We start from the raw sequence: 576,716 nt of genomic DNA, 5'->3' as shown, positions 1-576,716 counted from the left end.
TCTGCCTTCGCCCTCGCGCGCGCGCTCGAGTCTTCTCGCGCTAGACCTTAAGTCTTTTCTTCAGTTTATGCCAGCCTGTATGCTTTTGAAATATCTTATCTTTTGTATGAGCACTTTAGGTCAGTTCCGACATCTGTCCGAAAAGCCACTTTCGGCGCAGCATGCGCACCAATCCTATTGGGTGACAGAAAAAGTGACTGGCATAATCTTTTGAAATCTTCTTTTGCATGCCTTGAACAGTGTTTTATCTGACACCTCCCATGCTTTACCTGTAACCTGTCAGCTTTTCCCCATCCCCTGCAGCTGCCGGCATATCTTTTGATATCTTTTGCTTTTGGATTCTTGTGCTTTTTAATATCTTTTGCTTGATTTGAAAAGATCTTTTCCCCTTTTTAGGGATTGTGTTCCCTTGGGTTTTTTCTATAAATTAAGCTAATCTCTTGTTTATTAACACTACACACACTACACTTAAACACTCCCCAAATCTCTCTCCCTTTTGCTCTCTGCCGTAGTTCCTCTGCAACTCCTCTCTTTGCCTCCGTCTTCTCTTCTGTTCTGCCCAGAATCTCGGTAAATATAAATATATATATTTTGTTTTAATTTGTTTAACTAACAAAATCGATACTTACTGCATATATTCAAGACATAAAAACCAATCGTTAAACCAATAATCTCTTATTTATAGGTTAACTTGTGCTTGTTTAAATATTGGATTCTTGCATTATCTTTCAACACACCTTTTTCAGGTGAGTAATCTCGTACTTAATCCCCTTTTATTTTTAACGTTTTGGGATGTTCATGTGTTCGTACAACTTGAGTCTTAAACTTGTTTATGAAATTTATGTGCGCAAAACCCCATGTGTTATGGACGTTTACTTGGCTGTTTATTTGTATGTGTGAATCATTAACCGCTTTGTTCGGCCTATTCCGAAGTTTTCATGGATCCATTAGATGAACACGGGAGACCTATCGTTTACGGTTTTCTTGTTTTGTTTACACATGCACGAATGATTTCTTGTTTTTGTGCTCGATTGGGAGCACGGATTGAACTATGAGCTATGATCTATTTAGGCTTGATCACAATCTGATTACACCCTATGTTAAACCCCAGTGAAGCACATGTTGCGCGCAGTGTTTATTATTATCTATTTATATCTATTAAACTTGATTTCTCACCGACACGCAAGTGTTGACGTTTTATTTTAACACATGTTCAGGTTTGCTGTAGCTGCTTTTGGGAATCTCAAGGACACGTAGGATGTTTTCTTTTTCTTTGGACCTAGATTAAAATGTAACAAGACAAATTATGTTATTTGAATATTTTGTGTTATGATATGATTTATGTTACTTTACGATTTGTGTTCTGCGCGTGCGCAATGATAATGTATTTATTAAATATTGACACCCAAATAGTGTCACGAGTAATGAAACAATACGTGGCGCCCCGATGTATAATCCGCCATCGGTCGGGGTGTTACAATACGATCCCTAAGTCGTTACTACACAATTTCTATTAATATAACTTAAATTCGTGTTAACCGGTACGTCTAGGGACACTGTTAACCCAGTACCGTACACGATCCGGGGACAATGTTAACCCCGAAACACTTCTCAGGACTTAGATTGTGATATCACTTAGAGTTCTTTAGTCAAAACTACCATTAGTTTGTTTTCTCGTTTTGCGTGCCTAGCACGGTTATCCGTCTTTATGTTTTCAAAAATGAGTTTGGTCACATACGACCCGAAAATAGTTGTTACTGATATTTTAATTAAAGTGGTGAAAAGAGAGCTCGGTTTAGACACCCCGTTTGGCCGCGGGGCCCGTTTCCGTCTTTAATATACCGGAAACTGCTAAATCGGGTAAAATTACCCAAATCATCCGAATTATTTTCGGATGATTTATTTTTACTTGATTAACTTAGTTTCATGAAAATAGTTCATTTTTAAGTTTTTTATACACCGGTCAGCTCGCTTAGGCGAACTTTGCCGGTTTACGCGTTTTAAGCTTTAAAAGTTTGTTTTTATGTTCTTTTTAGCACAAATAAATATCCGCTTAGTCTCGGATCTTGAAATTTTGAAAAATCACTTTTTGACAGTAAGGAATTTTATAAAAATATTTCCAGAATTAATTTTTATATTTAACATTTATTTATCTATTTTTAAACGTCACTGAAACACCAAATATGTCGAAAATACCAAACGACCTTAGAAAAATCCCAAATTTTTCTGGGATGACCCCTACCATCCACATAGTTCCCTGTAATTTTTCCAGAACCAAAATCTCATTTTTCATGCCATTTTCACCAAAACCGAGCTAGAAAACCCTAGAACTCGTTTTACCGAAAAGCCTACTTAGACTTCTCCAATGGACCTGAAATTTTGTGTGTGACTTTTATATGTTATAAAAAGCTTATCTGAATATTTCCAGAATTTTTCATGATGTTTAGCTATTTTTCACCATTTTTAGCCAAAACCGAGCATTAAATTCACCAAATATTTATCCTTTTTCCAAAAATTACCAAATTTTCACAGATCTCATATTTTCATGTGTAGATCATCTCTGTGAAATTTCATGACCCAACTCTAAGTCTACCACAATCTGTCCAAATCATACAAATCATACGAAAAACCGAACTACCTTGTGTTTCTAGCTTTAGATCGCAAAGATCTTGCTTTCTAGCCTTTGCTAGCAACTAGATACAACACCTACAAGCACAACAACACCACACCAAGCAAGTTACACCCACAATCAAGCCATTTCTTTCATGGTTTCGGTTAAGACATCAAAACAAAGATTTTAACCGTAAAAATTCGTTTTTGACTCTTTTAACTCCTTTCTTGGACCAAGATCCCTTGTATAACTTGTATACATCACTTGATCATGCAAGAATCGGTTTCATCTCGGGTTTTCACCCATTTTTCACTTGAAACCTCATTTTATCATGATTTTGGAATTAAAAACCAAGATTAAACCATAACAACATGTTTATACCTTGTGGATCTTCTTAAAAATCAAAGGTTTTTGGTTGATTGTGTAAAGGGTTGAGAGGATTTTGGGAGTGTGGTGATAGAAAAAAGAAAAATGGAATGTTAATGTGTGTGAAGGGGACCGATCGGTCCTAGTATTGGTGTGGGGTGGGGCCCACACCTCAAATCTTGGCCACACATTCGGATTGTGTAATCCGGATAATGTTGTGGATAATCTGGTTCAGTTCGTTTTTCGGTTAAACGTTTAATTTGGCTTAAAACGAGGCTAAAACGGTCGTTTTTCGGCTTAAAAATGAAATTTATATAAAACCGATTTAAAAACTTTAAAAACTTAAACCATGACATTTATTGACTTAACACATCATATTGTCGGTAATTGTGCATCTTTTTCGGCTTGATCGATCGTCTCTTGCTTGGTTTGATATTAAAGGTTTCGTTTAACGTACCGACGTACCATTATATCGAAATCCTTTTTCTGTGCTATAATTCACTTATCCCGAAGCTTTAATACTTCGTAAACTTTACAAACATCATATATTTCGTCTATAATGTAATCCCCGATTCGTTCGGGTTTCAGTAACCGTTCATCGGTTAATCGTAATTCCAATACGACTAGCTGTACATTCGAGTATAATTCGTACTGTGAATCTTATATACTCGTATAAACACATTATAATTCATATATTCAGTATTAAATAACATGTAAACAGTATATACCGGCTAGGGTATACCTGAATTTGCCGGAATCGTTACATTCTCCCCCTGTTACAAAAATTTCGTCCTCGAAATTTTACGCGTCAACTACTTCCTTTTGAGGAAATAGGTGGGGGTATTTCTTCCGAAATTCGTCCTTTCGTTCCCATGTATATTCTGGGCCTCGTTGCGAGTTCCATTTAACTTTGACCAACGAGATCTTATTGTGTCTAAGTTGCTTGATTTTCCCGTCCACTATTTCTATGGGTTCCTCTACGAAATTAAGCTTATCGTTTAATTGGACACCCTCTAGTGGTAACACCGATGTCTCATCCGACAGACACCTTTTCAAGTTCGACACGTGAAACACGTTGTGAACTGCACTTAATTCATCAGGCAGTTCTAATCGGTATGCTACAGGACCGATTTTTGCAGTAATGTCGAATGGTCCAATGTATCTAGGGGCTAACTTCCCCGCCTTTCCAAATCTGACTACTCCTTTCCAAGGTGATACTTTCAAATACACTTTATCACCTTTCTCAAATGATAACGGTTTTCTACGGGTATCGGCATAACTCTTCTGCCGATCCCGTGCGGCCTTCAGATTGTACTTAATTTCAACGATTTTGCTGGTCGTTTCCTGGACCAGATCTGATCTAATAACTTGTGTGTCGCCCACTTCAGTCCAGCAGAGTGGTGATCGGCACTTCCGTCCATACAATGCTTCGTAAGGTGCTGCCTTTATACTGCTATGGTAACTGTTATTATAGGAAAATTCAACGAGTGGGAGATGTTGATCCCAATTTCCCTTAAAATCCAGTACGCATGCACGAAGCAAATCCTCCAGTGTTTGGATGGTCCTTTCAGACTGACCGTCGGTCTGAGGGTGGTAAGCTGTGCTTAGATCAATACGCGTTCCCAGCGCTTCTTGTACAGCTTGCCAAAGATTGGAGGTGAAATGGCTATCTCGATCGGAGATGATTGAGATGGGTATCCCATGACGAGACACAATTTCATTTATATAAATCTGCGCAAGTCTTTCGGTGTTATAATTATTTCTAATCGGAATAAAATGTGCCGACTTGGTTAGTCGATCCACGATTACCCAAATTGCATCGTGTCCACGGGACGTCTTAGGGAGATGTGTCACAAAATCCATCGTGATTTGCTCCCATTTCCATTCGGGAATTTCCGGTTTTTGTAACATCCCCGAGGGTTTCTGGTGCTCCGCCTTAACCCTCGCACACGTCGTACACTTGCCGACGTATGTGGCTATATCCTTTTTCATACCCGGCCACCAGTAGAACTCCTTCACATCCTTGTACATCTTATCCGATCCCGGATGTATGGAATATTTCGATTTATGCGCTTCGTCCATGATTAATTCTCGAAGGTCATGGAGGGTCGGGATCCAAATCCGATTTTTGAAATAGAGAATTTCGTCCACGCGCTGTTCGAAATTCTTCTCGTTACCGTAAAGTCCCTCTTTTTCCAATTGTTCCTCTTTCAACGTCTCGCGTTGAGCGACTCGAACCAGGTCCGAAAGGTTCGACTGGACTATCATTTCCAGTGCTCGCACTCGCAATGGCTTAACCCGATCCTTCCTACTCAAGGCATCGGCTACGACGTTAGCCTGCCGGGGTGATAACGGATGTCACAGTCATAGTCGCTTAACAACTCGACCCATCTTTGTTGCCTCATATTCAGTTCTTTCTGATCGAATATGTGTTGCAAACTTTTATGATCGGTGAAGATGGTGCACTTTGTACCGTAGAGATAGTGTCTCCAGATTTTAAGTGCGAAGATAACTGCTCCCAGTTCTAAGTCATGAGTAGTGTAATTTTTCTCGTGTATTTTTAACTGTCGAGAAGCATAGGCTATAACCTTATTATTTTGCATCAACACGCATCCTAACCCTCTCCGGGATGCGTCACAATACACGACAAAACCATCGTCTCCGTCGGGGAGACTTAAGATCGGCGCTTGGCACAATCTTTGTTTTAGCGTTTGAAACGCCGTTTCCTGCTCTTCACCCCATTCATACTTTCGATCCTTTTGGGTCAGAAGGGTTAAAGGTTGGGCGATGCTGGAAAAGTTCTCTATAAATCGACGATAATATCCAGCTAAGCCTAAGAATTGGCGGATTTCCTTTGGCGATTTAGGCGCTTGCCAATTCTTAACTGCTTCAACCTTACTTGGATCAACGTGTATTCCTTGATGGTTTATAACGTGACCAAGGAATTGCACTTCTTGTAACCAGAAGTTACACTTGGAGAATTTTGCATACAACTTCTCCTGATTTAGAAGCTCTAAAATTAATCTTAAGTGTTGCTCGTGCTCTTCTTTACTCTTCGAGTATATCAAAATATCGTCAATAAACACGATAACGAATTTATCGAGGTAGGGTTTACAGACTCGATTCATGGGATCCATGAACACTGCTGGCGCATTTGTTAGCCCAAAAGGCATAACTAAGAACTCGTAATGGCCGTAGCGAGTCCGGAATGCGGTTTTTGGGATATCCTCCTCCTGAATTCTAACCTGATGGTATCCCGATCTAAGATCAATTTTTGAGAAGTAGCTCGCACCTTGCAGTTGGTCGAACATGTCATCAATTCGGGGAAGAGGATACCTATTTTTGATTGTTAACTTGTTCAACTCCCTGTAATCAATGCACATTCTAAGGCTCCCGTCCTTCTTTTTCACGAATAGTACAGGTGCACCCCACGGGGAATAACTAGGACGTATAAATCCTTTATCCAACAATTCTTGCAACTGGTTGGATAATTCTTGCATCTCTGATGGTGCAAGTCGGTAGGGTACCTTAGCAACAGGGCCAGCTTGAGGTAATAGATCGATTCTGAATTCGACCTGTCAGGTTGGCGGTAATCCAGGAAGTTCCTCTGGGAAAACTTGTGGAAATTCGCGTACCACTGGGATATCGTCCACCCGTTTTTCCTCAGGATCCGTGGCCGTCAAGCTCGCTAGATACGCCACGCATCCCTGGCGTATATATTTTAACACCTTGAGGTGGGATATAAACGGTATCATATTACCCGACTTCTCACCCTGCACTAATACCTCTTCGTCATCCGACACCCGGATCTTGACGATTTTCTTTTCACAGTTTATTTCTACCTTGTTACGTGCTAACCAATCCATTCCCACTATCACGTCAAAACTACCCAATTCTACCGGTAACAAGTCAATCAGAAAGGATTGTTCGTTCAGAATAAAATGGCAATTCCGAACTATCTGATTAACTATCATGGTTTTACCGTTAGCGACTTCTACGGTGTAAGGTTCTATGGTTTCACTAATTGGAAGGTTTGCAATCGATAGGAATTTAACAGAAACAAAACTTCTATCGGCGCCTGTATCAAATAATACAGAAGCGTAATGATCAGAGACGAGGAATGTACCTGTCACTACGCTGGGGTCCTGGCGTGCTTCGTTCGCCCCCATCACGAATGCTCGGCCTCGCGCCGGGTTGGACGACGATGCCGGACCCGCGGTTTGCCGCCCATTTCCTCCCTGGTTCAGTTTCGGACAGTTTCTCTTGAAGTGCTCTGTGCTGCCGCATTCAAAGCAAGCACGGCTGGTGGTCATCACTTGATTTCCTTGTGGGTTTTGTTGTCGGGCTGGTTGGGTCCTAAATGGCTGCGCACGGATAGGTTGCGGTTGTCGGTTCAGGTTGTTCAGGTTTGTCCTACATCTCGGTGCGGAGTGCCCTTCCCTGCCGCACCGATGGCACACTACCACCCTGCACTCGCCTCCATGTTGGTAACCGCATTTCCCACACCTGGGAAACGTCCTTGTCTGCGGTTCCTGCCTTCCGCCCGAACTAGTCATGGCGTAGTTCTGGGCTGCGGGCCTAGCACGTTTACCTTGCTGCTTTTCCTGGATCCTATGGTCATGTGTACCCCGCTTTCCCCCAGCGGATTCTCCCGCCACCTTCAGTGACCCGCTCCTTACGAAATCATACGTAACGATACTAGCTTGCGTCACCGCACCCTCATACGTCTGGTGTCCCCCAGAATTGACTATACTCCTTACAACTGGAGTTAGCCCCCAAATATAACGCTCAACCCTCTTCGACTCTGGGGTGACCAACCATGGTACCAATCGCGACAACTCATTAAACCGGTTCGTATAACCCAAATGGTCTGCCCCCTGCATCTCCAGGTTCCACAATTCATTTTCTAATTTCTGCAATTCGTTTTTCGGGCAGAAATGTTCCAGTACAAGAGCCTTAAGCTCTGTCCAGGTCATGCGGTTTGTCGCCGCCTGACCCCGGGTCTGCACTATCGTGTTCCACCATGTCAAGGCATGGTCCGTGAATGTGCAGGTGGCGTACTTTACAACACAGTCCTCGGGGCAGTTGCTGATGTTCACAACTGATTCTATTTTCTCGATCCACTTAACCAACCCATTTGGTCCTTCAGACCCGCTAAACTCTAGAGGTTTGCACAACATAAAGTCTTTGATCGAACATCCCCTGGATGCAGGAATCGGTTCAGTACGGTTCGTCTCTACAGTTGGTATAGGGCCATTACTGTCCGTAACGACCACCCTAGGCGGTGCGTCATTACTCGGAATCGTGTTATCATTCTGTGGAGGATTAACATTTTGTTCCCCGTCATTATTGGTGGTCGTTTGATTGCTTGGAGGGGTTGGATTGGTCGAATTGTTAATACTGGCGGCGATGCACGATACTATATCCGGTATCGCCGCCTCTAACTGTTGAGCAATCAAACGGCTCACATCTACTTCCGACATTTGAGCTGATCGTTTTGGTGCCATTCTACACATCATCAAGAAAATACATATAATTAATACAAGTTCCAATCATAAAACACAACAAACATTCCATTCATTAACAAACATTAGTACATATTACATCCATGTCAGTTCACATACTTTCCTGTCATCATTACATAAGTTAAGTTTTCATACATAGGGCCTATGTCGGCATCATCTCGACATAACCCGCAATGGGTCAGTGCTTGAATGATACCCAAAAGTATCTATAATGATATACCTCAAAAGAGACCCCCTAAGGGCCAGTGGTTGTATTATAATTACACAAGATTCACTCTATGTTAGCATCACCACTTAACTGCTTACACAGAGTATCAAAAAGCGGTCCATGACTTCTACCATCCTAACATCACTAAACACGGTGGTATACCAACCCCACCAACACAGCCACCAACACCACCATCAAAGCCAGCATAACCCGGATCCGCGTCTCCATCCGGCCGATCATCCACTGGGAGTATGAGCACTCCCTCTTCAGCTGCGCAATCGCATACTGGTGGTCCAGTATGCAGTCCCCCAGATACATCCGCCTCTGCACTCCCACTGTCAAGGCGGCGGAGTGCTCATTCACCTGCTCGGTGAGCACTCGAAGCCATGCCGCCGCGTCCCTTTTCTGCCTAGGGAGACCCCACACAGGTGGAGTCACAGGCTCGGGCTGGGAGCGGGAGGACTCGCCCCTGCGGGTAGCAGGTCTGGGTGGAGGCGAGGTAGGTGGGACATGAGGGACACTGATCCGCGCCGTGAGGCGGGGTCCGAATCCGGGAGGGACAGGGATGGCCTGTGGTGCGGGTGGGGTAGGGGATCTGACAATCCTGACTGGGGAGGACTGGCCAGAGCTCCTACGACTAGCCTCGCTAGGCTCAGAGCTGGATGATACGCGTAGGCTCCCAGAGTTCCCGGAGCTGACTTCCTCCGGGTCCTCCTCCACCGACAAACTAGGAGTTCTCGACATTCTTACCTGCACACAAGTTAACAAACATATAGTTCTTTCCATAGTGTAAATCATAATCAAATTAATATGCACTTACTTATACAACTTGACCACATAACAATATTATCATATATTTGCACATATGTTGCCAATTTTACCTATTAAAGTCCCCCGTGACTTCCCCTGAATTCCCTCGTGCGGACAAGTCTGTTATTATGTTCCGGACCATAATAACTCACTTGTCCATCCAAGTTCATCCAGACCTTGTCACAATAAATTATTAGTTGATATTCAGATCCTATAACACTTGAGCTACTGGTTATATTTTAGGTATCTTTTAAAGACATCCTAATTCCTTATAACCAATGGCTCTGATACCAAGTTCTGTAACACCCCGTAACCGCAGCGGAAACGTAAACGGGATGCAACAGACACATCTGATATCAACAGCATTGCTTTTAAAGAAAACACCACTACATTAATTTAAACGTATTACATTGTTCCGAGTTTCGTTACCGTCTAGGCGTTATCACATAAGTTTTACCGATAGTACGTTAACATGTTTAATACAAAATATAGACCCTTAAGCTTCCACAAAATAGCACACATCATCAAGCACGTATCACTCATTCCAATTTGGGTGTACCTAGAAAGCATGTAAAGAAAACGGGTCAACTACGAATAGTTGGTGAGTTTCACTAATTTAAATAAACCATGACAAATCATTATAATAATCATAAATTAGCGATGTAATTATGCTGAGCCTACAAGTGAAACCTCTGTTATCCCAGAAACACATCTAATAACCTCTAGGGACACTGTTAACCCAGAAACACATTTAATAACCTCTGGGGACACTGTTAACCCAGAAACACATTTAATAACCTCTGCGGACACTGTTAACCCAGAAACACATTTAATAACCTCTGGGGACACTGTTAACCCAGAAACACATTAATAACCTCTGGGGACACTGTTAACCCAGAAATACATTTAATAACCTCTGGGGACACTGTTAACCCATAAATACATTTAATAACCTCTGGGAACACTGTTTCGGGCGTTACAATATTAGCAACTCAGACAATTAACATCTTAATACATTACCGTACGATTCCCGTATAATAAACATTATATAAATACATTCATTTCCATGCGATCGGCATGTACTTAAACACTTTGATAAAAACATGCTTTCCGCCCCGGGAAAATATTTAAAACAGTTCAGTAAAAAGGGGCTCGTGAAACTCACCTTTTCGTGAGTAAAGATGTAATACTGTGCGCGGCTACCGGTCCGGATCTGTAATACGATCCCTAAGTCGTTACTACACAATTTCTATTAATATAACTTAAATTCGTGTTAACCGGTACGTCTGGGGACACTGTTAACCCAATACCGTACACGATCCGGGGACAATGTTAACCCCGAAACACTTCTCAGGACTTAGATTGTGATATCACTTAGAGTTCTTTAGTCAAAACTACCATTAGTTTGTTTTCTCGTTTTGCGTGCCTAGCACGGTTATCCGTCTTTATGTTTTCAAAAATGAGTTTGGTCACATACGACCCAAAAATAGTTGTTACTGATATTTTAATTAAAGTGGTGAAAGGAGAGCTCGGTTTAGACACCCCGTTTGGCCGCGGGGCCCGTTTCCGTCTTTAATATACCGGAAACTGCTAAATCGGGTAAAATTACCCAAATCATCCGAATTATTTTCGGATGATTTATTTTTACTTGATTAACTTAGTTTCATGAAAATAGTTCATTTTTAAGTTTTTTATACACCGGTCAGCTCGCTTAGGCGAACTTTGCCGGTTTACGCGTTTTAAGCTTTAAAAGTTTGTTTTTATGTTCTTTTTAGCACAAATAAATATCCGCTTAGTCTCGGATCTTGAAATTTTGAAAAAATCACTTTTTGACAGTAAGGAATTTTATAAAAATATTTCCAGAATTAATTTTTATATTTAACATTTATTTATCTATTTTTAAACGTCAGTGAAACACCAAATATGTCGAAAATACCAAACGACCTTAGAAAAATCCCAAATTTTTCTGGGATAACCCCTGCCATCCACATAGTTCCCTGTAATTTTTCCAGAACCAAAATCTCATTTTTCATGCCATTTTCACCAAAACCGAGCTAGAAAACCCTAGAACTCGTTTTACCGAAAAGCCTACTTAGACTTCTCCAATGGACCTGAAATTTTGTGTGTGACTTTTATATGTTATAAAAAGCTTATCTGAATATTTCCAGAATTTTTCATGATGTTTAGCTATTTTTCACCAATTTTAGCCAAAACCGAGCATTAAATTCACCAAATATTCATCCTTTATCCAAAAATTACCAAATTTTCACAGATCTCATATTTTCATGTGTAGATCATCTCTGTGAAATTTCATGACCCAACTCTAAGTCTACCACAATCTATCCAAATCATACAAATCATACGAAAAACTGAACTACCTTGTGTTTCTAGCTTTAGATCGCAAAGATCTTGCTTTCTAGCTTTTGCTAGCAACTAGATACAACACCTACAAGCACAACAACACCACACCAAGCAAGTTACACCCACAATCAAGCCATTTCTTTCATGGTTTCGGTTAAGACATCAAAACAAAGATTTTAACCGTAAAAATTCGTTTTTGACTCTTTTAACTCATTTCTTGGACCAAGATCCCTTGTATAACTTGTATACATCACTTGATCATGCAAGAATCGGTTTCATCTCGGGTTTTCACCCATTTTTCACTTGAAACCTCATTTTCTCAAGATTTTGGAATTAAAAACCAAGATTAAACCATAACAACATGTTTATACCTTATGGATCTTCTTAAAAATCAAAGGTTTTTGGTTGATTGTGTAAAGGTTGAGAGGATTTTGGGAGTGTGGTGATAGAAAAAAGAAAAATGGAATGTTAATGTGTGTGAAGGGGACCGATCGGTCCTAGTATTGGTGTGGGGTGGGGCCCACACCTCAAATCTTGGCCACACATTCGGATTGTGTAATCCGGATAATGTTTTGGATAATCTGGTTCAGTTCTTTTTCGGTTAAACGTTTAATTTGGCTTAAAACGAGGCTAAAACAGTCGTTTTTCGGCTTAAAAATGAAATTTATATAAAACCGATTTAAAAACTTTAAAAACTTAAACCATGACATTTATTGACTTAACACATCATATTGTCGGTAATTATGCATCTTTTTCGGCTTGATCGATCGTCTCTTGCTTGGTTTGATATTAAAGGTTTCGTTTAACGTACCGACGTACCATTATATCGAAATCCTTTTTCTGTGCTATAATTCACTTATCCCGAAGCTTTAATACTTCGTAAACTTTACCAAACATCATATATTTCGTCTATAATGTAATCCCCGATTCGTTCGGGTTTCAATAACCGTTCATCGGTTAATCGTAATTCCAATACGACTAGCTGTACATTCGAGTATAATTCGTACTGTGAATCTTATATACTCGTATAAACACATTATAATTCATATATTCAGTATTAAATAACATGTAAACAGTATATACTGGCTAGGGTATACCTGAATTTGCCGGAATCGTTACAGTATGCTCTATCTATCTATTTATTTTGATTTTGTTAGATGTAATCTAACTTTTTTTTACCCCTCTTTTTTTGTTTTGGCTTTGTGAAACATGTGGTGTAACAGATAAAATAATTTAAAATCTACATAATTTGAAGTTCAATGAATAGTTGAATAGTTTTGTTTCGATTTTCACAATAGGTTCGGTTCGGTTCAGTTTCGGTTTTAAGTTTTTGATTTTTATGATGCGTTTGATTTTGTTTTGGTTTTGGGTATGAAATCTGTTATCTAAAAACTAGCCTAAAATAATGAATTTGGACTAGAAACTTTCTAAAACAAGTATTATGAATATTGGTTAATCAATTAATATCGGTTATTTGGTTATAACCACATTCAAAATTTTTATAACGGGAAACCAAATTGGTAATCATTAGTCGTTCACTTGCACATTCGGCTTCACCTTAGCCTACGTTCACATGGTGTTATTTTATCTGCGTTTTGTATATGACCACATTTGTTTTTGTATCCCGCTGCATTGCGCCGGTACCTACTAGTATAAACACACATAGACACACACACACGCGCATACATACATACATACATACATACATACATACATACATACATACATACATACATACATACATACATACATACATACTTACTTACTTACTTACATATGTAACAACTCGGTCTTTCCAATTCAATATTACCCGACACGTTTTCTTTTCAGAAAAAATTTATCATTAAAAATATCACATTTATCGAGTAAGTTAATTATTATTATACTTGTTTAGTTATTTATATAAGATATATGTATAACTTTCAAATTTTGATAAAAATTACCCTAAACTAAAGTTTTGTCCAACTGTGATTCCATTTGCACTCTATAGGGACTAATCTGCAACATTATTATAATCACTACGTGAATATTGACCTTCGGCCACACGAAAAAAGTGTGGCCATAGGCCTTTAGTCACACACATTTGGTTCAGGTCATATGTGGCCAAAGGTCGCGACACCGTGGGTATGATATGACCACACACAGTTTTTAGTGGCCTTATGTGGTAATAAGTGTGGCTAAAGGGTACAAGCATTAGTTGTTGGCCATCAATAAGTCTCTCCAATAAGTGTGGCTAAACGGTAGAAAATGGCCACATGACTATTTACTATGAGTGACCATTGCACGTATAGAGCCACATGAATTAATGTTTCAGCCACATGAATTTTATAATAATGTGGCCAATAGGGTTGTGTTAAGCGTGCATTGTGACCTATACCGTGTTGTTGAAACCCGTTACGGATCTAGCCGCTATGATACATCGAATATACAATACGAATCTAAACGTTAAATTATTACTTTATTGATAAATATGGAAGAATACATTATGGTGGATGGAAATAACTTATGGAGAGCATAATTTAGACCTAGATCTCTCTTTAAATGTGTACACCTACAAATGAGCATGAATATGCCTATTTATAGGCCAAAGCACCAATTCGTTAATTTAGTCTAATTCGTTATATCTTCATAACGAATTAGACTCCATTCGTTATGATTCCATAACGAGTGATGATAACTTAACGAACCAGCCTCCATTCGTTATATTACATAACGAATGGGCTTATAAACTTAACGAACTAGCCTAGCATATAACGAATGGACCTCATTCGCTATACAAACCATAGCGAATGGGCCATTTACAATAAATAAACAATCTAGACTATGTATAACTTATTCGAATGCTACGGACAACCATTTCGTGCACTAACAGACACCCCCTTTTCCGTAGCTATCGAATACTTTAATCTTGAATACTTTAACTGCAAATCACCAGTCACAAACCGTGCACTAACAGACTCCCCCTTGACTGATGATTTCGGGCTTGTGCAAACGGACAATCTTTAAATCTTTTCAGCAAACCAACAACCTGTAGCTTCTCATATCAGATCACCCCCTCATTGTGAGCAACTCTTGAAGATCATTCCGATCATCCACTGGCGTATGATATGGTTAAATCTTTCAACAATCAGCAGCAAGTCATCAGCTATCCGTTAACACCGGTAAAAGAAAAAACATATCTTTACGTTTAACCTCGTCACACATCTTCATGAACAACTCGATCATTCAACATCTTTCACTTTGGTTTTCCCTCTCTTGATAACTTGTATCCAAATATACTCTTTGAAGCTCTTCCACATCTCGTTCGCAAAGATGCACTAATGTTTGGGCATCATAAGATTCAGAGTTCCAATCTCCATTAATAAACCTCAAATGATCAAATTCTTCACTCCAATGCCAAGACTCGTATATTCTTCAATAAGATCAACTCATTCGAGAATCGTCCCCCTCAACAGAAGTAATCCGCCATTTACTCGTAGCCAACATAGTCAGGATCAAGTCCCTCAGAAAGAAGTAAACGAACAGACACTCGTATCCCACATAGTCAGGTTTCAATCTTTTAACAAATCAATCACCAATCGAAGAACACTTGCAGTCTTGAACTCAGTCAAACGTAGCTTTGTAAGCATGAATTACCACCCGAATTGCAGTAATTTTTCAAGAAACCTTGCAAATGTAGGAAGATACAAGCCAAATAATCTCAAATGAAAGTTTTATCTCCCCCTTTTCTTGACAAATTCGACAATGTCTTAAATAATCTTCAATGTGCACAAACAAACACATTCCTCCTTAAATTACACGAGATCTCCCCCTCGGCCAGTCGAAACGCATAAACAGTCAGCCGAAAAATACATTACCAAAATTTGCACGAAGAGTCTCCAATACATTAGGAACATCCCAGAAAAATTTCGATAAAGAAAATTTTTCCCGATTTTCCCTCCAAAAATTCACCGAAAATTTTCAAAAAAATAAATTTTAACGCCAAAATTTTCAAGAATGAAATCTCACTTACGAGGAGTATTCAGGAAAAGATTCACGCAAGAAATTTTTTTTTTTAACGAATTGCCTCTCTAATTCGTTATATATAATTCTCCCATTCGTTAACTTAGTTCGTCATCTCCATTCGTTAACTCAGTTCGTTATAAATTATCCACCATTCGTCAACCATTCACTGATTCGTTATACACTTAACGAATCAACTAAATTCGTTATAAAAATCATCCCATTCGTTATAACAGTTACACGAATGCCTCCCATTCGTTAAGATTTCACTTCGTTATAACAGTTAACGAATCACCTTAATTCGTTATCAATACCTTAATGAATCACCCTAATTCGTTATCGTAACCTTAACGAATTAGCTTAACGAATTAACTTGATTCGTTAAATATTCCATAACGAATTGCTACAGTAGATTCGTTAGACTTTCCTAACGAATCAGCTACAGTAATAACGAATCGCTACAGTAACGAATCAGGTTGTTGGATCTGTAACTGCTTCGCCGAAAAAATGTTTTCCGCCGGAAAAAGCTGTTACATCGCCGGAAAAACTAGATCTGGCCGGAATCTGGATTTTTTGAATTTCATCCATGGTGAAATCATCAAAACACCATAAATAACCATGAAAATCTACCCGAACACTCGGATTTTCACCACGATTTCGAATATATCAACCATTAAATGAATCAGGTTGTTGGATTTTGTTTGATCCCGTTTTCACTCATTCTAATCAATAACTAATGTTTAGATCTGATCTAGATCTATACGTTAATATTAATCATACGGATCTAACTCTTTAATACCTTAGCTCGATTGTTATTAGTATGTAGTATATATTATCAATAAGTTTAATCGTGAAGCTTGAGAGAGAGAGATAGAATACTTTAAATCTTTCTGAATAATGTTATTTCTCTCAAAACTTCAACATTTTACAAGTGAACAGTGGTTCACTATTTATAGAAGACGATCTGGTTCGCTAACATCCCCTAGCGAACCAGCATCCCCTTCGTTAAATAAATTAACTTAACGAACCACCCCCTAATTCGTTAACATCCCCTAACGAATCAGGAGGGAATACATTATAAAGTCCTAGTTCGCTAACATTCCTAGCGAACTAGACTTAACCTTAACGAACTAGTCTTAGTTCGCTAACATTCCTAGCAAACTAGACCCAAACATAACGAATTAGTCTAAATAACATTAAATATTACATTAAAATAATCAAATAAACATTAATAATAATTACAAAGACTCTAGACGCAAAACCGTGCACTAACAGACACCCCCTCGTCTTGAGCTCTTTGTCTTTAACTTATTTGAAACGCTTTGTCTGCCAATCTCTGCAACTATGAATCCCATGTTCATGGCATACACGAACGACACGTTGGAATTGCATAGCGAGGACGTAATCTTCTTGGCGTTCAAACAAAATCTGCTTCCTGTGTAGCACGTCATTGTCTGTCTCTGATAAATTAACCAACCACATCGGATCGATTATCTTGATGAGCTCAGTCTGTAGTCCTCGACCACGAACAATAACGGCCTCGCCAGTACGATTGTCATAGTACCAACGGTTGAAAGACAGGTAAATATCTTGAGGCATTGTCTTCACAGGAACCCTTTACATTGTCTTTGGTGGTTTCACTTTCAAGACAAGTTTCTTCCAGCCGGTCCTTGGATTAATCTCATCAGTACGTTTACGTCTTGGGACCTGGGGCTTAAAGAACTTGAAGCCATGATTGAACTCGAACAGTAAGTGTTGATGAAACCACTCAGCAGTTCAGTTACCCCCACGATTGATAAATGGACGTCTCGCGTGGGTGCGTACATCCCAACGCGGTAGTGTTAGAACATCCATTATCCTCTCGTAATATTGCACACCTTTTTCCCATTTAACAATACATACCTTAAGGTCTGAATCATATAGCCAGGAGACAATATCACCATGTACCTTAGAAACAGTCTTGAAGGTAGTTATCTGATTTGCCTCAATCCAAGCAGCAGCGGTATCCTTTCTTTCTTTATCTACATACCGAAAAGCACTGATGATCTTACCCACTTTCTGGCGTTTGAACCATCTTTCAATGTCATCATCAGTCACTTCTTTGAGTGAAGGAACCGTTCGCTGCACAATCTTCTCCAAATCATCCTCAGTCTCTTTAATTACGTCTTCATGAAATACCGGAGCACCTTGATCAACATTTGTGTGCTGATACAAGTCCGGGTACTCTTCAGCTGTAACATCCTCCATCTCAATTTCCTCGTTCTCATAAATAAAATCCGTATCCATAAATATCGGATCAACTTCCATTTCATCCTCATTGATCACTTCGACATCGGGCTCAGTCTCTAATACAGTCAGCTGATCGTCATTTAGCCCAAGTAGAATCAAGATCTGCTCCCTTGTCAAAGATCTAACCACAAACTCACCAATCTGTATCTTATCTTTGTTTACCACACTTCTAACCGTCCCCAATTCATCAATAAATATCACCGTGTTAGCCTCAATCATTTCTATTGGCTTGGCAGCTGTTGGATCTTGAAATGAAATTATCTGTTTGTTTGAATCATCAGCGCCACTAACACCAGCACCAGAGGATGAACCATGCGATTGTTTAGGCTCACCTCCTGCATCAGACTCGTCAGGATCATCATCATCATTTTTGAGTTTCTTGAGGGCATCTTCTTTACAAGTTAATTGTAAAATTAATTCATCTTGTTCTTTTAATTTCACCCCCTGAGACTCAACAATCGCACGCAACGACTTGGTCTCCTTCTGACAGAACGAAATGCAACTCATCATTTTTCGTTGATTCTCAATGAGTCGTTCTTGAGTTTGTCTGTCAGCTGCCATTTGATTTTCATATAAATGTAGCAGATTAAGCAGCATTTCCGTTTGTCGACCTGGTGGTAAGTTGTATACAGATGGATGAACAGGTTGAACAGGTCCTTGAGGCCGAGTGATTCTCATGAATGAGACATCACTAGGCGGAGGTGGAGGAAGAGTAGTTGTAGGCAGAGGAGGAGGTCTCATTGAAGTTGTTGAAGAGACAGTAGACAGCACAGCAGGAGGCCTCGGTATCTCGGTCAACGCCATTTGTGGAATTAAACCGAGCCTCTCATGTGACACCATCGTCGTGGTCAAAGTAAGCATCGGAGTGCTAGTAGTTAGCGGCACCGCCGAGCTTTGAGTAGTTGATTGACGAGGTGGTGGTGTTCCAATAATTACACCAGCCCCAGAAGACACACGGGGCTTCTTCGATGGTTCATCAGTAGCTACAGCTTTGCCTTTTCGTTTTCTTTCTTGCTGAGCTTTTATGGTGGCAGCTAGGGCAGCATCAACTGCATCTTGTTGTTCTTTCAGAGCTCGCACACCAGCTCCATCATCACCATCACCATTGTTACCATCATCATCATCCCCACCATCATTGTTCCCACCTTCTCCCCCTTCACGCTCGGAATCTGAATCATCATGGATCCAGCGTTCGTTAGGAGGACATACATAATCTGGATTGATTATATGACCAATCATCCTTTTGTCCTGTGGCTTATCCTTTCGATAAATCAACATCCGATGCACCGTTTCAGCTTTCATATGTTCCATATCAAGAACATCGTTCACCAACGATCGATCAATCACCAAATCCGGTATCAAATCTTGAATAATTAATTGTAGAAAGCGTGGATACATCAAAAACTTCTTTGACAGTAGAGTTTGCTGAACTTGCTCTTTCAAATGATCAAAGATGAGTTCTGAATAGTTGAATGGCTTGTTCAGGATTAAAGCAACAAATGCCGATTGTAAGCTCAGTCTACATTCATCGAAACCACCGCGACGTCCACTCAAGCAATGAAGCAAGACATGCAGCAAATACTTGTAAGGTGGACACAACCCATTCTTGTTCAACATTGATCGACGAATATTACCCCCATAATTTAATCTTGTGAATAGCCCCCTAATCAGCATCCGGTCAAATTCACTCGGGTAATCATCACTATCGTTAAATTGAAGTACCCGACGAATGACCTCAACATCAATCGTGATCGGAAGCTGATTAATTGTAGCTTGAACCCAATTACTTTCTTCAACATATACTGCCGTGTTCCAGAACTGCCTGATTATACTAAGATACACCTTAGGTTTAGCAGTGATTGCATAATGTATCTTCGAACGGCGTAAGAAATTCAATATAGCTCCGAACGTCCTTAAATCAGCCACATCATGATCGACATAAGCACAGATGTTGTGCTTCTTATCGAACGGTAATAGAATCATTTCGACTTGTTGAGCTTGTTGTGGTGGTTGTCCTTGTGGTTGTTCTTGACGAGGTTGTTCCTGTGGTTGTTCTTGTTCAGCCATGATTTACTGTATAAATAAAAAACCGTACATAAGAATAGATAACTCACAATATATCAAAAAAAATATGTGTAATTAATCTAGTTACTCGTATTAGACGATTTATAATCTTTAATTAAATTAATTGAATATTAAATTTAGTAAACTAATTAATTAGTTAATTTTTTTTAAATGTCATTCGTTAACAATCACACTGATTCGTTATACAAAGATAACGAATCAGGCGATTCGCTATCAAGTAAATAACTTAACGAACTGGACTTAGCGAATCATTAATTAAGTTAACGAACTAAACTCTAGTTCGTTATATTTTAAGCGAATCAAACTCTGATTTGTGTGACGTCTTATTCGCTAAGCTAGTTCGTGTAAAATCTTAACGAATTGGACACGAAACAGTTCTAATTTGCTAAGACTAACGAATGGTCAAAATTAAGACTTTTTCTTTGACTTCACCAAGTCAAGGTCAAAATTATCAAGAACAATAATAGTCAACATCTTAACCCAGATTCAATTCGGCCATAATCATCGTTGAACTATCACGATAATCAGCTTGTTAAGCTCGGAAACACACTCGTTAATGTAGGTGAATGAGATTGAGACTCATTACCCAAATGTGTTAATCATCAAACTAACCAACAGTGAATATCAAAAACACATAACAATAATTAACCCAGCAAACACTAATCAAATATTGATTAGAGTCCACCAAGGGTATCGGAAAATGATTCCGATCATAATTATATCAAAATCAGACAATTTAAGAACATAAATTATACTCAAAAGAGTTTCAAAGGTTCAAACCCTTAAACCCCTAAAATCACATAATTCAACAGTTAATTCATTGTCATTTTTGACGAAAATGATATCGCCAAGAACATTTATACCTTAGACACTCAAATTGATCTTTGAAATGTTCAAACTTAAAGATCAAAAATATCAGAGAGAATTTGAATAGTTTCTGAAAGATGAAGAAAGAAGACGAACAGTGGAATACTATTCGTTATCTTGTCTTATATAGCGATACACGAAACCCTAGGCACAACTTGCACGAATCAGACGATTCGTTTAACTTAAATTTAGCGAATTAGCCCATTCGCTAACTCAATTCGTTACCTTATGTTAGCGAATCACAATGTGATTCATTAAATTAAAGATAGCGAATCAAGACATGATTCGTGTCATGATTCGTTAAATATGTATAACGAAGGGATGATTCGTTACAGAGTGCGGAAGCGAATTAGGTTAGCGAACCAGGTGCTAGTTCGCTAAGGAATCACCTAGTTCGTTATCCATAAATAACGAACGGGAGTTTAGCGAATTAAACCCTTTTATTTAATTTTAAGTTAAATAAATAAATGAATAAATTAATGAAATAAATCAATAAGTTAAATTATCGAGAAACCCTTATATCCCGACAACCTAATACGTTAAAATTGTTTTAGATTACCAAAACTTAACTTAAAAAAAAAATTATTTAAGTATATAGTATAAAGAAGATGAAAATATTTTTGGAGTTTTGTAAAAAATTTTTAAAAAATTAAAGAATGTATTTACAGAAGAATATCCAATCCTTTAAAATAGACCAATTTTTTTTAATGATTTTTTCAAAAACAGTACATATTTTTGTATTTTTGTTGAGTTTGAGCAGTGAATCATATTGACCAAATTGCCCTTCCATCACAGTTTTATATTTCAGCGATATTATGACTGGCGATAAGTCGGTCATTGGTATTGTTGTCCACATAAGTCTAATAATACACATTCAAGTATTTTGTGATATGATTAAATAGTTCAATTAGAGCACAAAATATCAGAAATTATCAGCCTCTAATCTCAGTTCAAGCTTAATTTGATTTTTGCCAAATCACCCCAACTTGACTTAAACCATTATATTGTTGATCAAAATTTTGATACCAATTATAGAAAGTTTGAGCAATGCATCAAGTTTCCTTTACCGTGAATGAGTATGCACGAGTCCATCTGTCGGCTTACATACATTGTATCCCCTGGGGTCCGTTTCTTAATGGTATTAAGACGCACGCAAGGGAGGAACAATTGTATGACTAACAGCGGATTTTGATCAAGTCAGTAATTTAAATTGTACGAAGTACAGCGTGATCAAGTTTAATGACTTTGGGTTTGCTCTAGAAAGCGAGTGAAATATTCATGCATATGAATACCTAGATGGTTAAGCCGCATAAAGACTCACAGTGTCCAGAATCTTAACGCTTGTTATTTGCTTTATTTGATTTTTGGGTGATCAACAAATATAAGGCTTGAGTATGACTGGTTATTACATTTCTGCCATCCTCACCAAGACTTTTGCTAGAGAGTAACACCCCTTTCAATTTGGCGTTTCTTTATGTTTATATCACATACTTTACTCTACTGGGTTGTTTTAAGACCTACCAATGCACCAATGCAATTAAGCACGCAGTCTTTTAAGCTTACTTTTTGCTGAACTTGGGGTCAAGAAAATCAAGGTACTATCATTTTCTCTTTTTGCTTCAAAAACTCAAAATTTTGAGGAGCATAAAAATAAAATAAAGATAAATTTAATCGCCCCAGTTAACTTAAGTTAATAAATAAATGGCTAACCTTCATCCACAAGTGAATCATAGGACCAAGACATGCAAGCATGCTTCATAAACTTAAATAACCGACATAATTTTCAGCGAGAAAATAATTTAAAATTCTTTTTGGTTTTTCTCTGTACAAACTTTAAAAACACAATATTTTTGTCTTTTTCTAATTTCCTATAAACAAAATAAACTTCACAATCTTTTTGGATTTTCGGATTTTTCTGTACAAAAACATAAATCACATTCTTTTTGGTTTTTCAAAATTTAAAATGTTTTTGATTTTTCTAAATTTTAAAGGAAAAACCTAAAGAACAGAAATCACAATATTTTATCTATACAAATCACATTCTTTTTGTATTTTCTAAATTTCTCCCTCTAAAACCTAAGACATAAAATAAGACTAAATCTATAAAGTAATTAAAAGATAATTATCCTAATTTTAGGATCTCAGCAAGGGTATTCAATCCATTTAAACCAAGCAAAAAAGTAAAACGTGTTTTATCGAACGCTTTGGTAAATAGATCGGCTTTTTGAAAATCTGTATGTACTTTCTCAAGATCAATTAATTTCTTTTCATAACAATCCCGTATAAAATGATATCGAATCTCGATATGTTTCGATTTAGAATGTTGTACGGGATTCTTGGTGATACTTATAGCCGCAGAATTATCAATCAAGATGGGAGTAGTAAGAAACTTCAAACCGTAGTCGCGAAGATGTTGTTGTATCCACAGAACCTGGGAACAGCAACTCGAGGCTGCAACATATTCAGCTTCGGCGGTTGAAGTAGAGACCGTTGTCTGCTTCTTACACTGCCAGGAAACAAGCCGGTTTCCTAAGAATTGACATCCTGCAGTCGTTGATTTGAAGTTGATCTTGCATCCTCCATAATCTGAGTCTATGTAGGCGGTAAAATCGAAAGTATTATCTTTGGGGTACCATAACCCGATGTCAGGATTTCCCCGTAGATATTGTAAAATACGCTTGACCGCTGCCAGGTGAGTCACTCGAGGACTAGCTTGGTACCTAGCACACACACAAACAGCAAACATTATGTCGGGTCGAGAAGCAGTTAAATACATTAGAGAACCAATCATAGCACGATAAAGGGTCGAATCAACGGTATCCTTGAATTCATCCGGTGATAAATTGTGACCCACTGGAAGAGGAGTTGAAGGGATTTTTCCGGCAGTTATCTTGAATCGGCTCAAGACGTCGTTCACATATTTAGTCTGATGAATGAAGATTCCCTTATCAGATTGATGAACCTGCAGCCCTAAAAAGAAATTCATCTCTCCCATCGAGCTCATTTCGAACTTTGTTTGCATGGACTTCTCGAATTCCTTACATAAAGTGTCGTTTGTAGACCCAAATATAATATCATCAACATAAATCTGGACTAGAAGAAGATCATCACCAACAGTTTTATGAAATAAAGTACAGTCAACAGTTCCTCGTTTGAATCCATTATCAGTCAGATGGTCGGCGAGCATGCCATACCAAGCTCTCGGGGCTTGATGTAGACCATACAGGGCCTTTTTTAAACGGTAAACACGGTCTGGATAATCAGTATCTTCAAAACCAGGTGGTTGTTGAACAAACACTTCCTCATGTAATTCACCATTGAGAAAAGCACTTTTAACATCCATTTGATAGACCTTGATATTCTTGTAAGCAGCATAAGCCTGGAAGATTCGAATCGACTCTAATCTTGCAACTGGAGCATATACCTCAGTGTAATCAATACCCTCTTGCTGATGAAAATCTTGCACCACTAGACGTGCTTTGTTTCTGACAATCACCCCTCGATCGTCCTTTTTACATTTAAATACCAACTTAGTCGGAATAGCTTTCTTGACTCTAGCAGGGTTGTCTATTAAATCCCAAACACCCAATCGTGCAAATTGTTGTAATTCCTCTTGCATAGCTTCTACCCAAGAAGGATCTTTAATTGCCTTACGAGCTGTCGTTGGCTCAACTTGAGATAGAAAGCAATTAAATTTAGCAATATTCACAATTCCCGAAGATTGTAAATTAGTGTAAGCACACAATACGTTATTGTCGCTTGACGAAGCAACTTGATTACATGTACGAACGCCCACATCAAGTTCTCCAATGATATTATCCTGTGGATGATATCCATGAATCCGAAGAGTAGGATTTTCAGGAACAACATTATCAAATAAATTAGTGTAATGTTCACCCAATTCGGGAGATGAAGCATTATCACTATCAAGATCAATAACTTGAATCTCAGCTTGATCATCATCGGAAGAAGTAGAAGCACTGTCAAGAACAATTGGAGGAACAACTTGAGATTCTTCAGTTGTAGCATCTGGTTGAACTTCAATTGCATTAGAACTTGAAGAGCTTGGAATGTTCAAATGTTCTTCAAAGTATGCTCTAACCAGATCTTCATCGATGTGATCAGTCGAAGGAGTAAAAGAGTTAAATAAACTATCATAGTCAAACATCCAGTCTGGACCTTTACCTTGAGGTGGAGTTGTGTACTTTTGACAGTCCACATGGTACCATTCTGCAACACAGCCAGACGTAAAATTAAATACTCTTTTCTTTGGAGACGCATACCCCAAGAAATATCCTTCGTTAGCCTTTTCATCAAATTTACCCGATTCCTTCTTTAACATTGTACACGGACACCCAAATGGTTCTAGGTACTTTAAATTAGATTTTCTGTTATTTTATATTTCATAGCTTGTCTTCTTGAGTTGTTTTACTGTTATAACCCGATTAAGTGTATAACAAGCTGTGTTCACTGCTTCATTCCAAAATTGAATAGGAAGCTTTGAATCAGCAAGCATTGTACGTGCAACTTCAATCAGAGTTCTATTTTTCCTTTCAGCAACACCGTTTTGTTGTGATACAGAAGGTGCACTATATTCTCGGTGAATTCCCTTTTGAATACAAAAGAAATCCAAAATAGTGTTTTTGAATTCAGTACCATTGTCACTTCGGATTCTCCTCACCTTTTGTTTGTACAGTGATTCCATCTTAGTAATAAGGTTTTGTACCAAAACTGGTGTTTGATCTTTTGAACTCATAAATAACACCCTTGAATATCTTGAATAATCATATGTCACTACCAGACAATACCAGTCTCCAGAAATACTCGCACGATTCACTGGACCAAACAAATCCATATTAAGTCGTTCAAGAGGAGTATTGATTGAATTCAATAACTTAGAAGGATGTGTCTTCTTCTTCTGTTTGCCCTTCTTGCATGCAACACAGTGATCAGATAACTTAAAGTTCTTTAATGAGACACCCTCAACTAAATTATTTGCCATTAAATAATTCATCTTTCTAACATGAATGTGACCCATTCTTCGATGCCATAGAATCGAGTCTTTCTCGGTTGCTTTCGAGAAAAAACATGTTTCGATCGATGTTGATATCTTAGAACTCGTGTTTAAAACATAAATATCATTTGATCGTGGTGATCGCATGACAACCATGTCCTCGGGAATAATAAAACCCGGTTTCAAGATAAGACACTCTTTGTCAGTAAATATTGTAGTGTACTTTTTATCACAAATCTGCGATACACTCAATAAGTTATGATCAACCTTGTCACAATAGTTTACTTTTTCAAATGTAATATGACCATTTGAAACGTCACCCTCTTGTGTGATCATGCCCCCAGAATTCCCAGCAAACGCTACATAACCCCCTTGAATATTTCTTACGTTGGTCAATAGGTCGAGATTTCCGGTGATATGACGAGAACATCCGCTATCCATGATCCAGTTTTCATTAGAAATGGTATTGGATGAACCCTACACATAAACAAGAATGATTAGTTCAAAAAGGCAGCCCAGGCCTCAGTCTTGGGCACCTTTTAGTTTTCTCTTTGATCATTAAGTTTAACAGTTTTCAATTGTTGTTCAGCCACTTGTGAATAAGTTACTGGCTTCTTAGACTTTCGTCTTAAGTATGCTGCCTGAACAATGTTTGAATTCCTGTTTTGACATATAGGTTCAGTTGGAATGAATTTTGGTTTCACTTGACCGTGTGTCTCATTGATATGAAACACCTTCCGAGGATTCACATAGAGAATAAAATATGAGTATCATCAGCAAACGACACTGGTCGTTTCAGAATCTCCTTAACCACTGGAATTGGCTTAGATTTGTCCTTGATAAAAGGATGAAGATTCTGATAGTTCTGTTGACTGCAATTTCTCACAACATGACCTTGTTGACCGCATAAAAAACAGGTTCGCATGTCCACATGATGATGTTTAGAAGATATTGGAATAGATGATGCCGATGATTGATGATGACTCACATTTTTAGTCATGCTCTTAGCAAACTCATCAGATAATTCAGATTTCTTCTTTAAATAAAAATCTAAATTAGAACTATTTGAAAAACCTTTTAGTGTATCTGTTCCAGTTGACTTAGCTTGTTTTAAAAATTGTTTTGCCTTAGTCAATGGATCAGATTGAACTGATGTTTGTGTTTGAGCATACACACGTTCAAGTTCTTGAATTTTTGAAGTTTCATTGACAAAAACACTCTCAATAAGTTCAGGTTTGATAATACTTATTGGAATGTCTTTTTCAGTGAACATTGTGTCCATTTCTTTTAACTTAAAAACTCTAGCAGCAGATGGCTTAGAATTAGAAGGATTAATGAATCGCATTAAATCCTCATCAAAAATTTTTGGTTTAACTGACTTCTTTGCCTTCATAGAGTTCACTTTCTTTGAATTTTCCTTTTTCTCTTGAGGTTTGTGTGAACCATACACTGCTTCCTCAAATTCGTGAGGTTCGCACAGAATATGATTAGAACTAGGAATGTTCTTATTCTTGTGTATAATCTCTGGTTCAAACACATCCTCGATAGTAACCTCGTCATTGTGTTCAACAAACACCTTTTTGCTTTGGATATGAGATTTTTGAGGAGCAACTTGGGGTTTAACAATTTCAGGTTAACCATTTTAGGTTTGTCAGAAAACACAGATTCCTTTTGAATAAAATCCTCTTCTTTTCTTGCAAAAGGATTAATTTTATAATCATTATGAAAAGGTGGTGGAATTTCAACAAAACCAATACCTTTCTTAGAATCTTTTTGTTTTCCAAAAACTTCAATAATTTCATTCAATAAAAATGAAGAATTTTGAAATTTACCCAACTTGTTCTTCAACTTAAGAACCTCATTCTCAAGCTCAGTTATCTTAGAACGATGTTTCAAGATTTCCTGAAACTTTTGGTCATTAATGGTCATTTTCACAGATAACTCGGCTTTGAGATCATGATTACTTGTCGACAATGTTTCAATCTTTTCTCGAGATTTCATTTGAGACTCAAGAGATTGTCGATAAGTGTCTTTAAGAGAAGCAATTTCTCTTATAAGATTATCATTTTGATTTTTCAAAGCTTCTAACTTAGAGTTGTTAGATTCACAGTCAACACATGATGCTTTAACAAATGAAGTAGAAGAAATAGAATTACTAACCTTATTGATCTTAGCCATGCAAGAAAACATTGATTCAGAAGACTTGTCGCAAGAATCGTCAGAATCAGATCCAGAATCATTATCTGAAGACATCACACTAGCAGTAGAATCTTGACAATCTTCATGTAACCCAAACATAGCTAAATTTGCTTGAACATCGTTGCATAGTAGCCGTTGTGACCAATCAGTCCCGTCTGCTAACATTGCTTGTGTTGTTGAAGAAGATGGTTTCTTTTCAGCATCACTTCCCCGTGGTGAAGAAACATTTTGACTTTGACCACGAGGTCCAGTGTATTCTTTTCTTGGTTTGTCACATTCCTTCGCAAAATGCCCGAATTCTTGACAATTATAACACTTCACCTTTAATTTGTCAAAACCCAACTTCTTGTTTAACGCTGGAAGATCTTTTCCAGTTCTCTGCATGAATCTTTTAACTTTACGAACAATCATAGCCATATTCCATTTCAAATCCATGATCTCTAGATCATCCGGATCAATCTGATCATAATCCTCATAAGTTAACTCACTTGTGGCAATTTTACTACTCACCAAGTTTTCATATGAGGACATAAATGCCGTCAGAAAAGCAAAGTTTTGCTCAGCTTCCTTCATATTCACACTAGGTGGTGTAGCAAATGGATTAGTACTAGTAGAACTTCCAGAACCACCTGAATTACCAGCAGAGTAGAAACAAACTTTTGGATCATTAAATATAGCAGATTCTTTTTCACTTGCGGCATGAGTAAGAAAAGCAATGATAGGTGAGATTGTTGAACTCAGAGGCATACTTCCACCATAGAAAGCCGGATCTTGATTTTCTTTGGAAGATTTTTGACACTTAAGATCATATTCTCTAGTTTCGATCTTTGGTAGAAATTCAAGTGCTGTCAAATCTTCTTTCAGAAAATAATCATTCTCTTTCAAAACCATGAGAAATGTTGAATAGGAACTAGGAAGCACACTCTTGATAGTGTCAATTTTATCTCTTTCAGAAATTTGCATTTTCATTTTATCCATTTCAGCAATTAAGTGACTAAATCTTGTAGTCATCTCTTCAATTATTTCTCCTTTCAATAAATTAAAATTTCGAAATTGAAACTTGAGCAACACTTTCTTACTCTCAGCTGTGTTTCCCATGCTTCTCATCCGCAGATGTTGAAACAAAGATGCACATCTCTTGATACTTCCAACTTGATGAAAAATATTCTCTGGTAAAGCCATAGTCAAAGTAGAATATGCTTTTATCTTGATTTCTAAAGCTTTCTTCTCTTCTTGTGAGTATTGAGAGACAGCTTTAGTAGTATACCCAATAGTATCATCACCAATCATTGGTGCGACATAAACCTCATCAAGACAATATGAGCAGTCAGGATGAAAAGATCCCAAATGTGCACGAAACCGAGTTTCCCATTTGGCAAAGTCACTGAACTTCATCAATCTTGGACATTTAGAATGTTAACCTATCTCGGTATCGAGTTGTAACATTTGTTGCATCAACATGTTCTGAGACGCCAATGCATACATACCAGCCATAATTGAAAATAAACAAGTGTACAGTTATAGCGAACTACACTCTGTGTTTAACGAATCAATGAACAATGTTTAGCGAACCGTGAACAGTTGTAGCGAATCAATCCTTAACGAATCAAAACTTAACGAATAAGGTGAGTGTGTTAGCGAATCAAAAGTCAACCTAGCGAGTCAACTTAACGAATCACAAATAAAGTTAACGAATCACCCAAATGGCGAAATAGATAACGAATGTGATGAAGGTTTAACGAATCACAAGTCAATTTAACGAATTGACCACACGAATTGACCAAGTCAACTTAACGAATTGATCACACGAATTGACCAAGTCAACTTAGCGAATTACTAAGGAGTTCTTAGCGAATTAAGATAACGAATCAGCTACAGTTGATAGCGAATCAACACTATAGCGAATTATACTATAACGAATCAGGTTGTTACAACCGTTTGTAACAAACTTGATTCCTTTCTGCCACGTGGCAAAAAGTTGTTATGGCACAAATTCTGTGACAATCGTCAATTTCAGGTTAACTCCGTTAACTCAACTTCGTCAATTCAAACTTAAGATCATTGAATCTATAACGCACACTTCATTACATTTAAACTAGGGTTTAAATGACGCTTAACACTTACTACATGTGTAGTCTTTCGGGAATTGCACCGAAACGCAAACGAGTTGACACAAGCGATTGATGAATAAACGAAAAACGTCAAAACAGTAATTATGTGATAATTATGTGTTAGACTTATGTGTTGTGTGATAACATGGTTATAAATGTTAACTCAAGATGTAAACAAGTTAGTTTAAGCTAGGAAAAGTAATACTTAAAAGTGGAGGGGCTAAAGTGTAACATAGTATTCTATAAATACTATGTTATAATAAACCCTAACTATTATTATTCTTTTCCCCAAGATCCCGATCGGAACCCACCCTCTACCTTCCTTGGCTGCCGTCACTTTTACACACACATTCAACCATCAATTTCAAGTTTTGATCGAAGATTAAGGTGCTAGGAAGGTATAACCGACTATCCTATGCATCCTTTACACTTAATTTTGATGTTTATTGGGTTAATTGTAAACCCTAGGGGGCCGATTTTATGTGTATAGATAGTTACTATGATTGTTGTTGATTGGATAATGATTTGGTAACTAGATTGGATATTGTTACATGTTAATTGCTTGTGTCTTTGATTTGAGTTCAAACAAAAACCCTAATCATGTATGTAATGTGTAATTGATGTGCATGGATGGTGTTTATGGAGTCTAGAGTGTTATATGAATGCATTAAAGTCCATAGATAGTTAATATGTTGAGTTTGGATGCAAACAGGTTCTGGACAGAATGTGTATTTGATGTTTAAGTGACTGTAACGAAGTATAAATGTGAAAATTGGTTGAGATTATTGATACTACAGTAAACTAGGTTGAGTCTAGTTTCCAAAGAATATAAAGTTGTAATTTTTGGACATGTAGAAGTTAACTTTAATGATTTTACAAAAACGTTGTGCAAAGCTGAGCTGTTAGACCTGCTGTTAGGTTGTTTTTTAAATGTTATATCTCATGAACTACGAGACCAATTGGGTTGGTTCTACTTCTGGAAGTTGACTCATTGAGTTAGGAACCTAACCCAAGTGGTCTTGCATTTATTGGATTTTTCGTTTAACGGGAATTGCAAATAACATTCTGTTGCGCATGAATTTGACTGTTATGAGTTTGCTGTAATGATTTGATGGTTGTGAGAAAACTATGTGGAATAAAAATATAATAAAATATGTTCTGGAAACCTAAGACATATATGCTTCTGTGATGATTTTTGGTAAATTAATTGAGATGCTATGATCGGTGGAATAGTACAATCTTTCTAGTAGGATTTCTGTCTCGATGAAACTAGCTGCTGAGTTGTGTAAAAATGCATGAAACATGATACTTGCTATATAATTGTTTTGTTTTGACCAAAATACACTTGCGGGGAATAATTGCAAATTGATTGCCATGATTTGACCAAATTGCCCTCATGGGGAATAATGGCTAGTTAATTGTTATTTGTTGACCAAAATGCCCTTACGGGGAATAATTGATAGTGATGTACTTTATGAATACATGACACGTATATGATTGCTTACACATGTAATGTGTCACCAAAACACTTGTTTAAGTCACACACGATTCACAAACGAAACACGAAACATGTTATGTGCATAGGTATTATGTGCCGGGTCTATAGACTCGATAATATTCCGACACTTAGAAAAATCTCTTTATTGTTTTAGAACGCTAGAGAGAGTTTTTCGGTGACGTGCATCTTGGTGATTTAATTTGGGAAATTCTTCGCAAACAGTGAGTTTCACTTTCCCCTCTTTAAACTGTTTTCAAACGCTTTTCACTTGGGGGAGATAACATACTCCACAACGCATTTAAGATTTTGTTATAAATTATATATCACTTGTAAAGGCTAAGTGGTAAACGAAACATTTGAAGTCCTACACATCGAACCGGTTAATATTTTGAATAGCGAGTCACTGTTGAGTAGTACTACTGGGTTTGACAAACCCCACCCAACGCTAAACTCGACTGGAGGTCGAGCGGGTGTAATTTTGGCTAACACGTACCATGGTCTGGAGGACCAGGTGACAAGGCACTTAATAAACGAGTCAGCTTCGGTGTCGAACACTTAGTAATACTTGTTGTATAGACTAGCTACCTATCGATATAAAATTGACATAACACTATCTGGTAACGCTGTAACGCAAAACGCTGTAACGCTGTAACGCAAACGCTAAATGATTTATTTTTATATAAGTTGTGAACTCACCAACCTTGTGTTGACACTTTTAGTATGTTATTCTCAGGTAGCCGAGGCGGGCGCGCGGTTTAGGAACATGCATTGATTGAAAACGCTTTTGTTATGCAAACTTATTTTTAACGGTTATCATTGGTGTTGGTGCATTTTGTGACCGTCGCTATGCAATTCTGACCAGCGGAACGCCACAGGCGAAGTTAGCACAACTTCGCCTTAGGCGAAGTTAGAGCAACTTCGCCAACGGCGAAGTTGTAACAACTTCTGCCTTAGGCGAAGTTATCACAACTTCGCCATAGGCGAAGTTAGCACAACTTCGCCTACTGAAGCCCAGGCCCGTGAATGTTTGTCTATATATAGTTGTGTCTTGTTTAGTTTTAGTTAATCTAGAAATCAGTGTGTGTTTGAGCAGCTTGTTTATTGAGAGAGAGTAAGAGACTAGAGTCGTGTGAGACGACCCGAGGTAGAGCTCACCTCGGGTCAGTCGTGTTTCTGTTTTGTTACGGTTTGTAACGTGATTATTTTATATATGAATCTGCAGATTTGTTTATCCCGTTCTAGTATTTGTTTGTGTATTTGATCGTGTACGTGTTTGTGTTATTCGTCTGTACACCATAAACGAGTCTAGGAGGATTCCGCACTCCTAGACCTCGTGCGGATCTCGCATCGATCGCCGACGCCCCGGGGGGACTAACAAGTGGTATCAGAGCCTTAGGCTCTTACGCTATGGTTCGAGATCTGCGTTTTGGTGTTTCTGGCACGTTTCTGTGCGTTTCTGGCCGAACAGTTCTTCAGGCGAAGTTATGAACAGGCCAGGCGAAGTTATGAACAGGCGAAGTTATGAACAGGCGAAGTTATGAACAGGCCAGGCGAAGTTATGAACAGGCCAGGCGAAGTTATGGCCAGGCGAAGTTATGGCCAGGCGAAGTTAGCAGCCAGGCGAAGTTATGGCCAGGTGAAGTTAGCAGCCAGGTGAAGTTAAAAAAAAATAAAAAAAAAAAAAAAAAAAAAATAAAAAAATAAAAAAAAATTTGTTTGGAGTTTTCGTCTTTATGGCCAGGTGTACGCGATTATTGTGAGACCGAAGATGTTGTTCCGTCAACGAGTGATCTTGTTATCTCTTGATCTTACGTGTGAACAAATACGTGTCAACTCTGATTTGGAGTTGAGGTTGTGAATGGGTTATTGTTTGAAACTGGATAGTGACACATATTCGGGTGTTTGTGGGAAAGGAAATTGTTGTTGTTCGTGGTGACCAACCGAAGAAAGTCAAATTGAACTGAAGGTTTTTCGTCATTACTGGATTGCGGTCAGAGCATATTTTTTATGTTATTTTCAAGGCGTTCGAGAATTGGATCCTGAAACGTGATGCTTATTTATTAGAGTGAAGATTCTGGAACAAGTTGGATTTAACCGGGAATTAAAGTGTTTATGTTCCTGATCGTTATCCCTGGTGATTGAAGATGCTTCAGATTTTTTAATGGTCGTGTGTTAGATTCTGTCAGGATGGTTTTGTGATGAAATTGATCACTTGATGTTGAGTAGTTGAAGATTAAACCTTATCGTATGCCGACGAGTTGGTGAAGTTGTGGAGGAAGCCCAACTTCATGTGGTGGTGAAGTCAGATGGACTCACGTGATTGGTTGAGATGATCTATTGGCACGAGGATGCATGCATTACAAAGACCTCAATCGTTATAGTCGGAGAAGCTTACACTGAAGGGGAGATCTGATATGGAAGACGCTGGGTGATTGGTAGATTTGTGAAGCTACATGACAGTTTCTGACACGGCTGGTTGACTGCAAACAGAAGATCATCAGTTAAGAGGGAGTCTGTTGGTGCATGTTTTGTAACAGATGATCTTTCGTGTTTGTTAGAATTGAGAGCAACGGTCAAAGGGGAGACTGTTGGTGCATTTTGTGACCGTCGCTATGCAATTCTGACCAGCGGAACGCCACAGGCGAAGTTAGCACAACTTCGCCTTAGGCGAAGTTAGAGCAACTTCGCCAACGGCGAAGTTGTAACAACTTCTGCCTTAGGCGAAGTTATCACAACTTCGCCATAGGCGAAGTTAGCACAACTTCGCCTACTGAAGCCCAGGCCCGTGAATGTTTGTCTATATATAGTTGTGTCTTGTTTAGTTTTAGTTAATCTAGAAATCAGTGTGTGTTTGAGCAGCTTGTTTATTGAGAGAGAGTAAGAGACTAGAGTCGTGTGAGACGACCCGAGGTAGAGCTCACCTCGGGTCAGTCGTGTTTCTGTTTTGTTACGGTTTGTAACGTGATTATTTTATATATGAATCTGCAGATTTGTTTATCCCGTTCTAGTATTTGTTTGTGTATTTGATCGTGTACGTGTTTGTGTTATTCGTCTGTACACCATAAACGAGTCTAGGAGGATTCCGCACTCCTAGACCTCGTGCGGATCTCGCATCGATCGCCGACGCCCCGGGGGGACTAACTCCCCCCGGGGCGTCGGCGATCGATGCGAGATCCGCACGAGGTCTAGGAGTGCGGAATCCTCCTAGACTCGTTTATGGTGTACAGACGAATAACACAAACACGTACACGATCAAATACACAAACAAATACTAGAACGGGATAAACAAATCTGCAGATTCATATATAAAATAATCACGTTACTTACCGTAACAAAAACAGAAAACACGACTGACCCGAGGAGAGCTCTACCTCGGGTCGTCTGACACGACTCTAGTCTCTTACTCTCTCTCAATAAACAAGCTGCTCAAACACACACTGATTTCTGGATTAACTAAAACTAAACAAGACACAACTATATATAGACAAACATTCACGGGCCTGGGCTTCAGTAGGCGAAGTTGTGCTAACTTCGCCTATGGCGAAGTTGTGATAACTTCGCCTAAGGCAGAAGTTGTTACAACTTCGCCGTTGGCGAAGTTGCTCTAACTTCGCCTAAGGCGAAGTTGTGCTAACTTCGCCTGTGGCGTTCCGCTGGTCAGAATTGCATAGCGACGGTCACAAAATGCACCAACAGTCTCCCCTTTGACCGTTGCTCTCAATTCTAACAAACACGAAAGATCATCTGTTACAAAACATGCACCAACAATTGGTTTTAAGTCGTCATGCGTGACGCAACTTTTGGATTAAAGGTTTTTACACTTCCGCATTTATTTACTCGTAAACGTTTTCATGGTTTTGAAACTTTATTTTATGGTTTGATTATAACTAATGATTCCGATCCTGTTAGCTCACATCCTCTGACGGTAAAACTCCGTTAGTGGATTTTGAGGGTGTGACAGATTGGTATCAGAGCCATTCGTTATAGCGAACTAGAAGCTGCGTGCATACTAGACTATAACCGCGACGACCCATTAGTTATAATGATACGCACTGCATAGGTTTGTGTAGTCTTGAAATCTTATCTCTTTACCTCTTTCACTCATACGCGCGCGCATACACGGCTTACCTGTAGGAATGTCGACGCCACCCTCATCATCATCTGATTCGATGACGCGTGCTCACGGGAAGGAACCGCAGTTACCCACCGCATCGCCACCCCGTGTAGTCCCGGAACTCGAAGCTCCTGCACCGAAGAGGTATCGCTTATCCGGAGGCATATACGAAAACTACGTTAGCTGGGATTGGTACCCTAACATGATCAGACGTATGGTCTATCGCGAACAAGTTCCCCCGTTGCCTCACCCGAACCACCCTGCTTATCCCAACACCCTACCACCCATAACCGAACCTGTAGAGCGAGTTCTCGCAGCCGTTGTTTCATGCTTGGAGCGTGACGTGGGTTACATGCGCTATACGAGAGCCAACGTTTCCGGACTGTTGAAGGACGGAACCGAGACTAAGGAGGAGATTGCCCGCATGGCAGCGGCCATGAAGGAAATGCAAGAAGCTAGTGATCAATAAATGAAGATTACGAGGAAGATGCAAGCCGAGATGATAGACTCGCAAGAGCAACTCCAAGTAGCAAGGACCCGAACCGAGATAGCTCGAGAGCATTGCGATGTCTTACAAATGCAAATTGCTCAGAACGCAGCCGAACCTAAGACAGAGCCTGAGGCCGAGCTTGAGGCAGATCCCAAAGAGGAGCCTGAGGAGGAACCTGAGGAAGATCCCGAGGAGGAACCCGAAGAGGAACCGGAGGAAGAACCGGTTGAGCCAGAGGCACACTCAGAGGTGTCCCCAGACGATGTGCAGATGTGCAAATTCTTGGATTGGAACTGGCTAACGTGATGAACTGGTAGGAGTTCAAGAACATGATGCGAGAGGAGTACTGTCCAAGAGAAGAGATTTCGAAGTTAGAGTCAGAGTTCTAGTCACTGAAGATGGTGGGCTCGAAAATTGAAGCATACACTACTCGTTCTCACAAGTTGGCTGTGATGTGTCCGCGGATGGTGGATCCGCCGAGTAAGAGGATTGAGATGTATATCGATGGGTTAGCACCGTAGATTCAGGGCATGGTGACGTCTTCCTGACCAGCCACGATTCAACAAGCGATCCGTTTAGCTCACAAACTGACGGATCAGGCTGTGACCCAAGGTGCGTTACGACCTAGGGGTTCAACCACTAAGGCCCGTGACAACCCGAGCAATGACAACCACAGCAACAGCAACCCGAGCAGCGGAAAGAGGAAGTTTGACAACACCAGATCTTCGTCCTCGAACCTCCCACCTCAACAACACTACCGTAAGCCCGAATTCACTCGGAGCTTTAACACTCAGAATCACAAAAACAATAACAACGGTAGCGGGCAGGGTTCGGGCGAATATGCTGGAAAATATCCGAAGTGCAATAGGTGCAACTATCATCATGTTGGCCCGTGTAACCGTGTCAAGTGTCAGAGATGCGGAAAGATGGGTCACCAGGCGAAAGAGTGTAGAGGAGACCTTGTGGCAACGGGTGCTCCTAAACCACCTATGACGACGAAGGGATGTTACGAATGTGGGCAGGAAGGTCATTTCAGGAAAGATTGTCCCAAGCTGAAACAGAACGACAACAATGGGGGTAATGGAAGTGGCAGTAATGGTGGAAGCAATGGCAAAGGAAGAGCTTTTGTGATTGGGTCGGGTCAAGCCCGCAATGATCCGCACGTGGTGACTGGTAAGTTCCCTGTGAAAGATTGTTTTGCTTCTGTATTGTTTTGACACTGGAGCTGATAGGAGTTTTGTGTCGAAAGCCTTTAGCCAACTCTTAGTCTTAACTTCAACTCCGTTAGATGCTAAGTTTCCTGTTGAATTAGCTGACGGTAAGACTATAGTAACGACTCATGTACTTGCGGGATGTAAGTTAAAACTGTCAGGTCATGTCTTTGATATTGACCTTATTCCTTTTACGCTTAGTAGTTTCGATGTCGTGGACGACATGGACTGGTTATCCGAGAATCGACGGAGATTATATGTCACGACAAGATAGTTCACATTTCTACCACTCCCGGCGAGATCATTTCGGTCCGAGGTGAGAGGAGCGGCATGACCACCAGCGTCATTACCCTTATGAAGGCGCAGAAGTATCTACGAAAGGGTCATCCGGCAGTTTTGGCGCAGATCATTGAGAAACCCGCGGAGGAGAAACGAATTGGAGATATACCTGTTGTGCGAGACTTCCCGGAAGTTTTCCCGGAGGATTTGCCCGGACTCCCTCCTGTACGACAAGTCGAATTCCAAATAGAGTTGACCCCCGGTGCAGCACCCATAGCACGAGCCCCGTATCGGCTCGCACCGGTGGAACTTCAGGAGTTGTCCACTCAGTTGCAAGATTTGTTGGATAAGGGTTTTATCTGACCTAGCTCATCGCCATGGGGAGCCCCTGTCTTATTTGTCCGAAAGAAGGACGGGACCTTCCGCATGTGTATCGACTACCGGGAGTTGAACAAGGTGACGGTCAAGAACCGTTATCCTTTACCCTGAATCGATGATTTGTTTGACCAGCTTCAAGGATCGAGTTATTACTCGAAGATCGATCTGCGATCTGGTTATCACCAACTAAGAGTACGCGAAGAAGATATTTCAAAGACGGCTTTCAGAACACGGTATGGTCACTACGAGTTTTCGGTTATGCCTTTTGGCCTAACCAATGCACCAGCTGTATTTATGGATCTCATGAATCGAGTATGCAAGGCGTACCTCGACAAGTTTGTGATTGTGTTCATTGACGGTATTCTCGTCTACTCCAAGAACGAAGCTGACCATGAAGAACACTTAAGGGTAATTCTGGAGTTATTGAAGAAGGAACAACTGTATGCTAAACTCTCGAAATGTGAATTTTGGCTTCGCGAAGTTCACTTTTTAGGACATGTGATCAACGAGAATGGTATCCATGTCGATCCCGGCAAGGTAGAGGCCATCAAAAACTGGGAAGCACCTAAGACTCCGACTGAGGTGCGGCAATTCCTAGGACTGGCCGGCTACTACCGACGTTTCATCGAGGGTTTTTCAAAGATTGCTCAACCCCTCACCGCTTTGACTCACAAAGGCACTAAGTACAATCGGGGTGACGCGCAAGAATCCGCTTTTCAACTGTTGAAAACCAAACTTTGTAGCGACCCTATTCTAGCCCTCCCCGAGGGAACGGAAAATTTTGAGGTACACTGTGACGCATCTATACAAGGTCTCGGTTGTGTGCTGATGCAACTCGAGAAGGTAATAGCCTACGCCTCTCGACAACAACGGGTTCACGAGAAGAACTACACGACCCATGATTTGGAACTCGGAGCTGTGGTGTTTGCTCTTAAGATATGGAGGCATTAGTTGTACGGTACCAAGTTTACCATCTACACCGACCACAAGAGTCTCCAACATATCTACGATCAAAAAGAGCTGAACATGCGACAGCGTCGTTGGGTCGAACTGCTCAAAGATTATGATTGTGCCATCAAGTACCACCCTGGCAAGGCCAATGTAGTAGCCGACGCCCTCAGCAGAAAAGAAACAGATAAACCCAGACGAGTGCGAGCATTGCAACTCACGATTCATGCCAGCTTACCCGATCAGATTCGCGATGCGCAACTTGAAGCTTTGAAAGATGATAATCTTCCATCAGAACTCATGCGGGGCATGAGCAAGCAACTTGAAACCAGATCGGACGGGGTCCGATATTTTGAGAACCGGATTTGGGTTCCACGGTTCGGAGAGTTGAGGACTCTAGTGATGGACGAAGCTCACAAGTCCCGATATTCTATCCACCCTGGCTCAGATAAAATGTATCATGATTTAAAGGCACTTTACTGGTGGCCTAACATGAAAGCCGACATTGCCACCTACATGAGCAAATGCCTGACTTGTGCCAGAGTCAAGATAGAATACCAGAAACCATCTGGTCTACTGCAACAACCGGAACTCCCAATGTGGAAATGGGAACATATCTCAATGGATTTTATTACGGGTCTACCTAAGACACCGACGGGATGCGATACCATCTGGGTGATCGTTGACCGGTTGACTAAGTCTGCACACTTCTTGGCAATTAAAGAAACGGACAAAATGGAAAGACTGACTCGCGTCTACATGAAGGAAGTAGTGTCTAGACACGGAGTGCCTGTCTCAATCATTTCTGATCGAGATTCTCGTTTCACGTCGCACTTTTGGAAGTCGCTGCAAAGCGCGCTAGGCACCCGTCTTGATATGAGCACATCATACCATCCTCAGACGGATGGGCAAAGTGAACGAACTATTCAGACCGTGGAGGATATGTTGCATGCCTGCGTATTGGATTTCGGAAAAAGTTGGGAACCTCACTTACCTTTGGTAGAATTTTCGTATAATAACAGCTACCACGCAAGTATTAAAGCAGCGCCGTTTGAAGCGCTGTATGGACGGAAGTGTCGATCACCACTCTGCTGGGCAGAGGTGGGTGACAGCCAAATCACTGGTCCGGAACTGGTACTCGAAACTTCGGAAAAGATTGTTCAAATCCGAAATCGCATGGCAGCAGCACGAGACCGCCAAAAGAGTTACGCCGACAAGCGCCGAAAACCTCTCGAATTTCAAGTGAACGATCGAGTGTTACTCAAAGTCTCACCTTGGAAAGGTGTGGTTCGCTTTGGTAAGCGAAACAAACTCAACCCACGATATGTTGGTCCCTACCGGATAACTGAGCGCGTTGGTCCGGTGGCGTACCGACTGGACCTACCAACGGAACTCAGTGGCGTACACGATGTATTCCACGTATCAAATTTGAAGAAATGCCTGTCCGATGAAACCCAAGTAGTTCCTTTGGAGGAACTGCAAGTTGATGAACAGTTACGTTTCATTGAGGAACCAGTTGAGGTTTTGGATTGGGAAACCAAAACGCTCAAACACAGCAAAATTCCAATCGTTAAAGTTCGTTGGAACTCGAGACGTGGACCGGAGTTCACGTGGGAACGCGAGGATCAAATGATTAAAAAGTATCTTCACCTTTTTGAAGGGCTAACCAAACACAGAAAACCGCGAAACCCGGCAAACCGTCAGACATCACCGGAGGTATGAATTAAATTTCGGGACGAAATTTCTTTCTACTAGGGGATGATATGACAAACCGAAAATTTTTCTTACTTTTTTAGTCACTCATCACGACTTGACTCAAATTTTCGGGACGAAAATTCTTTAACATGGGAATGATGTGACAATCGTCAATTTTAGGTTAACTCCGTTAACTCAACTTCGTCAATTCAAACTTAAGATCATTGAATCTATAACGCACACTTCATTACATTTAAACTAGGGTTTAAATGACGCTTAACACTTACTACATGTGTAGTCTTTCGGGAATTGCACCGAAACGCAAACGAGTTGACACAAACGATTGATGAATAAACGAAAAACGTCAAAACAGTAATTATGTGATAATTATGTGTTAGACTTATGTGTTGTGTGATAACATGGTTATAAACGTTAACTCAAGATGTAAACAAGTTAGTTTAAGCTAGGAAAAGTAATACTTAAAAGTGGAGGGGCTAAAGTGTAACATAGTATTCAATAAATACTATGTTATAATAAAACCTAACTATTATTATTCTATTCCCCAAGATCCCGATCGGAACCCACCCTCTACCTCCCTTGGCTGCCGTCACTTTTACACACACATTCAACCATCAATTTCAAGTTTTGATCGAAGATTAAGGTGCTAGGAAGGTATAACCGACTATCCTATGCATCCTTTACACTTAATTTTGATGTTTATTGGGTTAATTGTAAACCCTAGGGGGCCGATTTTATGTGTATAGATAGTTACTATGATTGTTGTTGATTGGATAATGATTTGATAACTAGATTGGATATTGTTACATGTTAATTGCTTGTGTCTTTGATTTGAGTTCAAACAAAAACCCTAATCATGTATGTAATGTGTAATTGATGTGCATGGATGGTGTTTATAGAGTCTAGAGTGTTATATGAATGCATTAAAGTCCATAGATAGTTAATATGTTGAGTTTGGATGCAAACAGGTTCTGGACAGAATGTGTATTTGATGTTTAAGTGACTGTAACGAAGTGTAAATGTGAAAATTGGTTGAGATTATTGATACTACAGTAAACTAGGTTGAGTCTAGTTTCTAAAGAATATAAACTTGTAATTTTTGGACATGTAGAAGTTAACTTTTATTATTTTACAAAAACGTTGTGCAAAGCTGAGCTGTTAGACCTGCTGTTAGGTTGTTTTTTAAATGTTATATCTCATGAACTACGAGACCAATTGGGTTGGTTCCACTTCTGGAAGTTGACTCATTGAGTTAGGAACCTAACCCAAGTGGTCTTGCATTTATTGGATTTTTCATTTAACGGGAATTGCAATAACATTCTGTTGCGCATGAATTTGACTGTTATGAGTTTGCTGTAATGATTTGATGATTGTGAGAAAACTATGTGGAATAAAAATATAATAAAATATGTTCTGGAAACCTAAGACATATATGCTTTTGTGATGATTTTTGGTAAATTAATTGAGATGCTATGATCGGTGGAATAGTACAATCTTTCTAGTAGGATTTCTGTCTCGGTGAAACTAGCTGCTGAGTTGTTTAAAAATGCATGAAACATGATACTTGCTATATAATTGTTTTGTTTTAACCAAAATACCCTTGCGGGGAATAATTGCAAATTGATTGCCATGATTTGACCAAATTGCCCTCATGGGGAATAATGGCTAGTTAATTGTTATTTGTTGACCAAAATGCCCTTACGGGGAATAATTGATAGTGATGTACTTTATGAATACATGACACGTATATGATTGCTTACACATGTAATGTGTCACAAAAACACTTGTTTAAGTCACACAGGATTCACAAACGAAACACGAAACATGTTATGTGCATAGGTATTATGTGCCGGGTCTAGAGACTCGATAATATTCCGACACTTAGAAAAATCTCTTTATTGTTTTAGAACGCTAGAGAGAGTTTTTCGGTGACGCGCATCTTGGTGATTTAATTTGTGAAATTCTTCGCAAAAGTGAGTTTCACTTTCCCCTCTTTAAACTGTTTTCAAACGCTTTTCACTTGGGGGAGATAACATACTCCACAACGCATTTAAGATTTTGTTATAAATTATATATCACTTGTAAAGGCTAAGTGGCAAACGAAACATTTGAAGTCCTACACATCGAACTGGTTAATATTTTGAATAGCGAGTCACTGTTGAGTAGTACTACTGGGTTTGACAAACCCCACCCAACGCTAAACTCGACTGGAGGTCGAGCGGGTGTAATTTTGGCTAACACGTACCATGGTCTGGAGGACCTGGTGACAAGGCACTTAATAAACGAGTCAGCTTCGGTGTCGAACACTTAGTAATACTTGTTGTATAGACTAGCTACCTATCGATATATAATTGACATAACACTATCTGGTAACGCTGTAACGCTGTAACGCAAAACGCTGAACGCAAACGCTAAACGATTTATTTTTATATAACTTGTGAACTCACCAACCTTGTGTTGACACTTTTAGTATGTTATTCACAGGTAGCCGAGGCGGGCGCGCGGTTTAGGAACATGCATTGATTGAAAACGCTTTTGTTATGCAAACTTATTTTTAACGGTTATCATTGGTTTTAAGTCGTCCTGCGTGACGCAACTTTTGGATTAAAGGTTTTTACGCTTCCGCATTTATTTACTCGTAAACGTTTTCATGGTTTTGAAACTTTATTTTATGGTTTGATTATAACTGATGATTCCGATCCTGTTAGCTCACACCCTTTGACGGTAAAACTCCGTTAGTGGATTTTGAGGGTGTGACAAATTCCAAGATAAACACGTGTCAAACGAATCAGTTATCTAGTTAACGAACTAGATAACACGAATTGATTAACTCACACGAATCAGTTAGCGAACTGATTAGCGAATGGCAAGAATTGATAGCGAATCAAATTAAAGACATAGCGAATCGCTTGAAACTTTGTAACGAATCGCATTCATCTTCAAATCTTCAAACATTCAAGAACTATTTTCCAGAAATATGAAGATCAAACCCAGAAACTTATCAATTCCAGATCTGTAATACACACTCAATTGTCAACCAAAACTAACAAATAATATACCAACATGCTCGTAATCGCAAAGCGAATTCAACTCAACACATCTCGTAACCGATTATCACACTACACGAGCCAATTTCAACCAAAACTAATCCCCTGTTTACGGACATAAACCGAAAACACAATAACCATCACAAATCCAATCCACAATCCAATTCCACTTATCTAAACACCAATAATACCTTAACCAAACCAAATTCACTCTAATCCATCCAGATTCAATCCAAATCAACTCAAATCTATTCAAAATCAAATCAAACAGAAATAAACATGAAAACTATAATAATAACAATCAAACCAAGCGAATTGAGCCCCGAAAGCTCTGATACCACTTGTTTGATCCCGTTTTCACTCGTTCTAATCAATAACTAATGTTTAGATCTGATCTAGATCTATACGTAAATATTAATCATACGGATCTAACTCTTTAATACCTTAGCTCGATTGTTATTAGTATGTAGTATATATTATCAATAAGTTTAATCGTGAAGCTTGAGAGAGAGAGATAGAATACTTTAAATCTTTCTGAATAATGTTATTTCTCTCAAAACTTCAACATTTTACAAGTGAACAGTGGTTCACTATTTATAGAAGACGATCTGGTTCGCTAACATCCCCTAGCGAACCAGCATCCCCTTCGTTAAATAAATTAACTTAACGAACCACCCCCTGATTCGTTAACATCCCCTAACGAATCAGGAGGGAATACATTATAAAGTCCTAGTTCGCTAACATTCCTAGCGAACTAGACTTAACCTTAACGAACTAGTCTTAGTTCGCTAACATTCCTAGCGAACTAGACCCAAACATAACGAATTAGTCTAAATAACATTAAATATTACATTAAAATAATCAAATAAACATTAATAATAATTACAAAGACTCTAGACGCAAAACCGTGCACTAACACGTGTGGATATAGCAAAGCAATGGCCACTTGAATTTAATAATAGTGTGGCTAATTATATTATATAGACACTGGATATTACATTAAAACTGGCTAAAAATGTTTACTTGCCACTCAAACACTCATTTGTAGATTATAGTGTGGCTATTGTCTTACCGTTTGTCACACATAATGCTTTTTGTAATTTAAAGTGTGGTTATTGTCAAACTTTTCGTCACACATAGTGAGGTATTGTGTGGCTAACCATATTATATAGACACTGGAGGTTATTGTCAATGTGACTAAAAATGTGAACTTGCCAGTCAAACACTCTTTTTGTAGTTTGTGGTGTGGCCATTGTCTAACCATTTGTCGCACATAATGCTTTTGTAATACAAAGTGTGGCTATTATGTAAGGCCCCGTTACTGGTGCCTCACTTTAACGTTGGATTTACTCATAAATGTAGTTCTAAATATCAGAGTTAACGAAAAACTTTCGCGGAATAATATTAATAGTCAACCATTCATTACAAATATTCGTAACTTTTCTTTTTAGAACATAATTAAAACATAGTATCAAACACATCATGACAAATTATCCGATGCCATCCTCTTCAGTCTTGCCATGTGTCCTGCTCAAACCAGTTGTCTCAATCTGTTAACCTGCGTGCATACTAAAAGTCAGCTACGCTAAGTGAGTTCTAGTTAATCAGACGACATACAATGCATCCACATACTTACATATGTACCCAAAGGTACGTGCCTTCATAGTTACTTACATCATTACATGCATATTTTCATTCATACATATAGGTTTTAAAGAGCAGTCCGCCTTGCATTCGCCGACATTATTAGGGCCGGTCCCCTTCATTCGCCAAATTATTAGGGCCAGTTCCCTACATTCGCCGACATTATTAGGGTTGGTTCCCTACATTTAGTACATTGTACTATACCTACCTTACATGCTTTCCTTGACAATACGTGCAATCTCCGAAGAGCGTTCACGTACCATTGACATATCATACATACGTTATTCATACATCATATATATTCATACATACATCATTCATACCTTATACATATAAGTCATATCTTTAACTGCCACTTGACGGTACATGCAATATCCGAAGATCGTTCACGCACCGTCAAGCAATCATCATACATAAATCATACAAGGCATACACTTACCATTTAAGGTAAGTGTATTCACTATCACATCGTGTATGCACACAGCCCCGAAAACATAATAAAGAAGTGGGGCTAGAAACTCACCTGAAGTCGGTTACGTTCACCGTTAATAGTTATTCCTTTCTTCAGTTGGGAACGGCTAACTGTATAATAATTATATGCATCAATTAACTATTACTACTCATCTCGCGTTCCTACTCTAATTATAACCCTCAACGAATGGCGGTCCGAGGGCAGCGCCCCTGGCAGCGGGGTCTAGGGGTGGCCGCCCCTATCAGGGTCCAAGGGGCAGAGCCCCTGGCTGGGGTCGAGCTGCCAGGTCAGCTTGGAAAAATTTTATTTCCATTACCTGTCTTATCACATTTTCCATTAGAATTTCGAATCATTAATTAATTGGCTAACTTGAAAGTCCAAGGGCTTCTTTGTAATTAAATCAATCTTTTTCTAAGTTCAGGGACTGTTCTTGTCATTATGTTAAACTTCTAATTCGCTATATTATTCTTAACGAATCGGGTTGTCATACGAACTGGTTCTTGTAACGAATTGAACCCTCTAATGAACTGAACTCATAACGAATCAGTCCATAGCGAACCAGTCCAGGTAACGAATTGGTCCATCTAATTCGTTATCTCCCTTAGCGAACTGCCTATCACGAATCAGAAGTTAGTTCGTTATCCCATGCTTAGCGAATCACCTCTAGTTCGTTAACTTCCCGTTAGCGAACTAGGGTTAGGTAAGAGAATGTCAGGAACATTCTCTGACATTCCCTTTTCCTTGTACACATTTCCGGCGCCGCCACCGAAAAACCGCGGATTCGCCGGAAAACGAGTTTTAACTCGTTTTTCACCGTTTTTCGTCCCGTTCGATCCAGATCTGAGCTAGGGTGACCTCTAAGCTCATATTAGGTTCGGTTAATACCCGATTCCACCCGGATATCGTGACTTAAATGGTTTAATGGTGTCAGCTCGTCGTTTCGTGACTATATCTAGCGGGTTTAAGCTCATACAATATCATACTATCATTACCTCGGGTCGGTGCTCGATTTCCTTCTTGGTTTTGGTTTAGAGAAAGAAGAACTAGAGAGAAAGCTTAAGTGTGTGTTTTGGATGGTGTATGGAATATGTGAAATGAAGGATTAAGTGGTTATTATGGTTTATATATTTATGGGTCATGGGCTTAAGCCCATGGTCTTTTCTTCAACCCAAGTCCATAACTCATATTCATTTAACTAACACAAGCCCAACCCATATTCTATTTATCTAAACCGATAACGACCCACTATAAAATTGACGAAATTTATTTTATTATTATAGCCAAAAGTAGGATGTTACATATTATCATCCTTTTGGTCACACATAGATAAATGTGGCTATTTCATAAGTTTAACAAACACAATAACATAAATTCAAAAAAAGTTTACATTAACAAACCTTCACTAATAAGTTATGAATTCAAAATACTAGAAACTACTACTAATTACTACCGACCTCAAACTTTCTCATAAACTCATCAAATTGTTTTTGCCTCCTTTCTTCATTTTTCTTAAGTTCTTTTCCATTTATTCCATTAGTTGCACTCGTTCTTCCAACTCGTTTCATGACTTCCTTTCATCTTTTTCCATTTCGGCTCTAACTTTTTGAACCTAAAATTGTTAAAATATTAGCATCATAACTAGTAAAGGGTTAATGTGAGGTGAAACCTCACATTAGACATAATGTATACACAAAATAAAACTTGAATCGATGACTCGTTGGTGATAATAATCAATGTCAATTGTACTAAAAAGTCCTAACATGTATTCACACATCATATCATGACAAATCAACCAAACATTCATCATACAACTTAACTTATGATCACTTAGTTCATGAGACAGATTATAGCGTGTACAAAACTGATTTTATTCACTAAGAAAAGATTAAGTATAAATTCTACAAAATTTACCACAGTAGAATATATGAATTAGGTTTCTCAAATAAATTTTATTGTATTTTTTCATACATACAAAACTCACAATAATTCAACCATTACAGAGATGTACCAACAGTTCAGCATATTGCACAACAAACACTTGTTTAATGGTTCTATCAACCCATTAATCTAAATTGTGCAAGACCAATTGGGTTGTCTTCAAAACTCATAATACTAACTTTCAGAATTGGAAACAACCCGTTTGGTTTTGTCATTAGGGAGTTATGGTTTCGGAAAGACAGACCAAAATATAACTCACCGAATCAGCTTTGACCAGTGTTTTTGTAAAATCATAAAAACTAATCAAAACGTTTCAAAAAATTACAAACTTTACCTTTCTGGAAACTAGACTCAAAAATCTTTCTGTATCATTGTTTAACATCAAGTTACGTACCAATAAATAAACGAAAACGAATCTGTCAGCAAACTGTTGTCATCAAACAAGTGAAATACATACCTTTTTAGCGATGAAAGAAGATGTACTAAGCTTCAATTACAAGAAATAACCCTTAAAATTGAAAATCCCCAAACTTGGTTCTTAGGGTTCTTCACACTCAACATGAATCCAGCAAAAATCGAGATAGAATTGATGGAAACCGACACCACAAGTGAATTCCTCTCGCAAAAATAAATAGATTAGAGCCCGGAATCAAAGAATTTGGTTAAGAATTGAGTGAGTTAGAGAATTAGTGATTGAGGATTATGGTGGGTGTAAAGAGATGAAGAAGAAGAATAATAAGAAGGAATAAAGAGAAAGAAAAAAAGGTAGGTTAAATATGTGGTCAAATTAAATTTAGGAATGGGAGGATAATTCAAAATTTTTTGAAGAAAATAGGGGGTTGAATTTAATTTGAATTTTTGAAGGAAGTGAAATTAATATGAATTTAATTTATTTTTAATAAATAAAATAAAGAGTTGTTAGTGTAAATATATATATATATATATATTATAACAACTAATTAAACCTTAAATAATATAACAAATTGTATTTTAAATATAAAAACATATAAAAAAAATTCAAGTGATATTTATAGTTGCTCTAAAAGAGTTGTATAGGAGTGTCATTAGTCATGGTTAGGTGTTAACGCCTGAAACACACCATACTTTCGTCAATAGGCCTTATTTGGCCTTGATTTGTGTCAATGGCCCAACATGTTATACATCCATCAGTGGGCCTTGATTGGTATTAGTGGTTATTATAGCATCTATCATATCCCCGTTGCTACAAAAGGGTTGTATATGAGTGTAGTGAGCCATAGGCATGTGTCAACGCCCAATAACATGTCATACTTTTATTAATGGGCCATATTGGGCCTTGATTGTTGTTAATGGCCAATATCGTCTCTATCATGTCATAGTTACGTTAACAGTTGTATAGGATGTAGTGAGTCATATTGGTCGTCATACGCTGCATTAATGGGCCGTCTTGGGCCTTGATTGTTGTTAGTGACCCATTGTAGTCTCTGTCATATCATAGTTGCTCTAAAAGGGTTGAATATGAGTTTAGTAAGTCATAGTTTGGTTACGCCCAATATATGTCATATTTTCATCAATGGGCCTTATTGGACCTTGATTGTTGTTAATTGCCAGTATGGGTCTATCATGTCGTAGTTACGTTAACAGGTTGTATAGGATTGTAGTGATTCATAGTTGGTCTCATCAAATGGCATTGATTGGTGTTAGTAGCCCATTATATCACCTATCATGTCATAGTCGCTACAAGGAGGTTGTATATGAGTGTAGTGAGCCATAGTCATGTGTCAACGCCAAATAACATGTTATACTTTTATTATTGGAACATATTGGGCCTTGATTGTTGTTAATGGCCCAATATATCTATATCATGTCATAGTTAATTTAACAGGTTGCATAGGAGTGTAGCGACTCATAGTTGGTGTTAACACCCAGTAGCATGTCATACTTTGCATTAATGGGCTATCTTGGGCCTTGATTGTTTTTATTGACCCATTGTAGTCTCTATCATATCATAGTTGCTCTAAAATGGTTGAATATGAGTTTAGTGAGTCATAGTTTGGTTAAAGCCCAATAATATGTCATACCTTTATTAATGGGCCTTATTGGACCTTAACTGGTGTTTGTGGCCCATTAAAGCCTTTATCACATCATAGTTGCTCTAAGAAGGTTGTATAGGAATGTCATTAGTCATAGTTAGATGTTAATGGCCGATAACATGTGATTCTTTCATCAATAGGTCTTATTGGGCCTTGTTGGTGTTAGTGGCCCATTATAGCCTTTTTCATGTCATAGTCGCTCTAATGGGTCATATTAGGGCTTGTAATCTCTTAGTGGCCTATTATGGCATGTGATATGTAACATTAGATATTTAAGGGTTATATCGTGTTATAGGGAGTCATATTAGACCATAATAGACAAAAACAAGTCATACATGTCCTAATGGGCCATATTGGGCCTTGAAATATCTAATGGCCCATTATGCATATAATTTTAAATTGTGTCTTAAGAGTTACAACTCGCCTAACCCGTCTATATACATTAAACATAGGGGTCGCAAATGGGTTGGGTTAGGTCAAAACGGGTTAGGGTCGAAACGTGTCAGGGTTGGAACGGGTAAACTAAAAAAAGGTTGTTATGGTTCTGGTCGGAACAAATCATGGTCAAAAGGTTCGGGTCATAACGGGTCCGGGTCAAAATGGGTCCGGGTCGGAACGGGTCAAAGCGGGTTTCGGGTCTTTTTTTTCTGAACAAGGACAACGGAGGAAATGTTTTAGTTTTATCATTAAAGTTCATGTTCCAGTCCAGTTCGTTTTAGCACTTAACACCTCATTTTTACAGCAAACAACATGCTAAACAGCTCGTTTCAGCAATTTTTCAGTCCGTTTCAGCACTTAACAACTCGTTTTAACAACAAACAACATGTTAAACAGCTCGTTTCAGCAAGTTTTCAGTTTGTTTCAGCACGTAACAGCTCGTTTTTAAAGAAAACATCATGTTAAACAGCTTGTTTCATCGATTTTTCAGTCCGTTTTAGCACTTAACAGCTCGTTCAGCTCGTTTTTGCCCGTTTCAGCAGGTTACGTAACCAATACTTCAAAACGTTTTGTGTTTTCAATCCAAAAAATAAGTATAGGCAAACGTTTAGTGTTTTCAAAACCAGTATGCAAGTATGTCCGTGTTTTCAATTCAAAACCTGGTGTCACGTGTAACAGAGTTTTCTCAAAACCAGATGAATGCATTTGACTCGCTAACTGTTACCTAGTACAAGTGTTTTAAGTTATGAGAGTATGTTCAACAACACATGACGCTAAGACCCACGTATGAACTCACACACAAACAAAAACTTGACCCGACGATTCGTTGGTGATAATAAGTAAAGTCAACAGTACCGAAAGACCTAACATGTATCCACACATCATATCATGGCAAAGCAACCAAATATTCATCATACAACTTAACTTATGATCTTCAGTTCACGAGACAGATTCTGGTATGTACAAACTGATTTTATTAACAAAGAAAAGATTAAGGATAAATTCTACAAAATTTACCACAATATGACATATGAATCAAGTTTCTCAAACAATTTTTATTATATTTTTCTCAAGCATAGAAAACTCACAATAATTCAACCATTACAGATAGGTACTAACAGTTCAGCAGATTGCACAACAAAAAATAGTTTAATGGTTCTATCAACTCATTAAACCAAATTGTGTAAGACCAATTGGTTTATCTTTTAAACTCATAATACTAAGTTCCAGAAGTGGAACCAACCCGTTTGGGTTTGCATTAGGGAGTTATGGTGTCCGATAAATGGACAAGAATATAACTCCCCGAATCAGCTTTGACATATGTTTTTGTAAAATCATAAAAGGTATTCAACACTCATCCAAAAATTACAAAATTTACCTTTCTAGAAACTAGACTCAGAATAATATATCCTAAAATCAAAAATCGATCAATAACCATCATTTAACAGCGAGTTACAGACCAATCAATAAATGAGAACGAATCTGTCAGCCAACTATTCTCAACAAAACTCAAACCCTAACATGTTTATGACATCACTAAGGTTCTAATTAATAATGTTAAAAAACCCCGTTAGAAAATATAAATCCAAACATGTTGGTACATGTATGTCAGTAGTTCATAGTCTAGCATTTGTAATCGAGTCTGTAATGTAATTATGTTTTGTTTATGTTTGTTTTGTAATGCGCGAAGTTGTCAACAAGTTCGCTATGGCGAACTTGTTGAATCAGCGAAGTTATTGACAACTTCGCCTGTGGCGAAGTTGTCGTGTTTATATACTGTTTCAGACGAAACAGTTTAAGGTTGTTCGTTTAGGGTTTTCGTTTCAGTTTTCAGTAACCGAGTTACGTGTCATAGTCTGTAACGGTGACCTCGGGTCACGTGTTTGTTATCAATATAACGTGGTTGGTTTATTGCTTGTGTGTTCGATCTCTATATACTCTACACTCGTATCTACCTACGCAGGGATTCCGCACCTGCGTTGTTAGAGACATCTCGTGTACGATCCGTCCAGGAACCTACAATTGGTATCAGAGCCAATCAGGCGAAGTTAAGGTTTACGCGAAGTTATTCTCAACTTCGCCAGTGGCTTAAGTTCGCCTTCAGCGAAGTTATCCACAACTTCGCTTGAAGCTTAATTTCGCCTATGGCGAAGTTATCCATAACTTCGCCTTGAACATAACTTCGCCTATTTCAAATTTTTTATAAGTTTATAGACGAACTTACAGATGAAGCGAAGTTGTTCCCAACTTCGCCTCAACTATAAATTCGCCTGTACATCACAACTTCGCATATGGTACACAGCGAACTTGTGAGATGGTTTTATGGTCTCTAACTTGATTTGTTTTGTGCAGATATGGCTGCTGTTGGAGGTACTGGAGGTGATGATGGTGATGAGCAACGACAATTCTTCCCAGCCCATAACCAATACATCACTTTGGATCCAGACGCACGAGGCGTTGAAGACTATAGGGAGATTATCACATTTCTCCAACGATCACGAGTTTTTCACGCGATCACTAATACACTACCCATATCTCTGCCCAACATTCAAGATTTCTGGCAGACGGTGTATTATGATTGCAGACCTGAGCCTCCAGTGATGCGAGCAACTGTCAATGGTCAAGACATACAGTTTTCCTCGGAAGACATACGGTTGGCTCTGCAGTTCGGTAATGAAACAAGAGAAGACCCAACGGAATTCGTAGCTCCTTTCCGTGACGGAGCTTACTTAAGGATGGGTTATTCGGGTCCGCTGGGGGACTCGCAGAGGAGGAAAGGCTTTCTGCTGGATCAATGGCGCTTTTTGATGCATGTGTTGATAGTATGCATGTCCGGCAGAAAGGCAGGAACAGATGGGATGGGTGCGACGATGCAATCGGCTATGATTGCGCTGACTTACAACCGCAGATATTCGTTTAGTCAGCTAATCTTTTACGAGATTGATCGTCAGAGACGGGCGACGGCGCGCGAGCGTTTTATTATGTATCCTCGGTTCCTACAAATGATTATCAATCATGTCGCTCCGTCTGTACCGCAAAGACGCCCTATCAGATACGTTGAGTGTGTAACAAAACGTATCTTTGCTCAGTGCAGAACGTCGAGCACTCGAAGCAACCCTGAGCGGCGTCCCAGGCATACTCCACTTTTCGGGTATCTCATTAACCCGGAGTATGTTCCTGCAGGAGGAGACGAGTTCAGGGATCCGCAACCACATCAGGCGGTAGCACCTCATGCTGTATCAGCTGCGCCTGTTGTATCTTCTGCTGCTGTGCCAGCTACTATATCTCAGGCTGTGTCCACTGCTGAAAACGTTGATCTAGATGCTGCTTTTAGTGGACATGGTTTGTTTGATATGGATGTCTCGGGTCCTCAGTTTATGGATGTTACCAGAGCAGCTACTTCGGTAGCTGACTCTGATCTAGACGAGACGTTTGCTGAGGCAAGAAGACTTATGGTGTCTCGTGAACGGACTACGGGAAAGAGGCCGAGAACTGTGGGGGAGGATGAGGATGAAGTGGATGAAGAGGAGGCAGTACAGATTGTGCTAAGACGCTCAAGAAGAGAACAGAGAGGGATAGGTTCGGGAGCTGGAGAATCTTCAAGACTAGTACGTTTTGCTCCACCTGCCCTATCTGGTATGTCTCTTATTCCTACTACTGCACAGGTTTCAGCGATCGAGACGTCGGCACCAACAATTGTGTCCCTACCACCTCAACCGCTTAATCCACCGGTGGTAGTTGCACGGTTTGTGGAGTCGACAATCACCTCTACTGCAGGGATACCAAGTGTACCACCTGCGGTCACTTCTGCTGATGTTCCACCAACTCCATTGCCTACTTCAGATACCGAGAGGATTCTTTCGCTAGAGCGGATTGTTGCTGAACAGTCAAAGACTATTGACCGCCTAGTGGAATCCAATCGACTACAAGCTGCCCTCCTGGTAGAACATGGACGAATAATAGATGCCTTCAAGGATTACTTGGCATCTCAGGGGGAGAAGACGTGTAGGGGCGATGAGTTGAGAACGAAAAGACGAGAAGATCATGACGATGATCCCAATGCACCTTCAGGTGCAGGTGATGAGCTGCCAAGAACCTCTCAGGCTCTTGGAGCTTCCACAACTGAGGGGGAGTCTACAAATGCAGATGGTGATGATGTTGTAGTTGTGGATGACGACGCTGATGTTGAAGACGTTATTGATGCGTTGAAGGAGTTGGATGAGGAGGAGGACGATGAGTTGATGGATGATGATGACGTGTTGCCTATGGATGAGATTGAGAGGATTGGAGAACAGATTAATGTGGAAGATGTGTTAGAAGAAGGTGAGATTGTAGATGAGTCAGTGGAACATGAGATTCCAGCTGTTGAGAGATCAGAATTGGGGGATGAGAGTGTGATAGAAGATACAGTATGGGAGGAGCAGCCGAACTGGAAAGAAGGCTGTGCTCAGTGGTTTGTTAAAACCAAGAAGCCTGCAGTGCCAACGATGTTCAGAAAGACTTATAATATAAAGGGCTATGCAGAGTCAAAGAAAGGAATCATATGCTGGTTGTACGACAAAGAGCTGAAACTATTTGTGATCAAACGGTACGACGGCATTCAGTACTTTAAGAGATTGTTGAGATCTCTGAATTCCTTACCAGAATGTGAGGTGAGAGATTTGGCGAGATTGGGGCTGATCAATAGAAGTAATGATGATATGGCAAGAATCATTGGGAAGATCGTCTGGAAAGAAGCCATTAAAGACAAAAAGTTTGAACTCCTAAAGCCTCAAAAAGGAAAGTTGATAGAAGACAAAGATCGTGGAATGAGGGCTGACGGCAAACCTTGGATGGTAATGAAGTATAAACCAGTCCGTCATTTGAAAGAAGTACCGATGAAAGTTATGCCCAAGAACGTCCTAAAAGATTTAAAATGGTGGTACGTGGATTGTGAGACAGCTGAGGCGGTAATGGAAGATGAGGATGAACAAGAAGTACTTTGGGTGTACGACCCGATGCATCTTGTTAATCTATCGAAGGATGATTTGAAAGTGCTCAACGAGAAGAAGATCTTCTACATTCCTGCTTGGAAGGATCAAGCTAGGAAATATCAAAGGGTAGTGTCGGTATGTGTGAGAGAAGGGGCGCACGCGTAGAGGTAAATATTACAAGACTCAAGATTTGAAGATCAAGATATGAAGCTACTGCCAAGGGGGAGTCTGTTGGTACATGTATGTCAGTAGTTCATAGTCTAGCATTTGTAATCGAGTCTGTAATGTAATTATGTTTTGTTTATGTTTGTTTTGTAATGCGCGAAGTTGTCAACAAGTTCGCTATGGCGAACTTGTTGAATCAGCGAAGTTATTGACAACTTCGCCTGTGGCGAAGTTGTCGTGTTTATATACTGTTTCAGACGAAACAGTTTAAGGTTGTTCGTTTAGGGTTTTCGTTTCAGTTTTCAGTAACCGAGTTACGTGTCATAGTCTGTAACGGTGACCTCGGGTCACGTGTTTGTTATCAATATAACGTGGTTGGTTTATTGCTTGTGTGTTCGATCTCTATATACTCTACACTCGTATCTACCTACGCAGGGATTCCGCACCTGCGTTGTTAGAGACATCTCGTGTACGATCCGTCCAGGAACCTACAAAACAATTATAAAAAGTAAAGATTCAAAAACTTCACTTGCAACTTGTATCAAGATTGTTTATATTAGAACGAATACAAATCGATTGAATCCAATACCTAATTGCTTACATTCAAATCCTCGAACACCCAAATTTCTCAAAATTAAAGTATAAATCACCTACCTAACCAAGATGAGCTTCAATCGATGTTAATGAGTGATGAACGTGTTAGCAGCATGTGATGGATTAGGGTTCAGATTGGTTACTGAAGGGTGGATGTCTGGTTGGTCACGTAAAAGAATTAGAATGTGGCTATTAATTATCAATAGTCACACTTTTGTTTTAATGTAACTGGTAGCTTTTAGCCATACATAAGAATTTATAAGTGGCTATAAAATAATGCTTTATGGTCACATAAACCGTAAGTGTGACCATATGTATAAGCTTTTAGCCACATATGAATCAATTAAAGTGTGGCCATTAACTACTAACGGTCACACGTTTTGTTTGCTGTCACAGTTAACTTTTAGCCACACATAAAACTTTTAAGTGGCTAACAAACAATACTCTATGGTCACATATACCCGTAAGTGTGGCCATATGTATTAGTTTTTAACTACATCGTTACCAAACTACTGTGAGCGTAGATCATATTTGGCCATAATTTACTAAGTGTGGCTAGTAAAAGTCACATTCTAATATGAAAGTGTGGCTAACGGTTTCGAACAAATGTGTTTTTTGTCACACGAATTGAAAAAGTGTGGCTAAATGTTCCAGCAGGTGTAATTTTTTGCCACAAAAATCTAATTTATGTGGCTAAAGGTTTTAACAGGTGTGTTTTTAGTTCTAACAGGTGCGTTTTTAGTCACAAGAATAACAAATGTGTGGTGAAAGTGACCTTTAGGCACACATTTAGACCGAGGTGTGGCAAACCGCCCAGAGCATGTGTGTGGCCAAAAGCCAATATTCACATAGTGAATTTAACCCATCTTCCAACCCAATACCCATAACCAGAAACCCGTTTCCGTATCTTGATCCATTTAACAAGCCCGTAACCCGTTTTAGATTCCTTGCTGCTAAATCCTCGTCATAACTTTGGAATTGATTTGTCCAGCTCGTTTACATGCCAAATTCGTATCAAAACAACATTATGAATTTAGAAACAAAGATAAATTGCATATGTATATGCGTTTTTAACAAAACCGTAAAATTTGAGATCCTTGATATACGAGTTAGGGTTGATAAAACTCAATTAAACGAGCACACTTTATCCTCACAATCTCGCAATCATAATCCCCGTAACTAATTTCATGAATATCGTCTTAATCCTGCTTTATAGTTCTTGTCTATGTCGCGGCTGTATGATACATCGTTCAACAGCAAATCGTCATTGTAGGAGGTAATTGATTCATTCATTGTGATTGTGTTTATCTGGTTAATCGAAGAACTAACATTAATTAATCACACAATGAACAAATTAACCAATTGAATTCATAGGGTTTATAAAATTTGGGGGTTTTGTCCATGTTTGCATATAATACATAGTTTTCATTTATAACTAAGTCAAGCAGCTAGTTCAGTTGGTTTGGTCTGTATGTTGGGATCTGGGGGTCACGGGTTCGAACCCGGCCACCCGAATTTTTAGGTCTTATTTTCTTTTTATTAGTTTTTAATTGATTCTTATAATTAATTTTAATAAATGATAAATTTTATTAATAATAAGATAAACATTATTTTATTATTTTATTAAAACCGACATTTTGGAGTTATGTTTCGTGTCAAACCTCGTTAAAAGTTTTCGTTTCTATATATATATATACATATACATATATATATAGGGGATGGATCTTGCGATAAGTGGTATAGCGAGAAGTGCGAGAAGTGAAGGTATAACTCCATTAATCCCTAATTTCACTCACTTTCATATGATGTTACATACATATATGTAGGTTGGTTGTATTTATGTCTTAATTACACATTCAAACCTACCTACAAACATATAAACCTATGTACCTAAAAACATACAAACATACATACACATATACAAACATACGTACACATATACAAACATACATACCTACACACATACATATGCACCTACACAATGCACCTACACATAAGAAAGGGAGTGAAATTAGGGATTAATGGAGTTACACCTTCACTTCTCGCACTTCTCGCTGTAAAAAAAATTTCTGAAATGATCCAATACCTATATATATATATATATTATAAGTGTATTTTTAATAATAATAAACCATTACTTTTATATAAAACCCAACACCATCAATGAGGATGCTTGTCGTTGAACGTCTTTATAAACTTACTAATATTTACTATATATATATATATATATATATATATATATATATATACTAAACGTTTTAAATAGGTTTTCTTTAAAAGATTTAAACAAAATATTTATTTATACTTTACTACATATCATAACTAACTAATTATACTTTATTATTATAAATAGCTATTTATTTATATATTAGTATTTTATTTGTTCAAATAATGAAAAGCATCTCTCACTTTATATTTAATTAAATTATTTTATTTAATTTATATATTTGATCATCTATTTATTTAGATTTTATTATTTCAAGCATATCTTATATTATTTAAACTACTTAAGTATTTAATTATATATTTTATCAGGGATAATTATTGGTGAATTTATAATTAATAAGACTACTGATTCTAACTATATAAATCAATCTTTCAAATCTATAATATTATAATCATAATCATAACTTAAATCCCATCGAAATTTTATTCATTAAATCATGTTATATCTTTATAATTAATTCATATTAATATTATATAACTAGGAATCCTTGATGGTATATTCCGAAGGGTTCGTCTTTCTCACCATCATCCTAAGTTATATTTTGTTCATCCGATCAGGTGAGTATTTCACTCCCCTCTTTTTACTTATTTCTAACCGTTTTGGGGATATATGCGTTCTATTTATTTTGTTACTATATATTACTCAACTTGAAACTGTTGTCACTTGTGTTTAACAATTTATACCTTACTTGTTTATGTGCTTACTTGCTTTATATGCTTTCGCAATCGGAGAGGTCCAACATAATCTTAGTCTAGTATGATCATATGACCGTCGTAGTGGCCGGCGTCCGACGCATTGACAATGGTTTCACCGACACCTCATTTTTGGTAACCAATGCCCATTCGCATGGAAGCGGTTTAGCCCTTTCTTTATGGTTTGATTGATTTGTTTATATACTATGGTTAAATTACTTGTCTCACTTGACACAGTTTACTATCTTATTTATTATTATATAAAATCCTGAAAATCTGGTGTTTTACTCAGTCAACCTTGTGTTGACTAAACTATTTTATTTTCAACGCATATGCAGGTAATCGTATGATGTAGTTGAAGTTAGAAGATCGTTTAAGGACTTATGAAAGAATAAATTCAATGGTAAAATTAATTTCATGATTTTTGTAATATCCTAAATATTTTAATATTAAATAAAGAAAGTTACGTTTACTGATTTCGCGTTAAAAATTAATTAATATCAAGTAAAGAAATGATCATGGACTTAGATTAATTAAGGTGAGTTAAATGGTAATGGGCTTTAGGTCCATGGGTTTCAAGAGGTATAAATACCCTCTTAAACCATTCTAAAACCCTAACTCTCATTTCATTCCATCATTTCCATAATCTCTACACACACTCCAAACACACACACACATTCCTTACTATACATAAACGGCCAAGAGAGAAAGAAAGAGATCCGAGACCAAATCAAGCTAACTATTATTAGATCTTCTATATATAAGATAGATCCAAGGGTTTAAGTTCATAACCAAGCCAAACGACAACAAACGAACACAAAAGGTATGTTCTTGATCTTTAAAGATTTCGTTTTCATTAACGTTTGGCCTTGAAACTAAAAACAATAATAGATCGAGTGTAAACGAAATGTAAAGTTGTGAACTTAATATTAGAAATGAATATAACGAACCAGGTTTGAGGTACAGCTCATTTAAAAAGGAACCCCAAGATCTAGTTTTGAACGTTTAAGGTTAAAGGTCCAAACTTTATGTTTTCCCGAGTCAAGTCTTACCCGGATATGGTCACGAGAGCGTTTAAGGGGTGAGATGGCACCATATTAACGGTTATATGTTAAATAATAATAATAATAATAACAATAACAATAACAATAACAATAACAATAACAGTAACAGTAACAGTAACAGTAACAGTAACAGTAACAGTAACAGTAACAGTAACAGTAACAGTAACAGTAACAGTAACAGTAACAGTAACAGTAACAGTAACAGTAACAGTAACAGTAACAGTAACAGTAACAGTAACAGTAACAGTAACAGTAACAGTAACAGTAACAGTAACAGTAACAGTAACAGTAACAGTAACAGTAACAGTAACAGTAACAGTAACAGTAACAGTAACAGTAACAGTAACAGTAACAGTAACAGTAACAGTAACAGTAATAGTAATAGTAATAGTAATAGTAATAGTCGAACAGTGGGTCTAAGACCCCACCCATGACCCTCATATTGTCCAAGACACATCTGGTTCAGCTATACCCTGCTCGCATACAATAAAATACACTCGCATACACTGAGCAAAAACCCACCAGCCCCAACCCAAACTCGATCGCATCCTGGAAACAAATTACAAAGGTAGAATACATACATACATAGAAATCGCATACACTCGGCATTCGATTACAACCAAGACTCAATTACATAGTAATAATCAATTTGATTACATTGTAATCGAGCCCCATATGAACTCGATTACATGCCAAACTCGCTTACACTACTGGTGGTCCCTTACATATATAAAATCTCAGATTCGCTCATAACAGGAATTGATTACACTAAGAATCGCATACAATTCGATAACAAAAACTTGATTACAATAGAAGCTGACTAATAGCCAAACTCGTTACCATACATACACATACAAACTCGCATACAGTAGACTCAATTACACTCCTTAGCCGATTACACCATAGCGCTTACAATACCAAATCGATTACAATAGAACCCACTTACAATAAAGCCGATCGATCCATTAAAACCCGATTACTTTTGGAGCTACTGCCGGCCAACAAGGGAGACTCAATTACACGGAACTCGCTTACAAAGAAGGTTCGGTTACAATCTTGAAGTCGATTACATTGAACCTCGCTTACAATCAAACTTGATTACAAAGATATAAGCGATGTTGGGGGTCTCGTTTATTTGGAACTACTGTTAGATGAACAAAAAAAATGAAGAAAGAAGAAGATGGATCTGATGATTAGATAAGGGATGTTGGGCCTTACTTTGTTTTATCAAAACCCGGCCCAAAGATCCAGGCAAGCCCAAATATAAACCCGAATCCCATTTCATTTCGTACACTCGATCGCACTGTCACCCAAAAACTTAGAACATATAACACGATTACTAAATAAATAGACAACTCGTTTACAATGCCTTTGGCTATTTATAATGTAACTAACAATAATAAGACCCGATCACGTAAAGACTCGAATATATAGGTACCCGTGAGTTAGATATGTGTGTATAAATATACGCATACGCGTACCCACATCATTATACGTCAAAAGGATAATCAAGGGTGTTAAGCTAAATTATTAAAGGAAGAAAAAGGAATGCTAGATAATTAAAAGCCGTATACCTTATGAATTACATAAAATAATCTAAGTATAATTTAATCTAATACTATGCCCATAGATTACTCCAGACTTAGCATGAATATTAATACGCGTACCCTATATACAGTTATCAGGGAACTACTAAAGAAGGGAATTACCATAAGCGGAGAAAGAAACAGGATCCAGGTGAGTTTCTAGCCCCATTTATGTGTTATGTTTTCGGGGCTTTGTGCATACTCAACGTGAATGTTAATACATTTATCCTAAGTGATAAGTGTATGCCTTATGTGATTATGTGAATGATAATAATGATTGCTTGTCAGTATGTGAACGATCTTCGGATATTGCACATACTGTCGAGTTATAATGCTATGTATGAAATATGAATGATATGTATGTACGTTATGAATGAATGTAAAAGATAGAGAGGTAGAATGGGACCGGACCCTAATAATATCCGAGGTAGAAAAGGGACCGAGCTCTTCTAAATCTCGAGGCAGAAGTGGGACCGGACCCTAATAATATCCGAGGCAGAAATGGGACCGGACCCTAATAATATCCGAGGCAGGGCGAATAAACCTGCTACTTTTGACTGCTGTCGAACTCGCAGAAATGGTTTATGAGGACCTGGCTGCGGATGATGTTGTCGGGGAAGAGAGGAAAGATCAAAAGTGGGTCGCTCCTATTACACGACCCGGTACTCAGTTGTGGAACTTAAAGGATAAGAAACAAAAGGTGTGGGAGAGAAAGTCGTGCAAGACTTGCGGTAAAGCGCACGGTGGTGAGTGCAGATGGGGTAAAGGTTCTGACACTTGTAATAAGTGTGGCAAAAGTCACGCTGGTGAGTGCAAGTTCGGTACGAATGCTTGTTTCAAGTGCGGGAAGGTGGGTCATTATGCTCCAGATTGTACAACAAAGTCCACATGTCACAAATGCGGTAAGACGGGTCACTTTGCTAGCGAATGCACCGAGGGTGAAGCTGGAGGGAGCGGGAAGAAGGATGCTGAACCAACCTGGCCAAAGACTAGAGTCTACATGCTGACTCAAGAACAAGCTAAGCAGATTCCAGATGTCGTCACAGGTACGTTTCTAGTAAACGGTATTTCAGCTTTAGTATTATTTTATTCGGGTGTGAACAAAAGTTTCGTAGCGACACCCTTTAGTAAATTAGCTAAAATGAAATGTTGACGACTGTCTGAAACTTTTATTGTAGAAACCGCTAGTGACATTTCTGTTAAAATACTAAAAATGGTTAAAGAATGTAAGATAGAGTTAGAGGGACACGAGTTCCCTGTTACCTTGTATGTTATGACCTTAGGAGGGTTCGATGTGGTTTTGGGAATGGATTGGTTGTCTGAGTATGAGGCTCAGATAGTGTGTAAGAGTAGAATGATAAGGTTAAAGTCCTTGGATGGTAGTGCGGTGACGGTTTATGGTGATAAGGAAAGTTCTGGGCTTAATGTAATTTCGATGATAAAAGCCTAGGGTTTATTAAGGCGAGGGTGCGGTGCCTACCTGGCGTATGTTGTCAAAGCTACGGCCAAGACAAAGGAATTGAAGGATGTTCCTATCGTGCGCGACTACCCAGAAGTATTCCCAGAGGATCTTCCGGGGTTGCCACCGGAGCGAGAGATAGACTTTCAGATAGACTTAGTACCGGGAGCCCAACCCGTCGCGAATGCGCCTTGCCGTCTAGCGCCGTCCGAGATGAAAGAATTGATATCCCAACTGCAAGAACTCCTCGACAGGGGTTATATTAGACCAAGTGTTTCCCCTTGGGGCGCACCCGTGTTGTTCGTGACGAAAAAGGATGGAAGCATGAGAATGTGCATAGATTATCGCGAGCTGAACAAGCTTACGATAAAGAATAGATATCCTTTGCCAAGGATTGATGATCTGTTTGACCAACTGCAAGGTTCAAGTTGGTTGTCACGAATAGATCTCCGATCAGGCTATCATCAGTTGAAAGTGAAAGAGGCAGACATCCCTAAAACAACGTTTCGTACGCGATATGGACACTACGAGTTTCTCGTAATGTCATTCGGTCTAACGAATGCTCCTGCGGCATTTATGGACATAATGAATAGGGTGTGTCGGCCAATGTTGGATAAGTCAATTATCGTTTTCATCGACGACATATTGATTTATTCAAAGAACGAGTCTGACCATGCTGAGCATTTGAGAGAGGTATTAGAGACTCTGAATGAAGAAAAGTTATATGCTAAGTTTTCGAAATTCGCGTTCTGGTTACGAGAAGTGCAATTTCTAGGTCACGTGATTAATCCTGGAGGGATTACCGTGGACCCAGCTAAGAATGAAGCGATAACAAGTTGGAAGACTCCATAGAATCTACTGATATATGAAGCTTCTTAGGGTTAGCTGGCTACCATTGGAGATTCATCGAAGGTTTCTCCAAGATAGCCGCACCGTTAACCGGTATGACCCGAAAGTCGGTAGTATTCAGTTGGGGAAAGTTCCAAGAAGAAGCGTTTGAGGAATTAAAGAAGAGACTCACACAAGCTCCAATCCTTGCTTTACCCGATTGTGACGAGGATTTGGTCGTTTGTACTGATGCTTCGTATCGTGGGTTAGGTTGCGTGCTGATGCAACGAGGTAAAGTGATAGCATACGCATCTAGACAGTTGAAAGTCCACGAGAGTACTTATCCGACGCATGACTTAGAGCTAGCAGCTGTAGTGCATGCTCTTGAGATATGGAGACATTATCTGTATGGTATTAAGTGTACCATCTACACAGATCATAAGAGTTTAAAGTACTTATTCGAACAGAAGGAATTAAACATTAGACAGAGGAGATGGTTGGAGTTGATTAAAGATTATGACTACAATATCAAATACTATCCTGGTAAAGCTAATGTGGTCACCGACGCGTTAAGTCGTAAGAATGAGGAAGTCCTTGCAACAGTAAAGTCATACCAGCTGATTATGAATTCAAGTCTTTTTGAAGAAATCATCAAAGTCCAGTCAGAGGTGTTAGTAGATGATAAGTTAGTGAAGAAAGAAAGAATATATGGCCAACAAGATGAGTTGATGGAAAACACGCATGGTGTTAAGACTAGGTTTGACCGCATGTGAATCCCACGCCATGGAGATCTTAGGGGTCGAATCTGACATGAAGCTCATAATTCAAGATACTCAATCCATCCAGGAGCTACAAAAATGTATCAAGAATTGAAAAGAGACTACTGGTGGCCATGGATGAAAAATGATGTAGTGGATTATGTTAGTAAGTGCTTAACTTGTTTACAAGTCAAAGTTGAACATCAGAAGCCTTATGAAAAAATTGCAACCGCTTGAGATACCTGAGTGGAAATGGGAACACATCACTATGAATTTCATAACTAAGCTACCTCGTACAGCTAAGCAACATGATACCATATGGGTGATTGTGGACCGTTTAACCAAGAGTGCTCACTTCTGCCTATACGAGAGGCAATCTCGTCAGAAACGTTAGCAAGGTTGTTCATTAAAGAGGTTGTGGCTAAACACGGAGTACCGTTATCGATCATGTCAGATAGAGATACTCGGTTTACTTCGAGGTTTTGGAAGAAGTTACACGAATCTATGGGAACGAGGTTAAACATCAGTACGGCGTATCATCCTCAAACAGATGGACAATCCAAAAGGAGGATCCAAACCCTTGAGGATATGCTACGTGCTTGTGTCTTAGACTTTGGTGGAAGTTGGGATGATCACCTGCATCTTGCAGAGTTCTCCTATAACAACAGTTACCATTAAAGTATTGGTATGCCACCGTTCGAGATGCTTTATGGTAGACAACGTAGAACCCCGGTGTGTTGGGGTGAGATTGGCCAGATAGAAATGGGAAGTTTAGAAGTGGTTCAAGAAATGTCTTCAAAGTTCGATCAGATTAAGGCCAGAATGAAAGCCATGCAAGACAGACAGAAGTCGTATGCTGATAAACGACGATGACCGATTGAGTTTAATGTTGTTGACAACGTTATGCTCAAAGTATCGCCTTAGAAAGGGATTATCCGTTTTTAGGGAAAGAGGAAAGTTGAGTCCGAGGTACATTGGACCGTTTAAAATTATAGATCGCGTGTGTGAGTAGCTTATAAGCTGGATTTACCCGATGAGTTAGAAGGAATTCATTCAACCTTCCATGTTTCTCATCTGAGGAAATATCTAGCTGATGACACGTCTCACGTGCCATTGATGGACAGCGAGGTTGATGAAAAACTGAACCACATTGAGCAACCGATAGAGATTGTTGATCGCAAGGAGAGGCAGCTTCGTCAAAACGTCATACTTTTAGAGAAGGTGATATGGAAGCATCGCAAAGGATCAGATGCCACTTGGGAAGCCGAGGATGTGATGCGCAAGTTCTACCCTAATCTATTTAAGTAATAGTTAGGTTTTGGGGACGAAATCTCTTTAAGGAGGGAAGACTTGTAATATCCTAAATATTATAATGTTAAATTATAATATTAAATGAAGATTTCGTTAAGTTGTCGCGTGTTAAATAAATATTTTAATATTAAATAAAGAAAGTTACGTTTAGTAATTTCGCTTTAATAATTAATTAATATCAAGTAAAGAAAGGATCATGGACTTAGATCAATTAAGGTGGGTTAAATGGTAATGGGCTTTAGTCCATGGGCTTCAAGAGGTATAAATACCCTCTTAAACCATTCTAAAACCCTAACTCTCATTTCATTCCATCCTGCTCGCAAACAATAAAATACACTCGCATACACTGAGCAAAAACCCACCAGCCCCAACCCAAACTCGATCGCATCCTGGAAACAAATTACAAAGGTAGAATACATACATACATAGAAATCGCATACACTCGGCATTCTATTACAACCAAGACTCAATTACATAGTAATAATCAATTTGATTACATTGTAATCGAGCCCCATATGAACTCGATTACATGCCAAACTCGCTTACACAACTGGTGGTCCCTTACATATATAAAATCTCAGATTCGCTCATAACAGGAATTGATTACACTAAGAATCGCATACAATTCTATAACAAAAACTTGATTACAATAGAAGCTGACTAATAGCCAAACTCGTTACCATACATACACATACAAACTCGCATACAGTAGACTCGATTACACTCCTTAGCCGATTACACCATAGCGCTTACAATACCAAATCGATTACAATAGAACCCACTTACAATAAAGCCGATCGATCCATTAAAACCCGATTACTTTTGGAGCTACTGCCGGCCAACAAGGGAGACTCAATTACACGGAACTCGCTTACAAAGAAGGTTCGGTTACAATCTTGAAGTCGATTACATTGAACCTCGCTTACAATCAAACTTGATTACAAAGATATAAGCGATGTTGGGGGTCTCGTTTATTTGGAACTACTGTTAGATGAACAAAAAAATGAAGAAAGAAGAAGATGGATCTGATGATTAGATAAGGGATGTTGGGCCTTACTTTGTTTTATAAAAACCCGGCCCAAAGATCCAGGCAAGCCCAAATATAAACCCGAATCCCATTTCATTTCGTACACTCGATCGCACTGTCACCCAAAAACTTAGAACATATAACACGATTACTAAATAAATAGACAACTCGTTTACAATGCCTTGGGCTATTTATAATGTAACTAACAATAATAAGACCCGATCACGTAAAGACTCGAATATATAGGTACCCGTGAGTTAGATATGTGTGTATAAATATACGCATACGCGTACCCACATCATTATGCGTCAAAAGGATAATCAAGGGTGTTAAGCTAAATTATTAAAGGAAGAAAAAGGAATGCTAGATAATTAAAAGCCGTATACCTTATGAATTACATAAAATAATCTAAGTATAATCTAATCTAATACTATGCCCATAGATTACTCCAGACTTAGCATGAATATTAATACGCGTACCCTATATACAGTTATCAGGGCACTACTAAAGAAGGGAATTACCATAAGCGGAGAAAGAAATAGGATCCAGGTGAGTTTCTAGCCCCATTTATGTGTTATGTTTTCGGGGCTTTGTGCATACTCAACGTGAATGTTAATACATTTATCCTAAGTGATAAGTGTATCCCTTATGTGATTATGTGAATGATAATAATGATTGCTTGTCAGTATGTGAACGATCTTCGGATATTGCACATACTGTCGAGTTATAATGCTATGTATGAAATATGAATGATATGTATGTACGTTATGAATGAATGTAAAAGATAGAGAGGTAGAATGGGACCGGACCCTAATAATATCCGAGGTAGAAAAGGGACCGAGCTCTTCTAAATCTCGAGGCAGAAATGGGACCGGACCCTAATAATATCCGAGGCAGGGCGAATAAACCTGCTACTTTTGACTGCTGTCGAACTCGCAGAAATGGTTTATGAGGACCTGGCTGTGGATGATTTTGTTGTCGGGGAAGAGAGGAAAGATCAGAAGTGGGTCGCTCCTATTACACGACCCGGTACTTAGTTGTGGAACTTAAAGGATAAGAAACAAAAGGTGTGGGAGAGAAAGTCGTGCAAGACTTGCGGTAAAGCGCACGGTGGTGAGTGCAGATGGGGTAAAGGTTCTGACACTTGTAATAAGTGTGGCAAAAGTCATGCTGGTGAGTGCAAGTTCGGTACGAATGCTTGTTTCAAGTTCGGGAAGGTGGGTCATTGTGCTCCAGATTGTACAACAAAGTCCGCATGTCACAAATGCGGTAAGACGGGTCACTTTGCTAGCGACACCGAGGGTGAAGCTGGAGGGAGCGGGAAGAAGGATGCTGAACCAACCTGGCAAAAGACTAGAGTCTACATGCTGACTCAAGAACAAGCTAAGCAGATTCCAGATGTCGTCACAGGTACATTTCTAGTAAACAGTATTTCAGCTTTAGTATTATTTGATTCGGGTGTGAACAAAAGTTTCGTAGCGACACCCTTTAGTAAATTAGCTAAAATGAAATGTTGCCGACTGTCTGAAACTTTTATTGTAGAAACCGCTAGTGACACTTCTGTTAAAATACTGAAAATGGTTAAAGACTGTAAGATAGAGTTAGAGGGACACGAGTTCCCTGTTACCTTGTATGTTATGACCTTAGGAGGGTTCGATGTGGTTTTGGGAATGGATTGGTTGTCTGAGTATGAGGCTTAGATAGTGTGTAAGAGTATAATGATAAGGTTAAAGTCCTTGGATGGTAGTGCGGTGACGGTTTATGGTGATAAGGAAAGTTCTGGGCTTAATGTCATTTCGATGATAAAAGCCTAGGGTTTGTTAAGGCGAGGGTGCGGTGCCTACCTGGCGTATGTTGTCAAAGCTACGGCCGAGACAAAGGAATTGAAGGATGTTCCTATCGTGCGCGACTACACAGAGTATTCCCAGAGGATCTTCCGGGGTTGCCACCGGAGCGAGAGATAGACTTTCAGATAGACTTAGTACCGGGAGCCCAACCCGTCTCGAAAGCGCCTTGCCGTCTAGCGCCGTCCGAGATGAAAGAATTGATGTCCCAACTGCAAGAACTCCTCGACAGGGGTTATATTAGACCAAGTGTTTCCCCTTGGGGCGCACCCGTGTTGTTCGTGACGAAAAAGGATGGAAGCATGAGAATGTGCATAGATTATCGCGAGCAGAACAAGCTTACGGTAAAGAATAGATATCCTTTGCCAAGGATTGATGATCTGTTTGACCAACTGCAAGGTTCAAGTTGGTTGTCACGAATAGATCTCCGATCAGGCTATCATTAGTTGAAAGTGAAAGAGGCAGACATCCCTAAAACAGCGTTTCGTACGCGATATGGACACTACGAGTTTCTCGTAATGTCATTCGGTCTAACGAATGCTCCCGCGGCATTTATGGACATAATGAATAGGGTGTGTCGGCCAATGTTGGATAAGTCAATTATCGTTTTCATCGACGACATATTGATTTATTCAAAGAACGAGTCTGACCATGCTGAGCATTTGAGAGAGGTATTAGAGATTCAGAAGGAAGAAAAGTTATATGCTAAGTTTTCGAAATTCGCGTTATGGTTACGAGAAGTGCAATTTCTAGGTCACGTGATTAATCCTGGAGGGATTACCGTGGACCCAGCTAAGAATGAAGCGATAACGAGTTGGAAGACTCCATAGAATCTGACTGATATATGAAGCTTCTTAGGGTTAGCTGGCTACCATAGGAGATTCATCGAAGGTTTCTCCAAGATAGCCGCACCGTTAACCGGTATGACCCGAAAGTCGGTAGTATTCAGTTGGGGAAAGTTCCAAGAAGAAGCGTTTGAGGAATTAAAGAAGAGACTCACACAAGCTCCAATCCTTGCTTTACCCGATGGTGACGAGGATTTGGTCGTTTGTACTGATGCTTCGTATCGTGGGTTAGGTTGCGTGCTGATGCAACGAGGTAATGTGATAGCATACGCATCTAGACAGTTGAAAGTCCACGAGAGTACTTATCCGACGCATGACTTAGAGCTAGCAGCTGTAGTGCATGCTCTTAAGATATGGAGACATTATCTGTATGGTATTAAGTGTACCATCTAAACAGATCATAAGAGTTTAAAGTACTTATTCGAACAGAAGGAATTAAACATTAGACAGAGGAGATGGTTGGAGTTGATTAAAGATTATGACTACAATATCAAATACTATCCTGGTAAAGCTAATGTGGTCACCGACGCGTTAAGTCGTAAGAATGAGGAAGTCCTTGCAACAGTAAAGTCATACCAGCTGATTATGAATTCAAGTCTTTTTGAAGAAATCATCAAAGTCCAGTCAGAGGTGTTAGTAGATGATAAGTTAGTGAAGAAAGAAAGAATATATGGCCAACAAGATGAGTTGATGGAAAACACGCATGGTGTTAGGACTAGGTTTGACCGCTTGTGAATCCCACGCCATGGAGATCTTAGGGGTCGAATCTGACATGAAGCTCATAATTCAAGATACTCAATCCATCCAGGAGCTACAAAAATGTATCAAGAATTGAAAAGAGACTACTGGTGGCCATGGATGAAAAATGATGTAGTGGATTATGTTAGTAAGTGCTTAACTTGTTTACAAGTCAAAGTTGAACATCAGAAGCCTTATGAAAAAATTGCAACCGCTTGAGATACCTGAGTTGAAATGGGAACACATCACTATGGATTTCATAACTAAGCTACCTCGTACAGCTAAGCAACATGATACCATATGGGTGATTGTGGACCGTTTAACCAAGAGTGCTCACTTCTGCCTATACGAGAGGCAATCTCGTCAGAAACGTTAGCAAGGTTGTTCATTAAAGAGGTTGTGGCTAAACACGGAGTACCGTTATCGATCGTGTCAGATAGAGATACTCGGTTTACTTCGAGGTTTTGGAAGAAGTTACATGAATCTATGGGAACGAGGTTAAACATCAGTACGGCGTATCATCCTCAAACAGATGGACAATCCAAAAGGAGGATCCAAACCCTTGAGGATATGCTATGTGCTTGTGTCTTAGACTTTGGTGGAAGTTCGGATGATCACCTGCATCTTGCTGAGTTCTCCTATAACAACAGTTACCATTCAAGTATTGGTATGCCACCGTTCGAGATGCTTTATGGTAGACAATGTTGAACCCCGGTGTTTTGGGGTGGGATTGGCCAGAAAGAAATGGGAAGTTTAGAAGTGGTTCAAGAAATGTCTTCAAAGTTCGATCAGATTAAGGCCAGAATGAAAGCCGCGCAAGACAGACAGAAGTCGTATAATGATAGACGACGATGACCGATTGAGTTTAACGTTGGTGACAACGTGATGCTCAAAGTATCGCCTTAGAAAGGGAAAGAGGAAAGTTGAGTCCCAGGTACATTGGACCGTTTAAGATTATAGATCGCGTGGGTGAAGTAGCTTATAAGCTGGATTTACCCGATGAGTTAGAAGGAATTCATTCAATCTTCCATGTTTCTCATCTGAGGAAATGTCTAGCTGATGACACGTCTCACGTGCCATTGATGGACAGCGAGGTCGATGAAAAACTGAACCACATTGAGCAACCGTAGAGATTGTTGATCGCAAGGAGAAGCAGCTTCGTCAAAACGTCATACTTTTAGAGAAGGTGATATGGAAGCATCGCAAAGGATCAGATGCCACTTGGGAAGCTGAGGATGAGATGCGCAAGTTCTACCCTAATATATTTAAGTAATAGTTAGGTTTTGGGGACGAAACCTTTTTAAGGAGGGAAGACTTGTAATATCCTAAATATTATAATGTTAAATTATAATATTAAATGAAGATTTCGTTAAGTTGTCGCGTGTTAAATAAATATTTTAATATTAAATAAAGAAAGTTATGTTTAGTAATTTCGCTTTAATAATTAATTAATATCAAGTAAAGAAAGGATCATGGACTTAGATCAATTAAGGTGGGTTAAATGGTAATGGGCTTTAGGTCCATGGGCTTCAAGAGGTATAATACCCTCTTAAACCATTCTAAAACCCTAACTCTCATTTCATTCCATCCTTCCCATAATCTCTCTACACACACATACCTTCCTTACTATACATAAACGGCCAAGAGAGAAAGAAAGAGATCCGAGACCAAATCAAGCTAACTATTATTAGATCTTCTATATATAAGATAGATCCAAGGGTTTAAGTTCATAACCTAGCCAAACGACAACAAACGAACACAAAAGGTATGTTTTGATCTTTAAAGATTTCGTTTTCATTAACGTTTGGCCTTGAAACTTAAAACAATAATAGATCGAGTATAAATGAAACGTAAAGTTGTGAACTAGATATTATAAATGAATATAACGAACCCGGTTTGAGGTACGAATCGTTTAAAAAGGAACCCCATGATGTAGTTTCGAACGTTTAAGGTTAAAGGTCCAAACTTTTTGTTTTCCCGAGTCAAGTCTTACTCGGATATGGTCATGAGAGCGTTTAAGGGGTGAGATGGCACCATATTAAAGGTTATATGTTAAATAATAATAATAATAATAATAATAATAATAATAATAATAATAATAATAATAATAATAATAATAATAGTAATAATCAATTCGATTACAATGTAATCGAGCCCCATTTGAACTCGATTACATGCCAAACTCGCTTACACTACTGGTGGACGCTTACATATATAATATCTAAGATTCGCTCACAACAGGAATGGATTACACTAAGAATCGCATACAATTCGATAACAAAAACTCGATTACAATAGAAGCTGACTAATACCCAGACTCGTTACCATACAAACACATACAAACTCACATACAGTAGACTCGATTACACTCCTTAGCGGATTACACCATAGCGCATACAATTCTAAATCGATTACAATAGAACCCGTTTACAATTAGGCCGATCAATCCATTAAAACCCGATTACTTTTGGAGCTACTGCCGGCCAACAAGGGAGACTCGATTACACGGAACTCGCTTACAAAGAAAGTTCGGTTACAATCTTGAAGTCGATTGTATTGAACCTCGCTTACAATCAAACTTGATTAAAAAGATATAAGCGATGTTGGTGGTCTCGTTTATTTGGATATACTGTTAGATGAACAAAAAAATGAAGAAAGAAGAAGATGGATCTGATGATTATATAAGGGATGTTGGGCCTTACTTTTTTTTTTTATCAAAACCCGGCCCAAAGATCCAGCCAAGCCCAAATATAAACCCGAATCCCATTTCATTTCGTACACTCGATCGCACTGTCACCCAAACACTTAGAACATATAACACGATTACTAAATAAATAGACAACTCGTTTACAATGCCTTGGGTTATTTGTAGTGTAACTAACAATAATAAAACCCGATCACGTTAAGACTCGAATATATAGGTACCCGTGAGTTAGATATGTGTGTATAAATATATGCATACGCTTACCCACGTCATTATACGTCAAAAGGATAATCAAGGGTGTTAAGCTAAATTATTAAAGGAAGAAAAAGGAATGCTAGATAATTAAAAGTCGTATACCTTATGAATTATTTAAAATAATCTAAGTATAATGTAATCCAATACTATGCCCACAGATTACTCCAGACATAGCATGAATATTAATACGCGTACCATATATATACAGATAGCAGGGCACAACTAAAGTAGGGAATTACGATAAGCGGAGAAAGAAACAGGATCCAGGTGAGTTTTTAGCCCCATTTCTGTGTTATGTTTCGGGGCAGTGTGCATACTCGATGTGAATGTTAATACATTTATCCTAAGTGATAAGTGAATGCCTTATGTGATTATGTGAATGATAATAATGATTGCTTGTCGGTACGTGAACGATCTTCGGATATTGCACATACTGTCGGGTTATAATGCTATGTATGAAATATGAATGATATGTATGTACGCTATGAATGAATGTAAGAGATAGAAAGTAGAATGGGATCGGACCCTAATAATATCCGAGGTAAAAAAGGGACCGAGCTCTTATAAATCTCGAGGCATAAATAGGACCGAACCCTAATAATATCCGAGGCAGAAATGGGACCAGACCCTAATAATATCCGAGGCAGAAAAAGGGACCAGACCCTAATAATATTCGAGGAAGAATAGAATAAAGTAAAGTAGAATGAATGAAAGTATGTAAGTATGTATGTAAGGTATGTTATGTGATTAACTAGAACTCATTCAGCGTAGCTGACGTTTAGTATGCACGCAGGTGAGTAGGATGAGGCTTGAGGGGAACACGTGGCATTGAATAAGAGGCTGGCATCGGAAGACTCAAGACGTGTTATGTTTTAATTACTTAGTTTTTGAAAGACAAATTGTTTGTTTAAGACAAGTTTTGGACTGTTATGGAATGTTTTATGAAAGTTTTTATGTTCCGCGAATGTTTTAATTAACTCTGATGATTAGAACTATGTTAATGAGTGAATCTAACGTCCAAATGTGAGGTACCAAAAATGGAGCCTTACAATTTTGATTTGTGTTAGTTTTGAAATATTATAAGGAATAATTGTTTTATTTGAAATTATTAAATAGATATTGAAACTTATAATGTTGCATGATAGTAACCTTGTGAGCTGTAACAATCAGTTCACGCCCCGACATTTCCACCTTAGGTTGGGGTGTGACAGTATCAGAGCCGAAGGTTTAAGATAGGTCGTTAGTGGTGCCTTAGTAACATGCTTAGGAACCCCATACGTGCCTATTTGTTTACCTGATGTGTTCTATTTGATTATTTACAGCTTACGTATTTGCTTCGCTAGATTAGGTACTTACTTCACCGTCTAATTAATTGTTTATTTTATTTGTCATGCACACACACACAACTCCGAAGCTATGCTTCACTTTCAGAATATTTTATTACTCCGAGACTATGTCTCATTCTCAAAATATTTTTATAACTCTGAGGCTACGCCTTAACCTCAAAATATATCTATTTAATTTTATTAAATTGCTTTTTATTGTTGGAAATTTTCTTGAGAATTTCCTAGCTTTGTATTTTCTCTTTTTCGCTTAGAACTAGGGAGTGTGACAAGATTCCACGCCATTGTGGGAATTGTCAAGCGACCGACACTTTAAGCGTTTGACGTAACCGGCTAAATGGTTACACCCTTTATTGTGTTTTATTATTTTTAAAATGTCTAGTCGGGTGTAAAATCCATGGGACGCCATGGACACGCCAACTGTACATTTGCACAATTTGTTATATTGCGATATTTTGTTGGAACATTATCATCCGTAGTGATACACAAGTTGTTTCAACTACTTGTGCTTGAGTTCGTTTATTCGCTATTTAGTTTGGTCGGTCACATCGCCATGTAACGCTCATGGGCCGACAAACTCAATTGATTCGTTGATTCGTTAATTAAGTTGGGCCATTCAAATTGCCATGTAATGCTCATGGGAGGCCGACTAACACATTTGCTTTGGTTTTGGTATGCTAATAAGTGGGGACAAAAAGTGTCATGGAAAGCTCATGGGAAACCCAACACCTCGAAGAACATTGGTTAATTGTTTTACTTGTTTGGTTTTATGCGAATCGATTTATGATTTGATTTTATTATTATATTATTTTATTATTAAATTATTCAATTACTTACTAAATCACTTTTGAATCAAGATCTATTGATACGATCTCTTTATATTTTCAAAACATTTTTATTCTCCTGATCGGATACAAATTCTTCGTTTATCTAGATTTGGTTATCTAAAGCCAATCAAAACAATTTACACTCTATTGGTTTTCACCTATTTACCTTATCACATTATTATGATATAAATACCTCAAGTGATTTAAATAACATAGCACAATTTAATACTCATGATATCATATACATAAACCATTAAACATATTTAAGCATTTAACCTCAAATTCTAATTTGTTAAAAAAACATATTAAACTTTGATAAAACTATTCTCTCATCAAATCAACTCATCGATTATCGATTTAGATTCTAACTTATCTTTAAGTTATAAATAAACATAATTATAACATATATAAGTTTCGTTTTACACAATAACTCATATTAAATCTACACAACTATCCAATATTTTTCATTAAATCACATCTTTATTAATCAGAGAATGTTTTCTCAACATCAAATAACCTCAGTCATTTATTTTCTATAACCGTCTCATGACCACATGATTAGTCAAGAAGATAGCAACTGCGATCTCTAATATATCAACTCAATTTCCAAAAACATAAATGCAATCTTGTTCATTAAACTATTTGTTGGTAATTCAATCCATTTACCCATACTCATTCTCATATCAACAACAATAACAAACGCAAGTCTAAGTATCAACTGTATGCCATCAATCAAATTAACAATCAATCTCAACAAAATCTTAGCGTCTCAAACAAGAAACTTTACAACGAAATTCACTTGTCATGTTTCACTTGCCACTATCGCGATTCAATTCAATCCGTATGTCGCTTTGTACCCGATGCAATTTCGGTTATTTTGTTAATACTTTCCACGTACCACAAGACGTTCCACACAGCCTATGTCGTCTAATTCTAAACCCCATGCTATGACGTTTGCTCAATTTTATACCCTGCTACCTGTAAAAGCTACAACTATGGAAATCCTAATCGCCTATGCCATGTGTGTTCCCGATTCAATCATATCCATCAAACTCAGAACCCTACTTTGCGACCTAATCAAAATATTCCAGTCAATCAACTTCAATTATTCAAATGTTTATAAATCTATTTAATCAAGTTATTAAAAAAAAACGAATCAATCATAACTAAGTTTATCAAAGAAAATGTTTTTTCTCATTTTTGTCTAAACATATTTTATATTATTCAATCAGACATTAATATAACAAATCTTTATTCGATTTTTGGAATTTAAACAGTTTTAATATTAATAGCTTATTAATTTTAAGTGACTATGATCATGCAATAAAATCCATCTTTTCAAAAGACAACCGCCTATAATACCGTACTTATAGTTTATCTCTTATCCTCATTTATCCTATTCGTTTCACTCTCAACCCTAAGGAATCATCTTCTTCTCAAACTTCAGAGATTTATAACTTATATCAAAAGTCGTGTAGGAATTTTAATATTTTATTAAAAACAACTCAAAATTTAATTCATTTTTAGCAATATTTTCTAATTAAAACCAACGTGTTAAAACTCTTGTTTCTCAAAATCATGTTTTTAAAAAGTTTTGTAACCCACACGATGGAACGAGTTATGTGGACCATCCGACGACCTAAGTAATTATGGAGGCCTACATAATTATCGAAGTCCTCGCATGGAAATCATAATTCGTGCAATTATGTGTCACAATATAGAATCGAAAGTAGTTGGGATAACGGTACAAATGTATAGATGATAAGGATAAGGTGGACACGCCGCTGGTACATCCTATATATAAGTATCCTTGTCGGATTTTTATTTGAAGCGTTATTTTGACTAATCAAAATTCTGTGTTACGATAAATTTTAAAAGTTATATTTACGATAAATTTTCTCTTTTAAAATTTTAAAAGACTGTAACAACTCGGTCTTTCCAATTCAATATTACCCGACACGTTTTCTTTTCAGAAAAATTTTATCAATAAAAATATCACGTTTATCGAGTAACTTAATTATTATTATTATATTTGTTTAGTTATTTATATAAGATATATGTATAACTTTCAAATTTTGATAAAAATTACCCTAAACTAAAGTTTTGTCCAACTGTTATTCCATTTGCACTCTATAGGGACTAATCTACAACACTATGATAATTTAACCCACCTTCCAACCCAATACCCATAACCAGAAACCCGTTTACCCGAATGTTGATCCATTTAACAAGCACGTAACCCGTTTTAGATTCCTTGCAGCTAAATCCTCGTCATAACTTTGGAATTGATTTGTCCAGCTCGTTTACATGCAAATTCGTATCAAACCGACATTATTAATTTAGAAACAAAGATAAATTGCATATGTATATGCGTTTTTAACAAAACCGTCAAATATGAGATCCTTGATATACGAGTTAGGGTTGATAAAAACTCAATTAAACGAGCACACTTTATTCTCATAATCTCGCAATCATAATCCCCATAACGAATTTCATGAAGATCGTCTTAATCTTGCTTTATAGTTCTTGTCTATGTCGCGGTTGTATGATACATCGTTCACTAGCAAATCGTCATTGTAGGAGGCAATTGATTCATTCATTGTGATCGTGTTTATCTGGTTAATCGAAGCCCTAACATTAATTAATCACACAATGAACAGATTAACCAATTGAACTCCTAGGGTATATAACATTTGGGGGGGGGGGGGGGTTTGTCCATGTCTGCATAAAATAAATAGTTTTCATTTATAACTCACTCAAGCAGCTAGTTCAGTTGGTTTGCTCTGTATGTTGGGATCTGGGTGTCACGGGTTCAAACCCGGCCTCCCGAATTTTTAGGTCTTATTTTCTTTTTATTAGTTTTTAATTGATTATTATAATTAATTTTAATAAATGATAAATTTTATTAATTTTTAGAAAAACATTATCTTATTAAAACCAACATCTTAGAGTTATGTTTCGGGTCAAACCTCGTTAAAAGTTTTTGTTTATATATATATATATATATATATATATATATATATATATTTTAAGTGTATTTTTAATAATAATAAACAATCACTATTTTTATATAAAACCCAACACCATCATTGAGGATGCTTGTCGTTGAACGTCTTTATAAACTTACTTATATTTACTTTGTGTATATATATATATATATATTAAACGTTTTAAATAGAGTTTCTATAAAGGATTTAAACAAAATATTTATTTATACTTTACTACATATCATAACTAACTAATTATACTTTATTATTATAAATAGCTATTTATTTATATATTTGTATTTTATTTATTCAAATAATGAAAAGTATATCTCACTTTATATTTAATTAAATTATTTTATTTAATTTATATATTTGATCATTAATTTATTTAGATTTTATTATTTCAAGCATATCTTATATTATTTAAACTACTTAAGTATTTAAAAATATATTTTATTAGGAAAAATTATTGGTGAATTTATAATTAATAAGACTACTGATTCTAACTATATAAATCAATCGTTCAAATCTATAATATTATAATCATAATCATAACTCAAATCCCATCGAAATCTTAATTCATTAAATCATGTTATATCTTTATAATTAATTCATATTAATATTATATTACCAGGAATCCTTGACGGTATATTACGAAGGGTTCGTCTTTCTCACCATCATCCTCAGTTATATTTTGTTCATCCGATCAGGTGAGTATTTCACTCCCCTCTTTTTACTTATTTTTAACCGCTTTGGGGACATATGCGTTCTATTTATTTTATTACTATATATTACTCAACATGCAACTGTTGTCACTTGTGTTTAACAATTTATACCTTACTTGTTTATGTGCTTACTTGCTTTATATGCTTTCGCATTTGGAGAGGTCCAACATAATCTCAGTCTAGTATGATCATTCGACCGTCGTAGTGGCCGATGTCCGACGCATTGACAATGGTTTCACGGACACCTCATTTTTGGTAACCAATGCCCATTCGCATGGCTGCAACTTAGCTCTTTCTTTATGGTTTGATTGATTTGTTTATATGCTATGGTTAAATTGCTTATCTCACTTGACACAGTTTGCTATATTATTTATTATTATATTAAATCATGAAAATCTGGTGTTTTACTCACTCAACCTTGTGTTGACAAAACTATTTTATTTTCAACGCATATGCAGGTAATCGTACGATGTAGTTGAAGTTAGAAGATTTTTTAAGGACTTATGCTAGAAGAAATTCAATGAGACAATTAATTTCATGATTTTGATTTGTGTTAGTTTTGAAATATTATAATGAATAATTGTATTATTTGAAATTATTAAATAGATATTGAAACTTATAATGTTGCATGATAGTAACCTTGTGAGCTGTGACAATCAGTTCACGCCCCAACATTTTCTCCTTAGGTTGGGGTGTGACAAAATACATGCATGCATATGCATGCATACATACATACATACATACATACATACATACATACATACATACTAGCTTACAAAAAGATAATATTGATTTTTTAGGAATGAGAATCGATGGTAAAGGAATAGAGCTCCATGGCCATATTCTTGAAAATATTACATCATTTCCTAACAAATTAAAGGAATGTGACTTATAATGACCGTTTCTACCAACTAAGCCTCCTCATCCCACATATGGCACCCCTCTCGAGAGTTCCATCGAAAAGTCTGTCTCGGTTTGCCTATGAAAATCTAGGATTCCGTTCTAAACCATTATTTGAATATCCTCCGTGATTCTATCACTTTATCTAGTACCCTTACTGAAAACCACGTCAAGGTCAGGAGTTTAACACATAAAAGTACCTACAATCCTACCGTTAAAGCCGCGACCGAACCTTCCAACGTGGTCAAATTCGAAACCTCATCAAAACCCACAAGCACCAACACTAACCACAAAAACCATGAACGCAAACACCGAAAATATGCCTTAGCCAACTCAGAACCGACACCAATCTATGATACCCAAAGTCAACCCAAAAAAAGCCATACGCGGGAACCTGCCCTTTGTGTTACACATGCAAGTATCACCACACTACTACAACACAATGCTGAAAATGCTTCAATTGTGGCCGTTTGGGTTACTTCATCAACTCCTGCCAGGAACCTATACAAGCTCAACGCAACTCATCTCCCCCGCAACCTGTTATTCAACCATATAATCAATCATATGCCCTACCTTATGCATCCTCACTCCTAACTATGCGAGCATGTTATCATGTGGTGACCTAAGCCATCTTCGCAACACATGTCCAAAATTTATTTATAAAATTCAAGCCTACCCAAACCAATCCAACCAACTTAAAATATATCAAGCCCAAACCTTCTAACCGCAAGCCCACGTCGATCAAACCCAACCAATGCAAGCCCAGGCCATCGAAGCCAATCAACCTTAACCAAACCAAGCCAAGCATGCTCAAGTTAAACAAGCCAACCAGGGTGCACAAGGACGTGTGTACTACATCAATGCCAATGAACTTAAGCTTAGAAATCATGGCACCACCTCACGCTAATCCCTATGCCAAGACCTACCTACCTCAAGAAGACAAGCACCACAGAGAACACTTTTCTTACATTTAATATTTTTGTCATTGATCTTTCCATTTAAATAATGTCTCAATGTACTATCAAATTTTCAATATTATTAATGAAATCATGGTTTGTAGTTGATAAATATATCTTCATTTACTCCCCTCACAAAGCACGACACACATTGCTTATACTATCTATAGAATTATATTTCGTTACTCATGCTCAACTCAATCTAACGGCCTATAACTTGTGACCACAATTGGAATCATTAATGGAAACTGGAACCATGTGCATGGTTATCAAATAGGAACCGTAATTTAGGCTACCTGTTTTCACACCCTGACCGAAGGCGGAGGAACATGTCGGGGCATGATAGATTACCGTAACATCCTACTTTTGACAAAAATAAATAAAAGAATTTCGTTTACTTCATGATGTGTTATTACTTTGTTATGTGAAATAAAAATAATAGAGTGTGGGTTTGGAAAATAAAAGATGGAAAAAGAGACGGTGATGGGTCTTAGGTACGTGGGCTTAGAGATATATAACCACCCTTAAACCTCCTTAAAACCCTCATTTCCTTCATCCAGCCTCTATAACACACTAAACACACTAAACACACACACACACACACTAACACTCTCATCATTTCGGACCTAGATCCGAGCTGAATAAAAGGTGGAATTTCATGTTCGAGCATTATTAAACAACAAGAAATCCATCGAGGATCACGTGTTGGTCCAGATCCAGACCAAACCGAAACCTTAAAAGGTGTGTTTTAGATGTAAATGTTAAGTTTTAAGTGTCAAGTGTTGGATTGCTATAAGATTTGATATTAGGGCAAATCAAGCATTATTATGTAAAATGAATTTAAAAAAAGATGTTTGAAATGAAACGGGACAAACGGGCTACGTTTGGACCGTGTTAGAGTGAGAAAATGAAGTTGTTATGGCCCAGAACTCATTTTATCAGTAAAACGGGCATAACGGGATGTAAGGATGTGATTTGGAAGGAAAGACATGAAAAACCATGTTTCAATCGAGTTTAGGAGAAACTTAATTAGTTAGGAAAAAGAATTGAATCGAATTGAAAATAATTAGATAGAAATTGAAAACCAATCAAATCGAATTGAAACTCGATTCGATTGGTTTAGACTTCAACTCGACCGACCCAACCGGGGGCTCTGCCCCATGAACCCTTCTAGGGGTTGCCACCCATAGAACATCGTTGCCAGGGTTGTTTCCCTCGGTATGTATAGTTAGAAATAGTTAATTGATACTTATTATTATTACACAATTAGTTGTGCACAGGACACATGTGGGTTTTTAGCCTCTTTTCTTTGTTATGTTTTCTGGGCTGCGTGCATACTCCTATGTGGTTAGTTAACACACTTACCTTAAGTGTTAAGTGTATGCTATATTATTGTTTAATGAATGATAAATGAATGATATAGAACAGGTAAATTGTATGTATGTAATTATATGAATGATAGTATGAAGAAATATATGTATGAATGTATGATTGTATGGAAAGGAGGGAACAGATCCTTATAACATTTGAGTGGATATGGACCATACCCTTATAATATTTGAGAGGATAGGGACCATACCCTTATAATATTTGAGAGGATAGGGACCAGACCCTTATAATATCTGAGAGGACAAAGACCAGACCCTTATAATATCTGTGAGGTTATAGGGCAGAAGGCTCTTTAAAACATAGGTATAGTTACGTATGATGTATGTTAATAAAAGAAATAATGAAAGAATGAACGAATGTACGTGTCAAATAAAGGTAAACGGGTTAAGTGTTTAATATATGTCTTCGGATACGTAAGTATAAGAATGTAATGTATGTTTTCTGATTAACTAGAACTCACTCAGCGTAGCTGACTTTTAATATGCACGCAGGTAATAGGTTGAGACAGCTGGCTTGAGGGTAACACATGGCATTGGATTGAAGAGACTGACATCTTGAGAAGAATGTTATGATGTTATATTTGGTTACGATTTTATTTTGCAAGACAATTTGAATGATGTTAAGACAAGATTTTGAATGTATACACTCTGATATTTAGAACCGTGTTTATGAGTAAATCCAGCTATAAAGTAGGGCACCGGGAACGGGGCCTTTAAATTGCTCAAGAACATAATGACACTATAAAAGAGATAATATTTAATCAACTCATTCATTTCATTCAATCATTAAATAACACAACTTGTCCATACAAGACAACACAAAATTACATGGAAATAAATTGTTCATTTTTCTAATAACCTAAACAATCTCAAAATAGAATGGCGTATTTAATAATCAACCAATAATTAAACATGTAGCAATGCGTAAAATATATTTTGTCAACACGAATGTTGGTGAGTAATTCTATAATTTTGAGTATATATAATATGAGGCAAAATACACAATTCGTATATGAAATCGTAAATAATAGCAACAATTGAGGTATATAAATCATAAATAAATGAGGCTTCTTTCTTATAGGTAAAATACCCAAATACTCAGATATATAAATGAGGAGCTATTCTATTAGCACGAGGATAAAATACTTAGGGGAGCGTATGATCATACTTATTGAGGATGAGGCCAACCAACAAAAGCAATAAAAATTAGCAAGTAATCATATGAGGCATATAACACACAATCCGACGATTACTCTAAGCAACATTAACCTTATTGTTTGTGGTTTAACGATCTAATATCTTAAAGCGTTTTTCTTTGATTGGTATGGATGTTACCCCCAAAGTATAAAAGTGAAAACGGGGATGAAATATACTCACTTGGAATTAGTGACTTTGGTGAAGATTGGTTTAAGAAAGCTGCGGGAAACGAGCTCAATGAGTTAACGTGCAAGTCCTAGATTAAAAGGTCCTTGAGTTAGTAGGTTGTTTTTTGAAAAATTAAAGTAAAATAAAATGACAAACAAAATAAGTAAACAAATTTTTGGGGTTTAAAGTGTAAATACTTAAGTAAATAAAGTGACGATTTGAAAAGTAAGTTAACCAGAAATTGAGTCTTGGTGTTCTATCCAATGGTTTTAATTCACCTTTGTTAAGTAAATATGAGGGGATTGGTTTAATGCAATAGTGCACGACCCCGTGTTAGATAAATACCAAAACTTGATTTTAGCGAGTGTTCGGTTTAGTCGGTTCGGGTCTTGATAATTTATCAAGTCCAAACTCGACATACCAAAGTGATAAATATTATGAGATAACTAATTTAAAACAGAAACTTAACTATGTTAGAAGTTCTATTAGGAAAAAATTCCGAACGTCAATGTTATGCCGATGTTCGGTTCTTCTTGGCCTAAGCTTGTTATAAGATCAAGTTGGATCCAACATGCCAAGTATTTTGAGAAAATATTTATAAATAGTTTACAACAAGATCTTAAAAAGGAATATGATGTTTGATGGCCTGAAGCACAACTAGTGTGCTTAAACGGGAGTTCGGTTTCGATTCAGTCCGTGACTCGGTATGAGACCAAGTTTGGTAATCACATACCCAAAACCATAGAACTTATATAAAAAGTTAGAAACTTAAAACTTAAACAAAACAGTAAGGTTAAACAAATTAAAATGCTAAAATGGACTAAAATATCCCTTTCATACAAACTTGCCTTAGGATGGCATAAACACCTAATTCAACCATTTTTGAAGAAGGAAATACAAAGAAGCAAAGTACTATAACATAAATATACTGAACTTATAAGTTTTAATTACCGAAAATGGATTAAAATAATGGTTTAGCTTCTGTTAGACTTCAAAAAGTTAGACTATTAAGAACTAGGAAATGAAGATTATAAACCAAAATTTAGAGAAAGTTTCAAGAGTGAGCAGCTGGAAATGGGCGAAATAAGCTTGTGTTTACAAAGAAGGTTGTAGGGATTAGCCACATGTCTCCATTAATGGTTTTACATGCAATTTGGTTGATTGGTGGGTTTAAAAATAAGTTAGAATACCAAAAACAGGCGTGTGGCCGCACCACGCAACCGGCCTAGCCTTCCCTGGCCGGGTGGCATGGCGTGTCTGGGGTGTTGGTATGATGTTTTCATTTTTAGAGAGTTTGGTCTCTGAAGTTCGTTTTAAGTCGTTTTGATGGTCAACTGAGTGTATTAAAATACCGTAAAGGATGTTATCGTGATCTGACACATGTGAAAAAAAATCATAAAATAAAAACCACTATTTTTTTAATAGTGAAGGATCCGAAAAAAATGGGTCGGGTTTACAATACAAGTACAAGTATGAATTAACTGAAAATGACAAATGTCACTATTTCCCCTACTTTAGGAATTTTCGTCACGAAATTAGGAAGAAACGGTAACGAACATCTGCGGGTACTTTTCCTTCATAACGTCTTCTCGTTCCTAAGTAAACTCTATGCCACACAGTGATTACCGACAAACTTAAACTAATCGGATGCGGCATCGTTTGGTTCGTTTTTTTTTGCGATCTATAATTCAAACAGGTCTTTCAATCATTTTCATTGTCTCGTCGATACGCACTTCGTCGAGAGGTATGTGGAGGTTACCTTCGGCTAAGCACTTTTTGAGGTTCGAGACATGAAAGGTTGGATGAACACGGTTAAGTTCTTGCGATAACGGGGTGCTAGTATATAAGCTACTTTTTCAATCCTTTCGAGGATCTTGAATGGGCCTACAAAAAGGGTGCTAGTTTCCTTTCTTTCCGAAACGGACTACCCCCTTCCAAGGGGATATTTTGAGATGGACAAGGTCGTCAACATTGAACTCGAGAGGCTTTCACCATTTGTCAGCATAGCTCTTTTGATGACTTATAGCGATGAGAATATTCTTGCGGATTTGGTCGATGCAATCGGTAGTATCTTGAACCATCTCGGGACCTATGATTTGGGCTTCACCAATATGGTTCCAACAAAATTAGGGAGCCTCACTTGCGACCATAAAGAGCTTTGAATGGAGCCATACGAATGCTAAAATGGTAGCTATTGTTGTATGAGAATTCGATAAGCGGAATATGGGAATCCCAATATCCACCATATCCAAGTACACCAAATCGAAGCATATCCTCAAGCGTTTTGATTGTACACTTAGATTGGCCACCGGTTTGAGGGTTATAAGCGGCACTAAGATAAATACGAATACCAAAGCTTCTTGAAGCGATTTCCAAAAATGAGAGGTGAAATGAGCAACACGATAAGAGATAATGGTCAATGGTAAACCATGACGGAACATGATTTGATGAATATATATTTGAGAGAGTTGTTTCACGGAGTACTTCTCTCGGATTAGGATGAAATGAGCCGATTTGGTTAATCGATCGATGATTACCCAAATACTATCATTTTGCTTTTGAGTGGTGGGTAACTTGGTGATAAAGTCCATAGAAATGTCTTCCCATTTCCTAACAAGTCGAGTAGGCCAAAAGGTTTTTTTATGTCCGGCTATAACTTCTGAGCATGTAAGACATTTTGAAATGTAAAGTGGCACGTCTTTCTTCATACTAGGATACAAATATATGGGACGAACATCAAAGTACATTTATCCGCACCGGGATGTACCGAATATCGTGACTTATGAGCTTCGTCTAGAATGAAAATATGAAGGTTGTCACGATCGAGAACCCGTAAATGGTTGAGGAAATAAAGTAAGTCATTCGGTTTGGTTTCGAGTTGAAGGTCGGCTCCACACGACATTTCGTCGTACACGTTACCTTCATCAACGGAGGTGCATTGGGCTCGATAGATACGGTTTTGAAGATCGGTTTGGATGATGATGCTATGAAACAGAATGGATTTTACATTAAAATTACGACTAAGGACATCGGCGTTAGTCTCATGTTGAGATCTTTTTGGTCGAAGATGTGTTGAAGAATTTTATGAACGGTTAATACTACACATTTCGTACCATAAAGAAATTGTCTCCAGATTTTGAGAGCGAAAACAACGGCACCAATTTCGAGATCGCGAGTCATGTAATTCTTTTCGTGCACTTTAAGTTGCCTTGAGGCATAAGCAATAAATTGACCTTGTTGCATGATAACGCAACCGAGACCGTGGTTGGATGCATCACAAAATGCTACAAAGTCGTCGTTTCCTTCTGGAAGGGTTAAGATGGGAGAACTTTCAAAGCATATGCTTTACAGTTTGGAAAGCTTCCTCTTGTTTCCGTCCACATTTGTAAGTTTTTCCATTATGAGTAAATGTGGTGAAGGGAAATGCAATTTTGGAGAAGTTTAGAATTAAAACCCCGATAATACTCAGCCAAACCAAGAATTGATCGAACTTATGTGGGGATGGACGGAGATTTCCAATCTTTTACGAACTCATTTTGGTGGGATCAACATGAATACCCTTATCGTTGATGATGTGACCCAATAATTGAACTTCCTTTAGCCAAAATTAATATTTTGAGAATTTGGCATAAAGTTGTTCATTTCTTAAGAGATAGAGAATGGAACGTAAATGATGCTCATGCTCGGCTACGGTTTTGGTGAAGATGAGGATATCGTCGATAAACACAATTACGAATTTGTCGAAGAATAGTTTACAAATGTGGTTCATGAGGTCCATGAATACCGCGGATGTATTGATTAATCCGAATGACATAACCATGAACTTGTAATGTCCAAACCGAGTACGAAAAGCAGCTTTATGAATGTCATCGTCGTGAACACGCAATTGATGATAACCTGATCGAAGATCGATTTTTGAGAAACAAGTTGCGCATTGGAGTTGATCAAATAGGTCATCGATTTGAGGCAAAGGGTAATATTTTTTTATGGTGAGTTTATTGATCTCACGATAGTTGATACACATGCGGAATGATCCATCTTTTTTTTTTTCACGAAAAGATCACAAGTGCGCCCCAAGGGGAGGAGCTCGGACGGATAAAGCTCTTATCGGAGAGTTCTTGAAGTTGGTTTGATAATTCTTACAATTCCGAATGAGCTAAACGATAAGGAGCCTTGGGTACGGGAGCCGCTCCGGGCACGAGGTTGATTCGAAATTCAACCAGACGGGAGATCGGAGACGTCTTAGGGAAATACGCTTGGAAAATCACAAACAACAAGAATTTCTGGAATTTTCCTCTCTTCGAGGTCTTTTGCCACCGCTTGAGCTAGGAATGGAATGTACATTTGGCGCAAGTACTTTAGATATCGAGAGCATGTTATTAGGTTGAGCTTTTTGGGAGACGTTTTGCCAAAGATCTTGAGGGTTTTACCACTGACGAGCAGAATTCGAATAAACTGTCATAACAAACAACTTCGGCTCGGTGCAAGGCTAACCAATCCATGCCTACTATGATGTCAAAACTTCCCATTTTCATCGGGATAAGGTCAATCGAGAATTTACGCTTGTAAAGAGTGAGGATAGAATCGCGAATGACCGAATCGATGGGGATGGAACTACTGTTGGCGACTTCGACGGAAAAAGGGAAAGAAAGTTTAGTACGGTGTACGGCAATGGTAGACTCAAATTTATAGGAAACAAAACTCCAAACAGCTCTGGTATCAAATAAATTTGAAGCTAAATTCTCATTTACTAAAAATGTACCGTTCACCATGTCGTTAGCAACTTGGGCTTGGTTGGAATTCATCATAAAAGCACACCCTTGGTTACCGTGTGTGCCTTGTTGAGCTGGCGGAAGTGGCGATGGGTGAAAAGCTTGATATGCTTGGAGCGGTTGAGTCGGAGGAGCCATGAGTTGCGGAACTTGAGGTTGATAAGTTTGCAGTTGGTAGGCTTGAGTTAGGTATTATGGTGCGGGCAAGATTTAGGCTTAATTAGCTAACGCAATTCGAAGAAAAGCATTGCGGAAATGATTCGGGTCTTCACAATTGAAACAAGCTCTTGGTTGAGGGCGGTTTGATCAAAAGGCATGAGACGGTTTTGATTAGTCGAAGCAAACCTTGGTGGGACGGGTTGCCCACAGGAGGCTTCACGACACACATGGCTAATGTGAGCGTAGCGGTTACAATTCGTGCAATAAAAACAAGCAGAGTAAGATGGGTGATGGCGTTGACAAGTGTTGCATAAAGGATGAGAGACGGTATAAGGTTTTCGACTTTGAGGAGGTTGGGATTAAAATTGAGGTTGAGATGGGTGAGTGACGACATATTTTTGGTGGTTGGGTTTGTTTTTCTTCATGGAGTGGTGGGATGATTTGGAGTAATTTATGGATTGAGGTCGAGGGTCAGCTTTGGTGTGGGATGATGCTTCGGGTTTGCTATTTTTATTAGAATACTTGGAACCCTATATCGTGAGAGTACCAGCTTTCACATGGTTCTCGGAGAGAGCAACGACTATGGTAATTGCATCGTGGAGTGTTTGCGGGTTACTACTCATCACCGAGCCTTGGATTTGCATTGGCAAACCGCTGACATACTTGTCAATCGCCCGCTCGAGGGGAGTGACCAAGTGAGGAACCAAGAGACTAAGCTCATGAATACAGTTGGAGTAGGTGGAGTTGTCACCACTTTCTTACATCAGTTCCCAAAATTAAGTCTCGAGTTTTTGAATTTCACGCTTCGGGAAAAACTTATTCATCATAACTTCCATGAGCTTGGTCCATGAGTAGGCCATGGCTACTTCCGCCCCTTCGGTGTACATTTTTCTATTCCACCATGTGAGGGTAGTTTCCTCGAACACGCTTGTAGCAAATGTGGTTTTATAGGATTCGGGGCATTCATAGTGACAGAAAACGCTCTCCATCTTTTTGAAGCATTGCAACAAGCTAGTGGCAAAGTTCGAACCAACATACACTGTTGGTTTGGCGCCGGTAAACTATTTGTAAGAGAAAGTTGCGGGGTTTAGCATGGCTTGGATAACAACAGGTTGAGGGGGTTGAGTTGCTTGAATTTGGTTTATTAGTTCGGGTATCACATCGGTGATCTCTTCAGCAACCCAAGCGGCCATCCTATGGTCGGATTTCTTAGGCTAGCGAGTGTGGCGACAAAGAGGAAGCATTCTAAAATATTAAAGGGAAACAACATAAGTTTGGGGTAATTGGCACAAATATGTGGATGATATGTAAACATGGAGTTTTAATATTTTTGAATCCTTAAATCATGAGGATGAGGATGTTATAAATTTTTTTAGTAAATAAATCAAGTGGCTAAATAAAATGATAAATAATTTAAATCTTTGAAATTTGATAATAAAGTGTTAGGATTTAAAAGAGGAAAAAGCTTGCATGAACCACCATAACTTGTCGTCCCGACAATAAAGCTTAAATAAAAATGAGATAAAGGGGGAGTTGAACATTTGCATGTATCACGGCATCTTTTATGATTCGACCAAAAATTGTAATAATACCAAGTAAAAATGAGGTGCGACGAGATGTTGAAAAAACTTGTCCACGAATCACCGTGGCATTTATGTTTCCAACAAAAAAAATTGGAGGCAACCGGAACGGTTGCATCGACCACTTAAAGTTGTTAACTTGTATAACATGGTAAGTAAATCACCTTCGATTCTCGGAATCTTTTGGTAACATCTGACGTTTTGAAAATAATAAATTAAGAAAATTTTAATATTTAGTTACGTGTTATTAATCATCGTCAATTAAATTATAAAAGAATATAAAGGATGTTAGGCTTAAGTGTGGGTGGGCTTAGAGTAAATTATAGACTTAGTGTGCCAATGGTCCTAAGGTCAATGAGCTTCGCAGTATATATATACCTTAAAACGCCTAAACCCTAACCACTTTCCATTTTTACCAACACACACTCAAAACACACACTAATACTCTCTTCCATTTCGGATCCAAATCCGCGGAAGAACTGAAGTTTGTTGGTGTTCGACATCGCAACAAGAAAGAAACCGACCATGATTCGACTACAAACCAGTTCGTCTAAGGTACGTTTCTTAATGAAAAGCTTGTTCATTTAATTTTGGCTCGTTTAGTATTCCTAGATCTAGTGAAACCAGGTCTTAAAATCGATAAAGAATCAAACTTTATTCAAAATGAGCTAGATCTCGGCTGAGTATAATAAAAGAATGGTAATAGATCTAATAATAATAATAATAATAATATCGTGAAGCGACAGCGGCTCAAAATAATAAAAGTAATAGTAATAATAATAAAATAACAACAATAATATGTAGTAGTCAACAGTAGCATGAAATGAAATTAAAAGAAAAATGAATGAATGATAATAGAAACAATAATGTAAAATAACAATAATAATAATAACAACAGATTGTACCAACATCACGTGAAAGATGACAACAATAATAATAATTAGTTTAACAATAAAGCAAAAGATAGAAAAGAAAGGAAAGTGGGGGCAATGGATCTGGTAAGAAGTGTATTTAATGAACTAAAATGAGGAGATTACCATCCAGCTCCAACAACCTAGTGGTTAACTCACAACCTTGTGAGCCAGCTGTCCTGGTTCAATTCCGGGGATTAACATTTATTTTTGTGAATTAAGAACCCGAACCCGATTCGATTCGATTCGATTGCGTATGGGTCGATTGGATCTGGGTCGATTCGATTCGGGTTTATCTGATTGGGCCCAGATCTTATGATGATCTGTTGAGCCTGCTCTAGTCAAGCCCATGAGCTGATTAAGCATATTCCTTAATTAGGCGAAAGCTAGTCCTACATAATAAACCACTTTAACCGACCTCATCAAGTCTGTTAAGTCACGTTAATGTTTATGGACAAGTTAGACAATGAATATATATATATATATATATATATATATATATATATATATATATATATATACTAGTATGAAACCCGCGCGATGCGGCGGTAACAAGAATTTGCAATTTGATACTTGTGTATGTTAGTTTATCAATCCTCTCATGATATAATTTATAATATTTATCCATACTTTTTCAAGTTATCCTACAAAAAGGAGATAACATTGAGAAAGATGCAAATGATTTGTACTCATAAAAAAACCCTTAAAAATAATAAAAAATAGTGAGAAAGAAAAAGAATAAAGAATATAATAAAAAAAAGGCGTCACTCAAAATTAAATAAAAGCGAAAAGAGTAAAAAAAAAATGTTCCTCCCATCTTTCTCAATTTCAAAAAAAATATTGAAAAAATATCATTTTGTTTTTTGTTTGTTTTCGTCATTGATTGTGTCTTTTTTCTTAATATTGTGTTATGTTAATCAACATTGTATTATATTTTTCTTGGCATTAAGTTATATTAGGTTTTTTTTATTGTTTTTTATATATATTTTGAGTTATTGTTTTTTTAATATTTTTCTTGAAATTTTTTAGGGGTTTCTTTCGAGGTCACAAATACTTCTCACAATATTATTTTTTGTCTCCTTTTATAGATTAACAGTTTTCCTATACTTATTCTAGTTTTCTTAATCATTTAATGTTTTTCAAAAGTATATTACGTTAGTTGTTGAATTGGTTCGGTTGATACATGTATGTTAAGTTGTCAATGAGCCGAGCTGAGCCAAGCTCGACTCGAATACATGTCGAGCTAGCTCGGATCGAGCTTGAAACTTTTAGCGAACTAACATGGGAGCTTAAGCTTGGCTTATTCATAAATCAAGCCAGCTTGGGTCAACTCGAAATGACCCGAACCCTTTTCTATTGAGCTATTTTTGGTTTTTTATTAGTTTGAACCTAGCCATAAAATCTTACACTGAATTAATTGTTATGACCATTATTTATATAGACGATTCAAGAATGCAATGTTTTAGAGTATATCTGAGAGCCAGCTGACGTGGGGTGCAATCATGCAAAGAAAATGTGAAAAATATTTGGGAGAAACATGTTTTGAATTCGGGAGGGAAGCGACATTGCTTGTACCAGTGTTGAGAAGTAGCAAGCTAAATTAGCTAGAACACTTTTATATTAAAAGGTTGAATATATAAACTAAATACTCTACATATGCATATTAATCTATCTATCGAGCCGAGCCACCAGGACTCGATTACAAAACGAGCCGGCTCGGCTCGATTTCTAATCAACATTTTTCGAGCAAATTTTTTTTCGAGCGTTGGGCGAGTTATGAGGTTTTTCGACGCCCGTAACTGTATATGTCACCAAAAGAATTACAACTTACCCAAAATAATATTAATTGGAGAGGATTTATTTATTATTCTTTTTTTGTAATTTGAGTTATATAAATGGGAACACTGGTTTTGTATAATCTAATTTTATAAAGTCAAACAGAGGGCATCTTTATGCGTTTAAACATTTTATAGGTTCATAATGCATATCTAAGTTATACTTTAATGCTTCATTGACTTATAAATTATAATCTACACACTGGTTTTGAAAATTATTTATATCTAAACGTCGGCAAAAACGTGCACGTCGTAATATAGGTTTTGGTTCTTTTATAAACATAATATATTTAAAGATTTTGAGGGAAAAAATAAATATATAAAATTGTCAAATTGTTGGCTAAAGATGATGAGTAAAATATGCAACAATTCCTAAATATTACAAAAGTCATATAAAGTTTAAGGGTACTTAATGTAAGTATACTTAGAGAATGTAAATTTATTTATAGGTTTATAGTTGCATATCTAACTTGTACATTAATGCTTCATTAACTTGTACATTATAATCTACATATTGGTTTGGAAAAAAATTTATATCTAAACGTCGACAAAAATTAGCACGTCGTAATGGTATGTTCATTTTTTTTAACATAATATATTTAAAGATATAGACGGAAACAAAAACATAAACAAAATTGTCAGGTTTTTAGATAAAGATGAGGGTTAGATGTGTAACTATTCTTAGATATTACAAATGTTATCTAAAGTTCAAGGGTGATTATTGTAACTATAAAAGGGTAATTATTGTAACTATTGAATTAAAATGAAAAGCTACGGTTAGTAAGTGTTGAGTAAAGACATAAATACCCTCAAATTTTAAAAAAATATAAGCATTTACAATTGTTTATGTTGCATAATTGATTGTACCTCTTAAAATTTAAGAGGTCTTGTTTTCTGTTGAAGTCGCCAATGGTAATTCCATTACCATCAATTCCGTCGTCAGCGATTGTTCTCTCATCATCTCCAAGCATAAATTCTCCATCGATCTCATCCCGATGCAAATGGGAAGTTTCGATGTCATAGTAGGCATGGATTGGTTATCTTTGCACTGTGCAGAAGTCGTTTGTTTCGATAAATTCATTCGCATTCCACTTGTCAACGGTAAAATTCTTAAAGTCTTCGGTAACGCAACTCTTAGAAGACTTAATCTCATGTCGTGTGCCCAATCGCAAATGTACTTACACCAAAAGTGTTAGTACACGGTTTTGCGTCTTGAGTCTTTGTATTTATTGTTAATGTATTTGTCATTTTATTTATGTAATAAAGTATTAAAGACAATTAATGTAGTTCGTTAAAGTATCGACTAGTTCGTTAAGGATGTTTAACGAACTAGGCTTATGTTATGTTTCCTCCTAATTCGTTAAGGATGTTTAACGAATCAGGGGGAGATTCGTTGTGTTTGTTTCATTTATTGTAATGTAACGAAGTGGAAGCTAGTTCGTTACGGAATGTGTAACGAACTAGATCAATCTTCTATATATAGTGGTGTTATTCCACTGTTAAGTTAAGTTTTGAGTTTTAGATTAACGAACCTCTGCTGAATTATTCTCTCAAGCTTCAATCTAATATTATACATACACATACATACAATTAATATATATACAGTTCACATATAACATATAATCAAGTGTGATCATGAAGTAGATCCGTTATCGTATTAATTATATATATCAGATCTGAGATATGAGGTTATATATCGTAATTACAAGTGGTATCAGAGATTTCGGTGTTCGATTGCTCTTGATTTGAGTGTAATTTGAGATTAAAGGACTGTTAATTGGTATTTTTGATATAAGTTTATATCCGGTTTGAGTTTGGATTGAATTGAGTTGATTCGGACTTGGATATGGATTGATTGGATTGGATTTGAGATTGTTAATGTATTGGTAAAGTTTGATTGGAAGGAATAGAAATTTGGATTGGTTTTGGATTGAATTGGTTTGGATTTGGATTTGGCCGAAAACAGGGTAATTGTTTTGGTCATATTGGTTGTGATATATGGTAATTTGATTAACGAGATGGTGCGATTTTAATTCGTGTTGTGTTTCCGAGTGTATTGATAGTTTAATTGGACGATTTGGTTGTGTATCGATTGAGTATTACGAATTTGATACCTGGTTGATTGTTCATACTTTTCCAGAAATCTGGAAATGTGTGTTTGAAGATTTGAAGATTCAAGCTAATTCGCTAACATTTCTCGGTAATTTGTTAATGTCTTATGCTGATTCGTTATGGTTATTGGCTAATTCGTGAACCATTTCGTTACACATTCTAATTCGTGTCAATCAATTCGTGTGACACGTATCTCAGTTCATTAACTTTAATCCCAATAACTTTTGCATGTGGCAATTGTTGTCAGCAGTTTATTACAACCGTTGTAACAACCTGATTTGCTATAAGCTGATTCGTTATCAACTGTAGCTAATTCGCAACTTAAGTCGCTAAGATTACACCTAATGAATCGTTAATGGAAACCATCTGATTTGTTACTTAGTGACTCGTTACTTAATTAGTGGAGCAATTCGTTATAATCTATTTCGTGTGAGATTATTCCAGATTCGTCAAAGTTACTGTTTCGGATTCGTTAAAACCATTTCAAATTCGTTACCTGGACAATTTTCAATTCGTTAACTTGTGATTTTTAACCATTGTTCACAGTTTGTTAATTATACTGTTCACAGTTCGTTAATATAATTTTTATTTTTAACCCTTGGAGTTTGAGAAATTTGTCATTTAGCAAACATGGCTGGTATGTATGCATTAGCTTCCGAATATATGCTTATGCAACAAATGTTACAACTGGACACCGAGATCGGTTCATATTCAAAGTTTCCACGTTTAATGAAACTTAGCGATTTTGCTAAATGGGAATACCGTTTACGTGCTCATCTAGGGCCAGTTCATCCTGATTATTCATATTGCTTGGATGAGGTTTATGCCGTTCCAATGATTGGAGATGAGACCATTGGTTTCACACCTAAAGCTATCTCGTAATATTCGGTTGAAGAGAAGAAAGCCTTGGAAATTGAAACGAAAGCTTATTCAACTCTCACTATGGCTTTACCCGAAAACAACTTTCATCAAGTTGCTTGTATAAAAATTTGTGCCTCCTTATTCCAACACATTCGTATGAGGAGTATGGGTAACACTGCTGAAAGCAAAAAGGTTATGCTCAAGTTTTAATTTAGAAACTTTAATCTACTTAAGGGTGAGACTGTTGAAGAGATGACAACAAGATTTAATCATTTGATAGCTGAGATGGATAAGATGAGGTTGGAAACTTCTGAGATTGATAAGATTGACACCATTAAAAGTGCATTACCGAGTTCTTACTCGACTTTCTTGATGGTTCTGAAAGAGAATAATCATTTCAACAATGAAGATTTGACGGCATCGGAATTTATGCAAAAGATCGAGGCACGAGAATACGATCTTACATGTTAAAAGTCTTCGAAAGATAGTCAAGATCCTGCATTGTGTGGTGGAAGTATGCCATTAAGTTCAACCATTTCTCCTATCACTGCATTTCTAACACAAAATTCAAGTGATAATGCAACAACTATCTATAGTGATCCACGTGCTTGTTTCTACATAGCTGGAAATACTGGATCATCTGGTATTTCTGGTTCATCTGGAGGATCTGGAAATTCATCACATTCAAATCAATTCACATCACAACCGAATGTAAACATGAGGGAGGCTGAACAAAATTTTACTTTCTTGTCTGCCTTCATGACTTCATATGAGAATCTTGTTAGTTTTAAAATTGAAACGAGCGATTTGACTGATGAAGACTATGATCAAATTGATCCTGATGATTTGGAACTGATGGATTTGAAGTGGAATATGGCTATGATAGTCAGGAAAGTGAAAAAGCTTATGCAGAGAATGGGTAAAAATCATCCATCTCTGACAAGAAATTGGGGTTTGAAAAATTAAAGGTCAAGTGCTACAACAGTCAAGAGTTTGGGCATTTTGCTAAAGAATGTGATAAGACAAAGAAAGAGTACACTGGTCCTAGAAAGAAAGATCAGAATTCATCTGGTAAAAGTGGAAGTGATGCTGGAAAGTCTTCTGGAACTAATTGTCGTCTTCTGGATCCCAAGCAATGTTGTCTAACTTTGATGGAGATGACTGGTCACAACGATTGTTGTGCCATGACAATCAAGCTAATTTTGTAATTTTTGGATCAAATGCAAGTGGGAGTGAGCTATCTTCTGATGCTGATACTGAGTCTGATTAAGATGATTCAAGTGAAAAGCTTCCAACCACTTTCGCATGTATGGCTAAAATCAGTGATTCAACCACACCTGCTTACATGGCTAAGCAAAATGAGGTCAGTACTTCGACTTCTAAATTATCTGTTAATGTTTCATGTGCCGATTGTGAAATCAATAAGCCTAAGATAGATTCCTTAAAACTTCAAAATGATAATTTGCTAAAAGAGATTGTTTCTTTAAAGGACACTTATAGGCAATCCTTAACCTCTCAAATGAATTCAAGAGAGAAAATTGAGGCCTTAACTAGAAGTAATCATGATCTTAATGTTGAGTTATCGTTTAAAATGACTATCAATGATCAAAAGTTTCAAGAAATTTTGAAACATAGATCAAAGATAACCGAGCTTGAAAATGAGATTCTTGAGTACAAATTGGGAAAATTCAGAAATTCTTCCTTTTTTGCTAAACTAAATAATTGAAGTATCTCGTAAACAAAAAGGTTCAAAGAAAGGAATAGGTTTTGTTGAAATTCCACCACCTTTTCAGAATGATTACAAACCAAATCTTTTTGCTAGAAAAGAAGATGATGTGATTGTTAAAGAACCCGTGATTTCAGAAAAAGCAAAACCGGTTAAACCTGAAACTGTTAAAGCCCAAAATACAACTCAGAAACCTCATGTTCAAAGCAACAAAGTCTTTGTTCAAAATATTGATAAAGTCACCATTAAGGTTATGTTCAAACCTGAAATAATACACAAAAACATGAACATTCCAAGTTCAAATCACATACTTTGTGAACCTCATGAATTTGAGGAGGCTGTGTATGGTTCGCACACAACTCAGGTGAAACAAGAAAATCAGGTTAAGGTTAAACCAGTGAAAGCTAAGAAACCAGAAAAGCCTAAAATTTCTGATGAGGATTTGTTACGTTTCATCAATCCGAATGTTTCTAAGTCATAAACTGGTCGTGTGTTTAAATTAAAGGGCATAGACACGATGTTTACTGAGAAAGACATTCTAATTCGTATCATTAAACCGGAACTGATTGAAAGTGTTTTTCACAATGAAACCTCCAAGATTCAAGATCTTGAACGTCAGTATGCTCAAGCTAAAACATCAGTTTCATCTGACCCCTTGACTAAAGCTAAGCAAGTTCTAAAACATGCTAAGAAAGTTCAGTTTGTAAAATCGACTGGAATAGATACTTTTCAAAGCTTTTCCAACTGTTCTAACTTAGATTTTTATTTGAGAAAGAAATCAGGGTCATCTGATGATTTAGCTAAGAGTTTTACCAAGAACGTGAGTCATCATCCTTTTGTGTCATATGTTACTTCTAAATCTCAACACAATTATGTGGACATGCGAAGCTGTTTTCTTTGCGGTCAACAAGGTCATGTTGTGAGAAACTGTGGACAAAAGATTTCTCAGAATCTTCATCCTTTTGTCAAAGATCAATCAAAACCAGTTCCTTTGATAAAAGAGATTCTTAAAAGACCTGTGTCGTATGATGACGATACTCACATCATGTTCTAAAACGTGAATCCTCGAAAGGTGGTTCATGTGAATGAAACTTATGGTCACGTTAAACCAAAGTTTGTTCCAACTGAACCGTTGTGCAAAAATGTGAACTCAAATGTAGTTCAAGCTGCTTATCTAAGACGAAAGTCTAAGAAGCCTGTAACTTATTCTCAAGTTGCTGAACAACAGTTGGAATTCGGCTAAGTTTAATGTTTCTCAAGAAAACCAAAAGGTGCCCAAGAGTGAGGCCTGGGCTGCATTTTTGAACTAATCATTTTCTTTTGTGTGTAGGGTACGTCCAAGACCATTTTTGGTGAAAACTGGATTATGGATAGCGGATGTTCTCGTCATATTACTGGAAATCTTGACATCTTAATAAATGTGAGAAATATTCAAGGGGGTTATGTGGCGTTTGCTGGGAATTCTGAGGGTATGATCACACAAGAAGGTGATGGTTCGAATGGGCATATTACTTTTGAAAAGGTCAATTATTGTGACATGGTAGACCATAATTTATTGAGTGTGTCTCAAATCTGTGACAAGAAGTATACCATGGTATTTACTGATAAAGAATGTCTGATTCTGAAACCAGGATATGTGATTCTCGAGGACATGGTTATCATGCGATCACCTCAGTCGAATGATATTTATGTCTTAAATATGAGCTCTAAAGTATCAACATCTACCGAAACATGTTTTGTCTCAAAGGCAACCGAGAAAGACTCTATTCTATGGTATCATAGAATGGGTCACATTCATATTCGTAAGATGAACTATCTAATGGCGAATGACCTAGTTGAAGGTGTGTCTGTGAAGAACTTTAAGCTATCCGACCACTATATTGCTTGCAAAATGGGCAAACAAAAGAAAAAGTCGCATCCTTCTAAGTTATTGAATTCCATTGATACTCCTATTGAGCAACTTCATATGGATCTTTTTGGACCAGTTAATCGTTCTTGTATCTCTAGAGATTGGTATTGCCTGGTAGTTACCGATGATTATTTAAGATACTCATGGGTCTTATTTATTAGTTCAAAAGATCAAACACCGGTTCTTGTTCAAAATTTAATCACTAAGATCGAATCACTATACAAATAGAAAGTGAGGAGAATTCAAAGTGACAATGGTACTGAATTTAAAAATACTGTATTGGATTTCTTTTGTTTACAAAACGGAATTCATCGAGAATACAGTTCCCCCATACGTACCACAACAAAACAGTGTAGCTTAGCGAAAGAATAGAACGTTGATTGAAGCTGCTAGAACAATGTTTGCTGATTCAAAGCTTCCTGTCCAATTTTGGAATGAGGCGGTGAATACTGTTATACACTTAATCGAGTTCTAACTGTTAAGAGACTTAAGAAGACGAGTTATGAGCTGTTGAATAATCGAAAACCTAACTTAAAGTACTTGGAACCGTTTGGGTGTCCATGTACGATGTTGAAGAAGGATGTGAGTAAGTTTGATGAAAAAGCCATTGAAGGGTATTTCTTGGGATATGCTTCTCCTAAGAAACGGGTATTTAATTTCATGTCTGGTTGTGTTGAGGAATGGTACCATGTGGACTGTCAAAAGTACACCACACCTCCTCAAGGGAAAGGTCCCGACAGGATGTTTGACTATGATGGCTTATTTAATTCATTTATTCCAACAACTAATCAACCAGATGAAGATTTAGTTCGGGCTTACTTTGTAGAACAACTGGTAATTCCATGATTTTAAAGTTCAAATGATGTTGAAGTTCCAACCAATGTTCCAACTGAAGATCCTGATAATGATTCTCCAGTTCTCTTTGATAATGCATCTACTTCTTCTGATGATACTCCAGTTGTTGATCAAGTGATCTTGATAGTGATGTTTCATCTCACGAGCTGGGAGAACATTACAAAAATTAATTTGAAAATGTTAATGTTCCTGAGAATCCCACTCTAAAGATTCATAATTATCATCTGAAAGAAAACATTATAGGAGAACTTGATGTGGGCGTTCAGACACGTCATCAAGTTTCTTCGTCAAGTGAAAATAATGTATTATGTGCTTATGCATATTTGCATTAATCTGGCATTGTAAATCTTGCTAAATTCACTTGCTTTTTATCTCAAGTTGAGCCAACGACTCCTCGTATGGCACTTCAAGATCCTTCTTGGGTAGAAGCTATGCAAGAAGAATTACATCAATTTGCACGTTTGGGTGTTTGGGATCTTATTGACAAACCTGCTAAAGTCAAGAAGGCGATTCCGACTAAGTGGGTATATAGGTGTAAGAAAGACAATCGTGGGGTGATCGTGAGAAATAAGGCACATTAGTGGTGCAAGGTTTTCATCAGCAAGAGGGTATTGACTACACTGAAGTATATGCTCATGTTGCATGATTGGAGTCCATACGAATCTTTCTGGCCTATGCAGCTTACAAGAACATAAAAGTCTATCAAATGGATGTCAAAAGTGCTTTTGTCAATGGTGAACTTCACGAGGAAGTGTTTGTTTTACAGCCACCGGGTTTTGAAGACCCCGATTATCCTGACCGAGTTTATCGATTAAACAAGGCATTATATGGTCTACATCAAGCCCCGAGAGCTTGGTATGGCACGCTCGCTGACCATCTGACGGATAATGGTTTCAAATGTGAGACTGTTGACTGCACTTTATTCTACAAAAACAACAGTGATGATCTTCTCCTCGTTCAGATTTATGTCGATGACATAATCTTTGGGTCAACAAACGGCACGTTATGTAAGGAGTTTGAAAAGTCAATGCAAACCAAGTTCAAAATGAGTTCGATGGGAGAGATGAACTTCTTTTTAGGGTCTCAGGTTCATTAGTCTGAGAAAGGAATCTTCATTCACCAGACTAAGTACGTGAACGACGTCTTGAGCCGATTCAAGGTTACTACCAGAAAAACCCCTTCTACTCCTCTCCCCGTGGGTCACAATTTATCACCGGATGTATTGGAGGATACTGTCAATCCTACCCTCTATCGGGCTATGATTGGTTCTTTGATGTATCTTACTTTTCTCGACCCGACATAATGTTTGTTGTTTGTTTATGTACTAGGTACCAAGCTAGTCCCCGACTGACTTACCTGGCAGCGGTCAAGCATATTCTTCAATATCTGAGGGGCAATCCAGACAACTGATTATGGTACCCCAAGGATGATACTTTTGATTTTACCGCTTATTCTGACTCAGACTATGGAGGATGCAAGATTAATTTCAAGTCTACCACAGCAGGATGTCAATTCTTAGGAAGCCGGTTTTTTTCCTGACAGTGTAAGAAGCAGACAACGGTCTCCACTTCAACCACCGAAGCTGAGTATGTTGCAGCCTCGAGTTGCTGTTCCCAGGTTTTGTGGATACAACAACATCTTCGCGACTACGGTTTGAAGTTTCTTACTACTCCCATTTTAATTGATAATTCTGCTGCAATTAGCATCACCAAAAATCCCGTACAACATTCTAAAACGAAACATATCGAATTTTGATATCATTTCATAAGGGATTGTTTTGAAAAGAAATTAATTGACCTTGAGAAAGTACATACCGATTTTCAAAGAGCAGACTTATTTATCAAAGCTTTTGACAAAACGCGTTTTCAATTTTTGCTTGGTTTAAATGGCTTAAAGATCCTTGCTGATATCCTAAAACTAGGATAACTATCTTTATTTTCAATCTATTTTTACTTTAAATTTTATTTTGGTTTTGGTTTTCAGGGGGTGAAAATAGAAAATACAAAAAGATTGTGCTTTTCGTTTGTATAGATAAAACCCAGAAAAATTGGAAATAAAATAAAATCAAAAAATAAAAAAAAATATTGTTAAATTTTTAGTTCTATTTATAAGAAATTTTGAAAATTCAAAAAGATTGTGAATTTCTCGTTTGTATAGAAAAATCCAAAAGGACAAAAAGATTGTGTTTTATGTATGTAAAGAGAAAAACCAAAAAGATTTTTTCTTACGTTCGCTGAAAAATATGTCAATTACTTCTATTTGAAGGACATGTACTTGTATATGTTTGGTCCTGATAATTTCTTATGAATATCCGGGATAGCCATTTACCTGAAATTGGAAAGTAATTGGGGCGTTCGTTATGTATTTTTACTTTATTTTCTCGCTGAAAACTATGTCGGTTATTTAAGTATGTGGAGCATGCTTGCATGTTTTGGTCCTGTTATCTACTTGTAGATTGATATGATAGCCATTAATCTATAGACTAAAATAACTGGGGCGATTAAATTCGTTCTGTATTATGCTCCTTAAAATTTTGAGTTTTTGAAGCAAAAAGAAAAAATGATAGTACATTGATTGTTTGACCCCAAATCCAGCAAGAAATAAGCTTAAAAGACTAAGTGTTTAATCATTGGTGCATTGATAGGTCTTAAACAATCTGTTAGAGTAAAATATGTGATATAAACATAAAGAAAAGCCAAATTGAAAGATGTGTTAGTCTCTAGCAAAAACCTCGGTGAGGATGGCAGAAATGTAACAACCGGTCATACTCAAGCCTTATAGCTGTTGATCACCCAAAAATATAATAAAGCAAATAACAAGCGTTAGGATTTTGGACACTGTGAGTCTTTATGCGGCTTAATAATCTGGGTATTCATAAGCATGAATATTTCACTCGCTTTTAGAGCATACCCAAAGTCATTAAACTTGATCACTGTTGTACTTCGTAGAATCTAAATTACTGACTTGATCAAAATCCGCTTTTAGTCATACATTTGTTCCTCCCTTGCGCGCATCTCATTACCAATAAGAAATGGACCTAGGGGATACAATGTATGTAAGCCAACAGATGGACTCATGCATGCTCACTCACAGTAAAGGAAACTTGATGCATTGCTCAAAAGTTCTAAAATCTTCAAAATTTTGATCAACACTATAATGGTTTAAGTCAAGTTGGGGTGATTTGGCAAAAATCAAATTAAGCTTGAATCGGGATTAGAGGCTGATAGTTTCTGATATTCTGTGTGCTAATTGAACCATTAATCATATCACAAAAATGCTTGAAGGCTTGTTATAAGATTTAGGTGGACAACAATATTAATGACCGACTTAACACCAGTCATATTATCGCTGAAATATAAAACTGAGATGGGAGGATAACTCAGTCAATATGATTCTCTGCTCAAACTCAGCAAAAATCCAAAAATATGTATTGCTTTTGATAAACCATACAAAAATACAAAAATATTTTCTATTCTATGTTCTTCATTTTAAAATATTTCTTTTATAAATATTTTACATTTTAATAAGAATATTAGCTTTAACTTATTCGATTGCTACGGATAACAAAACCGTGCACTAACATTTGTTATTAATTAAATTCATTTAAGTTATACGTTTCAAAACGTGAAACGTTTTAAGGTATTCAATTATCGAGATATGGAACCTCAGTAAGTCATTTAAGTTAAAAGTGTTTTATATAAATACTTAATTCATTAATTTAATTAGTTTACTCATTTAAAATTAAATAAAGGGTAATTCGTTAATTTATGAATAATTTTAACGAATTATATCATAATTCGTTACCCTAATTCGCTTCCGCCACTCTGTAACGACTGACATTCAATTCGTTATACATATTTAACGAATTAGACATGAATTGAATCGAATTCGCTATGCCACGTGTTATGCTCAGATAACGAATCATCTGCTTTGTTAATTCAAAATTCAAAACGAATTGGCTGATTCGTTACATTGAAAAGCGTACCTGGTCAGACTATATAGGACGGCGTGCATACGAATCGGTTACTATTCACTTTCTTCTTCTTCCCTTTGTGTACTGTTACTCTGGCAAATTTTTTCCACAAAACTCGACCTTCATTATACCTCTGTCTGATCATATTTTCGTGATCCTAAGGTATAGATGATCACACCGTAATGATTTTTGTCAAGATTAATGGATGTTTGATTTTTTAATTCTGTGATTATATTACCGGGTTTTTGAGGTTTATATAAACCTGAATCTATGTGCTTATTCCATGTTGTGTACCACTGTATTGATACCATTTTAATCGGAATGTGTTTCCAAGATCCATAGTGGTCATTGATTTGACTTCATGTTGCTGATTATGGTTGTATCAAATTCCCGATTAATTGTTTGACTTTTGAAGTTCTTGGTTATTTAGACCTTGACTAATTAAGTGAAAGATTAAGCTTATTTTGGCCATTCGTTATGATTAACGAATTGGAACTAATTCGTGTCTAATTCGTTATGCAATTCAAACGAATTAGAATAGCGAATCAATCTTATTTACGAATTAGATTTGTATTCGTTAATTATGATGAACTAGATGGTTAGTTCGTTAAGTTTTCATAGTAATTCGCTACTTCTTATTCGTTATTTATTTACTTGATAGCGAAACAAATGATTCGTTATAACAAGTTAACGAATCAGTTTGTTTTTAACGAATGACATTTCTTTTTATATTATTGTATTTTTTTTATTTAAATTTTTTTAAGATTTACAAATTTATATATACATATATATTTATTGATTACTGATTCTCGATGTTGTTTATTTATAATTATGGCCGATAACATGGAACAAGATCCCCCGGTTGCTGAATAACAACAAAACATGCCATTACTTCCATATGACAAGAAACATGATATATGTGCCTTCGTTGGTACAAATTTTGCTGATGAAAACATATTTGGAGGGTTATTGGAATTCTCACAACGCTCGCGTATTCACTATTCCATCACCGAAAATTCTAATGTTTGTTTCAGTATCGTTCGTCAATTTTGGAATACGGCGAGGTACGTTGAAGTTGTAAACCACATTGAAGCCACAATCAACCAAACGCCGATCATTGTTGATGTTGATGTTATCTGACGTGTGCTTCGGTTTGGAGATACCGTTGATCATCCATGTGAGTTTGATAAAAAGGTGATCAAGGGTCTATTTCATCGTGTATTCTAAGGTGGCAACATTGAAGATTCTATGTACAACAAGAATTGATTGTGCAACTTACAAGTATCTACTGCATGTGTTGATTCATTGCTTGGGAGGTCGCAAAGGTGGTTATGATGAATGCCGGATCATGTTACAGTCGGCTTTCGTCGCGTTGATACTAAACAAGCAGTTTAACTTTTCACAGATGGTCTTCTATCATCTTAAGAAACAGTGTCTTCAAACAGTTCAACGGAAAAAGTTTCTTATGTATCCTCGGCTCCTCTAATTAATTATTGAAGACTTGATTCCTAATCTTGTTATAGATCAAGCCATTGTGAACGATGCGATGCCGCTTGAGCATATGATGGCTGATACTGTTCGAAGGATGAAAGTTTACAGGAAGGATCCTCCTCTGACCAAATGTTTGATTGGTCATCTGGTGAATCCAGATTATGTATGTCCTGACAATGATCGCTGGATTCATGACGATTCGGATTCTGAGCGTGAGGAGGGACCAGGTGGGAATGATTGTGATGATGATGCTGGTGATGGTGGTAATGATGGTGATGGAGATGCTGCTATAATCGAACAACAAGTTGTGGTTGAGGCAGCTTTAGTTGCTACAATTGCTGCTCAACGCAAGAGAAAGGGAAAAGAGTTAGCTACTGAATGATCGTCCAAGCGAAGAATGTCGCTGGTGCTAGCGTTTCTTTTGGAGTTCAGCCTCCGAGGTCGTCCGTTTCTCAAAGACCGGTGGTGCCGCTTACTACTAGCACCTAGAAACTCACTTTGATGACCACGCTTACGTCTGATCCTAGGCTTGGTATGATTCCTCAAACTGTGTTATCTACAATACCAAGGCCTCCAACTGCTACATTGGTGGTTCCTCTTACACCGACTATGCTGCCTCCACAACCAATGGACTTCTCATTCTTAAGGCTTAAACAACCTCAAGGTCCTGTTCAACCTATTCCAGCTTCGTTTCTTGCCATGACACATGATCAACAGATGAATATGGTTTTGAGTCTACTTTATTTATATGAAAATCAAATGTCTGCTGACCGTATGACTCAAGAACCAATGATGGATAATCAACGAAGGATGATGGGTTATATATCTTATCGTTAGAAGAAAACAAAGGATCTTTGTGAGATTGTTAAGTCTCAGGGGGTGAAGATCAAAGAGCAGGAGGATCTCATCTTGCAGTTAACATGCAATGATGATGCACTTAAAAAGATCAAGAATGATGAAGAAGATCCGGATGAGTCTGGTGCAGGTTGTGAGCCTAAACAAACTCACGGTTCTTCCTCAGGTGAAGGTACAACTGCTACTGATGACTCTGGCATGCAGATTATTGTGTATCACGACTATACAACTGCCAAACTAATTGAGATGATTGAAGCTAACACTGTCATCTTTGTGGATGGATCGGGGTTGGTTAGAAGCGTTGTGAATCGGGAAGAGATTGAAGAGGGGTAGTTTATGGAAAGATCTCTAACACGAGAGAAGATTTCGTTACAGCTTGGCTTAAATGAGGATGAATTGACCGTGTTAGAAGCTGGGCTCGATGTTGAGGTAGAGAACGATGAAGAGATCTTAAATGATTCGTCTGTTGAGGTAGAGAACGATGAAGAGATCTTAAATACGGCTTTTATTTATGAAGAAGAGGAGGTTGAGGTTGAAGATGTTACTGCTGAGAAATACCCTGATCTGTTTCAACACACCAATGTTGATCAGGGTGCTCCGATATTTACTGAAGAAACTTTCAAATCTGTTGAAGATAATTTTGAAAAAGTATCTAAGGGTAAACGTGTGGTTGATACAAGATTTAATTCGCTTGAAAACCCGACTGACGCTGACATTATGAGATGGTCTGGCTATCGAAGCAAGAAAACTCGTGAAATTATTGAGGCTTTTCGGTATGTGGATCAGGAGCAGAAGGATGAAGCTATTGCTCGTGCCAAAGCCAATCAAATGACTTCATTTATGACCGTGTCAAAGGTTCAAGGTGAAATTACCTCTTGGTTAGTTGATTCTGATTTAAAAGTATGTATTGTTAAATTGGAGAAAGGGATCCAATGTTATGAGAGGATAACTGATGTTCTCTCATTACCGCGCTGGGATGTTCGAACCCTCGCGTGTCGACCATTTACCAATTGAGGGGGTGATCGAATAGCAGATTGGTTCCATCAATATCTGTTATTCGAGGTCAACCATGGATTTAAGTTTCTTAAGCCACATGTCCCTACTCGTTAGCGTATTAATGAGATTGATCCAAGGACTGGCTGGAGAAAATTGATCCTTAAAGTAAAGCCACCAAAGACCATGAAGCGTGTGCCAGTGATGAGGTTGAATCAACATATGTCTTTATCATTCAACCGCTGGTACTACGACAACCGAACTGGCGAGGCCGTCATTGTCCTGGGCAAAGGGTTAAAAACCGAGTTAATCAAGATCATCGATCCGACGTGGCTCGTGAACTTGACAGAGACTAACAACGACGTGCTTTCAAGGACAAGATTTTGTTTCAGCGTAGTGAAGACTATGACCGTGCAATGCAATTTCAACGCGTTGTTCGGGTATGTCATGGAATTCGTGCAGAGATTGGCAAACAAAGCGCTTCAAATAAGTTAAAGACAAAGAGCTCAAGACGAGGGGGTGTGTGTTAGTACACGGTTTTGTGTCTCGAGTCTTTGTATTTATTGTTAATGTATTTTCACTCTCAAAATCTAGAGACATTAGCTCTATGGTATGAAATGTGTGGTTTTTACCGATCATAAAAGCCTTCAACATATTTTTGACCAAAAAGATCTCAACATAAGACAACGACGATGGGCCGAATTACTTAGTGACTACGATTGCGAGATTCGCTACCACCCCGGTAAAGCGAATGTTGTCACTGACGCCTAAGTCGAAAGGTTAATGTTAAATCCGTTCTACTTTTAAGCGTTGTTGTTCAAACCGATCTTCAAATCCGAAACTTCCAAGCTCAACGTGCCTCCATTGAAGAAGGTAACATGTACGACGAAATGTCATGTGGAGCCGAACTTCAACTCGAAACCAAACCCGATGGTCTTTTGTACTCTCTCAATCGTTTGTGGATTCCCGATCGCGATGACCTTCGTACTTGTATACTCGACAAAGCTCACAATTCGCGGTTTCCTTTCATCCCGGTGCGGATAAAATGTATTTCTATCTTCGTGCTACCTTTTGGTGGTCGGGTATGAAAAGGGACGTATCGTTGTATGTATCTAAATGTCTTACTTGCTCAAAAGTCAAAGCCGAACACCAAAGACCTTTTGGTCTACTCAAGCAACCACCGATTCCCGTTTGGAAATGGGAAGCCATTGCTATGGACTTTATCACTAAACTACCCAACACCCGAAAAGGCAACGATAGTATTTGGGTGATCATCGATCGATTAACCAAATCTGCTCATTTCATTCCGATCCGTGAAAAGTACTCGGGAAATTGTGTGTCGACACGGTTTACCATTGTCTATCATCTCCGATCACGATGCTCGTTTTACCTCTCATTTTCGGCGTTCACTTCAAGAAACTTTGGGAGCACGTCTCTATCTTAGCACCGCTTATCATCCTCAAATGGATGGTCAATCCGAATGTACGATTCAAACACTCGAGGATATGCTACGAGCATGTGTTCATGATTTCGATGGGAATTGGGATTTACATCTTCCGTTCATCGAGTTCTCTTATAACAATAACTATCATTATAGCACTGATATGACTCCTTTACAAGCTCTTTACGATCGTAAATGTCGTTCCCCTATTAGATGGAACGAAATCGGTGAAGCTCATATCACGGAACCCAAATGGTCCAACAAGCTACCGACGTCATTGATCAAATCCGTAAGAACCTCCTAGCCGCTAGAAGTCGTCAAAAGAGTTACGCCGACAAACTGCGAAAACCAATCCAATTTAATGTTGACGATCTTGTCCTTCTAAAAGTATCTCCTTGGAAGGGGGTAGTCTGTTTTGGAAAGAAGGGTAAGATAGCTACTCGTTTCATTGGTCCTTTCAAAATTCTCGAACGTGTTGGGAAGGTAGCTTATCGACTCGAACTTCCGCAAGAACTTGTTGGTGTTCATCTGACATTTCATGTTTCGAACCTTAAAAAGTGCTTAGCCGATGGTAATCTCCATATACCACTCGGAGAAGTACATGGCGATGAGTCGATGATCATGGTTGCACGACCCGTTGACATCGTGGATCACAACGAGAAGAAAACCAAGCGTAGTCGTATTTGGTTAGTCAAAGTTCGATGGGAATCATGGTGTGGCGCAGAATTCACTTGGGAACGAGAAGACGCAATGAAAGAGAAGTTTCCACATTTGTTTACATCGTCGTCTTCATCTTAATTTCGGGACGAAATTTCCTAAAGTAAGGAATACTGTGACATTCGTCAATTTCGGGTCACTTTGGTATTTGTTTTATTATGTAAACCGACCTGTTTTGTAAACCGAAGCTTATAATATAATCAAAATGATGGATTTATGTTACAATATTGTTTTACACTTGTTGGGTCTTGTAAACATCCTTTTCGGTTCTTAAAACGCGTAAATATCACTTAAAACGAACTACATGGGCCAAATCTGCCATTTTTGAAAGTTTGGAAAAGCTGATGGCCAACCCCATCGTTCTACGCGATGGGGGACACCATGGACCGTCGCGTGGAGTGAACCCCTTCAGTGTAGCAACTCGCTTATTTGTTGTTTTGTGACTTGTCTTGACCCTTTTTGCATGAAAACTCTTGTGTCTCACACCCATATTAGACCACGAACATTACCCTATATATACACTACCATTTCCCTTCATTTTCCCCTGCTACAACTCCAAAAACTCTCTCAAAACATCAAAGATTCAAGGTTATTTTCTTAGTTTTCTTGAAGGATTGACTTCCAAAAGTCAAAGTGAGTTAAATCTTTCATTCTAATTAGCTTATGTAGTCTTATTAATACTTTATTTTAGTGGTACAACACACACATATATATATATATAATATAATACCCCTTGTTACCTTTGGTAGTTACTTCTCCGATTCCGGTCGGTGAGGTTTCGGACCTTGTAAGGCAAGGCTTCATGGAGGGCTTTCAAGTCCTTGATATATATATCTATGTAACTTGTTTGTACATATTAATCTTGCTTAAATTCTGCTCATTTTAGTTTGTTTGTTTGTTATCTTTATAAGTTCCATGGTTATGGGTTCTAAGAGTCTATGCTTCGGTTTAACCGTAGATCGCTCTAGACCGTAAACCGAACTTTTGTTTAAAGACTTTGTTGTTAACTTTTTGGTTGTAAAACTCAAATATTTTCATTTATACATTATTATACAAGTTCTTTGATATTTGGGCATGTGAAAACCATCTATGAACTTGTGGTGAGATGGAAACCGAACCAATCCGATTTTTACTCGCTTAAGATACACAAGTGTGTTTTTAGCTATCAAGACTTGTATATTTCTATAAAATAGTTTACAAACTGATTTTAATTATTTACTTAAGTACTTGGAAATGTTGGATCCAACTTGTTCTCATAACAAAGTTTGGACCGACAAAACCGAACACTCGCTTAACGTGCGTTGTTATTTCTAAAACAATAGAATTACATACTTGGTTAAGTCTTATTAAGTTTTATTGAGTTATCTCATAACATTCATTATTTTGGAAGGTTGACTTTGGGTTTGACCAATTATCAAGACTCGAACCAACAACCCGAACACTTGTTAAAACCCGTTTTAGTATCTTTATTCCAAAGGGACTTGCATTCTTGCATTTTACCCACCTTATTACTTAACATAGGTTGAGTAAATATTAAGGTTAGATACTTTAACCCGATTTCGAGCAAACTTACATTTTAAAGGGTTATTAATATAAATTCTTAAATAGTTACATTTTAAACCTTGAACTTTAATTGTTTACACTTCTCATCATTTATTTTATTAAAAGACTTTCAAGACAACATTTCTAAATCCAAGACTTTCTTTTATTTAGGCTTCGTATGTTAAACTCGTCGTTCCGGCAAATCTCCAAATTATCATCTTTCAAGTTTATTACTTGAACGTGAGTACTTTCATACCCCGTTTTCCATATTTTGTTTTGGGGTGACATTTCATACTTATTCAACTAAATGCTTTATACTTGAAACTTAACCCACAAACGTTATTGTATACTTAACTTAAATAATTGCTCGATTTGGTGTCCTTTAATTATATGCCTATGTGTTTATCGCTTTTGGTTGGTGGAACTATAAATCCTAGTCTATTTCGGAACCCCTCTAGCAAGGTGTCGTTAACGTAATGCAATTAACGATAACTAGAAAATCCTAGACTATTTGGCATCCCCTTATAGCAAGGTGTCGCTAACGTAATTCTATTAGCGATTTTATCTATTTATCCAAGTCATTTTTTTTATTTATTGTTTCATATACAAGTTTTGTGGCTTTTCTTATTATATAATTATATGCTCAAACTTATGAATTGCTCACCAAACTTTGTGTTGATAAACTTTATTTTATGAAATGTTACAGGTTTGCATCTAGGTTGATTGTGGAGTTGAAGAAAACGACATCAGGACCTTTAGGATATATAGCAAAAATGAACAATATTTGATTTGCTATATTTTTTTATATTTTGTTGTGACTATCTTATGAATATTGTTATGCGACATTTTCGATGTTTTGAAACGAAATGAGTTTGTTAAATATTGTCGCTTTAATTAGTGTCATGCGCTTATGGGCAATCTTTACACCCCGGCATGTTCCGCTGCCTTTGGTTGGGGTGTGACATTAAACGTGATCGCTGCTGTACATCGTACAAATTGAATTACTGACTTGATCAAAATCTGTTGTTAGTAATACATTGTTCCTCCCTTACGCGCGTCTCAATACCAATAAGAAATGGACCCAGGGGACACAATGTATGTAAGCCTACAGATGGACTCGTGCATACTCATTCACAGTAAGGGAATCTTGGTGCATCAATAAAAAATATCTATAAAAATTCAAAATTTTGATCGACCGTATAATGGTTTAAGTCAAGTTGGGGTGATAAGCTTGAACCGAGATTAGAGGCTGATAGTTTCTGATATTTGTGCTTTAATTGAACATTTAAACATATCACAAAAATGCTTGAAAGTTTGTTATAAGATTTAAGTACACAACAATATCAATGACCGACTTAACGCCAGTGATAATAATGCTGAAATATAAAACTGCGACGGAAGGGTAATTTGGTCAATATGATTCTCTGCTAAAACTCACAAAACTATGTATTGCTTTCGTTTAATTAAATTTTATTTTAAATACCAAAAAGATTTTCTTATTTTTTCTTTTAAATATGATTTAAATTCATTTTTAAATTATTCGTTTTTAAGCGTAAAACACATTAAGGAGTTGCATCTTACTATGTCGGGTAAGATACGTAAGGTAAAGTTTATCAGGACACGGGTCTCGATACATTATTTAATTCATTTAAATTTAAATTGAAAAAGATTTTGAAATTTGATTTATTGCCCATTCGTTATTTGTCTGGATAACGAATGAGGGTCATTTTGAAGACGAATCAACCTGATTCGTTATCCTTAATTCGCTTCCGTCACTCTGTAAAGAATGACCCCATTCGTCATTTGATTGATAACGAATGATGCACGAAGTAACCCTAATTTGTTACTAAGTCGTTACGATTTTTAATGAATAACTCATTCGTTACCTGGTCTCACGCATGAGATAACAAACTAGCTAATTCGTCAATTTTGAATTAACGAATTAGCTGATTTGTTGTCTTAGAATGTGTGCAAATCTGTCGTATATATTGAACAGTTGTGAACGAATCAAGTCATTCGTCCTCACAAACTGTTCGTCACTTTTGAATTAACGAACTAGCTAATTCGTCAATTTTGAATTAACGAATTAGCTGATTTGTTGTCTTAGAATGTGTGCAAATCTGTCGTATATATTGAACAGTTGTGAACGAATCAAGTCATTCGTCCTCACAAACTGTTCATCTTCTCTAAAAGAAACCCTGCCAAAATTTTTCAGTTTTCTTGACCTTCACTAAATTAATTTTTGAACATCATTCTATACTCAGAAGGTATACATGATCACAACGCAATAAAATAAGTCAACATTAATGGACTTTTTCGTGGTTAATTAGTTGATTTATGTATCGGTTTTTAACCTATGAACATAAACCTCTATAAACCTAATTTACACCCAGAATTTATCAAAATGGGTATTATATTTTGACTGTCGATATGTTTCCGAGTCGATTTGTGTTCATTATTGGGACTTACATTGTCAATCATGGTTCAATTGAATCTGAGTGCATATTTGACTATCTATGTTCATCCTAATTTTGACTTTGAATCCTGATAGTCAAAGTTATGAATTATTGATGACCATTCGTTATAGGTTAACTAATGGACACCCATTCGTGATCCACTCGTTATGTTTAACATAACGAATCAACTTCTTCGCTTGTTTTCGTTTGTTAATTCGTTAATCCTTCGCTAGTGATTTGTTATGTCTGATTCGTATTTTTAAATTAATCAATTCGTTATAACGACTGACCTGATTCGCTATAACGAATAAGCCAATAAGATAACGAATGACACTTAGAATTATTTTGAAAACCCAAAATTTTAAATTATTGAATAATTTAAATATTTAAATGTTCATTTTTTACTAATATTTAGGTTTATGTATTTTCAGTTATGGTTGAGCAACAACCGGTGCAGCAATTTCAAGAGCCTGAGCCCCCACTATTGCCGTTGGATAAAAAGCATATCATTTGTGCTTTTGTTGGGGAGAACTTTGCTGATGAGGACATATTTTCTGATATACCAGCTTTTATACGAAGATCTCTATAGGCTATGCCGTTACAGCTAATCCGAAGGTCCTCTTCAGTATCGTACGACCGCTTTGGAACTCGGCTCGGTATGTTGAGTCCGAAAACCAAATCGTTGCTAAATCCAACAAGAAGCCTATTATTGTCACACCCGTGGTTATCAGATGGGTGTTGCAGTTTATTGATAGCATGGACAACCCGTGTGAATTTGATAAGGGGTTGATACTAGGTTTGTTCCTTCGTGTGTTCTACGTTGGTGACCTTGATCATTCCATGTATAACAAGGCTAACTTGTGCCCCACATACACGTATCTACTACACGTACCTATTCATTGCCTTGGTGGACGCAAGGGTGGATACGACGAGTGTCGTATCATGTTATAATCGGCATTCTTCATGTTGTTTTTTAACAAACCGTTCAATTTCTCAGAGATGATCTTCTATCATCTCAAGGAAAACTGCTTGGTCAAAAACCGATATGGTAAATTACTTATATATCCATGATTCATCCAGCTGATTGTTTAGGATCTGATTCGGGATTTGGAGAGTGATTTGACACATAGAGACGATGTGTTGAAGCTCGAGCATATGAATGCTGATACAGTTAAGAGGATGAAGTTGTATAGACAGGAACCACCAAGGACCAAACACTTGATTGGTCATTTATCAAACCCGATGCATGAATTTCCTTCTAATGATCGTTGGATCCAAGATGATTAGGATTCCGAACTTGAAGAGAGACCAGATGGGAACGAAGGTGGTGATGGTGATCAATAACGTGCTGACGTTGAGGCAGCGAGTTCTCAAGCTGCTCAACGAAAGCGTAAGGGGAAGGCGGTAGCTCATGATGAACCAACCAAACGTCGTATATCTCAGGGTTCAGGTGTGTCTTTTGGACCACAAGAACCAAGGTCGTCCGATCTTCACAAACCGGCGGTGTCGCTTACTACTAGCACCCCGGTACTTACTATGACGACCACACTTGCTACTGATTCAAGGCTTGGCTTGATTCCTCCATCCGTATTATCAAAGATGCTAAGGCCTGCTGCTGCTACTTCTGTGGGTTATCTGACACCGACTATGAGGCCTAATTGACCGTTGGACGTCTTGTTTATGAGAATTACACGTCCTCAAGGTCCAATCCAACCAGTTCATCCTACCGTTCACGCAATGCCTCCAACCCATCAGATGGACAAACTTGTTCACTTATATGAGAATCAAATGGCGGCTAATAGTCAAGCTCATGAGCAATTAATGAATAACCAACATCGTCTGATGGGATATGTTTCCTATTGTCAGAAGGTAACGTAAGCCCTCCATGTGATTGTCAAGGCTCAGGGTTGAAAATCAAGAAACAGGAGGATCTCATCCTTCAGATTACGTGCAAAGATGATGAACTTAGAAAGCTGAAGAATGATGATAAGGATCCTGACGCTCCAGGTGCTAGAGGTAGTGAGCCAAAACAAGCTGATGGCTCATCCTCGGGTGCTGGTACGAGCGGAGGTAAAGGCAATGATAAACAGTTGGTAGTTTATCAAGAATCGACAAATGCCAAACCCATCGAGTCAATCAAAGCCAACACCATCAAGTTCATGGATTTCATAAAAGGATTAGTGATTAGCACTTCTAACCTTGACGAGATTAAAGAAGGTCAGTTCGTTGATCAGACCCTAATGCGCAAACATATTTCATTACTGTTAGGGCTGAATAGTGAATAACTGGACGCTTTGGAAGCCGAGGAGGATGTGGAGGTGGTGAACGATGAGGAAGACTTACTGGATACGACTATTCCACTTGGGAATACGTCGTTTATTTATGAAGACGAGGAGATTGAGATCAAAGATGTGATAGCAGAGGAATATCCTGATCTATATCAACTATCAAATATTGATTAGGGGGTTTCTACTTTTACTGAAGAAAATTTCAAAGCTGCTGAAGATCATTTGGAGAAGATGTCGAAGAATAAAGCCACGATGTCTGAACGAGATGCTGATCCGATTGAGGCTGATATTTGGGGTTGCTTTGAGTACAAGAGCAAGAGGGCTCATAATGTTATCGAAGCATATCGATACGTTGACCTAGAACAGAAACTGGACGCTGTCGCACGGGCCAAAGCAAATCATAAGACAACCTTCAAAGCCATGTCGAATGTGAAAGGTGACATCGTTTCTTGGTTATATGATTTTGATTTAAAGGTTTGTATTGTCAAGTGAGAGAACGGAATTACAATATTATCAGCACATCACTGACGTTCTCTCACTATCTCGATGGGACGTTCGTACCCTCACGAGTCGACCTTTTATTAATCGCGGTAAATATCATCGAGTTTAATGGTTTCACCAACATTTGCTCTTCAAGGTAAACCGTGGTTTTAAGTTCTATAAGCCACAAGTTCCAACCCATAAACGTATTGATGAGATTGATCCCCGTACGGGTTGGAGAAAACACGTTCTTAAGGTTAAACCGCTGAAGACGATGAAACATGTACCGGTGAAGACATTCCCACAGAGTCATCACCTATCGTTTAGTCGATGGTACTATAATAATCGTACCGACGAGGCCGTCATTGTACTGGGTAAAGGCTTGAAGACCAGTTTTATTACTGTTATTGACTCGATGTGGCTCGTTAACTTATCCAAAACAGACAATGACGTGTTGTTCGAGAACAAGATACTGATCGAGCACCAAGAAACTACACCGAGCTATGCAGTTCCAGCGTGTCGTACGTGTATGTCACAAGTTCGGGATTCATAGTTGTCGTGATTGGCAGAAAAGCACATCAAGTAATTTAAAGAGAAATAGCTCAAGACGAGGGGTTGTTTGTTAGTGCACGGTTTTGTCTTCTCGAGTCTTTGTAACTTATCGGTTGTAATTTATTATTATTTTAATGTAAAGGGTATATATGGAAAAACAAGTAGTTCGTTATATATAGGCTAATTCGTTAAGGATGTTTAACGAATTAACCAGTTAGTTAGTTGTACCAATCCATTCATTAAGGATGTTTAACGAAAGGGTTGTAATTCGTAATGTATGTTTCCCATTCGCAATGGAATGTTGACGAATGGGGGTGATATACGTCAATTTATACATCTTGAATCCCTTGTAAAGTTGTGTATATTTAATGTTTCAAGTTTGGTTTAGTTCATGTTTTGTTAATCTTTTATTAATTAAAGTTTTTGAGTAAAGTATTTCTTATTTATTATGTTTTGAATCTTTTGGTGTCTTGCATGTTAAGCTTTAATTCTTTCTATCATTTCATGAGAAGTTTATGTTCGTGTATGCTCGTCAAATCTTATATGGTTTAGATCACTAATGTCTTGTTACGTTCTCATATAGATGGTGGCTTGGTGGTCAAGGAAAAGAAGGTCTAGAAGTTTCTAAGCGTTACTTGGAGTTCAAGGAAGAAGATTGATCAAGATTTTGCAAGATCTAATAAAAATAACAAAGAAAATTCGTTGGTCCTCCCAAGACATGCAGCGCCGCGCAACGGGGGAGTCCAGGCCCGGTTGCGCGGCGCCTAGAGCCTCTGGTCAGCCGAATTTTGCAAGTCCAAGCCCAAGCTCAGCTCGTTTATATATATACATATGTTGCAAACCAGGCCGATTCTAAGCTTTGTTCTAGCCGATTTTGAGAGATAAACCAAGGTTTTGAAGGTATTTTGAAGTCAGGAATCAAGGAGGATCAAGAATTCTATCAAAGAGGTGTTCAAAGATCAATCACCAAGGGTTTTATCACTCTAACTTTCTTTCCTTGTTCATTATTCTTATCATGTCTTTCTTCTTTGTTTTGTATACTTGTTTAGGATTATTTTTAAGGATGATTCTAAGCTAGACTTCATGTCTACCTAAGTATGATGAACATGTTTGATGCTTGATTCTTTCTTTGGACGATTTTTTTGATTATGGTTTTGTTGATTTAATAGTAAAAGAATTGATTTTGCTTTCATGATGCATATGAGTATTTGTTATCTTGATTGATTATTAACTATTGCTTCACATAGATCTTTTATCTCTTGATTGTGTTCTTTAGATATTAGGGTTTATGTTTAATCATTACTTGGTGTTTTAATTATTGTGATTGAATATGCCTATTAGATCATAGAAGCTTGTTGATGGTTGGTTAAGGTTAAAGTGTTCTGCTAAATTCCAATAGCTGTAAGGTGATGAGTTGTTCATGTGTCTTGGTAAATCGCATGCTAGGATAGATTAGTGATAATATTCTTACTTATTGTGTTGATCCTTGTTCATGATGTCTTGCTTAGCTTATCAAGTTATCTAGGGTTTAGTGTTTCGTGAGATTGCTTGCTTTAGATACTATTAATTAACCCTAATTGATGACTTTGAGGAAATCAATCCAACTGATTGCTTAATAATCTAATAATTGTTCTTTGGGATTTCGTTTGATTCGTTCAAGGTTCCTTTATGGTTTGTTAGATGAATGTGTTTAGAAATCATTTTCCCTATCATTTTAGTTGTCGATTGCTTGATGATTGTTGATGCATGGGATTCTTACCTAGGTGGATTCCTTCTCTTATTGGTTTCGATCTTGTGTTTGATTGCTTGTTTCTATTTTACTTGTTTATTTACTTCCTTAGTTTAATATTAGTTTAAGAACCCCCTTAAAACATTAATAATAAATAGTCGTGTCATAAGTCGTGTCTAATTACTCAATTTACGTAATTTATAGAGTCCTGTGGGTTCGATATTCTGGACTTACTTAGCTTTAGTACAATTGACCGGTTCACTTGCCGGTGTTTTGTGTAGTTGAGTCTTATGTCTAGTTTTTATTACTTGTTTAATTTAGTTAATATTTAATTGACTGTTTTTAGCACATCAAGTTTTTGGCAACTTTGTCTGGGACTCTTAGCAATTGCGTTATTAGCTTTACTTGGACTTATTAGCTTTACTTGCGTTATTAGTTTTCTTTGAGTCGTAGGAGTCTAATTTAAGTTTTATTTTATTTGTTATTTATTTATTTCTAAGTATTCGAGTCAACTCACTTGGTCTGTTGCGTTTTTTCAGGTTTATACCACATCTTCGTTCGTAAGGACCACCGCTGGAGAATCTGGAATTTTCTTCGTTGAAGACCGACGCTAGCTCGTCAGCAGAAAAACAACCGTCAGTACCCGCATCTACACCAAATTCCACCCAGTTCACCACCCGAATGTCCGAAAAGCCAACCAGAAGTTCAAATGGCCGACGATAGGACAGTCGCTGCTCAAGCCTTCGATGGCTTAACCGGAATCCAGTCATGCATTGTTGTTCCCTAGATCGACAATCCCAACTCGTGGCAGATTCCGTCATACGTCATGAACAACATCGTTCAAACTAATCAGTTTAATGGGTGTGATGACGAAGATGCACCTGCACACATTAACCGGCTTTACCGCGTTTTGAAAGCTTTTAATTTACAAGGTGCTACTGAAGATGCTATTTTCTTACATCTTTTTCTGTTTTCACTTGCAGGTAAAGCAACTCTTTGGCTCGACACTCAGCCGCTTGGCACATTCACCACTTGGGAAGCACTATGTTCTGCATTTATCAAAAGATACTTCCCACCGGCTAAAGAGGCTATTCTTCGTGATCAGATTCACTCATTTCACATGGATCCAGATGAACAATATTGCCATGCTTGGGAGCGTTTTCAGAATTTGCTTGCCCGTTGTTCACAGAATGGTCTTACACCATGGGTTCTAGTGGAGAAATTTTACAACGGGCTGAACTACGAAACCCAAGTTCGTTTTGACACGGCTGCTGGAGGTAACTTAATGGCAAAGAAAAATTTCACCGAATGTCACGAGATGTTTGAGAGATTCGCTCAATCGGACCTCGACAAAAGGCCACAACACGGGAATTCCACTCCCGTTAGCAGTACATCCTCATCTGCTCGAGTACACCAGGTTAATCTGGATACTAGTGTGGAAGCTGTTTTGGAATCACTAACTAGGGAGGTTAAGGAGCTGAAGGCCAAGGTGGACAGGTGTGAGTTTTGTATAGGTGGAAATGGTACGTTGTAGTGCTCGGTGATGAATCAACAGGTCGATTTTGTTGCTGCTCAGAATAGGTTTCCCAACAATTACAACAACAATATTCAGAATTGGAACACCTACCAGAACCCGAATCAGAATAATTCTAATTGGCCTCCGTCAGGCGCACCACCCAGATTTCAAAGTTCTTTTACTCCATGACAATGTCAGTACTTTAATGATAATAATACCAATAATACTAATGTTCAAAATAATGTACTGGATTCAAATGGTGGAATTGGACGTTTGGAAGAGATGATGAAGCAAATCCTGGAGAGAGACCAAGCTACATAGAAGAAGTTCTCCGTCCATGACCTCCTTTTTAAGAATCAACAATCTTCTATTCTTGATATTCAAAGGACTGTTGGTGATATTGCTCGTCGTTTAGAAGAATTGCCCCCAGATCAGTTTTTGGGTATTCCTCAAACTAATCCAGCTGCTCAACTGAAAGCCATCTCCACTCGTAGTAATAGGGTTTTGGGTCCAGAGGTAGTTAGTAGAGAAATTGGGAAAGATGGGGACGATGAGTTGGTAGATGAGGAGATAGATGTAGGGGCTCCGGGTAAGTCACAAGGTACAACACCAATTATTAAGCCACAAGGTAAGAAGAAGCCGGTTGGAGTCCGGCCACCACCACACATCATTGACGCTGCCTATGCCCGTATCCCGCCCGTCTAAAGCATAAAAGGTATACGAAAGATTACGTGCATTTTCTCAATATATTTAGCCAATTGAATGTCAACCTCCCGTTCAGCGAAGTCCTTCAGCATATGCCTAAATATGCCAAATTTTTGAAAGACCTTCTTAAAAGAAAGGATAAATTGGAGGAGCTGTCGACTGTTCCGCTAAATGGAGAGTGTTTTGCGGTGGTTCTTAATAAAGTACTAGAGAAATTACCCGACCTCGGCGTTTTTACCATTCCATGCCTTTTTGGAAGTGACACGACATGTCAAGCATTGGCCGATCTTGGAGCTAACATAAACCTCATGCCATATTCTTTGTATGAAAAGTTGGGCCTAGGAGAGCTCACCCCTACTCGTATGACGTTGTCTTTAGCCGATCATTTCGTTAAGTATCCGAGGGGTGTCGTGGAAAATTTGCTCGTTAAGGTAGATAATTTGGTTTTTCCCGCAGATTTTGTTGTTTTAGATATGGAGGCCGATGAGAGAGTACCTATCATTTTGGGTCGTTCGTTTTACGTACTGCTAGGGCATGGATCCACATATTGACAATTCCCGTTCGGTGAAAATTAATGTGAAAAAAGGGCGAGAGGTTTCTAGTTCTCGAGTAATGGTGAAGCGTGTTAGAGAAAGAGGTGGTGGAAAGCGTAAGTTTGAGAAGGTTCGTGGGGTTAGAAAGAAGAAGACAAAGATTGATGAATGGTCTGATCGTGATTCAATATCAACAAGGGCATTGGAGTTCTACCGAGGTGGAGGAAGCTCCACTCGGTCCGCCACGTGATTCGCATTACATGGGTTCTTGAGTGAAAACTCAAGTGTAGAGTTTTTAGATTTTCCTTTATTTTATTTTTATTTTCTTTGAGTCACTAACAATTGTTTTTGTAGTTTTTGGGTGCGTCGTCGAGTCGTTTTTCAAGAAATCATCACCATCATGATGAGAGGATTTGACGAGAATTTTAATGACGCCAGACAAGTTTTATACATGAAAATGACATAAAATGGATATAACAAATACTTGATAATTTTCAGGAAAATTTTGTAAGGCAAAAGGGGGCAAAAAACGAAAAAACTTTCTGCCAAAAGGGCCCGTCGCGCCGCGCGACGAGGTACCCATCTCCCCACTGCGTGACGCGGAGGTGACCGCCAGGGAGGCGCCGCGTAGCGCGACGCCATGAAGACTCCGGGCCGCGCGGCGCGGCCACACCTCTACACAGCCAAGATTTTTTTTTAATTTTGTTATTTCTTGTACTTCCTTGTACTTTTATTCGGGTGTGATTCCTTGTGTTTAGTTGGGTATTTCGAGTCATGTTTTAAGGTCGAGTAGTCCGAATTTTGTTTAATTTATCGAGTCGCTAACGTAGTTTTTGTAGTTCCACTTTGTTTTCGCATTTTTAAGTTTTTCTAGTTAGAAGATTGTGTGAGCTAGCGAGACGATCCCCAAGTAAGAATATAATGAAAAAGAAAAGTGTGGGGATGGAGTAGCAGTGGAGTCGTATACTTTATATTTATTATTTACTGCTAATTATTCATGATTTATTCTTCGGTTGTTGACGCACTTTACTTGCATAATATCTATCATTATGATAAGATATATTTTTAGATTTGTTTTCTTAGCTTTGTTTGGCCGCTTACGTTTGTGTGTGAGAGTAGGAGTTACTGTTTTGCTGAGCACGTTGTAGTTGGAGGGCATTCATGGAAGAAGACTCTAGCATCATATTTCATTCGCAAATTACCAGCTAAGTCTTTTCAATTATCTAGGTTATTAATTTTTTATTTTTCTTTTGTTTTTTTAATGTTTTGATTTTTATTTTTTTGTAGTCCGACTTTATTTTATTTTTATTTTTTTTATTTAAAGTCGTCCTTATCCTTGGATTGAGTACAATGCAAAATTTAAGTGTGATGATAGGATATTTGAGTCATAGTTTAAAATTAACTTTTAAAATAAAAACATTATAAAAAAAACTATTAAAAAAAATTGAAAAATGTTTTTAAAATGTCCTTGAAGTTAGTTTTTTGCGTTAAAGTGGGAGATGATGATAGTAATCGGTAATTAGTTTTCAAACTACCAATAAAATGAGATAAATAAAAGAAAGCACACTTAATTTGTGATGTGTCGGTAGGCTCAGCCTTGAAAATGAAAGGGCAATTTGATAAAATGGGTCGGAAATCTCTTGTGGGTAAAACGTTTCGTCCGTGTAAGATAAGTAATGAAAGGTCAGGCCATACTCAATTCTTGGTATGAAAAGTGGAAATTATAAAGTTTGAAAAGTTTAAAAAATGTGAATACGTTATCATATGATGCTTGGGTAGGTTTAACGTTAGAGTATGCCATGTAGCATGTGATATAAGTCTTAAACTGCTTAGTTTTAGTGTATTACACATCATTGGCGTATGGTTTTATAACCTTAAATCTTGTATTGATGAGATGCCCCGGGTCCGGAGACTATGGGTCTGTATGCCGACTATTCATCCGGGTATTCACAATTCCAAATGGGGTTGTGAATATTTATAATAAAGCTAAAAAAGAGCAAACCTGAAGATTTCTGCCACATAAGTCTTTAAACATGATCACAAAAAGTACAAAAGTACAAATGCATTACAAACTTGATCATCCATGCTGTTTGCCATGTGGGGTCCCCTTGCTCGCGTCTCATTACAATTATGAAACGGACCACGAGGGACACGCCACATGTAAGCCCTACAGATGAAATTTTGCATACTCACCTATGGTGATGGTTCGGTGGATTTCTTGATAACGGGGGTATGTCATGTTGTGGGTAACACTAGCTATTAATTAATGGTATCTTAATCATATCTAATAGTTGCTTGGTAGACTTTGATTCTTAAGCTTAGGTGGATAAACAATACCCTTGATCGTCTTAACTATTCATAAAAAAATAGAGCAACAAAAGTTTTAAATCTGCTAATTTTGAGGTTTAAGTCAAGTTGGGGTGGTCTGGTCAGGTAAAAGCTGAAAATAAGCGGGTCTTAATTGTGTAAACCACTGAGTAATATTATTATCGGATCTTATTTTTCCCAATAAAGATTAAAGCATGGGTTTAAGTGGACAACAATATCGGCAATCGTGGTTTTTGCGTTCTTCTAAGTTTTAAAAATTAACCTATAAGTTTGTAAGAAAGTAATTTTCCGTTTCTGATCCAACTACATCAGACTTTTTCTTGGACGAAAAAAGAGTAAGTGTGGGGATATTTTATATACGTCTATTTATACATTTTGAATCCCTTGTAAAGTGGTGTATATTTAATGTTTCGAGTTAGGTTTAGTTCATGTTTTGTTAATCTTTTATTAATTAGGGTTTTTGAGTCAAGTATTTCTTATTTATTATGTTTTGAATCTTTTGGTGTCTTGCATGTTAAGCTTTAATTCTTTCAATCATTTCATGAGAAGTTTATTTTCGTGTTTGCTCGTCAATGATTATATGGTTTAGATCACTATTGTCTTGTTACTTTTTCATATAGATGGTGGCTTGGGGGTCAAGGAAAAGAAGGTCTAGAAGTTTCTAAGCGTTACTTGGAGTTCAAGGAAGAAGATTAATCAAGATTTTTCAAGATCTAATAAAAAATAACAAAGAAAATTCGTTGGTCCTCCCTAGACACGCCGCGCCGCGCGACGGGGGAGCCCAGGCCCGGTCATGCGGCGCCTAGAGCCTCTGGTCAGCCGAATTTTGCAAGTTCAAGCCCATCTCGTTTATATATATACATATGTTGCAAACCCAGCCGATTCTAAGCTTTGTTCCAGCCGATGTTGAGAGATAAACCAAGGTTTTGAAGGTGTTTTGAAGTTAGGAATCAAGGAGGATCAAGAGTTCTTTCAAGGAGCTGTTCAAGGATCAATCACCAAGGGTTTTATCGCTCTAACTTTCGTTCCTTGTTCATTATTCTTATCATGTCTTTCTTCTTTGTTTTGAATACTTGTTTGGGATTATTTTTAAGGATGATTCTATGTTAGACTTCATGTCTACCTAAGTTTGATGAACATGTTTGATGCTTGATTCTTGCTTTGGACGATTGTTTTGATTATGGTTTTGTTGATTTAATAGTAAAAGACTTGATTTTGCTTTCATGATGCATATGAATATTTGTTATCTTGATTGATTATTAACTATTGCTTCACATAGATCTTTATCTCTTGATTGTGTTCTTTAGATATTAGGGTTTATGTTTAATCATTACTTGGTGTTTTGATTATTGTGATTGAATAGGCCTATTAGATCATAGAAGCTTGTTGATGGTTGGTTAAGGTTAAAATGTTCTGCTAAATTCCAATAGCTGTAAGGTGAGGAGTTGTTCATGTTTCTTGGTCAATCGCATGCTAGGATAGATTAGTGACAATATTCTTGCTTATTGTGTTGATCCTTGTTCATGATGTCGTATTTAGCTTATCAAGTTATCTAGGTTTTAGTGTTTCGTGAGATTGCTTGCTTTAGATACTATTAATTAACCCTAATTGATGACTTTGAGTAAATCAATCCAACTGATTGCTTAATAATCTATTCATTGTTCTTTGGGATTTCATTTTATTTGGTCAAGGGTCCTTTAGGGTTTGTTAAATGAATAGGTTCAGAAATTAGTTTCCATATCATGTTAGTTGTCCATTGCTTAATGATTGTTGATGCATGGAATTCTTACCTAGGTGGATTCCTTCTCTTATTGGCTTCGATCTTGTGTTTGATTGCTTGTTTCTAGTTTAGTTGTTTATTTACTACCTTAGTTTAATATCAGTTTAATATTAGTTTAAAAACCGCTTTAAAACATTAATAATAAATAGTCGTGTCGTAAGTCGAGTCTAATTAGTCAATTTACGTAATTTATAGAGTCCTGTGGGTTCGATGTTCCGGACATACATAGCTTTAGTACAATTGATCGGTTCACTTGTCGGTGTTTTGTGTAGTTGAGTCTTAAGTCTAGTTTTTATTACTTGCTTAATTTAGTTAATAGTTAATTGACTGTTTTTAGCACATCAGGGGGGTATAACGAATCTCTAATTCGTTATGCTTTCATTGAAGTTAATGTAAGTTAACTAATGGAGACAATTCGTTACGGGATGTGTAACGAATTGGTTTCCATCTTCTATATAAGGCTGTGATGCCTTACATAATTTAATTATCGATTATATATTATAACGAATCCCTGTCCATATTCTCTCTCGATTCAATACTTCCCTTATCTTATTAATATTACTATTACAATTACTATTATACATATATATATATATATATATAATGAAGAACATATCATTAACTAGATCCTAAGCTTAATCGATCCAATATGTTATGGATTGATTTAGATATGAGATCAATTCGTTGTTCACATAAATGAGTTTCTTCTTAGGGTTGCAGGCTAATTAATCTGATGCAAGTATCTTTATTCATTACTCGAAGTATGTGAACGATGTCTAGAGTCGATTCAAGATAACTGCCGGAAAAGTCCCTTCTACTCCTCTTCTCATGGGTCACAATATGTCATCGAACGAATTTGAAGATACTGTTGATCAAACTCTATATTGAGCGATAACTGGTTCTTGTAAGTATTTAATTTAGTATTGTGTCCTGATATAATTTTTTTTGTTTGTCTATATGCCAGGTATTAATCGAGTTCCCGAGTGAGTCATCTTGCGGCTGTAAAGCTTATTTTCCACTATCTAAGGGGACATCCTGACATCGGGTTATGGTATCCCAATGATGATAGTTTTGATCTTTCTGCTTATTTCAGATTTTGACTATGGAGAGTGCAAGATCAAATTCAAGTCTACCACAGTGGAATGTCAATTGTTAGGAAGCCCGATTGTTTCATAGCAGCGTAAGAAGCAGAAAACGGTCTCTAATTCAACCGCTGAAGATGAATATGTGGCAGCCTCGAGTTGTTTTTCACACGTTTTATGGATCCAGCAACACTTTCGGGATTACATTTTGAAGTTTCTTACTACACCAATTTTTATTGATAACTCTGCTTCTACTTGCATCACGTAAAACCCCGTGCACCACACATAAACGAAACATATTGAAATCCGTTTTCATTTAATCCGTGACTGCTATGAAAAGAAATTAACTGATATTGAAAAACCACTTGATGAAATTCAAAAGCTTCGTTAATCAATTTTTTTTAGTTTTTGTACAGTTTTGTTTGGTGATTTTCTTTCTTTGCGTGTTATGGTTTTAACGGGGAGAAAATGAGAAAAATAAAAAAAATATTGTGTCTTTTTTTTGTACAGATAAAATCCAAAAACATTCATATATTTGGAAAGAGCAAAAAAAAACATTGAAAGGTGCTCTTCAAAATGAGTCGTGAAGCAAAAAGGGAAAGTGATAGTAAATTGATCATTTATACTCTAAATCCAGTGAAAAATAAGCGAAAAAGACTGTGTACTTAACTGTATTAGTGCATTGGTAGGTCTTAGACAAATAAGTAAGGAATAGTATGTGATATAAACATAAAATTTACGAAATTGAAAGAGGTGTTAGTCTATTAGAAAGTCTTGGTGATGAAGGCAGAAATGTAATAGCTTGTCATACTCAAGTCTTAAATATGTTTGATTACCAAAAAGTTACAAATATAAATGACTAAAGCATCTAGTTAATGGTTAACACTTCAACGATGTATGGTCTTATGGCCTTAAATCATGTATTTATGGGATTCTTCGAAAGCTCTATTCCATTGGATCTTTATGCGGTTTTCATATGGGTATTCATTTTGGTGAATATTATTATGCTCAAAATGCGAATCCATTGTTTATCTGCCACTATAGGTCGTTAAACTTGATCACTACTGTACTTTGTACAAATTCACTACTGACTAGATCAATCCACGCTGTGAGTCATATGTGTCCCCTTGCTCGCGTCTTATTACCATTAAGTAAAGGATCACAAGGGACATAATCTATGTAAGCCATACATATGGAATATTTCATACTCATCGATGTGAAAATGGACTCGAAGTATTGCTTGATAACGGGGGTATATAATGTAGTGGGGATTATTTGCTAGATTGCTAAAACTGAAAACCAAAATATTTTGATTAATTGATTTCAAGGTTTAAGTCAAGTTGGGGTGACATGGTAATATTCAAATTAAGCCTAAATCAAGATTAGAGGCTGATAGTTTCTGATATTTTGTGCCCTAATTGAACTTTAAAAACATATCATAAAAATTTCTGAAATATTTGTTATAAGGCTTTAGTGGACAATAATATCAATGATTGACTTAACACCTGTCTTAATAAAGCAGAAATATAAAACTGTAATAGATGAATTTTTTGATCAATATGATTCCCTGCTTAACTAACAAAAATATTTGATGCTTTCGTAGTTTACATTTCAATTTTTTCATTTAATTTTTAGTTTTACTTTGTTTTGCTAGAAAATTGAAAATTTCCAAAAGATTTTATCTTCTGCTTTATTTTCGATTACCGAGCTATGTGAATTTAAAGTTGAAAAAGAAAAAGAATTTTTACCCACGATTTGATGTTAAGAATGTTAATGTTTTGGCCTTTACGATAAATTTTTAAAGTATTTTAAGGTAAAAACATCAAATGTTTGGTTTTTTATAGTTAATTTCCTGATTTTGAATGGTAATTAACCCATCCGTTAAATGTATTGTTACATTCGTTACTACAGTATACCGAATGAGCGTTCATTCATGAAAAACAGATAGCGAATGTATTACATTCGTTATACACACATTCGCTTCGCGCACTCACTAACGAATGAAGACTAATTCGTTAAGCTTTTAACGAATGAAAGTCGAAAAAAAGGTTATTTGTTAACATTTAATGTATGAAGGAGGTTATTCGTTTGTTCTTTAATGAATGAGGATTCATTCATTAAGGTTAAGATTAACATATGAGATATTCGTTGTCTTGGGAATTGGGAAAAATGTATTGCATAATTATCCTTGAAAACGAATAGACAGTTCATTCGTTCATCGCTATTGACATTGAAACCTCCCAAATACAAAAGAAACTTTGCCAAAATTTCTAAAAAATTTTAACATTAGTATTTTGAGTTTTTGATCATCAGAGTATATTAACAAGGTACGAACGAGTTCAATGATACCCTTAATAATAGATTTTATCCTGTATTAAATGTATTCGACGAAAACTTTATAACAGGTTTAAATGTAATTAATTGTATGTTTAAACAGATCTTAAACACAATTAGATGATTAGGAACTATTATTGATGATATATCGATGTCAATGAACATATATTTAATATATAAAATTATGTAATGAAGGATTCAGAAATTCAAAATTGCATGATTGACTTTCGGATGTTCATTTCAATTTTGACTTTGACTCAAATAGTTAAAGAAAATATTCGTTAATATATTATTTATTATTCAGTAACGAATGATATTCTCATTCGTGTACCGTTGATAACGAATGATACACATTCATTATGATGTTTAACGAATAAGCTTATTCATTCGTTATCTAACGAATTAGACATTCGTCTATCTAACAAATGTGTAACAGTTAACGAATGTGCCCATTCATTCAACAATATTAACGAATGTGCTTATTCGTTTGATTAAGTTTTAACAAATGTTCCTATTCGTTAATGATTATTAACGAATGAAGGCTATTCGTTTAAGATTAATTAATGAATAAAGGCTATGCGTTTTTACATAATGACTGAAAATATTCAAATGGATGTGTTAGAGCATTTTTGTCTAATGCTAGGTCTAGTGGGCTTAGTATGTAATTTTGTATTTTGTAAAGGGCTAAACTGTCATTAGGTGAAACTTTGTAAAGTGAAATGTATAAGTAAGAGGTCGTATAAGCTTATACACCCGTACAAGCTTATACGGAGCCTGATCTTATATGTTGTCACTAATCACCTATATATAGGACTTCTCATGTTATATTCATATGAGTTGGAACAGTTGTACTTCAGTTTGTACTTTCAAGTCATATCAATATACTGAGTATTAAGAGTGTTTGTGATGTGATAGCTTTATAATATATTTCCGCTATATCATATCGTATAGTAAGTATAATCTTTCGGTCCTATTCAATTCGATTCTACATACATGATGTTTAACATGATCAGGATCACGTTCCTGCAAGTGGTATCAGAGCTTTTGGCTCGTATTTACTACTGATGACAGCACATTCGAGGTCAAATTGATTAATTTTTGAAGTTTTCAAAGTCAATGAGCTTACCGAACGCTAATTCATCAATTATTCACTGATTATTGGAAGAATTTTGCAATTCGATTGGTCATTGTGATCTTAATTGCAGACTTGATGTTTCTGCACGAGTGAATTGGCCTAACTGTGATTCAAGTTTCAGTTTCAAACACGGTCAAAAGTTCCGTCTGGCATATATGTTTTCTGTTAGGCAGTTACACGTACGTATAAGTTTTGAACGCATAAGGTGGTATAAATGATAAGTTTTTAAGGCGCATAAGAGGTTATTTGTTGTTTTCAAGTTATAGTTGGTGTTACAAGTTTTGAAAGTTATCCGTTGGATCAATGTTATACGGGTAGCAAGGTTATACGTTTGAACCAAGGTTATATGGTGGTTCTAGGTTATACGTTGTTTTAGGTTACATGTTTGAGGGTACACGTTTGGCAAGTGTTATACGTTTGATCAAGGTTATACGGTGATTCAAGGTTATACAGACAAAAATATTTATACGTTTGGGTTTTCAAAATTGGAAGATTTAAACGCGTTTGTTTCACATGCTTCGCCGATTATTCAAAACATAAACTTGGAAATTGAAATGGGTACTTCAAAAAATCCCCCAAAGTTGCTTAGAATGGAAGATTATCCTAACTGGGCCAATAATTTTGAAACGTATGTGCAAGCCTTGAACTATGATGTGTGGGAGGACGTTAAAGTTGAGTACATCATACCGAGGAATGAACATGGCATAAGTCTTTGGTTATCACAAATACCCGAGGGTGACAAGACTAGATTCATGCGTGAGAAAAAGATGTTGCATTTATTATAGCAATCTATAAAATCTGAGATATTTCAACTCCTACAACATAATGGATCTTGTTATTAAATATGGGAGGCTCTTATGAACAAAGGTCTTGGTAACATGCAAAAGTAAAAATAAATTTGATTAAAAAGGAGTTTGATATATTTGCCATGGTCAAAGATGAAACGATGCCTCAAATGATTGAAAGATATTGTCACCTTGTGAACGAGATGAAAATATTAGGTATTAACAAAGAAGATTTTGAGTATATTGATAAGCTAGCTGATGCTATGCCTGATGACTGGGGTACTTTTATCATTATTTTAACAATCAAATCCAGTAGCTTATGTAAGAATGACTTTGGCTAAATTTATTGAGAAACTGGAGGGACACAAACTTGAGTTGAGAAAGAAACAGAAAATGAAGAACTCATCTGCTTTACAAGATATTGGATTGTATTTCAACTCTTCACAATCTGTGATTCCCCAAGTCAAAAGATTCAAACTTCTTACGTTACCAATAGTGGTTTTGGAGGAAATTCTCAATCAAGTCAACCAGCTAACATACCTCACTATACAAGCTCTTTTGTTGGTACCAGCTGAACAACATCATCTGTTACTGATCAATCACCAAAACTCGCTAGTCCAACATCTAAGGTTTTTCAATGCAATATTTCTTTGAATCTCAAGAAGGATAATGGATTGACAGTGGAAAATGTTCAAGAGCACATGGAATTTTTGGTTTTGTTTTGGAGTCATATGAATGCTTAATCGCTGGTCGTATTGGCAACTATAATATGACAAAGGAAGATTATGATCAGATCAACCCATTAGAGGTGGAGATGTTGGACATCTGTTGGTGCATGGCGAGGGTGGTTAGGAGGGCTCAGAGGTTTAGGCAAATCACTGGTAAAGTTTTTTGGATGGAACTACTGATAAGCTGGGTTTTGACAAGTCGAAGGTTAGATGCTTTAGATGCAAAGAGAAAGGATATTTCAAGATGGAGTGTACCAATCTTGAAGTTGGAGATTCAACTCCTAATCCGTTTGGTCGAGATTACAGCTGACACGAAATTTATCATCAAAGCTCACCACCACAAGCTGAAAAGAAACAAGAAGCTTCATCGTCAAGGCTTGTCATACTCAACTTGATGAAGGGTTCAACTGGAATTTGGTGGTTCACAAAGCTAATGTGGCAGAGATAGTTGATGAATGCTCTCAAGAACAAAAGGACAAGATTTATGAAGAAATTGGAAATGTCATTAAAGGAATGATTGATGCTGAAGAAGATATTTCTACTGAGGATTCTCTAAAGAGTTTTGAATCAATTACCAATGAATTTTTTAAATTATTTTTGCCACCTGATGTCTTTGAAAGTTTTGCAGGTTGGTTCAGTGGCGAAGAAATGCCACATGGGAATATAGATTTTGAGAGTGATGATGAGCTAGAGGAGGAAACTAGTTAGAGTGATGTTGCATCAAAGAGTGAATCAAGTGACAAGTCTGAGTTGACTAATTAAGAAGGAATTTTCGTTGAGGATGATGTTTCTATCCTTCAAGCTAACATGGCTGGTCAGGTAAAATTTTCTCTTGATGAAATTCAACGTATTTGTGATTCATATGAAGAAAAAGAATTTGTTATTAATTCATTGATAACAGATTTTAATTTTCTTAAAAATGATTATAACACAATGTTTCTTTAATTTCAAAATGTGAAAGAGGCTTATGACAACCTTCAAAAGTGTGATAAAAATTTGTGGAACAAAATTTTACAAGATGAAAAAACTATTACAATGCTCACTCACATTGTTAATGACAAAAAAATTGCCATTAATAGACATGTGGATGTAAAATCTGAATTAAAGAGGGAATTGGAATTGATTAAAATTGAATTTGAACGTGTTGAAATAAAAATGACAAGCTATTCAGCTTCTAGATATGTTTTGGATTACATTATTCCAAAAGAGATTCCAAAATATCATGTTGTTCCGCCTCCTATATGGAGTTCTTATATTCCAAAAGAACCCGAAGGATTATTCAAGGCGTTGAATGTGGTATCTGATTCACCACAACATTATACTATGTGTGATGAACATGGTGTTCAATCTATTCATAGTTTTGAGTGTGATAGTGAGATTGGTAAGCAAACTGTTGAACCTGTACTAGATGAATCTGAAAGTTCATCTAAAGATAGTGTTAAAAGTGGTAATGAATCTGAGAAAACAAAACCCAAATCAAATGGTAAAACTGGTAGAAATGATAATCAAAACTCAAAATTTGCTAAAACCAGTTTTTATTATAAATTAAACGGTATTGGTTTCAAAGGGGTTAACCAAAAGACTGAAAAACCACAAAATGGTTTTTCTAAAGATTGTGTTTGTGAATGGTGAGACCTCTGAAGCACACAAAGAGGCTATCTTCACAAGGCAATCAAATGATGAGTTTTACAAAATTATGGCTGAAAGCAAAAGTCAAGAGATTCATGATTATTCTGTTAACAAAGTTGTTGATAGGAGAAAGTGTTTCTATTGCAATGAGGAAGGAAACTTGTTCTATTTGTGTCCTAAAAGATTTTATCAAGAAGGTAAACATGTTGTGAATAAAAATCCATATGCTAAAGTTCATGTGGTTAAGCCTACACCTCCACCTGTTAAGATTTTAAAGAGAGGTGTAGACAAGGAAGTTGTTAAAAAAATTTTTGAAGTGGGTGAATCTTCGAATGCCAAGAAAAATGATAGTTTTTATAAAAAGAAAGGTTCTTTTGGTCAGAACCGGGTGGCAAAGGTTAAACTAATGAACAAGTTGTTAACTCACCTAATGAACAAGTTGTTAATTCTCCTAACCAAGGTTCTGAGTTGATAAATGATCAAGTGGTTGAACAATTTGTTGAGTCTTTAAATGTGGATGTTAATCATCTGGATGAATAAGTTGTTTCATCGAGTTCATGTTTGTCTGGTGATTTATTGTATGATCTTGAATATGATGATTTTGAGGATGTTTTGAAGGAAAAAATGAAACAACCCAAGACCAAGAAGGCTTGGGTTTCCTTGTTTCACTAACTGCTTGTTTTTGTAGGGGCTCTCAAGATCCAATGATTCTTGTTGGATAATGGATAGTGGAGCCTCTCGCCACATGACCGGAACTCTCCATATTTTAAAGAATGTTCAATCTATTCGTGGAGGGTATGTGGGATTAGCAGGAAATTAAGGTGGTCAAATTGTTGGAGAAGGGACGTTATCAAATGGGAAAATAAACAACATCACCGAGCTAGAGAATAACTTACTGAGCATATCTCAAACCTGTGATAAAGGCTTTTCAACGCATGTTACAAATCAAGACTGTTTGACTCTCAAGCCATGCTATAAAATTCTAGATGAGTGGATCTTAAAGAAGGAACCAAGAGAAAATGATCATTACGTGCTTAACATAAATGTTGCTTCATCAACACAAGGCACGGTTCAGTGTTTTGTCACCAAAGCATCTGAAAAGAATCTGTTTTATGGCATCGATGCATGGGTCATATCAATATTCGGAAAATGAATTTTCTTGTTCATAATCAATTGGTTGAAGAAGTGAATCTTAAAGGTTTTCATTAGAGTTCAGAGTGTTTGAGTTGCAAGAAGGGTAAGCAAAAGAAAAGGTTGCACCCGACAAAAGTTGTCAATACAATCAACTTCTCATTTGAAAGGGTTCATATGGATTTATCTGGGCCGGTGAAAGCTAAAAGTATCACTGGGGAATTGTATTGCATGGTGGTCACTGATGATTATTCACGTTTTTCAACGGTAATGTTTCTTGAATTGAAGGATGAAACGTTTGACAACTTGATGATCCTATTTAAAAAGCTTGAATTGCTATACAACTTGCCAATCCGAAGGGTTCGAAGCGACAATGGTACTGAATTCAGAAACAATCGTATGCTTCAATATTGTAATGACCGGGGAATTCTTCATGAGTTTAGCGCTCCTTATACACCGCAACAAAACAGTGTTGCTGAACGGAAGAACTGTACTCTGATTGAAACTACTAGGGCTATGTTGGCAGATTCAAAGCTACATGTTGGTTTCTGGTCTGAAGCCATTGCCTCAGCATGTTATACTCTTAACCGGGTCTTGACTGTAAAGAAGTATGGCAAAACTTATTTTGAGCTACTAAATAGGCATAAGCCTACCTTGAAGTGGCTTGAGTCGTTTGGATCCCAATGCACTGTTATGAATGTTGCGAAGAACCGAGTCCCATACTATGATGCCAACATAATCCTAGAAAACGGAGTACTCGCAATCATCTCCCAAAACACAGCCAAATGAGTGTTCGACAAACTAATAGGTTTCAGATGTTTAAAAACACCCCTTAGTCTTGTCTAAAACTCCAGCGACTCAATTTTCGCCCTCGTATAAAAACCACTTGCCTGACCAAATTCGGCCAAAGACATCTGATACGTGGTATGGCCCAAAGCAAACAAAACTGCATTCGACTGATTAAAATTCCCATCTTTATATTGAAAAATGCATTAAAACTCCAATGCCAGCTCTTTATACCGTGCCACAATAAGACATAACATTTCTTTGAACTTCGGGCCCAAAAGTTCTTCAACCCGCTCTCTCTAACCAATAATATCCAACAAACTCCAATCAATCGTCTTGAACGTAAGCATATCCGAAGAAATAAGATTATCCAACTTTTCATATTCATCCGAATCTTCTGAAAAATAAAGGAACAGACTCTCACATATATTAGGCCTCATTCTTCTCGGGATGATAACTCCATCTTGTTAAATAATAATCCTTCTTTTTGGCGCAACAATGGCAACATTAGCTGGCCCGCCTTGTGGGCGTGGAATCGGACCTCTTCTACGTTTTCCCGTTCCTTGTGATGCCCATCACGTAACATACTCAAAAAACGGACAAGAAAACAAACAACAAGAGTATGTAAACTAAAACTAATATTAAAATCTTATTGATTTTTTTCTCTTTATATATATATATATATATATGTTTGTATCTAACTGACAATTAGTTAAAATAAAAACTTTGGAAATTCGGTTTACCAAATATTTTTAACCGAACTCGTCCGATTGGAAATTGAGTACAAACGGGCGACCATTTGATCACATAAAGCTAACGAAAATTTCAAACTTCAAATTTTCACAACTAAGCCCAAGTGCCAACCAACCAAACATTGAGTCAAAAACGAGTGGAAAACAAAAAACTTTTAAAATATGTATTTAGTAAAAATCTATTTTCCATCTTGTTTCGACCTCTAAGAAATTCCGTGTTCAACATCCCATATCTAACCACAACACTAAATATATTCGGATTAGCCCAAACCAACCCAACCGCAACCATGAAATAAACTTTCAAAAACAACCAACCATTCCACCAGCACCCTACAAACAGGAAAATCCAAACCATTCGAACCCGAAACCATGAACCAAAACATCTCAACTAACAACATGAACAAAACCCAGCAACCAACTATAAAAACAAAAACTAAGACTCAAAATACAAAACAAAGTACAAAAATACAAGAAATCATACCTAAAATATGTGTAGACAAGGAATTAAGAAGAAAATAATTGGTAATGAAGAGTGATGCTTGTGACTTACGTAATGAATAATGAGTGAAATTTGGTGGTGGGTTATGATAATGTGATGATATAATGATGATTTTGTGGTTTGATTTAGAGAAAAAAGGTGTAATAATGGTGATTTTGGTGAAAAAAGGGGTTAGGGTTCGTGGGTTTTCGGTGAAGGAGAAATAGGGATTTGAAAAATATGAAAATATGTATAAAAAGAGGTTTTAAAAAAATATGTTCTGATTATTATGTTTGTCACGCTGTGTCACACCCCGACTAGGTCAATGCGGAAGCGTAATATAGGAATGTAGCAGATAACTCTGGTATCAACCACATTGTTTATAAAGAAACTCAACAAACTAATTTACATCATATTTCATTGGTTGGTACTAAGTTTACAAACTAAGTGAAAAACACATAGCCAGTTCGCGGTTTCTTATTCATTAGTATGTACTTGTATCTATTTACAGCAATTCAACTTCAGTTCTTAAGACCGAGCACATAGCAATCATTCCAACTTTGGCTCACCTGAAAAGCATGTTAAAACGGGTCAACTACGTCTAGTTGGTGAGTTTCAAGTTTCACGAGTACGAACGATAATCAGTATACGGGTTCATAAAGTTCACAATATGTATGTATATGTATGATGTGTATGATGTTTTTATACTAAGCCACAAGTGAAATCGAAACGAGCTAAAACGCATGGCCACCCTTGCCCATGTACTCCCGTTGGCATTTCATAGCCACTTTTCCCCAAGTATGTACTATGTCTAACATCATATAATAGAATGTAATAAGTTTAAATGACAATGTCCAACTGGGTTAACATGTTCCGGCATACCCCTCTGGCGCGAAGTTAATCACTTGTGTTTGTTGGGACTTTCAAGTGTTAGTACTTTGATAATTCACATCATCACAGGTTTTCAAGTATAAACGTATATGTAAACATGCTTTCCACCCCAAAAGTTCGTAAAACAGTTTAGAAAGTGGTTTCATGAAACTCTCCATAGAGTAGTCTTGATCGGTTACACGAGTAGTATTTATAGTGTTTCAACTATAGCTCGTATCCTATAATCGGTATAGTACGGTTAACACTATTACAGTGTTTAAACTAATCGGGCTGTGTAACTAGTCTGGGTATAGCTGTTAGGCCCAGAAAATGGCCATAGTCTTAGATTGTAACGTTGTACACCATGAAATGTTTAAAACCAGACTTGGCTCAGTTTTGTCATTTTCCGAGCCTATCCAAGTTGATCGTTTACGTGGTTCGGAAATAGGTAAGATCACACAAACTTATGTAAACATACTGATTGATAAAATGGATTTATAAAAGAATTTTAAGGTTTCGGTATCTGGATTGATCGTAGAGTTCGTTTCCGTTTTCATACGGGTTTTATTGTACAAAACGCGAACAACACACCCGAATTGTCCGGAAATCTTGTAAAAAGTTTGTTTTTATAAAATTCATCCAAAACTACGATAATTGAACACTTTTGACGTTTTGACATACCAGTCAGTTCGTTAAACACAAAACTGCCGGTTTTGTTAAAACATATACAATTTAAATCTTCAAATAATCATAACTATTTATGTAATTATATGTAAATTATAATAATTTTTGTAAAAATAATTTAAAATGTGTATATTTTTATAAAGTATTTTCAGAATTCTTATACTTAGCAATTTATTTATAAAAATTTATTTTATGTGTTATAATTCACCGATAAATAACCCGTTTATACGAAATGATTCCCGAAAAATACAATAATTTTTCTATGTGGTAATAATACCATAACACAACCACTTCAAAAATCCCAGAACTTAATTCTTTGAAAATAATACCCTTTTGTGCATTTTTCAGCTGTTAAAACTCAATAAAGACGCAAATGCATGACCTATACTTAGACATCTCCAAATGATCTAAAACCTTTCCAGTGATCTTACCATAACGTTTATGAGTTCCAAACCAAATTTCATAATGTTTCATGAAGTTTAACTATTTTTCCCAAATAAACACCAATAAACGGTTATAAATTCGCCAAATATTCTCCGTTTATCAAAAAGTTACCAAATTTGAACAGGGGATCACATGTGTGATCCCTAATTTCCCTGAAAATTTTTACAAACTAACAACAAGAACGTCATAACCTAATACTAAACAGCCCCTAAATGAGTAATATGGTAATTACCTTGTCGGTTTTCGGTAGTTTTCGGTGGTTTTAACGACTCTCTGGGTCTTGGGTCACAAATTCAGTGTATATACATATCATATAACACAAAACCAAGCATAAGTCATCTATTCCAGCTTTGTTAATTAGGGTTTCGGTTAGGATTTCAAATCAAACTTTTAAACCGTAAAAACGTTATATTAACATTCTAATCTGTGTTTTTGGTCAAAAATCCATATGTTTCTGACTTGTAAACATGTTTAACATCAAAACATGATTTTAGATGCTTTTAGGTTTTTTGGATGGTTAAACATGTTTAACACTAATCAAAACCTAATTTTCTATGTTTAAAGCATGTTAATAAAGTTAAAATTTCATGAAAATAGTTGTTACCTTTAGGGATTTTGAGCAGCAAGATTAAGAACACAGACAGAAGATGATCTGGTTTGAAGTTTGTGTAAAAATATCTAGGTAACAAAGCTTATTTAACAAGCTTTATACAAAGGGGTCCCAACCACTTACTTGCAGCGGGCCAAAAAGGGGAGCCACTAGGCCTCTCTTTTGGCCCATTGATGCCTCGGTTTTCTTGCCACATGTAAATTTTGGTCCAAAATTTAATTCGGGTTTAGTTTTTCGCAAGAAAACTAGTTCAGGTGCGAAAAACAGCGCGAAAACGAGTGTTTTTCAGCCCATTTTTGTAAAATAAGAAAATGGTTCTTACTCGTTGTAAAAATCCAAATATTTTCCTGGATTTCTTAAAACGTCTTATATACATGTTCCATAAGTCTTTTTCGTCTTGACGGATGCTACAATGCTCGTTTTGATGTTAATGATTGCGTTTAAACTCATAGCGTATCAATAAACGAAACCTTTTTTGTTTAAGTGGTTTTAAACTTACAAGGGCCTAGATATCAATATGTTAGCCACTATAATATATATATATATATATATATATATATATATAACTCATATACGACCCCTTAGTATATATACGGGTCATAATCAGCATCGGTCGGTTACTCGTTTAATCGCTACGAATTAACCGATTTGTCGTTTACTCGCTACGTAGTGAATAAAGTATACCCCGTTATTTCACAAATGTCACATTCTTCCCCCGTTAAGAAATTTCGTACCCTAAATTTGATGTGTCAACGGTTTTCTTTTTAGGGAACAGGTGTGGGTATTTTTTTTTGGATTTCGTGTTTTCGTTCCCAGGTAAATTCATGTCCTTGTTTCGGTTCCACCAAACTTTTATCAAAGAGATTTTGTTGTGTCGTAATTGTTTGGTTTTGCCGTCCACAATTTCCACCGGTTCCTCTATGAAGTTTAGCTTTTCATTTATCTGAACATCTTCCAGTGGTACTATTGCCGTTTCATCAGTCAGACACTTTTTCAGATTCGATACATGAAACACATCGTGAATAGTGCTCAGTTCTAGGGATAGGTTTAGTCGGTAAGCTACGGGACCAATGTTTTCAACAATCTCGAAAGATCCAATGTATCTCGGGGCTAATTTACCAGTCTTTCCAAACATTATAACACCTTTCCATGGGACACTTTCAGGAACACCTTGTCGCCTATTTCAAAGAATAGTGGTTTTCTACGAACATCGGCATAGCTCTTTTGTCGGTTACGGCGGCTTTCAATTTTTGTTTAATCTTATGAATCTTATCGGGTGTTTCTTGAATCAAATCGGACCTTGAAACTTGAGTATCACCCACTTCTGTCCATGTAATATCCCGAATTTTATAATATTAAATAAAAGAGACTTTATGTTTTGAAACGTGTGCAATATTTAATTAAGATTAAATATAAGAAAGAAGTATGAACTTGGAAAATTAAGATGGAATATAGGATGGGATAGGCCTTAGGTCCATGGGCTTAAGAGAGTATAAATACTCCCTTAAACCTCCCTAAAACCCTAAATCCTCATTCTTTTCATCTTATTCTCTACACAGTCAAAACACACACACTCTTATTATATACGGCCGAGAGAGAAAAAGATGGAGAAACGAGACCAAACCAACATTTATTCTAGATAGATATTTGATATACAAGCTAAATACAAGATTTAAAGTTCATAACCAAGTTAACTGTGACCTAACGAACACATAAAGGTACGTACTTTAACCTTAAAGGTTGTGTTTCCATGTATGGTTTGCCATGAAATCTAACTCTAGAATAGATCGGGTATAGATAGTTCAAAAAGTAGCAAAATTGACATTTAAAATGGACTAAAGAAACTTATGGTTACAAACGGCTCGTAAAGTAACCCTATATCTAACCTTGAATGTTTAAATCTCATAAAGGTCCAAACTTTATGGTTACCTACGGTAAAGGTTGGCCGAAAATGGTTAGGAAATGTTTATGGGTTACATAATATCATAATAGGGTTAAAGGTGTGAAGGGAACGGGACTAAAAATCAACCGAGGGCCAATGGGGTTACAGGTTTGACATGAGCCACTGCTCGAATACAATCAAGTCCCAAGTGCAGCTCATTCGCTTACATATAGGGTCGCATAGATGAGTTCGATTACACGAAACTCGCTCACATTAAGTTCGGTTACTCCTAGGACTGGCGTACACGTCATTATCACTTAAAATCAAGAAATCGAATACTTTACCTGTCGATTACATTAAGTATCAATCACAATAAGGAACTCACTTACAATATAAAGGACTCGATCACCATGAGCTTCGCTTACATTGAAAATCGAATACAATGAAACTCGTCGTAATGCTTGGATCGATTACAATGTAATCGATCTCATTAAAGACTCGATTACTATCTACAACTCGCTTACATAAGCCTGTTCGACTACATTGTGATCGATTACACCATAAACTCAATTACAAATATGGATATTGATTACATGTTATAATCGATTACCTTGGGGCCATCGATCACAATGACACTCGCATACTAGCATATGACTCGATCACTTTAAATCGCTTACTTTAAGCATCGATTACATCTAAGAACTCGCTTACTTGGAACTCGATTACAATAAGGGAGCCAGATTACAATGCTATAAGCCGACTACATGTTGGTCGATTACAATGGAAGCCCGATTACAATTGAAGTAATCAATTCCAAGCTTCACTAGAATACACCTTGGTTCGGTTATATTGTAATCGATTACAAAGGGGACTAACTTACTTGGGTACTCGAATACATCCCATAGGACTCGAATACAAGTTTAGATTCAATTACATTGTATGCCTTGCATACCATGTCCTAACTCGATTACCTAATTCTATCTCACTTGAACATAAAGAAAGAAAGGTTTATCTAGGATTTAAGTAAATGAATACAAAGAAATAAAGTAAAGGAAGAACGAATACATTACATCATAAAAGTATTCTAAGTATAAAGTTCACGAAGGCCAATATATTAGACCAGACTTAGTCATTTTGGCTGAAATATGAATAATAGGACAAGTATTGATACGTGTAACTTATATATAGTTAGAGAACACAATTATAGAAGGGATTAACCATTAACACAGAAAGAAACAGGATCCTTGTAAGTTTCTAGCCTCATTCCTTGTTATGTTTTCGGGGCTGTTGTGACAATCGTCAATTTCAGGTTAACTCCGTTAACTCAACTCCGTCAATTCAAACTTAAGATCACTGAATCTATAACACACACTTCATTACATTTAAACTGGGGTTTAAATGACGCTTAACACTTACTACATGTGTAGTCTTTCGGGAATTGCACCGAAACACAAACGAGTTGACACAAACGATTGGTGAAAAAACGAAAAACGTTAAAACAGTAATTATGTGATAATTATGTGTTAGACCTATGTGTTATGTGATAACATCGTTATAAACACTAACTCAAGATGTAAACAAGTTAGTTTAAGCTAGGAAAAGTAATACTTAGAAGTGGAGGGGCCAAAGTGTAACATAGTATTATTATAAATAATAATAATAAACCCTAACTATTCTTTTCTTTTCCCACACATCCCGATCGCAACCCCAAACCCTTGGCTCCTTGGCTGCCGCCTGCCGTCACCTATACACACACATACAACCATCAATTTCAACTTTTGATCGAAGATTAAGGTGCTAGGAAGGTATAAACGACTATCCTATGCATCCTTTATACTTGATTTTGATGTTTAATGGGTTAATTGAAAACCCTAGATGGCCGATTTCATGTGTGTATATAGTTTATATGATTGTTGTTGATTTGATGATGATATGATAACTAGAATGGATATTGTTACATGCTAATTATTTGTGTCTTTGATTTGAGTTCAAACAAAAACCCTAATAATGTATGTGATGTGTAATTTATGTGCATGGATAGTGTTTATGGAGTCTAGAGTGTTATATGAATGCATGATGGTCCATAGATAGTTAATATGTTGAGTTTGGATGCAAACAGTTTATGGACAGATTGTGTTATTGATGTTTAACTGACTGTAACGAAGTGTAAATGTGAAAATTGGTTGAGATTATTGATACTAGTAAACTAGGTTGATTCTAGTTTCTAAGGAATTTAAATTTGCAATTTTTGGACGTGTAGAAGTTAACTTTTATGATTTTACAAAAACGTTGTGCAAAGCTGAGCTGTTAGACCTGCTGTTAGGTTATTTTGTAAATGTTATATCTCATGAACTACGAGACCAATTGGGTTGGTTCCACTTCTGGAAGTTGACTTATTGAGTTAGGAACCTAACCCAAGTGGTCTTGCATTTATTGGATTTTTCTTTTAATGGTAATTGCAAATAACATTCTGTTGCGCATGAATTTGACTGTTATGAGTTTGCTGTAATGATTTGATGATTGTGAGAAACCTATGTGAAATAAAAATATAATAAAATATGTTCTGGAAACCAAAGACATATATGCCTTTATGATGATTTTTGGTAAATTAATTGTGATGCTGTGATCAGTGAGATAGTACAATCTTTCAAGTAGAATTTCTGTCTCGGTGAAACTAGCTGCTGAATTTGGTGAAAATGCATGAAACATGATACTTGCTATATAATTGTTATGTTTTGACCAAATTGCCCTAGCGGGGAATAATTGCTAATTGATTGTCATGATTTGACCAAATTACCCTCGTGGGGAATAATGACTAGTTAATTGTTATGTGTTGACCAAATTGCCCTTACAAGGAGTAATTGCTGGTGATGTACTTTATGAATACATGACACGAAAATACTTGCTTACACATGTAATGTATCACAACTACACTTGTTAAAGTCACACACGATTCACAAACGAAACACGAAACATGTTGTGTGCATAGGTATTATGTGCCGGGTCTAGAGACTCGATAATATTCCGACACTTAGAAAAAAAAATCTCTTTGTTGTTTTAGAACGCTAGAGAGAGTTTTTCTGTGACGCGCATCTTGGTGATTTAATTTGGGAATTTCTTCGCAAACAGTGGGTTTCACTTTCCCCTTTTAAACTTTTTAAACGCTTTTCACTTGGGGGAGATAACATACTCCGAAAACGCATTTAAGATTTTGTTAATATAGATTATATATCACTTGTAAAGAACGCAATAACTAAAGTCCTTCATTCACATCGAACCGGTTAATATTTGGATAATAGCGAGTCATTGTTGAGTAGTACTACTGGGTTTGACAAACCCCACCCAACGCTAAACTTGACTGGAGGTCGAGTGGGTGTAATCTTGGCTAAACACATACCATGGTCTGGATGACCTGGTGGCAAGGCAAATGATAAACAGTATGCTTCGGTGTCGAACACTTAGTGATACTTGTTTTATAGGCTAGCTACCTATAGATATATAATTGACATAACACTATCTGGTAACGCAAAACGCTGTAACGCAAAACGCTGTAACGCAAAACGCTTAACGCAAAATGCTGTAACGCAAAACGCTGAACGCAAACGCTAAACATTTATTTTTATATAAACTTGTGAACTCACCAACCTTGTGTTGACACTTTTAGTATGTTATTCTCAGGTAGCCGAGGCGGGCGCGCGGTTTAGGAACATGCATTGCTTGAAACATTTTTAATTATGCAAACTTATTTAAAACTATGATCATTGGGTTTTAAGTCGTCCTGCGTGACGTAACATTGTTTGCTATGGTTTTACGCTTCCGCATTTAATTACTCGTAAACGTTTTCATGGTTTTGAAACTTTGTTTTATGGTTTGATTATAACTAATGATTCCGATCCTGTTAGTTCACACCCTCTGACGGTAAAACTCCGTTAGTGGATTTTGAGGGTGTGACAGATTGGTATCAGAGCCATTGGTTATAGCGAACTAGAAGCTGCATGCATACTAGACTATAACCGCGACGACCCATTAGTTATAATGATACGCACTGCATAGATTTGTGTAGTCTTTGTTATCTTATCTCTTTACCTCTTTCACTCATACGCGCGCGCATACACGGCTTACCTGTAGGAATGTCGACGCCGCTACCCTCATCATCATCTGATCCGATGACTCATGCTCACGGGAAGGAACCGCAGTTACCTACCGCATCGCCACCCCGTGTAGTCCCGAAACTCGAAGCTCCTGCACCGAAGAGGTACCGCTTATCCGGAGGCATGTACGAAACGAAGTTAGCTGGGATTGGTACCCTAATATGATCAGACGTATGGTCTATCGCGAACAAGTTCCCCCGTTACCTCACCTGAACCACCCTGCTTATCCAAACAACCTACCACCCATAACCGAACCTGTAGAGCGAGTTCTCGCAGCTGTTGTTTCATGTTTGGAGCGTGATGTGGGTTACATGCGCTATACGAGAGCGAACGTTTCCGGACTGTTAAAAGACGGAACTGAGACTAAGGAGGAAATTGCCCGCATGGCAGCGGCAATGAAGGAAATGCAAGAGGCTAGTGATCAACAGATGAAGATCATGAGAAAGATGCAAGCCGAGATGATAGACTTGCAAGAGCAACTCCAAGTAGCAAGGACCCGAACCGAGATGGCTCTAGAGCGTTGCGATGTCTTACAAATGCAACTTGCTCAGAACGCAGCAGAACCTGAGGCAGAGCCTGAGGCCGAGCCCGAGGCAGAGCCTGAAGAGGAACCTGAAGAAGATCCCGAAGAGGAGCCCGAGGAAGATCCCGAGGAGGAACCTGAAAAAGAACCGGAGGAAGAACCGGCTGAGGAAGAGGCACACTCAGAGGTGTCCTCAGATGATGACATCTAGTGATGATGACACCTAGTTGGAGGGATTGTCTCCATCCGAACTATTATTTTCTATGATTTTAAGGATTGATTAAAAATACTTTGTAGCGAATACAATGGTTTTAATCATGAATTATTAATTAGATTAATAGATGGTTGTGATGTGATGTTGTTTCTTATTTCTTTCTTACCTATCTTTTTATTACATGTATGGTGTGTTGTATATGAAAGAAAAATTCATGTTTAACATTTTATACTGTGATTCTAGGAAATGGCTGGAAGAAACGCTGGACACGGACGTGGTAACATCAACTTGACTGCAGCTGAACTCCAAACTCTGCTGAACGACCATGCGGCGGCCGCTTTAGCCGCACACGTTCAGAATCAAGCTGGAGGTCCAAGTGGAACGTGTACCTTCAAGAATTGCCTTGACTGCAAGCCCAGTACGTTTAAAGGCACCGAGGGAGCTATAGGCTTCCTGCGTTGGGCTGAGAAGGCCGAGTCGGCGTTTGAGATGTGTAATTGTCCCCCTGCCAGCAGGGTCAAATTCGCTGTTGGAACACTTGAGGATTCTGCCCTCACTTGGTGGAATTCGAACGTGCAGATTCTTGGATTGGAACTGGCTAACGCGATGAACTGGGAGGAGTTCAAAAACATGATGCGAGAGGAGTACTGTCCGAGAGAGGAGATTTCGAAGTTATAGTCAGAATTTTGGTCACTGAAAATGGTGGGCTCAGAAATCGAAGCCTACACTACCCGTTCTCACGAGTTAGCTGTGATGTGTCCGCGGAAGGTGGATCCGCCGAGTAAGAGGATTGAAATGTATATTGATGGGTTAGCAACGCAGATTCAGGGCATGGTGATGTCTTCCAGACCAGCCACGATTCAACAAGCGATCCGTTTAGCTCACAAACTGACGGATCAAGCAGTGACCCAAGGTGCGTTACCACCTAGGGGTTCAACCACTAAAGCCCGTGACAACCCGAGTAATGACAACCACAGCAACAGCAACCCGAGCAACGGAAAGAGGAAGCTTGACAACACCAGATCCTCGTCCTCGAACCTCCCACCACAACAACACTACCGTAAGCCCGAATTCACTCGGATCTTTAACAATCAGAGTCACAACAACAATAACAACTGTAGCGGGCAGGGTTCGAGCGGATATGCTGGGAAATATCCGAAGTGCAATAGGTGCAACTATCATCATGTTGGCCCGTGTGACTGTGTCAAGTGTCAGAGATGCGGAAAGATGGGTCACCAGGCGAAGGAATGTAGAGGAGACCTTGCGGCAAAGGGTGCTCCTAAACCACCTATGACGACGAAGGGATGTTTCGAATGTGGGCAGGAAGGTCATTTTAAGAAAGATTGTCCCAAGCTGAAACAGAACGACAACAATGGAGATAATGGAAGTGGCAGTGGTGGTGGAAGCAATGGCAAGGGAAGAGCTTTTGTAATTGGGTCGGGTCAAGCCCGCAATGATCCGTACGTGGTGACTGGTAAGTTCCCTGTGAACGATTGTTTTGCTTCTGTATTGTTTGACACTGGAGCTGATAGGAGTTTTGTGTCGAAAGCCATTAGCCAACTCTTAGACTTAACTCCAACTCCGTTAGATGCTAAGTTTCCTGTTGAATTAGCTGACGGTAAGACTATAGTAACGACTCATGTACTTGCGGGATGTAAGTTAAAACTGTCAGGTCATATCTTTGATATCGACCTTATTCCTTTTACGCTTTGTAGTTTCGATGTCGTGGTCGGCATGGACTGGTTATCAGAGAACCGAGCGGAGATTATATGTCACGACAAGATAGTCCACATTACTACCCCTTCCGGCGAGATCATTTCGGTCCGAGGTGAGAGAAGCGGCATGACCACCAGCGTCATTACCCTCATGAAGGCGCAGAAGTACCTACGAAAGGGTCATCCGACAGTTTTGTCGCAGATTGTTGAGAAACCCGCGGAGGAGAAGCGAATTGAAGATATACCGATTGTGCGAGATTTTCCGGAAGTTTTCCCGGAGGATTTGCCTGGACTCCCTCCTATACGACAAGTCGAATTCCAAATCGAGTTGACACCCGGTGCAGCACCCATAGCACGAGCCCCGTATCGGCTCGCACCGGCGGAGCTTCAGGAACTGTCCACTCAGTTGCAAGATTTGTTGGATAAGGGTTTTATCCGACCTAGCTCATCGCCATGGGGAGCCCCTGTTATATTTGTCAGAAAGAAGGACGGGACTTTCCGCATGTGTATCGACTACCGGGAGTTGAACAAGGTGACGGTCAAGAACCGTTATCCTTTACCCCGAATTGATGATTTGTTCGACCAGCTTCAAGGATCGAGTTATTACTCGAAGATCGATCTGCGATCCGGTTACCACCAACTAAGAGTGCGCGAAGAAGATATCTCAAAAACGGCTTTCAGAACACGGTATGGTCACTACGAGTTTTCGGTTATGCCTTTTGGCCTAACCAACGCACCAGCCGTATTTATGAATCTCATGAATCGAGTATGCAAGGCGTACCTCGACAAGTTTGTGATTGTTTTCATTGATGATATTCTCGTCTACTCCAAGAACGAGGCTGACCATGATGAGCACTTGAGGTTAATTTTGGAATTATTGAAGAAGGAACAACTGTATGCTAAACTCTCGAAATGTGAGTTTTGGCTCCGCGAGGTTCACTTTTTAGGACATGTGATCAACGAGAATGGTATCCATGTCGATCCCGGTAAGGTAGAGGCCATCAAAAACTGGGAAGCACCTAAGACTCTGACTGAGGTGCGGCAATTCTTAGGACTGGCCGGCTACTACCGACGTTTTATCGAGGGATTTTCAAAGATTGCTCAACCTCTCACCGCTTTGACTCACAAAGGCACTAAGTACAATTGGGGTGACGCGCAAGAATCCGCTTTTCAACTGCTGAAAACCAAACTGTGTAGCGCCCCTATTCTAGCCCTCCCCGAGGGAAAGGAAAATTTCGAGGTACACTGTGACGCATCGATACAAGGTCTTGGTTGTGTGCTGATGCAACTCGAGAAGGTTATAGCTTATGCCTCTCGACAACTACGGGTTCACTAGAAGAACTACACGACCCATGATTTGGAACTCGGAGCTGTGGTGTTTGCCCTTAAGATATGGAGGCATTACTTGTACGGTACCAAGTTTACCATTTACACCGACCACAAGAGTCTCCAGCATATCTACGATCAGAAGGAGCTGAACATGCGACAGCGTCGTTGGGTCGAGCTGCTTAAAGATTACGATTGTGCCATCAAGTACCACCCTGGCAAGGCCAATGTAGTGGCCGACGGTCTCAGCAGAAAAGAAACAGATAAACCCAGACGAGTGCGAGCATTGCAACTCACGATTCATGCAAACTTACCTGACCAGATTCGCGAGGCGCAACACGAAGCTTTGAAAGATGATAATCTTCCATCGGAACTCATGCAGGGCATGAGCAAACAACTTGAAACCAGATCGGACGGGGTCCGATATTTTGAGAACCGGATTTGGATTCCACGGTACGGAGAGTTGAGAACTCTGGTGGTGGACGAAGCCCACAAGTCCCGATATTCTATCCACCCTGGCTCAGATAAAATGTATCATGATTTAAAGGCACTTTACTGGTGGCCGAACATGAAAGCCGACATTGCCACCTACGTGAGCAAATGCTTGACTTGTGCCAGAGTAAAAATAGAATACCAGAAACCATCTGGTCTACTACAACAACCGGAACTCCCAATGTGGAAATGGGAACACATCTCAATAGATTTTATCACGGGTTTACCTAAAACACCAACGGGATGCGATACCATCTGGGTGATCGTTGACCAGTTGACTAAGTCTGCACACTTCTTAGCGATTAAGGAATCGGACAAAATGGAAAGACTGACTCGCGTCTACATGAAGGAAGTAGTGTCTAGACATGGAGTGCCTGTCTCAATCATTTCTGATCGAGATTCTCGTTTCACTTCGCACTTTTGGAAGTCGCTGCAAAGCGCACTAGGCACCCGCCTTGATATGAGCACAGCATACCATCCTCAGACGGATGGGCAAAGTGAACGAACTATTCAGACCCTGGAGGATATGTTGCGTGCATGCGTGTTGGATTTCGGAAAATGTTGGGAACCTCACTTACCTTTGGTAGAGTTTTCGTATAATAACAGCTACCACGCAAGTATTAAAGCAGCGCCGTTTGAAGCGCTGTACGGACAGAAGTGTCGATCACCACTCTGCTGGGCAGAGGTGGGTGACAGCCAAATCACTGGTCCAGAACTGGTACTCGAAACTTCGGAAAAGATTGTTCAAATCCGAAACCGCATGGCAGCAGCACGAGATCGCCAAAAGAGTTACGCCGACAAGCGCCGAAAACCTCTCGAATTTCAAGTGAACGATCGAGTGTTACTCAAAGTCTCACCTTGGAAAGGTGTGGTTCGCTTTGGTAAGTGAAACAAACTCAACCCCCGATATGTTGGTCCTTATCGAATAACTGAGCGCATTGGTCCCGTGGCATACCGACTGGACCTACCAACGGAACTCAGTGGCGTACACAATGTATTCCATGTGTCCAATTTGAAGAAATGCCTATCTGAGGAAACCCATGTAGTCCCTTTGGAGGAACTGCAAGTTGATGAACAGTTACGTTTCATTGAGGAACCAGTCGAGGTTTTGGATTGGGAAACCAAAACGCTCAAGCACAGCAAAATTCCAATCGCTAAAATTCGTTGGAACTCGAGACGTGGACCGGAGTTGACGTGGGAACGCGAGGATCAAATGATGAAAAAGTATCCTCACCTTTTTGAAGGGCTAACCAAACACAGAAAACCGCGAAACCCGGCAAACCGTCAGAAATCACCGGAGGTATGAATTAAATTTCGGGACGAAATTTCTTTCTACTAGGGGATGATATGACAAATTGAAAATTTTTCTTACTTTTTCAGACACTCATCACGACTTGACTCAAATTTTCGGGACAAAAATTCTTTAACATGGGAATGATGTGACAATCGTCAATTTCAGGTTAACTCCGTTAACTCAACTCCGTCAATTCAAACTTAAGATCACTGAATCTATAACACACACTTCATTACATTTAAACTGGGGATTAAATGACGCTTAACACTTACTACATGTGTAGTCTTTCGGGAATTGCACCGAAACGCAAACGAGTTGACACAAACGATTGGTGAATAAACGAAAAACGTTAAAACAGTAATTATGTGATAATTATGTGTTAGACTTATGTGTTACGTGATAACATCGTTATAAACGCTAACTCAAGATGTAAACAAGTTAGTTTAAGCTAGGAAAAGTAATACATAGAAGTGGAGGGGCAAAAGTGTAACATAGTATTATTATAAATAATAATAATAATAAACCCTAACTATTCTTTTCTTTTCCCACACATCCCGATCGCAACCCCAAACCCTTGGCTCCTTGGCTGCCGCCAGCCGTCACCTATACACACACATACAACCATCAATTTCAACTTTTGATCGAAGATTAAGGTGCTAGGAAGGTATAAACGACTATCCTATGCATCCTTTATACTTGATTTTGATGTTTAATGGGTTAATTGAAAACCCTAGATGGCCGATTTCATGTGTGTATGTAGTTTATATGATTGTTGTTGATTTGATGATGATATGATAACTAGAATGGATATTGTTAGATGCTAATTACTTGTGTCTTTGATTTGAGTTCAAACAAAAACCCTAATCATTTATGTAATGTGTAATTGATGTGCGTGGATAGTGTTTATGGAGTCTAGAGTGTTATATGAATGCATGATGGTCCATAGATAGTTAATATGTTGAGTTTGGATGCAAACAGTTTCTGGACATATTGTGTTATTGATGTTTAACTGACTGTAACGAAGTGTAAATGTAAAAATTGGTTGAGATTATTGATATTACAGTAAACTAGGTTGATTCTAGTTTCTAAGGAATTTAAATTTGCAATTTTTGGACGTGTAGAAGTTAACTTTTAAGATTTTACAAAAACGTTGTGCAAAGCTGAGCTGTTAGACCTGCTGTTAGGTTGTTTTGTAAATGTTATCTCATGAACTACGAGACCAATTGGGTTGGTTCCACTTCTGGAAGTTGACTTATTGAGTTAGGAACCTAACCCAAGTGGTCTTGCATTTATTGGATTTTTCTTTTAATGGGAATTGCAAATAACATTCTGTTGCGCATGAAATTGACTGTTATGAGTTTGCTGTAATGATTTGATGATTGTGAGAAACCTATGTGGAATAAAAATATAATAAAATATGTTCTGGAAACCTAAGACATATATACTTTTGTGATGATTTTGGGTAAATTAATTGTGATGCTGTGATCTGTGAGATAGTACAATCTTTCAAGTAGAATTTCTGTCTCGGTGAAACTAGCTGCTGAATTTGGTGAAAATGCATGAAACATGATACTTGCTATATAATTGTTATGTTTTGACCAAATTGCCTTTGCAGGGAATATTTGCTAATTGATTGTCATGATTTGACCAAATTACCCTCGTGGGGAATAATGACTAGTTAATTGTTATGTGTTGACCAAATTGCCCTTACGAGGAGTAATTGCTGGTGATGTACTTTATGAATACATGACACGAAAATACTTGCTTACACATGTAATGTATCACAACTACACTTGTTAAAGTCACACACGATTCACAAACGAAACACGAAACATGTTGTGTGCATAGGTATTATGTGCCGGGTCTAGAGACTCGATAATATTCCGACACTTAGAAAAAAAATCTTTAGAACGCTAGAGAGAGTTTTTCTGTGACGCGCATCTTGGTGATTTAATTTTGGAATTTCTTCGCAAACAGTGAGTTTCACTTTCCCCTTTTAAACGCTTCTCACTTGGGGGAGATAACATACTCCGAAAACGCATTTAAGATTTTGTTAATATAGATTATATATCACTTGTAAAGACTAAGTGGCAAACGCAATAACTAAAGTCCTTCATTCACATCGAACCGGTTAATATTTGGATAATAGCGAGTCATTGTTGAGTAGTACTACTGGGTTTGACAAACCCCACCCAATGCTAAACTCGACTGGAGGTCGAGTGGGTGTAATCTTGGCTAAACACATACCATGGTCTGGATGACCTGGTGGCAAGGCAAATGATAAACAGTCAGCTTCGGTGTCGAACACTTAGTGATACTTGTTTTATAGGCTAGGTACCTATAGATATATAATTGACATAACACTATCTGGTAACGCAAAACGCTGTAACGCAAAACGCTTAACGCAAAATGCTGTAACGCAAAACGCTGAACGCAAACGCTAAACATTTATTTTTATATAAACTTGTGAACTCACCAACCTTGTGTTGACACTTTTAGTATGTTATTCTCAGGTAGCTGAGGCGGGCGCGCGGTTTAGGAACATGCATTGCTTGAAACATTTTTAATTATGCAAACTTATTTTAAACTATGATCATTGGGTTTTAAGTCGTCCTGCGTAACGTAACATTGTTTGCTATGGTTTTACGCTTTCGCATTTAATTACTCGTAAACGTTTTCATGGTTTTGAAACTTTGTTTTATGGTTTGATTATAACTAATGATTCTGATCCTGTTAGTTCACACCCTCTGATGGTAAAACTCCGTTAGTGGATTTTGAGGGTGTGACAGCTGTGTACATACTCGATATGATTAGTTAATACACTTATCCAAAGTGATAAGTGTATGTCATATGTGATATTTGTGAAAGGTATGAATGATTTCTTGTCGGTACATGAACGATCTTCGAATATTGCATGTACTGTCAAGTTATAATTACGGATATGAATGCTATATGTATAATATATGAATGATATATGTATGTTATGAATGAATGTAAGAGTTGGATAGGTACAGAAGAAAAGGGACGTGACCCTAATATTATTCGAGTGAGAAAAGGGACCGGACCCTTATAATATCCGAGTGAGAAAAGGGTCCGGACCCTTATAATATCCGATGCAGAAAAGGGACCGGACCCTTATAATATCCGAGGCAGAAAAGGTACCGAGACGTTATAATTCTCGAGGCAGAATAGAATAATGTAAAGTAGAGTTTAAAATATAGTATGAAGGTAAGTTAGTATATTATAAACAAAGTATGAAAGTATGCAATATGTATAAAAGTACGTAGTTATTAATGTATTGTATGTTGTACGATTAACTAGAATTCACTCAGCGTAGCTGAGTTTTAGTATGCACGCAGGTGAGTAGAATGAGACAGTTGGCTTGAGCGGGGGACATGTGACAGATGAATAAGAGACTGGCATCCGAAGACTCAAGACGTTTTATAATTTATGTTTTTGAATTGAAAGACAAAATGTTTGACAAGACCAAGTTATGGATTAATATGTAATCTTTTATGAAAATTTTAATATTCCGCTCGAATGTTTTATTAACTCTGATAGTTAGAACTGTGTTTATGAGTAAATCCAATGTCCAATGTAGGGCACCGGTAACGGGGCCATACAAGTTGGTATCAGAGCAATGTTCGAGAGATTTAAGCATCCCACATGCTTTGACTCGAATAGAGAATTTGATTTAAGTAAGAAAAGTAAGAAGATGCCAGTTCAAGAATGCCATGTGTCACTCAAGCAAGCTCAGTAAAGGTAAAGTGTATGGTTAAACAATAAATGCCAATGTTAGCTTATTTACTAAAGAAACCATAAGTGAATGTTAGGGATAGGATAAACTGATTGCTTGATTTGATTAACTGTTTGAAAGTAGAACCAGCACAAATAGACTCATAAATGAAAGTGTATAGGACACGAAAATTAACATGATCAGCTAATCACAGCTGGCCACTGTTACTACGAGTTAGCCTTACTATCCTTGTACTAAACAGTTCCTTGAGTATTGACATTTGTGTTTTCCTTTTAGAATACGATGGCTGGAGCTAGAGAAGTTGTGAGAGCAGGAGGTCGCACTTGACGTTGTGGCAGGCCTCGTCTTGTCTGACAACCTTCGGTAGGGAATAGCTTCCAACAAAGGAGATGAAGGAAGCGCAGCTGGACGAAACCCAAGAAACAACGAAGGGGTTCAACTGGATCCCGCAATTCAAATAGCTATTGTTCAAGCTGTAGCCACTGCTGTGAAGAACTTGACTCCTAAAGGGTCTGTTAGAAGACGTGAAAGAACTGCTGAAAGGGTGGGAGGAGCTGGTAAGAAAGACGACGAAAGACAGAGAGAGGCCTCGAGCGTGGTTAAGCCAGTAAAAGTTGATGATAGGAGGATGGGCCGAGGTAGTTGCAACTACAAGTCATTTAAGGGTTGTGACCCTCCGAAACTGACCGGTTTGGGAGACGTAATCGCTACTCTCCAATGGATAACCACTATGGATAAGGTTATCCACATTAGCGAGTGACGTCCCGACCAAGCTGTCGGTTATGCCACCCGATCATTTGGTGATGCGGCAATGTATTGGTGGGAATCGATTGAGCAGAGAAAGAGCCCAGAAGAATATAAGGCAATGAAGTGGGAGGATCTGAAGGAGTTGGTGATGAAGAGGTTCTGTACTGACGCAGAAGTTGAGAGGGCGGAGATGAAGTTCCTGAACTTGAAAGCTGGAACGATGACACATCGTTAGTATACCACATAGTTCAACCGAATTTCTAAATTGGTACCCGATATGGTTAATACTGAGGCTAAAAGAATCAAGTGCTATGTGAGGGGATTGCCACAGAAACTCCGTATGCTAGCCAGGGCGAATAAATCTGCTACTTTTGACTCTACTGTCGAAATCGCAGAGATGGTTTATAAGGACCTGGCTGTGGATGATATTGTGGCGGGAGAAGAGAAGACAGATAAGAAGTGGGTCGCCCCTGTTAAACGACCCGGTACTCAGTTATGGAAACCTAGGGACAAGAAGCAGATGGTATAGGAGAAAAAGTCGTGCAAGACTTCTGGCAAGGCACACGTTAGCGAATGTAGATTAAGTAAGGGTTCAGACGTTTGTCAAAAGTGTGGGAAGAGTCACGCTGGTGAGTGCAAGTTTGATACGAATGATTGTTACAAGTGCGGGAAGGTGGGGAATTACGTTACAGATTGTGCCGCAAAGTCCGCATGTTATAAATGCGGTAAGACGGGTCACTTTGCTAGGGAATGCAATGAGGGTAAAGGTGGAGGAAGTGGGAAGAATGATGCTGAACCATGAAGACCAAATACCAGGGCCTACATGTTGACTCAAGAACAAGCCAAGTAGATCCCGGATGTCGTCACAGGTACGTTTCTAGTAAACGGTGTTTTTGCTTCGGTATTATTTGATTCAGGTGCGAACAAAAGTTTCGTAGCCATGCCATTTAGTAAATTAGCTAAAATGAAATGTTGCCGAGTTTCTGAAACTTTTTTTATAGAAACCGCTAGTGACACTTCGGTTAAATTAATGAAAATGGTTAAGGACTATAAGATAGAGTTAGAGGGACATGAGTTCCCTGTTACTTTGTATGTTGTGACCTTAGGAGGGTTCGATGTGGTTTTGGGAATGGATGGGTTTTCTGAGTATGAAGCTCAGATAGTGTGTAAGAGTAGGATAATAAGTTTAATGTCGTTGGATGGTAGCGCGGTGACAGTTGATGGTGATAAGGAAAGTTCTGGGCTTAATGTCATTTCGATGATAAAAGCCGAAGGTTTGTTAAGGCGAAGTTGCGGTGCCTACTTGGAGTATGTCGTCAACGCTACGGCCGAGAAAAAAGAAATGAAAGATGTTCCTATCATGCGCAACTACCCAGAAGTATTCCCTTAGGATCTCACGGGGTTGCCACTGGAGCGAGAGATAAAATTCCAGATTGATTTAATACCAGGAGCCCAGCCCATCGCGACTTACCGTTTAGTGCCGTCCGAGATGAAAGAATTGATGTCCCAACTACAGGAACTCCTTGAAAAGGGTTTTATTAGACCAAGTGTTTCCCCGTGGGGCGCACCAGTGTTATTCGTGAAGAAAAAGGATGAAAGTATGAGAATGTGCATAGACTATCGCGAGTTGAATAAACTTACAGTGAAGAATAGATATCCTTTTCGGAGGACTGATGATCTGTTCGACCAACTGCAAGGTTCGAGTTGTTTCACACGAATAGATCTCAGATCAGGCTATCATCAGCTAAAGGTGAAAGAGGCAGACATCCCTAAAACAGCGTTTCAGACTCGGTATGGCCACTACGAGTTCCTCGTGATGCCATTCGGTCTAACGAATGTCCCCACAACATTTATGGACATGATGAATAGGGTGTCGGGCGATGTTGGATAAGTCGGTAATCGTCTTTATTGATGATATATTGATCTATTCAAAGAGCGAGTCTGATCATGCCGAGCATTTGAGAGAAGTATTGGAGACTCTGAAGAAAGGGAAGTTGTATGCTAAGTTTTCGAAATGCTTGTTCTGGTTGCGAGAAGTACAATTTCTTTGTCATGTGATTAATCCTAAAGGGAATACCTTGGACCCAACTAATATTGAGGTGATAACGAATTGGAAGACTCCACAGAATCCGACTGATATACGAAGCGCCCTAGGGTTAGCTGGCTACTATAAGAGATTCATTGAAGGTTTCTCCAAGATTGCCGCACTGTTGACCGGTATGACCTGAAAGTTGGTAGTATTCAGTTGGGGAAAGTTCCGAGAAAAAGCTTTTGAGGAATTAAAGAAAAGACTCGCGCATCTAGGTGACGAGGATCTGGTTGTTTGTACTGATGCTTCGTAGCGTGGGTTAGGTTGCGTGTTGAGGAATTAAAGAAAAGGATTTACCAGGATAATATTTAATGTCGCATTCGTAATCCTTAATCAACTCCAACCATATCCTCTGTCTCATGTTCAATTCCTTCTACTTGAAGAAGTACTTTAAACTCTTATGATCTGTGTAAATGGTACACTTAGTACCATACAGATAATGCCTCCATATCTTGAGAGCATGCACTACAGCTGCTAGCTCTAAATGATGTGTCGGATAAGTACTCTCATGGACTTTCAACTGTCTAGATGCGTAGGCTATCACTTTTCCTCGTCGCATCAACACGCAACCTAACCCACGATGCGAAGCATCAGTACAAACAACCAGATCCTGGTCACCATTGGCTAAAGCAAGGATTGGGATCGGACCCTAATAATATTCGAGGCAGAAAAGGGACAAGACCCTTATAATATCCGAGGCAGAAATGGGACCGGACCCTAATAATATTCGAGGAAAAAAAGGGACCGAACCCTTATAATATCCGAGGCAGAAAAGGGACCGTACCCTTATAATATCCGAGGCAGAAAAGGGACCGAGCCCTTATAATTCTCGAGGCATAATAGAATAATGTAAAGTAGAGTTTAAAATATAGTATGAAGGTAACTAAGTATATTATTAACAAAGTATGAAAGTATGCAGTATGTTTGAAAGTACGTAATTATGAATGTATTGTATGTATTACAATTAACTAGAACTCACTCAGCGTAGCTGAACTTGATATGCACGCAGGTGAGTAGAATGAGACAGCTGGCTTCAGCGGGGGACACGTGGTAGATGAATAAGAGATTGTCATCTGAAGACTCAAGACGTTTTATAATTTATTTTTTTGAATTGAAAGACATAATGTTTGACAAGACTAAGTTATGGATAAATATGTAATGTTTTATGAAAATTTTAATATTTCGCGAATGTTTTTACTAACTCTGATAGTTAGAACTTTGTTTATGAGTAAATCCAACGTCCAATGTAGGGCACCTGTAACGGGGCCTTACGGTCTAACAAAGTGGCGATCTACATTTTCTTCTGTATAATGTTTCATAAGGAGCTGCTTTTATACTACTGTGGTAACTGTTATTGTAAGAGAACTCAATGAGCGGGTGGTGTTGATCCCTATTCCCTTTGAAATCCAGTACACAAGCATGAAGTAGATCTTCTAAGGTTTGTATTGTTCGTTCGGATTGACCATTTGTTTGGGGGTGGTAAGCGGTACTCAGGTCTATTCGGGTTCCCAGAGCTTCATGAAATGCTTGCCAAAAATGTGAAGTAAAGTGACTGTCTCGGTCTGAGATAATCGAAAGTGGTACTCCGTGTCGGGATATAATTTCGTCAATGTAAATTTGGGAGAGTTTTTCGGTAGTGTAGTTGTTACGTATCGGAATGAAGTGTGCGGAATTGGTTAACCGGTCTACAATTACCCAAATTGCATTATGTTCTCGGTAGGTTTTGGGAAGGTGTGTAACGAAATCCATGGTAATTTGTTACCATTCTGTTGTGGGATTTCGGGTTGTTGTAACATTCCCGAAGGTTTTTGGCATTCGGCCTTAACACGAGCACAAGTCGCGCATTTTCTTACATATGTGGCTATATCCTTCTTCATTCCAGGCCACCGGTAAAACTCTTTAACGTCTTTATACATTTTATCAGTACCTGGATGAATTGAATATTTGGACTTGTGCTCTTCATCAGGAATCAATTCTCGAATATCATGAAGAGTCAGAATCCATACTTGATTTTTGAAGTAATATATTTCATCAATTTTCTTTTCAAATTTGTTTTCGTTCCCATGCAATTCTTCCTTTTCTAATTGATATTCTTTTAAGACTTTACCTTAAGCAATGCGAATTTGTTCGATAAGGCTATTCTGAACAATCATTCTTAGTGCCCATACTCTTAGGGGTTTAATTCTTTCCTTCTAACTTAATGCATCAGCTACTATATTGGCCTTCCCAGATGGTATTTAATTTGACAATCATAGTCATTTAATAGTTCTACCCATCTTCTTTGCCTCATGTTCAGCTCTTTCAGATCAACTATGTGTTGTACGCTTTTATGGTCCGTATGAATGGTAAATTTGGTGCCGTACAAGTAGTGTCTCTAGATTTTCAATGCAAAAATAACTGCTCCCAATTCTAGATCATGAGTTGTAAAGTTCTTCTCATGTACTTTTAATTGTCGGGAGGCATATGCTATTACTTTCTTCCGTTTCATCAGTACGCATCCTAAACTTTTATGAGAAGCGTCATAATAGACTACCAAGTCATCAGTTCCATCTGGGAGACTTAATATTGGAGCTTCATATAATTTTTTCTTAATGTTTGGAAGGCCATTTCTTGTTCTTCTCCCCAGTCATACGTACGATCTTTCTGAGTTAGGAGGGTTAAAGGTTGGGCAATGCTTGAAAAGTTTTCAATAAATCGCTGGTAATACCCGGCTAATCCAAATATTGGCGAATTTCTTTCGGTGATTTAAGTACTTGCCAATTTTTAATAGCCTCAATTTTACTTGTGTCAACTTGGATTCCTTGTTGATTCACAATGTGTCCTAAGAATTGTACTTCTTGTAACCATAATTCACATTTGGACAATTTGGCGTATAACTCTTCTTGCCTCAATAATTCCAAGATTACCCGTAGATGTTGCTCGTGTTCCTCCTTACTTTTCGAATATATCAAGATGTCATCGATAAACATTATCACAATTTTTTTAAGGTAGTGTTTGCAAACTCGGTTCATGAGATCCATAAATACTGCAGGCGCATTGGTTAATCCAAAAGGCATAACCAAAAATTCATAGTGACCATACCGAGTTCGGAAGGCTGTTTTTGGGATATCTTCTTCCTAAATTCTTACTTGATGATAACCCGATCTGAGATCAATTTTCGGAAAATACTTCGCACCCTGGAGCTGATCAAACAAGTCAGCAATTCGAGGTAATGGGTATCTATTCTTTATAGTCACTTTATTCAATTCCTGGTAGTCAATACACATTCGAAAACTTCCATCCTTCTTTTTCACATATAACACCAGTGCTCTCGTTGGTGAATAACTAGGTCGGATAAAGCCCCTACCTAGTAATTCTTGCAATTGGTTGGACAGTTCTTGCATTTCAGAAGGTGCAAGTCGGTAAGGTGCATTAGCAATGGGAGCTGCTCCTGGTATTAAGTCAATACGGAATTCGACTTGTCGGGTCGGTGGTAAACCAGGCAACTCATCGGGAAATACATCTGAATATTCGTGTACCACTGGGATGTCTTCTAATCATTTTTCATCGGGGTCCTTAGCTGTTACACTTGCCAAGTATAATGTACAACCTTGGCGCAAATACTTTAGTGCCTTAATTTGGGATACGATAGGCAACGTAGTACCAGATCTCTCACCTTGAACGATCATTGCCTCATCATTCGAAAGGGGTATCCTAACAGTCTTATCTTTACAAATTATTTCAGCTTTATGCTTAGACAGCTAATCCATACCGACTATAACATCGAAACTTCCTAATTCCACTAGAAGTAAATCAATAAGAAACGGGTGGCCGTTTAGGATAAGGGAACAATTTTGGACTATTCGGTTAAGAAGTATAGACTTACTGTTAGCGAGTTCTATGGTGTATGGTTTTGTTAGCTCACTAAATGGCATATTTTCAAAGGGTAAAAAGTTAAAAGATACGAAACATCTATCGGCGCCCGTATCAAACATAACTGAAGCATATTGACCAGAAACTAAGAATGTACATGTTACCACATTCGGATCATGATGTGCTTCACCCGATCCTATTACAAATGCGCTTCACCCCTAGATGCGTTGGAAGTTGATTCTTGTGCTTGGTTTTGTCTTCTGACTGCCCGCTGATTTAGCTTGGGGCAGTATCTCCGAAAATGTTCCGTACCACATTCGTAGCAAGTACAGAGGTTCATGGTAGGTGGGGTTTGTTGGTTGAGTTGTGGTCGGGTTGGCTGAGGTCGAAGTAGTTGGGTTGGTTGCGGAGATCGGTTTACAGTATTATTGGGGGCTCTACAATTGGGAGCATAATGTCTAGTCCTTGCACACTTGTGACATATCACCGATTTTCAGTCACCCGTATGATGAATATTACATTTCCACACTTCGGTAACGTCCCCTCATATGTTTCTTGTTTTACATTCGAATTGGTTAGGGCATAGTTTCGGGTAATCGGGCGGGCTCGTTTATTTTGAGGGTTCCGTTGCATCCTTGTCCCATAATCAGATTGTTTTAATCTCGATGTTTCTCCCGACATCCTTATCACTCCGCTTCTCACGAGGTCAAAAGTAACAATGATGGGTGGACTACTGACTGGGCTACTGAGTTAACTATGCTCCTCACAGCAAGGGTTAAATCCCATATATAACATTCAATACGTTTAGCTTCCGAGTAACTAACCACGTTACTAAGCGAGACATTTCGTTAAAATGGTTTGCGTATCCCACATGGTCAGCTCCCTTCATTTCCAAGTTTCACAATTCATGTTCTAACCTTTGAATTTCACTTTTTGGGCAAAAATGTTCTAGTAAAAGGGTTTTGAGTTCGGTCCATGACATACGGTTGATAGCGTCTTGTCACCTTAACTGAAGCACTGTGTTCCACCACATCAAGGCATGATCCAGAAACATAGTAGTAGCGAATTTGACTATACGATCTGGTGGACATTAACTAATGTTGATTACATACTCGGTCTTTTTAATCCATTTAACCAATCCATTAGGCCCTTCAGTACCTTTGAATTCAGTCGGGTTACACGATTTGAGTTGTTTATACGCATATTCCTGATGTGGGGGTTCTTGGTTATTACGATTGTTACCAGTATTTGGTCGAGGGTTATCATTAGTAGTTGTGTTGACAACCGGTACAGGGTTTGGATTCATGACATTATTGGTGTTCAAAATGGGTTCAGGGTTCCCAGTGACATTAACAGTCGGGCGAGTATTATTACTATTTATAACATTATCAGTTGTCAGCGGGGTAGTAACACCCTGGGCTTCATTATTATCTAACGGAGGTATATTAATAGTGACCGTAGTGGTGCTCATAGGTTCATTAACAGTATTGTTGGAACGTATGCCTGTAGTGAGTTGTGCTACAATTGTTGTTATCACTGCTCGTAGTTGTCGAGCAATCATTGCGGCCACTTCCGTCTCAGATATAGGTTTAGCTTTCTTCAGGGCCATTCTATAACAATAATAAAAAATATATAATAATTAATACTGTTTCCCTTATAATAAGCAGAATATCACGATATTACAAATCACAAACACACAACTATGCCAAAGAACACGTTTGTATTACCCATAATCATTAATGTACATATGCATCCAAAATTTAGCGCATAGGCTTAACCTGGTATAGGCCATCGCTTGAATATGCGTATCAAAATTTGTCACTAAGTGCCATAAAGACTTAACTCGATAAAGGTAGTGCTTGTAATAATGCTAAACCGTAAACATTTCCTATGTCAGCCAAACATGATTATGAAAAATGTTGAATGGGATGTTAAAAGACAATGTACGCCAAACTGTACTACTAGTGTTCTATCCATTCATAATTACATGGTACATCAACCACATAACAGCAGCCACGGGCTGCAGTAACCGCAATACAAACTCCCAACAAGATCATCGCCCAATCCTGACGCCAACGGTTGTGAGCATTCGACCTCTGTACGTCCCTCACTTCTCGCTGTAGGTACCACATATGATCTTGCATGTCGTATCTATGATGGTTAAGGTTGCTTATCGAGTATGATTGTTCTAAAATCTGATCAGTCACTACACCCAACCATGCTGAATTGGATTGAAGATGTGGCTCCGGTATCGGTGTGGGTAAACCCCAGGTGGGAACAGGTATGTCAGTGACCTAGACACGTGATGTCTCTCCTCTATGGTACGTAGACCGTGGTGGGGGAGAGGTGTGCTCAGGTGGGAGCACGCTCATGTGGGCAGTCTGACGGTTTCTAACAGTAGGTTGGGGTACTGGTGCATGCTGCATAGGTGGAGTAGGGGAGTGCTCTAATCGGTGAGTGATAAGCACTAGTAGCTCCAGTCTCTAGCCTAGGTGATTCCCTAGGAGGGTAACTATTGCATCGGTAGCCCGATAAATCAGGATGGTCAATTGGTACCTCACGAGGTACTATGGTGTCTCCCAAACTCTCAACTATTTTTTCCTCTAGAGACTCCTCTTCAGGTTCTCTTTTGGATCCTCTTCATCCTCATACAGTACAGTACTGGTACTTCGTCAGATATGCCATCTATAGCTCTCGACATGTCTCTGCACAAGGGTTAGTAAAAAGAATAATATTTTTCAATAATATTAATCATAATAAAATATATGCAGGTATTCATACCCATTAGTACAGATAATTGTTTATATATATATATATATATATATATATATATATATATATATATATATTATATTTTACACACAAATGTTGTTGTTTTTACCTATTAGATTGTTCAATGACTTGGTCCCGAATTCCCTCGTACAAACAAGTCCATTATTACGTTTCGGATCATAATAATCACTTGTCCATTCGCGTTCATCACGAGAAGCATCAGTATATATTATTTAATTTTATTTTATTCCCATAGCCTACGGTTATATTAGGGTATCCTAAGGGACATCCTAATTCTTTGTAAAAAATGGCTCTAATACCAACTTCTGTCACACCCCGACTAGATCAATGCGGAAGCGTAATACGGGAATGTAATAGATAACTCTAGTATCAACCACATTGTTTATAAAGAAACTCAAAAAACTAATTTGCATCATATTACATTGGTTGGTACTAAGTTTACAAATTAAGTGAAAAACACATAACCAGTTCTCGGTTTCTTATTCATTAGTATGTACGTGTATCTATTCACAGCGATTCAACTTCAGTTCTTAACACCGAGCACGTAACAATCATTCCAACTTTGGATCACCTGAAAAGCATGTTAAAACGGGTCAACTACATCTAGTTGGTGAGTTTAAAGTTTCACGAGTATGAACGATAATCAGTATACGAGTTCATAAAGTTCACAGTACGTAAGTATGTATGTGTATGATGTTTTTATACTAAGCCACAAGTGAAACCTAAATGAGCTAAAATGTGTTGCCACCCTTGCCCATGTACTCTCGTTGGCATTTAACAACCACTTTTCCCAAAGTATGTACTATGTAAAACACCACATAGCAGAATGTAATAAGTTTAAATGACAATGTGCAACTAGGTTAACATGTTCCGGCATACCCCTCCGGCCCTGTCAGTTGGGTTTGTCAAACCGATAGTATAATCCACACGTCACCGGCGCGAAGTTAATCACTTGTGTTTGTGGGGACTTTCAAGTGAACTAGTAGTTAGATAATTCACATCATCACAGAGTTTCAAGTATAAACGTATATGTAAACATGCTTTCCACCCCAAAAATTTCGTAAAACAGTTTAAAAAGTGGGGTCATGAAACTCACCTTAGAGTAGTCTTGATCGGTTACACGAGTAGTATGTAATTATGGTAATGATTCCTTGAAGTGACACAAACAAAACTACAAAAAACTATTTTTAGTGACTCAAAGAAAAAAATTAAGCGAAAATTAAAGTAAAAATAGGATAAAATATACAAACTCTACACTAGAGGTTTCACTCAAGGACTCATGTGATGATTCAAAGTAATGGATCAAGAGGAGTTTCCTCCATCTCGATCTATTCCTCCGGGCCTCCTAGAGAGTGCTTTAAACAATGACCATTTACCTTTCAAGAAGTTTCATTCTCCAGATTCTCTAATTCCATGTCACACCCTCAAAATCCACTAACGGAGTTTTACCGTCAGAGGGTGTGAACTAACAGGATCGGAATCATTAGTTATAATCAAACCATAAATAAAGTTTTTCAAGCCACGGAAACGTTTAAGTGTAAATAAATGCGGAAGCGTAAAACCATAAGCCAAGCGTTGCGTCACGCAGGACGACTTAAAACTCAATAACAATAGTTTAAAACAAGTTTGCATAAACAGTAACCTTCAAATTAATGAATGATCCTATACCGCGCGCCCGCCTCGGCTACCTGAGAATAACATACTAAAAGTGTCAACACGAGGTTGGTGAGTTCACTAGTTTATATAAAATAAAGCGTTTAGCGTTTTGCGTTTAGCGTTTTGCTTTACCAGATAGTGTTAAATCAATTATATATCTATAGGTAGCTAGCCTATAAAGCAAGTATTACTAAGTGTTCGACACCAAAGCTGACTGTTTATCATGTGCCTTGCCACCAGGTCTATCCCGACCATGGTAATGTGTTTAGCCAAGATTACACCCACTCGACCTCCAGTCGAGCTTAGCGTTGGGTGGGGTTTGTCAAACCCAGTAGTACTACTCAACAATGACTCGCTATTTTCCAATACTAAACGGTTCGATGTGTGAAGGACTTCAATCATTTTGTTTGCCACTTAGCCTTTACAAGTGATATATAATTTCATAACAAAATCTAAAAGCGTTTCGGAGTATGTTATCTCCCCCAAGTGAAAAAGCGTTTAAAAAGTTTAAAGGGGAAAGTGAAACTCACGGTTTGCGAAGAATTCCAAAAACAAGTCACCCAAGTGATGCGCGTCACAGAAAAACTCTCGCTAGCGTTCTAAAACAACAAGGAGATTTTCTAAGTGTCGGAACTAATATCGAGTCTCTAGACTCGGCACATAATACCTATGCATAAGATACGTTTCGTGTTTCGTTTGTGAATCGTGTGTGTCTCAACAAACACATTTGTGATACGTTACATGTGTGAACAACTATTTACGTGTCAAGTGTTAATGGTGTACATTACTAGCAATTTTTCCCCGCAAGGGCAATTTGGTCAAAACATAACAATTATCTAACAATTAGCACGTTTCATGTATTTTCACAAAGTTTAGCAGCTAGTTTCATCAATACAGAATTCTACTTGAAAGATTACTCTATTCAACAGGTCGTAGCATCTCAATTAATTCACCAAAAATCGTCACAAAAGCATACATGAATTAGGTTTCCAAAACATATTTTATTGTATTTTTATTCTACATAGATTTCTCACAATGATTAAAACATTACAGCAAACTCACAGCAGTCAAAATCATGCGCAACAGAATGTTATTTGTTATTCCCGTTAAATGGAAAATCCAATTAATGCAAGACCAATTGGGTTAGGTTCTTAGCTCAACAAGTTAACTTCCAGACGTGGAACCAACCCATTTGGTCTTGTAGTTCATGAGATATGCTAATTACAGAACAACTTAACAGCAGGTCTCACAACTCAGATTTGCACTTCAGTTTTGTAAAATCATAAAGATTAACTTTTACTCGACCAAAAATTACAAACTTGGACTTTATAGAAAATAGACTCATTATAGTACCCTGTAGTGTTAAAAACCTCAACCAATTTCCACATTAACAATTAGTTACAGTTGTCTAAACATAACTTACAATCTGTCCAGTACCAGTTTTGACCTTTAATCACATTTAAATCGTTTGAGCAACCAAAACACCTCCAAATTAGGCGTGGTTGGACTTTCTGAAAACTAGACTCAGAATACTACCTTGTAGACTCATAAATAGCTCAGTTTACTTTTATATTCAACAAGTTACATGTCGTTCAAGTTTAACAATTACTGCTGTCAAAACTCAGCAAACACAAACAATCATCTAACATGCATCCTAAGCATACGACATAACCCAAAACATGTAATACACATAATTAATCATAGAAATCAGTAGTAACCCTCTAGGGTTTACAACAATCAATGATTCAATAATCTTTCACCGTTCAAAATCACATATGATCATCAACATCAATAGCTAACACATAATCAATCATCCTCTAGCAACAATCAATCATAAGAACACTTATTCATAATTTTCGTGACCTAGGGTTTTAGATTAACCCATTCAAGATCAAAATTAAACATGTAAAATACATAGGATAGTTGTTTATACCTTCCTAGCACCTTAATCTTCAACCAAACTTGAAAAATCTTGTGTGTATGTGTGTGTGATGTTGACGGCAGCCAAGGGAGGGAGAAGAGAGAGGCCGATCGATGTGAGGGCGGAAGAAAGAGATTATGGTTTTGTTATTATTAAATAATAACATGTTACATCTAGGCCCCTCCACTTCTAATTATCACTTTTCTAGCTTAAGTTGACTCGTTTGCCTCATGAGTTAGCGTTTTGTACCATGTTATCACATAACACATAAGTCTAACACATAATTATCACATAATTATTGTTTTGATGTTTTTCGTTTATTCACCAATGGTTTGCGTCAACTCGTTTGCGTTTCGGTACAATCCCGAAAGACTACACATGTAGTAATTGTCAAGCGTCATTTAAAACCTTATTTTAAATGTAATGAGATGTGCGTTATAGATCCAGTGATCTTAAGTTTGAATTGACGGAGTTTGAGTTAACGGAGTTAACCTGAAATTGACGAGTGTCACATCATTCCCATGTTAAAGAATTTCCGTCCTGAAAATTTGAGTCAAGTCGCGATGAGTGTCTGAAAAGTAAGAAAAATTTCAGTTTGTCATATCATCCCCTAGTAGAAAGAAATTTCATCCCGATATTTAATTCATACCTCCGGTGATTTCTGACGGTTTGTCGGGTTTCGCGGTTTTCTGTGTTTGGTCAACCCTTCAAAAAGGTGAGGATACTTTTTCATCATTTGATCCTCGCGTTCCAACGTGAACTCCGGTCCACATCTCGAGTTCCAACGAATCTTAACGATTGGAATCTTGCTATGCTTGAGTGTTTTGGTTTCCCAATCCAAAACTTCGACTGGTTCTTCAATGAAGCGTAACTGTTCATCAACTTGCAATTCGTCCAAAGGAACTGCTTGGGTTTCATCGGAAAGGCATTTTTTCAAATTGGATACATGGAATACATTGTGTACGCCACTGAGTTCTGTTGGTAAGTCCAGTCGGTACGCCACCGGACCAATGCGCTCAGTTATCCGGTAAAGACCAACGTATCGTGGGTTGAGTTTGTTTCGCTTCCCAAAGCGAACCACACCTTTCCAATGTGAGACTTTGAGTAATACTTGGTCGTTCACTTGAAATTCGAGAAGCTTTCGGCATTTGTCAGCGTAACTCTTTTGGCGATCTCGTGCTGCTACCATGCGGTTTCGGATTTGAACAATCTTTTCAGAGGTTTCGAGTACCAAATCTGGACCAGTGATTTGGCTATCACCCACCTCTGCCCAGCAGAGAGGTGATCATTACTTCCGTCCGTACAACGCTTCAAATGGCGCTGCTTTAATACTTGCGTGGAAGCTGTTATTATACGAAAACTCTACCAAGGGTAAGTGAGGTTCCCAACTTTTTCCGAAATCCAACACGCATGCACGCAACATGTCCTCCAAGGTCTGAATGGTGGGCTCACTTTGCCCATCCGTCTAAGGATGGTATGCGGTGCGCATATACAGGCGGGTACCTAGTGCGCTTTGTACTGACTTCCAAAAGTGCGAAGTGAAAAGGGAATCTCGATCAGAAATGATTAAGACAGGCACTCCGTGTCTAGACACTACTTCCTTCATGTAGACGCGAGTCAGTCTTTCCATTTTGTCCAATTCCTTAATCGCTAAGAAGTGTGCAGACTTAGTCAATCGGTCAACGATAACCCAGATGGTATCGCATCCCGTCGGTGTTTTAGGTAATCCCGTGATGAAATCCATTGAAATGTGTTCCCATTTCCACATTGGAAGTTCCGATTGCTGTAGCAGGCCAGATGGTTTCTGATATTCTATTTTGACTCTTGCACAAGTCAAGCATTTGCTCACGTAGGTAGCAATGTCGGCTTTCATGTTTGGCCACCAGTAAAGTGCCTTTAAGTCATGGTACATTTTATCTGAGCCATGGTGGATAGAATATCTGGACTTGTGTGCTTCGTCCATCACTAGAGTTCTCAACTCTACGTATCGTGGAACCCAAATCCGGTTCTCAAAATATCGGACCCCGTCCGATTTGGTTTCGAGTTGCTTGTTCATGCCCCGCAAGAGTTCTGATGGAAGATTATCATCTTTCAAAGCTTCGAGTTGCGCATCGCGAATCTGATCGGGTAAGTTGGCATGAATCGTGAGTTGCAATGCTCGCACTCGCCTGGGTTTATCGTTTTCTTTTCTGCTGAGAGCGTCGGCCACTACATTGGCCTTTCCAGGGTGGTACTTGATGGCACAATCATAATCCTTAAGCAGCTCGACCCAACGACGCTGTCGCATGTTCAGCTCCTTCTGATCGTAGATATGTTGGAGACTCTTGTGGTCGGTTTAAATGATAAACTTGGTACCATACAAGTAATGCCTCCATATCTTAGGAGCAAATACCACAGCTCCGAGTTCCAAGTCATGGGTCGTGTAGTTCTTCTCGTGAATCCTTAGTTGTCGAGAGGCATAGGCTATAACCTTCTCGAGTTGCATCAACAGGCAACCAAGGCCTTGTATCGATGCGTCACAATACACCTCAAAATTCTCTGTTCCCTCAGGAAGGGCTAGAATAGGGGCGCTACAGAGTTTGGTTTTCAACAGTTGGAAAGCGGATTCTTGTGCGTCACCCCAATTGTACTTAGTTCCCTTGTGAGTCAAAGCGGTGAGGGGTTGAGCAATCTTTGAAAATCCCTCGATGAAACGCCTGTAGTAGCCGGCCAGTCCTAGGAATTGTCGCACCTCAGTCGGAGTCTTAGGTGCTTCCCAGTTTTTGATGGCCTCTACCTTACCGGGATCGACATGGATACCATTCTCGTTGATCACATGTCCTAAGAAGTGAATCTCGCGAAGCCAAAATTCGCATTTCGAGAGTTTAGCGTACAGTTGTTCCTTCTTTAGTAATTCTAGAATTAACCTCAAGTGTTCTTCGTGGTCAGTCTTGTCCTTGGAGTAGACGAGGATATCATCAATAAAAACAATCACAAACTTGTCGAGGTACGCCTTGCATACTCGATTCATGAGATCCATAAATACGGCTGATGCGTTGGTTAAGCCAAAAGGCATAACCGAAAACTCGTAGTGACCGTACCGAGTTCTGGAAGCCGTCTTTGAAATATCTTCTTCGCGCACTCTTAATTGATGGTAACCAGATCTCAGATCGATCTTTGAGTAGTAACTCGATCCTTGAAGTTGGTCAAACAGATCATCAATTCGGGATAAACGATAACGGTTCTTGATCGTCACCTTGTTCAGTTCTCTGTAGTCGATGCACATGTGGAAATTCCCGTCTTTCTTTCGAACAAATAAGACAGGGACTCCCCATGGCGATGAGCTAGGTCGGATAAAACCTTTATCCAACAAATCTTGCAATTGAGTGGACAACTCCTGAAGCTCCGCCGGTGCGAGCCGATACGGGGCTCGTACTATGGGTGTTGCACCGGGGGTCAATTCGATTTGGAATTCGACTTGTCGAATAGGAGGGAGTCCAGGAAAATCCTCCGGGAAAACTTCCGGAAAATCTCGCACAATTGGTATATCTTCGATTCGTTCTCCTCCGCGGGTTTCTCAACAATATGGGCTAAAATTTCCGGATGACCCTTTCATAGGTATTTCTGCGCCTTCATGAGGGTGATGACGCTGGTGGTCATGCCGCTTTTCTCGCCCTGAATCGAAATGATCTCGCCAGAAGGGGTAGTGATGTGGACTATCTTGTCGTGACATATAATCTCCGCTCGGTTCTCGGATAACCAGTCTATGCCGACAACGACATCGAAACTACCAAGCGTAAAAGGTATAAGGTCGATATCAAAAATATGACCTGACAGTTTCAACTTACATCCCGCAAGTACATGAGTTGTTTCTATAGACTTTCCGTCAGCTAATTCAACAGGAAACTTAGCATCTAACGGGGTTGGAGTTAAGTCTAAGAGTTTACTAAAGGCTTTCAACACAAAACTCCTATCAGCTCCAGTGTCAAACAAAACAGAAGCAAAACAGTCGTTCACAGGAAACTTACCAGTCACCACATACGGATCGTAGCGGGCTTGACCCGACCCAATGACGAAAGCTCTTCCTTTACCATTGCTTCCGCCACCGCTGCTGCCTCCATTACTCTCGTTCTGCTTTAGTTTGGGGCAATCCTTCCTGAAATGACCCTCTTGACCGCACTCGAAACACCCTTTAGTTGTCATAGGTGGTTTAGGAGCACCTTTTGCCGCTAGGTCTCCCCTACATTCCTAGGCCTGATGACCCATTTTTCCGCATCTCAGACACTTGACACGGTCACACGGGCCAGCATGGTGATAGTTGCACCTGTTGCATTTCGGGTGTTTCCCAGCATAGCCGCTCGAACCCTGCCCGATACCGTTGTTGTTATTGTTGGGACCCTGATTATTAAAGCTCCGAGTGAGTTCGGGCTTACGGTAGTGTTGTTGCTGTGGGGGGTTCGATGATGAGGATCTGGTGTTGTCAAACTTTCTCTTTCCATTACTCGGGTTGTTGTTGCTGTTGTTGTCAGTGCTCGGGTTGTCACGGGTTTTAGTGGTTGAACCTCTAGGTGGTAACGCACCTTGGGTCACTGCCTGATCCGTCAGTTTGTGAGCTAACAGGATCCCTTGTTGAATAGTAGCCGGTCTGGAAGACGTCACCATACCCTGAATTTGCGGTGCTAACCCATCAATGTACATCTCGATCCTCTTACTCGGCGGGTCTACCATCCGTGGACACATCACAGCTAACTCGTGATAACGGGTGGTGTAGGCTTCAATTTCGGAACCCACCATATTCAACGACCAAAACTCGGATTCCAACTTTGCAATCTCCTCTCTAGGACAATACTCTTCACGCATCATATTCTTGAACTCCTCCCAGTTCATAGCGTTCGCCAATTCTAATCCAAGAATTTGCACATTTGAGTTCCACCAAGTAAGAGCAGAATCTTCCAGTGTTCCAGCAGCAAATTTGACTCTACTGGCAGGTAGACAATTACACATCTCAAACGCTGATTCGGCCTTCTCAGCCCAACGCAGGAAACCTATAGCTCCCTCCGTGCCCTTAAACGAATTGGGCTTGCAATCCAGGTAGTTCTTAAAAGTACACGCTCCAGTCGGACCTCCAGCTTGATTCTAAACATGTGCGGCTAGAGCGGCCGCCGCGTGGTCGTTCAGCAGGGTTTGGAGTTCTGCTACAGTCAAGTTGATATTACCGCGACCGTGTCCAGCGTTTCTTCCAGCCATTTCCTAGAATCACAGTATAAAATGTCAGACATAAATTCTTGGTTTCATATGCAACACACCATACATGTAATAAAAAGATAGGTAAGAAAGAAATATAAAGGAAGTAAACGTCACATCACAACCATATAATAATCCAAATAATAATTCATGACTAAAACCATTGTATTCGCTACAAAGTATTTAAAACCAATCCTTAAAATTATAGAAAATAATAGTTTGGATGGAGACAACCCCTCCATCTATGTGTTATCATCCTTAGATGTCATCGTCTGAGGACACCTCTGAGTGTGCCTCTGGCTCAACCGGTTCTTCCTCCGGTTCCTCTTCGGGTTCCTCCTCGGGATCTTCCTCAGGTTCCTCTTCAGGATCTTCCTCGGGTTCCGCTGCGTTCTGAGCAATTTGCATTTGTAAGACATCGCAACGCTCTAAAGCTATCTTGGTTCGGGTCCTTGCCACTTGGAGTTGCTCTTGCAAGTCTATCATCTCCGCTTGCATTTTCCTCATAATCTTCATCTGCTGATCATTAGCATCTTGCATTCCCTTCATAGTCGTTTTCAGGCGGGAAATTTCCTCCCTAGCCTCGGTTCCATCTCTTATCAATCCGGGAATGTCCGCTCTCGCAGAGCGCATAAAACCCACGTCACGCTCTAAACAAGAGACGACATCCGCGAGAACACGCTCTACAGGTTCGGTTATGGGTGGTGGGGTGTTGGGGTGAGGTAGCGGGGGAACTTGTTCGCGATAAACCATACGCCTGATCATATTCGGGTACCAATCCCAGCTAACTTCGTCTTCGTACATGCCTCCAGACAGGCGATACCTCTTTGGTGCAGGGGCTTCTATTTCCAGGACTACTCGGGGTGGAGAGGAGGTAGGTAACTGCGGTTCCTTCCAATGAGCAAGAGTCATCTGATCGGATGATGATGATGGTAGCGTCGACATCCCTACAGGTAATTCGTGTATGCGCGCGTATGAGTGAATGAGGTAAAGAGATAAGATAACGAGAGACTAAGCAAAACATATATGCAGTGCGTATAATTATAACTAATGGGTCGTTGCGGTTATAGTCTAGTATGCATGCAGTTTCTAGTTCGCTATAACCAATGGCTTTCATACCAATCTGTCACACCCTCAAAATCCACTAACGGAGTTTTACCGTCAGAGGGTGTGAACTAACAGGATCGGAATCATTAGTTATAATCAAACCATAAATAAAGTTTTTCAAGCCACGAAAACGTTTAGTGTAAATAAATGCGGAAGCGTAAAACCATAAGCCAAGCGTTGCGTCACGCAGGACGACTTAAAACCCAATAACAATAGTTTAAAACAAGTTTGCATAAACAGTAACGTTCAAATTAATGCATGATCCTATACCGCGCGCCCGCCTCGGCTACCTGAGAATAACATACTAAAAGTGTCAACACGAGGTTGGTGAGTTCACAAGTTTATATAAAATAAAGCGTTTAGCGTTTTGCGTTTAGCGTTTTGCGTTTAGCGTTTTGCGTTACCAGATAGTGTTAAATCAATTATATATCTATAGGTAGCTAGCCTATAAAGCAAGTATTACTAAGTGTTCGACACCAAAGCTGACTGTTTATCATGTGCCTTGCCACCAGGTCTATCCCGACCATGGTAATGTGTTTAGCCAAGATTACACCCACTCGACCTCCAGTCGAGCTTAGCGTTGGGTGGGGTTTGTCAAACCCAGTAGTACTACTCAACAATGACTCGCTATTTTCCAATACTAAATGGTTCGATGTGTGAAGGACTTCAATCATTTTGTTTGCCACTTAGCCTTTACAAGTGATATATAATTTCATAACAAAATCTAAAAGCGTTTCGGAGTATGTTATCTCCCCCAAGTGAAAAAGCGTTTAAAAAGTTTAAAGGGGAAAGTGAAACTCACGGTTTGCGAAGAATTCCAAAAACAAGTCACCCAAGTGATGCGCGTCACAGAAAAACTCTCGCTAGCGTTCTAAAACAACAAGGAGATTTTCTAAGTGTCGGAACTAATATCGAGTCTCTAGACTCGGCACATAATACCTATGCATAAGATACGTTTCGTGTTTCGTTTGTGAATCGTGTGTGTCTCAACAAACACATTTGTGATACGTTACATGTGTGAACAACTATTTACGTGTCAAGTGTTAATGGTGTACATTACTAGCAATTTTTCCCCGCAAGGGCAATTTGGTCAAAACATAACAATTATTTAACAATTAGCACGTTTCATGTATTTTCACAAAGTTTAGCAGCTAGTTTCATCAATATAGAATTCTACTTGAAAGATTACTCTATTCAACAGGTCGTAGCATCTCAATTAATTCACCAAAAATCGTCACAAAAGCATACATGAATTAGGTTTCCAGAACATATTTTATTGTATTTTTATTCTACATAGATTTCTCACAATGATCAAAACATTACAGCAAACTCACAGCAGTCAAAATCATGCGCAACAGAATGTTATTTGTTATTCCCGTTAAATGGAAAATCCAATTAATGCAAGACCAATTGGGTTAGGTTCTTAGCTCAACAAGTTAACTTCCAGAAGTGTAACCAACCCATTTGGTCTTGTAGTTCATGAGATATGCTAATTACAGAACAACTTAACAGCAGGTCTCACAACTAAGATTTGCACTTCAGTTTTGTAAAATCATAAAGATTAACTTTTACTCGACCAAAAATTACAAACTTGGACTTTATAGAAAATAGACTCATTATAGTACCCTGTAGTGTTAAAAACCTCAACCAATTTCCATATTAACAATTAGTTACAGTTGTCTAAACATAACTTACAATCTGTCCAGTACCAGTTTTGACCTTTAATCACATTTAAATCGTTTGAGCAACCAAAACACCTCCAAATTAGGCGTGGTTGGACTTTCTGAAAACTAGACTCAGAGTACTACCTTGTAGACTCATAAATAGCTCAGTTTGCTTTTATATTCAACAAGTTACATGTTGTTCAAGTTTAACAATTACTGCTGTCAAAACTCAGCAAACACAAACAATCATCTAACATGCATCCTAAGCATACGACATAACCCAAAACATGTAATACACATAATTAATCATAGAAATCAGTAGTAACCCTCTAGGGTTTACAACAATCAATGATTCAATAATCTTTCACCGTTCAAAATCACATATGATCATCAACATCAATAGCTAACACATAATCAATCATCCTCTAGCCTGAGCCACTTCCAGGCTACGCGCCGTCTTTAACTTGTCGTTTTCACAACAGAGCAACTCGACGCGTGGCTGCATCCGGGCAAGGAGGATTCGGAGCTCGTTGGTTAGCCTACCCTCCTGGTAGCTAGCCATGGCCTCCCCCAACGCACCGCTTGGGGCGGCGTGGCGCGCCCATTCAACGCAGTCCACAGCCATTCGAAGGGTTGTTCCCCGGCGGATGTTCCACTGTGGAACATACACCTCATTGGAATCTGAAACTACAAAAACAAAAATAGAAAAAAAAAAAAAAAAAAAAAAAAAAAAAAGATAATAGGCCAAAATAACCCTACGCACCTGTAGGGTCGACAACAGGCCGGTAGCCGCCAAACCCATCACCTGAACCTAAGGGATATCCATCCAAGAGGTCAGGGAGATTGGAAGGAGGCAGAGATTGGCTACAAGCCCCAACCCTGAACATACCTGATGAACCGGCCGGGGACGAGGTAGTCGCCGGTGCCGGAGGAGGCACTGTTGAAGCCGCCGCGGTAGGGACCATCGGAGGTGAACTCACTGGGGTTGAACTCACAACCGTGGCCGCCGCTGCGGAAGAGCCTGCAGAAAAAATCACCGCCGGCTCAGTGAAGGATGCGGTGAAGATGGCACTGACAGCCGGTGGAGATGACGTCACAATTGGAACAGTTGCCTCAACGGAATGAGCAACTGAACCAACACTGCAAACAGGCGCAGCCGCCTGGGTCATCGCCTCGGGTAGGTTGACCAAACCTACCGTCGTGGGTCCAGAACTGCTCCTTCCCGCACCACTTTGGAATGTGGTTGCGTCCACGCCTGCATGAAGATAACAATATTAAAAACAATGGTGGAAAGGAATGCGGGAAAGATAAAAAGTACACTTACGGGTTTTCTTAATCTTGAAGGTTCTGACGGGCGGGGACGAACCCGATGGAACTGGCCTCTTCATGCCAGTCACCGTCGTAACGCTTGGCTGCTCGGAGGTGACAGCTGTCCTAACCTCCGAGACAATTATCTCACCACTACCAGGGTTCCCCGCCGCCCCCTCGCTTTCAGTCTCGGAGTCAGACTGATCTTCTAGGTCGACGGCGGAGGTAACCTTCACCTTGCCCTTCACGGCGGCAGCTTTCTTCTTCCTCACAAAGACAGACCCATCTGCGGATTCCTCATCAGAAGTTGACAAAATTAGAGGAACTCCAGTAGAAGTCTGAGCATGCAGTGGGCGAGGATTAAAGAACCCCTTACCTGGCCGCGTGGCGCTCAAAATCTCGTGGCCCAGCGGGTAGACCTCCACGAACCTATCCGCCGTTTGCTCCAAAATGGGCAACTCATTCTCGTCGAGATCACGAGTACCCAGTTGAGCGGGACCACCAGTCTCGCGCGGTTGCAGAAGCGACTGCAAATTGTTCCCCTCTAAAAATAAAAAGAGAAACAGTTAGAAGAAAAACCCTAAGCCAGCAAAAAAGACGGAGTATACCGTAGGGAGTAGAATTCAAACCGTATTCAAGGATGATAGGTACTTGCGGCGTCCCAGAACCGGCATCCTTCCATACCCGGCTCATCCCGAGCATCACCATCCCAGACTCCGCAAAGCGGTAAACCGGAGTCTGGATCTGGGAGATCTTGGTAAACCATTCCGTCTCCTGGTAGTTGGAGGCGTGAAAGTTGGGGAGTGCTCTCCCGTTCTTGAATGTCATCGCAATGGGGATGACACGGGAAGAGATGTAGAAGAACTCTCGTTTCCAAGATCGAAGACTGCGCTCGGTAGCGCAGATCTTCAAACCCTTGATCCGGGTGACCAAGGTATACCAGCCTTGGATGCACCTCCAGGAATAGAAGGTCATCAGGCGGTCAACACGGGGCTCGATGCCCAGAATGTGGCACACCCATTCAAAATGGCGGACCTTAGCGATCGCCATTGGGTGTACCTCCGTCAAGTGTACACCGTGTTTCTCCAAAACATGGTATACAAACTTCGTTAATGGGAATCTGAGATTCCCATACATGAAGAATGAGGCATAAACCCCTATCTTGCCCTTGGGGGCATCATACACCGTCTGGTGAGGCTCTGGAAACTCAGGCTCGTAGGGCTCGAGCATGAACTTCTTGACGATGTAGTGATACAAATCGACAGAAAGAGCACACTGGCACTCACCAGCAGTACTCTTGTCGTCCTTGTCAGACGCGGACATCGGGTTCTCAGGGTATACGTCGGACTCTTCGGCAGTAACCTCAGGATCGTGAACGGAAGACATGTTTTAAGGTAGGAAAGAGAACGATTTCAGGAGAATGCTCGACAGAAAAGTTAGAGTATTCGTCGGAAATCGCTTAGAAGAAGAAGAGTGAAGTGAATGTGTGAATTGAAATGCACCCTTTCCCCCCTTTATATACTCATCGCAATGAATGCGATGAATTTAATGCGGAGGAGAGAGGGAGCGCAGGTGCAATGAAATGGCTACACGTGGAAAGCGCAAACTGGCAATAGCTGTCGAAAGGACGCGTGTCGTAAAATTCGCGCCCACGCGCCTGAAAAAGCGTCTGGAATGACCATATACTGTCACGTCGCCATAAGAAACCGTCGGAAGACGCTAACGTCCCTTCAACAGTTTGGACTGTTCTTATCCTTTCACCAACTCTTCGAATTTCAAAAAGATTCAAAAATAGGAGGGAATATACCCCCTTAACTTGGAAAGCGAGAAACCATAAGACGAGTGCGGGTACAGTGTCAAGGCGAAACCCTTCACATACTTAGCACTTGTAGGGAATCGAAGCTAACAAGATACCTTGGGAAACAAGAAACCGTAAGACAAGTGCGGGTACAGTGTCAAGGCGAAACCCTTCACATACTTAGCACTTGCAGGGAATTGAAGCCAAGAAGGATCTTATGGACCATGCTTGCGGAAAGAGAAATAACACCTCCGCATGACGGGAACGTTGAGAATTAGATTGTTTGAAGCTTCAAGATGGAATTGGTAGTTTAACATAACTGATCACTATGTCCAAAACTACCAAAACCTCGCGAAGAATCTATGCAAATGAAAATCAACGCTCCCGACGTGCGAAGGGGTTAAACACCTACCCGCATCATAACCAATGATCAGGCAGAAAAGTCAGGAATTTCTGCAAGTGACATTAGGAAAACTGCGGGAAGAATCCCCACCGAAAACCTTAAAAGACAAAAACCCTCTTTAAAACCCCTTGCTTAAAGTCCAAAAGTTCACCTCATTAACAACTCATGAGAAGAACAATGGACTGGGGGGACTTGAAGAGGTAGGTCCCAGCAAAGTCCAGTTGGACCCGCAGGACACACCTTGAAAAGGTACGTTTGCGCAAAGACCAACTGGTCCCGCAGGACCCACCCTGCTCAGAGATGAAGACCTTACACGCAGTAAGCCAGCTATTCTCGCAGGAAAGCCTCCCTTGGTACAGCACCCTGCCTGTTCCCGCAGCTATGGGTGCAAGCCAAGAAGGAAGGCTACCCGCACTAACGGTAAGGCTACACGCATAAGGCACTAACTCTTATACTTCAGCAATGTCACCTGAAGAAGGAATGAGCAAGGCGGGAATATTCCCGCCCAAAAGAGCCAGTCCGTACGCTTCTGGAAGATCTTTTGTACTATACCTGCCAAGGTATGGACAAAATAGACAATATCTGACCAAAGCAGCCCATGAACCAATCACAGGGTGACAGCTCACCGACAATAGTACGAGGAGGAGCACGCTCCAGTACAAAATGTCACTGTCAGCCGCTGCCTACCCACCAACCCCCATCGTGGCACGTACATAGCCCTTAGTTGGTGGAAAAGGAATAGTATACAGCCGGCCATGTCACTATCAGCCGCTGCCTACCCACCAACTCCCATCGTGGCACGTACATAGCCTGTAGTTGGTGGAAAAGGAATATTATACAGCTAGCCGTACCTGCTTGGAAACCTACCTTCGGCTATAAATACTCCAACACCTTGGAACGGTATCATGATCATATATCATCTCATATTATCTTCTCTAGCTATTTCTCTTAATATACACTTATATTCAGAGCAATCTAGTCTGATTCTCACGCCGGAGGGTGGTCACAAGGAGGAACCCCCCCCCCTTCTCAGTGACGAGCTCACGGTGTCTGTTTTGCAGGTCAAGAAGAATAACCATCTTTGCCGGACCTAACCCTCGTGGGAAACATCTACTTAACCCTAAGGTTATCCATAATCTGCCGGGGTCACTTAGTGTTTCTATTGGGCGTGTTTAAGTTCGGTAACACGTGTAAAACAGCTTCTAAGGCCATAATTTTCTTGTTCGTGGTGCACCCTTATGATGTGGGTGATCGATGTGAAATCGACTGAATAGAGGTAAATATTTCAAATAATGTATTTTTTAATGATCAACATGTAACTTGTTTACTAATGAACATGTTTAGTTTCATGGCAGTTGATGGTTTGGCAACTGCACATATTGACAACAATTTTCTTGATATTCGACGTTTGGAAAACTACATACCATAGCACCTTATTGGCCATGAAACCAATACCAATTATCATCGTAGTGCGAACATGGAAAATGCCATCGATTTATGCATACACTCATCGACTTCTCTAGAAAGATTGCTCAAATAAAGGAACGGATACCAATGTACACGACACGCATTTTGTGTGCACGTACCTTGTTACAAGTTCCTTCACTAGAGCAATCTTTTCCACAGAAGTCGATACATGCTTGCAAAAATCGATGGCGTCTACCCTATCAGGACCACGATGATAACGGGCGAATGTTTTCGTGGCCAAAACGGTGTCAGGGAATATAGTTTTTTGATTGTCAAGTCTCAAGAAAACGGTCGTTAATATATTCATCTCCACAACTCTCATATGCCATTAAATCAACAAGTTCACACGTAATGAAGTTACAAAACATTAAAATATAAATTTAAATAGTTACCTGAACACAATCGATTTACAATTGATCGACCACATCATATGGATGCACCACAAACAAGAAAATGATTGCCTCGAAAGTGGTTTTGCATGTGTTACAGAACACAAACATGATCAATAGCAGCTTGGGAAGATAGGACTATAACGAAATGTGTATTCACAACTTTAAGTATAAGTATGCAAATGACACATCAAAATTTTGACAACTATCAAATGCGAAAAACAACAGCTAAAAGTTCTTTATCAATGGTGATGTAATTTTCTTGGGCATGATTTAACGTCTTGCTTGAATAATAAATCAGATGAAAATGTTTCTCTCGCCTTTGCCCCAAAACCGCCCCGACTATATATTTGCTAGCATCGCATATGAGCTCAAAAGGCAAGCTCCAATCGGGTGAAAAAAGAAAACACATCATTTACTGATTTCACACAAACGACTTGGCAATTTACTTACTACGGAGACGCTTCAATTAGATCACAGATCGGAGTAACAATAATTAAAAAAGAGTAAATCAATAGATTTAGTAACAAATTTTACAGAGAGTAAGCCAGAAACGATAGATCTATACAAGTCACAAATCAGATCTAACATCTGTCCGTATGCATCTACAAACAAACATGAATTATCTTGTCTTTAACTTCAAACACTTAGATAAAAAAAAACAATAAGATCTTTAACAGCTAACAAACAAAGGAGATTCAAAGTTAATCAGATCTAACATCTACTACTACACGTGACATATCCAATCTTTTCTTCCAGTCCACATTAACATATCCAATCTTTTCTTCCAGTCCACCGGCGCATCTGCTCTTCTCATCAACCAGACGTCATATTCAGCCACCAGGCGTCCAGACCACCATAAATTCAGCCAACAGCTAACCATCGATTCAGCCACCAGGCGTCCAGCCCACCATCGACAATCATCCGCTCGTCCAGCCCTCCAGTCCACCGCATCTGCCTCTTCTACGCCACTCGTCTCTATTAGGTTTGTTAATTACTTGGCTTTGAGTCTTTGACTGTATTTTCAGGTGAAAGCAGTTTTTCCTTTATTTCGGATATTCCGATATCCGAAGTTTCGGATTCGGATAGTGATTTTCACTATCCGAAATGTTCGGATTTTGAACAGCCCTACCAAAACCACCTATCTATCTACTCCATTAGAGGTCTAACAACTAGCGAGAATGGTCGAAAGCTAGTGAAGTTATGCTCTTTCTTTGATTGATCCTTCTCTATCTCTTAGGGGTGCAAACGAGCCGAGCCGCTCGCGAGATCGGCTCGTGAAAAAGCTCAATCGAGCCGAGCCTAAACAAGCGCGAGCTCGAGCCTAAAAGAAAGCTAGCTTAATAACGAACTCGGCTTGTTTTGGTAGGGCTGTTCAAAATCCGAACATTTCGGATAGTGAAAATCACTATCTGAATCCGAAACTTCGGATATCGGGATATCCGAAATAAAGGAAAATCTGTTTTCACCTGAAAATACAATCAAAGACTCAAAGCCAAGTAATTAACAAACCTATTAGAGACGAGAGGACGAGTGGTGTAGAAGAGGCAGATGCGGTGAACTGGAGGGCTGGACGAGCGGACGATGGTGGGCTGGACGCCTGGTGGCTAAATCGATGGTTGGCTGGTGGCTGAATTTATGGTGGTCTGGACGCCTGGTGGCTGAATATGACGGCTGGTCGATGGTCGATGAGAAGAGCAGATGCGGCGGTGGACTAGAAGAAAAGATTGGATATGTTAATGTGTATGTAAAGAGATTAGGGTTTGATCAAAGTAAACACACATCAAAATCAATGTCAAACACAAGAGATTCAAAGTAAAGTTAGGTTAAAGGATAACCGGTATTCGAATTAGATCTGAACAGAAGAAGAAGCCGATGCCTGAACCATCTCGGAGAAGAAGAAGAAGAAGAAGCAGCAGCTTAGCCTTAGGATGTTTGAAGATTTGCAAATGGAAGACAAGGCAAAGTGAAGAAGGTAGGACAGTATATAAAGATAAGAAATCATTCAGACAACGAGAAAATATAAGAGTGACATGTCGTTGACAGACTTACCTCTTGCCAGCCTTACGATCCACATTGTGCTTTATTCTGCTCCGTCCGATCTCTACTCTAGTGTTTAGGAACAGAATTAAAACAATTTTTGGGATCGCTAAATTCTTTCTTTCTTGGCTTCTTGCTAGCCGTGTATTTAGATTGTTTGGTGAAAAATGAATATATATAATATATGAAATGTATGCCGTCTTCAAATTTAAGTATATAATTTATCGGCTAAGCTGAAATAAAATAGTCCATAAACTCAAACGAGTAATAAAATATATACATTAAACGACATTTCTTGTTGTGTTTTCTAGTTTTCAAATTAGTTTGAGTCCACTATCTTAGATGATTACGAAAAAGAATCTTTAAGATGATTAAGATCGATACTTATTTTATAAAAAAAAATAAATATATATATTAAAAAATTTTGGCCCTCCCGAAAATTAAGTGTCTCGGTCAACGGCCTGGCTTGCCCTACCCAAGGGCCGACCATGACGAAACAACTATTTTAAGTGTTGAGTCTTTTTTATTTATAGTCATGAAAATAGTTGTAAAGTCATACCGACTTCTAATTGTTGATAATCTGAAGAGGAGAAACATCCTAGTTGGACCTGATGTGTGCGATTTTTGTTTTGATTCGGGTGAGACCACTGATCATGTTTTTACTTTTTGTTACTTAGCTTTGGCGGTGAGGCAAAGCAATGGCAGGTGGTGTATCCCACGGGTCGATTTTTGCTTTTTCCATTAAAGGCATTTTTTATATTCACAAACATGTGGTCGTCATCAGGCATAAGAGAAAAATGGTTCAATAAGGTAGAGAATATTTGTGAAGATATAAAAGTTTTAAGCTTCTCATGACATAAAAATAAAACAACTAGGTTATATTTTAGCTATATAAGTTTTCGGCTAGTTCATGTTAGCAGGGATCGTCTTTGTTTTAATGGAAGTTAGCATTAAAAGAAAGAGTTTTAAAACTATACTAGTATTATGGTACTTTTTTTAAAAGGCAGTTTTCTTATACCTTATAGGACTTAACTTAAAACGTTTAGGCGTTTAAGAGAATTTGCCTTTACCATTGGGCCACCAACCCTGAACAATATTATGTTACTTGAAGGTATTAATTTAAGTTTGTGTTGAATCTACCAATATACCTATACAAGGTTATAAACCTGTGTATTACACGGGTCTGAAAAATTAAATCTCATTCATTATCTTATTATATGATTCCGGTTCTTCAAGTTGCAATAATCATGTACAAAAACATATATCAAAACTCTTGAAAAATCACAAGAGCTGAAAAATTTTTAAAAAAGAACCGTTTCTAACTATATTGTTGTGTTAGTTTCATCATATATTGCCACTGAATTAACAGTTGCAAGAGTTTTTATCAGTAAAAAAGTTTACCAAATGATTCAAATTAAGGATTTAATGATATTAAATTATTAACCATCCATAACTAACAAAATAAACTTGTGTGGCTTACTTCATGTTTTTTTTTCCTAATCCATGTCTTAGATTATAAAATTAGAAGCAAGAGCAACTGTATATTTGGTAACATAGGCAAAGAAATTGTAATACTAATAAAGTTATAGGCATTTTATCACAATTTTTTTCAGTTTCAAGCGTGTCATCTTATTAACACATTTTACTCAATCCCAACAACATACAAGAAACTAAATAGTTGTATTGAGTTTTTATATTTGTTTGTAAATGTAAAAAAAGTGCAAAGAAAACATGTTCAGAACCAAAAGTAATATTTTTCTTAAAATAACCAGTTCTGACCCTAACTTGTACCAACCAAACCGGTTCTTATGCGTTGCGCCGATTGACACGACCCACCCTTTTTGCCAGTTATAAGATAACACAAGTAGCAAATTTGACTCATTTACTTAAATGGTCGAATACAAGCTAAACTTGCCTGAAATTTTCCAAGTGACACTAATAGTGTGAATGTTTCAAATGAAAGTTGTTGTGACCCGTTACACAAACCAGAGTAAAAAAACTGTTGCACAGATTTTATTCACAACAAATAAGTATCTCACTGAAAACCAAACAATCATTCATCCCATATGTATCAAACAATTTTTAGATTCCTGTATAGAATATAAAACACAAATAAATCATAATAATAATAAACAACCAACGTAAAAGAAATATATTATCATTTCAAACACCCTACTCATGATCTTACTCCTTATAATGATTTAGTATAAAATCGGTTTGCAACACCCGTAATTACAACCATTTTCCTATTATTTATATTAGTCAAGTATACTTTATGGCCTTAACTTGTAAAATTTAAAAAAAAAATGAGTGTTGTGCCTATAACAAATAACACAATATCACCACCACCAAGATACTCTTCCGAGAAGATTTTTATTTTTGCTTCATGAATATAAATGGATATTATCAAGGGAACAAAACTCCCCATGACACCAATGTATTTTAGGGATCAAAACAACTCATTTTCCATATTAGTTTGACCCGAAACTCCAGTTGATGCAAGTTTGTGACAATGAATATGCACAATGAATTTCACTATCATCTAACATATGACAAAAAAAGAAAATAATTACTCCATCCGTCCCATTTTGTATGTCCATTTTTCCATTTTTGGTTGTTCCAATTTAAATGTAATTTCTATACATATAAATTCAATTTCTAATTGTGCCCTTACTATTACATATACTAGATGTTTCCAGTGATTTTTAGCCATAATAACTTAAAGGACATTATTGTCATTTTACAGCTTATAAAATAAAATGATCAAATATTTCTTAATTTGTGTGTTTTGGGTCACATGACATTTAAAATGGGACGGAGGGAGTATTAGATCTGAAAGAAAGAGTACATGTATGCGCCATAATCAATCTACTATTCTTCTTGAGTGTTGAATTATGTCACTTTAATAAAAGTTGTCAATACATAGAAAATGTTTATTATATACAATGAATAGTAAAAAATAATCAAATAAGATGAATCATTTTCGTATTGCTTAGAGTAAAGACGAATCGTGACACCTTCTGAATAGGTCACTAATAAATTAAAAACATACAACGCAAATTTATACACATTAAAATGAGTGTCAAAAGTTCTACATATGTTATTTTATTTCTAATTTTTTTTACTTAATTTACTATTATAAAATTATAAAAAAAATCATTAATATGAAATGTTTAAAATATTTATTAATTGTTTTAATTAAATAGTTACTACTTTCAAAATTTAACAATAATGATGCCACTTGTCAAACAATTGGACCATTATGTGTCATGTGGCACAACAATTGTTTTTTTTATTATAATAGTAGATTATTAAAGCAAAACCATGCATCCACATGTCTATTTTCAGACCATCCACCTATGATGTCACCTAATACAATTTTTATTTACATAACCGCCACATAATTCACTAGTTAATGTTTCTAGAATCATAATCAACTGTTTCCTTTCAATTGATTTAAAAAAACTGATTTTGACCATATAAATTATTTTTAATTAATAACTGATTTTGTATTCATTTTTTTAGTATGACCATTATTTTAGCAATTTAATGATTTGTGTATTTATACATGTCACACCCCTATCTAAGGCCTAGGAGTGTGGCCAACAGTTGGTACCACATTTGTAAATAAATCAGAGTTACGGGTTATTAGCTGAGACTTTATAAAACATGTGGATTTAAAGTTATAAATATTTACATTACAAAAGATGGAACGAAAGTTCCATTTACGTTTACTTTTTTATAAGTTTTACAAAACCATCATATTTAATATTTAAGCAAAAATATCCTAGCCATTGGATTCTTGAGCCCTTTGTTTTTCAAGCCCTATTATTGGTTACCTGCAAAATGTTAGAAAATACGTCAGCAACGAATGCTGGTGAATATGCTGACGCTAAAATATTTTCTTTTACTTCATTACCCCTCGAGGGTTACGCAAGCCTCGGCCCATCTTGGCTTAGGTATAACAAAGTTATAATACAATTTACAAACTCAAGTCTCTACCTAAGTACCCCAGCAAACACCGCAGCGTTCAACTTAGTTAAGTACCGTTCATATACACAAGGTCGTGCTCCCCGCAGGAAAGCGTACTACGACCAGGTGTGGTGCGATGCGCACACCGCTTACTACCACATATGTAAGGATCCAGAAAAACGTACACGACAACCTGAGGGATAGGCTTTTACTCTTGTTTATAAATGTTTTAGAGACACTTAGTTTCATGTAAAGTTTTTCATATAACACATTGACTCATTTGAAAACAAGTTTGTAAAAGTTGGGGCGTATTCACCTTTTTGCTTTGGATCGGCTTCAACACCGTCCGAGGGTCTTTCCCTTGCTATCTCGCACCTATAGTACGAGTATAACTTTTTGTTAGTCGGATATACAATCCGGCTTAAGATCTTTAGACTTAGTTTTATAATCGCCACCTCGATTATTTATACCTTTACTTTAAAACCATTAGTTAAAAGTTATATTTATAAACCTTTAGTTTATTTATAAAACTCTATGTTTCTTTTTCTTTAAGAAACGTATTATTTTCTTATTATTTAAGAATACTCATTATTACTTAAATAATATTTATAACAAAGAATCATTATACACACATATATATTCATACATATATAGATATATATATATATATATCTTTTCTTTTCTTTTTCTTTCTTTTCTTTGTTATATATATATTCCTTTTATTTATCGTGGTATCGAGTATAACCTCGACTTAGGTATTAAGCCTTTTATAATATTTTATTATTATTTTATTCGAGCATTATGCCTACCTTTGTTGCTTATAAAACCCTATTCAAACGAGTAGCACTTCGTCGCCGCTTGATCAACACTCTTTCCTTCGTCGTCTTTTCTTGACAATATTTTCCCACACCTTGGCACGCTTTACGAGGCACCAACACTTCACGGCACACTCTTCGAGATGATCGTTGGGACGTCGGAATTACAATACTTTCTTCTTTGATACGTCGTCGGGATATGACACGTTTATCGAGATGATGGGTACGGAAATCGATGTTTGTAGTGGCACGTTTTACGAGGAATTTTTAGAGAGAGAGAGAGTGGGTATTGTAGAGAGAGATGAGAGCTGATGTTTTGATGTGTGAAATGAAGAACCCATGGCTGCTATTTATAAGCGAAATCTGGAAGCCCGTCGCGATACGCGACGGTCTCCTGGCTAGCCCGTCGCGTATCGCGACGTACGCTTGGCCAGTCATCACATAGGTCTGCCACGTGGCAGACGTTGTGCCACATGTTGACACGTGGCGGACGGTGTGCCACGTGTGGCCACGTGGCGGGACAAGTGGCGAACGGTGTGCACGTGTGGCCACGTGGCAGGCCACACGTCTCGCTGTCAGACAATCCATCGCGATACGTGATGGGTTTCCCTTCTGATCCATCGCCTATCGCGATGGGTCAGGAAAACAGAATTTACATTTTAACCTTTGCGGTTTGGATTTTGACAGAATTAGTCCCTTGATTTTGAAATCTTGACATTTTTGGCTAGAAATTTCCATGATGTTACATCCTCCCCACCTTAAAATAAATCTCATCCTCGAGATTGCTTCACGCGAATAAGTGGGGGTATTTCTTTTTCATTTCAGATTCGAGTTCCCATGTATATTCGGGCCCTCTTCGTGAGTCTCATTTTACTTTCACGATTTTCAATGTTTTTCTTTTTAATTTCTTTGTTTTCGAATCTTCTATTTGAATTGGTTTTTCGATAAATTTTAGATTTTCATTTATTTCTACGTCCTTTAGAGGCATAGATAGAGATTCGTCGGCTAAACATTTACGCAGATTCGAAACATGAAACACGTCGTGTATTCCTTTCATTTCCTCGGGTAGTCGCAAACAGTATGCAACAGTGCCAATTCATTCGAGTACCTCGAAGGGTCCAACGAATCGAGGACTTAACTTTCCTTTCTTGCCGAAGTGAACGACGCCTTTCCATGGCGAGACTTTTAATAAGACTTTGTCACCAACATTAAATTCCAACGGCTTACGACGAACATCGGCGTAACTCTTTTGACGGTCACGTGCCGTTTTAAGCTGTTCTCGGATTTGAAGAACTTTGTCGGCGGTTTCTTGTATTATCTCGAGTCTAGATAATTGATTGTCTCCTGTTTTAGACTAGCACATGGGCGTCCTACATTTCCGACCATATAACGCCTCGAATGGTGCGGCTTGAATACTTGTATGATAACTATTATTATACGAGAATTCCATTAGGGGTAAGTGGTCATCCCAACTTCCACTTAAGTCTTGTAAAATATTCATCTTATTAATAAAAACTTCAAGCTTTGGAGTCTCACTGGTGTATCCTTATCATTCTTATCATTCTTGTACAAGTAAGAAATTCTTATACTATTATATTCCAAGTTAAAAAACATCATGATGGGCTAAGCCCATAAAGTATTGAATCATGGCATAAGACACCCCTGTAAGAAATGTACCTAATATTACTTAAGCAATAATTAAGTAATGGTTAAAGTAATTTACTGGCTAAGTTAAAATTATAAACAAGCAGTTAGTATGTAAGGAAACTCTCTCCGTATGTTTAATTTGTTGTTAGGACGTCTTTTATTCCTTACAAACTACATTGACGGTTTATTATTTTGTAAAATGATTAAAACTTATTGACGGTTTTTTAGTTTGTAAAATATAATCTTATATCCGTGATTACTCTGTTGCTAAATGTAATATAGAAATAGAATTCGAAGATAATGAATATAAATCAATATCACAAAGGCTTGCTAGGTCATCATCTGCTAAATCTTATATTTCACCTCTAGATTATAAAGTAGAATTTTCTGAGCCCTCTAGGGCTTCTACTTCTCATATAAGACCCAATAGAGCAGAAAATTTAAATATTAATCATGATAATTTAGTCTCAATAACCCGTAACTCTGATTTATTTACAAATGTGGTACCAACTGTTGGCCACTCTCCAAGGCCTTAGACGGGGGTGTGACAAGTTGGTATCAGAGCCATCGATCTTAGCGAATTGGGTATTAAAAGATAATACCCAAACTTCGATCCAAGCATAGGAAAATACTTTATTTGTTTATTTGCATATGGATAACATTGGTTGGTAACCCTTTCTTTCCCTCTCCACATTCTAAACCACCCATCAAAGATGTCTTTCGAGAAATTAATGGATTATTATGAACATGAAGTAAGGAGAGCTAGAAAATACAACAAATTCCCAAAAGACATCATGAGCAAGGATTACTATGAAGCATTTTTCAATTCTGACGAAGATCACAATCAAACCGAGTCATACCATCACCCCGGTACTAAACAAAGTCCAATCTACCATCTAGATAACACTCCAAGTCAAATATATCAAGCACCACGTCACTCAAGCCACCATCCGTCAAGCTTATCCATGTATCAACCATCCGAAGTCCCGACATATTATCCTTCCGATATTCCTACCTACCAGCCCTCCGAAGTTTCGCCATACTACCCATCTGGTGTTCCGAGTTACCTACTGCCAAATCCTCACCCTTCATACGCTTTCCTCTCCAACCGACCGATCAAGGAGGAACCAAGATCTCCCTCATTCGACTGGATGCAATGTCACTCAGATCAGCGAAGGTGGCATACCGGAACTTCTACTATGGATTCCGCAACTCCCATCTCAACAAAGAAGGGCCATCTCATAAGCCCAAAATGAGGGTGATAACGCCATACGAGAGTTTTCGCATGCCCACGATATCAAAGGAGACTTCCCAAATGATGGAGGAAGAGAATACAGAGGAAGAGGACCCGGAGGAGAAAAAGATCCGGAAGAATACCCCGATAATCCGAATGAGGTGATAACACCAATGGAAGAAACATACTCTCACCAAAACCCAAGCTATGGTTCTGCTGATCCCTACATGCAGTTTCTCCAAGAACTCAAGGGCAAGATATCATCAAATTTTCCACCGTACCAGGGCAAGATCCCATCAATTGAAGATCAACCGAACGAAATCCAAGAACAGAATGATGCTGCCGAAGCTTTCTTCAACTACCAATCCGACGTGACTGCATCACCATATCCGGACCCGAAGAACCATTTCGACGTTGTCATGATGGGGTACCGTGATCCGCCACCCCGCTACGGATATCCTAACGACATTCCCCAGTCACAAGAGGAACATCTGGATCGAGCTCTACATGAAACAGATGAATTAAGGAAGAAGATAGCTGTTGATGGAAAGAAAAAGAAGAAGATAGGAGAGACGATTCTTTGTAAATGCAACAAGTTAACCAAGGTTGTGAAGAAATTCATGAAGGATTGAAATGATACTGATGAAGGCGTGTTTTCAAAAGATGAAGTTTATGCGTTAAGATAGTCTGCATGTTATATGTAACATATGATGTAATAAGGATAGGAGTTTATATATCGCATAAACGATATATAAGTATGTTGTAAAAATAATATATATATATATCATTTTATGATATATATATATATGTGTGTGTGTATGTGTATAATAAAATAAAACTTGTATTTAAGAAATGAAATTGTTTAATTTCAGAATTTAAGAAAATATTGAAAATAAAAAGAAAATGTCTCATCAAAGCAATAATTCTGAGGCTTCCCGAAAGGAAGCTGATAACAAAAAAGAAAAAGGGAAAGGTCCTGAAAAAGAACAAGAGGAACCAATCCTGATAAGTACATGAAACAAATCCAAAGAATAGTAAAAGATGCCATGAGAGCTGAAACTGAATTTAGATCTCAATCTAGACAAACTTAATATTTGCAATCTGTTAACCCTTCTCGGAAATCTGTCTCTAAACCTCGTTCTAGACCCTCTTATAGGAGGAAAGTGTTCATGAATCAAATGCCGATGGTGGAATCCGTCGAGAGTTTAAGAAATTGAAGATTGGAGAATGTTCGTTTAAAGACTTTAAGTAATATGGACCAAAAGAATTTGATGGTGATAAAGGAGCCATCACAACCGTAAGGTGGCTTGAAGAAATGGAGACAATTGTCATAACAAACAAATGTTCTGATCAAGAGAAGATTCAATATTCTGCCCTTATGTTCATAGGGGAAGCGCTCGAGTGGTGGAACACGATGATCATGAGTAGAGGAAGGGAGGTGTTGTACAATCTAACTTGGGGAGAGTTTAAAGAAATGTTAATGACAAAGTTCTGTCCAATGCACGAGACTGACCAAATACAAACCATGTTTCTGAATCACAAAGTTATCGGAACTAATCTTCGCGAATATAATACTAAGTTCCATGAGTACTGTCGTTTGGTTCCCCAGCTGGTTACTCCTGAGTCCAGCAAAGTGACACATTATATATGGGGATTGCCGCGAGTAATTCTTGATATGGTGAGGTCTCACTTGCCACAAACCGCCGACTCCGCGATGGAATTGGTCGTTTATTTGATGTGTGGAATGATCCGCAACAAGGAGGAGGACAAGAAAGTCGTAACAACGCACGACTCAAGAGGAATGGAAGGAAGCAATCGATTCAAGGGTAGGGGTGTAAATCAACAAGCAAGATTCAACTCAAATGCTACGCCATTCAAAACATGTAAAAGATATCACAAAGGTAGATGTAACTACGCTCAGTCTTCTACAACCAAGGTCTATGAATCGTGTCATAGACCCGGCCACGTTACAGCCGATTGTTGGAAGAAGAAGATGGCATGCTATAACTGTAAGGAGCTAGGGAATCTTAGCTTTGAATGCCCTAAAAACAAACCCGCGACTGGTGGTGCGGGTGGTAGTGGTCAAAAGAATGAGCCCAAGAAGGGAAATGCAAGAATTTTCTCTCTAGACACCAAGAAAGCGGCCGACATGCCGGAAACCATCACTGGTACGTTCCTAGTTAACAACACATATGCTAGAGTCTTGTTTGATTCAGGTTCCAACTTAAGTTTTATATATTATAACTTTTGTAGTCTACTAAAGGAACCTTTAATCAAACTTAATAAAACTCTAAGCGTCGAGACCGCTAGTGGGGAAATTGTTAAAATCTCCGAAGCTCAAGAAAATGGAAGAATCTTATTAGCTGGTTACGTTTTGCCTATCCAACTATTGCCTATGACTCTTGATGGTTCTGATATTGTATTGGGTATGGATTGGTTATCCGACAACCATGCTCACATCCTTGCAATAGCAAAACCGTTGAACTTTGAGCCCCTGATAAACGAACCATTCGAATTGAAGGGGATAAAGACGCTGGCCAAGTTAGCATAATCTCTATGATAAGGGATAACAAATGTTTAAATCAAGGATGATTAGCATTCATGGCCTATGTCACTAAAGAATCTAAACCCAAATAAATCAAAGACGTTCCTGTTGTTTCTGATTTTGCTGATGTCTTTCTCGACGAACTTCCTGGAATCCCTCCCGATCGTGAAGTAGAATTTAGAATCGATCTCATTCCCGGTACCGCTTCGATCGCCAAAGCACCATATCGTCTAGCACCAACCGAGATGAAGGAATTAAAGAAACAACTTGACAAACTTCTCGAGAAAGGCTTCATACGACCAAGTTCATCACCGTGGGGAGCGCCGATACTTTTCGTTAAGAAGAAGGATGGATCCATGCGCATGTGTATCGGCTATCGTTCCCTAAACAAAGTTACAATAAAAAATCGTTATCCACTCCCTCGAATCGATGATCTTTTTGACCAACTTCAAGGCGCAAGCTTCTTTTCAAAAATCGATCTTCGTTCCGGTTATCACCAACTCAAAGTTCAATCCGAAGATATTCCGAAAACTGCATTCCGAACAAGGTATGGACATTATGAGTTCACAGTCATGCCGTTTGGACTTACTTATGCTCCAACTGCGTTCATGGATATGATGTATTGAATCTGTAAGCCTTACTTGGATAAAATTTTTATCGTCTTCATCGACGACATACTTATTTACTCTAAGTCTAAGAACGATCATGATTATCATCTTCAAACCTTGCTTGAAATTCTAAGTACCGAGAAATTGTACGCCAAATTCTCGAAATGCGAATTTTGGCTTCCCGAAGTACAATTCCTTGGTCACATCATCAACGTCAACAGTATTCAAGTCGATCCCGCTAAGATTGAAGTTATCTCTAAGTGGGAGATCCCAAAATCGTCAACCGATATCCGAAGTTTCTTAGGATTGGCCAGCTATTACCGTAGGTTCATTGAAAATCTTTTCCCGAATCGCTCCCTAAATTCTTTGACTCGCAAAAATATCAAGTATGAATGGGGAAAAACAACAAGAGGCGTTTGATATACTCAAACAAAAGCTTACCCAAGCACCTATACTGGCCTTGACAGAAGGTACTGAAGATTTCGTTGTCTTTAGTGATGCGTCTCATTCCGCCTTGGGATGTGTACTAATGCAACGAAAGAAAGTAATCGCTTATGCCTCTCGTCAACTCAAGGTGCACGAAAAGAACTATACAACTCACGATCTAGAGTTAGGCGCCATAATCTTTGCACTAAAGATATGGAGTCACTATCTCTATGGAGTAAGATTTACCGTGTACACTGATCATAAAAGCTTGAAGCACATCTTCGATCAAAAAGAACTTAACATGCGCCAACAACGCTGGATGGAAACTCTTAACGACTACGACTGCGAGATCATTTATCATGACTAGCAAAGCCAACGTTGTGGCTGACGCCTTGAGTCGTAAAGAGCACGAAAAACCAAAAAGAGTCTGAGCGTTAAGGCTAGAAGTACAAGTCGATCTTTTCAAACAAATCAAATCCGCTCAAAATCAAGCGATCAATGAAAACAAAATTTCTAAAGAAAAACGTAATGGCACCATTGACTCGCTAGTCAAAGGTGACGATGGTATCTTAGAATGGGAAACCAGATTTGGGTGTCGATCGTTGGAAATTTGCGTGAGAAAATTTTGAATGAAGCTCACAAGTCCAAATACATAATGCACCCCAGTAGTGACAAAATGTACCAAAGGGTATACCCTACGGTCGGTTTCCATTTCCAAATCCATGGAATTGAAAATTCTATGAATAAATACATTGAGGCTATTTCCTCAAACCAACAACTATTATTTTTTGCTTCTATAATATTGGGAGATACTTTAACCCATTCTAGATATAATCCTTTAAATGGTTCGGGAAGAATTTGAACTGTTAGCCCATATAAAATGAACCATTTTTGGAACCAACAAGTTATGCCTTGTTTAAGATATTATCACTAATCTTTATGAACCATGAATGTTTTCTTTTTCGATTTTCATAAAATAAGCATTTTTCAAATCCTTGGATATAATCCCAGTAATTATATTCATAAAATTTCCTACCACTTGTCTCGAGATATATGAATTCCCTTTCCTTTAGAGTGCTTAATCCCCATTTTTGTGGTGGTATAATTGTTTTTATAAAAACTTTGCTAAAATTATACATGTTTTCTCTCTTTCTCCTGGATAAAAATGCCTTATTTCTGCCGTTTCAGTAGGCTGCAAAATATTTTCATTATATTGTTGTGTTTTATAAGATGATGCTTCATATGAAGCCGACTCAATATATTTTTGCATTAGGGTCCATGGATCATCGAAGAATTCAACATCCTCCTGATTTAAAAGAATTATTTTCTTTTGCCTCTCGGTTATGAACCAAGAATCTTCTTCATCGTTGTCTTGGGCTACATAGGCGTAAGTAGGAGCTTTTGAAGCTTCTTCTTCTTTTTGGGCCTTTATCATGGCCATGACCTTTTCGTATAATGGGACATTAGGATCTATCTGAATTTCAGTATCATTTGTGTTGTTATTAACGATGTCACACCCCGAAAATCTCATATTAATAATTTCAGCGGAATTCTTTATATCTAAACAAATTTTCGGGCGGTGACAGTTGTTGTAACGAATAGCCAACCATAAAAACACAACGTCTAATATATATTATATTAAACATATTTAATAAACATCAGAGTTTACATAGTTTTTATTATTAAAAACTAACATAACGGTCCCATACTTTTACTCAAACACCGACGCCTCGCTCCACGCCTTCACACGAAACCGTCATTTACCTGCAAAACATTATCAAATAATATTTGGGTCAACACGAATATTGGTGAGTTATTCTAGAGAAAAACTTATTATATAAATATAGACAATTTATATATAAACAACACATGAATATAATAGTGTACGACCATTATACTCCCAACAATACCGATCTTTACACGGTACAACACAATAAAGAAACCCGCATTTTACCTTTAAGCACAAAAAACATTAGTTGTAAACTAGCTAAGAATACAATGCGTGTATGACTACCTATTTGATAACTCGAAACGTACCATACTCGAAATATTCCAACTTTTAACCCAACGCGAATGGAAGTGGGGGGCGTCACCCCGATAGATCTACCAACATTTCTGTGCCCTTAACTCGGTTAACAGTTATTTAACCAAATTGATTCATCCCACAATAACGGCAATTTGTAAAGTATAATGCACTTTCAAAACATATATATAAATACGAATATAGATATACAATATGCTTTTTGGAGGAAGAACTCACCTTTGAATCCGATGTTTATATAAACGCTCGTGTCCAATATTAGTACACGTTCGTTAATTTTAAGTTCGGGTTTGACCAAAATTGGTTAACTATATACATGTATATGTGTGTGTATATATATATATATTCTTATTTTAAAAATCAACACAAGCACACAACACATAAAGTTTACTACTTATAATTCTATAAATACACACATAAAAATATAAACAAGCAATAATCAACTAATAATTATTTTATTTAATAATTTAAATTAATTATTAAAAATTATAAAAATTATTACCTTTAGTTGCTGGAGTGTTTTGGAAAATTTAAGTTATTATTTTATTTAGAATTTTGACTCTATTATAATCGGTTTTTGTCGGTTTTGCCGGTTTCGTCGGTTTTGAGCTTAAAAACGAACCGGTTGTTATTTTGTGAAAACTTTTAGTTTTAAATTATCTAAAACACTTTTTATATAGTTATTATTCAAGTTTTATTAGTTTTTCAATAAAAATGTTATGGTTTTTATTTTGTTGCCAATTTCTTAAAAATGCCAATTTTTAATGTTTTCGTGTCGGTTTTCGCGACACGAACCGGGTTGGTTTAAGTTTTAGTATTCTTGACTTTCCTTATACTTTAACTTATGTTAAATATAAGAATATTATGACTTTAGGAGCTGTTCTAAATCAGTTCCAAAAATTCATGTCGATTCACTTTAAAAGTCGAACTTTCCGACCGTTAAAGTCACCGACAAGCTATTTAAGTCACAATGTCAAAGCCAAACCATTTGGTACAGCAAATATACATATAATAACAGGTAATATATTATCATATCCATGTTTGATCATCTAGCACCAAATATGAACACAACAATTCTTTTTCTACACATGCTCAAGCCTTAGCTTAAGCTTTCAACTATACAATGAGCATGTTATTTCTATAATCTCTACAAGGTGTTTATGCATCAAAATTTCCAGATCTTAACAACCCATAATATAGTCCTAATCTATCCCATTATCATCCTTTAAACAAACACAATCTTGATTCTTTAACAACAAAGTTTCTATATTTAGCAAATCGGTTATTTTAACAACTTTCATTCATTTCAAGATTTCAAATGTTATTAGGAGTAACTTATATCTATCTCATTCAACTAGTTTGATAGAAATCTTTTAACAAATTATCAAACACTTGTTCTTAGATTTTCCATTTACTCATTAACAAAGTTACTATTACTAGCAAGTAGCAATTTTTAACAACCTTATTATTATACCAACAATCTTTACAATAGAGTTTACTAAACTAATCCTAACCACAAGTCTTTAATTATCCACACAAGGTTATGTTCACTTATCAAACCATCTTACAAAACATCTTGTACAATTTACATAGTTTCTTATATTAGCAAGTCTTAACACAATTTCTTGTTTATTTAAGTTGCCATGTTTCATGAATCTTAATACTTCTAGTAGATTTTATTCCCTTTTACATGTCTCATTCAATCACTTAATTTGTCACTTTCAATCCATATCAAACTCAATACAAAACAAGTATGAACTTTATAAGAATCACATCTTTGTATTACTTGCATGTGTAAGTAACTTTTCAAAATAATCAAATCTCTACCCTTTTGTCAACCCTTTTCCAAGATCCTATTTACCTTTTCAAAACCATTATTATTTTTACTTACAACTTTTCAAATACTTTTTAATAAATCAACCAAGTGGGTTTTCAAAATTTCACTTATTCTTAACCATTTTAACATCTAACAAGATTACAACTTCAATCCAACACCCAATCCAAAACCCACGGCCAAAAGTGGGTGTTATTACCCATAATCCATGTTTAATCTTTTGACCATTTACATATTTACTTCCATTATTAAAACAATACTTAACCCATTTGTTAAACAAACTCAAGTAACATCAATATGGACAATCTATACAAGCTATTATGCATCCATAACAAGTCCTATAATCAACAAAACCCATCTTATACATTCACATGCAAACTCACGGGTCACACACATGCATGCATACATCCACATTATACTTGCATGCACATTATCAAACATACCAAAATCAAGCTTTAAACACCAAATAACAACTAATATACAAAAATCTTGAAGTGGGTTACCTTGGATTTTCGGATTTGGTGTCTAAGGAGGTGATAATGTGGCCTTAAGTTAGTTTAGGACTCCTTCTTTAGCTTCCTAAACTCCTATTTTGATTAAGCTTCCATTAAGAACTCTAAATTTTCAACAATGGTGGGTATGGTGATTTTGAAATGGTGAGATGGTGGAATGGTGGTGGTGATATACGGATATATAGAGAGAGAAGGAGGGTATAGGATTGATGAATTGTGTATCCTAGGGTGTTGTGTTGGAGTGTTATAGTTCTTACAAGTAACATAGTAATAATTAGGTGTTTTATATAAAATAATGCAAGTGGGTTGGGGTTTGTGTGAGGGTGGGTCGACTGGAACAAAGGGGGAGTGGAAGAGTTGGTGGTTTATAATAATATGTGGTATAGTTTAGGTGATAAGTTTTTAACGTATCTCGTAATTTATCTAGCCAAACGACATCCGTTTCTAATAATTTTTATCAGACTTTAAGCGAAATTAGATTACAGTCAACGTCTGCCTAAAACATAATTTTATGAAAAACCTGATGTCGGGCCCTTACGGTGTCTTCTACTGGCTTTCGGTTACTTATTTTCTAATTTTCGTGATTCGAACCTTCTAAAATTAAGTTTATATACTATCTCTAATATACTAATATAAAATTTAATTTTTCGAGGTCATCTTGACATGTTTATGAATTTATATGTTTCAAGATATTACCCGGTGTCAATCTGTACCGTGCTTGCTACACGACAAAATTTGACTTTTTCGGGATCAATATTTTAAAACTCAACTAAAATAAAAGACTTTAGATAAAAATATTATTCCTATATATTTATCTTACTAATTAATACGCGATTACGGTTAAGATAATTACCAGATTAGTTTAATTTTTGGCAGTTGTTACAAACGACACTTGAGCTGGAAGCAATATTTAAAGTTATAAGTCTTCTTCCACCCATTTGGGCTAGGACTATATCTTGCCTACTATTAATACCTCTGCCTCTTCCTCTATTAGAAGAGCCCCTTCCTCTTCCTTGAGGAATCATTCCTGAAAACATAAGATTATGCTGAAGTGATTATTTTCTCTTTTTCCTTTAGGATTTTTATCCTTTATATAGAATCATGTATTATTTTATAATAAAGTCTTATGAACTTTATTTTATTATATGGATGGATGCTGAAATCATCTCGTATATTATAGATTCTTTGCATTTGGTCTCTTAATAATTAGACTATGTAGGTTTATATCCCTTGATATATTATTGAATGAGATTTTTAAAGGTCCTTTGATTTTGATTTTTCTCCTCATTTATGTATTCCCTGGAAAGAAAATTAGGAAGACTATTATCGATTTCTTTATAATATAAAATTTCGAAGTCAAATGGGGCTAGCTGTGATTGCCATCTGGCAAACATTTATTTAGAAACATCATGTTTAAAATCATTTTAAACATGAATCTAGCCGCTTGACACAGTCAATTTTTATTATAAACTTTTGGTTATATAAGTCATCTTGAAATTTTAAAATGCATTTTTAAATTGTCAAAATTTCTTTTGCTATAGTAGCATAATTTTTCTGGCTATCGGACCATTTTCCTGAATAAAATCTAACAAGATATTCTTGTTTAGTTTGAGGAGAGATCTGCTTTAGTATCCCTCCAAAATCTATATCTGAAGCATCTGTCTCTACCACCTTATTCCAACTTGGATTGGCAATGGTTAAGCATGGGAGGTTAGAGACCTTTTGTTTTATTTTTATTACCACTTTGGTATCATTTTCACCCCATGGCTTAGGATTCTTCGTTAATCTATCATATAATATGGACGAATCTTTTTCTAGGTCCTGGTAATAGGAAGCAATATAATTCAAGCTTCCTAAAAACCTTTGTAATTGAGTCTTATCAATAATTTTGTTGGGAAATTTATTTGCAAATTCTATACTTCTATTGATAGGAATTATCTTTCCCTTTTCAATCATATGTCCTAAAAAAATAACATTTGTTTGAAATAACATCATTTTATGACTAGAAATAACTAGTCCATTCTTTATAATAATATTTCAAATAAATTAGATGCTTAAAATGATTCTCGATATCTTTTGAAAATACCAAAATATCATCTATGTAAACAATTATAAAATTTGAAAATGGAATGAATATGTCATTCATAATTTTTTGAAATTCTGAAGGCGCATTTTTAAGACCAAATGACATAACATTCCACTCATATTGACCAAAAGGAACATTAAAATTTGTTTTATACCTATCTTTTTGGTCAATCTGGATTTGCCAGTATCCAGATTTTAAATCAAACTTTGAAAAGATTAGTGAGTCATATAACCTGTCTAATAAATCTTTTTTGTTTGGAATTGGATATCTGATCCACTTTAGAACCTTATGAAAAGGCTTATAATTTATTACTAATCTTAGCACACCTCTTTCCTTTTCAGAATGCTTATTTACATAATAGCGGTGCACGACCAAGGAGATTTTGAGGGATGTATTAACCCCTTTTATTGAAGTGAAGATATTTCCTTTTTTACATAACTCTAAATATTCAGAGTTCATTTGACATGGTCTTGCTTTTGTTGGAACATTACTCTTTTGAAAATCCTCTTCGTATGGAAGAGAAACTATATGTTGTTTTCTGTCCCAAAAGGCATTTGGATGATCATTACATATATCATTCGTAACTTAGCTCTTTAAGAGCTCAATTTTTGATAATAATTTTGGATTTTTTAGGCTTTCTTCAATTGTATGAATACTTATTTCTTCTTTAGGAAAATTAATTTGGCTAGTCTTTGCTTGGATTAATATTTCATTTACCATTTTCTCAATGGTTTGAATTATAAACTCAAAGTAAAGGTTTTTTCCATTATATGTTGTTGTGAACCCCCTTTTATTGACTTCCTTTAATGAAAATATTTTTGATAAAAACGGAGTTCCTAGACTAACTTCATTAGATATATTTTTTACTAGCAAAAATGAAGTAGCAATACATTCTCCATTGTTGCATATTTTTGCTTTTGGAAGTTTATATTTTACTCCCATGTCTTGGTGATTTGTTGTCCGAAGGATATGTGTAGTTTTTTCAAAGTATTTTGTGGGTATAAGTCTTTCCATTAAACAATTTAAGTCAGCGCCTGAATCTATTAGGGCGATAAAATCCTTTTTGAAATTGTTCTCAATTAGTAAAGTTATCTTCACTAGCCATTTTTGGGAAATAATATTTTCTATAGTATGAATATGTTCATCTTCTTCATTAAGTGGAGGAAATATTTTTGAATAAGTAGTGGATTTGGCTGAAGTCTATCCTATAGTATTATAAGTACTATTTTTTAGAAGATCTAGGATTCTTTTTTCAAAGTCATGACCCTGTTTTTATCAATTTACTATTTTCCCTTTTAATTTTGTGACTTCTAGCTTTAAATATTCAGGAGTTGAAGAATTATGTTTTTTATTATTCAATCTATCATGGACTTGTTTCATAGTATAAGGACCTTCTGGTTCCTTTACAATATTATTGTTCTTTTATTCTTCTTGATAAATTATACCAAGAATTTTTATCTTTTTTTCGGGATCTTTTATTCTTTTAAGAATATCTTCTAAAGTTTTACTAGTTATAACATTAAGATCACTTTCATTAATGTCATTATCTTGAAATTGGGATATGATTTTATAAATCTCATCATCCTACCTTTCATTTTACAACAATTTTCGCTGTCTTCAGGACTTAAATTTGGATCAGAATCATAGTTTGTAGATTCTCCTGTATCAAGAATTCTACATAATTCTTCTTTGATTTGTGGTTGCTTTTTTATTGCCTTATTTATGACCCAATTTTTTGGAAATGTTATTTATTCCCATTTAACTGGTCTTCTTATGGAAATATTTGATTTCCCATAATTTGTTTCGATTAGTATTGTTTCATTATTTTGTTTATTTATTCTTTTGCATCTAGCATTCATCGTTGTTAACAACCTATAGTATATCCTATAACAGATACAAATTATTTCCGAACCATGTACATAAATATATCAATGAGTTTTTACGTATAAAGTTAAAGCATCATCTATATTTTGATCAGATAAAGGCAAATGTAGGTCTGGATAAACATCAAAATATACCGGACCATGTGCTAAACTGGTTTCTATAATACCCAATAATGATTGTTTCCAATTTAGATTACGAGCATCTCGTAATACTGCTATAAAACTCTTTGGTAAACCTTGTAGGGTTAAAGGTTTAAAAGCAAATTGAACTAAGCCAACATGAATAAAATTATAATCTTTTTTATATCTGACTAAATCAAATAGGTTTAAGGGTTTTATTATCATTTCTTCATTGCTGACAGACACAACTTCTTCAGTTGTTTTAACAACTTGTTTCCAATTTAAAAAATTATCAAAACTTAAAATTTGGTATATAACTTCTGGATTAATATGAGGAATTGTCCATTTATTCAATAAATCAAGATTTTTTGGAATATCATATTCCTCGTTTATACTGTTTTTAACAATATTCTTCTTTTTAAATAGGTTAATCATTCTGAGATTTAAGTATTGAACCATAACATAACACATACCCCCCTTTAAATCCATGGTTCTGATACCATGGATTTTACAAAGTAAAAAAAACAGTAAGATTATATATATATATATATATATATATATAAATATATATATATATATATATATATATATATATATATATATATCCCCTTGTCTATAACATTTATATCGAAATATTCACGTTGTTATTGAAACACAAACAGTCTATGGTGATTCGCAAAGAGTTTTCGGTTTTCAATTTAAATTTAGAGGTTTATAAATTATGATATGTTCCATTTCAAACGTAATACTGGTCAAGTTCCTTTAAAAATGCAACCGCAAGTCACCGAACATCCCCACTCAAACCATCACTACAATCAACCTGTCGTCACTACTATTATCACCGCTACAACTTCTTCCACTGCCATATATCCACACGCAATCGATTTTGCCCCAACCACGAAGAGAAACAACACCTAACTCACCTAAACTATGCCCTCACCAACTCAAACTCCATGCAAGTCCAAGATGTACATTATCAACCCAACAAAAATCCCCAAATACCGACACTTTTATCCTATGTAACACCTAGAAATTCCACTATATGTTAGTGCACGGTTTTGTCGTCTCGAGACTTTGTAATTATCGTTTGTAATTTATTACTATTTTAATGTTAAAGGGTATTTATGTAATTGTGAACCCATTTTCTATGAAAGGCTCATTCGTTAAGGATGTTTAACGAATAAGCTAGTTCGTTATTATTTATAGTTCATTCGTTAAGGTTGTTTAACGAATGCACATTAATCGTTATTTGCATATGTCCATTCATTAAGGATGTTTAACGAATGGACCTCAGGCGTTATGTAACTTATTCATTCTTCATGGAATATTGACGAATGGGGTATAACGAATGAGTCATTAGCTATACCATATGTTAACTTATGTAAATAATGACGAATGGAGGCCATTCGTTATGGGATGTGTAACGAATGGCATCCCATCGTCTATATAAGGCTTGTTCAGCGTTTGATAATTTAAGTATTGAGTTAAAGTACACCTATACGCTGTCCAATTTTTCTCTCAATCACTTCACCTAATATTATTGATTACCTAACCTAAAGCATATCAGATAACTAGATCTATCATCTAATCAGTATATTATGAATATGTATTGATTGGATTCTGTGTTTCAACAAGTGGTATCATAGCACTAGGGTTAGATTGCTTGTGATTTAAGGTAATTGGTTATGGATTGATTGAGAATTCAGTTAGTTAATAGTTAATTTTTTATTTAAGTTTAATATTACTAAATTTTTCTGAATTAACATGCTGAGATGTTAATTAAAGATTATTAACTCGTTTTAATCATTTGATTGCTGATATGAATAAGTTAAAAATGGAACCAAGTGAGACGGATAAGATTGATACTGCGAAGAATGCTCTTCCAAGTTCCTACTCAACATTTCTCATGGTACTTAAAGAGAATAGTTTCTTTAAGAATGATGATCTCACGGCTATAGAATTCATGCAAAAGACTGAAGATAGAGAGTATGACTTGAAATGTCAAAAGTCAACAAAAGAAACACAAGACCCAACAATGTATGGAGGGTGTTTGCCTTTAAGTAGTTCTGCAACTCCAATCACTGCATTTTTAACTCAAACTTCCCAAGAAGGATCATCGTCTTATAGTGATCCTAATGTATGTTTCATGGATTCTAGGGTTAATGATAGTTCTGGGGGATCAATTCCAAATAGCTTCACTGTACCATCTAATGTTAACATAAAGGAAGCTGAACAAAATTTTGCTTTTCTTAGTGCGTTCATGACATCATATGAAAACTTAATGGCTAGTAAGATTGCTACAAGTGAAATGACTGATGAAGACTATGATCAGATTGATCTTGATGATCTAGAGTTAATGGATCTCAAATGGAATATGGCCATGATTATTAGAAAGGTGAAGAAGTTTATGCAAAGAGTTGGTAAAGATCTACCATCGTTGAACAAACGCGTTAGTTTTGATAAGTTGAAGGTCAAATTTTACAATTGCCAAGAGTTTGGTCATTTTACCAAAGAATGTGATAAGCCGAAGAAAGAATATAATGGACCTCAGTATCAAGACAGGAATTCGGGAAAGAAAGGTAATGAGTCCTCTGAAAAGTTTTCTGGAGGCAGTACTTCTAAAGCTTCAGGATCACAAGCTCTTCTCACTGTTGAAGGAACTGACTGGACTCAAAGACTGTTGTGTAATGATAATCAAGCAAATCTGGCTATGTTCGAACAGACAGAAAGTTTTCAAGATGCTAGTGGAAATGAATTGTCTTCTGACAATGAAACATAATCGGATTCAGATGATTCTTCTTGCAACATACAACCATCTTCTTTTTCTTGCATGGCTAAACTTGACGAGGTTAGTTCTTCTTCTGCTAAATTATCTGAAAATGTGATTTGTTCTGAGTGTGAAACTGTTAAACCTAGAATTGATTTACTTAATGCTCATAATGATTCACTAATGAAAGAACTTGCTTCAATCAAGGATACATATAGTCAATCACCAGAATTTCAAATGAGAGCTAGAGAGAAGGTCGAGGGTTTGTCTATAAGTAATCATGATTTGAAAGCAGAATTATCTGTGAAAATGACCATTAATGAAAACAATTTCAAGAGATTCGTAAACATAGATAACTGAGCTTGAAAATGAGGTTCTTGATTTGGCAAGCAAGTTAGACAAGTTTCGAAACTCTTCATTTTTGTTAAATGAAATTATTGAAGTATCATGTAAACAAAATGTTCTAAGAATGGTTTGGGTTTTGTTGAAGTTCCTCTACCATTTCATGATGATTATTCCTAAAATCCATTTGCAGGTGTTAGTGCACGGTTTTGCGTCTAGAGTCTTTGTATTTAAAGTTAACGTTTTGTTATTATTTAATGTAATAAATAGTTTGTTTATTAACTAGTTTGTTAAGTTATAGGCTAGTTCGCTAGGGGATGTTAGCGAACTAGACTGTTAATGTATTCCCTCCTGATTCGTTAGGGGATGTTAACGAATCAGGGGGTGTTTCGCTATGTTAATGTATGTAACGAAGGAAAGGCTGGTTCGCTAGGGGATGTTAGCGAACCAGATCACCTTCTATATATAGTGAACCATGTTCACTGTTTAATACAAGTTGTGAGTTAATTAACAAATTGTTGTCCAAACTCTTTCTCAAGCTTCACCTAATATTATACAGATAATATATTGATAATAGATATACATATATAACACTGAATCAATGTTAATTATGAGCTAGATCCTTAATCGTATTAATAGTATAAACACAGATCTGAGATCTGTTAGTGGTTATTGTTATTGATACGAATCACACGGGTTCCAACAAGTGGTATCAGAGCTGTTGGTGCTCATACACTTGATTTGGTTTGATATTGTTATCGTTTTTATTAATTTTTCTGTTTAAGCGTTTTTGAATCAATTTATGGTTAAATTGTTTGAATTATGAACAATTTGGACTGGATTTGGGTTGATTAAGGTATTGGTAAAATTTTTTTATAAATTTTTTAACTTTTTTTTTTATCTTTTTCAAAAGCAGTACATATTTTTGTATTTTTGTCGAGTTTGAGCAGAGAATCATATTGACCAAATTGCCCTTCCATCACAGTTTTATATTTCAGCGATATTATGACTGGCGATAAGTCGGTCATTGGTATTGTTATCCACATAAATCTAATAACACACATTCAAGTATTTTTGTGATATGATTAATTTGTTCAATTAAAGCACAGAATATCAGAAACTATCAGCCTCTAATCTCGGTTCAAGCTTAATTTGATTTTTGCCAAATCACCCCAACTTGACTTAAACCATTATATTGTTAATCAAAATTTTTGATACCAATTTTGAAATTTTGAGCAATGCATCAAGTTTCCTTTACTGTGAGTGAGTATGCATGATTCCATCTGTCGGCTTACATACATTGTATCCCCTGGGGTCCGTTTCTTAATGGTTTTAAGACGCGCGCAAGGGAGGAACAATTGTATGACTAACAGCGGATTTTGATCAAGTCAGTAATTTAAATTGTACGAAGTACAGTGGTGATCAAGTTTAATGACTTTGGGTTTGCTTCTTGAAAGCGAGTGAAATATTCATGCTTATGAATACCCAGATGATTAAGCCGCATAAAGACTCACAATGTCCAGAATCCTAACGCTTGTTATTTGCTTTATTTTATTTTTGGGTGATCAACAAATATAAGGCTTGAGTATGACTGGTTATTACATTTCTGCCATCCTCACCGAGACTTTTGCTAGAGATTAACACCCCTTTCAATTTGGCGTTTCTTTATGTTTATATCACATACTTTACTCTACTGGGTTGTTTTAAGACCTACCAATGCACCAATGCAATTAAGCACACAGTCTTTTAAGCTTACTTTTTGCTGGATTTGGGGTCAAGATAATCAATGTACTATCATGTTCTCTTTTTGCTTCAAAAACTCAAAATTTTGAGGACCATAAAATAAAGAAAAGATAAATTTAATCGCCCCAGTTAACTTAAGTTTATAAATAAATGGCTAACCATCAATTCACAAGTGAATAATAGGACCAAGACATGCAAGCATGCTTCACAACCTTAAATAACCGACATAATTTTCAGCGAGAAAATAATCTAAAAACGTCTGCAAAAATCTTTTTGGTTTTTCTCTATACAAATTTTAAAAACACAATATTTTTGTCTTTTTCAATTTTCTTATAAACAAAATAAACTTCACAATCTTTTTGGATTTTCGGATTTTTCTGTACAAACATAAATCACATTTTTTTTGGTTTTTCAAAATTTTAAAATGTTTTTGGTTTTTCTAAATATTTAAAAGAAAAACATTAAAGAACAGAAATCACAATATTTTTTAATTTTGAAATTTTTTTAATGTTTTTGGATTTTATCAATACAAACAAAAAACACACTCTTTTTGTATTTTCTAGATTTTCATCCCCTAAAACCAAAATAATTTACAAGAAAAATATGACAGAAAATAAAGATAGTCATCCTTGTTTAAGGATATCAGCGAGGGTCTTCAATCCGTTTAAATCAAGCAAAAATTTAAAACGCGTTTTGTCAAAAGCTTTAGTAAACAGATCGGCTTTCTGAAAGTCAGTATGTACTTTCTCAAGGTCAATCAACTTCTTCTCAAAGCAATCCCGTATAAAGTGATATCGAATTTCTATATGTTTTGTTTTCGAATGTTGTACGGGATTTTTTGTGATAGAAATTGCAGCAGAATTATCAATCAAAATAGGAGTAGTAAGAAACTTCAAACCGTAGTCGTGAAAATGTTGTTGTATCCACAAAACCTGGGAACAGCAACTCGAGGCTGCAACATACTCAGATTCGGCGGTTGAAGTGGAGACCGTTGTCTGCTTCTTACACTGCCAAGAAACAAGTTGGTTTCCTAAAAATTGACATCCTGCAGTCGTTGATTTGAAGTTGATCTTGCAACCTCCATAGTCTGAGTCTGAATAGGCAGTAAGATCAAAAGTATCATCCTTGGGGTACCACAACCCGATGTCTGGATTTCCCCTCAAATACAGAAGAATTCTCTTGACTGCAGCTAGGTGAGTCACTCGTGGACTTGCTTGATACCTAGCACAAAGACAAACAGCAAACATAATATCAGGGCGAGAAGCCGTTAAATACATTAAAGAACCGATCATGGCACGATAAAGGGTCGGATCAACGGTATCCTCCAATTCATCCAGTGATAAATTGTAACCCACTGGAAGAGGAGTAGAAGGGATTTTTCCGGCAAAAATCTTGAATTGGCTCAAGACGTTGTTCACATACTTAGTCTGGTGAATAAAAATTCCGTGAGCAGACTGGTGAACCTGCAACCCTAAAAAGAAATTCATCTCTCCCATCGAGCTCATCTCGAACTTTGTTTGCATGGACTTCTCGAACTCCTTACACAATGTGTCGTTTGTAGACCCAAAAATAATATCGTCGACATAAATCTGGACTAGGAGAAGATCGTCACCAACAGTTTTATGAAATAAAGTGCAGTCGACAGTCCCTCGTTTGAAGCCATTATCAGTCAGATGGTCGGCGAGCGTGCCATACCAAGCTCTCGGGGCTTGATGTAGACCATACAGGGCCTTGTTTAATCGGTAAACACGGTCCGGATAATCAGGATCTTCAAAACCAGGAGGCTGTAAAACAAACACTTCCTCGTGTAATTCACCATTGAGAAAAGCACTTTTAACATCCATTTGATAGACCTTGATATTCTTATAAGCTGCATATGCCAGGAAGATTCTAATCGACTCTAATCTTGAAACTGGAGCATATACCTCTGTGTAATCAATACCCTCTTGCTGATGAAAACCTTGCACCACTAGACGTGCTTTGTTTCTGACAATCACCCCTCGATCGTCTTTCTTACACTTAAATACCCACTTAGTCGGAATGGCTTTCTTGACTCTAGCAGGTTTGTCTATTAAGTCCCAAACACCCAAACGTGCAAATTGCTGTAATTCTTCTTGCATAGCTTCTACCCAAGAAGGATCTTCAAGTGCCTTACGAGCTGTCGTTGGCTCAACTTGAGATAGAAAGCAAGAGAATTTAGCAAGATTTACAATTCCCGAAGAATGTAAGTTAGTGTAAGCACACAATATGTTATTATCACTTGACGAAGCAACTTGATGACGTGTACGAACGCCCATATCAAGTTCTCCAATGATGTTTTCCTGTGGATGATATCCATGAATCCGAAGAGTGGGATTCTTAGGAACAACAACATTATCAAATAAGTTAGTGTAATGTTCACCTAACTCGGGAGATGAAACATTATCACTGTCAAGGTCAATAACTTGATCTTCAGCTTGATCAACATCAGAAGAAGTAGAAACATTATCAATAGCAACTGGAGAAACAACTTGAGGTTCTTCAGTTGGAGCATCTGGTTGAGCTTCAACATCATTAGAACTTGAAAATCTTGGAATGGTCAAATGATCTTCAAAATATGCTCGAACCAGATCTTCGTCGATGTGTTCAGTCAAAGGAGTAAATGAATTAAATAAACTATCGTAGTCAAACATCCAGTCTGGACCTTTCCCTTGAGGAGGAGTTGTGTACTTTTGACAGTCCACATGGTACCATCTTCAACACAACCAAATGTGAAATTAAAAACCCTTTTCTTTGGAGATGCATATCCCAAGAAATACCCTTCGATAGCTTTTTCTTCAAATTTACCCGAATCCTTCTTCAACATTGTACACGGACACCCAAATGGTTCCAGGTACTTTAAATTAGGTTTTCTATTATTTAAGAGCTCGTAGCTTGTCTTCTTGAGTCGTTTCACAGTTAGAACTCGATTAAGGGTATAACAAGTTGTATTCACTACCTCATTCCAGAATTGGACAGGAAGCTTAAAATCAGCAAGCATTGTGCGTGCAGAATCAGAGTTCTATTTTTCCGTTCAGCAACACCGTTTTGTTGAGGTACATAAGGTGCACTATATTCTCGGTGAATTCCCTTTTGAATACAAAAGAAATCCAATATAGTGTTTTTGAATTCAGTACCATTATCACTTTGGATTCTCCTCACCGTTTGTTTATACAGTGATTCGATCTTAGTAATAAGGTTTAGTACCAAAACCGGTGTTTGATCCTTCGAACTCATAAATAACACCCAAGAGTATCTTGAATAATCATCAGTCACTACAAGACAATACCAATCCCCAGAAATACTCGCACGATTCACAGGACCAAACAAATCCATATGAAGTCATTAAAGAGGAGTATCAATGGAATTGAATACCTTAGATGGGTGCGATTTCTTCTTTTGTTTGCCCTTCTTACAAGCAACACAATGATCTGATAACTTAAAATTTTTCAACGACACCCCCTCAACCAAATCGTTCGCCATTAAATAATTCATCTTTCTAACGTGTATGTGACCCATTCTTCGATGCCATAGAATCGAGTCTTTCTCGGTTGCTTTCGAGACAAAACATGTTTTGATCGATGTGGATACCTTAGAACTCATATTTAAGACATAAATATCATTTGATCGTGGTGATCGCATGACAACCATGTCCTCGGGAATAACATAACCCGGTTTCAGAGAAGCAATTTCTTGTATAAAACTATCATTTTGGTTTTTCAAAGCTTCTAACTTAGATTTGTGAGATTCACAGTCAACACATGATACTTTAACAGATTAAGTAGCAGAAATAGAATTACTAACCTCGTTAATCTTGTCCATGGAAGCAAACATTGATTCGGAAGGCTTGTCGCAAGAGTCATCAGAATCAGATCCAGAATCATTATCGGAAGACATCTCACTACCAGTTGCATCTAGACAATCTTTATGTAACCCAAACATAGCCAAATTTGCTTGAACATCATTGCATAGTAACCGTTGTGACCAGTCGGTTCCATCTACTAACATTGCTTGTGTTGTAGAAGAAGATGGTTTCTTTTCAGCATCACTTCCTCGTGGTGTAGAATCATTTTGACTTTGACCACGAGGACCAGTGTATTCTTTCCTTGGTTTGTCACATTCCTTCGCGAAATGAACAAATTCTTGTCAATTATAACACTTTACTTTTAATTTGTCAAAACCCAACTTCTTGTTTAAAGCTGGAAGATCTTTTCCAGTTCTCTGCATGAATCTTTTAACTTTACGGACGATCATAGCCATGTTCCATTTTAAATCCATGATTTCTAGATCATCTGGATCTATCTGATCATAGTCCTCATCTGTTAAATCACTTGTGGTAATCTTACTACTCACTAAGTTTTCATATGAAGACATAAAAGCTGTCAGAAAAGCAAAGTTTTGCTCAGCTTCCTTCATATTAACACTAGGTGGTGTAGCAAATGGATTTGTATTAGTTGAACTTCCAGAACCACCCGAATTACCAGCAGAGTAAAAACAAACTTTTGGATCATTAACCATTGTTGATTCTTGTTCACTTGCAGCATGAGTAAGAAAAGCAGTGATTGGAGAGATCGTTGAACTAAGAGGCATACTCCCACCGTAGAAAGCTGGATCTTGATTTTCTTTAGAGGATTTTTGACACTTAAGATCGTATTCTCTAGCTTCGATCTTTTGTAGAAATTCAAGTGTCGTTAAGTCTTCATTCACAAAATAGTCATTCTCTTTCAAAACCATTAGAAATGTTGAGTAAGAACTTGGAAGCACACTTTTAATAGTGTCAATTTTATCCCTTTCAAAAATTTCCATTTTCATCTTGTCCATTTCAGCAATTAAGTGACTAAATCTTGTAGTCATCTCTTCAACTGTTTCTCCCTTCAATAGATTAAAGTTTCGAAACTGAAACTTGAGCATCACTTTCTTACTCTCAGTTGTGTTTCTCATACGCAGATATTGAAATAAATACGCACATCTCTTGATACTACCAACTTGATGAAAGATATTTTCTGGTAATGCCATAGTCAGAGTATAATAGGCTTTTATCTCGATTTCTAAAGCTTTCTTCTCTTCTTGTGAGTATTGAGAAACAGCTTTAGGAGTATACCCAATAGTATCATCACCAATCATTGGTGCCACATAAACTTCATCAAGACAGTAAGAGCAATCAGGATGAACAGATCCCAAATGTGCACGAAACCGAGGTTCCCACTTGGCAAAGTCACTGAACTTCATCAATCTTGGACATTTAGAATGCGAACCTATCTCGGTATCAAGTTGCAACATCTGTTGCATTAACATGTTTTGAGACGCTAATGCATACATACCGGCCATCTTTGAAAAGTTTCAAAAATTTAAAGGGTGTAACAAATAAAATTTAACAATCTGTGAACAGTTATACGAACTGTGAATAGTTATAGCGAACTGTGAACAGTGTTTAACGAATCAACTCTTAACAAGGTTAAGATTAACCAAATGGCGAAACAGATAACGACTGAGATGAAGGTTTAGCGAATCACAAGTCAACTTAACGAATTGACCAAACGAATCACAAAGGATTAGTTTAGCGAATCACAAAGGATTAGTTTAGCGAATCAGATGATAATCAGTAACGAATCACTAAGGAATGCTTAGTGAAATAAGATAACGAATCAGCTACAGTTGATAGCGAATCAACTATAACGAATCATGTTGTTACAACCGTTTGTAACAAACTCTGACACCTTATGCCATGTGGCAAAGGTTGTTAGGACACAAATCCCAAGTTGGACGCGTGTCACACGAATCACATAACGAATTTGATAAAACGAATCAGCTGTTATAACGAACTGATTAGCGAACTAGTTAAACTAGATAACGAATCAGCAATTTTGATGAACGAATTGAGTGAAACACTATAGAGAATCAAGATAATGAATCACATTCATCTTGAATCTTCAAATCTTCAAAGTAAATTTCCAGAATTATAAACATCAAACTTCGAAACCCAGAAACTCAGAAGTATGCAAATCTGTAATACTTTCTCATTACTCAACCAAAACGCACAATCAACCTATCAAAATCCTCGTAATCACCTCGCGATTTCAACAACACAATCCTCGTAATCGATTATTCCCGATAACCAATCCGATTTGACCAATAAAAATCCCCTGTTTCAGACTTAAACCGAAACCAAATCCAAAACACACAAATCCAAATCAAACCTCAATTCCGCTTAATCAAACCTCTCCAATACCTTACACACCTCAAAACCAGTCCAAATCAACCATAATTCAATCAATTCAATCTAAAATCGATTCGAAACTTCTATTTTTATAAAATACCAAAAATATTTTATCTTGTTTTCTTTACATATTATTCAAAATATTTTAAGTTATGTTTCGTAAAAGTGAAAAGTTTTTTTAAGGTATTTTAGTTATTGGGATAAAATGATTCTCGATAATTCTATTATTTAATTCATTTAATTATTTAATTTAAAATTAAATAAAAGGTTTTATTTCGTTAAAAAATCCAATTCGTTATTTATGGATAACGAACTAGGTGATTCTTTAGCGAACTAGCTTCTGGTTCGCTAACCTAATTCGCTTCCGCACTCTGTAACGAATCATCCCTTCGTTATGCATATTTAACGAATCACGCCACGAATCATATCTTGATTTGCTAACTTAATGAAACGAATCAGGAAGTGATTCGCTAACCTAAGGTAACAAATGAATTTGCGAATGGGCTAACTCGCTAACGTTAATTCAAACGAATTGCCTACTTCGTGCCAGCTGTACCTCGGGTTGCGTGCAAGGTTATAAAAGACAAGAAAAACGAACAGTTCTCCACTGTTCGCCTTCTTCTTTCACCTTAAAGTAACCTTATTAAAATTTTTCTCTGAAATTTCAACCTTCACATTTTAACATTTCTAAGATATCTTTGGATTCCTAAGGTAAAGATGTTTATGGCGATCTAATTTTCGTCAACAATGGTTATGATTTGATAGCTAAATTATGAATTTTTAGTGTTTTAAGGGTTTCCGAGTTTATAAACCCTATTTATTTATGATTTGTGTTGATAAACTTGATGAATTAGATGTCATTGTGATTGGAATGTCATTCTGATACCCTTGGTGGACTTTAATCATCATTCGATTATTGTTTGCTGGGTTAATTGATGATTCATGTTCTCCGTGTTTATAGTTGGTTCGTTTAACCCTCAGTACATCTAGGTGTATAGTCTCAATCTCATCCACCTAAGCTTACTAGTGTGATTCCGAGCTCAACGAGCTGATTATCTTGATGCTTCGACGATGGTTACGGCCTAATTGTATCTGGGTTTATAATGTTGACTATTTTTGTTCATTTTGATTTTGTCTTTGACCAAGCTGGTCAAAGAACAAGTCTGAATTATTGGACCATTCGTTAATCTTAGCGAATTGGGACTGTTTCGTGTCCAATTCGTTAAGATCCTACACGAACTAGCTAAGCGAATAAGGCTTTACACGAATTAGATGGGGATTCGCTTAAAATATAACGAACTAGATTTTAGTTCGTCAAGATTAAATAGTAATTGGCTATGTCCAGTTCGTTAGGTAATTTACTTGATAGCGAATCGCCTTATACGTTATTTTATTGTAACGAATCAGTGTGATTCGTAACGAATGACATTTATCAATTAAATTTACAATTGCCTTAATTTAATTAAAGTATTTAAACCGTCTACACGCGTATATAAATTAAATTCACCTTTCTGTTAAAAATGAATATACACTATCTATAAATAATTTGATAAATTTTACATCTTCTCATATTTGTTTTTACTTATATAGTAAACATGGCTGATCAAGGACAACAAAATCAACCACCACCAGAACAACCTCAACAAGGACAACAAGCTGAAGTTATATTATTACCGTTTGATAAAAGGCACAACATTTGTGCTTATGTTGATCAAGATGTGACTGATTTGGAAACGTTTGGAGCTATGTTGACTTTCTTACGACGTTCAAAGATACACTATGCAATCACTGCTAACCCTAAAGTGTATCTTAGTATAATCAGGCAATTTTGGAACACGACAGAATATGTTGAGGCAGATAAATTGGTTCGAGCTACAATCAATCAGATTCCAATTACGATTGATGTTGAGGTCATTCGTCGGGTACTTCAATTTGACGATAATGATGATAACCCGAGTGAATATGACAGGACATTGGTTAGAGGTTTATTCACACGCTTGAACTATGGTGGTGATATTCGTAAATCTATGCTGAAAAAGAACGGGTTGTGTCCACCATACAAGTATCTGTTGCATGTTCTACTTCATTGCATGAGTGGACGTCGCGGTGGGTTTGATGAGTGTCGCCTAAGTTTGCAGTCGGCGTTTGTTGCCTTGATTCTGAACAAGCCGTATAATTATTCAGAGTTAGTATTTGATCATTTGAAGGAACAGGTTCAGCAAACTCTTCAGTCAAAGAAATTCTTGATGTATCCTCACTTTTTACAGCTAATTATTCAAGATTTGATTCCGAATTTGGTGATTGATCGGACGTTGGTGAACGATGTTCTTGATATGGAACATATGACAGCTGAGACAGTGCATCGTATGTTAACTTATAGAAAGGAAAAGCCACAGGACAAACGGATGATTGGTCATATAATCAATCCAGACTATGTATGTCCTCCTAGTGAACGCTGGATTCATGATGATTCGGATTCCGAGCGTGAAGGGGGAGAAGGTGGGAACAATGATGGTGGAGATGATGATGGGAATGATGGTGTTGGTGGATCTGGTGAAAGAGCTCTTAAAGAACAACAAGATGCAGTCGATGCTGCTCTCGCTGCCACCATGAAAGCTCAGCAAGAAAGAAAATGAAAAGGTAAAGCTGTGGCAACTGGCGAACCATCAAAGAAGCCTCGTGTGTCTGCTGTGGCTGGAGTAATCATTGGAATCCCACCAACACGTCAAACAACGCCTCAACGCTCTGCATTGCCGCCTACTACTAGCACTCCGATGCTGACTTTGACGACAACGTTGATGTCACACGAGAGGCTCGGTCTTATCCCTCGAATGGCGTTAACCGAGATACCGAGACCTCCTTCTGTTTTGTCTATAGTATCTCCTACAGCATCAATGAGTCCTCCTCCTCCTCCTACATCTACTCAAACTCCTCCACCTCCGCCTAGTGATATCTTATTTATGAGAATTACTCGGCCTCAAGGACCAGTTCAACCTGTTCATCCATCTTTATACAACTTGCCGCCAAGTCGTCAAACTGAAATGCTGCTAAATCTGCTACATCTATATGAAAATCAAATGGCAGCTGACCGTCAAAATCAAGAACGACTCATGGAGAATCTACGACGAATGATGAGTTATATTTCTTTCTGTCAGAAGGAGACTAAGTCGTTGCGTACGATTTTTGAGTCTCAGGGGGTGAAATTAAAGGAACAAGAAGAGTTGATTTTACAATTAACTTGTAAAGAAGATGCCCTCAAGAAACTCAATAATGACGACGATGATCCTGATGAATCTGGTGCAGGAGGTGAGCCTAAACAATCGCATGGTTCATCCTCTGGTGCTGATGTTAGTGGAGGTGATGATTCAAGCAAACAGATTATTATTTATCAAGATTCAACAGCTGCCAAGCCAATTGAAATGATTGCAGCTAACACGGTGATATTTGTTGATGGATCAGGGGTGGTTAAGAGTGTGGTGAATAGAGATGAGTTAGAGGTTGGGGAGTTTGTGGAAAGATCGTTGACACGGATGCAGATTTCTATACTACTTGGGCTGAATGATGATCAGCTAAATGCTTTAGAAGCTGAGCCCGATGTTGAGGTAGAGAATGAGGAAGGTTTGGAAGTTGATCCGTCATTTCAGATGAAAACGGACTTTATTTATGAGAACGAGGATGTAGAAATGGAGGATGTGACTGCTGATGAGTACCCGGACTTGTATCAACACACAAACGTTGATCAAGGTGCTCCGGTATTTCAGGAAAAGGCGATGAAAGAAGCTGAGGACTGTCTTGGAGAGAAGTCCAAAGTTAAAAGTTTTTATACTTTTGAGCCTTATGATCCGACTGTTGATGAGATTATGAGCTGGTTCAGGTTTAAAGCTGCTGGTAAGATTATTCAAGCTCATCGGATTGTTGATCAAGAACGCAAAGAAACAGCTAAAGCTTGGGTTAAAGCTAATCAGGTGACTACCTTCAAGACCGTTTCAAAGGTACACGGTGACATTGTTTCATGGGCTTATGATTCGGACCTTAAAGTATGTATATTCAAGTGGAAAAGGGTGTCCAGTATTACGAGAAGATAATGGATGTTCTTACATTGCCGCGGTGGGATGTTCGTACCCTCGCGAGACGTCCATTTATCAATCGTGGGGGTTACCGAACAGCTGAGTGGTTTCACCAACACTTACTGTTCGAGGTCAATCATGGCTTCAAATTCTTCAAGCCCCAGGTCCCAAGACGTAAGTGCATTGACGAGATTGATCCGAGGACGGGCTGGAGGAAACTTGTTTTGAAGGTGAAGCCGCCCAAGACTATGAAGCAGGTTCCCGTGAAGACATTGTCTCAGGATATTTATCTGTCTTTCAACCGCTGGTATTATGACAACCGTACCAGCGAGGCCGTCATTGTTTTGGGAAGAGGTCTGAAGACTAAGTTTATCAAGATAATCGACCCAATGTGGTTGGTTAACTTATCAGAGACCGACAATGACGTGCTCTTAAGGAAGCAGATCTTGTTCGAGCGCCAAGAAGATTACGACCTGGCTATGCAATTCCAACGAGTCGTTCGTGTGTGTCATGAACATGGAATTCATAGTTGCAGAGACTGGCAGTCCAAGCGCTTCAAATAAGTTAAAGACAAAGAGCTCAAGACGAGGGGGTGTCTGTTAGTGCACGGTTTTGCGTCTAGAGTCTTTGTATTTAAAGTTAACGTTTTGTTATTATTTAATGTAATAAATAGTTTGTTTATTAACTAGTTCATTAAGTTATAGGCTAGTTCGCTAGGGATGTTAGCGAACTAGACTGTTAATGTATTCCCTCCTGATTCGTTAGGGGATGTTAACGAATCAGGAGGTGTTTCGCTATGTTAATGTATGTAACGAAGGAAAGGCTGGTTCGCTAGGGGATGTTAGCGAACCAGATCACCTTCTATATATAGTGAACCATGTTCACTGTTTAATACAAGTTGTGAGTTAATTAACAAATTGTTGTCCAAACTCTCTCTCAAGCTTCACCTAATATTATACAGATAATATATTGATAATAGATATACATATATAACACTGAATCAATGTTAATTATGAGCTAGATCCTTAATCGTATTAATAGTATAAACACAGATCTGAGATCTGTTATTGGTTATTGTTATTGATACGAATCACACGGGTTCCAACAGCAGGAAAGGAAGAAATTGTTTCAGAACCCGTCATCATTAAGGAAAAACCCAAATAGGTTAAAAATGACAACTTAAGTGACCAATCCTCAATTCAAAAACCTCAAATTCAAAGTAACAAGGTCTTTGTTGAAAATGTTGATAAGGTGATCATTGAGGATGTAATTGAACCTGAAGTTGTGTACAAAGAAAATAACAATCCACATTCAAATCACTTTTTGTGTGAACCTCATGAATTTGAGGAAGCTGTGTATGGTTCAAATACATCTAATGGGAAAAGGGATAAATCTGCTAAATTCAAAGCTACGAAATCAGATAACCAAAAATTTCTAATGATGATTTGATGCGTTTCATTAATCCTGCTCCTTTTAAGTTAAGCACTGGTCGAGTGTTTAAATTAAAAGGTATTAGCACAATGTTCATTGAGAAAGACATTCCGCTTAATATCATCAAACCCGAATTGATTGAAAGTGTCTTTCACAATGAAACTTCCAAGATACATGATCTTGAACATGCTTTTGTTAATTCCAAAACATCAAACACAATGGATCCTTTGGTCAAAGCCAAACAATTGTTAAAAATATGCTAAGAAAGTTCAATTTGTTAACTCAACTGGAACTGACACTTTACAGAGTTTTTCTAACTGTTCAAATCTGAATTTTTACATGAAAAATAAATCTGTCACGTTTGATAATTTGAACAAAGGACTCATCCCTGGTATGTTTCATCAATCTTCTATTGAACAAGTTTCTCACAAACTACAATGTGAGCGTGTAAACATGAGAACATGTTTTTTGTGTGGTGAACATGGTCATGTTGTAAGAAACTGTGGAATGATGAAATCATAGAATCTTCTTCCGTTTATCAAGGAACAAGCCAAACCCGTTCCTGTGATTAAAGAAATTCTGAAAAGACCAATGTCTTGTGATGATGAGACTCACATCATGTTTTCAAATGTGAATCCTTGCAAGGTGATTCATGTTAATGAGAACACGAGTAATTTGAAATCCAAATTTGTTCCTACCGAACCAATTTGCAAGAATGTGAACACAAATGTAGTTCAAGATGCATATTTGAGACGAACGTCGAAAAGACCTGTGACTTATTCACAAGCATCTAAACAGCATTTGGATTCTACAAACATTAATGTTTCATGTGAAACTCAAGAGGTGCCCAAGACTTGAGGCATAGGCTGTCTTTTTGAACTAATCATTTTAACTCTGTGTGCAGAGTTCATCCAAGACTATATTTGGTGAAAAATAGATTATGGAAAGTGGATGCTCTCTTCATATTACCGGCAATATCAACTTTTTAACAAATGTCAAGAATATTCAAGGAAGATATGTCGCTTTTGGGGGTAATTTGGGGGAATGATTACAAAAGAATGAGACGTTTCAAATGGTCAGATTACATTTGAGAAGGTTAATTATTGTGATAAAGTGGATCATAATTTGTTGAGCGTGTCACAAATTTGTGATTAGAAGTATACCACTGTATTTAATGATAAGGAGTGCATCATACTCAAACCGGGTTTCGTTATTCCTGAAGATATGGTGGTTATGTGATATCCTAGATCAAATGATATTTATGTGTTAAATATGACTTCTAAGATAACTACTTCTATTGAAACGTGTTTGGTCTTAAAAGCAACTGAGAAAGACTCAATTCTGTGGCACATACGTATGGGTCACATTCATGTCAGAAAGATGAACTATCTTATGGAAAATGACTTGGTTGATGGGATTTCTTTGAAGCACTTCAAAATGATCGATCACTGTGTTGCACGCAAAAAGGGCAAACAGAAAAAGAAGTCACACCCATCTAAGTTAATCAATTCCATTGATACTCCTTTGGAACGACTTTATATAGACTTTTTTGGTCCTGTGAATCGTGCAAGTATTGCTGGAGATTGGTATTGTTTAGTTGTTACTGATGACTATTCAAGGTATTCATGGGTGTTATTTATGAGTTCCAAATATCAGACACCTATTCTTGTTCAAAATCTAATCACAAAGATCTAATCACTATACAAGCAAAAAGTGAGACGTATTCAAAGTGATAGTGGTACGGAGTTCAAAAACAATGTATTGGATTTCATTTGTATTAAAAAATGAATTCATCGGGAATATAGTGCTCCTTATCTACCTCAACAGAATGGTGTTGCTGAAAGAAAGAACCGAATACTGATTGAAGCTGCACGAACAATGCTGGCAGATTCTAAGCTTCTTGTGCAATTCTGAAATGAGGCTGTGAATACTGCCTGCTATACGCTTAATCGTGTTCTAACCGTGAAGAAGTTACAAAAGACAAGTTATAAGCTTCTGAACAACCGAAACCCTAATTTAAAGTACTTGGAACCATTCGGGTGTCCTTGTACCATGCTGAAGAAAGATGCGGGAAAATTTGAAGAAAAAGCAGTTGAAGGTTACTTCTTGGGTTATGCATCACCTAAGAAGCGAGTAGTTAATTTTACTTTGGGTTATGTTGAAGAGTGGTACTATGTCTTTTGTTAAAGATACACCACACCTTTCACTGCCAAAGGGCCTAATTGGATGTTCGAATGTGACAGTCTATTTAATTCTTTTACTCAAATAGTTGATCAACCTGATGAAGATTTTGTACATGCTTACTTAGAAGATCAATTTCTATCTCCAAAGTCTTCTGGTACTCATTATGATGATGTTCCACAAGATGATCTTCCTGATACATCTGATGTGATATTTATCTCATCAGATGATGTCATTTTGTTGCTTCTTTAATTCCATTTCCTGAAAGTCATGAGGTTAGGGAATCGTCTCTTAACGCTGAAGAGAATCTGACTAATTTAGTTGACAATGTCGTTGTGCCTGAGAATCCGACACTTCGGATTCATACTTATCATCCTCAGGACAACATCATTGGTGATCTTGATGTGGGTGTGCAAACATGTCATCAGATTGCTTCTTCTAGTTATGCTAATGTACTGTGTGCGTATGCTGATATGCACTCATCGGGGATCATAAATCTCGCAAAATACACTTGCTTGCTTTTGTCACAAATGGAACCAATGAGTGTTCGAACGGCACTTGAAGATTATCCATGGGTAGAGGCAATGCAAAAAGAGTTGCAACAGTTTCATCGATTGGGTGTTTGGGATCTCATTAACAAGCTCGATAAAGTTAAGAAGCCAATTCCAACAAAATGGGTATTTAAGTGCAAGAATGATGATCGTGGGATCATTGTAAGAAATAAAGCATGTTTGGTTGTTAAAAGATTTCATCAGCAAGAGGGCATAGATTACATCGAAGTATATGCTCCAGTTGCTCGTTTGGAGACTATACGAATATTTTTCGCCTATGCTGCTTTCAAGAATATCAAAGTTTATCAAATGGATGTCAAGAGTGCGTTTCTCAATGGGGAATTACATGAAGAAGTATTTTTTTTATAGCCTCCTGGTTTTGAATATCCAGATTTTCCAGACCGTGTTTACCGATTGAACAAAGCTCTTTATGGTCTACACCAAGCCCCGAGAGCTAGGTACGACACACTTGCTGACCATCTTACTGATAATGGCTTCAACGAGGAAATGTGGACTGTACTCTCTTTTACAAGAATGTTGGTGATGATTTGCTTCTTGTCCAAATATATGTCGGTGACATCATATTTGGTTCAACAAATGACAAGTTATGTAAGGATTTTGAGAAGCCGATGCAGACGAAGTTCGAAATGAGCTCGATTGGGGAGATGAATTCTTCTTAGGGTTGCAAGTTCATCAGTCTGACACGGGAATTTTTATTCATTAGACAAAATATGTGAACGATGTCTTGGCCGATTCAAGATTACTGCCGGAAAAATCCCTTCGACGCCTCTTCCCGTGGGTCACAATTTGTCACCGGATGAATTGGAGGATATCGTTGATCCAACCATTTACCGAGCAATGATTGGTTTTTTAATGTATTTAACTGCTTCTCATCCTGATATAATGTTTACTGTTTGTTTGTATGCCAGGTACCAATCGAGTCCCCGAGTGACTCATCTGGCGACGGTTAAACGTATACTTCACTATCTGAGGGGTAATCCTAACACCGGGTTATGGTATCCCAAGGATGATAGCTTTGAACTCACTGCGTTTTTCGATTCTGATTATCGAGGATGCAAGATCAATTTCAAATCTACTACAGTGGGTTGTCAATTTCTAGTAAGCCGGCTTGTTTCCTGGCAGTGTAAGAAGCAGACAACGGTCTTCACTTCAACCGCATAATTAGAGTATGTGGCAACCTCGAGTTGCTATTCACAGGTTCTTTGGATCCAGCAACACTTGCGGGATTACGGTTTTAAGTTTCGTACTACTCTCATTCTTATTGATAACTCTACTGCTATTAGTATCACCAAAAACCCTGTGCATCACTCTAAGACAAATCATATCGAAATTCGATATCATTTTTTCATTTTATCCGTGATTGATTTGAAAAGAAACTGATTGATCTTGAGAAGGTGCACACAGATTTCCAACGAGCTGGCTTGTTTATCAAGGCATTTAACAAAACCCGTTTTAATTTTTTGTTTGGTCTAAACGTTTTGAAAACACTTGCTGATATCCATAAGCTCAGATAATTATCTTTATTTTATTTTGTTTATTTTTTATTTGCTTATTTTTATATTTTGGTTTTTGGGAGGTGAAATTGAAAAATACAAAAATATTGTGATTTTTGTTTGTATAGAGAAAATCCAAAAACATTAAAATTTTGAAAACCAAAAATATTGTGATTTTGTTTATATAGAGAAAAACCAAAAACAATCAAATATTTTAAAAAATTATCAAAAATATTTTTACACTCTTTCGCTTAAAATTATGTCAGCTACTCAGATTTGAAGAACATATTCGTGTATATGTTCGGTTCTGATATTTACTTATAAATGTTCGGGATAGCCATATACCTGATAATGGAAAGTACTTGGGGCGATTGTTGTGTGCTTTATTTAATTCTCTCGCTAAAAATTTTGTCGTTTATTTAAGTTTGTGGAACATGTTTACATGTTTGGTCCTATTATCTACTTGTAGAGTTATAGGATAGTCATTTATCTATAGACTGAAAGTGACTGGGCCGATGGAATTTTTATGCTCCTCAAAAATAAGTTTTGAAGCAAAAAAAGAAAATTATAGTACATTGATCATCTAGTCTCATATCCAAAAAGAAATAACTTTAAAAGGCTGTGTGCATAATTGCATTAGTGCATTGTATAACAAACCACAAATAAAGGGTAAAGAGATAAGTGAAGGAAATTCCATCCCACATTGGTGGAGGAAAGAAATGGAGAAGGAATCACCATAGTATAAATAGATTTGTAAGTTCTTGTCCCACATCGCTAGATTAACAAACTAGTGAGCTCTTTATAAGAAAGAAAATTTCTATGTTATTGTTTTTATAATACATATCACACCCAGTGGTCCTAGCGGAGTGTGCGAAGCACTCGAACGCGCACGCGCAGGGGCTTGGGCGAAGTGCGATGGGCGCAATGCGGCGCTTTGATGGCGCACTTTGCACTTCGCACGCTCGCATCGCCGTGAGCCGCCTTAGTATTTTTGTTGGGAATTAAGACTTAAAAAAATAAATAATTAAAAATCCTTCCATCGCGATACGCGACGGGTTTAGACTACCCATCGCGTACCGCGACGTGGAGGTTACGCAGAGGACACATAGCCTGCCACGTAGCAGGCCTAGGGCTGCTCAGCGAAGCTATAGGATGTTTCGCGATACGCGACGACTTTCTATTTATGGCCATCGCGTATCGCGACGGAGTCCAAAACTTGCTATTAATAGGAAGTGAACTGGACTTCATTTCTCGTCCAAAATTTCTTTCTTTCTCTGAATTCACACACATAATTATATTAAGTATAATATCGAGTTGTCGTAGCGATAGCCTATCCGATCGAAAGAAATATACACGAATCCGAAAGCTCTGCCTGTTAAGGTATGACATTGTGCCATCGTGTAAAGTTTCTACTCTCGTGATTATCGTTATGATTATTGGTTTTATACTAACTTAGACATACTACATTGTGTTTATCCTAGGTGCTTAATACCAAGAGGCGTTCTTAATTGTAAACTTGCAAGGTGAGACATTCGAGTTTTTGTACAACCCACATTTGCGTGAGACAACTATTTTTCTGACACTGTCATAGTGATTTAAAAACCTATAAAACCCATGATAGATTGTCTAAATATTTTCAAATGTATTTTTAAAGTATTTTAAATACATTACAGTGATTAAGTCTCTGTAGACTTACAGGATGGTTACTACTTGTAAGGCCCCGTTACCGGTAGCCCTACTTTAGCGTCGGATTTACTCATAAACACAGTTCTTCAAATCAGAGTTTATTAAAACTTTCGCGGAAAATAAAAATGTAACTGTTTATTACAAAACATTCAATCTTTTCTTTAAAACCATAACATAAATCATCACATTAAAACATCATTTCTTCCATCTTCAAATGTCAGCCGTTCGATCCATGCCATGTGCCAACCTCATGCTAGCTCTTTAATCGTATTCACCTGCGTGCATACTAAAAGTCAGCTACACTGAGTGAGTTCTAGTTAATCAGGCGACATACAATACATACACATATCATACATACATACATACATACATACATACATACATACATATCCGAAGATACATATCCATACTTAACCAATTACCCTACTACCATACATACATACATATCTACAATCACTAACCCTGGTCTACCGAGAGTACGATCATAGTCCGCTGTCTATACCTATACTCAAGGTTGTGAACACGTAAAAGGTCCGCAGTCCTTACCTATGTTCACCAATTATGGTATGTGCAAGGTCCGCAATCCTTCCCTATACCATCCTATATTGACAACATGAACAAGGTCCTCAGTCCTTCCCTATGTTGCAACCTAAACCATAGCACGTACGAAGTCCGCAGTCCTCCCCTATGCTACCACAACACAAATATAGCACGTATAAGGTCCGCATCCCTTTCCTGTGCTGACGCCTATCTACATTACGTATAAGGTCCGCAGTCCTTATCTACGTTGGCGTCTATCTCCTATAACACGTATAAGGCCCACCGTCCCTATCTACGTTTACATCTATCATCTACATCACGTATAAGGCCCGCAGTCCTTAACTACGCCATCACCTGCCAAGTCTACGTCCAACAGAAGTTAGAGGGATTCACCATCCTAACTTACTATGTCGAACGTAGGACTCATATACCATTAGTGTACCTGTATACACATACTTCACATATACAATAATTACATTATAGCATAAGAACACTCTAGGCGTTCTTTACATCATTCATTTAACAACCATACCCGAAGATCGTTCACGCCCCGACAAGTGTTCATTTGTAATGTTCATACATCTTCCATATATAATATCCGTACCTTTATTTATAACCTGACAGTACGCGCAATATCCGAAGATCATTCGTGTACCGACAAGCAATCATTCATATCTATCACATATATCACATATGGCATACACTTATCACTTAGGATAAATGTATTAACAACACATCGAATATGCACACAGCCCCGAAAACATCACAAGGAATGGGGCTAGAAACTCACCTGAACTCGGTTACTTCTTCTGCTAACGGTTACTCCTTCTTAAGCTGTGCGCGTCTAACTGTTTAATAATTACAGTACTAAGTACCGCTCTAGTCATCTCATTGCTACTTAATTAGTCTTACACGTCTAAGTTGTTTTACTTCATTAAATCATTACCTTGTTAGTTAATCGTTACTCATTAACCTTTAAAGGTATCTTTCATAAATTGCCAAACTCCAAGGACTGTTATGTAATTATATAATTCTTTTCTAAGTCCAGGGACCATTCTGTCTTTATATTAAACTCCTAGTTCGTTACTTTGCCCTTAACGAATTGGGTAAAGAATCATCCTATGATTCGCTAAGCTCCCGTAACGAACTAGCTAACGAATCACCCTCTGATTCGCTAAGCTCCCATAACGAACTAGCTAACGAATCACCCTCTGATTCGCTAAGCTCCCATAACGAACTAGCTAACGAATCACCCTCTGATTCGCTAAGCTCCCATAACGAACTAGCTAAAGAATCACCCATAACGAATCACCAATAGTTCTTATCCATACTTTGACTCAAGGGTCAAAGTCAAAATCGTCAAGAACAGCGAATAGTGAACAGATCTTAGATCTGCAATTAATCCTTCGTTTCTTAACCAAATATCACGATTTTGGTATCAACGGAATCTTCTGACCAGCGCCTACAAACCCCAACCATCAAATCGGCCTAACGTCGATGTTTAAGGGGTAAGATTTAGGCATACAGTTTACGGGTTCTTTTAGGTTAACAATTAACCTATCAAATGCTAATCAATTCCAGTAATATTTGTTTTTTTGGGTTCGTTTATAACAAACTAACGCAGATCTATGATTTCCCAAATCAAACCGAACCTATACGAACGATTTATAACTATAAACGTACCTTGAACGAGTCGAACTACGAACACGGTTAAGCCTTGATGTTGTTTTGGTCCGTCACGACGTTCCAGCACCAACAAGCTCGGGTTTTCGCCTTCGGATCTTGGTTCGGGTTATAAGATGGTGTTGTGTGTGTTTTCTAAGGTGTAGGCTAGTGTGTAGATTAGGATAAAAATGGAAAAGATTAGGGTTTAAGGGGTATTTATACTCCCTTAAGCCCATGGACCTAAGGGCCATCTTTCCCTTTTGGTCCATAATTAAGTCCATCTAAAAGCCTACTTATCCTATCGTATTGTATTATTATTATTACTATCCGAACAAAAATTGGGATGTTACAAGTCTTCCCTCCTTAAAGAGGTTTCGTCCCCGAGACCTAGCTTACTCCTTGAAAAGGGAACACGCACGTTATTGAATCGTCTTTGCTTTCTGAGTTATCCTCCTTACTTCTGACTTGCGGTCATCGAGCGGTGATCATGTGTTTTAGCTATTAAGGCAGCTTGTCTATGAGGCCCTTGATGTACCAAGTCTCGTCTCGTCTTCTCGAGAAACTTGTTTTATATAATAACGCTGACTCCTAAGATGACGCTCTAATACAACACGTCTATTTATCATAACCCACATGCATTCAAAACAATTCATATCATAATTAATAAACATCAGTCTAAATAACGCGCATTGCGTCATTAATAAGTCAAACATAAAATAAAACAAAATAAACTTATGGCTAGTAGCTAGCCTTCTTTAGTGATCCTTTCCAAGCATGTAGAGAAAACTGTTAAACCTCAAGCATTCTTCTCCGCTTCACGCCCTTCCTTCGGTTTTCTGCAGTCCCTTGCTAGGTGTCCACGTCCTCCACAGTTGTGACACCTATGATGGTCCTTGCACTCCCTTGCTATGTGATCTGTTTTACCGCATGTGTAACATGCGGGCCTAGCAGTGCATTCAGGAGCATAATGCCCCACCTCTCCACACTTGTAACAGGCATTCGATCCAAGCCTGCACTCTCCACCATGAGCTTTACCACACTTATGACAAATATTGGTACCCCTACCCCATCTGCAGTCACCACCGTGCATCTTTCCGCACACTTTGCATGTTTCCTTGTTTGCTCTCTTCTGTGTCTTCCTATTGGCATGCTCCCCAACATCTGCGGATCGTTTGGTTCCTTTCGCTCATCCTTCATTGCCATCACCTTTCTCACCGTCTTCTCCTGTCATCTTAGTGGTCTTTGCATGTCCTTTGGCAGACTTTCCAGGACGTAATTTCTTTACTGTAGTAGATACTGCTTGAACAATGGCTTCTTAAACAACAGGATCCAGTTGATACCCTTCATCGCTGCTTGGTCCTTGCAGAGTTTCACTTTCCTTCTTTCTCGTGGTAGTAACTGGTTCTTCAGAAGGTTCCCGGGCAACAAGTGGCCTACCAGGACGTCCAGTATGACCTCCTTTACCAACAAACCTTCTTGCTCTCGTCATTCGTATTCTATAAGGAAACACAAACGTTATCACTCTAGGAATTATTTAGCACATGGTTCGTAAAGTAAGTAGTTAATGACGTTGATCAAGTGTAATTAACTATTTGCATTACTCCTCAGGTTCTACATACTTCCATTTATGATTTCACTTGTGCTAGTTCCTACTTTCAAACAGTTAATCAATCAAACAATCAAGAAATCCTATCCCTAACCTGCCTATATCTTTCAGTTAACAATTAAGAGAACATCTTAATACATTACTTAATATACTTTACCGCTACTGGGCTTGCTTGAGTGACACATGGCTATCTTAAACTGGCATCTCCTTTCTTGTCTTACTAAAATCTCATTCTCTGTTCGAGTCTAAGCATGTAGGATGCTTAAATCTCTCGAACTTTGCTCTGATACCAACTTGTAAGTCCCTGTTACCGGTAGCACTACTTTAGCGTCGGATCTACTCATAAACACAGTTCTACAAATCAGAGTTTATTAAAACTTTCGCGGAATATAAAAATGTAACTGTTTATTACAAAACATTCAATCTTTTCTTTAAAACCATAACATAAATCATCACATTAAAACATCATTTCTTCCATCTTCAAATGTCAGCCGTTCGATCCATGCCATGTGCCAACCTCATGGTAGCTCTTTAGTCGTATTCACCTGCGTGCATACTAAAAGTCAGCTACACTGAGTGAGTTCTAGTTAATCAGGCGACATACAATATATACACATATCATACATACATACATACATACATACATACACACATAGATATCTAAAGATACATATCCATACTTAACCAATTACCCTACTACCATACATACATACATATCTACAATCACTAACCCTGGTCTACCGAGAGTACGATCATAGTCCGCTGTCTATACCTATACTCAAGGTTGTGAACACGTAAAAGGTCCGCAGTCCTTACCTATGTTCACCAGTTATGGTATGTGCAAGGTCCGCAGTCCTTCCCTATACCATCCTATATTGACAACATGTACAAGGTCCTCAGTCCTTCCCTATGTTGCAACCTAAACCATAGCACGTACGAAGTCCGCGGTCCTCCCCTATGCTACCACAACACAAATATAGCACGTATAAGGTCCGCAGTCATTTCCTGTGTTGACGCCTATCTACATTACGTATAAGGTCCGCATTCCTTATCTACGTTGGCGTATATCTCCTATAACACGTATAAGACCCACCGTCCCTATCTACGTTTACATCTATCATCTGCATCACGTATAAGGCCCGCAGTCCTTAACTACGCCATCACCTGCCAAGTCTACGTCCAACAGAAGTTAGAGGGATTCACCATCCTAACTTACTATGTCGAACGTAGGACTCACATACCATTAGTGTACCTGTATACACATACTTCACATATACAATAATTACATTATAGCATATGAACACTCTAGGCGTTCTTTACATCATTCATTTAACACCCATACCCCTTGTCGATGCGTGCAATATCCGAAGATCGTTCACGCCCCGACAAGTGTTCATTTGTAATGTTCATACATCTTCCATATATAATATTCGTACCTTTATTTATAACCTGACAGTACACGCAATATCCGAAGATCGTTCGTGTACCGACAAGCAATCATTCATATCTATCACATATATCACATATGGCATACACTTATCACTTAGGATAAATGTATTAACAACACATCGAGTATGCACACAGCCCCAAAAACATCACAAGGAATGGGGCTAGAAACTCACCTGAACTCGGTTACTTCTTCTGCTAACGGTTACTCCTTCTTGAGCTGTGCGCGTCTAACTGTTTAATAATTACAGTATGAAGTACCGCTCTAGTCATCTCATTGCTACTTAATTAGTCTTACACGTCTAAGCTGTTTTACTTCATTAAATCATTACCTGGTTAGTTAATCGTTACTCATTAACCTTTAAAGGTATCTTTCATAAATTGCCAAACTCCAAGGACTGTTATGTAATTATATAATTCTTTTCTAAGTCCAGGGACCATTCTGTCTTTATATTAAACTCCTAGTTCGTTACTTTGCCCTTAACGAATTGGGTAAAGAATCATCCTCTGATTCGCTAAGCTCCCATAACGAACTAGCTAACGAATCACCCTCTGATTCGCTAAGCTCCCATAACGAACGAGCTAACGAATCACCCTCTGATTCGCTAAGCTCCCATAACGAACTAGCTAATGCTTGCCTACTGGGCTATTGCACGTTATTTATTGGACAAGTGTTAACCAATAAGTAATATGACCACAGTCATAGATACGGTCGAGTGACAAGTACCTTTCGGTAATTTGTAAGCAGGCAGATGTAAAAACATCTTAATGCTGTAACTGTAAACTGTGTCATTTTCAAATGAATGTACTCACCAGTATTTCTTGCTGATCAAATATTTTTAACATGTTTCAGGTGACTTGTTAGAGACAAAGGAATGATGCCTGCGGGCTTCCAGCTTTAATAAGTGGCTTGTCACCAGAATAAAGAAATGTGTTTTGTAAATAAGGGTTTAACCCAATAAAACTTATGTTTGTATCAAAAGGGATTAAATTCCCGTTTTATCATAATAATAATCATGGTGTTTTTATAACTCTGATCATTTTTCCTAACTACGGTTCTGATGAAATTTTCCGCTGCAAAATAATTTAATAAACACCGATACCACCAATCAATGTTCACGGCTCCCCTCCCGGGGTATAGGGGTCGAGGGCTGTGACACATTGATAGGTCTTAAACAAGCTGTTAAGGTAAAGTATGTGATATAAACATAAAGAAATGCCAAATTAAAAAGAGGTGTTAGTCTTTTCCAAAATTCTCAGTAATGATGGCAGAAATTTAATAGTCTGTCAAACTTAAGCCTTATGATTGTCTTATCACCAAAATCAAAGTTCAAAAATAAAATGCATCCAGTTTCCGGACACTGTGAGTCTTTATGCGGCTTAATCATTTAGGTATTCATAAGCATGAATATTTCCAAAAGCTTTTAAAGCAAACCCAAAGTCATTAAACTTGATCACTGTTGTACATCGTACAAACAAATTACTAACTTGATCAAAAATCCGCTGTTAGTTATACATTGTTCCTCCCTTTCGTGCGTCTTAGTACCAGTAAGAAACGGACCATGGGGGATACAATGGTTGTAAGCCTACAGATGGACTTGCGCATACTCATTCACAGTAAAGGAAGCTTGGTGCATCGCTTAATAATAAGTATCTATGAAAATCTTAAATTTGATCAGCATCATAATTGTTTAAGTCAAGTTGAGGTGGTATGGTAAAAGTCACATTAAGCTTCAACTGAGATTAAAGACTGATAATTTCTGATATTCTGTGCCCTATATCACAAAAATACTCGAAGGTTTGTTATAAGATTTAAGTGGACAACAATATAAATAACCGATTTAACGCCAGTCATAATACCGCTGAAATATAAAACTGCAATGGAAGGGCAATTTGCTTTTTTTATAAATCTTATATTTCGAAAATATTGAAAACGACAAAAATATTTTGTTTTCTGATTTATTTTCAATTTTCGAGCTAAAGGATATAATTTTGAAAATAAAATACCAAAAATATGTTCTCCTTTATTTAATTCATTTATTGAATTGATTTTAAGTTATGTGTTTTTGAACGTAAAACATGTTAAGGTATTGCATCTTACTTCGACTAGTAAGATTCAAGGTAACGTTCATCGGGACACGAATTTCGTTGCATTATTTAATTCTTATAATTTAAATTCAAAAGGTTTTTATTGTTTTAAATTAAATGGTTATTCGCTATGAGTGGCACACCCCAAACTACGGCTTAGGCGTGTGACCCAATGTTGGTACCCTTTTTGTAATTAAATCAGAGTTGCGGAATTAATGCGAAAATATTTGCGTGGATTAATATATTAATATTTACATATCAAAAGACGAGATTATAAAATGCCCGTTTAATATTTACAAAATATTACTTTTTCTATACAAACCACCATTAAGTTTAATATTTAACAAAAATGATCTGAGCCATCAGATCGCATATTCCAACTTTGATGCTTCAAGTGGCTAACCTTCATTACCTGTAAAACAGTTTGAAAATACGTCAGCAACACATGCTGGTGAATAAGCTGACGCATAAAATATTTTATTTACTTAATTACCCCCTGAGACATAAATTAGGTCCTACCCATCGTGGCTTAGGAATAATCAAGTTGAAAACAAAACACAATATAAACTTAATCTATACTCAAAACCGCTCAGCAAACACCGCATCGTTCGAGATTACTTACCTACCATCAGTATACACATGATACCCTCTCTCGGACATAACTTAGGCCCAGCCCATCATGGCGGTGGCTTATAACCAGGTGTGGCGCGGTGTGTCCACCGTCTACCCACATATGTAAGGATCCAAACAAACGTACACGACAGACTAAGGGTTAACGATTACTTTTGTTTATAATGTTTTAGAGATACGTAATCTCATGTAATTCATTTATTTGACTCGATAATACAAGTTATAAAAATTGGGCATATTCATCTATTCAAATGACCAGCTTCACTTCACTGATCGGTCTTTCTTTGGTTATCTCGGACCTATAGTACGAGTATAACCCTATGTTATTACCAGATCTATAATCTGGCTTAAGACCTTTAGTCTCTTTCTATATAATCTTTTTACCTCGATTATATTTTCTTTTAAACCTTTCGTTTAAAATATACTTTCTTACTTTTACAAGTTTAAAACCTTTAGTTTAACTTGTTATTACTTTTCTAAACACTACGTTTCTTCTCCTTAAAGAAACGTATACTTTATTTACTTATTATTTAAGAAATTTAATAATAAACTTAAATAACATTAATAACAAAGAATCACTTTATATTTACATTTCTTTATTTTATATTTCTTTGTCATATTTTCAGTTGTTTATTTTTGATATATCGAGTATATCCTCGACTAGAGTTTTAAGCCTTTTAATATTTTATTAATATTTTATTCAGGCATTATTCCTACCGTGGTTGGTTTTTAAGACTCTGGGGTAGCACTTCGACGCTAGAACACATTTCGAGAATCTTGATCAACACATTCCTTCACGCGCAACGAGGGTTCACCGGTCTACATAACTTGTTGGCATGCACTTCAAGGCGGGCACCGGGTCGTCTCTTGAGTGGCACATTCTTCAAGGCATCATCATCGGTATGTGGCACAAACTTTGAGGTGACGTCGGTTTAGGGCACGAATTACGAGGAAGTCGGTGGCACGCTTTACGAGTAGTGAGAGGGAGTGTTTTCTAGAGAGAGAAATTATTTATGAGTTGGTGTGAGTGTGAACGAGGGCTGGAGCCTTCAATATATAGGCTAGCTCGAGTCCCATCGCGATACGCGATGGTCGAGTGGCATAGCTATCGCGTATCGTGACGTAGGTTGATGATTCACCACATAGGCTTGTTACATGGTGCCACGTGGCAGACGCAGTGCCACGTGTTGACACATGGCGGACATTGTGCCACATGGGGACACATGGCGGGACACGTGTCTCATTGTCAGACCACGTCATCTCGATATCTGATGACGTTATGGTTTGGGCCGTCGCGTATCGCGATCGGCTAAGAAATCATACGGACTGAGGTGAGTTTCGTGCTGCCCTTTTTACTTAAACTTTTTGGGCTGGATACATGTTGGTTTTACTTATGGTGTGATATTTATCAAGAGGTGTTTTTCTGCTAAATTTTATCCCAACTTTTACATAATCATTAGCCCAAGGGAATGGGCCGGAGTCTTGTATAGGTAGTACTATTTGGGAGACCCCCACGCACAGTGACCCTATGTTGGGTAAACCACACTGAGATTTGCGGATCGTTGCGGTATACAACCTACGTGTTTGATTATTGCTTTTAGCAGGGTGATAGTCCGGGACGGTTTAACTTCTAGTATGAGTTGGGGATACTTATGCTAGTTGCAGGTTTGATTGTGGACTTGATTGATATGCACCATGCTTTATACTTACATACACGCAAACTTGCGTGCTTTTATAAATGAATTGTTTTATGTGTATGTGAGCTAAACTCACGAACTCACCAACTTTTTAGTTGACACTTTTTAGCATGTATTCAGGTACTATGAGGATTAGAAATTTGGATTAGCTTTGTAATGAGAATTCTTAAGGATAGAGGTGTATGCCGAACATGAACTACGAAGATTAGATGCAAAGAAGATTAGTATAACCAACTTCGGGATTGTAGCAGTGTCAGAGATGAGATAGTTGTGTAGTTACACCTTGTCATAAATACTTAGTGCAAACGTTGTAACTTATTTTTATCAATAATATTTCGCTGCTTCTTACACTTGGTACCAATTTGTCCTTGAAACTCCCAGGCCCCCCTATTGGCAGGGTGTGACAACCTGTGTATCATACGCATGAAAATTGTATATAAATATATATATATAGCGACAATGATTATAATAATAACAATAATAATAATGATAATAATAATAATAATAATGAATATAAGAATAAATAATTTTACATTCATTATAAGGTATTACATTGTTGATTTTATTAAAATAAAATAACATACAACAACAAATAACGTAAAATGTCAACTTAAAACATCTTTCAAACTTAATCCTTGAAGCCAAAAAGATATATCAATAAAAACTACATCATGATATATGAAGTCATAAAGTCTTATTTATTAAACAATTATCGAAATAGAAAGAAATGTGTTGTAATTTTTATACTTACAAAGAAGAAAATAAAAATCACTACAAAAGCAATTCAATGTATAGTTAATAAGAGAAATAAAGGTACAAATACAATTCACAAACTTATAAAAAAATCATAAATCTCTATGTACATCCTTGGAATGAAAGAATGAATTTATGATAGAATTTTATAGAGATAGTCATCATATTATCATTTGACTACTATTTTGCTCATAACTATACATTAATTAAGGATCCGAGAGTTTTATTTTAAGCAACATTTTTGACATAATTAAAATATTTTAATATAATCTTGAATTATTCAATAAACATTAACCTACAAAGTATTTTGAGATTTAAAAACTTTTAATGCGAGTTTTATTTTAAGCATCCATTTTGACATAATTAAAATGTCTCCATCTTACAACTATTATACCCTAAATTATGCATAAATTAAGGAACACATGGTTTTATTTTAAGCAATAGTTTTGACATAATTAACATATTAATATAATATAATATTGAATTCAAATTAAATTAGAATCGTGTAACCATTAATTGGTATATTAATGGAATTTTTAAAAAAAAAATCTTGATAGTATTTTGATATTGAAATATTTTTAATGATGGATTTTTAACTTCAAATAACATTATGTAACCATTAATCTGTATTATAATGGATGTTTAACCTTAAACTGGAAAATATTTTATATTATAAATTTAGTAAAATGCAAATGTCATATTTATATAAAAAAGAATAATTTAACATAAATTATGAGACATTAAATTGTTATGTAAATTCAATTACAAAAACATACAAACACTAACAAAGATAAATAAAAAGTTAAAACATTTTTATAGCTTATAACATGAGAAAAAAACACATATTAATTAAAAATTTAGCATCTAATTAAATCAACATCCAAAAATTGCAATCTATAAAGAATACTTCAACATACATGAAGTCCGAGTCCTGCAAAAATTACAAAACATATTAGTAAATATAGGAGGTAATAATAGTATTTTCGTGTTTTTATCATAAAATCAATTGCTAAATAAGAGTGTGTGTGTGTATATGCGCGCGCGCGCGCGTGCACGCGTGTGTGTGTTAAAAAGAAAATCAAACCCGAACTGACCCTTAAAAAATATGTATCTAACTCTAAAAAGTTTTGAAATATAATTTGTTATTATGGAAATATCAAATCCGTTTTAAACTAATTTATTGACTGCTTAACAAAAATAGTTTGTAAAAACAATCAAGAATTTAATTTTTCTTATTTGAAATTCAAAATTTTAACCAAAAATTAAAACATAGTAAAATTGCTTAAACAAAATAACATATACATAATATAAATATAAATATAAACGTTAATGAATAACTTAAATGTGGACATTTTGGAAACAAATTATTGTAATTATAAATTATTCAAACATTTAACAAAAATAAGTTTATAAACACAATCAAGACTTTAATTTGATCTAACTTGAAATTTCAAAGTTTGACCATAATTATATATTTAATAATTAAGTAATAAAAGTAATATTAACATTCAGTAATATAATAGCCATAACAACTTGCAACAGAACCTTCATTATCAATGCCTTGTGAAAAATAATTTTATGTACATGTATCACCATCAAATATTGTTTTCTATAAATTATCATAAGTTGGAACATTTAGAATTCATGGTTTTAATATTATTTTTAGTACTTAATTATTAATATATAAGAATGGTCAAAATTTCGAATTTCATCGTTGATAAGTTGAAAATAAATTAATAAGCTGGGAAACAAAAAAAACTATATCATACAAAAAAAATTGTTGTAGAGAAATTGTGAAGATATAGATGATTTGAACAATTCGAAGAATGCATGGCTGCTATGTTGCTTTTTAAATATTATAAGGTTTTTTTGTTAACTTCCGTTCAAATATAAATGGGTATAAATGCTAATTAATTTTAAGATCAATGTTATTTTATTTGAGCTTAAATTAAGGAAGAGTTAACATCATTACTTTATTTAAAATCAATTTCATTAAATAATTTCTTTTTTAATTTTATACATTAATCTTAATATTTATGCGTAATTAAAAATTATTCACATATTAATTAAATGATAACTGCATCATTTGAAATTAAAAGTTCAACTCTAATACAATTAATATGTTATAAACAAAATGGATTCATATATTATAAACAATTACAAAAGTTTAAATAAGCATATATATCTACCTATATTATGAGTTGGACAGCAAAACCTTGTCATTTTTCATAATCTACATATATAATATGCAAGTAAAATATAAAAGAAACATTTATAAATTTATCTAATAGAACAACGTAATTGGTATATATTCATTAATTCCTACGTTTATATATCATTATTGGTTATAAACTTGGTATTAATTTTTTTTCTATTTGATTAATTTTTAGCGATCACATGGAGCTAATGTTCATATATATTTGTCAAATAACTGTATTTGTAAAACAAATAAAGTGTTATGGTCAAAGACGTCATAACTAATAAATTAATTAGTGGTCAACATATATTGCAAAAATTTATATTCAAACGATTTACATATATAAAAAGTATAAATTGTTTTGAAGTTAGCAAAATATAATATCATTAATTATAGTTATATCATTTTGGTCAAATGATAGTTAGTTATCACAATATTTGAAATTATTCTTAAAATACATAAATCTTTGTAACAATATTATTAGTGTAATTAAAATAAATTTGAGTTTAAATAGTTTAAATAATTTAGTTTAATTTGACTTCCGTAAGTGAAAATCATGAAAACTTAATTATTGTATTTATGTAATTAAAATCAAGGAAATACATTGAATATAGAAAATATAATGTAAATGCTTATTTGCAATAAACTATTATATTGCAAATCTTGTATTAAAATCATGAAAACTTTATAACTTATTTGTTGGGTTTTTTTCATATATAACATAATTGGTTATATATAGAAAATATATTGTATCTTACAATATAATAACATAATAATGTTTAAGTCAAAAATATTGAAATATAAAAATGGTAAGGTGTAAATGTTATTATTTCTATCAAAATAAGATTTAACAACTAATTAGAAAAGGTAATAAATTAATAATAACAAAATTACTAAACTTATAATAATTATTATTAATAATAAATAAATAAATATAAGATACAAATAAATTTTTGTTTAATACATCGATTCTGATTAAAATATATTAAATGGACTTTAACAAACAACAATATATGATTGATTATATAAAAATCAAATAAATTACATGAATTGCGAAAAATATATGAATAATAACAAAAATATACATCAATATTAAACAAAAAATAAGATATCTTATCAACAAATCTTCAACCAACGAAATTAGCTATATTAAGTTGGGAATAGAACCTGAAATGAGAATTAAATATTAATATTAATATCACATAATAAACAAATTACCAATTATGAAAGATTTGAATTATGTAAACACATGTAAAATTGATGTTATAATTGATAACCAGAATATTTGAATCGTGTTACCGGAAAAACGATATAGAGAAAATCTCCATTTTATCTTCGATTTTGATATAGAACCTAAAGAGATTATAAGAAAATCATATAATAATTAATATAAATACAAATAAAAACGGAAAACAAAAATCTTACCGGAAAACCGTAATAACTTCAAAATATCAATTCAATCTTGGATTTTGATATACAACCTAAAGAGATTATTACAAAATCATATAACAATTAAAATAAATACAAAACAATATCGGAGAACCTTACCGGAAAAAGATATAACCTTGCTGGAAAATCATATAACATTGTTGGCCATTAGTGTATAATATATAACCTTACCGGAAAACGATTAATCCCGATCTACATTACCGGAATATAGAAGATGGTGGATGGTGGAGTTAGTAAGAAGAGAGAGAGGGGGGGGGGAGATTAAAATTATTAGGATGAAAAATCTTAAGGTTTAAATCAATGTTTTCAGACCCGGACCGAACATCGACCCGGACGCCTTACCGGGTCACAGGTCGGACTGACCCGAGAGGTTGGACCGGACATTAGCCCGGATGACGTCATATATATATATATATATATATATATATATATATATATATATATATATATATATATATATATATATATATAATAACTAATGTCGGTTAACAGTTCAAATTTCAAATGATTATTGATCATTTATTGACTGTTATATTCTATTTTAGCCAATGAGTCTTTTATGAACAATTTACTTATATCACTGTTGAGAAATTCAGCCATTGCCATAATTACAAAAACCTTCCATTTACAATGATTCTTTCAATATATAGTATTTGTATTTCAACTAATTCAACATCAGTAGTCCTTGGGTGGTTGGCCATTGTTGCATTTGTTAAGTTTCCATCTCAGGATTGTGCCAGGGTTCGATTCCCATCATTAACATCATTTTTGATTTAATAATATACAAGATAGGAAAGGAAATAGATGACTTGGCAATGATGTGGCATTAATGTAGAGAGGCTAGTTGAATGACATGTGGACAATTGATGTGGAGAGGCTAGTTGAATGACATGTGGACAATATGTATTGTTTTAATAGTATTGTTAGATATGTTAAATGCAAATTTGTAACGTTTTATACAAATATTTTAGTCTTTGGAAAAATCATTTTCAAATAGCAAAACTTGTCAAATTATTTAAAGCGTCAAAATTTTTGGCCTTGTGTGCTATTCAATTAATTGATTTTTCAAATTCAAATAATGTAATCACCATCTAAATAACTGAATCTGATTAACTGAATCTCACTATCACCAATTTATATGGGAGATATGAGGGATGACCCTGGCTTGCCAGGGTTTGAGCCTTATCTCACCCAGTTTTACCGGCTCCTCGATGTCATGCCGTTTGACGGGCGTGGGGGTCGGGTTTTATCCGGTGAATCCCTCAACGGGTGGACCGTTAGGGGCTCCGTCCGGACTAGTGGCCGACTCGGGCTACCTTTAGCCAATGGGGGCCGTGTACAGAGTACGCGGCGTTACTTAGTTGGCCGTTCAAAAAAAAGCTGAATCTGATTAAGCAAGTTGACTTTTTTAATTTATGCTCGAACTTTAAATTTTTACTTACTTATATGACATTGTAATGTACAAATTATGGAAATTATATAAACTGAAAACTTTCTGTTACAAACTTATTTGTACAAATTTCGTGTTTAAGTTACATGCAATTGTTCAATTACGTTACAAACTTATTTATGTTAACTACAAATCCCGTGAATTTCGTACAAATTATGAAAATTTCCGAGAAGACTGTTTCCATTTTCAGTTGTCTTGCAATGACAATTAATAAAAGTCAAAGTCAATTACTATAAAAAATGGGTTGTATTTAAAACATCAGGTTTTTAGTCTTGGACCACTGCATGTGGCATTATCAAGACTCAAAAGAGAAAGAGAGTAAAACTATTAATATTAAATACAATAGTAAAGTTACAAATAGAATAAATAGGATGTCTAATGTTAGACATTTGTGATTTATTTTTAATGTTTGTAAATATAATTGTAACTTAATTTATTATGATTTAATGTAATGTGTCGTTTTTTATTCTTTAAGAAAAACTTTTGACATGATTAGTATGTATAATTTATAGTGTACATTGTATTGTGCAACAAACATATCAAGTATTCTTTTGATATAGCATGACTATTTATTATGATCAATTAAGTTCTCTGATAAACCAATAATAGTTATTATGAAGTATTTATTTGATACTATATCTAATGTTATATGGTAACAAATGCAATTGATTTAATATTTATGTTTGATTAAACATAGTTTTCTTCTTAGCAGTAGTAAATTTCTTACTATTATATGAACATATTATGTAAACATAGGACATCTATCATATAATATTTGTCGATTTATTATCAATATAGAAAGTCAAAAAGATATCTCAAATGTTTTGAACTTACAAAATTAAATTTGTTAAAACCATGTTATACACTAGTACTTAACCTAGTTATGTATAAATAAAAAGCAAAAAATATAATGTTCCACCTGAAAATCTAAAACTTTCATCAAATCTATTTAATGGACAGGTCAATTTTATATTTTATTTTTTTCATAATATTTAGTATCCTGAATAACTTCCCCTTCAGCCTTCAAATTTTGTTTAGTTAAGACTTGTAAATCCGCACCAAAAACTAAAATAGTTCATATTTTGTTTTAAACTAGTCATGTACATTAATTAATTTTAGATTATTTAGTACGTAAATAGGACCAACAAGGCAGCCCGATTAAAAAACATTGATCAAATTACATTTGACAAACACATATGTTATTCTCAAGCACTATTTGTAACACAACCCACTTTCCACTTCTCAAATTCCTGGAAGCTTAGCAGGAACGAACTCGCATTTCGATGACCGCCACCTCCGTGTTTCTGTAATTATCATACAAAAAACGTCATAAAAGTTTCATAACTTACTAATGAAATGAGTGATTGAAGAAGAACAAAACCTGTGATATTGATGTCGTGTCTTCATTGTCTATACTTCTAAGGCTTATTTTTAGAATTTGGTCATCCTTGAGCTCGGGTACCCTATAGACTACCGCGCCTATGCCCCTACCCGAAAAAAGGGAAAAAAAACATTAAAAATTGTTCAAAGGTGACATTATCAATCTGTCGATTTGGGTTATATAACTTATATTTGATTTTCGGCGGTTCAAATTGAAAACTCTGCTTAACACTGAATCATGAAAACAGTCTGATGCCAATTTTCTTTTAAGTTTTAAACGTTAGCATAAGATCTTATGTCAATTTGATTTTTAGTATTAAACTTTAACATAAGATCCCAACCAATTTAGTTTATTACATAAAGCACAGTTTATAAAAAAACAAATAAACTGGTTAAAAAGGTCAGCCCATAAACCCGTTGGGTTGACCCAAACATGGCCGGTCAAGTAAACAGGGTCGCAGGTTCAACCCGAAATTGACCCAAACACGCTTATTACATAAAGTGATAAAACACAGTTTAAAAATATAAAAAAATGGTTACACGGGTAAAGCCGTGAACCCGTAGGGTTGACCCAAACACGGCCCAGTCGTTCAAGTTTCGATCGATATTTGCGGAGTCATTGGCCTTCGGCTTCAGCAAATTGATCTGGGACCGAACCAAACCCCTAAGCAAAGAAGGGATTGCCTTAGTTCAGTCTCGAGGCCGGATGGTAGAATAAGATCGCTTCGGGGGTCACTGTGATGTGGCTGAATGTAGAGCAGCCCGCCCTTACAGCTTTATTGCGAGCCAAAAATCTTGATCAATTTCCCTTCCATAGGGATCGTTGTGGCATGAACTCAACTAAACAGGTTCGTGGGTTCGATCCGAAATTGACCCGAACACGTTTATACCAAACCTAATCCCGTGAATTTCATTTATGTTTCGTTTCGTGTCATGCCAGAAATTCACACTCCTAGAAAGAAGTGGTCAAAAGTTGCTCATAGCGTACTCAAATGCTAGCAACATTACACAACCCGCTAATTCTGTACAAGGTTAGAAGTAATTCAAACCTTAAGTTACGATTGCGGCTTTTTTCAGCTAACTGGTGGCCAAGTTCACTCCTCAGATCAGACACGGAATCACCGTTGACAGCCTAATAACATCGCAACAACTTTAGAAAAGCAATAGAACAATATCAGGAAATCAAAAAGATGTAAGCACAGAATATATGAAATCACTATCGAACCCTTTACAAATAGAAATTAGACAAAAAAAAAGAGAGAGTAAATTGCACGTTGGTCGGTTCACCCTCCAATACATACATTCCTGCAGCTTGTGTCCATAAAATGAGCTCGTTACTAAACACATCCTTTATTTGGAAACATGTAACCCATTACGTGCTTTTCACTAACTGACGTTAACTTTTGTCATTTAACATGACAATTTTGCCCTTACACCTAATAAACAAAATGTGTAATTTACCCAATTCTTTTACTTTTATATTGCTTTCTTTCTTGCACATTTTACTCTCATACGACTGAAAACTTACAAGACAATGTGATCCATCATCAAGCACAATCTCATACGACTGATCAAGAACCTCGTTCATCAAAGCCTGCTTCTGTGATAAGCTGCCGATACCTTGATCGATCACACATTCAACATCTAAAGATAACAGCTGCAGATAATCATTATTATTTATTACTAGATAATATCATTACTTTTGTTTCTTTACAAAATTTTATATGATATAACCAAAAACATTTACCTGCTGAAATAAACAGGGATTCAAAGTCGCACTAAACTCGATGTTCAAATCTTTTAATCCGCTGCTGAAAGCTTTGCTGTTGTGCAGACGCCAGTTCCATAAATCTGCATCCTCGATGTACTCAAACAGCGCACGAGCACGTTCAAACTTCTGAAGATGACTCATATTGTTTGCATTTTCAAGAGCTAAGACTTTTTCTTTAAAATAATCGTACGCGATTGTGGCCCCGCTCCTTCCCATATCGATCACCTTAGTCACATTCTCACTGTTAAACTCACCATCTTCAAGCGCTTTGAGTGCGGTTTTATGGTGATCTAGTATAATTACACTGCACAAATAAAAATTAAAACAATTTAATACTTTTGTTGGCTAATTCATCAACATGTTCCATGAAGGGGTGTGCATGGTTCGGTTTTGGGCTCAAACCTAACCAGAAACCGAGATTTTGGATTTTGAAAACCGTTCATTTTGGTTTCCAGTTTCAGTTTGGTTTTTTCAGTTTGGGTTTTTGCGCTTTTGCCATTTGGGCTTCAAGCTTTGGCTTAAACCAAAAAAAAATTCTGTCTTTGCCTTTTTGAAAACCATTCAGTTTTGCCATTTAGCTTCAAATTTTGGGCTCAAACCAAACAAAAAACCAGAATTTTGGTTACTGAGTCTTTGAAAACCGTTTGATTTTGGTTTTTTCAGTTTTCCCATTTGGCCGTCAAATTTTGGGCTCAAACCAAATAAAAAAACTGGAATCACAGTTATTAAATTTTCGATTTTGCCATTTGGCCTTCAAAGTTTGGGCAAAAACAAAAAGTAAAATTTGCCTAAAATAACGAATTCGGACCTAAATTTTTTGTTAATAAATAAATAACTGATTATTATACATTTGAGCTTATTTTTTCAAATTTGATTACATGCAAAGCCGAAACCAAAAGTTAGGTTTTTACGAAAAAATAAAACAGAACCATCGGTTTTCAAATGGGTTCGGTTATTTCATTTCGGTTTTCTTATTTTGACGGTTCTTCCAGTTTCATGCACACTCCTATTTAAGTGACCACGATTACTCTATGATCAAAGAAAGTTCATCATTCGATTCTACTTTGAGTTATAAGACTGTTGACTTGTTCAAGCATACAGTTAAATTCAGTCTTAAGTAAACAAACCGGTCAACTTTGGGTGAGAGCTGCTGAACAAAACCAGGAGGTCCAACAAAATCAAGAAGATAAGCATCACTTATTTGATCCACAGGAAGCTCTTCAACTCTGAAAAAAACACCATGATTATTTATGGGTTTTTTATTAAATGCAATCAACTTTGTCTTAAATTCAAGAAAATACATCATTTTACAATAAGTTTTATTCAGTGAAATATGGATAATAAGAGTATCTCACTACTTGAATGTAAAACGATGTTTCATGCATGTCATGCTATCTGATTACTCATTATCTGTCCGGAGTTGGGGATACGTGTAAGGGTGTAAAAAAACCCGAAAACAAAACCGTATCCGTTACCCGAAAAAAGGCAAACCAAATTGTGAATTCGGTTCTTGGTTCCATAAATCTTGTTTATTTGGGTAAATGAACAGAATTTAATTGAATAAACTGAATAAGAACCAACTTAATCGAATAACTGAACCAAATAAACCGAAAAAGCTGGTCAAATTCGGTTCGGTTATACACATTTCTAAATCAGATCAGTTTGTTTTCATTTAGGGCCAAACCACACATTCACTGATTGACCCAAACACGACCCGTTTGACACGAAAGTTTTTATTTTATATTATTTTCACATGTTAATACTTTGAATTTACATTTTTTACATCAAAAAAACACTAATTTATATAAAACAGTTACATTTTAATTTGAAAGTCTTATGTCAATTTCCTTTTTTACCTTTAAACTTTGGCATATGAGAGTACTTGATTGGAGAATACGCTTATTAGGATAAACAAACCGAATAATAAGCGGTTTAATCAAACAACATAACCGAATATATCATTTGATATCAGTTCGTCTATCAGTTCCACAAATCATGCTTATTCGGACAAACAAACGGATAATATCCTATTTAATCGGACAACCGGACCAAAGAAATCAGTTTAACTTTGTTCAGTTAGACAAATATTTAATTCGGATCGGTTCAGAATTTGGTTAAAACATTTAGTTTCCGGTCGATGGTGATATATCGGTTATCGGTCCCTTGGTAAATAATAGTCAAAATATCAGTACTGATATTCCCAATATCAGTTTATAAAGTATTAATTATTAATTTTTAGTGTTGAATGTTAGTTTTTTAAAGTCTTAATCAATTCCTACTCGCAACGATTGTTAGTGTTTTGCAATGTGCAAAAGGTTAATTTGTTAGGAGAGTATACTAAATTGTTAATGTTAAATTGCTATATATATATAGGATGAGTTAATTTAATATCATATATATATATATATATATGATATTAAATTAAGTGGGTTTTTATCTAAAGCAATGAAGAATGATTAAGAGATTACTTGATTGGAGAATAAACAGTGTTGGGGAAGAAGAGAGCCGGAACAGATGATGAAGCAGAGAAGAAGATGTGAGCTGCTAAAGCAGCAAAAGCACCATCAGGGCATGGGTAATGATACAACACTGCTGTTGTTTGCTTCAACGACATTGTACAAATATAATTAGGGTTTGACTTTTTAGTATATATAATATTGAGAAAGATAGATTCGGGCCAAACTTAAAACACGTGTATCTGACGGTTTCTAACCCATCATGGGTTGTATTTGAGTTCAAGTTTCAGATCAACGGTTTTAACTTTTAAGGTTCATGTCAAGTTTGAGAGTTAAGACTTCGAGTTCGTGTTACTTTTACAAACATGATCCATTTATCTTATACGGGTAGGAGGGCACATTCGGTAAGTGGAAATCGGGTAAGGTACCCTAAGCAAGAAGGTACTAGAACCCGATTAGCTAAGACTAAAGAGGTAAGAAGGTGTTAAGTCCCCGTGCGCAGAACGAACCTCAAACTCACTTACGCGACGAACAAAAGAAGTAAAATAGCAGATAGGCAAACGGGACTAAATACGGTACAACGGTAGAGTGAAGTCACGCTCGAGATGTATCAAAGAACGAATCCTATGTAATAAAGATAGCCGAAGAATACAATAAATAAATAGATGCATTAAGATTTATCGGGTGTTCTTGACAGAAACATTTATTGCTTTAATTTTATAATTAACTTTATTATTTTAAATATCATTTTTATTTATTAAAGTTTTATCACAACTAATATGATTTTAATTATATAAAATACATATAAATACTTAATTAAATATTTATAAAACCTATTGTTTATACAAAGAGATTTTCTTTAAATATGTATTGTAAATATTAAAAAATAAATAATGAATGATAATATTCATATAAATTATAATCTTTTTATAAAATATGTGTAACATGCCTTAATATATTATTTGACAAGATTATATTAACTATATATATATATATATATTCAATTCAAACTATTTTTAAATATTAAAACCTTTACTATTTTAGTAAACTAACATATATTCATACATACATACATATATACGTGGTTTAACCGAGATTTGAAAAAAGACTAATAATTGTGTCGGTTTTAACAATATATATTATTTATGAGTTTAATATAATTTAAACTATTAAAGTTTATTATAATTGTTTAAATAAATAAAAAAATCAAAAATTCACTAAAAAAACGGACTGGCTGGGACTCGAACCCGCGCCAGTGACCGGCTGAACAAGTGATACGCACGCAAGCCGATCAGTTGGTAAAACTCACATACAATGATATATAGCCAGACAGGAAACCAGACATGAATGAACATAAACCCTAGCAGCAATCAATTCGTTAGACTGATTGTTAATCGATCAATTGATCATAGGGTTATCGTAATACGAAGGATGGCGAACACAATGATGTACCAGATGACCTTTAACGATGAGGTTTAAATGGTTGATTGCTTAAACAGGCCGACGGCTAAATAAGGTTCAGATCGAGATCTTGCAGGTCACGAACACCTAATTAACCAAGGGGGTTTGGACGACGATAGTTTAAAGATGGGTTCTGCAATTTTAATTGAATTATTATTGTTGTTTAAGTGTATATTAATAAACGGGTTAAAAGGTGGTTCTTAGAATATATCAATACACGTCGTATATGATCTTGTTTCTTAAATAACTTAGTCGGTGAGGCCGCAAATGGAAAGAAAAACAATGTCCACCGATCATATCCAAATTTAATACGAAAATTATGCTTCAAGCAACGAAACGGATCCGAGTTTGGTAAAAAGGATACGGGTAAACAGGTTAGGAAGTGGTTTAAGGGTTATATAATATTAGTTTTACTATTTGGTCCCTGAACTATGGACATGGATACCAAAGGAGGTTAAAGTAAGGAAAGGGGTTAAAATTATACATAGTTTAAAGTTGTTTTAATAATTGACCAATTATTTTACAATAATATTAAAATAATAATAAATAACTCGAATAACGCGATGTTTTTTATTGATAAAGTTTCCTGAATATATAAAAATAAAAATGGGTCGGGTAATATCAATTTGGAAAACCCGAGTTGTTACAATCTACCCTACTTTAGGGAATTTCGTCTCGAAATTAAAGGAAAACAATAACAACACCATTAAAAAACTTTTTTGAGAAAAGGAAGATTTTTAAATTTAAATTTAAAATTTTTTCATAACACATATGTTTGAATAGTTAAAATGACGCTCCAAATATAAATCCGATAAGGGCACTTATATATAGGATGTACCAGCGGCGTATCCACCATGTCCTTATCATCTTTACAATTGTATCGTTATCTCAACCACTTTCAATTCTATATTATGACACACACAATCTTACTCATCATGAATTTCATGCGAGGATTTCGATAATTATGTTCCGGACCATAATTATTTAAATCGTCGGATGGTCCACATGATTCGTCCCATTGTGTGGGTTACAAAACATGATTTTTTTAAGAAACAAGGTTTTTTAAGAAATTTTAATTATAACACTAGAAAATCACCATGTAAAACAGCTTTAAATAAAGAAACGTCTAAGACATCGCAAAGATTTAAAGATAGCTTATTAATATTTAAGGTTAATGAAGGTAGGAAATAAGATAGAAGTGGGCTTCAATAAACAATCTATTTAATCAAAAGAACTTTATTCATAAAATATAAGATAAATAATTCAAATAGGGAAATAATTCAAAGCCATAAAGAGGCGTTACAATACGTAATTAAGAAAAAAGACAAAATAAAATTAAGATAGATAAGGAAAATGACAAAAGTCTTCGGGGTCTTTGTGTAGCTTAATTGGCGTGACTTGAAGCACCATTAGCAGTTGCATTCATAGGGGTTGTAGCAGTAGATTGATTTGAGGTAGCTTGAATAACGTGAGCTTGAACAGTTTGCAAGAAGGTTGTTTGGTGGAATATGTCTGGTACACTTGAGCTTGTGATTGTGAGGTGTGGTAGTGTTGGGTTAAGTAAGGTTGACCTTGATTGATGGAAGGAGCTTGAGGGACAATAGGTTAATGGGTTTGAGCCTTGTAAGCATGGATCAATTAGTATGGTGTAGTCGCAGATTGGGCTTGATGAGTTTGAATAAGTTAAGGACACGCATTACGGATGTGATTTGGGTTTCCACAATCCGGGTTGAGCAAGAGGGGTAGGTTGTTGCGGGACAGCTTGTGCAGTAGGCGGGACACGGCAGGTGTTAGCATGATGGTCGTAACGGTCATTGGATGCAGCGATGGCATAGGGATTTAACCGGGTGATGACGGTTACAAATGGAGCATAATGGGTAAGGACCGAGGTAAGGTTTCTTGTTTGAGGAGACTTGCGGGTGGGTAGGATTTGTTGCAACAAGGTTCTTACGTTTCTTGTTGTGAGGATGAGTGGTGGTAGATGATTTGCCGTTACCAGGAGAGTGGTTAGTGGGAAAAATTGAATCGGTTGCATTGATCTCCTGAATTCAAGTCACTATCATAGGGATCGTATCAGCTATCTCTTTGATGATACAGGCAGCCATACGGTGATTGTGAGAATCAAACGATTGATGTCGAGGATAACGTTGGTTTCTTGAATGAGACATTCTATAGTGACCAAAAATAAGGATTTATAAGATGAAGGATAAATTGAGGAAATAATAAGAATAGTAAAATGTTTAACTATGAAAATAACTTATAATAATGTTGCATTAAGAAGTAAGGGGATTTGCGTCATAAGGATTAAATGTGAAAGACAATAAGATGAGGGGGTACACTGCGTAAATAGTTATTAGATGATGTAGTCAATATGATTAATGTGTGTTGACTACATGTAGAGTTAAGTCAGTTTAAAAATTAGTTTTTTATTAAGTTAACGAAATATAAATTGTAGATGTTGGCCCCCCATGAGCTTTCCATGGAAATTTGAATGGCCTAACAAACTAACGAATAAAAAAATAACGGAGTTGGACAGCACATGAACGTTACATGGCAATTTGATTGTCCCAACTAATAAACGAATTAGCAATGCAATGAAGTTTGTCGGCCCAATGAGCATTACATGGCGTTTTAACCGAGAAAAATAAATAACGAACTATCGAAATAAAATTTGGGTAGTCGGAGTATCTTGTGTATCACCATGTTGATCACTCCAACAAAAATACGACAACAAGTTAAGAAATGGATAGTAGGAGTGCCCATGGTTTCCATGGATTTTTCACCCAACTAACCATGTAAATAACGGAACACAATAATCGGGAAAACTGAGTTTAACCATGAAACACCATGAATTTGGTTTAAAAGTATTATAGGGATGCAACCACTAATGTGGTCATAGTTGACAGCTTAGGGTGTCGGTCATATGACATTTTTAGGTCTCGCACGGGTCCATAGGGTCGAGTACTGTGGTCAGGTTTTTCCCAAGGTAAGGAATAGCGTCTTACCTTTGGTTCTTGGAACCGTTTTGCCAAGGCCTGACTCACAGTTTCTCTTCCCTTTCATTTATCATAGAGTCATGCCACATAACCTAGCCCTAAGGTGTACGAGCGAAAACAACAAGTGGGAATTCTTAAGGAATTTCCCGAAAATAAAAGCATTCTAATTTTCGAAAAGTTTTCTTTGAATGTTGAGGCATAGCCTCAGAGTTTTTGTGTGTGTGCATAACAATACAATAATAAATAATCATTAAATAATTATCTAAGAAAGCTGTAAACAATTAATTTTGAACACATAGGCCAAACAGATAAGCACGTATGGGGCTTCTAAGCATGTTACTAAGGCACCACTAACGACCTATCTTAAACCTTCGGCTCTGATACCAATCTGTCACACCCCAACCTACGGCGGAAATGTCGGGGCGTGAACTGATTGTCACAGCTCTCAAGGTTACTATCATGCAATATTATACGTTTCAATATCTATTAAGTAAATTCCAAATAAAACAAATATTCATACAATATCCAAACAAACAAAAGTGCATCAACAATCAAATTCATAAATAATATTTTCTCGTTAATTTTCTTCTAACATAAATCCTTAAGTGATCTTGTACTTCAGTTACTTCACATCAAACGATGACTTGCATATGCGCTGAAAATAAAGTAGTTTTGTCAACACAAAGTTGAGTGAGCAGCACACCAGTTTAAATGTACATATAAAAATAAGTAATTGCAACAAGTCATATGAGAATAACAAATTAACCAAATGAGCAAGCATAATTGAGATGTCGAGAAACATAAAGGCTATAACGACTCGCGTATGATCATACTATTCTGCGATTATGTTGGACCTCTCCAAATGCGGAAGCATATGAAGCAAATAAGCACGTAAACAAGTAAGGTATAAGTTGTTAACACATAAGACAATAGTTGCAGTTTTGAGTATAAGTATATATGAGAAATATAATTTACGCATATGTCCCCAAAACGTGGAAAAAGAAGTAAAATAGGGGAATGTGATACTCACCTTAGCAGATGGGCAAACGGGACTAAATACGGTACAACGGTAGAGTGACGTTATGTCACACCCCGACCAAAGGAGGCGGTATATGCCGAGGTGTAACGATTGCCCATAAGCGCATGACACTATTTAAAGTGACATTATTTAACAAACTCATTTCATTTCAAAACATCGAAAATGTCACATAACAATATTAATAAGTAGAATACAATAACATATCACAAAATGTAGCAAAACAAATATTGTTTATTGTTACTAATATCCTAAAAGTATTTGTGACGTTTTCTCCAAGCATCCAACATCAACCTAAATGCAAACCTGTAACATTTCATAAAATAAAGTTTGTCAACACAAAGGTTGGTGAGCAATTCATAAGTTTGAGCAACGATAGTATATAGTAAGAAAAGCCACAAAACTAGTACACAAAACAATAAATAAGAGCTATAAACTTGGATAAAATAGTTATCGCTAACAAGTTAGCGAAACCCAACTATAAGGGGATGCCAACTAGTTTAGGATTTTATAGTTATCATCAATTGCATTACGTTAACGACACCTTGCCATGAGGGGTTGCCAAATGGTCTAGGATTTATAGTTCCACCATCCAAAAGCGATAAACACATAGGCAAATAAGCATAGAACACCAAATCGAGCAATTATTCAAGTAAAGTATACAACAACGTTTGTGGTTTAAGACCCAAGTATAAAACATTTAGTTTAGATAAGATGAAATGTCACCCCCAAAACAAAAGATAGAAAACGGGGTATAAAGTTACTCACGTTAAAGTTATAAACTTGAAAGATTGATTATTTGGAGATTTGCCGGAACGACGAGTTTAACGTATGAAGCCTAAATAAAAAAAAGTATTGGATTTAGAAAGGTTGTCTTGAAGATCTTTGAATAAAATAATTATTGCAATAAGTAAACAATTAAGGTTCAAGGTTCATAATGTAACTATTTAAGAATTTATAATAATAACCCTTTAAAAATGCAAGTTTGCTCGAAACCGGGTTAAAGTATCTAACCTTAATATTTACTTAACCTATGTTAAGTAATAAGGTGAGAAAATGCTAAATGCAAGTTCTTTTGGGACAAAGATACTAAAACGGGTCTTTAATGAGTGTTCTGGTTGTTGGTTCGGGTCTTGATAATTGGTCAAACCCAAAGTCAGCTTTCTAAAATAATGAATGTTATGAGATAACTCAATGAAACTTTATAAGACTTAACCAAGTATGTTGATTTATTGTTTTAGAACTAACAACGTACGTTAAGCGAGTATTCGGTTTTGTCGGTCCAAAATATGTTATGAGATCAAGTTGGATCTAACATTTCAAAGTACTTAAGAAAATAATTAAAATCATTTTGTAAACTATTTTTAGAGAAATATACAAGTCTTGATAGCTAAAAACACACTTATGTGTCTTAAGCGAGTAAAAATTGGATTGGTTCGTTTTCCATCTCACAATATGTTCCTTGATGGTTTCCACATGCCCAAATATCATAGATCTTGTATAATAATTTATAAGTGAAAAATATTTATGTTTTACAACTAAAAAGTTAACAACAAGTCTTTTAAGAAAAAGTTTTCTGTTTGGTTCGGTTTCCATCTCCCAACGAGTTCATAGATGGATTCCACATGCTTAATATCAAAGAACTTGTAAAAATGATTTTTGAAACTGGAATCTAACATCAAACATGGTTAAACAACCATTTTAACAAAACTAGTAAAAAGTTCGGTTCATGGTTTGGACTATTTACGGTTAAAGCAAGGTTAGTCTCTACAAACCTCCACCATGGAACTTCATAAATATGACAAAAAAAACTAAAAAGAGTAGAAGTTAGTCATGGTTAGTATGTGCAAACAAGTTATGTGTGTGTATATATATCAAGAACACGAAGTCCTCCATGAAGCCTTGCCTTACGAGGTCCGAAACTTAGCCAACCGGAGTCAGAGAAGTAACTACCAAAGAAAACAAGGGGTGTGTATATATATATATATATATATATATATATATATATATATATATATATATATATATATATGTTGTACCACCACATTCAAGTGTTATTAATGCTAGATGAACAAGTTAGAATGAAAGACTATGATTAGTTTGACATTGAGAAGTCAAACCTTCAAGAATACATAAGAAATAACAACCTTGAATCTATGGAGTTTTGAGAGAGAATTGGAGTAAGAGCAAGTGTAGAAATGAAGGAGATGGGTGTGTATATATAGGGTAAGGGTCAAAGCTCCTTTGCAAGGTTCCTTTATGTTTATATGAAAATAGGTTGGTTAAACAAACAAGCAAAGCACAAAACAACAAACAAAAAACGAAATAGTGCAGCAGGGGGTGTAGGCGTCGCGTGGCCTCCTCTTTCCCTCTAGTCTCGCGGTGCGGCGTGACCAGGGGGTTGGCCCAGCTCGTTCTTTGTGGTTCGTTGTGCGTCCGGAAGTTCGTTTTTGATGTAATTTGCTCGTTTTAAGTCCGTTTTTGAATCCGTAAAAGAGGTTTTCAAATTGAACAAATGGGAATGTTTTGGTAACATAAAAATCCAATATTTTATATATCATGAGTTTCGGTTTACAAAATGGGTTGGTTTACAACATAAAACAATACAAATACGAATACAAACAAGACCCGAAATTGACGAATGTCACACGTCACGCTTGAGATGTATCAAAGAACGAATCCTATGTAATAAAGACCCGAAATTGACGAATGATACATTATTCCCTACTTTAGGAAATTTCATCCCGAAATTAAGATGAAGAAGACGATGCAAACAAATGTGGATACTTCTTTTTCATTGCGTCTTCTCGTTCCCAAGTAAATTCCGCGCCACGCCGTGATTCCCATCGAACTCTGACTAAGTGATTTTCTTCTCGTTGCGATCCAAGATCTCAGCAGGTCGTTCAACCATGATCATCGACGGTCGACATGTACTTCGTCGAGCGGTATATGGAGATTTCCTTCGGCTAAGCACTTTTTGAGATTCGAAACATGAAATGTCGGATGAACACCGGCAAGTTCTTCTGGTAGTTCGAGTCGATACACTACTTTCCCAACACGCTCAAGGATTTTAAAAGGACCAACGAAACAAGGAGCTAGCTTACCCTTCTTTCCGAAATGGACTACCCCCTTCCAAGGAGATACTTTTAGAAGGACAAGGTTGTCAACATTAAATTCGATCGGTTTTCGCCGTTTGTCGGCATAACTCTTTTGACGACTTCTAGCGGCTAAGAGATTTTTACGGATTTGATCAATGACATCGGTGGCTTCTTGGACCATTTTGGGTCCCGTGATTTGAGCTTCACCAATTTCGTTCCAACTAATCGGGGAACGACATTTACGACCATAAAGAGCTTGAAATGGAGCCATTTCGATGCTAGAATGATAGCTATTGTTATATGAGAACTCGATGAACGGAAGATGAGAATGCCAATTCCCACCGAAATCAAGAACACAAGCTCGTAGAATATCCTCGAGTGTTTGAATCGTACGTTCGGATTGACCGTCCGTTTGAGGATGATAAGCGGTGCTAAGATCGAACGTGTTCCCAAAGCTTCTTGAAGTGAACGCCAAAAATGTGAGGTAAAACGTGCATCGCGATCGGAGATGATAGTCAATGGTAAACCGTGTCGACACACAATTTCCGGAACATAGATTTGAGCAAGATGCTCGACAGAATACTTCTCGCGGATCGGAAAGAAATGAGCGGATTTGGTCAAACGATCGATGATCACCTAAATACTATCATTGACTTTTTGGGTGTTGGGTAATTTGGTGATAAAGTCTATATCATGTCTTCCCATTTCCAAACGGGAATCGGTGGTTGCCCGAGTAGGACAAAAGGTCTTTGATGTTCGGCTTTGACTTTTGAGCAAGTAAGATATTTAGATCCAAACAACGCTACGTCCTTTTTTATACCCGGCCACCAAAAGGTAGCACGAAGATCGAAATACATCTTATCTGCACCGGGATGAACAGAATAATGCGAATTATGTGCTTCGTCGAGTATACAAGTACGAAGGTCATCGCGATCGGGAACCCACAAACGATTGAGAAAGTACTAAAGACCATCGGGTTTGGTTTCGAGTTGAAGCTCGGCTCCACATGACATTTCGTCGTACATGTTACCCGCTTCAAAGGAGGTAGGTTGAGCTTGGAAGACACGAATTTAAAGATCGGTTTGAACAACAACGCTTAAAAGCAGAGCGGATTTAACATTAACCTTTCGACTTAGGGCGCCGGCGACAACATTCGCTTTATCGGGATGGTAGCGAATTTCTCAATCGTAATCACTAAGTAATTCGGCCCATCGTCGTTGTCTCATTTTGAGATCTTTTTGGTCAAAAATATGTTGAAGACTTTTCTGATCGGTAAACACAACACATTTTGTACCGTAAAGGTAATGTCTCCAGATTTTGAGAGTGAAAACGATGGCACCAAGTTCGAGATCATGATTCGTATAGTTCTTCTCGTTGACCTTTAGTTGTCTTGATACGTATGTGATGACTTGACCTCGTTGCATGAGAACACAACCAAGGCCTTGATGGGATGCATCGCAAAATACAACAAATCGCCGTTTCCATCGGGAAGGGTTAGAACGGGAGCATTGCAAAGCATGTCCTTGAGAGTACAAAAGGCTTCCTCTTGCTTCGAACCCCATTCGAAGGGTTTCCCTTTATGAGTGAGAGAGGTAAGAGGCAAAGAGATCTTAGAAAAATTCCGAATCAAACGTCGATAATATCCAGCCAAACCGAGGAAGGATCGAATTTCCGTGGGAGTCGTTGGAGTTTTCTAATCCTTAACGGCCTCAATTTTAGCGGGATCAACATGAATACCTTTGTCGTTTACGATGTGTCCTAAAAATTGAACTTCCTCGAGCCAAAATTTGCATTTGGAGAATTTGGCACAGAGTTGTTCGTTTCTAAGGAGCTCGAAAATGGAACGCAAATGATGTTCATGTTTGGCTTTGGATTTGGAAAAGATGAGAATGTCATCAATAAAGACAATAACGAATTTATCAAGGAACGGTTTACAAACGCAGTTCATGAGGTCCATAAATACCGCGGGTGTATTTGTCAACCCGAAGGGCATAACCAAAAATTCGAAATGTCCATATCGAGTATGGAAAGCGGTTTTAGGAATGTCTTCTTCGCGAACAGGCAATTGATGGTAACCTGATTGAAAGTCCATTTTGGAGAAACAAGTTGCGCCTTGAAGTTGGTCGAATAAGGCGTCGATACGTGGCAATGGATAACGATTTTTAATAGTAAGCTTGTTAAGTTCCCAGTAATCGATGCACATATGAAACGAACCATCCTTCGTTTTCACGAAGAGAACGAGAGCGCCCCAAGGAGAAGAGCTTGGACAAATGAAGCCTTTATCGGAAAGTTCTTCGAGTTGGTTTGATAGTTCTTGCATTTCCGACGGGGCTAAATGGTAAGGAGCCATGGCCACAGGCATCGCGCCAGGCACAAGATCGATTTAGAATTCAATCGGACGAACGCGAGGAAGACCGGTGACATCATCGGGAAAGATATCGAGGAAATCACGAACAATGGAAATATCTTGGATTTTCCTTTCCTTTTTGTCTTTTGTCACCGAGAGAGCTAAAAACGGAACATACTTTTGGCATAAGTACTTTTGCGATTGAGCACACGACATGAGATTAAGCCTTCGAGGCGTTGCGTTGTCGAATACCTTAAGAATTTTACCATTGACAAACGGAATACGAATGAATTTATCGAAACAAACGACTTCGGCACGGTGCAAAGACAACCAATCCATGCCTACTATGACATTGAAACTTCTCATTTGCATCGGGATGAGATCGATGGAGAATTTATGCTTGGAAAGGATGAGAGAACAATCGCGGACGGCAGAACTGATGGTAATAGAATTTCCATTGGCGACTTCAACAGAGAATGGTCGGGAAAGTTTAGTTCGAGGCATAGCAAGTTTCGACTCAAATTTCAAAGAAATAAAACTTCTATCGGCACCAGTATCAAAAACATACCGTTCACGACATTGTTTGCCACTTGAGCTTGATTTGCATTCATCATAAAAGCTCGCCCTTGGTTGCCATTGTTGACTTGTGGTGCTTGTTGGGGAGGTGGAGGTGGTGCTTGGATTGCTTGGATGGGTTGGATGATTGGTGCATTGAGTTGGGGGAGTTGGGGTTGATAGGTTTGGACTTGGTAGGCTTGGGTTTGGTAGTAAGGTATGGCCACGGTTTGGGCTTGGTTGGAAAATGTTAGGCATGGGAAATTGTTGCGGAAATTGTTTGGATTGCCACAATTAAAGCAAGCTCGGGGTTTTTGGGGTTGGTTTGGTGGATAGGGGGGCATATCGGTTTTGGGCATTTTGGGGAAAGGTTCTTGGTGGATTTGGTTGGTTAGGTTGGGTTCGTTGGGTGGATCGACATGTGGTGTGGAGATGGCCAAGTCGGTTACAAATGGTACAATGGCGAAAAGGAATGTTTGGTGGGTGGTGAAGATGGCAAGTGTTACATAGCGGGGCGTTTCCAACATAGGGTTTTCGGTTTTGTAGTGGAGCTTGGGTTTGTTGTTGTGGTTGAGGTTGGGTGACGACATAGTTTCGGTAGTTGGTTTTGGGTTTCTTTTTGTTGTTGTTGTTGTGACGGGAAGAGTTGAAGTAGTTGATGGCTTGTGGTGCGGGTTCAACCTTGGCTTGGGGAGCGGGCTCGGCTTTGGCTTTCTCGGTCATTTCCTTAATGGTGAGGGTACCCGCTTTCACGTGATTTTCCGACAACACGCCGGCCAAAGTGATGGCATCCTCGAGGGTCACGGGTTTGCTACTTATAACAAAGTCCTGGATTTGCATGGGTAGACCCCCAATATATTTTTCAAGCTCACGCTCGGTCGGGGTAACCAAGTGCGTGACAAGGATGCTCAACTCGTGAAATCGGAGCGAGTATGCGACATTATCACCACTATCTTGTTTTAGGTTCCAAAATTCTTCCTCAAGCTTTTGGAGCTCGTGTTTGGGACAAGATTTCTTCATCATAAGCACCTTGAGATCGGCCCATGGAAGAGCCATAGCCATATCCGAACCTTGGAGGTGCATAACACTACCCCACCATGTTAGAGCGGTTTTCTTAAACATGCTTGAAGCGAAATTTGTCTTTTTCGCTTCGGGGCATTCGCTATGTCGGAACACACTCTCGATCGATTCGAACTATTGCAACAAAGTAGTCGCGCAATTGGTTCCAAAGATGCGGGTTTGGGTTCAACGGGTGCAACAACGGGTGCGGGTTGGGCAGCTTGGATTTGGGTTATAAGTTCGGGAACCACAGCGGCCATTTGTTTGGCGACGAGAGCGGCCATACGTCGGGTGGAGTTCTTGCGCGGTTGGCATCTTAGCGGAGGCATGCTAAAATTTATAAAGAAAATGGGATAAGTTTTGGGTAAAAAAAAATGAATATAAGGGTGTATAAAATAAAATAAGATATCAATTTTTTTTTATTGTGAATCCTAGAGTTAGTAAGGAGAAGATGTTAGTGTTAGATAAAATATAAAACTTTGTTTATAAATAACAAAACCGTAAACAAAACGTAATGATTTTGAGATGGTTAAAGCTTGAAAAATTTGAGATTTTTGAGATTTATAGAGTCGGAAAATTGTGCATGAACCATCATGACTTGATATTCCAACACTAAAAAAGTTTATAAAACACCATGTTGGAGTCTAAACATGTGCACGAACCACCGCGACTTTTTCATGTTTTAGACTCAAATAACAATAATAACACAATAAATCGAGATACAACGTCATGTCAAAACACTAGTCCATGAACCATCGTAGTTCTATTGTTTGAACATCGAAAATTAGGATGGCGACCGGAAAGCTCGCATTCGACTACTTAAATAATTTCGATATATAACATGATTTGTGGCTTAGAAAACGAGCACTATAACTCAACCATCCCAGGTAAGTAAATCACCTTTAATCCTTGGAATCTTTTTGTCAAATGGTCATTTTATAATGTCTCGTTTTCTATAATGGCTACAAACCCGATATAAACGCAACCTTTAAGGGATTTGAAACAACGGGATCCAAGTTAATCTTGTCATAAAACACAATAAAAATCTACTTTTACGTTTTAAGGTAAGGATACCTTGGAAATACTATGAAAGTGTGTGTATGTGAACATTTAGGATATTGGTGAATTTTAAACAAGTTTATAAATATACATTTATTTAACTCAAGACACTATTTAAAGTGACAATATTTATTTAACTCATTTTATTTCAACAAAATCAATAAACAACACATCTCGTCTACACAAACAAATAGCAATCATGTTGTTCATTTTACTAATACCCTAATAGTCTTGGTAACGTTTTCCGTCAAGCACTCGAGTCAACAAAAGTCAAACCCGTAACATTTCATAAAATAAAGTTTGTCAACACAAAGGTTGGTGAGCAATTCATAAGTTTTTTCCCGAGGCCGAGGCTGTTCCACGTCCTCACAATCCAATCGTCTAAGGGGTCAGCCCACTTATTCGGCCCAATCTCAGCACCCTTACATCATCTCTCCCAATAATTGGGCCTCTACCCAATGGGCCCCTCTTCTACACAACACCTATAGCCCTTATTTAAATCTGGCCCCACCGTGTCCTTACCTATCCACCCCACGGCCCACTGAATCACAAGGCATTGCCCAGGCGCTCTATACCTTCTCTATGAGTCAGCCTTCAGACCCAGTTGGATACATGGACACTACCGCCTCTGGCCACATGGAGAAACCATGTATGAATTTCCCGTCTGTTTTTAATACTTGCACTAATAAGCAAATAATTGTTGGAAATGGCACCACCATTCCAGTTATTGGACAAGGCAACAAAACTTTACCACCGCCTTTCCCGCCTTTATAACTAAACAATATCCTTTATACTCCTAACCTCATCTAAAACCTCATCTCTATCCGTCGCCTTACGACAGGCAACTTACTTTCCATAGAATTTGACCCGTTTGGTTTCTTGTGAAGGATCTCAAGACCAAGGAACCTATCCTACGATGCAATAGCTCGGGAGATCTCTACCCTCTGACAACCAACTTCATCAAGCCTTCCACAAACCTACTGTTTTTGTTGTTGTCACTCAAGACCGTTGGCATCAAAGCCTTGGGCACCCGAGCAACTCTTTATTGCATTCGTTAAAGTCTAGTTCCTTTATTGATTTTAGTAAACCAAAAAATGCACTTTGTAAATCTTGTGTTTTCGGAAAAAGTGTCAGCCTTCCATTTTATGATTCTATGAATAAAACTCATTTAACTTTTGATATTATTAACAGTGATTTGTGGACCTACCCGGTATTAAGCACTGGCGGTCACTGCAATTATATATTGTTTCTGGATGATTTAACAGATTTTCTATGGACCTATCCCCTAACCAATAAATCTAAAGTTTACACCACTTTCACCAATTTCCATAACCATATTCATACACAGTTTGAACGCAAAATTAAACAGTTCCAATGTGACAATGGCACCGAATACACAAACAATAATTTTAAACAATTTTGTCATATCAATGGAATGCAATTTTGTTTCTCCTATCCCCACACCTCCTCCCAAAATGGAAAAGCCGAGAGAAAAATACGAACCATCAATAACATGATTCATACTCTTTTATCCCAAGCCTCTTTACCTCCCTCATTTTGGCATCATGCCCTTGAAACTGCCACCTACCTTTATCCCCCACTACCCTTCTATAAAATGTACTCCCAACCTACACACATCTCCGCGTGTTTGGTTGCTTTTGCTACCCCATCACCCCCTTCACCACCATAAATAAACTCACCAACCACTCCAAAACTTGTGTCTTCCTTGGTACCCGTCAAACCATCGCATGTATAAATGTTTGACATCTCTACCAATCAAATATTTATCTCTCGCCACGTCCAATATGAGGAATCCATTTATCCCTTCTCTATACAACGCTCCAATACCACCCTTGACTACAATTTTCTCTCAACTCCATTAAACCCACTCTTCTGGAATAATATCAACACTCCCCAACCCACTGTCCCACCCAACTCACACCAGTCCTCCCCTACCACTCAACAATCTAGCCCACATACAACTTCTACTGGCCCAACTTCCGTACCCCTAGCCCAAACCCTTTCACCGACCCCTCCTCCACTTTTTGCCCATCCTTCGAATCCAATGCCGAATCCCCCAGACCCCACCTCAGCCTTCACCTCAGCCCACCCATCCTCACTCGGTTCCTCAACAACCGACCCGTACCATGCGCACTAGAGAAATGGATGGTATCACCAAACCTAAGAAATTGTTCAAACTAAACGCTACTTCCATTATCCCAATCCCAAAAAAATCCTCAACTTGCCTTGTCCACATCCGAATGGTACGATGCCATGCAAAACGAATTTAGTGCACTTATTAAAAATGAGACTTGGGAACTAGTACCACGTCGCTCTAACATGAACATAATTCATAGTATGTGGTTATTTAAGCACAAATTTCTTTTAGATGGCTCTTTAGAATGATACAAAGCACGGTTGGTATGCGATGGTCGTAGTCAACAGGTTGGCATTGACTGTGGTGACACATTCAGTCCGGTGGTAATACCAACCACTATTAGGATTGTCCTTACTTTGGCTCTCTCTTAGTCATGGCCCATACATCAGTTAGATGTTACAAATGCATTTTTACATGGCAACTTGCAGAAAACTGTCTACATGCACCAACCGATGGGATTTCGTCATCGGGACTACCCCGATCATGTTTCCGCCTCAAAAAGTCTCTTTATAGCCTAAAAGAGGCACCCATGGCCTGGTATCAACGGTTCACTAATTTTGTTGTTCAACATGGCTTTACCAAGTGCAAGACGGATAAATCCTTATTTATTTATCACCACGGTCATGATGTCGCCTATATTCTCATCTATGTGGACGACATCATCCTCACCACCTCCTCTTACTTCTCTAACAACGGCTCATGCCTATTCTTGCAGGTGAATTTGCTATGAAGGATTTGGGCCTCTTATATTATTTTTTGGGCATTTCAGTCACTAGAACGGGTGATACGCTTTTCCTCTCCCAACATGCATATGCCAAGGATATAATTCATCGCGCATGTATGGACTCATGCAAACCTGCTGAGACCCCGGTGGACACTCAGAGTAAGTTTCCCATTGAACCAAATTCGTTATTTGATGACCCTACCACCTATATAAGCCTTTCAGGTGCCTTACAGTACTTAACCTTCACAAGACCCGACATTGTATACGCAGTTAAGCAAATATGTATGTACATGCACTCTCCTTGCATAGCTCACTGGAATGCACTTAAGCGTATCATTAGGTATTTACAGGGCACTGATGACTACGGTCTTCATCTCCATTCTTTTTCGTAACTCTCCATTCGTGCCTACACAGATGTTGATTGGGCCGAATGCCCTGACACTCGTCGCTCTACGTCCGGTTATTGTGTCTATCTCGGCGATAATCTAATTTCGTGGTCCTATAAGAAACAATCTACCATTTCCTGCTCTAGTGCAGAGGCCGATACTGCGGAGTCGCACATGTGGTTGCTGAAATATGTTGGCTACGAAACCTTCTACTTGAGTTACATCATCCATTGACAAAAGAATCTTTGGTCTATTGTGATAATGTCAGTGCCAATTACTTATCAGGCAATCCGGTTTAGCATCAACGAACCAAGCACATCGAGCTCGACATTCACTTCATGAGAGAACATGTCCAAAAGTGGTTGGTTCGTATTCTTCACATGCCTTCCAGCTTTTAGATTGCAGACATCTTCACTAAGGGTCTGCCTCGGATCTTCTTTGATGAATTTCGCTCCAGTCTAAGCATACGTTCGCCTCCCGCTTCGAATGTGAGGGTGTAATAGATGACGCTAATTATGCTAGTCTTTATGGTAATTGCAATTAGTGATTATTTTAACAATCATCTCTAAAAATAGGAGATCCCATTGTACCATTATTTGATTATTGTCAATGAGAAAAGGAATAGATTATTCTATTCTACAGGTGGTGTACGCGTTGCAGCAGGGGGCGTCAAATCTGATTTTAAAATAATAGATAAAATCAAAGCGCATTAAAAGATAAGAATCACAAATAGGCTCAATGTGTCATTGTCATATCCTTAATCATTCAAATCCACTCAAAGTTGTCATACGGTGTTATACCATAAATGAAGACCAACATTCAAGTATTACCAATACATTTGAAGTAATCAAAATATATCATACTAACGAAAATAAATCAGAACATTATCTTTTATTAGATCTCATAGAACTAATGAAATGTAAACGTGCTCAGATAGTGTTCTATATTAGAAACCCTAACAAACGAAATTACAATCAAAATGAAGGCAGAAGTCATTCCCCTCACTTTTGATAAGCGGAGTGTAATGTACAATAGAAACATGGTGAATGAAACAAAAAGTGGATTTAAGGGTCCAATGAGGACATGGTACAACTCTAATTGTATTATGTACAACAACCAAATTAGAATGTTAGACGAAATTATATATTTATATACAACTTTGACTTGTTACTTTGATTATTATTACGATGACGAAGACGAAGCGACGATGATGATGATGGTGATGTTATTATCGTCATTATTTGACAATATTAAATAACTAATTAACTATTTTTCTATAAGATTTAGCATTTTGCGTAAAGAAAACTATTTTACGATAAGTATCATTTATATACAAAGATTCACCTTGTCAACTTAAATTAGTTAAGCGTGTAGCTGGTTCAGTACATATATGAAATGGGTTGTGTATGATTCAACCCATTTTTAAATGGATTATGCCCGGCTAACCTTTTAATAAGTTTGTTGTATTAGCAACCTAAAACCAAATCAGTTTGTATCGAATTGTACTAGAAATAGGCATGCCTTAATTTAGAATATCATAGATATTCTTTAGGTATAATCACGACCCCTTTACACATCTATCATGCAATTTACATTACTGGAACAAATGAAGTGAACTACAAAACATGTGAAGAACTTACGAAGCTAAAACTAATGTTGCTTTTGCAAAAGAGAAACTGTTGGGGTGAAGAAATGAAGATTAGAACTACTAATGCTCTAGAAAAATCAGTGACTCATAACTATTGATATAAGATCAACTGACGAGAAGTGAAGTGTTTATGTAAAGATATGAAGACTCAACAATGCAACTAAAGCAAAAGGAGTTGATCCTAATCAACTTGTCAATTATACGTGCCTTGCAACTAAGGGTGTGTTTGGGATTCATTATTTGAGTTAAAAAGGTCTTATTGTATTAAGGTAAAAAGGTCTTATGGTTTTTCAATAAGTAGTTTCCAAAAAAGTGTTTGGATTAACATAAGGCAATAAGTTGTTTTTTTAAAAAGTGTTTGGTTTAACTTATTGATGGAATGAGGGTGTAATGGGAATTCTAATCTTGATAAGGAGATAAGTTAGGAAATTCTAACTTATCAAAAACTTATATTTTAGCCTTGTGAATAAGGAGATATGGAAAAGAACTTATGTATATCCAAACACTATTTTAACACAAAAATGACTTATTCTATCACCATAAATTATAAGGAGGAGAAAGTAAGGAATGCCAAACACACCGTAATGCAACAAGTGGCTCAACTCATCAATTGACGAGCCACCAACTAAAGACGTCACTATCATTACGAAGCCATACTACCTCATACACTTACATATTCTCTCATAACTTATTTCATCATCTAATGTTAATTTTCTACACGCTTGTATTTAACATCTAAGTGAGGGAGATTTTATTTTGGGGTTAGGGGCGGGGTGGATTTTAGTTGTTACTCTTATGTTATCTCTTTAAAAACAAATATAACCGTTGATGATAATTGTGATAATTCTCACCTTTTCAGTTAGATTTGATTGGTTGTTCTTACACGACAAAAAAGAATGTCATTTAGTGACACACATTTTTAATAATATTTTGCTTTTGAGCCGCTATTTTTGGTTTAATGACACTTTACGTATGTCATATTTGCTTACCACACACTTTGTCACTAAGATATACTTTTTAATGGCACTTTGCGTGTGCCTTATTTTCCTGGCACACACTTTTTGTGACATTTAGTAATCGTGTCACTAAAATTTAAATATTTAATGGCAAATTAGGTATGCCATATTTTATTGGCAACACATATAATGGCATTTAGCATTTATGTTATGTGATTTTTTAAAAGAATTTATTATTATTATTATTGTTATATATGATAAGTTCAGGTTAAAATACGAAGTACAACAAAAATGAGAGATGTGAGAAGTAGTCTAATCCATTGATATTAAATTTAGATGATGGAAATTAATTTAAGAATAAAAATTGAAGAGAAGGGCATGAAGGTAATAACCCACATATGATGACTTTCTCTCTCCACATGCAAGGCACATGTTAATTTCTTCATCAATTTAAAACGTCTATAATTTTTTCATACGATATTTTTTTAGAAATTTTTTTATCATAATAACAAGCGTTTTTTATCTTTATCTTTAATATGAATATCATATTGTTGTATAAAAATAAAAAAAGTTAGTTAGTTTTTTTATATTGTGTTATTTGGTTGTCCATTGTGTTTTTTAATTGAGTTTTTCTATGCATTGTGTTATAGATTTGGTCATTGTGTTTTTCAATTGGTACTCATATTATAGATAAAAATAAAAAAAAACTATTACATCATCGTGTCTTTTTGTTCGTCATTGTGTCTTTATGCTCAACATTTGTCTTTGTACTTATCAATGTGTGAAAAATAGTATTATGTTCATTGTGTATTACGTTCAAGTCATTGTGCTCAAATTCACTTAAGTTGAGAAAAATAGTATTATTTTCATTGTGTATTACGTTCAAGTCATTGTGTAATATGTAGATTGCACTGTGTTTTACGTTTCAGGTCACTGTGTTATATGTATTTACCATTGTGTATTACGTTTCCGGCCATTGTGTTATATGTATTCATTATTGTGTTTTACGTTTCAGATTATTTTGTAATATGTATTCATTATTGTGTTTTATGTATTAGATAATTTGTTGGTATTTTTCATTATATTTACATATTATTACACAACAGTGTTATTAGTATTTTAAAAATACACAATGATCAGTTGAAAGACATAATGACGAAAAAAACACATTGACAGACACAATAACGAAAAAAGACACAATGGTAAGCATAAAGACACAATAACGTAATTTTTTTATATAACAAAATCATACTCATATTAAAGATAAAACACACTTCTTATTATGATGCATTTTATTTTAAAAAAAATATCATGTTTAAAAATGATTTGGGAATTAACACGTGACTTGCATGTGGAGAGAGAATATGTAATATTTTTATACCCTTTTTCCTTTGGTCCCTACTTGACACATGCCAATTAATTATGGTTTCTCACACATCTCATTTTTGTTGACCTCTATAGAATATAGTAAGGACATAATGGTAATTTACATAAAACTCTTAAAAATAAGAGTTTTATTCTCACACCACTAGAGACCCTCCCACACACCATTTCCTATATAGCTCATATAGGGATATACGGTCGTATAGCACCTGAATCGTGTCAGTTTGTGTCGATTGTTTGTCGGTCATTGTTTGTAGTGCCTCGTATAGCCCTATACGAGTCGTATAGACAAATTTTCGGACACAAATTTTTGACAACCATATATTTATGTGATTTGTGACTTTAACATCCTATGTAGCCATCATCCAAATATATTATCTGACTTGCACCATACTTTTTAGCAATTTTAGCCACTCTCGTTTTCGCCCCTTTCATGTTTTATTTCACTTGTATAGAATTATATTTTATATTGAAAAGTTGAATGATATGATATTTTAGAATAAAATAAATAGTCTATTAAAATTTGCGTAACATATTTTGCTAAGTATTTGTAGTAGCACAATAATTCTCGTATAGGCGCGTATATTCCTTTTCCGGCAGCACTTAACAATGTTCAAAGGAAGAATGACTTTTTCTTCAAAGTTTTCTATACGGTCGTATAGGCCTGTATGACCGTATTGGTTTTATGGTGTGTCAGGGAGCAATACGAGCCATTAAAAATACTTAATCAACTAATTTGGATGGTGACAAACGCTGCTTAGCCATCAGTATTTAAACACAACAAATTCACATACTAGTTGGACTTTTATTCATTATAAAATGTTATAAATCAAACCTGTTAGAATACACGATTTATTTGAAGTATAAGTCCAACATGCAGGTATTACACATGTTTGTCCCACATCATCTCCACGAAGGACCCGGCTTTTTCATTTACTTGAAAAGCATATTAAAACGTTTGTCAACACGAATATTGGTGAGTTCTCTTTATTATACAAATATAGTTTATATATATATATGTATATATATATATATATGGAGAGGATCATGAGAGAACTCCATTTTATGGAGAGAACTAAAGAACTAATAATAAAGTATTTTTAATTTAATTAAAAAAATATTTTTAAATTTTTTTTTTCTTTCATCCTTCTTATATGTTGTTATTCTTCACCACCAAAAAATATAAAAATAAAAAAGAATAAAACAAATTAACGAGTAATGCATATATGCAATAGTGTGCATTTTGATATTTGAAATAGTGTTGAATAACATATATATAGTTGTTTGTATTGTTTATTTGCAATAGTGCTATATTATATACAAAAATTAAAAAAAAAATCGATATAGTGCATATGTGCATTAGTGTTGTATTACATATATGCGATAATGTGTTTTGCATACAATTATTAGTGTCGTATTTGTATATATTCAATGGTGTGTACTGGATAATGCAATTGTGTTGTATTATATGCAATAAAACACTATTGTATATATGAAATAGGCATTAGTACACATATGCACTACAGTACTACACCCGACAAAGGTTTTTTTTTTTTAGTATCAATATCATCTTATTAGAAGGAGGAAAGAAAAAAAAATCATAAAATATTTTTTTAAAAATAGTTAAAAATAATTCTTTAGTAGTTCTCTAGTTCTCTCTTTAAGAGGAATTCTCTTTAGATCCCACCCCTATATATATATATATATGTATGTATGTATGTATATGTATATGTATAAATTCCATAATATAATGGTTCGTAACCATTATACAAAAAAAATCAATTTATGATGAAAACATAACAAATAACCATTTATTTACATAGATCACGGTATAATGGTTTAGTGACCATTATACACCAATTTGTTACCATAAGCCACTATAGTATTTATTCTTCACCATTCTTTAACAATGGTAATTAAAACGTTTAAAATTCATATTTTATTTCTTAAACAAATCGTACTGTTGTAGACGAGCAAAGAATACTACAGGTGTATGACTATCAAAATTGATAACTCGAAACATACCATACTCAAAATATTCCCATTTTTAACCCAATGCGATTGAAAGTGAGGGGCGTCATCCCGATAGATCTTCAAATATTTATGTGCCCTTATTATTAAGGTTAACAATTATTTAACCAATTTGACTCATCTCACTTTTAACACAGGTTGTAAATTAAATGGTTTTAGAAACTTTAATAAAATCAGTAAAAGAATATGCTTTTTCGTAAATGTATTTATAAAAACGTTCCATTTAAAAATGAGATGATTTTTAGAGAAACTTACCTTTGTTTGAGCATAATTTGCACATACTAGGTGATATACAACTAGTTGATTCTTAACAACAGTCATCCAATGATAACTGAATTCCTATGTTTAATACCAAGTATGTTAACATATAAGCATATATACAAATAGAATCTTATCCTAACTTAATTTATTTATCCTCAAGTGTCTTATTTATGATTATTTTAATAACTAAATTACAAACTTATATTGTTTAAGAAAAATCGTAACTGAATCGAACGTTTCGAAATATTCAATAAATATATTTGAACAACATAGTTTCAAACAGTCGATGTAAAACTAATATATGTTTTCGAAACTAAACTTGGACGTTATTTAATAAAAAGTATATATTTATTTTAAAATATAATAGCTTTTTATCAACCGATTATTTGAATAAAATATTTTGTTCAAATATTGTATATATATTTTTATATAAAATATTAACACGAAATCATCCAAGTCTCGATTGCACTGTTATTATCACTCGATATTAACTAACGGTTTTCTAAATAAATATTGACAACATTTTCATTGTTTAAGTTATTGTTGATAACAATATTTATACTAATATCTCATTATCTAACTTTTTCAACACTTAAAAATATTAAAGTTATACCTCCTCGAGTACGATTCAAGTCTAGAAATCTACTTAAAACCCGCATGCAATGCGATTTGGACATACCAACGCGTTCGTTTTTGCGTCTCTAGGAATTAGCATTTCTTTAGAGCTGTGTTTCCAAAATCCGTCTAGTGAGCTGAACACGAAAACTGGTTTAAAGCCCAACATAAACAACTCCGATCTTCATCTCCACCGCCTAAAATTATTATCTATGGTTTATGAACCCTCTGTAGAAAAATTAAGACGATCGGACTGTTAAATCTTCCGTTATAAACCGATCTTTGCGGACATGCAAAAGTAATACAATCTGTCCATATTTTAAAACGAGTTTTTAACGTACTTAAGCTCAGATTTAGGACAAACGGAGCTTACCATCGCGTTCGGGACGTCGAAAAATGGTTCCGGGTAGAAGACGGGCTTCGGCCGCCACTGGACCATCGCGCCGGACCACCACCCGCCACCGCGAACCACTACCGGACGCCAGCCACCTGGCCGGATTCCTCTAGCCTCTCTCTCTACAGTCACACCCCGACCAAAGGCGGCGGAACATGCCGGGGTGCAACATATTTCCCATGAACACAAGACACTATTAAAGTGACAATATTTAATCAACTCATTAATTTCATTCAGTCAGAAATGTAGCATATCTCGTTCATACAATTAAACACCAAATAGAAAGTCTTTGCAATGTCATAGTATTCAACAGGCACTAACAACTTGACGTGCTAAGTGTAACGATTCCGACGAAACCAGGTATACCCTAACCGGTAGACGTTAGTTACGTCATATACAATGTCGGGTACACGGGTTACCATGGTAATTATACGAGAATACATGGTTCATTGTATTGATTGCACGTGAATATGTAATTCACCGTACTGATTATGCGATCAAACGATCGATAGTTATTGAAACCCGAATGAATCGAGGGTTCAATTATAGACGGGATATATGATATTTAGAGATGTTACGAAATATTAAAGCTTCGGGGTAAGTGGATTAAAGCACAGAAAAAGGATTTCGATTTAATAGTACGTCGGTACGTTAAACGAAACCTTTAATACCAAACCGAGCAAGAGACGATCGATCAAGCCGAAAAAGATGCGTAATAACTAATAATATGACGTTTTAAGTTAATAAATGTCATGGTTTAAGTTTTTAAATCGGTTTTATATAAATTTTATTTTTTAGCCGAAAAACAACCGTTTTGGCCTCGTTTTAAGCCGAATTAAACGTTTAACCGAGAAACGAACTGAACCAGATTATCCAAAACATTATCCAGATCATGGAAATCCAAATGAGTGGACTATAATGAACTTGTGGGTCCCACCCCACTCCATCAACAAGTCCGATCGGACCATGTTGCACCCAACAACATTCATTTTTCTTTTTTACACAATCCCAACTCAACATCCTTCATTTCTCTCTAGTTCATAATCCAAAAACCGACAATTCTAGCAAGAATAACGAGGTAATGATCGTGTTATGTACGTGTTTCTCTTTGTTTCTTGAGTTTTCTTTCAAGAAAATGAGGTTTCCAAGTGAAAAAGGGTGAAAACCCGAGATGGAACAGATTCTTGCATGATCAAGTGATGTATACAAGTTATACAAGGGATCTTGGTCCAAGAAAGGAGTTAAACGAATCAAAAACAAATTTTTACGGTTAAATCTTTGTTTTAGTATCATAACCGTAACCATGAAGGAAATGGCTTGATCGTGAGTGTAACTTGCTTGGTATTGTGGTATGTTGTTTGTAGGCTCTGTATTTAGTGGTAGATAAGGCGGAAAGATGAGTTTGTAGCTTGTAGTGGCGGAAAACGAAAGGTATATTCGGTTTTTGTCGGTGTATGTGTTTTTGGACAGATTGTTGGTCGTTTAGAGTTAGGTCACGAAATTTTACAGAGGTGTTAAAATCATGGAAATATGAGTTCTGTGAATTTTTGGTAATTTTTGGATGAAGGATGAATATTTGGTGAATTTAATGCTCGGTTTTGGCCAAAAATGGTGAAAAATAGTTAAATATCATGAAAAATTCTGGAAAATCGTGGATAAGCTTTTCATATAATGTATAAGTCACACACAAAATGTGAGGTTCGTTGGAGAGGTCTAAGTAGGCTTTTCAGTTAAACGAGTTCTAGGGATTTCTAGCTCGGTTTTAGTAAAAATGGCATTTAAAAGAAGATTTTGGTTTTGGAAAAATTACAGGGGACTATGTGGATGGCAGGGGACATCCAGGAGAAATTTGGGATTTTTCTAAGATCGTTTGGTATTTACGACATAATTAGTGTTTAAATGGTGTTTAAAAATAGATAAGTAAACTTTAAATATAAGAATTAATTCTGGAAATATTTTTATAAAATTCCCCACTATTAAAAAGTGATTTGTGCAAAATTTCAAGATCCGAGAGTAAACGGATAATTAATCGTGCTAATTATCAAACTTTTAAAGTTGAAACGCGTAAACCGGTGAAGTTCGCTTAAGCGAGCTGACTGGTGTGTAAAAACCTTAAAAATGGACTATTTCCATATAATTGAGTTAAACAAGTAAAAATGAATCATCCGAAAATAATTCGGATGATTTGGGTATTTTTAACCGATTTAACAGTTTCCGGTGCGCCAAAGACGGAAACGGGTCCCGCGGCCAATCGGGACGTCTAAACCGAGCTATAATTTCATATTTTAAATTAAATTATCAGACAACCACTATTTTCGGGTCGTGTGTGACCAAACTCATTTTTGAAACATAAAACGGATATTCGTGCTAGGCACGCAAAACGAGAAAACGATTAATAGAAATTGTGACCATGGAACTCTAAACGACATCACAATCTGAGTCCGGAGAAGTATTTCTGGGTTAACATTGCCCCCGAAACAGGTACAGTACTGGGTTAACAGAGTCACCAGATGTACCGATTGATAAGGTTAAAGATTATATAAACAATGATTGTATAATAACGATCGTAGGGATCATATTACAGATTGGACGTGTTAATTGATAATGATTGTTGTTACCTACTTGCATGTGCTAAGGTGAGTTTTCACGAGCCCCTTTTACTGAACTGTTTTAAATATTTTCCCGGGGCGGAAAGCATGTTTTTATCAAAGTGTTTAAGTACATGCTGATCGCATGGAAATAAACGTATTTATATAATGTTTATTGTACGGGAATCGTACGGTAATGAATTAAGATGATAATTGTCTGAGTTGCTAACAGTGTAAGGCCCGAAACAGTGTTCTGGGGTAACCGAGTTCCCAGAGGTTATTAAATGTGTTCTGGGGTAACCGAGTTCCCAGAGGTTATTAAATGTGTTTTCTTGGGTAACAGAGTTCCCAGAGGTTATTGGAAGTGTTCTGGGTTAACAGTGTCCCCAGAGGTTATCAAATGTGTTTCTGGGGTAACAGAGTTCCCAGAGGTTTTTGGAAGTGTTCTGGGTTAACAGTGTCCCCAGGGGTTATTTGATATGTTTCGGGGTTAATAGTGTTTTTCACTTGTGGGCTCAGTATAATTACATCGCTTATTTATGATTACCATAATGGTTTGTTATGGTGTATTTAAATTAGTGAAACTCACCAACTATTCGTAGTTGACCCGTTTTCTCACATGTTTTTCAGGTACAACTAAGATAAAGTGATTGATTACGTGCTAAATGCTTGATGTGTGTAAGGTTGCGTGCTGGACGTTAGGATACTTTATAATGGATAGAATTATGAATCGTATTGTATGATGTGTGTATCACCTAGACGGTAATGAAAGATGAGATAATGTAATTTTGAAGTATATTAATGCATTCGGTTTTCTTTATAAACAATGTGGTTGATATCAGAGGTGTCTGTCGCATCCCGTTTACGTTTCCGCTGCGGTCACGAGGTGTTACAGAACTTGGTATCAGAGCCATTGGTTATAAAAGAATTAGAATGTCTTTAAAAGATACCTAAAATATAACCAGTAGCTCAAGTGTTATAGGATCTGAATATCAACTAATAATTTATAGTGACGAGGTCTGGATGAACTTGGATGGACAAGTGAGTTATTATGGTCCGGAACATAATAACAGACTTGTCCGCACGAGGGAATTCAGGGGAAGTCACGGGGTACATTAATAGGTAAAAATGGCAACATATGTGTACAATATATAATATTATTTATATGTGCTAATGTGTATATATATATTTATATATGTGTGCATATCTTGGGGGTTCAAGTATTGGGAAATAAGACCCGGATAAGGAACCGGGGGATGTGATAATAAAAAGTACCGAGGATGCTGAAATTTATAGAGCATCGGTTGGTAATAAGTCGGACTTATCGGGTTATAGTTATGATGGTACCAAGTCAAATCTCCCGTTTGACATTAACCAGAAATGTCTAGTAACCGTCACTCCCAACCAAAATTTGATAAATCCCATACCCTACCAACACCGGTACCGCCTATTCTGATAACTTCCTATGTTATCCTTACATCAGTTAGATGTTTACTCCCATGTATGCTCGAATAGAATGATTAACTATACACAAAGAAGTGTTGGAATCATTATGGCATAGTTGGTTGTTCGTTCGTAGGAGGTATACTGTGTGTGCCGGATATACGAATAGACACGGATATTATAACTCCGTGGTACGTAATTGTTTGGTGCTCACGGTGAGCATGTATCGGTTATGCTGACATGCAGAAGGATATTGAAATCAAGTATATTAAACATTGATTTTTGTTGAGAAAGATCTATATGTCAGATGGTGACAAGGGTTATGAACCATAATTAGACGTTAACCGACGTCAGGATAAGTCTATATGTTATTATATTGTGGGACTTATATATATACTAGATACTGGTATGTGTAATTTGTATGATAATACTTGGTGTGTATGTGTACTTGCTGTTATGATTGAGCTGGTAACGAGTTATACGGTGAGATTAGTATTGATTACTGCGTACGGGATGAGTACGGCAGAATGACATAAAAAGAGTAACTCCAATGATGGAGATTGATATGATTCAGTTGATTGCTAGAAGATAGCAGATGATGATACCGAATGTCGTATCACAGCTCACTGCTAGTATTGATGCGAATGTGATTGCAGAATTATAGATCGAGCAATCACATGATTTTGAATATTTCAATTCTTAGTGTTATTACTAAGAGTGATATTGTCCCACCGGATACTATTGTGACTACAAGTATTAGTTGTAAACTAAACATGAATAGTAGTCGTAATGAATTAGATCCGGTATGAAGGATATGTTTGTTGTTGGTGGTAAGGAAGTTATTAATAGTTTACTGATGGTAAAGGGAGGAATAGATTAGCGAGTTGATGGAAAAGATCGAAATGGTTAAGGATTTTGGTAAGAGTCTAGAATATTGTGTAGTGAAATATGCTACAGATATGTTGGTAGATTAGGTTGTATCGTGATGGAACACGATGGTACAAAAATTATAGTTGGAAAATTATTACTCAGATGATATGGTCAGGATTTAAAATTCTTGTACTAGAGCATTATTATTCGTGTAATTAAACTAAGAGATTGGAAACTGAGCTATGAAAGATAGAAATGTTGTGTGCTGATCACTTAGAACACGCAAATCGTTTGAAGGAATTGTCATGTCTGGTAGCATGGCTAATTACTCCTGAAACAAAGCAAAGTGAGTGCTAGATTGGGGACTAACTCCATCGATAAGGAGTATAGTCAACCCTGTAAAATATATACAACCTTTGGAAGGGTTGTGGCACAAGCCAGCATTGATATATTTGATTCTATGGGAAGGGGAATGAAAGGACGTTAGGTGAAACGTCGAGTGTTAAAGAAGGGAAATGGTAAAGGTATAGTGCAAGATAGACTTGCGAATAAGTAGGTACGTCCTACAACCCAGAATTATACTAAGACTAGTTCTGGTGCGAAAGCATGAACCGCATAAAGTCCTTCCTTAAATGTGGAAAATATAGTTATCGGCAGAAAGAAGAATGTCGGGTGATAGTAGGCCACAGGTATGGTAAAGATGGACCTAATGCCCCATTCGTAGAACCAACTGAAGCCATGAGAACCGGCAACCCCAACCCATTCACGTACAACCACTCCGAGCCCAACAACTTCAATAACAATCCATCCGAAGAAATCAAATTATGCCAAACAGTTGTACTTGCTATGAACGTGGCAGTGAAGATGAACCTCATGACAAGCATCAACCTCTGATCAAGCAAGGAGCCGTGCTTCTGTGAGTAATTCAAATAAAGCACGTCATGATCCAAAAGTGGTGTTAAGTACGTTGTAGTTTTAAATCAATAGACTTCAGTGATATTTTTACGGTCGTCGATAGAAGTTAGTTCCTGCTAACCTCCTACCCTATGGAAAGATACCGATTAGTGAAACTATAGAACCCTATACTGTAGAATCGCTAACGGTATATCCCTAATGGCTAACTACATTGTACGGAATTGTCCTATTATTCTGAACGATTAACCTTTCCTTATTGACCTACGACCAGTAAAACAAAGAAGTTTTGATGTAATGGTTAGCATGGATTGGCTAACTCAACATGAAGTAGAAATCAAATATGAAAAGAAGATGATTAGAAGGAGAGACACATATATATAGAAATATATATAGAAATATATATGTGTTGGGTACAGAAAAATATATAACATACAGAGAAAAGTGTACGGTATTATGTTGCCACTCAAATCTCATCTTGAGATGTTATAATATTTACGACAAGAAGACGTGGTGTATTTGACAAACGTGATTGCCAAAGTATTTAAAAGAAAACATATAGAAGATATCCCGGTGGTGCGCAAATTTCCACAAGTTTTCCCAAAAGAACTCCCTGGATTACCGCCAACCCGACAGGTCGAATTCAGAATCGATTTAACGTCTCAAGCTGGCCCTGTTGCTAAAGCACCCTACCGACTTGCACCGTCTGAGATGCAAGAATTATCCAATCAGTTACAAGAATTGCTGGATAAGATGTTATACGACCTAGTTAGTCACCATGGGGTGCACCAGTTTTAAATTGGGAAATGAAGGACGGAAGTGTTAGGATATGTGTTGATTAGGGAGAATTGAATAAAGTGACGATCAAGAGTGGGTGCTCACTTCTTCGAAGTGAATGATCTGTTTTAACCAACTGCAAGGGACGATTTATTTTTAGAAAAATCGATCGTGGATATAGTTATCACCAAATGAGAGATTCCAGAGGAAGACGTTGCAACAACAGTGTTTCGGACTCGCTACGGCCATTATGAATTCTTAGTTATGCCTTTCGGGCTAACAAATGCGCCGGCAGCATTCATGGAACTCATGAACCGAGTCTGTAACTTTATTTTGACAAATTTGTCATAACATTCATTGATGATATTTTAATATATTCGCAACGTAAAGAAGAGCACGAGCGACGGATAAGGAAAATTGTGGAAATGTTAAAGCAAGAGGAATTGTACGCGAAATTTTTGAAATGTGATTTTGAATAAAGAATGCATAATCCCCTGTAATGTTGTAAAGCGACAAGGATTTCACATAGAACCAAATAAGATAGAAACCATTAAAATGGTGCCAAGCGCCGATTTTAAGTCTCCCCGATAGAGACGATGGTTTTGTCGCGTATTGTGACGCATCGCGTAAAGGGTTAGGATGCGTGTTGACGCAGTATATTAAGGTTATAGCCTATGCTTCCCGACAGTTAAAAGTACAAGAGTAAAATTACACTACTCACGACTTAGAACTGGGAGCGGTTATCTATGCACTTAAAATGTGGAGACATTGTCTCTACGATACGAAGTGCACCATCTTCACTGATCATAAAAGTGTGCATCACATATCCGATCAGAAAGAACTAAATATGAGGCAACGAAGATGGGTTGAGTTGTTAAACAATTAAGACTGTGACATCCGTTACCACCAGGCAAGGCTAACGTCGTAACCGATGCCTTGAGTAGGAAAGATCGGGTTAAGCCATTGCGAATGAGGGCGTTGGGGACGATAGTCCAGTTGAACCTTCGAACATGATTCGAGTCGCTCAACGTGAGGCGTTGAAAGAGGAACAATTGGAAAAGAAGGAACCTTACGGCATTGAGAAGAATTTCGAACAGCGCGTGGACGAAATTCTCTACTTCAAAAATCGGGTTTAGATCCCGACCCTCCATGACCTTAGTGAATTAATCAAGGACGAAGCAAATAGATCGAAATATTCCATACATCCGGGATCGGATTGGACTATTGATGATACGAATATCTGAAAAGATTTTGTTAATGACCGAGAGTGGAGAAAGATATGGTTACGTATGTTGGTGAAAATTTAAGTTATGCAAGAGATAAGGCAGCATACCGAAAACCCTTGGGAACGCCACAATAACAGAAAAGTCGCCAATGATAGTGGGAATAAATTACATTGGATTTCGGGAAGCAAATTCCCAAGATATATCAAAGGCATGAGGAAAATTGGGTAATCGCGGATCGATTAACCAATCCTCGCATTTCATTCCAATCTATGACGATTACCACAATGAATTCTTGCCTAAATTCCTGATGGTGAAATGGTATCTCGTCGTGGAGTGCCATTTTCAATTATCTCAGATCAAAATAGTCACCCTACTTCCATTATTGGAAGGCGGGGAAGGAAGCATCGAGAGCTTGAAGTTTTTTTTGGGTGAAGTAATTATCACCAATTTGTTAAATTGAAAATGGGCGTCAATCAAGCCATAAGATTGGAATTGATTCGAGAAACAACCAATCGGATTTATAATATTTAAGACAAGTTGAAAGCAGCGCGTGATTGGCAAAGGAGTTATGCCAACGTTTAAAGGAAACCATTGTCGCCGGAGAGAGGTGCCAAGGTATTTTAAGGCGTCACCTTAGAAAGGTGATATGAGTTTGGCAAAACCGAAAATAGCTCCTTAATATATTGGACCTCATGAGACTATCTCCATGATTGGTCATTTAGTTTATCGATTAAAGTACTCCAGGGGCTAAGTACTATGCATGATGTTTTACCATGTATACAGATTAAAAAGTACCTAAACGATGAGGCAACGAAAGTACTAGTAATGGAAGTACTCATAGAAGACATATTTGATATCATAAATAATTCCGTTGAGATAGTAGACGGGAAAACTAAACAGTTTGGATACACCAAGCTTTATTGATTAAGATTAAGTGGAATTCATAGTGAAGACCAGATTATACTTGGTAACACGAGGGTGAATTCTGAAGGAAAAACCCCCACCTCTCTCTCGATGGGAGATAGTGGGCGTGTAAAATTTCGGGGACGAAATTTCTTAACGGGGGGAGAATGTAACGATTCCGACGAAACCAAGTATACCCTAACCGGCAGACGTTAGTTACGTCATATACAATGTCGGGTACACGGGTTACCATTGTAATTATACGAGAATACATGGTTCATTGTATTGATTGCACGTGAATATGTAATTCACCGTACTGATTATGCGATCAAACGATCGATAGTTATTGAAACCCGAATGAATCGAGGGTTCAATTATAGACGGGATATATGATATTTAGAGATGTTACGAAATATTAAAGCTTCGGGGTAAGTGGATTAAAGCACAGAAAAAGGATTTCGATTTAATAGTACGTCGGTACGTTAAACGAAACCTTTAATACCAAACCGAGCAAGAGACGATCGATCAAGCCGAAAAAGATGCGTAATAACTAATAATATGACGTTTTAAGTTAATAAATGTCATGGTTTAAGTTTTTAAATCGGTTTTATATAAATTTTATTTTTTAGCCGAAAAACAACCGTTTTGGCCTCGTTTTAAGCCGAATTAAACGTTTAACCGAGAAACGAACTGAACCAGATTATCCAAAACATTATCCAGATCATGGAAATCCAAATGAGTGGACTATAATGAACTTGTGGGTCCCACCCCACTCCATCAACAAGTCCGATCGGACCATGTTGCACCCAACAACATTCATTTTTCTTTTTTACACAATCCCAACTCAACATCCTTCATTTCTCTCTAGTTCATAATCCAAAAACCGACAATTCTAGCAAGAATAACGAGGTAATGATCGTGTTATGTACGTGTTTCTCTTTGTTTCTTGAGTTTTCTTTCAAGAAAATGAGGTTTCCAAGTGAAAAAGGGTGAAAACCCGAGATGGAACAGATTCTTGCATGATCAAGTGATGTATACAAGTTATACAAGGGATCTTGGTCCAAGAAAGGAGTTAAACGAATCAAAAACAAATTTTTACGGTTAAATCTTTGTTTTAGTATCATAACCGTAACCATGAAGGAAATGGCTTGATCGTGAGTGTAACTTGCTTGGTATTGTGGTATGTTGTTTGTAGGCTCTGTATTTAGTGGTAGATAAGGCGGAAAGATGAGTTTGTAGCTTGTAGTGGCGGAAAACGAAAGGTATATTCGGTTTTTGTCGGTGTATGTGTTTTTGGACAGATTGTTGGTCGTTTAGAGTTAGGTCACGAAATTTTACAGAGGTGTTAAAATCATGGAAATATGAGTTCTGTGAATTTTTGGTAATTTTTGGATGAAGGATGAATATTTGGTGAATTTAATGCTCGGTTTTGGCCAAAAATGGTGAAAAATAGTTAAATATCATGAAAAATTCTGGAAAATTGTGGATAAGCTTTTCATATAATGTATAAGTCACACACAAAATGTGAGGTTCGTTGGAGAGGTCTAAGTAGGCTTTTCAGTTAAACGAGTTCTAGGGATTTCTAGCTCGGTTTTAGTAAAAATGGCATTTAAAAGAAGATTTTGGTTTTGGAAAAATTACAGGGGACTATGTGGATGGCAGGGGACATCCAGGAGAAATTTGGGATTTTTCTAAGATCGTTTGGTATTTACGACATAATTAGTGTTTAAATGGTGTTTAAAAATAGATAAGTAAATTTAAATATAAGAATTAATTCTGGAAATATTTTTATAAAATTCCCCACTATTAAAAAGTGATTTGTGCAAAATTTCAAGATCCGAGAGTAAACGGATAATTAATCGTGCTAATTATCAAACTTTTAAAGTTAAAACGCGTAAACCGGTGAAGTTCGCTTAAGCGAGCTGACTGGTGTGTAAAAACCTTAAAAATGGACTATTTCCATATAATTGAGTTAAACAAGTAAAAATGAATCATCCGAACATAATTCGGATGATTTGGGTATTTTTAACCGATTTAACAGTTTCCGGTGCGCCAAAAGACGGAAACGGGTCCCGCGGCCAATCGGGACGTCTAAACCGAGCTATAATTTCACATTTTAAATTAAATTATCAGACAACCACTATTTTCGGGTCGTGTGTGACCAAACTCATTTTTGAAACATAAAACGGATATTCGTGCTAGGCACGCAAAACGAGAAAACGATTAATAGAAATTGTGACCATGGAACTCTAAACGACATCACAATCTGAGTCCGGAGAAGTATTTCTGGGTTAACATTGCCCCCGGAATAGGTACAGTACTGGGTTAACAGAGTCCCCAGATGTACCGATTGATAAGGTTAAAGATTATATAAACAATGATTGTATAATAACGATCGTAGGGATCATATTACAGATTGGACGTGTTAATTGATAATGATTGTTGTTACCTACTTGCATGTGCTAAGGTGAGTTTTCACGAGCCCCTTTTACTGAACTGTTTTAAATATTTTCCCGGGGCGGAAAGCATGTTTTTATCAAAGTGTTTAAGTACATGCTGATCGCATGGAAATAAACGTATTTATATAATGTTTATTGTACGGGAATCGTACGGTAATGAATTAAGATGATAATTGTCTGAGTTGCTAACAGTGTAAGGCCCGAAACAGTGTTCTGGGGTAACCGAGTTCCCAGAGGTTATTAAATGTGTTCTGGGGTAACCGAGTTCCCAGAGGTTATTAAATGTGTTTTCTTGGGTAACAGAGTTCCCAGAGGTTATTGGAAGTGTTCTGGGTTAACAGTGTCCCCAGAGGTTATCAAATGTGTTTCTGGGGTAACAGAGTTCCCAGAGGTTTTTGGAAGTGTTCTGGGTTAACAGTGTCCCCAGGGGTTATTTGATATGTTTCGGGGTTAAGAGTGTTTTTCACTTGTGGGCTCAGTATAATTACATCGCTTATTTATGATTACCATAATGGTTTGTTATGGTGTATTTAAATTAGTGAAACTTACCAACTATTCGTAGTTGACCCGTTTTCTCACATGTTTTTCAGGTACAACTAAGATAAAGTGATTGATTACGTGCTAAATGCTTGATGTGTGTAAGGTTGCGTGCTGGACGTTAGGATACTTTATAATGGATAGAATTATGAATCGTATTGTATGATGTGTGTATCACCTAGACGGTAATGAAAGATGAGATAATGTAATTTTGAAGTATATTAATGCATTCGGTTTTCTTTATAAACAATGTGGTTGATATCAGAGGTGTCTGTCGCATCCCGTTTACGTTTCCGCTGCGGTCACGGGGTGTTACACTAAGGATGTTTTGATGCGCTTATTTTATCCCCTTTTGCCACACCTATAGGGGTGAACTCGAGTCATGAGTAGCCTCTCACTAAGCACGATGATCTTGCGGTATGCGCCAATGTGAAACAATGTTTACGAAAAGTGGCGGACGGGCATTTCACTGCCGCCATTAAAGTATTATGCCCTTCAGGTGTTGCACCTTTCGGCAATGGCACTTTGAAAGCGTTAGTGGCTAAGCATCCCAATTTTCCCCCATCGGTTATGCCTGCTTCATTGTTTCTGAGCCTCCTCTTGTTGTTGATAAGGATTGTGTGCTTGGATGCATTAAATCCTTCCCTAAAGGGACGTCATGCGGACGAGATGGATTGAGGGCACAACATATTTTGTATGCATTTTGTGGAGACGGGTCACCGATCGCTGTTGGGTTACTAAAAGCTACTACCGCGATGGTTAATTTATGTTTGGGGGGTGATGCCCAAGGGTTTCGGCATTGTTCATTGCGTCGGATCCTCTCACACCGTTGCTCAATCCGGACAATGGGATTAGGCCAATTGCCGTAGGTGCCATTTGGAGAAGATTGATCTCTAAGGTGGCTATGAGGGGGGTTGGGAAAGACATTACTAAATACCTGTGCGACTTTCAGTTTGGGGTGGGAGTCCCTAGTGGTGCAGAGGCCGTTCTTCATAGCGCGAACAGGTTTTTAAGTAAGTTCCATTCTGATGGGTCATTGGCTACGCTTACTATTGATTTTTGTAATGCCTTCAACTTGGTGGATAGACTTCCCTTCTGAATGAGGTTCGGGCCCGATGCCCATCTATTTCCTTATGGGTAAACTTTTTATATGGGCAAATGGCCAGGCTATATGTGGGGGATGGCCACATTTGGTCCACCACTGGGGTTCAGCAGGGGGACCCTTTGAGACCTCTTCTTTTCGCCTTAGTTCTACACCCACTTATTCATCTAGTCCAGAGTTCGTGTAAGCTTCTCTTTCATGCTTGGTACCTAGATGATGGTACAATTATTGGGGACTCTAAAGAGGTTGCTAAAGCTTTAGATATTATCAGGTCGGAGGGTCCCCGCCTCGGCATGGAACTTAATATTAAGAAAACTGAAGTATTTTGGCCGTCGTGCAATGGGGTTAAGGTGCAGGAGGGGGTGTTTCCCTATGAGATTGCAAGACCGGTTCTAGGTGTGAAACTCCTCGTGGGAGCCGTTAGCCGGGATGCCGGGTTCATCAGTGAACTTGCTACGAAAAGGGCTTCGCGAGCTGTGGAATTGATGAGTTATCTCCCGCATTTGCAGGACCCTCAATGCGAGCTCCTTTTGCTCTGCTCATGTATGGGAGTTGGAAAGTTGTTGTTCGGACTCAAAACATGCCAACCTATGTATGTAGGGGAAGCAGATCTGTGTTTGACAATGGCCTTCGGGGGGCGATTGAGGACATCGTGGTTTGTGGCGGTGCCTTCTTTGGAGATTTTCAATGGAGGTTGGCATCACTTCCGACTCGTTTTGGAGGTTTGGGTTTATGTTCAGCTTCAGACGTTTCTACTTATGCGTTTGTGGCCTCGAGGGCCCAATCTTGGGAATTGCAAGACCACATTCTTCGAGGTTGTGGTATTGATGGGTTTGACTCCGATTATGGGAGTGCGATAGATCGGTTGCACATTTCACTTCCCGATTTTGATATTAGCGGTTTCTCTAATAAAGACACCGCCCCCTCTAAAGCCCAACATGCTTTGACGAGTGCCCTTTATAGTGGGATCATCTAGAGTTTGGAAATGAAGTTTAATTTATCCTCTCATTAGAAAGCGGTGTTTGAGTGTCTTCGGGCTCCTCGGGCTCAGGATTTCTTAAGTGTTCTCCCTATTGAAGGATTGAGCCAACATATGTCGGCTTTGGAGTACCGGGCCATCTTAAAGTATCGGTTAATGATCCCTTTGTTTCCGGTTGATGAGCCGTGCCCGGTTTGCCGTAAGATTTGTTTGGATTCTTTTGGCGAGCATGCGGTTCACTGCAAAGAGTTGCCTGGGTTTAAGTGTAGGCATGATTTGGTGAGGGATGTTCTATGCGATGTTCTTAAACAAGCCGGATTTTCGGCTAAAAAGGAAGCCCCCGTAAACTTTCTTCGGATCCTCAAGAAGGGAGATCTACATTACGACCGGCCGATATTCTTGTTTTTGGGTGGGTAGGGGGAAAACACGCTTGTGTCGACCTCATAGGAGTGTCCCCTCTTATTGGGAATAGGGACAGTGGGTTTGTAGCAGGCCAAGCAGCATTGAAGGCGGCATCGGGCAAGGTTGCTAAACACGAGAGAGCTTGTTTGGATAATCAACACGTGTTCATCCCCTTTGCCTTTGACACTTTTGGTTTCATAGCTCCGGATGCCGTGGACCTTTTGAATAGGGTTTAGAAAGTTGGCATAGTAACATATCGGCCCATAAGAACCGAAACTTTGTTTTTAGTAGGATTGGGTTTGCTATCCAAAAGGGGGTTGCGGCGCAGCTTGTTGCCCGCTTACCTGCCACTTCATTGTAAATTGTTTTGATGTTTCTATGACATTAAATTCTTCTAATAACCTAGCGGTATCAAATAGAATGGTGTCTTCATACTCCAAGTTAAGTAATAATCAAACCTGCAACAATGCATAAAATATTATTTGTATATAAAATAATATTTGTCAACACGTATGTTGGTGAGCAGTTTCATAGTTTTAAGTATATATAATATGAGCGAAATCCACAAACGTATATGAGACTATAAATAAATCATCAATCGTGGTATATTAAACATATGTAAATGAGGATCCTTTCTAAACGGTAGCAACCAACATACTCGGATAATGATGCCCTATTCTACTTGCACAAGGCTAAGTAGTTAGGGGTGCGTATGATCAAACTTATCGCATTCCACAACAACATAAAAATAAACACTCGTGCATGTAAAACATATGAAACATATAACACACAATAGAGCAAGTATTCTAAGTATCATACACCTTGGAGTTTGTGGTTTGAAGATAGAGTATTATAAATCGTTCTTGTTTTGGATAAGTATGCATGTTACCCCCCAAAGTATAAAAGTGAAAACGGGGGATGAAATGTACTCACATGAAATAAGTAACTTGAAGGATAGTTTGCGATAAAACGGGGGAAGGGTAAGTTCAACGGGCAAGACCTAGATTAAAAAGGGTCTTGATTTAGTAGATGGTTTTGGAAGCTTAAAGTAAAATAACTTGACATGTAACATAAATAATTTAAGTTTGAAGGCTAAAATGTAAACACATAAGGAATTAAAGTAATGATTTTTGAAAAGTAAGTTTACTCGAAGTCGGGTCTCGGTATCCTATTTATTAGTTTTTACTTAACCTTTGTTAAGTAAATATTTGGGTATAAAGCAAGGTTAAATAGATACCAAAACGAGACTTTACGAGTGTTCGGATTTGTAGGTTCGAGTTATGATAATTGGTCAAGCTTGAAGCCGAGGTTCCAAAAAGTTATGAGATAACTCAATGAAATCATAAGAAACTTAACCAAGTGTGTAGTTCTAATAAGTAGAACCTCGAAGTCCGTTAAGCGAGTGTTTGGTTTTGTCGGTCCAAACTTGTTATAAGATCAAGTTAGATCCAACATACCAAATGTTTTGAGAAAACAATTTAAATTAGTTTATAAAATAGTTTTAGAGAAAATATGAGATTCGGTGGCTCGGTTTAGTTCGGTCTTGGTTCGGTCATTGACAAGGAATAAAACCGAGGATGGTTGCCATATACACAATACCATAGACTTATTAAAATGAACTTAGAAATTATAATACACAAATCTTGCTTGTCACATATTAATAAAACATTTTAAATATAAAGCGTTTAAACAAGAGTTTGGTTTTGGTTCGGTCCTTGACTCGGAATAAAACCGAGATGGTTTCCACACATCCAATACCCTAGAACTCATTAAGATAAACTTAAAAATAATAATACTAAAATATTTCATACAATACGTTAACAATAAAGTATTAATCAAAAGTTTGGTTTTTGTTCGGCTCTTGATTCAGGATGGAACCGAAAATGGTGGCCACATACCCAATACCATTGAACTACTAAAAATGATTTGGAAACTAAAAGTAAGTAAGGACTAAAAAATATTGATAAGCATAAACAAAATTAAAGCATAAACTAAAGCATAAGTTAAGTATATATCAAGGACTATAATAGTCCTCCATGTAGCCTTGCCTTGTAGCACAACACTTCAACCGACCGTGACCGGAGAAGTGAAAGCCGATGGAAACAAGGGGTGTATATTATATATGTTGCAACCTCAAGATTTAAGTAACAAAGACTTAGTTAGAAATAAAGATTAGTATTAGCTTGACCTTGAGAAATCAAACTATTAAAAACTTGAAGAAAGAATACTTGGATCTTAGATTGAGAGAGAATTTGGAGAAGATAGAGCAACCAAAATGGTGCTTGGGACATTACTTTTATAGTGGTGTAAGTATGGTTTCTTCATAAGGGGTAAATGCACCTGATTGGTTAAAATGGTCAAACAAACTTTTGATAATCGACAATAATAGTCCCTAAAGTTTGTTTTAAGACATTTTTAGCCATAAAGAGGTGTTTTAATTTACCGAGAAGGATGTTTTCATGATCCGACATTTGTGTAACATAAACGAACATACAACCCAATATTTTATTAATAACAAAGGACCCGAAAAACCAAAACGGGTCAGGTTTCCAATAAAAATACAAATACAAGTTTGACCGAAAATGGCGAATGTCACAGTCTTCCCTACTTTCATAAACTTGTCCCGAAATTAAAGGAATCCGTAATATACAAATGCGGGTACTTTTCCTTCATCTCGTCTTCTCGTTCCCAAGTAAATTCAGCGCCACACTGTGCTTCCCAACGGACTTTTACTAAACGGATGCGGCTACGTTTGGTTCGTTTCTCGTTGTGGTCCATGATTTCAATGGATTTTTTGATCATTTGCAAGGTCCCATCAATACGCACTTCGTCGAGAGGTATATGAAGATTACCTTTGGCTAAGCACTTTTTGAGGTTAGAGTCATGAAAGGTTGGATGAACACCGGTAAGTTCTTGTGGTAATTTGAGTTTATAGGTCACTTTTCCAATCCTGTTGAGGATTTTAAATGGGCCTACGAAACGGGGTGCTAATTTTCCTTTCTTTCCCAAACGGACTATCCCCTTCCAAGGGGATACTTTGAGAAGAACAAAGTCGCCAACTTTGATTTCAAGAGGCTTTCGCCGTTTGTCGGCATAGCTCTTTTGGCGACTTCTAGCAGCGAGGAGAAATTTGCGGATTTGATCGATACGATCGGAAGTGTCTTGGAACATCTCGGGGCCGGTGATTTGGGTTTCACCAATCTCGTTCCAGCAAATCAAAGAACGACATTTACGACCATAAAGAGCTTGGAAAGGAGTCATATAAATGCTAGAATGATAGCTATTGTTGTAAGAGAATTTGATAAGCGGAAGATGAGAATCCCAATTTCCACCAAATCAATAACATATGATCGAAGCATATCTTCAAGGGTTTGGATTGTACGCTCGAATTGGCCATCGGTTTGAGGATGATAAGCGGTACTAAGATCAAGGCGAGTGCCCAAAGCTTCTTGAAGCGATTTCCAAAAACGGTAGGTGAAACGAGCATCACGATCGGAAATAATGATCAACGGAATACCATGGCGGCATACAATTTCACGAACATAGATTTGAGCGAGTTGTTCAACAGAGTACTTCTCGCAGATCGGGATGAAGTGAGCCGATTTGGTTAATCGATCGATGATTACCCAAATACTATCATTTTTCTTTTGAGTAGTGGGTAATTTGGTGATAAAGTCCATAGCAATGTCTTCCCATTTCCAAACGGGAATAGGAGGTTGGTCAAGTAAACCAAAAGGTTTTTGATGTTCAGCTTTAACCTTTGAGCAAGTAAGACATTTTGAGACAAAAAATGTTACGTCCTTTTTCATACCCAACCACCAATAAATATATCGAAGATCGAAATACATCTTATCCGCACCGAGATGCACGGAATATCGCGACATATGAGATTCGTCGAGAATGAAAGTACGAAGTTCATCACGATGGGGACCCACAAACGATTGAGAAAATAAAGCAAGCCATCGGATTTGGTTTCGAGTTGAAGTTCAGCTCCACATGACATTTCATAATACATATTGCCTTCATCAATGGAGGTGCATTGGGCTTGATAGATGCGGTCTTGGAGATCGGTTTGGATGATGACGCTATGAAGTAGAACAGATTTGACCTTAACTTTACGACTAAGGGCATCGGCCACAACATTCGCTTTACCCGGATAGTAGCGAATTTCGCAATCGTAATCAATAAGTAATTCGGCCCATCGACGTTGTCTCATGTTGAGATCTTTTTGGTCAAAGATGTGTTGAAGACTTTTATGATCGGTGAATACAACACATTTTGTGCCATAAAGATAACGTCTCCAGATTTTGAGAGCGAAAACGATGGCACCAAGTTCGAGATCATGAGTCGTGTAATTCTTTTCATGAACCTTAAGTTGTCTCAAGGCATATGCGATAACTTGACCTCGTTGCATGAGAACGCAACCGAGACCTTGTTTGGATGCATCGCAAAATACAACAAAGTCATCGTTTCCATCGGGAAGGGTTAAAACGGGAGCATTGCAAAGCACATGCTTTAGAGTTTAGAAAGCTTCTTCTTGTTTCGGTCCCCATTCTTAAGGTTTTCCTTTATGAATTACTGCGGTGAGGGGTAACACGATTTTTGAGAAGTTTAGAATGAATCACCGATAATACCCAGCCAAACCAAGGAAATATCGAATTTCCGTGGGTGTGGATGGAGTTTTCCAATCTTTTACGACCTCGATTTTGGCGGGATGAACATGAATACCTTTCTCGTTAACGACGTGACCCAAAAATTGAACTACTTTTAACCAAAATTCATATTTTGAGAACTTGGAATAAAGTTATTCTTTTCTTAGGAGGTTGAGAATGGAACGTAAATGATGCTCATGTTCGGCTTGGGTCTTGGAGAAGATAAGAATGTCATCGATAAAGACAATTACGAATTTTTCCAAGAATGGTATGCAAACGCGGTTTATGAGGTCCATGAATACCGCAGGTGCATTGGTTAATCCGAAAGGCATAACCAAGAAATCGTAATGTCCATACCAAGTACGAAAAGGGGTTTTAGGAATGTCGTCTTCATGAACACACAACTGATGATAACCCGATCGAAGATCAATTTTGGAAAAACAAGTTGCGCCTTGGAGTTGATCGAAGAGGTCGTCGATTCGAGGCAAAGGGTAACGATTTTTGATGGTGGGTTTATTGAGTTCACGGTAATCGATACACATGCGAAACAAGCCATCTTTCTTTTTCACGAAGAGGACGGGAGCACCCCAAGGGGAAAATCTATGACGGATAAAGCCCTTATCGGAGAGTTCTTGAAGTTGGTTCGATAACTCTTACAATTCCGAATGAGCTAAATGGTATGGAGCCTTGGCTACGGGAGTCGCTCCGGGCACAAGGTCGATTCGAAATTCAACAGGACGAACGGGTGGGAGACCAGAGACGTCTTCGGGAAAAATGTCGGGAAATTCACAAACAACGGGAATGTCTTGAATTTTCTTTTCTTTGGGATCTTTCACCACCGCTTGGGCTAGGAATGGAACGTACTTTGGGCACAAGTACTTACGAGATCGAGAGCAATACATGAGGTTGAGTTTCTTGGGAATCGTTTTGCCAAAGACTTTGAGGGTATTGCCATTGACGAGCAGAATTCGAATGAATTTGTCATAACAAACAACTTTGGCACGGTGCAAAGCTAAGCAATCCATGCCTACTTTGATGTCGAAGCTTCCCAATTGCATCGGGATGAGATCGATGGAGAATTCGTGCTTGCAATGGGTAATAATACAATTTCGAATGACCGAATCGATGGTGATGGAGATACCATTGGCGACTTCGACTAGAAAAAGGGCGATAAAGTTTAGTGCGAGGTACGGCAAGAATAGATTCAAATTTAAAAGAAACAAAACTTCTATCAGCTCCGGTATCAAATAAAACTTAAGCTAATTGCTCATTTACTAAAAACATACCGTACCGTTCACCACATCGTTTGCAATTTGAGCTTGATTGGCATTCATCATAAAGGCACGCCCTTGATTTCCGTGGTTGACTTGTTAAGTTGGAGGAGGAGGGAGAGCTTGCATAGCTTGCAGGTGTGGCAGAGGAGGAAGGTCTTGCATGGCTTGGAGCGGTTGAGCGGGAGGAGCTAAGAGTTGTGGGATTTGAGGTTGATAGGTTTAAACTTGGTAAGCTTGGGTTTGGTATTAGGGTGTGGGCATGAATTGGGCTTGGTTAATAAAGGCAATTCGAGGACAAGCATTGCGGAAATGATTCGGGTCTCCACAATTGAAACAAGCCCTAGGTTGGGGAGGAGGGTTTTGAGCAAACGATGCAGGTCGGTTTTGGATAGTTGGAGCAAATCTTGGTGGAGCGGGTTGTCCACGAGAGGCTCCTCGACACATGTTGCTAGTGTGACCATAGCGGTTATACTTAGTGCATTGACGGCAAGCGGAGTAAGCGGGATGGTGGTGTTGGCTAGTGTTACACAAAGGGCGAGAGCCAGAATACGGTTTTTGGTTTTTGGGTGCTTGGGATTGTGTTTGAGGTTGTGATGGGTGGGTGACGGCATAATTTTGATAGTTGGGTTTACTTTAATTTTTGGCGTGGTGGGATGAGTTATAGTAGTTTATGGATTGTGGTGGCGTGTCAACTTTAGTGAGGGTTGATGGTTCGGGTGCACTCTTGTCATTGGGTTTTTTTTGGAGCTTTTGATGGTGAGGGTACCGGCATTGACATGGTTTTTGGAAAGAGCACAGACTAAGGTAATTGCATCATGGAGTGTTTGCGGTTTACTACTCATAACCGAGGCTCGGATTTGCATAGACAAACCACCGACATACTTGTCAATCGCCCGTTTGAGGGGATTGACCAAGTGAGGAACCAAGAGACTAAGCTTATGAAAGCGGTCGGAGTAGGCGGAGTTGTCACCACTCTCTTGCTTTAGTTCCCAAATTCGGAATCAAGTTTTTGGATTTCATGTTTTGGGAAAATTTTATTCATCATGACTTCCTTGAGCTTGGTCCATGAGTAGGCCATAGCTATTTCCGCCCCATTGGCGAACATTGCGCCATTCCACCATGTGCGGGCGGTTCCATCGAACATGCTTGACGCGTATGTGGTTTTCTTGGGTTCAGGGGATTCATAAAGAGTAAAGACGCTTTCCATCTTTTCGAACCATTGTAATAAGGTAGTGGTACTGTTTTTGCCATGAAACTGAGATGAGTTGGCACCGGTGAAAATTTTCAAGGCGAAGGGTGTGGGGTTAGGTGTGGTTTGAGTAATGGTGGGTTAGGTGGCTTGAATTTCAGTTATAAGTCTGGGAATCGCAACGGCTATTTCTTTAGCAACCAAAGCGGCCATCCGATGACCGGAGTTAAGCTTGCGAGTTTGACGACGAAGTGGAGGCATTCTAAAATAATAAAAGAGGAATGATATAAGTTTGGGGTAATTGATATAAGTATGAGGGAAATGAATAAATATGAGGTTTTAATGATTGTGAGTCCTAGAGTTATGAGGATGAGAATTTTAGTAAAAACTACTTTATACTTGAATCAAAAGATAAAATGTATGTATATATATAAGTTTCAAACTTTTGACATTCGAAAATTGAAGGTTTTGAGATATTGAAATTCATATATAGTCGGCAAAGTCATACATGAACCACCATAATTTGACATACCGACTAATAAAACTTGTATCAAATAATAGATGGAGTCGAACATGTGCATGTATCACCGCGTCATTCATGTTGTTGACTCAAATCTTGATAATAACATATAATAAAAATGGAGATACAACGAGATATTAAAAACACTTGTCCACGTATCACCGTGGCTTTTACGTTTTCCTCACCAAAATATAAGGAGGAAACCGGGACGCTTGCATTCGACAACTTAAAGTATTGACATGTATAGCACGGTTTGTTGGCCTAAAAGACGAACACTACAATTTAACCATCCCAGGTAAGTAAATTACTTTCGATTCTTGAAATCATTTTGTCAAATGATCATTTCATAGTGTTTCGCCTCTATGATGGCTACAAACCCGATATAAATGCAACCTTTAAGGGATCTTAAATAACAGAATCCAAATTAAGTTTGTGATCCATAAAACACAATATAAGAACTAATGTTTTTGCGTTTAAGGTAAGGATACATTGGAATACTATGAGAGTGTGTGCATGTGTATATTTTTGGAGATTAAATGAAATAAATATATAAGTGTAATGAACAATCAGGTAGGGTAACATGTATAAGCATCACGTATAAGGACCCTAAAGCAAACCTATACTAGGCCGTTACGTCTAACCGCCTATCCTATAGTCTTGGCTGTAATACCAATCTGTCACACCCCGACCAAAGGCAGCGGAACATGCCGGGGTGCAACGGACTGCCCACGAACACAAGACACTATTAAAGTGACAATATTTAACCAACTCATTAATTTCATTCAATCACAAAAGTAGCACATCTTGTTCATACAATTAAACACCAAATACAAGAAATAAATATTGTTCATTCTTCTAATAACCTAGCGGTATCAAATAGAATGGTGTCTACAAACTCCAAGTTAAGTAATAATCAAACATGTAACAATGCATAAAATAATATTTGTCAACACGTATGTTGGTGAGCAATTTCATAGTTTTGAGTATATATAATATGAGCAAAATCCACAAACTTATATGAGACTATAGATAAAAGCATCAATCGTGGTATATAAAACATATGTAAATGAGGATCATTTCTAATCGGAAGAAACCGACATACTCGGATAATGATGCCCTATTCTACTTGCATAAGGCTAAGTAGTTAGGGGTGCGTATGATCATACTTATTGCGTTCCACAACAACATAAAAATAAACACTCGTGCATGTAAAGCATATGAAACATATAACACACAATAGAACAAGTATTCTAAGTATCATACACCCTAGAGTTTGTGGTTTGAAGATAGAGTATTATAAATCGTTCTTGTTTTGGATAAGTATGTGTGTTACCCCCAAAGTATAAAAGTGAAAACGGGGGATGAAATGTACTCACATGAAATAAGTAGCTTGAAGGATAGTTTGCGATAAAACAGGGGAAGGGTAAGTTCAACGGGCAAGACCTAGATTAAAAAGGGTCTTGAGTTAGTAGATGGTTTTGGAATGTTTAAAGTAAAATAACTTGACATGTAACATAAATAATTTAAGTTTGAAGGCTAAAATGTAAACACATAAGAAATTAAAGTAATGGTATTTGAAAAGAAAGTTTACTCGAAGTCAGGTCTCGGTATCATATTTATTAGTTTTTACTTAACCTTTGTTAAGTAAATATTTGGGTATAATTTCAATATTGCAAGGTTAAATTGATACCAAAACGAGACTTTACGAGTTTTCGGATTGGTCGGTTCGAGTCTTGATAATTGATCAAGCTCGAAGCCGAGGTTCCAAAATGTTATAAGATAACATATTGAAATCAAAAGAAACTTAACCAAATATGTAGTTCTATTAAGAAGAACCTCGACGTCCGTTAAGCGAGTGTTTGGTTTTGTAGGTCCAAACTTGTTATAAGATCAAGTTAGATCCAACATACCAAGTGTTTTGAGAAAACAATTTAAAATTAGTTTATAAGATAGTTTTAGAGAAAATATGAGGTTCGGTGGCTCAAAACACACTAGTGTATCTTAAGCGAGTGAACTCGGTTTAGTTCGGTATTGGTTCAGTCCTTGACTCGAATAAAACCGAGGATGGTTGCCACATACCCAATACCATAGAGCTTATTAAAATGAACTTATAAATTATAATACACAAATCTTGCTTGTAACATATTAATAAATCATTTTAAATATAAAGTGTTTAAACAAGAGTTTGGTTTCGGTTCGGTCCTTGACTCGGAATAAAACCGAGGATGGTTGCCACATATCCAATACCATAGAACTCATTAAGATAAACTTAAAAATAATAATACTCAAATCTTTCATACAATATGTTAACAATAAAGTATTAAACAAAAGTTCGGTTTTGGTTCGGCTCTTGACTCGGGATGGAACCGAAAATGGTGGCCACATACCCAATACCATTGAACTATTAAAAATGATTTGAAAACTAAAATTAAGTAACGACTAAACAATATTGATAAGCATAATCAAAATTAAAGCATAAACTAAAGCATAAGTTAAGTATATATCAAGGACTATAATAGTCCTCCATGTGCCTTGTAGCACAACACTTCAACCGACCGTGACCAGCGAAGTGAAAGCCGAAGGAAACAAGGGGTGTATACTATATATATATGTTGCAACCTCAAGCTTTAAGTAACAAGAATTAGTAAGAAATAAAGATTAGTATTAGCTTGACCTTGAGAATTCAAAGTAGTAAGAACTTGAAGAAAGAATACTTGGATCTTAGATTGAGAGAGAATTTAGAGCAACCAAAATGGTGCATAGGACATTGCTTTTATAGTGTTGGAAGTATGGTTTATTCATAATGGGTAAAATGCACGTGATTTGTTAAAATGGTCAAACAAGCTTTTGATAATTGACAATAATAGTCCCTAAAGTTTGTTTTAAGACATTTTTAGCCATAAAGTGGTGTTTTAACGTACCGAGAAGGATGTTTTCTTGATCCGACATTTGTGTATACAAACAAACATAAAACCCAACATTTTATTAATAACGAAGGACCCGAAAGACCAAAACGGGTCGGGTTTCCAATAAAAAAACAAATACAAGTTAAACAAAAAATGGCGAATGTCACATCTACTCTCTCTCTCTCTCTCTTTAAAAATGTAGAAGTGTGTAGAAGAATGAAAAATATGTGGGGTTTCCCACTTGTTTAGGCAGGTTTTAAACGCGTTTTGCGTTCATGTTTCGGTCTCTCACTTTAACGAACCCGCTACTACAAGTGACGTTATATTTTCTAAATATATTTCTTCAAAATATTTATTTTTTTCCTGACATAAAGTTTCTCGTTAGCGTATTATTTCGATTAATGAATTATTGACGATCATTACCCGGTGTTGTTTCCGTGTTACACCAAACTTAATTAAACTAGTGTAGTTGTTTTTTTCCCAAAAACAACTCATCCAAACTTATGGTTTCTATTTGATTTATTTTTTCTAAATAATAAACCTCAAATATGGAGATAATATCAACTTTACAAGCTCATCGGTACATGTGCATTAACGACCGCGTTCGAAAATACTAATTTGCATTTTCCCGCTTCGTTATTACTCAGAATTGAGCCACGTTTTCGGCTGCGTTCTCGGTTTTCGATCCAATAAAATATTTAAATGGATTCACCCCTGGACACTTTCTCTAATTTCGGGTTGAATATTCACACATTTAACCAAATACTTTCGTTTCTCCATTATTTATCACCGAAATTTCTTTATTGCGTCTCAATTCTCACGTGTTTTACAATGTATATATTCCATTCATTCTTAGCTTAAAATACTATATTTAATATATGCGTCTTAATCTTCACTTAATCGAATCTAAATATGTCTTAATCTCGTTTAAGGAATATAATAATACTTTTTATTTTGCCGAGTATCACAACTGGTACGCCTTGTATAGGCCTATACGATTGTATAGGCTGCAAAAAGCTATTTTTTTGTCCCATGTCAGTAATGCGTAGCCTATACGGCCCATATAGGCCTATACGAGCCCTATAAACATGTAAAGTCAGCATGGGGGTGGTGTATGAGGATCACATCCCTATGCATAATGTACAACTTTGTAATGACTTATACCTTTAAAACCATTATAACCGCGTTGTAGCAGATTCCAAATTCAAATAGCATCAAACAAAAATCCAAATCAAGAGCAGGTTTTTGAAATTAAACCCTCAACCAAAGTTTCCCCCCCCCCCCTCTCTCTCTCCTAAATCAAGAAGCTGTCGAGTACGTTGGATGGCTTGATTGAATGGCAGTAGACGATAACCCGGTGAGTGAACTTGTTTGGGAAGTTTTGATCCGAACCCTAAAGATAATTTCTTGGAACACAGTGGCTAGGGAAGTGATTTCGCTTGTTCTGATTCACGGAAACGACAACGTCTTGGAGCAAATTAGGGTTCCTATTTCGTTTTTCCGTCATATATGAAGGACCCGATTAACATTTGACGATGGCGCCAACTTCTCTCAGGGTTCAGATGGGATTTGCTGACAGCTCAGGTAATTCCGGTTACTGTATGTTTTCTTCGATTCATCCCGACTAACATACTTCATTCATGAATTGGTAACATTTTTAATTTGATTGATTTATTTATTTTTATTTTTTTGTGTAGTTGGATGATTTGGTTAGATCCAGAGAGGTTTATTTATTATTATTTTGTTTATGTATCAACTCATTCGACCTTTTATTTTTTGTGTGTGTTTGTTTTGGACTTGCTCTGTTCATATTTGTATTGTAGTTACATGAATTTTCTTTTGGATTTGTTGAGTTTGAGGTCCTTGAAGCTGTTCAAAAGGCAATGAAGGTATGTGCGGTGTTAGTTATTTCACTTTTCATGTTCTAATGGAGAAATGAATTCCCCTATTGTATGTTTTCTTTGTTTCCTTTCTTTGTAATTATTACACTACCTATAACTGTGGATTTTTTGTTCGGGCTACAACGTAATTATAAGATCATTTATATATGGACGATTATAACATGTGCAATTTTCATACCGGCCTAAGGGGTATGTGAATGATAATATATATTTTAGTCAGATGATGTATGGCTCCTATAGGTAAAAATTTTATTAAATTTAATCAATTTTTATAAATATTATTATAAACTGTGTTTTGTTTGTACTTGTGGTGAACTATTGTGAATATAATTATTATTGGGTTGGGTTTAATGTTTTACAATCATGCATGATGCATCTACTACGAGTGATGTTGTGCTAATTAATAAGGATGAATCTCAATTATGTTGTAGAGACAAGGTTGCTGTTACAAAAATTAGCTATGTTTACAAGCATGTTTATGATTCGACCTGCATTCTTACAAAATTAAACTCCCTCAGCTGCTTTGGCATCATGACATTGGGAGGTTACATTTAATAACATCTTGGATACTTGTTTTAGTTATTAATTCAACAAAATAGTTTACGCCTATATTAATTTTTTTGGGTCTATTCTTTCTTAGGCCATAAACCTTCAAGCTTAAATAGTAAAACCAAAAAACCGAAGCGAACCAAAACTGTAACAAACAGTTTAAAAAAATTCAAAGGATAACGTGTTGGTTTTTGGTTATGTTCTATCCCAAAACAGACCAAATCCGAACTATTCACACCCTACTAATTATTATTTCAAATGGATTGGAATTTGACCAATGTTCTTGACTACATGGAATTTGACCAATGTTCGAATGGATTTAAATTGAGTTTTCAAGGGTAAACTGTATCGGCATGCATGGTCAATAGAATACCCATTTAAGTTTTAAAATAACTTATTGGTTTATTATTTTTTTTTGGCAAAGTTATCTTTCTAGTGGTCAACTTTTGTGGTTAAGAGTGACAAAAAAGTCAAAAGTGTATGTATTTGCTAATTTTTTACATGAATATAATTTGTATTAAGCTCGAAATTTGGATCAAAAGTAGCTATTGGACAAAATATAATGGTTATAAAAGTTTGTTTCTGGTGTTTGATTTCTTTTTGCAGGAGATCATAGTGTTTGAACCTTCCAAGGATCTAGCCGCGTCGATACATCAATTATACAATACACACGAGATCATTACTTTAATTATTACTTTATTGATACATAGGATGAATACATTATGGTGTCGAATAACTTATGGAGAGAATAACTTAGATCTAGATCTCTCTCACACTATATACTCATGTGTGTGATCACCCACAAATGAACATGGAGATGCCTATTTATAGGCCATATGCTCTCATTCGTTAAGTTAGTCTAATTCGTTATATTTTAGTAACGAATTAGAATCCATTCGTTATGATTATATAATGAATGGTAATAACTTAACGAACTAGCCCTCATTCGTTATGCTTTCATAACGAATGTGCTTATACCTTAATGAACTAGTCTAGTTAACTAACAAATGGACCTCATTCGCTATAAAATGCGGATGAGCCAATTTACATTACATAAACAACCTAGACTATTTATAACTTATTTGATCGCTACGAACACCAAAACCGTGCACTACACATAGGTTCGTTTGAGGGTACACTTTAAGGGCACATTAATTTGGACGTTTTTAATAGGTATTGTTATATAAACAAGATATATCTTGACATAAATTGTGTAACCAATTGAAACTAAGTGTAAATAATATATTATATTTTAGGTGTAGAATGATTTGTTTATTGGACTTAACTTTTATATACTTAATCTATTGAAAGATTCCATGCGTTATATCAGTGTATACATCAACGCTGTTCACTTGCGCATTTGGTTTTACTACGTTAACGTGGTTTTACTAAATTTGCATTGTGTTTTGTACATAATCATATTTATGTATTACAAGATGTCTTTGGATCCCGCCGCATCACGTGGGTAGCTACTAGTACATATATATATATATATATATATATATATATATATATATAGGGTCCAGATCAAATACAAATGATATTAACGTGCTAAACGTGAGAATCAAATAGAGTAATCATATAAACAAATAGATTAATTACGTAATTACTTTATGATAATTACTCTATGATGTAATTACATAATTATTCTACCCGTTATATATTTACTCTACTTGATTCTCACGTTTAGCACGTTAATTTCATTTGTATGTTAACCTTACCCTATATATATACATATATATAATGTGTTGGAAGATTAACAAGAAAATTTCTTGGTGTATTGGTTAAGTACGCTTTTAAACTGACTTTATGTCCAGCTAACCTTTTAATAAGTTTTGTTGTATTGCAATCTAAAGCCAAATCAGTTCGTATCGAATCGTACAAGTAATCGACACGCCCTAATTCAGAATATCGTAGATATTCTTTAGGTCTAGTCTTGACCCTGTTAACATCTTTCATGCAAATTACAATACTAGAACAAATGAAATGAACTACAAAACATGTAAGGCCCCGATGCCGGTGCCCTACTTTAGCGTTGGATTTACTCATAATCACAGTACTAAATATTAGAGTGAATAAAAACTTTTCGCGGAATAGATAAATGTCAACCATTCATTACATAAGTCATAACACTTAAACAGCATAAAACAAGTCTTTAAGTTCAAACATCATTAATTAAGTCTTGAGATGCCAGCTTATTTATTCTTCTGCCATGTGTCCCTCTTCAAGCCAACTGTCTCATCATGCTCACTTGCGTGCATACTAAAAGTCAGCTACGCTGAGTGATCTCTTGTTAATCAGGCAACAAACAATGCGTTCACCTACTTATATACATACCCGAAGATATGTATATCTTACATACTTAACCTGTTCAACTTACTTTCATCCATACATTCATACGTCCATTCTTTCATACTTTATATAACTTACATGATACATGCATAACTATCATTACGTTTTAAAGAGCCTTCCGTCCTATAACCTCACATATATTGTAAGGGTCTGGTCCATAACATCACAAATAATAGTATGGTCTGTTTTCGAACATCATAGATACTATAAGGGTCTGGTTCTTATCCTCACAGATATTATGAGGGTCTGGTCCCTTCATCCATAGGACCATACAACCATACTTTCATACTTACCTTTCTTCATGTCGTGTTTCATCTTTCATATAATTACTTGCATTCTTTTAACAATTTCTATAACAATTTAAACATCATTCAAAAAACATTCATATAGCATACACTTACCACTTAAGGTAAGCATATTAACTAATCACATTGAGTATGCACACAGCCCCGAAAACATAACAAGGAACTGGGGCTAGAAAATCACCTGGATTTGGTTACGTTCGGAGCTAACGGTAATCCCTTTCCTTAGTTGTGCACGGCTAACTGTTTAACACACACACACACACATATATGTGTGTGTGTGTGTGTGCGCGCGCGCGTGTGTTTGTTAATTAATCATGCAACTAGCTAACAAAACTAACTAAGTTTGTAACTTATTTAGTTAAACCTACTTGATAGGTTAGGCTTGTTTTTTAGTATAATGGATCTAATGGAGTGATGAGGTTGGTTGGTTGGTTTATTATGTTGGACTAACTTTGGGTTAATTAGGAAATAGACTTAATCAATTCATGGTCTTGGTTAGATGTGACATTCCACATCGGTTGGGAAGAAGAACTAAGCCTTCTTTATAAGGAGGTGGATACCTTCCCCATCATAATGCATTTTGGGCGCTTAATGGTAGTGGATGAGAGGAGAATTCCACAATAAAGCATTCTTAGGTGGGAGTATTATGAGGATGGGTGACCACCTGCGCAACCAAAAATAAAACGGTGAGGCGATGGGGGTACGTCCCGGCCAAAGCGGACAATATTATGGTGCAGTGGTAGCTGGGATGTTACAGATGTTATGAGAGCCAGGGCCGGACCGATGGTGATAGGTCCCGCTAGGACGTTGGACCCCTAAGGGGATTGATTGTGACATCCCACGTCGGTTGGGAAGGAGAACTAAGCCTTCTTTATAAGGAGGTGAATACCTTCCCTATCATAACGCGTTTTGGGCACTTAATGGTAGTGGACAAGAGGAGAATTCCATAGTTAAGCATGCTTAGATGGGAGTAGTATGAGGATGGGCGACCACCTGGGAAACCAAAAACAAATCCGTGAGGCGATGGTGGTACGTCCCGGCCAAAGCAAAAAATATTATGGTGTGGTGGTAGCTGGGCTGTTACACTAAAGCAAGCCCAATAGACTATACTAGAATCTGTACCCAATCAAATGGCCCAAATCAATCTAGTCGAATGGCCCAAACCAATCAAATCGAATGGCCCAGCCCAATCGCATTTCCTGACTCACAAAAATTGATTGCGAGAACCGGGATTTGAACACGGGATCTCTCAATCACACAACACCACCTTAATCCCTCCACCAATCCATCCATCTGGATGTTTAAAGGTTCCTCCTTATTACTTATATATTCATTCCTCCAGCGCTCTTTCTTTCCTCTTTCTTTTCTTTCTCTTTTTACCGCTTTTCTTTTCTTTTCTTTATTTTTTCTTTTCTGCTGCTACTGCTCCTGCTCCTGCAATTGCCACTGCCACTACCACTACCACGGCGACTACTACTACGACGACGACGACGACCACCACCACCACCACATCTTATTATTATTATTATTATTATTATTATTATTATTATTATTATTATTATTATTATTATTGTTATTCTACCATATTGCAGCTACTTCACGTTTTATTATTATTATTTTCTTTATTAAATCTGTTACTATTATTATTCAACGTATTACGTTTCCGTCGTTACACGCATCCAAGATCTAGCTCGCTTATAATAAAGTTCAAACCTTAATTAATTTTTAAAGCCCGGTTTAGCTAGATCTAGAATATTAAACAAGCCAAGCATTAATGAACAAGCTTTCGTTATTAAACATACATTAGATAAATCGGTTTAATGAACACAATCAAATTTTGGCGTATTTATTGCTCGCTAAGATGCATGAACACCCACAAGCTGCCGGCTCTTCTTCAGATCATGGTCTGAAATGGTAGAGGGAGTATCTGTGTGTGTTGGTTAAAATGGAAAGTAGCTAGGATTTTAGGGTTTAAGGGGTATATATACTCATTAAGTTCATGGACCTTAAGCCCATTAGCACACTAAGTTCATGTTCATTTTAAATCCATCACTATTATAGCCTACCATCATGTATATTATTTTCTTATTTATTTGACGATGATTAAATAAGCATAAATAAATAACAATAGTTCTTTATTTATTATTTTAGAAACGTCGGACGTTACCTATGAAGCACTATTGGAGCTTAAACTAATGTTGCTTTTACTAAAGAGAAATTGTTGTGTGAAGAACTAATGGAGCTAAAACTAATGTTGCTTTTACTAAAGAGAAATTGTTGTGTGAAGAACTGAAGATTAGATCTAGAAAAATCAGCGACTCATAACTAATGGTATAAGATCAACCGACGAGAAGTGAAGTGTTGATGTAAAGATATGAAGACTCAACAATGCAAGAAAAGAAAAATTCGTTGAGCCTATCAACGTATCAGTTATACTAGCCATTTAACTAATGCAACCAATGTTTAAGGCCGCGGACCCGGTAACCTTAGTTTAGCATTGGATTTAATCGTAAACTCAGTTTGTTACAGCGGAAGCACATACAATTTGCAGCGGAAACTAAAACTTTTACATTTAACGTCATTCTATAACTAATCTTCAATATGGATAGCATCGTACGCACCTCAAGCTTGCCACATCATCAACAATACATTCATGCATACTAAAAGTCAGCTACACACTGAGTGAGTTCTAACATTTCTTTCTTTTCATAGATGATCAATTTAAAACACTTAACAAATGACTCTTTCATATCCGAAGATACATTTACATGACCTTTCTTTCGTTCACTTTCGTCTACATTCTTACCCTTATCTTTTTAATGCGTATCGGAGCATGTACATTGTTCATTATACGTTATCTATTCTCCTAGTGTCCATAGTTGGACCAAACAATCACACAACGTATGTATATACATTTATTAACTACCATACCAAACAATCATACCACATACACATACTTAATTATTAACTACCATACTTGGTATCCCTAATTTGACCATCTATTTATTGTATCCATAACTGGACCATCTAACCAACTTATCCATAACTAGACCACATTATCCTTTGTATCCATAACTGGACCATCTAACCATCGTACCCATAACTGGACCTCCTTTGAATCCATAACTGGACCATCTAACCATCGTATCCATAAGTGGACCACATTATCCTTTGTATCCATAACTGGACCATCTTACACGTATTATAGTATTCTATCAGTTAATACATTGTATCTATATTTAGAACGCACTACCATAACAACATATGCGTTGAACACAGTATATGCTTTTAGTCCTTTATTGTGTTCATGCATGTGCTTTCTTTTCCTTAACATACTATCATGCACATAATGGAACATATGTCTATCATATATGCACTTACGTACAACCCATGAGCATTGATGATGTGGACAGGTATAAGGTACTACCACCCCTGATGTCCATGACATAAATTACTCACTTTCTTTATACATATTTAACATAAAAGATTTAATTACGTTTATTATTAGTTTACACATTTACTATCTCGTATAAAAAGTTTCACTTTCATTTTTATCTTCTTTCTTGAGTATGCGTACAACCCCAAAAACGTTTAAAAGTAAAAAGGGGGCCAGAACTCACCTGGATCTAGTTACGTTCGGAGCTAACGGTAATCCCTTTCTTTAGTTGTGCATGGCTAACTGTTTAACATGTATATTTGTTAATTAATCGTGTAACTAACCAACATAACTAACAAAGTTTGTGTTTTTAGTTAATTAATCATACTTGATAAGTTAGGCTTATTTGGTTATCGACAGTCATAAGTAAACTCTTTTCTATTCCATACATTTAGTGTTTATACCCTTCAATTATTTTATTTGATTCTTTCATATATTATATACACATGTTCCTTTCATTTACAACATATATACATTTCTTTTCCTTACTGGCTAAGTTGTCTTTTTAAAAAGTTAACAGGATTGTTGAGGTCGGTTATTTCGGTTTATTTTGTCTTGAATAATCCTTGATTATCACAAACTAAGCCCACAATAGCTAGCCTGGTCATTTCAGGCCCATGTATTGAAGTCTAGGCCAACCTAGGCTTTAGAAACAACCGGGTCCGCATCCAGGCCCATGGTTCGCTGTTCAAATCGAGTGTTCGGACCCTGGGTTCGGGGTCGGGGTTCGGGTGTCGGATCTTGGGTTCGGGTTTGGGATCCTGGTTCGCTGATCGGCTAACCACTGTTCACTCGGACAAGACCATGAGTGTTTTCCTAAGGCCTGTTCAATGTATTTAAAAAAGAAAGATCTGATTGCTGGAGGTGGGGTTTGAACCCTAGACCTCTAGCTTCCTAGACATAATGCTTATCACCCAACTACAAAGATTTGTGTGTTCATATGGTAGTTGTAATTTCTTATATAGATAACTCACATTCAGATGTCGGTAGTGGTTGCTTTGATCATGGACTGGAACTACAATTATTCCAAGTTTGTGTTCGATGAGATGGTGAGCAACCTCAAGGGAAAAAAGAAAGAGATGTTCCTAATGTACCCGAGGTTTTTACAGATGATATTTGACTCTCACTATCCTGGCCTCGTCAAATCTGTAGAGACGCTCGATCTGAAAGCTATGGGTCCTAACACGTTTGGGGTGATGAAGCAGTCACGAAAGGGGGCTAAAGTGGGATACAAAGGACTTCACAAATCGGTCAAATTTGGAAGATTTGCTTAAACTAAGGCTATCACTGCCAGTGCTAGTGCCTCAATTGCTGATGAACATGTAACACCGACTCCGAGGTTCACAGCAGCTTATGAGACAATTCCTGACGATGATGAGCCGGATAGTTCTCCATCACAACACATAGAGACTAAGCACCAAGAAGAACAAGCTGTACCTACTGCTGATTATTTGAAATATTTTGAGGCATGTAAAAATCAACTCTAGTCGACTGCATTGAAGCCTCCTCAATTAGTCACTACGACACAAGATGAAGATATTCATGACGAACCAGCTACCGAACTCATTCCAAGAAAAAGGCGACAGAAAGATCTGAGATCGGGTGTGCTGGTTACCGAAACTACACCAACAAGCCAACATAAAGATCTAAGCCCAAAATTACTGAAGCTCAAGTTGATACAGGACCATCCACTGCGGAACATCGAACTCAAGATCAGATATTTGATGATATTTCTCATGAGTTCGAGTTTGAAGCCCACATTCAGCTCACAGATGAGCCATCGAGATCGGCTGAGCTGTTTGGTCAACAAAGTTCAAGCGCCGCTGACAATATTGCACACATTCTGGCGATGCAAGACAATTTTTGTTGGATAATTGCAAGGGGAACGCTCTTGGTGTTGAACCTATTGATGTGGAGTCCTTACAATGACGAGTCTTTGAACTTGAACAAGACTCAGTTGTGAAGGATGTACGAATTCAAGAGCTTGAAGCAAGTAACTCTGATAAGGATTTAAAGAGGAATGAACTTCAAGCAAACATGGGCGGCCTCACTGCTATATACTTAGATCTCCAACAAAGCTTATTCAAAAATTTAGAGATAAATTAAAAGCGGTGAGGACATGGCTGAAAAGACACCTGTTGATAGTCAAGGTAGTAGTTCCAGTGCGCGTTCTTCTTAAAATTTAGATGCTTCTGAAACACTGGAACAATATCTTGCCGCCCCACGAAAGACTGCCGAACAAAGTGAGAGAATACACAGAAGATTATAATTATGAAGAACTCAAACCATAATGTGGAGTGTTAGGATCACCCTGATAAATTCATCGTTGAATTCAAAAAGGGATATTTTGACAAGTATGGTGATCGATCAGGCGTCGTGTCATAGGGATTCGATATTAATAAAGCTATGTGGTGGGTGAAAAGGAGGTTTGGAACTACTGAATACTAAAAGAAGATGATAGACTTTGGGTCGTGAACAAAAGTTGACCTGAGTTGATCAACGCTCCTTTTCACAACCAACAACAACAAAAAGGCTATCGATTTCTTGAAATTTTTGAGGAATCAAGTTGATCGAGGATTCCCAAATATGTCCACAGCTGAATCATTTTTGAAGAAAGCCAAAGGGGTCCAAGATCCAAAGACGTGGAAGACAATGGTCAATGTAATGTGGCCGACAACTAAAAACGAAAATTCACATTCCGCTCTGTACCAGAATTCTTGATGGTGCTTTGGATGAGATGAAATTATGGACATATGATGGGGAGACAACAACGGTGATCATTCGTCTACGAACAGGGCAGGTTCGATTTGTTGATCCACGTCATTTTCTGAAGTTCGGTTAAAAAGATATTAAAAGTCTTAGCAATTTCCAAATCATGGCTGAACTGCTGTTCAAGCCAGCTGCTAGGAAGTATACAAGAATGGTTGGATCGATTATCCGTACAGGTTTATGGGCTGGTGCTTACAAAGAGGCGGACTCAAATATTCTTGAGCATGAATGATTTTAAAGATACAAACCAAGGGGGAGATTGTTGGGCTAGTATTAATATGGTTTGTACTTGGTTTGGGCTTATATTGTAAACCGAGATCTTGTGTGCTCTAGGTGGGCTTTTGATTAGCTTTGGGCTTCTGTGTAGTATCTATATAAACCATGTTATTAGGTTTACTATAGGGTTAGACGTGTGAGACGTAATAGAGATAGAAGGCTGAGGTATTTGGCTGTTTTGTAATTCGTTGTGCTTAAGCACCAGACGTTCAATATACGTGTGTTTTGAAGCAGATTTATTGTGTTCTTATTGTGTTTGTTTGCATCATATTGAATCATCTCGTCTTAGTTTCCGCCTAATCACGAGATTTGGTGATATCACATTGAAAGATCCGTTCTAAGGACTTAAATAATACGATAGTGAGAAGAGGGAAAAATGACTGAAAAGTTTCTAAGTCCCCTTTTTATATTGTACTTTTTTGTTAGAAAGTGGGTTTTAAATGAATTTTGTCGTTTTGTAAAAGAATATTACCGAATGTGTTTCATCTTTCAAACACAAAGTATGCTTGAGCAAGCTATTGAACATAAATTTGCTCGTGTACAAGTGTACTTGAATGAAAATACATCAAGCATGCTTGTAAACACTTAGATTATCAAATCATCACATAAAAACGTGTACTTGATGGCACAAAGTGTACTCGAACACACTTATATTTTCAGCTAATCACTCAAGTCTACTCGAAAGACCTAACAGTTCAAACAATTAATCAAGTATACCAAAAAGAGTTAAATCATCAATAAAACATACAAGTATGCTCGAATCCACACAATATACTTGAAAACACAAACTTTCCACACAAACATGCAAGTATACTCGAAATCACAAAGTGTACTTGAAAACATCTAGTGTGCTCGAAAATACTTAGATAAACATGTAAGCATGTATGTTTACTCAAAACTATCAAATATGATTGTAAACCACATAGTGTACTCTAAAGTAGTAAGTATGCTCAAAATGCTCAAAGTATACTCATAGATAAGAAACAATCATGACATATTGAAACATGTTTACTATAAAATTCAACCTATTGACTTAAATTTCAAGCTAAAGCAACAATTTTCATTTTGGTGATTACAAGCTTAAGTACAAATGGTGTATGAGATCACATTTCAGTTTGTTAAAACAAAACATATCTTTTATTGAAAAATTCTCAACATGTGATCACATTGAATAAGTCACCTTACAATATTTCATTCTAAGCATCATTATGACATATTAGGCAAGTTAATAGTAGGTATTTCTGAAACTTAGCATGAATTTCATTACTTCAGTGATATGTAATGATGCCTCATATCTCTTCTCAAAGCTTATTTAGCGTTCTCCATATCACTCCAAATTGACTTCAACCCCCTGGTGCTTGGTCAAAATTGGTTTTTATGACAGAACATAAATATCTTCATTTTAGTCATAAATTTTCTTTTTAAAACTTCAAACTTTTGTCGTTGAACGTTGGGCTTACACGCCACGCAATTCGGACTTACCTGCTTTTCATTCAAGGTGTTTAGGACTTCTATGATGCCCCACCTTTGTAGTTCTTGTTTGAATTCTCAAGTTTGGATTTTTGTCAATTTTTGGTTGATTTGTAATCTTTTTGCACAATTTGTTCTTTTTTCATATGTAAAAAAGTATTTCATTTTGGATGACCAACAACCAACATGCATGTGTATGACTGGATACTTACCTTTCATTATTTGGAGATATGTATATTGAGACACACATATTTTTCAAAATGTATATCCACATTAGGTTTAGCAATGTCAATTAGTTTATATCACTTTAGCTTTTACACATAATAGAAAGCTACCATACATATTAATGACGACACTAATAGACTTTTTAGCATAACAAATCCGGATGATCAGTGTAAATAGCTAATATACCTATCATTTCCCAAAAGGTTGGATCAAATTTTCATTTGAAAACCTTTTAAGCTTCTTTCCTGCTTATAATTGAATAATCTTACCATTAAGAATACACCAATGTTTTTCTTTAGAACAAGAGCATTTGACTCTTTGGAAAATTGATTTGATTTATCATTCACGCACATCAGTTTCAAGAAAAGAGACAATTTTTATGCAGAAACCAATTCAATTTTCATACAAACTCAATCACATGATCAACAGTAATAAAAATGCACAAATGCAGGCAACCATGCATGTAACATAGTCATTTCAAATAACACACGTGTAAACCTACTTGTAAGTCCTTTAGACGGATCTTTCAATGTGATACCAAACAATCTCATTGTTAAGCGGAAATTAACAAGATTTGATTCAATGTTAAATGATTAAACACATAAAGAACACTAGCAAGATGCTTACAAACACACATATTATTACATCTGGTGCTTAAGCACAATATTACACGATATCTCGTTCACCAATATTATGAACGACCAACCTCACAATGACCTAGATACAATGTATATATAGGCACTACACCTAAGCCCAACACAAACCAAAAGCCCACTGAGATCCAAGAGATCTCGGTTTACATATAAGCCCAAAAATGAAATACAAAACAAACCAATACTAGCCCAACAATCCCCCCCCCTTAGTTTGTATCTTCATCTTCAATCGTGTTCAAGAATATTCGCGTCCGCGTGTCTGTAAGCACCAGCCCATAGACCTGTTCTGATCATCGATACCACCATGCTTGTATACTCTTTAGCACGGTTTAGCTATGATTTGAAAGTTGCTAAGAGTTTTAATATCTTTCTCGCCAACCTTCAATAAATCACAAGGATTAACAAACCTAAGCTGCCTTTTTCGTAGACGAATGACGACAGTTGATGTTTCACCGTCATACGCCCTGAACATCATCTCATCCAATACGCCATCGGGAATTCTGGTAGACAACGGAATATGAGTTGCTTTCTTGGTAGCAGGCCACATATCGTTGACCATTTTCTTTCCCGTCTTCAGATCCTTTACCCCTCTGGATTTCTTCAAAAACAATTCAATTGTGGTCATATTGGGAAACCCCCGATCAACTTGACTCCTAAAAAAATTCCAGAAATCAATAGATCTTTTGTAGTTATTGGGGTTGTGAAAAGGAGCATTAATAAGGTCATTGAGATCAGCCTTCGTCCAGGATCCAAAATCCTTCATTTTCTTATAATATTCTGTTGTTCCAGATCTTCTTTTCACCCACCACATGGCTTTATCAACATCAAATCCCCAAGACACGACGCCATAACGATCACCATATTTGTCTGAGAAACCCTTCTTGAATTCAACAATAAACATGTCTGGATGATCGGAAGATTCCATGTTCTGATTCAAATTCTTCATGATGAGAATCTTCTTTTTAAGCCTTTCAGATTGTTCGGTTGTTCTTGTAGGGGCAGAAAGATATTGTTCTAGTGTCTTAGAAGCGTCAATGTTTGAAGGACGCGCACTAGAACTACCACCTTGACTACTAGTAGGAGTCTTCGCAATAACGTCCTCACTGCTTTTAAATTAATATCCATATATAATGCAGTGAGGCCACCCATGTTAGCTTAAAGCTCAACGATCTTCAAATCTTTTTCAGAGTTGCTAGCTTCGAGCTCTTGTATTCGTACATCCTTCACAACCGATTCTTGCTCAAGTTCAAAGACTCGTCGTTGTAAGGACTGTACATCAACAGGTTCATCATCCAGAGTGATCCCTTTGCCTTTATCATGTAGAAATTTATCTTGCATGGCAAGAATGTGAGGAATCTTATCAGCATCACTGGAACTTGATTTACCAATCGGGTTAGACGATCCCGATGTCTCATCTGCAGACGAAATATCAGCCTCAAACTCAAACTCGTGAGCAATATCATCAAACATATATTCTTGAGTCTGAGGTTCAACAGTAGATGAACTTGTATCTACATTAGTCTTAGTAGGTTCAAACGCATGTTCTTGTTGTTGTCTTGGTAGTGTAGTTTCAGTAACCAACTCACCAGGTCTCGGATATTTGTTTCTTCTTTTTCGTGGAATGAGATCGGTGGCTGGTTCTTCAGGAAGATCTTCATCTTGTGTCACGGTGACTGATTGAGGAGGTTTCAATGTAGTCGACTGGAGCTGATCATTAAACATCTCGAAGTCTTTCAACTAATCAGCAGTAGGGATAGTTTCTTATTCTTGGTGCTTGATCTCCATGTGTTGTAATGGAGAACTTTCTTGCTCATCATCGTCAGAAATAGTCTCATATGAAGTAGTGAAACTCTGAGCAGGTGTCACACGCTCATCAGCAATCGAGGCGCTGGCACCAGCAGGAGTAGCCTTAGTTTCAAAAAAATTCCCAAACTTTACAAGTTCGTGAAAGTTTTTGTATACGACTTTCTCCCTCTTTCGAGATTGCTTCATCAACCCAAAGTGTTGAGGCCCATGGCTTTCAAGTTGAGCGTTTCTACAGATTTGACAAGATCAGGGTAGTGTGAGTCAAAAATCATCTGCAGAAACCCCGGGCACATCAAAAACATCTCCTTCATCATTCCCTTGAGATTTCTCATTATTTCATCGAACACAAACTTGGAGTAATTAGTTCTAGTCCATGATCAGAGCAACCACAGCCGACATCTGAATATGGTTAATCTCGTATGAGGCCCTTTTTCGTCCCGAGACACACGCGAAGAACGTGTGAATCAAGAACCTCCACTAAGGAGGAAAAATTTTCTTGATAGCTGAAGGGTAAGATCCTTCATATCCCATTCTTAGTGCAGCTTCAGCAATGACATCAGTGGGATATTCAGTTGGTTAATCAGGTTGATCTCCGAATAGTAGAAATTCACGAACGATGGCCTCTGAAATGACCACATGTTTCTTTTGAATCTTAGAGTTAATTGTTACGACTCCCTCGATACCCCGTTGATTAATGGAGGCATTGTTCTAGAACTCTGTCGCCATCTTTTTGCAAATAACAGGAGTTTCTCGTATAGCGTGAGAAATCTTGCATGTGTTGAGCCCTACAATCATGGATTTCTATTCTTTGTGTACTAGAGGTGGATCATATAAGCATCCGGCAATATTGTGAGTATTTACGAGCTTCAATGATGCTTGATCAGCCATGACTGCAACAAACGAGTCAAGTTAATAGAATATTCATTTAACTTAACAATCACTCAGTATTATAAGGACAAATATCAAATTAACCAAAAAAACAGGGACCAAGAATGCTATTTTAGATAATATGGTCATTCAATATAAATTAATGAAATTTTAGCAAGTTTTCGGTCCAAAATTGAGTTTTCTATCCAAATAACAAGTTTTCGGTCTGATAGCTGAGTTTTCTGTCCAAAGAAAAGGTTTTCGGTCCAAGAGTTGAGTTCTCTATCCAAAGTCACCGAGAACAAGAGTTCTCGGTAACTCAGTATAGGTTCTCGGTCAACAGGTCAACCGAGAACCCTTGCTATTTCAAATGAACTCAAGAGTTCTCTGTTTGACCACAAGTTTTCGGTCAAATGTCCCGAGAAATCTAGATATTTAGATCTCGGCCAGGAAAACCCTTTGGGTTTCTCCTCGAAGTCCGGGTCATCTTCTCCACAACACCAAAACCACCATTAATGATGAAACCTGCAATCTTAAGGACTTACAAATATCATAATCTCTATCCTAATCAAAACAAATAACATGATTAACAATCATCTCTCAATTCCGTCCATACAACATCCAAAATAAGCCGAAAAAGGCCCCCTTTTTCAAACATTCATTTACCTGTTAATTACGGTTTATTACGTAAAAGCTTGAAGGAATAAGAATTGAAAAGCTTGAAGACTCAGAAGTTCAAAAGGTTTTCGGTTGGGGAGTTTGCAGATTTGAGTATTAAAGTGATGAAACCAATAATACAAGTAATAATAAAGTGTAAATTGTTTTGATTGACTCGTGATAACTGAGTTTTGATGAATGAAGAATTTGTATCCGATCAAAAGAATAAAAATGTTTTGAGTGTATAAATGGATCGAATCAGTGGATCTTGATTCAAGAATGATTTAGTAAGTAAGTATCGAATAATTGAGTAATAATAGCATAATTAAATCAAATCATAAATCGTTTCGTATAAAATAAAATAAACAAACAAATAAATAAATAACGAATGTTTCTTCGATATGTTGGGTTTCCTATGAGCTTTCCATGGCATTTTGTTTCCCAACTTATTAGCGTACCAAAGCCAAAACAAATGTGTGAGTTGGTCTCCCATGAGCATTACATGGCAATTAGAATGGCCCAACTTAGTTAACAAATCAATTGAGTTTGTCGGCACATGAGCGTTACATGGCAATTTAACCGACCAACTAAATAACTAGTAAACAAACTCAAGCATAACTAGTTGAAACATCTCATGTATCACCACGGATGATAATGTTCCAAAAAAATATCGCAAATATAACAAATTGTTCAAATGCACAGTTGGCGTGTCCTTGGCGTCCCATGGGTTTTACACCCGACTAGAGATTTTAAAAACAATAAAACAAAATAAAGGGTATAACCATTTCGCCGATTACGTTAAACGCTTAAGGTGTCGGTCGTATGACAATTTCCACTATGGTGGGGAATCATGATCCCTTTGCCTTTATCATGTAGAAATTTATCTTGCATGGCAAGAATGTGAGGAATCTTATCAGCATCACTGGAACTTGATTTACCAATCGGGTTAGACGATCCCGATGTCTCATCTGCAGACGAAATATCAGCCTCAAACTCAAACTCGTGAGCAATATCATCAAACATATATTCTTGAGTCTGAGGTTCAACAGTAGATGAACTTGTATCTACATTAGTCTTAGTAGGTTCAAACGCATGTTCTTGTTGTTGTCTTGGTAGTGTAGTTTCAGTAACCAACTCACCAGGTCTCGGATATTTGTTTCTTCTTTTTCGTGGAATGAGATCGGTGGCTGGTTCTTCAGGAAGATCTTCATCTTGTGTCACGGTGACTGATTGAGGAGGTTTCAATGTAGTCGACTGGAGCTGATCATTAAACATCTCGAAGTCTTTCAACTAATCAGCAGTAGGGATAGTTTCTTATTCTTGGTGCTTGATCTCCATGTGTTGTAATGGAGAACTTTCTTGCTCATCATCGTCAGAAATAGTCTCATATGAAGTAGTGAAACTCTGAGCAGGTGTCACACGCTCATCAGCAATCGAGGCGCTGGCACCAGCAGGAGTAGCCTTAGTTTCAAAAAAATTCCCAAACTTTACAAGTTCGTGAAAGTTTTTGTATACGACTTTCTCCCTCTTTCGAGATTGCTTCATCAACCCAAAGTGTTGAGGCCCATGGCTTTCAAGTTGAGCGTTTCTACAGATTTGACAAGATCAGGGTAGTGTGAGTCAAAAATCATCTGCAGAAACCCCGGGCACATCAAAAACATCTCCTTCATCATTCCCTTGAGATTTCTCATTATTTCATCGAACACAAACTTGGAGTAATTAGTTCTAGTCCATGATCAGAGCAACCACAGCCGACATCTGAATATGGTTAATCTCGTATGAGGCCCTTTTTCGTCCCGAGACACACGCGAAGAACGTGTGAATCAAGAACCTCCACTAAGGAGGAAAAATTTTCTTGATAGCTGAAGGGTAAGATCCTTCATATCCCATTCTTAGTGCAGCTTCAGCAATGACATCAGTGGGATATTCAGTTGGTTAATCAGGTTGATCTCCGAATAGTAGAAATTCACGAACGATGGCCTCTGAAATGACCACATGTTTCTTTTGAATCTTAGAGTTAATTGTTACGACTCCCTCGATACCCCGTTGATTAATGGAGGCATTGTTCTAGAACTCTGTCGCCATCTTTTTGCAAATAACAGGAGTTTCTCGTATAGCGTGAGAAATCTTGCATGTGTTGAGCCCTACAATCATGGATTTCTATTCTTTGTGTACTAGAGGTGGATCATATAAGCATCCGGCAATATTGTGAGTATTTACGAGCTTCAATGATGCTTGATCAGCCATGACTGCAACAAACGAGTCAAGTTAATAGAATATTCATTTAACTTAACAATCACTCAGTATTATAAGGACAAATATCAAATTAACCAAAAAAACAGGGACCAAGAATGCTATTTTAGATAATATGGTCATTCAATATAAATTAATGAAATTTTAGCAAGTTTTCGGTCCAAAATTGAGTTTTCTATCCAAATAACAGGTTTTCGGTCTGATAGCTGAGTTTTCTGTCCAAAGAAAAGGTTTTCGGTCCAAGAGTTGAGTTCTCTATCCAAAGTCACCGAGAACAAGAGTTCTCGGTAACTCAGTATAGGTTCTCGGTCAACAGGTCAACCGAGAACCCTTGCTATTTCAAATGAACTCAAGAGTTCTCTGTTTGACCACAAGTTTTCGGTCAAATGTCCCGAGAAATCTAGATATTTAGATCTCGGCCAGGAAAACCCTTTGGGTTTCTCCTCGAAGTCCGGGTCATCTTCTCCACAACACCAAAACCACCATTAATGATGAAACCTGCAATCTCAAGGACTTACAAATATCATAATCTCTATCCTAATCAAAACAAATAACATGATTAACAATCATCTCTCAATTCCGTCCATACAACATCCAAAATAAGCCGAAAAAGGCCCCCTTTTTCAAACATTCATTTACCTGTTAATTACGGTTTATTACGTAAAAGCTTGAAGGAATAAGAATTGAAAAGCTTGAAGACTCAGAAGTTCAAAAGGTTTTCGGTTGGGGAGTTTGCAGATTTGAGTATTAAAGTGATGAAACCAATAATACAAGTAATAATAAAGTGTAAATTGTTTTGATTGACTCGTGATAACTGAGTTTTGATGAATGAAGAATTTGTATCCGATCAAAAGAATAAAAATGTTTTGAGTGTATAAATGGATCGAATCAGTGGATCTTGATTCAAGAATGATTTAGTAAGTAAGTATCGAATAATTGAGTAATAATAGCATAATTAAATCAAATCATAAATCGTTTCGTATAAAATAAAATAAACAAACAAATAAATAAATAACGAATGTTTCTTCGATATGTTGGGTTTCCTATGAGCTTTCCATGGCATTTTGTTTCCCAACTTATTAGCGTACCAAAGCCAAAACAAATGTGTGAGTTGGTCTCCCATGAGCATTACATGGCAATTAGAATGGCCCAACTTAGTTAACAAATCAATTGAGTTTGTTGGCACATGAGCGTTACATGGCAATTTAACCGACCAACTAAATAACTAGTAAACAAACTCAAGCATAACTAGTTGAAACATCTCATGTATCACCACGGATGATAATGTTCCAAAAAAATATCGCAAATATAACAAATTGTTCAAATGCACAGTTGGCGTGTCCTTGGCGTCCCATGGGTTTTACACCCGACTAGAGATTTTAAAAACAATAAAACAAAATAAAGGGTATAACCATTTCGCCGATTACGTTAAACGCTTAAGGTGTCGGTCGTATGACAATTTCCACTATGGTGGGGAATCATGTAACACTCCCTAGTTTTAAGTGAAAAGGAGCAAATACAAAGCTAGGAAATCTCAAGGAAATTTCCGACAATAAAAGACAATCTTATAAAATTAAATAGAAATATATTGGAGGCGTAGCCTCAGAGTTATGAAAATATTTTGAGAATAAGACATAGACAATCAAATAGAACAAAATCAAATAAAATATTTTGAGAGTGAAGCATAGCTTCGGAGTTGTGTGTGCATGACAATAAAATAAACAATTAACCAAGCTATTAAATAAGTACTTAATCTAATGAGTAATTACGTAAGTCATAAACAATCAAATAGAACACATCAGGTAAACAAATAAGTACGCATGGGTCTCCTAAGCATGTTACTAAGTCACCACTAATGACCTATCTTAAACATGGCTCTGATACCAACATGTCACACCCCAACCTACTACGAAAATGCCGGGGCATGAGTTGATTGCCCACAGCTCTCAAGGTACTATCATGAAATTATAAAGCGACAATATCTAATTAATTTATTTATTATCAAAAATCATTTAAATAAAACAAAAATAAAGAAAATTACAAACACAAAACGAACTATTCTTGTATATGTTTATTATCCTAAAGTCATCTCTACGTGAGCTTCAGTTCGATAACCAATCCAATCTATAACCTGCAAATACGTACAAAATATATATTTGTCCACAACACATGTTGAGTGAGTAGATCACCGGTTTTGACACAAACAAAAATGGTAAGATATAATGTGTATAAATGAATGAATAAAAATAGGTAAAACTATTATCTGTGAGTATAAAAAATGAAATCGTTATGCAAGTAATGAGTGTCGGTGAAACCATTGCCAATGCTGTCGGGCTCAGGCCACTACGGCGGTCGTATGATCATACTATAATGAGATTATGTTAGACCTCTCAGAATGCGATTAAAGTAAGCAAGTAAGAAAATAGCAAGTAACAGGCAGTCATTCAAGTGATACACAACACAAAGATCGCAGTTTCCGTTTGAGAAATAATAAGATAAATAATTTGATAAATGGTACGCAAGTGTCCCCAAAACATTTGATAACAAGTAAAATAGAGGAGTGATTACTCACCTGATCGGATGAACGAAATAAGTGACGATGAGAGAGAGATGAACCCCACGGGATATACCGTCAAGGATTCCTAATTAAATAATATAATATTAAATTAATTATAAGAGATACAAGATGATTCAATAAATTAAGATTTTGATGGGATTTGAGTTATAATGTGATTAGAAAGATTATTAATTAATCGATGGATTTCAATAATAATTAGTATTGCAAATATTAATATTATTGTTTCACATTTATTTATTAAAGTGATTATTTTTATTATTTATAAAATTACCCTCGTCTAATATATAATAAAATTTTATAAACCAATAATTTAAATAACTAAATTTGATATAAAATACACGTATAATTATCCAAATAAATAAAATATAAATATATAAATAAATAATCATAATAATGATGGGTAAATATTTAGTTATAATAGGTAGTAATATATAAATAATTATTTTGTTTGAATCTTTAACAAAAATCTATTTAATGTGTTTATTATATATATAATTATAAAATATAAATATAAGCAAAATTATAAAACATTCAACGACGAGAAACGAGGGTTAAAAGTGTCATGTTTTAAATAAAAGAATAAGTATTACTATTAAAGAATATATAATACATATATATATATATACAAACACGAAAAAGAAAGCTTTTAACAAGATTATGAAAAGACGAAACTTAATGATGTCAGTTTATTGTTTATTTTATGTTTAATATTAATTTTAACAATCATATAAAGCTTAAACCTTAAAAAAATAAAAAACAAACAACCGCGTCCAGGGGGCTCGAACCCGCGCCCCTGGCCGGTTCAGTGAATTAATCCCACACACACCAGTCATTGGGCTGGTGTGTCCAGATGGTGTAAGAAGCAGAAAAGTAATCTAAATTCATTAAGCCTGAAAAACCCCAATCTTATAAAGCCAAATTCTCTGAATTGTTCAATCCTCTTTATGTTTGTTAAATAAATGTTAGGGTTAATGTTAAGCATGTCAGCACGAAATGATTACACCATGTAATTACCTGATATGATGATGAATTGATGATGGACGAAGATCACGACAGTTGGCCTGATCAGGTACTAATAACGCTATGGACGGCTGTTGTAATTGCAATTAACCATGGGGCTAATGGTCGCGAGATCATGAAGGAGCTGTATATGTGTTTAATTGGATTAAGTTTGGTTCTATGAAGCTAAATAAAAAGATTATGTATACGGAAACACAATCAGATCATGACCTTAATTCCCAATTGTTATGACGGTTTAGGTTGTTTTTATCATACAAAATATTTGTAAAATCAATTTCAACTATAATACGAAAATTAAGGCACAAGCTAACATACGGGTCATGGGTTACGGGTTGGATCTTGATATGGGTTTGGGTAAATGGGTAAAAGGATTCAAGCATTTGCTTCTTTTTTATCTCAATTTATATATTAAAAGGATTATAATATATAATAATTATCCAGTTTTGCGAAAAGGTCCCTCAATTTCTTAGATGGAAACAATAAGGGATTAAACTAAAGTTTAGGGAGGTATATTGAATATAATCCAAAGATATTTATATATATTAGATAGATATAATAACCAATAATAATAAAATATTATACTAGATAAATGCGATCTTTATTGATTATATATTATCCGAAAACGAAAACGGGTTGGGTATTAGGCTAATCGAGAAAAACCTGAGTTGTTACAGTATCCCATACTTTAGGAAATTTCGTCCCGAAATTAGAGAATACTATAACAACACCATTAAATTTCAAGGAAAAGAAAATTATGATTTAAAAAAATTATCATAACACAGAACTTTGAATAGTCAAAACAACGCTCCAAATGAAAATCCGATAAAGACACTTATATATAGGATGTACCAGCGGCGTATCCACCATGTCATTATCATCTCTACATTTGCACCGTTATCCCAACTACTTTTGATTCTATAATATGACACATAATTAAATGCATTATGATTTCCATACGAGGATTTGGATAATTACGTAGGCCTCCATGATTACTTAGATCGTCGGATGGTCCACATAACTCGCCCCATCGTGTGGGTTACAAAACATTTGCAAGATATTATTTTTTTTAAGAGAAAACAATAATCTTAATATGTTTTGGTTGTAAATTAGAAAATCGTAGTTGTGTAAAATGTTACTAAAAATAAATTGGACTCTTGAGTTAATTTAATAAAATATTAAAGTTCTAAAACGACTCTTGGTAAAAGTTATAATTTCTTGGAAGTTTGAAGAGGAAATGATATATGGGTTTGGGTAAATGGGTAAAAGGATTATAATATATAATAATTATCCAGTTTTGCGAAAAGGTCCCTCAATTTCTTGGATGGAAACAATAAGGGACTATACTATAGTTTAGGGAGGTATATTGAATATAATCCAAAGATATTTATATATATTAGATAGATATAATTACCAATAATAATAAAATATTATAATAGATAAACGCGATCTTTTACTAATTATATATTATCCGAAAACGAAAACGAGTTGGGTATTAGGCTAATCGAGAAAAACCCAAGTTGTTACACTTCCAACCTTGTAACCTTATTTTCTTGATTAATATAGTGGTGATTGACAATTTTTATCACCCGGGGTTTTTGTGTCGGCGATCATCATCTGATCAAGGGTTTTTTCTCGTAACAAATTTTTGTGTTCATCCTTATTTCGTTTACATAATTACCATTATTATACAAGCATTCTACCTCACAAATTCATATTTGGTCACATCATTCTTAAATCGATTTTTGACCAAAGCACCTACATACATACATACATACATATATACATACATACATACGTGCATACATACATACATACATACATACATGGGGCAAAGTTATCGTTCAATAATTGCTTAACATACAATAGATACCTGAATCACGCTCAAAGCCATTTTACAAGACGTCTAGTGTTAAAATAAAATACGCTCAAATCTATATAAGTTTTTTTATAAAAACACTCAAGAAATCTATAACATGCTTAGAAACGATTTTCATGAAGAAAGGTAAAAATTGATCAATTAGATATCCAAATATGTTTTTTCGTTGACCCAATGATTATATAGGTATTTTTGTAGCTAATGTACATTAAGCAATTATTGTATTCTATCTTTTATATATGTATATATATATATATATGATAAGTTTCATTATAGAATTCTAATTAAAATAAGTTAAGAAAGTACTTTAAGGAACTCCTAACAACCAATCGTTTTAAAAAAGTATTTATTGTGTTTTTAGCTATAAATTCAGCCCCTGTTCTATAAAACTTAATTATAGTTCTCGAGACAAAATAGAAAAACTTACAATTCTATTAACAATCTCTTGGACATTAAAGTCGAAATCTCTTGTTTTCCATTATGTTGGTTTTTTCAACAACAATGACCTATAAATCTCTTCTTCCTCCTTTTAAGTTTCTTGCATCTAAACAACAGAGTGGATTAGCATAAACAAATACAAGTAAACTACTTGATAATTTTAATACATACAATCTCAGCAGTGAGTTCGGCATATCCCTTTATTAGGTTTTGATATTATAGTTGAACCTCTGTGTGTTTTGAAACCTTCTTCATGATCTGAAACTGAATTCGATTCCATAACCAGAAAATTTCTTTATGTACCAATATCAATGTACAAAAACAGCTTAAAATATGAGACATTCGTCAATTTCGGGTCTCGTTTTATATTCATTTTGTAACATGTCGATTATTTTCGCGTTTTATTTTAATAAATTATACTTCGAAATTGTGGTAAAGCATGTAAACCCGAACCGGCAATTTATCAAATTATTATTGTTATAAATCTAGCGTGTGTGGGGTTTGTCAAATACAGTTATTTATAATTTATAAGCTCGGTTAAGTAAACTTTAGGGACTAAAGTGGATTTCCTTAAAGCTATACAAGTTTTAAATCATTTATAACTAAATATCAAACATGGGGGGCCAAAGTTAAACATTTATAAACCATCTATATAAACATAAAACCCTAACATTATACATCCAGCCACAACAGCCCCTAGCCGTTTTCCGGCGAACTCGAGCTTTTCCGGCGACGCCGATTCCGGCCACCACCCACCTCCCCCGTGCTCCAACACCACTATTCTCTTTCCCTCTCTCGGTTCTCCGGTAACCCCCTCACCAAAAACCCCTTCTTTCCCCTCTTCAGGTCATTTTTCCGGCGGCCGGCGTGCCCCAACCTCTCTCTCTATCCGTCTCTCTCTCTGCTCGCTCCGTCACTCTCTCTCTCTCTGCTATCTCCGCCTCTCTTCTCTTTCTCCGCCTCTCTTCTCTCTCTCTCTCGGTTTCGTTTTTCCGGCGCGCCTCCGGCGACCCTTATTTCCACGTCTCCGGCAGCCTTCATCTCCGACGACCCCTTCTCGGCTCCGACAATTGTTCTCAGCCAAACATCGTATGGTAAGCATGAGATTTAGAGTTTTTAATCGTTTTTGTGTCTAACTCATAATCGGTAATCGAATCACAAGTCTGATTCCCCCTTAAACTGATTTTGGAGTATATTTTTGGTATCATTATTATTAATAACATAAATCATTATAAAACTCATTAATATTATTATTATTATTATTATTATTATTATTATCATTAACAAGACAATTATTATTATCATTATCTTCATAATTAATAGATTATTATCATTATTATTATTATCATTATTATTATGATTATTAAGTAATATTATGAAATTCTATTTTTGTGAATATTATCCACTTGTTTTATTAAACTGAAACCCATGTCGAGCCTAGTTGCCATTTAACGTCATCGTCACTCGAGTTATATTTTTATCACTAATACTACTATTATTAAAATTTTATATAAGTATTAGTTGTTATTAATATGACACATATAATTATTATCAAAATCATTATTATTATTATTAAAATTCATAAATCTATTAATAATGTATTCAACAATAAAAGTAATTATTATTATATTTATTATTATTACTACTATTAGTTTTAACAACAATTCTCGATTGTAGTATATTTATATATTATTATCATAATTATCTTATATATATATATAACATATTTCTAAAATTATTATTATCATTATTATCTTGGGTAAAGTTAAAATACAAAGGACAACAAAAATGAGAATGGTGAGAATGAATTTTGTCCATTGATCTTAAATTTGAATTGCTGAGATTAATTTAATAAATAAAAATTGATGGAAAGGATATGAAGGTAATAACCCCCCTTTCTTGACATTCTCTCTCCACATGTAAGGCACATGTCAATTCCGCTATCATTTTAAAATGCCCATATCTTTTTCATACGACATTATTTTTTTTTAAAAAAATCACCATAATACTAAGCGTTTTTTTATCTTTAATATGAGTATCATATTGTTATATAAAAAATAAAATCAATGGGTTTTTTTAATTGTGTTTTTTGTTGTTCATTGTGTAATATGTTGTTTCCATTGTGTTTTTACGTTTCAAATTATTGTGTTATACGTATTCACCATTGTGTCTTACGTTTTAGGTCATTGTGTTATACGTATTCACCATAGTGTCTTACGTTTTAGGTCATTGTGTTATGTGTATTCACCATTGTGTTTTACGTTTCAAGTTATTGTGTAACATGTATTAATCATTGTGTTTTATGTATTAGATAATTTGTTGTTATCTTATCATATTTTTACATATTATTATTACACAACGGTGTTATTACTATTTAAAAAAACATAATGATGAGTTGAAAGACACAATGGCGAAAAAAGACACAATGATAAGCGAAAAGACACGATGGTGTGTGAAAAGACACAATGATAAGCGAAAAGACACAACGGTGTGCGAAAAGACCCAATAACGAAAAAAGACACAATGATAAGCGAAAAGGCACAATGGTGGTGTGCGAAAATACACAATGACGAAAAAAGACACAATGGTGTGCGAAAATACACAATGACGAAAAAAGACACAATGATAAGCGAAAAGACACAATGGTGCGAAAAGACACAATGACGAAAAAAGACACAATGATAAACGAAAAGACACAATGGTGTTCGAAAAGACACAATGATAAGCGAAAAGACACAATGGTGGGCGAAAAGACACAATGGTATGCGAAAAGACACAATGATGTAATTTTTGTTTTAAATTTTATATAACAAAAATCATACTCTTATTAAAGAAAAAAACGCTTGTTATTATGATGAATTTTTTTTTTAAAAAAAATATCAAACGAAAAAGGTATAGACGTTCTAAAATGATGAGGGTATTAACATGTGTCTTGCATGTGGAGAGAGAAAATATGTACAATTACATTTATACCCTTTTCCTTTTGGACCCCACTTGACACATGTCAATTATTTATGGCTTCTCACATTTCTCAATTTTGTTACCCTTTGTAGAATAACATGACCCTACTATCTTTATCATTAATAATATTATCATAGGTTTTATTATCAATTCATATTTATAAAACCGAACTCCTGATTTAAACTCGTCTTGTTTCTATTTAATATTGGTTTACTTATTTAAAAGCTCAATAAAATAATATTATTTTATTTTAAATTATCAATTAAGTACGAGCCCCTAATCATTAACAAATTAACCGGTAACCCGATTAACAATCGAACCTTATCGTTCAATGTTTCAAATGTAGTTTCAACTAAAGTTCATTAATATGTTATTTATTCGTTTTCAATTAGCTTTCAAGTCGGATTCGTACGTTTCGTTCGCAAGCTTTCTATATGTCGATCATTTATTAGTTCTCAATTCGTCAATCGAGGTGAGTACTTTCATACCCCGTTTTCCATCTTTCTTTTTAGGGTAACATTTCATACTTATCAAACTAAATGCTTTATTTACTTGAATCTTAAACCCACAAACGTGATTGTATACTTTACTTAAATAATAGCTCAATTTGTTGTTCTATGCTTACATGCTTATGTGTTTATCGCTTTTGGATGGTGGAACTATAAATACTAGACCATTTGGAAACCTCTCATGGCAAGGTGTCGTTAACGTAATGCAATTAACGATAACTATAAAATCCTAGACTATTTGGCATCCCCTTATAGCTAGGTGTCGCTAACGTAATTCTATTAGTGATATCTATTTATCCAAGTTGTTGCTTTTATCTATTGTTTCGTATACAAGTTTTGTAGCATTTTATTACTATATACTTATATGCTCAAACCTATGAATTGATCACCAACCTTTGTGTTGAAAAACTTTATTTTATGAAATGTTACAGGTTTGACTTTTGTTGACTCTAGGACTTGATGAAAAACGTTACCAAGACTATTAGGATAATAGTAAAACGAATAATATAATTGTTACTTGTATTCAATTTGTTGTGTGAACGAGTTGTGTCGATTACTAATTTATGAAATAAAATGAGTTGAATAAATATTGTCACTTTAAATAGTGTCTTGTGTTTTTGGGCAATCGGTTGCACCCCAGCATGTTCCGCCGCCTTTGGTCGGGGTGTGACAGATTAGTATCAAATCCACAAGACAATAGGATAGGTGGTTAGACGTAACGTGTCACACCCCCATATTTGGCCTAGGAGTGTGATCAATAGTTGGTACCACATTTGTAAATATATCAGAGTAGCGGGTTTTAGCCGAAGACTTAATAAAACATGTGGATTTAAAGTTAGAAATATTTAAATTACCAAAGACGAGATGAAAGTCTCGTTTAGTATTTACTTGTTTACATGTTTTACAAAACCACCATATTTTAATATTTACACAGAATTATCCGAGCCATCGGATTCTTGAGCTCTTCGTCTTTCAAGCTCTAATCTTGGTTACCTGCAAAATATTATAAAATACGTCAGCAACGAATGCTGGTGAATATGCTGACGCTAAAAATATTTTATTTTCTTAATTACCCCCTGTTACTACGTAAGCCTCGGCCCATCCTGGCTTAGGAATAATCAAGTTAAAACAATCATTATAAACTCGAGTCTCCACACTAGGTCACCCCAGTAAAACACCGCAGCGTTTCGACGTACTTAGGTACCATAAATATACACAAGGTCATTCTCACTCAGACATACTTTGGTTCGGCCCATTGTGGCTGGAGGTCGTGACCAGGTGTGGTGCGATGTGCCCACCGTATACCACATATGTAAGGATCCAGACAAACGTATACTACAGCCTGAGGGCTAGGATCATACTCTTATTTACAATGTTTTTAGAGACACATAGCCTCATGTAAAGTTTACACATAACACGTTTGATTTGTTTGAAAACAAGTTTGTAAAAGTGGGGCGTATTCACCATTAAAATGGGATCGACTTCCAACACCGTCCTTGAGTCTTTCTCTTGCTATTTCGCACCTCTAGTACGAGTATAACTTTTGTTAGTCGGATACACGATCCGACTTAAGACCTTTAGTCTTGTTTATCTCGATGAACCTTTAGTTCCAAAATATCTTTTTTACTTTAAAACCTTTAGTTTTAATTGTAATTTATAAACCTTTAGTTTATTTATAAAACCCTACGTTTCTTCTTCTTTAAGAAACGTATTCTTTTCTTTATATTTAAGTATACTCATTATACTTAAATATATTTTATAACAAAAGATGCATATATATAATCACACACACACACACACACATATATATATATATATATATATGTATATATACCTTTATATTCCTTTCTTTTCTTTTCTTTGTTATTTATTTTCTTTTTATAATCATCAAGTATAATTCTGACTTAGGGCATTAAGCCTTTATAATATTTTATTATTTTAGTCGGACATTACACCTACCTTTACTCAGCTTATAAATCCCTAGATTATCGGGCAGCACTTCGACTCCGCTTGATCAACACTCCTTCCTGGTAAACTCTTTTTCCTCCTTTTGGCACGCCTCTCGAGGCACCAACACTTCACGGCACGTATTTCGAGATGATTGTCGTGTCGTCAGAGAGTATCACCTTCTTGTTTGGAACATCGTCGGGGTGTGGTACAAATATCGAGATATGGCACGAATTACGAGAAATCGGGTACGCAAGACGAGGTGGATCGATGGCACGAACTTCGAGGTTAAGAGAGAAGTTAGAGAGAGAGTAATATGTGTGATGTGGTGTGAGTTGGAATGAATCCCGGAGGTTGCTATTTATAGACATGAAATTGGATCCCATCGCGGTACGCGATGGGTCCTTTGCTTGGCCCGTCGCGTAGCGCGACTTAGGCCTGGTGACTCACACAGTAGACCTGCCACGTGTCAACACGTGGCAGGCGCCGCGCCAGGTGGCGACACGTGGCGGACGTGTTGCCACGTGGCGGCAAACGTTGCCACCGTGTGCCACGTGGCACACGTGTCACAATCTGTCAGACATCCCATCGCGGTACGCGATGGGAGTCACTTTTGATCCATCGCGTAGCGCGATGGGTCAGGAAAAAAGAAATTACATTTTATCCCCTTGAATTTGGAAATTGACGAGTTTGGTCCCTTGACTTTTGTAATTCGACATTTTTGGCCCGAAATTTACGTGATGTTACATCCTCCCCACCTTGAAATAAATCTCGTCCTCGAGATTGCTTACTGGAACAAGTGGGGGTATTTCTTTCTCATTTCGGACTCGAGTTCCTATGTATACTTGGGTCCTCTTCAGGAATCCCATTTCACTTTCACGATTTTCAATGTTCGTCTTCTAAGTTTCTTAAATTTTGAATCTTCGATTTGGATTGGACGTTCTACAAATTTTAAGTTCTCGTGAATTTCTACGTCTTTTAATGGCATCAAAAGAGATTCATCGGCTAGACACTTTCGCAGATTTGAGATATGGAATACGTCGTGTATCCCTTGCATTTCTTAGGGTAGTCGCAAACGGTATACGATGGTACCAATTAGTTCGAGTACCTCATAGGGTCCAACGAATCGAGGACTTAACTTGCCTTTCTTGCCGAACCGGACTACGCCCTTCCATGGCGAGACATTCAAAAGTACTTTGTCACCAACATTGAATTCTAGCGGCTTACCACCGGACATCGGCGTAACTCTTTTGGCGATCACGTGCCGTCTTAAGTCGTTCCCAGATTTGAATAACTTTGTAAGTGGTTTCTTGGACTATTTCGGGTCTAGATAATTGATTATCTCCGGTTTCAGACTAGCACACGGGCGTCCTACATTTTCGACCATATAACGCCTCGAATGGTGCGGTTTGAATGCTCGTGTGATAACTATTATTGTATGAAAATTCCATTAGGGTTAAGTGGTCATCCCAACTTCCTCCTAAGTCAATCACACAAGCTCGGAGCATATCTTCCAACGTTTGAATTGTCCTTTCACTTTGCCCATAAATTTGTGGATGATAGGCAGTGCTAAAGTTTAACTTGGTGCCGAGTGCTTGTTGGAAGCTTTTACAAAAGTGAGATGTGAGGCGACTGTCTCGATCAGAGATTATAGATAGCGGTACTCCATGCAAAGCAGCGATGTTGTTCACATAAATACGTGCTAGTCTATCCATTGAATACGACTCATTGATAGGTATGAAATGTGCAGACTTTGTTAAACGATCCACAATCACCCATATAGCATTGTGTTGTCGAGTCGTCTTTGGGAGTTTAGTTATGAAATCCATGGTTATTAACTCCCACTTCCATACGGGAAGTTCGGGTTGCTGAAGCACTCCTGAAGGCTTTTGGTGTTCAGCCTTGACTTTCAAACAAGTAAGACATTTTGCAACATGCGAAGCGATGTCCTTTTTATCCCATTCCACCAGTAGTTCGATTTAAGATTTTGATACATTTTGCCACTACCGGGGTGCATCATGTATTTAGACTTATGGGCTTCGTTCATAATCTTTTCACGCAAGTCCCCAATGATTGGTACCCAAATCCGGTTTCCCATTCTAAGGATACCATCATCACCTTTGACTAACGAGTCAATGGTGCCGTTACGTTTTTCATCGGAGATCTTGTTTTCCTTGATCGCTTTAGTTTGAGCGGATTTGATTTGGTCGGTAAGATCGATTTGAAGTTCTAGCCTTAAATCTCGAACTCTTTTTGGCTTTTCGTGCACATTACGACTCAAGGTGTCAGCCCCAACGTTGGCTTTGCCTTCACGATAAACAATTTCGCAATCATAGTCGTTTAGAGTTTCCATTCAGCGTCGTTGGCGCATGTTAAGCTCTTTTTGATCGAAAATGTGTTTTAAACTCTTGTGATCGGTGAACACGGTAAATATTACTCCATAGAGATAGTGCCTTCATATCTTGAACGCAAAGATTATGGCGCCTAACTCTATATCGTGAGTCATGTAGTTCTTTTCGTGCACCTTAAGTTGACGAGAGTCATAAGCGATAACTTTCCTGCGTTGCATTAGTACACATCCCAAACCAGAGTGAGATGCATCACTAAATACTACAAAATCTTCAGTACCTTCTGGCAAGGCCAGTATAGGTGCTTGAGTAAGCTTTTGTTTAAGTATATCGAATGCCTCTTGTTGCTTCGTTCCCCATTCATATTTGATATTCTTAAGAGTTAAGGAAGTTAGAGGAACGACGATACGAGAAAATTTTCAATGAATCTACGGTAATAGCCTGCCAAACCTAAGAAAATTCGAATCTCGGTTGGCGACTTTGGGACCTCCCACTTAGAGATAGCTTCAATCTTAGCGGGGTCCACTTGAATACCGTTTACATTAATGATGTGACCAAGAAATTGTACTTCGTGCAACCAGAACTCGCATTTCGAGAACTTGGCGTACAACTTCTCGGTTCTAAGAATTTCAAGTAATGTTCGAAAATGGACTTCATGGTCAGCCTTGGACTTTGAATAAATAAGTATGTCATCGATGAATACGATAACAAATTTATCCAAGTAAGGCTTGCAAATGCGATTCATCATGTCCATGAACGCGGCTGGCGCATTAGTAAGTCCGAATGGCATAACGGTGAACTCATAATGACCATACCTTGTTCGAAAGGCGGTTTTCGGAATGTCTTCGGATTGAACATTAAGTTGGTGATAGCCGGAACGAAAATCAATTTTGGAAAAGAAGCAAGCACCTTGAAGTTGATCGAACAGGTCATCGATTCGGGGAAGTGGACAACGGTTCTTGATTGTGACTTTGTTGATGGCTCGATAGTCGCTACACATGCGCATTGATCCATCTTTCTTCTTGTCGAATAATATCGGCGCTCCCCATGGTGATGAACTTGGTCGAGTAAAACCTTTCTCGAGAAGCTCGTCCAATTGTTTCTTCAGTTCCTTCATCTCGGTCGGCGCGAGGCGATACGGAGCCTTAGCAATCAGAGCAGTTCCAGGAATAAGATCGATTCTAAATTCTACTTCACGATCGGGAGGAATGCCAGGAAGGTCAACAGGAAAGACATCGGCATAATCGGAAACAATAGGAATTTCTTTGATTTCTTTGGGTTTTGATTCCTCGGTGACGTAGGCCATGAATTCTAAGCATCCTTGATTCAAACATTTGTTAGCCCTTATCATGGAGATTAGGCTAATTGGCCAGCGTCTTTATCCCCTTCAATTCGTATGGTACGTTTATCAAGGGCTTGAAGTTCAACGGTCTTGCTATTGCAAAGGATACGAGCATGGTTGTCGGATAACCAATCCATACACAATACAACATCAAAACCAGCAAGAGTCATAGGTAACAATTGAATAGGCAATACGTAACCGGCTAATAAAATTGTTCCGTTTTCTAAAGCTTCGGTGATTTTAACGGTTTCGCCATTAGCGGTCTCGACGCTTAGAGTTTTATTGAGTTCGATTAAAGGTTCGTTTAATAGACTACAAAAATTATAATCTATAAAACTTAAGTTGGCTCATGAATCAAACAAGACTCTAGCATAAGCGTTGTTAACAAGGAACGTATCGGTGTTGGTTTCCGGTGTGTCGGCCGCTTTCTTCGTATCCAAGACGAAGACTCTTGCATTACCCTTCTTGGGCTCGTTCTTTTGACCGCTACCACCCGCACCACCAGTCACGGGCTTACTCTTGGGGCATTCAAAGCTAAGATTTCCCATCTCTTTGCAGTTGTAGCAGGTCATCTTTTTTTTCCAACAATCGGTCGTGGCATGGCTGGGTTTGTGGCATGATTCACAGAGTCGCAGAGTTAGGTGGCATTTACCCCTATGGTATTTCTTACAAGTTTTGCATTGTGGGATGCCGGGGTTAAAGCCAGACCTTCGTTGGTCAACTCCTTTACCCTTGAAACGGGTATTTCCTTCCTTCTTTGGATCTTGTGTTGTTATGACCCTCTTGTCCTCTTCTTTATTGCGGATCATTCCGCCCATCAGGTATCCAGCCAACTCCATCGCGGAGTCAGCGGTTTGTGGCAAGTGCGATCTCACCATATCACGAATCTCTCGTGGTAGTCCCCATATGTAACGCGTAACTTTGCTGGATTCCGGGGTAACCAGCTAGGGAATCAAGCGATAGTATTCGTGGAATTTCATGTTATACTCACGAAGGTTTGTTCCAACAACCTTGTGAGCCAAGAACTTGGTTTGAATTTGGTCCGTTTCATGCATCGGACAGAATTTCGACATTAGTAACTCCTTGAACTCATTCCACGTCATGTTGTACAATACCTCCCTTCCTCTACTCATCATTAACGTGTTCCACCACTCTAGCACTTCGCCTTTGAACATCAGGGCGGAGTATTGAATTTTCTCTTCGTCGGAACACTTGCTCGTAATCACAATCGTCTCCATCTCTTCGAGCCACCTAACGATTGTAATAGCTCCTTTGTCACCGTGAAACTCTTTTGGTCCATAATACTTAAATTCCTTAAACGAACATCCACCGATTTTGAGTTTCTTAAATTCTTTTCTAACGCCCACGTCGGCATTTGATTCATGCACACTTTCTTCTAAATGAGATGGTTTCGGATGAGATAAAGTTTGTCAACACAAAGGTTGGTGAGCAATTCATAGGTTTGAGCATATAAGTATATAGTAATAAAATGCCACAAAACTTGTATACGAAACAATAGATAAAAGCAAAAACTTGGATAAATAGATATCGCTAAAAGAATTACGTTAGCGACACCTAGCTATAAGGGGATGCAAAATAGTCTAGGATATTATAGTTATCGTTAATTGCATTACGTTAACGACACCTTGCCATGAGGAGTTGCCAAATGGTCTAGGATTTATAGTTCCACCATCCAAAACTGATAAACACATATGCATGTAAGCATTGAACACCAAATCGAGCAATTATTTAAGTAAAGTATACAATCACGTTTGTAGATTTAAGATTCAAGTAAATAAATCATTTAGTTTGATAAGTATGAAATGTCACCCCAAAACGAAAGATGGAAAATGGGGTATGAAAGTACTCACCTCGATTGACGAATTGAGAACTAATAAATTATCGACATATAGAAAGCTTGTGAACGAAACGAACGAATCCGACTTGAAAGCTAATTGAAAACGAATGAATAACATATTAATGAACTTGAACTTTAGTTGAAACTACATTTAAAACATTGAACGAGAAGGTTGGATTGTTAATCGGGTTACCGGTTAATTTGTTAACGATTAGGGACTCGTACTTAATTGATAATTTAAAATAAAATAGTACTATTTTATTGAGCTTTTAAATAACTAAACCAATATTAAATAGAAACAACACGGGTTTAAATCAGGAGTTCGGTTTTATAAAAATGAATTGATAATAAAACCTATGATAATATTATTAATGATAAAGATAGTAATGATAATAATAATTTTAGAAATATGTTATGTATATATATATATACACATATAGATATATAAGATAATGTTGATAATAATATAAAAATATACTACCAATCGATAATTGTTGTTAAAACTAATAATAGTAATAATAATAATAATAAATAAAATAATTACTTTTGTTGTTGAATACATTATTAATAGATTTATGAATTTTAATAATAATAATAATAATAATAATAATAATTATGATAATAATTATATGTGCCATATTAATAACAACTAATCCTTGTATAACATTTTAATAATAGTAGTATTAATGATAAAAATATAACTCGAGTGACGACGACGTTAAATGGCAACTAGGCCCGACATGGGTTTCAGTTTAATAAAACAAGTGGATAATATTCACATTAATAGAATTTAATAATATTACTTAATAATCATAATAATAATGATAATAATATTCATATTGATAATAATCTATTAATTATGAAGATAATGATAATAATAATAATTGTCTTGTTAATGATAATAATAACTTTAATAATAATAATAATAATAATAAAAACTATCTTATTAATGATAAAAATAACAATAATAATAATAATAATAATAATAATAATAATAATAATGAGTTTTATAATGATTTATGTTATTACTAATAATGATACCAAAAATACACTCCAAAGTCGGTTTAAAGGGGAATCAGACTTGTGACTCGATTACCGAATATGAGTTAGACACAAAAACGATTAAAAACTCTAAATCTCATGCTTACCATATGATTTTTGGCCGAGAACAATTGTCGGAGCCGAGCATGGGTCATCGGAGATGAAGGCTGCCGGAGACGTGGAAACAAGGGTCGCCGAAGCCGATTCCGGCCGCCGGAGGCGTGCCGGAAAAATAAAACCGAGAGAGAGAAGAGAGAGAGAGAGAGAGAAGAGAGAGAGAAGAGAGAGAGAGAGAGATGGAGAGAGAGAGAGAGAGGCGGAGAGAGTGTGACGGGGCGAGCAGAGAGAGAGACGGAGAGAGAGAAAGGTTGGGGCATGGCTGCCGGTTTTCCGGTCGCCCGAAAAACGAACCGGAGAGGGGAAAGAAAGGGGTTTTGCGTGCGGGGGTTACCGGAGAACCGAGAGAGGGAAGGAGAGTAGTGGTGTCGGAGCATGGGGGAAGTGGGTAGTGGTCGGAATCGGCGTAACCGGAAAAGATCGAGTTCGCCGGAAAACGGCTAGGGGGGTGGCGGCTGGATGTGTAATGTTAGGGTTAGGGTTTTATGTTTATATAGATGGTTTATAAATGTTTTACTTTGGCCCCTCGTGTTTGATATTTAGTTGTAAATGATTTAAAACTTGTATAGCTTTAAGGAAATCCACTTTAGTCCTTAAAGTTTACTTAACTGAGCTTATAAATTATATAACTGTATTTGACAAACCCCACACACGCTGGAGTTATAACAATAATAATTTGATAAATTGCCGGTTCGGGTTTACAAGCTTAACCACAACTACGAAGTATAATTTATTAAAATAAAACACGAAAAAAATCGACATGTTATGTAGGTTCCCAGCCGGATCTACACGGAATATCTCGTTCTACGTAGGTGCGGAATCCCTACGTAAGACAATACGAGCGTAGAAGACGATACACGTTAAACACAATCAAACACACGTTACAATAAACAAAGAACACGTTGTATTGCAACTAGAAACACGTGATACACCGATCACTGATTACACGAATTCTAAAACAACTTCTTTAAACAAGCCGTAACCTATCCGTATTTATCATACGACAACTTCGCCTAACATGTTTAGGCGAAGTTGTCACTAACTTCGCTTGTTCAACAAGTTCCCCATATCAGGCGAACTTGTGAGACAACTTCGCTTAAATCCAAATACAAAACATACTAACTCGATTACAGACACTATATACTGAACTACTGACATCATGTACCAACGGACTCCCCCTTGGCAGTAGCTTCATATCTCTATCTTCAAACACGTGTCTCGTAATCCCAAAACTCTTGTATCTTCCATCTTCAAGCATGAACGCCTTCTCGTACACAAACTGAAACTACTCTTTGATATTTCTTTGCTTCTTTCCAAGCAGGAATGTAAAATATCTTTTTCTCGTTCAGCACCTGCAGATCAGCTTGAGACAAATTCACTAAATGCATAGGATCATATACTCTCATCAGCTCTTGTTCATCTTCATCTTCCATTACTGCTTCAGCTGTTTCACAATCAACGTACCACCATTTCAGATCTTTGAGCACATCCTTGTGCATTTGTTTCATCGGCACTTCTTTTAGACACCGGATCAGCTTATACTTCATTATCATCCAAGGCTTGCCATCTGCTCTCATTCCTCTATCTTTGTCTTCAACGAGCTTTCCTTTCTGTGGTTTCAACAGCTCGAACTTTTTCTCCTTTATGCTTTCCTTCCAGACTATCTTTTCAATGATCCTAGCCATGTTATCATCACTCCTGTTTATCAACCCCAACCTGGCTAAGTCCTTCACTTCATACTCAGGCAACGTATTCAACGATCTCAACAACCTCTTGAAATACTGAACCCCATCATACCGTTTAATCACAAAAAGCCTCAACTGCTCATCATATAACCAGCATATAATCCCCTTTTTCGATTCAGCATAACCCCTGATGTTGTAACTTTTCTTGAACATAGTAGGGACCACCGGTTTCTTAGTCTTTACGAACCACTGAGCGTAGCCTTCTTTCCATCTTGGCTGCTCCTCCCATTCCGTCTCATCGCCTCCCATATCTGACTTATCAACTTCCGGAATCTCGTGCTCAACGTTCTCCTCCACAATCTCTCCTTCTTCAATCTCACTATCAATGACAATCTCAGCCCCAATCTTCTCAATCTCTTCAACCGGTAACACATCGTCGTCACCTACAATATCATCATCCATCATCTCCTCAGCATCCACAACCACCACATCATCACCCCCTGAACCGCCAGCTGCACTCGTTGACTCCCCCTGAGATGTGGAAGTCCCAAGAGCTTGTTCAGTTCTTGGCAACTCTCCACCTGCACCTTTCGATGCATTGGGATCATCGTCTCGATCGTTGCTCTTTTTTGTCCTCAACTCGTCACCCTTACAGCTCGTCTCCCCCCTGAGATGCCAAGAACTGTTTCAAGGCATCAATTATTTTACCATGCTTGATCAGGAGGGACGACTGAATCTGATTCTCCGCAACGAGGCGCTGAATAGCATGGGTCTGGATAAGATTTACTCTTGATTGTTCTGCCTCGACCCTTTCAAGCGCTGCTATTCTTTCCGAGTCGGATAGGGTTGCATCGAAATCAAACCTCAGATGTGATATGTCTTGTGCATACGGAGGAGGGATTCCCAATGTAACCGGCACCTCAGAAACAGGTGGAAACGTAACCGCAGGTGGTATCGTAACCGACAACCCTGCAGTAGCAACAACTGTCGACTCAACAAACCTTGCTACGACCTCCGATGAAGTAAGAGTTGAAGGTGGCAAGGACACAATCTCCGGAGCCGACAGCTGGAATGTAGTGGGTGGTATGCCAAACGAAGATGAGGTAGTCACCACGGGAACATCCGTGGCGCTTGGCCCTGTAGCTGGCAATGGTGTAGGGACTATAGTCATACCAGACAGTGCGGGTGGAGTGAAACGAACCACCCTTGAGCTCTCACCAGCTCCCGAACCTGCACCTGCCCTTTCCCTTCTCGATCTACGGACCAACTGATGTAAATCTTCCTCAAAGTCCGAATCACTGTCATCATTCTCTCTCTTCCTCTTCCCATGAATCCTTTCTTGTGTAACTAAAATCCGTCTAGCTTCAGCCACATCATCATCTGAAGAATCATAATCAGCCTCTGTCGTAGCTGCCATAGCAACATTCACACTAGTAACCCGGTATAAAATCATACAACTACATAAGTAGAATAAATTTTAAAAATAAAGTACACGGGATCAAATTTCAGTCTCGACAGGGACTACCACGTTTTAGAAAAGATCCAAACAGGAATCATACTAATTAAGTGACTGTCACACAGATCCATGTTCAGCTGTATTATGACATAAAGAAACAGGTTGTAAGCAGGTAAATAACTTAAAATGGTTTTCATCGCTTCTGTGATACGGGTTAGGTTCAACTTAGCTCAAAATATAAATGGGCAACACATCAGAGATTATGATGTCTCCTATCTATTCTCAAAGCGTATTTGGCTTTCCCCAAGTCACCCCGAGTTGACCTCGACCCGTAGTGTCTGATTAAATTGTAAGTACACGTCGATCTGTAGAGTCTTCTTCCCGTTCTCTTTCTTGCATCTTGATTGAGAAGTCTTAACATTATAAGCTCTAGAATGTCTTAGTAACACATAATAATATTTTTTTTTAAATAATAATATTTACACAGCTTCAATTAAACTACTGCAAGTCCCGAATCTGGATCACTGCAGTTTCTTGACACACCATCTTCTCGGGAATCCGAACACTCACGGGCTCGTGTATGACTGGGTAATCGCTTTTCTACCTATCATTCGGAAAGATATATATGAAGACATGCACAACTCTTAAGGAGTTTTCACGTAAAATCGAGGAGATTTAGTTAGTATCACTTCTACTTTTACCCACCATAAAAAGCTACCATGACATACAATGACTGTTCTAAAGTCTTTTAGGCCTAATAACTTCACTAGTTAAGTGCACAGAATCAGTTTGTCTATCACTTTCCAAGGTTGGATCAATTTTCTTTTAAACATAGTAAAGAAACTTCTTACGAAGTAGTAGACTTGAAAAATTATTTCATCTCCCAAAAAAAAAAATTCAACTTCTATCGCCCCGATCAAGTCGAAGTCTTCAGGTAAACGGCTATCCTGGAGATCCAATGGATCAGCTGGACCGACCACATACGAGTATTTGTCCTTCTAACTAAGTATGAACGACTAATTTTCAGCGAAAGAATAAAAACACATCATAAACCGCCCCGGTCACTTTCAGTCATCTGGTTAATGGCTATCCTCATACTCTACAGGTAGAAATAAGGACCAAACATATCCGAAGATATGTCCTTCAAACTGAAGCAACCGACATAATTCTAAGCGATAGTGACGTTTTTTTTTTACAAGTAAAAAACGAAAAACACGGTTACTCGGGATTGATCATCCCATTTAGCTCAACAAGGTTTTGAAAACGAGTTTTGTCAAACGCTTTAGTAAACAAATCAGCGAAATTATCTAACGAATCAACCTTTTCGAGCACTATCAATTTCTTCTCAGCACAATCCCGTATAAAATGATGACGGATGTCAATGTGTTTAGTTTTGCTATGCTTTACGGGATTGTTAGTTACTGAGATAGCAGCAGTGTTATCTATGCAAATAGGAGTATGAGTGAAATTCAGACCGTAATCGCGCAATTGCTGTTGTATCCAAAGAACCTGGGAGCAGCAGTTCGATGCTGCCATGTATTCTGCTTCACAGGTAGAAATGGCGACTGAGGTCTACTTCTTGCACTGCCATGACACTAATCTGCCTCCAAGAAACTGACATCCACCTGTTGTTGACTTCCGATTCTGATTGCATCCTCCATAATCAGAATCCGTGTAGGCGACTAACTCCAAGTCTCCTCCTTTCGTGTACCACAACCCTAGCTTAGGCTTGCCTTTGAGATACCGCAATATCCTCTTCACACCCTTCAAGTGAGATTCCTTTGGGTTTGCCTGAAAGCGAGCACAAAGACAAACTGCAATCATAATATCAGGTCTAGATGCAGTTAAGTACATTAAAGAACCTATGATTGCCCGATATTGGGTGGGGTCCACGTCTGCATCACTGTCTGAATCAGCACCCAGTTTATGGTTGACGCAAATTGGAGTATCAAATGGAGTGCTATCCTCCATCTTGAAGCGTTTGAGAACGTCTTGGACATATTTAGTCTGATGAATGAACATCCCATCTTTCTTCTGATCAACCTGCAGTCCTAAAAAGAAAGTTAGTTCACCCATAGCACTCATTTCAAACCTCTTTTTCTTGACGGCTTCAAATTCCTGACACATGGCGACTTTTGATGCAGCAAAGATGATGTCGTCCACGTAGACTTGAACCAGAAGAAAGTCTCTTCCATTTCTCTTAACGAACAGTGTGCTATCGATCTTTCCCCTTTCAAATTCATTCTCAAGCAAGTAATCGGATAGAGTTGCGTACCAGGCACGAGGGGCCTGATGTAGCCCATATAGCGCTTTACTTAGCTTGTACACGTGATCAGGAAAGTCTGGGTCATGAAAACCCGGAGGTTGCTCAACGTACACAACCTCATCGACTTTACCGTTAAGAAACGCACTTTTCACGTCTAACTGGAACACCTTCATCTCCTTGTGTGCAGCAAATGCCAAAAACAATCGAATCGCTTCCAATCTCGCCACAGGAGCAAACCCTTCATTGTAGTCGATCCCCTCTTGCTGATTAAAACCTTTTACAACCAGCCTTGCCTTGTTCCTTATGATTATTCCTTTCTCATCTCTCTTACATTTGAAAACCCATTTGGTGCCAATCGCATGCACATTCTTCGGTTTTGCAACCAAAATCCATACCTCCATCTTCTTGAACTGGGCTAACTCTTCTTGCATGGCTTCGACCCACGAGCTGTCCTTGAGAGCCATTTGATAGTTCTTTGGTTCAATCTGGCTGATGAAGCAGGTGTACAAGCGTTCGTTAATGATGCCTGTATCTTTAATGCTTGTGTAAACACAAGTGTGCTCATTCAAGCTTCGTCTTGTTTGTACACCGTCGGACAGATCACCTATCACGTTCTCCAAAGGGTGATTTTTGTGAACCCTCGTAGTCGGAACCGAACTGACTTGTAGATTGTCTTCCAGGTTCGAAGGTAGTTCATCGATGGGTGATTGTTGTTGAGAATGAAAAGGATTGAAGAATTCCTCTTCTGTAAAAGTAGCAGGGGTATCGACAACATTTGACGAGGAAGGTTGACATTCATCGTACTGCGGTCGTTGCACAAAATTTTCTTCCTCATCATAAAGCATCTTCGAAGCTATTCTCTCATCAACTTCTGCACAATCCAAGTAAGGTAAATTAAAAGATTTAAAAAGCCTATTATAGTCGAAAGCCCCAGCGGGTCCCGTGCTTGGTTTTGGTGATTTGTAACTTGTGATGTCAGTGTTACACACCACCTCAACCTTGTTGGTCGATAGATTAAAGACTCGACTGTTGGGTGTCCCAACAACATATCCGACTAAAATACCTTCGTCGGCAATCTCACCAAATTTTGAGTTCGTCTTTAATATCGAACACGGGGACCCGAATGGTTCGAGACCACTCAAGTTAGGCTTTCTACCATGCATAAGTTCATAACATGTTTTATTCAATCTTTTAACAGTTAAAACTCTATTAAGGATATAACAGGCTGTTGCAACAGCTTCAGCCCAGAACACCACAGGAAGTTTAGAATCAGCCAGCATGGTTCTGGCTCCTTCAATTAGCGTTCTGTTCTTCCTCTCAGCCACCCCATTTTGTTGCGGAGTATACGGAGCGCTGTACTGGTGGTCTATCCCTTTCTGTAAGCAGAATATCTCCAGCTGATAGTTTTTGAACTCTATCCCATTGTCAGTCCTGATGTATTTAACCTTTTTCCCCATAATATTCTCAACCTTGGTAATCAAATTCATTACCAACTGAACCGTTTCATCCTTTGTCTTCAGGAAATATACCCAAGAATATCGAGAGAAATCATCAGTTATCACCAAGCAGTATGATGTTCCACCTAGGCTTTTTACATTCACGGGACCGAAGAGATCCATGTGAAGTAGGTCTAGGGTACTGACTATTGAATTAACCTTCTTGGTGTGATGAGATTTCTTGTGTTGCTTTCCCTTTTTGCACGATAAGCATTGGTCTTCAAAGTTGAAATTTTTCAAGGGAACACCAAGCACCAGCCCATTCTTGACAATGTAGTTCATTTTTCGAAGATGTATATGCCCCATTCTTCGATGCCATAACTCGGACTCCGATTCAGTTGCTTTTCACAGAAGACATGATTCTTCTGTTGCCATCTCAGTCGACCTCATGTCCATAACATATGTATTCTTTTCCCTTGGAGCCTTCATTACTATCCATTCCTCTGGTATCTTGAAACCAGGATACAGCACGATTGCTTCATTTTTGGTAAAGTGCACAGTGTAATCTTTGCCACCGATCTGAGATACACTCAGCAGATTATGCTTCAGCTCTTCAACGAAATTCACCTTTTCTAACTTCATTTTACCATTAGTCACCATTCCAATTCCAGTAATTTTACCACCACTCTTTCCAGCAAAACTTACTCTACCTCCCTGAACAGGTTTCCATTCGTGTAACAAATTCTTGTTACCCGTCATGTGCCGGGAACAGCCGCTATCCACAACCCCTAGATTGTTTGCAGCCCTGTTCAACTGTTCCTGCACGATTAAAGCAAAGGATTAAAATCTGGGGACCCAAGACCTATTGGTCTTGGGTCGATTAAATCTGTTAAAAGGCATCCCGTACTTTGGCTGTCCAAAGTTAGTATTAGAATGATTTCTGTAAGTCCTAAAAGGATACCTTCTAGTAGATTGACTATGAGGCCATCCAAACCTTCGTGAATTAAATGAATTATTACTAATGATGTGGTTGTTAACAGGGAAAAACTGAGATCGACTTCTTTGAAAACCTGGATTAGTCCAATATCTGAACTTTGATGAGTTTTCATTTTTACCATTATAGTAATTACTGTTAGTTCTATTCTCAGTTTTCGAAGGCCTCATACCTCTGAATCTCTGATTCAGAGGGCAATCAGCAATCAGGTGTCCTATTTGATTGCATCTGAAACAGCTCCTGTGTTCAACTTTCGTCTCAACAGTTGTTTTAGATGTTGAGGTTACAATACTGCCCGTTTGTCTAACATATGGTGGGACATACGGGTTTAGTGAAGAATTCTTTTCAGTTGGTTTATGTTCCTTTCCACTTTTTAGTAACACTGCCTCTTCTTTTGTCTCACTAGACTCGGATGTCTTGTCCGAATTTGATGAGACAGAACTAGGAACAGAAATCTTAACATTCGAAACAGGCTTACCGGTTTCACTTTTACTAACTTCTGGATCTTTAATCGTAACTTTAACAGGAACTGTCTGACCAATTTCAACATCAACAGATTTCTGATTACTAGGATCATAAGTATAGTTATGATTATAAGGTGGTGGAACTTCAGTATATCCAATTCCTCCCCTTTTAACTGGGGAACGTTGATCACTTACGAGGTGATCAAGTATTGCGGAGGAATTTCTAAATTGCTCAAGCTTTCTGTTTAGTTCCACCACTTTCACCTGGTAATCAGCTATCTGTTTATCCCTTTCAGCAATTAGTTTGGTTTTCTCTTCTAACACTTCATAGCTAAGATCAATTACTTGTATTTTTCAGCTAGACTGGCATTAAGACTTCTGATATCTTTCTCACTAGCTTTTATTTTTACCGTGTAATTTTTTTCTCTAGTTTTAGTGTAATAATGATCTTCTTTTAAGGTTTTAAATTGAGCATCCAAACTAACAAACTGATCAGTTATTGTTTTCAACTGTTCAGACAGATTTTCACATTTCGTACAAGGGAGTTTAGAACTTACCTCAGAGAGCTGATCTGTCACTTCTGCCATGTAAGCTTGATTTTCTCCAGTTACTTTCTCACTTCCTGCAGTTTCGATGTTCACCAAATTGGCATGTTCGAACACTTCCTCAACTTGCAGATTCCAATTGTATCCCCCGTTCTGTCTGGATATCATAGCCCTATTCTCGTTACTTCCTCCATTCGGTTGTGTTGGCCTGTTCTGACTACGTTCCACTCGTTCATTTATGCATTCTTTAGCAAAGTGTCCATTCTGTTGACAATTATAACACCGAACCTTTGACTTATCAAACCCTGGTCTTTCTCCAACGAATTTTCTACCAGTCTTCTTCATAAACCTTTTAACTCTTCTTACTATCATCGCCATCTGCCACTGCAGATCCATTTCCTCCAGATCATCAGCATCGATCTGATTATAGTCTTCGTCTAAAGTTGCAGGGTCAACAATTTTACCTTTAATGTAATTTTCATACGAAGCAATGAAAGATGCATAGAGAGCAAACTGCTGTTCAGCAGATTTAACACTCATGGGCATCTGAGAGTAGTTGTTGTTCGGAACACTTGAAGAAAAACTACCCTTTGTTGTTTGAGGTTTAGAAGTGTTTGTTCCGCCAGCTATGAAACACACATCACCGTCCATGTTGAGAGTTACATGACCATCATGAGTTGAGTTAGAGCTCGAGTCTCCCTTTGAGTAGTAAGCAGATGATTCTGACTTCGAACTTGAACTTGAATTAACTTTTGCACCATACATTCCCGGATCCTGAACCTGATCAGTTGGTGTCTCTTTTCGAACCATGTTAAGTTCAAAAGTTCGTAGTTTGTTGACTGCTGTTTCCAAGTCAATGTTGGCAAACTCTTTATCTTCTCTCATCAAGACAGTGTACATCTCCCATTTCGGTGGGAAAGCATCAAGGAGTTTTTCCACGATCTCCTCTTCTTTGTAAACAATGGAATAATTGCTGAGTTCGGTCATCAGGTGATAATATCTTGTGATGATATCATCAAGTGATTCATTCTTCAAGTACTTGAACACCGAGAATTGGGTTTTGAGTAGCTTAATCTTGGATGCACGTATCCCCACATTACCTTCAAATCGGTTTTCAAGCGCTTCCCATAGTTCTCTAGCGGTTTTATATTTCCTGAAGGTGTGAAGAATCTCTTGTGGAAGAGCCATTGTTATCACAGCACGAGCTTTGCTTTCAGCCTCATACATCTTCTTTTCTTCCTCTTCCATCTTGTTGTATTTCTTAATTTGTTCGCGACCCTCATACAATGCCGTTGGTGGAATGTATCCATCTTGAATGCACACCCACATCTTAGCATCTTAATATTTAACATACTGCTCAAACCGATCTTTCCAAGCCACGAAATCGGTTCTCTTAAGCATTTTCGGTGCCTTAGTAGCTGAACCTGCTTCCACCTCCATTTTCACCAGTTCCGTGATATTTATAGAAGTCATCTTTGGAAGAAATACAAACGAGCACTCAAAGAAACCAAAAATAAAAATTTTATTCTGAACAGTACTGTAGGCGAAGTTAAACTTAACTTCGCTTAAGTCTTAACTTCGCTTGAATTCTTAACTTCGCCTTTTTTTTTTTTTAACTTCGCCTAAAGTCAACTTCGCCTAAAAGTCAACTTCGCCCCTCCTTAACTTCGCCTGTCCATAACTTCGCCTGTCCATAACTTCGCTTAAGATAAGCGAACTTGTGAGGTAGGCGAAGTTGTTAATAACTTCGCTTAACCTTATATCTTCGCCTAAACCCTACAAACAGTAGCGGCAACTTCACCTGATGAACAATTGTTTTTGCAGGTTTGATTTTGACGTTTTGCGAGGTAAACGAAGGTGTAATGGGTTGTTTTTGATGGTGGGAGGTGAGTAAGACACAAAAACTCGGTATATTAACGTAAACTCGTCCCGCGAATAGTCGAACGGAGCGATTTCTACATCCGTGTGATAATCCCAAACCACACAATCACGAGCAAACGCTCTGATACCAATTGTAGGTTCCCAGCCGGATCTACACGGAATATCTCGTTCTACGTAGGTGCGGAATCCCTACGTAAGACGATACGAGCGTAGAAGACGATACACGTTAAACACAATCAAACACACGTTACAATAAACAAAGAACACGTTGTATTGCAACTAGAAACACGTGATACACCGATCACTGATTACACGAATTCTAAAACAACTTCTTCAAACAAGTCGTAACCTATCCGTATTTATCATACGACAACTTCGCCTAACATGTTTAGGCGAAGTTGTCACTAACTTCGCTTGTTCAACAAGTTCGCCCATATCAGGCGAACTTGTGAGACAACTTCGCTTAAATCCAAATACAAAACATACTAACTCGATTACAGACACTATATACTGAACTACTGACATCATGTACCAACATGTTACAAAATGAATATAAAAACGAGACCCGAAATTGACGAATATCACAGTATCCCCAAATTTTTGGAAATTTCATCCTGAAATTAAAATAAACTTAAAGAAAAGGTAATTATTAACGAATATCATTTTTAGTAAGATAATTGCATGAACAATTTTAATCAAAAGAGTAACGTCAAAACCTTGCATGATTCGAAAAATGCTACAACTGAGACATAATAAAGGCACTTATATTAGGATGTACCGGCGGCGTATCCACTGTGCCCTTATCATGATTCGCATCTCTATCATTTTTCTGCCATCATTCTCGGGCCTGAGTTATCGCAAGTGTACTTACTATGGCTTCCATACGGAGATTTCACAAGTGTACTTACTATGGCTTCCATACGGGGATTTCGATAATTAAGTGTGCACCCATAATTATTTCGATCGTCGTATGGTCCACATGGTTCATTCCATTGTGTGGTTTAAGAGACATATTTATTTTGAAATCTTTAAATAATAAATGTGTAAATAAATTTATTGAAATTTTTACCAATGTGGATAAGCCAATACCAGTGGTTGAATTTTTTTTTTGGATTGACTTCTAAATAAGTAGGAAAAATGGAATACATAACTGAAGCAACAAAATCCGACGGTATAAATCGAGGTGATAATAACAGTTCGGTTGAAATAAGTAAAGACGATCGATTAAATAAATAAAAAAAATATTTTAGGGTAAACAATATGAAATGAGATCTGAAGCCAAAAGTCATCAAGATAATTGTCAAGTCTATACATCGAGGCACTAAATAACACCGATAGATGAAATCCGATAAGTGAAAAATGAGAAGTCCAATAAATGAACCCATAAAGTTGAGGTCAACAACGATACAATTAATAATAACATCGTACGATGAGTTTCACATGTGAACAAACTTGAGGTTATAAGTATTTGAGGATATGATTACATGAAATGTGATAACACGAGAATGAGGTGAGTTTCTTTGGGTTGATGCATACGTGTATCAATATAAATAAAAGAGTATTTGATTAACAACCAAAACAATCGATGAAATGTGATAAAACGTGAATACGGCCACTATTGTGAAACCATTTATATAATCGTCATTATAATAACGGTTTCTAATAGCGCCAAAACTTGTAGACAGCCACACATAGGTCATTAATAGATTAGATGAAATGATACAGAATGATGTATAGAATCGTGTTTACATAAATGCTCAAATATAAATAACATAGTCATGAAAATATCGTTTAAAAGATAAACGAGATTTTTGGCGAAGTCAAGGTTTTGAATGTATTACGCAAATTGTTATTGAATACTTTGCATTCGGTCACGAAAATCAAAACATAAAAATGAAATCTCATCTGCATAATATTGTCATCGAAACATCTCATCAAATGAAAAGAAATACGCAATAATTGTGAGACTCGAATTTATTGTCGAAATATGTAAATCGTGTAGCGTATAATAGACTAAAATTGAAAATGAGGTCATAAGTAAAGTCGTTCAATCGTTTCCAAGAAAATGAATATAATTATATCAATATATCGCCGTAACGCGTAGCTAGAGAAACGTTTTGATCATTATCAAGTGTAAATCTTGTAAGCCCGATTTGTTAAAGGAATTTGTATACATAAAGCGGTTGTGATGAAAAAATATTTATAAAATAATTCTTGCGATAATAAGGAGTAATAGTTTGCATAAATCGTTATTGAACAAAAATTTGTGTAACAATATAAAATACTTATAAACGTGTCCCAAAAGATTTGTAGAGTCATTATCATTGAGTTTAGGCAAGATGGTGAAAGTTGAAATTTGTTACTAAATAAATCCTGCATCAACATTCAAAATGAAACCTCGTATTTATAAAGTCTTTATGAGATTTATCACCTAAGGTGACAACATTTATGATTCTTGAAATAATCGTTTTATAATCTTTGAAAGCAAATCCTCATAATCAAATTTTTGTTGTCATGACAGTAACATATATATATATATATATATATATATATATATATGTATATATATATATATGTATATATATATATATATGTATATATATATATGTACATATATATGTATATATATATGTATATATATATATATATAGAGCTTATAATTTAAAAGTGATTATTTGAACACTTGAGGTTGTTATAAATACACTAGTTGTATATATGTAAATAAAAAAAATTTAGGAAAAAAAACGAAGCTTGCATGTGTAGGGAGGGGTTTTAGACTTCGTACGGTTAATGGTTTGGAAATTTTGTGGTAAGTGAGAATGTTTAGGTCGGCTTGGATAGTTGAGTTTTCTTGAGTTGAATCGATGGGGTTTGTTGAGTTTTGGTCATTTGAGTGGGTTAGGCTTAGCTGATTTGTGTGAGTAGTGGTTGGGCTAATAGGTGAGGTTTAGCTTATTTGAGCTCGGGTTAAGTTGATGGGTCGGATAATTTGATCTTGGTTAGTTTGGGTGGAGATTTGGTTTATACATGTATTTTGTAAGGAGTGTTTGTGTTTCTATTTTTGATATCAAATTCTATATTGGATGGGAACGGTGTGGCGATATGGTTTGTGATTTGACATAGCAAGGATCGAACAAACGAGTCATAGTTAGGTAAACTTTGGTTTGTATAAGTCCAAGGCATTCGTGAGTGTGTTTGTCGGTGTCTTTGAAGTATTAAGATGGTGAGTTTGATAGGTTTTGTGGCGCAGAAGTGTCGGTAGTTATGGCTTTTTGTTGGGTTGATTTTGTACATCTTGGATATACGTGGGGTTGGAGTTGGTGAGGGTATAACTTTGGTATGTTAGGTTTCGTTCATCTTGGGGAAATATTTGATTGGTATGTGAGGGTATAACTTTGGTATGTTAGGTTTTGTAGTGTAAGGATGGTTGGTTTAAGGTGGTAGCTCGGAATGGAATACGAGTGTTTAGAAGCATGGTTGTTTTTCGGGAAATTTTGACTAATAATAAGTATTAAGTTGAAATATCATAATTTATAAATAGTGCTTGAAACATTCATGAAATTTTGATAATTAAAATTACAAGTTAATATATATATATATATACATATATATAGGGGATGGTTCAAGAGAGAAATGATATTATTGCAAGAAATGTAAGAAATGAATATGGACCACTAGTTTTGTTTTAAGTTTTAAATGCTTAAAGCTAAATAAAGAAACTATTAATTATTCTCTTTCTTCAAATAATATAACTAATAAACCATAATACTTATTTATTTAATTAATATAACTAAATAAATTATTACAATTAGAAAATATTAAGAACCCATTTACTTTTATAACTTACTTTTTGTTTCTTGAATTTTTATCCTATACACATATAATTTATTCATGCATTAAAATTTCTTTCTATCCAAAACTAATTTCTTCCAACTCAATATATTCATATCCATCAACACATACTTACATTATGATGAATAATACCAAAAAATAATTTTACATGTGTTTGCATTAGATATCAACAAAAAACATACAACCTACACAAAAATGTATAATCTTCACTTGTTCTAAGAATAAGACAGCATATAACCTAAACACGAAAAACATTTAATCTACACACAAAATTCGTCATCAATAAAATACACACGCACACGAAAACATATAACCTACACACATAAAACACCTACACACGAAAATTTTAACTTTGTGTAGATTATCTACACTTTTTCAAAACAAGTGTAGTTTATATAACTTTGTAGGTTATATGACTTTGTGTAGGTTGTATATTTATTTAACTTTGTGTAAATTATACGTTTTTATTGCTCAAAACTAGTGTAGGTTATATAAATTTGTGTAGGTTGTATATTTATCGAACTTAAATACGTTGATATATGCTAATATATTGAGTGGAAATTATTTTTTTAATATAAAGAAATAGTATTATATGAATAAATTGTATTTATGTTGAATAAAATGAAGAATGTGTAAATAAAAAATAAAACTAAATTAGTGTTTTTATCTTTTTAATTATTATAGTTAAATTAGTTAGATATATTAATTGAGATATTTATTATGGTTATATTAGTTGTATTAATTGGAGTGAGAGAGTGTATTTTAGTGTTGCATTAACATCTTTTTTATTTATTTTAAATATTTAAAACCTAAAATAAAACTAGTGGTTCATATTCATTTCTCTCATTTCTTGCAATAATTTGATTTCTTTCTTGAACTTAAACATATATATATATATATATATATATATATATATATTATAAATAGAATTTTTGAGATCCGAGCGTGTGAATCACACAATTTATTTTTTTTTTTGCTAAAATTTTTCCAGTAAAATGAGAGTTGTTATGATACGTCTGGTCGGCTTAGGTTGTAAAATAATTTACGAGAAAGTTTGAAATAAATCAACCAGCATAACGTATCGTTCTTGAAATGCTTAAAATTTAGTAGTGGGAGACATCACGGAAAAACTAAGATAATAAAGTTTGCATTTTAAGGTTTATTGTAAAAATAAAAGTTGATCGTCATGAGGAAGTAAAATAATTTAATTTTTATAAGGATCAAATTAAAATTTTGCTTATGAGGAGTTTAAAATAAGTGAATTGAGTGTTAAAATTTGTTATGAGGTCTCAATATTGAATGATGAATGTCGTTTTGAGAATACAAAGTTGTGTAATGAAATTGTTTTTTACCAAGTTCGTTATCCAATATCGTGTAACGAAAATATCATGGTAAGTTAGAATGACCGGCATTGTAAATCGAGAAACTGCGAGTAAACGATTTTTGTCTTTAAAGTAGAATTTCTATGAAGTTTGCATGAGGATTTCAAGAAAATTACAAGCTACAAGTTTGTGACTTTCTTGAAAAATAATGGCAAAACTATCATAAGAATTTTAAAACGTGGAAAATCGTATGATGTAAATTTTTATTTACGAAAATTTATAATGAACCAAAGATTGCATGATGAAGTTGTTATGAAAATAAATTTGGGTATCGAAAATTCTACTACGTGCATTATATATTGTAGTATAATTAAATTTTTCGTGAGAAGTTTAAATAATTAAAATTTTGAAGTGATCGTCTAAACTAAACGGAATAGTTATAAAAATAAAATTTTTATAAAATTTTTGTACAAGGACTTTAAAGACAATTTAAAGTTTATACAATAGGAAATTTATTTGAAAAGTTGAGGTAAAATTTATCATAAAACCTTCTTAATATGATGAAATTCATATAGTAAGATTTTTGTTTGTAAATAGTCTTAATGAAAATAAATGGCATATTAAAAATCATTATGAATAGATCAAAATATATATACACATATTTATTATTATTATTTTTTTAACTTATATCGAAGAGCTTTTTAATGAACTAAATTTGCAATAAAAATCCTTGTGAAATCGAAATGAGAAAATTGGTGTAAACCTTTACCATATAAAATCAAGATATAAAATAAATTATTAACAAATAAAAAAAATATAACATTTATAAATGAAGACTTGTGATAAGAATTTATAACAAAATAAATGAAAAATGGTTTAAATTCCTGAAACGTAATAATAATGTTTTAAGATTTAAAGGTGAAAAAATCGCACATTAACCACCATGACTTGATATTCCGACACTAAAAACCTTTTTACAAAAAATACATTGTTGGAGTCTAAACATGTGCACGTACCACCGCGTCTTTTTCATGTTTTAGACTCAATTAACGATTGCAACCAAAAATAATAATCGGAATACAACGTCATGTCAAAACACTAGTCCACGAACCACCATGGTTCTATTGTTTTAACACCGAAAAATTAGGATGGCGAGGGAACGCTCGCATTCGACTACTTAAAGTGGTCATCATATATGAGACAATCTTTAAGGAGATTTGAAACAACGGGATCCAAGTCAAATACTCGTGATCCATAAAACACAATAAAACTAATGTTTTCGCGGTAAGATAAGGATACCTTACATTATTATGAATGTGCATGCATGTGTATATATAAAATTAAACAAAGGTAAGGATACCTTAGTATGTTTCGAGTATTTGTGTATATATACGATTTGATGAAATAAATAAGTATATAAATAAACAAGTGGTGTTGAACAATCAAGTAGGGTAAACAAGTATAGTCAACACGTATAAGGACCCTAAAGTAAAGACTATACTAGGTCGTTATGTAACATCACGTAAATTTCGGGCCAAAAATGTCAAATTACAAAAGTCAAGGGACCAAACTCGTCAATTTCCAAATTCAAGGGGCTAAAATGTAATTCTTGTTTTCCTAACCCATCGCACTACGCGATGGGTCAGAAGTGACTCCCATCGCGTACCGTGATGGGATGTATGACAGATTGTGACACGTGTGCCACGTGGCACACGGTGGCAACGTTTGCCGCCACGTGTCACCATGTGAAAACATGTCCGCCACGTGTCACCATGTGGCGCGGCGCCTGCCACGTGTTGACACGTGGCAGGTCTACTGTGTGAGTCACCAGGCCTACGTCGTGCTACGTGACAGGCCAAGCAAAGGACCCATCGCGTACCGCGATGGGATCCAATTTCATGTCTATAAATAGCAACCTCCGGGATTCATTCCAACTCACACCACATCACACATATTACTCTCTCTCTAACTTCTCTCTTAACCTCGAAGTTCATGCCATCGATCCACCTCGTTTTGCGTACCCGATTTCTCGTAATTCGTGCCATATCTCGATATTTGTACCACACCCTGACGATGTTCCAAACAAGAAGGTGATACTCTCTGACGACCCGAAAATCATCTCGAAATACGTGCCGTGAAGTGTTGGTGCCTCGAGAAGCGTGCCAAATGGAGGAAAAAGAGTTTACGAGGAAGGAGTGTTGATCAAGCTGAGTCGAAGTGCTGCCCGACAATCTAGGGATTTATAAGCCGAGTAAAGGTAGGTGTAATGTCCGATTAAAATAATAAAATATTATAACGGCTTAATGCCCTAAGTCGGAATTATACTCGATGATTATAAAAAGAAAATAAATAACAAAGAAAAGAAAAGAAAAGAAAGGAATATAAAGGTATATATACATAGATATATATATATATGTGTGTGATTATATATATACATTTCTTTGTTATAAAATATATTTAAGTATAATGAGTATACTTAAATATAAAGAAAAGAATACATTTCTTAAAGAAGAAGAAACGTAGGGTTTTATAAATAAACTAATGGTTTATAAATAACTATTAAAACTAAAGGTTTTAAAGTAAAAAAGAGATTTTGGAACTAAAGGTTCATCGAGATAAACAAGACTAAAGGTCTTAAGCCGGATCGTGTATCTGACTAACAAAAGTTATACTTGTACTAGAGGTGCGAGATAGTAAGAGAAAGACTCAAGGACGGTGTTGGAAGCCGATCCCATTTTAAAGGTGAATACGCCCCACTTTTACAAACTTGTTTTCAAACAAATCAAACGTGTTATGTGTAAAACTTTACATAAGGCTATGTGTCTCTAAAAACATTGTAAATAAGAGTATGAGCCTAGCCCTCAGGCTGTAGTATACGTTTGTCTAGATCCTTATATATGTGGTATGCGGTGGGCACATCGCACCACGCCTGGTCACGACCTCCAGCCACGATAGGCCGAACCAAAGTATGTTCGAGTGAGAATGACCTTGTGTATATTTATGGTACCTAAGTACGTTGAAACGCTGCGGTGTTTTGCTGGGGTGACCTAGTGTAGAGACTTGAGTTTATAATGATTGTTTTAACTTGATTATTCCTAATCCAAGATGGGCCGAGGCTTACGTAGTAACGAGGGGTAATTAAGTAAAGAAAATATTTTTAGCGTCAGCATATTCACCAGCATTCGTTGCTGATGCATTTTATAATATTTTGCAGGTAACCAAGATTAGAGCTTGAAAGACGAAGAGCTCAAGAATCCGATGGCTCAGATAATTTTGTGTAAATATTAAAATATGGTGGTTTTGTAAAACATATAAACAAGTAAATACTAAACGAGACTTTCGTCTCATCTTTTGTAATGTAAATATTTCTAACTTTAAATCCACATGTTTTATTAAGTCTTCCGCTAAAACCCGCTACTCTGATATATTTACAAATGTGGTACCAACTATTGATCACACTCCTAGGCCTAAGATGGGGGTGTGACAGGTTGGTATCAGAGCCATCGATCTTAGTGAATTGGTTATCATAAAACAATACCCAAGCTTCGATCCAAGCATAGGAATTCTTTACTTGTTTATTTGAATAGGGATAAGATTGGTTGGTAACCTTTTCTTTCCCTCTCCTCAATATAAACCACCCAAAGATGTCTTTCGAGAAACTAATGGAATGCTATGATAATGAAGCAAGAAGGGCAAGGAAATACTACAAATTTCCAAGATGCATCATGAGTAAGGATTACTTTGAATCATTCTTCAACTCCAACGAGGAACATAACCAAAACCCCAATCCAAGTCCAATCTACCACTTAGATAACACTCCACATCAAACATACCAAGCACCAAGACACTCCAGCTATCATCCAACAAGCCTACCCATGTACCAACCCTCCGAGGTCCCAACATATTATCCTTCCGGAATTCCGACTTATCAACCAACTGAAATTCCGCTGTATTACCCATCCGGGAGTTCAACACATTTACCAAATCCACATCCTTCGTATGCTTTCCTCTCCAATTTACCAATCAAGGAGGAACCTAAATCTTCTTCATCTGACTGGATGCAATGCCACTCCGATCAACGAAGGTGGCATACCGGCACTTCAACTATGGACTCCTGCTGATTCCCGCATCAACAAGGAAGGGCCATCTCACAAGCCCAAGATGAGAGTGACAATGCCATACGAGAAGATTCAAATGCCAGCAATGACCGAAGAAGAACCAGAAGAGGAAACCGACCCTGAGGAGGAATATTCGAACAATCCAAATGAAGTAACCACATCAATGGAAGAGCAACACTCAACCCCAAGCAATGGTTCGGTTGATCCTTAAATACAATTCCTCCATGAACTCAAGGGTAAGGCGCCATCAAGTTTCCCACCGTATCAAGGCAAGATTCCATCCATTGAAGAACAGGCCAAGGAAATCCGTGAACAGAATGAAGCAGCCGACGCATTCTTCAACCATCCCTCCGATGTGACAATGTCTCCGTATCCAAACCCGAAGAACCACTATGACATTGTGATGATGGGTTACCGCGACCCACCTTCAAGATACGGATATCCTACTGACATACCTCAGTCCCAGGAGGAGCATTTGGATCGAGCCTTACAGGAAACGGATGAGTTGAGAAAGAAGATTGATATTGATGGAAAGAAAAAGAAGAAGATGGGAGACAAGCTTCTTCGCAAATGCAACAAGCTAACCAAAGTGGTGAAGAAATTCATGAAGGATTGAGAAGATGATGATGATGATGATAATGGAAAGTTGTTATGTGTTAAAATAGTTTGTATGTTATGTGTAAGATATGATGTAATAAGGATAGGAGCTATATATCGTTTTAAAGCGATATATATGTATGTTGTAAAAATAATATATACATATCATGTTTTGATATTTATATATATATATGTGTGTGTGAAATAAATAAAAATTGTGTTTTAAAGAAAAGAAATGTGTTACATTTCAGATAAAAGAAAAAGAATAAAAGATAAAATATGTCTCGACAAAGTGATAATCGAGAGGCCTCCCGAAAGGAAGCCGAAAGACGTGAAGAAAAAGGGAAATGTCCCGAACATGAACGAGAGGAAGAGATTCCCGAGAAATATATGAATAAAATCCAACAAATGATTAAAAAGGCTGTTAGGGAAGAATCTGAATTTCGATCTCAATCTAAACATTCTCAATAAAATGAACAATATAATTGTTACTTGTATTCAATTTGTTTGTGTGAATGAGATGTGTCGATTACTGATTTATGAAATAAAATGAGTTGAATAAATATTGTCACTTTAAATAATGTCTTGTGTTGTTGGGCAATCGGTTGCACCCCGGCATGTTCCGCCGCCTTTGGTCGGGTGTGACAAAATAGCCCCAAGCAGAGCCATATAAAAACCCCAAACAGCATAAACAGCCCTAAAAACGACCATAAACAGTCCTAAAAATGACCCTAAAGGTCATAAGAGTACAATATCTTTTAATAATTATCAGAATTTAAAAAAAATCCATTTAAACAAGATCTGTATTTAGATTTAACATTTAGAAAGCAATAAATTCAGTTATTCAAGGACTAAATTAATAGTCTGTGAAACCCTATCCACTTATGAAACTAGCAATTAACAGTAGAACAATGTAAAATTGAAGGTATGTACCTGAAACTTTTACTTCAATAAACTCCAATTAACAAACCCTAGCAGTGAATGAGTGTGCTGCATACCCTAGCCATGAATGAGTGTGACTGAACCCTATAAAACCGATGGAGAAGAGTGATTAGAGCTGTGAATAAGTTTGTTTCAAACCCTTAGCGGTGATTGAGGGAGAAGAACGATGATTGTGGTATGTATCAGAAGATAAGATAGGTAGATGAAATGGGTTCAAGTTTAAGTTTAATTGGGCTCTATATTTTGATACATGGTGGGTGTTTAATTTTTTATTTTTATTTCAGGAGAGTAATAAATCTTCGTTTTTTTTTCATTTTATGACTCCTTCTTAATGACTCGCAAAAAAGTGAGTTATAAATCTTCTAATTGTTGGAAAACATGACTCTTTTTTTATGGCACACATTTCGAGTCATAAATAGCCACGAGTCATAAATTGTTAGTCATTGGAAACTATTTTTCTAGTAGCGACTTTAAGGAACTCCTAACAACCAATAGTTTAAAAAAAAGTATTTACATATTAACACTATTTGAGCATAGACTTGTCACTTAAGATATGTATATTTACGATTATATTTACGAAAGTTAGTTTTTACGCATATCTAAATTTTTTATACGTTTAAATTTGTATATGATTTGTTAATTTATACATATATAAACTTATGATTAACATAAGTTTATAAAAAAAATAAAATATATAAAACTATATAAAAAAATACGTTAAAACACAATCATAATATATAAAAAAATAAAAAACAATAAAAATTATTTGGTTGTGTATATATGTGTGTATAGCGAAAATCAATTATTTAAAGAGAACACACTCAAACATATCCTCCTTCCATTTAGCTAATTCATGTCAAAACATTCTTTTAGTTTGCATGCAGATATTTTCACTAAACTTCTCCGAAAAGGCCAAATTAATGTTTGTAGCAAGTTGGAATAGGCGATGAAATGGAATGAGCGAGAGAATAGAATGGACGAGGTAATAGAATTTATCATTACCATTCCATTGACATGTTTGGTTACCATGTGGTAATAACAATGGTAAGGGGTGGTGGGTGGTTGGTGGTGGCGGTGGTGGACAATGATGGTAGGCGGTGGTGGTGGCCGGCGGCGGAGGCGGGTGGTGGTGATGGCCGACGGTGGTGGTGGTGAGAGGACAATGGGTAGTATTGGTGGGAGGGTGGTGGAGTGTGAAAAAAGGGATGGAATGAAAAAAATCAAGGGGGTGAATGCAATGAATTTGGAGTGCTTTAAAGAGAATGAAATGAATATGGTAATGAGTGATTCCATTCCATTGACCAACCAAACATATTTTTTTTCATCCCATCACAATAGTCCATTCCATTTCGCCTCTCATTAATGTATACCAAACGCTACCTTATACTTAAACTTGAGAAGTGTTGGTTAATATATTAATTATGGAGCAGTTATTTAGTTTAGTTACAAGCATATATGCCCACATAACTTGCATATATATAGGGCCCCTCCCTTTCATAATAATCAATTTATTTATTTCTCACTTTCGTAACAAAAACAACATTATAAGGGGAAGGGGGAAGGTAATGTGTAGATAATGGTCGTCTTAACATGCACGGTTAAAGTTCAGAGATAAAAACATTACAAAGAAGATGTTCATTCCAATTCCAAATTATAAATTCATTACAACAAACTGATGGCCCATGTCACGCGAGCCTTATTCACATAACTTAAACTCCAATTTTGAGAAACATATATATGATCTTGAAGTAGCAACTTCATCGATCATTTGATATTGGACTTTGATCCACTGAGGCATATGCTAGTAGCTCCGGATTGCATTCTAGAATCTTCATTTCTTGTTCATCTAAATTCACCCATGCTTCAATTCCATCACCAGAGTTTGTATCCATTAAGTTCACAACATTCATAAATACTAGGACCCCTTCACCTATGAAACCAGACACCCATATAGGCTTTCCCCAACCAAAATCAATATCATAGAAACCCATGTTACACCAGCTTGTAAAGTTATAGTTGTCTATTGGCTCGGTTGAGGAAATTTCTCCCATTTGTTGAAGGGACTTCTGCATTGCAGCATAACCTTCATCACCTTGTGCTTTGTTTACAAAATCGTCATCGATTTTTGCGAAACTTTCATGCACCTTATTCGCCAAATCATGAAATGTGGTTTCGTGGCTAGCTTTGTACACTGCATTTTAGATCCAAATCATGTTACAAATCATGTTTTTTGATGACTTTACAGCAAGCTTGCTACGAAGATTCACAAATTGGATTATCCGAGAAGATTTCTCGAATCCACATGCTTCTTTAGAGGCTGCAATTGCACACTTCCATATCAAAGCAGATACCACCTTAACTCGTGTTGGTTGTTGCACTCCATTTCTACTTGCCTCCATTTTTAATGCGGCAATGGCATTCGCATGAAATATGAATCTTTTGGTTCTACATTTGCCTTCCTTTAACATTGATTGAGATATAACCATGGATATGTCTCTAAGCCACAAGCTATTCGCAGGGAAAATCGATGGAGCATTAAAATTTGGATAAATGACTTCTTCAGTTCCGCAAGCCATGTGAGCCCATCCTATTAGAAAAGTGTAGAGTGCAGCCCCATCAAGGATCTTGTGTGAAACACACAACCCGACAGCGATTCCACCACACTTGAAAATGTTCACTTGAACATTTGTCACACGAGCACCCGCACTAGATTCATCATAACTAGGTTCAAATGGCAAGAACTTGTTGATCAATCCATGGTGAGGATTGCGCAAAAAGCCATCAAGACCACCATGAACCAAAGCTAAGACATAGTTGGCACCAACATCGTTACAATCAATCGAAAGATTGTTCTTATTCATTTTAATTGTTCCGGCAAGTGGATAAAACTGAGTCAAGGTTTCAGATAAGGATTTCTTTAAACCCACTGATCTTTGTAGGGCTTGGAAGATATTATCGCCATTTTGGTTAGGGTAGTACAGGATGATTGGCACATAAGGGGTGACAATAAGTTGATCTAGGATCGAAAGATTGAATGTTTTCAAATGGTTTGGTGTTGGGGATGATGGTTTAATGCTCTCTTTGGAAATAATTTCAATATCCATAGTAAAAATTGGCTGGCTAAGTCTTAGTGCTGTGAAAAAGATGGTAATTGCAATATTAGATATGCCCTCTAAATGCCCTTTTATAGTACGATTTGTAATCAATACTTTATGTATATTTTCTATTTGATAACGTGCAATTTGATTCCAATGGATTTAATTATATTTAACCATCATAATTCTTATCAATAATAGAGGCTCGGTTTACATGAACTTGATTTGGTAAGATATCTGCTAATCTGTATTAATCTAATATGATATGAAAATAGTCAATGAACTGAGATACTAAGATTCCCAAGATGAATTAAACTCACGTGAGAGAGAGATGCACTGATTAATTAGTACATTATAGCATTTTATTTAGTGTATCTTAATTGAAAGATACTGGTAGCATTAAGTTCCCTTTAAATCAAACAATTAAGTGTTTTGCTACCAGTTATATATATACAAAACATAACTCATGATTAGCATAGTCATCTTCGAGGTTTCGGGTTCCTTAGCGAGGAACAAAAGATGGACTCTTATAAAATGTAAGGTTTAAATCATAGAGGCTGAAGAATCAAATAAACGAATATTTCATATAATTTCTCCATATGCCAAAACTATTGATCTTGCGAATACTTTTGTGATGCGATAGCTTGGTGAACAAATAAACTTGTGCGCGTAAAACGTGAAACCCAAATTTCGTGTTTATAGCTGTCAATGTTTGAGTTAATTCGGGTTATAATTATAGAACCCAAATATTTTCAGGATTCATCGACTTGAGCTACACGTAGGGGTGAGCAAGATAAGGGCCGGACCCTTGAAACCCGGTTACCCGACTCTTAAAACCCTTTATTAGACCCGAATAAATAATATGGGTCGGGTAAAGAGTATTTAAATTTCACCTTAAAGGGTAAAAGGGTTTAAAGGGCTTGACCTTTTTTCAAACCCTTGACCCGTTTACTAGATAGATATACATCATATTCACGATTAATTTGAAATTTATGAGAGGTTTGTATTCATATATGATTTATCAGAAATTTTCCAACTACTAAGAAAAATAAAATTAAAGGGTCATACTACTGAATGGAAACATATATATGGAAATCACTGAATTGTTCTCTACGTGTAATTTGTGAATGTGAATATTGTTTGCATTAATTCAAATGGTTGATAAACTTTCGAAGTTAAACTTTACTATGTTATTAAATAAAAGTATAATTGTTCTAGAATTCAAATATTTTTTTTTTTTTGAACGGCAAATTTAAAGTCATATATGAGATATGCAACTAATAAACGCAAATAAGAAGATGCGATTAATATCTTAAAAGGTAAAGGGTTGGATCCTTGAAACCCTTATTTATACCCGACCCTTTTATTGTTTAGAGGGTAGGGCCTCGGGTCCACATTTCTTTCTAAAAGGGTAAAGGGTCCAGGTAGGGTATTAGGTAAAAGGGTCGGGTCTTACCCTTTGAACAGTCCTAGCTACACGTTGGAAAACTCTATAAAGACATACGTGTCCACTCGTTTAAGCCACCGCCGCTGCTCATTCTCCGGCCAAGCTCTGCAGGCCATCCGTTCGAGCACCTTTAGAGGTAAATATTATATGATTCTGCTCATTTTCGCATACATAATAAAAACGCTAATTGAGTAATTTCTTTACTATTAATTGTTATTATCCAAAAGAATTTTAAAACTGAAGTTGGGGCTCGTTCAAGGCTTACAAACTGAAAATATGTTATACAAGGCTACTATGTTTAAGAAGATCATGATATGTTAACTTCATATATTTCTTTTATCTCCACTATTATTATTATTATTATTATTATTATTATTATTATTATTATTATTATTATTATTATTATTAGGAAAATTGGATTTCAATAATCCCAACTTAATGCAGTTGGCTGATAATAATCTCAACTTTAAAAATAGTTGTCACCGGTCCCAACTTTCACAATATTTGTTTTCATTGGACCTCTGTTAAAAAAAACTTAACGACATTAAGTTTTTTTTTTCAAATTTCAAACTGATATTTAGGGTTTTTGATCGGAATGAGGATACGAGTCGATTGATGTAATACTTACCTCCAAACGGTGGTCCAAACGACTAAAGGATGCTTCAATTCCGGTATTGAAACTTTTAATTAACAAAAATCAAGCTATTTGAAATGCCGTTTAGATTATCGATTCCTATTTTCATTCCAAACAAAATCTCTAAAACATCAATTTGAAATTTGAAAAAAAACTTAACGTCGTTAACTTTTTTTTTAACCAAGGTCCAATGAAAACAAATAGTGTGAAAGTTAGGACCAGTGAAAGCTATTTTCAAAGTTGAAATTATTATCGGCCAAGTACATTAAGTTGGGATTATTAAAATCTAATTTTCCTTCTTCTTCTTCTTCTTCTTCTTCTTCTTCTTATTATTATTATTATTATTATTATTATTATTATTATTAAATTACTTCATAAAGCCCCTAAATAAAATCAAGTAGCTTCTGAGTTGTCGATGAGATTATAAAAAGAAAGGGAATTAGACTATTTAGTTCGATAATATTATATGCTTCTATCGTAAATTTTACTTCTCGCTCAAGAATTCGTTTTTGCTTTGCTATTCGTCAATTCAAGTTTGATCTCTTAACAACTTATGTGTACGGACTTGGGTTTCCACTACTTTGAAATTGGAAATTCAAGTTCGTTATTAAATTGCTTATGTGAACAAAGGGTATTTATTATATATATAAATAGTTATATATATATATATATATCTATTGAATTATTGAAACATTGAACAAATTGAATACAACACACTAAAAGGTGATGCGCTGAAGAAGTGTATGTGACCAAATGAATGTGTTTATTTGACTAAGTGAATGTGCTTATTTTTTCAAAGTGAATGTGACGAATTAACTAAGTGAATGTGAATTATTAAATGTATATGTATATATATATTGATTGATAGTTATCGAATAGGACATCGCATCATCATTATAGTTGTTCCATTAAGATAATTTTACGCAGGCGTGCATATCTCTTTTATATGTACATCAGGTAACAGGGCTATCTGGAAGGGATCTGATCAAGGGCTCAAAAGAAAAACTTAAGGATCAATAGTTTCATAAAAAGAATGATTAAATGGCTTTTATACACAATTTTTGTAATTATCTTCAAAATGTGATGTTTTTATATTTAGCAAAAATAGAGGCATTGAATTCTAACCTATCATAAAAGTGACACGTCAGCTTTAGCTCACGCGGGGTGTAATAATTTATCTTTTGTGTATGATTAGCTTGATCATGTTATTGATCAAATCGTCGCATTCTTCATGTTAATAGATGTTTCTGCAATCTAATTGATCGATAACTCTCGTAATTAGTAATTAGTTCTTGATCCCAGTGTGCAAAACCTTTGATCTTGTTATGTATTGCGATATTGATGAAAGAAATTTGACTTTTTAATATAGATCATGCATTTTTAGTAGTTATATTTAAAATCTGCATGTTATGTTAGGATACTTATATGCATAAGATATTTGCTACTCGGTGTTTAATATAATATAATATGAAAATAGTCAATGAACTGAGATATTAAGATTTGCAACATGAATTAAATTAGACACGTTAGAGAGAGCTGCTCTCGATAATACATGATCGCATTTGATATTCTGTATGTTGGAAGATACTGTTAGCATTAAATTCCCTTTAGACTACATGCTATCCTACTATACTATTAAAACAAATTAGTTTGCCTCCACATGCCCTTTGGATGATTTTTGGATACTATTAAAGAAATTCCCTTTGGATGATTTCTTTTCTTTCTAAATATATCTTGCACTTCTCTATTTTTCTTACTAATTAAATAAATCAAAAATCACATCAATGTCACCTCAATGTCATGTCACCAATTCCTTTCATACTAATGTCAATTCATCCTCTAACCTATATTTAAACAATAACATTTCTTAATTTTTTACCTTAATCATGTTTTTCTTTCTTTCTCTAATTGCTGGATCTTCTTTCATCCTCTCCCATATTCCGGCCAATCCAAATCTATATATTTATTAATTATTTTCCGGTAAGTTTCTATTATATATTAAATTCCGATTGTTGATATATGTATTTCCGGCAATATTATATTAAATCCGGTTATTGTTTCCTCTAATCTTTTATGTTTCTTTTAATTGTTAACTAATTTTATTAAAATCAGTTTAGGTTTTTAATAAAGAAAGGCGATGTCTATATTTTTTGGACGTGTTTACGTTTTTCCGGTAAGTATTGACGGTAATTTTTTCCGGTTATGTGTTATACTTATAACAATGATGATTGTTTTATATTTATTAGTATTTTTTTAATTTTTCATGTTCTTTTGTTTGATATGCTGTTAATCTATGTTCTAGATCAAAATTATGTTCATCCATCGACGGTATCAAAATCGGAGATTCCATGGTTAAAAACCATATTTCTTATTTTCCGGTAAGACATTCAATTTTTCCGGTTACAAATTAAAAATCAAATATTCTATAATATCAACATTAATATTCTACTTTCTAATTTCAGGTCAATGCCAAGACTAATAGATGTTCATTTCTCTGGAAATTTTACAAAAAAACCGACATACCATGGTCATTGTCACAATATCGTTTTTCCGGTTACATCTTTTAAATTTTCTGGTTATTAACTATAATTCAAAAAACCATAATATCAATATTAATTTTCGATTATATTATTTCAAGTTATTTCCGACTCATATAATATGATTTCACGATGGATCAAGACTTTATAAGTTGTATTTTTATTATATTATCATGTATAGATTTTCTTTTTTGAATATTCATGTATTTCAATATTTCAATAAATATTAATCTATATCTTGATGTATATTTTGTTTTCCGGCTCCTTAATAAATGACACAATTAACTGTTCCATTAATTCGAATTATTTAGTTTGACTTTCCTAATTTATGGTCATAACAGGATTTCTATTTTATATGCATTGACTTTCTCAATTAACTCTTTCCTAATTTTGTTGCTTAATACAATTTATTTCATTCACATTTTATACAAAATTTCTTTCCTTAATTTTTAAAGAAAACCGATTTTACAAATGAACTTCATTTTTTTTCTCATTTACTATTTGGCCATATCAATGATAATTATAAAATAACATTTACACATACATAAAACTTTGTTACTACCTTTTATAATATAATTATTGTATTCCCTTTTATATAAAAATTTAAATCTTAACGAAATACAAATTAATTTGCAATCATTTCACCCAACTCAAAGTTAATATAAGTTTACCGTAATTGTATATACTTTGGGTGTATCATAAAAACTTAATTTTAAATTAATTATCCATAATTTACATAATAATAATTTATCTAACATTAAATGTCCATAATCTATAAATAATAATAAATAATAACAGGTTTACTAATTTACATAAATAAGTAAATCAAGATATCGAATTTATTTATGGTATATCTCTACATTTTTGGTATATTATTTAAATTTGAATTTGAATTTCTAATTAATGTCCATACTAATTATTTGACTAACATTTACACGAAATATTAACATGTTTCCTATTTAACAGGTTTCCTTTAATTGTTTGACTAACATTTGAATTTTCTAATTAATGTTTATTCGTTCCTTCATTTTGTATATATATAACCGAATTAACATCAATATTGTAATTTATATACTTTAATTATACATAATTTACATAATAATAAGTTCCCATAAATTTGAATTTCTAGTTAATATTCATAATAATTGTTTGACCAACATTTACATGAAATATATACCAACATACAGATTATGTTTAAGGTAACATATTAAAATTATACTTTACAAGTATGTTATTATTTTTATTTTTGTTAAAAGATTACAAGTTATCATTCATACCATTACAAATTCAAAATTCGTTCTAAATGTTAAAACAACTCATAACTTCAATTCTTTATTTTTGTTTACCGTAATTGTTTATAGTTTTGGTATATCATAACAAATTAATTTGAAATTAATTATCCATAATTTACATAATAATAAGTTCTTTAAAATTAATGGTCCATAATCAGTAGATAATAATAAGTTTACTATTTTACATAAATAATTAAATGAAGGTCTCGATTTTCTCTGTAGTATTTCTCTACATTTTTGGTATATGATTTAAATTTGAATTCCTATTTAATGTCCATAATAATTGTTTGTCAAACACAATTGTTTCTATATATGTTATCCATTATTATATTGACTATAACCGTATCTCAATAATTACCAAAAATTATAATTCAGATAAAGTTAAATTATTAAAATTATACTTTACAAGTATGTTATTACTTTTACTATTTTTTGTTCTAGATATTTCAAAAAGTACTACCTTAGAAAGTTACCATTCAGACTATTATTTTTATTTTTGTTATAAAATTATAAGTTACCGTTAATACTATTACAAATTCAAATTTGTAATCAATGTTAAAATAACTCAGAACTTCAATTCTTTAGTTTTGTTTACCCTAATTGTATATAGTTTTTAATTTTTTTTCCATTTTTATAAACTCTTTCCTTAATATGGTTTGACCGAAATAATACCATAATTATCTTATTATTACAATTTATATGGTTTGACTTTCTTTATTTGTTAAAAAACCCGAATGAAGAAGTTATAAACTAAATAAATTTCCGACCGATTTAAGTATTTGACCATTCACATTAAATCATTTTTGACCATTTATATTAAATCGCTTTAAATTTTAAATAACATTTACATAGTAAATATGATATAACTTTCTTGAAATATATCACCATGATTTAAGTATTTTTAAATTTAAGATTTGAACTCACAAATTATGTCCATATAAAAATTAACATACATTTATTTTGACTATTGTAACATTTTTAATTAAATATTCTCTTAAAATCTATTATTATGTTATTAAGAGTTACTATTAATTGTATTAAGTTTGCTTCAAGCAAAAGAAAAAACAGTGGACACATTTTGAATTTTAAAAAATGCATATATATTATGTTGACATTTTAAAGTCAAAATATGACATTTTAAAATTAAAAGTTAGACCTTTTAATTCAAACATGGCGTGTTAATTTTTTTTCAAGATAGTACGTTACTAACTATAATTTTTTCAAGATGGTAATATTTAATTCAAACATGGTTTACAATAAATGTTTTAAATTGATGTGCAAATAAACACGGGTACTATCTTAGAGTAATAAATTTTACAGTTATTGATGTGTAATAAATGTCCTAGATAAAGTTCATCTTTTAAATCAACATTGAGATAAAAGTTTTGTTGAATCGACATTGTAGAATTGTATTATTGATTTGGAGATTAATTTCATTTGTTTGCTTATTATTGTACTAATGATATAAGTTATAAAATATTTTAACTTTTCATTTATCTTTGTTAGTATTTGTATATTTTTGTATTTGATTCAAATAAGTTATGATGTCTTATAATTCATGTAAAAGTATCATTTATTTATAAGTAAAACATTTGCATTTCATTAAATTTATATGATGTTACATATATATCATGTTTTTAAATATGTTGCACCGCGTGTAACACGGGTACTATCCTAAATCAATATTAGAATCCAATGATTTGTTTCTTTTAAGAGATTTGGATCACTTAAAGCTTGCTAATGTTAAAAAGAAATGGCACATTTGAATTTGTATTCTCTATTCTCCTTGGTTTATAGTTCACACCAACTACTATGTTTATTCTTTAGCTTGCTAATGTTAAAAAGAAATGGCACATTTGAATTTGTATTCTCTATTCTCCTTGGTTTATAGTTCACACCAACTACTATGTTTATTCTTTCTAATGTTAGTTTAAAAATAACATATTTTTTATAAAACTTTAAATTAGGGAATCTTCATCATCGTGATCTTACTAACATTACTACTTACATTGGTACTACCAACATGCAATTTGAATAATGTTATATCCATTTTGGAGATGTACAATATTCATCATGACATATCTTTTTAATATAACTTATGTACTCTTTTCCTAAACTTAAATACATAAACTTATTTTTTATTACACTTTCACTCTTCAACATACAATTGTAACTTTTTAAATTTAATGTATGTATTATAAGTTAACATGAATTATAATGTTATTAGCATAAATAATCGACTTTATTTAGCTTCATACCATTAAATACTACATTACACTTTATGGTGAAAGCCAGTAATAATTATCTAACAACCACACATAACAAAACACATAATTTTACAAAATTTGGTGAAAGCCATTAATAATATATAGTTTAATGTTACAAAAATTTTAAAAGGAAATGATATATTTCCTATAACTCTATGTATTAGTTACCAAATAAGTTGAAAGGAAATAAAAGTAAGTCAAAGAATATTTATTACAATACATATACGCAACACCAACGTTTATGTACGAGATACAACTATTTGTTTATTTATTTTTTTCAAACTTATTAACATTAATATAACTATTAGTTTATTAATCCTTTAATATTATAAAAAATAAAGTTTTAACTTATCAATATTTAAACATCTTTTCTTTACTAAAACTATTTTGATTGTAAAAATGTAACATTTAGATTTGTAAACCCAACAAAAACGCGTGTTTTTTCACCACTGACTTCCTGTGTTTTGAAACCTAACATTATCAAACTACGAATTTACAAATGAGTTATAAATTTGAGATGTCTTTTTGAACCGTTTTTACTTTAAACGGTAAACAAGCATATAACAATATCGACAAATATAAATGTTTCAAAAAAACAAACTACTTAATTTTAAAAACGTCATATCATAAAAAAATATCTCATCATATACGAAAATATACAATCCATACTTGTAATTCATATTAAAGAATTTCTTACAAATTAAAGTCTAGAAAGTTAACATAATAATATTATAATATTACTATAATAAATTTATAACCATACTATCTAATATCAACTCCTCAATTTTCAAAAGTCCTTTCATCTTCTTCGACAACCGGTTTTTACACATGGTCAGCTATATGTGGCTTTATCACGAGTAAAGAGTAGAGCCGGTGTTAAAATGCTTATATTAGATAAGGAGGGTAATGTTACAAATAAAATTACAAATGTGGTTTATAAGAAACTATTTAGTTATTTATGAAATTTTAATTTTCAAGTTTTTTTTATCTATCAAATAATTGTAAAACGAAAGTTACTTTATTGTTTATGAAAAGTATTATGTATATAGTAATTGAAGAACCAATGTTATTTTGGTTGTACTTATGTTGAAGCAACTTTTTGTTTATAATACGTTATAATAACAACTATATATCATGTTATTGTCTCCTCGAGTGTTGTTGTTAAATGTTTTATATATTTCCACCCGTGTCGTACACGAGTCAATAACCTAGTGCGGTAGTAAAGGAGGTAACACCACCGGGGGTGGTGGTGGTGGTGGTGGGGTGGTGGCAGGGCAGTGCAGTGCAGTGGCGGATCTAGAACAAAATTTTAGGGGTGACGTTCAAAATTTGTTTTTACCGTATTCCATATAATGTGAACGAAACAAAACATAAATACGATAATAAAATAAAAGTAAAACACATGGGTTACAAATTTCTCCTATGTTAGGATTAAACACACAACGAACCGAACACAAACACGAAAGCAATAAACGAACACGAGGATTTAACGTCGTTTAGTCTAAACTGGCCTACGTCCACCGATGGCAACTAGATATTCTTTAGAGTAACAAATAATTACAAGTACATAGTGATGTTTAAATAAAAATTGAACTATGGTTTGTAAATTACCATAGTCTGGCCACCCCACACCCGTATACCCTTTAGACTTCAAATGATAAACTAGGCCAACAAGGCATACGGACCCAACATTAACAATCTCTCACTCGAGGCCTTAAGTACTCTCGTCTGCACTCATGATTGTACTTCTGTAATCCGAACATTAAACATCGTTTAGTTGCCACCGCTTTCTCATCAATTAAATTGAGGCCCCTTGAAGCTTCCCGGAGCTCCAACAGATCAGTCACGGCTAAAGCTGCCCCTGACTCGTTCTCTGTCGCTACCGACTCCCACTGTAACGAACTATTAGATCCTGAGATATCCTGAGAACAAACACTCTCCATATTTAGCAAGTAATTCACTAGAGAGACTTTTACAGCTAGAATACTGGTTTTCTTAATCCACTGTCGACCTGGAACTGTAACTTAAGCACGACCTGTGCTCTCACTGTCACGATGTCCTCTGACTGATTTAACATTCCTAGCTCGTTCATACTGAATATTCACTTAGGCTCTGGGTTTGTTACATGCGAACGTACCTTCTTCTGCCCACGAGATTCTGTGAACCAGACTTTGTCTTTCACCAAAACTGGATCCACTCATTTCCGTGACATATCGAACATATACAACGACCCCATTTTCTTTCCACGAGCAACCACAAGATTCCCAATGACCACTTTCCACTGCACATTCCCGAACTTAACATCGTAACCCTGGTTATCCAACTGTCCGACTGAAATCAAACGTTTCTTCAAACTTGGAATAACCATCACGTCTTTCAAAGTCCAAGAAGTACCGGCTGAAGTTGTCAAATAATCTCCCATACCCGTAACCTCTAAAATATCATCGTTCATAAGTCGAACCTTTCCAAAATCCCCAAACTTTAGATTTTTCATCGTTTCACTACAGTGAGTGGCATGAAACAATGAACCAGAATCCATCACCCAATCTTCAATGCTACTCTAAACAGTACAAACCAAAGCCTCATCTCTAGTGACCCCGTCATCTATGTCATCTTCTATAACGTTAATTACTTTCTTACCATTCCGACACTGATTCCTGAAGTTTCCCTTCTCTTTACAACCCCAGCATTCAATATCTGTATGAATCCTAGACTGACTCCTCTTCCTACTCCCACTTCCTCGTTATTTTCCCCTACCTCTGCCTTCTGTGACTAACATATTTCCTAATGATTCACCTAAACTTTTGCGTCTTGAATCTTCTCCATGAATCAAATCCTGAATCCCATCGAAAGTTATTTTTGTAGACGAACTACAAACCGCAGTCATTGTTTGCGACCAACTGCCGGGTAAAGAGGATAATAACAATAGACCTTGAACTTCATCATTAAACTTAATGTCGACCGACACTAAGCGGGACATGATCGAAAAAGATTATTAACGTGCGTTGTAACTGACCCACCCTCTTTCATTCTTGTTATCATTGGCTCTCTGATAAGATAGACTTTATTAGCCGCCGAAGGCTTCTCATACATGTTGGATAGTGCCTCCATCATAAAACGGGCTGTGGTTTCCTTCATGATGTTAAACGTCACATCTTCCGACAACGACAGTGTAATGCAAGCCCTAGCTTTCTTGTCTAACTTCTTCCACTATGCTTCTGACAACTTTTCTAGCTTTTTAATCCTCAAGCAAAGTCTTTCTGACAAAGTAGTGCCTCAATCTGCATCTTCCACCAACCAAACTTCTGTCCATCAACACTACGTGAAAATTGAACTTTGGTCACACGAAAAACGTGTGGCCATAGGCCTTTAGCCACACACATTTGGTTCAGGTCATATGTGACCAAAGGTCGCGACACTGTGGGTATGATATGGCCAAACAATGTTTTTAGTGGCCTTATGTGGTTATAAGTGTGGCTAAAGGGTACAAGCATTAGTTGTTGGCCATCAAGAAGCCTTTCCAATAAGTGTGGCTAAACGGTAGAAAATGGCCACATGACTATTTACTATGAGTGACCATTGCACGTATAGAGCCACATGAATTCATGTTTCAGCCACATGAATTTTATAATAATGTGGCCATTAGGGTTGTGTTAAGCGTGCATTGTGACCTATACCGTGTGGATATAACAAAGCAATGGCCACTTATATTTAATAATAGTGTGGCTAATTATATCATATAGACACTTGATATTACATTAAAAGTGGCTAAAAATGTTTACTTGCCACTCAAACACTCCTTTGTAGATTATAGTGTGGCTATTGTCTTACCGTTTGTCACACATAATGCTTTTCGTAATTTAAATTGTGGCTACTGTCAAACTTTTCGTCACACATAGTGATGTATTGTGTGGTTAATCATATCATATAGACACTGGAGGTTATTGTCAATGTGGCTAAAAATATGAACTTGCCACTCAAACACTCTTTTGTAGTTTGTGGTGTGGACATTGTCTTACCATTTGTCACACATAATGCTTTTGTAACATAAAGTGTGACTATTACCATATTTTTGGTCACACATAGATAAATGTGGCTAAATGTGTCTTACCAAATTCAGTTTTTTTTATTATTATTTAAAATGGATTATAAAAAATCAGATTTTTAACCTGCTAACAGTGCATAATATAAATACTTCAAAGCATAACTTTATAAATGCAACTAAACATGTAACATCGTGAAAATTTCGAGTTCAAAATGTCAAAATTCTAAGGTTAAGGGACCAAAATTGTCAAAATCCAAACCTGAGGGTTTAATTTGAAATTCTATTTTCCTGACCCATCGCGATACGCGATGGATCAGAAGAGAGACCCATCGCATATCGCGATGGGTTGTCTGACAATAAGGCACGTGGTCTACCACGTGGCCACACGTGGCACGTCTTCCGCCACGTGTCGACACGTGGCGTACCGTCTGCCACGTGGCACCACGCGGCAGACCAATATGGTGACAATGCAAAGCTACGTCGCGATACGAGACGGGTGCCCAGGAGGCCATCGCATATCCCGATGGGCTTCCAGATGTTTTCTATAAATAGCAAGTTCGGGATCTTCATTTCTCACACCAAAAATCTGATTTCCTATCTCCCTCTAACATCTCACAAGAACTCCACAATCAAACCCATGATCCACCTCGAAAAGCGTGCCCCGAGTCCTTGTTTTCCGTGCTCGTTTCCTCAAAATTCATGCCACTATCCACCGACGTATCAACCAAGAAGGTGTTTGTTATTCCTCTACATCATGATGGTTAGTCTCGAAAGGCGTGCCGACAAGTGGTGAAAGATTGGTGTTTGTCGTTTGGCATACCAAGGAAAGAACAACGAAAGAAAGGGTTGATCAAGAAGGAGAAGAAGGTGAAGCAGCGTTGGAATGCTGCTCTTGTAATTAGGGTTTCCATAAGCCAACAAAGGTAGGCGTAACGCTGATAAAAATAATAATAAAATATTATAAAAGGCTTAAACCTTAAGTCGAGTTTATACTCGATACCGCGATAAAATAAAAGAAAATATAACAAAGAAAGAATAAAAGATAGATTATGAACATTTAGAAATATGTATATATGTGTGTAAGTATATATATTCTTTGTTATAAATTTTATTTAAGGAATAAATAACTATTCTTAAATAATAAAAGAGAAGAATACGTTTCTTAGAGAAGAAAAAACGTAGGGTTTTATAAGTAAACTAAAGGTTTATAAATTACTTTTAAAACTAAAGGTTTTAAAGTAAAAGAGATTTTGAACTAAAGGTTCATCGAGGTAAAGTTTATAAAATAAGACTAAAGGTCTTAAGCCGGATTGTATATCCGACTAACAATTGGTTATACTCGTACTATAGGTGCGAGATAGCAACGGGAAAAACCCTCGGACGGTGTTTGAAGCCGATCCAAATCAAAAGGTGAATACGCCCCAACTTTTACAAACTTGTTTTCAAAACGAGTCAATGTGTTACATGAAAAACTTTACATGAGACTAAGTGTCTCTAAAACATTTATAAACAAAAGTATAAATACTGGCCTCAGGCTATCGTGTACGTTTGTTTGGATCCTTTCATATGTGGTGGGCATATCACACCTGGTCACAATTACGCTCGCCTACGGGGAGTATGACCTTGTGTATACGTATAGGCACTCAACTAGGCGAACACTGCGGTGTTTGCTGGGGGAACCGAGTATAGAGACTTGAGTTTATGAATTGTGTTGTTTTAACTTGATTATTCCTAAGCCAAGTTGGGCCGAGACCTACGTAGTCTCGAGGGGTGATTAAGTAAAGAAAATATTTTTAGCGTCAGCATATTCACCTGCATTCGTTGCTGACGTATTTTCTTATATTTTGCAGGTGATTAAGGTTAGCACTTGGAATGACGAAGTGCAAGATATCCGATGGCTCGGATCTTTTTGTTTAAACTTAATATAATGTAATTGGTGGTTTGGTAAAGTAAAACAAGTAATCCTTAAACATCAGCGGGAAACTTTTTCCCGTCTTTTGTATATGTAAATATTACATTTTAAATCCACAAGTTTTAAAGACTTCCGCTATTAAAACGTAACTCTGATTTAATTACAATTGTGGTACCAACATATGTGTCATACACCTAGGCCGTGGTTTGGGGTGTGACAAGTGTTGGTATCAGAGCATCGATCTTAGCGAATTAGGTATTACAAGATAATACCTAAGCTTCGATCCAAGCATAGGAAAAATATTACTTGTTTATTTGAATAGGGATAAGATTGGTTGGTAACCCTTTCTTTCGCTCTCCTCATTCTAAACCACCCAACGTAGATGTCTTTCAAAGAATTAATGGAAGGTTATGATCGTGAAGCAAGAAGAGCTGGAATCTACTACTCTTCTCCAAAAGACAACATGAGCGAGGACTATTATGAAGTATTCTTCAATCCCGACGTAGAGCATGATTTAACCAAACCATTTCAATATTCTAGTACCGAACAAAACACATCAAGTCAAACATATCAAGCACCAAGACACTCTAGCTATCACCGTCAACCTTACCCATGTATCAACCATCCGAAGTCCCAACGTATCATCTTTCTGAAGTTCCTACCTACCAGCCATCCGAGGTCCAGCCATACTACCCATCTGGTGTTCCGACCTACCTGCCACCGAATCCTCACCCTTCATACGCTTTCCTCTCTAACCGACCGATCAAAGAGGAACCAAGATCTCCCTCATCCGACTGGATGCAATGCCACTCAGATTAGTGAAGATGGCATACCGGAACTTCTACCATGGATGTTGTCGACTCCCGCCTCAATAAAGAAGGGCCATCTCGCAAACCCAGAATGAGGGTAATGATGCCGTACGAGAATTTTCGCATGCCTGCAATATCAAAGGAGACTGCCCAATTAATGGAAGAAGAGGACCTAGAGGAAGAGGACCCGGAAGAAGAGGAAACGGAAGAGGATCCAGAGGAAGAATACCTCGATAACTCGAATGAGGTGACAACACCAATTGAAGAACCATTCTCTCATCAAGACCCAAGTTATGGTTCTGTTAATCCCTACATGAAACTTCTTCAAGAACTCAGGGGCAAAGCATCATCAAGCTTCCCACCGTACCAAGGCAAGATTCCATCAATTAAAGATCAAGCGAATGAAATACGGGAGCAGAACGAGGTTGCCGAAGCTTTCTTCAATTACCAATCCGACGTGATTGCATCACCATATCCGGACCCAAAGAAGCATTTCGACGTTGTCATGATGGGGTACCGTGATCCACCACCCCTCGATGGATATCCCAATGACATCCCTCAGTCACAGGAGGAGCATCTAGATTGGGCCTTGCATGAGACAGACGACCTGAGAAAGAAGATAACCATTGATGGGAAGAAAATGAAGAAGATAGGAGAAACACTTCTTTGAAAGTGCAAAAAGTTGACCAAAGTTGTGAAGAAATTTATGAAGGATTGAAGGATGAGTGATGAAGAGATCAAGTTGCTATGTGTGTTTAATGTAATCTTTGTGTAATATGTGTAATAAGGATAAGTCTATATATATCAAGTAAATGATATATATATATATATATATATATATATATATATATATAAAATGTTGTATAAATAAAACATATATCATGTTATGATATATATTGTGAAATAAACTTGTGTTTAAGAAAAGTAATTTGATAACTTCGCCTAAACCCTAAAATTTAAGCGACAACTTCGCCTGAACCCCATAACTTCGCCTGCGGCGGCTGTTCGGCCAGAAACGCATCAGAAACGTGCCAGAAACACCAAAATGCAGATCTCGAACCATAGCATAAGAGCCTAAGGCTCTGATACCACATGTAAGTTCCCCCAAGGCGTCGCTGATCGATACGAGATCCGCACGAGGTCTAGGAGTGCGGAATCCTCCTAGACTCGTTTATGGTGTAGAAGACGAAGAACACGATTACACACATGCACATACACGAACAAACACACGAATGGGATAAACACATCTGCAGATCTTTTCATAATAACCAAAACACTTATATACCATACATGAAAACAAATGACGGCCGACCCGAGGTGAGCTCTACCTCGGGCCGTCCCACACGACTCTCACTCTCGGTTTCTCTCTAGCTACTTGAACTGAACACCCAATACTCTAATTTTCTGGATACTCAAACCTAAACAAGACACGTATATATATATCGAAAAAACTTCGCGGGCTTGGGCTTGGGCTTGGGCCGGTAGGCGAAGTTGTTCTAACTTCGCCTACGGCAGAAGTTGTTACAACTTCGCCTACGGCGAAGTTGTTCTAACTTCGTACTTCGTTTCCGCTGATCAGAATTGCATAGCGGCAGTCACAAAATGCACCAACAGACTCCCCTTTGACCGTTGCTCTTAATTCTAACAAACATAAAAGATCATCTGTTACAAAACATGCACCAACAGACTCCCTCTTAACTGATGATCTTCTGTTTGCTCTTCAACCAGCCGTGTCTGAAACTGTCGTGTAGCTTCACAAATCTACCAATCACCCAGCGTCTTCCATATCAGATCTCCCCTTCAGTGTAAGCTTCTCCGACTAAATAGATTGAGGTCTTTGAAATGCATGCATCCCCGTGCCTAATTGATCATCTCAACCAATCACGTGAGTCCTTCTGACTTCACCAACACGTGAAGTTGGGCTCCCTCCACAACTTCACCAACACGTCGGCATACGATGAGGTTTAATCTTCAACTACTCAACATCAAGTGATCAATTTCATCACAAAACCACCTTGACAGAATCTAACACACATGACCATTAATTAATCCGAAGCATCTTCAATCACCAGGGATAACGATCAAGAACATAAACACTTTAATTCCCGATTAAATCCAACTTGTTCCAGAATTTTCACTTTAATAAATAAGCATCACGTTTCAGGATCCAATTCTCGAACGCCTTGAAAATAACATAAATAATATGTTCTGACCGCAATCCAGTAATGACGAAAACCTTCAGTTCAATTTGACTTTCTTCAGTTGGTCAACCTCGAACAACAACTATTCCATTGCCCACAAACACCCAAATATGTGTCAATATCCAGTTTCAATCAATATCCCATTCACAACCTCAACTCCAAATCCAGAGCTGACACGTATTTGTTCACACGTAAGACCAAGAGATAACAAGTTTCACTCGTTGACGGAACAACGTCTTCGGTCTCACAATAATCGTGTACACCTGGCCATACAGACGAAAACTCCAAACACTTTTTTTTTTTTAACTTCACCTGTTCATAACTTCGCTTGTCCATAACTTCGCCTGACTGATAACTTCGCCTAAACCCTAAAATTTAAGCGACAACTTCGCCTGAACCCCATAACTTCGCCTGCGGCGGCTGTTCGGCCAAAAACGCATCAGAAACGTGCCACAAACACCAAAACGCAGATCTCGAACCATAGCATAAGAGCCTAAGGCTCTGATACCACTTGTAAGTCCCCCCGGGGCGTCGCCGATCGATACAAGATCCGCACGATGTCTAGGAGTGCGGAACCCTCCTAGACTCGTTTATTGGTGTAGAAGACGAAGAACACGATTACACACATGCACATACACGAACAAACACACGAATGGGATAAACACATCTGCAGATCTTTTCATAATAACCGAAACACTTATATACCAAACATGAAAACAAATGACGGCCGACCCGAGGTGAGCTCTACCTCGGGCCGTCCCACACGACTCTCACTCTCGGTTTCTCTCTAGCTACTTGAACTGAACACCCAATACTCTAATTTTCTGGATACTCAAACCTAAACAAAACACATATATATATAGACAAAACAACTTTGCAGGCTTGGGCTTGGGCCAGTAGGCGAAGTTGTTATAACTTCGCCGATGGCGAAGTTGTTCTAACTTCGCCTATGGCAGAAGTTGTTACAACTTCGCCTATGGCGAAGTTGTTATAACTTCGCCTATGGTGAAGTTGTTCTAACTTCGTACTTCATTTCCGCTGATCAGAATTGCATAGCAACGGTCACAAAATGCACCAACAGACTCCCCTTTGACCGTTGCTCTCAATTCTAACAAACACAAAAGATCATCTGTTACAAAACATGCACCAACAGGTTGAAAAGAAAAGATAAAAATGTCTCAATCAAGCAATAACCATGAGGCTTCTCGAAAAGAAGCCGACAAAAGAAAACATAAAGAGAAAGAGAAAGAACCCGAAAATAAACAAGATGAAATAATTCCCAAAAAATACATGAATCAAATACAAAAGATGATTAAAGAAGTGGTTAGGGAAGAATCTATTGCTAGTCACAATCTAGGTAAACTAAACATTCGCAATCCATAAACCCTTCTCAAAAATACGTTAAATCTCGTCCAAAACCATCCCATGTTGAGGAGAGTGTTCATGAATCGAATGCTGATGGCAGAATCTGCCAAGAGTTTAAAATGTTGAATATTGGAAGTTGTTCGTTCAAAGACTTCAAGTATTTTGGGCCAAAGGAATTTCATGGAGATAAGGGAGCTATCACGACTGTAAGATGACTCAAAGAGATGGAATCGATGGTTATTATAAGCAAGTGTTCAAATCAAGAGATGATACAATATTCTGCCCAGATGTTCAGAGGAGAAGCATTAGAATGGTGGAACACAATAATTTTGAGCAAAGAACGTCAAGTGCTATACAACCTTTCATGGGAAGAATTCAAAGCAATGCTGATGGCAAAATTTTGTCCGATGCACGAAACCGATCAAATCCAAACTAAGTTTCTTAATCATAAGGTAATAGGGACAAATCTCCAAGAGTACAACACAAAGTTCCATGAGTATTGTCGCCTGGTTCCCCAGCTGGTCAACCTTGAGTCCAGCAAAGTTACACGATATATTTGGGGATTGCCGCGGGAAATCCGCGATATGGTGAGGTCTCATTTACCTCAAACTGTTGATTCCGCGATAGAATTGGTGTAAATTCCCAGTGCGATGGTGATCGATACGAGATAGGCACGATGTCTAGGAGTGCGGAAAATCCTCATAGAATCATTTATGGTATTGGAGACGAAGAACATGATTAAACACAAACAAACACACAAATAGGACAATACGAATCTGCAGATCCTTTACATAATATTCATAACGCATTACATACCAAACGAGAAAACAAAACACGGCCGACCCGAGGTGAGCTCTACCTCGGGTCTGTAAACGCGACTCTTCTATCTGTTTCTCTCTAAGCAATGTAACAACTACACAAAATACTCTCACTTTTTCTAGATAACCAAACCCTAAACATGACACACGTATATATAGATACACAGACTCGCGGGCTTGGGCTTGGGCCTCCAGGTGAAGTTGTTCCTAACTTCACCAACAGGTGAAGTTGTTCTAACTTAACCAACACGTGAAGTTGTTCTAACTTCACCTATGACGAAGTTGGCTCCCTCCATAACTTCTCCCCATCTAGTCGGAATTGCATAGCGACGGTCACAAAATGCACCAACAGACTCCCCCTTGACCGCTGCTCTTAATTCTAACAAACACCCCCTTAACTGATGATCTTTTGTTTTATTCTTCTTGTAGGACTCGATCTTCAGACATTGCACTGTGATCTTCAAGGTTGAACTTCACATATACATGCAACATCAATCCTGTCTTCAACCAGCCGTTTCTGAAACTGTCTCGTAGCTTCACAAATCTACCAATCACCCCGCGTTTTCTATATCAGATCTCCCCTTCAGAGTAAGCCCCTCCGAACTATATCGATCGAGATCTTTGACGTGCATCCCCGTGCCTAATCGATCATCTCAACCATTCGGTTAGTAAGATAAGGTTCAATCTTCAACTACTCAACACAAGTGATCAGTTTCATCACAAAACCACCTTGACAAAATCTAACACACTTGACCATAAATATATAACGGTTTCCTCATTTGATATCGCAAGCCACTAACATTGTCCTTACAATCACCCCCTTGACTTATGATATCAAAAACTTCGTTGAACCATGTCTCGCATCTTCACGAATCAACCCGATAAAGCCGATGCATCTTCAATCACCAGGGATAACGATCAAATGACTTTCTTATTATTTCCGAGAATGAAATTATTTAAGTAGCTCACCCCTATTAAATAAGTATCCTAGATATTCGTATCCCACGTTATCAGGTTGAGAGCTTAAACAATTTAATTCCCGATTAAATCCAACTTGTTCAAAAATTTTCACCTTAATAAATAAGCATCTCGGATGCTCGTATCCCACGTTTTCAGGATCCAAGTCTCGAACGCCTTGAAAATAACATAAATAATATGCTTTGAACACGATCCAATAATGACGAAAACCCGAACAAAATTTGACTTTCTTCAGTTGGTCAACTCCAAAAAAATATTATCACCAAATTTTTCCTCAATGATCCTCACTTCATATGAATGACATATGAAAATTTTCGTTCAAGAAAATTTCCCGAATTTTTTTAATTATTATGATTATTATTATTATTATTATTATTATTGAATACCATATCTTGAACGTAGGAGGAAAAAAGAAAACATATCGTTAACTTCACCTGATAACTTCACCCGTTAACTTCACCTGATAACTTCACCACCTAATAACTTCACCACCTGATAACTTCGTCATCTGATAACTTCACTACCTGATAACTTCGCCAACCAATAACTTCGCCAATCAGTAACTTCACCAAAATTTAACTTCGCCTGGCTATAACTTCACCACCAACTAACTTCGCCAAAACCTTAAAATTCAGTCGACAACTTCGCCAAAACCCTGTAACTTCGCCGTTTACGTCTTCCCCAACTACAATCAGATCTGAAACGTGCCAAAAACACCAAAACGCAGATCTCGAACATAGCATAAGAGCCTAAGGCTCTGATACCACATGTAAATTCCCAGTGCGATGGTGATCGATACGAGATCGGCACGATGTCTAGGAGTGCGGAAAATCCTCATAGAATCATTTATGGTATTGGAGACGAAGAACATGATTAAACACAAACAAACACACAAATAGGACAATACGAATCTGCAGATCCTTTACATAATATTCATAACGCATTACATACCAAACGAGAAAACAAAACACGGCTGACCCGAGGTGAGCTCTACCTCGGGTCTGTAAACGCGACTCTTCTATCTGTTTCTCTCTAAGCAATGTAACAACTACACAAAATACTCTCACTTTTTCTAGATAACCAAACCCTAAACATGACACACGTATATATAGATACACAGACTCGCGGGCTTGGGCTTGGGCCTCCAGGTGAAGTTGTTCCTAACTTCACCAACAGGTGAAGTTGTTCTAACTTAACCAACACGTGAAGTTGTTCTAACTTCACCTATGACGAAGTTGGCTCCCTCCATAACTTCTCCCCATCTAGTCGGAATTGCATAGCGACGGTCACAAAATGCACCAACAGACTCCCCCTTGACCGCTGCTTTTAATTCTAACAAACACCCCCTTAACTGATGATCTTTTGTTTTATTCTTCTTGTAGGACTCGATCTTCAGACATTGCACTGTGATCTTCAAGGTTGAACTTCACATATACATGCAACATCAATCCTGTCTTCAACCAGCCGTTTCTGAAACTGTCTCGTAGCTTCACAAATCTACCAATCACCCCGCGTTTTCTATATCAGATCTCCCCTTCAGAGTAAGCCCCTCCGAACTATATCGATCGAGATCTTTGACGTGCATCCCCGTGCCTAATCGATCATCTCAACCATTCGGTTAGTAAGATAAGGTTCAATCTTCAACTACTCAACACAAGTGATCAGTTTCATCACAAAACCACCTTGACAAAATCTAACACACTTGACCATAAATATATAACGGTTTCCTCATTTGATATCGCAAGCCACTAACATTGTCCTTACAATCACCCCCTTGACTTATGATATCAAAAACTTCGTTGAACCATGTCTCGCATCTTCACGAATCAACCCGATAAAGCCGAAGCATCTTCAATCACCAGGGATAACGATCAAATGACTTTCTTATTATTTCCGAGAATGAAATTATTTAAGTAGCTCACCCCTATTAAATAAGTATCCCAGATATTCGTATCCCACGTTATCAGGTTGAGAGCTTAAACAATTTAATTCCCGATTAAATCCAACTTGTTCAAAAATTTTCACCTTAATAAATAAGCATCTCGGATGCTCGTATCCCACGTTTTCAGGATCCAAGTCTCGAACGCCTTGAAAATAACATAAATAATATGCTTTGAACACGATCCAATAATGACGAAAACCCGAACAAAATTTGACTTTCTTCAGTTGGTCAACTCCAAAAAAATATTATCACCAAATTTTTCCTCAATGATCCTCACTTCATATGAATGACATATGAAAATTTTCGTTCAAGAAAATTTCCCGAATTTTTTTTTAATTATTATGATTATTATTATTATTATTATTATTATTATTATTATTATTGAATACCATATCTTGAACGTAGGAGGAAAAAAGAAAACATATCGTTAACTTCACCTGATAACTTCACCCGTTAACTTCACCTAATAACTTCACCACCTAATAACTTCACCACCTGATAACTTCGTCATCTGATAACTTCACTACCTGATAACTTCGCCAACCAATAACTTCGCCAATCAGTAACTTCACCAAAATTTAACTTCGCCTGGCTATAACTTCACCACCAACTAACTTCGCCAAAACCCTAAAATTCAGTCGACAACTTCGCCAAAACCCTGTAACTTCGCCGTTTACGTCTTCCCCAACTACAATCAGATCTGAAACGTGCCAAAAACACCAAAACGCAGATCTCGAACATAGCATAAGAGCCTAAGGCTCTGATACCACATGTAAATTCCCAGTGCGATGGTGATCGATACGAGATCGGCACGATGTCTAGGAGTGCGGAATCCTCCTAGACTCCTTTATGGTGTTGGAGACGAAGAACATGATTAAACACAAACAAACACACAAATGGGATAATACGAATCTACAGATCCTTTATATAATATTCATAACGCATTACATACCAAACGAGAAAACAAAACACGGCCGACCCGAGGTGAGCTCTACCTCGGGTCTGCAAACGCGACTCTTCTATCTGTTTCTCTCTAAGCAATGTAACAACTACACAAAATACTCTCACTTTTTCTAGATAACCAAACCCTAAACATGACACACGTATATATAGATACACAGACTCGCGGGCTTGGGCTTGGGCCTCCAGGTGAAGTTGTTCCTGACTTCACCAACAGGTGAAGTTGTTCTAACTTAACCAACACGTGAAGTTGTTCTAACTTCACCTATGACGAAGTTGGCTCCCTCCATAACTTCTCCCCATCTAGTCGGAATTGCATAGCGACGGTCACAAAATGCACCAACAGACTCCCCCTTGACCGTTGCTCTCAATTCTAACAAACACAAAAGATCATCTGTTACAAAAGATGCACCAACAGTTGGCTGGTTATCTGATGGGCGGCCTTGTCCGCAACAAAGAGGAAGACAAAAAGGTGGCAACAACCAACAATCAAGGGAGAACTGGTGGAAGCACCCACTTCAAAGGCAAGGGTGAAAATCAAAGTCGAACTGGGTTTAACTCAAACGCTCCATTTTGCAAGATTTGTAGGAAGTGCCACCGAGGGTAATGCCGACTTGTTTCATCAACCGTCTGTGAATCTTGTCAAAGAACTGGTCATGCTACGGCCGACTGTTGGAAGAAAAAGATGACATGTTATAATTGTAAAGAGATGGGGCATCTAAGTTTCGAGTGCCCGAAGAACAAACCCGCGATTGGTGGTGCGGGTGGAAGTGGCCAAAACAAGAAAGGAAACGCAAGAATCTTCATACTTGACACGAAAAAGGCCGCTGACATGCCGGAAACCATCACTGGTAGGTTTCTAGTCAACGACACCTATGCTAGAGTTTTGTTTGATTCAGGTGCCAATTTAAGTTTTATAGATTATAGCTTTTGTAGTCTATTAACGAACCTTTAACAAAATTAAATAAAACTCTAAGCGTCGAGACTACTAGCGACGAAATAATTAAAATCTCCGAAACCCTTGAAAACGGAAAAATTCTCCTAGCTGGTTATATTTTGCCTATTCAACTTTTACCAATGACTCTTGCTTGTTTTGATATTGTACTTGGTATGGATTGGTTATCCAATAACCATGCCCGTATCATCTGCAATAGCAAAACCGTCGAAATTCAAGCCCCCGATAAACGAATAATTCAAATTGAAGGGAACAAAGACGATGGTCAAGTTAGCATAATTTCCATGATTAGGGCTAACAAATGTTTTAATCAAGGATGCTTAGCATTCATAGCCTACGTCATTGAAGAATCCAAACCAAAAGAGATAAAGGACGTACATGTAGTCTCCGATTTTTCTGATGTCTTTCCTGATGAACTTCCTGGAATTCCTCCCGATCGTAAAGTAGAGTTTAGGATCGATCTTATTCCCGGTACCGCTCCGATCGAAAAAGCTCCTTATCGTCTTGCTCCAACTGAAATGAAAGAGTTAAAGAAACAACTTGACGAGCTTCTAAAATCGATATTCCGAAAACTGCGTTTCGAACAAGGTATGGCCATTATGAGTTCACCGTTATGCCGTTTGGACTTACTAATGCGTCGGCCGCGTTTATGGACATGATGAATCGAATTTGCAAACCTTACTTGGATAAATTTGTTATCGTATTCATCGACGACATATTTTTTTCGTCTAAGTCTAAGGATGATCATGAAGTCCACCTCCGAACTTTACTTGAATTACTTAAAACCGAGAAGTTGTACACCAAGTTATCAAAATGCGAATTCTGGTTGCACAAGGTACAATTTCTTGGGCACGTTATTAACGTCAATGGTATTCAAGTGGACCCCGCTAAGATTGATGCAATCTCTAATTGGGAGATTCCAAAGTCGCCAACCGAGATCCGAAGTTTCTTGGGTTTGGCTGGCTACTATCGAAGATTCATTGAAAATTTCTCTCGTATAGTCGTTCTCCTAACTTCTCTAACTCGTAAAAACATCAAGTATGAATGGGGAACAAAACAACAAGAGGCATTCGATATATTTATACAAAAACTCACCCCAAGCACCTATACTGGCCTTGCCAGAAGGTACTGAGGACTTTGTTGTATTTAGTGACGCGTCTCATTCAGGCTTGGGATGTGTACTTATGCAACGAAAGAAAGTAATTTCTTATGCCTCTCGTTAACTTAAAGTACACGAGAAAAACTATACAACTCACGATCTAGAGTTAGGCGCCATAATCTTGCACTTAAGATATGGAGGCACTATCTCTATGGAGTAAAATGTATCGTGTATGCCGATCATAAAAGCTTAAAGCACATCTTCAATCAAAAAGAGCTTAACATGCGACAACGACGATGGATGGAAACTCTCAACGATTACGACTGCGAGATCATCTATCATGAAGGCAAAGCCAACGTTGTGGCCGATGCCTTAAGTCTTAAAGAACATGAAAAGCCAAAAAGAGTCCGAGCGTTAAGACTAGAACTTCAAATAGATCTCATTGAACAAATCAAATCCACTCAAACTCAAGCGATCCATGAAAACAAGATCTCCGACGAGAAACGTAATGGCACCATTGACTCGCTAGTCAAAGGTGACGATGCTATCCTTAGAATGGGAAACCGGATTTGGGTACCAATCGTTAGGGACTTATGTGAAAAGATAATGAACGAAGCTCATAATTCCAAATACATGATGCACCCAGGTAGTGACAAAATGTATCAAAACCTAAAGCCAAACTACTGGTGGCATGGAATGAAAAAGGAGATCGCTTCGCATGTGGCGAAATGTGTAACTTGTTTAAAGGTCAAGGCTGAACACCAAAAGCCTTCAGGACTGCTTCAACAACCCTAACTTCCTGTATGGAAGTGGGAGTTAATAACCATGGATTTTATCACCAAACTCCCAAAAACGACTCGACAACATAATGCCATATGGGTTATTGTGGATAGATTAACAAAATCCGCACATTTTATACCATCAGTGAGTCATACTCAATGGATAGATTAGCTCGTATCTGTGTGAACAACATCGTTGCTTTACATGGAGTACCGCTATCCATATTTTCTGATCGAGACAGTCGTTTCACGTCTCACTTATGGAAAAGCTTCCAACAAGCCTTAGGCACCAAACTAAACCTTAGCACCGGCTATCATCCACAAACTGATGAGCAAAGCGAAAGGACAATTCAAACGTTGGAAGACATGCTCCGAGCTTGTGTGATTGACTTAGGTGGAAGTTGGGACGACCACTTACCCCTAATGGAATTCTCGTATAATAATAGCTATCACACAAGTATTCAAGCCGCACCATTCGAGGCGTTATATGGTCGAAAATGTAGGACGCCCGTGTGTTGGTCTGAAACCGGAGATAATCAATTATCTGGACCCGAGATAGTCCAAGAAACCACCGAAAATATTCTCCAAATCCGAGAACGAATTAAGACGGCACGTGATCGCCAAAAGAGTTACGCTGACATTTGTCGTAAGTCGTTTGAATTTAATGTTGGTGACAAAGTTCTTTTGAAAGTCTCACCATGGAGAGGCGTCGTTCGCTCCAGAAAGAAAGGAAAACTAAGTCCTCGATTCGTTGTACCCTTCGAGGTACTTGAACAAATTGGTACTGTTGCATACCGGTTGCGACTACCCGAGGAAATGCAAGGGATACACAATGTATTCCACGTTTCGAATCCGCGTAAATGTTTAACCGACGAATCTCTATCAATGCCCTTAAAAGATGTTGAAATAAATGAAAACTTAAAATTTATTGAAAACCCAATTCAAATAGAATATTTGAAAACAAAGAAATTGAAAAGACGAACATTGAAAATTATTAAAGTAAAATGGGACTCGCGAAGAGGGGCCGAGTATACATGGGAACTCGAATCTAAAATGAGAAAGAAATACCCCCGTCTATTCTATAAAAGCAATCTCGAGGACGAGATTTATTTCAAGGTGGGGAGGATGTAACAAGGTGAAACTTTCGGGTTCAAAATGTCAAAATTATAAACTTAAGGGACCAAAATTGTCAAAACCCAAACCTGAGGGTTTAATTTGAAAATTCTGTTTTCCTGACCCATCGCGATACGCGATGGATCAGAAGAGAGACCCATCGCGTATCGCGATGGGTTGTCTGACAATAAGGCGCGTGGCCTGCCACGTGGCACACCGTTCGCCACGTGTCCCACCACATGGCCACACGTGGCACGTCGTCCGCTACGTGTCGACACGCGGCACACCGTCTGCCTTATGGCAAACCTATATGGTGACAATGCGAAGCTACGTCGCGATACGCGACAGGTGCCCAGGAGGCCATCGCGTATCGCGATGGGCTTCCATATTTTGTCCATAAATAGCAAGTCCGGGATCCTCATTTCTCACACCAAAAATCTGATTTCCTATCTCTCTCTAACATCTCACTAGAACTCCACAATCAAACCCATGATCCACCTCGAAAAGCGTGCCTAAGTCCTTGTTTTCATTGTTCGTTTCCTCGAAATTCGTGCCACTATCCATCGACGTATCAACCAAGAAGGTGTTTGTTATTCCTCTACATCTTGATGGTTAGTCTCGAAAGGCATGCCGACAAGTGGTGAAAGATTGGTGTTTGTCGTTTGGCGTACCAAGGAAAGAACAACGAAAGAAAGGGTTAATCGAGAAGGAAAAGAAGGTGAAGCGGCGTTGGAGTGCTGCTCGAGTAATTAGGGTTTCCATAAGCCAACAAAGGTAGGCGTAACGCCGATGAAAATAATAATAAAATATTATAAAAGGCTTAAACCTTAAGTCGAGGTTATACTCGATACCTTGATAAAATAAAAGAAAATATAACAAAGAAAGAATAAAAGATAGATTATGAACATTTAGAAATATGTATATGTGTGTGTAAGTATATATATTCTTTGTTATAAATTTTATTTAAGGAATAAATAACTATTCTTAAATAATAAAAGAAAAGAATACGTTTCTTAGAGAAGAAAAAACGTAGGGTTTTATAAATAAACTAAAAGTTTATAAATTACTTTTAAAACTAAAGGTTTTAAAGTAAAAGAGATTTTGAACTAAAGGTTTATCGGGGTAAAGTTTATAAAATAAGACTAAAGGTCTTAAGCCGGATTGTATATCCGACTAACAATTGGTTATACTCGTACTATAGGTGCGAGATAGCAACGGGAAAGACTCTCGGACGGTGTTTGAAGCCGATCCAAATCAAAAGGTGAATACGCCCCAAGTTTTACAAACTTGTTTTCAAAAAGAGTCAATGTGTTATATGAAAAACTTTACGTGAGACTAAGTGTCTCTAAAACATTTATAAACAAAAGTATAAATACTGGCCTCAGGCTATCGTGTACGTTTGTTTGGATCATTTCATATGTGGTGGGCACATCACACCTGGTCATAATTACGCTCGCCTGCGGGGAGTATGACCTTGTGTATAAGTATAGGCACTCAACTAGTCGAACGATACGGTGTTTGTTGGGGGAACCGAGTATAGAGACTTGAGTTTATGAATTGTGTTGTTTTAACTTGATTATTCCTAAGCCACGATGGGACGAGACCTACGTAGTCTCGAGGGGTGATTAAGTAAAGAAAATATTTTTAGCGTCAGCATATTCACCAGCATTCGTTGCTAACGTATTTTCTTATATTTTGCAGGTGATTATGGTTAGCACTTGGAATGATGAAGTGCAAGATACCCGATGGCTCAGATCTTTTTGTTTAAACTTAATATAATGTAAATGGTGGTTTTGTAAAGTAAAACAAGTAATCCTTAAACATCAGCGGGAAACCTTTTCTCGTCTTTTGTATATGTAAATATTACATTTTAAATCCACAAGTTTTAAAGACTTCCGCTATTAAAACATAACTCTGACTTAATTACAATTGTGGTACCAACATATGTGTCATACACCTAGGCCGTGGTTTGGGGTGTGACAAAACACATTAACATAAAATCAAAACATGTTTTTTCATAAGTTTAACAAACCCAATAACATAATTCAAAGCGGGTTTACATTACCAAACCTTCAATAATAAGTTATAAATTCAAAATACTTGAAACTACTACTAATTACTACCAACCTCAAATTTTCTTATAAACTCATCAAATTGTTTTTGCCTCCTTTCTTCATTTTCCTTAAGTTCTTTTTCCATTTGTTCCATTCGTTGCACTCGTTCTTCCAACTCGTTTCTTGACTTTCTTTCATTTTCTAGTTCTTTTTCCATTTCGGCTCTAACTTTTTTAACCTAAAATTGTTAATATATTAGCATCATAACTATACATCATCTGTATAAAATAAAAAGTAAACGTTAAATATGCATAACTAAAACAACCAGGCAGACATAAAGTAATTGGGAAAAGATCCAATACAATAATACCTTAACGTACATTACGTACGTGAATCCTGTTTTTCACAAATCGATCCATGAAATCACATCACAGTATCTCGGAATCGTTAATACATATCCAGTTAATCATTGGTTCACCGAAAAACAGTTTTAGATGGTTAATCGATCAATTTTTCACTTTTTTCACGAAAACCGTTTTGAGCGTTTCTTGAGCGTTTTAATAGTGTTTAGGGTTTGTGTGAGCGTTTTATTATTTTTGCCCCACCACAATGGTTTTCACCCTCATGTGATCCAGTAAGTGATGCCCCACCACGATTGTTTTCACCTTTCCTAGGTACAGTGGTACGTCCACGCATAGCACGACGACTATCATGCACAATCACATTAGACATAATGTATACACAAACACATACTTGAATCGACGACTCGTTGGTTATAATAATCAAAGTAATATGTACAAAAAAGTCCTAACATGTATTCACACATCGTATCATGACAAATCAACCAAACATTTATCATACAACTTAACTTATGATCACTTAGTTTACGAGACAGATTATAGCCTATACAAACTGATTTTATTCACTAAGAAAAGATTAAGTATAAATTCTACAACATTTACCACAGTAATATATATGAATTAAGTTTCTCAAACAATTTTTATTATATTTTTCTCATGCATACAAAACTCACAATAATTCAACCATTGCAGATATATACTAACAGTTCAGCAGATTGCACAACAAACACTTGTTTAATGGTTCTATCAACTCATTAATCCAAATTGTGCAAGACCAATTGGGTTGTCTTCAAAACTCATAATACTAATTTTCAGAACTGGAACCAACCTGTTTGGTTTTTTCATTAGGGAGTTATGGTGTTGGAAAGACAGACCAGAATATAACTCCCGAATCAGCATTGACCAGCATTTTTGTAAAATCATAAAAACTATTCAAAATTCGTCCAAAAATTACAACCTTTACCTTTCTGGAAACTAGACTCATAGTACTATATCCTAGAATCAACAATCGTTCAATAATCATCGTTTAACATCAAGTTACATACCAATAAATAAACAAAAACGAATCTGTCAGCAAACTGTTGTCATCAAAACTCAAACCTTAGAAATCTTTAAACAAAATAAGTGAAATACATACCTTTTTAGCGATGAAAGAAGATGTACTAAGCTTCAACTACAAGAAATAACACTTAAAATTGAAAATCCCCAAACTTGGTTCTTAGGGTTCTTTACACTCAACATGAATCCTGCAAAAATCTAGATAGAATTGATGGAAACCGACACCACAGGTGAATTCCTCTCGCAAATATAAAAAGATTAGAGCATGAAATCAAAGGATTTGGTTAAGAATTGAGTGAGTTAGAGAATTAAGGATGAAGACTTATGGTGGGTATAGAGAGATGAAGAAGAAGAAGTGAAATACATACCTTTTTAGCTATTAAAGAAGATGTACTAAGCTTCAATTACAAGAAATAACACTTAAAATTGAAAATCCCTAAACTTGGTTCTTAGGGTTCTTTACACTCAACACGAATCCGACAAAAATCTAGATAAAATTGATGGAAATCGACACCACAAGTGAATTCCTCTCGCAAAAATAATAAGATTAGAGCCTGGAATCAAAGGATTTGGTTAAGAATTGAGTGAATTAGAGAATTAAGGATGAAGGCTTATGGTGGGTGTAGAGAGATGAAGAAGAAGAAGAAGAATAAGAAGGAATGAAGAGAAAGAAAAAAAGGTAGGTTAAATATGGGAGGGTAATTCAAAATTTTTTGAAGAAAAAAGAGGGGGTGAATTTAATTTGAAATTTTGACGGAAGTAAAATTAATAGGAACTAAATAGAATTAAATTTTTTTATTTTTAATAATTAAAATAAAGAGTTGTTAGTGTAAAGATATATATATATATATATATATATATATATATATATATATAACAACTAATTAAACCTTAAATAATATAAGAAATTTTATTTTAAATATAAAATAATATAAAATAAATACAAGTGATATTTATAGTTGATCTAAAAGAGTTGTATAAGAGTGTAGTAATCAATGTTAACACTCAATAAACCATACGTTCATTAGTGGGTCATACTAGTTCTTGATCGGTGTTAGTGTCCCATTATAGCATCTATCATGTCACAGTTGCTCAAAAAGAGTTGTATATGAGTGTCATTAGTCATGGTTAGGTGTTAACACCTGAAACACATCATACTTTCGTCAATAGGCCTTATATGGCTATCATTAGTCATAGTTAGATGTTAGTGTCCCTTGGCTACGTCATAGCTGCTTTAAAAAGTTTGTATAGGACTATCATTAGTCATAGTTAGATGTTAACACCCAAGACATGTCATACATTCATCTATAGCCATTGATTGGTATTAGTGGCCATTATAGCATCTATCATGTCACCGTTGCTACAAAAGGGTTGTATATGAGTGCAGTGAGCCGTAGGCATGTGTCAACGCCCAATAACATGTCATACTTTTATTAATGGGCCATATTGGGCCTTTATTGTTGTTAATGGCCAGTATGGTCTCCATCATGACATAGTTACGTTAACAGGTTGTATAGGAGTGTAGTAAGTCATAGTTGGTCGTCATACTTTGCATTAATGGGCCGTCTTGGGCCTTGATTGTTGTTAGTGACCCATTGTAATCTCTATCATATCATAGTTGCTCTAAAAAGGTTGAATATGAGTTTAGTGAGTCACAGTTTGGTTAACGCCCAATAATATGTCATACTTTCATCAATGGGCCTTATTGGACCTTAACTGGTGTTTGTGGCTCATTATAGCCTTTATCACATCATACTTGCTCTAATAAGGTTGTATAGGAATGTCATTTGTCATAGTTAGATGTTAATGGCTGATAACATGTGATACTTTCATCAATAGGTCTTATTGGACCTTGTTGGTGTTAGTGGCCCATTATAGCCTTTTTCATGTCATGGCTCTAATTGGCCATATTAAGGCTTGAAATCTCTTAGTGGCCTATTATGGCATGTGATATGTAACATTAGATATTTAAGGCTATATCGTGTTATAGGGAGTTATATTAGATCATAATAGACCAAAACAAGTCATACATGTCATAATGGACCATATTGGGCCTTGAAATCTATAATGGCCCATTATACATATAATTTTATATTGTGTCTTGAGAGGTACAACCCACCTAACTCGTCGATATACATTAAACATATGGGTGGCAAATGGGTTGAGTTGGGTCGAAACAGGTTATGGGTCGGAACGGGTTAAGGGTCGAAACGGGTCAGGTTCGGAACGGGTCAATTAAAAAAAGGGTTGTTATGGTTCGGGTCGGAACGGGTCAGGGTCAAAAGGTTCGGGTCATTACGGGTCCGGGTCAAAATGGGTCAAGGTTGGAACGGGCCAAAACGAGTTTCGGGTCGTTTTTTTAACAAGGACAACGGAGGGAATTTTTTAGTTTTTTAACTTTTTCCGTTTTTATTTATATTCTGACTTGTGATTTTTTTATTATTATTCTTGAATATTTTTTTTAAATTGTCTCTTAAAAGATACAACTCGCGTAACCTGTCGATATACATTAAACAAAGGGGTGGTAAATAGGTTGGGTTGGTCGAAACTAGTTATGAGTCGGAACGGGTTAAGGTCGAAACGGGTCAGGGTCGGAACATGTCAATTAAAAAAAGGGTTGTTATGGTTCGGGTCGGAAATGGGTCCGGGTCAAAAGGTTCGGGTCATTACGGGTACGGGTCAAAATTGGTCAAGATCGGAATTGGTCAAAACGTGTTTCGGGTCTTTTTTTTGAAACAAGGACAACAGAGGAAATGTTTTAGTTTTTTTTTTACTTTTTCCGTTTTTTATTTATATTTTGACATATGATTTTTTTTTGTTATTTCTAAATATTTTTTTAAATTGTGTCTTAAGAGGTACAACTCGCCTGACCCGTATATATACATCAAACATAGGGGTGGAAAATGAGTTGGGTTGGGTCGAAACGGGTTAAAGGTCGGAACGAGTTATGGGTCGGAACGGGTCAATTAAAAAAAAGGTTGTTATGGTTTGGGTCAGAACAGGTCATGATCAAAAGGTTCGGGTCATTACTGGTCCGGGTTAAAATGGGTCAAGGTCGGAACGGGTCAAAACGAGTTTCGGGTCGTTAAAAACAAAATAAGTAAAAAAAACTAAAAACGTTCTCCCGTGTCAACGTTCAGCAAAAAAAAACTGAGAAATGAGCCTAAACCGAAACCCACTCGTCGAGTGCGAACACTCGTGTTGGCTCCTTTTAGCAATTTTTCTGATTGTTTCAACACTAAACAGCTTGTTTTAACAGCAAACCGCATTTTAAACAGCTCATTGCAGCGAGTTTTCAGCTCGTTTCAGCACTCAACAGCTCATTTTTACAGCAAACATCATGTTAAACAGCTCGTTTCAGTGAGTTTTCAGTTCGTTTCAGCACTTAACAACTCGTTTTACAGCAAATAACATGTTAAATAGCTTGTTTCAACGATTTTTCAGTCTGTTTCAGCACTTAACAGCTCGTTTCAACACTAACAGATTGTTTCAACGCGTTTTGACCAGTTTTGCAGCAATTCAGCAATAAAAAATCAGACACTCAGCTCGTTTTCGCCCGTTTCAGCAGGTTACATAACAAATACTTCAAAACGTTTTGTATTTTCAATCCAGAAAACAAGTATAGGCAAACATTTAGTGTTTTCAAAACCAGTATGTAAGTATGTCCGTGTTTTCAATCCAAAACCTGGTGTCACGTGTAATAGAGTTTTCTCAAAACCAAATGAATGCATTTGACTCACTAACTGTTACCTAGTACAAGTGTTTTAAGTTATGTGAGTATGTTCAACAACACATGACTCTAAGATCTACGTATGAACTCACACACAAACACAAACTTGACCGAACGAATCATTGGTGATAATAAGTAATGTCAACAGTATCAAAAGTCCTAACATATATCCGCACATCATACCATGGCAAAGCAACAAAATATTCATCATAAGCTTAACTAATGATCATTCAGTTCACGAGACAGATTCTGACATATACAAACTAATTTTATTCACAAAGAAAAGATTAAGGATAAATTCTATAAAATTTACCACATTAGGATATATGAATCAGGTTTCTGAAACAATTTTTATTATAATTTTCTCATGCATAGAAAACTCACAATAATTCAACCATTACAGATAGGTACTAACAGTTCAGCATATTGTGCAACAAAAACTAGATGGTTCTATCAACTCATTAAACAAAATTGTGTAAGACCAATAGGGTTATCTTTTGAACTCATTATACTATGTTCCGGAAGTGGAAGCAACCCGTTTAGGTTTGTCATTAGGGAGTTATGGTGCCCAAAAATGAACCAGAATATAACTCTCCGAATCATCTTTGACATATGCTTTTGTAAAATCATAAAAGGTACTCAAGACTCATCCAAAAATTACAAAATTTACCTTTCTGGAAACTAGAATCAGAATAATATATCCTAAAATCAAGAATCGATCAATAATAATTGTTTAACATCAAGTTACAGACCAATCAATAAACGAGAAAGAATCTGTCAGCTAACTGTTCTCAACAAAACTCAAACCATAATATGTTTATGACATCTCTAGGGTTCTAATTAATCATGTTAAAAACCCCCCATTAGATTTGATCGTAGGATGGTTGATGAAGTTTGGAACAAGAAGCAAAGTGATGAAGAAGAGTAATGAGCTTCAATCGATGTTTATGAATTAGGTTTGTAATTGGGAGGAGGTGAAGGTGATGGTCACATGAAGCATAAAGTGTGGCCATTAACTAATAATAGTCATATTTGTTGTTTTTCTGTCACTATTAGCCTTTAGCCACACATCAAATATTATAAGTGACTATCAAATAATGCTTTATGGTCACATAAACACGTAAGCGTGACCATATATATTACCTTTTAGCCACATATGAAATAATTTAAGTGTGACCATTAAAGGTTAATAGTCACGCGTTTTGTTTTAATGTCATCATTAGCTTTAAGTCACACATAAAAGCATATAAGTGGCTAACAAACAATGTTATATGGTCACATTGACCCGTAAGTGTGACAATATGTATTAGCATTCAGCCACATCATTGAAAACTATTGTGGCCGTAGATCAGATTCGGCCACACTTTTCTAAGTGTGGCTAGTAATTGTCACATTATTTTTGTTAAAGTGTGGCTAAAGGTTTCGACCAGATGTCTGCAGGTATGTTTTTTAGTCACATGCCCAAACATGTGTGGCTAAAGCTCCGAACATGTGTGACTAAGGTTCAGAACATGTGTGTTTTTGTCACATGAACCAAACATGTGTGACTAAAGGTTCTAGCATGTGTGTTTTTTTGTCACGCAAATAAAAGTTGTGTGGCTGAAACTATGATTGGTGACATTTAACCACACATTTAATCTAAATTGTGGCAAACCGATTTCAGCACATGTTTGGCTAAAGCCCTTTTTTCATGTAGTGCAAACTTTTATATCAAATCCTTTCTGTCTTCTAAAACAAAAACCTGGATAAAAACAAAGACAGGCATAGCAATGGCACGGGCCTGAACTTAATGGCTATTCTACTGAACTCTGCTAAAAATCAACCTATTTAAACGCAACTGAATAACAAACTGAAATCAGAACAAAAACTTTAAACTGAAACGATAAAACCTGACAAACACGGTTGGCACTGGTTCTCCGTTTCTTTAAATGGTTCTTCAACGAAAATAGAATCTTGATTCAAATGTTATTGACTCGTACTTTGTAAAATTGGATCTTGAACAAAAAATAATTGTGTTTCCGCTAAACTGCCATTATAGTCTACGTACCACTCAAAATAGCCAAATTGGGCTACTGCCCTTTTTCATCTAGAGCCCAAAATAAAATAATTATATAGTAGGCCACTTGTGACTTACTAGGCCCAATATGGATCTGGTAGAAATAATCTTGGTCAAACGAGGTCACGCCTTCCACAAAAGTAATTTTAACTAACGTAATATTAAAAGTGTTTTTAGGTAATTAGGAGTAAGTTAGATTACAATGATAGAAAGCTAGAGGAATAGAATCTGTAGACGATAGATATCTAATGGCTCGGATGATTTTATGACCAAATTCTTGCAAATTATTTTTGTAAATCAAATATTTGTAATCGAACAAAGTGTATTTAATTCCCTTGTATTAATTAAGATTTTAAATTAAATATTTCGTACTTCGTAACAAAATTTTATTAAATGGAAAACTAACACCAACTAGCAGTCATATGTCTCCGCTCTTGAGGCATAGTGTGATAATAATAGGAAAATAGAAACCTAAACTTAAAGGATAATTGGTTTTTATTGGTCCTAACACCAGTCCGCGACTAACAAAGGGCTAACTCCGTTATGACGTTCCTGATGTGTTCATTCTACTTGTAAAAAATATATGACATGGCAACCTACGTGGATATTATGTTTGTGTATATGTTGATTATACTTAAGCCCTAATGTCTCTCCCAATAAACATAACATTTTAGATAAACATCCAATGATTAGTTTAGTTGATCACACCTCACGCTTGTTTACTTAAATCTCAAACACAATCTCTCCGACAACAAACAATATTCAACCTCCTCGTTGTCTCCGTTGGCTCTCCACTGTTCTTCGACGAATCACCGTCAATGGCTCACTCTTTCACCTAGACCGTATCATCAACCTCCCACTCACCTGACCTCACACACCATCCATACACCAAACCCACATCCCAAACCCCTCTTCGCATCTTCCCCATAACCAAACCCCCATCAAAACCACTCCTTCTGGTCTTTGTGGCATTGACAACGGCTCGGGAGCCTCGGGCTAAACCACGGATCGCATAATCAACAACGGAACCAAACCAATCACAATCACCACTGATTTGGGTTCAATTGAGGTGGATGCAGTGACACATGCCTAGCTGAAGGAGAATAGGTTTAGGGGTACCCGGCAGACAAAGCTCATATAATCAAGGAGAATGTTTATTATGGTGTGATCAATTTGGGGATATTGAGAGTTAGGGCTTGAGAGTGAATGAACGTTGGGAGAAAGATTAGGGCTTACGTATAATTAATATACACACATACATAATATCAACATAGGCTGCCATGTGATATGTTTTTGACAAATAGGATGGACACGTCAGCAATGACATAACGGAGTTAGTACCCCATTAGTCGTTGACTGGTGGAAGAAACATATGTGAAAGTTGAGACCATTGCCAGCCAAAATGAAAGTTGGGACCTGCACCGACCAAAATGGAATAGTTAGGACTAATAAAAACCAATTTTTTAAACTTTTAAAAGACCAGTAAAATAATCTAGCGAACTTGTAAAATAATAAAATGGAAGAATCTCTAGGTGATAGACATCTAATAGCTCAGATGGCTTTGTAACCAAATCCTTTAACTTATTTTGGTGAATTAAAATATTTGTAATCGAACAAAGGGTATTTAACAAACTTTGGTTAAATGAAAAAGTAATACCAACTGATAGTCATATGTTTGCGCCCCTTAGACAATAGGAAAATAGACTCCTAAGCTTAAAAGACGGTAAAATAAGCAAACAAACTTGCAAAATTATACTTCCTCCGTCCCTTTTTAAATGTTATAAGACCCAAAACACACAAATTAAGAAATGTTTGATCATTTTATTTTATGAACTGTAAAATGACAATAATGTCCTTTAAGTTATTATGGCTAAAAACCATTTAAAACATCTATTATATGTAATAGTAAAGACACAATTGAAAATTGAATTTATATGTATAAAAATAATATTTAAATTAGGACAATCAAAAATGGAAAAATAAACATTTAAAATGGGACGAAGAGAGTACAATATAAAGTACTCACAACAAACAACAACCAAGACGTTAGTTTTCAAAACAGAATGTAAATATAAATTCATTAAAACATATCACTAACTCATATGACATGATCATTTGGTAGTGGACACCGATCCACCGAAGCATACGCTAGTAGCTCCGGGTTGCACTGTAGAATCTTTAGTTCTTCTTCATCCAAAGTCACCCATGCTTCAATTCCGTCACCACATTTTGTATCCATTAGAGTCACTAAATTGAAGAACCCCTTGAATCCTTTACCTATGAGGCCAGACACCCAACTGGGCTTTCCCCAACCAAAATCAATATCATTGAAACCCATCTTACACCAGCTTGTAAAAATATAATATTCTGTTGGCCCTACCAAGCCGATTTCTCCTATCTATTGAAGTAACTTCGGCATTGCAGCGTACCAATCATAACCTTGCACGTCGTTTACAAACTCATTAATTGTTGACTTTCACAATGCTATCATGCACCTTATTCGCCAAGTTATGCAATGTGGTTTCGTCGTTAGCTTTGCACACTACACTTGAGACCCACATCATGTTACCAATCAAGTCTTTTGATGTCTTCGCTGCTAGTTTTTTACGAAGATTCAAAGAGTGGTTTAGCCAAGAAGTTTTCTTGAAACCACATCTTTCTTTAGATGCTGCGATTGTACACTTCCATAACAAAGCAGATACCACCTCAACTCGTATTGACTGTTGCACTCCATTTTTGCTGGCCTCGGTTTTTAAAGCAGCTATGGAATCTGAACCAAATACAAATCTTTTTGTGCTACACTTGCCTTCCTTTAACACTGTTTGATAGCTAACCTTGAATACGTCTCTAAGCCACGAGCTTTCTGCAGGAAAAGTTAATGGAGCAGTTAACTTTGGATAAATGACTTCTTCACTTCTACAAGCCATGTTGGCCCATCCTTTTAGAAAAGTGTAAAGTGTAGAGTGCAGCCCCATCAAGGATCTTGTGTGAAACACACAACCCGAAAGCGATTCCACCACATTTGAAAATGTTCACTTGAACATTTGTGACACGAGAACCTGCACTAGATTGATCAAAACTAGGTTCTAATGGCAAGAACATGTTAATCAATCCTAGGTCAGGTTTGTGCAAAAAGCCATCAAGATGACCACGAATTAAAGCTAAGACATAGTTAGCACCAACGTCATTACAATCAATTGAATCGTTCTTAAGCGTTCCAGCAAGCGGGTAAAACTGAGTCAAGGTTTCAGATAGTGATTTCTTTAGAACCAATGACCTTTGTAGGGCTTGGAATATGTTATTGTGACTAGGGTAGTAAAAGATGATGGGGACGTAAGGATAACCAACAAGATAATCAAGAATAGAAAGATTATGTGTTCTCAAGTGGTACGGTGTTGGGGGCGATGGTTTAATGCTCTCTTCGGAAATGATTTCAACTTCCATAGCATAAGTTAATGGCAGCTAGGTTAGTGTTATGGGATGGGTCTAGAAAAGATGATAATGGCAAAAACTATGTACTCCAAAGTTCATTTTATAGTTCAATTCGGGTATATATTATATTCCTTAAGATTCGATTTCAGTGGATTTGATCAACTATATGGTTCCAATCAAGACTATAATACTAAAAAGTTGTAACTACAAAATGAAAGAAAACAAAACGAACAACCAAAATATATTTCTCTATGAAATTTACTCATTAAAATTGATCATGTTTTTCATTTAAAATAAGCGCATGTTAGATAATTGAAAATATGATATGCTAATATTTTCAAGATGATCAAATTTGACTTTGTTTACTGAGATATCTTATGTCCTCACGTTTATGGTTTTTTTGAATCAAATAATGGTGAAACAGGCAGCTGGTGTGCCAAGGCGTTACTCTAGAGCTTTAAAGGGAAAATGAAGAAAGTGTCCACATTGACGATTCCTATTTTAAAAATGCCCACATAAATTCCACCGACCCTATTATGTTAAATTCGTTTTTTTTTTTACATCAATAACGTACCAAACGGCACATGTAAAAAACCGGATTTCTGACATTCCAGTGACGGATTCAGAAAATTTAGCTAGTGGGTGCAAAAGAAGGTTCAACCTAAAACTCGTCAATTCAAACCAAAACAAGTCAAACCAAATGTGTCGGATCAAACGAAAACGGGTCGAGTAAAAAATTTACATTAAACAAACTACGTAAAGAAATGAAAACAATAAATTTCATTAAAGATTACCCTGTTTGCAATGCACTACTTTTGACGTTATTTTACTAAGAAAATAACGTTAAAAGTGGCGAAAGAAGGCATCATTTGGTGTCGTTGATAGCCTAAAGACAAGGGTACACGCACCAATCGGCGGTGTCCTGATGGTTGACTGTTATGTGCCTATGTCCAAGGCTTGATGCAAAACTATTATCGAGCCGGTCGTCTCACCGGAAGCGGCCTCTTTAATCCTAAAGAGTAGAGGTAAGGTTATCTACATCTTACCCTCCTGAGACCCTAACATAGTTTTGTTATTTGTGGGATATATTGAGTACGATGATGATGATGATGATGATGATGATGATGATGATGAAATTTCCTTAAAGATAAACAAATTACATATTATAATTGACCTCTACATGATTTCATCTTTTGAAAACGGTCAATTACAGCTTCATTCATAACACTTAAAAGTGTTTCTTTTTCAACACAACAAATTACACAAGCATTCAAAAAATCTTTTGGATGGGTCACTAAATTGTTTTCGGATGGGTCACTAAATTTTTTTGGATGGGTCACTTGGGTTTTTGGATCTAATATATTACAAATTTATAAAATAAACTATGGATTTCAGTGGGTGCAAACGCTCCCCTGACCGAACTCTGGATCCGCCCCTGCGACCCTCTGATCCAGTACGCCTAGTTTTCAAATCTTGACGACGCCTAGTTTATTTTGCAATTTCGAAGCGCTTGTATTTCAATTCTCATTCACAAATGAAACATCCAAAGGGTTGAGAGCCACATCCAGAGGTTAAAGAGTTGAAGGTGACGTTGATCTAGTCATGAGATCTTCATCAGGGCCGTCTCTGAGATTTTAAGTATCTCGGTCGAACTGAAATAAAAAGGCCCATAGGTTTTAACGAATAACGAAATACGCAAGCTAATTTTTTTATAAAGGACGATTAATATTATAACAATAAACGTATTAAAAATATAGTATTAATATAATGCCCTGATTTTCAAAACCCTAAAATTTAATACTTATACAAGTTATTAATACAAAAATGGCATGTTGTTCAAATAGAAGTTATTAGATTAAGGGTGAAATATAATTGAAACAAAACAAAAGGTGTAATAAATTCAATAATAATGAAATAAAGAGCATAGACTATTTTTATCATTCCTTAAAACTTGATTTTGAAGTCATCCATACCTCAATTTCTTTTTTGGATTTGTAGGTTTAGAAAACAATTTATGGATACTGGGTGTACGGATACGTTAATGATGACAACTAGGTATTTCGCCATCTCAAATGGTGGAATATGACACTTTATCACGTTTTAATGCTTTCAAACTAGTAGTGTTAGTAAAAAAAACTATATATGAATCAACATCTCTTAATTTATAAAGACACAATAATTACGCGTCAATTGATTTCAAATGTTATCCATTTTAGCGTGGATTTATAAGTAAATACCGGTTACAAATCTATTATATTATTTCTTTTGAAATCAAGTACAAGGGTTGGTAAAATAAGTTGTCGTACTTGAAGTTTAACATATTTTTTGTTTACTTAATAATTATTGTATGTGGAGATAGACTAATATTTATTGCATGTCAAAAAACAAAATAATACAATAAAATTATTGTATATCTAGATTAGCAATGACCGTATATTAATATCAAAATAAATCAGGGATCAATTTTGCCATTTCTCCTAACTTGATTTGCAACAAATATTAACTTCACGTGCTCATCGTTTCCGGCCGGGGCTTTAATATTCCGGCGCACATGAGTTTTCCGGCGATTTTTCTACAACCAAAATTAGAGGCCAAATCGATCAGTTTACAGCGCCGTTTGACTTAGGATCATTTACAGATAAATATATATATATATACATAAAATGTTTTGGCCCCCGAAAGTTACGTGCCCAGGCCGAGGGTGCGGCTCGCACACCCTCCAGGCCGGCCTGATCCTCATGTATTTGCAGACAAATTCAACACACTCTTGTAGCATATTACGATTTGATTATAATAATATAATTCATCATCACCACCACCACCACCACCATCATCGTCATCATCATCATGATCATCACCGTCATCCCTATCATCATCATTATCACCATCATCGTCGTCATCATCATCATCTTCATCGTCATCATCCGTTGTCGTCGTCATAATAATAATAATAATAATAATAATAATAATAATAATAATAATAATAATAATAATCACTCATTACTATTTACTCAACCTTCATCACTTCTTTACCCTCGCTTAGTCATCCATGGCGCACGGTACTGAAATACCTTGAGACAACGACGACTACAATCGTCTTAAGAGATGCTCACTGGCAACACCAAACGCTAGCGGGCGACTCAAGTGAATAACAAACCAAAGCCCTTGTTTTAGACCCCAAACCAAAATTCCAAAAAATAAATCTTTTTATTTGTAATATTTAATATGCATTTTTTACAATAAAGTTATTCTACAAAAGGGGCAATATGAGAAGGATGACAAGAATTTGTGGAAAAAAACACTCAAAGAATATAATAATAAATTAATGGAAAAAATCATAACTAAATTTTTAAAAAGTAAAAAACCAAAATTGTTTCCCCCCGTCTTCCTAGTTCTAAAAAAACAATGTTAAGTAAAAATTTGTTGTGTCTTTTTATTTATCTTTGTGCTTATTGTTTTGTTTTCGTCAGACTGTAACAAGCAAGATATTAGTTACAGGCCCAACGAAACAAAATCAAACGACCTAAAACACATAACTGCCCCCCCCCCCCCCAACCCTAACCTGCTTACACTTTAAAACCACACAAATCTTCACGCGATATTGACATGCAACCAAATTTATTCTTAACCCAAAGATAGTGAAGATCTATAATGTCTACCCACAAAATTTACCACTGAGACCAACTTGCCATTAAAAGTCATATCGTTCCTTGCTTTCCATAAGCACCAAGTCGAAACGAGACACGCATCATGAAACATCTTTGCATTCTTCCTCGGAAACTTTATGTATATATAAATGGCCAAATCAATTGTGCTAACCCACATGTTACGAAACAATGCTCCATCCTTGTAACACCCCGACCGATGGCGGATTATACATCGGGGCGCCACGTATTGTTTCATTACTCGTGACACTATTTGGGTGTCAATATTTAATAAATACATTTTCATTGCGCACGCGCAGAACACAAATCGTAAAGTAACATAAATCGTATCATAACTCAAAATATTCAAATAACATAATTTGTCTTGTTACATTTTAATCTAGGTCCAAAGAAAAAGAAAACATCCTACGTGTCCTTGAGATTCCCAAAAGCAGCTACAGCAAACCTGAACATGTGTTAAAATAAAACGTCAACACTTGCGTGTCGGTGAGAAATCAAGTTTAATAGATATAAATAGATAATAATAAACACTGCGCGCAACATGTGCTTAACTGGGGTTTAACATAGGGTGTAATCAGATTGTGATCAAGCCTAAATAGATCATAGCTCATAGTTCAATCCGTGCTCCCAATCGAGCACAAAAACAAGAAATCATACGTGCATGTGTAAACAAAACAAGAAAACCGTAAACGATAGGTCTCCCGTGTTCATCTAATGGATCCATGAAAACTTCGGAATAGGCCGAACAAAGCGGTTAATGATTCACACATACAAATAAACAGCCAAGTAAACGTCCATAACACATGGGGTTTTGCGCACATAAATTTCATAAACAAGTTTAAGACTCAAGTTGTACGAACACATGAACATCCCAAAACGTTAAAAATAAAAGGAGATTAAGTACGAGATTACTCACCTGTAAAAAGGTGTGTTGAAAGATAATGCAAGAATCCAATATTTAAACAAGCACAAGTTAACCTATAAATAAGAGATTATTGGTTTAACGATTGGTTTTTATGTCTTGAATATATGCAGTAAGTATCGATTTTTGTTAGTTAAACAAATTAAAACAATATATATATTTATATTTACCGAGATTCTGGGCAGAACAGAAGAGAAGACGGAGGCAAAGAGAAGAGCTGAGGATCTACAGCAGAGAGCAAAGGGAGAGAGAGATTTGGGGAGTGTTTAAGTGTAGTGTGTGTAGTGTTAAGAAATTAGCTTTATTTATAGGAAAAACCCAAGGGGACACAATCCCTTGAAAAGGGGAAAAGATCTTATCAAATCAAGCAAAAGATATCAAAAGATATGCCGGCAGCTGCAGGGGATAGGGAAAAGCTGACAGGTTACAGGTCAAAGCATGGGCGGTGTCAGATAAAACACTGTTCAAGACAAGCAAAAGAAGATTTCAAAGGATTATGTCAGTCACTTTTTCTGTCAACCAATAGGATTGGTGCGCATGCTGCGCCGAAAGTGGCTTTTCGAACAGATGTTGGAACTGACCTACAGTGCTCAAACAAAAGATAAGATATTTCAAAAGAATACAGGCTGACCTAAACAGAAGAAAAGACTTAAGGTCTAGCGCGAGAAGACTCGAGCGCGCGCGAGGGCGAAGGCAGACAGAGAACAATCCTTAGCGCGCCGCGGGAAGAACTACAATCTTTAGCACGTCGCGGGAAGAACTACCATTCTTAGCGCGCCGCGGGAACAGTTCGCCTCGCGTATCACAGGAACAGCTGGTCTTCACGCAGGCTTCCTTGTAAGGAGTCTGGCGCGTGGAGCTGCGCAGACATCCTTAGGCGGGAAGAACCAAAGGACAAGCAAAGAGTTAAGAGAAAAAGGGGTATCAGGCTTAAGGGTTAAGCAGAGGGGCGGGACAGCGACAAGAGAGAAAAAGAGGCGGGACGGCGACAAGAGAGAGAAAGAGGCGGGACGGCGGAAAGGAAATATTATTATTAGTAAGTAATATAAAAATATATTTATATATATATAATTTATTTAATGTTAAATTTACAAAGATTAATAATCAAATTTTAAATCATAAAAAGAATCGGATTCGAAAACGGGTACCTGGGTCGGGTCGGATTGGGCAGTTGTCACAGTCTCCCCTACTTTAAGAAATTTCGCCCCGAAATTTATCTCGAAGTAGGTTGCGCAGAGAAAAGGTGCGGGTACTTGATCTTCATCTGATCTTCCCTTTCCCAAGTGAACTCGGCTCCGCGCTTGGACTGCCAACGAACTTTAACAATAGGGATGCGACTGCGCTTGGTTTGCTTTACCTCGCGATCCATAATCTCAACAGGCTTCTCAACGAAATGCATAGACTCATCAACTTGAACTTCATCAAGTGGTATGTGGAGGTTCTCGTCAGCTAAACATTTCTTGAGATTGGATACATGGAAAGTTGGATGCACATTGCTGAGCGCGGGCGGCAGGTCAAGCTTGTAGGCAACTTTTCCCACCCTCGCAAGAATCTTGAACGGACCAACATAACGAGGTGCAAGCTTACCTTTCTTCCCAAAGCGGACAACACCCTTCCAGGGCGACACTTTGAGGAGAACAAGATCACCATTAAGAACCGGTATCCCTTACCGCGTATTGACGACCTCTTTGACCAACTCCAAGGTGCCTCTTGTTTCTCCAAAATCGATCTCCGTTCTGGCTATCACCAGTTGCGTATCCGCGAAGAAGATATTCCCAAGACTGCTTTTCGAACCCGCTACGGTCATTTTGAATTCTTGGTCATGCCCTTCGGTTTAACCAACGCACCCGCTGTTTTCATGGATCTAATGAACCGGGTGTGTAGATCTTTCTTGGACCGATTCGTGATCGTGTTTATCGATGACGTTCTGGTGTATTCCAAAACCAAGGCCGAGCATGAACAACATCTTCTGTTGCATCTGTAACACCCCGACCGATGGCGGGGTGTTACATGTAGTTAACGGGGGAGGACCCACATAGAGTGGGTCGAGATCCCCAGACACCAATCTATTTTAAAAAATTAATATATTCGGTATATTAAATTTTGCAAGGACCCTGTACTGTTGAAATCAAGGTTGGTGTAGTGGTAAATTTCCTTGTTTACTAGCCAAGAGGTCCGATGTTCAAATCTAATTCAACCCATATCTTTCATTTACTTTAAATCCAAATGAAAATTACATGGATTTTGTCTAATTTGTTAATTGTTGTGTTTTTTTTAATAGAGAAACAAATTGCATCAACAGTTTTGTAAGAAATTAGTTACTTAAACACTACATTATATGCTATAGAGTAATTTTATAACTTGAATTTTTAGGCTAATTATGCAAGGATCATTGATAATAATAACTTTAATTTTAGGTTTGGCTCACAATTTATGACCTGAATTCTTAAAACTTAAATGAGTTATGATTATATATTTTTGTTATGATGTTGTATTTTGTTATGTTTTCATTGTCTCGACTCGACCCGAAAAATTTTTGATCCGAAAAATTTAACCTTTGGTTGCGAAAATATGAATACTAGAATCCTGGGTCCGCCATTTATATAACCTTTATACCGAACGAACCCATAAACAAATCTTAAAACTGTTTTTTCCAAAGGCCAAGATACTTATTTTAATAATATTGACAAGATAATTTGATTATTAACATCTTCTAGACTAATTAATTAACGAGAGATGTTCATCGGTATATTCAAGCCGAAAGAAGCCGCTCTATTGTTCCAGCTATGCATCTTAATTTCCTTATAGTGGCCAATGCCTTGCCTCCGATCCATGATGTATATCCCGTCGGCCTTAATCAACCAACTGCATCTATATTTATCTCTTTTGCTGTCCGGCTCAGGACAAAGTGGTAAGATCGTATTGTGATTGAACACATCAAAAACTTGTTCTTGAGTACCCTTATATGCATGGCAGACGAAAAGAGTACTTGGTGTCCAAATGTTCTCACAGAATGACCAATCTACAGATTCATGAAATCCGAGGTATTTCATGCCAATATCGTCGTCTTTGGATTTGCAATGAACACCAACTTTTTGTTTGCTATTGATGTCGTTGATCACATTGATGGTCCAACCACCTGTCCAGAAACACTTCTTTGCAGCTGCTGCTGCAATCATACAAACAAGTGCGGTGAAGAAGATTATAACGGGTTTCATGGCATATCGATTTAGTGCTTGAAACCTAGTGATCCATTTTGCAGACTATATAAGGGTTTACTCTTCAATGTACTTTAATGAAAATATTATGAAATGAATGCTCGGATTAGATCTAGCATATATTTGTGGAAATTCATGCATGAATGTTAGCTGTTGAACAAAAATTTAATATTGAACAAAAATTTAATATAATCAAATCCTTTGTGAAATTAAGAATATAGAAACGTACTTATAAATGGTAATCTTTAAATACTATTAAAGCAATACAATGTGGGCACATGGCCTTTAACTAGGCTGTCCACATGTGCAATCCAGTCATCAAACTACCATTTTCAGAAGCTTTAATATGGTGCCATGTGTCATGTTGACCAAACACCAAAATACTTATTTAGACCTTAATATTTTCCACCAAAATCATTTTAATCTCTCTCTCTCTCTCTCGGCTTACTAACTCCACCATCCACCATCTTCTATATCCCGGTAATGTAGATCGGGATTAATCGTTTTCCGGTAAGGTTACATATTATACTCTAATTGCCAACAATGTTATTTGATTTTCCGGCAAGGTAATATCTTTTTCCGGTAAGGTTTTCCGATAAGGTTTATATTTATTTTAATTGTTATATGATTTTGTAATAATCTCTTTAGGTTGTATATCAAAATCCAAGATTGAATTGATATTTTGAAGTTTTTACAATTTTCCGGTAAGATTTTTGTTTTCCGTTTTTGTTTGTATTTAATCTCTCTCTCTCTCTCCCTATCTCTCTCGGCTTACTAACTCCACCATCCACCATCTTCTATATTCCGGTAATGTAGATCGAGATTAATCGTTTTCTGGTAAGGTTATATATTATACTCTAATGGCCAACAATGTTATATGATTTTCCGGCAAGGTTATATCTTTTTCCGGCAACATCATATTTTCTTCCGGTTATTGTAGATCTAACATTTTTATCTTTGTTTTCATTGTTAACTGATTTTTAAAAAATCAGTTTAGGTTCTAAATCACAAACGGAGATGAAGCTAATATTTCTACGTTTTTAGGTTTTTTCCGGTAAGTTTTTCCGTTCATGTGTTATACCTATAACAATGGTTGTTTTATATCTATTTGAAGTTTTATATTTTTCCTGTTTTTTTCTTTCACATGTTGTTCTTATAGGTTCTAAATAAAAAGTTTCATTCATAAACATTATCATTAGTCTTTTCCGGTAAGGCCAATAATAAATTGTAAATCAGTGGTTTAACATTCCATAACATGTAGCATTACAACGATTTTTTTTTATTTCTAAAACGATTACAACTTCGAATTTTAAATTCCAAATTTAAGTTAAATTTGAAATTTGTAAATGGTAAGTCAATATTCCATAAAGTCTAAACTTACCATCATTACAATTATTATTTTCTAAAACGATTTGATTTAAAAAGTTTAAATTTTCAAATTTAAATTAAAGTTGATTTTTTTTATTTAATTGCTGGTCAAACATTTAAGTTGGTAAGTTAAACGATTTGATTTAAAAAGTTTAAATTTCCAAACGATTTGATTTAAAAAGTTTAAATTTCCAAATTTAAATTAAAGTTGATTTTTTTATTTAATTGCTGGTCAAACATTTAAGTTGGTAAGTTAAACGATTTGATTTAAAAAGTTTAAATTTTCAAATTTAAATTAGAGTTGATTTTTTTAATTTAATTGCTGGTCAAATATTTAATAACATTTACACCTTACCATTTTTATATTTCAATATATTTGACTTAAAACATTATTATGTTATTATATTGTAAGATACATTATATTTTTCTATATATAACCAATTACGTTATATATGGAAAACTCAATAAATAAGTTATAAAGTTTTCATGATTTTAATTACAAGATATTTAAACTTCTTTTAAATTCGAAAATTGACCAATCTTTCAACAAATTTTTAAAGGTTTTAATACTTTCCATAATTTTAAACTCATTTCAAAATCTTTCCGTAATTTTTTTAGGTTTCCAAAGTAACCGATTTGATTTTTATATTTGTAGTTATTTCTAAATTAATTAGTCATATTAGTAAAATTAGAACATATTTGATTTTAATATTTGTGATTTGGCATTAACTAGAATAAGTTATCATTTTAATATTCAAAAAACTGATTGTCAAACTAAAAATATTTGCCATAATTGTAATGTAATCTTACTTTAATTTACGTGAATATTAATTATTAATTAATACTAAAATAATAACCGTGTTATTTTAGAACACAATATTCAAATTGACATAATTTCTAATAATCAATACTTAATATATCATAATTTAAATAACCGTTTTATCATCATTTATAAATATTATTCGTCACATATGATTTAGTGAATATTATTAAATATGACAACTTTTTATCATTTATTAATATTATTATTCTCATGAATCAAGATATTTCAAATTATTTCTATCTTTACATAGAAGACCAAATTCAAACTTAAAACTACAAAATTTAAACTCATTTTTAATTAACATATTTAAACTCTTTTTAAATTCGGAAATTGACTAATCTTTCAACAAATTTTTAAAGGTTTTAATACTCTCCATAATTTTAAACTCATTTCAAAATCTTTCCATAACTTTTTAAAGTTTTCAAATTAACCTATTTAATTTTCATTTTTGTAATTATTTCTAAATTAATTAATCATATTAGTAAAATTAAAACCGATTTGATTTTAATTTTTATGATTTGGCATTAACTAGAATAAGTTATCATTTTAATATTCAAAAAATTGATTGTCAAACTAAAAATACTTACCATAATTGTAATTTAATCTTACTTTAATTTACGTGAATATTAATTATTGTTATTATTAACTAATACTAAAATTATAACCGCGTTATTTTAGAACACAAGATTTAAATTGACATAATTTCTATTAATTAATACTTAATATATCATAAATTAAATAACCATTTTATCATCATTTATAAATATTATTCGGCACATATGACTTAGTGAATATTATTAAAAATGACAACTTTTCATAAAACATTAATGTCACTTTCTACTTCAAAAATTAAATTAATCACAAATTAATTTCTTATTGTTATTATTTATAGTAGATTCAATTGATTATGAGATTCAACACCCGAAACATAAGTTTTTGTTTATATTCACCGTTTTAAATTTGGTTATGTATGTTCAATATTATTTTTTTTGAATATGTGTTCACAAAATATTAATGTCACTAAATTTCTCAATAATATATAATAAACACGTATTATATTTTTATCCATTTTAACTAAAAAGTTTTAAAATATAATATAAATCTTCTAATTATAACATCCAAACAATTTGATAGTCTAAGTCTTCATAATGTTTTCAAATAATATTAAAAATATTTGATAATTTATTTCCTATATGTTTATATTTTGTTTTCATTGATTTTGCATCATATTTTTTCTCCTTTAATTATTTTCAAAGTCAACATAAAATTTTTTAATCTTTCCAAAGTTATTTGAAAATTCATTTATTGTAAAATGTTTTCAAGTTTTCCAATTTTAACAAAATATTAATGTCAGTGATCATTTAAAAGTTTGTTGCAAGATTGGTCAAAAATCAAACAAAATTTCATAATTTTTTAAAGTTGACTAATTCCAATTTTTTTATATTTTGTAACTATTTTGAAAATATTTTAAAACAGGTTGTTTTAGAAGAGTATAAAATTTGTTAGGTATAAAATGACTGCCAAAAAATGTTTTTATATTTCAATATATTTAGTGACAAGTTATTCCACCCGCGTGTCACGTGGGCCTATACCTTAATTAGTAATATAATGTAACAAATGGCATTAGAGACAGTTAATAGCAATTACATCGAAAATTAAATGTTTGAAACGTAACTTGAAGTAGTTTAATAATTAAACTCAATAGCAATTCATTGAAGAAAATAATATTTTAAAAACTAATGAACTGCCAAATACACCGCCCAGAAAATGTATCCCGTTGCGTGTTGCTGCAATGCAAATGTTAAAGCATGAAACATATATATATTGATGTGTTTGTGATGGGTTCATATTATCAGTCCTTAGATGCCAAATATATTCGGCATTAGCTTTTCTATATTACTTTAACTGGTATATTTATATTATAGGCTCAAGACGAGTGCGAGCTAAAAACGACAGATTAACAATAATAATAATAATAATAACAACAACAACAACTAAGTAATAAATTCGCCGCATTGCGGCGCTGAGACACGATTCAGTTGGTATTTGTTAAGTTCGTTACAGCATCAAGACTAAATAAAAATTAGGTTTCTAAACGCTCAAAAAGAGTATACAGACACATATAACTTATAATCAAAGTGACACGAATTTGGTTGTTATCGATTAGGTTCGTGCCGAATATGCATTATGCACTAAAAATAAACTAATAGACGCTCAAAATAGTATTGAAACTCGTATAACATTTGATACAAAAAACATATTTAAAACGACATTTATTCGGTCGATAAAAGACGGGCATTGTAGTGGCGAGTCGACCCCAAAATTCGGGTCGTATCAGCTACGTTTGTACAGTAGCAAAACTAAACCGAAAAACTAATTTCGTCAAGTTAACATAATGAGAAATCAAGGGCGTTGTGGTGACGAGTTGACATGAATTCTTTCGATATCAGTTAGGTTCGTTACTAAACAAAAAAAACATACTTATATACCTAAATAAATAATCTTCCAACACATAAAAACATAAAAAATAACTAAAAATAAAAAAAATTAAAAGAAAGATGCATTAATATAACAATTAAACAACACATAAAAACAATAACTAAAAAAAACTTATAGCCAAAGGACTCGATTTAGGGAAAAGAAGAAAGAAAAAAAAAACATTAATATGACAATGAAAGAATACTTGAAAGATAACTCTCTAAACTAAAAAATTGAAAGTTGATGATATCTAAGGGAGAAAAACTTAACACCAAGCATTGCAAGAGTAGTTAGCAAAGGTAAATGAAGCCATCAGGGAAAAGTACTAACTTGACATATTCGTTAAAATTAACTCTATAAATGATCAAACTCTTGTTCCTAAAAAAGTAAAAAAGCTCAATTGTGACACCGACATTTAAATATTTATCTAGTATATATAATAAGATATCTCTCATCCTGACACTTTGTATATATTGTTATTTAATTTGCATTAATGATATTTGAACCAAGTTATTATTGCAATTAATATGTCATGATTCCATTTTTGTTTAGTTGAAGTTTTATGCAAAAGAGAAAAAGGAAATTAACACATGGTGTTGGGGTTTATGAACAACACAAGAAACCAACGGTAGGAATTAGAAATGGAATTAAAGAGGTCACACATGTTAAGTGGAAATCAAAACATACTCGGTATAAAAGTGAAAGAATGGTGCAGAAAAACCAAAGAGGTATGCTTATAAAAGACTTCAAGTATTTTTCAGATTTATAAATTGCAACTAAAAACTGGAAATATATAAAGATGAACGTGAACAAACTTCAACGTCCACAATGATTACTAAATATAGGAGTAACACCATAAAACTAATTAACAACCAATATCCCACTAGTTGAAGACTTATTCTCTCTAATTTATTGGCGGGGCATCATTTTTCGGGGACACAAATTTTTTTACATATCTTAGTGTTGTAAAAATCATCCTATCCGGCTGATTAACTATGTTTTTTCCGGCGTTTCCGACATTTGATTTCCAGCGTTTGGAAATGGCTGATTTCTAGATCAAGACGAGTTGGTTGTTGGGCTTTTATATACACTTTAGGCTTTTACCTTAGGGTTATAAGATTAACAAGTATTACTCCTCAAGTTCACAAATATATATACTATGAATTTAAGAATTTTGAAGTACTATTTTCATATCAATAGTGTGTACATGTAACGTCCTACTTTTGATAAAAATAAAATGAAAAGTTAAATAAAATAATTGAGTGTATGCTTGGTCCATAAAAGATGGAATAAGAAATGGTGATGGGCCTTAGGTCCATTGGCTTAAGGGTATATAAACCTCTTAAACCTTCTTAAAACCCTAAAACCCCCATTCTTATCTCCTATCCTCCCTACACACTCAAAAACACACACAAACACTCTTCTTTATCTCGGACCAAGATCCGAAAAGAAACCCAAGCTTGTTGGTATCCGAACGTCGCTACGAGCAAGATAAACGTCAAGACTAGATCGTGTTCATGAAACCGATTCATCTAATGTACGTTTCATAAAGAAAAGCTTGCTCTTTTAAGTTCGGCTTGCATAGTAATCCTAGATCTAGTTAAACTGGGCTTTATAATCAACAAAGGTTTAAATTTTATCGCTAGACGAGCTAGATCTTGGACGAGTGTAGAAACGGGAATGATTAAAAGACGAAATAATAATAGATAATAATAATAGCGATAACAACAACAATAATAATAACGCTGATAAGGGATAAAAATATATGGAATCGTTATAATAATGATAATAATATTAAGAGTGGCGGTTGTAGCATCATCTAAATGAAATGAGAGGAATGAATGTATATAATAGCAACATTAATAATAATAATGATAAAGATCATCAGCAGCAACGTCTCATACGAAATAAAGTAAGAAAAAGATAGAAAGAAGAGAAAGCATTAGATTTAATAATAATAATGATAAAGATCATCACCAGCCAGGGGCTCTGCCCCTAGACCCCGTTGCTAGGGGCGCTGCACCCGAACCCCGTAGCTAGGGATTACAATAACTTAGAAGTGTGATATAGTTAGAATAGTTAATTGATACTATAATTGTTACAAAGTTAGCCATGCACAACTAAAAAGGGGTATTATTGTATACTCAGAAAGGAACAAGGCACATGTGAGTTTCTAGTCCCATTTCCTTGTTATGTTTTTAGGGCTGTGTGCATACTCAATGTGATTAGTTAATACACTTACCTTAAGTAGTAAGTGTACGTTATATGAATGATAGATGTATGAGGTTAAGAGTATCTATAAAAGTATATAATAAATGTATATGTAAAGAAATGTTTGTATGTATGATTGTATGGAAAGAAGGGGCCAGAACCTAAAAATATCTGAGGCAGAAGAGACCAGACCCTAAAAATATCTGAGACAGAAGTGATCAGACCCTAATAATATATGAGACAAAAGGGCCCATACCGTAATAATATCTGAGATGGTAAAGATATTTATGCATGTGTATGAAAGTATGAAAGAATGTATGTATGTATGTATGTATGAAGGAAAGGTAAACATGTAAAGTACATAATATGTATCTTTGGATACGTATATGTAGGTAAGTGTATGAAATTTATGATTGTCTGATTAACTAGAACTCACTCAGCGTAGCTAACTTTTAGTATGCACGCAGGTGAATAAGCTAAGGCAGCTCGCTTGAATGAAGACACATGACATTTGACTGAAGCAACTGGCATCTTTAGAAGAATGTTATGATGTTTTAATATGACTTTTATTATTATGTTTAAAGACAAAAGTTTGTTTATAACGGGATATTTGAATGATTATGTAATATATGATTGAAGTTTCATATTCCGCGTAAAATTTTAAGTAACTCTGATATTTAGAACTGTGTTTATAAGTAAATCCAACGCTAAAGTAGGACACCGAGACCGGGGCCTTAAAGTATATGAATTTGAAAAAAAAAATGCATATAAATGTTCCAAACCGATTAATTCGGATTAAAATAATTGATTTCGATCATTGAAAAATTTTAGGGCCTAAAAGAATTTTTGATTCATAGTTAATTTGGTAAATTCTAGGTTATTGAGCCCAAACCACTAAACCAAAATCATTTGAAAATGCGCTCAAGTTTGAAGAAAGATCGGATATTGATAACGATGAACTTTATATGCATTTGAGCTCATTAGACACATTATATACCGTGGAATTCAGAAGCCCTATTGAAGCGTTTGAATGAGACTCAAGAAAATTTCCCAAATGCAAGGACTGCGTATCGAATATTGTTAACTAATCGAGTCACGGTGGCATCTGCATGAAAAAGATTTTCAAAGTTCAAGATATTAAAATCTTACTTACGATCCACAATTTCCTAAGAAATACGTAATGGATTGGTGATGATAGCTATCGAGAGAGAAATCTTAGATAATATAAACTGCGGAGAGGTGATTAAACAATTTGTTGTCAAGAATACTAGGAGAGCTTCATGAATCGTCCGTTAGCCGTTAGATATTGTTGTATGTAGTTTTGTGACTATATTTTTTTTATACTTTTATTGTTATGATTTTAATGTCGTTAAAAAATTAGCTTATATTTTATATGTCTTTTTACTCGTTACTCGTTAGGGCCTATGGGCCTTTTTATTTTGGTTCAGTCGGGGTATATAAATTCTCGGAGACAGACCTGAATAATAATAATAGAAAAATTAATGTAGTGCATACTTGGTCTTCAATGTGTGACGTGGACGATGCATTTTAACACTCCCTCTCATTGCCTACTTGCATCATTCCAATATCTTTACAAAACTGAACCAGCTTGGAACTAAGCAAAGCCTTTGTTAGCGTGTCTGCAGTTTGAATAATAATAATAATAATAATAATAATAATAATAGAAACTTCATGCAGTGCATACTTGGTCTTCAATGTGTCACGTGGGCGATGTATTTTAACACTCCCGTCATTCCAATATCTTTACAAAACTGAACCAGCTTGGAACTAGACGAAGACTTTGTTAGCGTGTCTGTAGTTTGCTCAGTCGTATAAACTGCCTCAATCTTGATTTCACCTATCAATACCTTCTCGCAAATGAAGTGATAGTGCAATTCAATGTGCTTGGTCCTCGCATGAAAGACTGGGTTCTCAACAAGCTTTATAGTAGAAACATTTTCACATTTTAGTTTCACTTGGTAATTTGTAGTCTGATTAAGTTCTTTAAACAATCTTACAAGTTATACATTCTTGAGCTGCTGTGGCTGCTGCACTATATTCCTCCTCTGTTGTTGACAACGAAACAGTAGATTTTTGTTTACTACACCAACAAATAGGGCCTGACCCATACATAAAATAAATACCCGGTTGTTGAGTGTCTAACATTGAGGTCACCGACATAGTACGCATCACAATACCCAACCTATTTTGGCTCAACCTCCCTCTTAAAGGCTATTCCAAAGTTCATAGTACCCTTTACATATTTCAATATCCTTCTTGCTGCCATAAGGTGAAGTTTTCTTGGACTTTGCATATACCCACTCATCATGCCAACTGAGAACGAAATACGAGACGAGTCAATGTGAGATAAATCAAAATTCCTACCATCTTCCTATAAGCCGAATGATCCTCCAATTATTTGCCCTCTTCTTCATAAATCCTAACATTAGGATCTATATGCATTGGTGACGGCTTACTGTCGATCATTTCAAACCATTGCAACAACTCACTTGCATAGTTGGTCTGATGCAGAATTATTTGATTATCTGCATATCTTAATTGCAGCCCCAAGAAATGATTTAACCGACCAAGGTCCTTTATCTTGAAGCGAACACTTAAGTTTGTCTTAAGCATGTCAATCTCTTTTTCAATATCACATGTGATGATCAAATCATCCATGTACACGAGAACAACTACAACCTTCTCGTTCACTTGCTTGACATATAAACTAGCATCCGAATTAGTTAACTTAAATCCGTTCTGCCGAACCAGGCCCGCGACGATTGTTTAGTCAGTAAATGACCTTATTTACTTTACAAACATATGTTGGATGATCTTTGCTTTCAAACTCCAATGATTGATTCATATAAATAACTAGATCGAGATCCTCGTATAACAACACATTGCTTACATCCATTTGCCACAAACACCACCTCTTACTCTTTGCGATTGCTAGTAATATTCAATAGTAGTTAACTTTTCCACTAGAGTTAACATATCTTCATATTCTAACCCATATTGCTGAGTAAACCCCCAAGCAACCAATTATGCTTTAAACCTCTCTATAGATCCATCAGCTTTTCTCTTCAATTTGTACACCCACTTGCAAGAAACCAGTGTTACATCCTTGGGTTTGGACACCATTCCCAAGTTTGTTTCGTAACTAGTGCAGGCATTTATTCTTTCATATCTTGATTCCATTCTTTTTTGCTAAAGGTTTCTTCAGAGGTTTCAGGTTCAAGTAACCTGTCTTCAATAATAGCAACATTAGCATTTGCATATCGAGGGTTAGGTTTTCTTACACATTGTGATCGTCTTGGCTGCAAATCTGATTGAACACACTCTTCATAATTCAAGTTGCCGTTTGATGTATCTTCGATCTCAACCTGGTCAGATTCTAATTCCTCGGCCTCATCAAACCCCAACAACACTTTTGACACTTCTAGTTTTTCTATTAACTGTTGTGTATCAGGTAATACTTGGCAATCGTCAGATCACCAGGAAGAATTTTCATTAAAGATTACATGTCTAGGCACATATATCCTTCCCATGGTAGGATCACAACAACGACATCCTTTTCTTTTAGCATCATACCCAACGAACACACCCATACAACCTTTTTATCTAACTTGTGACAGAGATACCTTGGTACAAACATATAACACACATAACTAAACATCCTAAGATAGCTGACATTTGGCTTTGTACCTATTAAATTTTCAAATGGTGAAGTATAATTCATACCTTCAGATGGTAGTATATTTATGATAAATGCAGCCGTTCGCATTGCCCATACCTGAACATTTGAAGCATATTTTTTCCATTAATTAGACTTCCTGTGACTTCTCCCAGATGTCGATTCTTGCGCTCAGATACTTCATTTTATTGAGGAGTATTTGAGCATGTCAATTGTCTTCGGATTCGTTTCTCTTTCTGGTAATTACTGAAATTAGTGGTGAAGTATTCATCCCCATTATAGGACCTTAGACGATAAACCTTTTAACCCATTAGGGTTTTTGTATCAGCTTCAAACTCTTTGAATTTTGCAAATTCCTTTGATTTTTCAAATAAATAATAAATCCACACATATCAAGAAAAGTCATCAATGAATGTTACCATATACTTCATACCTTGAATCGAAGGTTGTTTGACATGGTCAAAGACATCAACATAACCAGATCGAGAACTTCAGTCGCCTGAAACTTCAATTTTTTTTGGAAACAGTTGCTCCTTTGCCTTACCGAACTCACAAATTAAACATACAATTTCTTTATTAATTTGCAATTTGGGTAACCAGCTACCAGGTTTCGGTCAGTCATTAAGCCCAATTTGTCAATTCCCACATGGCCTATACGTTTATGCGACATATCAACACCATGATTTCCTTTTGCCCTTCCAACAAACGCTGACGATGCTGATAAAACATAGAATGTATCATTCTTGTGCCCCTAAAGAATTGGAGTAGAGTGTCACACCCCGACCAAAGGCGGCGGAACATGCTGGGGCGTTACTTATTGATTGGACAGTAGCTCAAAAGACACTATTTAAAGCGAAAATAATTATTTAATTTCATTTGCATTAAACAAGTACACAAATTCAATAATAAGAAACAAATACATGAAATTTTTGTATTTTGAAATATATCTTAAGGTAAAACTAATTTTTTCAATCTTGAACAATGTCAATTACTTGTACCTGTAGCATATATAAAAATAGAGTTTGCCAACACGAATGTTGGTGAGAATACATAAGTTTTAGTTGAAATATATATAGATAAAAACCACAATTCATATGTTAATGTTGAACATTACAATTCCTATGAAAATGTAAACAACTAAATAGATGTGAACCCGTTCTTATTGATAAGAATTCAAAGTACTTGGGTAATGTATGATCATACTAGATGAGGATAGATGAGTATGAGATACCAACCACCAAACATAAAATAAACAATTAAGCACATAGAACATTATCATAGAGCATGCAATAATCACACATAAACATATATTGAATTATGTTTTGAATAGATGTGGAAATAAAAATGAGTAATCTAAATAGGGTATACATTCTACCCACAAAATATAAAAGATGAAAAAGGTGGATATGTAAACTCACTTGCTAAGTTGCTAGATGATCCACATGAAGGTTTTTAAGGTTGCAACGTCGTCTTCATGGATGGCGAAAATTAAAAAAAACGAAAGAGAATCTTTGTTGCGGGGCAAAGATGATGTGGAACCTATAATGTATATCGCGACTTAGGATCTAATTTCACTTTCAACACCCGTGTCGAACATTTAAGAATTCTTAAGAAAACGTTGTCTTCCTAAATTTATTTTTTATGACCTTTTCGTTTATAAGACAAATTATAACACTTTCAAGTAAGATAACTGTCCATTTATTTCTTTAAGACCATGATTCTAATATCAAAATAAACTTTTTATATCTATTAAAATAGTAACTTAGATATTTAATTGAGTCAATGTAAGGCCCCGTTACCGGTACCTCACATTTGGACGTTGGATTTACTCATAAACGCGGTTCTATTCATCAGAGTTAATAAAAACATTTGCGGAATATATAAACTTTCATAAAACATTTCATAACAATCCAAAACTTGTTTTAAACAAACAACTTGTCTTTCAAACACTAAATAATTAAAACATAACACGTCTTGAGTCTTCCGATGCCAGCCTCTTATTCAATGCCACGTGTTCCCCTCAAGCGAGCTGTCTCATTCTACTTACCTGCGTGCATACTAAAAGTCAGCTACGCTGAGTGAGTTCTAGTTAATAACATAACATACTTTACATACATACATATGTACTTTCATTCATACTTTCATAATAAAATTCTACTTTAATCTATCTTATTCTGCCTCGGATAGTTTTAGGTCCGGTCCCTTTTTCTGCCTTGGATATTATAAAGGTCCAGTCCCTTTTCTGCCTCAGAAGTTATCTGGGTCCGGTCCCATTTCTGCCTCGAGATTATTAAAGGGCTCGGTCCCTTTTCTGCCTTGGATATTATTAGGGTCCAGTCCCTTTTCTACCTTTCTATCTCTTACATACATACATATCATCTATATCTCATACATAGCATTACCACTTGATAGCATGTGCAATATACGAAGATCGTTCACGTACCGACAAGCAATCGTTCTTACAATTCACATAATCACATAAAGCATACACTTATCACTTAGGATAAATGTATTAACAATCACATCGAGTATGCACACAGCCCCGAAAACATAACACATAAATGGGGCTAGAAACTCACCTGGATCCTGTTTCTTTCTCCGTTAATTGTTAATCCTTTCTTTAGTTGAGCTCTGCTAACTGTTTATAAATCACACGCATTAAAACTCGTCCTATATGATCGTTTGCCAAAATGGCTAAGTCTAGTGTAATCTAATGGTTCGTCTAGATTACATTTACTTAGATTATTTTATTTATTAACTTTTATGGTATTAGTCTTTTAATTATTTAATAATTTTAATTTCTATTTCCGTCTTTTCTTTATCGTTATCCCGGCATGTATTTATAAGTTTGTTGGCATTTAGACGTATGTGCGTATATATAGGACACTCGGGTTATACTCGGGCTTGGCTAAAGTTTGAGCCGTGTACTAATAGTTAAAATAAAAGGCCCAACCTGTCCAACCCATCTAGTACCCCTTCTGGCCCACTCTTTCAAGTCCAATACTCTCAGTATGTATGCGTATATGAGCAGTCCACTGTATCTGTATTGTATGCGAGTCATATATGTAACGAGTTAAGGTACAGATCCAAGGTGTAATCGGGTTTCTGCTAGTAAACGACCTGGTAGGTGTAATCAATGCTCATTCTAATCGGGTCTCTATTGTAATCGAGGTTAAGGTGCTCGATTACATGTTGTAATCGATTGCCTATTGTAATCGATGTATGAGCCCGTACACAGTGTAATCGAGCTACTGTGGGAGTTACAATGAATGTAATCGAACCTTGATTGTAATCGATTCCTATTTGTAAGCGAAATCCATTGTAATCGATTGAGGGTTGTGAGCGAGGTTCAGGTTGAATATGAGTTCAATTGTAATCGGCTTTCAATTTGTAAGCGAGTTGGTATGTAATCGATTCCAACAAATGTAAGCGAGTTAGGTGTAATCGATTTTCAGGTTTGTATGTGTTCAATTGTAATCGAACCCCGTGTAATCGAGTTTATTGTAATCGATCTTTGATGTAATCGATTTTCAGTGTATGCGATCTTTATTGTAAACGAACTGCATCTGTAATCGAGTCCAATTGTGCCTTCAATAGCTGCTGAACTCGCATACAATGTATGCGAGTTTTCTTGTAATCAGTGCTGAGTGCGTGTATATTGTATATTTGTATGCGAGTTAGGTTTTGGTGTTGCTGTATGTGAACAGGGTGAAAAGGGGCCACTGTTGGTTCTTGGTCTTGTTTGGGCAGATGGGTTTTAGAAAAACATAGAGGTCACGGGCTTGGTTATAACCTACTCGTTTCAATCCTATCAACTCGTTTTGGCTCGTATTTGACCCGCCTATAACCTCGACACCTTATAAGGGTTCTATAATACCCGTATTCACTTCCTTAAACGTCCCCGGCTCGAATCTTAGCCCGTTTATAACACAAAGCATGAACCTTTAAGGCTAGACGTTTAAAACTAGATTTATGGATTTCTTCAACGAGTTGTTTCCATTTTGGGTTCGTTTCTTTCATTATTAACGTCAAGTTTTCAACTTTAATGTTCGTTTAAAGCCGATCTACTTTAGATTCAAGTTTCAAGACTAGTCGTTTATTAAAACATAAACTTTAAGATCAAGAACATACCTTTATGGGTTCGTTTGGTTTCGGCTAGCTTGTTTATGAATCTTAAACCTTGGATCTAGCTTGTATATTGAAGATCTATTAATGTTTAACGCTCGTTTGACCTCGAATCTTTTTCTTTCTCTTGGCCGTTTTATGTATATAGTAAGGAAGGTGTGTGTGTTTGAGTGTGTCTAGAGATTAAGATGGAAATGATGGAATGAGTGTTAGGGTTTTAGAATGGTTTAGGAGGGTATTTATACCTCTTGAAGCCCATGGACCTAAAGCCCATTACCCTTTAACCCACCTTAATTAATCTAAGTCCATGATCCTTTCTTTACTTGATATTAATTAATTATTAACGCGAAATCACTAAACGTAACTTTCTTTACTTAATATTAAAATATTTATTTAACACACGACAACTCAACGAAATCTTTATTTAATATTATAATTTAACATTATAATATTTAGGATGTTACAGTCAAAAACCCATTCTAACTTATATTCTTATAACAAACTTAAACAGAGGCCCATTTTATCTTTGAAAAATTAATTTCTTATATAAAGAAAACAACTAAATATAAAAATGAGCTTGAAAGCAATTTTCCCTTTCATATCAGTCGGGATTTACTTTTATTTTTAGAATAAAATATTAATAAATAATAAGTCTTTAGTTTTGACGGCGTGACAAAACTTGGGATGGATATAGAACCAAAGGGATATATTCTTCCATGGTTAAACGTATAACCACCCCAATTACAAATAGAAAATTGGATGCTGTTTAACATTGGGTCAACGCGAAAGATTGGGGCTTTAATTCAGAATAGAAAAATGTAGTATACTGGAATGCTCGATTACCTTAATTCCTTCCCGGCGGAGACTACTGTTGTCATCGGAAAGAATGGTGTCAACGTCGGCCGGGGGCTCAAATTGATTCTTCGGGATCTGATTTCGAGTGAGGGAGAGAGAGAGAGAGTAAGCGTGTGGTTCGATTACGAGAGCCAAAAGGTCTTAATATATAATATTAGAACCGTGTTTTATAATTTTGGTGAACCGAAATCTCGCCGGAGATTTATGACTCGAATAGGAATGGTTGGTAGCTAGCTGTAAACGCGCCATTTAGGTTGCGTGATTCTCGGTTAACGGCCGCGAGTCAAAATGGGTAATTAATTTTGGCGGTTTCCGCTCTTAATGCATGCTAAAAGTTCGCTGGAAAGACAAAGAATTTAGCTGGGTTTTATGTCGGCAAATCGTAGCTGTAGATTATTATTTTATTTTTCTCTTTTATATAGTTCTAAAATTTTCACAATGGTTCTCCATCTTCATTTGTACTTAAACTATTATAAAGTTAAGCCTCTAACTTTTATAAAACTACTATTTATTAATAGCTAATAATTTCACAACTTGCGACTAACGATTTGACGAATTAATTAACTATAACACACACACACACACACATATATATATATATATATATATATATTAGGGGTTAAAAATAAAAAAATTTGTATCTCAAAATTAAAATTCCCAAAACTAGTCGGGTTTCGGGTTTGAAAATTAACGAATGTCACAGGATTTACAACTTTTGGAAATTTCGTCCCGAAATTAAAGAAAACCATAACCTAAAGAGAGGAAATAAGTATCAAGAGAAACCCTCTTTTTTTTCAAATATATATAAAATAACACAGACTTTCGAGTGACACGACACGAATAACGTTACAAATGGAAAATATGATAAGGACACTTATATATAGGATGTATCGGTGGCGTATCGACCATGTCCTTATCACATCGATATTTGTATCGTTACCCAAAATCTCCCTAGGTTCCGAGTTAAGACACACAATCGTATTCACAATGAGTTCCATGCAAGGAATTCGATAATTATGCGTGCACTCATAATTATTTAGATCGTCTCATGATGCACATGGTTCGTCCTGTTTTGAGGGTTTGAAAACAAGGGTAAAAGAAAACTTTTTGAATCGATATCATTTGATCAAGAGCAATGAACTAAAACTTGAATGAAAATTGATGAACATAATTAACTAGTAAAATAATCCCTAAAAAAATGACGAAATTGTTGAAGTTAACCATCGAGAGTAATAATAACAAAATGAAATAAATACATAGAGGAAATTTTGAAATTATATAAGTAACTTATACATACGATGTAGAGAAAATACTTGAGATGACGACAAAATTCACGCAATAATAAATAGGTTCACACAACAAACGAATCACATGACTTATGAATATAATAATAGATAAGGTTTGAAACTAAGATTATAAAATCGATGAGATGAGGTAAGAGTAATGTTAGAATGTGGTGAGTTTGGAGGGTTTGGGTAGTCATGTATTAAAATATCGAAATATAATTTATACATGTGACTTCTATTAGATAACTATGTACAACACATTTTGTTCATAGTTTCATATTTCCAAAATGTTTGTAGGAAATCGGTCATAGGTAGTCTATGATACAAATACGGTACTATTAGATAACTATGCACGTCACTATGCACATAGTCCCGGTAAATAACCGGTCATAGACCACTTTAATCATGATAAGAAATTGTGTAACAATAAATAGTGCAATAAATGACAAGATAGGAATAAATGGGAGATTGAATACCATTATAAATAACCATAATTCACATTCATAACAAAACTGGAGCTTTAATGAAGTCAATACATTAGATTTAAATGAAAAGAAACTAAATAAAATAAACGCCGTTTGCGTAGCATGTCTTCATAAACGGTTAGGCTTAGACTTGGGAACCGTTGTTGTAACACGCATATCCTTGAGCACCTTGAGTAGCTTGGTTGGATGCGTTTTGGTTGGCTTGGGTAGCTTGATTTGGTTGGGCTTGAAATGCTTGAATCGGTTGAGCTTCGATTGGTTGAAGTTGATTTACTTGGGCTTTTAAGCTTGGTATTGAGTGGCTTGGGTTAGGTAGGATTGAATTTGGTTCATGTGTGCGAGTCTTGGGCATGCATTGCGATAATGGCTAGGGTCTCCACAATTGTAACAAGCTCTAAAAGTTGAGGGTGCTTGAGTAAACGGTTGAGAATAAGGTAAAGTTTGGGGTTGGGTAAGAGGTGAGGTAAATGGTTGCATCTTGAGTTGGTTGCGTTCACGGCATGTGGTAAAGAGGTGACCAAATCTATCTCAATGGGTGAATTGTCGGCACTTGAGGTTAGGCGAATGGTAAAATTTACACGTATCACATAAAGGGTGGGGTTCGGTGTAGGGCTTCTTGGTGGATTGGGCTTGTGATTGGGCCAAGACATAGTTTTGGGAATTGGACTTTCTTTTATTGTTGCGGTGGTGGGGAGAGTTGTTGTTGTTCTTGAACGGGCTTAGAAGACTCAGGTTTGGAAGCTTCGGACTTGGGTTCTTTGGTGGGCTCGGATGTAGGCTTCTTGGAACTCTTCCGCGTCAAGGTCCCGGCCTTGACGTGGTTCTCGGTGAGGTTACCGGCTAAGGTGATGGCCTCATGGAGGGTTTGAGGGTCATGACTTAGGACGGAATCTTGGATTTGCATAGGCAAACCCGAGATGTACTTGTCGATTGAACGTTTAAGAGGAGTAACCATGTGGGGGATGAGAAGGCACAGTTCATGGAAACAATCGCTGTAGGTGGTGTCATTACCACTTTCTTGTTTCAAATTCCAAAACACCTCTTCCAAATTATAAAGCTCATGTTTCGGGCAAAATTTCTTGAGCATGAGTTTCTTGAGGTCATCCCATGGAAAGGCCATGGAAACCTCGGCGCCAAGCGTGAGCTTCTCTCTGTTCCACCAATTGAGGGCATTCTTCTTGAGTACGCTCGAGGCGTAAGTGGTTTTCTTGTCCTCAGGACATTCACATTGGAAGAACACACTCTCCATTTCTTTAAACCATTGGAGGAGAATGGTAGCACCGTCGATACCGAAGTATTCTGGCGGGTTAGTACCCTTGAATTGCTTGATGGAGCAAGCAGGGTTCGGAGTTGTGGATGATGTAGAAGCATTCACAGTTTTCAATTGAGAGATGATCGTTGGGAGGGCTTCCACGATGCCGTTAGCAATGCGGGATGACATACTGTGGCCAGAGTTGCAGGTGCGACGGTTACGGTTGATTAGTCGGGCGGGATCTCATACTGCGAGGGTAAAATGCGTAAAATTTCGTGAGGCTCGGATAATTTTTGTAAATTTATGTGTTTGCATTAATTGATACTTGTGAATTTTATTGATAATTTGAGATTGTGATTGTGGTTGAGTGTTGGGTCCATATTTGGTGGTTTGTACTTAGTTCTAGTTAATTGGTTTTGGTTGTATGTGTTATATGTAAACCGACATCCATAAAGGATCTCAGTGGGCTTTGGGCTTTACTTTGGGCCTGATTGTTTGGTTCCCTATATATAGAGAATACATGTATAGGGTTTTAGGTTGCTAGTTGATCAGTTGGTGAGCAATTATTGAATACTCTCATAGCCACCTTCTAGAGAGCATAAGATTCTATGTGAATCGGTTTACGTATTAGACGATATATTATTAATATAATCGTATGCATTGAAACCATATTACGTGTTTATCATATTACATCGTGTTCACCTTGTTCTTCATTTATATTGTTCTTGAATCACCACGTTAACTAGATTCCGCATATTTGACGTGTTTGGTTGATATCATATTGTAGTGATCCAGATTCGGGACTTACAATTGGTATCAGAGCCTTTGACGAATTCAGGCTCGTTATTGTGATATCAACGATTGAAAGATCAGCTGTTACGGTGGTCATAGTGTTTTTTCCGGCGAGGTTGTAATCGGAGAAGAAGAATTTTATTTTTGGCTTTGGATTGGATTTAATTTGGTAACAAATTAAGTTCCTTGATTCTCGGAAGTTTGTTGCAGCAAATCTGGAAGGTTTTGGGATTTGAATCGTTTCCTATCTTTAGAAAAGGCCAATCAGAGAGAGATCTCGGTGAAGAAAATCAGGGATTTCGGTTAAAGATTTAAATTAGCTGATCAAGTATCTCATTGTTTTCGGCTTGTTTTGGTAGTTCTCGGCCATTCTTAGTTTACTGTCATCCTTAGTTTTCGGCCAGAAGGTGTTCTCTGTTGGTATACTCTGGTTCTCGGCCAGCAGCCTGTCAACACATTTCTCGGCCAAGGGTGGTTTACGGTCAAGGAATTGGTGTTCTCGGTCAAAGCTCGTTCTCGGTCAAGCTTCCCTGTTCTCGGTCATCTGCGTTTTCGGCCATATCTGTTCTTGGTCAAAGTCAAGAAAAGACAAGGGTTCTCGGTAAAAAAAAAAAAAAATTGTCCAAGTTCTCGTAAAGTAGTTAACTCAATGATTGAAAACCAATTGTGGTGGAAGGAAAATGAAGGTGAGGGAATAGGATACAGCCAAGTTCCTCCACCTTACAACCACAATTATGTGCCTACCCCTGTCACCAAAGAACAGGAGGAAAAGATAAAAGACATGAAGTATGGTAAACAGGTTCAATCTGAAACTGTCGGATCAGAATCCCTAGAGGAAATCAAGCCTGTTTTTAAATGTCTGAACAATTTTGATGCTTCTACTTCATATGCAAAAAGAGTAAATGATGTTGCTTCTGATAGAGTAAATGATGTTGCTTCTGATAGTAAAGGGGTTCAGGCTAGTGAAAGTGAATCTCATTCTAACGTGTCATCAAACTCAGATGACACCACAACTCAAAATTGTACTAATAATAATACATAGAGTTGTGGTGACAAAGGGAAGGCACGTAAGAAATCAGCACAACAAGGACCGTCTCGTCCTCATAGATCCTCTGGATGTCAATGTGTTAATAAATCAATGGGTGCTACTTATATTAAGAGCCAAACATGTTACCACTGTGGCACGCCAGGACATATAGACAGAAATTGTGTTCATCGTCTATATGTTACCTATTACAAGCAAAATCAGAATGCTGTGCCAAGGGGAAAGAAGAATTGAAAAACCTTTCCTAAGAAGGAATTCCAACATGAGGCAAGTGCTTTCGTCGACTTTCGGAGAGGGATGAAGGCGTGTTTCGTCTGCGGGAAAGGCGTGCATTTGGAAAAGGATTGTTACTACCGTTTTGTTAACAGAAAAGCTCCTCAGGTGAAAGGTAACAGGTTTCAACCGAATCCAGTGGTTAAACAAAATGCTTATTTTAGAAAACCACGAGTATCTGTACAACGGGTCACAGATACTCAAGGATTCAAAGTTAATATGACAGGTTTGCACTCAAATGATCTAGAAACTGTTAAAAGAAAAATAAATTTTCAGAAATCAAAGAGTGTGGAAAATTTTAAGAATTCGAATTCGAATTGCTCCACTCCAAAGTCTGTTCTACCAAATTTCACTAAACCAAGATAGACTTGGAAACTTAAAACTCAGCAAACAGAATCTGTATTAACAAATGATTCTGTTAAAGATGGGAAAGACATGAGTTGGCAAGAGGTCACATATGTTGATGCTCAAGGGAACCCCAAGACATTTATCACTTGGGTTCATATGTCCAACTGATCCCGCTATGCGTGTAGGAACAACCACAAATTCATTGTTTATTAAATGGGTTGTTTCAGGCACATGACAGCGCAAATATCCATTGTTTTTTTTAAATCTTAAACCATGAAATGGATTATTTGTTGCCTGGACGGGATTTTATGGTGATAGAACGTTTTTAATCTACTCTCTAAGTGTGTAGGAACAATCAGGGAATACATTGCATGTTAAAAGGTTTTTTCCAGACATTCAACTCGCAAGGATGCAGAATCTCAAAACAAGCTTATTCTTATGGGGAGATTCTCACAAATGGGAAAAATGATGTCTTGAAGATAAAAGGTAACCGTATCACTTTGGTATGAAAGATTGATCAGTCAAAAAGATTTTAAAATTTTATATTTAAAAAAATTCAAAAAATTTGTTCACGTATAGTTTTTCAAGTATAGTGTATTTTGTTTTTCAAAAAAGTGAGAGAATGACTTGAACGTACATGAGAAATGATAGTACATCAGTTGGCTGACTATAACACTTCATTTTTTATTATATACTTCGTTTCGACGATTGAGTCTTTTTGAGGTTAAATTTATACATAAAAGTTTTTGCACAAATTTAGGGGGGGAAATTTAAAAAAATTCAAAAAGAGTGTGTGTGCGCGTTTAATAATAAAAAATTATATGTCTTTCAAACTTCACTCTCGCTTAAAATTATGTCGGTTGCTCAAGTTTGAAGAACATATATTTGTATATGTTTGGTCCGGTGATCTACTTGTAGATTCACAAGATAGCCATTTATCTAAATACTGAAAGAATCCGGGGCGATTTTGATGTATTTTTTGTGTTTTGAATTTTTTCACTTAAAATTATGTCGGTAATTCCAAGTTGGAGGGACACGTATTTTCATATGTGTTTTGGTCCTGTTAACCACTAGTGGTCATACGGGATAGCCATTTACCTGAAAATTGAAGAGTGACCCGGGTGACTGAGTTCTTAACATGTTTGTCTTCTGTAATTTCAAGGGAAGTGATATTACTATTCAGTTAACGGCTATTTTGAAGCTTCAAAATATTTTCACATGAAAATTGATCCAACCTTTGGAAAATGATAGATAAATTGTTTTTGTGTGCCTAACGGGTGAAGTTATTAAGCTTAAAAGGCTCTAGAACAGTCATTGATTTGTATGGTAGCTTTCCATGATGCGTAAAAGTTGAAGTGATATAAACTAAATATGCTAAACTTACTGTGGAGAGTCATTTTGAAGACATGTGCATGTCTCCATATACATCTTTCCGAATGATAGGCAGAAAAGCAATTACCCAGTCATACACGAGCCCATTGATATTTGGTTCCCAAAATGATGTATCTTATTGAGAATGACAAAAGAAAAAATGTGAACAAAATTACTATAAATATATAATCAACCAAAAGTTGATCAATGTTCATATGCTTTTAAGAAAAACACAAACATGAGGGTTAATAATAGAACTACAGGGGTGGAGGCATTAATAAGTCCTTTAACATCCCGAATGAAAGGCCTGTTAATTAAACTTAAGTCCAACGTTCAACCTCAAATATGTTCGCAAACTTGAAAAGAAAAATCAAATAAATAAGTTCTGTCATTAAAAGTTTTTAAACCAAATCTAGGGGGTTGGAGTCAAATTGGGGTGATCTGGGGAAAGCCAAATACGCTTTGAGAAGAGATAGGAGGCATCACAGGTCTATGAGTGATGTCCATCTAAGTTTATGCCGAACTGAACCTAATTCATATCACTGATGCAATGAAAATCATGCTAAGTTCGTTATACCTGCTATCAACCTGTTTCTTTATGTCATAATAACGCTGAACATGAATCTTTGTGAAAGCACCTTAAGCAATATGATCCATGTTCGGATCTTTTCATAAAAGACGGCGTTTTTTCAAAAACTGAAAATTGATCCCAAACTTTTGCTAAATTACAAGAAGACCGGGTGATTAAAGTTGTTTTATCTTTTGTTTTTGTGTTATCTTATTTCATATATTTTATTTACTTTGAGAGTGAGGCATAGCCTCGGATTAAGTGTGTGCTTTTGTGTACAAGAATAATATTAAATTATTAAATAGTATTTAAGCTACTGCAATCAATAATAAAATTTAAGGTGCAAACACGTAAAGGCATATCACGTATATGGACCCTAAGTATGCTACTAGGTCGTTAAATCAAACCACATATCTTATAGCCTTCGGCTATTATACCAATCTGTCACACCCTGACCAAAGGCGGCGAAACATACGGGGCGTAACTTATTGATTGGACAGTAGCTCAAAAGACACTAATTAAAGCGACAATAATTATTTAATTTCATTAGCATTAAACAAGTACACAAATTCAATAATAAGAAACAAATACATCAAATTTTTGTATTTTGAAATATATCCTAAGGTAAAACTAATTTTTTCAATCTTGAACAATGTCAATTACTTGTACATGTAGATGTATAAAAATAGAGTTTGGCAACACGAATGTTGATGAGAATACATAAGTTTTAGTTGAAATATATATAGATAAAAACCACAATTCATATGTCAATGTTGAACATTACAATTCCTATGAAAATGTAAACAAATAAATAGATGTGGATCCGTTCTTATTGATACGAGATCAAAGTACTTGGGTAAATGTATGATCATAGAAAATTATCATAGTGCATGCAATAATCACACATAAACATATATTGAATTGTGTTTTGAATAGATGTGGAAATAAAAATGAGTAATTTAAATAGGGTATATATGCCATCCCCAAAATATAAAAGATGAAAAAGGGGGATATGTAAACTCACTTACTAAGTTGCTAGATGATCCTCACGAAGGTTTTTAAGGTTGCAATGCCGTCTTCACGGATGGCGAAAATAAAAAAAAACGAAAGAGAATCTTTGTTGCAGGGAAAAGATGATGTGGAACCTATAATGATTATCGCTACTTATGATCTAATTTCACTTTCAACACCCGTGTCGAACATTTAAGAATTCTAAAGAAAACGTTGTCTTCCTAAATATATTATCTTTAGGACCTTTTCGTTTATAAGACAAATTATAACACTTTCAAGAAAATTTTTAAATTTATTAAAACCATGATTCTAACATCAAAAGAAAATTTTTAAATTATAACACTGTCCATTTATTTCTTTAAAACCATGATTCTAATATCAAAAGAAAATTTTTAAATTTATTAGAATAGTAGCTTAGATATTTAATTGAGTCAAAAACCCATGCTAACTTATATTCTTATAACAAACTTTAACAGAGGCCCATTTTATCTTTGCAAAATTAATTTCTTATATAAAGAAAACAAGTGAATATAAAAATGAGCTTTAAAGGAATTTTCCCTTTCATATCAGTCGGGGACGGTTTACTTTTATTTTTAGAATAAAATATTAATAAATAATAAGTCTTTTGTTTTGACGGTGTGACAAAACTTGGGATGGATAGAGAACCAAAGGGATATATTCTTCCATGGTTAAACGTCATAACCCACCCCAATTTCAAACAGAAAATTGGGTGTTGTTTAACATTGGATCAACGCAAAAGATTGGGGCTTTAATTCAGAATAGAAAAACGAGTATATTGGAATGCTCGATTACCTTAATTCGTGCCCGGTGGCGACTAGTGTTCTCGTCGGAAAGAATGGTGTCAACGTCGACCGGCGGCTCAAATTGATACTTCGGGATTTGATTTCGAGTGAGGGAGAGAGAGAAAGAGTAAGCGTGTGGTTCGATAACGAGAGCCGAAAGGTCTTAATATATAATCTTAGAAACGCGTTTTATAATTTTGGTAAACCGAAATCTTCGCCGGAGATTTATGACTCGAATAGGAATGGTTGGTAGCTAGCTGTAAACGCGCCATTTAGGATGTGTGATTCTCGTTTAACGGCCGCGAGTCAATACGGGTAATTACTTTTGGCGGTTTCCGCTCTTAGTGCATGCTAAAAGTTCGCCGGAAAGACAAAGAATGTAGCCGGGTTTTATGTCGGCAAATCGTAGCTGTAGACTTATTATTTTATTTTTCTTTTTTTTTTATAGTTCTTAAATTTGCACAATGGTCCTCCATCTTCTTTTGTACTTAAACTATTATAAAGTTAATCCTTTAACTTTTATAAAACTACTACTCCGTATTTATTAATAGCTAATAATTTCACAACTTGCGACTAACGATTTGACGAATTAATTAACTATAACACACACACATATATATACATGTATGTGTATATATATATATATATATTAGGGGTTAAAAATAAAAAAAAATTGGTATCTCAAAATTAAAATTCTTAAAACGAGTCGGGTTTCGGGTTTGAAAGTTAACGAATGTTACATAGAGGAGGTCTCAAATTCCTTATAATCATTACACTTTTTGGTCTGAAAAGAACATAATGACTTGATTCTGTTACTTACTTGAGAAACAGAAAGCAGGTTCTTCTTCATCCTATCAACATGGTACATATTCTTTAAAGTCAAGACCCGTCTCCGAACTCCCGGATGAAAGTATACGTCACTAATGGAGACGATAGATTATTTTAAATTATCAACTAGAACTGCAACCCGGTTGCCTCCATATATTTTGGGATTACTTAATTTTCCTATGTCTCTCGTCATATGATTTAAACAGCCCGACTCAACGATCCAATTATCCAAACGATTGTCTCGAAGTTCGGCGGTCGCCGTAAATGCGAGCACTTCTTATGTTTGAGCAAAAAACGCCTCGGCGTCCCGGCCTTCTTCATTATGTACTATAGCTACATTACCTACCTCAACCGGCTCGGAATCACAAGGCTTTGCCATGCTGCCACACATTCCACATATATTGCATTTAAATGGAAATTTCTTCTTAAAAGATCGAGGTTTCCGATCATTACTACTTTCTTTCTTTTTAAATTCCCGGCTCTTTCTATCATGTTGAACTTGAACCTTAGTTCGGTCGTTAAATCAGCTGGAACCTTGGCATTGAGAGCTTGATCAAAACCATCCATTTCCTTTACCCGCATATAAGGCTTCAATCTCCGACTTTGAAGAAGACCCGGTAGACAAACTATCCATTTGTTTGGCTAGAGCTTCTTGGCTAGCCAAGATTTTGACTGGATATAAAATCACTGGTGCTCGATCTAGTGGTTTTTTTATGGGGAACCTATCTATTGTTGTAGGATCCTTATTCAAGATCACCGCAGTTCCTTTTTGGGCAATTGTAGGACATATGGCCACCTATTGGTGGTAGGGTAGGGTGGGTAGTACCGCTTAGATTGTGGCCAATCTTCCAAACCGTGCGCCGGCCAGGCTTAGAGCGTGTGAAACTCATGACTACCTCATAAGGGCATTGAGATTATAGCATGTTACACAAAAGCGCCGCTTTCTATATAGTATTGTCACACGGTTGCCACATAGAAAGCAACTCGCTATTTAGTGTTGTCACACAAGATAAGCACGCGACCCGCTTTTTGGCTAGGCGAATCTAATTTCTCTTCCGGTCAACTGTCCACCTAGTCAAGTGAAAAAAAACACAGTAGAATCACACAACACACGCTGCTGGTGTGCTTCCTGCTAGCGAGGGAAGAAAGAAGAGCAACAAGATTAAGTTCTGATATGATTGTTTGCAGCATGGGAGCAAATTACATATAAAAAAATGCATGGGAACAATGAACAAAGAAAGATATCTCGATAATGAAAACCATAGGGGGACTATATTGGCAAGATCCAACAGTGAACAACTGCCCAAAAGAAAAATCTCCTGGAAGTCTGAGAACCTTTAGTACTGTACTCTACCCCCGAACTAGCTACAAAGTGTCTAAACTCCCCCCTTCAACCCATGAATGATGATGTGTGTCATCCGTGCTTCACCAATTTTTGATTTCGGGCCATGTTCTCCGATTTCTATACACAGAGACTTCACTGTGTGAAATTATTGAGAAATTGTCATTTCCCTTTGACTCACACACACCAATTCATTTTCCAAAATTGGAGTCTAGCATCATTCTTTTTCGTGAACAAATTTTCCAAAGCATCCCATGCTATTTTTGGATATTTGAAATCGCTTATGTGATCCAACAACTCATCTTCCATCGTGGTTTTTAAAATGAACAAGGCTTGCCTGCTTTGATTTTCCACTTTCTCATACTTGCGTTGGTGTCTTCATTTTCTAGTTTTATTGTCTCCGACCCATTTACGACTTTACAATGATCATGGCCTTGCAAGTACAAACTGATGCATGTTGACCAGGAGTTGTAATTTTGGCTATTGAGTTTCTTTACACCACCGACTACTTGAAGATCTACCATTGAGAACCTTGCATTGGTACCACTTGTTAAGTGGAAAACAAAACATACACGGTACAAAAGTGAATGAATGATGCAGAGAAAACAAAGAGGTATGCTCATAAATGACTTAGAGTTTTTTCGGATATATAAATTGCAACTATAAACTGGAAATATATAAGGATGAATGTGAAATTTTGGGTGTTTTAGAGGGAACAGAGGGAACATGGTAATGAGTGATTTCATTCCATTGAGTAACCAAACACATTTTTTTTCATTCCATCATAATGGTCCATTCCATTCCGCCTCTCATTCATGCATACCAAACGCTATCTTAGTACCACATGTTTTAACCTCTCCTATTTTTCTCTGGTAAGAATGACACCTCCAAGAATACAATACAACTTCCATCATCTTATCACCTCCCATCGACTACCATATCACCACCACAAAATACCACCTTAACAGCCGCCAACCTCTATCTTCACCACTCAACGCCACCACCTTCAACCACTAAAACACCATCTACCACCATATCGGAACTCGATGCCATCGTATTCCACCCGCACCATAGCATCCCCACAACCATAACACCCTCGACGCTACACCGTAACAGACACGTAACCACAGCTAACCCGCCACATGTAACCGATTCGGGAACGTAATTCGATTCTTTAGAATTATTTAAATTTTGTAATTATTAGTATTTAACTTGGTTAAACTTAATTTATATTTTCTAGAACTTTGAAACTCGTTAAACAACTCTTAGAAACCTTTAAAATTGCTTAAAATGGCTAAAAATCGTGTTTACAAAAGTGCATGGACTAATTTTGCCAAATTATTCCTATCTTCGACTAAATTAACAAAACTTAAGATCCAAGATACGCCAATTTATGTTTTAAAACATTCCAGTTCGTTTTCTTGTTGTTCAAGCGGAATTTTGTTAGTTATTATACCCGATTTTCTCATTAATGGCTTATTTCGTTTCCTATTCGAGTAGATTACTTCGTAAATGCATTATAACTCTCAATATTTAATCAAAACATATCTTTAAACCCTAAAAACTACTGAATTTTAGCCATCCTCCCCATAGCCCATGAAATTTCTGTCACACCCCGACCAAAGGCAGAACGTGCCGGGGTGCAAAGTGATTGGACAAATACACAAGACACTATTTAAAGTGACAATATTTATTCAACTCATTTTATTTCAACGAATCAATAAACAACACATCTCGTCCACAAAAACAAGTTGAATACAAGTAGCAATTTATATTGTTCGTTTTACTAATACCCTAATAGTCTTGGTAGCGTTTTCATCAAGTCCTCGAGTCAACAAAAGTCATACCTGTATGTTAGTGCACGGTTTTGCATCTAGAGTCTTTGTATTTAACGTTAATGTTTTGTTTATGTTTAATGTAATAAATAGTTTATTTATTAATCAGTTCGCTAAGTTAAAGGCTAGTTCGCTAGAGGATGTTAGCGAACTAGCCAAGTAATGTATTCCCTCCCCGATTCGTTAGGGGATGTTAACGAATCAGGGGGTGCTTCGCTATGATTATTTATGTAACGAAGGGGAAGCTGGTTCGCTAGGGGATGTTAGCGAACCAGATCACCTTCTATATATAGTGAACTACTGTTCACTTTTAATATAAGTTTTGAGCTAATTAACGAACTGCTATTCAATCTCTCTCTCAAGCTTCACCTAATCTTATACAAACATTACTAATAATATATTGATAATATATGCACATATATATAACACTGAATCGATGTTAATCATGAGCTAGATCCGAAAACATATTAATAGTATAGATACAAATATGAGATCTGTTCATTGTTAATTGTTATTGGTTATCGAGAACAAACAAGTGGTATCAGAGCTGTTGGTGCTCGATCTACACTTGATTTGGTGTTTCAATTGTTATTGTTAATTAAGTTTTTCTGTTTTATAGTTTTTGAATCAATTTTGGTTTGAATTGGTTGAATTATGGACGAATTAGATTGAATTCGGGTTGGTTAATGTATTGTAGAGGTTTGGTTAAGTGGAATTGAGATTTGGATTGGATTTGTGTGTTTTGGATTTGGATTCGGTTTAAGTCCGAAACAGGGGTGTGTTTTGGTCAAATCGAATTGGTTATCTGGGATAATCGATTACGTGGATTGTGGTGTTGAAATCGCGAGGTGGTTACGAGGATTTTGATAGGTTGATTGTGTGTTTTGGTTGAGTAATGAGAAAGTATTACAGATTTGCATATTTCTGAGTTTCTGGGTTTTGAAGTTTGATGTTCATAATTCTGGAAAATTGCTTTGAATGTTTGAAGATTTGAAGATGAATGTAATTCTCTATCATCTGTATGGTGATTTGCTATATGTTTATCTGTGATTCGTTATCAATTTTGCTACTTCGCTACCTAGTTCGTTAATCAATTCGTGTGAGTTATTGGTTCGTGTTATCTAGTTCGTTAACTAGATTAACCGATTCGTGTGACACGTGTTCTTCTTGGGATTTGTGTCCTAACAACCTTTGCCACGTGGCATAAGGTGTCAGAGTTTGTTACAAACGGTTTTGTAACAACCTGATTCGCTATAGTGTGATTCGCTAATCCACTGTAGCTGATTCGCTAAGTTTATTTTGGCGATTCGTTACTGATTATTATCTAATTCGCTAAACTAATCCTTTGTGACTCGTTTGGTCAATTCGTTAAGTTGACTTTGTGATTCGCTAAATTAATCATTTGTGATTCGTTTGGTCAATTCGTTAAGTTGACTTGTCATTCGTTATCTGTTTCGTCATTTGGTTGATTAATCTTATTTGTGATTCGTTAACTTTTAATCTTAACTTCGTTAAGACTTGATTCGCTACACTATTCACAGTTCGTTATAACTGTTCACTGATTCGTTAACTTGACTTGTGATTCGCTAAACAAGTTTCTCATTCGTTAAGTTACTTCGCCACTGATCAATCTTAACTTCGTTAAAGGTTGATTCGTTAGACACTGTTTACAGTGCGCTACAACTGTTTGCAGTTCGCTACAGTTACAGTTCGTTAAATCCTAATCCTTATTCGTTAAACCTTTAATTTTTGAAACTTTTCAAAAATGGTCGGCATGTATGCATTAGCGTCTCAAAACATGTTGATGCAACAGATGTTGCAACTTGATACCGAGATAGGTTCGCATTCTAAATGTCCAAGATTGATGAAGTTCAGTGACTTTGCCAAGTGGGAACCTCGGTTTCGTGCACATTTGGGATCTGTTCATCCTGATTGCTCTTATTGTCTTGATGATGTTTATGTGGCACCAATGATTGGTGATGATACTATTGGGTATACTCCTAAAGCTGTTTCTCAATACTCACAAGAAGAGAAGAAAGCTTTAGAAATCGAGATACAAGCCTATTCTACTCTGACTATGGCATTACCAGAAAATATCTTTCATCAAGTTGGTAGTATCAAGAGATGTGCGTCTTTATTTCAACATCTGCATATGAGAAGCATGGGAAACACAGCTGAGAGTAAGAAAGTGATACTCAAGTTTCAGTTTCGAAACTTTAATCTATTGAAGGGAGAAACAGTTGAAGAGATGACTACAAGATTTAGTCATTTAATTGCTGAAATGGACAAGATGAAAATGGAAATTCCTGAAAGGGATAAAATTGACACTATTAAAAGTGTGCTTCTGTAGGACCGGTGACGATCCGAGCAGGTTCGGGACGGAAGGTTTCAACCACAGATCAAAGATAAAAACAAACACTTTATTGATAAACGCGAACGGTTACATGCTTGTTTAAACAGAGAAATCACGATCTATGGCAGGGGGAGGTCGAGCATGGCCTCCCCCCTCATCCGGACAGCACCTGGGCTCCGGGCACGCAAAAACCTCGAAAACCTTTCCTGTTCACGACTGAAAGCTGGTATTTATACCCGCTGCCATTCGGTCAGGACTCATTCGATCGAATGAGTCCTATTCGATCGAATGGCAGACTCATTCGATCGAATGAGTCCTATTCGATCGAATGGCAGACTCATTCGATCGAATCAGAAACTGGTTCGATCGAATGAGTATCCATTTGAAAATGCTCTTTCAAATGGATCACTTTCAGCGTGAACCACTACCTAGGTGTACAGCATACAACATAAACATTCTAAACTATTCGCCAAGCGACGGCCACAAAATGTGCACCAACAAATTCCCCCTTGGACGTTGCTTGCGAATTGCTGTAGACACCTCTTGCAATCTTCAGTCAAATCTTCTGCTTTATCTTGATAATCACGTTGAAGAATACCATCATTGCAGCAAGATTCCCCCTTAGACTGAACTCTCGGTTAATGATGCAAAGTGTTCTCCATTGCTGACATCTTCAGACTAAATAATCTGTTTAAAACAACCAACTGTAGAAATTCCCCCTCAGACGTTGACGTGTATCCCAATATATAGACATGACAATACATGCACGCTTCCGCTGCGCGACTTACTATCGGCGAATCTTCACCCACACGGTTACTTCACCAACATGTATTGGACAAATGACAGAGACTTCCAATCCACAGCTACTCCCCCTAAACAGATTAGTTTGTATGCAGATTCATCATCGGAGACAAAGACACATCATTAACTTCGTGATTGCGAATCACCAATTTTCAACAGAATTCCCTCCACAAAGCGGAATTCTCACATGCGGAAAATAAATATTTAACATGATTGGCCCATAAATAGTCAGATGCTCCTGACTACCCCACAATAACTCAAACTCAGATTCTCTCCACAAAGCAGAATCTTCAGAATGCGGACAATAAATTAAACTTGGTTGGCCCATAAATAGTCAGATGCTCCTGACTACCCCACAATAACATCATACCTCATCAGTAATCACTTTTCTCTGTTCTTCTGTGTTCTTATAACAATCACCACTGTAGAAGCTCAATGAACAAGGGGTTATCCATTAAACTTGTAGACGATAATTCCTTCAGGTAATTGTGCTTTGTTCATCTTCAAATTTGCCGCTTTAACCGTTAAACATTTAAACGCTCTGACTTTGCCGGCAAATATCAGTGAAAATTTCACTGTCACCAAACTTTTTCTGGAATGTGATCAACATGTATAGGATGTCCAGAAAAATCTTCATCACTGACCCGACAATTAACCGAAAATTTCCCGGAAATTTTGTCGAAAAAAATTTTATTTTCGCCAAACTTTTTCAGAAGACTTCCCGACTGATAAAAATGGCTTGGGCAAATTTTCGTGTAAGCAGGCGTTCCAGACTTTTTTTTTTTTTTTTTTTTTTTTTTTTTTTTTTTTTTTTTTTTTTTTTTTTTTGGTCTGGAACATGTTCGATCGAATGAGAACTGGTTCGGTCGAATGAACCACAGATTCGATCGGATGAAGCACATATTCGATCGGATGAAGAACTGGTTCGATCAGCTATTTGAATTTGACACTTTGAGCGGGAAAACCAGTTCGATCGAATACAAACTGATTCGATCGAATGAAGACATCTGGTTCGATCGAATGAACAGGCTGTCTGGGCGGGAAAACTTGCGTTTGAATTTGACACTTTTGAGCGGGAAGACTGATTCGATCGAATCAGTCAATCGAATAGGCCTATTCGATCGAATGGGGAACTCGTTCGATCGAATGTACTGATTCGACTCCTTCAACGCCAGCCCAGAAAACGCGAAGAACACGAAGAACACACCAACAGTTTAACGTCCAGAACGCAGAAAATCAAGAGCTCGGCTTGCTAGATCGGTTGTTAGACCTTTCTAGCGGTAACCGTGGCTCTGATACCAATTGTAGGACCGGTGACGATCCGAGCAGGTTCGGGACGGAAGGTTTCAACCACAGATCAAAGATAAAAACAAACACTTTATTGATAAACGCGAACGGTTACATGCTTGTTTAAACAGAGAAATCACGATCTATGGCAGGGGGAGGTCGAGCATGGCCTCCCCCCTCATCCGGACAGCACCTGGGCTCCGGGCACGCAAAAACCTCGAAAAACCTTTCCTGTTCACGACTGAAAGCTGGTATTTATACCCGCTGCCATTCGGTCAGGACTCATTCGATCGAATGAGTCCTATTCGATCGAATGGCAGACTCATTCGATCGAATGAGTCCTATTCGATCGAATGGCAGACTCATTCGATCGAATCAGAAACTGGTTCGATCGAATGAGTATCCATTTGAAAATGCTCTTTCAAATGGATCACTTTCAGCGTGAACCACTACCTAGGTGTACAGCATACAACATAAACATTCTAAACTATTCGCCAAGCGACGGCCACAAAATGTGCACCAACAAATTCCCCCTTGGACGTTGCTTGCGAATTGCTGTAGACACCTCTTGCAATCTTCAGTCAAATCTTCTGCTTTATCTTGATAATCACGTTGAAGAATACCATCATTGCAGCAAGATTCCCCCTTAGACTGAACTCTCGGTTAATGATGCAAAGTGTTCTCCATTGCTGACATCTTCAGACTAAATAATCTGTTTAAAACAACCAACTGTAGAAATTCCCCCTCAGACGTTGACGTGTATCCCAATATATAGACATGACAATACATGCACGCTTCCGCTGCGCGACTTACTATCGGCGAATCTTCACCCACACGGTTACTTCACCAACATGTATTGGACAAATGACAGAGACTTCCAATCCACAGCTACTCCCCCTAAACAGATTAGTTTGTATGCAGATTCATCATCGGAGACAAAGACACATCATTAACTTCGTGATTGCGAATCACCAATTTTCAACAGAATTCCCTCCACAAAGCGGAATTCTCACATGCGGAAAATAAATATTTAACATGATTGGCCCATAAATAGTCAGATGCTCCTGACTACCCCACAATAACTCAAACTCAGATTCTCTCCACAAAGCAGAATCTTCAGAATGCGGACAATAAATTAAACTTGGTTGGCCCATAAATAGTCAGATGCTCCTGACTACCCCACAATAACATCATACCTCATCAGTAATCACTTTTCTCTGTTCTTCTGTGTTCTTATAACAATCACCACTGTAGAAGCTCAATGAACAAGGGGTTATCCATTAAACTTGTAGACGATAATTCCTTCAGGTAATTGTGCTTTGTTCATCTTCAAATTTGCCGCTTTAACCGTTAAACATTTAAACGCTCTGACTTTGCCGGCAAATATCAGTGAAAATTTCACTGTCACCAAACTTTTTCTGGAATGTGATCAACATGTATAGGATGTCCAGAAAAATCTTCATCACTGACCCGACAATTAACCGAAAATTTCCCGGAAATTTTGTCGAAAAAAATTTTATTTTCGCCAAACTTTTTCAGAAGACTTCCCGACTGATAAAAATGGCTTGGGCAAATTTTCGTGTAAGCAGGCGTTCCAGACTTTTTTTTTTTTTTTTTTTTTTTTTTTTTTTTTTTTTTTTTTTTTTTTTTTTTGGTCTGGAACATGTTCGATCGAATGAGAACTGGTTCGGTCGAATGAACCACAGATTCGATCGGATGAAGCACATATTCGATCGGATGAAGAACTGGTTCGATCAGCTATTTGAATTTGACACTTTGAGCGGGAAAACCAGTTCGATCGAATACAAACTGATTCGATCGAATGAAGACATCTGGTTCGATCGAATGAACAGGCTGTCTGGGCGGGAAAACTTGCGTTTGAATTTGACACTTTTGAGCGGGAAGACTGATTCGATCGAATCAGTCAATCGAATAGGCCTATTCGATCGAATGGGGAACTCGTTCGATCGAATGTACTGATTCGACTCCTTCAACGCCAGCCCAGAAAACGCGAAGAACACGAAGAACACACCAACAGTTTAACGTCCAGAACGCAGAAAATCAAGAGCTCGGCTTGCTAGATCGGTTGTTAGACCTTTCTAGCGGTAACCGTGGCTCTGATACCAATTGTAGGACCGGTGACGATCCGAGCAGGTTCGGGACGGAAGGTTTCAACCACAGATCAAAGATAAAAACAAACACTTTATTGATAAACGCGAACGGTTACATGCTTGTTTAAACAGAGAAATCACGATCTATGGCAGGGGGAGGTCGAGCATGGCCTCCCCCCTCATCCGGACAGCACCTGGGCTCCGGGCACGCAAAAACCTCGAAAAACCTTTCCTGTTCACGACTGAAAGCTGGTATTTATACCCGCTGCCATTCGGTCAGGACTCATTCGATCGAATGAGTCCTATTCGATCGAATGGCAGACTCATTCGATCGAATGAGTCCTATTCGATCGAATGGCAGACTCATTCGATCGAATCAGAAACTGGTTCGATCGAATGAGTATCCATTTGAAAATGCTCTTTCAAATGGATCACTTTCAGCGTGAACCACTACCTAGGTGTACAGCATACAACATAAACATTCTAAACTATTCGCCAAGCGACGGCCACAAAATGTGCACCAACAAATTCCCCCTTGGACGTTGCTTGCGAATTGCTGTAGACACCTCTTGCAATCTTCAGTCAAATCTTCTGCTTTATCTTGATAATCACGTTGAAGAATACCATCATTGCAGCAAGATTCCCCCTTAGACTGAACTCTCGGTTAATGATGCAAAGTGTTCTCCATTGCTGACATCTTCAGACTAAATAATCTGTTTAAAACAACCAACTGTAGAAATTCCCCCTCAGACGTTGACGTGTATCCCAATATATAGACATGACAATACATGCACGCTTCCGCTGCGCGACTTACTATCGGCGAATCTTCACCCACACGGTTACTTCACCAACATGTATTGGACAAATGACAGAGACTTCCAATCCACAGCTACTCCCCCTAAACAGATTAGTTTGTATGCAGATTCATCATCGGAGACAAAGACACATCATTAACTTCGTGATTGCGAATCACCAATTTTCAACAGAATTCCCTCCACAAAGCGGAATTCTCACATGCGGAAAATAAATATTTAACATGATTGGCCCATAAATAGTCAGATGCTCCTGACTACCCCACAATAACTCAAACTCAGATTCTCTCCACAAAGCAGAATCTTCAGAATGCGGACAATAAATTAAACTTGGTTGGCCCATAAATAGTCAGATGCTCCTGACTACCCCACAATAACATCATACCTCATCAGTAATCACTTTTCTCTGTTCTTCTGTGTTCTTATAACAATCACCACTGTAGAAGCTCAATGAACAAGGGGTTATCCATTAAACTTGTAGACGATAATTCCTTCAGGTAATTGTGCTTTGTTCATCTTCAAATTTGCCGCTTTAACCGTTAAACATTTAAACGCTCTGACTTTGCCGGCAAATATCAGTGAAAATTTCACTGTCACCAAACTTTTTCTGGAATGTGATCAACATGTATAGGATGTCCAGAAAAATCTTCATCACTGACCCGACAATTAACCGAAAATTTCCCGGAAATTTTGTCGAAAAAAATTTTATTTTCGCCAAACTTTTTCAGAAGACTTCCCGACTGATAAAAATGGCTTGGGCAAATTTTCGTGTAAGCAGGCGTTCCAGACTTTTTTTTTTTTTTTTTTTTTTTTTTTTTTTTTTTTTTTTTTTTTTTTTTTTTTTGGTCTGGAACATGTTCGATCGAATGAGAACTGGTTCGGTCGAATGAACCACAGATTCGATCGGATGAAGCACATATTCGATCGGATGAAGAACTGGTTCGATCAGCTATTTGAATTTGACACTTTGAGCGGGAAAACCAGTTCGATCGAATACAAACTGATTCGATCGAATGAAGACATCTGGTTCGATCGAATGAACAGGCTGTCTGGGCGGGAAAACTTGCGTTTGAATTTGACACTTTTGAGCGGGAAGACTGATTCGATCGAATCAGTCAATCGAATAGGCCTATTCGATCGAATGGGGAACTCGTTCGATCGAATGTACTGATTCGACTCCTTCAACGCCAGCCCAGAAAACGCGAAGAACACGAAGAACACACCAACAGTTTAACGTCCAGAACGCAGAAAATCAAGAGCTCGGCTTGCTAGATCGGTTGTTAGACCTTTCTAGCGGTAACCGTGGCTCTGATACCAATTGTAGGACCGGTGACGATCCGAGCAGGTTCGGGACGGAAGGTTTCAACCACAGATCAAAGATAAAAACAAACACTTTATTGATAAACGCGAACGGTTACATGCTTGTTTAAACAGAGAAATCACGATCTATGGCAGGGGGAGGTCGAGCATGGCCTCCCCCCTCATCCGGACAGCACCTGGGCTCCGGGCACGCAAAAACCTCGAAAAACCTTTCCTGTTCACGACTGAAAGCTGGTATTTATACCCGCTGCCATTCGGTCAGGACTCATTCGATCGAATGAGTCCTATTCGATCGAATGGCAGACTCATTCGATCGAATGAGTCCTATTCGATCGAATGGCAGACTCATTCGATCGAATCAGAAACTGGTTCGATCGAATGAGTATCCATTTGAAAATGCTCTTTCAAATGGATCACTTTCAGCGTGAACCACTACCTAGGTGTACAGCATACAACATAAACATTCTAAACTATTCGCCAAGCGACGGCCACAAAATGTGCACCAACAAATTCCCCCTTGGACGTTGCTTGCGAATTGCTGTAGACACCTCTTGCAATCTTCAGTCAAATCTTCTGCTTTATCTTGATAATCACGTTGAAGAATACCATCATTGCAGCAAGATTCCCCCTTAGACTGAACTCTCGGTTAATGATGCAAAGTGTTCTCCATTGCTGACATCTTCAGACTAAATAATCTGTTTAAAACAACCAACTGTAGAAATTCCCCCTCAGACGTTGACGTGTATCCCAATATATAGACATGACAATACATGCACGCTTCCGCTGCGCGACTTACTATCGGCGAATCTTCACCCACACGGTTACTTCACCAACATGTATTGGACAAATGACAGAGACTTCCAATCCACAGCTACTCCCCCTAAACAGATTAGTTTGTATGCAGATTCATCATCGGAGACAAAGACACATCATTAACTTCGTGATTGCGAATCACCAATTTTCAACAGAATTCCCTCCACAAAGCGGAATTCTCACATGCGGAAAATAAATATTTAACATGATTGGCCCATAAATAGTCAGATGCTCCTGACTACCCCACAATAACTCAAACTCAGATTCTCTCCACAAAGCAGAATCTTCAGAATGCGGACAATAAATTAAACTTGGTTGGCCCATAAATAGTCAGATGCTCCTGACTACCCCACAATAACATCATACCTCATCAGTAATCACTTTTCTCTGTTCTTCTGTGTTCTTATAACAATCACCACTGTAGAAGCTCAATGAACAAGGGGTTATCCATTAAACTTGTAGACGATAATTCCTTCAGGTAATTGTGCTTTGTTCATCTTCAAATTTGCCGCTTTAACCGTTAAACATTTAAACGCTCTGACTTTGCCGGCAAATATCAGTGAAAATTTCACTGTCACCAAACTTTTTCTGGAATGTGATCAACATGTATAGGATGTCCAGAAAAATCTTCATCACTGACCCGACAATTAACCGAAAATTTCCCGGAAATTTTGTCGAAAAAAATTTTATTTTCGCCAAACTTTTTCAGAAGACTTCCCGACTGATAAAAATGGCTTGGGCAAATTTTCGTGTAAGCAGGCGTTCCAGACTTTTTTTTTTTTTTTTTTTTTTTTTTTTTTTTTTTTTTTTTTTTTTTTTTTTTTGGTCTGGAACATGTTCGATCGAATGAGAACTGGTTCGGTCGAATGAACCACAGATTCGATCGGATGAAGCACATATTCGATCGGATGAAGAACTGGTTCGATCAGCTATTTGAATTTGACACTTTGAGCGGGAAAACCAGTTCGATCGAATACAAACTGATTCGATCGAATGAAGACATCTGGTTCGATCGAATGAACAGGCTGTCTGGGCGGGAAAACTTGCGTTTGAATTTGACACTTTTGAGCGGGAAGACTGATTCGATCGAATCAGTCAATCGAATAGGCCTATTCGATCGAATGGGGAACTCGTTCGATCGAATGTACTGATTCGACTCCTTCAACGCCAGCCCAGAAAACGCGAAGAACACGAAGAACACACCAACAGTTTAACGTCCAGAACGCAGAAAATCAAGAGCTCGGCTTGCTAGATCGGTTGTTAGACCTTTCTAGCGGTAACCGTGGCTCTGATACCAATTGTAGGACCGGTGACGATCCGAGCAGGTTCGGGACGGAAGGTTTCAACCACAGATCAAAGATAAAAACAAACACTTTATTGATAAACGCGAACGGTTACATGCTTGTTTAAACAGAGAAATCACGATCTATGGCAGGGGGAGGTCGAGCATGGCCTCCCCCCTCATCCGGACAGCACCTGGGCTCCGGGCACGCAAAAACCTCGAAAAACCTTTCCTGTTCACGACTGAAAGCTGGTATTTATACCCGCTGCCATTCGGTCAGGACTCATTCGATCGAATGAGTCCTATTCGATCGAATGGCAGACTCATTCGATCGAATGAGTCCTATTCGATCGAATGGCAGACTCATTCGATCGAATCAGAAACTGGTTCGATCGAATGAGTATCCATTTGAAAATGCTCTTTCAAATGGATCACTTTCAGCGTGAACCACTACCTAGGTGTACAGCATACAACATAAACATTCTAAACTATTCGCCAAGCGACGGCCACAAAATGTGCACCAACAAATTCCCCCTTGGACGTTGCTTGCGAATTGCTGTAGACACCTCTTGCAATCTTCAGTCAAATCTTCTGCTTTATCTTGATAATCACGTTGAAGAATACCATCATTGCAGCAAGATTCCCCCTTAGACTGAACTCTCGGTTAATGATGCAAAGTGTTCTCCATTGCTGACATCTTCAGACTAAATAATCTGTTTAAAACAACCAACTGTAGAAATTCCCCCTCAGACGTTGACGTGTATCCCAATATATAGACATGACAATACATGCACGCTTCCGCTGCGCGACTTACTATCGGCGAATCTTCACCCACACGGTTACTTCACCAACATGTATTGGACAAATGACAGAGACTTCCAATCCACAGCTACTCCCCCTAAACAGATTAGTTTGTATGCAGATTCATCATCGGAGACAAAGACACATCATTAACTTCGTGATTGCGAATCACCAATTTTCAACAGAATTCCCTCCACAAAGCGGAATTCTCACATGCGGAAAATAAATATTTAACATGATTGGCCCATAAATAGTCAGATGCTCCTGACTACCCCACAATAACTCAAACTCAGATTCTCTCCACAAAGCAGAATCTTCAGAATGCGGACAATAAATTAAACTTGGTTGGCCCATAAATAGTCAGATGCTCCTGACTACCCCACAATAACATCATACCTCATCAGTAATCACTTTTCTCTGTTCTTCTGTGTTCTTATAACAATCACCACTGTAGAAGCTCAATGAACAAGGGGTTATCCATTAAACTTGTAGACGATAATTCCTTCAGGTAATTGTGCTTTGTTCATCTTCAAATTTGCCGCTTTAACCGTTAAACATTTAAACGCTCTGACTTTGCCGGCAAATATCAGTGAAAATTTCACTGTCACCAAACTTTTTCTGGAATGTGATCAACATGTATAGGATGTCCAGAAAAATCTTCATCACTGACCCGACAATTAACCGAAAATTTCCCGGAAATTTTGTCGAAAAAAATTTTATTTTCGCCAAACTTTTTCAGAAGACTTCCCGACTGATAAAAATGGCTTGGGCAAATTTTCGTGTAAGCAGGCGTTCCAGACTTTTTTTTTTTTTTTTTTTTTTTTTTTTTTTTTTTTTTTTTTTTTTTTTTTTTGGTCTGGAACATGTTCGATCGAATGAGAACTGGTTCGGTCGAATGAACCACAGATTCGATCGGATGAAGCACATATTCGATCGGATGAAGAACTGGTTCGATCAGCTATTTGAATTTGACACTTTGAGCGGGAAAACCAGTTCGATCGAATACAAACTGATTCGATCGAATGAAGACATCTGGTTCGATCGAATGAACAGGCTGTCTGGGCGGGAAAACTTGCGTTTGAATTTGACACTTTTGAGCGGGAAGACTGATTCGATCGAATCAGTCAATCGAATAGGCCTATTCGATCGAATGGGGAACTCGTTCGATCGAATGTACTGATTCGACTCCTTCAACGCCAGCCCAGAAAACGCGAAGAACACGAAGAACACACCAACAGTTTAACGTCCAGAACGCAGAAAATCAAGAGCTCGGCTTGCTAGATCGGTTGTTAGACCTTTCTAGCGGTAACCGTGGCTCTGATACCAATTGTAGGACCGGTGACGATCCGAGCAGGTTCGGGACGGAAGGTTTCAACCACAGATCAAAGATAAAAACAAACACTTTATTGATAAACGCGAACGGTTACATGCTTGTTTAAACAGAGAAATCACGATCTATGGCAGGGGGAGGTCGAGCATGGCCTCCCCCCTCATCCGGACAGCACCTGGGCTCCGGGCACGCAAAAACCTCGAAAAACCTTTCCTGTTCACGACTGAAAGCTGGTATTTATACCCGCTGCCATTCGGTCAGGACTCATTCGATCGAATGAGTCCTATTCGATCGAATGGCAGACTCATTCGATCGAATGAGTCCTATTCGATCGAATGGCAGACTCATTCGATCGAATCAGAAACTGGTTCGATCGAATGAGTATCCATTTGAAAATGCTCTTTCAAATGGATCACTTTCAGCGTGAACCACTACCTAGGTGTACAGCATACAACATAAACATTCTAAACTATTCGCCAAGCGACGGCCACAAAATGTGCACCAACAGCTTCCAAGTCCTTACTCAACATTTTTAATGGTTTTGAAAGAGAATGAACCATACGATTGTTTAGGCTCATCTCCAGCATTAGATTCGTCAGGATCATCGTCGTCATTCTTGAGTTTCTTGAGGGCATCTTCTTTACAAGTTAATTGTAAAATCAATTCTTCTTGTTCCTTTAATTTGACCCCCTGAGACTCAACAATCGAACGCAACGACTTAGTCTCCTTCTGACAGAATGAAATATAACTCATCATTCGTCGTTATTAACATAAATTATACATAAATGGGTTTAAAAACTCGGAAACCCTTAAACCCTTAAAAATCAATAATTTAGCTAACAAATCACAACCATTTTTGACGAAAATTAGATCGCAATAATCGTCTATACCTTAGAAATTCAAAGATATCTTAGAAATATCAAAACATGAAGGTTGAAATTTCAGAGAAAATTTTGAATAAGGTTACTTTAAGGTGAAGGAAGAAGGCAAACAGTGAAGAAATGTTCGTTTTCTTGTCTTTTATAACCTTGCACACAACCCGAGGTACAGCTGGCACGAAGTAGGCACTTCGTTTTAATTTAAAGTTAGCGAATTAGCCCATTCGCTAACTCATTCGTTACCTTAGGTTAGCGAATCACTTCCTGATTCGTTTCATTAAGTTAGCGAATCAAGATATGATTCGTGGCTTGATTCGTTAAATATGCATAACGAATGGGATGATTCGTTACAGAGTGCGGAAGCGAATTAGGTGAGCGAACCAAAAGTTAGTTTTTTAAAGAATCACCTAGTTCGTTATCCATAAATAACGAATTAGATTCTAATTAAAAAAAATCTTTTATTTAACATTAAATTAAATAATTAAATGAATTAAATAATTAAATAAATAAATAAATTAGGTTATCGAGAATCTTTTTATCCCTACAACCAAATAATTTAAGAACATTTCAGTTTACCGAAACATAACTTAAAATATTTAAATAATTTGTACAAAGAAGACGAAAATATTTTTTATTTGGTATTTTATAAAAATTTAAAGAATTAAAGAATGTATTTACAAAAAAAAAATATCCGATCCTTTAAAAAATAGACAAACTTTTTGTGTTTTTCAATGATTTTATCAAAAGCAGTACATATTTTTGTATTTTTGTTGAGTTTGAGCAGAGAATCATATTGTCTAAGTTGCCCTTCCATCACAGTTTTATATTTCAGCGATATTATTACTGGCGATAAGTCGGTCGTTGGTATTGTTATCCACATAAATCTAATAACACACATTCAAGTATTTTTGTGATATGATTAATTTGTTCAATTAAAGCACAGAATATCAGAAACTATCAGCCTCTAATCTCGGTTCAAGCTTAATTTGATTTTTGCCAAATCACCCCAACTTGACTTAAACCATTATATTGTTGATCAAAATTTTGATACCAATTTTGAAATTTTGAGCAATGCATCAAGTTTCCTTTACTGTGAGTGAGTATGCACGAGTCTATCTGTCGGCTTACATACATTGTATCCCCTGGGGTCCGTTTCTTAATGGTATTAAGATGCACGTAAGGGAGGAACAATTGTATGACTAACAGCGGATTTTGATCAAGTTAGTAATTTAAATTGTACGAAGTACGACGGTGATCAAGTTTAATGACTTTGGGTTTGCTTCTTGAAAGCGAGTGAAATATTCATGCTTATGAATACCCAGATGATTAAGCCGCATAAAGACTCACAGTGTCCAGAATCCTAACACTTGTTATTTGCTTTATTTTATTTTTGGGTGATCAAGAAAAATAAGGCTTGAGTATGACTGGTTATTACATTTCTGCCATCCTCACCGAGACTTTTGCTAGAGACTAACACCCCTTTCAATTTGGCATTTCTTTATGTTTATATCACATACTTTACTCTACTGGGTTGTTTTAAGACCTACCAATGCACCAATGCAATTAAGCACACAGTCTTTTAAGCTTACTTTTTGCTTGACTTGGGGTCAAATAATCAATGTACTATCATTTTCTCTTTTTGCTTCAAAAACTCAAAATTTTGAGGAGCATAAAAATGATTTTAAAAAATTGCCCCAGTTAATTTAAGTTCACAAATTAATGGCTATCCTATTCATCTACAAGTAGAGAACAGGACCAAGACATGCAAGCATGCTTTACAAACTTAAATAACTGACTAAATTCTCAGCTAAAAATAAAATAGAATGCTTAATAAACGCCCCAAATACTTTCCATATGTCGGATAAATGGCTAACCCGAAGATTTCGAGAAATTATCAGGACCAAACATATACAAGTATATGTCCTTCGAAATAGAAGCAAATGACATAATTTTCAGCGATCATAAACGAAAATATATTTTTTTTTTTGGTTTTTTTTCTTTACAAACTAAAAACACAATCTTTTTGTCTTTTCCGATTTTTCTTAACAAAAACGAAATTCACATTCTTTTTGACTTTTTCAGAAATTTTTCTGTACAAACACAAATCACAATATTTTTGAGATTTTTGTAATTTTTATAAAATGTTTTTGGTTTTTCAGATTAAAAACAAGAAAGAAATATTTTGATTTTTCTATGTTTTCTAATGTTTTTGGGTTTTATCTATACAAACATAAAACACACTCTTTTTGTATATTCTAGATTTTCACCCCTTAAAACCAAAATAAATTTTAAAAGAAAAATATGACAGAAAATAAAGATAGTCATCCTTGCTTAAGGATATCAGCGAGGGTCTTCAATCCGTTTAAATCATTCAAAAATTTAAAACGCGTTTTGTCAAAAGCTTTAGTAAACAGATCGGCTTTCTGAAAGTCAGTATGTACTTTTTCAAGATCGATTAATTTCTTTTCATAGCAATCCCGTATAAAATGATATCGAATTTCGATATGTTTCGTTTTAGAATGTTGTACGGGATTCTTGGTGATACTAATAGCAGCAGAATTATCAATCAAGATGAGAGTAGTAAGAAACTTCAAACCGTAGTCGCGAATATGTTGTTGTATCCACAAAACTTGGGAACAGCAACTCGAGGCTGCAACATACTAAGCTTCGGCGGTTGAAGTGGAGACCGTTGTCTGCTTCTTACACTTCCAGAAAATAAGCCGGTTTCCTAAAAATTGACATCCCGCTGTCGTTGATTAAAGGAACAAGAAGAATTGATTTTACAATTAACTTGTAAAGAAGATGCCCTCAAGAAACTCAAGAATGACGACGATGATCCTGACTAATCTGATGCAGGAGGTGAGCCTAAACAATCGTATGGTTCATTCTCTGGTGCTGGTGTTAGTGGCGGTGATGATTCGAGCAAACAAATTATTATTTATCAAGATCCAACAGCTGCCAAGCCAATTGAAATGATTGCAGCTAACACAGTGATATTTGTTGATGGATCAGGGGTGGTTAAGAGTGTGGTGAATAGAGATGAGTTAGAGGTTGGGGAGTTTGTAGAAAGATCTTTGACACGGGAGCAGATTTCTATACTACTTGGGCTAAATGATGATCAGCTAAATGTGTTAGAGGCTGAGCCTGATGTTGAGATTGTGAATGAAGAAGGGTTGGATGAGGATCCGTTGTTTATGAATACGGATTTTATTTATGAGAATTAGGACATTGAGATGGAGGATGTGACAGCTGATAAGTACCCGGACTTGTATCAACACACGAACGTTGATCAAGGTGCTCCAGTATTTCATGAAGAAGTGTTTAAAGAGACTGAGGATGAATTGGAAAAGGTTGTGCAGCGAACAGTACCCTCACTCAAAGAAGTGACTGATGAGGACGTAGAAAGATGGTTCAAACGTCATAAAGTGGGTAAAATTATCAGTGCTTATCGTTATGTAGATCAAGAGAGAAAAGTACTGCTGCTGCTTGGGTTAAGGCTAATCAGGTGACTACCTTCAAGACCGTTTCAAAGGTACACGGTGACATTGTTTCATGGGCTTATGATTCGGACCTTAAGGTATGTATAGTCAAGTGGGAAAAGGGTGTCCAGTATTACGAGAAGATAATGGATGTTTTAACTCTACCACTTTGGGATGTACGAACCCTCGCGAGACGTCCATTTATCAATCGTGGGGGTTACCGAACAGCTGAGTGCTTTCACCAACACTTACTATTCGAGGTCAATCATGGCTTCAAATTCTTCAAGCCCTAGGTCCCAAGACGTAAGCACATTGATGAGATTGATCCAAGGACCGGTTGGAAGAAACTTGTCTTGAAAGTGAAGCCGTCAAAGACGATGAAAAAGGTTCCTGTGAAGACGATGCCTCAAGATATGCATCTCTCTTTCAACCGCTGGTACTATGACAATCGTACTGGCGAGGCCGTCATTGTTCTAGGGAGAGGTCTGAAGACTAAGCTTATCAAGATAATCGACCCGATGTGGTTGGTTAATTTATCAGATACCGACAACGACGTGCTACACAGGAAGCAGATTTTGTTCGAGCGCTGTGAAGATTACGACCTTGCTATGCAATTCCAACGAGTTGTTCGTGTGTGTCTGAACATGGAATTCATAGTTGCAGAGACTGGCAGTCAAAGCGCTTCAAATAAGTTAAAGACAAAGAGCTCAAGACGAGGGGGTGTCTGTTAGTGCACGTTTTGCGTCTAGAGTCTTTGTATTTAACGTTAATGTTTTGTTTATGTTTAATGTAATAAATAGTTTATTTATTAATCAGTTCTCTAAGTTAAAGGCTAGTTCGCTAGAGGATGTTAGCGAACTAGCCAAGTAATGTATTCCCTCCTGATTCGTTAGGGGATGTTAACGAATCAGGGGGTGCTTCGCTATGATTATTTATGTAACTAAGGGGAAGCTGGTTCGCTAGGGGATGTTAGCGAACCAGATCACCTTCTATATATAGGGAACTACTGTTCACTTTTAATATAAGTTTTGAGCTAATTAACGAACTGCTGTTCAATCTCTCTCTCAAGCTTCACCTAATCTTATACAAACATTACTGATAATATATTGATAATATATACACATATTTATAACACTGAATTGATGTTAATCATGAGCTAGATCCGAAAACATATTAATAGTATAGATACAGATATGAGATCTGTTCATTGTTAATTGTTATTGGTTATCGGGAACAAACACTGTAACATTTCATAAACTAAAGTTTGTCAACACAAAGGTTGGTGAGCAATTCATAAGTTTGAGCATATAAGTATATAGTAGTAAAAAGCCACAAAACTTGTATACAAAACAATAAATAAAAACAACTTAGATAAATTGACAATCGCTAATAGAATACGTTAGCGCCACCTAGCTACAAGGGGTTGCCAAGTAGTCTAGGATTTAATAGAATATCGTTAATTGCATTACGTTAAAGACACCGTGCTATAAGAAAATACCAGATAGGTCACGGATTTATAGACTTCCACCATGACTGAAAGCGATAAACACATAGGCACATAGCATAGAACACCAAATCAAGCAAGTATTTAAGTAATGTATACAATCACGTTTGCGGGTTAAAGATTTGTTGGTGCATAGATGTCAGTAGTTCATATGTCTAAAGTCTGTAATCGAGTCTGTAATATTGTTTATGTAATTGTTTGTAAAAGCGAAGTTGTTGACAAGTTCGCTTAGGCGAATTTGTTAACCAAGCGAAGTTGTTGACAAGTTCGCCTAGGCGAACTTGTTGAACGAGCGAAGTTAAGGACAACTTCGCCTGAGGTGAAGTTGTCGTGTATTTATATTGTTTAACTGTTTACGGTTTAGAAGTTGGTCAGTTTAGCGTTTTGGTTGATCGAGTTCAGTTTACGTGAGTCTATTGACGCGAGTCTGTAAGTAACACGATTCGAGTTATCAATATAACGTGAGTTTTGTTCGTATCTTGTGTACGTGTGTTTGTGTGATTATATTCTACGTCCGTAACGATCTACACAGGGATTCCGCACCTGTGTATATCGGGATATCTCGTGTGATCCGTCCAGGGAACCTACAATTGGTATCAGAGCCTTTGCTCGATTGTGTGGTTCGGGATATTCACGCGGGTGTAGAATTCGTTCCATTTCGGGTATTACCGGGACGAGTTTTTGATGTTTTTGCTCATTATAGCCTCCTACAAGTGTGTTCAAGCCTTCAAACCGTCAAAATCGTCGTTAAAATCCGTTTTTCAGATCTGCAGAAAGTTTCAGTTCGTCAGGCGAAGTTGCTGTTCATCAGGCGAAGTTGCCGTCAGGATTCGTAGGGTTTCAGCGAAGATATAAGGAGAAGTGAAGTTATTCACAACTTCGCCTACCTCCTCAACTTCGCCTAACTCAGCGAAGTTCTCATCAAGTTCGCCTAACTCAGCGAAGTTCTCTTCAAGTTCGCTTACTTTCTAAGTTCGCTTACCGTAAGCGAAGTTATTCTCAACTTCGCTCAGTCACGCGAATTTAAGAAGGATCCAGCGAAGTTATTACTTAAGCGAAGTTATCCTTAACTTCGCCAACAGTACTGTTTCGAAGAAATTTTTCTAACTTCGCCCTTTTCAGAATTTTTCGGGTTTCTTAGTCTTCAAGAAGGATGTCGTCAATCAACATTTCAGAGCTTGTCAAGATGGAAGTTGAAGCGGGGTCAGCTACAAAGGCCCCAAGGTTGCTGAAGGGAACCGACTTTGTTGCGTGGAAGGATCGGTTCATACAGTATGTTAAGTACCAGGATGCGAAAATGTGGGTATGCATCCAAGATGGATATATTCCACCGATCATGGAGTATGAGGGTCGAGACCAAATCAAGAAATACAGTAAAATGGAAGAAGAGGAGAAGAAGATGTATGAAGCCGAAAACAAGGCTCATGCTGCAATCACAATGGCTCTTCCATAGGAGATCCTCCATACTTTCAGAAAGTATACATCAGCTAGAGAGCTTTGGGAAGCTCTTTAGAGCAGATTCGAAGGAAATGTAGGCATTCGGGCCTCAAAGATAAAGCTGCTTAAAACTCAATTTTCAGTCTTTAAGTACTTAAAGAACGAATCTCTTGATGATATTATCACGCGATATTATCATCTAATGACTAAATTGAGTAACTACTCCATTTCCTACCGAGAAGAAGAGATTGTGGAAAAACTTCTCGATGCTCTCCCACCAAAATGGGAGATGTATACTGTACTGATGAGGGAAGACAAGGACTTCCCTACTTATGATCTTGAAACTGCTGTCAACAAGCTCAGAACTTTTGAGCTTAATATGGTTAGAAAAGAAACATCTATGGATCAGGTTCAAGATCCAAGCATGTACGGTGCGAAAGTGAACTCCAATACAAGTTCAAAGACTGACTCTGCCGCCTACTACTCGAAAGGTGAGTCGGGTGCAAATTCTTCACAAGAGGGGCATGTGTCAGTAAACACAAATGGGGATGTTTGCTTTGTTGCGGGTGGATCAAGTGGTACTCAGCAGACAGCAAGCCAGAGTAGTGGATCTTCAAGTTCCTCAAGCAATAATTACTCAAAGATGCCAATGAGCGTCAAATCTGCTGAAGAGCAGTTTGGACTCTATGCTTCATTTATTGCTTCATACGAAAACTATATTCAAGGAAAGGTGGTCGATCCAGCAATGCTAGATGAAGACTATGACCAGATCGATGCTGATGATCTGGAGGAGATGGATTTACAGTGGCAGATGGCCATGATAGTGAGGAGAGTGAAGAAGTTCATGAGGAAGACGGGGAGAAAGTTTGTTGGTGGCAGGCCAGGGTTCGACAAGTCTAAGGTGAGGTGCTATAACTGTCAACAAAACGGGCACTTTGCCAAAGATTGCAGAAATGAGAGAGTTGAACGTGGTCAGGGCCGGTCTCCACAGCACACTGGGAGTACTAAAGACGTCAATGCCATGCTGTCCAGAGAAGCAGGTGAATACAACTGGAACCTGCATTTGAATGAAACTAGTGAACAGGCAAATATGGCTAAGGTTGAGAGTGAAGAACGTGAGAAGACTACCGGAGAAGAGAAAGCTGCTGGTAAGGAAAAAGCTTTCATGGCAGATAACGATGATCAACCCTCCGAGGTAAGTTCTAAATCTATCTGTACTAAATGTGAGAATTTGTCTGAGCAACTTGCTACCATAACTGATCAGTATGTTCGTTTAGATGCTGAATTTAAAACTCTTAAAGAAGATCATCACTTTACGAAAGCAAGAGAAAACAGTTACAAAGTTAAAATTAAAGCTTGTGAAAAAGATGTTAAAAGCTTAAAAACTAAACTTGCTGAAAAAATTGAAGTAATTGATCTAAGTTATGAGGTTTTAGAAGAAAAGACTAAACTGATTGCTGAACGAGAAAAGCAGATTGCTGACCACCAGGTGAAAGTGGTGGAACTAAACCGAAAACTAGAACAGTTCAGAAATTTCTCAGCTATTCTTGATCACCTTGTTAGTGATCAAGGTACCTCTACAAAGAGAGGAGGAATTGGTTATCACGAGGTTCCACCACCGTATAACCACAATTACACTTTTAACCCTAGTGTACAGAAATCTGCTGATTTTGAAGTTCCTCAGACAGCTCCAATCAAGGTTACGAGTTCAGAACCAAGTGTTAGTAGTGGCGAAACGAGTTCGCCTGTTTCAAGTGTAAATATTTCTGTTACGAGTCCAGTCTCATTGGATTCGGATAAGCTGTCCAAATCGGGTAAGACAAAAGAGAAGGCAGTGTTACCCACTGGTGGAGAAAAAGATAAAACTTCTAAAAAGAGTACTCCACTCAACCCGTACGTCCCACCTTATGTGAGACGAACGTCCGGTAACACTGCCTCGACATCCAAAACAACCTTTGAGAAGAAAATGGAGTATAGGTGTTGTTTTAGATGTAATAAGTTAGGACATCTTGTTGCAGATTGTCATCTGACGCCTAAATTCAGAGGCGTGAGGCCTATTAAAACTGAGCATAAGGCTAATGGAAATTTTAATACTGTTAAAAATGAAAACCCTTCAAGGTTCCGAAATGTAACTAATACAGGTTTTCAAATAAACAAACCTCAGTTTTACAATGCTAATCACCAAACCGTAAGATATAATACTTTCAATACGCATAGGTTTGGAAGGCCTCACACTCAATCTCCAATGAGATTTCCTACTAGGACTGACAGGAATTATTCAAATGCTAACTTCGGAAAGCAGAAGTACGGGATGTATAGATCCAAGACCAATTGGTCTTGGGTCCCTCGATTCTAATCCTTTGCTTTATTGTGCAGGAACAGTTGAACAGGGCTGCTCACAGTCTTTGGATTGTAGATAGCGGCTGTTCCCGGCACATGACGGGCAACAAATACTTGTTGCACGACTTAAAACCTGTTCAGGGAGCGAGAGTTAGTTTTGCTGGTGAAAGTGGAGGAAGAATTACGGGAAAAGGAACGGTGTCCAATGGGAAGATGACACTTGAGAATATGAATTTTGTGGAAGAGCTGAAGCACAATCTGCTGAGTGTGTCGCAGATTTGTGATAAGGAGTATACTGTTCACTTCACGAAGAATGAGGCGATCGTGTTGAAGCCTGGTTTTCAGATACCAGACGAGTGGATAGTGATGACAGCTCCACGTGATACAAATACATATGTGATGGATATGAGGTCTACTGAAATGGCCTCGGGAGAATCATGTTTGATGACGAAAGCAAGCGAATCAGAATCCGAACTATGGCACAGGAGAATGGGGCACATTCATCTTCGGAAGATGAACCACATTGTCAAAAATGGGCTTGTGATGGGCGTTCCCTTGAAAAGTTTTAACTTTGAAGACAAATGTATTGCATGCAAGAAGGGAAAACAACACAAGAAATCCCATCTCACCAAGAAGGTCAACTCTATTGCCAGTACTCTTGAACTGCTTCACATGGATCTCTTCGGTCCGGTGAATATAAAAAGTCTAGGAGGTACTTCTTACTGCTTGGTGATCACGGATGACTACTCGCGATATTCGTGGGTATATTTTCTGAAATCGAAAGATGAGACGGCTCAAATGGTGAAGAGTTTGATTACTAAAGTTGAGAACGTCATGAGTAAAACAGTTAAGTTCATCAGAAGTGACAATGGGACGGAGTTCAAGAATTTTGAAATGGAGATCTTCTGTCTTCAGAAAGGAATTGAACATCAATACAGCGCTCCGTATACTCCGCAACAGAATGGAGTGGCTGAAAGGAAGAACCGAACTTTAATTGAAGGAGCCAGGACTATGCTGGCAGATTCGAAGCTTCCTGTGATGTTCTGGGATGAAGCAGTTGCTACAGCCTGCTATGTTCTGAATAGAGTGTTAACCGTTAAGAGACTTGGTAAAACATGTTACGAGCTTATGCATGGATGGAAGCCCAACTTGAGTGGTCTTGAACCATTCGGGTCTCCTTGTTCGATCTTGAAGACAAATTCGAAATTTGGAGAAGTAGCCGATGAAGGAATATTAGTCGGTTATGTTGTTGGTACTCCCAACAGACGGGTCTTCAATACTTCGACTTGCAAGGTGGAGGTGGTGTGTAACACTGACATCACAAGTTACCAACCGCCAAAACCTAGCAATGGACCTGCTGAGCTTTTCGACTATGTTAAGCTTTTTAAGTCGTTTAACGTACCGGATTTGGAGATTTCTGAAGAAGAAGAAAGAGCTGCGACGAAGATGATACTCGATGAGGAAGAAAATTTATTACAAAGACAGCTGATTGAAAAATGTCAACCTTCCTCATCAAACACTATCGATACCCCTGCTGCCTCAACTGAAGAAGAATTTATCAATCCTTTTCACTCTCAGCATGAAACAACCATTGATGAGATCTCTTCTAATTTGGAAGATAATTTGCATGTCTGTTCTGTTCCGACCACGAGATTTCATAAAGATCACCCTTTGAATAATGTGATTGGTGATGTGTCCTCAGGTGTACAAACGAGAAGCAGCTTGAATGAACACACATGTGTTTATACAAGCATTAAGGAGACAGGAATAATCGATGAATGCCTGTATACCTGCTTTATAAGCCAGATTGAACCGAAAAATTATCAAATGGCTTTAAAGGACAGCTCGTGGGTCGAAGCCATGCAAGAAGAGTTGGCTCAATTCGAGAAGATGGAATTTGGACTTTGGTTGAAAAACCAAAGAATGTGCATGCTATAGGCACAAAATGGGTGTTCAAGTGCAAGAGAGATGATAAGGGGATCATTATAAGAAACAAGGCGAGGCTTGTCGTGAAAGGTTTTAATCAACAAGAGGGGATTGATTATAACGAAGTGTTCGCTCCTGTCGCCAGATTAGAAGCCATAAGATTGTTTCTGGCGTTTGCTGCTTATGAAAAGATGAAGGTGTTTCAGCTAGATGTGAAGAGTGCGTTTTTAAATGGGATAGTTGATGAGATTGTGTATGTTGAGCAACCTCCGGGTTTTCCTGACCCAGACTATCCAGATCACGTGTACAGGTTGAGCAAGGCGTTGTATGGATTACATCAGGCACCTCGTGCCTGGTATGCAACTTTATCGGATTACTTGCTCGAGAATGGTTTTGAAAGAGGGAAAATTGATAGCACGTTGTTCTTCAAAAGAGATGGAAGCGACATCCTGCTGGTACAAGTCTACGTGGACGACATTATATTTGCTGCATCAAAAGTCTCCATGTGTCAGGAGTTTGAAGCTGTCATGAAGAAAAGGTTTGAAATGAGTGCTATGGGTGAACTAACTTTCTTTCTAGGATTGCAGGTTGATCAGAGGAAGGACGGGATGTTCATTCATCAAACGAAGTATGTTCATGATGTGCTCAAGCGCTTCAAGATGGAGGACAGTTCTCCATATGATACTCCAATCTGCGTCAATCACAAATTGGGTGCTGAAGTAGACGGTGATGCAGATGTGGACCCAACTCAATATCGGGCGATAATAGGTTCTTTAAGGTACTTAACTGCATCTAGGCCTGATATAATGTTTGCTGTTTGTCTTTGTGCACGTTTTCAGGCAAATCCAAAAGAATCTCATTTGAAAGGTGCAAAGAGGATACTGCGGTATCTCAAGGGCAAGCCGAAGCTGGGGTTGTGGTACCCAAGAGGAGGAGACTTGGAGCTGGTCGCTTACACAGACTCTGATTATGGAGGGTGCAATCAGAGTCGGAAGTCAACAACTGGAGGTTGTCAGTTTCTTGGTGGCAGATTGGTGTCGTGGCAATGCAAGAAGCAGACTTCAGTCGCAATCTCAACCTGTGAGGCAGAATACATGGCTGCATCCAACTGCTGCTCTCAGGTTCTTTGGATACAACAACAGCTGCGCGACTATGGTCTGAATTTCTTACTTACTCCTATTTGCATTGATAACACAGCTGCTATCTCAGTAACTATCAATCCCGTGAAACATAGTAAAACTAAACACATTGACATACGTCATCATTTCATACGGGATTGTGCTGAGAAGAAACTGATAATTCTTGAAAAGGTGGATACGCTTGATAATTTCGCTGATTTATACACTAAAGCGTTTGACAAATCCAGATTTCAAAACCTTATTGAACTGAATGGGATGATCAATCCCGAGTAACCATGCTTTTCTTGTGTTATTTTAAAAAAAAAAAAAAAAAAACGTCACTAATCGCTTAAAAATATGTCGGTTACATTAGTTTGAAGGACATGTCTTCGGATATGTTTTGGTCCTCTTTTTCGACTTGGTGATTTTGAGGATAGCCATTAACCAGATTACTGATAGTGACCGGGGCGGTTTATGATGAGTTTTAATTTCTTTCGCTTAAAATTAGTCGATCATACTTAGTTAGAAGGACACATACTAGTATGTGGTCGGTCCAGCTGATCCATTGGATCTTCAGGATAGCCGTTTACCTGAAGACTTTGTTTTGGTCGGGGCGATTTTTGTTTAAATTTTGAAAGAGAAAAAGGGAAATGAAATTATTTTTCAAGTCTGTTACTTCGTAAGAAGTTCGTTAGCTATGTTAAACGGAAAATTGATCCAACCTTGGAAAATGATAGATATACTAACTTTGTGTGCTTAACTAGTGAAGTTATTAGGCTTAAAAGGCTTTAGGACAGTCATTGTATGTCATGGTAACTTTTTATGGTGCGTAAAAGTAGATGTGATACAAACTAATTTTACTTGATTTTACGTGGAAACTCCTTAAGAGTTTTGCGTGTCTTCATATATATCTTTCCGAATCATAGGCAGAAAAGCGATTACCCAGTCATACACGAGCCCATGTGTTCTGATTCCCGTGAATATAGCGTCTCAAGATACTGCAGTGATCCAGATTCGGGACTTGCAGTTAATTTCTATTTTGAAGTCTATGTTGTTCATAAAAAAAAAAAAAAAAAAAAAAAAAAAAAAAAAAATATTTGAAGTTATTGTAACATATTAGTGATGATAAAATCAAGACTTCTCAATCTTAGAGTAAGAAGAAGAACGGGAACTAGAAGAAGAGTACATACATGTTTAATCAGACACTATGGGTCGAAGTCAATTCGGGGTGACTTGGGGAAAGCCAAATACGCTTTGAGGATAGATAGGAGGTATCAATATTTCTGAGTTGTTGCCCACTTAGATTTTAAGGATTAATTGAACCTAACTCGTATCACAGAAACGATGAAAACCATCTTAAGTATATTACCTGCTTACAACCTGTTTCTATATGTCATAATACAGCTAAACACGGATCTATGTGACAGTCACGTAGTTAGTATGATTCCTGTTCGGATCTTTTCTAAAACATAGCAGTCCCTAGCGAGACTGAAATTTGATCCCTTATACTTTAAATTTTTTACGTCTTTGTACTTAGATAGTTTTATGATTTTTTAACTGGTTACTTAGAATTGATCATGTCATTTATTTCTTAAAGGAAAGTTTTATAAATTAACTGACAAATGTTAAAATTATAAGGTTAAAATGTGTAAATATATAGGCGATGTTGTTGAACAGGCGAAGTTGTGGATAACTTCGCCTAGGCGAAGTTATCCGTAACTTCGCCTGTATAACAGGTCCCCTATATAAGGGATATTTTTGTCAAAACTGTTCATTATTCATATTAACAGCGAACTTATACTCAATATTATCAGCGAACTTATCGATCATCCGATCTTTGTTTCCAGATTCCTCACACCGATCAAAGGTTCGAGATGTTGTTTTCTCATATAGTACAAGTTCTTTCATGCTAATCAAGGGTCGTTTCGACCCGGTTATTAACCTCGAACCAATCGGTTTTGAAACCAATTCTCTTAACTTGTGTTTTTACGTGTTAAACACTATAATGATCGTCAACATGTCCTTAAAACTTGTGTTTACGAGTGCTAAATCGTCTAAAACTAGCCGAATCATCAACTGCACGTTGTTCCATGAATCTCACTGTCGCCGATTCAGATTCAGGCGAAGTTAGGGTTTAGGCGAAGTTATCCGTAACTTTGCCTGGGGCTTAAGTTCGCCTGAGGCGAAGTTATCCGTAACTTCGCCCGAAGCTTAAGTTCGCCTGAGGCGAAGTTATCCGTAACTTCGCCCAGAACTTAAATTCGCCAGAGGCGATGTTGTGATGAGGCGAAGTTAACATTAACTTCGCCTAAGATCATTTTACTTAATATTAATTAGACGAACTTAAAGATGAAGCGAAGTTGTTCCCAACTTCGCCTCAACTTTAACTTCGCCTATACAGAGTTTATCACAACTTCGCTCATGGTAACAAAGCGAACTTGTGCTATGTCTTTTTGTCGTTCTAACTTGGTTAGTTTGTTGCAGATATGGCTGCGGTAGCTGGTGCTGGAGGTGCAGGAGGCGATGATGGAGACAATCAGAGACAATTTTACCCGGGTCACAATATGTACATCACTCTTGACCCGGAGGCGAGCGGTGTGGACGACTACCGCGAGATTATCACTTTCCTCCTGCGCTCGAGGATTTTTCACGCAATAACAAACACACTGCCGATATCTCTACCGAACATCGAAGACTTCTGGGAGACGGTAGAATATGATTGCCGTGTTGAGCCCCCGGTGATGAGAGCTACGGTGAACAATCAACAGGTTCAGTTCAACTCTGAACAGATCCGGGTGGCATTACAGTTTGGAGAAGAGACTCGAGACGATCCTACAGAGTTCGTAGCTCCCTTTCGTGATGGAGCGTTTCTTCGAATGGGCTACTCTGGTCCATTAGGAGATACCCAAAGGAGGAAGGGTTTCCTTCTAGACCAGTGGCGCTTCCTCATGCACGTTATGATCGTGTGCATGTCGGGGAGGAAGACGGGCACAGACGGTATGGGTGCGACCATGCAGTCTGCCATGACTGCACTGACTTATAACAAGCGTTATAGTTTCAGTCAAATGGTCTTCTACGAGATTGATAGACAAAGACGGGCGATGTCTCGGGAGCGGTTCATTATGTACCCACGCTTTTTACAGATGATATTGAACCACGTCGCTCCGGCTCTACCTCAGAGACGCCCGATCAGATACGTGGAATCGGTGAGCAAACGTATCTTTGCTCAATGCCGCACGTCAAGTGCGAGGAGCAATCCTGAACGTCGTCCCAGGCATACTCCTCTATTTGGGTTTTTAATCAACCCAGAGTATGTTCCTGCTGGTGGGGACGAGTTCAGAGATCCTCAACCGCAACAGGCAAGAGCAACTCAAGCTGTTTCTGCTCCTGCTGTGCCTGTTGTATCAACTGCTGAGGATATAGACCTTGACGCTGTTTTTGGAGGTCAAGGCTATTTTGATATGGATCATGTGGAAGAGGTGCAAGTCTCAGCTGCACAAAGTTTGGGTGTGAGTATGACTAGAGCAGCTACGTCGATGGCTGACTCCGATTTGGACGAGATTATGAATGAGGGGAGACGGTTGATGGTGTCTCGAGAAAGAACGATTGGGAAGAGGAAGAGAACGGAAGATGATGATGAGTCGGAAGAAGAAGAAGACATACATAAGCTGATTAGAAGATCAAGACGGGAGAGGACAGGTGCTAGCATGGGAGCTGGAGAGACTTCAAGGACTGTACGATTTGCTCCGGCCGCACTGTCTGGTATGTCCATTGTTCCTTCTTCTGTACAGGTGACGAGTACAAGCGCTGCGGATGTTCCCGTGGTGGCTACATCAACGGCTGGCATTCCATCCACCACTATCATCCAGACGTCGACTCCGGAGATCGTGTCTCTACCGCCGCCAACGCTTACTCAATCGGTGGTAGCTGCTCGATTTGTAGAGTCAACGGTTATTACTGCTGCAGGGTTATCAGGTATGGTACCACCTGCGGTTACGCCTGCTTCTGGAGTCTCGCCTTCGCCAATGTCAGACTCAGAGAGAATAGCTTCACTAGAGCGGATCGTGGCAGAACAATCGAAGACTATTCAAAGCCTAGTGGAAGCAAATCAACTACAGGCATCCCTCCTGGTCGAGCATGGGAAAATCATAGATGCCTTGAAGGAGTTCTTGGCATCTCAGGGGGAGATGAGCTGTAAGGGCGACGAGCTCAGAACGAAGAAGAGGAATGACAGTGACGATGATCCCAATGCATCGAAAGATGCAGGTGGTGAGCTGCCAAGAACTTCTGAAGCTCTTGGTACTTCCACAACTGAGGGGGAGTCTACTGACGTGGCTGGTGGTTCTGGTGATGATGTGGTGTTAGTTGAAGATGATGTGATCGATGCGCTGAAAGAGCTTGATGATGACATGTTCAGTGACGATGTACTGTTTGATGAAGATGTGCTACCGAGTGACATGATTGAGAAGATCGGTGAGCAGATAGAGATTAAAGATGGAATAGAAGAGGGGAAGATGGTAGAAGAAAACGTTGAACACGAGATCCCTGAGGTTGATAAAGCCGACGTGAGTGTTGAGATGGATGAGACTGAGTGGGAGGAGCAGCCTAGGTGGAAGGAAGGCTGTGCTCATTGGTTTATCAAGACCAAAAAGCCTGCTGTTCCAGCCATGTTCAAGAAAAGTTATAACATCAAAGGCTATGCTGAGTCGAAGAAGGGAATTATCTGTTGGATTTATGATGAACAGATAAAATTGTTTGTGGTGAAGCGTTATGATGGCATTCAATACTTCAAGAGAATGTTGAGATCTCTCAATACGTTGCCGGAATGTGAGGTGAAAGATTTGGCCAGGTTGGGCCTGATAAACAGAAGTGACAACAATATGGCAAGAATGATTGAGAAGATTGTGTGGAAAGAAGGCATAAAAGAAAAGAAGTTTGAACTTTTAAAGCCACAGAAGGGAAAGCTCGTGGAGGATACAGAGAGGGGATTGAGAGCAGATGGCAAGCCATGGATGGTGATGAAGTACAAGCCGATCCGATGCATCAAGGAGGTTCCAATGAAGACTATGCCTCAAGATGTGTTGAAGAATCTAAAATGGTGGTACGTTGATTGCCAGACTGCAGAAGCCGTGATGGAAGACGAAGATGAACAAGAAGTGCTGAGGGTGTATGACCCGATGCATCTTGTTAACTTATCGAAAGCTGATTTGCAAGCGTTGAACGAAAAGAAGATATTCTATATTCCTGCTTGGAAGGATGAAGCAAGGAAATATCAGCGAGTAGTCACGGTGTGTGTTAGAGAAGGAGTGCACGCATGAAGATACATGATTACAAGACAAGAGCTGAAAGATCAAGATATGCAGCTACTGCCAAGGGGGAGTCTGTTGGTGCATAGATGTCAGTAGTTCATATGTCTAAAGTCTGTAATCGAGTCTGTAATATTGTTTATGTAATTGTTTGTAAAAGCGAAGTTGTTGACAAGTTCGCTTAGGCGAACTTGTTAACCAAGCGAAGTTGTTGACAAGTTCGCCTAGGCGAACTTGTTGAACGAGCGAAGTTAAGGACAACTTCGCCTGAGGCGAAGTTGTCGTGTATTTATATTGTTTAACTGTTTACGGTTTAGAAGTTGGTCAGTTTAGCGTTTTGGTTGATCGAGTTCAGTTTACGTGAATCTATTGACGTGAGTCTGTAAGTAACACGATTCGAGTTATCAATATAACGTGAGTTTTGTTCGTATCGTGTGTACGTGTGTTTGTGTCATTATATTCTACGTCCGTAACGATCTACACAGGGATTCCGCACCTGTGTATATCGGGATATCTCGTGTGATCCGTCCAGGGAACCTACAATTAATGAGCTGTAAGGGCGACGAGCTCAGAACGAAGAAGAGGAATGACAGTGACGATGATCCCAATGCATCGAAAGATGCAGGTGGTGAGCTGCCAAGAACTTCTGAAGCTCTTGGTACTTCCACAACTGAGGGGGAGTCTACTGACGTGGCTGGTGGTTCTGGTGATGATGTGGTGTTAGTTGAAGATGATGTGATCGATGCGCTGAAAGAGCTTGATGATGACATGTTCAGTGACGATGTACTGTTTGATGAAGATGTGCTACCGAGTGACATGATTGAGAAGATCGGTGAGCAGATAGAGATTGAAGATGGAATAGAAGAGGGGGAGATGGTAGAAGAAAACGTTGAATACGAGATCCCTGAGGTTGAGAAAGCCGACGTGAGTGTTGAGATGGATGAGACTGAGTGGGAGGAGCAGCCTAGGTGGAAGGAAGGCTGTGCTCATTGGTTTATCAAGACCAAGAAGCCTGCTGTTCCAGCCATGTTCAAGAAAAGTTATAACATCAAAGGCTATGTTGAGTCGAAGAAGGGAATTATCTGTTGGATTTATGATGAACAGATAAAATTGTTTGCGGTGAAGCGTTATGATGGAATTCAATACTTCAAGAGAATGTTGAGATCTCTCAATACGTTGCCGGAATGTGAGGTGAAAGATTTGGCCAGGTTGGGCCTGATAAACAGAAGTGACAACAATATGGCAAGAATGATTGAGAAGATTGTGTGGAAAGAAGGCATAAAAGAAAAGAAGTTTGAACTTTTAAAGCCACAGAAGGGAAAGCTCGTGGAGGATACAGAGAGGGGATTGAGAGCAGATGGCAAGCTATGGATGGTGATGAAGTACAAGCCGATCCGATGCATCAAGGAGGTTCCAATGAAGACTATGCCTCAAGATGTGTTGAAGAATCTAAAATGGTGGTACGTTGATTGCCAGACTGCAGAAGCCGTGATGGAAGACGAAGATGAACAAGAAGTGCTGAGGGTGTATGACCCGATGCATCTTGTTAACTTATCGAAAGCTGATTTGCAAGCGTTGAACGAAAAGAAGATATTCTATATTCCTGCTTGGAAGGATGAAGCAATGAAATATCAGCGAGTAGTCACGGTGTGTGTTAGAGAAGGAGTGCACGCATGAAGATACAGGATTACAAGACAAGAGCTGAAAGATCAAGATATGCAGCTACTGCCAAGGGGGAGTCTGTTGGTGCATAGATGTCAGTAGTTCATATGTCTAAAGTCTGTAATCGAGTCTGTAATATTGTTTATGTAATTGTTTGTAAAAGCGAAGTTGTTGACAAGTTCGCCTAGGCGAACTTGTTGAACGAGCGAAGTTAAGGACAACTTCGCCTGTGGCGAAGTTGTCGTGTATTTATATTGTTTAACTGTTTACGGTTTAGAAGTTGGTCAGTTTAGCGTTTTGGTTGATCGAGTTCAGTTTACGTGAGTCTATTGACGTGAGTCTGTAAGTAACACGATTCGAGTTATCAATATAACGTGAGTTTTGTTCGTATCGTGTATACGTGTGTTTGTGGCATTATATTCTACGTCCGTAACGATCTACACAGGGATTCCGCACCTGTGTATATCGGGATATCTCGTGTGATCCGTCCAGGGAACCTACAATTGGTATCAGAGCCTTTGCTCGTTCGTGTGATTATATTCTACGTCCGTAACGATCTACACAGGGATTCCGCACCTGTGTATATCGGGATATCTCGTGTGATCCGTCCAGGGAACCTACAAGATTCAAGTAAATAAAGCATTTAGTTTGATAAGTATGAAATGTCACCCCAAAACGAAAGATGGAAAAAGGGGTATGAAAGTACTCACCTCGATTGATGGACCAAGAAATAAATAGATAAATAAATGAAGCTCGAACGGTAAATGAACAGATCCGACTTGAAACGATAAACACCTTAGCTAAAATAAATAATGTAATATATATTAATAACCTTGAAACCATAATGGAACTATATTGGAAACATTGAACGAGGAGGTTCGGTTAATAATCGGGTTACCGGTTAGTTTTATACGATTAGGGACTCATACATAATTAATAATTAGAATAAAAATAATATTATTTTATTAGACTTTTAAATAGCTGAACTAATATTAAAAGAGACAAGACGGGTTTTAAATCAAGGGTTCGGTTTTATAAAAAAACAGAATTGATAATAATGTTTATAATAATATTGTTAATGATAAGATTGTAATGATATTAATAATGCTAAAAGATATGTTATATATATATACTTATATATATATATATATAGATATATAAGATAATAATAATAACAATAACTATTTCTAATAATACAAATATAGTATAATAATTATAACAACAAATATTATTAATAATACTAATATTAATAGTTATAAAATTAAATCTTGGTATTAAACTTTAAGGTGTTGTTGATAAAAATAGTAATAATAGTAACTAATATTGATAATAAATAATGATATCATACCCGATGGTTCGATTTCTAAACGAGTTCACAAAATAACTATAATGATATTATCGCTAATAATTAATGATAAAATATGATTTTTAATAGATAATAATAATATAACTTTTAATAATATTAATAACCACTTTAATATTTATAATAATGATAATAATAATTGTTATAAATAATGAGTTTTATATATTTAAATAGTTTTATACTAATTATACGACTTTTAACAACGATAATACAAAATCGGTCTTAACGTGGGACTCGAACTCGGGTCTTGACGGAACGACTCAACAATCTAATCCCGAAACACACTTTGTTAACAATCCAATTCCATATTTTAAATAACAATTTAAAACAAACTTTTCCCCAATACAAAACAATTCCACACTCATCCAACCCGTTTCCAAGAAAAAGACCGATAAGTAAACCGATTACTAACAAATTAAATCTGACAAATCTTTATACGAAAACTAGCAATACCATAACCCAAAATAAATTTGCCTATTATATGAGCATGAGGTCGCCGGGGTTGATTTTGGAAAAACGAACCGGAGAGAGAGTGAGAGAGAGAGAGCGACTAAGAGAGAGAGTCCGAGAGGGAGAGAGAGCGGCTGCGGTAGAGGGAGAACACAGTGTCGGGTTTTCCGGTCACCGGAAAACGAGCAGAGAGGGAGACGGGGGTAGAGAGATCAAAGGAGAGAGTGACAGTGGCCGGAATATGAGAAAGAGCCGGCGAGAGGGATAGGCAGAGAGAGAGAGAGAGAGAGAGAGATACGGCGGGGACACGGCGGCCGAAAGTTGTCGAAAAAACGAGGAGAGCCGAGAGGGGGAGGTGAGGGTGCCGGAGGTCACCGGAAAACGAACGGAGGGGGAATGGGGTTCGGTCTGGGTTAGGAGGTCCGAGGGAGAGGGTGGCCGGAGATCGGTGGTGGTGTTTTGGAGGTGGTGCGCCGGAGATGGTGCGTCGGAGGTCGCCGGAATGTCGCCGGACGCCGGAAAAACGGCGTCGGAAGTGTGAGAGGGGTGGGGGGCGGCTGGTGATATATGGGATTAGGGTTAGGGTTGTTAGTTTATATATGGTGTATAAATGTTACCCATTTGGCCCCTCAAGTTTCAATAATGGTTCAAACGAGTTTAAAGGTGTGTAAAACTTATAACAACTTAACGAAAATTAGTTTGAACCCCTTATGTTTTCTTAACGACACTATAATATGACAAAACGTCGATTTATCGGTATATAATAATATTATGTGATAATAAAGTAAGTTTCTAAAATGCTGAGTCGGTTTTTACATAATAAAAGTTTACAAAACAAATCCAAATCAAGACCCGAATTTGACGAATGTCACAATTTCCGTTCCCCATCATCAAATTCTTCAAGATTTAATCGATTTCATTCAAGACTAGTTGACTTTGGTGTTTAAGACCTAGTTGAGCACGGATTTCTCTTAGCTCCAATCCTCGTTTGGATACGTTGTCTTATTCAATATTGAATGTATTTGTCTCCTTTAGAAAAGCCTTCAATCAATTTCTAAGATTGAGGTAAGTTACCGTGTCAATTGGACTCCGACCCGTTTAAGAACAAAATAGTCAACAAGATTGACTAATCGATTTCTAACACTTTTGTTCGGAACTATCTTTCGGACCATAAGACTTTTTTGTTCAAAATCTAATTTTGAGTGTAGTGATCAAAAACTGACTCCTGACTTGTTGTTCGGAGTATGGTCGGTACTAGCTAGCCTGTTTATTAAAAATATCATAACCGGAGTTCTATACATCCCTTGGGATTGATTCCAGCTGCTATGTTCTTGGTTTATACTCTATTTTATTTTCTATAAGTCTTAAGTCTGTTTGGATCAGAATATTTTTCGCAATAACCTTGCTCTTTCATTTTATCTCTCGGTTTACTCGCTTAATCATCAAGGTGAGCAATCACTCCCCTATTTTACTGTTTTCAAATGCTTTGGTGGACGCATATTAAATCTTATTTTTTATACTACATACTATCCATACTAGCAAATCATGATTATTGTGTTATTGAACAATTAAATGCTTATTCGCTAATTGCTTATTTGCTTATTTGTTTGATTATTTGATTCTAGCAATTCGGAGGGGTCCATCATTGATTCTAGCAAGTCGTGATTCTAGAAAGTATTCATAGTAGCCATAGTCCATTTGTGAGGCATGATCAACTGGCACCAATATTTGTTTTCATTTAATTGTTGATACTCATAATATTGATTTGCAATTTTTTTATCTTATATTTTATTTAGTGTCGAAAACTGGTGATTTTCTCACTCAACCTTTTGTTGACAAAATGTATATATATTTATGGATATTGCAGATTATCGTTTGGTTTGAAGTTAAGATTGAAGATCACATATTTGGCTTTAGGTTATATTAAAAAGAAAATTAGTTCGATTTATTTGTTTTTGGATTTATTTGTAACAAGTTGAGATGACGTATACTTGATTAAACTTTTGTAAATATATATTGTCATATTTAAATTGTATGATAGTACATTGTGAGCTATCAGCAATCAATTCATGCCCCGACATTTCGCCTTAGGTTGGGGTGTGACACCACCATCTCTACCACTTTTACCATACACCTACTCCACAGTAACATCACTATAAACAAAGACAAAACTACTGAAGGACATCGTCACCTACTCGTTACCACTTACGACCACATCCTTCACCATCGGGAAGCACCTCTACTCTCCAATGACCACTGCGAACCACCGACACGGAACCATCATCATCGTCCAACACCCTCTCTCTCTTTCTCTAGAATAGGTCTACACTCTCTCGTTGGGTAAGATAAATACACACCTATACCCACATGGCCGCGTTCACTCTTTGATCACCCTCCCGTGTTTTATATACAAACACATGTACACGTACACGTAAACTCACCCTCTCTCTCTCTCTACAAAGTTTTCCTCTCTACTCGCTGATATATAAACACACACGGAAATCCTACTAACCTACATTATCTTATGTTTCAAGAGACAAAATGTGAAGATGGCACCTCCAAGTTAAGCGATCTTCACGAGGAGAAACAATCTCAATACTCAAACCTCTCGTTAAATCCCAATCCTAGAACTAAGTAAGCTAAATTTCCTAATTCTAGCTTTATGTTGATAAAATATGTTTATGCTAAGCTTTCACCTAAGTTAACAACCTACACACTTAACATGTTAACGATAACCTATAGTCATACTATATATATATATATATACCATTTATAGAGGTATGGTACCAAAAAGACCCAAATACCCTTAAGTAACACCCGCTGGTTAATAGGGAACTTCCTATAAAGTACCCGCGGGACATATGGATCACCCGCATAGCCGTCTAAGGAAGAAACATTCGTACGACTTATGCGGAAGCATCCTGGCACCCTCAGTAGTCGTCTGCAGGACAGAAGATTCGTCCGCATATACAAAAAAAGGTAATGCCTCAGGACAGCTGTAAGTAACCAATTACTTTCTAGAAGATTTACCAAGATATATTCTTAAGCAATATGTGAGGTCTCGGCTAATGATTAAAGGACACCTGTCAAGGCCGTTATAACCGTGCACATGGCCTGGGTTACTTATCATCCTATCACATAAGGACGCGTTTCCCGGTTGTTATACATGCACATGCGACGTATAACTGAACCTATCATTTAAGGACACGTGTCCAGGTGGTTACGAGAGCATCTTCTGATAAAGGACAGCTGGCCCAATCACCTTCCCACACCTTTCGGCTATAAATACCCTCTCGGTCTTCATGAGGTAGGCTTTCACTCCCACTGTACTCTCTCTCTGTATATTTAAGTACTCTATCTTCATCCGAATTGTACTTACTCTAAAACCGGAGGGTGGTTACAGGAAGACCCCCCCTCTTGTCCTTCCCGTAACTAGCTCACGGTGTCTTTTTTGCAGGTTCCAGTCACTGGAGTTCGCGGAATTGTACTCATGTCGTAGTCGATTGTTATCCGTATCTTACCCTGTGGACTCATTGGATCTAGGACCTATCTAGGGGAGTAGATCCGTGTTTCTTCATTGGCTCCATCCGTGCTTTTGTTAGAACAAAAATAATTCTGTGTTTTTGGTTCGTTGTACGATATGAGTCAAATTACTGAAGGGCCGACGGGAACTCCTACGCCTACTTCCCGTGTTACGGGTACAGAAATACATGCAGGATTTGCTTCAAGTATTTTTGCACGAATCACAGTTCCTGGTTCACAAATTGCAGATGTGACAACTGGAGGTCGAACCCTCAAGCAGGTCACCACACCAGTCGGACCAACTCCTACCGATTTAGGATATGTCACGGCGTCAGGAGGATCGAATCTGGGAGACCTCGAACGAATTATGAGAGAAATTCGTCGAACTCGGTCAGAATTGGGTCTGGAAGATGATTTCGATGATTCTGGTTCGGCGAGAACTCATCGCCATAATTCCAGATCTGGAGGACCGTTGTCCTCAGAGGAGTGGCTCCGTATTTAGCAAGGGCATACGGCGGCCGAATATGAACGTAGAGTGCGGAATGAATGTCTCCATGCTCGTACTCTAAGTTACGACGAATCTCCCAGGAGATCTCTTTCCCCTCCACCCACGGTGAGAGGAAGCCAGATCCATTATAGTCAACAAAGAGAACAAGATTTGGGCGAGGTACGAAGGTTACGCCCCCGTCCTTGCATAGACATGCGGATGCCGTCTTACGTAAATGAGCTTGATAGTCATGATTCAACCTACCTCCCAAGTGATTACATATTTTACACCGGTGATAGCAGATTACGTCTGCGGGATGAGGTTAATCGTCCACAAGACGTAGTCCGTCACACTCAGTATCACAGTGATGCGGAAGAAGATTTTACCAAACCATATCGTCCAGCAGCTTTCGCTGAGAAATCAAAGTTCATATCACGCATAGCAACATCACCTTTCCCAGTCAATTGTAAAATACCTACATCGGTGGGTAAATATAATGGAATGACTGATCCAAGTGATCATCTCCAGAACTTTGTAGCTATGGGAGGTGTAAGTGGATGGACGCTCCCTTACTGGTGTCACATGTTCGCATTGACACTAATAGGGGCAGCGCGTGAGTGGTTTGAGAAATGACCAGACGATCAGATTTCTAGCTGGGATGACCTGGTGAAGAAATTTTCCCAACAGTTTAGTCAGCAAAAGAAGCACACTCGCGATCAATCGGATTTTGGACGTTAACCGCCGGGATAACGAATATGTAGAAGATTTCATAACTCTATTTAATGATGAGAGTCTAAACATTGGCGGGATCAGCAAGGATATGCTTCGTGGAGCCTTCCACAAGAATGTTAGATGTGATGCACTGATCCGAACGTTAACTGGTGGAGATGGAATGCCACAAGAATGGGATGATATCATGACTGCGGCTAAGTTGTATGCGAGAACTAAAACAATTATGGGCTAAAATAGTTCAAAACAGAAGTCAAAGGTGGAGTTTCAAAATCCACGATCAAATAAACAACCAAGAGGAACGATCTGGTCTTGATTTCAGTCGGCTGCCGAAGTATCAAAACAATTTGACGCAAGATCTTTAATCGGCAATAAAGACAAGCAGAATGCATCAACACGATTCACCAATAACTAGACACCATTGTCGAAAACTCCCTCAGAAATTCTCACAACCGAAAATGTAAATTTCCGGAAGACTCAGCCGCTAACGAGGAGGTCATTCCTTGATGCCAAGAAACATTGCTCATTTCACAATGATATAGGGCATAACACAAATGAGTGTGTGGCTTTAAACAATGAAATCGAAGCGGCTGTAAAGTCCGGCAAACTTGAGCACTTGGTCAACGACATGAAACCAGGGACCGGTAAGGCTCCCGCGTGAGACAACCAGGGCCCATCCAAAAAACAAGTTAAAGACTTAAATGTTCACATGATCCAAGGAGGATATAAGGTTGGCGAAAAGAGGAGAGAAATTGCGGATGAGGATTGGAAGAACGAACCTGTGATCTTCCCAAAAGTTAAAGGTGGGCCATGTAACAAGAACCCCTTGATTATTACCGCCCTTTTTGGTCATTACAGATCACAATACATCTTCTTTGACACCGGTAGTACGTCCGATATTATGTACGAACAGTGCTTCGAGCAAATTGATGACGAGGATAAGGAAAGGATAAAACCTATCCACGCTCCATTATCCGGTTTTCGAGGAGAGGTGATGTACCCGCGAGGGGTTATATCTTTTCCAGTCACGCTTGGTGATGGAACTCATTCAATGTTAGGACATGAAATGTCATATATATGTCCCCAGTTCTATCAGGGTAGGTCGGCGTGAGACTAAAGATAGTGAAACCTAGTTAACGTATTGTAAATGTCAAACGAAAACTGGTTCGATCGAACAAAAGGTTGATTCGATCGAACCAGGCTCATTCGATCGAACAAAGCTTCACTCGATCGAATGAGAGACTCATCCGATCGAATGAGTCTTCGATATATAAACGTTACTTAGGGATTTTCAGAACAGAGAACACATAACACACTTACACAGCCGACCTGTTCCCCGGAAATCCTCTCTGCCCGTCAACTCCTTCGGTCCTTTCCTCCGCACCTGGTCGTCATATCATCCTAGGAATTGCTACCGTTTGTGTCGTTGATTACCACCGAGTCGCCGTGTTAGTAGGATTCCGCACTCTAACACGTTGCCCCCGAGAATCGTTGGGAAACCGTCTCCCGATCGGTCCTAACAAAGTGGTATCAGAGCCTTTGGTTCTTGATTCTCGGTAGATTCGTGGTAAAAATCGCGTTTTTAGAGTCAAATTCGTTATTCTTACGTAAAATTTCCGGTAAAATCTTGGTTTTTGGTCTTGTGTTCATCGGTTTTGTGTCAAAAACAGTTAATATTGTCATATTTTGGTTTTTGATCAAAGGATTTCGTGTTAAAATTCGGGTTTTCGTCAAGAACGTTCTTCGCGTTCTTCGTGTTCTTCGAGTTTTTGGTTGTTTTGATCCGTTTTTGGGTTGGAATTAAGTTGTGTTTATGTTATAAGTTTAAAAATAGTCATAAAGTGGTCCTCGATCGTCAAGATTTCTTGTTTTTGTTTCAAAATCCGAATTTTCGTCAAAATCTTCTAATTTTGGAAAATCCAGATTTCTCGATCGAATCAGTCTATTTTTGGAACCCATTCGATCGAATAGCCCTCCTATTCGATCGAACAAGTTTAAACGTTGACCGAACCAGCTTTTCCCGCCTCAACATACGCTCCCTTCGTTCGATCGAATAAGTCCCAATCATTCGATCGAACCAGTACCCAACCGATCGACTTAGTCACCCATTTGATCAACCCATTCGATCAGTGTCAAATTCGATTGTCATAACCCATCCGATCGACTAAGTCAACATCAGAACCGAACCAAGACCCCATTCGATCGAACTAGTTCCCAATCGATCGAACAAGATACACAACCCGTTTCGTTCGAACCAGATACTTATCCGACCGAACCTAACACCCTATTCGATCGAAAAAGTTCCCATTCGATCGAATCAGCCTCATAACACCAGAACCTTAACCCAAACAGACATTCGATCGAGTCAGCTCACACCCGATCGAATAGACCACTCATCCGATCGAATACAACACATTCGATCAGCAGACTGTTTTTTCAACACTTAGCAAATTTTAAGTGTTTTTCAGTCTTCTCGGTGTTAAGCAAACATGTCTTCAAGTACAAGCTCAACCAAGAGGATCCAGTCAATCCTCGAAAGTGACTCGGAATCGGGAAGCTATAACAAGCCTCCTAAGCTAATGGCGTTAAACGAGTTCAACACTTGGAAGACTAGATTCCAGATTCACATAACCGGTGTGAATCCTGGATTATGGGAAGCTGTTCAGACAGCTTGGGTTCATCCGACCAACGACGATGGTGAAGCTTTAAGCTATTTCAGGCTGTCTGATGAACAGAAGACAGCATTTGAAGCTGAAAAGAAGGCTTTCTCACTACTATCACAAGCCCTTTCCAGCGATTTGTTTCACCAGTTCAACCAATTCACTACAGCGTCAACACTATGGAACGCCTTGGTTGAAAGATGTGAAGGGTCGGATTCACTGAGAGATATTCACGCTAGGGAACTAAAGCGTGAATTCGATTTGTTTGGTCCGGAATCAGGAGAAGATATCGAGTCACTGCTGTCGAGATTTTATCATCTCATGTCTGAGCTCAAGGCCTACAACGTTAGAACTACTGGCACTGAGAAAGTGAGATGTCTGGCACAAGGTCTCCCACCCAGTTGGAGCACCTTTCTAACGGTGATGAGAAGAAGTCACCAACTCGAAACAATTCTTCTCTCTGATTTCATTAAAGAGATCAGACAAGAGGATGCTGAACTGAGAGCCTCCTCAAGAAAGCCAAGATCAACACCTGACAAATCGTTATACATGTCAAAATCTCCGTTGTCAGATGTAAATGATCATGCACCGATCAAGACTGCTTTCGTCTCCTCAGTGTCGAATTCAAAGGGGACTGAAACAAGATCGTCTGTTCCACCACCGTCAACTCCCGGTAATGCAAGTACAAACTCCGGAACCAAGCCCATGGAAAAAGCAACGTTAAATACAGAGGGCTTGGGAGCTGTAACTGTTGAGGTTGCCAAAGAACACATGGCAACTCTGGGTACGATTATAGAGTCATACAGTTTGATGGTAGCTGGAAAGTTGGGAAATAGTCATCTGGACAGCGATGACTACGAACAATTGGTTGAAGAATGGTACCACGTCGATGTTCAACGCTACACAGAACCAGCCAAAGGGACAGGTGAAGACTGGTTGTTTGACTTTGACAAATGGGTCAAGTCATTCAATCTGAATGATGTTGCTATTCAAATGATGTATGAGGCGCAAAATGCACCTCCTGATGAATCACAGCAACGCTCATCTCATCCTGGTCCGTCAACGTCTTCTTCCACAGAGTCAACAGAACAAGTTCTTGAGTCATCTGATTCCGAATCTGAAGATGAAACACCAACAGACTTTGTACGACCGGCACCGACACATGTTATTTCACAACCGTCCTCGTCAAATCAAGATGTGTCTATCACAGATCCGCCTCTAACGTCTACTTCAGAGGCAGCACCACAAATCGCTCCAGTTCCTGAGCTGAACACAAACAACATGGAACAAATCGCTCCAGTTCCTGAGCTGAACACAAACAACATGGAACAAATCGCTCCAGTTCCTGAGCTGAACACAAACAACATGGAACAAACCGCTCCAGTTCCTGAGCCGAACTTAACAAACTTGGAACAAAATGTTGTCGTTCCTGACAATCCGGTTGTTAGGACTGAACGCGATCATCCACAAGACAACATTATAGGGGACATTCAACAGGGTGTCAAAACTCGTCGACAGCTGAATTTTGGTCTCTACACAGAAATGATGGAGTCAGGATTAGTTGCTCTTAATGCCCATGAATGCTTCTTAGCACAAGAAGAACCACACAGCACCACCGATGCGCTGAAAGATCCCAACTGGGTCACAGCCATGCAAGAGGAATTATTGCAGTTTAAAAGACTTGGTGTGTGGAAGCTGGTGGATCTCCCCAAAGGTCAGAAGAAAATTGGCACTAAGTGGGTACTAAAATGTAAACGTGACGATCGTGGAGTGATTGTTCGCAACAAAGCCCGGCTGGTGGTCCAAGGGTTTAGGCAAATCGAAGGCCTAGACTACAATGAGGTATATGCTCCGGTTGCTCGTTTGGAGGCAATCCGGATGTTCTTGGCGTATGCATCTTTCAAGAAATTCAAAGTATATCAGATGGACGTCAAGAGTGCCTTTTTGTACGGTCACATCGAAGAGACCGTATATGTGGCACAACCTCCAGGTTTTGAAGACCCATATCACAAGGACAAAGCCTATCTGCTCAACAAGGCTTTGTACGGTCTTCACCAAGCCCCGAGAGCTTGGTATAAAGAACTATCCAAACACCTTCTGAACAACGGGTTTAGAAGGGGAACCATTGACTGCACGCTATTCACAAAAGAAAAAGAAGGAGATCTAATTATGGTACAAGTGTACGTGGACGACATCATCTTCGGGTCCACGAATAAAACACTTTGTAAGGAGTTCGAACAAGTGATGAAAGAAAAATTTGAAATGAGCTCCATGGGTGAGATGAAGTTCTTCTTAGGACTTCAAGTTGATCAAAAAGATTCCGGTATCTTCATTCACCAGACAAAATACGTCAATGACATCTTGAAACGGTTTGAGATGTTGAGTTCTTCTTCACAGGGAACTCCTTTAGAGGTTAATCACGGGATTAATCCTGACGAGAAGGGTGAATTGATCAATCCAACTCACTATAGAGGGATCATCGGATCTCTAATGTACCTGACTGCTTCTCGGCCAGACATAATGTTTGCTACGTGTCTCTGTGCACGTTATCAGTCAAAGCCGAAGGTCTCCCATCTGATTGCAGTCAAAAGAATTTTGCGTTATCTGAAGGGTACTCCAGATTGGGGTCTTTGGTATCCTTATGATGATAACTTTGATCTACATGCGTATAGTGATTCGGACTATGGTGGTTGTAAACTCGATTACAAATCAACAACAGCAGGATGTCAGTTCTTTGGAAGTCGTTTAGTAACGTGGCAATGCAAAAAGCAGACGTCAGTCTCCACTTCAACAGCTGAGGCGGAATATATTGCGGCTGCCAGTTGCTGTTCTCAAGTTATTTGGATTCAGCAACAAATGCGTGACTACGGTATTGAATGCTCTACTACTCCCATATATATTGATAATTCTGCTGCAATTTCAATTACCAAAAATCCGGTCCATTTTAGCAAAACGAAGCACATCGAAATTCGATATCACTTCCTTCGTGACTGCTACGAAAAGAAGTTAATCGATGTGATAAAAATCCCCACTCAGGAACAACGCGCTGATCTCTTCACTAAAGCATTTGATAAACCACGGTTTTTATATTTACTAGAGATCAACGGCGTTAAACGTATATCAGATGATGTTCCTGAAGATATCATTTAAATTGTTTTCATTTTTTCTTTTCTTAAAAATTTGAAAAAGTCCAAAAAGATTTTGTTTTTTATAAATTCTAGGGGGAGAAAAGGTTCAAGAAAAACCAAAAACAATATAAAATACAAAAACCCAAAAACATTAAAAAATTTTTCAAAACCAAAAACATTAAAAAATTTTTCAAAATTTTGAGAAGTTGATCTTGTTACAAGAAAGGTGATAGTACACAGACGCTATCATACTGAGACATCAAAAAGATTTGCTATTTCTGTACAGCTTATTTTCATTTTTCTTATATTAAATTTTTATACATCACTATCGCTTAAAATTATGTCGGTTACCTCAGTTTGATGGACACATTTTCGGATGTGTTTTGGTCCTTATTTCTACTAGTAGATTATGAGGATAGCCATTAACCAGATGACTGAAAGTGATCGGGGCGGGTTTTGATGGTTTTTATTCTTTCGCTGAAAAATAGTCGGTTATACTTAGTTAGAAGGACACATACTCGTATGTGGTCGGTCCAGTTGATCCATTGGATCTTCAGGATAGCCGTTTACCTGAAGACTTTGACTTGATCGGGGCGAAATAATTTAAACGTTTTTTTAAAGACATTCATTTATATTCAGAAAATGAGAAATTGATCCAACCTTGGAAAATGATAGATATACTGATTCTGTGTGCTTAACTAGTGAAGTTATTAGGCTTAAAAGGCTTTAGAACAGTCATTGTGTGTCATGGTAGCTTTTTATGGTGCGTAAAAGTAGATGTGATACAAACTAAATCTACTCGATTTTACGTGGAAACTCCTTAAGAGTTTTGTTTGTCTTCATATATATCTTTCCGAATGATAGGCAGAAAAGCGATTACCCAGTCATACACGAGCCCATAAGTGTTCTGATTCCCGTAAAGATAGTGCATGAAGAAACTGCAGTGATCCAGATTCGGGACTTGCAATTGTTTTACTACTCTGAAGTCTATGTAACATTCAAAAAAAAAAAAAAAAAAAAAAAAAAAAAAAAAAAAAAAAAAAAAAAAAAATGATTCTTTATGAGTTATTGAAACATTCTAGAGTTAATAATGTCAAGACTTCTCAATTATGGAGTAAGAAAGAAAACGGGAAGCAGATGAAGACACTTACAACCTTAATCAGACACTATGGGTCAAAGTCAATTCGGGGTGACTTGGGGAAAGCCAAATACGCTTTGAGAATAGATAGGAGGCATCATAATCTCTGAGTTGTTATTCACTTAAATTTTGAGACATAATTGAACCTAACTCGTATCACAGAAACGATGAAAACCATTTTAAGTTATTTTCATGCTCATAACCTGTTTCTTTATGTCATAATACAGCTCAACACGGATCTATGTGACAGTCACTTAATTAGTATGATTCCTGTTCGGATCTTTCTCACAAAAAGAATATTCATTATGTCTTGTTCAACTTCGTATATTAAAAAAAAAAAAAAAAAAAAAAAAAAAAAAATCTCAAAAAGTCTCAGTAGATAGTCATATACGTCTGTATGATTTCTTATTATAGATCCTTCTCAACCAAAAATAATGTGTTTTAAATTTTTGTACAGATGTTTATTTCAGTCTGAATATTATAAAAAGAAACAAGAAAAAAAAAAAAAAAATTCAAAAACATTTTTAATTTGAATTAATTTTTCTTTAATTTTATTCTGCTTTAATGTCGATGAGAAATCATTGTGACAGGTAGTCTGATCCCTGTCCCTCCCTGTAAATAAATAATTAAGATTTTATTTTTGGTTATTTTATTTTATTCTTAATGTTTGAAAGTCGATGAGAAATCATTGTGACAGGTAGTCTGATTCCTGTCTGTTCCTACTAAATGTTTATTCAGTGTGTAGGAATGAAAGAAAAACTCATGCAGGTTGCTAAACGTTTATCTGCGCAACCAAGTGTGTAATGAGAGAAGGAAGAAGTTGCAATAAAACCGAAGTTGGTTGGACCTGATATTTTCTGTGTGTTTACTAACGTTTTATGATCTTTATGTTCTACAGGAACTGAGCTCACAAAATCGGAAAATTTCTATGCTAACTAACCAAATGTCAAAAGTTTAAGTTTTCTTGCAGGTTCAAAAGCACCGTGATCGATGACGGGGAATAAGAAGTTTAAAAGTCAAATTTTTCTAAAACTTTTCCTCATTCGATCGAACATGTAGCCATTCGATCGAGTCAGTCAATCGAATGTGCCAAATCGATCGGATAAGTTATTGTGAAAAATCAGTTTGAGGGAAGAAATCCATCCGATCGAATAGTGTGAAAAATCAGTTTGAGGGAAGAAATCCATCCGATCGGATAAGTTATTGTGAAAAATCAGTTTGAGGGAAGAAATCTCATTCGATCGGATGAGTCAAGCGAACAAGTTTATTCGATCGGATGAGTCAAAAATCTGTATAAATAGCAGAAGTCATTCGATCGGACATTTTCATCCGAAAAGAATTTGAAATTTCCCTCTTAAAATCGATCGTGCTAAAACCTCTTTTTGATCCGACCAGTTTATTCACTTTTTCGCGTAGATTTCAAAAATGTAAGTTTTATTGATTTTCGTCCGCGTTTCGATAGGTTTTCGGGCCGTTTTTGGTGTCGGAAACGGTCCCGACAATAAAACTGAGTTTTTTTTGAGTTTTCGGGTCATGAGGGTCATTGGAAAACATGTAAACAACATCTTTCAATGTTTCGCACATGTTGATTGTGGTTAATCGGTCGAAAAACCGATTCGGGTCTCGTTGAAATCTGGGTTCTGGTTGAAGGAATCGAATGAGTCCATTCGATCGAACCAGTCTAAATCGATCGAATATATGTCTCACTCGATCGGATGATTAGTTCATTCGATCGAATCCTTTATAATTCGATCGAACCAGTCCAGAAGTTTAAAATTAAAAAAAAAAAAAAAAAAAAAAAAAAAAAAAAAAAAAAAAAAAAAAAAAAAAAAAAATTTTTTTTTTAACAAATTCAGTCTTTTAGATATCTGTCTGTTTTAACATGTCTATGTATACAGATTCAATGGCTGAAGCTGCACAGGTTATTGCTCCGTACAAAACGTCGATCAAACACAACATTGTGGCATTTTTAGATGAAAAATCAAGTCACGGCAAGGACTTTGCGCAGATGATTAAGTTTTTAAAGAGGTCAAGGATCTTCATTCCTATCTCAAGGATCGTTGAGCCGATAATGTCGGTTCAACAGGAGTTTTGGAGAAACGCCACGCACGACAAGTCCGTCGAGCCGTCGGTGATACGCTCCACAGTCCGAGGGCATCAAATTGTTGTTTCTGCCCAGATTCTTAGAGATGTCTGCGGGTTTGCAGATACAGACTCTGACCCGACCACATTACATCCTGCAGCAACGAGAGGATGTTTCGCACGCATGAAGTATGACGGCGATCTCAATGCCGGTCTGCTTCTCAAAGCAAATTTGTGCCCAGAATTCAAATATCTGGCGCACGTGGTGATGCACTGTCTGGGTCCTCAACGTACAAGTTTTGATAAGATAAGGGAGAGCATGCAATTCACCGTGGCAGCACTCGTGATGAACCGCCCCTTCAATTTCTCTCAAATGACATTCAGTCACATGGTGGAAAACCTCACCATAAAACAAGGGGCGGGTGAGAAGTTTCTACGGTACCCGAGGTTTGTGCAGATGATAGTTGATGACCAGGCACCGGGGCTGTTGAAAGAGAATGACGGAGATGTGGTAAAGCTAGACCACATGAAGAATGAGACTTTGAACCGTCTCAAGTCATACAAGGATCGTCCAACAAGGCCCCCACACAAACGTTGTTTTGGGCATGTGGCGAATCCGTTTTATCAGGCTCCACCAAAGAGGAAGTGGAGGAACACCTCAAGTGACTCAGATGTCGAGGACCTTCCGTATCAGAAAACCAGTGATGAATCAGACACTGAAGACGAAGTAGTCCCTGAGGACACCAGGACTGATGCAGAGAAGGAAGCTGATACCTACTTAAATGTTGAAGATTTGGAAACCGGTGAAGAAGTAGTGTTTGAGGAGCAGCCTGCTGATCAACCGACAGGTGAAGAAAGGCCGGCGAAGAGACAAAAGAGGAAGGTTACTCGAAAGTACAGGAATTTATTTCCCAGCCAACCTCGTCCCGCAATGTTACCATCAGTTGGGACCTCTTCTACTGCTCCTCCAGCACAACAAGCTCCTCCTCCAACACCTCAGTCCGCACCGCCACCTCCTCCTCAACCTCAACAGGAGATCTCCCTCCCTCCCAAGGTCGCTTCTGAAATTGCCGACCTGCACAAGGCGATGATGCAGATGTTCATGTTCAGGACACAGCAGGAAGAGCATAACAGAATCAGAGATGAACAAATGGCTCAACTTCAAGCTGACAACGACAGGTTGAAGATTGAGAACACTCAGCTCACTGCTACTGTTGCTGAACAGGGATCTGCTATCACAGAGCTCAAAGAGTCAAATCAAAGCCTGGTAGAGTCCAATAAAAGCCTTGTGGAGTCAAACAGAAACCTTGAAGCTAAGGTGACTGAGCTTAAAGGAGACGTTCTTCGTCTGGAAGGTCCAGCTAATGTTGATGTGGACACCGACGAGCTGAACTCAGATGATGATGAAGGTGAAGGTAACTGAGTGATTTTTGAGTGAATGTAGTGAGGATTTTAATGTTTAAATCTTGTAATCCTTATTTATATTCCATTGTCATATGTAATTGTTTTGTACTTAACGTTTATGATATTACATATGTTTATTTAAAAAAAAACAAAAAAAAAAAAAAATTTTTTTTACTGTGTTGTGATTATTAATCAAGCAGGTGATGCTGATACATCAAATGTCCAACCGCTGCAGTCAAAAACAGCAGCGGAGTTTTTCACGTATCTCTTGGAAAACCCAGATGAACAGCAAATCTTCTCAAGTGGAGACTTGGAAGAAGGTGAGATTTCGCACAACTTCACGGAAGAAGAGCTAGAGCAAATGTTCGAGTTTTCAAACGAAGAAACAGGCAAAGTTCTGGCCTTGCCTTCAACAGAATCCACATCTGCTGCAGCTGCTTCAACCGACTCACCATCACCGACGGCCGCTGATCCGACACAAGTCGATCCTCCTCACTTCGAAGATGTCGAAATAGAAGACTTGACAAGGGAAGAATATCCTGAGTACTACACGTCGCAAACTGACGATATTCCCAACTCATCAAGCTTCTTTCAAAACGTAAACGAGGAGGAAGTGCAGAAGAAGGCTGACGAAAGGTCAAATGCTATGAAACAGCCGTCTGAAGCCGATCAAGCCGAATTTAAAGACAAAACAGAAGAATGCAAGAAAGCGTTCAATGCTATTCTTGAAAAGATCAGGTCTAAACGCCAAGCGAAACCGACCATTCCTCACACAAAGTCATATGATACTAAGGGTCGGAGAACCTCTGGAGAAATCCTAGCTTGGGCGTGTCTGAAAGACCTGAACTGCGTAGCTGTCAAAAGGGAAAAGGGGGTTGAGTACTATCAACGAATCACAGACTTGAAGACTCTTCCAACTTACGATCTTAATCGTCTTAATTACCTGGACATGCTATACGCAAGCTCATCTCCATTCGCATCGTACTATCAGAGTGTATTACGAAAGGAATACAACTCAAAATGGAGATTGATTACACCGCAAAGGCCAAAGCGTTATACAAGTAAAAAGGAGATCGATCCGATCACCAACAGGCCGAAAGTCATTTTGAAGTACATGCCACCACTTACAATGAAGAAGATTCCGCTACGAAAGATGAAGCAGGACTTCTACAAATCGTTCAGGCATTGGTACTACGACGGAAGACTACATGAAGCAGTTATAGTGCTCAACGACAATGGTAATTGGAGCACAATCCGCATTTTTGATCCTATGTGGCTCACCAACTTGTCAAGGGAGGATGTTTTTACTCTATACAAGACAGAAATTCTTTATGCCCCCGATGACATGGAGCAAGCGCTAAAGTACAGAAATGTCATTAGGATCTGTTTTGCCTATGACATACATGCAGGATCTAACTGGAAGGAACAACAGAAGAAATATACACAGGGAACCAGTGATTAATTGTTATATGTTTTGTTTATTTGGTTTCTTTGTAATTCAAAGTTTTATCTTCTGGTTGTGATTGTTTTTGGAGTGATTTTAATATACTTTGGAATATTGTGCTAGATTATGCTTTACTTTCATGTTTGATAATCTACTACAACTGTGCTTAAATGTTAATCTTATATTCCATTTGACAGCATCTCATGATATGTGGAACCTATGGTAAGTCTGACGGACTGCACCATTGGATCGTGAGATAACTCCATGAAGACAGGAGTTTGGTGGATGCAATGAGGGCACCACTAGCTTTGAGAACAGAGAGGGAGAGATAACTCCAAGGGGGAGTTGCAGTCGAGCAAGAAATCTCGATTGGTTAAAACATAAATAGAACTGGCTCCAAGGGGGAGTTTGTTAGGACATGAAATGTCATATATATGTCCCCAGTTCTATCAGGGTAGGTCGGCGTGAGACTAAAGATAGTGAAACCTAGTTAACGTATTGTAAATGTCAAACGAAAACTGGTTCGATCGAACAAAAGGTTGATTCGATCGAACCAGGCTCATTCGATCGAACAAAGCTTCACTCGATCGAATGAGAGACTCATCCGATCGAATGAGTCTTCGATATATAAACGTTACTTAGGGATTTTCAGAACAGAGAACACATAACACACTTACACAGCCGACCTGTTCCCCGGAAATCCTCTCTGCCCGTCAACTCCTTCGGTCCTTTCCTCCGCACCTGGTCGTCATATCATCCTAGGAATTGCTACCGTTTGTGTCGTTGATTACCACCGAGTCGCCGTGTTAGTAGGATTCCGCACTCTAACACGTTGCCCCCGAGAATCGTTGGGAAACCGTCTCCCGATCGGTCCTAACATTCAAGAACCGAGGAAGTCGAGTTTCTGGTCTTACCGGCAACGTCCAAACATGACATTATCTTGGGGCAATTGGCAACTTCAATACTCACCCGTCCACAGCTCATGGTGCAGTCGGGGTTCCAACCCGCACCTACATAGCAATTATTCATATCAATCGACACTGCCAAATGTCAAAAATCTCAAAGCCTAGCAAAGTCCCAAAGAAAACTCAGAGGAACCAGCCGGAAAAGTGGGTATTAAACAAGAAGTTTCCTAATCAGACAGTTGTGATTGGACATGCTATCTCCGAGATAGTAAGGACTTTTCTAAAACAGTTGTTGACAAAGAATATGGACATCTTCGCTTGGCACCCCGCGAACATGATTGGTGTCCCGTGGAGTATTGCGGAACACAAATTAAGAGTAAACCCAATGTTTACACCAGCTGTCCAGAAAAAGCAGAAGATGGGCCCAGAATAGACGAATGCCATGAATGATCAAGTATAAGATCTACTTCACGCCGGCATCATTCGGGAAATCAAATACCAGATGTGGGTAGCTAATCTAGTAATTGTTCCAAAGAGTAATGGGACATGGAGAATGTGCATAGTCTTCAAAGATCTGAACAAAGCGTGCCCTAAATACTGCTATCCATTGCCGGAAATTGATCTCAAAGTAGAAGTTGTGGCTCCATTTAAGTTCAAATGTTTCCTTGATTCCTACAAAGGTTATCACCAAATCCGCATGGCGGCAGGTGATGAGGATAAAATATCGTTTTGTACTGATCAGGGGACATTTTGCTATAAAATGATGCCCTTTGGATTGAAGAACGTATCAGCGACTAATGGATCAAGCATTCAAGAATCAGATCGGCCGAAATCTGGAAGTCTGCATGGACTATTTGGTAATAAAAAACATTGAAGAAGATCAGATGTTGAGAGACATCGAAGAAACATTTGAAACCTTAAGAGGTGTCAACATGCAGCTGAATCCAGCCAAATGTTCATTCGAGATGGAAGAAAGAAAATTCCTTGGAGTAATTGTCACAGTTGCGGGTTTCAAAGCTAATCCAAATAAAATACAAGCAGTAGCCTGCATGCCTTCTCCTTCATCCCTCAAAGAGGTTTAGACGCTCAATGGTTGATTCGTTGCCTTGAAACATTTTTTAGCAAATCATGCAGCCAAGTCTTATCCGTTCGTCTCGACATTGAGGAATTGCCTCAAAAAGGCACACTTCAAATGGACCGCGGAAGCCGAAAAAGCTTTCCTAGTGGTCAAAAAGTGTTTAATGGAGTTGCCTACTTTTACAACACCAAATGCGGGAGAACCATTGACATTATACCTATCCGCCTCTGATATCGCCATTGGAGCCGTACTATTGACAGATAGAAAGAATGTTCAAACTCCAATTTACTATGTTAGTAGAACGTTGTCAGACCCCGAAACCAGATATTCAATGCTTGAAAAGTTAATCTTGGCATTGGTTTATGCTGCTCGACGTCTCCGCAGATATTCCCATCAATGTGTTGACATGATACACACTAAAAAATGTGCTGAGTAAGCCAGAATTGTCTAGACGATTGGCAAAGTGGGCCATCGAACTGGGTGAACATACGATAGAATATAAACCCAGACCAACAATTAAAGGACAGGTGCTGGCAGACTTCGTTACCGAGGTTCCGCAGCATAAAGAGAAAGATTGTTTTGTAGAGCAACAACCTCAAGCACCACCTGAATAAGAACAACTTGGGTCACTATTCATGGACGGGGCTTCAAGCAGTGAGGGATCTGGCGTAGACCTTAGGCTAGTCAATCCCGAAGGCCACGCGTTCACATACGCCATAAAATTAGGAATTTATAGGACAAAGTTAATATTATTAAGGAATAGCTCGTACGACCTCCACAAGACCGCTCATCCATCAAAATTTCACCGAGTGCATCTAATTAGTACCATCAACGAGTCATTGGCTTATGGTTATTTATCGAACCAGTTTGCTTCGACTCTAGATCATCTAGATCTCTTTGTCTGAGATGGGGTAGGTGTAGCCTTAATTTTTGGACTTTAAACGTTTAATGCAAAAGGGGGGCTTGATTGGCTGGTGGATGGGTTTAAGTGGACAACAATACCGACAATCGTTGTTAATATGTCGAGCTGTTTCTTGTGCTTTAGTAATGTTAAATAATCTGGGAGTTTGTTGTTTTTCACTTGGTTATGATCCTGTGTAGATTTATTTTTTAGGGACGAAAAAGGTTCAAGTGTGGGATATTTAATGTGTTGCAAAACACATAACATTTTATCCCGTTTTTGTGTTATTTTGTGCGTAAACCCTTAACGAATATAAATTATTTTTGCATGAATTAAATGCTTATGTATATGACAGGTCCCATGTTGAAGAGAGTGAAAAAACGAGTTTAATGACGAAAGAATCAGCTCAAACGGGATTCAGATGAAGCTGGTACGCGCGTTTGAAGTTGAACGAGTCAGAAAACGAAGAAACGAGCACCCAGGACCTGGCCGCACTACGCTACCAGGTGAGGCATCCATGCCCATGCTATGCGATTTCCCACATGTCCCCAATGCTACCAAGAATGTTCAGGAATCAGCTACACCTTCTATTTTGTCTTCTAGTGGGCCTTGTGGGCTTGTTTTAACCTATTTTATATTAGGAAAGAGGTATTTAAACATATATATAAAGGGTTTATACCCTATGAACGAAATAATCACCATTCAATCAGCCACCACACCTGCTCTAGAGGAGAAACCAAGGAGGACAAGCTTACAGTTCTATCTTTTATCCTTCGGTTGTCGGTTTTGACTATTTTAACGTTTGTGAGTTCGTTTTTGGTTTTTAATCATTCAAACCTTTTGTAATCAGATTTATATGAACATTTTTATCATTTATGTCTATTTTATCTACTATTCATTGATTATGATTGGCTAAACCTCTTTGTTCTACCTAGGTTAGATGATTATTGTTCGGTTTTGATGAAATTTTTGGATTGTTTGATTAATATAACTTGAATTGCTATTGAAAGTTTTCTTTAATGATGAATTAAGTTGTGATTAGTGGCTGTGATTTTATTAATTTTATCTCATAATCTCATACTTCGATTAATTAAATTGGTTTTGACTGATAGCTGTATGTTCAATTCTTTACTTTGTGTCTAGAGTTTGTTTGCGATAGGATCAACAGTAGGGTTTTTGTTGAGATTGTTAATTGACTGAATTCAGAGGGTTAAGCACCTTCTTAGAGACCGAGGGGTTATAGGAAGTAAAGTCGTCTCATTGCTTTTGCTTGTTAGGATTAGGATCGCGCGAGAGCGGGTTCGGTTCTTGTCGGGTTTGGGTTTATGAGCGATTAGTTGATCTAGTTTAAGTTAAACCAAATTGTTCATCTATCCTTGGTTGCGTAGTATTCGTTTCCATTAGGGTCGTATGTCGGTGCGTCCGAGAGGAGAGTCAAAATTAGAACACTTTAGCAATTCGTTTCCCGGTTTGTTCTTAAAATCAACTAAGTGTAAGTTAGGGTTTGTCAGTGAGACTGAGAGGTGATCTAGATTTCTTGAGTGAACCTTAGTTGTGTCATCCTTAGATACCGTTGTCGTGAGATTATTCAATCTATTACCTTATTATACCTTCAATATGATTCTTACCTTGGTAGACGTTTTCTCCGATTGCAGTTAAGCTTCCAAGTTTCGTTAAGTGTTTCATCAAGTGTTTTGTTAATTTAAGTTAAGTTTAGTTAATCAATTTAGTTAAAGTAAGATAGGTTAAGTAGTTATTTATTAAAAATCTTTTAAATATTCTTAGGTGAGTCTTGGTTAGGGTTAAGTATTAAAAACGTTTTCACGTGTCCTGGTGTTCGATACTCGGACTTCATTAGTGCTATACTATTAAGTGATCGGTACACTTGTCAGTTTTTTGTGTGGTTTCTTTAGGAGTCTTGTTTAATAGATTTAAAGCTTAGTTGTGAGAGCATCATTATACACACATCAAGTTTTTGGCGCCGTTTTCGGGGACACGGTTTGAGGTGTACTGAGAACGACTCGAGTTAGGGACTTGCTTATTGTATTTCGTATTTATATTTTGATTAGAAAAGTTATTTTAATTAGTTTAGTTTATTTCAGTTTAGTGTAGTTTAAGTTTATTTTTATTATTATTATTATTATTATTATTATTGTTATTGTTATTATTGTTATTGTTATTCTTAACTATTTTATCTATTTTTATCTGGTGCCCGTGATCCGTTTCTTTTGAGTGTTATTTACAGGAAAAATGTTCAAATTACAAGTGGGAGAACCATGGTGCAAATTTTGTGGCGGAAATCACAAGGTTCATGATGCTCTTGAGAGGAGAAATATAGAAGTCGAGGTATGGAAAGCTCCATGGGAATCACTTTTGGCAAAGCCTCCTCCGTACCGATTTGCATATGATCAAATGGGCAACTTCTTAGGGTATAAAGAATTGTCAGGGGATATATTAGAGCCCACCCCAGAATTGGAGGCAATAATGGATGATGTATTGTTTGCTATTAGAAATGATTTGGAATATATTCCACCTTTGAATCCACCTTTGTTTGAAACCGGAATGGAGGAACAGAGAGTAGAGGAGTATGCTCCCTCTTGGGAGGAAGAATTTAAGGATGAGTTTGGTGAAGAGTTGATGGACTTTGCCATTACGGATGAAGGCGAGTTTGACCGACTTGGTGATCTAAAGCTTATTGAAGATTTAATATATAACGAGCCAAGTATCGGGATCGAGAAGGATCTTTGTAAGGAGAGCCATGAGGTTGTTAGTGATTTGGTCCTTTCGACACTTCACCTCGATTGTGAAAAACCAAAACATGAACCGTACTCAATCTCCATTCGGGATGTGTTAAGGTTTAAAAATTTGGCGAAAAGAATTAGGAGGATTTTGGGCGAAGAAATCATAGTGTGATGAAGAGATTGACTTCCCCGTTTCACTTCATTGAACCATTTTTGGGGGAACACAAGAGTTGGTGGGTCGAGTTTAATTCATATGGTCGGGCCCATGAGAGTTGTGCAATTGATTTCTTCCCGACCAATTGTAAAAGGAGAGTGTTGAGGATCATCGATGGGAAGAGGATAAAGGAGAAGCCTCTTGATTGAGGTTTCGGGAGCGAGTCCGGCTGAAGACTATTCAATAAACTTAGCGCTTCCCGGGAGACAACCCGGTAATATCTTTCCTTATTATTTTATTTTCATTTTTATTTTTATTTCCGATTTTTACCCGGTGTTTCTTCTCTTACTTGCAGGTTATTCCTTGGTTGGTTGATGACGGTTGATGAGCAGGAGTTTTAAACAAGTTTGGGGATGCAATTTGCTTAAGGATTGCCGCTTTCGTTCTTGAGTGATAGCTTGATAGAGAGCACTGGAGTTTTAAGCTTGCGTTCGAATAGGAGGGCGAGGAACATGATTCACCACACACTTTCGTGATCACATATATACCAGGGGAGTTTGTTCCACTTTATTTTTCTTTATGTTTAGTTTTGTCTTTTTCTTGTCTCACATTGAGGACAATGTGAAATTCAAGTGTGGGGATTGGGAACCGACGTTTTCATTTTTAAGAAAAATAAAAGAATATTGAAAATCCTAGGAGTTAATATTTTAAAAAAAAGTTTTAAAGCAAAATGTCCCTTGAAAATTGTTTTTCTTCTAAGTTAAGCAGGAAATGATATTATTACCGTTGTGTTAACGAACTCTTGGAACTTTTGAAATATATAATATAATAATAAAAGAAGAGTTGGTTTGCATATTTGATTTGGGATGTGTCACTGTCAGTAGGTCCAACTAGCTTTGATAATCCCTTTTAGCAGTTTTAATATATATAGGGATGGAAAGGTTCAAGTATAGGGATGGAGAAAGGTTGAAATCAATACTAGAACGTTTTCTGAGTATTGTGAATGTTTTGTGAACAACTGATTATGTAATGACTGATTTTGATTTGAATACAAAGTTACTCAACTCAATGACAAAAGAATGGTATACTGCTTGCAAATTCATCCTTCAGAAGAAAAATTTCAATGAATTGAAATTGGATGATGTGGTATGTTTTCTTCAAGCTACTGAACTTGAAATGATCGAGAATGAGATGATTAAGGAAGATAGACCAAGCTTCAATGTTTCAAGTGCATTGATTGCTTTCATGGGAAATCTGTCCACCAAGAATCAACAGCAAATTCCCATCATAGAAGAACCAGCTGAACAAAATGTTGTCACTCCAAAATCTTTCATTGGGGGTAGCACAAGCATTCAAGGAAATCAGCAGAGGTCAATGTGCAACTGATTGATGTTTCTGACTCTGCCTATATGTATAGTGGAAATGTTCCTAATACTGGAACAGGACATAGTCAAAGCAATGAAACACAAGCCTTGTTTTCTATGTTTACTGAGTCATATAATGCATTTGTTGCAAAGAACATGATTCACACAAGTGTGGTACAAGATGATTTGGAAAAAATTGATACAGATGACTTGGAAGACATGGATTTGAAGAGGCAAGCTGCCATGTTGGGTTTAAGAAGTAGAAGGCTGTATAACAGAACTGGTAGATCTCTGGTTTCTGGTCCTAATGACAGGATTGGGTTTGACAAGTCAAAAGCAATATGCTACAATTGTCAGCAACCTGGTCATTTTGCAAGAGAATGCAATCAACCAAGAAATTTTCAGATAAATCAATTTCAGAATCAACAACCAAGAGGTCAGCAGCATTACCAACAAAATCAGCCAAGATTCAACAACAACAGCAATCAAATGAACAACTTCAACAACAACAATTACAACCTAAACTCCAACAATTTCAGCCTCAAATGAATAATCAACAACAAAGTATGCAACAGAATCAAGGTTTTCAAATGAATAACAATCAAAACCTTCAAGCTGTTCAAAATGTTCCAAACAACACTGTTCCAGCAAATTAACATCAGATCAGAAATCAAGGAAATGTGGCAGTGACTACACAACATGAAGGAAGTTTTGATTGGATCAGTCATGAAGAGGACATTGCAGATGATATCAGGAAAGCAAATGTGGCATTCATGGCCATAATTGAGAAAGAAAAGGGATCATCTTCTCAGGTACACTCTGCTCCTACAGTTGATTTAACTGAACTTGTCAGTGAATTGAAAACAAAAGTGGGCAAGCTGGAAGGTGAGTGTTTCAGAAAACAAAGTATCATAAATGAGTATGAGGCAAGTGAGATGATCAGTGATGAAAAGATTAAAAGCCTTGAAGATGATTTCATGATCATTTACAGAACTCAAACCAGATACATCACTGAGATTGATGGATTGAAGAAGATGCTAGTTGAAGAAAAGGTGCAAAACACAAGACTAAAGGTTGAAACTGAATTTCTGAAGAATTTAGTCTCAATTGGCAACATATGTGGAATACTGAATCAAGTGAAAGAACAAGACAAATACAAAACAGTTCCACCTACATTCAACAACAATTTTATGCCTAAAGTTGACAAAGAGAAAAGAGATGCATACTTACAACAATTCAAAGATGTCTTTCAAGGCAGGGAAGAATTTGTTGATTTGTACAAAAAGGTAGAAGTAAATGAAGATGGAGAGTTTTTGATTAAGAAAGAAGTGAAAGAGAAAAAGTCAATTGGAGTTCAAGTCTCTGAGGATGACTTTGATTCAGATGAGTTGGATCAAGTTGATTTGAGTGATTTGAGTGATCAAATTACTGAAAAGGAAATCAAAGCTGCTGAAAGAGGAAGAAAATACAAGAAACCTGAATTTGTTGATAAACTTCCAAAGTATCCACCAGTCCCACCAAGATTAAAGAAGCAAAATGATAAAATGAAAAGAGAACATGTTTCTTTTGATATCTGTGAAAGGAGGAAGATAAACAACAATGCTGTCAGACCACCAAGCAAAGCTGTATTGGCTAGAATAAAGCAGAACAACAAAAGGAAAATGGTGACTGAAAAGGTTGAAATAGAAAATTTTATCCCAGTTTATCCAATATTTTCTAGTCATGAGGTGTTGGATGTTGGAGAATTGGAAACTATGGAAGAATATAAGAAAAGACAGTCAAGGGTTAGAGAAAGTAGTGATGAAAAACCTATGATTATGAAGAAAGTTGTCTTTGTCAAAAGCAAAGTTGAAAGACAAGACATCAAGATTGAGGAATTGGTTCCTTTTTCAATTGATTTTGATGGTCTAAAGAATCAGAAGACTTTAGGAGTCAATACACCTAAGCCAAGTGAAAGATTCAAGAAACCAAAAGAACATGAAGCCTTCAAGGGCATGGTTTGGTGCAAAAAGTGTGATGAATATGGTCACCACACAGATTCATGTAATGAAAAATTCAATCTCAAACCATTTCATGTCCCAAATGGAACAAAGTATGGTCAAGACTTTGTTTTGTACAAACAGAAGTATGATATGTATTTGGGAAAAGGAAATGTGTGAGGAAAGGAGACAAGTAACAAAAAGAATGCTGAAATCAAAGGAAAGAAACAAATGACTGAGTCTGCAGGAAGAAGTAAGTCACCACAGAAGCACAAGAAGGTGACAAAGAAGAAAAGTCTGTCATTGAAGATTAATCAAGACATTCAATCAGTTGAGTCTGATGAGTCTCAAGAATCATCAAACAGTGACAAAACAAGAAGGAATGAAATTTATCTGAGAATAAAACCAAATGAACTGACTGGTGATGAAAAGTTCTTGATGAAACATGGATATGAACCACAAGGTTTCACTTGGAAACCTAAAGCAGAAACTAAAATTGAAGATGTGACTGATGTAAGAGACTACTCAAAAACAAAGGACTATGTCTTAAAAGAGAATGTCACTGACTCAGTTGAGCCTCAAAGTTCAGTTTCACCTGTTAAAACAGCAAAGAATGTTGATATGAAACTGACAATTCTGATAATCTGGAGATCACTCATGCAGATCCTAAACCTACAACACTCACTTCCCAAGCTGCCACTGAAAATGACACTGATGAGTTGCAAGTTGATGAAGCTTGCACTTCATCACTTAACTAATCAAATTTCTCTTTGTGCAGGAACAGGCCACTCATTTGAATGATATATGGTATATGGATAGTGGTTGTTTTAGGCACATGACTTGTGACAAGAGGTCACTTGTGAATTATGAAGAGAAATATGAAGGTCCTGTTGCCTTTGGGAGTGATGAAAATGGTGGAAAGATTGTGGAAAAAGGAATCTTGACAAATGGAAAGGTATCATTTGATAATGTGTTTCATGTTGAGGGACTACAATACAATCTGCTGAGCATATCACAGATGTGTGATAAGGGTTACAAAGTTAGTTTTGATGATTCTCATTGTTTCATCTTAAAATCTGAGTTTGTAATTCCACCTGAGATGATTATGATGATGGCACCAAGAAATGGCAACTTGTATGAGTTGAATATGAAAGAAGCTATTTCAAGAGGTGGTGCATGTTTTGTTTCCAAAGCCACTGAAAATGAATCTAAATTGTGGCATAGGAAACTGTGTCATGTAAACTTGAAGAACATGAACAGACTGGTCAAAGGTGAGCATGTGATAGGTTTACCTACAAGAGAATTCAAGTTGGATGATCATTGTGACTCATGTCAAAAGGGAAAATAACACAAGTCCACTCATAAGACAAAGCTCATCAATTCAATTGATCAACCACTTGAGTTACTTCACATGGATCTCTTTGGTCCTGTGAGTGTGCCAAGTATTGGAAAGAAGAGATACTGTCTGGTGATCATTGATGACTATTCAAGATATACTTGGGTTTATTTCCTAAGTACCAAGGATGAGTCTGCAGAGTTGATTAAAGGTTGTGTTACCATGATTGAGAACAAACTGAATAAGAAAGTCAAAATGATGAGAAGTGACAATGGTACATAGTTCAAGAATGGAGTTATGGAAGAATTCTGCACACAAAAAGGAATATTTCAACAATTTTCAGCTCCTAGAACTCCTGAACAAAATGGAGTGGCAGAAAGAAGAAATAGAACTTTGATAGAAGCTGCCAGAACCATGTTGGCTGATGCAAATTTGCCTGTCACCTTTTGGGCTGAAGCAATCAATACAGCCTGTTATGTTCAGAACAGGGTGCTTGTAAACAAAAGGCATAATAAGACTCCATATGAAATTTTCAATAATAGAAAGCCTTACATCAAGTTTTTCAAGCCCTTTGGTTGCAAATGTTTTCTTTTGAACACTAGAGATTATTTGAACAAGTTTCAAACTAAATCACTAGATTGTTTATTTGTTGGTTATTCTACTCACTTAAAGGCATACAGAGTATATGTGAAAGATCACATGAGTGTGATAGAGTCATCTGACATCATTTTCAATGAAAATCAATTCAACACAGTCAATGGTGCAGTATGGCTATTTGATCATGAGAAGTTGATAAAGTCATTCAAGATTTATTCTGAAGACTTTGATGATTCATTCTACAAGACCAGTGTACTTGAAGAGAATAAGAAGAAAGAACTGGACTTGGAAGAATTATGGAAAATGGTTGCTAGAAAAGGAAAGGAATACACTTTTGTGAAGAGCTCCTCAAGCAATGCCATTGAACCAGATCAGGAGGTGAACAATCAGGACAGTACAAATGTACAAAATGTTCATGTTCAGAATGGGAGTGACACAAGCAACCAATCAAATGAAGATGAGGATTCTTCCACAGCAAGATTTCAAGACTTATTTCAAAGCTTGAATCTGGGAAACAATGGTGCATCTACTTCAGGACAAAACAATGATGAAGCACCAAAGTTTCATGATGCAGAAGCTGATTTGATCATTGAAGAACCTGAACTCAATGAAACAAATCTTGACACAAATCTGTCTACAAATATGATAATACAAACTCCTACTGTTGAAAAGAATCATCCTGCTGAAAAAATCATTGGTGACTTGCATGAATGAGTCACATGGAGTCATTCTGAGATTACAAACATCTGTCTGTACTCTTGCTTTCTATCTCAAATAGAACCAAAGAACATTGCTCAAGCTTTAAAAGACAATAGTTGGGTAGAGGCAATGCAAGAGGAATTGGCACAGTTTAGAGATCTACATGTTTGGGATCTTGTAGACAAGCCTTATGACAGATATGCAACTGGAACCAAGTGGGTTTTCAGAAACAAAAGGGATGAAAGGGGTTTGGTGATTAAGAACAAAGCTAGACTTGTAGCACTGGGATGTCTTCAAGAAGAAGGGATAGACTTTGAGGAAGTATTTGCACCAGTTGCAAGACTGGAAGCAATAAGAATTTTCCTTGCATATGCTGCCTCAAAGAACATTAGAGTATTCCAGCTTGATATTAAATCTGCATTCTTAAATGGAAAGATTGATGAAGAGGTGTATGTAGCTTAGCCACCAGGTTTTGAGGATCCCATGTATCCAAACAGGGTGTATAAGTTAAACAAAGCCCTTTATGGACTGCATTAGGCTCCCAGAGCATGGTATGATGAGCTATCAACTCATCTACTTGAAAATGATTTCACAAGGGGAGCCATTGACAAGACACTCTTCTACAAAAGAAAGGTGTCAGATTTGTTACTTTTACAAGTCTATGTTGATGATATCATCTTTGGATCTACAAATGAAGTTATGTGTTTGGAGTTTGAAGGGGTGATGAAATCCAAGTATAGCATGAGTTCCATGGGTGAAATGAACTTCTTTCTGGGACTGTAAGTTCTACAAAAGGCTGAAGGGATCTTCATTCACCAAACTAAATATGTACAGGACATTTTGAACAAGTTCAACTGTCATGATTACAAGACTGCTTCAACTCCAATGGACATCAAAGAAAAGATGATAGCTGATGAAAAGGGGGAGTTAGTAGATGAACATGAATACAGAGCCAAGATTGGATCTCTAATATATCTGACTGCAAAAAGACCAGATATCATGTTTGCTGTGTGTGTGTATGTGCAAGGTTCTAGTCAAATCCAAAAGTCTCCCACATGAATGCTGTTAAAAGAATATTCAATTTGAAGGGAAGACCAGACTTAGGAATTTGGTATCCTAAGAATCAAGCCTTTGATCTGCTTGCATATACAGATAGTGATTATGATGGGTGTAATATGAGTAGAAAGTCAACATCAGGGGGATGCCAATTTTTGGGTGAAAGGCTAGTGTCATTGCAATGCAAGAAACAGACCACAGTATCAATCTCCACTGCAGAAGCTGAATATGTTGCTGCATCTGCCTGCTGTGCACAAGTTCTCTGGATTCAAAATCAGATGTTGGACTATGGTTTGAATTTTCTAAACACCCCTATTCTGATTGATAATACTGCTGCATATTTTACTGTTAAGAATCCTGTGCAACATTCTAAGACTAAGCACATTGAAATCAGACATCACTTCATCAGAGATTGCAGTGAAAAAGGTTTGATTGAAATGCAAAGAGTTGATACAAGTGATAATTTGGCTGACCTATTCACCAAAGCACTTGATAGAACCAGGTTCAACTTTCTTTTGAAAGCCCTGGGGATGATCAACTCTGATTAAATCTGATTAAAGATGTGTGCTTTGTTGTGTGCCTCTATGTGCTAACTGAATATTGTAGAGGAGGTCACACATGCTAAATATGTTACTGAGTATGTTAAATGTTATGTGACTTAACTGTTTCTACGTGTGTCTCTCTGTGATAACTGATCATTTTATTAGAGATTACACATATTGAATGTGTTTCAACTGAATGTTGATTGATTATGTTTTGAATATGACACTTTTTTTTTTTGAAGTTAACTGATAGGTGCTTAAGTAAATATCTGTGCAATTTGCTTGAAATTTATGATAATTCTTGACTATCATGTTAACTGATCTGATGTTATGATAAGTAGTTTAATCTGTTTGGGTGAAATTAAATACTTGTCTGATGTCATGAGTAATCACATGTTTATGGTTACTTGAATATGTTCTTTAATCTGATCTTCTGATGTTGTTAAGATAGGATAGACATTGAATGTTAGAACAGTCTGTTTTTCTTGATGATGTTAAGAATGATTAAGATTTGATTATGTGATGTAACTGTTTATGTCAAAATTAGTTTTATGTCAAAATTAAGTGATTCAATGAATTTTATAATGAATTTTGCATAAACACTATATTTTGGTCAAATCATGAGCAAGTTGATTAATGGTGCAGAGATATGATAAAATTATTCAGTTCAAGCTTTAAAGAAGCTTAAAAGAAGGATTTTTTTTTAAAGTCTCATAAAGTTGTTTTTGCTGAAAACTATGTCATTTGCCCAGTTGGAAGGACATGCACTTGTGTATGTTTGGTCCTTAAATCTCTATAGATTCAAAGGATGGCCATTGACCTGAAAACTGAATGCGTTTGGGGCAATTATGACTTGTTTCTTATTCCTTCACTTAAAACTATGTCAATAGCTCTGACTTTAAAAGGACATATACTCATATGTATGTTTGGTCCTGTTAACCACTTCTGGTCAAACAGGATAGCCATTAACCTGACAATAAAGAGATATTGGGGTGATTGAATAGTTAACTGAATTTTTATGGGAAATGATAGTACATTGACTACTTAGCTGATCATATGGAATTAATAGGCTAAAAAGACCTTAGTATAGTCATTAACATGTATGGTTGCTTTCCCATGATGATGTAAAATCTAAGGTGATATAAACATAATGAATATTCTAATCTTTATGTGGAGATGCATAGTTATCTTTGCATGTCTCAAGATAAATATCTCCAAATGATAGGCAGAAAAGTGATTACCCAGTCATACACGAGCCTGTTGTTATTTGGTCAACCAAAAATGAATCATCTTTAAATATGACAAAGAACATGCTTTAAGAAAATTTGAGAAAATATCAAAAACAAGGGGAAGAATGAATAAATCAACCAAAAGTTGATAAGTGTTTTAAATATTTTATCAAACAAGAGGGTTACAACAAGAACTACAAAGATGTTGACAAAATCTGTCTCATCTTGAATGAAAGGCATGTTACTAACTGTAAGCCCAAAGTTCAACCTCTATACATGTTTGAATCTCAAAAATACAAAAATACAATAAGTTCTGTCATACAAAAACTATTTTTGACCAAGTACAGGAGTTTGGAGTCAAATTAGGGTGATCTGGGGAAAGCCAAATAAGCTTTGAGAAGATATATGAGGCATCATAGCACAGTGTTGACCATTAATGCATTATGCTTTAAATGAACCTAAATCATATCACCAAAGAGATGAAATTCATGCTAAGTTCATACCTGCTGTTAACCTATCTGAGATGTCATAATAATGCTGAGAGTGAAGTATTGAGATAGCTACTTAGTCAATATGATCCCACACTTGAGATCTTTTCAGAAAATGGAAGAAAATGTTTTGAAAAGAAATATAACTGAAATTTGATCTCTAAATGCACCATTTGTTCTTAAACTATGATCTGAAATGATACATAACTTAGAAATGTCTTTGACAAGTGGTTTAAGTCAAAAAGAGTTGCATTTTTCCTAAAACAGGTTGAATATGTAAGTTCGGGTAAGGTTTGATGCTTTATAACCTTCCCGGGCACAAACTGTTTGAATATGTATTTTCGGGTAAGGTTTAATGATTTACAACCTTTCCGAGTACAAAACAGTTGTTTATGTGTGAATATGTTGTTTCGGGTAAGGCTTGATAGTTTTCAACCTTTCCGAGTAAGCTTAGTCATTGTTGACTTGATTATGTGTGAATATGTTGTTTCGGGTAAGGTTTGATAATCTTCAAACCTTTCCGAGTAAGCTTAGTCATTTCTGACTTGATTATGTGTGAATATGTTGTTTCGGGTAAGGTTGAATGATTTTCAACCTTTCCGAGTAAGCTTAGTTATTTTTTACTAACTTTTTGATTTTCGGGCATGCTTTGAAGTGTTTACACTTTCCGGGTAAAGTACACTGCTGTACTCATTTCCCGAGCAAGCTTGAAGTCTTGAGATGATTATGTGTTATTATAGCTGTCTCTTAATAAGAAATTCTTATTTCGGGAAAGCTATGCATGTTATATGCTGATTGTGTTTCCAAGCAAACTTTGTGAACTTAAGTGAGTACACCAAGTAAGCTTTGTGTGAATATGCTGTTAGGAAAGGCTTGTTAATCTTTCCGGGCACGCTTAGATGTTACTGTTCAAGTTTGTCATATTTCGGGAATGATTTGATATGATGAGATCCCTCGGGCAAGGGAATACCTGATGTTTGAATGTGTTTATCCTAGCGAGCTTAGTGCAACATAGGATTTTCAAGCAAGCTCTATGAAATTTTAGACTATAGGACACTAAAATGTTTATGTGTTTAATTTCATTCTGCGCATGCTCTGTGATATGTGTGTTTATGATTTCTTTGAAATTACTAGTGTTTTCGGGTAAACTTTGTTTTCCGAGCACACTTTAAATTTCGGTTACACTTGTGTTCCCTCATTATACTTGGTAATTTCAAAACTTAACTTTCCGAGTACACTGTCTGCTAGAATTTCTTTCCGAGCACACTTTGTACATTATGAAGGTTATTCGGGTATACTTTGCATAAGATTGTTGTTCGGGCACACTTTACATCAGAAAGGTTGCTCGAGCACACTATGTTTTGAAGCATACTCGAATGAATGTGTTACTTGATTGAATATGTAAGTTAATATGATAAAATTGATTATGATTCTTATTATGATTCATGCTAGATAAGTTTTAATTCGAAATTGAGATATCTATGTGGGGATCTTAATCGATTCTTAGTAAGAATGTTTATTTGATGATTATACTTGAATATTTGCCTTGTGATTTATTTCTCAAAAAATCAAGTATTTCGGGTAAGCTTTCTTCACTATGTCTTAACTTTAAATTAATTTACTTAATCGAGCAAGGGTTGTAAATAGGCGTATTCGGGCAAACTTTGTATATTTCAAAATGAAAATTATTCCGAGCAAAGTTTGACCGAGTAAGGTTTGTAAGTGGAAGTATACCAAGTAGACCTTGGATATATTAATCTTTCGAGTAAGGTCTTATGGACTTAAATGAAATTAAATGTTTTTAATATATATCAAGTGGATAATGTTACTGGGTGACAGCTAATATTCACAAAATGACAAAAAGCATTTAAACCCCACTTTCAAAAGGTATATAAGAGGGAGTTAGGCAAATTTTTCAACATTATTTCCCTCTCTCTCTCCTTCCACTGCAAAATACTTGCACTCAAAGAAACCTCTCCGACTTCCTAAATTCTAAGTCGATCCTAACCCTAATTTTTATCAGCCCCTAATTCCGACTCGGTAAGCATTAATAATATGTTTTCCGATCATGATTAGACTATAATGTGACCTGATTATGTATTTGATTACTGACACTCTGTTTATGTGTTTAGGTTATAAATTTGTCGAAGAACAGGTTCTTGAAGATTTCTCCCTATCTTCTTCATTCTTATAACTTGAAAGTATCTAAAGTACTGAACTTTATGACTAATTTCACTTTGAATATGTTTGTTTGTGTATTTTAGATATGGCAGACAACGAGCCAAAGTATGTTTTTGAGCCAAAGCACAATATGTGCGCATTACTGCAAGTGACACCAGAAAACGAACCAATGGCTCGAATGATATCGTGGATGGCACGGTCAAACATCAACTTTGCACTCACTGAAAGTCCTATAATCTACAGAAATCACTCCTTGGATTTCTGGAGATCAGCAGAGTTGGTTGAAGATGTAAATGGAAAAAGAATAGAGGCAACCGTGGCCAGACAGGAGATTCATATCACAGAAGGAATGATCAGAAGGTGTTTAAGACTGAACGATGATGATCACAACCACATAAACTTCAATACAGCACATTTATTGAAAAACTTTTTAAGAGACAATGGGGTATCAAGGAAATGTCCATGAAGGACAGTTTCAAAGGGTATGTTTCCGATGATGTACAGATTTTTAATACATCACATTATTCATGGATTTGATCCGAGGAAGGGATCATGGACTCTGATGAGTCATGATTTAGCAAATGCCACAGTTGGAATAATATTTGACCTGCCCTTTAACTTTTCCAAGATGATTTTTGAGGGATTAGTAGGGAATCTAAAGAAACCAGAAAGAAAGAGATTTTTACAGTACCCAAGATTCCTGCAGATCATATTCAACAGAGAATTACAAGATTTACCAACAGTCTGCGACACACATCAGTTGCAAGACTCTGATGCTTACAAAAGAATCAAGAAATATGGTGTCTCCAATACCTTGGATTCAAATGTTCCTTTTGGAATTTTACCTTGGTTGCTAAACCATGATTTGGCTATAATGCCTGTGCCTAAGCTGAGCTCAGAGGAGGAAGCAGGGGGTGATGATGAGAGTGATGAAGGTGATTCTGATGATGATAATGTTGATGGAGATGAAGATGGAGATGGTTTAGAATTGGAGATTATGTCACATGAACAGGGGAGCAAAGAGAAGAACTTGAACAACCAATTCCAACACTACCACATTCACCACCACCAACCCCACCACATCAAACACCACCTCAAACCCTTACCCTAGACCAACCTGAAACTTCCACACATCAATCACCACCACTACAGACACCACCAACTCAGAGCATAAATAATCAGAACCAATCATTTCTAGCCCACCTCAAACACCTACCACCAACCAACCTGAATTTGAACCATATCCTACATCAGAACCTACAAGTCCACATACTGATACATTCCAAAGAAATCTTGAGTTGATGTTGGAGAATGATGAGTTGAGAAGAAAGGTTAAGGAGGTTATGGATGAGAATGTTGTGTTGAAAAGAAGGAATGAGGAGGTAACTAATGAAAATGTGATGTTGTTGATGAAGTTAACTGAGGCTGAAATAAAAATTCAAACCCTGATGCAGGATGTTGAGAAGACCTCATCTGCCCCAAAACAGGGGGAGAATATTAATGATACTGATGTAAGTATGACAGATGTTGAAAGTGTTGATAATGTTGATGCTTTAAAGATGATCATGAACAATTATGATGATAGTGATGAGAATGATGAGGAAGTGAGAGGAGAAGAGACCAATGATACTGAAAAAGAAAAGTTAAATGATGAAGAGGTTGTGCTTACAGAAGAATTGACTGAGATTGTGGATGAGGAAATGACTGTTAAGAATACTGATTTGAATGCTACTACTGAGGAACTGGTAAACACTGAGCCAGAAGATGATCAAGAGGCTAGTTCCAAGAGAGCAGAGCATGATTTTAAACTAGAACAACTGTTCAAAGAAATTGATGAATATGAAACTTCTGATGAAGAAGAAGATGAAGAGCAGTTGAGAAAAGGAAAGAGAAAGGTAAAGGGATAGCAACAGAGGAAGAACCTGAACCTGTTGTGTATGCTGAGAAAGATATAACTTTTAAAGATGATGCTGCTGCTGCTCTTGAAGAGCAAGAAAGAATAATAAAAGAAACTATGGAGAGGGAGAAAATTGCCCTATCTCTAACTCCGGAAGAGATTGCAGAGCAGGAAGAACTGATCAGACAAGCCAACCTTGAAAAAGAACTAGCTGAAGATGAGGCTGAACAAGAAGTTATAGAAGACCTGATTAAGATGAGCAGAGTTGAGGAAGTAGACAACTCTTTGGCGTTGGTAGTCAGCATGTTTCAACCCAAAATTCAAACATCTGAAACTGCTGCTGAACCAGCCACTGGTATGATTCCTGAAGAGGAGATTGGCGAGTCAATTGCTTCAAAGGCTGCCAAGAAATGGGCTGAACAGGTGAGAGATGATATAAGAAAGAATCCTACTGACAACTGGTCAGAAAGGATAAAAGTACCTGAAACTTTTCCAAGATTTGACAAAACATATCAGAGAAGAAAAGGGGGAGCTGAACAGAATGATAATAAAGCAAGTCCCATAAGGGAAACACCCTTGCAAACACTAAGACCTGATGAACATATGCAAGGTGTCCCTGATATAACAACTAGAGATGAAGCAGATCATCCAGCTCCTGATGAACCAAAGATAGATGCTATGAATGAGCTGACAGAAGAAGAAGATGACTCTGAGAACTCTGATGATGACAATGATGATAATCCTGATAAGGATGAAGGGAGAGTTGGTACAAGCACCAATGTTATGTCCCCACAAGTTGAGATGATTGATACACACAGGGCAAACATTGAAATACGTTTGGAAGAAGCCAAAAGGATGATTGAGAAGAAGAACAAAGATAGCAAGAAGCACAAAGATTATCTGAGAAAACATGGGTACTCTGAGAAAGATTTAGAACATTTCTCTGTTGACCAACTGGAAGAGTTGTACATTAGTGAAAGAGAGAAAGTTGTAGAGAGATGTGTTAGAGAAAATGAGTAACTTGAACTGGAAGAGTTGAAAAGAAAATTTAATGGAATGTGTGGATATTTGTTGAAAAAAGGCATGAAGCCTGAAATTATAAAGAACTTGGATAAAAAGACAGTTGTGGATCAGTATAACAGAAGAAAAAGAAAAGAAAAATCTAAAAGGGTCCAAACTGAGAGCTCAATTCAAACTGAAGCACTTGATGAGCCACCAAAGAAGAAAAGAAGAATTCAGACAATAAGGGAAAAAGAAAATGAACAAGTCAAACATGCTGAAATCCCTATCTATCAAGAAGAAATGAAACCTGAACCAGAAAATGAACCATTCATGCCTTGGGATAATGAGGAAATGATAAACATCCTAAGGAACATAATGATAAATAAGAGAGGGATGACTGAAGCAGACTTTAATGTATTGGAGAAAGGGGATTTGAAGACTCTTTTCTATCTTCAAAAGGATGAATGGGAAAAGGCATTAAGAGAAGGAGAAAATCCACGATACTATGTCGATGGTAGGTTTGTACCTGCTAGATTGGCAAGAACTCCAGGAATGATTAAGATGTTGATTGAACTTGAAGCAGCTGGACAGGATATCGTTGAATTGGCCAACCTTCCTACTGAGATGGTGGAAGCTATCTATGTTAAGACTTTCAACTTGGGACCTCAAAAGCCCAAGAAGTCGATTCCTGTTAGACCTCCATTTCATCAAAGATTTCCTAGAGGAAGAGGTCAAGGTGGAAGAGGAGAATCAAGTGGCTTTGCGCAACAAAGATCATATGGACCACAGTCGGATGTGGATCTACCAAGAGAGCTTTACTATGATTCTGTTTCTGACTCTCTAAAAGTTATTATGGAGAGCAGACAGTTAAGGGAGATTGTGGTCAGAAGTGACTTCCGTGATTATAATGAAGAACAATTAAGAAGAATGGATTCTCTACACCTGTATGACTTCAGAGATAGAAACCGATTTGCAGGAAGACATATGAATGACTTATCAAAATACCTTCATGAATAGGCTGGTGATGGATTCAAGTTTTTAAAAGAAAAGAGAAGTTGGAAAATGATTCAACTCCACAGATCAAAAAGGTCAGAGAAGTTAAAGAGAATGGACAGGGCTGAACTGAACTACCAAATAAGTGTCCGAGATCAAAATCCACTGTCCAACATGAATACGTGTATAAACTTGGGAAGAAGAATGAGAAGGCCAAACTATACAGTACAGAAGAACGGTGTCATTGCTGAATTGGAATACAAAGAAGACACTGGTCATTATGTGCTAATGAACTCTGATGGAAAAGCTTTGGTGATAATCAAGAAGGATGCAGATCTGACATGCTTACACAATGATGATCTTATATATATAAGAGACTTGGTGATACCAGAAGGACACACTCACTACCAAATGCTCAATATCTTCAGAGAAAGAGCTGCATCAGTAATACAGTTAAGAAGACAAGCAGCCTACAATGAAAGGAAAAGACATAATAGATTATGTAATGTCTTCGGACACTTTTGATTATGTAATATTGTTTATGTAATTTGATTATGAAATTTGACTTTTAATTTTATGTGTATTTTGCTGAGTGTAAATAACCATAGAGTGTTTTGGGTCAGCTGAGGTGTTCCAATCTAGGGGGAGATTGTTGGGTCAAAAGTTTGACCCAAATGAGGAGATTTGACCTAAATGAAGAATATGGAAGATTGGAATCTTCTCAACCTCCTCAGAATCTGCTAAGTATTGAATCCGAGCACACCTTGGGTTCCGAGCAAGCTTTTACTTGGCCGAGTACGAGATTTTGCCTTTCGGGCAAGGTTTACTTCAAATAGTCTTCTTAAGTGGATATCCGGGCAAGGTATGCTAATCAATGCACTCCCGAGTAAGGATCACTGATTTTGTATATCCGAGCAAGGTTTACTTTGCCAAGTAGGTTTGTTCTTCAAGACCAAGTATTTTACTCTTCCGAGTAAGGTTTGGTCAACCAAGTCCATGAAGCCAAGTGATTGGAAGACCAGGCAAGGTATTATTTAACAATTATGGTTCGAGAAAGCTTGATGTATAAATGGAATATATCTCTAAGTAACATCGGGCAAGGTTCAACTCAAGCAAGGAACTGTACTCCCGAGTACCCTTTGCTAATAAGTTATTTAGGGCAAAAAGTTGAATTGGACCATCGAAGAACAGGGTTGCTCGTAAGGAGTTGTCGGGCAAAGTCTGATAAATTCAAGAAGATTGAAGTCTACTCGGTGAATATTTTACTTGGTAAAATATTCTTTAAGTAAAGTCTACCCGGAAACTGATCCCGAGTACACTTCTATGTTTACCAAGTCTGAAGGAAGGCCGAGTACACTGCGTACTCGGAGACTGAAGTTTAATGAAAAGCATACCCGGAAGACTTGTTTTACACTTAGTTTATTTTTAATATGTAATTTGAATATGTATTATCGGATAGGGTTTCTAGAAGGAATGACAGCTGTCCTAGGTTGGCAGGCTTATAAATAGAATATTTAGGGCACGCCGCCAAGAGGACACACAACGAGAACGGAATACACAAAGAGAAACAGAGCACAATACGGATAAGACCGACTCATTAATTGAGAGAATATTGTGTGACTGATCTCTTAGGATTCCTAGAATACCCTAGATCGATTATCCGTTTGTATGATTTTAATATGATATAAATGGAAATATTTTGAGTGAATCCTGAGTGTGCCTTCTATCTTTGATTATTCATTGCAACCGTATGTTTGTTATTGATTCCGCCTTTAACAAACGGATATCTTTCTAAATATAGTAACCCGTCATTAACTCTCTTGTCAACATGATTAATCTGTGTGAGTTATGACATGATTCGAGTAAGATCCAGCTGAATCACAAGGGGACCGACAAGATTGAAGAAACCGGAATGGAGGAACAGAGAGTAGAGGAGTATGTTCCCTCTTGGGAGGAAGAATTTAAGGATGAGTTTGTTGAAGAGTTGATGGACTTTGCCATTACCGATGAAGGCGAGTTTGACCCACTTGGTGATCTAAAGCTTCTTGAAGATTTAATATATAGCGAGCCAAGTATCGGGATCGAGATGGAGCTTTGTAAGGAGAGCCATGAGGTTGTTAGTGATTTGGTTCTTTCAACACTTCACCTCGATTGTGAAAAACCAAAACACGAACCGTACTCAATCTCCATTCGGGATGTGTTAAGGTTTAAAAATTTGGAGGAATTTTGGGCGAAGAAATCGTAGTGTGATGAAGAGATTGACTTCCCCGTTTCACTTCATTGTACCATTTTTATGGGAATTCAAGAGTTGGTGGGCCGAGTTTAATTTATATGGTCGGGCCCATGAGAGTTGTGCAATTGGTTTCTTCCCGACCAATTGTAAAAGGAGAGTGTTGAGGAGCATTGATGGGAAGAGGATAAAGGAGAGGCCGCCTAATTGAGGTTTCGGGAGCGAGTCCGGCATAAGACTATTCATTAAACTTAGCGCTTCCTGGGAGACAACCCGGTAATATCTTTCCTTATTATTTTATTTTCATTTTCATTTTTATTTCCGAGTTTTGCGCGGTGTTTCTTCTCTTACTTGCAAGTTATTCCTTGGTTGGTTAATGACGGTTCATGAGCTAGAGTTTTAAACAAGTGCGGGAATGCAATTTGCTTAAAGATTGCCGCTTTTGTTCGTGAGTGATAGCTTGATAGAGAGCGCTGGAGTTTTAAGCTTGTGTTCGAATAGGAGGGCGAGGAACATGATTCACCGCACACTTTCATGATCACATATACTAGGGGAGTCTGTTCCACTTTATTTTTCTTTATGTTTAGTTTTGTCTTTTTCTTGTCTCACATTGAGGACAATGTGAAATTCAAGTGTGGGGATTGGGAACCGACGTTTTCATTTTTAAGAAAAATAAAAGAATATTGAAAATCCTGGGAGTTAATATTTAAAAATAAAAAGTTTTAAAGAAAAATGTCCCTTGAAAATTGTTTTTCTTCTACGTTAAGCAGGAAATGATATTATTACCGTTGTGTTAACGAACTCTTGGAATTTTTGAAATATATAATATAATAATAAAAGAAGAGATGGTTTGCATATCTGATTTGGCATGTGTCAGTAGGCCCAACTAGCTTTGATAATCCCTTTCAGCAGTTTTTATATATATAATAATTTGAAAATGGTGAAACAGAATTTTGATCTTAGGGAGGATTCCATCTTTCTATGAGCATAGAAATAGTTATATATTTTAGGGTGATATAAAAAATTGAAAAGAAAAGAAAAAAAAAAGAAAAGAAAAGAAAGTAAAAGAAAAGTATGTATTGAAAGTTATGTTTGTGTATTCTCAAAAAGTTGTTCAAGAAAAGCAAATGCTTGTGAAGAAAGTTATGTATTGTAAAATGCCAAAGAAGAATTCTTTAAAGTTAGTAAAAGAGGCCAAAAGATGCACATACTAGACGGGACTTAGAGTTTACGTGTTACCTTGGGGATGGTGATTCTGAGGATACACTATTGGGGCTCGAAGGTTCTTAGTCAATCAATATTAATTTAGGAATTTATTGGACAAAGTCCAATAATATTTAGGAATAGCTCGTACGACCTCCACATGACTGTTCATCCATCAAAATTTCACCGAGTGCATCTAATTATTACCATCAACGAGTCCTTGGCTTATGGTTCTTTTTCGAACCAGTTAGCTTCGACTCTAGATCTTCTAGATCTCTTTGTCTGAGATGGGGTAGGTGTAGCCTTAATTTTTGGACATTAAACGTTTAATGCAAAAGGGGGGGCTTGATTGGCTGGTGGCTGGGTTTAAGTGGACAACAATACCGACAATCGTTGTCAATATGTCGAGCTGTTTCTTGTGCTTTAGTAATGTTAAATAATCTGGGAGTTTTTTGTTTTCCACTTGGTTATGATCCTTTGTAGATTTCTTTTTTAGGGACGAAAAAGGTTCAAGTGTGGGGATATTTGATGTGTTGTAAAACACATAACATTTTATCCCGTTTTTGTGTTATTTTGTCCGTAAACCGTTAATGAATATAACTTATTTTTGCACGAAATTAAATGTTTGCGTATATGACAGGTCCCATGTTGAAGAGAGTGAAAAAACGAGTTTAATGAAGAAAGAATCAACTCAAACGGGATTCAGATGAAGCTGGCACGTGCGTTTGAAATTAAACGAGTCAGAAAACGAAGAAACGAGAACCCAGGACCTGGCTGCTCTACGCTACCAGGTGAGGCATCCATGCCCGTGCTATGCGACGTCCCACATGTCTCCAATGCTACCAAGAATGTTCAGGAATCAGCTACACCATCTATTTTTTCTTCTAGTGGGCCTTGTGGGCTTGTTTTAACCTATTTTATATTAGGAAAGAGGTATTTAAACATATATATAAAGGGTTTATACCCTATGCCCGAAATAATCACCATTCCATCAGCCACCACACCTGCTCTAGAGGAGAAACCAAGGAGGACAAGCTTACAGTTCTATCTTTTATCCTTCGGTTGTCGGTTTTGACTATTTTAACGTTTGTGAGTTCGTTTTTGGTTTTTAATCATTCAAACCTTTTGTAATCAGATTTATATGAACATGTTTATCATTTATATCTATTTTATCTACTATTCATTGATTATGATTGGCTAAACCTCTTTGTTCTACCTAGGTTAGATGATTATTGTTCAGTTTTGATGAACTAAATGGATTGTTTGATTAATATGACTTGAATTGCTATTGAAAGTTTGGTTTAATGATGAATTAGGTTGTGATTAGTGGCTGTGAATTTATTAGTTTATTCTCCTTATCTCATACTTCGATTAATTGAATTGGTTTTGATTGATAGTTGTATGTTCAATTCTTTACTTTGTGTTTAGAGTTTGTTTGCGGTAGGATCAACCGTATGGTTTTTGTTGAGATTGTTAATTGATTTAATTCAGCGGGTTAAGCACCTTCTTAGAGACCGAGAGGTGATAGGAAGTAAAGTCGTCTCATTGCTTTTGCTTGTTAGGATTAGGATCGCGCGAGAGCGGGTTCGGTTCTTATCGGGTTTGGGTTTGTGAGCGATTAGTTGATCTAGTTTAAGTTAAACCAAATTGTTCCTCTATCCTTGGTTGCATAGTATTCGTTTCCACTAGGGTCGTGTGTCGGTGAGTCCGAGAGGAGAGTCAAAATTAGAACACTTTAGCAATTCGTTTCCCGGTTTGTTCTTAGAATCAACTAAGTTTAAGTTAGTGTTTGTCAGTGAGACCGAGAGGTGATCTAGCTTTCTTGAGCGAACCTTAGTTGTGTCATCCTTAGATACCGGTGTCATGAGATTATTCAATCCATTACCTAATTATACCTTCAATATGATTCTTACCTAGGTAGACGTTTTCTCCGATTGAAGTTAAGCTTCCAAGTTTCGTTAAGTGTTTCATCAAGTGTTTAGTTATGTTAAGTTAAGTTTAGTTAATCAATTTAGTTAAAGTAAGTTTGGCTAAGTAGTTAATAATTAAAAATATTTTAAATATTCTTAGGTGAGTCTTAGTTAGGGTTAAGTATTAAAAACGTTTTCACGTGCCCTTGTGTTCGATACTCGGACTTCATTAGTGTTATACTATTAATTGATCGGTACACTTGCCGGTTTTGTGTGGTCACTTTAGGAGTCTTGTTTAATAAATTTAAAGCTTATTTGTGAGAGCATCATTATACACACATCAATATCCATGTCGAAGTCCTGGACCACCCGTCCGTTCCGCAAAATCAAGTTCTGGTAATTCAAACGGGCGTCGAATCATGGATGACACCGATTAAGTCTTATTCGTTGTCTGGGGTCCTCACGACAGAAAAAGCTGAAGCCCGCAAGATAAAACACAAAGCCTTAAATTACCAGATGAATGATGGCGTTTTGTACCGAAGATCCTTTCTAGGGCCGTTGTTGCGTTGTGTAGATGCGGAGGACGCAAACTATTTAATACGAGAAGTCCATAAAAGCATTTGCGACTTACACGCGGGCCCTAGGAAGACGGTGGCAAAACTTATGAACGCTAGGTATTACTGGCCGGAGATGCATTTAGATGCTGTGCAAGAAATCAGGAAATGTGATTCTTGCCAGCGTCATGCTCCCAATACCGTATGTCCTAAGAACGAGTTAATTCCGGTGACATCCGCCTGGCCGTTCCAGAAATGGGCTATCGATATCATGGGACCTTTCCCAAAAGCCCCTGGACGTGTCAAATTTCGGATAGTCGCCATTGATTACTTCACCAAATGGGTGGGGGCCAAACTAGTAGCATCAATCACGGCGTCGAGCGTTAAGAAATTCCTTTGGGAATTCATCATTTTCCGGTTTGGCCTTCCGCAGGAATTGGTAAGTGACAATGGGACCCAATTTGCGGACAGTGGACTACAAGAATGGCTTAAAGAACTCCAAGTCATTCAAAATTTCACATCTGCAGCCTATCCGCAAGCAAACGGTCAGGTTGAACGAACCAACCGAACAATCAAGGAAGGGATCAAAACAAGGTTAGGGACTAAATGGACGGACTGGGTTGATGAATTGCCCCGTGTACTTTGGGCCTTCCGCACTCAAAAGAATTCCAGCAATTCTGAGACACCCTTTAGTCTAACCTACGGCACTGAGGCCATGATCCCAGCCGAAATCGGGATTCTGTTCGCAAGAGTTTTAATGATTGATGATAATAATCATGAGCTTCGGATGAATCTTGATCTCTTCGAAGAAAGGAGGGAACTAGCAATGATCCGTGAGCACAATTATAAACGCCAACTGCAGAAATATTATAACTCGCGGGTCCAAAAATGCAAATTTGATGCGTGAGATTTTGTCTTCTGCAACAATGCGGCCTCCGAATAGGAGCCTCCGGGCAAGTTGGCCCCAACTTGGGAAGGACCTTACAGAGTTAAACAAGTGTTATCTAAAGGTGCTTACAAGTTAGAAAAGTTGGACGGAACCTAGGTTCCTAGAACTTGGAACGGGGCTCAGTTAAAAAAGTATTACATATAGCACATTTTCCTTTTATGTTTTGGCCTGTGTGCCCACATAGACTAGCAGAAGCCAAAATTATAGAAATCACTCACTTGATAATGAGGAGGTGGCGATGATGATGACGTGGTTGTTAAGATCCAATGTCAGTTTTGCCTTTACTGAGTGTCCAATCATTTATAGAAATCACTCACTTGATTTCTGGCGCTCGAAAAAACTATATGATGATGTTAATGGACGAAGGATTGAAGCTACAGTGGCTAGACAAGAAATTCGCATCACAGAACGACTAATCAGAAGATGCTCACGATTGCGTGATGACGACCCCAATCCGATCAACTTCAATACTGATCACCTGATGAGGATTTTTTAACAGACTATGGGATATCAGGGGACAGTACATGATGGGCAATTTCAAAAAGGAATGTTCCCTATGATATACAGATTTCTGATTCACCATGTGGCTCAAGGATTTGCTCCAAGGAAAGGCTCATGGACTCTGATGAGTCGTGATTTAGCAAACGCCACGGTTGCTATAATCTATGACCTACCATTCAATTTTTCCAAGATGATTTTTGAAGGAATGGTAGAAAATATGAAAAGGGCTGAGAAGGATAGGTTTCTGCAATATCCCAAGTTCCTACAGATAATCTTCAATAGGGAATAGCATGATTTACCCACTATTAGCATTACTCATGTTTTGCATAATCCCAACACTTTCAAACGAATTAAAATTTTGGGAATTGCCAATAGATTTAATCCAAACATTCCGTTTGAGATTCTGCCATGGTTATTGGACCATGACTTGGATATTATGCCAGTTCCTAAGCTGAGCTTAGAGGAGGACGAGGAGGATGGTGAGTTGAAGGATGAAGATGATGATGATAATGATGGAGATGAAGGAGGGGATGGAGGAGCCATGATTGTTGATGCACGGGATAGGGGGAGAACCAACCTATACCACCACCACATTCACCACTACCCATCCTAAACCAATCATCACATATGTCACCACAAACTCCACCATACCAAACCACTCAATCCCCAGCCCAAACCTTAACCCAAAACCAGCCTAAAACATCAACTCATATATTTCTAACACCACAAACACCACCAACCAATAGCCCAATTCAAACAGTTCATTAATTCCAAGCCCACCCCATACACAATCACCACCCCATACACAATCACCACCACATACACATATACCACCCCAACCCATTATCCAAACCCAAACCATAAACCAAGAACAACCTGCACATGAACCATTCTCTACTTCACCACCAACAACCCCACATACTGACATAGATCTATTTCAAAGAAACTTGGATTTGATGTTAGAAAATGCAACATTGAAGAAAAGAAATGAAGAAGTAACACAATAAAATGTACTGTTGTTAGATCAGTTGGTCCGGGCAAAACTGAGAATTCAAACCCTGGATTATGAGGTTGAGAAGACCTCAGCTGCCGCAAAACAGAGGGAGAATGTAAATATGCCAACTGATGCTATGGTGAGTGTGGAAGTTGAAAAGGATACAGGTGTAGAGATTGTATATGGTTTGAAATGTATACTGAATGTTTATGATGATGATGAGGAGAGTGAAGAGAGGAGTGTAGAGGATGTTGATTATGAAGCAGATTCTTCAGATAAAGGAGAACAAAATTATGATGTGAATGATGAAATAATGAATGTGACATGGAGTGAGGAGGATGACGAAGTGAGGGATAATGTAGACAAGACAGTGGATGAAATTGAAAAGACAAATGATGAAGAGATTGTGGCTACCACTGATGTGGTCACTAATGTGTTAACATAAACTCAAAATGATATAATTAATAAAGACAATGCTGCTATTGAGGAGCCAATAGCCACTGAAATTGAACAACCTTAAAGCTCCAAGAGGGTAGAGCATGATGAAGAACTGGAGGCACTTGAAAAAGAGATTGATGATTATCAACAATATGATGAAGGGAAGATGTGCAGAAAAGAATGTACAAAGGAAATGAAAAGGTCACTGAAGAAGAGCCTGTTGAGGCAAATCCAATGAAAGACATCTTGTTTAGAGATGATGTAGAAGCTTCTGCTGCTGCCAGGAGAGAACATGAAAATATTTTGAGAGAAACAAGGAAGAGGGAGATATTGGCCCAAACCTTGACTCCTCAAGAATTAGCAGAGCAGGAAGTACTGATCTCTCAAGCCAATGTTGCCAAAATAATAAATACAGATGAGGCTGAGGATCATATTGTTATAGAAGCCTTGATTAAGTTAAAAAGAGTTGAGGAACTAGACAATTCCTTGGCTATGGTGGTTAGTATGTTTCAGCCTCAAAGTCAACCAAAAAACAAGTCAACTGAAAATGCTAAACCTACCAATTTGAATACTGATATGATAATGGAAGAAGAGATTGGTGAGTCCATTGCTTCAATGGCTGCCAAGAAATGGGCTGAGCAAGTAAGAGAATATATCAAGAAGAACCCAACTGATAGCTGGCCACAAAGGAAGAATGTGGCTCAAACTCATGAAACACTACAACAGAAGAAAGAAAGACTTTCCAATTTGTATGTACAATTTGCTGAGAAAGTCAACAGGTTCGCTAAAACCTATATGAGAAGAAGGAGGGCACCTGAACAGTCTGAACATGAAAGACCTAAGAAGAAAGGAAAACAAGATGAAAAGAATAAGTGTCATGTGGAAACTTCTGATGATGAAGATAGTCCAATCAGGGCAGTCCTACTGCAAACTTTGCAACCAGGTGAAAAGATTCCAGGTGTTCCTGATGTTCCTGTTGTAAGTGAACCAAACCCAGATCATCCACCTTCTGATGAGCCCAAAATAGATGCAGTTAATGATTCAACTGAGGAGGAGGATGAGTCTGACGAATCGGATGATAATAATGACAATGATGGAAAAGGTAATGAAGCTGCTAATGTTGTGTCCCCACAAGTCACAATGACTGATGAATAAAGGACAAACATTGAGCTGAGTATGAGGGAAGCCAAAAAGAAACATACAATGGTTATGAAACTGAGAAGTTATGGAATAAGTTTTGAAACTTTGGCTGATCTGGATGATGATCAGTTGCAAAAGAGATTAGACAAGGAAAGAGATGTGATCAAGAAAAAGATGGAACCAAAGAATAGAGATAGCCAGAAATACAGAGATTATCTAAGAAAGCATGGCTATTCTGAAAAAGACTTAACATACTTTAAGATTGACAAGCTTCAAGATCTTTACAACAGTGAAAGAGAAAAGGTGATAAAAAGGTGTGTCACGGAAAATGAAGAGATTGAAATGATTGAAGCTATGAAAAAGAAGTTTGGAGGTATGTGTGGATATTTAATGGAAAGAGGGTTGGAGCCTGATATAGTTGAAAATCTATCAAGAGAATCACTGTTGGGCCAATACAACAGACTCAAAAGAAAATTAAAGCTGAAGAGGTTACAACCTGAGATCTCAACTAAGCAATCTGAACCATCTGCTGAACAGTCAAGTAAAACTCAGAATGAACAAGAATCTCCTAAGAAGAAAAGAAAGATAATGACTTTAATGGAGAAACAAAAGATTCAAGATGAAAAAGAAAAATCGAAGGAAGTACCTGCTGTTGAAACACCAATCCTAGAGGAATTAAGTTCTGAACTAGAAGATGAGCCTATAATTCCTTGGGAAAATGAAGAAATGATTAAGATATTGAGGGGCATAATGATAAATCGGAGGGGAATGGATGAAGCCACTTTTAATGCCTTGGAAAAGGAGGACTTGAAAGAACTTTTCTACATTCAAAAGGCTGACTGGGAAAAGGCTCTGAGGGAAGGTGAGAACCCTAGAAGCTTTGTTGATGGAAGGTTTGTATTTGTACCTGTAGGATTGTCAAACAATCCTGGGTTAGAGAAAATGATGATTATTCTTAATGAACAAGTAGGACAAAACCTTGTTGATCTAGCCAACCTTCCACCTGAAATGGTAGAGTCAATCTACATCAATACTTTCAATTTGGAGCCTAGAAAACCTAAGAAGTCTATCCCAACTAGGCCCTCTGCTTCAAGGTTGCATGCCTGATCAAGCAGAAGTGAATCAAGTAGAGCTGAACCCCAAAGAACAGCAAGACCACAATCAGATGTGGATCTTCCAAGAGAACTCTACTATGACTCTGTCTCTGAATCTCTGAAAGTGATTATGGAAAGCAGACAACTAAGAGACATAGTTGTGAGAAGTGACTTTGCTGAGTACACTCAAGAACAACTAGAAAGAATGGCCTCACTCAATTTGTATGACTATCGAAACAGAAATAAGATGGCCGGAAGACAAATGAATGATCTCTCAAAATTTTTAAAAGATGAAGCTAACAAGGGATTCCTATTCCTAAAAGAAAAGAGAAGCTGGAAAACAATTCAACTTCACAGATCAAGAAGGACAGAAAAGTTAAAGAAAATGGACAGCGCTGAACGGTACTACAAGTTGAATGTCAGAGATAGGAATCCTTTGTCAAACATGAATACCTGCATCTGTCTTGAAAGAAGAATGACACGCCCTAACTACACAGTTCAAAAGAATGGCATCATAACTGAGATTGAATATAAAGAAGATGTTGGCCATTATGTGCTAAGAAACTCTGATGGAAGACTACTGGGGATAATCAAAAGAGATGAAGACTTGACTTATTTGCATAATGAAGATCTGATGGATATAAGGGATTTGGTCATTCCAGAAAGTCACACTCACTATCAAATCCTTGATATCTTTAGGCTAAGAGCTGCATCAGTAATAGTCAATAGAATACAAGCCGCCCACAATGCAAGGAAAAGACAAGATTCCTAGAATAGGCTTTGTTATGTAATGTCTTCGGACAGAATTCTTATTACGTAATTTGTTTATGTTTTGATGAATATGTAATTTCACTTTAATTTGATGTGTATTTTTACCTATGTGTAAGTAACTGTAGAAGTGTTTTGGGTCAGCTGAGGTGTTCCAATCTACGGGGAGATTGTTGAGTCAAATATTTGACCTAAGAGAGATATATGGAAGATTGAAATCTTCTCAACCTCCTCAGAATTCGCTAAGTATGGATCCGGACACACCTTAGACTTCCGAGCAAGCTTTACTTAACCGGGCATGATATTTTGTCTATTGGACAAGGTTGTCTTCTTGAATTCTTCCTTAGTGGATATCCGGGCAGGGTTTGCAAATTGGTGTATTACTGGGCAAGGATCACTAGTTTATGCATATCCGGGCAAGGATCACTTTATCAAGCCAGTATGTTTTTTATAGCTAAGTAAGGTTCACTCCCGAGTAAGCTTTTGGCTAACCAAGCTCATGAAGCCAAGTGATTGGAAGACCGGGCAAGGTATTCTTTAATAATACAGTGGTCCAAGTAGGCTTGATGTTTCAATGGAATATCTCTAATTAACATCGGGCAAGGTTCAACTCTAGCAAGGAATAGTGCTACCGAGCACACTTTGCTAATAAGCTATTTTCTAGTAAAGAGTTGAATTGACCATTGAAGAACAAGGTTGCTAGTAAGGGTTTGTCGGGCAAAGTCAAGCAAAGTCAAGAAGATTGAAGTCTACCTGGTGGTAAAATACTCTTCAAGTAAAGTCTACCCGGAAACTGATCCCGAGCACACTTCTATGTTACCAAGTACTGAAGGAAGACAGAGTACACAATCTACTCGGAAAGATAATACTGCTACAAAGCCTACCCGGAAGACTTGTTTTACACTTAGAATAATTCTGAATATGTAATTTGAATATGTATTAACGTTTAGGGTTTCTAGAAGGAATGATAGCTGTAAATGAGGTGTCAGGCCTATAAATAAAATAATGTAGGGCACACCTCTTGTGGCGCTAAGGAAGGATTTAGTTAATCACACTTTTAGGATAAGAAAGAAAATTTCTGAGTGTGACAACCGTCCTAAGAATCGTATGGATAAACTTTCCCTTCAAGAAACCCTAAATCGATTATCATTTGTGTGATGAACATTATATGAATGGAAATCTTTTTAGTGAATCTTGTGTGTGTTTTGATTATTGTTTAGCAACCACCCTGTTTGTTATTGATTCCGCCTTTAACAAATGGTAATATTTCTAAATATAGCAACCCGTCATTAACTCCCTTGTCAACACATTTATTTGTGTGAGTTATGACTTGATTTGTGTAAGATCTACCTGAAATCGGGGACCTGACATACTTATCGCAATAAATGAAACCGACTGACTGCCAGAAGAAAGGGAAAACGCGGACTGTTAGATGATTGACACGTCAGGCGAGAGATTCGAAAAAGTGTGAACAGGCTGTCAAAAGGCGTTATACACGTCCTGTCAGTTGCCCCACGGTATTTCTCTCTCCGCCACGTCATCACAACTGTTCCATATACAATAATTCAAAATGTCTTAAGAAAGATATTATCTCACAAACAATATAATATTCACAAAGACAAGAGTTTCTTTTTTTTATTCATAATCAAAAAGACGGTTACAAAACATGGAAATAAGTTACAAGATCTAGTGTATCCTATGGATTAGGAGTCGATGTATCCTTCGGAGGTATTGGTGGAGTATCCTCAGACGAGACATCTTCAGATTTGTCGTCCAGATAATTCCTCAGTTGTTGCACACCATCGTTGACTAGGGCAAACTCTGGAAGCATATTTTGTATAGGGAACACCAGGTCATCATACTATTTAATCAGCATGTCATACTCCTGCTTAACATCAAGGCCGTGAAGCAGATGATCTTCAAAAGAACGACCAGTTTGAGCATACACCATCCCTTCATTAATGCCAGTCAAACGGCCGGCCTGGGAAGAAGCAGTCATCAGGTTAGCAAAGCTATCAGTTAGCTCAGAACTCCCTTTAATGTGTCGAATGACTTGACAGAGGAAAAAAGTAATTTATTATCATCAAAAGCATGAGGTGTGTAATAAAAAATATATGAGGGGAACTCACAGCGTCAAGTCCTTGGGCGAGCAACCACTGTCGATCTTGCCCTGCGCGCTCCGCCCTGCCCCGAAGCTCCCGCAAATCATCAGACATCTTTTGTTTTCATTGGAAGCTTCAGTTACACAGGCTTCCGCTTTTTCACGAGCTTGCAACAAAGAATTATAAGAAGTCTGCATTTCAGCAGCCTTTTTATCTTTAAGCTCGGACTGCTCTTTCTGCAGCTTCAGTTCTGCCTCAAGATCCTGGATCCGGTTGCCTTGGCGGCTTACCTGGCTTTCTAAGGCCGAATTAGCTTCAACGGCCCGCGCCAAGTCATCCTTCTTCTTTTGAGTCTCAGCACGAGCAGCTTCAAGAACTGCATTTTGCCACTCGCAGGCTTGCTTCCATTGATGGCAGCAATGGAATTCCGATCTTTTTCAGTTTTCAAGGCAACTTCGGCATCGGATAATTTCCACTTCGCTGCAATTGTCGCTGAGCGATGCTCCTCAGATTCCTTTTTAGCAGCCTCAGCAGCTCGGGACATTTCTCCAAGTTTACCACCCATTGTTTGCCATTCGCGTAATATTTCTTGTACGCAAGCCAACGAGTTGCAAAGGACGAAGAAAAATATGTGTGAAGATCATGGAGAGAGCATCCAAGCTGGTAGGTCCGCTCTGCGAGAGGCACACATTGTTTAATAAAAGCCATACACACATCCGGGTCAGTAAAACGAGACCCGTTAACAGTATCCCAATTGGGAGTAAACAAATGATAATCCTCTCCTGGGTTCGCCTCTCCATAATAATCAGAACTTGATGCGTCGAGGGGAACTGGGATAGAGGACGATTGTTGAGGAGCACCAAGTATCGGCCCTCCTCCAACATCATGGAAAGATTGTCCAAACTGAAAGTTTCCTCCCGCACCAGTGGGTAAAGGCTAGGAAGTGAAAAGAAATTGAGGAGGAGGGCGAGGCGGAGATTCTTGGTTCCTGAAACCCTCTTCATTCACGACAGGGTCATTCCCCTGGAAACCAGTAGCATCTCCAGTCAGAAAAAGATAGTCCAAGGAATCATTGATCACGGATTGGAGATTTGACCCCCTCCACATTTGTTTCAGCAGGAGCAGGAGGCCTAACCTCTTTCTCTTTCTCCAGAGAAGGAGACGGTTATTTCTCAGGCTCAGGCGTCGGCAATGGTAGTCTGTCTGATGTAGAATCTCCAATAATCGACGGATCTTCACAAGAAAAACACATTTAAATACCAATCAAAACAGTGAAATACAAAATAATAAATGCGTACCATTCACCGTCCTCAAGCGCTCAGCGAGACTGGACTTCGGCTTCTTAGGACGATGAATCTGTTGTTTCTTCACCGCCAGTTCGCCTCCAGCATCTGGGGAACTCATGCCCATGTCACTAGCTTGGGAAGACCTAAAGGTCCTCTTTTTCTCCAGCTCTGCCAATAGGTGCGAGACAGATGAAAAAGAGGCATTATCAGAACACAATTCTTCTTAAGTGGCAGAATCGTCACTCGACGAGGGAATGACGATCGCCCCATCAGAAGTAAGGACATTAAGCGGAGGAGGGTTTAAAATGTACGAACCTGTCTTAAATGTAGCGTTCGAAACTATGGGTTCGGCACCCACCTTAACAGGAAAGAGGAAGTATTTCTGAGTCTTCTCGAGGATAGGCTGGTCTTTCGCATCACGAATACTCCTCCTCGTACAGCTCCTGTCCTCAAAATGAGCATTTAACATCGGTCCTGGACCTGAAAAATAAACACAGAAACTCAATTATAAAACTTCAAACAAAGGAAAAAAGAACAAAAGGAAAGAGAAGCAACTTACGATCATCTAGACCGATTAAAACATGATCCAAATATGGAGACAACCATAAACGGCTCATGCCTGCCCATAATAGGGCTTCCTCGGGTAGCGCCCACATTGGGGTTGGTTCCGAAACAAGAATGCGGAACCATTCTCGACCCTCATGAGGAGCCGTAACTATCTCAGGAAGAGCCTCATTCGCGAAACAAAGAACCATCACCTCTGGCACAACATCCTCAAAGATCCAGAAAAATTTCCCATGCCAGTTCTTGGAACCTCCTTCAGTAACGTGGCCAATAATCCTATCGGCTATCGGTTGGCACTTATACCACCCACCACGGTTGGTCATCCGATAAAAAAAACAAATCGATGAAGACGAAGCAACATCTTGTGTGCCATACACACAAATTCATAATGACGAATTTGCATGACAGTGCGAGGGTGCAACTAAGATAAATGAATCCCATGAGCACTTAAAACCCTCATAAAAAACTTGGTTATAGGAAAACGGAAATTCCCATAGATGAAATAATCAGCATATACGGCCATCTTGCCAAGCGATGTCAGAATGGTAACAAACCCGGCAATGGGAAACTCCGGTCCCCATTCCGATGGAATACCGTATGTACGGATCAGATCTTCATATTCAGATCGGTCCCAGTCGACCTCAACTTCGTCAATATTGGGTATTAATGATTGACCAAACATCACTTCAGCAAGAAATGAAAAACAACGAGCAATCGTGATGGAAGTTGAATGGTTAATCTGAGTTTGAAAAAGAATCGAAAGAAAGAAAGACAAGATTCAGAGGCGATAAAACTTCGAAAAGAAGTTAACTTCCACTATTTATACCCATCGCAATTAAAGTGATGGGATATTAACAGTGGAGAAAGAAATCGTCTCCTAATAGACAGTCGCCACGTCACGCGGGAAATTCGAAAAGGAGGGAAAGTTATACAGACGAGTACAATGACAGCCGGCATAAACGTCCTGTCACATTTCCACGCGCCTGCGAGTGGCCAACTTGTCATTTTTCATGATTATCCACAGTTTCAACAAAAGATATTTCCACTAACTCGCAGAACCAAAAACCCCCAAATATCTTAAGTCCAGAATTTCACCCGCATAAAATACTTCACGCGGAGGAAACACTGGACTGGGGGACTTATAGAGGTAGGGTACCAAAAAGACCCAAATACCCTTAAGTAACACCCGCGGGTCAATAGGGAACTTCCTATAAAGCACCCGCGGGAAATATGTATCACCCGCATAACCGTCTAAGGAAGAAACATCCGTACGACCTATGCGGAAGCGTCCTGGCACCCTCAGAAGTCGTTCGCAGGACAGAATATTCGTCCGCATAGACAAACAAGAGGTAATTCCTCAGGACAGCTGTAAGTAACCAATTACTTTCTAGAAGATTTACCAAGATATTTTCTTGGGCAATACGTGACGTATCGGCCAATGATTAAAGGACACCTGGCAAGGCCGTTATAACCGTGCATATGGCCAGGGTTATTTATCATCCTATCACATACGGACGCGTGTCCTGGTTGTTATACATGCACATGCGACGTATAACTGAACCTATCATTTAAGGACACGTGTCCAGGTGGTTACGAGAGCATCTTCTGAAAAAGGACAGCTGGCCCAATCACCTTCCCACCCCCTTCGGCTATAAATACCCTCTCAGTCTTCATGAGGTTGGCATTCACTCCCACTTTACTCTCTCTCTCTCTCTCTGTATATTTAAGTACTCTATCTTCATCAGAATTGTACTTATTCTCACGCCGGAGGGTGGTTATGGGAAGACCCCCCCCCCTCTTGTCCTTCCCGTGACGAGCTCACTGTTTCTGTTTTTCAGGTTCCGTTCACTAGACTTCGGGGAGTTGTACTCATATCGTAGTCGATTTTTATCTGTATCTTACCATGTGGACTCATTAGATCTAGGACCTATCTAGGGGAGTAGATACGTGTTTCTTCACCATGCATGCATGAAAAATGTTCAAGGAATTGAAATATATGAAATATTGGTATACTAAGTCCAAGCCAGTAGAACTTTATGGGTGACTAGTGTGAAAATACATTTAATATGCTGGGGGAAATTATAATCAAAACATGGTTATAAACAACAAGTATTTTTATATTAAAATATGACATTTGATTTGATTTCTTTTGAATCGAGTTTTTGAGTTTTTGAATCGAGTTTTTGAGTTTTTAAATCGATTTTTATAAAAACCAATCGAATCGACTTTTTATTTGAGTCGAATCAAGTTTTCAAAAAATTTCGATTCGTTCAAAATTCGATTTGATTCATTTTATATAATTCGATTCGATTTGATTCTACTTGGGTAAAACTCCAAACTTTTATGTTTTCAAAAACCTTATTTGATTTGATTGGTTTTTCTTGACTGGATTTGTTTATATTTTACTCGATTCATTTGAACTAAAAAAATTTCAAAATATTTCTGTTTACAAATGTCCATTTGATTCGATTCATTTTCAGTCAACTGAATTCGTTTCCAGTTGGAAGATTTTCAGTTTTATTAAAGTTATCTTTAGTTAGTTTCGTTTACCCTTAATAGTTTATACAAATTTTCAAATGAACTTTATGTCATGACTGTTCTAATTTCTTTTGTTTTATTCTCTGTATATATATCTTGTTATTTTTCTTCTCTTAATCAGTTTTAATGGTTTGCTTGATGATGTCTTTGCAACAACATAACATGTATTGTCCTTTCAATCTTCCATGGAAGAGGAAGCATTGGGAATTTACGTCAATGATCAAGGGGTTAAGAGAATGTCCTCTTATGCATGCCATATATGCAAACCTCGAGATCCACACTATTAGGGTTGAAGAATTTTGGACAAATTCCAAGGTAGTAAAGGATGGAATTGATTTCACAACTGAGGTAGCCGAAAGAAATTAACCCTTACCGAGGCTAAATCAGAAGGGCACTGAACATAAAAGATGCTCCTGAACATTTCTATGGCAAAATCAAGAAGAAGGGCTTTGAAGAATTTGTGGAGAATATGGGTAAGATTCAAAACGGACAACTTGTGAGAAAAAGAACTTGCCTCCCTATTGGAAGATTTTGTTTCACATTACTACGAACTTTTTGTCTGAGCAGAAAGGAGGCTTTGACAAGTTGAGGACGGAGTTGGTTGGTATTATGGGGTGTCTTACTAACAAAACCAAGTTCAACTATTCTCGAAACTTCTTTCTCTGTATGCACGATAATGCTTTATGAGACAAGACTTGGACTATGTGTCTAAGATTCGTGAAAATGTTGGTGGATGATCTCATACCCAAAGTTCCATGACGCATGTACGTTGTGTTGTTTGATGATGATGGCAATGAACTGCCTCCTACTGAGCCTCACCATGCAAAGATGGTGAAGCAAACCGTGTACGAAGCCATGTTGGATCCTCCAAGTCGAGGAGGATATAAATATCAAGAAGAAGTTCCAGGTACAAAGTTTGGTATGTTTACTGGATGTTGGATATCAAGCTTGAAGAAATAAGAACAGTAAGAAATTGAATGAGTTTTGTATGAGAATATGGAAACAGAATAGAGTTAACAATAAATCATATGCAGAGAGTTGGTAAAAGAAGTAAAGGTACACTTTATTCATTAAAGCATTGGGCTATATATAGCCTTACAACCAAAAGATACGTTGGAAACATAACAATAAAATACGAACTAACTACTAGAGAATAGGTAAATCATGATCCACTCTTTTATCCAAATTGCAATTCTCAATGGATACTTCCAGAGATTTCGGTCAAACGACAAACCAATTCTGACTAGTTAATCAACTAACTAAAACATATAATAAAACCATAAATAAATAAATACCTTAGTCTACAACATCCACGTGAGACTTTGAAGCCAAACTTATTCATGCAAAATGCAAATAAAGACTTGTGAACAAAACCAATTAAACCCAACATTCACCTCCTTAATTGGTTTGTCCATATCATGACTGTTAAACGAGACCCAACACTGGTTCTTCCTTAATCAAGTTAGCTTCTTCATTTTTCAACTTCGGACACGCGTTGTTATAATGACCATATTCTCTGCACTTATAACATTTCACGTGACTGTTATCCCGGAACCGGTCGTTACCATCTTGACCCCTCACGGACCCACGACCTCTTCCCCGGCCACGCCCAACATTATCTGGTTAGAGCTTCCACCGCTACAATGCTTACACCCGTGCGTTTTTTCTTCGCTAGCCAACAACAACCCACCTTGAGTATCCTCCCTTTTCTAGGTCCCTTTTAAGCGCTCCTCGTACGCTTTCAACCTTCCAACGATTTCATCAAAAAACATGGAGTCCAAATCAATATATTGCTCTATGGAAACAACGATTTGGAGAAACGATCTTGTCATCGAGTCAAGCAACCTTTTCACCAACTCTACTTCTTCACGTTCGTAACCAAGACTACGTATCTTTGAGGCTATTCCGCTTAACATGGTAATGAAATCATTAACTGTTTCGCCTTCCTTCATCTGCAAAATTTCAAGCTCCCGCTTCAACGTTGCAACCCGAGCCATTCTTACCAGATCAACACCCAAATACCGCGTCTTTAATCCATCACACGCTTGCTTTGGTTCGGTGTAGTTCCCCATTTGCTGCACCATTTCTTCGGGTATAGCTTGCAACAAGAAGCAAGTGCTTGTTTCGATATCTTCTTATCCCGTTCAGCACCTAACATCCTTGGTACGACAGTCTCCCATATGCCATTAGCATCCATAATGGCCTTAACATTGACCGCCCACACCGGATAGTTTGTTGTAGTTAAAACAAGAATTTGGAACGACATCGAACCAGCCTCCTTATCAGGTACAAGCGCCATTTTTTTCTTCTTTTGACAGCTTCAACTCTTTTCACGATCAAACTCGTTCCAAGAACTCTATTACACCGATCAAGAAAACGAGCTACGTTTTACCGTTTTCTTTAGCCTGCTAAACGAACAAAATCCAAAGGCGCCTTCTTTGACGGATTTTTTCACGTTCGTTTCTCACACACCTCCGTCGGTTAGAGTCTTCCAACGAACAGGTTGATTAAGAGTAGAAGTTGTACTCATAGAATTTCAGCCTTGATCAAATTCAGCTCACAATCCCTTCGAACGAGCGAAGCTCTGACACCAAATGTTGGATATCAAGCTTGAAGAAATAAGAACAGTAAGAACTTGAAAGAGTTCTGTATGAGAATATGGAAACAGAATAGAGTTAACAATAAAGCATATGCAGAGAGTTGGTAAAAGAAGTAAAGGTACACTTTATTCATTAAAGCATTGGGCTATATATAGCCTTACAAACAAAAGATACGTTGGAAACATATCAATTAAATAGGAACTAACTACTAGAGAATAGGTAAATCATGACCCACTCTTTTATCCAACTTGCAATTCTCAAGGGATACTTCCAGAGATTTCGGTCAAACTACAAACAAATTCTAATTAATTAATCAACTAACTAAAATATATAATAAAACCATAAATAAATAAATACTTTACTCTTCAACATCCGCGTGAGACTTTGAAGCCAAACTTATTCAAGCAAAATGCAAATAACGAATTACGAACAAAACCAATTAAACCCAACACTGGAAACCTTGTCGGATAGTGAAGAAACGAGTGAAGAAGGTGGAGATGGTTATGATGGTGATGATGATGATGATGATGATGATGATGATAATGATGATGATGGTGACAGTGGGGACGAGCAAGAGACTGATGATGAGGCTACTAACACGGATTCCGAGGTTGAGGGTGAACGGGGGACAAAGAAAATGAATGATTAGAAGAGGAAGGCTCCTTGGAATCCTTCTGCTTGTGGCACTTCTCAACAAACAGAAGAGGAGGAAGTACCCGAGCAGCCCTTGAAACGCTTAAGGAAGATCAGGTACTCCAAGAAGCCCGCTTCTTCAAAGATGCCTACTTCTATTAAGGTAATCTTTCCATCTTCTACTGTGACGCAAGCTACCACCATAGTTACCTCATCACCATCACAAACCACAGAACCAGATCCATACCAAGCCTCACCCACTACCCTATCCCATACCATAGTAGCCTTAAAGGAGAAACAAATACATCTACCAAGACACAAAATCAAAACCAAAAGCAAAAACAAAAACAAAACCTACACACACACACCTAGGAAACTCCATGACTCACTAGTAACCTCACCCGACATCTCTCCCTCACAAAATCTAAAGACTAGAGGGAGATTGTTATGCCCTATTTTGTATCTTAGTCTTTGGTATTATATAGAATTAATCACGATCTATTTTTATGTATGTTTGGGCCCGAGGCCATGTATTTAAAACCCATTGGGCCGATTATAATGGAAGCCTAGCATGGCATACCTTCACCTATAAAAGGTGAGGCATGCACATGCTAGAAACAACCTTTTGCAAAACTGCTTTATCCATCCACCAACTCTCTCTCTACTCCCTCTCTTCCTTTCCATTTCGGATAATAACCAAACACAACAAGATCCGATATCTCAGTTCTCCACTAGTGATTTTCGCTAGCTAGTAGTGAGATTGATCCAAAAACATAGTTTTTTTATCCGTGTTTAAGAACCTACATTTTGTGCACTATCTATTGTCTTGTGGAGAACCATGACCAGAACTAACATTAGCAACATGTGTGGAGAAAGGTATGCTGACATGATTTAAGTTTTTGGATTTATTTTTAATTAATGTTTCTTTCTTTAATATCATATATCCAATTGTTTAGAGATAGGGATAGATGCTTTAGTTTGTTTTTTAGTCAAGTTGTAATGTCGTCATGCATGATTTGAGTTATTGGATTTATGACCAACTGCTATTAAAAAAAACAAATCCCTTCGTTTGTTCCTAAAGGCATATTTCACTCGGGAAGAACCTCTACCTCTTACTGAATTTATTCTTCCACTTCTGAAATACATCAACCTATTTGAAGGAATAATAGAAGTAGGCGGTGGTAGTCACTCATATACTGCACAGGATCATATTCTTGGCTATCTGCAACATTGTTACGAGCCTAAATGTTACACTTTATCACGTTTTTAGAGTTCAGCAAAACACTCCGCGGTAGAACTTGACAGCGCAGGAGTAGTCTTTAAGCAAAACCAAAAATTGTACGAATAAATATATTTTATATATTTATTTATATGGCCATCATTATCATTTATATAATAATAGTTCAAAATAATTAATTATACCTTATTATATATTAGCTTGGTAATTGTTGATGGGTCATATTACTCTTAATAGCTAATAAAGGGTTTCCCCTTGGGTGTATATATAGAGAGAATAAATTAACATCATAACCTAATCACACACACATAATAAATTTTGTGTGCCTACTCTCTTCTAAACCGGGTTCCTCTCAAGAACCCTAATACCATCCTTAACTATACATCCTAAAGGGGAACTCGATCAAGATAACAATCATGTCGACTACATCATACCCTTCTGCGGTTACTACTCTCTCTGCTGAAACAGGTTCATAGGTTTAATATTTATCATGTTTACTATTACTTACATGAAGAACTGATCAACATGTGGCATCAGAGTGATGTTGATTAATCAGTTCTTCATGATTTCCCTAAATCTGGAATTGAATCAGATGACATGGACTAAAACTTGATAAACCCTAAATTTTTAGGTTTCTTTTTTTTTCATGTACTATTACGAAAACAATATATGAAACTGTTTAAAATCGCTAAAATTCATATTTAGTAAACTCTGATATTTTCGAAATCTGTTAATTTCATGTTCAAAGATTTCGATTCAAAGTTTTTTGTGTATGTTTAATTGTTAAAATTTTCGATGATGTTCTTCAAGTTCATCATTATTATCGAAAATTATACATATATTGGTTCAAAGTCTAGATTAAAATTGTTAATGATTATTTAAGGAAATATTTTTTTAAATCTTGGATAACTTAGAAGTTTTAATATCTTTTTATAAGATTTGAATCCTCTTAAAATAGGAAATAAATATAATTGTTAATCATTAAAAAGATTTGAACCAAATCTTATCATTATTAATTTAGTTAATAAAGATCATGGGTTAAGGGCTTAAACCATTTCATGGGTTATTTAAAAATCACGTATTATGGGCTTAAAACAGATTACGGGTTCTAAGAGTTTATGGGCTTGGGTCATAACCTATAAACCCGAAAACTCACTAATACTGGAATCAACATTTTCACGAAAACTTCATAAAATCATGTAAACACCCAAATACCGAAAACCCGCTAAAATCCGGAAACAGACGTTACATGGGAACCTAAAATTCTCGAGAAGTAAAGTTTTACCGGAAACTTAAAAATCCTTACCCCTAAACATTCTTTTGCTATTAACTAATTAAATGTTTTGTAAACAGTTAAATGTTATAAAAATTTACAAAACATAAAAAGGCTTAACTTGAATGAATTTTTTGATATATCACTCCTGCCCAAAGGTGATGTGTTACATCTACCCTATCTTTCAAGTCTAATTAAAGCTTTTGTTAGTTTTGCCTAACATGATCAAAATATATCACTTCTGCCCAAAGGTGATGTGTTGTATTTTAATCTAGCAAAATTAGCTCGTGCATAATTAAAATAATTGTCTCACTTCTGCCCAAAGGTGATGTGTTACAATTGTTTGCACACATACTTAAATAAATTTTAATTCTGCCGAAAGGTGATTTGTTTTTTTGTTTAAGTAGAACTTTTAATTATTGTCTATTAGTTTGATGTTAATAATAGACATATCACATCTTCAATAAAATATATAGATCCTCACATTAATGATCCTTTATTAATTTAATGATCATAAACTTTAATCTATTTTACTTTAATATCCCATAGCATTACTCACTATAACTTTCTTCTATAAATAACTATCTCATTCAAATCATCCACTCTAATATTAAAACAGAGTATAAGTTTTACATCATAAAGAGTTTCAATAATATTTAGCTCTTCTCAGTTTAATTATCCTTTAAGATATAATATGACTATCCTATTGCTCTTTCTAATAACAATCATTCCGTTAAAATAACTCCTAAGATTCATGCACTCCTTAAAAATTCTAACTATGAGGTTAAATGGCATTACTGAATACATCATATTGTACAATATTATGACCCATAAAATTAAGGGTTCACACATGAATATAAGTACAATTTTCTAGTACATTACATACTAAAATTTTCAGTGGTACAATTTGGTATCTTAAGAATCAACTATAACACTCAGAAGTACCAAAGGAAAATGATTGTGCTGCTCAGCAACATATGTACAAGAAAAGAAATGTCCGGTACAGGAAATAAGATTTTATTAAACTCACACCACTAAAACCTAAAAGAGGATAATTCTAAGGATCATAGACAAAATACAAGTATTACTTCAAGCTTTAAGTTCTCTAAGGAGAAGTCTCATTGCAAAAATATGCGATTAGATTAGGCATAGAAATTACAAGACTATCCAAAATTCAAAAGAACAAAATCATAATCCATAAAATTAAGGGTTCACACATGAATATAAGTACAATTTTCTAGTACATTATATACTAAAATTTTCAGTAGTATAATTTGGTGTCTTAAGAATCAACTATAACACTCAGAAGTACCAAAGGAAAATGAGTGTGTTGATCAGCAATATATGTGTGACATCCGTCAAATTCGGATTTCGATTTTTCTTTCTTGTTTTGTTTTAATAAATTATACTTCGTATTTGTGGTTAAGCTTGTAAATCCGAACCGGAAACTTATTCAAATCAGTGGTATTATAACTCTAGCGTGTGCGAGGTTTGTCAAAATAAAGTTATTTATAGTTTATAAACTCGGTTAAATAAACTCTAGGGACTAAAGTGGATTCCTTAAACCTATCCAACAGTTAAACCATTTATAACCAAATACCAAACATGAGGGGCCAAAAATGTAACATTTATACCCATCCATATAAATAAGATAAAACCCTAAACCTAAACTTATTATCACAAACAAACCAGCCGCCACCTTGAGCCGTTTTTCTGGCGACGGCGGTCCGGCGAGCCCATTTCCGGCCAACCCCACCTCCTACGCCACCCTCTCCTCTGACGCACGTCACCACCATCCCACCGCACCACCACCACTTCACACAACCCCTTTCCCCCCTTTGCTTGCGTTTTTCCGGCGAACCCGGATTCCAGCGAGAAGCCGCGACGACACTCCGGCCGCCATGTTGCTATCTCTCCGTCCCTCAGTTCTCTCTCTCACTATCTCTTTCTCTCTTTTGGCCTCTCCATCTCCGACTCTCTCTCTCTCTCTCTCTCTCTCTTCTCGGCTCTCTTTCTCTCTCTCGGCCTCTCCCTCTCCGACTCTCTCTTCTCGGCTCTCTCTCTCTCTCTCTCTCCCTCTCCCTCTCCCTCCGGTTGCGGTTTCCGTCTCCTGCAGGTGCAACTCGTTTCATTCCTCGGTATAGAGCCACGACTCATGTACGACTAATAGGTACAATATAATTTGGGTTTTGTTATTATTAATTTTTCATATATCAATTGTCGGATTTAAATTGTTAATAATCGGATATATTGTTTGGTTATATATTTTGAAACGAGTTGGTTTGGATATAGTGTTGTTTTTGATTTGGGTAAAAGACGAACACCCGGGAAATGATTATATTAAATTCTTACGGGTTTAAATTAACTATTGTTTACCTTAGTTTCTGTTGAGTTGTACGTTAGTGATTTAAACTAGAGGCCTTGGGTTCGAATCTCATCCTAAACCGGTTTGTGTGTTGTTTTTATACTTAAAAAAATTTCGGTTATTATTGGTACTAATATTATTACATAAAAATTGTTATTAGTATTATTATATTAGACTTACTAATATATATATATATTCATTATTAATGTTATTATTATCATCATTATTATAAATATTAAAGTGGTTATTAATATTATTAAAAGATCATATTATTGTTATTTATTAATAATATACTTTTATCATTTATTATTAGCAATAATATTATTATATTTATTTTGTGAACTCGTTTAGATCTCGAACCAACATCGGGTATGATATCATTATTTATTATCAATATTAGTTACTATTATTACTAATTTTTATCAACAACACCTTAAAATTTAATACCAAGATTTTATTCTATAACTATCAATATTAGTATTATTAATAATAATTATTGTTATAATTATTATACTATATTAGTATTATTAGAAATAGTTATTGTTATTATTATTATCTTATATATCTATATATATATATATACATAAGTATATATATATAACATATCCTTTTAGAATTATTATTATCATTACTATCTTATCATTAATAATATTATTATAAACTTTATTATCCATTCATTTTTTTATAAAACCGAACTCTTAAATTAAGCTTGTCTTGTTCTTATTTAATTTTGGTTTAGTTATTTAAAAGTCTCAATAAAATGATATTATTTTTATTCTAATTACGAGTCTCTAATCATTAGCAAACTAACCGGTAACCCGATTTTAACAACCAAACCTCCTCGTTCAATGTTTCCTATATAGTTTCATTATGGTTTCAAGTTCATTGATATATATTACATTATTTATTTTAGCTAAGGTGTTTATCGTTTCACGTCGGATCTGTTCGTTTACCGTTCGAGCTTCATTTATTTATCTATTTATTTCTCGGTTCATCAATCGAGGTGAGTACTTTCATACCCCTTTTTCCATCTTTCGTTTTAGGGTGACATTTCATACTTATCAAACTAAATTCTTTAATTACTTGAATCTTTAAACCCACAAACATGATTGTATACTTTACTTAAGTAATTGCTCGATTTGGTGTTCTATGCTTACATGCTTATATGCTTATGTGTTTACCGGTTTTGGAAGGTTGATTCATAAATCCGTGACTATCTGGTATTCTCTTATATCACGGTGCCGTTAATGTATTCTTATTAACGACCTCATGAAATCCGAATCTATTTATAGACGGTGCCGTTAATGTATGCTTATTAACGACCTCATATAAAAATCCTGAACCATCTGGTATTCTCTTATGGCAGGTGTCGCTAATGTGTTAAAGATCTCATATTATCCATATTATTGCTTTTATTTATTGTTTCGTATACAAGTTTTGTGGCTTTTTACTAGTATATATTTATATGCTCAATCTTATGAATTTCTCACCAACCTTTGTGTTGACAAACTTTATTTTATGAAATGTTACAGGTTTGACTTTTGTTGACTCGAGGGCTTGACGAAAACGTTACCAAGACTATTAGGATATTAGTAAAACGAACAATATAATTGCTACTTGTATTCAACTTGTTTGTGTGGACGAGGCATGTTGATTATTTGATTTGTTGAAACAAAATGAGTTAAATAAATATTGTCACTGTAAATAGTGTCTTGTGTATTTGTCCAATCACGTTGCACCCCGGCATGTTCTGCCGCCTTTGGTCGGGGTGTGACAATATGTATAAGAAAAGAAATGTCCAGTACAGGAAAAAAGATGTTATTCAACTCACACCACTAAAACCTAAAAGAGGATAATTATAAGGTTCATAGACAAAATACAAGTATTACTTCTAGCTTTAAGTTCTCTAAGGAGAAGTCTCATTGCAAAAATATGCCATTAGATTAGATATAGAAATTACAAGACTATCCAAAATTCAAAAGAACAACTAGCTAAAACTGATAGTTGTATAAATGATATTAAAAGTCTTCTAATCCTAATATTCCCATTAACACATGATTGGTTGAGTCTAGTTCTATATGTTTACCTGAAATTAACAAATAACTAACACGAGTGTTAGTGACAAATTTAAATGTTAAGGTAATTAGAACCATGATAAACTGTCTTTTAATTACACTTTATGATACCTTAAATATTCTAAAGATTAATCAGAATTTAGTATCAATACTTAAGTTACATTATGATTTATGACAGTTATGAGGTTTGCATAGCCAACATAAAGTCACTCTTACCTTAAACTCTTATATTATTTGTTATCAATATCTGGATTGAAACATTTATAAAATAAAACTAGATGATAATGTATACTTTCACAACTTTTGTTATAATGAAAATAAATATTTAACGAAAGACAAATGAGACCTATAAAATTCATCTATTAAAACCAAATTTCATGAGAAATCATGACATGGTTGATGAGGGTGATTTTTCATATAATCTCATTCTTAGTGATTTTAAATCATGTGTTAGATGCCCTAAACATTACTTGGCATAAGAAAATAAGTATGGGTCCACCATAAGTTATATTTCACTGAAATTTGTGGAATTTATTCAAAACGGAATATTCAGACATAATTCTTTTATCATTTAAAATGCTATTTACTTGTATTTAATCAGTCTTCTATGGTCCACGGTCTTAAAGAGATCCGTTCATATATACTTAATAAAATTATTTCTAAATATGTCCTTTAAGTTTATTATGACATCTGGACGTTAATGAAATTAAATCAAGTCTAACATATATATGACAGATTCCCACGTTATGTACATCATTGAAACTTCTCTTGTATTTTTCTTAGAGATATTAAAGATCAGTGGGAGCCTTAAGTGTCTCCATCATAACTTACAAGATTTGCAAGAGGTGGGCGAGTGAAAACTTGATATTATCTCAATTACACCTCTTGTACAAGACATTGCTCCATCATAACACTATTTGATCAAAACTTATCTCTTAAGAATTTACTACTACTCTTACAAAAGTTTCATTGTTGCGTAAACGTGGGCATATTCAGATTTCTTACTAAACTAATCCCCACCAAGAGAAATTACAACTTATATTATTAACTTGTTTCTCTATTAGAATCTGTTGCTCTTTAAATATTGACCATAAGCATGTAAATTTTCTAAAGGTTTATAAGGTCAGTGGGAGCAGTAAAAGTCTTTATAATGACTTGTTAGAAGTACAGGAGGCGGGGGGAAGAGAGTTATTAAATTTTAATCCAAATTTAACTCCAGTTACACCTCTTTTACACCATACTACGCCAACTCTTACACACTTAGAGTCCTGAAAATGATAGCAACCTAACTAAGAGCTAATCCATAAAACTGAGACTTTTAAAGTTACCCAATAATCAACTTAGGAGGCCATCTAGGTTTTAAAACCTACTAAATTTGATGCTTATGTAACCTCCCTAACTAAAGTTGAAATGGATATTGGAAAGTTTAATGATCATACCCCTTATAATTAAACCATTAGCATAAATCATAATTGACTCCATAAGTCAGGCGAACATTTTGAGATTTGGTTGAATCATCTAAAGGTGTTCATAACTAAACTAAATCCTAACACAAATGTTAAGACACTAAGAAGCATAATTGATTATTAAGGATTATATTCAAAAGGGAATAAATCATCAAAGAATCTTATAACCTATATTATAAAACATTTCATTGAGGATCATCAATGTTCAAGTAGCTTGTAATAGTTAAAGAGCTAGTTAGAAGAACATTAAAACAACTTTCCCTAATAACTGACTTACATATTTACATGCTCATAAAACAACCTGAAAGTTCTAAACTGAAGGTTAAAGAACACTTAGTCTGTAAGTCAATAAAATCCATGTATGGGTTAATGCATACATCATAATTTGATGAAATATTATTACAATTATTTTCATCAAGAACCAAGTGGATTAATGTACCTACCTCAAGATGAGTGGGTGCAACTAAAAACATATATGTCCTTATATAGATGACATTCTTTTGACAATATATGTTACATAAGTCAAAGCATTGTTAACACATACTTTGATTTGAAATATCTCAAAGATATCCCTTACATAATAGATATCATAGCATTCTGAGATAGACCAAAAGGGACATTAGTTTTGTTCTATAAGTTTTATCTTAAATGGGTCCTTACACATGTAACAAACAATATTTCTCTATTTAGAGGATAATAAGATCATTGAGATTATTACCTTATCCTTCATTAACTAGAAGCCTTATGTAGGTTCAAGTCTATACTCGTTCAGATATTACTCAAAATTGCAACATACTAGATATGCCTAGATTAATGTGAAACATCTAAAAGAGTATTAAAATATCTTTAAAAGAAACGAAAGACTATAATTTAAAAGAAGAAGTGAGGATTCAAACCGGTATATTACTCTAAATTTTGTCCTATTCAGAGATAAGAAAATCTAATTTTTGGGATATATTCTTATATCAATAGACAAATCTATCTCATGGAGGAGTCATAATGAACTGATAACAACAACCTAAGTCAGACATAATATGTTGATTAATTGCAACGTTGTTGTCAATAAATGTTGTTGAATATTTATTAATGGACCCATAAGTTTTATTAAACTCCAGATAAATTATATATTGAAGACTAATTGTGATAAAGTCAGCTACCATGTTTTCTCAAATAGTAACAGTTTGAAAGGTGCTACATTAAATTTTGATATGAATTTAATTATTCGTTTATGAACGAATTGAGAAATCTAAATTTTCATATCGAATATATTCATGATATGCTTAAGGATCCTGTAACTAAAGGTATATTACCCATAGAATTATGTAAGCGCTTATAATCATGAGGGGTTTATTAATGACCACGTATAACTGCATATCGTACTATGAATGATTAACTATTAATTTTCCTCATTAGTTTTGATTTTGTATGTCTCTTAATATGTTCTGCACGCATAATGACATATAGACAAATTATTATACAAATCAAAAGTTTGAAGGGCTTACTTGTAAATTTTGATCATAACTACTTAGGTTTTAAATAAGGACTGTAGTATGATTAATGGGGGTCTTGAGCTGATGTTCAATTCAATGACTGTATTTCTCTACTCCATATTAAGTTTAAAGCTAAAATGAGTGTTAACTTTTGATCAGGCTTATCTAATGCTCATAATAAATGATTACTCGGCCAAGTGGGAGAATGTAAGAATAAATATATTTTATATATTTATTTATATGGCCATCTTTATCATTTATATAATAATAGATCAAAATAATTAATTATACCTTATTATATATTAGCTTGGTAATTGTTGATGGGCCATATTACTCTTAATAACTAATAAAGGGTTTCCCCTTGGGTGTATATATAGAGAGAATAAATTAATATCATAACCTAATCACACACACATAATAAATTTTGTGTTCCTACTCTCTTCCAAACCGGTTTCCTCTCAAAAACCCTAACACCATCCTTAACTATACATCCTAAAGGGGAACTCGATCAAGATGACAAACATGTCGACTACATCATACCCTGCTGCGGTTACTACTCTCTCTGCTGTAACAGGTTCATAGGTTTAATATTTATCATGTTTTCTATTACTTACATGAAGAAGTGATAAACAAACATTACAATGGCCAATGGCCACAGAAGTGAAAATGTTACTCCTAATGCTGAAGTTGTGTATTAATGATTTCACTGAGTTGGTTTTAAGGAATCTGCTTGCATACGAGGACTCATATGATATTTCGGTAGTCCATGGAGGACTCCGTCTGCTGGAATCGCCCTTTTTATTCTAATTGTGTGGTTCAAATCATCTATACTGTTAAGTATTCCAAAAACAAATAACAAACACTAAATCTTTCATTCATATGCCTACAATATGATTAGTTTTAAGGTTATGCATTGGATTATTGTACACGGGAGCTAGGTGAGTGAACCCGATCTGGTACAGCAATAAAATACTACTGATTTTCAGCGAGTATGCTGTTAAATCGGTTTAGTCATGTAGCGGAGTAATTCAAATCAGTTTACAGCCGTTAGTTTATTTGAACATTAAGAGTAAGAAGGGCTCAGTCTTTGATTGACTGTGTTTTTAGTTTGCATTATTTTCATTATTGTCATATTTTCTAGTTTATGTTTGTTGAGGTTTTTTTAGACATTTATGTTGTAGTTTTTGGCTATCATCAGTTTTCACAAATCCTTAATCTCCATTCTATTCTCTCATTTACAAACTCGTATACAATCAAAATCCTAATTTTATTATCAAAATCCTAGCTTCAATCGGTCTCTGATCCAACAAGTCATGGAGGTAGTGATAGCATCAGCTACTCCCACTATCTACTTTACCTTATCTGTTTGGTAGTATGAGCACGAGTAACAAGACTTTCATTTTAATTTTAACCTTTTGATTTCAACGTATTGTAATCTCAATAACTACTTCGTTCAATTTGGAAATTCCTTTTCACAACTTCCTAGCGATACGTTTATGCACATAGGTTCCTTTAAACTATCGATAACATTTTCTTCCGACAATTAAAATGAAAACGCTGCAAGTGTGATGAACAGAATAATAAGTGTCAAGAATGTTGCAACTGATTTTATTCTCAAACTGATAAGTACAAATAGTCCAAATGTGTAAGACTAGATGATACGGATCCCCCATGATGCACGACTATTGGCTCCATGTTCTCTAGTCAATCCCATGTTTATTTTCATTGGTTGTTTCAATTCTTTATTTTAGTTGTTTCAATTACTAGAAGTATGTAATAGTGGGTAGTTATACCACTAACCTATCTTCCTTATTTCATGCATATCTTACGTTTCTTGTAAGCCTATAAAAGGCATATTTGATTTTTAATGAAGAACATGAACAATTGATCAAAACAAGTCTCTTTACATTTAGTGTTATTTTGTTTTAGAAGGAGATTAGCCAATCTCGAACTTGGCCTCTATCATTTGGTGCTTTCATTCCTCAACTTCATTATGCCTCCCAGCAAAGAAACCACATCAACCGACGATCCTCTGCAAGCTCTCCTCGATAAGTTCGATCAATTCCTTTCGACTAATGCCCAAATTACAGCCCAATCATATGCTCAAGCCAAAAGCTCAGTTAGAGTCTCTACAGGCTACCATGAACCAACAATTGGAAATCTCTAACAAGCTTCTAGCCTCCTGTGTTAAGGACAAGGACGGGCCCTCTTCTTCCGGATTCGGTTCTTCGTCCTACAATTCTCCACCACCACCGCCACCACCCGGCTACCGTTCACCACCACCGCCACCCCCGCCACCGCCCGGTAATAACCAGCCTCGCCCTCCTAAAATTTTGCTTCCTACCTTTGATAGTTCTAACCCGTTAGATTGGCTCTTTCAAGCCGACAACTACTTCACCTACTATAACATTCCAATGAGCCAACGTCTCTCCCATGCCGTCTTCTACTTCATCGGTGAGGCGCTTAGTTGGTGCAAGCACTTGTCGGCCAACCGACTTTTGGGAACGTGGACGGAATTTTCTCGTGCATTGGGACTTTGTTTCGGCCCGTTAACATATGAGAACCATGAAGCCACTCTTTTTAAGCTCGTTCAAACGTCCACTGTGAAGGCATACAAAACCGAGTTTGAGGGGATTAGCAATCGCGTTAACGGGTTGTCTCAAGAGGCCTTAAAAAATTGCTTCGTTTCTGGCCTTAAACATGACATTCAAACCGAAATGGCTATCATTAAGCCTACCACCCTTCCACAAGCATATGGGCTTGCTTCTTTGCTTGAAGATAAACTTAATGTTGAGATCGTTAATGCACCAACATTGGTACCAAGTTCCTCTCAAAACATTGTGCAACCAGCTTCAGCTTCCCCTGCCCTAAAGCGCCTAACACAAGCCGAAATGCAAGCCAAGAAAGCCGCCGGATTGTGACGAAAAGTTTAACCCCGGTCATCGCTACAAAACACCCCATTTCTTGTTGTTTGAACCGCCAACAGAACCGCCATGGGCTGCACCACTTGTGGGTCATGAGGACACGACCCGTTTTAATGGGACGTGTATTGATACGGATCCCCCATGATGCACAACTATTGGTTCCATGTTCTCTAGTCAATCCCATCTTTATTTCATTAGTTGGTTAATGCCTTTATTTTAGTTGTTTCAATTCCTAAAAGTATGTATTAGTGGGTGGTTATACCACTAACCTATATTCCTTATTTCATGCATATCTTACGTTTCTTGTAAGCCTATAAAAGACATATTTGGTTTTTAATGGAGAACATGAACAATTTGATCAAAACAAGTCTCTTTACATTTAGTGTTATTTTGTTTTAGAAGGAGATTAGCCAATCTTGAACTTGGCCTCTATCACTAGATGAGACACAAGGTCTTAGTTTAACAAATAGAGACGAAAACCAATTGCGCAATATTTCTTTCATTTTAAGGAAAACACCACGTCTTTGGATTAGTAAATTAATTCCCACACCGTGAAAACCAACATCCAGCCGCTATGAAAGCATTACAAAGAAACTTGAAATCGTTCACTGATCCAAGATGATTCAAACCGCTCTGAGAAAGTGATGACGTTTGAAGAGACTTGTAACCGATTTTTGCATTGCCGGAGACACATTGAGAATAGCATTGAGATAGGAAAGGTTTGTACCACCGTTTTAATGTATGGCATAACGATGGACAAAAACCTCATCTCTTTCTATTTTATGTTTATAGAAAGTACTAGATATTATGGATGTAACAATGTTTAGGACAATGATATTCCAAAAATAATGAACGTATAATATCAAAAAGATAATAATATATACCAAACTTACAAATTAGAATATTCTTGTTATACAGCAGCTATGAAGCTTCGTCGAAAACGGCGAGGTGGGGTGACTCAAATTGTATGACAATTTTAATAAACGACGAGCGGTTGGGCTCAAATATTCGGCACAAAATGAGTAAATTTACACTAATATAAATTTTCAGGCGAAAAAGGTAACATTAGTTTTGGAACTTTTTTGGTTCTTAAATATTACTCAATTATTAGTTTTGGAACATTTCTGGTTCTTAAATATTACTCAATTATTTTTGTAGGGACATGTCTTTGACTGGTCTGGTCATACAATTACTTGGCATTGAAATCCTATGTTGTATGACTTACACTTGGTTACCTTCCATCTTATCTAATTCAATTATAAAACCATCTTACGAAGAAGAAGAAAGCTCGATCCATTTCAAGTGAAAGCAAAAATTGAGAGGTACATTCTTCCCTAAACGTACTGCCTTATCTTGTCTTTTAGGTTGTTGTTTCTATTAATATGCAAGCTATGCATTGATCAATGGTTAAGTAAAGCCTAGTAAACTCCTCACCATTCATAAATATCACTTGAAATGTATGTATGTATGTATGTATAAGATTATAAGATCAATGGCCATGTTTTAACCAGATGTGTTTAACTTTCTTTTTATGGTCTAAACTCAAACTACTTCATCTTCATAAATCATACAGTCAACACTTGAATATAGTTGCAAATCAAACAGATTTCTTTTGCAGACATTCAGATTTGTTCTTGCACAGGGTTGAGAATCACATAATTTTCTTTGGAAGTGTTTATATCTGTTAAGACAAACAATTGTTTTGATTTGTGTGATTCTAAGACCATGAGTAGTCATAAATTAAGCCCCACCCCTGGGCGTTATGCGCCACGTGGCGCCCAGTCAGAGTTATGGCTTTTTACAAAAAACAAGTGTAGTCATAAAACCTCCATAACTTTGTTTATTTGTTTTTTTTTTTAATTTTTAAAGGTAAAAGTAACGGTTTTTATTTTTGTGCCATTATCGGGCGTTTTGTGTATAACTTGCAAAAAAAAAAAACCTCATAACTTAGAGGGGAGCGGTGTTTCCCAGAGTTATGGGCCATAAAGTCATCCCATAACTCTCCACCACGGATGATCTAAGTAAAATAAAAAATAAAAAATGTAACATTCACTTTTTCTCTTTTCAGAGAGAAATGTGTAACACATGTATAATCATTCTCTGAATAATTTTTAAATTTTTTGTTAAATGTAATAACATCCGGGTTCTCAAATTTAAATATATTTTTGTGAGTTAATTGTCCGTTTGCCCCCTGTGGTTTGTCAAACTAGCACGTTTGCCCCCAGTGGTTCCGAAATAGCACCATTGCCCCCTGAGGTTGTTTTTTTAGTACCCGGGTGCCCCCAAACATGAACGTCCGTTAGTTTTCACCGTTTGGTGTCAGAAAGTTTAGGGTATTTTCGTCTTTTCACCGTTTATTATTATTATTATTATTATTATTATTATTATCCCTGCAACACTCTCCAGTGAACCAAACCCCCAAATGGTAACCTGCTGCATCATCAATTCAAACCACCAGCCATGGAACTCAATTCACCAAACCCTAATCCACATCCCAAATTGCAAAACCCAATTCGATATCAACCAAATCCACACTCGATTACTCACTACTGGCTTCATCAAAAGCCCTTCTTTAACCACCAAATTGATCCTCAATTTCGCCAATTCTCCACACAACCCGTTAATCCAATTCGCCCGATACGTATTCTTCGCCCATTTCGTTCCAAGAAAGCTATATACACAGGACCCATTTGTGTGGAATGCAGTAATCAAGAGCTTTTCACATGGGAATGACCCGAAACAAGCTGTGGTTGTTTTGGGTTTGATGCTCGAAAACCGTTGTTGTGTCGATAAGTTTACGGTTTCCTTGGTGTTGAAGGCGTGTTCGCGGTTGGGGTTGGTTAAAGAAGGGATGCAGGTTCATGGGTTGTTCAAAAAGACTGGAATTGGGAGTGATTTGTATTTACAGAATTGCTTGATTTGTTTATATGTGAAATGCGGGTGCGTTGAGCTTGCGCGCCAAGTGTTTGATAAAATGCCTGAGCGGGATTCGGTTAGTTTTAAACTCCTTACACACCTCCGCCAACTTCTCCCTCGCCTCCGCCATCATCTCCACCTCCACCGCACTCGGCTTCCTTCCGCCTCTCATCTTCCCAAGCGTCGCCAACACCAACACTATCTCCGCCACTCTCTTCACCTCACTCGTCATTTTCACATCCTCATTACCAGTTTTCACCTTCTTATTACTCAAATTTGGGTTTTGCAATTTGGGATGTGGATTAGGGTTTGGTTCACTGGAGAGTGTTGCAGGGATAATAATAATAATAATAATAATAATAATAATAATAATAATAATAATAATAATAATAATAATAATAATAATAATAATAATAATAATAAACGGTGAAAAGACGAAAATACCCTAAACTTTCTGACACCAAACGGTGAAAACTAACGGACGTTCATGTTTGGGGGCACCCGGGTACTAAAAAAACAACCTCAGGGGGCAATGGTGCTATTTCGGAACCACTGGGGGCAAACGTGCTAGTTTGACAAACCACAGGGGGCAAACGGGCAATTAACTCTATTTTTGTTTTGAGACTGCCAACCATAGAAAATTAAAAATCAAATGAGGAATGCCCTACAATTATTTCCTTCAATAAAGGACACAATAATCTTACAATCAGTCCCCCACACTATACCTTTCAACACCCGCACTAACAAATTTTCTGTAGATTTTTTATCATGTTTTTGTACAAATTTATGTTAACAAATTGACTACTCTCCGCGTTAATTTTTTTTATTTTTATTATTATTATTATTTTATTTTTTTGGAAAAAACTTTTAACTAAACAAACTAATAGCAACTCTTGTAAAAAGTAATAAAAGTTAACTGCTAATAGAAATGGTTTATTTGGGCCCCGTCGGGATGGATTCAGCGCAGTTGCCCGTATTGCCCCTCCTCTAAACTGGACCTGCTACACACACAAATTAATCGGTATATATTGTTTAAGTTATATATATTGTTTAAGTTATAACGCCCTGCTTGCGATGCGCGCATATAATGTATATATGTGTGAACTCTCGGGTGGGCAAAAGTGAAATTGCACTAATTTTAACGTTATTTTACTAATCTCGTGAAAATAGCGTTAAAAGTGGCGGAAGGTTAATCATGCATCATGTGGTGGCGTTGATAGCCGAAAGACAAGCAACATGCACCAATCAGCCGGTGTCCCGATGATTGAGTGCTATGTGCCTTATGTCCAAGGCTTAATGCAAAACTACTATCGAGCTGGGGGTCTCACCGGAAGCAGCCTCTCTATCCCTATGGGGTAGGGGTAAGGCTGTCTACATCTTACCCTCCTCAGACCCTACCATAGCTTTGCTATTGGTGGGATATACTGAGTACGATGTTGATGATGATATTGTTTAAGTTATAGTGATTAAACTAAAACAAATTGTTTATCAATATTATTTCTTTACTCCTAGATAAACTTCCAGTATATGTTATATATGCTCTTATATCCTTACAAAATCCTGTTTCTAAATTATTGGAGGAAATCAATCAAATAGTTGCAGCATGCAAATAGAAAACGTGGATTTGGAGCATGGAGATGAAAATGTCGTTCATAAAACAGTTGAAAATCTTCTTAACTATGTGGGCAAAAGATGTAATGTCAGTATATTTTCACCATCTATATACACGGCTCCTAGTAACCTCCGAAATCTCAGCCCAAGTTCTTTCAAGCCACGGGTGGTCTCCATTGGACCACTGCACAAAAAAGATGAAAATTTGCACCGATTTGAAGCTCGGAAAGCCGCTTCTGTGCACGATCTATTGTCTCGTAATGAACCTTTATTGACACAAGTACAAACATTAACAGCATGTGTGAAGCAGGTGACTTCTATGATAGAGGAAATCAGAGGAAGTTATGCGGACGTTAATTCTTATAATGATAGCGAACTAGCAATTATGATGGTTGCGGATGCCTGTTTCATACTTGAATTCATCCACAAACTGACAACCGCAGGTTCCAAGTTAAGGTTACAGGACCAGTACAAACCGTATGACCTAGTGTTGCTAGAGAACCAAATCCCTTTTTTTGTTCTTAAAGGAATATACGAGTGCGTTATTTATAAATTTGAAGAACGATCTCTACCCCTTTTGGACTTTATCCTTCCACTTCTAAAACAAATCAACCTCTTCGAAGGAAAAATAAAAGTAGGTACTAGTCGCTCTATCGATCATGATCATATTCTTGGCTATCTGCAACATTGTTACTGGCCTAAATATCCTAGGTCATCAGGTTTTCCAAGTTCAACAATCCATTCGGCAGTGGAACTCGACAGGGCAGGAGTAATATTTAAGCCTAACCAAAATTCAAAATGGGCAATGGCCATGGAAATGAAACTATCTAAGTACAGTTCAAGCACTTTCTGGTTTAAGCCTACTCTCACAATGCCTGTGTTGCATATCAATGATTTCACCGAGTTGGTTTTAAGGAACCTCATTGCATACGAGCAATCATATGTGGTTACTCCTTACGTCACATCATATGCCAGGGCCATGGATATGCTAATTGATACTCATGAGGATATTGCCAGGTTGGTGAGATCAAAAGTTATCGTCAATCATATAGGTTCAAATGAAGAGGCTGCAAATATGATTAACAGGATATGCAAAGAAGTTGTCCCGGAACATTTCTTTTACACTCAACAATGGGAACAACTTGATAGCCATTTCAAAGGTTACTGGCCCAGAAAGATTGTGAAGTTAAAGCAAACTTATTTCAATAGTCCATGGAGTATCATTGCTTTATTTACCGGAATCATCCTTTTTGGCCTTACTATTGTTCAAACCATCTTTGCCATCAAGTCTGCAGACTAAATCATTGTTAAGTGCATAGGTTCTATGAGATGATTAGTTTCAATGGTCAGCACAACTAGTTATGTCATTTGTGCCAATTAATTAATTGTTTTCTTTAAGAATCGATTGTGTTTCAATTAAGGCTTTATACTTATTTGATATCGCCTGTGAGCATTTTTGCAAGTTATGTTGAAACTTAAGCAAAAAGTACATATTTAATGATCTAAGCTGCACTAATTTATCTGAAACTCATCTTTGTTCTATTTGTTGAATATGTATTTTCAAAAGATAAATGCTATTTTAGTGAGATTATTTAGTTGGTTTTTATGAACGATGAGCTTTTATTTATTATAACAAATTAAAACTACTAGAAAGGAGCTAGTGGCCTTACAACTTGCCTTACAACTATAGTGAATATGATACTGATAATGTTTTTCTTGATTTACAAAATGAACAATACAAGGTTTTAAATACAAAACTAATTGCTAATTGTTAGCAATACAATTAACTATGAAATAAATGCAAGAGCCAATTTTGTGGATCTCGAGATTGATTGACCGAGATTGGTTTCATGATTTATCCCTTGATTTCCTTATTGTGATTATTGTTAATAATGTTATTATTGTTAATATGCTCCCACAAGATGGACAATAGGGTGAATAGTCCAATCTCGGATGTTAGGTAGTTGAAACGTGCTCGTGGTAGAGGTTTGGTTAGAGCATCGGCTAGTTGATCATCTTCTGAAAAGTGTGTGACCCTTATAGATTGATCTTGAACTCATTCTCGAACAAAGTAGAAGTCAAGTGCTAGATGTTTCATGCAAGAGTGAAATACAGAATTCAAAGAGTAGTGCGTTGCACTCATGTTGTCACAAAAAATAGTTGGCGTTGAAGTGGTTTTGTAGCCGAGTTCATGTAAAGGGATTTTATCCAAACGACTTTTGTCGTGACTAAAGCGATAGCTCGAAATTCATCTTCTGTTGAGGATCGTGCTAATGTGTGTTGTCTTTTTGAGCTCCATGAAATAGGATCATAGCCAAGATAAGCAATGTATTTGGTGGTGCTTCGATAACTATCTTTTTCACCTGCCCAATCTGCATCAGAAAAACCGTGAGGCTGTAATGGTGAATTGCTTCTGAATAAGAAGGCCTTTGTGGATTGAACCGTGTAGATATCAAAATAAGTGTTTCAAAGCAAGCCAATGTGTAGGGGTTGGCGCATCCGACCGTGTAAGGGATAGATATTGTAAGGAGCCAACAAGAGCACGGTAGTCGGTGGCCGTTTCAAGCCGGGTTCCGTCATGCAAGGTGATGGTGTCGGAGCATGTAATTGGTGTAGTTTTCGGTTTACATTGACTCATATTGGCACGTTGGAGAAGATCATTGATGTATTTGAATTGAGATAAGAAGAATCCATGAAGATGTGGAAGGACTTCGATTCCAAGAAAGTAGGAGAGTTTGCCAAGATCTTTTAAAGAAAATTGAGAGGCAAGAGAAGTAATGAAGTTGTTAATATCTTGAGGAGATGGACCGGTGACGATGATGTCATCAACATAAACAATAATATAAATGGTGGAATGATTAGTTGTTTGGATGAAAAGAGAAGGGTCGGAGATGGTAGGTTTGAAGTGGAGTGAGTGTAGATATTTTTTAAGTTCCTCGTACCATGCCAGTGAGGCTTGACGTGTAACAATTGTCAAAACGTTTTGTTAATAAATCATGATTAGAAATAAAATTTCATAATTTTGAGAAAAATCTTCTTTATTATTGATCTAAACGTTTCAAAGTCAAAAAAAAAGTGCAAAAATTGCCACGTAACGAACCTGACATGGAATGACCCCGGGTAACAAGTCAGAAAGTAAATAAATAATTAAATGGGTTAAATGATCTCGAAAAATTAAAATATATATTAAAGTAGTCGAGACAATGTATAAACTTAGTTTTAGAAGGTTCGAATCGCGAAAACTAGAATATAAGTAACCGAAAGCCAGTAGAGGACACTGTAAGAGCCCGACATCAAGTTTTTTAGAAAACTAAGTTATTAGGAAGATATTGGCTGTAATCTAGTTACGCTCAAAGTCTGATAAAATTTATCAAAAACGGACTTCGTTGGACTAGATAAATTACGCTTTACGTTAAACCTTATCACCAAAACTATACAATATATATTATTATTCACCAACCCTTACCCCCCCCCCCCTCCCCTAGCCGACGACTCCCCCACCCCCCACCCCAACCCCCTCTTGTGACAACTCACCTCCACTACTTTCCTTTCCTGATGATTACCTAGAGCTAGAGTGTTGTGTTGGTCAATCTTCATATACTCCACATAATCTTACATGCATCATACACCGTACCACACAACTCCCTCCTCTCCCTCTCTATACCCATCACCACCACTCCACCATCATCTTCAAAATCCATATTATCACACATACACACACAGAATCCACGGAAGATTAATTAAGAATCAAGCAGGATCAATTAGCTAGGGAGGAAGAATAGGAAAGAAAAACATCATAATCACAATCATAATATCATCATTCTCATCTTCCAATCTTCAAAAACATAAGTAAGTAGAGATTGTAATTAAAGTCTATGATTCCATAAGCTAGATTTGATCTTCTTGGGTTGGGATTAGGATTGAAGGATTGATTATCATGGGGTTTGGGTGTATGTGTGTGTGAATAGTTCATGTGTATGTATGTGCATGTGTGTGCCATGAATGTGTGTATGTATGTGGGTGGAAGGATTAAACCCAATCATGCATACATACATTCACCTTAAAGTTGATTTTTGATTTCAAGATTGATTAGAAATAATTTTGATATCTAGATATAATCATGAATAAAAAGATGTTTGGAATTGAGATTAATATGAGATTGATGATTTGTATGAATGATTGTTAAATGTTAGGATGAGATTTTGATTACTTGGAAAGTTGAATCATAGAATGGATAATGATCGATTTGAAGATTGCAAGAACTTGCTTGTATTAATAATTTGGGATTTTTGAATTTATTTGAATATAATGGATGAACTAATGAAATTGGTGAGATTAGGATGAAATGGAATAGGACAAATGTTAGATTGAACCACCAAAGTTATGAAATTAAAAGATGAAACTTGAACATTGTTAAACTTGCTAGATTTCTAAATAAGGAAACTTTAACTGTTAACGTGCAAAAATTATGATGAATGATCCTTTGTGATATGAAACTTGGGTTTGAATATTTGAAATGGATGATTGATTGATAGGATGCATGTTAGAGATTCATAGATTAATAAGTTAGGAAAATAATCAAACTAACTAGTTATATGGTCTAATTCTAATTATGGAAACTTTGGAAGCATGAATGATAAGAGATTATAAATTGACTAGAATAATAAGATGCATGAAATCTAGATCAAACTAGTTGAATGAAATAAACAAGTTTGCTACTTGATAATACTTGTTAAGATTGTGATGAAAAAGGGTAACAAGAGTTGAAAGTTACCATAATAAGAAACTTTGTCAAATAAACACTTAGGAAATTATCAAATGCATAAACTTGATATTTGAATAACTTGTTAATGTTAGTTGAAATATGGAAAATTAGGTTGTATTTTGATAATTGTTCATATGAAAAATGAAAATCTTGATTGTTTTTATATTTTCACCAACGTTCGTGGACAAACTTTTGTGTGTGATCACGTGACATGCATGTGTGTGTCGTAACTAAGTTAACTAAGATAACAAAGTTTGGTTAACGAAGTTAACCTAAAAATATCGGGTGTCACAATATATACCCAAAATAGAACGAAACCCAACAAATATGTATAAATAATTTCATATTTACAAGTAGTTAACAATCACCGATGTTAATTAATAAGATTATAACACGAAACTGTTTTCAGGAGACCAACCCATATTGTTAACATAACTATGTGTACATAGTCTAAAATATTTCATAATATATTGGAAAAAAACAAACATGATTAGTGGGCATCTCACATATAGCAAACATTCACAATATCATTTTGCTTCCAAGATATTAATTAAATCCAAATACCCGAATAGTAAAATACTTGTAAGATTAGTTGTATATGAGAATTGACAGCCATAACAAACATAACTTGCATGTTAGTACCCAATAAGCAGATAATAGCAGGATTTGATGAAACTGCACATACATTTATAAGTAAAAGAAATATTAAAATAATTAAATTGTAGAAAAAAAAAAAAGGTTTTCTAGTAATAAACAGGATTGGTGGCATCCCACATACAACAAACAGGCACATTATCATACAAGTAGCAAGTAACATTATTAATATGAACTAGCAAAATCATTCAAGTAGCAAGCAAGTTAGAAAATAACTTGATACTAGCAAGATTAGATTAGCATTATTAATATGAAATAGAAAAATATAGGATTAGTGGCATCTAACCTAAAGAAAACAGACATTATTACTTGTGACTATTTTAGACCGACCATGTTCGTGGACAAACTCGTGTGTATGACCACGTGACATGCATGCGTGTGTCGTAACTAATATAACTAAGTTAACAGAGTTTAGTTAATAGAATTAACCCAAAAATAACGAGTATAGAAATATATAACCATAGAATAAACCAAGTAATTATGTATAAATAATGTCATATTTTCAAGTATTTAACAATCATCACCGATAAAATAATATTATTGTAATAAAAAACAATTTTCAAGACACCAAAGACTGCATTATTGCTAAACTAACTATATTGGAGGAAACAAAAATGATTAGTGGGAATCTCACGTACAACAAAAATTCAAAATATCATTATGCTTCTAAGTTATTATTTTAACCCAAGCACCTGAATAGCTAGATACTAGTAAGATTAGTTGAATATCTGAATTAACAGCCATACAGACACAACTTGCAAGTTAATACCTAATAAGTAGATACTATTAGGATTCGATGAAATAGTACATGCGTTTATAAGTAAAAGAAATATTTAAATAATAACATTATAGCTAAAAAAAGGTTTTAAGAAACAAACAGGATTGCTGGCATCTCAACACATCATCATACAAGTAGCAAGTAACATTATCAATATGAACAAGCAAAATCATTCAAGTAGCAAGAAAGTTAATAAATAGATAACTTGATACTAGTAAGATTGGATTAACATAGTTTAGTTAACGGAGTTAATCTTAAAATATGGGATGTAACAATTTGTAACCATAATAGAATGAAACCAAGGACATATGTGTAAATAATGTCATATTTTCAAGTAGTTAACAATCATCGTTGTTAAAATAATAAGATAAGAACAGAAAAAAAATTTCAGGACACTAAACACCGCAATATTTCTAACATAACTTTGTGTACATAATCTAAACTATTCCATAGTATATTGGAATAAGCAAACATGATTAGTGGGAATCTCTCATACAACAAACTTTCAAAATATCATAATGCTTCAAGTTATTATTTTAACCCAAACGCCTGAATAGTTGGATACTAGTAAGATTAGATGAATATGAGAATTGACAGCCATAATAGACTCAACTTGCATGTTAATACCTAATAAGTATATCTGATTCGGTGAAACTATACTTGCTTTTATAAGAAAATAAAATTAAAATAATATGATTATAACAAAAAAAAGGTTTTCAGATTAGTGGCATCTCATGTACAACAAACAAACATATTATCATACAAGTAGCAAGTAACATTATTAATATGAACTAGCAAAATCATTCAAGTACCAAGAAAATTAATACAAAAATAACTTGATACTAGTAAGATTAGATGAACAGAGATAATATGAAATAGCATATTACCAGGATTAGTGGCATCTCACATAAAGGAAACATATATATTATCACTTGTTATGTTTTTATACCATCAACATTCGTTGACAGAGTTATGTGTATGACCACATAGCATGCATGCGTGTGTCGTAACTAAGTTAACTAAGATAACAAAGTTCAGTTAACGGAGTTAACCTGGAAATGCTGATTGTCACAATCTATAACGATAATTGGGTAAAACCCTTCAAAGATATATAAATAATTCTATATTTACAAGACTTAACAATCACTATTGTTAAAATAATAAGATTATAACTAAAATAGCTTTCAGGAAACCAAAGATTACCAAATAGTTAAAATAAACAATGTGTACATAAATCTAATTTATTCCATAATATACTGGAATAAACAAACAACATGTGTGTGCATCTCACATATAGCAAACATTCACAATATCATTCTGCTTCCCAATTATTATTTAAACTCAATAACCTGAATAACTATACACTAGTAAGATTAGTTGAATATGTGAACTGACAGCCATAACAGACATAACTTGCAAGTTAATACCTGATAAATAGATAGTAATATTATTCAATAAAACTGTACACACATTTATAAGTAAAAGAAATATTAAAATAATAAGATTATAACAAATAAAGGTTTTTAGGAAACAAACAAGATTGGTGGAATCTCACACACAACAAACTTACACATTCTCATATAATTAGAAAGTAACGTTATTATTATGAACAAGCAAAATCATTTAAGTAGGAAGCTAGTTAATACATAAAATACTTGATACTAGTACTAGTACCCGGCTGTTCGGTAGCCTCTTAACAGTCATTAAGAGGCTACCTCTTAATGACTCATAACCTCTTAATGGTTAAGAGGTAGCCTTAAGTCTGAATGGTTAAGAGGCTACCTCTTAATGGTTATCTCTTAATCATTCAGACTTAAGACTACCTCTTAACCATTAAGAGGCTATGAGCCATTAAGAGATAGCCTCTTAATGACTGTTAAGAGGCTACCAAACAGATAAACATTATTAATATGAAATAGCAAAATAACAGGATTATTGACATCTCACATACAGAAAACATACATATTATAACTTGTTACTTTTTAGACCACCGAGGGTTATGGACAGACTCGTATATGTGGCCACGTGACATGTATTTGCTTGCCGTAACTAAGTTAACTGAGTTAAGAGAGTTTAGTTAACTGAGTTAACCTAATAATTCCAGGTGCAACAATATATAACTATACTAGAACTGTTGCTACAACAAAGATAAGACCAATGATAGTGAATGGACTGGTTAGGCTAACAGGCTTCAAGGGTTCAGGTTAACCTAACGCAGGTCGTGGTGTCCCTCTACGTTTGCAAAACGTAGAAGGAGGTTCACTAGTTAGTTGCTTGTTGTTATAGCTCACCGAAGATCAAGAACCATAATGTTTTGAATTGGTTTTAGGATGATGTTCTTGGTGAAGCAATGAAGTTATTGAAGTAAGAAAGAAATAAGCAAGGAGCATATTTCTCAAGGAAGAAGAGAAGATTAGGGAGATGGTGTTATCTGCCCAAATCTGTTGTGTTTCTCTTTAAGGCTAAGTCATCTATTTATATGAAGAAGATGTAAGCCTTTTAGTCTAGTTAACTAAACTAGTTAGCCTCTTGTTTGCATAGAGAGTTGACCTTTATGGGCGGGAAGGTTTGGACCGCTGGTCCATAACTAAAATAATAATACTTTATCTGCGTATGTCCTTTGGTCAGAGGGGACAAGGATGTGAACATTGATTTGACATCGTACTGTAGCACGTGGGTACTTGCTTACATAAGTTTGGGCGGGAAACGAAGCTTTTAACCTTTTAGCCCTTTTAGCGTTAATGTGTTTTAGCCATTTTATTATTTCCTTGGGCTACCCCCGTCATCAGCCCCCCAAGTCAGAGGTATTTGAGGAGTATGCTCAAGGGCTTCTGAATTTTGCACACATTTTGTTTATTGCTTAAAGGCTTCAAGGCTTGAAGGCTCCGAAGCTTTGTTCAATTTTGGTTGTTTTTTGAATTATTGATGTGATTATAACTGTCAGATTACGGTTTCCAATAACTGCTTTTCATTAATAGTTATTAACTAGATAACTATTCATTTTCTTCTATCTTTCTCTTAAAAGTTTCCACCATAAACAGTTACAAGTTTCCTTCAATCTTCCAACAGGTTAGTCTCGATCCTTCATCTTTCTTTCAAAATTATGGTTGCCAAAAAGGATCTTCCGATCAATTTTTCCAGATTGACCCAAGAAGTGGTCGAATCGTTTTGTATTGAGTGGGGGATAGGGTTAAAGTACAAACCGATTGCTCCGCCGGTCGACTCTTCCATCGATCGTTGTCCGGCGGGTTTTATCGCTCTATATTGCCGTCATTTCGAATTTTCTAACCTCCGACACCCTTTTTCGGTTTTTGTTCTTAATGTTTTGGAGTATTATCGTATATCATTAGGCCAAATCCATCCGTTAGGGCTCGCTAGGGTTTTGCACTTTGAAGTTTTGTGTAGAGCCAGAGGTTATGACCCTTTGCTGTTGAATTTTCGCCGTTTCTTTCTCTTAACGAAAAATGGTGATTGGTACACGTTCGAACATACCAAGGTTGATATATGTTTGGTTTCCTCGGCGGTTACGACCCTTGGTTCTTGGAAAGACCGGTTTTTCTTTGTTTCTGATTCTATCCTTCCGTTTAAACCCGTTTGGAGACAACCCGAAGCCGTTCTAAATGAACCAGAACCGGCCGAATCTGAGTTCAACGAAGCCTTTTTGAAATCCATTAGAACATGTCCTTCGCGTCTTCACCCTCTCCCTTAACATCTTCTTGTGTTATTAGGAATTAGCCAACTTTGGGATTAGCCTAATCGGGATCCCGTGCTTATGAGGGATAATAAGGGTATGCGCTTGTTTATCCCGTACTTGGTTTACCTTGTTGATATATTTGTTGATGGATTTCTTTTGTGTTTGCAGTCATGTCTGCTTTGGATTTCCTAAAGAGTGACGATACTTCCGACGTTGCTTTTACTGATGTTGCAGCCGTTGTTGGGTAGGATTAGGTTGTTCGAGGGAAAGAGGGTCGATTTGAGGATGCTGAGTATGCTGGGGTTGCAAATGTTAAAGGGTTCACCAAGACCGTTGTTCTAAAATCTTCCACTCGTCGTTCCACACGACGTTTGCTAAAGTCTGTTGCCACCTCATCCTCTCATGAACCAGTTGAGGTTAGTGATGACATTCAAGCTTCTGAAGACCAATGTCCGACTATGGAGGTTGAGAAGGAAAAGGGGTTGGTGGTTTCTAAGAAAAAGAAGTCGACTGGCAAGAAGGTTGAGATGCCAGTCGTTCAAGGGTTGGACGGGAATGCAGTTTATGTGCCGGAATGGAGTGTCAGGGTTGGGGATACTTTCAAGGATCCCCTAGTTTGTGCCGATGCTTTTGCCCATTTTGCTCCTCCGGGGGTTCGTGATACTATCTCCAAGATGGAAGGTGACTCCTTGTTGTCCAGGTTGATATTGAACTCTTGCAACGTTTCTGCTCTTTTGGCAGAAGGTGTTACTCGGTTTCGAAAAGAGATGGAGGAGTATGAGGAGTTCATGATAACGAAGGAGAAGATGAAGGCCTCTATGGCGTCCATGAAGAAGGAAGTTGAAGGTTATTAAGAGAAGGACAAAGTGCATGTGAAAAAGATTGAAGAGTTGTTTCGTGGCTATGAGATTGAGATGGAAGGATTGAAGAAAGCTATGGAAGCTGACAGGGCTAGGTTGGGTGTTGACCGTGAAGCTTTTGAGGTGTAGAGGAGAGCCTTCGAGATGGAGAAGGAAGGCTTGAAGGCTTCGGTTACCCAGACTTCTGAAGATAACAAGTGGTTGATCGAGCATGGGTTTCAGCAGGTTGTATCCTACTTGCTTCATTCTAAAGAGTTTAACTCGGTGCTGGGTGATGTTTACACAAAGATGCTAGGCCATGGAAAGCATTTGGGTTTCATTGCAGGCTTCCATCATCACGAAACCGGTCAGCCTATGGAGCAGTCTCCTTTATTCAACTCTGAAGCCTACAAGCTTTTCACCGGTTCAGTTCATGCGTTGGAAAGGCTTACTTACCTTTATGTGGGTGCAGTATCATCATGCTATGGTAAGCCACTTTCAGTTTTACAGGGTTTGAAACCAGCCGGCCTTGATGAGAAGGTTGCAAAAGAGGTGATTGAGTCTTTGTCGAAAAAATGTTCCCGTTCTGGTGATAGTGAAGAGACTTTATCTAGGGGAAGCGACGGATCTCATGTGGCAAGCCTCGAAGGCTCGGCTGTTGCTGATGTTGTCCCACAAGTCAAGAAGTCCAAGAAGGCTAAGGGTGGTAAGGCTAGTACCTCAAAGCCTGTTTCTGATGTTTGAACACTTTTATTCGTAGCTTTCTTAGCACTTTAAAACAATGTTATGTAATCCTTAAACAATGTGGGTTTGGCATGGAACTCTTAAAGTTTCTGCCTTGTGGTTGTGTTTGGCCTTTACGGCCCTTTGAACATTTTCTTGGGAATCCTTGTGATTTCCTTGTTTTAGCCTTAATTGGCTTATTTTGTATGAATGCTATTTAGCTATGGTCTTGGAATGGCCTTGTTTATGAACTATGATGTTCTATGAATTTGTGTGTTTGTTGCTTGTCTTGTTAGTTTGATATGATTTTAGCTAACTTTCCTTAAGAAGTTTTAGTGCTGCAGTCACTTTAGCTTCAAGGCTTCATTAGGTAAAAAGCACATGTTGGCTATCCTTTATATCACTACTTAGTGTATGTTTTTGTTTTCGTAATTTTTTTTTTTTTTGGAGTTTAAGGAACGAATTGGTGTAGGCTGTTCAGACCTGTCTATGAGACAAGTTTTGTTTGAAAAAATTTTCTGAGTCTCATGGAGTCGAATTGATATAGGTACTCACCTCTTATATAGGTCCATTTGACCCTTGAACCTATTGAGCGATGTGGCCTGGGAGCTCATCCCCTTATACGGCCCTTGCCATGAAGTTTCTTGCTAGGTTCTCAACCTGATTATAGGATAGTAAAGACAAGTTATGACAAAAGTTATCATTCATTCAAGAGGTTGTTGTTTCACAAAAAGGGAGGATTTTACATCTCTTGATATACATTTTTACATTTTGACTAGGCATGGAACCTTTTAAGGGTTTTGCCGTTCCAGTGTCTTGGAAGCTTTTTGCCTTATGTGTCGGCCAGCTTGTAGGTTCCACCCTTGTGAGCTTCGACCATTGTGTATGGTCCTTCCCACTTTGGGCCGAGCTTTCCTTGGTTTTCTTTCTTGCTGGCCTCATTGTTTCGGAGTACAAGGTCTCCAGGCTTGAAGCGTTCATGCTTTACTCTTGCATTGTAATAAGCTTCCATTTTTTGCTTGTACTTAGCCTCCTGTATTGCGGCTTGATCACGAAATTCTTCGAGGAGTTGCAAATTCAACATGGTTTCATTGTTGTTTGATTCGAGATCCATGTTGAGTGTTCTTTGGGTCACAACTCCGACTTCGGCTGGGATTACAACTTCTGATCTGAATACTAGGCTGTAAGGCGTTCGTTTGTGGCTTGTTTTTTCGGTTGTTCTTATTGCCCATAAAATGTTTGGGAGTTCTTCAAGCCAGTTGTTGTCGTGCCTTCCCAACCTTGTTTTGATTCCTTCAACGATGGTTCTGTTTGTTCTTTCAACTTGGCCGTTGGATTGTGGGTACGCGACTGAGCTGAATACTTGAGTGATTCTGAATTCTTTGCACCATGTGCTAAAAGGCTTCTCAGCAAATTGTTTCCCATTATCCGCGACCAACACTCCTGGCAGCCCATAACGGCAAATGATGGTTTCCCATACGAAGTCGATGACTTGTTTACCTGTTATTTTTGCAAGTGGTTTGACTTCAGGCCACTTGGTAAAGTAGTCAACAGCTACTAACAAAAACTTTACCCTGCCCTTGGCCGGTGGGAATGGACCAACAATATCCATTCCCCATTTATGAAACGGTCAAGCCGAGGAGATGGGGACTAGATCGTGTTTAGGGCTTTTGGGAACCGGTGCATGAATTTGACAAGCTTCACATTTTTTGAGTTGTTCCGTTGCATCTCGGTGCATGGTGGGCCAGAAGTATCCAAGGTTCATCAACTTTGCAACCACCGTTCTTGGCCCAAAATGAGCTCCACATATACCCTCATGAACCTCTTTGATCAGATATTGACTTTGTTCGGGGCCCACACATCTCAGTAGTGGTGCAAGGTAAACCTTTTTAGAAAGCGTTTCTCCTTGAAACACATACTGCCTGGATTTGATTCGAACCCTTTCAGCCTCAGTCTGGTCCAAAGGTAACTCACCATTCTTGAGGAACCTTTCAATGGGAGTCATCCAATTGGGACCTTCTTCAGTGATTACATCTTGAACCTCCAATTCTTGTATTGAAGGAGTTTTCAGCACCTCCACCAGTACTTTCTTGGTGAGGTGTGCAAAAGTGAGAGATGCTAGTTTGCTCAGGGCATCGGCTCTTTTTTTTTGTGATCTTGGGACTTGTTTGATGGTGCATTCTTGAAACGTGGTCATCAACCCTTTTGCCTTTTCACAGTACTTCTTCATGTTGGGCTCTTTGGCTAAATAGCTGTCATTGACTTGACTTGAAACAAGCAACGAGTCTGTGAAGACTTGTAGCTTTTGGATCTTCATTTCTTTGGCAATCGTCAGACCAGCGATTAATGCTTCGTATTCAGCTTCGTTGTTGGTGGTCTGAAATTCAAATCGAAGAGCATATGTGAATTCTAACCCTTCAGGGTTGATTAAAACGAGCCCTGCTTCTAACCCTTCGATGCTAGAAGCTCCATCGGTGAAAAGCTTCTAGGCTTCAGGATCAGAAGGTTCCGTGGCAGTTGTATGTATTTCAGGAATGACTTGCTTTGGAATTTCTACAATAAAGTCCGCCAAGACTTGGGCTTTGATAGCTTTTCTTGGGACATATGTGATGTTATGTTCACCTAGTTCCACAGCCCATTTGGCCAATCGGCCTGAATTTTCTGGTTTTTCAAGCACACTTTTGATGGGTTGGTTAGTGGCCACTTGTATAGGGTGTGCTTGAAAGTACCTTCGAAGCCTTCTGGCTATTTGAATTAAGGCCAGGGCAAGGTTTTCTAAAGGAGGATATTTGATCTCTGCCAGTTTTAGCGTTTTACTAAAGAAATAAACGGGTACCTGAACTTTGTCTTGTTCGATGGTTAGAACTGCGCTTAATGCTTCTTCAGCCACTGAGAGATAGACAGAGATCAGTTCTCCTGTTTCAGGGGCTGCAATAGCTGGAAGTGAAGCTAAGTGTTGCTTCATTTGGCTGAAGGCTTCTTCTGCTTCTTCCGTCCACCTGAAATCTTTCTTGTTGGCGCATCCATTTAGCGTTTTGAAAAAGGGTAGGGACTTCTCAGCAAGCTTGGAGGTAAAACGCTTCAAGGCTGCAAGCCTTCCATTCAGGTTTTCTACTTCTTTTTTGCTTTGTGGGGATTTGGTCTCGAGAACAGCCCTAACTTTGTTGGGATTAGCTTTTATGCTTTGTTTTCCCACAATGTGTCCCAAAAACTTGCCTTCTTCGAACCCGAATGAGCATTTTCCCGGGTTAAGCTTCATGTTGATCTTTCTCAAGATTTGGAAAGTTTCTTGTAGGTCTTCAAGCATTTGACGCTCGGTTTTTCTCTTGATTACTAGATCATCGACATAAGCTTCCAAGTTTCTGCTAATTTTGCTAGCAAATGCTTTGTCGATCAAACGTTGGTAGGTTGCACCGGTGTTTCGTAGGCCAAAGGACATCTTTTGGTAACAGAAAATACCCTTGTCCGAATGGAAAGCGGTTTTTTCTTCATCTTCTACTTTCATGAGAATTTGATGGTAACCCTTGTAAGCATCGAGAAAACACTTAAAGGGATGGCTGGTTAAAGAGTCAACCTTGAGGTCCATCTCGGGTAAGGGATAGCAATCCTTTGGACATGCTTTGTTTAAGTCTTTGAAGTCGATGCACATTCTCAAAGACTTGTCAGGCTTTCGAACCATGACTGGATTAGCCACCCAAGATTGATACTTGACCTCACGTAGGATCCCAGCTTGTACAAGCTTTTCAACCTCTTGGCATGCTGCCAAACTTCTTTCTAGAGCCAGGCTCTATTTCTTTTGGACAACAGGCTTAACATCGGGAGGTATTTTTAGCTCATGTTCTGCAATGCTTCGAAGGATGCCTGTCATGTCTTCCGGGCACCAAGCAAAAACATCGTTGTAGTCTATCAACAGCTTTTCAAGGTGTGAAAGTGTTTCTTTGGAGAGACTTGTATTTACCCGTACCTTTTGTTCAGGGTACTTGGGGTTTATGATTAAGCCTTGCTCTTCGTTTTTGCTTTTTGAGCTTTCCCCTTCAACCGTGTAAACCTCTTGGGTAGGTTGAAGGGTTGCAATTCACATGTCTGTGGGAAACTTCACAGCACCTTCACCAACCGAGATAGCCATGTTGAACACACATTGCCCTGGCCTTCCTATGATCACATCATAGCTAGAAGGTGTATTGATAACCACAAAAGTGAGTGGTTTGGTTTTCTTCATCCTGCCTTCACTAAAACAGACATCAAGAGTTAGTTGGCCTAAAGGCTTCAAGGGTACATCGGCGATACCTTTTATTGATGACTCGGAGGGTTGAAGCCTTGAACGTTCTTCCTTGCTCAGCCGGTTGAAGAACCTTTCATACATGATTTATGTGGTCGCCCCTGTGTCGATATAGGCTTTGTTTGTTTGGAGTGTTCCCACATTCGCTTCCACCGTTAGAGGGTTTGAGAGTAAGTTACCTTGAGGTGGTGGGAAGCATATGCATTGAAGCTCCCAAGCCTCCAAGCGTTGTCGTTTGTGGGGAACACCTTGGTCTATATTCACCATATTCACTTCTTTGCTTTTTCTTTCAGCCATCTTGTCTTTGACCCCTTTCACCAAATGAGCCAATTCTCCAGACTTGACAGCTTCCTCAATTCTTTTCTTGAGTTGAAAGCAGTCGTTTGTGTGGTGACCTTTTTCTTCGTGAAACTCACAGAACTGGGTGGAGCTTTCGTTCTTCTTGCTCTTGGGAAAGGGCCGAGGAGGTCGGAAGTTGTGTTTTACTTCTTCGATGGCGAGGATCTCCTGAGGGGTTTTGGTTAAGGCTGTGAAGTTCACAGTCTTTTCCCTGCTTGGAGGGTTCCGGCCTTCGTTGATCTGAGCTCCTGGGGTATTTGTCATAGGGATTGTAGTTCCCTTTCTTTCGGTTGGGGTTGTTGCCTCGCCAACTAGGAGCTCTCTTTTTTTGCTCTTTGAAATCAACGGCCTCCTCGCCTCGGATATGAGCTTCAGCTCGTTCGAGAGCTTCTTCAAGGGTTTTAGGCAGGCACTTGTTAAAGTCCTTTGTGAGGTATTTGGAGGTGATGGCGTTCATGAAGCCTACCACCCTCATTTTTTCGTCAGCCCCCACATATTGTAACCCTTCTTTCTTGTAACTTTTGATGAAGTCTCGAAGGCTCTCTTCATCTTTTTGCTTTATCTGGAAAATGACAGTGGCATCCTTGACGTACCTTCTTTGTTGTGAAAAGTTGGCCAAGAATCCCTTGCTCAGGTCATCGAATCTTCGAACGCTTTGAGCAGGAAGGTCGTTGAACCATATCCTGGCTGATCCAACTAGTGTTTGCATGAACTTCAAACAACACTCAGTATGGGACCATTTTTCGATTCTGGCCGCCCCAGTGAAAACCTGGAGGTGGTCTTCGGGATCTTCAGTCCCATCATACGTTTTTATATGGGGTGGCATCTTGATTTTTGTTTGAAAGTCATAATCGGCGATTTGTTGAGAGAAACAAGATAGGTTACCGGGCTTATAAGGTTTCACCAGATCTTCATCTAGCCTTACAGCAGGATTATGACTTGTTGTTCCTTGGTGAGTACCCAGTGCTTGGTTGATGAGTTGGGTCCAAGGGAAGTGTGCCATCATTTGAGCCATCATCTGAGGCATGAGGTTAAAGCCTTGAAGGCTTTCAGGAGTTGCTGCTGCTTGGCTTGTTCCCGTGGGATCGCTCATTGTTGCACTTCGAGCCAAGGGTAAGACCGACATGGACTGCTCCCATGTAGTGGCTTTAGGGGGAACACTTGAAGCTGGTGACTACCATATTTGGTCGAGAGTGGTCTCGTGCCCAAGGGGTTGTGAAGTGAACAAAGGGAAAGCCGTTGGGCTTGGTCTCCCATAGGTGTAAGGAGACGGGTTAAAAGGTTGGCAGGTTACACTCGGACCTGCTTCTAAACGAGAAGCAGCAGGTCGTGAGCTGGTTAGAGGGGTAGGTGGACGTCCGAGCGACAACGAGGGATCCGACTCATCATAATCTAGCCTTATTCTTATCCCCTTTTCTCTTTCTTGGCTCACGTGTTGGTTAAGAAGATGTCTTAGTTGCAAGAAATGCCGTGATACCCCTTCCATTGTCAAGTCAACACGTTCCGGGGTGTTCGTGACTCCTGCATGAGGAGAAGGAACTCCGGATCGTGAAGGGGTTGGAGTTCGAAAAGGTGAAAAATCGAGGAACAAGGGTCCCGTCGAAGTTCCTCCCGGAGTGGAAAAAATCGAGGTTGTCGCCGGAGTTTCTTGACCGACGCTTGGTGTCGGTGTTCTTGACACTTGATTAACTTCTCCAGGAGATCCACCTTCTGACATGATGATTTTAGTGAAAATGGAGCTACACTACTGGTCTTTAGAATAAAGTAAGCGGCGTAGCCCCACGGTGGGCGCCAACTTGTTGCTACAACAAGGATAAGACCAATGATAGTGAATGGACTGGTTAGGCTTACAGGCTTCAAGGGTTCAGGTTAACCTAACACAGATCGTGGTGTCCCTCTACGTTTGCAAAACGTAGAAGGAGGTTCACTAGTTAGCTGCTTGTTATTATAGCTCACCGAAGATCAAGAACCGTAATGTTGTGAATTGGTTTTAGGATGATGTTCTTGGTGAAGCAATGAAGTTATTGAAGTAAGAAAGAAATAAGCAAGGAGCATATTTATCAAGGAAGAAGAGAAGATTAGGGAGATGGTGTTATCTGCCCAAATCTGTTGTGTTTCTCTTTAAGGCTAAGTCATCTATTTATATGAAGAAGATGTAAGCCTTTTAGTCCAGTTAACTAAACTAGTTAGCCTCTTGTTTGCATAGAGAGTTGACCTTTATGGGCGGGAAGGTTTGGACCGCTGGTCCATAACTAAAATAATAATACTTTATCTGAGTATGTCCTTTGGTCAGAAGGGACAAGGATGTGAACAGTGATTTGAGCAGGAAACGAATCTTTTAACCTTTTAGCCCTTTTAACGTTAATGTGTTTTAGCCATTTTATTATTTTCTTGGGCTACCCCCGTCATCAAGAACAAAACCCAATGTATGTATAAATAATGGCATATTTTCAAGTAGTTAACAATCATCGTTGATAAGATAATAAAATTATATTATGAACAAATTATCAGGACACGAAAGACTGCCATATTGCTAACATAACTATGTGTGCATAAAATAAAATATTCCATAATATATTGAAAAAAACAAACATGATTATTGTGAATCTCACATGCAACAAACATTCAAAATATCATTTTGCTTCCAATTTATTATTTTAATCAAAACATCTGAATAGCTAGATACTTGTAAGATTAGTTGAATATGTGAACTGATAGCCATAACATACATAACTTGCCAGTTAATACCTAATAAATAGATACTAACAGGATTCAATGAAACTGTACATACATTTATAAGTAAAAGAAATACTAAAATAATTAGATTGCCTTAATTAATTCCCAACAATTTGAATCTCTTAAATGATTCATATATAGATCAACATTGTCTTGTTGGAAATTCCGGATGTCGGTTCGGGCTTCTAATGTTCTTTATGGTGTATAATATTCATCTAAAAACTGTTGTGCCAAATCGCACCACGTGTAAATACTAAATACTGGCTGATGTTAGTGGCAGGAACCACTACTTGGTTGAACCCTTAAGGACTATTTAACTTTCAAGACATATAAAACACTATGATATTGAAAACGCAAGACATATAATAATCAGACTATTTAACTTTCAATTGCACAAGATAAGTTTAACACTACCAAAGATTACATAAAACTTACTCCCAATCAATGAACAAAACTGAAACTAAAGCATTTCACAGGAATCTTATACACCCAGGAGTGATTACAACGAGAATTAGCTACTCATTGTTACCATGGAATCTTCAATTGTTAAGAGAAATAATGAACACATGAAGAAATAAGCTCGGAGAATGATTGAAACTTTCTAAATCTGCTCTCCAATGCGGAAAAACGACCTGGGGAAGTCTCCCTTTTGCAACCCAAAAGTTATATTTATATATGTAAGCAAAAACCTAAAATTAACGTCCTTTTATGAACTAGGCCGCAAATTGTGTTCATGGGACCACAACTTGCGGCCTCCTCCCAAAAATACCTGATCTGCGCACCTGTTTTTGGCCTCTCTTACCAGACATGACCACAAAATGCGGCCCTAACATCACAACTTGTGGCATGTCTGGTCTTCTTCGGTTTTCCTCCATATCTGTACTATCGGCCCCCGTTCATCTTCGTTTTAAGTTTCAAGTATCATCTCGGTAGTTTCCATTTAGCTCCATTAAGCACTTAACACATGCAATCATAAAACATCTCAAAGTAATTGTGTTCAATATATATAAATAGCTAAAACACACGATATTAGAAATTAAAACACATTCTTTGACCCACTCATCACATGCCGAAAAAAATCGTGTTGGAAAAAAACTACACTTCTAGTTGGAACTGTTATTTGTCAATAGGACATAGTTGGGATTATTTGAAAATAATTTTCTTAAAAAGAAACAAATGATTATTGTCACGTAATGATACCACATAGATGTTTATTGACAACTATATTTGTCACATAAGCATCAGACTAAAGGATAGTTAACTCCGTTAGTCGCGTACCGTTGGTAGATACATCTTTAGTTGGGACCGTCACTAGCCAAAAGTGAAGTTGGGACTATTATTTTTCTAATAGTGCATGGTTGAGATTATTTAAAACTAATTTTCCTAAAGTATTTTTATTATTTCCAGCATCCCGCTATATCATGTGAGCACCTTTTGATTAATAATAATAATGTATAAAGATGTCACATTTCTAGAAATAAAACGTCCATTTCATCGAGGTGTCTTCGCAGTGCTTGGTTCATAACTTCATATCGAGACCTAGCAATAATTTACACCACATGTAACACCTTAAGTATAACTACATAGTACGGGTGAAAAGAAATAGCAGGATTGCATTTATAAGTTTCTTGCTTTGGTTAATGTACAATTGTTTTTAGTAAATTACACTTCCGCATATTCATACCTACCTTGCAATAATATAGACAACACGTTAAGCATTAACTACTTAGTGCGAGTGATAAGAAATAGTTTCTTAGCTTGGTTTAGAAATGCATTTATAACTTTCTTAGTTGGTTTAGAAATGCACAATTTGTCTTGGAATTTTGGTCCAACTGGATAGAGTAGATGCGGGCTCAAAAGGGTTTTCCCTGTAGTGCGTGCTAGGTTTACTCATTGCTGATCTTCTTGAGTGAGTCATGTAAGGAATGTCAAAATTAGTAAACACGATTGACATCCGTCTCAAAAATGCTCATTTGGGTATTAAGAGTAGTTCCAAACCTTGTTAAAAATATACAATTTTTTTAGTAAATTATAGTTGTTGTCCATATCTTTATAGTAAATTTCATTTTTCGTCTTAAACTAATGAAATATAAAAAATCGTCTTTAATGTACATATATTATAACAACTAGCTTTTATTCCATGTATTACGGAGTTATTTTACATAATTTGTTTCCAATATTTATATACTTGTTTTGATTTTAATTTTATTTATTGTAAGAATGTTAATAATATACCGAAGATTTGAAAATTAAAGTGTTTCACAAATAAATTAGATTTTATAACCTGGTTAAAAGCTATCTGGGTTTGATGAAACCCATGACCCGCTTATTTTTTTTACTACAAAATCGTTTTTTAATTATAAATAATATCTTTTTTTAATCGAGTATTAATTTTTAATATATCCTTATTTTATAAGATTTTCATATCAAATATTTGGTGAGATAAATTTTAATATAATGAGATGTTATAACCCATTTAAAAGCTATATGGGTTTGGTGAGACCCATACCCGTGAATTCGGGTCAAATGCATGAGAATCTTCATTTATAAATAAAGCAATCTGATAGCTTGAGAGAATATATAGAACAATCAAAGAGATTTTAAATTTTTCATTTATATATATTTAAGATTGAGATTTATGTCCTCTTCAATCTTCACGAATGAATTTAATTCTATATGTTAAATCTAGTCATTTGAATCATATATAGGGTACTTTTTTCATGTTATCATTTTGATAAATGTGAAAAAAGAAATAGAATAACAAACCTAATCCCTGCCTCTCTCAGTTACTTTTTGAGGAAATACCTAAAATAAGTATTTATGAAAATAAATTTAAATTTTTAGATACCATTTGCAAGAAATTTTAGAAATATGTATTATAAACCAGTCGTGACGAGTATATTATGATAACACACGAGTAGTTTGTATAACAAATTAAAACTTGTCACGTGACTATAAATTAACCTTAACGAGCACGTTCACTAATTATTTACTCGCTATGAATAAAGAAGTTGCATGCCTCGTAATCAACGCTCACGAGTAATTCATAAGTCATTTAGTCGCAACGAATAGATCTTAAAACTTTTCGAGACACAAGTAGTATAACAAACTAACCACGACGAGGTGTTTTCTTAACAAATACATCGAACCAGTTAGTTTTACAAAAGACTTTTTAGTTTGGAAGCTCAATTAGTCGTTACAGGTAGATATTGGTCAACGACTAGTTTTTTCGGTTTACATTCCCAATACTAGTAGTTTATTAGTAGTTAACTCGTCACGACTAGTTTCACCTTGCAATCTACTCGTGGCGACTCATTTTATTGATGATCCCAAAGATTAGATAAACTAAATGTAATACTTTAAAGTTTTATTTGTAATTAAGTTACTAGTTTAATTTTATATACCATTTACTATACTAAAATAATTTTTTAAAATAATTAAAAAATTGATACCACTTTCAAAAAAAATTGAACAACCAATAATCTTAGTTATAGAATTTAATCGCATATTTCCATCTGCATATGACCTTTAAATTTAAAATTTAAACAACACTATTGGTTAATTGTATTAACATTAATTTTTCAAATTAAATTGGCATAATAATATAATTAAATTAGCATAATAATATATTGAAACACTTACGATTTTTTAATATTCTGTTTTTTATATATTTTAATAAAATATGACATAAAAATAAGAGGTCACAAAAAATAAGGGACATGACATAATAATTTTTATAAACAAGAATATAGAAATAAGGGATTACAAAAAACAGGAGACATAACATAATAGTTTTTATAAAAGATAAAAATAAGGGGCCACAAAAAATATGTTACATGGCATAACAATTTTTATAAAAATGACATAAAAATAAGGAATCACATAAACTAAATACATGACATAACTTTTTTTAAATGATATAAAAATAAGGGATTAAATAATATTTTAAATTATATCGGATTACCGCTAAATTTATATATTTATAAAACTAACCGGTTTGATATATTTGATAAGCAAACACATCGTTGTGGTTAGTGTCACACCCCAATCTAAGGCAGAAATGTCTGAGCGCGAACTGATTGTTCACAGTTCTCAAGGTACTATCATGCAATATTTAAAAGTGACAATATCTATTAATTTAAATTAAATATTTTAAATAAATTCAAACAACCAAAGTACATAATAAGGAAATGAAAGCAACAATATAATTCAAATTCATAATATAAGATAAGTCTTGATTTATTTCTTCTAACATAATTATTTATAAGTTCTTCATCAATCTCGCAATCAATTCAAACGAACACATGCATATGCGTATAAAATAAAAACAGATTTGTCAATAGAAGGTTGAGTGAGTAAAATATCAGTCCGTTAATACAATATAATATGAAAAGAGCAAAATTGTCCTTATGAGATATACAATCTGTGACATTCGTCAATTTTGGGTCCTTTTTGTACTCGTTTATCATGTAAACCGACCCATTTTGTAAACCGAAACCTTCTATATAATCAAAATGATGGATTTTATGTTACATATTTGTTTTATACTTGTCGGGTCTCGAAAACACCCTTTCAGTCCCTAAGATGCCTTTAAAACGCTTAAAACGAACTTCAGGGACTAAAACTACCAAAGATGAAAAATCAGATTTCCCCCTCGTGACCTTAGCGCCGCGCTAAAGTCAAGGGCAGAGACCTTAGCGCCGCGCAAAGGTGAGTCTGCACCAGTAGCTCGTTTTTGGTTTTTTATGCTTTCTTGTGCTCATAACCAACCCATTTCCATGCATAACACTTTATAAAAGACTTGTTCAACTTATCCTATATATACAAGACCCTCTTCTTCATTTTACACCTGCTCATACTCTAAATTCTCTCCCAAATTCAAAGATCTTAAGGTTGTTCTTCATGAATTCTTGGCAGTTTGACTTTCCAAAGTCAAATTGACTATGTTCTTTCATTTTGATTAACTTGTAAGTCTTATTAATACTTGAAGCTTATTATAAAACATATATATATATATATATAATATGCACCCCTTGTTACCTTTGGTGGTCACTTCTTCAATCTCGGTCGGTAGAGTGTCGGGCCTCGTAAGGCAATGCTTCATGGAGGACTCACGTAGTCCTTGATATATATATATAATTATATAACTTGTCTATGCTTACTAACAACGCTTAACTTCTGCTCATTTTAGATTATATTTCATATTTATGAGTTTCATGGTTATGGGTTTGTAGAGACTAGCCTCGGTTTAACCGTAAATATCTCTAAACCGTAAATCGAACTTTGTTTACTAGTTTTGTTAAATAATTGTATAAACATGCTTTTTGTTAGATGTAACATCCCCAAAATTTTGATCCAAATTTGACAACAAAGTAAAGTTGAAGGATCAAAATTCCCTAAAATAAGTGTTGGGAAAATTTAAATAAAGAAAACAAGATCATTCTATAAGGAAATAAAAATATCCCATAAATAAAGTTATCTTATGTTAATGATATTGAATAAGGAAATTCCATCCCACATTGAAAGATACAAGAAAGTGGAAGCACTCCACTTGGGTATAAATAAGGAAGTTAAAACCCATCCCGCATGGAAAGTGGTAAAGAAATGGAAGCTCTTTATAAGGAAGAGATTTTCCATTATAATATTCTTATATGCCTAGTATGCACCCAGTGGTCCTACCAGAGGGTGCGAAGCACCCGACGCGCACGCGCACGGGCTCGGGCTCGGGAAAAGGGCATTGGGCGATAGGCGCAATGTGGTGCTTTGATGGCGCACTTTGCACTTCGCACGTGTCACACTCTGGTGACACGTGGTAGGCCACGTGGCGTTCATGCAGAAATGGCGGCGTCGCGATACGCGACGGCCAAGGAAGAGTATCCATCGCGTACCGCAATGGGACCCGAAATAAGCTATAAAAGGGGGGTGCACGGCACATTCATTTCTCACACCAAACTTTCTCTCTCTAGATTCTCTCTCTAGAAACACTCTCTCACTACCTCGGTTTTCGTGCCCCGACCCGACAATCGTTACCTCGTGATCCGTGCCATACACCGACAATACCTCGAAGTGCGTGTCACCCAAAATAACCCAACATTCTATCTCGAAGTACGTGCACGACACGACGACCATCATATGCCGCCTCGTTTTGTGTGCTAAACATTGTAGTGTGTGAGAAGCTCTGAGGTTCCGACAAGTCTAAGCTCTAGAAATGCGATAGATAGTGGAAGTGCTGCTCGATCAATCTTAGTAATAGAACTTCGAATACCCGTATAAGGTAGGGGTTCTACCTAAGTCATTTTATTATTATTATTATTATTATTATTATTATTATTATTATTATTATGGCTTAGACCACAGTCATGGGTATAGCCCAAACCTTGATCATAATTATGTTTACATAAGCTTTAATCACACAAAAGATTATAGTAATGTTTCTTTACAAATAAGAAACATCAATTTTACATTTATAAAGGATATATAGTTTCTTCATGATTAAGAAACGTAGCATTTCATGTACAAGGAATATAGATAAAAATATTGTTTCTTTATGATTAAGAAACATAAGATTTTTACATTCAAAAGCTAGCAGTCAATGAATGTTTCTCCTTGAAGAAGAAACAGATTATAGATGTTTCTTCATGAAGAAGAAACTCAGCATACGATTTGGTAAATAAACAAAAAGACTACGAGTCTAAATATTCCATTCAAACAAATTATCAATCAAGGTTTAAAGCTATCAAAACCAGACTAAGGGTCTGTAGCCGGATCAGACGACGATCCGGATATTTATATAAACCTATTTTATAATAGGTCAATCATCAATCATTCATTCATTCATAGTCAAGGTTTCAAACGAGATCACCATATCATTCAAGACAGACACTCACAGGTGAATACGTTAACCTTTTTAATCAGTCAAAACATATTTATACTCAATAAGATGAACGGGTGTTTGTCTTAACGAGTCAATCAATGTCTACATGAGATAATGAAATCTCTAAAACATTATAATACAAAGTAGAGAATAATATCAACTCAGACCGAATACGCATGTGTATGGATTCAAACATAACTGTTAAAGCTCAATCAATCAATCAAAGGCAATGAAGCCGCGAGCTTAAACGGTCATGACCAGTTCTCAGTTTAAGGCCATTTGGCTCGGGGAATACCGTTGTGTGTGTAGGGCAGTGGTACATATACCGGAAGTATAAATGCTTCCGCTGAGATTGTCAAGAAAACTACATTTGTATTATAATGTCATTCAAATGTTTTATTGAGTCATACGTGTTCACCAGCATATCGCTGACGTATTTTCCCCCACATTTCAGGGAAACATATTAGCACAGGTAGCAAGGAACATAGTCATTCATGAAGATAGATGCTCGCAAGGTAGAGATGGCTTAATTTTAAAGATTATAAACAAGATTTAAACATGATTTATAAATCAAACACTTGGGTATTTATTATCCCAGAAAGCTTTCAAACAAATTAATATTTTATTATAACCAAAGTCTTCCACTAAAACAAACGCAACTCTGATGTATTTACAAAACAGGTGCCAACTATTGGGCATGCGCCTAGGCCCTAAGCCGGGGTGTGACAGGTTGGTATCTGAGCCATCGATCTTAGCGAATTAGGTATTTAATCATACCTAGGCTTTGATAAGAGATAGATATCAATCTTATAAATAAAGAGCCATTGGTTACAATGAATTAGGTATTAATGTATTAGTACCTAAGCTTTAAACTACTTGGTGAATAAGTAGGGATAAGCAAAGATTAAAAGCATAATCTGTTCAAATGTCTTATATAAACTACTTTGGGCATACATGTCGAGTAGTTAGACATTCAATCACTACATTCGAATCTAAGCCATCAGATATGGCGAACAGTAATTACAGTTGTTAAACAATCATTATCAGTCAAAACAATCGATAAATTCCTAAATTGCCAAATGAAGGTCAACCGAAGTATCTTCCTGGCAATCCATAAACACTCATAGGAATATCAATCACAGTCACAGTAAATTAGATATTTGACTGAAGAATATCTAAATAGAATATTCGAACATTACGGATAAGATAAGAACGTATTCCTCCTTTCAAACAAACCTCACACAGATGTCCAATCAAAATAGTTATACCAGTCGACCTCGATTCAGCAAAAGGATACATTGGGATGTCTATATTTCCAAATCATGCGTCCTGTGACGAAGACTCATATCAGACGACAATGGAAGGAAATTTAGATTCATTCGATACTACGACTCCATTAGTTCTAGTAAGTGCAAATCAGAATACACAAGAAGCAGGATCAAGTAAATAAAAACCAATATCGTCAAAAGGGAAAAAAAGAGTAATGGAGATAATTATCAAAAAAAACAATATTTCAATTACCTAGCATTTCAAAATCCTTACTTGGCGTACACTCAAGGAAAATGCTACAGATTAAAATTTCCTTGGAAGGAATATATGACATTGAAGATAAATCAATTACGAAATCAATGTCACCAAATTAGCATAAGTAATGCTTAAGAAACAAATGGAAAACATGAAAAGATAAAAATAAAAGGAGACAAGTACAAGCACTAAGAAGGAAAACAAGATCAAGAAGTTGATCATTCGCTGGAAGAAGCGGACAATAAGATCTTAATAAGTTGTAATTAGTATAGCAATACTAGTTGTGTACATTCATACGACTACAACATAAAAGATATGTTTTACTCTCTTCGAAATCATACACTCTTAGAGTAATTTTCCCAGCAAGTCTGAAAGAAATAGAATATGAGCATAAGGAAAAGTCCAGATGGGCAAAATCCTAAGTAACTCTAAGTCAATGCCAAAGAAATATCTAATAAAGGAGACATAAACAAAACCTAGAAAGAGAATTAGAAATTCTCATGGATTGTCTGTACACAAAGTATGTACTGGTCATTACAAGAGCATACAATGAAAGGATGAAGTAATTATATCTCTATAGAACCGTATCAAGCATCCTTAAGAGATTTAGAGAATACTATGGCAATAATGAGATATAGGGATATATTATAAAAACAAATGGGTTGTGCTTAGCACAAGACAGATAAACTCAAGGAAAAGTTAAGGTTCGAGAAAAATAAGAAGCAAAGATAGAAAGAAAATCCTCTAAAGATACGACAAATTATAATCAAGAGATTTCTTGTAGCATTAAGCTTATTTGTTATACAGTTTATCATCAGTATATAAGTTTATATCATACTTAGAATGAAGAACCTAATAATGAAGAAGTTTCCAATCAATAGAAGCAATAAGAACATGACACAACCTGATTAAGAGATTCCTAAACATTATGTAGTCAAGATACAAGAGATAATTCATGACACAATGATCCCTCTTATCGATACCATGAAAGGAAAGATAAATAAAAATTAGACGTTCAAATAAGGTCGTTAGAACCTATCCATATCGAAAACCTTCACATTATGAAAAAGACATTCATAATATCAATACTGATAGTCGATTCAATAAGCTGAAGAAACCTTTAGTAACTCAAGGTTATAGTTTAAAGGATTTCAAAACCTATGTATCAAAAGAATTTAATGGAAATCAAGGTGTCATACCAATTTTACGATAACTTGAGGAGATAGAGTCCATCTTAATCATTAGTCAATACCCTGAATCTCTAAAATTCAAAGGTGAAGCTCTGGAATGGTAGAACACTCTAGACATAAGAAAAGGCAGAGAAACCTTATATCAAATGAAATGGGAAGCTCTCAAAGAACTCATATTACAACAGTTTTGCCCATACCATAATTCAATCATATTCAAACTAAGATGAATGTTACTAATCTCATAGAGTACAATCAACTTCTCGTCTAGACAACTTAGAATTCAACAAAGTTATTCAATACATATATGGGCTATCCAAAGAGTTAAGGAGATATAGTAAGAACCCATATGCCACAAACTACCTCATTGGCCATGGAATTGGCCAGATATTGAGCAATAGTATGGTAAGAAATATAGAGGTTAAAGAGAAAGATAACATAAACTGTGGAAAATGACATTTTTGGGAAAATGTCGAAAACACAAAAACAAGAATAATATAGCAATCGCATGTGCCTTCCGTAACAAAATTGGTCATTCTGAAGAGAACTGTAGAAGGAAAGCAGTTGCATACTTCAAATGTGAGAAGGACATTTTAGAAGTAATTGTGCAAAAACAATAAGCAATAACAAGATCAGCAATCATAAGAAGAAGAAAGTACAAGGAAAAATCTGAAAATTAGGAATAGAAGCAAACAAGAGTATATTTAAGAAACACTCAATACTCAAAGGCATGAGAAATAGATAGTCAACTCTTGTTACTCGTGTTTAAACAAGAAGTTAAGTAATAGAAAAAGAGAAATCAAATTCCTAATGTATAGTATACATATACTATCTTTACACTAGAATGATTATACACGAAGAAAAAGAGATAGTTAAATTTTAAAAGTTTCGAAATATAAGGAACTATGTTATTTAATCATCATCTAAAGAAAAATGAAATAAGCAGAATGAATAAGACTAAGATATAAGAACATCCGAACTTTTCAAATTTCAATTGATAAACGGAAGGAATCCGTCAAGATCAGGAAGTAAAGGATTACATGATTCAAGAATGGATATCTTGAAAGTTATCGAGATGAATAAATTAAGGATTCAGTAAATTGAATTCAAGATACAATCGAGTTAACATCAGTAAATGTTTAGAATACACAAGGTAATGTAAATAGTTAAACACAACTGGCCACTGTGCTTAGCAATTTACAATTACTTATGACATTCTGAACTATTGACTGAATACAACATCCAAAGATGTGAGTTAACAACAGATCAAGAATTCAAACAACTCTAGAAACCAATCAGATAGAGTCTGATCATAATCGAGAATTAAGAAATCACCCACAACGAATCTCGAGGACGAGATTCATTCCAATATGGGGAGGATGTATCATCCCCAAAATTTCGATCCAAATTTGACAACTAAATAAAGTTGAAGGATCAAAATTCACTAAAATAATTGTTGGGAAAATTTAAATAAAGAAAACAAGATCATTCTATAAGGAAATAAAAATATCCCAAAAATAAAATTATCTTATGTTAAGGATATGGAATAAGGAAATTCCATCCCACATTGAAAGATGCAATAAAGTGGAAGCACTCCAAATGGGTATAAATAAGGAAGTTAAAACCCATCCCACATGGAAAGTGGTAAAGAAATGAAAGCTCTTTATAAGGAAGAGATTTTCCATTATAATATTCTTATATGCCTAGTATGCACCCACTGGTCCTACCGGAGGGTGCGAAGCACCCGACGCGCACGCGCACGGGCTCGGGCTCGGGCGAAGGGCGTTGGGCGATGGGCCCAATGTGGCGCTTTGATGGCGCACTTTGCAGTTTGCACGCTCGCATCGCCGCGGGCCGCTTAAGAGCCGCCTTAGTATTTTTGGATAATGAGATTTAGACCTAGAAATGACAGGCTATCAAAGACAAGGAACTGAAAATGAAAATGGTATATAATGACCCATCGCGCTACGCGATGAGTCCTAGAACACAGCCATCGCGGTACGCGATGACCCGTGATGACTCAGGGACACGTGTCACACTCTGGTGACAGGTGGCAGGCCACGTGGCGTTCATGCAGCAATGACGGCGTTGCGATACGCGACGGCCAAGGAAGAACACCCATTGCGTACCGCAATGGGACCCGAAATCAGCTATAAAAGGGGGGTGCACGGCACATTCATTTCTCACGCCAAACTTTCTCTCTCTAGAAACACTCTCTCACTACCTCGGTTTCCGTGCCCTGACCCGACAATCGTTACCTCGTGATCCGTTCCATACACCGACAATACCTCGAAGTGCGTGTCACCCAAAATAACCAGACATTCTATCTCGAAGTACGTGCACGACACAACGACCATCATATGCCACCTCGCTTTGCGTGCTAAACATCGTAGTGCGTGACAAGCTCTGAGGTTCCGACAAGGCTAAGCTCTAGAATGCGATAGAGAGTGGAAGTGCTTCTCGATCAATCTTAGTAATAGAACTTCGGATACCCGTGTAAGGTAGGGATTCTACCTAAGTAATTATTTTATTATTATTATTATTATTATTATTATTATTATTATTATTATTATTATTATTATGGCTTAGACCACAGTCATGGGTATATCCCAAACCTTGATCATAATTATGTTTACATATGCTTTAATCACACAAAAGATTATAGTAATGTTTCTTTACAAATAAGAAACATCAATTTTACATTTATAAAGGATATATAGTTTCTTCATGATTAAGAAACGTAGCATTTCATGTACAAGGAATATAACTAAAAATATTGTTTCTTTATGATTAAGAAACATAAGATTTTTACATTCAAAA

At 37.0% G+C, this 576,716-nt stretch overlaps 3 protein-coding genes and 2 pseudogenes across 3 annotated transcripts; 1 reads left to right on the top strand and 4 right to left on the bottom strand.

Moving 5' to 3' along the window:
• Window positions 1–242,423: 242,423 nt before the first annotated feature.
• On the bottom strand, window positions 242,424–247,136 carry LOC143596933 (uncharacterized). Its single transcript, XM_077075588.1, has 7 exons — window positions 246,990–247,136; window positions 245,649–245,747; window positions 244,498–244,825; window positions 244,279–244,407; window positions 243,800–243,882; window positions 242,752–242,857; window positions 242,424–242,674 (listed from the first exon to the last, which is right to left on the bottom strand). The coding sequence occupies exons 1-7, from the start codon at window positions 247,133–247,135 to the stop codon at window positions 242,576–242,578; spliced, it is 990 nt and encodes a 329-aa protein (XP_076931703.1). The 5' UTR covers window position 247,136; the 3' UTR covers window positions 242,424–242,575.
• A 109,395-nt stretch (window positions 247,137–356,531) lies between these two features.
• LOC143596923 (epi-neemfruitin B 7-O-acetyltransferse L7AT pseudogene) lies at window positions 356,532–358,101 on the bottom strand (annotated as a pseudogene).
• Window positions 358,102–396,565: 38,464 nt separating this feature from the next.
• On the bottom strand, window positions 396,566–398,229 carry LOC143597270 (limonoid 7-O-acetyltransferse-like; annotated as a pseudogene).
• A 7,017-nt stretch (window positions 398,230–405,246) lies between these two features.
• Window positions 405,247–405,738, bottom strand: LOC143597262 (S-protein homolog 21-like). The gene has a single exon (XM_077075815.1). It carries the CDS (start codon window positions 405,736–405,738, stop codon window positions 405,247–405,249), a length of 492 nt encoding a protein of 163 aa, XP_076931930.1.
• A 139,639-nt stretch (window positions 405,739–545,377) lies between these two features.
• Window positions 545,378–546,842, top strand: LOC143596913 (UPF0481 protein At3g47200-like). The gene has a single exon (XM_077075573.1). The coding sequence runs from the start codon at window positions 545,497–545,499 to the stop codon at window positions 546,802–546,804; it is 1,308 nt and encodes a 435-aa protein (XP_076931688.1). The 5' UTR covers window positions 545,378–545,496; the 3' UTR covers window positions 546,805–546,842.
• Window positions 546,843–576,716: the final 29,874 nt, after the last annotated feature.

The sequence above is a fragment of the Bidens hawaiensis genome, unplaced genomic scaffold, assembly GCF_021521415.1.
Source record: "Bidens hawaiensis isolate Kalapana, Puna unplaced genomic scaffold, B.hawaiensis_p1.1 tig00001758_1, whole genome shotgun sequence".
NCBI lineage: Eukaryota > Viridiplantae > Streptophyta > Magnoliopsida > Asterales > Asteraceae > Bidens > Bidens hawaiensis.
This window is presented reverse-complemented; position numbering and strand designations above follow the sequence as displayed.

Excerpts from the sequence above, each read along its gene's own strand:
- LOC143596933 (XM_077075588.1), bottom strand. The coding sequence starts at position 247,135 with ATGTCGTTGAAGCAAACAACAGCAGTGTTGTATCATTACCCATGCCCT. Across the intron at positions 245,748-246,989 it reads ACTGTTTATTCTCCAATCAA|AGTTGAAGAGCTTCCTGTGG; the intron begins GTAATCTCTTAA and ends TGTTTTTTTCAG. Across the intron at positions 243,883-244,278 it reads ATGATGGATCACATTGTCTT|GCTGTCAACGGTGATTCCGT; the intron begins GTAAGTTTTCAG and ends CGATGTTATTAG.
- LOC143597262 (XM_077075815.1), bottom strand. The coding sequence starts at position 405,738 with ATGAAACCCGTTATAATCTTCTTCACCGCACTTGTTTGTATGATTGCA.
- LOC143596913 (XM_077075573.1), top strand. The coding sequence starts at position 545,497 with ATGCAAATAGAAAACGTGGATTTGGAGCATGGAGATGAAAATGTCGTT.